The sequence below is a fragment of the Schistocerca cancellata genome, chromosome 3 (assembly GCF_023864275.1).
Source record: "Schistocerca cancellata isolate TAMUIC-IGC-003103 chromosome 3, iqSchCanc2.1, whole genome shotgun sequence".
Lineage (NCBI taxonomy): Eukaryota > Metazoa > Arthropoda > Insecta > Orthoptera > Acrididae > Schistocerca > Schistocerca cancellata.
In genome coordinates this window covers 366362280-366938995 of record NC_064628.1, presented here as the reverse complement: position 1 = coordinate 366938995, position 576716 = coordinate 366362280, and the positions used below count along the sequence as shown (strand labels likewise).

Here is a 576716-nt window from a genome sequence, read left to right as displayed (position 1 = left end):
AGGGGTTAGAACCACCAACCTCCTATGGCGGTGTGTGTAGTAAAGTGAAGAGAGAAGTGAGGGTGAGGAGATGGACAGACAATGAGGGGGACTGAAGAGATAGGCACAAATAAGAGGAGGAGGAGATGGATAGATATGAGGAGGGGGAAATGGACAGAGAGAGATGAGAGGAGGAGAGGAGATGGGCACAGAAAGGAAAGGAAAGGGACAGGTAGAGGAGAAGATGGGCAGACAGAGGGTGCCAAGGAGGTAGAGAAAGAGAGGGGAAGGAGGATGCATTTAGAGGGGAAGGATTAGATAGACAGAGGGGAAAAGAGGAGATGGAGAGAGAGGGAAGGAGTAGATTGATGGAGAGAGGGAGAAGGGGCAGCTTGACAGAGAGAGAGAGGTATGGGGAGATGGACAGATGTTGGAAGAATAGGGGTTCTAGGAGGTGGATAGAAAGAGAGGATGGTGGAGATGGACAGAGATAGTAAGGGTTGGAGGGGATGGACAGGGACAGGAGAAACAGATAGAGAGATGATGAAGAAGAGACGGATAAAAAGCGAGGGAATGGATATGGAGAGGTGGGAGGAGGAGGTAGGTATAGAAATAGATGAGATGGACAGAGAGAAGGAGGAGGCGGAAGATGACAGTGAGATGAGGGAGGAGGACATGTACTAATAGAAGGTTAGAATAAATAAGTACCAGGACTACGCCAATTTTCTCAGCTAGTACTCTTCTAAAATCGCATGCTTTTTCTAACAACTTTGTAGTCCTATGTGTAAGTTGAAATTTACCTCAATTTTCTGTCTGCGTTAATGTAGAAAGCATAGCTTTGTGGAATTGTATTAATCTATTTGAAAGACCCTCTATTTCAAAGCCTTTGTGAGACAAATCTCACTAGCGACCAAGACACGTGATTAAATTGTGCAGACAAGTATTTTTCATATGATTATGTAAGGATGTAGAAGCGTATATCAGTAGGGGTAAGATAGATACTGCCTACAGGAATGTTAAAGAGCCCTTTGGGGAAAAGAAAACTACCTGTATGAATATTAAGAGCTCAGATGGAAAACCAGTCCTAAACAAAGAAGGGGAAGCAGAAAAGTGGAAGGAGTATATAGAGAGTCTATACAAGGGAGATGTACTTGAGGGCAATATTATGGAAATGAAAGATGACGGTGAGGAAGATGAGAAGGGAGATATGATACTGCGTGAAGAATTTCACAAAGCTCTGAAAGGCTTAAGCCAAAACAAGGCCCCGGAAGTAGACAACATTCCATTAGAGCTACTGACAGCGTTGAGAGAGCCAGTCATGTCAAACTCTTCCATACAGTGAGCAAGATGTATGAGACAGGCGAAATACCCTCAGACTTCAAGAAGAATATAATAATTCCAATCCCAAAGAAAGCAGGTGTTGAGAGGTGTGAAAATTACCGAACTATCAGTTTAATAAGTCACGGCTGCAAGATACTAGCACGAATCCTTTACAGAAGAAAGGAAAAACTGATAGAAGCCAACCTCGGGGAGTATGAGTTTCGTTTCCGGAGAAATGGAAGCAGAACCTACGCTAGGCAATACTACATTTACGACTTCTCACAGAAGACAGGTTACGGAAATGTTAATCTACGTTCATGGCATTTGCAGAGTTAGAAAAAATTTTCAGCATTGTTGACTGGAGTACTCTCTTTCAAACTCTAAAGATGGCAGGGGTAAAAAGTAGGGAGCGAAAGGCTATTTACGATTTGTACAGAAATCAGACTGCTGTTGTAAGAGTCGAAGGACACAAAAGGGAGACACTGGTTGAAAAGGGAATGGGACAGGATCATAGCCTTTCCGCAATGTTATTCAATCTGTACATCGAGCAAGCAGTAAAGGAAACAAAAAAAAAGAAATTTGGAGTAGGAATTGAAGTCCAGGGAGCAGAAATAAAAATTTTGAGGTTTGCCGATGACATTGTATTTCTGTCAGACAGCAAAGGACTTGGAAGTGCAGTTGAACGGAATGGACAGTATCTTGAAAGGAGGGTATAAGATGAACATGAACAAAAGCAAAACGAGGATAATGGAATGTAGTCGAATTAAATCAGGTGATGTAGAGAGAATTAGATTAGGAAATGAGACACTTAGAGTATTAGATGAGTTTTGCTATCTGGGAAGCAAAATAAGTGATGATGGTCGAGGTAGGGAGGATATAAAATGAAGACTGACAGTGGCAAGAAAAGTATTTCTGAAGAAGAGAAATTTGTTAACATCGAATATAGATTTAAGTGTTAGGAGGTCCTTTCTGAAAGTATTTGTGTGGAGTGTAGCCATATTAGGAAGTGAAACGTGGACGACAAATAGTTTAGACAAGGAGAGAATAGAAGCTTTTGAAATGTGCTGCTACAGAAGAATGCTGAAGAGTAGATGGGTCTATCATGTAAATAATGAGGAGATACCGATAGAATTGTGGAGAAGAGAAATTTATGGTAAAACCTGACTAAAAGAAGGGATCGATTGGTAGGACACTTTCTGAGGCATCCTGGAGTCTCCAATTCAGTACTGAAGGGAAGCGTGAGGAGTGAAAATCGTAGATGGAGACGAAGGGATGAATACACTAAACAGATTGAGGAGGATGTTGGTAGTAGTAGTTACTCTGAGATGGAGAGGCTTGCTCAGGGTAGAGTTGCACGGAGAGCTGCGTCAAACCAGTCTTTGGCCTGAAGACCACAAAAATAAAAACATGATTATGTACGTGCAGTTATTTGTACTTATTCGTTACTGTGTGCTCCAGGAGGGAGACTGTAGCAACGTGTACACGAATACCTTAAATTTCTTACCGAACGAAAATATTTCAAGTATTACACATCTAGTATTTAGTATGTCTGTGGAATCTCAGATTTCCGCAGTTCTGCTGGGGAAACAAGAATCTGCTGACAGTTTGATGCTTCCCTTGCGCTGGATGGGTGCGGGCAATCCTCGTTTTAATTACCGAACAAAAAGCGCCCGCCCACCGGCTAAACAGTGAAAATAAGAACAGACTAGGTCGAAGTCTGTCAACTAGGGAAGAAATGATTGTCCAATAAACTTAAATCGATTAATGTGGAATGCTGTTTATATGCAGGCAATAAAAATTTTATTTCATTTCTCCAGTTTACCAGACTGTCGTAGTGAGCGGCAATCGAGAACTGGAATTACTGGCTTTCGGAGCCCTTGAATTGCTGTTTTATCGACAAGTGGTAGGATGATTAGAAAATTATGGGCGCGACATCTGTGTGTACCTCAGTGGCGCGCCTGATCCCCTAAGCCGTAGCCGTCCAGATCGTAATCGGACAGCGGCGTCGCGGCTCGTAAGTCGACGAATTTTATGGCTCGCTTGCGCGGGCAGACACTTTCGCTTTAATTACGAATCACAGCTCAGTTGAACGCCTCGCACTCGTAAGAGTCCGTTTGCGGGCGGGATCCATGCCTCAATCGGTGTTTCGTAATTTGTCTTCGAAATATTCGCAAGGATTTTCTTTTTCAAAATAAATTATAATTCTAAGATGTTGTGCACAGTATTCCTATCATTTCTTACCATTCAATACTGAGAAATAAAAGAAAGTTACAGAGTGTTGTTTATCATGTTAACTATACCCTGCCTACGAATATTATTTTTCTGCTTTTTAACATGAAACGTCTATACGCTCATCGATCGAATTTCCTTGCGTGACAAAATATCACCAAATATGAATCGCTGGGCGAATAAAAAAAAAAAAACGAGCTTACGGAGTATCGGAGCAGACTTGCGATTGCACTCAAGACTTTCTTGCAGATGTAACTCATCACGTCGCTCTTAACGGAACAAAATGGACAGACGTAAATGTAATATCCGGAGTACCGCTGGGAAGTGTGATAGTACAGTGCCGTGTACAATATATATAAATGATCTAGTAGAAAGCTTCGGATGCTCCTTAAGGCTATTCGCATATGATGCAGTTGTCTATACCAAAGTAGCAATGCCAGAAGATAGTAATAATTTGCAGAACAGCCTGCAGAGAATTGGTGCAGGCTCTGCCAGTTGACCCTGAACGTAAACAAATGTAACATATTGCGCATACAAAGGAAAAAATCCACTATTGTACAGCTACAGTATTGATAACAAACAGCTGGAGACAACAACTGCCGTAAAACATCTCGGTGTAACTATGCAGTGCGACCTTAAGTGGAATGACCATATAAAACAGAGTGTGGGGAAAGCAGACTCCAGACACAGATTCATAGGAAGAATCTTAAGGAAATATACACTACTGGCCGTTAAAATTGCTACACCCCGAAGATGACGTGCTACAGACACGAAATTCAACCGACAGAAAGAAGACATTATGATATGCAAATGATTAGCTTTTCAGAGCATTCACACACGTTTGGCGCCGGTGGCGACACCTACAACGTGCTGACATGAGGAAAGTTTCCAACCGATTTCTCATACACAAACAGCAGTTGACCGGCGTTCCCTGGTCAAACGTTGTTGTGATGCCTCGTGTAAGGAGAAGAAATACGTACCATCACGTTTCCGCTTTTGATAAAGGTCGGAATGTAGCCTATCGCAATTGCGGTATATCGTATCGCGACATTGCTCCTCGCGTTGGTCGATATCCAATGACTGTTAGCAGAATGTGGAATCGGTGGGTTCAGGAGGGTAATACGGAACGCCGTGCTGGATCCCAACGGCCTCGTATCACTAGCAGTAGAGATGACATGCATCGTATCCGCATGGCTGTAACGGATCGTGCAGCCACGTCTCGATCCCTGAGTCAACAGATGGGGACGTCTGCAAGACAACAACCAACTGCACGAACAGTTCGACGACGTTTGCAGCAGCACGGACTATCAGCTCGGAGACCATGGCTGCGGCTACCCTTGACGCTGCATCACAGACAGGAGCGCCTGCGATGGTGTACTCAACGACGAACCTGGGTGCACGAATGACAAAACGTCATTTTTTCGGATGAATCCAAGTTCTGTTTACAGCATCATGATGGTCGCTTCCTTGTTCGGCGACATTGCGGTGAACGCACATTGGAAGCGTGTATTCCTCATCGCCATACTGGCGTATCACCTGGCGTGATGGTATGGGGTGCCATTGGTTACACGTTTCGGTCATCTCTTGTTCGCATTGACGGCACTGTGAAGAGTGGACGTTACATTTCAGATGTGTTATGACCCGTGGCTCTACACTTCATTCGATTCCTGTGAAATCCTACATTTCAGCATGAAAATGCACGACCACATCTTGCAGGTCCTGTACGGGCCTTTCTGGATACAGAAAATGTTCGACTGCTGCCCTGGCCAGCACATTCTCCAGATCTCCCACCAATTGAAAACGTCTGGTCAATGGTGGCCGAGCAACTGGCTCGTCACAATACGCCAGTCACTATTCTTGATGAACTGCGGTATCGTGTTGAAGCTGCATGGGCAGCTGTACCTGTACACGCGATCCAAGCTCTGTTTGACTCAATTCCCAGGCGTATCAAGGCCGTTATTACGGCCAGAGGTGGTTGTTCAAGGTACTGATTTCTCAGGATCTATGCACCCAAATTGCGTGAAAAGGTAATCAAATGTCAGTTCTAGTACAATATATTTGTCCAATGAATACCCGTTTATCATCTGCATTTCTTCTTGGTGTAGCAATTTTAATGGCCAGTAGTGTAATACATTAAAACGTCATGCATGATGTGGCAGTTTCTCACGCATTTCAGTGTTTATGTCGTTATATCTCATGAACTCTGTGTCATACAATGATATATTTTCAAGGTACGTTGAGCAGCATACGTAGATGCTGTCTGTGAAATTTGTTGCGAGTAGAGTTTGTACCAAAGAAATAATAAAGTAGAAGGTCATGGTTCATTTGGCAGTTTTACTGCATGAACAACGAAAATTTAGTAAGTGTCAGTTTTTTTTTCCTGTCACTGTTTTGTCGGGGTCGTCAGGTAGAAAAAGTTTCGGAATGGTTTGAAAGTATGTGTATGTTGCAGCTCTCAAAGTGCTCTAATTCTCAAATTCTGATTAACTAAGGTACGGATTTTCTCAACTTGTGGCCTTCGCTGCTTTTTCACGCCCACCATCACCTGTGTCACGTGTGAGTAGTTCTTAACCACACAGTCAATCTTTCCAGACAGTATATAATGTACCAATTTTGGTTGAAATCGGTCCAGTGCTTTTGGAGATGCTGTGGAACATACCTACATATGAGTATTGGGACAATGACGTGGTACCCCAAAGTACTGTTATCAAAGCTGGCGGCGATGACGTCATCTGGTGACATCATCCAAGATGGCGGCTGTGACGTCATTCAAGATGGCGGAATTTGGTGAGAAGTTTGAATTTTGACAGGAAGATAGGTCAATTGGGCTATCTCTATTAACCTAAGAAAATGGCGGGAAAGAAAGGACACTTGGGCTACCTCCACTAACCTAAGTCACCCTACCACCACCTCGTCCAAGGGATCGGCGTAAAATTTGAATTTTTTCGGTAAAGAAAGGTCACTTGGACTGTCTCTACTAACCTAAGAAAATGGCGGGAAAGAAAGCGCATTTTGACTGTCTCCACTAACCTAAGTCATCCATTCACCACCTATTCCTTGGGATTGGTGGGGAAAAGACCCTGCCTGCAATGGGCTGCTGGAGAGAGAGAGGAGTGTACTTTATTTATTTTGGGACAGTTTATTTAGGTATGGATTTTGTAAGAGAGTATATTTATCACAGCAATACAGAACACAGGCTCCGACATGCCTGTGCTCACGTCACACAGCATACAGACCTGCAAACCAATTGTAAATAATGCAATATATTTGTGTCCAGAGAGCCAAACAACACGTAAATTGTCAATATAATAATCCATCTAAAAGACTCTGCACACATGCTTGGTAATCGTAACAGTCGAAATCATGCACCAGTCTTTATTTAAACTATTTGAGGCACTACTACCATCCAGTGTGTTCACCACCAGGTGCAGAGCCCGACTGACCTAGTACACAGTACCAATATCAGAGGGCACTGTCGTCATTCTGTGAGGTAATCCAAGGTTGAGGCCATGACACTAGCTGATGACGCAAGTACTGTTATCCAAGATGGCGGATTTTGGCGGGAAACAATGTGTTCATCACAAGGTCTGACCCTAATACACAGTACTGTCACCAGAGGCTGCTGCGGCCGTCCATTCCACGCATAACCCAAGGACTGTCTGGAGGGGAAAATGACTCAGCCTGCACTGGGCTGCTGGATAGAGGAAGGAGTGTACTTTATTTATTTTGGAACAATTTATTTAGGGACGGATTTTGAAAGATAGTATATTTATCACACTGACACATAACACACGCTCTGACATGCTTGTGGTCACGCCACATATCCCACAGACCTGTAAGTTACTCCTAAATAACAGTCTGTAGACACTCTAACAACTCGTAAATTACCGAAATTATTTCCGTACAGACATACAAACTACTCATAACGATGCAGTACAGTGATGTGTAGACACGAAATCAACTAGTAAACCATCCAAATAATGTATAGCACAGTCTACAGACCTGCTCGCAAACAATGCATGCAGGTACCCCGCCCCCCCTACCCCCGTCTGCTGGATTGCACAGGAGCCTACCGCACATGCTCCCAGAAGTCGAAATGCACCGGCACTCCCTGCAAAGTGACACACAGGTGCCTGGAAGCATGAGGCGGCAGCACCCCTTTCATACTTGGCACCTGAGAAATTACTCTCGAAATACGTGTTCACCAAGCACCATCGCTAACGCAACTGGATTGGAGCAAAGACCTATTTACAGAGCGCATTGGTGCTGTGAGCCACCGCTGGACGCAAGCCTGCACTGAGGCAGTGACGACAGCATATGAAAGTTCTCTGGCTGTTATACTGACGTCACATGTCTGTCTAAATATGCACCAAGTCATCCTCTGGGCTGCGCGCTTGAGTGTTCAATGCTGTTTGTGTGTGAACCCTCTCTCTACTGCGGTCCAGCGAAGACCTCTTTGCCTAGCGACTCACCCTAGCAGACACTGCAGAAATCGTTTCCAGAATATCACAGGGTCCATTGTTCGACACATTCCTAATCGACATGCAAAATGTGTGTAGCCGTACTTGTGTACCCAGCGTGGCTCATGCTTCACAGTGGAATATTCAGCCTGCTGTTAATATACCTCTCAGAAACGTTCACACAGCTAAGAGCCTGTACACTCTTGCAAAAACAGCCTTAAGCATAAAAGCATTCTCCTTGTTGGGAAATAGACCACTATCTAAGCATAAATGTGGGGAAATTCAGAACAATTACACAAACAGAATTCGAAGCACCATCATACAGAAGAGAAAAAAATGAGCTGGATTTTTGGTATCCTACAGATACAGGTGTGGAGATGTCCAAATGGTACAGTGGCAGGTGAGTGACAGCATCCCCAACAGAAAAGGATGGTGTGCTTCATCCTATCTTTGAACACATGTTTTTTCAGAATTTTCCATACATACATTGCATCCATCTTGTTCAAATCAGTTTGTAGACACCCCTATGTTCTTGCACAAAGGATGTCTTATGAATTAATAGAGCATTATGATTGTATTTTGTACAATCACCATATTGCACTGACAATTAAGCCCTGAAAAGTGCGCTATATATCGTTGAATACGGAAAGACTTACTCACTTACACTGCTCTCCCACTGAGGACAGGAGCTTGAATATTAGAGTGCGAAACTCATCTCCAACCGTGTGAATGTAGTAATCATGCAATTCATATTCTGCATCATACAAAATCATTCCCTTTACATCATTCGTACATATACAACGAAGACAGACAGCACTATATACTCCTCGTAGCACTAGATATTTCCCTGCGAGTTTCGGCTGTCATCAACAACAGACGGGTGACTAGAGCACCCTAAGCATACCGAAGTCACTCTCAGAACCGTTCTACAAATTCTACACATTCCCCCTCGGCACAAATGCGGTACTGTTTCTGGTCTGGATGTGCTTGCCTGATTGCTTTTCTACATCCATCTGATGCTGGGGGGAGGCTGAGCTGGATCAGAATGCACCTTCTGCCCCAATAGTGGCCGCTCCTTCAGCAAGGCCTGGACAGGCACATGAGGGTAGGTGTTTGTTAGTTATTGGGAGATACAATGTCAGCTAGGGCGGGGAAGAAGTCCAACGTTCAATTGGTGTGCTTGCCAGGGGGCTTTGTCCAGGGTGTGGAAGAGGCTCTTCTGGCAGCTATCAAGTATGTGGGGTGCAGCCAGCTGCAGATTGTTGCACATGTTGACACCAACGATGCCTGTTGTTGGGGTTCCGAGGAAATCCTTGGATCCTTTCGATGACTGGCTAAATTACTGAAGGCAGCTTCCATCTCTAGAGGAGTGGAAGGCAAGCTGATGAGCTGCAGCATCGTACCCAAGGTGGACCAGTGTCCTCTGGTTTGGAGTAGAGTGAAGACTAAACCGGAGGCTACATCGACTCTATGACAAAATGCTTGTAGATTCCTCAACCTACACTATGGGGTGGAAGGTTGTAGCACGCCCCTCGATAGATCAGGGGTGCCCTACACACAGGAAGCAGCTACATGGGTAGCACAATATTTTTGGTGTGCACATGGTTTTTTTTAGATTAGGTTCCTCCCCACAGGAAACAAACTACTGGCCTGAAATATTACCAGTTTATGACACTGATGTGGGTGTGCCAACTGCAACAATTGTTAGTTCGCCTAAACAGGTCATTCCAAAGGATTTAAATATGCTTAATCTCATGTTAGTAAATTGTGGAAGTGTCTGTAGCAAGATACCCGAGTTAATCTCCGAAATAAACAGTAGCAATGCCAATATTGTATCAGGTACCGAAAGCTGGTTGAAACCAGACATAAAAAGCAGTGAAATTTTGAACTCGGATTGGACAATGTTTAGGAAGGATAGGACTGATGCTATGGGAGGTGGTGTGTTCATTGCAGTTAAAAGCCGTTTAAACGCAGTTGAGATCGATACTGGGTTGGACTGTGAAATAGTCTGGATAAAGCTGTCAATCAGACAAGGATTGACTATTGTATTAGGATGCTTTTTATAAACCACCAGCATCCGCAACAAACGTCGCAGAAAGTTTCAGGGAAAGCCTTGAGTACATAGGAAGTAAATATCCAAATTATCCATTAGTTATAGGTGGAGACTTTAATCTAGCATCCACTGACTGGGAAATTAAACGTTTGTCACAGGGGGCAGAAGCAAAGATTCGTGAGAAGTTATTGTAGGAGCGCTCTCAACATACAACCTTGAGCAATTGGTTAGAAAACCAACTCGAGATGGGAACATATTAGATATCTTGGCGACAAACAGACCTGATAGTTTTGAGGAAGTTAATCTAGAAGAAGATATAAGAGACCATAATGTCGTTATGGCTTCTATGCCAGTGAAAGTTGCAAAAGAACCAAGGAAAGCAAATAAAAGCAAATAAAAGTGTCATTAATGAATATCGTCATAATCAGCTCCAAGCATTCACCGCGGGACACAAAGATATTGAGCATCTTTGGTCGGTATTTAAAGGTATTGTCCACCATGTGCTAGAGAAGTATGTGCCTAGCAACAGTATAGGGGAGGGAAAGGATCCACCTTGGCACTACAAACATATTAGGAAGTTTCTGAGAAAGCAGAGAATTTTGCACAGTCATTTTAAACGTAGTCACTGCCCCGCTGACAAACAGAAATTATGCGAAATGAAAGCAGCTGTCAGAAGGACAATGGGAGATTCTGTTAACGAATTTGAAAACAATATTTTATCTGCAGATTCTAAAAATAACCACCAAAAATTTTGGTCGTAATTAAAATCTATGAACGCTTCAAATAATCCAATACTTTCTCTTGCTCACAGTACGGGTAATGTAACTAAAGATGATAAACAGAAGGCCGAAATTCTAAACCTAGCTTTCCAAAACTCGTTTACGGTAGAGGACTGCAGCGCCATTCCCCCTCTCAATTATCGAACAAACGCAAGGATGGCTGACATAGTGTTTAGTGTATCTGGGATTGTAAAACAGTTAAGATCCTTAGACGCCAGGAAGGCATCTGACCCAGAAGGTATCCCCGTAAGATTTTATGTTGACTATGCTACAAATATAGCACCATTCTTATCCATCATCTATCAGACATCATTGGAACAGCGGAAAGTTCCACGGGACTGGAAGAAGGCCCAGGTCATGGCAATCTATAAAAAGGGTAGAAAATCGGATGCACATAATTACCGGCCAATTTCACTGACATCGATTTGTTGTAGAATCATGGAACTTGTTTTGTGTTCAGACATAATGACCTATCTAGACTCTGAAAAGCTCATCTGCAGAAACCAGCACGGTTTTAGGAAACAGCGGTCATACGAGACACAGCTAGTCCTCTTTGTGCATGATATACAACAGGCTCTAGATACCGACTCCCAGGTTGATGCCATAGTTCTCGACTTTCGGAAAGCGTTAGACTCAGTTCCGCACTGTTGCTTGCTACAAAAAGTGCACGCTTACGGTTTATCCGATGACATATGCTGTTGGATAGAAAGTTTTCTAACAGCCAGGGAGCAGTATGTCGTCCTGAATGGTGTTACTTCAACAGAAACAAGCGTAACTTCAGGTGTGCCCCAGGGCAGCTTACTAGGTCCTCTGCTTTTTATGATTTACATAAACGATCTGGTTGATGGTATTGACAGCCACCTGAGACTATTTGCCGATGATGCTGTAGTGTACAGGAAAGTAGTATCACATGAAAGTTGTGAACAAATCAATGAGGATTTGCAGAAAATAAATGCGTGGTGTAAGGAATGGCAGTTATCTCTCAATATTAGTAAGCGTAACCTACTGCGTGTAACAAGGCGAAAATCCCCATTAATGTACAAGTACAAAATAAATGCCCAGTCTTTGGAAGCGATAACGTCCGTCAAGTATCTGGGTGTGACTATTCTAAATGATCTCAAATGGAATGATCAGATTACACAAGTAACGGGTAAGGCGAACTCTAGATTGTGGTTTATTGGTAGAATCCTGAAGCGATGCTGTCCCTTCAACAAAGGAAATAGCTTACAATACGTTAGTTCGTCCAGTCTTGGAGTATTCTTCGTCTGTATGGGACCCTTACCAGTTCGGTCTGATTCAAGAGATTGAGAAGGTCCAAAGCAGAGCGGCAAGATTTGTGTCTGGTACATTTAGCCTTCGCGAGAGCGTTACAAATCTCATAGAAAGTATGAAGTGGGAAAAACCTGAAGATAGTTGTCGCGCTAAACAGAAGGGGCTGCTCACTAAATTCAGAAATCCGATCCTCACCGAGGATGTAGAGCATATACACTCCTGGAAATTGAAATAAGAACACCGTGAATTCATTGTCCCAGGAAGGGGAAACTTTATTGACACATTCCTGGGGTCAGATACATCACATGATCACACTGACAGAACCACAGGCACATAGACACAGGCAACAGAGCATGCACAATGTCGGCACTAGTACAGTGTATATCCACCTTTCGCAGCAATGCAGGCTGCTATTCTCCCATGGAGACGATCGTAGAGATGCTGGATGTAGTCCTGTGGAACGGCTTGCCATGCCATTTCCACCTGGCGCCTCAGTTGGACCAGCGTTCGTGCTGGACGTGCAGACCGCGTGAGACGACGCTTCATCCAGTCCCAAACATGCTCAATGGGGGACAGATCCGGAGATCTTGCTGGCCAGGGTAGTTGACTTACACCTTCTAGAGCACGTTGCGTGGCACGGGATACATGCGGACGTGCATTGTCCTGTTGGAACAGCAAGTTCCCTTGCCGGTCTAGGAATGGTAGAACGATGGGTTCGATGACGGTTTGGATGTACCGTGCACTATTCAGTGTCCCCTCGACGATCACCAGTGGTGTACGGCCAGTGTAGGAGATCGCTCCCCACACCATGATGCCGGGTGTTGGCCCTGTGTGCCTCGGTCGTATGCAGTCCTGATTGTGGCGCTCACCTGCACGGCACCAAACACGCATACGACCATCATTGGCACCAAGGCAGAAGCGACTCTCATCGCTGAAGACGACACGTCTCCATTCGTCCCTCCATTCACGCCTGTCGCGACACCACTGGAGGCGGGCTGCACGATGTTGGGGCGTGAGCGGAAGACGGCCTAACGGTGTGCGGGACCGTAGCCGAGCTTCATGGAGACGGTTGCGAATGGTCCTCGCCGATACCCCAGGAGCAACAGTGTCCCTAATTTGCTGGGAAGTGGCGGTGCGGTCCCCTACGGCACTGCGTAGGATCCTACGGTCTTGGCGTGCATCCGTGCGTCGCTGCGGTCCGGTCCCAGGTCGACGGGCACGTGCACCTTCCGCCGACCACTGGCGACAACATCGATGTACTGTGGAGACCTCACGCCCCACGTGTTGAGCAATTCGGCGGTACGTCCACCCGGCCTCCCGCATGCCCACTATACGCCCTCGCTCAAAGTCCGTCAACTGCACATACGGTTCACGTCCACGCTGTCGCGGCATGCTACCAGTGTTAAAGACTGCGATGGAGCTCCGTATGCCACGGCAAACTGGCTGACACTGACGGCGGCGGTGCACAAATGCTGCGCAGCTAGCGCCATTCCACGGCCAACACCGCGGTTCCTGGTGTGTCCGCTGTGCCGTGCGTGTGATCATTGCTTGTACAGCCCTCTCGCAGTGTCCGGAGCAAGTATGGTGGGTCTGAGACACCGGTGTCAATGTGTTCTTTTTTCCATTTCCAGGAGTGTATTATTACGACCAACTTTCTAATCGCGCAATGATCACCAATCAAAGATAAGGGAAATAAGAGCTCGTACTGAGGCGTTCGGACAGTCGTTTTTCTCTCTCGCGATCCGCAAGTGGAATAGCGGGGTGGGGGGGGGGGGACTTTGGCGCGAATTGTACCCTCCGCCACACACCGCTTAGTGGCTAGCGGAGTATATATGGAAATGTAGATGTAGATGTAGACTCTGGGACTACAGGAACACCGGTATTTTCGCATGGTTTGCCATGATATTATACCATTTTCGCCATACTTCTCGATGTCAAGCACACAGCAATAGCCTACCGATCGCTCGCGCAACAAAATTCCGAAGATATAGACAGTAAATTATTTCTCTACAAACCTGAAACTTTAGCGAGGTGGAGGGTGCTGTAGACCACTGAGTAACTATAAACATATTCCGTCTGCGACGACCTTTACGTGAGAACCCGAAACAAATAGAGGAAACTGATATTTCCACACGCGAATAACTATGTCGGTGCTGTAACAGATTCCAAATCGTCTCTATAATTTACAAAGTCAACTATGTTTCAGATGTTTAGAGAACCAGCAAACGTGTCATCTACCTGCCGGATGCACAAACCACAAGCGATGTTCCCTCAAATAAATAAAGGCGCGAAACTTGCAGAAGCAGTCAACCGAACAATTTATATGGGAGGGAATAATGGTCCAGCGCAAACACATTTTCATATTGAATCTTCTCAAATTTCCATTCGATCACGAAAGCTATCCAAGACATACTAAGTATTAGTTCGCTATCCGACCGTCTAGAGGACAACAGTTAAGTCAGCAACACTCTGCATTTGGACGGCTCCTACAGTTAACAGGAAACATGAATCATTCCTGCCACAAGTCACCGGCACTGCACGCCAAGCAAGCATAGACAAAATCGTCTTAGGAAAAAAACTGGCCGCATATATATTTTATACCTGTACTTCCAACTAAATGTTACGATGGCGGTCTCAGTTGAACGACATTCGACAATGAGCGAAGTATCGAAAATATACCCTGCTGACGGCTGAGGCTCTGGAAATAGAAATCTCTTCGTATGAACTGACATTATATTCCCTTTGCTGTCACAGTATTCCACGTCAAATCCAAACCTTCCTTATGACTGGACATAGTCATTTCCCTTGCACACAAATACTTTCTTGTGAATCATACCACCGTGTCTTAGAAAGAGAGGCGAAATCTTCCTACAAACCGCGATATGTTAAAAAACTCGATCCCAACAACTACTCTATGTTACTGTCAGAAGCAGTCTTGGTTGTTCACACAAGTATCCATGTTAAAAGCTATACTGGCTTTATAAATCCGTGTATGGCATAACCTACGAATCTCGTGGTTTTTCCAGTTAAATACCGAGACGGTGATCGCCGGAGTGTATATTATCACAACGGCAGTGCGGTTACACGTCGCCGACGGTACACCCTCGTAATAAAATTACCGGATTTTGAAAGTGGTTCGGCTAAGAAGCGTGTTACGAAACCGGTATTTGCAACCCCGTCACCCGACCCTCACTAGATATTACTCCAGTATTTGTAACTTATTCTGTCTCGATGCAACGTCAGAGGGTCGGTAATACATAAGCGATGGTTGATCGATAAGAATCACAAACTGTACATGGTGTGCTGATTGAGGTCGTAAGAAATGTAGACTAACTTTCCAGATCTCTATTGCTATGCTATCCGCTAGAAATGCTGTCTGGGCTTTGGAATCAAGTCTTTCCATTCAACCACATACCTGCATTCGATCCTATGGAGAAGTCATTTAATGATTACAGTCACAAGTGAATCATATTTCTGCCACTCTCATATCTCAAACGATTCACCTTTCCCTAACCTGTCTGCTACAGTAAAATTCCAACGTGGTTTTAGACAGTCCCTACGCATGCTGTGTCTGCTGCCATTTCCGCAGCTTTGCGCATGTGATCGTTCCAATTTAAGTTAGAACTGAGTAGAAGTTGGACAAACCCATATCCACCACCTCCTGCAACCCGTGTAGAAACAGAAGGACCTGAGTTGGTGCTACAGGGCTGTGTCTTGACCATTCGGTGGAAATGGGCGCATTGTGGCACGACGCCAAACTAGATACAAATACTACAGATCCACATCCATTCACCTCTATCTCCCCAAAATACTATCTTCGTTATGCTGCACCATCCATCAGAGAAAAATTATGAACTATAAAAGCTCGAATAACTTCATTCAGAGAACTAGATAACATTTTTAATGCATCTCTCTCCTAACATATATCAGAAACAAATGCACCATGTGTGCAGGCATCGAGCACAGGTGACGATCCTATTAAATAAACAGGTATTGATCAACTGCACAGACCAGTTTAATGTTCCATCACCTGTTCTCTAGGAGGATGATTGTATCCCGCGGACTATACTGTAAGTGGCAAGAGACACACCCCTGTGGCCCTGACTCACTGTTTGAAGCATTATTTTCTAACATGCTTTGTACACTGCCAAACATTTTATTTTTATGCCATGACTTCGAGGTCTCTGTCAGGTTCTAAACTGACATTAAGGCATTTTGATCCACGGTCTCTCGCAGACAACAAGCAAATGGTTCAAATGGCTCTGAGCACTATGGGACTTAACATCTGAGGTCATCAGTCCCCTAGAACTTAGAACTACTTAAAGATAACTAACCTAAGGACATCACACACATCCATGCCCGAGGCAGGATTCGAACCTGCGACCGTAGTGGTCGCGCGGTTCCAGACTGTAGCGCCTAGAACCGCTCGGCCACACCGGCCGGCGACAACAAGCACATCACCCCAAAGTACAGTTATCCAAGATGTTGCACTGTGATGCCATTGACGTCATTCAAATTGCTGCTGTGACATCAGCTGATGATGCGAGTATCATTACCCAAGAAGGCAGGAGAGCGCCACATCCCCTTCTCAAACCCCCCTGGTGGGAAGTTTTAATTTTGGAAGGAAGACAGGTAAGCTGGGCTACCTCTACATTTAAACTCATATGTCACAGTGACGGAATAGCTGATGGCTCTGCGTTCCATTTCGACTGATTCCTCATATTTCACTCATGTACACGATCACTGTTTCGGTGCTAGCAACCCCAAAAGGTGTCACCCATCCACAAAACTCTTTTACCAACTCAAACAAGTGTTGTAAGTCAATTATTATATGGTAACCACCAGCCTGTCGGCGGATGGATGTGATGGAAAAAATACCGCCGATGTACTGCAATAATAAGCATCACAGTTGATAGTGCGAACAATTTTAGCAATTTTACAGTAATTTCAACACCTGCCAATGATGTGACAACATATTTCCCAATTTCAGTTTCATAGCTAAACTGCCCCTTCTCTACTTTGCGGGTATCATTAAAATGTAGATAGGTGACTGTGCAGTACGTCCAATCATTGTTAACTATCGAACACATAAATAATCAAAGTATACCAGACAGCACTCTACATATTTCTATCACCTCGAGCACAGTGTGTAATTTATGATCTACCTTTATGCGGATGGGAGTCTTAGAGCATTCTCGCAGTCTTAGGATAAAATTAGAGACTGAAATGCCTCCCTGCACTGTCTTTGACCAGCGTGCCCTGCAGCACCTTTACCGATTTAATCTTCAGCTGACCAGAAACAGACCGCTACATTACGCGTCTCGTGAATGAACGGAGCTTGCCGAGTCCTCGCCCTTCCAGATGAACAAGATTTCCCAAGATGCACATGTCGAGGAGGTTAGCACCCCTTATCGGTGTATAGTATCTGCTTTGAAAGTGTTGTGATGAAATAGCACAGGGTTAAGAAGAACAAGAAATGGGTGATTTTTATGCATGATGGAGCTCCAGACGGATGGAGCTCGAAGCATTTTACACAAATCAACTACGCTATCAATTCTAAAGTATTGTTTGAGAGTCTAGGATCAGTACCTGGAAGGCACTGGTAAGAGAGAACATAAAACACCTGCACTCCTAAGGCTACAACGTCCCACACTTAAAACAGGCTATAATGTTAGATCACTTGAATTTCCGACCTATCAGTTGTGTGGAATGCAGCGCTGTTAATATTCCAAAGTAAGAAATGTATTTCCAGCGGATGACATACAGCCTTCTTGCAGATTTCTCTACGGTAAACTATGGTGACAAACTGTAAACACTGTCTCTCTGTGATACATGGACAGTATAGATTTCCAGAGATGTATACCGTATACTGTCCACATCCGATCACCGTTCACAAATTATACTATGCCCACATCACTTCTACATAAAATGCTCGTGAATAACTGAGAATACCTGTTACAAGGAAACACATAAACGCATAACAGCGGTGTCCGACATGTGAAATTACAAGTCTTGCCACACTTAACTCTGTAAACAGCACATCTGTCAAGCAAATACATACACAGGGATTGCAGTATCTCACAAACACCTAGTTATGAAACTGAAGTATCGATTTTACACTTAACATGCGACGTCCCCGAGGATTGTCTGGTTGAAGGCATCGACCCTCATCGGTGAACAGAACGTGAAGTCAATTCTGAGTGGTCTATTCGGCATGTTGTTGGTCCCGTCTGTACCGCGCTGCATGGCGTCGTGGTTGCAAAGATGGACCTCACCATGGACGTTGCGAGTGGAGTTGCGCATCATGCAGCCTATTGCGCACAAACGTCCCGTGACTGTACGAAAAGCATTATTCAACATGGTGACATGGCTGTCAGGGTTCCTTCGAGCCATAATCCGTAGATAGTGGTCATCCACTGCAGTAGTAGCCCTTGGGCGGCCTGAGCGAGGCATGTCATCAACAGCTCCTGTCTGCTTGTATCTCCTCCATGTCCGAACAACATCGCTTTGGTTCACTCCGAGATGCCTGGACACTTCCCTTGTTGAGAGCCCTTTAGGCATAAAGTAACAATTCGGACGCGATCAAACAGCAGTATTGACCATCTAGGCGTGGTTGAACTGCAGACAACACAAGCTGTGCACATTCTTCCTGGTGGAATGACTGAAACTGATCGGCTGTCGGACCCCCTCTGTCAAGTAGGCGCCGCTCATGCATGGTTGTTTACAGCGATGGGAGGGTTCAGTGACATCTCTGAACAGTCAAAGGGGCTGTGCCTGTGATACAATATCCACAGTCAACGTCTATCTTCAGGAGTTCTGGGAACCGGGGTGATGCAAAACTTTTTTTGATGTGTGTAAATATGGTACATAAACGTTAGTACTAAAATCTGAAGGTAAAGAGAAAGAGAGAGAGAGAAATTTCTTTTAAAACTGACATTTAATGATTGCAAACTATTATTCTATACGGTTTTTCCAGTATTATGCACCTTAGTATTTATATAGAAATCAAACTATATTGTCATGAGAATTACGAATTGTTGTAAGACTAATCAACAACTACTGTCTTTATAATACAATGTAAAAGATAGCAACTAAAATAGGAACAGTCTGTAGACACGAAAACAAACAGCAGTCGGGTGGAGGGGGGAGGGGAGGGGGATGGGTCATTGTATCTCCTTTTGCAAGATATTCATTGACTTTCTGACTTTCGGCAATAGATCGAACAGTGAAAATTGACATTTACTCTGAAGAACCTATAAGATTGGACTCTTCTTGGAAAACAGCATCAAAGTTGGTATCATGAAGGTGGCTCCTTTTTCGAGAAGAGGATTGGATAGACACTAATTAACGGGCTTTTGCAGCATTCCTTTGATTTCTCAAGCACTTAGTGTTTCAGAGCTAAAGAACGAACTTCCAAAATTCCACGTCATTTTTGAAGTGTTTTTTCTTTCATTCATCCTCGAAGTCCCATATTTCAGGTGACATGAAAGTCTGTTTTGAAACTGAGTGGATAAGACGAAGACTTGTATCATATACTTCTGCAGATTTCTGGTTAGTTAGTTTCTTTAATATATAGTGCCTTGGGGAGAAGATGCCATACTTTTTGCTTCCATATAAAACAGTGCCGAGAAATTTTCAGATTTTGGAAACGATGTTAATCACACATGTTTAGTGGGCTTTCTTCAAATTGAAGGTTTGCAGGTTGAACTAATATGAATCTCACCCCAAAGATCGGGATAAGAGGGTAAAATGAATATGATACCATCACTAACATCATTTCATTGTCAAGTACTACAAAATAAAAGTATGTATTGCATTTACTGACCATTCTATGGTTGATATTTACTGTTTTACAGGACAGTTGTTGCACACGTCGGTTATGGAATGCCATTCTCCTGTGAAGCTTGAAAATAGTTAATGCCACGAGTTTTAGGTGCTCTATTGATAAATGGAGGGCTTTTTCTCTCCACTGGCCTCTCTGGTTGCTACTTAAACGTCTACGAACAAATAAATATAAACACGTTGTTATGAATGTCCCTCTTAACCCAAAGAAAATACAGCGTCTTTCCTAGGTATCGGGGTAAGATGCAAGTTAAAATAGGCGTTCCAATATGGCAGCAAACTGGATGTAAATAAAAGCACACGTTCTTCAAGAGTGCATGATCAACACACGGCTGGAACTGGTAAAAATATGTAGAAATCACTATTATTATTTTACAGCGGTAATTTTAATAAATACCGCAGTTCCTTTTTTCCCAAAGATGAAAAATAGCCTTCAGAACTGCACCTACCGCTTGTAGCTGGAGACTTGGAATCATGGAAGAAGTGGTTCAAATGGCTCTGAGCACTATGGGACTTAATATCTGAGGTCATCAGTCCCCTAGACTTAGAACTACTTAAACCTAACTAACCTAAGGACATCACACACATTCATGCCCGAGGCAGGATTCGAACCTGCGACCGAAGCAGCAGCGCGGTTCGGTACTGAAGCGCCTAGAACCGCTCGGCCACAGCGGCCGGCTGGAATAAGTGGAATACTTTGCTGTGCTCTGCTGACAAAGTGAAATAACACGAACAGATGGGCATCATATCGCGATTACCAACTTCTCCAAATTCAGTTTATTCACGTTGCATACCTTATGCACTTAAGTAATTCTAACGTTTTGTAGAAGAGTAAGAGCCTCATCCTTCCGTTCCTTGCTGACGTTTTTCAAAGTTTCCAGTCCCTTGGCCACTTTTAATGACCTTCTTTCCGAAGTAGACTTGCCGTGAACAAAACAGATGTCAGGGTCCAGCACTGCTCTTGTCTCAGTCCACAGAAAGGAAAAGAGATAAGAATAAACACCACAGACTCAATTGTTGGTACAGCTTTAACAAGTTCACGAAATAAACTGAAGGCAACTGGAAACGTGTAGGAAGAAACGGCAGCGACGGTGGCAAGTCAGCGGTGAGCGAATGGAAGTGGGACGTCGTTTTCATTGTTGGGCTCCTAATCCTGATTTCAATAATTCTGAATATAAAAGAAGTTTCATACGAAATATTTCGGTATACTTCATTACTCTTTTCACTTACATAACTGACTAAACAGAAAAGCTTCTGCATTTATGCATTAACATAATAGTAATCCATCTCTTCTGCTTCTGGAACTATACGTCCAACTTAAAAAAGTATGTAAGATCTTTTCTGTATAGAATTTTACGAGGTATATGTTTTTGTAACTACAGTTCTCTTCTACAATATAAAAATTTTTCTGCAGAAATGAAAAAAAAAGACTGTTCACGTGAACACGGCGTGCGACACAAGTTGACGAACCCGAAGAAAGGATGCCAACTCATTGTGGGTCGGACGGCAGTAATGAAGGGACCGAACACGAATGAAGCACTAGTGTATCAAAAACTGTTGATAAAAATGGCGTTTGGGATAGGTGCGAGAAGGTCGTGAGCATTGAAAGTTAAATAATGAATCAGTTATATCTGATGAAGCTTATAACACGCCAGCATGAATTTCCACTGTGCAGCGGAGTGTGCGCTGATTTCAAACTTCTTGAGAGACTGAAATTGTGTGACAGACTGGTCTTGTACGGGCAAATGCTCTACCGACTGAGTTACTCCTGTTCTTCGGTAGCACAGTAGATAAAGCACTTGCCCTTGAAATGGACAGGTCCTAGTTTGGATCTGCAATCTGTGCTCATGTCGCATATGATTAACCAGAGTGATGCAGGCAGCGCTAGTTTCATTTATCAGCAGTTAGTGCCAATAGAAAAAGTGAAAAATAGTAATTTACAACTCAAAACGAACATCTTTGGGTTTCTACTGTCATTTAATTACGAGGAGCGTTCAATAAGATATGCAAGACATTTCTTTTCACGGTCAGTGTCCGCTAGGTTACTCGCCACCTAAGAGAAGACTATAAAGAGCAATGAATGACCAACTGTGTGGAATTGCTTGCGTGTTACGAGGATGATCATGACAATTCTTTGTGAAACATCGTCACAGGAGACGAAACATGGATTCATCATTTCGATCAAGAAACAAAACGGCAATCCATGGAGTGGCACAACACCATCTTCCCGCCGAAGAAGTTCAAACCCGCACCCTAAGCCGGCAAAGTCATGGCGACGGTCGTCTGGAACTCTGAATGGATTGTTCTGTTTGCAGTGCTCCCTCATGATGCAACGACCAACTCTGCATTGTGTTGTGCAATCCTCAGGAAATTACACTCACTCGCATTCGGGAGGACGACGGTTCAAACCCGCGTTCGATCATGCTGAAACGTCTCCTTAGAAAAATTAATGAATTACTGTGCTGATAAACCTCTTACATTATTTGATTTTCAAACAGCTGAGCAAAACTGAACGTACTCAGACATTTCTCTCTTTACTTATTCTGATCAACACTAAACTGACAAACAATATTTTTAACACAACGCAATCTGACTTTTAAAAATCCCTACAAAAGAATGGCCCTGACTAACAATAACCTATGCCTTTCATGAACCACTTACCTCACCAAAATCTTCGTTACTCGAACTACTGCAATACAGCGAGCGCCAATACTGCCAGCTAAATAAAAGATTCTAATTACTGAAGGCACTAACTACTGATAGGTATAGTTAGCAAGTGAAAGATTTTGCTAGAGAACAAACAATGTATTTACCTTAATAATGTTCCAATTATCCAATATTGCAAATTTACTCTTTCTGATGGACACACGTCCAGATCGTCCGCTCTCAAAATTCTGCCATTTCTCTCCACATATCTACCACTGCTGGCGGCTCACCTCCAACTGCGCAACGCTACACGCTGTTCACATTCAGCTACCCAACACCACAATAGAGAATATTCCAGCAATGCCAAACAGCCACAGACTGCACACAGCACAGCCAGTGATTTTCATACAGAGCGCTACGTGACGTTACCAACGTAAAAACCTAAACAGCCTACTTACAATGCTGATTTAGATTTTCCGTGATTTCCCTAAATCGCTTCAGGCAAATGCCGGGATGGTTCCTACGAAAGGGCACGGCCTACTTCCTTTCCCCTCCTCCCCTAAGACTGATGACTCAAAAAAAAAAAAGTACTCCCCCATACACTACCCACGAAACTCGACACTCTCTGCAAGACTTGCAGCTACTTCCTGGCCAGCACGATCTCCGGATTTGTGTTCTATCGAACACGTGTGGGACATGATGGGACGAGAAGTGACTCCAACGACTCGTCAGCCAAGAGCTCTTACAGAGCTACGTAAACAGATCGAGAAGGCGTGGCATAACGCATCATAGGACAGTATTCACCATCTGTATGATCGACTGGTTGCCAATATTAGCACCTGCACTGCCACCTGTAGAGACTCCAACACGAACTGATATGGGTTTTTCAGCAAGGGTCGATTCCTGGTACGTCAGAATCGGTTGTGCTATTGATCTGTAAAGGTAATAATTTCATGTATTCAATATGGCTTGTTGCATCAATAAATCCGGAGTGAATTGTAAACCGCTAAAAGGGTGTACAAATTTTTTCCGGCATTGTACGTGGACATGAATGAATACCTAAATTGTTAGTGGAGTTTTTTTTGCTTTTTTTTAAAAAAAATTGAAAAAGCCTTAAGAGTTTTTACATAAAAATTCAGAAACGTTATTTTGCAGCACGCCTTCGTATGTTTACTACGCTTTCTTTCTTAGAAATGAAGTTTAACAAAAGGAAAACACAGTGTGAATAAAATGCGACGAGACAGGAAACAGGCCTCTGTTCCTTTTGCAGATAATTATTTTTTTTCCAATATATGTGGATCTCTTGTCACCACAATTTTGCTGTATGTTCATTACATCCAACGTGGGTTTTGCCTGGGCTGATGACATCTTAATAAACAGAACACAGCATGTTATTCTGGAAGGATAATTACTCATAGACACGAGAGTAATTGCGGGTTAGTTCATGCAAAACAATATACGATTTAGTGGACAATGATCGTTTCAGCCTCAGACTTTGATATCCGAGCAATCATTGTTTGACGGAGACCGTTGTTACATTTAGTGAAATTTTACGCCGGCCGGAGTGGCCGAGCGGTTCTAGGGGCTACAGTCTGGAACCGCGCTACCGCTACGGTTGCAGGTTCGAATCCTGCCTCGGGCATGGATGTGTGTGATGGCCTTAGGTTAGTTAGGTTTAAGTAGTTCTAAGTTCTAGGGGACTGATGACCTCAGAAGTTAAGTCCCATAGTGCTCAGAGCCATTTTGAGATTTTGCATCTAGTATCCCACTGTTAAGACAGATTGTAATGAAAATAGAAACCCGGGGAAAATTTACCTTGCACATAAGACATTTAGAATATGTAGTTTTGTGACATGAATCTTTTGCAAATACCCTCTAAAGTAAAAAGCATCCCCATGATAAATTCGTAAGAGTTCTGGCTGTTATGTACTGCACCCGTCCTTCACAGCTAGCGAAAACGGTAGCACAAAAACATAGCGACGCTCATGCCGAGTTTCTCTGAACGTGGTTCACCCATATGCTACCTGCACTACACTAAAGAAACATCGCATTCCATGGGACTGTTCTTAGAGCATTGTAACGATGATTCATCAGACACAGAGAGCATTGGTATTAAAATTGTTTCAAAGTTTCCAGACGTAAGGAAAAAATGTATAAAATATCAGCTTATTTGTTACATTATTTACTGGAAAGACCTATATTAAAGGAAAATTGCATGCATGCTATTTAACATTTATTATTAAGAAAAAACATAACAATTTTTAAAATTTCCATATGTAGCCAAATAAAATAATCTCCATACCAGTTATCTTTTCTTCTTTTCGACATTCCATTTATATTTTTAAAGTGCAATTTAAAAAAAAAAACCAATGGCATTTGTTTAAAAATTCCTTTACTCCATTATTGTTCTGCATTAAATCAGGCTTTCACGATTAATTTTCTCTAATTCTGTTGCTGCTTTCTGCTAGCAGTCATTACTAACTACTCGTATGCGCTCTGTCAGACTGTTAATAGGGCGCCGCACTCTCATCTGATCCAAGCACCTTCTGACAATCCAAGTTCATCAGTTATACGTAGGTAATTTCTGAATTTTATAATGTTTGGTGTATTAATTCGTAACTGATTCCCGTTACGTCATAAAATGTGCTGGAGGGAAGAAAGAAAAGAATTACATTGGATCTAGTTATGATGGGACAATGCAAGCACGGACTCTCTACCATAACTTTCTGATTTTCTAAATACGGAGGTATTACTACGTGTGAGAGAGGAATAACTGTCCAATTTTCACTTAAAATTACTCGGGAGAAGCACATAAAATGTAAATGAGGATAAGAGACGAGGTTCGAATCCAGTTCTTCCCGAACGCGAGTCAAGTGAATTACCCGGTCCCACTGCAGCCGTTGCACGGCTTGGAAGCGCAGCTCAGCGTGTAACCGACCGGCGCTGTCCCCACGTGTGTTGTCGCTTCGGCGACGCGTGCTGCCGGGCGCAGAGCCGGCTAATGTGCGGTGGACCTGAGGTCGGGGTTCGGAATGCGCGCTTATCTTAATGGCGGGCCCGAATCGGAAGCTTTTATTTCACGCGGCCGTCCCACGCCCGGCAGCCGACAAGCTGTGCCCTTTGTGCGAAGAACGCCCGCTTCTAATTGATCAGTCGGGTTGTCCGGGAGGGGGAGGAGAATTTTACGAGTTCGGTTCGAGGCAAATGAGTCCAGTGTCCAGGGGGGGAAGGAGAGGCACGAGGCGTGATCCCGCTCCGAGGAGTCCCTCTCTCCGTGGGCATTAGTTCCAGCGAGCGCATTACTTTATTGCCGGCGACTGGTTCACTGGTTATGTAAATGAGGTCCACGGCCGGACGGGAGGGCGTTAGTGTCTCTTGCGCGGGCAGAAATGTTGCCTCACGTCTTTACTGAGCGCTGGTACAGTCTAGTATGCAGTACGCACTGACTGAAATAATATCACAGTAGAGTGGTTTGGTCAAATTAAGGAGACCCGCCATCCATAGTACTTTACTAGAAATTTGTCTTCGTGGCAGTGAAAAAAGTCAGATAAGTAACTAGTTCCAGTTGTTGAAATGCTGTCTTCAGGTCTACTAAAAGTAGAGGGGGAATAATTAAAAGTAAGGGTTGGGTTGTTTGGGGGAAGAGACCAAACAGCAAGGTCATCGGTATCATCGGATTAGGGAAGAATAGGGAAGGAAGTCGGCCGTGCCCTTTCAAAGCACTCATCCCTGCACTTGCCTGGAGAGATTTAGGGAAATCACGGAAAACCTAAATCAGGATGGTCGGACGTGGGATTGAGCCGACGTCCGCTCGAATGCGAGAATTAAGAGTGAAGTAAGAGTGATTTCATGTGTGCCGCAGGGGAGTGTCGTAGGACCGTTGCTATTCACAGTATACATAAATGACCTTGTGGATGACATCGGAAGTTCACTGAGGCTTTTTGCGGATGATGCTGTGGTATATCGAGAGGTTGTAACAATGTAAAATTGTACTGAAATGCAGGAGGATCTGCAGCGAATTGACGCATGGTGCAGGGAATGGCAATTGAATCTCAATGTAGACAAGTGTAATGTGCAGAATACATAGAAAGATAGATCACTTATCATGTAGCTACAAAATAGCAGGTCAGCAACTGGGAGCAGTTAATTCCATAAATTATGTGGGAGTACGCATTAGGAGTGATTTAAAATGGAATGATCATATAAAGTTGATCGTCGGTAAAGCAGATGCCAGACTGAGATTCATTAGAAGAATGGTAAGGAAATGCAATCCGAAAACAAAGGAAGTGGGTTACAGTACGCTTGTTCGCCCAATGCTTGAATACTGCTCAGTAGTGTGGGATCCGTACCAGATAGGGTTGATAGAAGAGATAGAGAAGATCCAACGGAGAGCAGCACGCTTCGTTACAGGATCATTTAGTAATCGCGAAAGCGTTATGGAGATGATAGATAAATTCCAGTGGAAGACTCTACAGGAGAGACGCTCAGTAGCTCGGTACGGGCTTTTGTTGAAGTTTCGAGAACATATCTTCACCAAAGAGTCAAGCAGTATATTGCTCCCTCCTACGTATATCTCGCGAAGAGACCATGAGGATAAAATCAGAGAGATTAGAGCCCACACAGAAGCATACCGACACTCCTTCTTTCCACGAACAATACGAGACTGGAATAGAAGGGAGAACCGATAGAGGTACTCAAGGTACCCTCCGCTACACACCGTCAGGTGGCTTGCGGAGTATGGATGTAGATGTAGATGTAGATTTAAAAGTAAGGGAAATCACATTGGTGAAAGTATAACGTTTAGTAAATAATATTTAAATAATTTTCAAATTGAGCTACGTTAACATACTATATAGCTCACTATGCAGTTGTTACCATACACTGAAGTGACGAAATTCATGAGATAGGGATATGAACGTATACAGACGGCAGTAGTATCACGTTTACAAGAGATAAAAGGGCAATGCATTGGCGGAGCTGTCATGTGAAAAGGTTTCCTACGTGATTATGGCTGCAAGACGGGAATGAACAAATTTTGAACGCGGAATTGTACTTGGAGCTTGACGCATGGGACATTCTGTTTCGGAAATCCTTAGGGAATTTAATATTACGACGTCCACAGTGCCAAGAATAGCACATTTCAGGAATTACCTCCCACTAAGGACAACGCAATGGCCGACGGCCTTCACTTAACGACCGAGTGCAGTCATGTTTGCGTGCGTCAGTGCTAACTGACAAGCAACACACCCTGAAATAATCACAGAAATCAATGTGGAACGTACGACGAACGTACACGTTAGACTTTTGGCATTAATAGGCTATGGCAGGAGATGATCGACGCGTGTGCCTTTGATAACAGCGCGGCATTGTCGACGTTGGCTGCAGCGCCTCTCCCGTGCTCGTGAACCGATGGGTTGCACCTTAGACTGAGAATGCGTGGAGTCCCGATTTCAGTTGGTAAGAGCTAAAGGTAGGATTCAAATGTGGCGCAGAGCCCACGATGCCGTGCACCCAGGTTGTCAGCAACGCACTGTGCAAGCTGGTGGTGGCTCGATAATAGTGTAGGCTGTGTTTACATAGAATAGACTGGGCCATCTGGACCAAGTGAACCGATCATTGACTGGAAATAGTTATATTCGGCTACTTCGAGACCGTTTCCAGACATTCATGAACTTCAACTTCCCTAACAACGAGGAATTTTTATGGGGCCACAATTGTTTACAATTGGTTTGAAAAACAGTCTGGAGGGTTAAAAGATGACATAAAACGTGATATTAATATTGCTTTAATTCTTCTTCGTGTTATAATATATAGCCATGTATTACAACGAAATTGTGGGCCATTATCAGAAATTACTTTTTCAACATGCCCTACTTCTTTCCGAAAATTCTTTACGAATGCTATAAAAACAGGTTTTGCAGTAGCTCTCCGTAAAGGTGTGAATGACACGAATATATAGGTAAGCTTAACAGCAACAAAAGCAAATGAATTACCATGTTTAGATCTCGTAACATTACCGAAAATATCAACAGTAGCTAATTCTCTACGTTACACAGGAATGATCGTATTCCAGTCATTATGTCCTGCAAACATATCACGTTCACGAGAGACGTGATTAGCATTTGCAAAATTAGTGCGTTCAATGTGATTTCCAACGTGATAATTATTGAACCTACTGGTATCGTTATCACGACCGACCTTTTCTTCGATAGTGGCAAGCTGTTCCTGTATCTTTCTTGCGTCACGTTTATTTTGCTGATTAATCGTCATCCGCCGTTCTATAAAAAGTTGCAGAGATTGAAGTCCTTCGGTATCAGCGAACGGAACCGGCCGAGTATCTTCTGACCTTCTATCTGAATCTTTGTTCGTTACCGTCAGCCTCTCAGGTAATTCTTCGACTCGTTTTGCAACAGTCATCAACTGATTTTGCGTCTTTGAAACTTTAGTGTTAGTCTGTAACTGTAATGACTCGAACTTTTGTGCTGATTCCTCTATTTTCAATTCTTGTTGTGACGTCTGCTGTATCAACTCAACAATATCTACAGACTGTACATTGGTCAAGTCTGGAATCAAGATTATTAATATCAGATTTGAGTTTCTCACGTAACTGAATTTTCATCCGTTCTGACATTTCCTTGAATTTACGATTTCCATAAAGTTCATCATTGGATTTTGTAATTTCATTGTGTAAGGTTACTACGGAAAGTGGGGAAGACAAAATTATTTCGCTTTGTAAAAGTAGAAGCGATACATGAATCTCTCTTAACAAAATCGGATTGTGTTACGGTATATTGATCGCCTGAATTGCGAGTAGTTCGCATGACTGGCAAATAATAGTTTACACTTTGATTATTCATAGTATCGTTTCGAAAGTTCCATGACTCCAATATGCTGAGAAGAATTTTCTGCACGATGTCTCAAATTTTCCTACACTTCATTTGAAGCTACCTTTACAGTCTTCTCCATTCCTGCCTGTGCTCTAATTTCCATTGTCGTTGCAGCAATAAAGAAAACGACACGAAAAGCAAAACAACTATCTTAACACAAAACTTTACTATTACAAAACAAATTCTGAGCTAGAAAACTGCTGAGATATAAAGTTTTGAATTAATGAAAAACAGTCCACAAGCAACAAAAATACTACGCAATACTACAGACCCAGTACTACTGTACAAAATGCTGCAAATGCAGCTGAAAGATGAAGCATTTCTATCTGCGAAACTGTCCAACAAAACGAAATCCTGAAAGACAGGTCGACAGGTGAAACTGGTCCGTGATTGTATTCTGACTGACTGAGAACAACGAAAAACGAAAAACGAATTCATACTCCTACAGATCATAAAGAAATTAATTCTCAAGTATCTGACTGCGAGTTTTAAAATACTCTCTAACAACTCCTAAGAACAGTTCTGCAGTGCTCCTGTCCGCATCAGACAACTTACCTCATCTTGTCTCTGCAACTGCGTGATCACTAACAGGCTAAAAACGTTTCAAAAGTAGTACTGCAATCCATGCTGAGTGCAATGCTTGGTCATAGTAATTGTAACAACTATTGCCATATTTTTTTATACAGAAATTGAATGATCAGGAGGGGATTGGTCAACTAGCCTTAAACGGTGTACAAAAATGAAAGAACCCAATAAAGATTTTAAATTACTATGTTCGCTAAATAGATTATTTGAACACTGACGAACTTTACAAGGACCTTCATCATCCCACAATGTCTATACTCAATAAGCACGTCTGTGTCCACAACAAAGATACGAATATGCTGACAAACTCTACCCAGATTTTAATTATTCCACAATGTCTATACTCAATAAACACATCTCTGGCCACAACAAACATAGGATTATTATTCTCAATGTATGCATACACATATCTGACAAAATACCTTCAGTGCGCAAGCATGCAACAACTATGTGCAACAAAAAGACAAATTACCAAAAATCGCCAATTAATACCAAAGTCTCCTCCGGAGCTCCTAGCACTATCACGGCAGGCTCCGACCTCTCATGTCGCGCGGTTTCTTTCCACCGCAGGCTGCGTGCGACCACTTCCGAGTTCTCTCAACAACTCGCTACTACTCGCCATAATAATATCTCAGACTCAGGGATTGTTTATCTATCTCAGACTCAAAGTTCGTTTCCGCACACCAGCAGAATCATTGGTCAACTTCGCAAAAAATATTAGCGTCTAACTTTCAATTTATTAAATTAACATTATGACATCCCTAACATACAAATACAGTACTATTCTATCCAATTTGATAAAAATGTATATAATTAGGGAATGTTATGTAATGGGCTCAGGTTTTCTTCCGTAGAAGTTTGAGCGTGGTGTATCAGACTGTTACTTTACTATAGCTCCTCTGACATCTAATTTAATCTGTTAATCTCTGTGTCATTGAATATTATTGTAAATAAACTTTCGTTCACCTCCTTTCAACGTATCTGCATATGTTCACTTATATCCTCTACGCACATACATATATAAAAACAGCAACCTGCCAACGACGTGCTGTACACGAGTACGCATGGATTAACATACTAGGACGCTACGCATACAATTGTTATGTGAGTTTTCCGGTTTCACTGAAGAGCTTTTATAAATATGACACTAGACTGTCATACCACTGTAATTTGAATGAAATACAGTGCATTTTGACCTCTGCAGAGATATTATATTACGAGGTATTTCTCCATTCATTTACTTTACATTGCACTAATACTAACTGAAGTATCAGTCAAATTGAAACTGACATGACCGTTCCTCACCTGTACTCTGTACTCATTCATAAATAAGATCTGTTATATTATTAGCTGCAAATCGTTAAACTTTTATCCTTCCACCTCTATATATGTCTCTGTTAGGCGGAGTATGATCTCAGTGCGAGAGAGTCAGAGCAACAGTGAGGTAAAATTTGTGTCCATATAAATCTGCGATTGGCAGAGTTTATTTTTTATCTTTTGAGTTCTAGAAATCTGAAGTTTAGAAAGCAGCTCGTTAATTAGTTAACGCTGAAGACATATTGTCCTTTTCTTGATAAGAAGTAACCATGGAAAATCAAGCATTACAGCTAACATAATGGGCAATCTAATGAAAAAGAGAAAGATGGAAAAAATTAAGCAAACAGTTTATTATTTGAAAGAAATCATTATAACTGTTAATACGTTGATCCCACTTTGAGACAAGACAGTCAGTGCCTTCACGAAAAACTATTTGCAGTTACTTACGAAACCATGATTGTATCCAGACGTGCACCTCTTCGTCCGAAGCAAATTGACGACCTCCAACGTCTTGCTTCATGGCTCCAAAATTGGATATTGCGTCGGGAAAGATGTGTAAGGGCTTCTCAGCGAAACTTCTGCTACACAATCTAAACAACAGACTGGCCCACACGCTGCCAAGGTCGGCTTTTATGTTTTTATCCAAAGAGGTTAACGCCCACACTTCACTTCCGTACAAAGATGTACTCCTGGCAAATAACTCTGGTAATGACATCATAAAACTTAAATTTGTATTAGATATTAACAAATTTCTCTTACTGAGAACTGCTTTCCTGCCTATTGCCAGTGTGCAGTTTATATCGTCTCTACTTCAGGCATTATCTGTTACCATGCTGTCGCCCGCGATGGCGAGCGGTTCTAGGCACTTCAGTCCGGAACCACGTGGCTGCTACGGTCGCAGGTTCGAATCCTGCCTCGGACATGGATGTGTGTGATATCCTTAGGTTAGTTAGGTTTAAGTAGTTCTAAGTTTAGGGGACTGATGACGTCAGCTGTTAAGTCCCATAGTGCTTAGAGCCATCTGAACCGTTTTTTATTACCATGCTGCCCAAATAACAAAACTTATCATCAACTTTTAGTGTCTCGTTTCCTAATCTAATTCCCTCAGCATTGTCTGAATTAATTCGATTACAACACGTCACTGTTGTTTTACCTCTGTTGATGTTCATCGTGTAACCTCTCCTCAAAACACTACATGCTCCATTCAACTTCTCCTCTAAGGCCTTTGTCATATTTGACAGAATTACAATGTCATTGGCAAACCTCGAAGTTTAATTTTTTCTCTCTGAATTTTGATTCCTCTTCTAAATTTCTCCATGGTAACCTTCAAAGCTTACTCGATGTATAGATTGAATAATAACATCGGCGATAGATTACAACCTGTATTCTCACTCCCTTCTCGACTCCATGTCCTTAGATTCTTATAACAGCACTCTGGTTTCTAAACAAGCTATAAATAATCTTTCGCTGTCTGTAGTTTATCCGTGATACCTTCAAAATTTTAAAGATTGCATTCCGGTGAACCTTATCGAACGTTTTCTGCATCAAAAAATGCTGTAAACGTAGGTTACTGATCTTCAATCTACCTTCTAAAATAAGTCGTAAAATCAGTATTGCCTCACGTGTTCTTACATTCATCCAGAACTCAAAATGGTCTGCCCTAAGATCGGCTTGTACAAGCTTTTCCATTCTTCTGTAAGTAATTCGTGTCTTTATTTTCCAACAACAACATATTAAACTGACAGTTTGGCAACGTTCGTACCTCACAGCACCTCACATCTTTGGAGCTGAGAATATTACATTCTTTAAGAACCAAAACACACTTGACAGATAAATACGTGGTGCAGTGAAATTTTTGTAGGATCAAACATTTTAAACTAGTGCAGCTAAAGATAATCTCCTTTCGCAGAGGTGACAAATGTTAATGTTAGATGTAGGAATAAAATGAGAGGAATTATTTCAGTGGGAGTGCGACATAAGATTATTTAACTATGATAAAATGTGTGACTCATTAACTAATGAACTCTACAACAAATTACAACAATTGCTCTTAGATGAAAATGAATTGAACAATACATTTTGTTAATATATTCCAACGGTGCGGCTGAATAAAATAATCTGGTCTTTAACAGATCCTAAATTACAAGCAGATAAGACATACTAGTGAGATTAAGCAGGTAAGCGAAGCATCTGTGATTATACAAAGTAAAATTTTTAACAGACAAGAAAATTATAGTAAGTAAAATAAAGGAAAAAATGGAGCATTTGAGGAAGAGGGATAATTTGCATCATGGCCTGGATGGGATTATGTGTGGTATACGTAGTTACAAGTGGAACTGTGTCTGGTCATTCGGTACTAAGCTTGGGTGGACGGACATTTGTTCATTAATTGTCATTATCTCAAGACAGTTGATCTTCCTTCCTTTATGGATGAGATGTAATAATGTTTCGTGTTGTACTTTGTAACTAAAGCTTTCCTTAACCCATTAATGCATAGCGTAGCATATAGGTCACATAATAATCTGCCACTGTTGTCTCTCGCTCTTTAGAATGACTATTGTTGAATTTCTGTCAGATAAAAATGCTCTATTGTGGATATTTAGGAGGGATTCTGTCAGCAGAAAGTAGGAACAGAACAGTGTCTGGTGCTTCAATTACTGAAGAATTTTTCTGAATAAGATTTATTTTGTGGAATAAGAAATAAGTATTATTTTCTGTCGCAATCTATCATAAAATTTTTAAAACTTTTTGTTGATTATAATGTTACCGGTGATGGAAATCATTATGTAGATCAGTGACAAAATGTAAGTCACTATTATGGTGTCTAATCCAATTTTTAATTGTGCGTTGCTCATATGTTACGCTAGGCAGTCAATACAATGATTCTGTATCAGAGATCTGTCTCTGCAGGACATCCTGAATGTTCTTAAGGATGAGGAAAAAGATGCAGCATGTATATTTATTGAGTCTCTTGAAGCTAATGTGGAGTAGGAGGAAGATTCTGGTGAAGAAGATGATGATGGAAAGATAGATAATCTTGGACCCAGACAATATCATGCTGGTGCAGGAGCAGTAATGACCAACGAAACCAGGTTAGGTGGTGAACCTGAGACTGATTGTTCTCACGATGATAAACCAGAAGATGTTAATTCAGGTGGAATAGAAAAGCTATAGATCTTAAAAACCGTAATTTGAGATTGGAAAAAGAAGGATCTGGGAAGTGATAACTCTATATTTCCTGAGAGTGATCAAATTAAATACAGAAGCTTATGTCCTCTTGAGTGCTTTAAACTATTCTGAAATGATGAAATACTGAGATTTTTCATCACTGAATCAGAAGAATATGCTTTGTTCAAGAACTGATGTTACTGGGATTCAAGGTTGGACACGAGAAATAGAAAGGTACACAACATGGTGAGAAGAGGAATATTTGAAACATTAATGACATTTACTGACTCAGGTGATAACACACAAACCAATGTAGAAGGTAAAATGTGGAAACATCGTCCACCAATAGAAATGACAAGAAAAGTGTTTTGTCTCCACTTTCTGTCTGAGCAAGATTTGGATTACGATGAGAGCATGATAATTTCGGCAGGCATGGATGCCAACAATTTCTGAAAGATAATTTGGGTACAAATGTACCTAAACACAAACATCTAGTGGATTTTCAAATATACCAAGGAACTGATGCACAAAGGAACGAAGTGTACGAGAAAGCATTTGGAACGTGTGTTGCACATCTACTGATTTCTGTCCCATTTGGATGACTCCTTCGTGGTGTGTCGGTTGTTTATTCTGCCTCAGAGTGTATATCAGATGTAGCGAAGGCTGCGTTTTGTAGGAGAACATGGCTGTAAGAATATTTTAACAGGAAATTGTGAAAAAAATTAGACCACAGGCGTGGTGCGTGTGTTCACCATAAATCAACAGATTCTGGGAGACGCAGGGTAGAAGCCAGTAGGTGGAGGGAGACAGAGGCGTGGTGAGAAATCTCGTTCCAGCTAAAGGAGGAGTTAGTGCAGTCAGTAAATGCAGAGGAGGCCTAATGGAGTTGCTTACGACGAGTCGCTATTTGTCATCTCCGAGGGCAGTATAATACGGTATCGACATGATCTATGAACGAGTTCGATAACGAGTATTCGACAGAGCCTCTCCGCGTTAGGCATGAATAACTGAGTGGACCGTGCGCCTTTCTTTGGTAAGGGCGACTCCTGGCAGTGGGCCGTTTTTATGATTTAGGAGAAGGCTGGACTGCGTCAGCGAATCACTGAGCGGCGGTACCCAGAACACCCAACTTCAGGGTGCTCTGCTCAAACCAACCCAGCCGAGTGGACAGAAATCATGCAAAAGGCTTTGTTTTCGCTATACTCAATTATATCCTCTTTAGAGGAGAGACTTATAACATTCCCAAAATTAATTTAGTGTACAGTGTCCAATTCCCTGTCGATGAAAGTCAATCTCCAACTGCCATAAATTTTTCCCTATACCGTCACGTATGATGAAGTAAATATTGTTCGTAATTTTGCTCAGTACAACGAAACACCAGTCCAAAGTTGCAAATTTTATCTTTCTTATTCACTCGATGACTAGTTTCTGGTCGGGACCCATTTTCAAATCATCGTAACATTGTCAAAAATGGTATTTCCGAAAATGTGAAAACCATGCAAAAAATGTGCAACGAACAGTTAACAGCGCATAGAGATAACTAATTACCTTTACGTGCTGTAAATGTTCGTTGCACATTTTTGACATGGTTTTCACATCTTCGGAAATACCATTTCTGAAAATTTTAAAATAGGTCTCGGCTCGAAAGTAGTCATCGAGTGAACAAAAAAAGTAAAATTTCCGACTGGTTCTTCGTTGTACTGATTAGCAGAAGTTGCTGACCTACAACTATTCCAGCATGCTGTAACTCCGTAATTTTTCGGTTGAGTATTGGACCAACCTTGTTCTGAATCGGCAGGAATCAGAACATCTCATTTTGCTGTCTGACGTCTAGTAACAGTTGTTGTCTTCTGACTGTCTGTGGGCACAACTTATTTAAATTTCTGCGGGATCCCTTGTAATCTGGAATTTTTCTTGGTTGCTTCTCCTCTTTTCTTTTCAGTTTCATCGAGTTGCTTCGGGATCGCAAGTGAACTGTGAAATTCATAGTATAAGTGTTGTCCAAACCTTCCTATCGAATTTGGCATTTCGTCTGCTGAACGTACGATGGTTCCGTAACGTATAACATAGAATTGACAAATCTTCACGGTAACGGAGCGAATTTGTCTTAATATTAAGTTCACATTTCACTCAGAGCCGTCGTTAGCATTGCTGTACTCCACGGACAAAATTAAAATTTGTAATTTTTATTTGGTTAAGTATTCAATAGTACATGATCTTGTAGCTGTTGCGGCCTTCAGTCCAAAGACTGGTTTGATGCAGCTCTCTACACTGGTATATCCTGTGCAAATCTCTTCGTCTCTTTATAATTACTGCAAGTTATATCCAAGCCATAGTTTTTGCTCCACATACTTGTCTCATTTACAAGATGACAGTTCCTTGATGTTCAGGCTCTGTCGATTACTTCTTATAGCAAAGTAGTGCCATAAAATTCTTTCTTCCGAACTTGATCTCTACACATTTAATCATCAGAATTCTTCTCTATGCCCACATTCGAAAGGCTTTGCACTGTTTGTCATCCACGTTTCAATTCTGCATAAGGCTTCGTTCAAGACAAATACCTTCAAAAAATAATTCCTAACATTAAAATTCGATCTTAAAAATTTCCTTGTCTCAGAAACGCTGTTCTTGCCTCTGTCAGTCTGCATTCCATAATCCCAATTTTACATTTTTATGTTCATTTTATTAACACTTTTTGAGGGTAGAACCATTCTGTTGAACTGCTCTTCCAAGTCTTTTGCTATCTCCGATAGAATTACAATTTCATCGCCTGATCTATGAGTACAGGATGACAATTATTGAACTATTGGGGGAGGGGGCAGCTATGGGAATTACTCATAGTATGGATCCACATACATTAATTTAGTTACGAAGCCCACTTTCATTTGGATGGGTTCGTCAATAACGCATTTGGTGGGCTGAGAATCCTCATTTCGCGAACGAGAAGTCTCTTCATCCTCGACGGGTGACTGTGTGGCGTGCAATGTCCAGTCACAGAATAATCGGTGCGATATTCCTTGACGACAGGGTGACTGCCGAACGCTACGTGAAGGTTTTGCAAGATGAATTCATTTCCATTCGAAAGTGACCCTGTTTTCAACAAGATGTGGTTGATGCAAGACAGAGCTCGACCCCATCGAAACAGGAGAGTGTTTGACGTCCTGGAGGAGAACTTTGAGAACCGTATTCTGTCTCTGGGGTACCCAGAAGCCACTGACGTGAGCTTCGATTGGCCGCCATATTCTCCGGATATGAACACGTCCGACTCCTTTTTGTGGCGCTATATTAAATACAAGGTGTATAGCAATAATCGCAAAATCATTGCTGAGGTGAAAAGGCCATTCAGGAGGTCATCGACAGCATCAACACTTCAGCAGGTCACTCAGAATTTCGCTATTCGTTTGCGCCAGGTCATCGCCAATGATGGCACTCTTACTGAACATGTCATAACCTAAACAGAATATCTGTAGTGACGTTTACATACTGAATAAAGTGTATGCACACCGTAGGTTGTAACTAATTTAAGGTTTTTCACATCGTTCAATAATTGTCACCCCGTATTTTATTCTTTAATTTCATTTCCAAATTTCTGCTTGGTTTGTTTTACTTCCTGCTCAAGCACAATCACAATACTGACATTTTATCATATTCTTAGCACAATGGCTGGAAACTCATTGTACTACGCTGAACACAAAATTAACAGAAATAGCGTTAAATGTCTTCAGACGGAACCACTCGCAAGTGATAGCATGCCATCTGCTGACGCCCGCACACAAATTCATACATACCCAGAGTCGGCACCACTGCTACTTAAAGACGGCGTATGGCAGGGTTAAATAGAAGCCCCCACAAGTGATACCATGGCATCTGCTGACAGTCACACACACACAAATTCATATACTCCTACAGCCGGCACGAGTGCTGCTTAAAAGTATCACATTTCGCGGTGAAGCCGTTTGTTTTGCTCTGCTACTCCACTATCATCCTGGCGATAAAGCGTTCCTCAGAGTCGCTCTTTAATTCGCACCGTCTACTGGTCAGAGCAGCCGCTGAGATCGCACCAGTAGAAAGCCGTGGTGAACGAGAAGCTGGTGCCCTCTGTGTCCACGACAGAGAGCTGGTCTGTCGTACTATGACGGACTGTAGGAGCCCGTTTCGCTGGCCGGGTGAAGACAAGCGGCAAGCTACCTACCACATTACATGACAGCCAGCAGCTCTGTGTAGAAACTGTGGGGTGGTGGGTAGTAATCAATATGGTCGTTACTTCGTTATGTAGTTATGAAGAGACAGTTAAATCGTCTGTGCGTTGTTTACAGGTACCTTCGGCGTTTATAACAGGTTAAAAACTATTTTTGCGATCAGCCGAAAAGCGATGGAGAACATACTGACCATAATTTCCAGTCTGTAACTCCACGTTACTCTTCGTGCTCACTGAAAAAAAAAAGTTGCTACTTCCTGTTTGCTCAACGGGATCAGGAATTATAACTATAAATAAAAGTTTTGAGCAATAACTGTTTGATACAATTTATAAATGTCCACACGTATAAGACGTGATAATATTCCTAATACACTCCTGGAAATTGAAATAAGAACACCGTGAATTCATTGTCCCAGGAAGGGGAAACTTTATTGACCCATTCCTGGGGTCAGATACATCACATGATCACATTGACAGAACCACAGGCACATAGACACAGGCAACAGAGCATGCACAATGTCGGCACTAGTACACTGTATATCCACCTTTCGCAGCAATGCAGGCTGCTATTCTCCCATGGAAACGATCGTAGAGATGCTGGATGTAGTCCTGTGGAACGGCTTGCCATGCCATTTCCACCTGGCGCCTCAGTTGGACCAGCGTTCGTGCTGGACGTGCAGACCGCGTGAGACGACGCTTCATCCAGTCCCAAACATGCTCAATGGGGGACAGATCCGGAGATCTTGCTGGCCAGGGTAGTTGACTTACACCTTCTAGAGCACGTTGGGTGGCACGGGATACATGCGGACGTGCATTGTCCTGTTGGAACAGCAAGTTCCCTTGCCGGTCTAGGAATGGTAGAACGATGGGTTCGATGACGGTTTGGATGTACCGTGCACTATTCAGTGTCCCCTCGACGATCACCAGTGGTGTACGGCCAGTGTAGGAGATCGCTCCCCACACCATGATGCCGGGTGTTGGCCCTGTGTGCCTCGGTCGTATGCAGTCCTGATTGTGGCGCTCACCTGCACGGCGCCAAACACGCATACGACCATCATTGGCACCAAGGCACAAGCGACTCTCATCGCTGAAGACGACACGTCTCCATTCGTCCCTCCATTCACGCCTGTCGCGACAACACTGGAGGCGGGCTGCACGATGTTGGGGCGTGAGCGGAAGACGGCCTAACGGTGTGCGGGACCGTAGCCCAGCTTCATGGAGACGGTTGCGAATGGTCCTCGCCGATACCCCAGGAGCAACAGTGTCCCTAATTTGCTGGGAAGTGGCGGTGCGGTCCCCTACGGCACTGCGTAGGATCCTACGGTCTTGGCGTGCATCCGTGCGTCGCTGCGGTCCGGTCCCAGGTCGACGGGCACGTGCACCTTCCGCCGACCACTGGCGACAACATCGATGTACTGTGGAGACCTCACGCCCCACGTGTTGAGCAATTCGGCGGTACGTCCACCCGGCCTCCCGCAAGCCCACTATACGCCCTCGCTCAAAGTCCGTCAACTGCACATACGGTTCACGTCCACGCTGTCGCGGCATGCTACCAGTGTTAAAGACTGCGATGGAGCTCCGTATGCCACGGCAAACTGGCTGACACTGACGGCGCCGGTGCACAAATGCTGCGCAGCTAGCGCCATTCGACGGCCAACACCGCGGTTCCTGGTGTGTCCGCTGTGCCGTGCGTGTGATCATTGCTTGTACAGCCCTCTCGCAGTGTCCGGAGCAAGTATGGTGGGTCTGACACACCGGTGTCAATGTGTTCTTTTTTCCATTTCCAGGAGTGTAATAATACTATCCGAAACAGCTATATTAGCAGTGCAGCGGCAACCTCTTCGCGAAGTTCCACGTGAAATTGTCAATTTCACAGACTTCTGATCACCAAAAGTTAATTTCTCGCCGTAAAATTGAAAAATAATCTCGCCATTTCCCAAATGTTTTCTTCTATATACCGGGCGGCACACAAACAGTTACTTTCGTGCAATCTGAGCGATGCAGGACGGTGAGCATTCCTCTCGAGTCCACTTCCTACTTGTATCGAAAACGGCTTGAAGTCTGCCTACCTCTGACGTCATCCGAGCCACTGCGCACAAAGGTGTTTGGCTGACGCGAACAGATTGATATCTCGGTTCTAACTGTCTCCTGCCACTTCCTCTCTGGCTATATTTATGTAGGGGCGCAGTGGACCGCCAAACGGAACATTTGCAGTCAGTCGCCTAGACACAGACAGTAGTATCTAAACGGCCCCTTTCTCTGATACGTATTAATTAATACCTCTGCCCTTTATAATTTAAAATAGTCTTAATTTTTATAGAAATGAGGTTAAGTTTGCTTTATTCTCTGAAAAGGGTTTAGCTCGACTGAATTTAAACGTTGCTGGCTAGAATTTTTATAACAGTACCAACAGTAGAACATGATCTCTGAACTGCCTTATGAAGATTCCTTGTAATCATTGTTATTTACTATATAGGCTTGAAACTTGGTACAGCTGTATTTTTACATGCATGTAATAGAGTGCAGTATTTAGAAATTTCTGTTACAAATACAAATGATACTTAATTCTCTATGAATAATAACGATTTCGTTACAAATTTGGTTTTCGGTAAATAACTTGAAAACTAATAGAAGTAGCTTATTGGTGTCACATATGTAAGGATTTCATATGAAACTGAGGCTACGTATGAATTTTTCCTCTTTCTAACTTTAATATTTAGCTTCATCAATTTTTCATAAAAAGCCTGTTTTGACCAAAATATTGCTGTGATCAATTTGAGCCGGCCGGTGTGGCCGTGCGGTTAAAGGCGCTTCAGTCTGGAACCGTGTGACCGCTACGGTCGCAGGTTCGAATCCTGCCTCGGGCATGGATGTGTCCTTAGGTTAGTTAGGTTTAATTAGTTCTAAGTTCTAGGCGACTGATGACCTCAGAAGTTAAGTCGCATAGTGCTCAGAGCCATTTGAACCATTTTTTGTGATCAATTTGGGACTTGTAACTATTAATTGTGACGTACATTTGCATATTCTAAACAGTTGTTAGACTTGTAGTCTTATTATTCAGCGACACTTATTTTTTCTTATGATCGTTTATTTCGCCTAACATATTCATTTGATAATTCTGAGACGTTACAGTGATAACATTAGTATACTGAAGCATAAACTGACAAAGTTTGGAAAAGTGGTTTTTAATTTTTAATTTCACTCTTATACTATGTACGAAAGTAAATTTAATTAAAATCAATTTCATTTAAAAGGGGCCAGCTATAATAACATCACTTACTTACAAAATTTCATTTTGTTCAAACATAAATAGTGGATTTTTACAAATCAAGTGCAGGAAATAACACAGAAACATGGAATAAAATTTTCGATTGCTACAAAATGAATTTTATGATTTAGAATTTCAGTCTTTGCCTGAAAGAGACAAACACAAGAACGTTTCGCTCTTTTTTACCTTTTCAGAACTAACTTATTTAATAGCAACCGGAGGCACTGTCGGGTGCGTTCTTACGAACCACTTTCACTAAAACATTTAAGGTAGTGGGTGGAAAGTCTCTATTATTGGTGTTCTTCCCAGCGTACTATTACAAAATGGAAAGTGGAAGAATCACTGTGATTGGTGTCCTCGCTCCCTTCTCCAGTAAGGCTTGTAGGCTGCCTTTCATGAATCCTCCATATCTCTGAGAAACAGCTAACATAGCCTAAACTCTGATCTCAACTTATATCTAAGGGAGGTCAAAATACTATCTGTACTCTAATTTACTTCCATAATTTAAGTAATTAATTGAGGAGTGTTCAGGAAGAATTTCCCTTTAGTGAAAGGAAATTATTTTGATAATTTTTATTAACTTTTTCAAACTGAATATTGGCAATAAGCCGCTTCATAAAATCGTGATGTTACTTTAGCTCACTTTTTCTAGTGATTTCATTATTAAGGTTCAACCGTGAAATCTGCAATTTTCTTTGTATTTATAAATCATAATAATTATTTTCTGAAAGTCAACGTCAGTTTTTAAAACAGACGTATTTTGGGCTAGTTTGCCAATTACTTCAGTCCCTTATATGTTGCTTTACTCAGAAAAGTTGAGTAATCATTGTAAGCTCTATCTTGATACGTCTCAGTTATTGTACGGATCCGTGTGCCAAAGAAGTTATTTGTTTGACAGCAGCTACTTTAAATGTATTCGCAATTGCGAATATGAACGCTATCTGCTGTAGAATGGAATGACACTGAAAATTTGTGCAGTACCAGGACTCGAACCGGATTTCCCGCTCATCGCTAGCGTTCGCCTTACCATTTGGCTATCCACAGACGAGTCACGAAAACTTCCGTATGTCGTCAGCCATGCGTCTGCAACCTGTACTCGTACATCCTTTATGTATATTCCCGTACAGGTGAGACATTTTACTTGAACGAAATTGGAATTATATTAATACCGTCAGCTGCTCACAGGCGTTGATATATATCAACGAGGATAGGTGAAAAGGTGTGCCCCGACTGGGACTCGAACCTGGGATCTCCTGCTTACATGGCAGACGCTCTATCCATCTGAGCAACCGAGAGCACAGAGGATAGTGCGACTGCAGGGACTATCTCGCGCACGGCCCCCGCGAGACTCACATTCTCACCTTGTATGTCCACACACGACATTCGTAGTGTCCCACCCCAACACGCTCATTACTCGTGGAAGACATTCTTACCAAAACCCGTAACAGTTCGGGGAATATGTGTGCATCCGCACAGAAGGAGAAGGGCATGGCCGGTATTGCCAGAACTTTATACTTATATGGATATCATGTCTATGCTTTCATTAATATGTGTTTCTCAGACATATTAATTAACAGCTTTGTTTTCTAAAACTTTAAAATATTCTTAATTTAAATATATAGAGTTAAGTCAGCTACAGTTACTGAAATAGTTTTAGCTGGTCTGCATTTAAACCTTGCCGGATAGAATTTTTAGATCGAAACCAACGGTAGAACATGACCTCTGGACTACCCTTTTAAGATTCCTTGTAATCATTGTTGTCTACAATACAGTCCTGAAACATGGTACCACTGTATTACTGCATAAATGTAATCGAGTGCTGTAATTAAAACTTTCTAGTACAAATACAAATGATACTTAATCTATCATGAATAAGGACATTTTAAATCCAAATTTGGTTTTTAGTAAATAACTTGCAAACTAACAGAGGTAGCTTATTGGTGTCACATATTTAATGTGTTTACATCAAAATGAGGCCACATACAAATTCTCATCTTTCTGAATCTAATATTTAGCGCCTTTAATATTTCGTAAAATTGGTATTTTGATCAGAATATTGTTCTGATCAAGTTGACATTTGTAACTGTTGATAGTGACATGCATTTGTATATTCTGCACTTTTTAGGTTTATAGTCTCATTATTTAGCGCCACTTATGTTTTTCTTAAGAAAGTATATTTTGCCTAGCATGTTCATCCGATCATTCTGAGACTACTAATATGTTAACATCAATATACTGAAGCATACACTAACGAAATTTGGAAAGTTATTTTAATTTCCATTTTCACTCTTATACTACGCTGCAGTCCTTTGCATGTTAAGCACAGGTTCGTTATGATGACGTGGCACTGACAGCAGTGAACTGGAGTAAACGCCGGCATGCTCACTCGCCTCTGTACCGGTTACAATGATAGAGCGCTTTGTTTCGCCTCAGTGTGCTCGCTCGCCGTGGCACCCTGGCTGAATTTTTCACCCCACGTGGAGGCGCAGCTGATTAATCTGAAGAAGATTATGGGGGAAATGTGACTGCGGCAACGTGTAGAGCGTCTCAACTTTTGGTTACTAATGCGAATGGCAGATTTAATGTCTGCCAGCCCGGGACTCGAGCCTGGAATCCATGTACCTCGCGTGCCAAGTGGAGCGAGCTGGATTTCATACGATCATTCTTTACGAACCCCTTGTTGGTTCTTACAGAGAAGATTTTCGGTCTCTAGAACAGACATAATACGCCAGTGTAATACATGCTCCAAAATTCTACAACAGTCCGATGCGAGAGATCGAGGCCTATAGTTTTGTGCGTCTGTTCGACGTTCCTCCTGGAAAACGGAAATAAGCTTCTGTTTTTTCCAATTTTTCGGAAAGCCTCACTCCTCCAGCGAACTACGGCACACTGCTACCAGAAGAGGAGAGAGTTCTTTCGCGTACTCTTTATGGAATCAAACTGGTATCCCGTCAGGTCCAATGGCTTTTCTCCTGCTCACCAATTTCAGTTCATTTTCCCTCTCTTGTCTCTTATTTCCGTATCTGTCAGCTTGTTGTTTGTGTGACGATTCAAATAAGTAACTACAGTACGAACTTGTTTAATGAAACAGTTTCGGAAAAAAAGACGTTTAGTAATTTTGCCTTTACTTCGTTGCTGACACCTTTTTTCCGTGTCGATAATAGATTGTTTCATTACTAGATTTCTTTAATGATCGGCTGGGTGAAGTTCATGAGCCAGAATGAATTGAGGTACCAGAACTCGTTTATTATTTCGTTTACCGAAAGGTATTTTTGAATCAAATTAGTAAAAACTTGTCACGAGGCTCGAATAAAACTTCAACTTTCGTGAGTGCTTCAATCTTGGGCGACATTCCTTACTTGCGAATTACTGTTCAATATTCTTCCTACACGCAGCCGTAAACTTCAGTACACTGTTTGGCTTTCTACGACCGAGAGTTCGCCACCGACATCATCAAAAAAAAAGAAGACTCAGCGTTAACGACTTCTAGGCTGCAGCGCACCCGAAAGCAAGGTACCGTAAAACTACTTGTTGTGCCCGCAGACGCTTAGCCACGCGTTGTACAATATTTGCTCTCGTACCAATCGAGATGCAGCAATTGCAGACTCACGCACTGCTGAATGAAATATTATTTTAGGAATTTAAACAGCCTTTGTTAGGATGCCGACATGTATTGTACCTGCCTCCACCTCGGAAATCTGCGCATGTTGCTAATTACTATTGAACTCCAAAAATACGTAGTTAGAGAGTATGAATATAAACAACTGACATGCGGACTGTAGTATGATACTTTTTAAGAAATGATATTTCTAGGTTATATTCAATCAGACATTCGAATTTCCCCAAGCGTAATACCTAACGTGACGTTCGGAGCAAAGTTGTTTCGTTGACCCCTTGACAACTGCTTCCGAAGGAATTCAATACACACTAGGCACTAATACCCTGGCCGATGAGAGTTGTCTGTGCGTAATACTTTTCTAGATGGAGCTCAAAAGCTGCCCAGGATAACGAAAATGGCACAGATGCCATCCTTTTTGTTTTACTAATTTTTCAAAATGAACCAGCAAAAGAAAAATCTTTCTTATAGAAACTATCTTATTTTATATAATCATTAACATGGCTCCGATGGGAACTTGTTTTTTTCCCTGGCGAATTTTTTAGGATTCAGCATGGGACGTTTAACTCGAGTTCACAGTATGGCTATATAGGAGGGGACTTCAAAGAGTGAGTTACGTATTATTATGTACATCTACATCTACATCTACATCTACATCGATACTCTGCAAATCGCACTTAATTGCTTGGCAGAGGGTTTCCAATCTCCAGCAGCGCGAGAAAAAGACGAACACCTAAATATCTCTGTGCGAACTCTGATTTCATTTATTGTGCTATAATGGCCGTTTCTACCTGTCTAGGTGCGCGTCAACAAAATGTTTTCGCATTCGGAAGAGAAAGCTGGTGACTGAAATTTCGTGAGAAGATTCCACCACTACGAAAAACGCCTTTCTTTTAATGAAGACTACCTCTAATGCCGTGTCATGTCAGTGACACTCTCACCCCTACTTCTCGATATTGCAAAACGTGCAGCTCTTCTTGGAATTTTCTCGATGTACTCTGTTAATCCTATCTGCTAAAGATATCAGACCGCGCAGCAGTACTCAAGAAGAGGACGGACAAGCGTAGTGGAGACAGTCTCTCGAGTAAATCTGTTACAATTTCTATGTGTTCTGCCACTAAAACGCAGTCTTTTATTCGCCTCTCCCATCAACATTTTCTATGTGTCTTTTCCGATTTAAATTGTTAGTAATTTTAATTCCTAGATGTTTAGTTCACTTTACGGCCTTTAGATTTGACTGATTTATCGTGTAACCGAAGTTTAACGGATCTCTTTTAGCACTCATGTGGATGACCTCACACTTTTCATTATTTAGGGTTAATTTCCAGTTTTCGCACCCTTTCTTGCTACTGTTTAAGTTGCTTTTCCAAATAAATATTACTCCACATAAACAATGTTGGTGCCGACATTGGTATTTCTATTTGACTACTACACCCTTACACATTACGTTTTTAAAAGAGAAAAAGCCCAGTAGATAACTTCAAGGAAGCTAAAAAAATATGGTCAAGGGGGACTTTTAGAAAACCATTTTCTATAATCAACAAACTTAAATACTAAAATACTTAGATGCTAAAACACACATTTTTTATACTGAACATTTCACTTCTAGGAAACGTCTTTCTTGCTGGAATTTACTTTCAAAAGCTATTATTCTTTGAACTAACTCTGTACAGTCATTTAACAGATACTAGTAACTTGGCTGCACTCTGACTGAATTGTACTTAAGTAAACTTTTACTATAACACTTTGCAATAGTTAAGAAAACACAAAAAAATTAAATGATGCCTCTTTATATTTACTTTGCACTTCGTAAGTCTGTAGAACAGGATACTCGGATTAATCAAACAACAGGAAGGAGCCCTATATCGGTGCATGATTAGGATGAAATAACAGGCTGAACAAGTTTCTTTAAAGTCCAATAATGATTATTAAAACACAGTTTAAATCAATGGTTCACGCTTTACAAAAGTGAAAATACAAACAAAAAAAATCCTATCTGGTGGCTGTAGTCTTGGATGTGGCGAACAATTATGACGGTTACACTACCCACAGTAGGTCCTGCAAGGGTTTCGCTGTATGGGCTCGATTTCTCTTCTTGGCGTTGTTTAGTTTTACATACAGCCCACCAACTAGTAGCTATGCCGTAAGCCGTTTGCAGTCTTCATCCGAGGCAATTTTGTACAAATTTGCAGGCAAACTTTCTCCTGCTCCACAAAGGTGTTGCCTCAATCACTGCTGCCTACGGACTTTGAAACTTCCCACGCTTGCTCTAGGTAGCGCGCCAATTCGCCCTAGCCACCTTTTCCACTTCCGAGAGCCACTTTCGTTTTAAACCAAAGCAGATTGGCTTTTACATAACGCGTATTTCTTACACTGTTCCTAAGCGGGACTATTTCTTAAATTGTCAAATTTACATCAACATGGACAATTTATACACACAAATGTTTTAAAATACAAAAGTCAGCAGAAAATTATTTAACGTAATAGACAATTTACATAGTATTTTACATACATTACTCACATACAACGCAAAGAACTTCAAACTCCAGTACAGCACACTTTACTTTACATCTACTGAAAATATAGTACCAATATGCGAAAATTTTGAAGCAAAAAACTTTATACAAATTTAAATGAACCATAAACAAATAATGTTATAAGTGCAATTACGAACGCGCATAAAACATCAGGTCGTACATTATATGTTTTTTTTTTTTTTTTTTTTTTTTTTTTTTTTTTTTTTTTTTTTTTTTTTTTTTGCGGAAAGACTGTTAGACACAGGGAAAAGGTACCTAACACATTGAAGTGGGCACATATTAAGCTACCAATTACAATATCTATACCTAAACCCCTATACCCCATATAAGATGTATAGTTGCCTTCTAACGACGCAGGAGGAAGAAATGGAGATTAGGATTTAACGTCACGTCGATGGCGGTGTCATTAGAGACGGAGCTCAAAAACAGGTTGGTGAAGGATATTAAGGGCAATCGTCCATATCTTTGTAAAGGAACCACCCTACGAATCTTTCTTAAGCGGTGTATCAAAACTACAGGAAACAAAGGCCCAGCTGACGTGACGGGAATATGAAATGCAGTTCACCTGAGTGCGAGAGATGTGCCTGAACGATTGCGCCATCTTGCGCGGTACATTGATGTAAATACATATAATAAAAAACGTAGCACGAAAATACCTACTAAAATACCTACTGTTCTAGACTTCCGAGATACGCGGGGTAAATCAGAAAATTTTACATATTAAGCCCAGAGAATATTTTACCTGCAGAGGCATTTTCTTAAGTGCACTTCGCTTCTTCACTCCCGTTGTTAGTAAACGCTAGTTTACAGGAGTACACTAGGTTATGAAACTCATTTCGCGAACCTAGCGCCCATACACATAGTGTGATTCTAAAAGGACTTAACAACTTCAATACACATAGAATTTTATTGAGACGACTTAGCCATGTGGTTAAGGTCCATCATGTAGAAAAAGTTTCATTTACTTATTGCTGTGGTATCGAATTCCGCCACTAGGAACAACAAAAGTTAAAAATAAAAATGGCAGACGTCATAAGATCTGAACGTCCTCGTTGCGTGTTCTGGATGGAAGAAGCAAAGTCAGGAACAAGGAAAATTTAAATTTCGTACCGTGTGTCAAACAGTGGTTTTCTTTAGTAGAAACGTTACGCCGCAGAGTTCTGACCACAACCACTATGATCTTCGGTTGCTAGTAGTACTGCTGTTGCAGCAAGCATTCTATGAGCAGTTAGTAAGAGAGTCGGTTGTTGGCTGTGCTACTGAGCGGATGGAAATAGCTTGTAGAGCACAAGGATAAAGTTACACAGAAGGGTGAATTGTGAATTATAATTATTAAAGATTAATTGGACAAGTGAAGATTATGTGGTAATGTTGTAGCTACACTGCTTGCTTCCACGTAATTATGATAGGTTTCAGGAACGGAAGTTTTTAGGGGAATTTTTCTTTATATCTCTGGATTAGTCACTTTTATTGTTCAGACGTGAGTAAGTAAAGTTACCAGTTCACATAGCTTGCACTCAGAGGTTATAGATTTTACCATTCTTTTACTGTTTTTAGAAAGTAATTACTTGGAGTAGTAAAACTTTTTATAAAAGATAAATCTTTTTAATGATGACTGTGATAGTCAGACAATGAGTTTCAGCTTTTACGGTACAGTTCCTTAAAGGTCAGTTACTTTCAATCAATTAAGAAAATCAAATTTCACCACTGTCTTCTCACGAAATAATTTCCGCATTTTCTGGTTATACCTGTCGCCGTATTGCACAGAGTGGAAAGCAGTTTCTTAAAAAATGAAGCACGATCTATTTAGAATAGTTTCACGAGCTTTCATTGCTCTGCAAGGCTTTTTCTTTCCTATTTAGCTTGCTTGTTGCCGCGTATTTTTCATTGATCACTTCGAGCGGTATTAAGTTTCTGTTGCCACCGATAAGCCACAAAAATTTGTTAGGGCCAGTTCCAGTACATTCAGAACATAATGGGGTAATTCAGAGATAGGTATTGCTTTACCAAATTCATTACCACATCAGTTTATAGAAATTTCAGTTTAGATTTCATTTAACATGCAGTCTTATTCTCACAGTGCGGTGTTACATTTGCACGTGTATTATCCAGCATTTGGAAATTTATTTAGTCATTTTGCGAAGGAATTGCAAGGGATTTTTAGGAAACCATTCTGGTTATTTGTTCTTTCAAAACTTGTTTGGTAATATTATAGAGCGTTTTTATTCGGTTAGCTTTGTGTGTTGAAATTGCTAGTCACGTAATGTGCCGTCGTGCACTGCAGCACTTCACTGTACTGTACAATCGAGTTTCAAATAACAGCTTATTTAACATACAATTGTGTAAGGTACACATGCTGCGCTGTGGGGCGATTGGTATGATTTACTATGAACTCACTTGATATGCCGCGATCGCAGCGTAAACACATATATTGCCCCAAGACGACCGCTTTCAACATTGTTATGCTGTCGTCATCTGATCTTCTGGAACTTGCTATAAAATTGCAACGATACATTACATAAAGTCAAAGAGTAAATATCATTCCCCACGCATACGTGTCTTGATAAAGATCCAGTCGATAACTTACACACAGTGGGCAAAATGAATCATGTTCGTCGTCATCTTGCATGGACAATACGAAAATATTAAGCGTGTGCTATTTATCATTTGTGTGCATTTTACCAACTGCTTGTACCTTATCGACTGGATTTTATCACGACATGTATACGCGGGGGACTTCATGTAATGTAACATGGCAATTTCAGAAGATCAGATGATGGCAGCTTTAAGACTGTTGAAACCGGTCATCTTGGAGCAATAGCGGCGTATGAAGGGTGTTCATTGTCAACATACAGTTACGTTTTCTAATCACTTTGGTAGAGTAAATTAAATATACAGTTATACGGTTTCAGACAGTTTTGGTAGCTTATTTTTCTATCAGATATCGTTTCTGTAACTACATTATTTATATTGTTCAGCATTAAAAAACAGATACACGAGTGTAAAAAACAGCGGCTCAGTTTACTCTAGTTTCAGCTCCCACAGATTAAAAGTAGAAAAGTTAGACAGTTCCCGTTTCTTATCAACAGAGTTCAGGACGAAATACGGAGTAAAGTTACTGTAATGCGCTAAGAATTATCGCCAGAAATAAAACTACAGATAAAATTGCGTCTTGTGGTGTGTGGTGACTCGTATTCGTCACTGCAGTCCCAAGAGCAATAATAACCAAATTTGTTCAATAGGTTTTTCGTACTGAGTAAGGAATAATTTGCGGGACTCAAAATATCGTTTCGTAGTGCCTGAAAATTTTGGTTGCCTGTATATTTTCTTCACTGCACACAGTTCGTGTCGACTAAGTACCTACTGAATTCTGCAATTTCTTATTCTCAGCGAGACAAGTAGGTGGTGACGCGAAACACGAAAAATATTCAGTGGCTCGCCATGTTTTCTTTCCGGCCAGAGCTGGCTCGGCCGTGTTCGTAAACCTACAGTGATTTGCTCCCACATACTTTCCGTTGTTCCTGTGAATTCAAACTCCATACGCGAGTAATAGGTGTCATGACTGAGCTATGCGGGAACTGTACATCTCCGACTTCAATTAGTTCTACCTGTCCAAGTTTTCATGTCGATTGTAAAATTAAATTGTGGTCTGTGTTCAACGGAGAGATTAGGTTTATTTTAAAACGATTGATTACACATTCGCACGAGTACACAGTAACGATAATTTAGTTCATTTTCTCATCGTGTAGTAGAGTTATAATGTAGTGAAAAAGGAGCGAACAGTGTGCTTTTTTTGTTTTCAGAAAAGACTCAGGAAAGAAGCAAAGCATCATATGTGTCGTCTGTCGTAGAGGAATGTCCACAACAGATCTCAAAGGCCATGTATCCTCTCCATTCCTGAGAAAAAAAAATTGCATGAAATTATTCTTTTCACATTTTTCAGCAAACTAATAAACAAGCATGACTCAATTAATTAAATTAAATGAAATATTTCTTGATGATTCACTAAGCCATATATGGAGGTCCACTTATCACAAAAAACATACAAGCCTTTACTTTGTATTTTCTTTCCCCTTTCTTCAAAAAACGTTTGATTTAGCAGTATATATTTCTTATTTGAAACATATACCAATGTACATAGGAAATATGATATTTTATGTTACTATTTTTGAAATTTACAATATACAATACTGGCTTTTGATTATTCTATAAAGCAACTTCAAAAAGGCAATAAAACGATAATTATACAATAATGTTTTGGCAAGTAATAGTTTACTTCGGCCAGTAAATAAATCTTGACTGTTTGTTTCATGATAAACTTTAAAACAAGTATTTTTCCATAGTATATAAACACAATCCACATTTGACACACGTCTCTTATCTTGAAATGCAGCCACCTTTCCTGCCACCTTTTGAGGCATTCCGTTCCTCAACAAAATTTGGGTAGTGATCCTACACACAAAAACTTACCTTCTGAATTGGTTTCAACACAGATCGTCTTGCTAGTCACATTTTGTACATCATCTGCATCTACACTGCCAGAGGAATTCACTGTACAAGGACGTCATCTTCTCGTAGCTACTAGCGCGACATCTTAACGCACTTATTGTTTACCAATCAGTTTCATCAACATCAGCTAATCTTCAGTCAGAAACCAGAATTCATCTTCCCAATCAGATAATTCCACATTACCATTATTAAAAAGAACTTCTAATTGCTTATCAGTTAATATTTCATGCTATGCTGTAGAGTGTAGAAATTGAAAATAAAAAACACGTTAACTAAGGATGAAATAACCAATAATAATTTTTTTTAAGAACAACAGACCAAGGTCCCAAATACACACATTCACCCTTGCCCTACAACGGGAAACTGAGCAACATGATAAACATTTACAATTTGTGGCAATTGACCAAATCAGACATAACAACGGGTAAATTTACGACGCCATGGAACGCTTTAACTTCTCTTCAGTGTCTAACATCAGCTTGATGAACTATTACTGCCATTACCAAACAACTGTGACACCAATGACCCACAGCTCTACCCAGCTACCAATGCTTATGTCAGAATATTTTGTTACTCAACAACATACACGTCAACTCATTCAAATAAAGCAGCAACGAAATATATCTTATTGCACAGGAGTAAACTACTGATACAGTCACATCAAATCAATGACATAATCAACTCTTCAAACCAATGAGGAAACTGCGATCCATGCTCATAGCGAAAAACAGCCAAGTCCTCTTTAATATGCTTAATCACGGCAACATTGTGTACTGACACAATTATGGCTGCTCTCTCTCAGAATACATACTGTCGTATGCTCCTCATGCCCTAAATATTAGGCTGGTACATTAGTTCATAGCGTTTTTCTTTTGCGTGTTAGTTTTCCGCTTGCTGTGGGTTTATTTATTTGTTGTCATTTTTTATTTCTAGTTCACTGTTGCTATTTGGGTTTACGTATTGCCATTTGGAGGTAGCCAGTGGAGCTGTGGACGCTAGAAAATGGAGAGACAAGTGGAGAAATCGGAACAATCCCGAATATTCTTCTATTTAAGTTGAATAGGGGGAAAGGGGGAGGGGGGTAGTGACAGCAGCGGAGGCTGCCAGAAACATTGGACAAGGCATGGCGAGATAATGATATTCTCGTTTTAGGAAGGACCATTTGACATTAGTGACTTTCCACATTCAGGGAGGCCTTCAGGGGTTGATGAAGATCGTTTAACCGCATTAATCCACAATAATCCACGTCATTTTGCTCGAGAACTGCAAATATGATGAAGTATGATCATTCCACCAGCTTGCGACAATTAAATCCATTGAGGAAGGTTCGAAAATCGAATGTATGGGTACCACATGCTTTAAGCTAAAGTCACAGAAATCAGCAGCTGGCCACATGTATATCTGTGCTTGCTCGTCATCAATTGTCTCGTGAACAACGCAGACCATTCCTGTCCTGTATCGTTACTGGTGACGAGAAGTGGTATCTTGATGTTAACATGCGGTGAGCCCAAACAAAGTGGCAACTCCCTGTACAAAAACCAGCACGTATCCATAGCAGACAGTATTATGCAGATAATGGAACAGCGAAGTTGTGGTGTACTAAGAATTACTTCCGTGAGGTGTAACCATCACTGCTGACATTTATTGTCAACAACTGAGACGTCCTGCAGACGCAGTCCGAGAATAACGAGCAGGAAGACTGTGTGAAGTGGTGCTATGCCATGACAACCCCCGTCCACATGATGCTAGAATGACAGAAAACACTGTACAGGATTTGGGTTGGGAAGTCATTCCGCACTCACGTTATTCATCTAATCTAGTGCCCTCAGATTGTCATCTTTTCCGCTCTGTATCGAACAACCATCAGTGAATTTCCTTTCCCAATGAAAATACACTGACGGCCGCTGCGTCCGAGCGTTTCTAGGCGCTTCAGTCTGGAATCACGCTGCTGCTACGGTCGCAGGTTCGAATTCTGCCTCGGGCATTGATGTGTGTGATGTCCTTAGGTTAGTTAGGTTTAAGTAGTTCTAAGTCTAGGTGACTGATGACCTCAGATGTTAAGTCTTAGTGCTTAGAGCCATTTGAACCATTTTTGAAAATGCACTCTGTGCATGGCTCATAGAGCTCGTCACCTCAAAACAACGTGATTTCTACACCTCAAAACCACGTGATTTCTGCAGTGGTAGGATCGAAAAGTTACCTGAGCGTTGCCAGACTGTTGTTAACAGAGAAGTAGAATATACGAGGGCGGTTCAGAAAGTAACCTCCGATCAGTCACAGTGCGGGTTGTGGGGGGAGTAGCGACGCCATCTGTGCGTTCACGCACTCAACAGGTCAGTCGGCATCAAGCCGTGGTCGAGTGAACGTCGTACCTGCGCTAGTTTAGTTTTTGTGGCAGTTTGAAATGTGTGCTGCAATAGAAAACCCCGCCAAATGTGAAGTGCGTGCTGTCATAAGGTTTTTTTACAGCCAAAGGATATTCTGCAGCAGCTATTCATCGTGAGCTTTGTGCCGTGTACGGACCAAGAGTTATGAGTGAAGGAGTTGTCCGTGAATGGGTACGTTTATTTAAAAGTGGACGAGAAAACGTTCATGATGAAGAGAGGAGTGGTAGACCATCATTGGTGACTGACGAACTCGTTCAGACAGTTGATGCAAAAGTTCGTGAAAATCGACGTTTCTCAATGTCGGAGTTGTCTACTGGTTTTCCACAGATTTCTAAGACTCTCTTGTACGAGATAGTGACAGCAAGATTTGGTTACCGTAAGTTCTGTGCACGATGGGTGCCCAAAATTCTTACCGACCACCACAAAACTCAAAGAATGGCCTCTGCATTAGACTTTCTGTCACGTTATGAGGACGAAGGAGAACCATTGTTAAACAGAATCGTGACCGGTGACGAAACCTGGATTAAGTACGTGAACCCTGAGACAAAAGAACAATCAAAGATGTGGGCACATTCAAATTCGCCTACCAAACCAAGAAAAGCCTCGCAAGATTTTTCTGCCAGAAAACTGATGGCAACGGTGTTTTGGGATGCCAAAGGGGTGTTGTTGGTTGAATTCATGGAACGTGGTACGACCATTAATCAAGACGTGTACTGTGAAACAATAAAAAAGTTACGACGGGCTATACAGAACAAACGCCGTGGTATGCTGACTTCCGGTATCGTTTTTTTGCACGATAACGCCCGTCCTCACTCTGCTCGCAGAACAACGGCCCTTCTTGAGTCCTTCAAGTGGGACGTTATCAACCATCCACCTTACAGCCCAGACCTGGTGCCAAGTGATTATCACCTCTCCATGCATTTGAAGAAATGGCTCGGGTCACAGCGGTTTGATGACGACGAAGAGCTCAAAGATGCGGTCACAGGCTGGCTCCAGGCACAAGCGGGTGATTTTTATGCAGAAGGAATTTCAAAGCTTGTGAAGAGATACGATAAGTGCCCCAATCGCTATGGAGACTATGTAGAAAAATAGTGCAAAGATGTAGTTGTAAGATGTATATATTAAAATATTTTTATTTAACTTGGTGTATTTTTTTAAATCAACCGGAGGTTACTTTCTTATTGATGACTAAAATCTCTGTTGTGTGAATCAGTTGCGTATATTAAACCTATGAAAAAAACGTTACGAACTTATGCACCAGTCTAATAGAAACAGCACACACAGACTTTGGTGCAGGAAGTTGTGTACAAGTGGCTACACTCATTGCACTTTTGCTTGTAACTCAGTGCAATGCCACAATCACAAAACCAGCAGGCTGACTCCATTAGTTGTGAAAGCATCCAGACAGTGCTCCGTGTGACCAGCAGAATCAGATCCTTTACCTCAATGCATCCAGCCAGGTAAAGATACCAACCGCTTCCCCAGGTTGTTGTCCACACAACAGCCACATACGTGCTGATCGTTGCCTCATACGGTAACCGACCTGCACACACCAGCTTCCTGAGGTTCTCGCTCTTGGGTCTGCCAAGACTCGTCCCTTAAGCAATTGTCTTCGCCAACGCTCTTTGCTGCTCGTATGATGTCCAGACCCAGAATTTCCTTCGCTGCCTGCCTCCAGGAACTGCCTGAGCCGACAACTTCGGCCAGTGCCACAGCCCTCCACATCCAATGCTAACAGCTGCTGCCATGCCGCACATTCCGACTGCTGACATCGTTATGTCTTCAGTAATATGTACCAAGATTCAGCCGCTCCGGCAGTCTGCTTGGCTGTTCCCAGCTCGGCCACTGTGGCGCTCGCGTGCGTCACGTTACCGCGCTATTTGCCTTCTCGCCGCGCTAGCGCGAACTGGACTTTAAAAGAATATCTGGTAACGATGAATCCGACACTGCCATTCGACATAAAACATCAGCTAGCCTTTATTTTATTTTTATTTATGCATTTATTTCATCTGGAAAGAAAAGGATCTTATCTCGTCTAACCAGACATCCTTAGTAAGTCAAAATTGTAATATGCTTATGTAATAACAGCATATGAGGGTCATTTCTAAAGTCGTGCACACTGAGCGTGGGCGTTCTTTACGGTGACGTGATCAAGTTGAAATACCTGTCAGATGTGAGCGAGATTTTAGGCGTGACGGTCATATACAGTGAGCAGACGAAAGTCATGGGATACCTTCGTCGTGTCGGGCCTCCTTTTGTCTGGCATAGTGCAGCAAGTTGACGTGTCATGGATTCAAGAAATCGTTGGAAGTTCAGTGCAAAAATATTGAGTCACGTTCTCTCTGTTGTCATCCATAATTGCGAAAGTCTTGCTGGTGCAGAATTTTGTGCACGAACTGATCTCTCGATTATGTCCCATAGATGTTGAATGGAATTCATGTCAAGCGATCTGGGTTGCCAAGTCATTCGGGCAAACTGTCCAGAGTGTCCTTCAAACGAATCACGAACAATTGTGCCACGGTGACTTGGTGCATAGTCATCCATAAAAATTCCATCGTTGTTTGGGAACATGAGGTCCATCAATGGCTACAATTTGTCTCCAAATAAGCGAACATATCCAGGACCGAGTCCAGTCCGTGTTAACACAGCCCATTATGGAGCCACAACCAGCTTCCACAGTGCCTTTTTGATAACTAGGGTCCATGGCTTCGTGGGGTCTGCGCCACATTCAAACCATGCCATCAACTCTTACCAACTGAAATTGGAACTCATCTGAACAGGCCAAAGCTTTACAGTCGTCTAGGGTAAAACCGATGTGGTCACGAGCTCAAGAGAGGCGCTGCAAGCGATTTCTTGTTGTTAGCAAAGGCACTCGCGTCTGTTGACTTCAACCTTAGCCCATTAACGCCAAATTTTGCTACACTGTCCTACCGGATATGTTCGTCGTACATCCCACATTCATTTCTGCGGTTATTTCACTCAGTGTTGCCTGCCTGTTAGCGCTGAAAACGCTACGCAAATATCGCTGCTCTCGGTCGTTAAGTGAAAGCTGTTGGCCACTGCATTGTCGGTGGTGAGAGGCACTGCCTGAAATGTAGTATTTCGGCACACTTGTGACACTGTGGATCTCGCAATATTGAATTCCTTAACAATTTCCGAAATGGAATGTGTCACGCATATAGCTCCAGCTCCGTGTTCAAAGTCTGTAAAATCCCGTCATGCGTTCATAACCACGTCGGGAACCTTTTAACGTGAATAACCTGAGTACAAATGACAGCTTCGCTAACGCATTCATCTTTTACGCGTTGTGTACACGATACTACCGCCCTCTGTACATATATATGTATATTGCTATCCCATGGCTTGTGACCTCGCTGTATGCCTTTGCTAGTACACATGACTGTGTCTTGAACAATTAAATGTTTAAAGTGGAAGCTGAAACCGAATCGGGTCGCATTACACGCACTGATCAGTACTCCAACATCAGAAATGAATCTCTACGTGGAAATATACCAACGGAAATTCATAACGCTTTGAGAGAGGTATATGGGAATAGTGTAGTGGATCGTAGCACAGTATCACGGTGACCGGCTCTTTCCATGAAGGTCGGATAAGCTTTGCGTACAAGCTACGAAGTTGAAGGCCTTCAACGTCAACAGTCTACACCTTCTGGGTTATTGTAAATGACATTTTGAGAGAGGATCAACAAAAAACATGCCAGAATATCCGTCGATTCAGTTTACAAAATCATAATTGCAACGTTAATGATGAGGAAAGTTGCTACCGGATGTGCTCCGCCTCATTTGAGAACAGAGAGCAGGTCACAAAAGCATCGCAGAAAAATTGCTTCAACGTTATCGAAAAGAAAATCAGTTTCTTAAGGGGGGTAGGACGTCAAACGGGCCGACTTGGAGCAGGAGAGGCACCACTGGACATTTTATTTTCTACTGTCTATACTTTTACAAATAAATTCATAAAACTTTGTCAGCATGACCAGGAAAGATTCAGGATTCACACTCATAGCAGTGGATGTGCAAAAACATAACAAAATAAATTTTTTTTACATATGAAATTTCCTCATTTTTTCACTTACTGTTGGCTGCATTTGTTGGTTCAAACAAACAAAAAATGGCTCTGAGCACTATGGGACTGAACTTCTGAGGTCATCAGTCCCCTACAGCTTAGAACTACTTAAACCTAACCAACCTAAGGACATCACACACATCCATGCCCGAGGCAGGATTCGAACCTGCGATCGTAGCGGTCGCTTGGTTCCAGACTGTAGCGCCTAGAACCGCTCGGCCACCTCGGCCGGCGCTGCATTTGTGGCTATAGGTACATTTTTCTTCACAAGTAAAAGAGATCCTTTGATGAATTTTGCACAGCATACAAACCATACTTACAGATGTATGAAACTCTAGATTTTCCAAATATATTAAAAACTGTGGTAAAAATTGAGATAATTACTCATTCATTTTTTCATAAATTAAATAGATTCTAGACTTTCAGACACCTGTAAGTATGGTTTGTTTGCTGTGGAACATTCATCGAACAGTCTCTCTTACTTATGAAGAAAAGTGTACCTATAGCAACAAATGCAGCCAATAGTAAGTGAAAAAACGATGAAATTTCACATGTTAAAAAAATATTTTGTTATGTTTTTGAACTTCCGCTGCTATGAATGTTAATCCTGAATCCTTCCTGGTCATGCTGACAAAGTTTTATAAATTTCCTTGTAAAAGTATAGACAGTGGAAATTAAAATGTACTGTGGAACCTCTCCTGCTCCAAGTCGGCCCGTTTGACGTCCTACCCCCCTTAAAAGGATTTTTGCACTTGATGAAACCTGGATACGAGATTTTGAGCCACAATTTAAGTCTGAGTCGTGACAATGGAAAAGTTCGGATTCTCCACGACCGAAAAATTCCTCCACCAAAAGTCAAAGGTGACACTGATGACGATCTATATGTAAGACAAAGGAAGTAATAGCTACAAATAGAGTGCCGCAGGAGACGTCAGTAAAAGACGTGGTATACACGGTCTTTCGGCAAAACGTTTTGCGCTCGAAAATTCGTCAAAGAAGGCCTGACATGCTTGGACTTTGCACGATAATCTAAGACCGCATACTGCCCTGCTACTGAGAGAAACGCTCGGCAAACACGGCTGTCAATGCTTTCCCGCCCACCATAGAGTCCTGAAAAGAGTCCATTAGACTTTGATTTGTTTCCCAAATTGAAGGAACAACTCAGTGAAAAAGGCTTTGATTCAACTAATGAAGCTTCCAGTGAGGTGACCAGAGTTATCAGACAGCTCAACATGGAACGCGTCCTATCCGGAATGTAGAACTTGCCAAAACGTTCGGCAGCTGCCAAAGCAAGAATGGAGATTATACTGAACGCCTGTTAACTTATTTTTTAAATAAATTGTTTTGTTCAGTTCTGTCTGACATTGTCCAGAACTTTTCAAATGACAATCCTGTGTAATGTAAAATTGTCAGTATGATTAACAGTGTGCTAAGCAGTTGCCTCCCTTAGGTCTTGTCGAGTTTGAGTAGTCACTTAACTGAAATTTATCGCAAAAGTAACAATCAAATATGGAGAAGATGGCTGGTCAGAGGAATAGCGAGATACAGTCACAGGTTAGAATCCTGCCTCGGGCACGGTTCGGTGTGATGTCCTTAGGTTAGTTAGGTTTAAGTAGTTCTAAGTTCTAGGGGACTTATGACCTCAGATATTAAGTCCCATAGTGCTCAGAGCCATTTCAACCATCTGAATAGCGAGATATAATTGTGTAAGTTTAGCGGATGAGACGGAAGAAAGGAAACTGATGTAGTCTGGCATGAGAAAAGCTTTTACGGTTTACTATATGACGTTGATAATGATTCATCTTTGGACAGAAGAAAAACAGTTGATGTTCCGGGGGAGAAACTACGCCGGAGGTGTCAGATAGAGCTTGAATCTCCTCGTCAGTGCAGAGTGTTTTTGTATCAGACGCAGGCTACAAGGATTTTTTCCATAGCCGTTTGGCTAATATGGAAAAAGAGATGGAGAAAGATTTAATGTTATGCATACAAGGTAAAACCAAGATGCCCGACTTATCCGACTACATAATACAGTTATGAAATAATGATATGTATTTCAGATGTTAGTAGATGTTTTGAGAATGCCATTGACTTAGAAAATCATGAAGGAAGCAGAGAACGTGAAAACCACGTCACCTATAATGTCGCAGGCAGAGCAGTTGACTGTTGGCACGACAGATATGATCAAACAATCGAATGTTACACACACATATGGAATGAGGAATTCCGCTTATGCAAGACACCTTTTTTTCTGTTTTGTTCCACTCTGACATGTTTCAGCAATTTTTGTGCTATATTCAGCGGGTTATTAGTTATTTTCTAACTGTGAAATTGTTGTTACATATTAACATTTAGCGAAAGTTTTGGTACATAATATTTACAATTGTGAATGAGTAATTTTTGTGAAATATTATACATCATTTGTTCATAGTTCACAGGTGAGATATGTATTAACGACCTGATGCACTTTGTGTTGTTTATAACATTATGTCAAAGTTCTATTTATAGCTTAATTGGCGAAAAGAGTGGATGTATGCATATTTCGCTAAATGTTAATATGTAACAACAATTTTATTGGTAGAAGATAATAAATAACCCACTGAAGACAGCACAAAAAGTTCTGAAACATGACAGGGTGGAACAAAACAGAAAGAAGGTGTCTTGCATAAGGCGGAATCCATTGTTCCATATTTTCGTAGCAGGCACGAACAGAACAATAACTGTAACACCAAAATATTTTTATTTCTACGCCAAGCCAGGTATTTCCTTCGCAGCTCTTCAATAAACTCCAGAACACAACCATCAAACTTCAAAAAACCGAACACAGCATAAAATTCAACAACCTATGTTTGGTTTACAAAATAGTACCTAACTATGTAACCATAATTATAAACAATATGTCATCAGCTACACTGCAGACAAATCGTAAGGCTGAAACCATGTGGAAAAGGAAGAAATCCAGTCTTTCTATTCCAAAAGACAGGCTCTGAATATTGAACTATACAATTTGCATATAGAACTAACAAATCATGTAAAGTATCTGCCATTTTTTGAGGAATGAATTTACAGGGTTAGAATATATACAGATATCATAACAGGCAGAAAACAGACAATCCAACAAAAGAAACTCACCAAAATGATAAACCACACAAACATCTACCAATCCCACCACCAGTACAACAAACACATTTCACGAAAGAGTGATTAATCTAACAGACATAAAATTATGTGAACAAGAAAACAGCCTACATGAAAAGGGTCCGAAACATAACATAAACCCAATGGTACTACGCAAGACAGTAGAAAATATCATAACAGAAACTGAACACATCATAAGGCAACAAGAAAAACTATACACACCTGAATTCAATGCAAGTCTAACAAGAGAACTAGTTGCTGATAAAATAAGAAACATCATCAAAGAGAACAAAATTATGATAAAAGAAAATACAAGGACTGCTGAAGAAAAAACCTACAAATAATTACAGAACAAATTAACACAAGAAAATACCATCATCACAATATCCGACAAGGGTAATTCAATAGTAGTCACAAACAAACAGGAATACATTGAAAAAACATTAGAATTCATCCAAAGCAACAACATCACATATTTAAGAAGTGATTCAACAAACTGATACCAAAGTAAGTCACAGAAAACCCTGAAAAACATAGAAACAATTTTCACAGAAACACAGATCAAAAGGATGATACAGAAAAATCCTAAGGCCCCCACCCTAAAATCATTGGCTTAAGTTCACCAACCTGGAATACCTATATGTCCATTGATAAAATTTACCAAGGCACCAACATACTACTTCGCCAAACACAGATACACTCTGCTACAGACAGTATACAAACACACTGAAAACAGGAGTCTAAAGAACTCAATTGACTTAACAGAAAAAGCAAGAAATGAAAACATGACATACCAAACACAGCAACATTGATCTCATTTGACATAATTTCCATGTACACATATCCCAACAGAAGAAACCATCAACATTACAGAAAGAAACCTGCAACTACAAGGAAACACACCCACAACAAACATGCAAGAAATATCAGCCATACTCAGGCTCATCACAGAGCAAAACTACTTCACGTCCAACAACAGATTTTACTCTCAGCAGATCCCATGGGATCCCCAGTCAGTGGCCCCTAGCTGACGTTTTCCTCAATCATATAGAAAAACAAATCTGTGACAAAATAGTAATAGCAAAATAGTACAAAATAATATATTGGTACAGATATGTAGACAACATAATTTTCTTAATAGATGAACCACAGCCTCCCATGAAAGAACTTCTTGACAACATAAACTCCGTCCACCCTCCAATACAGTTCACCATTGAAACACAAACAGACGGAAAACTTAATTTCTTAGATCTCGCCCTACACAAGAGAAACAACAAACATTAATTCACAATCTACAGAAAACCCACAATCACCAGCACCATTATTCACAACCAATCCAATCACCCCATAACTCACAAAGAAACCAGCTTTAGATATTTACTACACAGACTGAACAAAATACTCATGAAAAGCATGATTACACGCAAGAACTGAATAGAATAAAACAAATTGCACAGGAAAATGGATATGATGCAAAGAGAGTAGACAAAATAAGCCAAAAAATACAAAAATAAACGATACATAACCATAAACACACACACACAAACATATGACAAATCAGCAGACAGTAAGCAAGAAATGGCACATAATGACTTAATACACACAAGTCACACTCAGGTTGGGTAATATACCAAAGAAACAAGGACTCAACGTAGCATACAGAACCAACAACACAATACGAAACAGACTTGGAAGAAATACCAACACACTGACAAATACAGCCAGACTGGTGTCTCAACTTATTGTAACTTCTGTCAATCTGTATATGTGGCCCAAACATGTGGGAATTTCAGAACCAGATATACAGAACACCTCAGAGCGCCGAAAAGCAATAGCTCACACTCAACATTTGCAGACCACCTGATAGCACAGAATCACCACCAAACAAATACTGAAATTGACTTACACAGACTTAAAACTAGTAACAGCTTATACCAAAAATTAACTATAAAAGAAAACCATACCATCGAAAAATCAATAGCCCAAGGAAAGAAAGTAATCAATGAGTACACATCAATGTGCAATAAAACCCTCTTGGCCACAAAAACACCCACAGCAAAACTGCTCATGGGAAGAAAAACAAACACACACACACAAACCAAACACCGCAGACGCCAAATGCACTTCAAACTAGCGCACATCACCCAGTCAAACATGCTACGAAACAAATGAATACCACACAGCGACAACACCACGTAATGGCGGCGAAAACTCTGCCTAGGTTTTGAAAAATCGGAAAAAGTGCAGTGTCAAGTGACAGTAGGTCACAAAATCAGCCTATTCACTTCGCCAACAACATATGAGAACGTACCACAATACCAAACTGTAAGTTACACACAAAAATCGTGATATATACTCATTTGCGTTTGTAAGTGCTTAATAAACAGAAAAATAAAAATTACCTTTTGCTGTTTTCAGATAAGTTGTGGACTGTGTAGCAAAATATCTACCAAAATAAATGTCCTATAGCATCATGTAAGATATGTAAATTAATGCATAAATCCACTCTTTTCGCCAATTAAGCTATAAATAGAACTTTGACATAACGTGATAAACAACGCATAGTGCATAGGGTCATTAATACATATCTCAGCTGTGAGCTATGAACAAATGATGTATAATATTTTACAACAATTATTGATTCACAATTGTAAGTATTATGTACCATAAGTTTCGCAAAATGTTAATATGTAACAGCAATTTTACAGTTAGAAAATAATAAATAACCCACTGAAGATAGCACAAAAAGTGCTGAAGCATGTCTGAGTGAAACGAAACAGAAAAAAAAGTTCCATATTTTGGTTCAAATGGCTCTGAGCACTATGGGACTCAACATATGAGGTCGTCAGTCCCCTAGAACGTAGAACTACTTAAACCTAACTAACCTAAAGACACCACACACATCCATGCCCGAGGCAGGATTCGAACCAGCGACCGTTGCAGTCGCGCGGTTCCAGACTGAAGCGCCTACAACAGCTCGGCCACACCGGCCAGCTCCATATTTTGGTAGCAAGCACTGACATAACAAGAAGAACGACAAAACCACAAGATGATTGTTACACACACATTAAAAACCAGCTTGCTCGATTCGTCAGGAGTTTTGACTGTTTCTTCCACGTTCAATAACATCAGAATAACAAAGATTTGGGAAAAACAAAGAGTGGGCTAATTTTTGTTTAATTATTATTACTAATTATATTAATTTGAAGAATCTAACTGAACAGTAGAAGAAAGTAGGCAAAAACTCATACTTCTGCTTTTCCAGTACTTCACTGTTTCATTGCCTCCGTAGGCTGGCGACCACTACTATATGTTTTAAATCAGTAAATCAACTTGGAACTGAGTTGTCCTAGCTTCAGTATAATATTATTCATACTGCGTTTCTATTTAACCGTGGGTAAAATCTTAGGAAAAGAATTGAATGGTCTCATTTACTTATCCATTAGACACATCATACGCTCAAACCACGTAAGAAGTGTAACTCTTTTGATTAGATTTTCCTATTAACATGACTATCCTGCCATAGCGTACTTTATTTGGAAACTAAACTAAATTTTAGTCAGAGGGTTATACGTGGCTTTTCCCGTAGCAGGACTATTTGTTCTGTTAGGGTATAGTATAGGTGACAACATATAGAAAGGTTTTTCTGTTATTTAGGTAAAAGCACACTAAATTACATTAGTAGAGGTAGAGTTGTAAGGAGACCTCAGTGAATTGTAACATGGTCTTGTAATCGTGCACATTGCAACGCTTCTAAACCTGCCCAAGACGACTATTGATGATCCTGTTGCAAACCGACAATTCACGCTGTGTCCTGTGGCAATTCAATTTAAGGGTTTGGTTTATCGAAAGCCTGAAAAATGTTACCTGCTATCACGTGTATTCCCAACATTGGAGTACGGAGAAAATGGTGTTACGGTATGGAGGTGTCTTTTACGGTTAGGATGTAGTCCACTTACTGCACTTAAGAAAACTGTAAATGCGGAAGGATGTGAACCCATTTTGCAGCACTGTATACTGCGTGTAGCACAGGAGCAGTTCGGAGACGATCATTGCTGGTATCAACATGACAAAGCACCGTGTCATAAAGGGGCATCTGTGACGCAATGGGTTCTGGACGATGAAATGGTCTGGCCTGCCCATTTTGCATACCTGGACCCAATGGGGGATGAGTTACAACGTCGACGACGTTCCAAACCCCAGCGAACCACTGCAGTCTCTGATTTCAGCTGTGAGAACAATGGACTGCCGTTCCTGCAAAGACATTCCGCCAACTCACTGAACTTATCCTTAGTATAGCTCAAGCCGTCATAAAGGAGAAGGCTGGACGCACCTGTTATTAATGTCCACTAATATGTGTGAAAAACCGTCTGTTTGTGATGCATGTGGTGTGCTGATTACGATTCGCCACATTTTAACCGACTGTATTTCACATAATGACGAGAAAGTTCAAGCTGGTTTACCGACAGACCTGCCCTCAATTTTAGGTGATAACGAGCTGAATGTGGCACGTGTTTTACGATTTTGTGTTTTGTCTTCACTGCTACCTAAGCACTTACGTCGACACTTTTAGTATATTAGAAATCAAGTGGGTTACCCAGTTACTATTTTTATGATCCGCCAATCTTGTTTTCTGGACTTAAGCTCTTAGTGGCTGTCCAGATCAGATATCATTGTGCCTTGACTCGCTTGGTCCATTGAACCGTTTAGAGGAGTCGCGTGTGTTATAAGAGACCGTATGTGGTCTTATATTGTACTTTAGGCTATCATTTTGTGTGCTCTAGCCGCATTCGCCTCACATAGTCAGCGTACGGGCGCTGATGACCACGATGTTGAGCGCCCTCCAGATACAAAACCAACAACAACAGTAACAACAACTAATATGTCCCCAGATGTATTCGATCAGATAGTGTACCTTTAATCGTTACTCACTTTGCTCAGTGCTATTTTGTCAAAAACTGACGTTTTGAGCCCGTGGCTGTGCACAGAATATAGGTTGACTCTTATACAGAAGATTACAATAACCGGCCACTTCTTACAATGCTATTTATTTATTTAAGCAACACCGTTACCGGTTTCGAATCAATAGGTTCATCTTCAGGCGGCTAGTTCACGTTTTACGTTACATTTCGTGTTTTGTTTCCTCACCTGACGAAATTTCCGAGGGGTGCTGATGCGCTACAACCAAAACAAGATGTGCGACAACGTCTTTTTAATTGTAATTGTGCCTCACGATGATATTAAATGACGTAAGCAAATTATTATTATTAAATGGAAGAAGTTTCGGTTACTTAGCATGAAGAATCCGCGCCATTACGTTCCAGTACATGTTGTTTTTCATCTTGCAGCATCGAAAACTGTATAACGCACTTTTTTGTGTATATATGTGCACATAATGTAAACCACCACTCACACTCTTAGAATTTTCATCACATGCGGTTATGTATACAAAGGTGGCAATATTACAACCATTATTACAATGCAATATTACAACCATGTGCTTGTAACATCGCCATATTTGTATATATGCATTATTACAATGCGATATTACAACTATATGGTTGTAATATCGCCATCTTTGTATACATACCTCCATGTGATGAAACTTCTAAGAGTGTGAGTGGTGCTTTACATTATGTGCAGATATATACACAAAAAAGTACATTATACAGTTTTCGAGGCTGCAAGATGATAAGCTGGAACGTAATGGCGCGGATTCTTCATTGTAAGTAACCAAAACACCTTCCATTTAATAATAATAATTTGTTTACATCACTTAAAATCGTCGTGAGACACAATTACAATGAAAAAGACGTTGTCTCACATCTTGTTTCGGTTGTAGGGCATCACCATACCAAGGAATTTTCGCCAGGTGGGGAAACACAACACGAAATGTAATGTAGGAAGTGAACTAGCCGCCTGAAGATGAACCTATCGATTCGAAACCGGTAACGTCGCTGTTTAAATAAATAAATAGCATTGTAAAAAGTGGCCAGTTGCTGTAATCTTCTGTGGTAGAGTCAACCTATACTTTGGTCAGTGCTCTATGATGCTTTCGGGAGCTTGACTGATATCTGTCATTGATGTTATAAGGTTATGCATCAGGCTTTAGACACAGCAGGTTATATACTGATTGGCCTATAGTCGCCCTCGTATTTAATTCCTTCTTGCCTGGAAGCGCGGAGTGTGATCGGAGACAAAGTGACGAGTGTATGTGTTGTGTTACAAGGTTTTTACCTTCGCCAAGCAATAGACCGCTCTTTTTAACCTAGCTGCAGCCGTTTCCCTGTACGTTGTAGTCGTTCGACAGTGCAGCGCAGGAAGTAGCGTGGGCCGTGTCGGACACGGATGGGCCTGCCAGCAGCAGCAGAAGGCGGGCAGCCGCCAGGGGCAGGCGGCGACGCCCAGACCTGCCCAGCTCCGCGCGGCTCATCTGCATCGCAAATGCCGGCCGATTAGGCGCTCCCTGCCGGCCTGTTCGCCTCTATTAGCGAGCGTTTATTTTACTGCGCTCCTCTTGCGTGTCTCAAATCCGCATCTTCTGCGCAGCCCAACTTAATTTCGCTCCGATTCCTTGCTCAGTAAATGACGCTCATGTGACGCTGTACTTGTCATTTTCTTATCACTGTTGTTTGCGAACTAATTTCCAGGAAAGATGTGTAATATATTTTTGGCAGTTACAATATACTCGTATGTGCTGTAGCAATGGGAGACCCACTATATCCTCCAGCGTCAGAATCTCTTCCACGTCTTATAAACAACATTTATTATTTATTGTGCATATTAAAATTTCAATCTATAACTCCGTCCATATTACATCACTGACCATTATAATTGCTACACCAAGAAGAATTACAGATGATAAACGGGTATTCATTGAACAAATATGTTATACTAGAACTGACATGTGATTACATTTTCACGAAATTTGGGTGCATAATTCCTGAGAAATCAGTACCCAGAACCACCACTTCTGGCCGTAATAACGGCCTTGATACGCCTGGGCATTGAGTCAAAGAGAGCTTGGATGGCGTGTACAGGTACAGCTGCCCATGCAGCTTCAACACGATACCACAGTTCTTCAAGAGTAGTGACTGGCGTATTGTGACCAGCCAGTTGCTTGGCCACCATTGACCAGACGTTTTCAATTGGTGAGAGATCTGGAGAACATGCTGACCAGGGCCGCAGTTGAACATTTTCTGTATCAAGAAAGGCCCGTACAGGACCTGCAATATGCAGTCGTGCTTTATGCTGCTGAAATGTAGGGTTTCGCAAGGATCGACTGAAGGGTGGAGCCACGGATCATAACACATCTGCAATGTAACGTCCACTGTTCAATGTTCCGTCAATGCGAACAAGAGGTGACCGAGACGTATAACCAATGGCGCCCCATACCAATACGCCGGGTTATACGCCAGTATGGTGAAGACGAATACACGCTTCCAATGTGAGTTCACCGCGATGTCGCCAAACACGGATGCGACCATCATGATGTTGTAAACATAACCTGGATTCATCCGAAAAAATGACGTTTTGCCATTCTTGCACCCAGGTTCGTCGTTGAGTACACCATCGCAGGCGCTCTTCTCTGTGATGCAACGTTAAGGGTAACCGCAGCCATGGTCTCCGAGCTGATAGTCCATGCTGCTGCAAACGTCGTTGACCTGTTCGTGCATATGTTTGTTGTCTTGTAACCGTCCCCATCTGGTGACTCAGGGATCGAGACGTGGCTGCACGACCCGTTACAGCCATGCGGAAAAGATGCCTGTCATCTCGACTGCTAGTGATACGAGGCTGTTGGGATCCAGCACGGCGTTCCGTATTACCCTCTTGAACCCACCGATTCCATATTCTGCTAACAGGTCATTGGATCTCGACCAACGCGAGCAGCAATGTCGCGATACGAAAAACCGCAATCGAGATAGGCTACAGTCCGACCTTTATCGAAGTCGGAAATGTGATGGTACGCATTTGTCGTCCTTAGGCCGAGCGGTTCTAGGCGCTTCAGTCTGAAATCGCGCTACCGCTACGGTTGCAGGTTCGAATCCTGCCTAGGGCATGGATGTGTGTGATGTCCTTAGGTTAGTTAGGTTTAAGTAGTTCTAAGTTCTAGGGGACTGATGACCTCAGATGTTAAGTCCCATAGTGCTCAGAGCCATTTGAACTATTTGTCCTCCTTACACGAGGAATCACAACAACGCTTCACCAGGCAACGCCGGTCAACTGCTGTTTGTGTATGAGAAATCGGTTGGAAACTTTCCTCATGTCAGCACGTTGTAGGTGTCACCACCGGCGCCAACCTTGTGTGAATGCTCTGAATAGCTAAGCATTTGCATATGACAGTATCTTCTTCCTGTCGGTTAAATTTCGCGTCTGTAGCAATTTTAATGTCCAGTAGCGTAGATTGGTTTTAAGGAGCGTGATTGACATTCCCTCCAATGTTGTACCCGTTTCCTCATTGCATAGAGTACTCTCCACGCTGATCTTCCTCCCACTTACTTTACACTCAGTTGCGTGCGGGAAGGGAAGGATTACATGAATTAAGTTTATATTCTGTTTTTGTGAAAGTCCACGTCAGTTGTTCAAGAGAATATAAATGAATGTTGTAGTTTGCAGTGAAAGACAGGTAATATACAATACGTATAACAGCCAATAGGGAACAATAAGAGAGCAAGACCAAGAACGCAGTGCGCGGATTAAGAAGGATCTAACACAGGGATGCAGTCTACACATCGAAGAAGGAGTGGCAGGCAATAAAGAAAGGTTCAAGAGCGGGATTAAAATTCAAGGTGAAAGGATACTTCTTGGTGTAGCAATTTTAATGGCCAGTAGTGTATGTGAAACCAAACTATCACTGATACTTTAGCAAGAGCAAGTACAAGACAAATGGTGGGAGGAAAGTTAGATCTCCGGTTTGGTAGTTAATAACAGAATGGACCATTTTGGAGCCGAGTTTTTCTGAAAAAACAAAAAAACAAAATTTGGACTCTCATGCATAAAGAGACAGTGATACTAATTTGTCTCACAACTCAACTGTTCTGAATAAGAGGAAAGATTAAATACTGATGAAGCTATTCTGGGATACACAGCTCATCGCCAACCAAGTTTACATTTATATGTTTTTCATCTTGGCACGTAGGCTGGAGCAGCTCAATATGGTACCAACCTTTGCGGTCTTCCAACACTCATCTACTGCATTCGACAAGAATCTGATTCGTGGATCGTCCAAAGTTTGTTTGAGAACCTCAACATTGAAATTATTCTCGGTTACTACTGGGGTCAATGATAGATATACGAAGACAGAGTACGTCTTAGAGCATGTACACAACACTGGACATCGATAAATTACACAAATTATGGTAGTTGCTGCTAACGACAATTGTAATATTACATTCGATTTGTAATTTTCTTCTTTTACGAACCTACGGATATGTCTACATACAGCGGTATGTGGGAACACAAAGAAAATTAACACATTACCATGCCTAATAAGGAATAGGAAAACCTTTGGCATTAAAAACTGTTTTGAGTCTTCACGGAATGGACAAACATAGGTCCTGTATGGTTATCAAGGGAATATTATACTATTATTCTTGAAAAATCGTGCCAGTTTAAGTAACGACGATGGAGGTGGAGGGAGATCACGCGCCCTTCTCTCCAAAGTAGATCACGAAGGCTTAATAATATTGGAATCTGGTGACTGGTGGACAATTCATCCTCGTTCTCACAAAACCAGTCCTGTACGATAAGAGTTGTCTGAACAGTGGCCCTGTCGTCTTGGAATACGAAACCTCATTTGGAACATATATGGTACCATGGGATAGACCTAATCAGCCAAAATGGTCACGTAATCCTTGTCAGTAATGCGACCTCGCAGGGTAACCATGGTGTCCACGGAATACCACGATATGGCTACCGAAATCACGAACGAACCCTCGCCATGCTTCACTCTTGGAACGTAAATTCGGCCACAAGTTGGAAACAGTGTGAAAAAACTTTCTTCCGACCAAATGACATTCTTCTATTGCTTTATAGCCCAGGTATTATGGCTTCGGCGCAACGTTTTCTTGTTGATGTCATTTTCTTCATTGATGAGTAGTTTTTGAATTCCAGCTCTCCTGCAATATCTCTGCTGGAGCTCCCTTCGTGTTGTTTGGGTGCTGACAGGGTTCGCGAGTACCACATTCAGTTTGTAGTGACGTTTACAGATGTCGTCCCCTTTATTCTTCGCCACAGTTCCTTTGAATAACTGTCTGTCACTATCACTCAGCACAGACTTTTATCCAAATTGTGACTTAGTGGATGATGTTTTTCCTCTTTCCCTGTGTGCGGTATCAATCTTCCATGCGGTGCTTCTTGAAACACCATACACTTCAGCTGTCTTCGTTATGGAACCACCCACCGTAGGAGCAGCTACAATTTTCCCACGTTCGAATTCACTTAGCTTGGTCATAATGCATCCACAACCACATAAAACGTATCTCTGACTACGACTAAAACTTCGAACGTGCTGAGGACATTGCGCAGGTGCCGTTCGTGGTCAAATACAACAGCATAACCTGCAAGCTTGGATAGCATTTGCATTTCTCTTAAGCATTCTTTTCTCGCAGTTTTTTCATATTTTCGTCCACCCTCTGTACATTCTCCGGCAGTCATCGTATGGCGCATGGCAGTGGGTACTTTCTACCACTACTAGTCATTTCCTTTCACGTTCCTCTTGCAAACAGAACGAGTATATACGGCACCGTAAGCGCCGTAATTTCTCTTGTCTTGCGTTGCGCTAGTTTTCTATTCACAATCTCCTTTATAGATGAGTTATATTTGCCAAAAATTCTTCCAATAAACCGAAGTCGGCCATTCGCCTTCCCTACTATCGTCTTCGCGTGCTCGTTCCAATTCATACCTCTTTACAACTTTACGCCTCGATATTTAATCTACGTGACTGTGTGAAGATGTACAGTACTATTTCTGTATTCGAACATTACAGTATTTTTTTCTACTCATCTGCATTATCTCAATTGTTTTAAATTTACAACAAATCGACTAGAAGTTTTGTGTATTCTTCTTGTATCTTCTTACTGTTACCTTCCCATACACCACAGCGTGATCAGCAACACCGCAGATATCTCCTCACCCTGTCCGTCAGATCATTGATGAATATAGAGAACAAGAGCGCTCCTATCACATTTGTCTCGGGCACTCCTGACGAGTGAACCGATAGAGGTACTCAAGGTACCCTCCGCCACACACCGTCAGGTGGCTTGCGGAGTATGGATGTAGATGTAGATGTAGATACCCATATCTCTCATGGACCCTCGCCGTCGAGGACAACGTACTGTGTTCTATTAATTAAGAAGTCTTCGAACCACGCACATATCTGGGAACTTAATCCGCATACTCGAACGTTCGCTAACAACCTGCACTGGAGCACCGTGAATACGCTTTCCGAAAATCTAGGAATATGGAATCTGTCCGTTGCCACTGTGGACTATACTTAATCTCAGGTGACAAAAGTCATTGGATACCTCCCAATATCGTATCGGACCTCTTTTTGCTCGGCTTTGTGCAGCAATTCGACGTGGCATGGACCCAACAAGTCGTTGGAAGTTCCCTGCAAAAATATTGAGCCTTGCTGCCTCTATAGCAGGGAATTCATGTCGGGCGATCTGGGTGGCCAAATCCTTAGCTTTAATTGTCCCAAATGTTCTCCAAACCAATCGCCAACAAGTTTAGCCCGGTGATATGACACCGTTGTTTGGGAACATCAAGCCCGTGAATGGCGGTAAATGGTCTCCAAGTAGCCGAAAATAATTATTTCTAGAGAATGATCGCTTATGTTGGACCAGAGCACCCAGTACATACCATTTAAAGACAGCCCACACCATTACGGAGCTACCTCTAACTTCTACAGTGCATTGTTGACGGGTCCATGGGTTTGTGACGTGTGGGTCACACTCGAACCCTACCATCAGTCCTTACCAACAGAAATCGGAAATCACCTGACCAGGCCAAGTCTTTCCCGACCTCTAGGGTCCAATGAGACGGTCACAAGTGCAGGAAAGGCGCTGCAGGCAATGTCCTGTTAGCAAAGGTATTCGCGTCGGTTGTCAGCTCCCATAGCCCATTAACGCTTACTTTCGCCGCAGGGTGTCCTAACGAATACGTTCGTCGTATGTCCTACATTGATTTCTGCGGTTATTTCGCGCAGATTTACTTGTCTGTTAGCACTGACAAATGTACCCAAATGTCGCTGCTCTTGGTCGTTAAGTGAAGGTCAATGGGTTGTCCATGGCGAGAGGTAATGCTTGAAATTTGGTATTCTCGGCACAATCTTGACACTGTGGTTCTCGGAATTTAGAATTCCCTAACGATTTCAGAAATGAAATGTTCCATGCGTCACCTCAGAGTATTTCCACTGTTTCTCTATTCTTTTCTTCAAAATTTCTCTTATCATTTATCAACGGTTAGTTCATCTATCTTCTGTTCAAGTGGCTCCAGTCTTCTTCTTGTGTTTTTCGTTGAAAACTTTCAATCTTGCAACTTCTTTCTCTGCGGAAGTCTTTTCCCATTTTCTTGTGGAGTAATTCGGAACTTCTCTTCGTAGCTTCCAATTTCTTTGTACCATGTGATATCTATTTTTGATTTACCGAAATAAGTGATGTGTCTTTTTGTCAATGTGTAGGGATACAGTCTAATGTTTTCAACATGTGTGTAAAGTTCACTATTATGACGTCTTCCGTCTGCCCTGTAAATGGTCCTAAGATTTTTCGTGTTAGTTTAATTTTGGTTCCTATATATTTTATCTTCAAACGATCCGTTGGCTACAAGGAATCATATAGCTTATGTATTATAATTGTTACTGTATAAGATCGGTGCTCCAGAACATCCAGCTGATTTCGCCAGCGATTTTGCCACAAATAGATGAATTCCCTTCTTCCTTTCTTTCTTTATTTTTTGTTGCTCTTGCTATGTAAATATAATTTGTTCAGTTTTGCTGTCAGTGTTTTTCAGCGCCGGAAAATATATGCAAAGCACTCACTCCTACCTCGCGACGTATGAAGACGGCGAGTTGTACTGCAATCTTTGCCTTCGCAGGTTCTATCAAAATGACTAGGCGCCTTTCTGGATTTTACTCGAATACATTCTAAAATGATTATTTATTTCCTTCGACGAGAAAATGGCATCACTCAAAGAACTTTTCTACAGAATTCAAATAAACTGGGCGCAGTATATGAAGAAATGTCCAGACGGGACTAATATTTTTAATTTACTCACAATAGCCGATTTTCGATTTGAAATACTGTTGCAGAGGCGCGATCGATCATTTATTAAACAGAAAAAACACGCCTCTTCATAAAAGTGTTATTTAGCTATCAGTCATTCCGCATCGAAATTCAGAACGAGCTACATTATTCCATTTACCGAAACTCATATCAGTTACCATCTTAAAACTATTATTTTATCACTTGCGCAATTTTGTGTAACTTAGTTGTCATCCTTCCAAGACGCTATTGCAAACTGATGATGTTTAACTCTCTCGCACGACATTAAAATCCCTAGTGCATCGAACAGAGGTGTACTTGAAGCAGAATATTGTTTTATTTGCAAACAATTAATCAGTACAGGGTTTTCATAGCAATTGATTATGGCTGAAGTGATAATTCAACAGCACCAGGTTTGCGGATGAGGCGGCATAGTGTTTGAAAGGTCATTTGAACAGAATGGATAATGTCTTGAAAAGTCCTAAAATTCTAAGGTAAAATAGAGGTAACGGAGTTAGTTGACTCAAATCAGGTGACACTGAGGGGCAGTAAAATAACTGAAGACGGCTGAAGTAGGACATAAAATGGAGGCTGGCACAAGAAAGAAAAGCGTTTCTGAAAAACAGGAATTTATTTGTTTATTTATCCGAATAACCCATTTGAAGCGTACGATAAATCAACATTGGTTTTGCTTGTTTGTATTTAATTTTCGTTGCTCCCAGACTTCCTTCATCCTTCCTGAAATCCTACCTTTTGTGTAACCTCTGTAACAAAGGATTCTGTTCTCTACTATGTACATTCTAATTCCTGTGTTTCATATATTTTCAGTTTCGGTGAACCATGTGGGTTTGGATTTGTAACTGTTTAGTAAAATGAAGATCTCTTTGGTTAATTTGTTATTTCCATTCAGTATATCTGACCATAAAACTGTAGTCTTCTTTCCCACAGTACATCAATCAGCTTTTCCATTTTTAAGTAGAGCTGTTGGTTTGATCTTAATTTGTATTCAATATTGCTATCGCTTTTAGATTTACTCGATGACTTTCCGTCAATTACTACGAACTGTGACCTCCCTGACAGGAAATAGCACATCTAGTCACACAACTGAGACGATATGCCATAAGCACGCAATTTCACTACGAGCCGCTTGTGTGGTACAGTGTCAGAAGCCTTCCGGAAATCCCAAAATACGGAATCGATCTGAAATCCCTTGGTAACAGCACTCAGTACTTCATGTGAATAAAGAGCTAGTTGTGTTTCACAGGAACGATGTTTTCTAAACCCATGTTGACTGTGAGTCAATAGACCGTTTCCTTCTAGGTAATTCATAATGTTCCAACACAATATATGTTCAAAAATCCTGCTGCATATCGACGTTAACGACATGGGCCTGTAATTTAGTGGATTACTCCTACTACCTTTCTTGAATATTGGTGTCACCTGTTCAACTTTGCAGTCTTTGGGTACGGATCTTTCGTAGAGCGTACGGTTGTGTATCTACCACACGACGTGTCACTGATGATGCTCGTTAAAGGTCGTTTAACGGCGCCCATCCAGATTCGCTGCCCATTATTAACGATATTAGAAGCGTTGGCCTTAGAACCACTGTTATGCGGCCTACGCCGTAGACTGACTGGGATAATGCTCGATGCAGCCATCTGCCGATGCAACGCATGTGTGGACAACTTGACGCTGGTACTCCGTGGCGGTGCTGATATGATAATCACCATGGACAGGATCACGACATACGGTGCAGCCTCGGGTAGCCGCATTAATGTCGAGAAGTCAGTAGCCATGCGAATCGGCATGGGATTAGCACATCACAGTGTCACTCCGTTAAGGCGTCAGCAACCAGATGAGATGCTTCGACTTCACGAAAAATGTACGCCCTACGACGACCCGTAATTATAGGCATCTCCGGCACCGGATTAGAGTAGGGGTGGCATATCACTTTGAATATCCTCCAGAGGGCACAGTATTCCAATGTCCACCTAGCGTCGCGAATCCCGCACGTCGCATAGGTACTTCCGATTACGGACCCAGTGGCCCGCTGAATTATGCCGACTCTCGGCTACTTGTTAGCACAGAAATGTTGCTCAGAGGTCGACATGAATCCCTTACCCTACCCAAGGACAGGGGAGGACTAGGGCTAGTAAACGTTTACGATAGAACGGTGGCCCTGTTCGTTAGTTCACATTTATGGTTACGGCACCGCTGTAGCAAGCTCGTGGCCTCACGAGTTTGCTACTAGATTTAGCGCCAGCCTCTCCCGTGTCCTCGGTGTCGTTGCAAAACATCCCAGCACCTATATTCTACCTTGGATGTGTTTATCTGGAACTCAGTTACACACGCGGCGCTTTTCTGGCTCCATCCTTTGCGAGAAACCTTTCGAGACCTTTGGAGAAAAGAGAACCACTTGTATGAATATCAATTGCTCAGATGGAAATCCAGTTCTAAGCAAAGAAGGGAAAGCAGAAAGGTGGAAGGAGTATATAGAGGGTCTATACAAGGGCGACGTACTTGAGGACAATATTATGGAAATGGAAGAGGATGTAGATGAAGATGAAATGGGAGATACGATACTGCGTGAAGAGTTTGACAGAGCACTGAAAGACCTGAGTCGAATCAAGGCCCCGGGAGTAGACAACATTCCATTAGAACTACTGACGGCCTTGGGAGAGCCAGTCCTGACAAAACTCTACCATCTGGTGAGTAAGATGTATGAGACAGGCGAAATACCCTCAGACTTCAAGAAGAGCCAGTCCTGACAAAACTCTACCATCTGGTGAGTAAGATGTATGAGACAGGCGAAATACCCTCAGACTTCAAGAAGAATATAATAATTCCAGTCCCAAAGAAAGCAGGTATTGACAGATGTGAAAATTACCAAACAATCAGTTTAATAAGCAACAGTTGCAAAATACTAACACGAATTCTTTACAGACGAATGGAAAAACTGGTAGAAGCCGACCTCGGGGAAGATCAGTTTGGATTCCGTAGAAATATTGGAACACGTGAGGCAATACTGACCCTACGACTGATCTTAGAAGCTAGATTAAGGAAAGGCAAACCTACGCTTCTAGCACTTGTAGACTTAGAGAAAGCTTTTGACAATGGTGACTGGAATACTCTCTTTCAAATTCTGAAGGTGGTAGGGGTAAAATACAGGGAGCGAAAGGCTATTTACAATTTGTACAGAAACCAGATGGCAGTTATAAGAGTCGAGGGACATGAAAGGTAATCAGTGGTTGGCAAGGGAGTGAGACAGGCTTGCAGCCTCTCCCCGATGTTATTCAATCTGTATATTGAGCAAGCAGTGAAGGAAACAAAAGAAAAATTCGGAGTAGGTATTAAGATCCACGGAGAAGAAATAAAAACTTTGAGGTTCGCCGATGACATTGTAATTCTGTCATAGACAGCACAGGACGTGGAAGAGCAGTTGAACGGAATGGACAGTGTCTTGAAAGGAGGGTATAAGATGAACATCAACAAAACCAAAACGACGATAATGGAATGTAGTCGAATTATGCCGGGTGATGCTGCGGGAATTAGATTAGGAAATGAGACACTTAAAGTAGTAAAGGAGTTTTGCTATTTGGGGAGAAAAATAACTGATGATGGTCGAAGTAGAGAGGATATAAAATGTAGACTGGCAATGGCAAGGAAAGCGTTTCTGAAGAAGAGAAATTTGTTAACATCGCGTATAGATGTGTCAGGAAGTCGTTTCTGAAAGTATTTGTATGGAGCTTAGCCATGTATGGAACTGAAACATGGGCGATAAATAGTTTGGACAAGAAGAGAATAGAAGCTTGAGAAATGTGGTGCTACAGAAGAATGCTGAAAATTAGATGGGTAGATCATATAACTAATGAGGAGGTATTGAATAGGACTGGGAAGAAAAGAAGTTTGTAGTACAACTTGACAAGAAGAAGGGATCGGTTATTAGGACATGTTCTGAGGCATCAAGGGATCACCAATTTAGTATTGGAGGGAAGCGTAGAGTGTAAAAATCGTAGAGGTAGACCAAGAGATGAATACACTAAGCAGATTCAGAAGGATGTAGGTTGCAGTAGGTACTGGGAGATGAAAAAGCTTGCACAGGATAGAGTAGCATGGAGAGCTGCACCAAACCAGTCTCAGGACTGAAGACCACAACAACCACACCTTGGCGACGGCGAAGGAATTCTACTGCAACCTGCAACGGAGAGGACAATCAGATCGCGATGGCGTGTTGTGTGGCGGACAGTCCAACGCATTCATGCTCTACTCTGACGTCCAGTCCACTTGGTTTGTGACAATCAATATGAAACTGATCACACAGGAACGCATACATCTAACCATAAAATCCACATGGTGGAATCCTCCAACTGCGTGGAATGTAATGTGACTGACAAGGACGAACAGCGTCTTAGCTGCGGAGAGGCCGCGGTGGTCTAGTATTCCGTCAAACAAACACTGGCTTCTCTACTTTGGGTAAGACTAGGAAACGTCACCGCTCGAACACTTCTTGATCCAGACGAAACGTACTACACGAGTACCAGCACCCACGCCATCACGTGGATCGAAGGCCATGTCGTCCATTACATTCAAATATGCCAAAAATTCCAAAGGATCTTCTTTATTTCTGTAAATACATGCAGGAAAGGCATTGTGCGATAGTTATCAACCCCAAACATAGAAATATTTTTAGAACTACCTCTGGAGTGCACAACACAATCTGCCGTGCAGGTGGATCATCCGTGGCGAGAGAGGAACATTTTTTAATGCAGATGGCTTTCGAATGACCAACGGTGACCCAGTAACGGATAACAGAAGACATGCTACGATGATCAGGCAACGTGAGGACTCTAGTTGCAGCTACTAGTGGAGCGAATGTTTGTTTCTCTTTCAATCGGAGGCTGAACCTCGCATGTCTTCTCTATAAAAAAATAAAAAGGAACACAAAAATAAAAATAAATTAATAAAAAAATAAATAAAAGTAAAATAAAATCCTGATTCTGTATAGCGTTTCGTTTGTTCTTTTCTTCCCAAATTTTCCTTCTTCTCCATCTTTACCTTGGTGTGAAGGAAACACCGTTGCCAGGCCATAAGAAACGACCACTGCCCATTATGCCTCCTCTCCCCTTCCCCCCCCCCCCCCCCCGACATATCACGAAACGATCGTGCTCCTGGATGGCGTTTAGTTTGTCCTTTTATTCCTGTGTTCCCCTGGAAAAAAAATAAAATAAAAAGGTGGTCTGCGCAGCTGACTACCTTAAGAAGGACACGGGTTCGATTCCCTGTGTTAATACGGATATTTTTCCTTGGTGGGAATACTAATACTGGATGCGCCCAGCCTAGTGAGGCCAACTGAGGAGCTGCTCGACCGACTAGTAGTGGTTTCAGGGTCAAGAAACCCCACTACAGCCCGGAGAGGGGTGCGACCCCATTGACGGAGGATGAGGTGGCGGTCAGTCGAGCCCAATTCGTCCCTCTAGGGTCAGAATGCGGATCTTTACCTATCTTTACTTCCAATAAAAGAGAGAGCTGGTTATAGGACATATCCTATCGCAAGGAGGATTATTGATTTTTGTAATGGAGAAAATAGTGTAGAGCGAGATCGAAGCAGGATTGTAGGTAGGTGGTTGAAGTGGATGCGGGTTTCAATATTCATGTGGAGACGAAGAGGTTGGCACAGGATAGACTACCGAGGAGATCTGCTTAAAACCCGTCTCCGGACAGAAGATCAACATAACAGCTGTATCTAAAATACTTCTTACAGTGTCTTTTCTGACAAAGACACGACGTATACTCTGATAAGATATTAGTATGGCTCATTATTGTGAACCTAGAGGATTTTGCTGCGACCTTCGGTCTGAAACAGCTGTCACCAAGCCGTAGTCAACAAGTTGTGTCAGTTTTGCACTCGCGAGTATTTTCATCCGCAAGTCGTGCAGTATTTTGGGGTGGTTTTCTGCGCTGGACAGAAAATGTACAATAATACTGGGTACAACACGTAGACACAACTGTAATAGGCGTGTCGCATGTGCGTCCTTTACACGGCGTTACGAAATGGGGCGGCCGCGAAGCCGTCCAGCGGCTAACCTTTCCCATCGCGCCTGACGCAAACTGCGCTTTGTCTGTAGGAGCATAATTAACTGACCTTAATACCACTCGTAGCTACTTTTTGCGACTCTCTGCTGTCACATTTGTAATTCTTAGACTTGGCATTTCATTTCGACTGATCTCGATCGCGGTAATCTAGCAACAGTTACCAAGTACATTACTTTCACAATTCGCTGTTATACGTTCTACAACAGCTCTAATAAATCGCTGGTTTTTATAATCTGTGTGTAATCTGTCTAGTGATGATTTTTGTGTATTACACTCAATTACCTACTTCGTACCAAACTCATTTAACGTCACTGCAGCTACTGCCGAGCTTGAAGATACATACCACTATTCGGGTCGTAGCGAGTATACGGGATCTGTTTCAAGAAGAAGAAGAAGAAGAAGAATGAACTATGCATATTACTACTGGCGCTTCGCTTGGGTGAAGAACACCGAATTAGTTCTTTCATCTGTTTCAGCAGTGCCAATAAATTCATTGCTAGCACGAAAGATGACCATCTCTTCTTTTCTGACAAGTTCTCAACAGTATTATCTTACATTTATTACTGAGAGAATCCGCTGACGTTATTCGAGGTGACTTATCACCGTGTCTGCGTGCCCTGCGGAGGACACAGGTTTAATTCCAGCCAACTAGAGAACTACTAGAATGAAAGTAGCGCCTTCAAGGTCTGGAAATGTGACGACAAATGGTAGAGCGATGTGCTGAGCGCATGTCCCTCCATGCTGCATCGAAATGACGTCATTTGGCGGAGAACGATACGGCCACATGTTGGTGTCCTGCGGTCTCATGGCCTGAACGCGTAGCTGGTTTAGATTCTTTTACCTTAGTGATGGTGACCTGTTACTTTGAGCACTATAGCACCTTGTTTAGTCACAAACACATCCCTCAAAATGTGTCTTTTTTAACTGACTCTAAGGACAAGACAATGGTTTACATTTTAGTGCAACATTCGTTTAACATTCACAATTACGTAGATCGACCTAGAAAATAAAACTGCAACAGTTTTCGCTCCATATTCAGGGAAGTTTGGCTTTGACCCTCTTGCATTTAAGACATCAGGCTACGACGCCGCTGAAATATTACTTATCCTTTTATTTAATATGTTACTGTGACTATCCTTCATTTTGCCTGATAATGTATGTGTGACGTTACTTCAGTGCATAAACGCCAGAAAGCAATGCACGCAAAAAAAGGAAGATTTCACTTCAGATTGAGATGTAGGTGCCGAATCACATGTTAATATAGTTTATATTTAAATAGTGCATGTTTTGCGTTTTGTAATATTTCTTAGCAGCGACGTTTCTGAGGAAACAATGTCATCATTGTTCAAGAGGCGCCTGCACCGTTTACAAGTCATGATTATACGGCTCTAAGCACTATGGAACTTAACATCTGAGGTCATCAGTCCCCTAGACTTAAAAATACCTAACTAACCTAAGGACACCACACACATCCATTCCGGAGGCAGGATTCGAACCTGCGACCGTAGCAGCAGCGCGGTTCCGGACTGAAGCGTCTAGAATGGCTCGGCCCCAGCGGCCGACATGATTATACGAATTACACGGATGTAAAGGTTTTGCTGGTATAGTACCTTATTTATTGATTTCTGCTGCATCTCAAGGCGATCTTTTGTGTGACAATGGAACGTATAACTTACACATAAGTGGAAGAATGCAGAATCAGTTTTCTAATAATTCTGTCATCATCCCGATAAAATGAGAATTTTTTATGATATAGCAGAATAACAACAGGCCTTTCCTCACAAGTTTCGAAACAGTTCCTCTTGTCCTTCTTCAGAAATCTGCAGTATGCCACGTATACGCTCGTGTGAGAGCAGGATCGAAAGATATTTTATTTTGCATTCTATTGTCACTTCGTGGTCGCCACATTCACATTGATCAAAAGTATAAGAACACTACTTACATAATATTATCTGGAATAGTGACCCAATCAAATTGTTCTGTAACACAGGTATTAATGATTGTGTAAATGATGAATGGCGTTCATTTATGCTGACATAAATTGAAAGTAAGTTTTTTCAGTGTTAAAATTTAGATTATTTCGCAACACGTAACTCATTTACCAAAAGGTTAATAATAATAATGACTGAGGTTTCCAAATTAGAGTTTACATTTACTATTCAACATGGTAAACCTACCAAATTTCATTAATCTCCTTTTGAGTTTGATGATACCGATTAATGTCGATGTCTTGGCTGTTGCATTCCACCATTCTTATATCGTTGTGTTGGTTATCTGGGACAACAACTTTTTAACTGAATGAACAACAAAATCAAGGCTTTGATAACTGAAAGGGTGTATGTAAAAGAATTTGTGACAGTAATGGCTACAGTGAGATTGAGACGTGATATTTCTATTTTAATTACGCTCTAAAATTTGAATCCAGGCAACCGCACAAAGGCCGGAAGCGGCCATTTTCGCCTTGGTGGGGCGAGAGAGTGCACAACGACCATGTACAGAATGTCTTTGGAGGGCCAGCGAAAGCATATGAGAGGCACAGACTAAAAGTAAGACACAATTTCTGACGGCAGACAGCCCTTGGCAACAAGCATGTGAAAATGTCCAATGATCGAGGAAAGAAAGTAATCAGAAAAATACCTTTTATAAGAATAAGAATTAAACGATACTTATTTCTCAGAGTGTTCGACAGAGTTTTCATTGCGGGAGCAGATGTAGGACATTACAATTTTTATAGTAAAATAATTGGTAAAGTGGATTGTCTGACGTCACAGCAGACTCAGAAGTTATAAGTAGGAATCACAGATCATTGTGTGAAGGTGACCATGTTGGGACTTGACTGAGGGGAGACCTGTGTCAGATGGCAATTTTATCCCAGTTACAGCATTAGCTTTCTATTTGTTCACTTCATATTAAATAAGTTTGAATACGTACAGTTTCGTAGACTGTGATTTTACGGTGGTTGACTGAAAAGTAAAACCTACACCTTTGTTACTCTTCAACAGTTGGCAGCATTGGTATGGGGCAGGCACTGCCTTCTTCCATAGCATGTTCTCTGCAGCTCCTGCGCAGACGATCGGTCCATGCGATTTAAGCAACGTGCAGTCATTGAATTCTTGACAGCAGAAGGTGTCACCCCAAAGGAGATTCATCGGAGAATGAAAGCAGTTTATGGTGACTGTGTTGATGTGAGTACTGTGTCTCGTTGGGCGAGTAAGTTTGTAGATGTTGGGGCGGGAACATCTGACCTGCGTGACAAGAAAAGAGTTGGACGTCCTGTGACAGCAACCACCGAGTTTCACAAGCAAAATGTCGACAGATTGATTCAGGACAATCGTCGTATCACTCAGAGAGAAAATGCAAGAAAAATCGGCATTTCACAAGAACGTATGTCTCACATATTGCTTTGCTTGGCTTTCGGAAGATCAGTGCATGATGCGTATCCCGGATGCTAACTCCTGAAATGAAAGCGCACACGCTTGAAATTAATGAGGAACTCTTCTCGCGTTACGAGAATGAAGGTGATGCCTTTCTCCATTCAATTGTGACAGGAGACGAAACGTGGGTACACCATTACGACCCGGAGACGAAATGTCAGTCTATGGAATATCGACACCAAAAAAAATTGTGTGTGAAATCTTATGGGACTTAACTGCTGAGGTCATCAGTCCCTAAGCTTACACACTACTTAACCCAAAGTATCGTAAGGACAAACACACACACACACACCCATGCCCGAGGGAGGACTCGAACCTCCGCCGGGAGCAGCCGCACAGTCCATGACTGCAGCGCCCAGACCGCTCGGCTAATCCCGCGCGGCATATCGACACAACGACTAGGCTCGGAGAAAGAAATTCAAGACGCAGCCCTTAGATGAAAAAGTCATGGCCACAGTGTTCTGGGACGCAGATGGTTTTATCCATGTTTATTTCCTTGATCGTAAAACAACAATAAATTCAGAGCGTTAGATCAAAATTCTCCGAACTCTGAAACGACGGCTAACTAGGGTCCGAAATAAAAAGGTAAATGTTTTCCTGAAGCATGACATTGCCACACCACACATTTCACGTGACACCACAGCAGAACTTCAAAGGCTGAATCTCACCACCGTACGGCATCTTCCACACAGTCTAGTTTTAGCCCCGTCTGACTTCCATTTGTTCCCGATAGTGAAAGACGACCTTCGGGGACATCATTACGCTTCTGATGAAGACGTTGTTAGAACTGTGAGGCTGTGGTTGCGGAAACAGTGTGTCGACTTCTTCCGTGACGGCTTTAGAAAACTTGTTCATCGTTGGGAGAAATGTATCAAATTGGCTGGTGACTATGTGGAAAAGTGAATATTGGTAATTAAAGATAACATTCTACGGATTATTTCTGCGTTTGATTTATTAAAATATTGCCATCCAAACCCGATTAACGAAGGTGGGGGCTTTACTTTTCATTCAACCCTCGTAATTGGGTGTTTCAAAGTATATTTTTTGCTGGTGACAATATGGAGCTACGTTTAACCGAACAAATCTTATGGCACTTCATATATCATCACTCAACGAAATGTTGGGGAGCTGGACGAAGCTATCATTCATTGTTGTAGAGTGTCGATTATGGGCATCTGGTCGTGACTGTGGAGTTACCGTAGTTTTTGCCTCGTAGAAATGGCCTCTTAGTCTTGGCACTTTGCAAAACTATTCTGGCGGTTAGCGTGTATGTGCCGCGTGGCAGAGCAACAAGGTAACTACAATGTTAAATGCGAGTAGCTCATTCTGTAGGACAGAGCTTTCATTGTCAATTAGTTTGTATCCCGCAAGCTCCCTGAGCTCTGATGAGAGTTGTTGTCAACTTTGCATTAATACTGTAATGTACATACGCCATCTAAATTGGTGGACAATGGGTCTTAATAATATATTCGATTTTACCAGGTTATTTTGTCTTGTAATTAATAAAGTACCGCCATCTTTCCGAGTGTTATCGCAGTCATGCAAAGTTCAAGACCTATACGTGCAAACTAATTTGACACTCAGCGCGGTGGCTGATTGGAGTGACGGTAAAGGCATTTCCCATTTAAAGTCGCTCCCATCAGCCACCGCGTCAAGTGTCAACTTAGTTTGCATATATTTTGCTCCGACATATGGGAGCGCAGCATAAGCACAACTGCATCACATGTAAGGACAGGTTTAACAGGTCGAGAATATGTGGCTTGGCAGAATCGGAAGACAAGTCTGTTTTACAGCTAATTTACGCACCCCTTACAGATCACCGCTTACTGCCCCTGACCCAAGGAATTGGTTCGATATTACGTTGCAGAACTGAGTTTTTGTCCGTTCTTCCTCTTGGTGAAGACTGGTATACTTAAACTGCTGGAATAAATTATCAGGGAAGGTTTGTGCATGGCAGTTATTCTAATTAACTTCAAAGTGCTAAACCATATTACTTTCAATATCGAGTGGGAGTCAGCCATGTTTCGATGTCACAAAATATGTTTACCAAAGCGTTGCCTACTGAAATTACCGAATTATTTAATAGTCTGTTATTATTATGTTATGTTATTCTAAATTAATGCTTCTGAAGGCTATCTAAACCAAAATTTACGATCTATAAGCACTACATTTGTTGCTCATGTACGGAGACTGACGTCATTGGTGCGATTATAAAAGATTGTTCCGTGAATCCAATTTTAACTATAACCAGCTTGGTCATATGTGTATTGTCCACTTTCAGATATATTTTCAGCAGTTCAGTTTCAATGTAATTGCATTATACTAGTCTTTAATGTTTCTTTAATTCAGTGTTGCTTACGATAGGAGAATAAATGACCATTCTGGTGATTAGATGCACATTTTCCCGTATAGATTTAGTTGCAGTACTGTAGAATCGATGTATTACTCCTATCTGTTAGGTACGCATAATTAGGCTGTAACTAATGAAGCCAAGCGCATTGGAAAAGTTACAAATCATGAGGCTATTTGAGTTATAATGCTGGCGCAAATTCGAGAAGTGTTAGGCAACATATCAAAAGTGTTCTTACACAAGGTACTTTGAAACCATTCCTCTATACAGATTCACAGAAGTCATTTAAAACCAGGAACCTAGGATTCTTCCTTTCTAACATCTCTCTCAACGCGGACAGGTATCGGAGATTAAAACTATGGATTTAAAACAAAAGATAAACGACATGATATTAAAGCTCAGTGGACAATCACACATAATGTAACAAAAGACAGTGTCAAGTGAGATTAGAACCATGTGATGATATTAGTAAAGTAAGTTTCAGGGATGCATTTTATTGCATTCTAGAACTATCATGTCTTAGACTCATATACTCTTTGTCAAACGGCGTCATACTTGGCATAACTTCATGTTCTGAAAGTATAATGCAGCACAATGAGTGGTAGTTGAGCAGTGGGGAGTCTCGTGGTATCTGTAAATGAGATTCTGCGTATGTGCATTACTCACCTTTAAGGACGCGAAATTATGCATTTGTCGACGCAACCATTAACGACAACGAATATAGTGTGTTTAAATCTATAGATGGCCACTAACATCTGAAATTAGTCTAGAGTGTTAAAAACGTGTACGTTAATCTTACTCCGTTGTTCCCTCGCAGTCCTTAGATTATATTTGATACTGTGCTAGTTCCTCCTTCTCAGGAAGCTATTAATCCAGTTGCAAGCTGGGTTAGGTAGCCCACGGGACCCTATATGTCCTTTGGAAGCCGTCGATGTATAACATGCATTTATACTCCACAATTAAATCAAAGAACTCCAAGCCAAAGCCGACCATTGTGGCCGAGCGGTTCTAGGCGCTTCAGTCCGGAATCGCGTGACTACTACAGACGCAGGTTCGAATCCTGCCTCGGGCATGAACGTGTGTGATGCTCTTGGGTTAGTTAAGTTTAAGTAGTTCTAAGTTTAGGGGATGACCTCAGATGTGCTTAGAGCCATTTGAAACATCCAAGCCAAAATAATTTTAGCATTGTTCAGGTGAGACATGGCAACCACTTCGAAGTGTCCACGATATTCTACGCCCCGTTTTGTTGCCTTCTATGGCAAGCCATCCTAGGCTTACACTTCAGTAACATAATTCCTGTCAGCAGACGGCGAGAGTTTTTACTGCTTGTCTTCGTGTTTGCTAATCCCTACCTTGGCAGGCAAGGTTGCCAGATCTCTCTCCGACTGACAACGTTTGGAGCATTATGGACAGGGCCGTTCAACCAAATCGGGATTCTGAGGCTCTAACGCACCAATTGGACGATATCCCTCATGAGGACATCCAAAAACTCTATCAATCAATGCGAAACCGAGAAACTGCTGGCATAAGGTCCACAGGTGGACTAGCATGTTATAAACTTGCTGAATTTCTGAAACTCTTCATCTTGAATAAATTATCAATTTTTCTGAAATTGCAATCATTTGTTTGTCTCTACACATACATAATGTTTCCCGATTTCCATTCCATTCGAATAACTCCTTCGTCGTGCGTTTTTTTTCTGTTTGTCTTAGAGTGTATTTTCTAATTCACAAACTATTACACTGAACTATCACTTAAACACCCGCGTTCACTGGCCGCTGATACCTCACCAGCGATCTTACACACTCAAACACGAGCATCAAAACAACACGAACCATGCTCTACATGCGTGTATATGGCTTTGGTCACTTGACCTGCTTCTACACTCAATTAAACAGTCTAATGAGTACGTATTTTATAATTATTACATGTTTCGAACACACACACACACACACACACACACACACACATATATATATATATATATATATATATATATATATATATGTGTGTGTGTGTGTGTGTGTGTGTGTGAGATACACTTCTGGATGATTTTCGGACAAGTATTATTTTATAACGTGTTGGATGTTGAAGAATAATCAAAAATAATTTATATTTTATACGATGAAAAATGAACGACAAGAGCTAGTCAGACTCATAACTTCATTCAGCTTGCCATTCCAGTACTATCCTTCTCAGACACCCACTTACAAACACTGACTTATTGGATTTCTTATTAAACAACAGGAAACAAATTAGAATAATACCATAAATTATTTATGATGGGGCTAATCTATCGCATATCTGTGGAGAATTGCTTGTTTTGGTACTCTGTTAAATATTGTTGAATATTAAATAAATCATTTATAAATGTTAATATAACTGTTCTGTAAGATAAATGTTGTCACTTTATAAGTCAATTCAAGAGAAATCCAGTGGTGTGTCGTACACATCTGTAACTGTTATTACAAAAAATTTTACACAAAAATATTAATAACTTTGTTAATATTTGTTGCATATATATGGTAACAGTTGTAACGAACTCGTTTATTTACTGTGATTTCAACAATTCATGAGATTTTCTACAGCATGTATGGAAGTGGCTATCAGGTTTTGGTGACTATTCGAAGCTTGTAGCTTCTGCATAGTTATCATCATCATCATCATCATCATCATTTAAGACTGATTATGGCTTTCAGCGTTCAGTCTGGAGCATAGCCCCCCTTATACAGTTCCTCCATGATCCCCTATTCAGTGCTAACATTGGTGCCTCTTCTGATGTTAAACCTATTACTTCAAAATCATTCTTAACCGAATCCAGGTACCTTCTCCTCGGTCTGCCCCGACTCCTCCTACCCTCTACTGCTGAATCCATGAGTCTCTTGGGTAACCTTGCTTCTCCCATGCGTGTAACATGACCCCACCATCTAAGCCTGTTCGCCCTGACTGCTACATCTATAGAGTTCATTCCCAGTTTTTCTTTGATTTCCTCATTGTGGACACCCTCCTGCCATTGTTCCCATCTACTAGTACCTGCAATCATCCTAGCTACTTTCATATCCGTAACCTCAACCTTGTTGATAAGATAACCTGAATCCACCCAGCTTTCGCTCCCATACAACAAAGTTGGTCGAAAGATTGAACGGTGCACAGATAACTTAGTCTTCGTACTGACTTCCTTCTTGCAGAAGAGAGTAGATCGTAGCTGAGCGCTCACTGCATTAGCTTTGCTACACCTCGCTTCCAGTTCTTTCACTATGTTGCCATCCTGTGAGAATATGCATCCTAAGTACTTGAAACCGTCCACCTGTTCTAACTTTGTTCCTCCTATTTGGCACTCTATCCGTTTGTATTTCTTTCCCACTGACATTACTTTAGTTTTGGAGATGCTAATCTTCATACCATAGTCCTTACATTTCTGATCTAGCTCTGAAATATTACTTTGCAAACTTTCAATCGAATCTGCCATCACAACTAAGTCATCCGCATATGCAAGACTGCTTATTTTGTGTTCACATATCTTAATCTCACCCAGCCAGTCTATTGTTTTCAACATATGATCCATAAATAATATGAACAACAGTGGAGACAGGTTGCATCCTTGTCTTACCCCTGAAACTACTCTGAACCATGAACTCAATTTACCGTCAACTCTAACTGCTGCCTCACTATCCATGTAAAGACCTTTAATTGCTTGCAAAAGTTTGCCTCCTATTCCATAATCTTGTAGAACAGACAATAACTTCCTCCTAGGAACCCGGTCATATGCCTTTTCTAGATCTATAAAGCATAGATACAATTCCCTGTTCCACTCATAACACTTCTCCATTATTTGCCGTAAGCTAAAGATCTGGTCCTGACAACCTCTAAGAGGCCTAAACCCACACTGATTTTCATCTAATTGTTCCTCAACTAATACTCGCACTTTCCTTTCAACAATACCTGAGAAGATTTTACCCACAACGCTGATTAAAGAGATACCTCTCTAGTTGTCACAATCTTTTCTGTTTCCATGTTTAAAGATTGGTATGATTACTGCTTTTGTCCAGTCTGATGGAACCTGTCCCGACTCCCAGGCCATTTCAATTATCCTGTGTAGCCATTTAAGACCTGACATTCCACTGTATTTGATGAGTTCTGACTTAATTTCATCCACCCCAGCCGCTTTATTGCACTGCAATCTATTGACCATTTTTTCCACTTCTTCAAATGTGATCCTATTTCCATCATCATTCCTATCCCATTCTACCTCGAAATCTGAAACATTACTGATCGCATTTTCACCTACATTGAGCAACTCTTCAAAATATTCCCTCCATCTGCCCAAGGCATCCACAGGATGCACCAGCAGTTTTCCTGACCTGTCCAAAATACTTGTCATTTCCTTCTTACCTCCCTTTCGAAGACTGCTAACTACACTCCAGAATGGTTTTCCAGCAGCTTGACCCATAGTCTCCAACCTGTTTCCAAAGTCTTCCCACGATTTCTTCTTGGATGCTGCAATTATCTGTTTGGCTTTGTTTCTTTCTTCAACATAACTTTCTCTGTCTACCTGGGTTCTGGTATGTAGCCATTTTTGATACGCCTTTTTTTTCCTTTTACAGGCTGCCTTGATTGTATCATTCCAACAAGCTGTTTGCTTCATCCTACTTTTACACACTACTGTTCCAAGACATTCTTTAGCCACTTCTAGTACTGTGTCCCTGTACCTTGTCCATTCCTTTTCCAATGACTGTAATTGACTACATTCAACTAACTGGTACCTTTCTGAGATCGCTGTTATGTACTTGTGCCTGATTTCCTTATCCTGAAGTTTCTCCACTCTGCATAGTTATATCTTGACCATATTGCTCGACGTTCCTAGGTAAGTGGCGTTACGATTTTACCTATCCGTTATTTGAATTCGAAGTTATATCCGCTCAGAGGTCTGCTGGACACACGCCCCCACCTTCTCTTGTGACACACACCAGCGACTCAGAGAACTTTCCCGAGCTCGCGTCAGCGCTACCTATTCCAGGCGCCTTACAACAATGTGCCAGCTACATGTTGGTTAATCATACTCGCCGTTTTTTGAACACCTTGTACATTGGACATAGCGCTTCTAATGTTATAAGATTAAAATCCTGTCTTACCCCCTTTTTCTACCACTGCTTCCCTTTCACGTGCATCAAGTGTTATAAATGCAATCTATTTTCTACAGAACCTATAAATAACTTTTCACTTCCTGTATTTTTTGTCACTGATTGCTTCAGAATTTGGAACGTTGCATTCCATTAAACATCATCAAATGCATTGCCTAAAACTAGAAATGCTACAAATGTTAGTTTTCATTTCTTCAATTAGTCTTCTAATGTATGTCATACAGTCAGTACTGATCCTTCTGTTCCATCATTTCTCTGGAACCAAGATTGGTCTCCCATAAAGTCGGCTTCTCCCAGTTTTTCTATTCCTCTGTATGTGAACCGGTATTATGCAACCATGACTAATAGTTCTGTAATATTCATTCATGCCAGCACCTGCCTCCTTTGGAATGCGAATTTTTACATTCTCATTGAAGTCTCAGTGTAATATGCTCATGTCTTATATTTTGTACACCAAGAATCTAAAAAATTCTGTTGTAGTGTCGTTTACTTCAGGGCCCCTACTTTTAAGATAGAACTTTCAGTGCTCCGTAAAATTCTTCTTGTAGTATATCTGCCATCACACCTTCCTCTACTTCCTCGTTCCTTCCTATAATATTCCCTTCAAGACCATTTCCCTTGTATAGCCCTTCTATGTATTCCTTCCACCTTTCTATTTATAGACACAGAGAAAGCTTTCGTCAAGGTTGTTAACACGGATAAATATACAAACTAGTACAATAAGGCTTCCCCGCACACCAATGCAATCATAAGTTTAATAAAATGAGTGTATGGGAGAAAAGCCCTACTCGCAAGGACTTAGTATTAACGACTGATCAGCCAATAACATAGCAAATAGACCAATCGGAATGGAACTTCTGTATATTTAGTCATTAAGCTCTCGTACTTGCTGATTTTGGGTACTTTCAATCACGCGATCTCCGAGCATGCATCTCGTATATGCCAAACCGAAATAAATGCACATACGTTTTCTCAGACAAGTCGAAACTTGTTCATATCTACACATGCACCTTTAGAGTGTTACAGTTTCGTTGGGGCTAGATTCTGATAAATAGTACAGAAAATTTGTCATTTCTCTAAATCAGATGATACACTGGTGTTATAATACTGCTTTAATATCCAGTAGCTGACACCTACTGCACGTATTAACTGTCAGCTTCTGGTGTTAGAATACTATTTGCTTGGTACGGTTAACCATCACTATCTTGCCTGTATCGCATATTATTTTGTTTCAGTTTTCCAAACGCAACTTGACATGGACATAGAAAAAGAAAAGAAGATTCTCAAATATGAAGAAAGACATATGTTTAAAGCTTCGTAAACTGTAAAAAAATCAGACGTACATAACAATTATTCGCAAAATAAACAGTGTTACAAGCAGAACAATACTGATGCATAAAATTTCGGTAAAATATGCAGATCAAACACAGATGCCCCCTCCCCCCCTCCCGAACATGCTAGGTGAAGAATGTGAAGCTCGTTTAGTGAAGTGGATCTTGGAGTAATATGAATGAATGCCCTGTTAGTAGATGTCAACTAATAAAAAGTGTCAACAAATCAGTTGCAGAATTGAGGTGAGCTACTTCATTCAGACAAGGCAAACCTCACAAGAAGTGGATAGAATAGTTTCGCAAAGACACCCAGATATTACGCAAATAATTCCAGAATTCCAAAGATAAAGATTCCATGTAAATGGAGTGTACTAGTGAAAGACCCAGGAGGGAGCACGAACCATATGTTATAACATCCAGAGGTTGCAAATAGTATCATGAAAAGAAAGCTATTGTACCACTGGCGTGATTCTTAAAAAAAGGTAGAATGCACAAAAACTGGTAAAAAGCGTGTGATGTACTTTTATTTGAATAAATGTATATACATAAATCCGTAAACCATTTTTACAGTGACACTCGATTATTTATTCACTTTCTACCTCCCCATTGCAAAAATAATGAGCAACGCTTACATTTTACTTTTATCCCAATGTATGAAACCCATGTGTGTTCTGTGAACATGACAATGTGTGCAGAAATTGTTACAATTTTGTTGTAACATGAGAGGAGGGGAGGGGGAGGAGGATGAAGTGCGTAGTCTCCAGTGTGTGACGGCACTGTATGACAGCATAAATTTTTATTATCAGCAGATATGACAGATGGTTTGTGCTTCAAGATAAAGTTAATAACCTAGTGTGGGATCACCATTATATTTGACTGGCTTTGAAAAGTAATTGAAAGTACAGCAATCCTCATTTCATACCTATACAAATCAGTATTGCTACTACTCAGTATGCTATTTCATGAAAATGTCATGTAGTCTCCAGTGTTTGACATTTCATGTTAACAGTGTCAGCAGAATATGAGAAACATTTTGTGCTGCAAACTGAAGTTAATATCCAAGCATACAGATCACTGTAATGTTCACTGGCTTTGATGTCGGTTTTAGCCATAATAAGATGAGTATTTCTGACAAATAATACTAATAGTTCAGCCACTGGCGTAACCTTCTTTACTTTTCTACAAAGATCAAACTATTCTCGCCGACATGTACACTTTAATATGTAAGTTAGAGCAGCAATAGTACCCATATGTATTATGTAATGTTTTAGTACAAATCATATATACATTTATCAACAGTTATTTTTGTCAGTACGCAACATTTCCATATTTCTTAGTCAAAACCAATGACTGAGACATCAGTATCAACATTTTGTTCACTACTAATGATGAACAGTATATAATTAATTACTTGTTTTCGTTAGAAAAACTTCATTCTCAAGAAATTTTATAAAGCTAATGTGGGAGGTGCCATCAACTGAGAGCTTGTTCAACTAACATGCACAGAAGCTGTTGCAGTTGCTTAGATTCTTCACATAAGCATAGTCTATCATGTGATTTCTATCATACATATCAATGGAAGGAATTATGAATGTGCCATCTGTTGACAGTTAATTAATGTAATACTCAATAGAGGTTGGAGTTTCTTTCCTTAAGGAAGCGTTGTGCACAAACAAACTGAATTACATCAACAATCATCATCACAGTAACTACTGTTTCTTTTTATAACTTAATTTATTTAACTTTTAATTCGTCATTGCTTTACAGCTTTTTTCGATTTTACATTACCCTCCTCATAATATCAGTATCATTTATTTTTGTAAATGAACTCATCATTACCTTCCGGCACTTGCAAAGGTACTCTTCTCCAAATTTCAGCACTATTTATCCTAAAAACTGTTATTATAATTACTATAGTTTTATTAGCTTCAAAATTTTGTGACACAGGAATCAATGAACAAAATGTTTCACAGTTCTATTCAATGGCAATTCTGTGTCCTAGAAATAATGATTATACAACAGTCAATGAATATGTCATTTCCGATCTGTTACCTTGAGCGGTAATTGTTTTCTTGATTCTGTCTAACTCGAAGAAATAAAGAACTTCATTTGCACCCCATAGAATGTTTGAACTCTTTTATTAATTAATGTTGTAAGATTAGTGGTAACCCAATAGATGAGCACATCATTGTCTCAGATAAAACTATGCTAACGTTCCACATTAGTCTCACATCTTCTGATCCAACCATGCCTCTCCAACTGATAAGAGAACAGTCTTCAACAACAGTAGCCTTCGCTATGTCCATTAATAAAACATAAGGTCAGAAACTTCAGAGAACAGGATTGTATTTACCAGAACCTGTTTTCTCAAATGTAAGTTATACATGACTTTTTAATGACTTTGCACATTCAGCAATATTTATTTTTGCACTAAAGGCACACAAACCAGAAAGTAAACGATGAATATATTATAAATGCTAAATTCTTGTCAAATAAGCTTTGCAAAGTAAAGAAGTTCAAAAAATCAAATTAATCTTACAAAGACCATACCTGTTTTTATGGATTTTGCAATTAATCCAATTATACATAATGATGACCATTTTTGACAGTGAGACTACTATTTGTTACTACTATTCAAAATATAATAGCTTTTGTTAGCAAATACTTGCATTTACTTATTTATCCAATACTATATTACCTGTTCATAATGTAAGTAGGCTGTTTAGGTTTTCTTATTGGTAACGCCACGTAGCACTCTGTATGAAAATCACTGGCTGTGCTGTGTGCAGTCTGTGGCTAGTCTGCATTGTTGTCGGCCATTGTAGTGTTGGGCAGCTGGATGTGAACAGTGTGTAGCGTTGCACAGCTGGAGGTGAGCCGCCAGCAGTGGTGGATGTGGGGAAGTGAGATGGCGGATTTTTGAGAATGGATAATCTGGAGGTGTGTCCATCAGAAACAGTACGTTTGTAAGAATGGATGACATGCACTGCTATATAAATTATGACTACTAAGGTAAATACATTGTTTGTTCTCTATTAAAATCTTTCATTTGCTAACTATGCCTATCAGTAGTTAGTGCCTTCCATAGTTTGAATCTTTTATTTAGCTGGCAGTAGTGGCGCTCGCTGTATTGCAGTAGTCTGAGTAACAAAGATTTTTGTGAGGTAAGTGATTTGTGAAAGGTATAGGTTAATGTTAGTCAGGGCCGTTCTTTTGTAGGGATTATTGAAAGTCAGACTGCGTTGCGCTAAAAAATATTATGTGTCAGTTTAAGCACAGTCATGTATAATTGTTCAAAGGGGATGTTTCAATAACTGATCAGGATAGAGTGTAAATTATTTGCGTAGGTATACTAGTCTGTACATATTTTGATAAATAATGCAGACAAATTTAAGTTTCTTTAATGGATGGTTCAAAGACCAAACTAAGCTCCCCGATAAGTACGACTTTAAATGTAATTTTTATCAATAGTGCTTTTATGAAAACCATATGTATTTCTTTAAACACTGGAGAACAGTTAGGTTATGACAGTAGAGCCACATGTCTTTTATTCTCAAAACCTTACATATTTTGATAAATAATTTTATTTCAGGGCAAGATTTTACTTTCGTTCATGCTGAGAGATCTGTATGTATCATAATAAGCAAACTGTACAAGTTTTCATAAATAATTTTCTTTGATACTGAACTTTCACCTGTGTGGGAAGCTTTTCCCATCATTGTCTCTGTCGATGTTTACGTTACATATTTAACAAATTACGAAATAAAGAAGATTAATGTTTAACTTTTCATCAACTATCTTATTTTTGTTCATAATCACAGAACTGTACATGTAATGATAAGCAAATTGTATCTCTTTTGATAAATAATTTTGTTTGATACTGAATTTTCATCTCGTGTGGAAGCTTGAACCATCGTTGTCTTTGGCCATGTTTACATTACATATTTCCTACATTATGAAAAAGAAAGGTTAATGTTTAACTATTCATCGACAAAAAGGTCATTAAAAGTAGAGCTCAAGCTTGGTATAGAGACGTGTGGGGAAGGAACTCAGCCACGCCCATTTGGAGGAATCATCGTGGCATTCACTTGAAGTGTTTATGTAAGTCTTGGAAAACCTATATCTGGATGACCAGATGGAGAATTGGACTGCTGAATGTGAGTTCAGCTGTGAAATTTTTGGACTATTATTTGAATGAGGAAACCAACTGAGATCCTATCAACAGCAAAATGCAGTGATTGGGCATAAACACAACCTAAAACAATTCAGGCTCGATTATATTTAAGGATGGGCCGTGTAATACTGCTTTTTGGCTCCAACAACAATGAAGCACTGATGCAGCCTAGCTAACAGTTAGTGAAATATTTATGTATTGAAGCACACATTTAAGTTGACTGGTACATGAACAAATACTGTCTCTCAAAAAATAACACTTGTAAGTCTATGTAGTGTTACTGCCTATTAACATACATTTTGGGAACCTACATTTTTTGTGTTGAAAATGAAACAAAGCATGTCATTTATTTTTGTTAACACAGGTACACGTATCTCGAAATAAAAAAGAAACAGAAGCTCGATTTTTTTCCCTTGGAAGTTGTTAACAGTATTACCTTCAAAGTAGACCTTTTAAAAAGTTCGTGCCATAAATTCTATTTTAAAAAATTTAATTATGTTTATCTAAAAGTTAAGTAAATATCCCATATATCTCTTTAAAAAAACTTTAGTTTTCAAATTTAAGCCATAAGAATACTTTAATCTTTAGTTATATATTTTTAAGATGGTGTAAAACATTTCAACTCTCTATCCTTAATAGTTTATAACTAATGTGCACCAAAACATAAAAATGTGAACTTTTGGGAACTTCAATTTAAAGTTAAAACTTGTTTCTCTTTCTAATCTGCCTAACACTAACATATCTCAGGTTCATATTCATCGTCTTTCTGATGTTGTTCTTCCTCCTTCTTCCTTTTCGGAGATCTTTATCTTCTTGCATCTTTGGTGGCTTCCAACACTGACTTTTCTACTTCAAAGAGCCTCCTACTACCACAGCACTTTGCATATTTACATCAACAGGCAACCTTACCAATTCCAGAACATTACACCCTGACACTGCAGCAGCGATGAAACATAACAGAGTATCCAACCCACCAGTTTTCAAAGTATTTGGTTCTACCAGAACAGTTTTCGATATCTGTTATCTTATAAAGTAGTGCAAAACTCTTATTTGGGCTTTGAGTCCTATTATGTAAATCCTTCTCAAAAATCCTGCGTTACTTTAAGATCCCTATGTATAGATATACAACTTTCATTATCGCAAGTGTCCGCCCCCGGTAGCTGAGTGGTCAATGCGACGGAATGTCAATCCTCGGGGCCCAGGTTCGATTCCTGGCTGGGTCGGAGATTTTCTCCGCTCAGGGACTGGTTATTGTGTTGTCGTAACCATCATCATTTGATCCCCATCGACGCGCAAGTCGCTGAAGTGGCGTCAATTCTAAAGACTTGCACCCAGCGAACGGTCTACCCGACGGGAGGCCCTAGTCACACGACATCATATATAGTGTCAAAAAACGCTTAAGGATGTTGGTCTTACATCGGGTAACTACACTATGACTTATAGCCCAGTGGCCAGAGTACATAACATAGGTTGTCATCTGCAGATGTTTTATGAAAGAAGGTAGCCTGTAACCTTCCCCTCATTTATCGACCTTAATGACAGTAAAAATTAAACCGCGTGTACCTAATGGAAATTTGGGAAAAGCAATCGTCACCGACGTTAATCTGTCGGTAAAGAGGGAGGAAAGGGTTACATCTAAATGAAAGGAAAAATGCAAATGAAACTGGTGGAAATTAATTTTGAGAAGGGGTAAAGTTAATAGAGAAAGTAAATGTGCGGTCGTTACATTAACAATTAACTGACATTAATTAGATATTTGAGATTTGGGGAAAATTACGGTCGCCAGTCCTATGTACAACTACTATAATAACTGAAAAAGAAAGGTTATTGCACATATAATTAGCACTAAAAGCGTGGCAACTGAAGGTTGACATGTGTTGTGTGAAAACTGAATGTTTGTCAGAAGTAATAAACTTCGCTACACTCTGACGTAATTTAGCAAAAGAATTAATAAAACCGGAAAATTGAAAGTTAATTTAGTGACTGAAATTAATAGTGAACTTTGTTTCTGAAGCACTACGAAATTCAATAAAATAAGTTTAGTCTTGGGCTACCTCAACAATCATTTCAAAAGCTACTTGAATCTACGCAATTTAGAAATAAGAGATTTAACTCTTAACTTGAATTAAATGATGCTGAACAATTAACAATAGTAAAATTTAGTACATACCAAGCTGAGCTGCAGTCACAGGTAAGCTAAAATATGGAAAAAAGCTCCCACTCTTAATTTGTGCTTGTGTGATCTAAATATTGTGGCCAGCTATGAATACTTTAACTGAACTTTGAAATTAAAGCAGTGAAATGGAATGATATTACTTTAATGCTGGCGTTTCAATTTCAACCACACTTGGGTTCATTTCGGAAAAGGAAGGGACCCTGCTTGGTAATGCAATTGGGACAATGTGCAACAAAGGTTCATGCTAAGTTGCTGTAATTTTGTGAGGCAAATGGAACAATTTTAAAAGTTAAGGTCTGCCATATAGTTCTAAAACTTTACGTGCTTTCAGTCTTCATTGTTGGTTGATTGAAGGTTTGAAGTCGTCGATCGAGGAGGTGGCGACAATCACTTATTGACGGCCGTCGCTGTTGCAGAAGCAGGATGTTGGCGCGCCTTCTTCTCGACACGGTCACCAGGCGAAACGGGCTCTTGATGTGTGCCAGCTAATGTTTCGCGTCCGCGACACCGTGCCAGAAACTATCATAGCAAGTCGAGCGCAATTACATGCTGCCAAACCCCGAAAGCGCGGCAACTCACGGGAGCGTCACACAACACACCTGCTCCACCACCCTACTCCAGCCAGACTCCGCCTCTGCCCGCGCTCCACGCGGCTGAGTTCACACTACCAAAGATCGTAAACACTTTGGTTCTCCACACGACCTATCGATGTAATCGTTCGATAGCATAGTTTTTCCTAGGCAAGACCCAGCGTAAAAATACAAATAGTATTTACAAAACAAACCAATTATACATCGACATAAATGCATAAATAAATAAATATACAAATATTTAAACAATTACAATATATAAAGACACAGAAATGTCATATCCTCAGGCAACAAAATAAGGAAAAAAAATTTATAGTACAATAGATGGAAATAGGAGGATATGCATTTCTGGCGTTACAAGCCCATACTGCCTTTCGCAAAGGATATAATTTTATAAATTTCAAAACATTTCTACTATCCCTAAAATACATACAAGATATCCTAAAGCTTTACTTAAGGGCCAAAAAGAGCTACCGCACATAATTCCATTACTCCATTGTAAACACAAGTGTTACTGGCAAAGTAATGACATAACTCCCTATACAAGCAAAAGTGAAGCAACCATCATGCTCTCATAGTTTAGCCAACATTGGAGACTAAAAAGTCATATAAATGGTCAAGTGAACACCTAATTCTGTTTTTAATAGAGTTATCTCTATGACACAGGGGTGTCGTCATGTGTGCAGCAATTTTTAAATTCCTCGAATTTTGGAGCTTTCCTTCGCCAAACTTCCTTGAGCAAATTTTTTTATTGTTCAGAAAACAACACAGAATTAAGAAAGGAATTTAAAAACCATTTTTTATACATATTCAAGTATTAGGCCCCATAAAATCACAGTGATTAACAAAATGAAATTAGTTACTGAAACCTGAAGGATAATGAAGTAACCCAAGGTATTGGTTTGAACTCGACTTGTAAACTTATTAGAAGCAAAAGAATAACATACCGTACATTTGTGTAACGGTGGCCATCCAATTCGAAATATATTTGCCACAATTACTTAAATAAACCAATTGAAATATTAGAGCAAAGCAAGCAGTGTGTGAAATGAGAGCTTCAATCACTTAACAAAGCTTACAGTTAAGAGCACATTTTCAATAATTTGCAATGTTTGCAAAATGTCCACTACAACTCATTAAAGATCAAGTTAACTCAGACATTTTCACTAGAGTAGACATAATCGTCTCGAGAGAATTCAGCAGTTGTATATGAGTAGATATTTAAGATAATTCTCATTATTGTTCTGAGAAGACAAGACGGTCTGCAGATGCAGATACTTAGCTGGATTCAGCGTTTATGTATAATTCTTTTCCTTTATACTATTGTAAGATATTAGATGGGATGTATTTAGTTTTACTTTGTTCTGGATGCAAAGATAATCCAGAGTGATCGAGACGTGTAACTGAATTAATCGAGTGTGCAACTGAGATAGAACAATAAATTAGAATTGTCTTAAGTTTTATTAGTCATTTGTGAAACACTATAACATCACAGCGCTTCCACGTAGAATAGCACTACGTCAACAGAACAACTTCGTGAGCAATTTTAACACATGTGGCTTGACGACTCCCTAGTCTTACAAAGCTTGCCCTTTCAGCGCTGTGTGACCCCAAAGCACATACCTTAATTCTTATAAGTTTTTGTAGATCATTACATCTTAATCCCTACATCAAAGTTAACATGTTTCCTGCCCAGGATAAGGACACATTGAACATGTATAACCTTTCATTATAAAACTTAAAGCTTCTTGACTCCATCTGCGTATAAATTTTGATATCCTATGTATATTATATGATTTAAAAATTATTTAATATATGTAAAATATTCCTTCGGTACTTAGAGGAACATAGATATATTAAAAACTGAAATACACCACGATAATAGTCTTTTGATAGATAGTTGTGAACCTGCTGTCGGCTTTTTACCCCATCATCAAACAGCATAAGGCTAAAGCGATCGTTCCCATAACATCAGCGAGAGTTTATAGCTCAATAGTGAGGTAGTTTCTCCAAAGATGTGTGACCCAGGTAAAGGGTCTACTTTTTGTCAGTATGATTTAGTGCCTTCTGAGGAGGATACAGAAGTGCAGTTGTCTTTTGTCCGTTCTTTCTACTATGTATGTCATCAACAAGAGCAGGACTAGAAACACTACTATATGCAACTGCCTTATTTTAATTTATTTTCTGAATTTGGTGTGGTTTGTGGTATAGATATCTGCCAGCCCACCATGGAATGGAAGGTGGCATGTATATGTGTTACAAGATGTCGGAAATTTTGCAGGTATTACTGTGTATGTAAAAGTTATTTCCCCATCTTAAATAACTGATTTTGTTTGTTAATTCCAAAAGTAAAGTCGTTAGACGCTGATTGAGTCTCTTCCCAACTCCATTCTAAACTTAACTTTACTGTGGTGTAAATTTAAATGTTGGAAAAATTTGTTTAACTGCCTGGTGGTGTCTCTCCACAAGCACAGCACGTCATCCACATAGCTGATGCAGAATTTCATCTTGGAACTTATGGGCTCTTTATCAAAAAAATTGTGTTGAAAATTATCCATAAATATTTCAGCTAATAAGGGGGTACCCAATTACTAACTCTTATTACTGATAGTACACAGTCTGTTGAAATTGGAAAAAAAATTGCTTTAAGCAAATTGGTTTCTGGATACAAAAAACAAGAATTCTGTTGTTATCTGGAAATTTCTCTGACACATCAACGTGTTGAATAAGCGTTAATGTTGAGATATACTTCTTTGCGAAATTGGTGTAAAGTTAAGCGGAGAATGGGCGCGACTTTTTTTGGCGATTTCTAGCGTTCCCCATCGCCTGAGCGCTGTTTAATGGCACGTGGAGGTGTGAAAGTTGGCGGCGCACATAAACATTTCGCGGAAGGCAGCAGAAAGCTTTTGTGTTTTTTGTCCTAAAGCGCTCCCACAGGGCGAGCAATATCTTCGCACTTCATTAATATTTCCATCGAGCATCTGAGAGTTTGCCGCCGATTTGCAGGCTTTCCAGACAACACTAAAAGCTGCCCCGGCGCGCAGAGCAGCGGGCGGAGGCGGAATGGGAGGAAGAAACGCCGGGCGGTGATTTATCGCTTCCCCCGCAACTCGGGTTAAATATTTTCGTTCGGAAGAAACGTCTTAATGACCGCCGCAATCTCGCCGGTGTTTCCAAGCCAGGCGTGTTCACCCAGACCGGCGCGTAGCCGTGCGCGCCTCTGTGTGTGTGTGTGTGTGTGTGTGTGTGTGTGTGTGTAGCGCAGGTATTTGTATTGGGGCTGGGTGTTTGTAATACGCGCGGCCGAGTTATATTTTGTCGCGGCAAGGAAGTTTTTTAAAACGGGGTAATTTATAAGGTGTTGTAGGCGTCGGGCCGAGCGGCGCTAGACTCGTAAAGTAGGCGCTGGGGCGGGTGCCGCTTGAGAGTGGCTACTCCATCCCCCCTCCTCCACCTCCCCCTCCCCCCCCTTCTCCCTTTCTCTCTCTCTCTCTCTCTCTCTCTCTCTCTTTTTCTCCATCCTCGTCGTGCGCCCATCGCGATAGCCGCCCAATAAGAAACCAATCCCCTTAAACTGAAACTTAGTGGCTTAACAGTCTCGTTTTAGGCGTGGTACGGGCCGCTGAGAAAACATTCGTCCCTCCTGATGGCTCGCTGGGCCGGTATCCTCGGCTTGTCCTCAGACGGACGCAGCGCTGTAAAGATGGCATGTGACGTGCACCTATACTGCCACCGCAGCTTGGTGAGACGCGTGAACGCGTCACTCGGAACCGCATTCTTTCACGCGTACTAACACTCACTAAGGCTTTTACACACAGTAGAACGTCTATAAGTTGATACTACAACGAACCCTAGAGATGGGTGGTACAGGTATGGAGAGGATGGTGCAACAATAGTGTGCTGGATATACTGTCTGTTTCCGGACCCGCGCGGGATTAGCTGAGCGGTCTAAGGCACTGCAGTCATGGACGGTGCGGCTGATCCTGGCGGAGGTTCGAGTCCTCCCTCGGGCATCGGTGTGTGTGTTTGTCCTTAGGATAATTTAGATTAAGTACTGTGTAAGCTTAGGGACTGATGACTGTAGCAGTTAAGTCCCATTTCACACTCATTCCTGTTTCCGGAGTAAAAATAAATATTATACGACCTGACTGTACAGACTAATTCGAGTAATCAGTCACCAAGGCCTCTACACACAGTAGAACGTCTATAAGTTGATACTACAAAACACGTTTGACTTACAACGAACCCTAGAGATGAGTGATACAGGTATGTAGAGGATGGTGCAAAAATAGTCTGCTGGATATACAGGCTGTTTCCAGAGTAAAAATAAATGTTATACTACATGACTTGCGACGAGCCCTAGAGATGAGTGGTGCAGGTATGTAGAGGATGGTGCAACAATAATCTGCTGGATATACAGGCTGTTTCCAGAGTAAAAATAAATATTATACTACATGGCTGTACAGACTAATTCGAATAATATATACCTTACATGTATTATATACCTTACATGTATTTGAATTGAGATTTTGTACTGGCATCGTTGGTCGGGAGTAAATTAGCGGTTGTTTCACTTTGGCTGTCTTTGTGCATTTATGACTGCGAGAGAAACCAAATATAACTGCCTGCGAGAATACAACATGAATTTGGCCCTGTTTTATAATCTTTCTAAAAATGTGCAAATTGGTTAAATCCTGAGCTTTACTATTAATCTCTTTAATTAAACGAAGTGGTCCCTGTGAGTCCCTGCCTAATAATGTTGTTCATGAAAAGGATAATTTCCATAGCATACTGATCCTGAACTGAAAATATCTTACCTCGTAATGTAATTATTTGGAAACGCGGTGCTTGCAGCTCTCTGTGCACCAGCTGCAAATTTCTACGTACAGCAGCTGAGAGCTTAGTGCAATGCTCCAAACTACAAGTAAACTGTTTTATACACATCACTGGGTGAGACACTCTTTTAAATAAAAATGACTTGGACCGAGAATGTGGACAATGCTCTTAGTTAAAATAGTCCAATGACAAACTATTTGTAAGCCATCTGATATCTTATTAAATGTATGAAATTCATGTTAAAACACTCATTAACACTGACAAAGGGCAACATTAATATCAAATTCTTACTCTCAGAAGAATCAGACAAAGAATTGATAAGCATAAAAAATATCTTACAGTGAAAATTACTCAATCTTTCATGAAAAATCTAAAGTTCCCTTATATGAATGTCTCATTCAACAATGATTCCGCACTATGCGCCACTGCAGTGCAGCTAAATAACAAATATTACCTTCATTCCTCTTCATATGCATTTCTAATCTTATTACATCTCATGTCGTTCTAAATCACTAATGGAATCTTTCTCCTCTGTTTCACAATATTCAAACACAAATCATTTTACTTAAACACAGTTGCACTTAATTTTAGGTCTACATGGCCACGAATCCTCTGTCAAAAGCTTTTTCTAAGTCTACATATGCTAGAAACGTAGGTTTGCCTTTCCTGAATCTTTCTTCTAAGATAAGTCGTAGGGTCAGTATTGCCTCACGGGTTCCAACCTTTCTACGGAATCCATACTGATCTTACCCGAGGTCGACTTCTACCAGTTTTTCCATTCGTCTGTAAAGAATTCGCATTAGTATTTTGCAGCTGTGACTTATTAAACCGATAGTTCAGTAATTTTCACATCTGTCAACACCTGATTTCTTTGGGTTTGGGGTTATTATATTCCTCTTGAAGTCTGAGGGAATTTCGCCTGTCTCATACATCTTGCTCATCAGATGGTAGAGTTTTGTCAGGACTGGCTCTCCCAAGGCTGTCAGTAGTTCTAATGGAATGTTGTCTACTCCAGAGGCAAAAAGGATACCACGTAATATTTAGTACAAAAAATGTTGATCAGCAAAACAAGGATAATTAAACGTTCGAAATCCCACTAGGGCAATGAATATCAGGAATCCCACGAAAGGTAATGGCAAATATATTGAAGTAAATGATCACTGACATGACAACAGAAGTTTGTCACGCTTTTCCACAACACAAAAGTTCACGGGAAAATAAGTGAATGAGAAAGCACTCGGTCTTTAATGACTATCATCAGATCAGCAACAAAAATATGAAAAATATAAATACACTCGCAAACTGTATACAGTTTAAGAACAATACATAGAGCACATTGAAAAATAGTACTGACAAAATTTACATTTGTGCGCTTTAAATACGAAGAGGCATACCTGTCTCATAAAAACAGAGTCCTAATGTACTGCAGCCATAGTGACATTAGGACTTTGTTTTTATGAGACAGGTATGCCTATTCCCGGCGGGGTTAGGGATTTTCTCTGCCTCGTGATGACTGGGTGTTGTGTGCTGTCCTTAGGTTAGTTAGGTTTAAGTAGTTCTAAGTTCTAGGGGACTGATGACCAAAGATGTTAAGTCCCATAGTGCTCAGAGCCACAGGTATGCCTCTTCATATCCAAAGTGCAGAAATGTAAATTTTGTCAGTTCAAAAAATGGTTCAAATGGCTCTGAACACTATGTGACTTAACATCTGTGGTCATCAGTCCGCTAGACTTAGCACTACTTAAACCTAACTAACCTAAGGATATCACACACATTCATGCCCGAGGCAGGATTCGAACCTGCGACCGTAGCAGTCACGCGGTTCCTGACTGAAGCGCCTAGAACCGCTCGGCCAGATCTGCAGTCACTTAATCTGAAATACTGAATTTTAAAGCAAAGTCAAATGAAGTTGCTGGTTAAACAACTGACTGATTGTAACTGAAACTTCGTTACGTACAAAAACTGATTTTTAGTACGTTCAGCGTAACTTAATACAAAATTTGGAAAAAGGCAAGCAATTTACTTTAATTATTGGAAGATTGAATTGAATTTCCTTTAAGTAAATGAGTGACTGATTTTACCTTTAACGCAACGAGAATAAAGTACGTACCAAGCCAGCAGAAGTCACTCGCTAAGCTAAATTAATACAGAATAAGAGAAATTGCGTACTCTTAATTTGTGCTGTAGCTTTAGTTATTAGTTTTGCCAGTGAAATTTTACCTTACTTTAAGTGAAGGAAGTTAATACTCAAAATTGCAAATCCGTTAAGCCTCTGTTAGGTAATACAAGAATGAACAGTTACTGATAAAAAATTGGATGAATCAATGAAAAAATACTACATAGAAGAAAAATGAACAGAAAGTGGCCAAGTCACGCTGGTAAAAAAGAGAAAACTCGATTAAGAAGTAATGTCCTATTTTTTTGTTACAGAATAATATCACAATACCATTGTGAGTTGTCGGTAGGATATGATGGTTTGAGCTGGTGACTACGTCGGTAAGAGTCGGATAACAGAACAACTTCTTTCAAATCTGATTATTAGTCTACATTGGACTGTTAGTCTCTTATAACTGGATGGGTTAAGTCAGTTCAAAGGTCAGAGAAAATCTAAGGCATGCTATCTCCAATAAGACCATGTTCAATAATTCAGTGCGGTATCTAAACAAATATTCGGGCTCAGAACAATTCTAGTTAGGACATAACGCGTATGTTCGCTAGCTATAGTAATCTTTTCGTCTGAATACACATAACTGTCCTACATCCTCCACACTCTTTTGCGTACTGCTGTAAAGAACTGACTGTGGTCCGTTTCCAAACTTGCTTAGCAATACTCTTTATGCCCGGTTTGCATACCGAAAGTATCATTAAAACTCCTGTTTGCATACGGAAAGTGTCAGTAAAGCTTCCTTCAAGTTAACAGCAAGCGGCCACTCAGACCGCCCATCAATGGAACTGTCACCAGCAAACGAGGAAGTAATTCCACAAAGTGGCGACGTAATCTCTGTGCACTGGTGGCTAGTTTAGCTCACTTTGAACTGTGACCATAATTCTCAGCTTGGAGCTTAACAGTCTGAGGAGTGAGCACTAGTGAGGGTTCAGACCTCGCAACGGCTGGCTAATGGCATAAGACGAACTAGTAACTGGGGGAAAACGTAGTGCAGTTGTGCATGAAGCTCACACAAATAATGTTGGACTTTGGTACTGCTGAAGTTGGCGGAGTGACCGTGGGAACGAAAGAGTAAAGCAGAATACAGCGCATGTGCATTGTAGGGGCGTCTGTGATTAGTGGAGAACGAATACGTCCACACCACCTAGGTACTGCAGAGGCAACTTTCAGCTTGTAATCAAGATTTTATAAATACCAACGAATTTAGGAGAGGGCTGTTCAGTTTTATTACAATTCATGCTGAAGAAGCCACTGATTCAGCACGGTCTTACTTCCGCTAGTAACAGATTTTCTCTCTCTCTCTCTCTCTCTCTCTGTCTCTCTCTTTCGTTTTCCTTGGGATGCTACGATTTCCTTTACCATTCTGCTTCTCTTCATTTACTATGTCTCCGAAAATGTCAGTGCTCAAATACACGCTGCTTCAGTCACTATTATCTTAACTTTTGTCGTCGCTAATCGAAACACTATACCAATTAGGTGGTCCGCTCGAGTCGTTTTTTATATTCTTTACCTTCAGCGGAAAGAACGCTTTTCTCCATATCTTAATCTATGTGTTAATTCCTCTTGCACTTTTGTTTTATTATGAGACTTTCTTGAGACGTAAATTAAACATCAGTGGCATCTAAATACATCCTTCTTAATACGAACTTATGTTTTTGCTATTTAGATGTCGCTAGTCCACACACGAACTTTGTAAAATTGTAGATTACCCTTCTGTCTCAGCGACTGTATTATATTCGAGAACCTGGATGGACAGCATCTTCCGTTGCATTGGTACTAAAGAAATACCAAGCCGAGTTCATCACAATCTTTTTTAGGTGTTCTCATAAACTCGTTACAACCCTCACAAGTTGTATACAAAAGATCAAAATTCACACCCATCACACAGTTTAGAATAAAACTTACAGCCAAGTGCTATGCGCTTGCTGTTAGTCATATTATTCTGACTTACAATCGCATAATTTCTCCTGTAAGTTACAACCAAGTCAGAAGTCTTAGAGGTGTCTCGCATTCGGGAGGACGACGGTTCAATCCCGCGCCGGTCGGAGTGGCCGTGCGGTTCTAGGCGCTACAGTCTGGAGCCGAGCGACCGTTCCGGTCTCAGGTTCGAATCCTGCCTCTGGCATGGATGTGTGTGATGTCCTTAGGTTAGTTAGGTTTAATTAGTTCTAAGTTCTAGGCGACTAATGACCTCAGAAGTTAAGTCGCATAGTGCTCAGAGCCATTTGAACCATTTTTTCAATCCCGCGTTCCGCCATCCTGATTTAGGTTTTCCGTGATTTCCCTAAATCGCTCCAGGCAAATGCCAGGATGGTTCCTTTCAAAGGGCACGGCCGACTTCCTTCCCCGTCCTTCCCTAATCCGATGAGACCGATGACCTCGCTGTCAGGTCTCCTTCCCCATACAACCCCCCCCCCCCCCCCCCCCCAGCCCTCTCTTACAGGTGTAGCCTGGTGGATCTTTTGTCACAAAAGGTAGCCATAAACCGAATCGAAATGGAACACCTCAGTCAACCGTCCATAGCAGTACTATTTGACAACTCATTTATTAATGGTATGCTCAAAACAGAAATTTCTAGACATCCCAGCATTCAAACGATCAAAACATAATTACAAGTGCACTTCGGCTGTACCAATCCAGACTTCCTGGAAACATCGGTGATAGAATCCAAGGATACATAAGGTTCGATTTACCTGATGTAAGATGTTATCGTGTCAGAAAATAGTTGTCTTATATCCAAAGGTAATCTTAAAGTAAACATTCGAGTAATGTGGCACATAACTCCGCTAAAATAAAGATAAGCACAAGACAATTTAATACGGTGAACCAGATGATATCATAATACGAGACATATATGAAGCAGTTTAGGACTGCACGTTTAATAAAGCCTTGGACGGAAGTGATGTTCATAACAGTTCAGGCACTTATCTCGAAAATACGCTCATGACTCTTCACTAACATTATTCCTGAAGGCCGCATTGAGCTACTGGGCCAGTCATCAAAATCATGCAGCATCATTTCCAAAGCCAATGTACCTATATTCTGCAATATTATGAAGCCTCTTGCAATGTTTGTGCCATATGTTATCTTAGTCTCTCTTTTAACACCTCGACTTATATTGCAGACGCATTGTATTTATTACTCCATGGTTAAATGAACAGTCGCAGTTTAGCAGATAATATACCTGCCGCTTAAAGATGTGACGTTCATAGTGTCATTAAAAGTTACTGACACACACAAAAGAAAAATATCGTCCCTTCTGTTGGCGACAACACTGAAGGAAATAACATTTGTACGATAAACGTTATTACATAATTTTGCTTTTATCAGTTCAAAGCAGTTTAATGCTGGCACCTAGGTCGATAGCTTAGGACTCTTCGTTTCTTATTTGCCTAACAGAGGAACACTCTAATACATCTGGTTTGCACGAAGCCATGCGATACAAGAAAAATAATGGATGACAGTAGATGTTTATTGTGTCTACAGAAAACGCACACATTCCATGTGTGTTGTCGTCGATTGACACAGTAATTAGCAGGTGTATTTAAAAATCAGAAAATGTAGCATGTGCTAGAGTATCAGTTTAACTTCGGCGAGATAAATAAGCGAAATCGATGCTGTCCTTCATTCATTTTTTCCCTCACTGTCACTTAAACATTTAATACAGAATAATTTTTATGATATACATTGAGGTCCTTGCAGGCAGAGATTTTCCCAGATTTTTAAAGTGCAAACTTGCTTTTCCAATTAAAACATAAAATTTTAAGTGAGTGTGAGTATGAAATCGAAGTAGAATTTTTGCTTCCACCTCCACGTCCTATTTCTTATAAGGAAGATATTAAGGCGTATGGAATAAATGAAACGAGGTAGGGTGGCAGAGTGGGAACTCTTGATGGGATTGTTCTAATACTATCTTGTTATTTTGAAAGTCATAGATGCTGGACTCGACATGTCAGCCAAACATCTGTAAGGGAAAGGCTAAGCGTAAAAAACACAACCTCGTAGGTCGCTTGATGCAATGAAATCACGTATTACAGAGAGAGGGAAAAACGTGTTTGTAGTGATTATAAAGTCGAGTGCGTTGTTTATCAGAGTTACAAATAAAATGTGGTGCAGTGACGTTTGTCGAGTACGAAGGAAGGCACTTCGCTACAACATCGACAGTTAATTCTGCCTCCTTCAAATATACCAATGAGAGAGATAAACCCAACGCAATGGAGAACAGCAATGTAACCGTTGAGAACGGAGTGTGGAACTTGATGACGTTACAACTCCTTCAAATGCCAGTATTCGATGCCAAAATTCGACGCACAAATGGCCTTGTAAGTCGTTAAAGTGTAATGGTAATACCAGTGTGTAGTGCATGTACGCGACTATATACCAATGAGACTATTCTATCGACGAGGAAAGATGCATTCATATTCTCTGTAGGTTTAAGCTCTGTGGCTAAATCAGTATTGAAATTTTTCGTATTACTGTTTTTAAATTCAGAAATATTAAATAATAAAATTTCAAATAACCGAATAAATATTCTCATCCATTCATACACATGCTGCGTTAACAACTTTCATTTAAGTATATAACCTACACACTAGCATTTTCTGTGGGTTGATCAATCGCTATATACCAGTTAAAATAGTGTAGCACAAACGGAATAACTTGCTTTGGGGATTGGCACGTCAGAAATTGTGGTTTAGCACTGAATGCTCGTGACTCAGTTTTACAAGATCTGTCTTTAATTGGGACTTAGTAAAGAAAGTTACTGTTTAACATCTACATCTTACTTACTGAAAGTATGAATTATAAACAACGGTATTTCATAATTTTTTGCATTTTAAACTGCAGTGGATAAGTTATTATGTTTGTGGCCTGTTCGTTGTGACTTAGTGGAAAAGTAAATTAAAAACTATTTTTAAACTCTGTTATTGAGTTTAGCACCACGATATTCATTAATATTTCGCACATAAAGGAAATACCTTGTAAATTCTTAGAACTGAAACCCGTCACTTTTTGAATAATTATTTATTATTCCATGAACCGGTTTTCTAATCTATTCAGGTTCATCTTCAGATGGTTTCTTGAAGTTACATCACCGTTTCTACAATAGTATAGTGCTGGGTGCTGGTTCTGTGACAAGAAGATTGAACACGCTTTAATGTATCGCCATGACTATTGTTTATCTGTCGATAGGGATGCAAATTTAGATTTTACTTACTGCGACATTATGGGCGGCTTATTTCTATAGTGTCCATCTATCTGCTTCCATTTTGATGGCCAGTTCGTATACCTCTTCATACACCTTTACACTGTCTGTATTCATTTACACTGTGACAGCGACACTTTGCGAGCATCCAGCACGTGCTATTGCTAGTAACAAAGATCTTGAGAAAAAAGATATGGCATGGACCTAATTTGCACATAGATGTAATTTGTTCTTGTTTACATGTATTAAACTCGATATAAGGGCAAATACTTTAATCAGACGGGTGATAACATGAGAGCACAAAATAAATTAAATAAATAAATTAATTAATACAAAACAGACTTCAAGTGATGTGATGTCTTATATCTACAGTAGATTTATGAGCAAATATTTTAATCAAAGTTGGCATTAACATGAATGCCCAGGAATTTGTCAAGATCATTGTTACAAGTGATAGTTGTACAGCACATGCTGGATGCTGGCAAAGTTTCGCTGTCACAGTGTAAATGAATACAGACTGTGTGAAAAAGTGTGAAGTGATTGATATACCTACTGGCCATCAAAATGAAAGCAGACAGGTGGACACCAACAAAAATAAAAACGCCCATACGGTGAAAAACTAAATTTGCATCCATATCGACAGATAAACAATAGTTATGGCGATACACTGAAGCGTGTTCCATCTTCTTGTCACAGAGCCACCACCCAGGATTATGCTAGAAATAGTGATGTAACTTCCAGAAACCATCTGAAGATGCAGCTGAAAAGATTCGAAAACTGGTCCATGGAATAATAAATAATTATTCAAAAAAGTGACTGACTGAAATTTTATGAATTTACAGTCAAATAACAGTCACGGGTTCCAAATATCCGTAATGCATAAACTTAATCTAAAGCAAATAATACATATTCTTTCAGGCCCTCTTGAGACAGCCATGTACCAAATTAATCGAAATCTTACACAATATCTATAAAACTCTTTTAATTTGGTAACTGAATACAAATCGTGTATTGTTTCGAACGTTTAGGCATAGGATAATGAAGAGTAACTCAAGTTGCTCCAGGCAAATGCGTTTTGGTGAGATGCTTTGCGATATGCATGACGTGGATTGGAGCTTGGGCGACTTCTGTGCTGACAGCGGGGTATGTATTTTTTTTAGGTCTTTCGTCTTGCTACTGTCTTACCCAGCAATTAAGCCACTGTAGCCACTTGTCGGCAACACTGCATCCAGCTCTCCCCCGACAATATATTTCCGGGTCAAAGGTGTTTACGGGGGTCATTTCCCGGAAATAGACGAAAGCGACGTAATGGAATTCAGTGCGGATCTCCTGCTTTACTATGACATGAGGAAAAAAATAACCGGGCTTTTTTGGACACGCTCACTTTAAAGTATTAGAATCGCTTCTGAAACTTCAACTTATGTCCTGATGCTGGATACATATGAACAACGTTACATTACGTTAATACTTGTTCCGTAGTTCGTGAATACGACATTCTATAATGATGTGGAACGTTTCAGTTTAACGTAAGTTTCTTCACACAATATAATTAATTTTTTACAGTTACTAATTCATATCTAACGATTCATCTGTTGAGTAGAAGAAGTTGTCATTCAGAAATTTTTACAATTTTTTTAAAAATCTTGGCTGGCTGTCAGACTTTTAATGGTATTTGCCAAATGACGAAAGGTTTCTGTGCAGCATTCTTCTCCCCTTTGTGCGCCAAAGTCAGATTTAACCCAGAATAGTGTTGATTATCCTTTCTTCTGGTATTGTAGCTAAGCACCTCGTTATTATTTTTTAACTGGTATCGGTTATTAGTAACAAATTCCATAAGTAAATTTATGTATTGCGAAGCTATGTGAATATCCCGAGTTCTTTAAATAATGATCTTGGATGGGCCCCAGCTGTTATTCTGATTACACGATTTCCTGCAAGAAATACTTTTTCTCTTAACGATGCATTATCCCAGAATATGATGCCACATGAAAACAGTGAATGAAAATAGGTATAGTACACTAATTTACTGGTATGTTTATCACCAAAATTTGCAATAACCCTAGTAGCATAAGTAGCTGAACCTAACCACTTCAGCAAATAATCAATGCGTTATTTCCAATTTAATTTCTCATGAACGTACAGACCCAGAAATTTTGAATATTATGCCTTAGCAACAGACTTCTGTTCAAAGTCTATGTTTATCAATGGTTTTACGCCATTGACTGTACAGAACTGTAAGTACTGTGTTCCCTGAAAATTTTGTGAGAGTCTGGTCAAAGAGAACTACTTAATAATAATCTGAGAGACATTATTTACAATTTCCTCAGCTAATTCATGTTTGTTGGGTATGATTACTATACTTGTATCATCAGCAAAAAAGAACAAGCCTTGCATCTTCATGAATACAGAGTGGCAAATCATTAATATATATTAAGAACAATAGGTGACCCAAGACTGAACCCTGTATGACACCATATTTGATACCTCGCCAGACAGAGGATTCTGCTGATCTTTGCAGACTATCTCTACTGTTAATTACAACTTTCTGTATTCTTCCAGTTAAATATGAATTAAATCATTTGTGCACTGCTCACTCATACCACAATACTTAAGCTTATCTAGAAGAATTTCATGATTCACATAGTCAAAAGCCTTTTGGAGATCACAAAATATCCCAGTGAGTGCTGCTCAGTTATTCAGGGCATTTATTGTTTGATCAGAGAAAGCATGTACAGCATTTTCTGTTGAAAAGACATTCTGAAAACGCCGGCCGGTGTGGCCGTGCGGTTCTAGGCGCTTCGGTCTGGAGCCGCGTGATCCCTAAGGTCGCAGGTTCGAATCCTGCCTCGGGCATGGTTGTGTGTGATGTCCTTAGGTTAGTTAGGTTTAAGTAGTTCTAATTCTAGGGGACTGATGACCACAGATGTTAAGTCCCATAGTGCTCAGAGCAATTCTGAAAACCAAACTGGAATTTTGTTAGTACTTCGTTTTCACAAATATGTGATGCTACTCTTGAGTACATTACTTTTTCAAGAATTTTGGATAAAGACATATTCGTGTAGACATATTCGTGTAGAAGGACAATACCAGCACTTGTAGAATGTTACTTTTCCCAGTTCAACACAGTAATATGCAGACAGTGTGACAGCAACTATCTTTAGAATATTCTTCGGTGTTGAGATTCCTTTTCGTGCTGATTCACCCGAGAACGCAGTGTGACCTTTCGGATGGAAGCTCAGGCCTCACTTACAATAGGAAGTTTGTTCACTGCGGGCGCTTATGTCGGGGACTGGAGGAGATGAAACAATTCTGACAGCCGTGCGAGCGTGTGGCTTGTGGCGTCTGTATGAGCTCAGGCCTCACTTGCAATAGGAAGTTTGTTCACTGCGGGCGCTTATGTCGGGGACTGGAGGAGATGAAACAATTCTGACAGCCGTGCGTGCGTGTGGCTTGTGGCGTCTGTATGAGCTCAGGCCTCACTTGCAATAGGAAGTTTGTTCACTGCGGGCGCTTATGTCGGGGACTGGAGGAGATGAAACAATTCTGACAGCCGTGCGAGCGTGTGGCTTGTGGCGTCTGTATGAGCTCAGGCCTCACTTGCAATAGGAAGTTTGTTCACTGCGGGCGCTTATGTCGGGGACTGGAGGAGATGAAACAATTCTGACAGCCGTGCGTGCGTGTGGCTTGTGGCGTCTGTATGGCGCAGCGGTGGTAGAGAGGTTAAGAGCAGGGACGATGTTTTGTGATCGCGCAGTAGAGCGGTTCGAAGTGGTGCGGGAAGCGAAGACGTACGCAGCCATCCACACCTCATGGGCACATTAAACGTGGAGCCAATAAAAGTGTCACCAATTAAAGCCGGCGGCAGGCAGCTCCCCAATAACCGGCAGATATACGGCGCAGCGCCCGCCACGCACAAGGTCACGCGGCCGCCTTCCGCCCCTGCCACGGTGTAGGGGGCGACGCCAGGTAAACTGCGTACGGCGAGGCGGATCGGTCTCACACCGCAGCACCCGACACGTCGCGTGTTCTTGCCGACTGTTTTTGTTACATAAGGGTAAGGTGAGAGTAATGTGGTAAGAGATCTACGAGGGGCATTCAAGAAATAATGCAACACGTTTTTTGTCTCGGACAATTTAGGTTTAATAATTGCGGAATTTGTTGTGGGACATCGTGGAATACACCCGCTTCGGCTCCTACAGTTTCATAAACTACCGACACGTGGTAGCGCTACACGTAGCTTTCAAAATCTGTAATGGAAGTCCGTTCCAAACGGAGATCTGTCATTCAGTTTCATTTGTCGGAAAACCAGAGCATCGTAGATATTCATAGCCAGAATGTCTATGGAGAACTGGCAGTGAACAAAAGCACGGTGAGTCGTTGGGCGACGCGTCTGTCATCATCCCAGCAAGGTTGCCCAAAACTCACCTCCTGCTTGCCCGTCGGCCGCACACAGCTGTGGCATCCGCAATGTTGGAACGTGCGGACACTAATCCGAGGTGATCGACGGATCACAATCAAATACCGTGTTGCACAGCTCGATGTCTCTGTTGGTTGTGCTGTCACTTTCGGCCATCAGTTTGGGTACTCAAAGGTCCGTTGGGTTACTCGCCACCTGACAGAAGACCATAAACAGAAACGAAGGACCATATGTGTGGAATTGGTTGCGCGCTACAAGGGTCATTATGACAATTGTTTCTCGAAATTCGTCACAGGCGATGAAACATATGTTCATCATCTCGAACCGGAAACAAAACAGGAATCCGTGGAATGTCGCCGCACCACCTGTCGTCCGAAGAAAAAGTTCAAAGCCGCAGCCTCTACCGGTAAAGCCATGGTGATGCACTTCTAGTACTCTGAAGGCATTATTATGTCCTCCCTTATGGTACAATGATAACCTCCGAAGTGTACTGCACTACTCTCAGGAAATTGAAAAAAACGGCTTTAGCGTATTCGTCACTGTCAAAATGCTAAACAACTTTTCCTTCCTCATGACAACGCAAGGCCTCAGACAAGCCTGCGCACCCGAGAGGAGCTCACAAAACTCCATTGGACTGTTCTTCCTCATCCATCCTGCAGCCCGGATCTCGCACCTTCTGACATACATCTGTTGAGCCCAATGAGGAATGCACTCCGCGGAAAGTAGTGCTCTTTATTCCCATGAAGTAATGAGTACTGTCGACGAGGGATCTCAAATCGATTCCATATTCCTACATTTCCAGAAGGCTTTTGATACCGTTCCTCACAAGCGACTATTAATCAAATTGCGTGCAAATTGAGTATCGTCTAAGTTGTGTGACTGGATTCGTGATTCCCTCTCGGAGAGGTCACAGTTCGTAGTGATAGACGGTAAATCATCGAGCAGAACAGAAGTGATATCTGGCGTTCCGCAAGGTAGTGTCATAGGCCTGTTCCTGATTTACATGAATGATCTAGGTGATAATATGAGCAGCACCCTTGGATTGTTTGCAGATGTTGCTGTAATTTACCGTCTAGTAAAATCATCAGACCTTCAGTTCCAATTACAAAATGATCTAGAGTGGATGTCTGTATGGTGCGAAAAGTAGCAATTGGCACTAAACAAAGAAAAGTGCGAGCTCATCCACATGGATACTAAAAGAAGTCCGATAGGTTTTGGGTATACGATAAATCGCACAAATTTAAGAGCTGTCAATTCGAGTAAATATCTAGGAATTACAATTATGAGCAAATTAAATTGGAGAGACCACACAGATAATATTGTGGGGAAGGTGAAACAAAGACTGCGCTTTGTTTGCAGAACACTTGGAAGATGCGACAAACCCACTAAAGAGACAGCCTACGTTACACTTGTCCGTCCTCTGCTGGAATATTGCTGCGCGGTGTGGGATCCTTACCACGTAGGATTGGCGGAGGACATCGCAAAAGTGCAAAGAAGGGCAGCCAGTTTCGTGTTATCGCGAAATAGGGGTGAGAGTGTCACTGATATGATACGCGAGTTGGGGTGGCAGTCACTGAAACGAAGGCGGTTTTCTTTGCGGCGATATCTGTTTACGAAATTTCAGTCACCAATTTTCTCTTCCGAATTGCGAAAATATTTTGTTGGCACCCACCTACGTAGGGAGGCATGATCATCATAATAAAATAAGAGAAATCAGAGCTCGAAAGGAAAGATTTAGGTATTCATTTTTCCCACGCGACATTCGAGAGTGGAATGGTAGAGAAGTACAATAAAATGGTTCGATGAACCCTCTGCCAGGCACTTAAGTGTGAATGGCAGAGTAATCATTTAGATGTTGATGTAGAGTATGTGGATGATGCAGAGGTTATTGATGCAGCAAGACATTGGCTCCGACGTCGTACAGTGGAGTGTTACTATGCGGGCATACGGCCGCTCCCGGTAGGGTGGCGTAAGGCCGTCGCATTAAATGTAGATTATGCTGATAAATAGGGTTTTGTAGCCCAAAGCGTGGGTAATAATATGATGTATTGGAATTCTGAATAAAACTAATCTGCTTTCAGAAAAAAAGAAGTATGTTGCATTACACATAGAGCGCCCGTCGTGTTTGCTCGTGTTAGTTCGTAAAATACACGCTGCCTGACAAAACCAGAACGGCAAGAGGAAACGAAAGGAAATTTCACAGTTTGAGAGGGTATGTATTGTTATTGCAGTGATTACAATACCGAGCTAAATTGACATGGAACTTGGCAGTATGAACCTCCTTCTGAGCACGATGTTGCACCTTCACTGGTATAGATTCATGCACTGAATCGATTTGGAAGTGTGTCATCAAATCGTTGTAACCTCTCCTGGAGCAGTCTGCCCCACAGCTGTTGCAACTGGTCCTTTATATCCTGGATACTGCCGCTCAGGTGGAGGTGACATCCGAACTGATTCCACACATGTTCTGGCGGCGGCAGATGCTAGGATCTCACTGGCCACAGGAATATCTCAGTATCACTCGGACAATTCATAGAAATAGACCTACGGTCCATGTGTACACGGGCATCATCCTGTTGAAAATGGCACCATCGTACTGTCATAGGATGTTCGTGACATACTGTTCTGCTGTCGGATTTTCCTCAGTCGCCACCATCCTCGACCTGATGTTTCACCATACAATGATGCATCGAGTAACACTGAGGTGTACCTGCAAAACGTTGGAAAAACTTATCCCCTTGTTGTCATCATACTAGCCGACGATAGTCATCCAGGGTCGTGCAGAACTGCAATTCGTTGCTGAACACAAATTCCTGTACCGGCAACACTTTCGTAATTGTGGTCGGCTATAGAGACAGCTTGGTTCAGTATTTCTGCAGGGAACTTCCAACAACTTGTTGAGTTCATGCCATGTCGAGTTGCTGGAATACGCCGGACAAAAGGAGGTCCGACACAATATTAGGAGCCATTCTATGACTTTCTTTACCTCAGTGGGGATGATGCATTACATCAACTGATTTGTTAGTTATTTACGTATTCCACTGATCACATTCACTATACATGTGTGCAATGTGCCAACTGAACAGCCGTAGAACAGACAGTTAACTAAAACGAAACGTGTTTATGACCATTTGCTGTTGTTTTTCAGTATAAATGACTATTTGTGTTCAATCATTCCTCCGTGGTATAAACGGAGTTGTTAACGAGAAATATATTTAATCTACATTTGAATTCACTTCTGCTATCTGTCAGACATATTATTTCCATGTGAGTATTGCCAAAGAGTTTTATAGCCGCATATTTATTTCCTGTCTGTGCCAAAGCTAGATAAGTTAACAAGTAATGGAATTCATGTTTCCTTCTGATGTTGTACTTGTGAATATCTCTGTCACTCTCAAACTCAGAAGGATGCCTACAAGATGGACGTGTGTGAGCCCCACACGTAATTCTAAATACTTTCATTGTTGCAATGAATATTCGTTCATGAAGGGGCAAAGTCTTTATTTATGGTGGGTAGCAGATGCGCCTGCTTCAATAAATAAAAATGGGAAAGACATTTAGCAAATAATTACACAATGGTCTCTACTGAACGGAAGTACGTTTAAGGCCATTACTAGGGCGAAAACTACGACTTACAGAAATCACACTTCGCTATAGCCTGTAATGGAACTTCCTCCTCTAGCATTGCCTTTTTTAAAAATACACTCCTGGAAATTGAAATAAGAACACCGTGAATTCATTGTCCCAGGAAGGGGAAACTTTATTGACACATTCCTGGGGTCAGATACATCACATGATCACACTGACAGAACCACAGGCACATAGACACAGGCAACAGAGCATGCACAATGTCGGCACTAGTACAGTGTATATCCACCTTTCGCAGCAATGCAGGCTGCTATTCTCCCATGGAGACGATCGTAGAGATGCTGGATGTAGTCCTGTGGAACGGCTTGCCATGCCATTTCCACCTGGCGCCTCAGTTGGACCAGCGTTCGTGCTGGACGTGCAGACCGCGTGAGACGACGCTTCATCCAGTCCCAAACATGCTCAATGAGGGACAGATCCGGAGATCTTGCTGGCCAGGGTAGTTGACTTACACCTTCTAGAGCACGTTTGGTGGCACGGGATACATGCGGACGTGCATTGTCCTGTTGGAACAGCAAGTTCCCTTGCCGGTCTACGAATGGTAGAACGATGGGTTCGATGACGGTTTGGATGTACCGTGCACTATTCAGTGTCCCCTCGACGATCACCAGTGGTGTACGGCCAGTGTAGGAGATCGCTCCCCACACCATGATGCCGGGTGTTGGCTCTGTGTGCCTCGGTCGTATGCAGTCCTGATTGTGGCGCTCACCTGCACGGCGCCAAACACGCATACGACCATCATTGGCACCAAGGCAGAAGCGACTCTCATCGCTGAAGACGACACGTCTCCATTCGTCCCTCCATTCACGCCTGTCGCGACACCACTGGAGGCGGGCTGCACGATGTTGGGGCGTGAGCGGAAGACGGCCTAACGGTGTGCGGGACCGTAGCCCAGCTTCATGGAGACGGTTGCGAATGGTCCTCGCCGATACCCCAGGAGCAACAGTGTCCCTAATTTGCTGGGAAGTGGCGGTGCGGTCCCCTACTGCACTGCGTAGGATCCTACGGTCTTGGCGTGCATCCGTGCGTCGCTGCGGTCCGGTCCCAGGTCGACGGGCACGTGCACCTTCCGCCGACCACTGGCGACAACATCGATGTACTGTGGAGACCTCACGCCCCACGTGTTGAGCAATTCCGTGGTACGTCCACCCGGCCTCCCGCATGCCCACTATACGCCCTCGCTCAAAGTCCGTCAACTGCACATACGGTTCACGTCCACGCTGTCGCGGCATGCTACCAGTGTTAAAGACTGCGATGGAGTTCCGTATGCCACGGCAAACTGGCTGACACTGACGGCGGCGGTGCACAAATGCTGCGCAGCTAGCGCCATTCGACGGCCAACACCGCGGTTCCTGGTGTGTCCGCTGTGCCGTGCGTGTGGTCATTGCTTGTGCAGCCCTCTCGCAGTGTCCGGAGCAATTATGGTGGGTCTGACACACCGGTGTCAATGTGTTCTTTTTTCCATTTCCAGGAGTGTAGAAGTAGCCGATACCAGGAATAATTTCGAATCAGGTATAGCTGAAAATTATCTCCGCCGTTTAACTAAAAGAATTCCACATGATCTGGCATACGATGCATTATATTTCAGGCTAAAATGTATAAAAGGAAATTAATTAGTTACAGTCGATATGTATGTACAGCTAAAATTAGTCTTCCTTTAGAAATATTTGATATTACGAAATATCTGGCTTACTTAAAATTCTTATTAATATTTGCAGAATCTAATGCTAATTATTAAATTTGTTTCCGGTAACTTAGTGAAGATTCTTCTCTTGTCAAGAAAGTTTGTAAACTCTTTTGTTTTGTAAACTCTTTGCAATACTTTTAGCACCGCAGAATGATTAAGAGTAGTGGGCACGCCTCTGATGGAAACGGACGAGTTTTTAAATCTGGCAATAACAATGTAGTTTGTGGTGTTATAGAAGTGGAAATTGTAAAGACGGTATGATATTGAAAGAATGTGGCAAAAAATAATATTCATGAGTAAGACAGGCAAATCTTCAAACATTATGTCATCTGGAACCTACAAAGTTAAAGAAATTTCAGCCTCAAGAATCTACCCCTAGACGTGACTGCAGCCAACAACGAGAAAATGAAGACAAGTAAAAAAGTTTTTTTGTTTATCTTACGCCTCTCGAAGCTTTCGAAACTAATGAAGAGACTGAAAATTTACTGGTGTACGGGAGGGTAAGATTACAAGCCTCACTATTGAACTTTCTGGAACTTTGTACTGGCGTAGTCTCTAGTAGATCACCAAATCCGAAACAACTGTCGGTGTACTAGCAGAGTATTGGATATGCTACTCCTGACTGATGAGGCTGGTAAAACAGTCATCCTCAAAAACGAGGTCTTTATCCCCATTCTGTGAATTTTAATTATAACTTCCGGATAGCACTTTTAAGAAGGGGGTGGGAGGGGATTTCGACTCACGTCATTTCTGACGCAACACCTGCGTGTGTGGGTAAATCGCATATTCTTTGCTTCTGTGGCATTTCGGGAGACTTTCTCTCGATTCCTGCTTTAAAGGTACATGCTGTGATTTCCAGGGCTTTCCAGCATAAGCTCTAGATGGTTAAAGTCTGAGCCTGTTGTGATGTGACTAGAGTTGGAAGTAGACGTGTACAGTAAGCATGCCAGGAATTCTCATCTATTTGTAAACCAAGTGTCTCTCAAAAGAGACCACATCAAAATTCCACCAATCTGTCCATCCTACGACGTCCGACACCTGTAAAGGGGGGTGGCCGCTCAACTCCATAATATCTGGCCGTGTGTTGAGTGGTACTTAAGACAGGTCAATAATTAAGTGAAATCAATGTGAAGTGATGTAGAAATTAGAAAATAAATGAAAAACTTAGTTTAGAAGAATTACAAACTGGAAAACAGCGGGCAAAGCAGCAGTGGCAACGGCCGGCGCTTGAAGTCAGCACGTGCAGGAGAGAAGCGGACGCTGTCGATTCAGCCGTCAGGGCATCGACCGACCGGCTCACGTGTTTCTCAATTGTCACATGTGATCAAAGGCCCTCGCGTACATTCCAAGAGCCAATGACCGGCGTTAAGAAGATTCTTCGAGAAACTTTTCAACGTGACAGAAGAGGCAATGACCGTGAAGTCGTTCACCTCCAGCGAACTGAAGTGAATAAATACGCGAGACGCAGTGGGCCCGACAGAAGAGGAGTAGTTTTCAGTTCAGTTTTGGAGCTGAAGACCGTCATGCAAGAAGAGACTACATCGTATACAGAAGCACCAAGTCCGGCGCTGTGACGGAATAGCAAGCCGCATCCTCGCAGCCAGAAGACAGAAGTAAAAGGTATTTGAAGACTGATTATTACGGACCCGGGTGACTCGTGAGGACGGGAAGGAGACGGCCTCACATCAGCAGTCACCTGTGAGCTGGGATGAAGATCTGACAGCTGAGGACCGGCAAGCTGGACTCCGTTGCTCGAGTTCGGGACACTGGCCTTGCCCCGCCGCGCCGCTCCGCTGGCCAACGCACAGCACTGCCACACGCGGCCGCTAGAGAAACAACTGGACGCCACATCCAAGGTATCACCACCCGATTCACGACTTCGTTCTCAATAATTAAACGGACCACCGCACGAGGCTCGTCTCCAGTCAACTGGGCGAGACGGCGACACGAGATACACACCGCCAGGCGTAATCAGACGCCGCCACTGCCGCAGCAGAGGCTTCACAAACGACACAGCTGCCGCTCTCCCAGCAAGAACAATCGAGTAAGGAAACAGTTGTACAAAACTTTCAATAAAAGTTATCTTACGTGAAAATGCTGTTTCATTCTACCTCGTACCCGAGCCAAGGAAGAACCTATCCTGCCCACATGTTGTTAAGAAAGAAAAACTAATTTATTTAGTGTTTTTCACCCTGACATAATGCTTTAGAATTGAAAGCCCTTTGCAGTAATGCTCATCCTGACAATTGACTAGCATCAAAACAGAAAACCCAGTTACGTTTAGTGACAGAAGTGTTACACGTGGTATCACCCTGTTTTCGCCACGTAATGAAGGCACTCACCACGGCACTCCTCGAAAACCCGACAAGTCGTGCAGTTTACGTAATGCTTGTAGTGAGCCTCCCCCCCAAAAACCATGGACCTTGCCGATGGTGGGAAGGCTTACGTGCCTCAGCGATACAGATAGCCGTACCGTAGGTGCAACCACAACGGAGGGGTATCTGTTGAGAGGCCAGACAAACGTGTGGTTCCTGAAGAGGGGCAGCAGCCTTTTCAGTAGTTGCAGGGGCAACAGTCTGGATGATTGACTGATCTGGCCTTGTAACACTAACCAAAACAGCCTTGCTGTGCTGGTACTGCGGACGGCTGAAAGCAAGGGGAAACTACGGCCGTAATTTTTCCCGGGGGCATGCAGCTTTACTGTATGATTAAATGATGATGGCGTCCTCTTGGGTAAAATATTCCGGAGGTAAAATAGTCCCCCATTCGAATCTCCAGGCGGGGACTACTCAAGAGGACGTCGTTACCAGGAGAAAGAAAACTGGCGTTCTACGGATCGGAGCGTGGAATGTCAGATCCCTTAATCGGGCAGGTAGGTTAGAAAATTTAAAAAGGGAAATGGATAAGTTAAAGTTAGATATAGTGGGAATTAGTGAAGTTCGGTGGCAGGAGGAACAAGACTTCTGGTCAAGTGAATACAGGGTTATAAATACAAAATCAAATAGGGGTAAGGCCGGCCGAAGTGGCCGTGCGGTTAAAGGCGCTGCAGTCTGGAACCGCAAGACCGCTACGGTCGCAGGTTCGAATCCTGCCTCGGGCATGGATGTTTGTGATGTCCTTAGGTTAGTTAGGTTTAACTAGTTCTAAGTTCTAGAGGACTAATGACCTCAGCAGTTAAGTCCCATAGTGCTCAGAGCCATTTGAACCAAATAGGGGTAATGCAGGAGTCGGTTTAATAATGAACAAAAAAATAGGAGTGCGGGTAAGCTACTACAAACAGCATAGTGAACGCATTATTGTGGCCAAGATAGAAACGAAGCCCACGCCTACAATAATAGTACAAGTCTATATGCCAACTAGCTCTGCAGATGACGAAGAAATTGAAGAAATGTATGATGAAATAAAAGAAATTATTCAGATAGTGAAGGGAGACGAAAATTTAATAGTCATGGGTGACTGCAATTCGGTAGTAGGAAAAGGGAGAGAAGAAAACGTAGTAGGTGAATATGGATTGGGGCTAAGAAATGAAAGAGGAAGCCGCGTGGTAGAATTTTGCACAGAGCACAACTTAATCATAGCTAACACTTGGTTCAAGAATCATAAAAGAAGGTTGTATACATGGAAGAAGCCTGGAGATACTGACAGGTTTCAGATATATACATAATGGTAAGACAGAGATTTAGGAACCAGGTTTTAAATTGTAAGACATTTCCAGGGGTAGATGTGGACTCTGATCACAATCTATTGGTTATGATCTGTAGATTAAAACTGAAGAAACTGCAAAAATGTAGGAATTTAAGGAGATGGGACCTTGATAAACTGAAAGAACCAGAGGTTGTACAGAGTTTCAGGGAGAGCATAAGGGAACACTTGACAGGAATGGGGGAAAGAAATGCAGTAGAAGAAGAACGGGTAGCTTTGAGAGATGAAGTAGTGAAGGCAGCAGGGGACCTATTAGGTAAAAAGACGAGGGCTAGTAGAAATCCTTGGGTAACAGAAGAAATACTGAATTTAATTGATGAAAGGAGAAAATATAAAAATGCAGTAAATGAAGCAGGCAAAAAATAATACAAACGTCTCAAAAACGAGATCGACAGGAAGTGCAAAATGGCTAAGCAGGGATGGCTAGAGGACAAATGTAAGGATGTAGAGGCTTATCTCACTAGGGGTAAGATAGATACTGCCTACAGGAAAATTAAAGAGACCTTTGGAGAAAAGAGAACCACTTGTATGAATATCAAGAGCTCAGATGAAAACCCAGTTCTAAGCAAAGAAGGGAAAGCAGAAAGGTGGAGGGAGTATATAGTGGGCCTATACAAGGGCAATGTACTTGAGGACAATATTATGGTAATGGAAGAGGGTGTAGATGAAGATGAAATGAGAGATACGATACTGCGTGAAGAGTTTGATAGAGCACTGAAAGACCTGAGTCGAAACAAGACCCCGGGAGTAGACAACATTCCATTAGAACTACTGACAGCCTTGGGAGAGCCAGTCCTCACAAAACTCTACCATCTGGTGAGCAAGATGTATGAGACAGGCGAAATACCCTCAGACTTCAAGAATAATATAAAAATTCCGATCCCAAAGAAATCAGGTGCTGACAGATGTGAAAATTACCGAACAATCAGTTTAATAAGTCACGGATGCAAAATACTAACGCGTATTCTCTACAGACGAATGGAAAAACTGGTAGAAGCTGACCTCGGGGAAGATCATTCTGGATTCCGTAGAAATATTGGAACACGTGAGGCAATACTGACCCTACGACTTATCTTAGAAGCTAGATTAAGGAAAGGCAAACCTACGTTTCTAGCATTTGTAGACTTAGAGAAAGCTTTTGACAATGTTGACCGGAATATTCTCTTTCAAATTCTGAAGGTGGCAGGGGTAAAATACAGGGAGCGAAAGGCTATTTACAATTTGTACAGAAACCAGATGGCAGTTATAAGAGTCGAGGGGCACGAAAGGGAAGCAGTGGTTGGGAAGGGAGTGAGACAGGGTTGTAGCCTATCCCCGATGTTATTCAGTCTGTAAATTGAGCAAGAAGTGAAGGAAAAAAAAGAAAAATTCGGAGTAGGTATTAAAACCCATGGCGAAAAATAAAAACTTTGAGGTTCGCCGATGACATTGTAATTCTGTCAGAGACAGCAAAGGACTTGGAAGAGCAGTTGAACGGAATGGACAGTGTCTGTGAAAGAAGGGTATAAGATGAACATCAACAGAAGCAAAACGAGGATAATGGAATGTAGTCGAATTAAATCGAGTGATGCTGAGGGAATTAAATTAGGAAATGAGACACTTAAAGTAGTAAAGGAGTTTTGCTATTTGGGGTGCAAAATAACTGATGATGGTCGAAGTAGAGAGGATATCAAATGTAGACTGGCATGGAAAGGAAAGCGTTTCTGAAGAAGAGAAATTTGTTAACATCGAGTATTGATTTAAGTGTCAGAAAGTCGTTTCTGAAAGCATTTGTATGGAGTGTAGCCATGTATGGAAGTGAAACATGGACGATAAATAGTTTGGACAAGAAGAGAATAGAAGCTTTCGAAATGTGGTGCTACAGAAGAATGCTGAAGATTAGATGGTAGATCATATAACTAGTGAGGAGGTATTGAATAGGATTGGGGAGAAGAGAAGTTTGTGGCACAACTTAACTAGAAGAAGGGTTCGGTTGGTAGGACATGTTCTGAGGCATCAAGGGATCAGCAATTTAGTATTGGGGGGCAGCGTGGAGGGTAAAAATCGTAGAGGGAGACCAAGATAGGAATACACTAAACAGATTCAGAAGGATGTAGGTTGCAGTAGGTACTGGGAGATGAAGAACCTTGCACAGGATAGAGTAGCATGGAGAGCTGCATCAAACCAGTCTCAGGAGTGACGACCACAACAACAACAAAGTAAGGAGCCTCTGGGCCACCATAGTCTGCCCTTGGTCAAACTCAGACAGATCGCGCACCATCCTCATTCTAAACAGGGACAACATGCTCACTGGTACTACATGTATCATGTGCGTGTCTGAGTAGCAGTCATTCCTCGTCAGGTGAAGGTGCTACCGCTTGGGCGGGTTTATATCGATAGCAGATCGGTGGTCATAATGTCCAGGCTGATCAGTGTATACCCCTGAATGCGCCTGCAAAATAACATTGATATACAATGTGAATTTCAGGTGATATGCCGTCATAAACATTGAAATGGGTAAGAAACTACCTTCTGCTTGGAATGGAGCGCAAATTAGCCAGACTTTACTCGTACTATGTTTTATAATGAGAGCACTAAACAACGAACTTCACGAGTAACTTTTAAGCAGTATGAAACGTCCCCTTAGAACAAATTTATACAACTGTGCTTAAACTGACAGACTGTGCTTAACCTGACACACAATATTATTTAGCGCAACGCAATCTGACTTTCAAAAATCCCTACAAAAGAATGGCCCTGACTAACATTAACCTATACCTTTCACAAATCACTTACCTCACAAAAATCTTCGTTACTGGAACTACTGCAATACAGCGAGCGCCACTACTGCCAGCTAAATAAAAGATTCAAACTACTGAAGGCACTAACTACTGATAGGGATAGTTAGCAAATGAAAGATTTTAACAGAGAACAAACACTGTATTTACCTTAATAATCATAATATATATAGCAGTTCAATTTCAAAACTTCCGCCATCTCTCTCCCCACATCACCACTGCTGGCGGCTCACCTCCAACTGCGCAACGCTACGCGCTGTTCACACCCAGCTGCCGCTGCCCAACACTACAATGGCAGACAACAATGCAAACTAGCCACAGACTGCACACAGCACAACCAGCGATTTTCATATAGAGCGCTACGTAACGTTGCCAATAAGAAAACATAAACAGCCTACTTACATAGCCCCCATGCTCCCCACAAAAAATTTTACAAAATATTTTTGGGCAGTGGCCAATAATGCTTTCATTTGCTAACTATCCCTATCAGTCGTTAGTGCCTTCAGTAGTTTGAATCTTTTATTTAGCTGGCAGTAGTGGCGCTCGCTGTATTGCAGTAGTTCCAGTAACGAAGATTTTTGTGAGGTAAGTGATTTGTGAAAGGTATAGGTTAATGTTAGTCAGGGCCATTCTTTTGTAGGGATTTTTGAAAGTCAGATTGCGTTGCGCTAAATAATATTGTGTGTCAGGTTAAGCACAGTCTGTCAGTTTAAGCACAGTTGTATAAATTTGTTCTAAGGGGACGTTTCAGCAGTATCTAACCCTACTCGCTTAAATAGTTAAATATTTAATAAATTAATTTATTTATGAGATGCCTTAAGCTGTTTTATGAGTGAGAATTCTTTTCCATAAAAAATCTGGATTTACTGGTTAATAAAAAATTGCGCACGGTTGAAAAGTATTACAAGAGAGAAACTGGTACCGTGATTCTATAAGAAATTCTGTGCTGCCACTCACACTTCTCAAATCATTTGTCGATGAATTTGTAGTCTTATCCGCCAGACGGAACTTCTCCGATAGTGGTGCATCTCGTAACTACCAGCATAATCCGCCCCTGGTAGCTTAGTGGTCAGCGCGACGGAATGTCATACCTAACAGTCGGGGTTCGCATATTTTCTCCACTCAGCGACTGGGTGTTGTATTGTCCTTATCATCATCATTTCATCCCCATCGACACGCAAGTCGCCGAAGTGGCGTCAACTCGAAAGACTTGCACCAGGCGAGCGGCCTACCCGACGGGAGGCCATAGCCACACGGCATTTACATTTTTACTACCAGCATATTCTTCCAAGAGTTTCATATTTATTAATGGACAATGGTACAATGCCTGTTGATCTGGAGCTGTACGTAAAGGTCAGTCGTCTACGTGTTGCACAAATAACTCCAGTTAAAATTACTTCCACCATCTTGATATGAAATGACTATCCCCGTGTCGAGTCCTGCCACCCTACCATGCGTTTGGAATGCGTCAACGAAACTCGTGCGTATACAGAAAGAAGGAATCAATGTTTTGTTTAACATTTCGTTGACCATCAGGTCATAGAGAAGGAATACAATTTCGGATTGTGGAATAATGGGGTTGTGAATCGGCCGTGTCTTTTTGAAACAGGTCATTCTGTCATTGCTTTAAGCCAGTGGTCAGCGAAGAGTGATTCGTGAGCTACATGCGGCTCTTTGCCCCTTCGAGTGAAGTTCTTTCAGAAAATACACGTTTGGCCACCCACGTAAAGTGCCAATGAAACTTTGTGGCGCATGACAGAAATCGGTTTTCGGCCTGCGCCAGTCTATTTTGAACAAGTGGCGTTAGTCTGGGGCGTACGTGGCTCAGGCCATGCGCACTCGCAGCCACAGGTACTGCTTTCGAGTTTTGTGAGAGTGGCTTCGAAAGTGAGGGGTGGATAATGTTTGGAAGTACGGCGCGTGAGACAATTTTCAGCGTCCTAAAGTTCATGCAAAATGAATCAGTGGAAGGTATATCTGTTCCGCTGAAGAGTATGTAATTGTTTCTCGTGAAGTGTGAAAAAAAATGTGAAAGGATGGAAGAAGAAGAATTATGTTAACAATTAAGTAATACGGGATCGTTTAGTAAGAGATTAAATAATAATTCCGAGTCAGAAATAAGTGAAACAGTCGACGATGGTGACAAGGAAATATATGATCGTGTAATAACAAATACAGTTGCTTATAGATATGACTGGTTTTCTTATTTATACCTATACGTACTTAGTTAGGGTGTCTTTTATCTTTAGGCGAGTGCTCTGAAGCAAAGATTTCTTAGTTTTTAACACCAGAAATAATGTTCCTGCAATACAATCAGTTGAACAATTAGCGTTTGCTGCCATTTCCTTATTCAGGCCTACATACTCTTGTGAACGATCATTTTCAGGTAGGAACGTTATCATAGTAAACTGAGAAGTCGTGCGATTGGTGATTGCCTGGAATCGTGCCTAAAGTTAAAAACAACACGCGAAATCCAAGGAGATGCAACGCCACTGTTCACATAACTTTCTGACAATCATTGTCATGTTTTAACGTTATGGATACCTTACAGTTTAATTTTATGTCATTGTTGTGTATCATATCAACTTTTATTCAGCGTATCTAAAGTTTAACTAAGACTTACAACTTAAGATAAAATCGAGTATTCGGAAAGGCATGCTGAAACGATTTTGAAGCACAGAGAGCATGAACGAAAGGAGATAGACGTAACAAGCATACCAGTTTTGATGGGAGAGTTGAAAGCGGTCGACCTCATCGAAAGTACCTCATTCAGACTGTGGACGTTTTAGCAATGGCCAGCTTAGGAGTACCCTAATTATGTAAAAAAAATGATGTAACTACCTATATAGTTTTAGACACAAAAAACAGGCTCTCAAAAGAAATTTCAGTCTTTGTACTGTTGATATTTGGCTCTTTTGACTGATGAGTTCGCCGACCACTGATTTAAGCAATTTAGGAAAACGATAAAAGGTTGAACTTGATAACTGAACAGGAAATTGTAGCCTCTCGAAAAGTGCCATGGAGACAGCCAGACTTAATGTCCCCACCTGACGAGCGGACCACCATTACTGAGCGAGGTGTATCATTGGTCAGCACATTGGATTCGCATTCGGGAGGACGACGGTTCAGACCCGCGTCCGGCCGTCCAGATTTATGTTTTCCGTGATTTCCCTAAAATCGCTTCAGGCGAGTGCCGGGATGGTTCCTTTGAAGGGAACGGTCTATTTCCTTCCTCATTCTTCCCTCATCCGATGGGACCGACGACCTCAATGTTGATCCCCTCCTCCAAATCAAACAACCGGACCACCATTAACCATTTCTCACGACCTCACTTCAAGAGACTGTGCGGAGAGGTTTAGAATTTAACCTACAAGGCTGGCACAGAGTCTGGTGAACAGAAATTGCACTGCAGCACCTCTCCCTCCATTGGCGGCAAAATTCTACCAATAAAAATACTTTCCATCAGCAGAATTCGAACCTACCACGTTCCACAGTCGAGCATCACTAAGCATGTGAGTTTTACCGATCCCGACTAGGAACGCGACTCCAAATGGTGAGTGGAAAATTAAAATAAATTACATAATCATCTAAAAACTACACTGCACCATAAAAGACAACTACGTGAACTCCTGTATGCTCTTTGGAACACTTCTGAACTCAAGACGTAAAAGTCTTTGAATCCTAGCTAATACTGATTCATACAAAAAATTTATACATACTGCCTTCCTATAACGTTCGTCGAATTACACTGTGCTGTCCCATAGATGCATACTGCCGTACGTTCCTTTTTTCAGTCTTATCACTGAATTAGGCTCTTTCTTCCTGTGAATGTTGTGAACGTTCTGTTCTGGATTCTCTTGCCTCCAACCCCCGCCCTCCCCTCCTCTTCTTTTTAATGCTATTTCTCTTTCAAATCAGGTAAAGAGGTATGAAGAACACTCCATTGTAAAATATATTTATGACCGTTTGCTCATGTTTTTCCTTTTGTTTACATGGGAACAGCAGCGAAGGGTTTATCTTATCTGCTCTGGTAGTTATCCAGACAGAGCCTGCAGTGCCATTAACTCCTCGGTGTCAACAACATTATTAGTAACGGCCTTCTAATTATTTTGAAAGCCATTCCCACAGTAAAAATGAACTTTTATTTTCTTAGCGGTAGTTACATGAGTTCGCTCTCAAATTATGGGTCGTCTCTTGTCGTCCATTACTCAAGGTTTACGTACCTCGCTTTTAAATATTTCCTTGCTCTTCCTCATGACAATAGTTTAACACCCCTTAGGGCGGTTTTACTGCCGTTAGTTTTAACGCTATTTCTCAGTACCCGCTTTGTCTCCAAGAAAGGGAAACTTCGCGGATCCGGACAACTCTTCAGTACTGTCTGAATATCAGGCTCGCCGCAATTATCATACGCAGACTCATTTTTAAATCGGTATTCCTAGTCTTGAAAAGATAGATGATATTACATTTCCAATATTTAATTTCTAATTTTGCTTCGTAAAGCTGAAATATCTGTAAATATTCAGTGTTCTTTTCCTATATCCTAAAGCGGTTTCAAATTTATTCAAGTGAGCTTGTAAGGAGTGTGTCGGAACTTTCCATTACACTGAAAATAATGTGGCCAGATTCACGCTTTTCTTTGCATTGTGTAAGATTGGAAATAAATAAGCACTCAGATATCGATACTAACAATCTGAGGGCAAAACATGGGAGCACGATTCTAAGCATTATTGTGGCGTCGGTGATGGGAGATCTTATATAATATAGCTAGGAGGGATTTAGAAGGCTTAACGACGCTTGAAGATGGAATTCAAGGTAAAATTAGCAAATATAGCGTAAAGCACAATTGCACGGTTAGGATCGTGACTGTTAGCCTGAGTTTACAATAATCCAACGTTATGCTTGTCAGTTAAATAAGCCTCCTTATTCTCCAAATAACAGTAATTATTCTCCACATGTAATTAATAAATATGCTGTAGTTATTAAATGTTAATGCAGCTTTGAAATTGAAATAATTTGTTAATCTGGCATTCAATCATTATTGATACATATGTAATTGTCATTGTCTATTATTGGTAATGAAGATTTCTGAAGTTTGAAACAGACTTATTTTATGAAATCCCTCCTCACAAGTTATTTATGGTTTAACTACACCCAAGCAAACTCCTTCTTATTAAATTAATTCTTAGCAACAAATAGCATTAGCCACTGCTGCTGCATGTTGCTGCGAATAGTGTTGTCCTCATGAAAACAAAAGAATACATTGAAAAATACAGAAGAACTCAACGGCAAAAATAACATAAAAAATTTAAAATTAAACCCAGCTAACAGATTTCAAACACATGTGAAAAACACACTCAAAAACATAAAGTACACATTTACAGACAGAGAGAAATAGAAAGTTGCACAAAATTCTCTCAAGCCCCAAATATGAGATCTCAACCAAGGTTCCACAAAGAAAACTATCCAGTCCGTCCAATAGTAAATTTCAGAACAGCTACTATATACACAACTGGCCATTAAAATTGCTACACCACGAAGATGACGTGCTACAGACGGGAAATTTAACCGACAGGAAGAAAATGCTGTGATATGCACATGATCAGCTTTTCAGAGCATTCACACGAGGTTGGCGCCTGTGGCGACACCTACAACGTGCTGACATGAGGAAAGTTTCCAACCGATTTCTCATACACAAACAGCAGTTGACCGGCGTTGCCTGGTGAAACGTTGTTGTGATGCCTCGTATAAGGAGGAGAAATGCGTACCATCGCGCTTCCGACTTTGATAAAGGTCGGATTGTAGCCCATCGCGATTGCGGTTTATCGTATCGCAACATTGCTGCTCGCGTTGGTCGAGATCCAATAACTGTTAGCAGAATATGGAATCGGTGGGTTGAGGATGGTAATACGGAACGCCGTGCTGGATCCCAACGGCCTCGTATCACTACCAGTCGAGATGACAGGCATCTTATCCACATGGCTGTAACGGATCGTGCAGCCACGTCTCGATCCCTGAGTCTACAGATAGGGACGTTTTTAAGACAACAACTATCTGCACGAACAGTTCGACAACGTTTGCAGCAGCATGGACTGTCAGTTCGGAGACCATGGCTGCGGTTACCCTTGACGCTGCACCACAGACAGGAGCGCCTGCGATGGTGTACTCAACGACGAACCTGGGTGCACGAATGGCAAAACGTCAATTTTTCGGATGAATCCAAGTTCTGTGTACAGCATCACGATGGTCGCATCCGTGTTTGGCGACATTGCGGTGAACGCACATTGGAAGCTTGTATTCGTCATCGCCATACTGGCGTATCACCCGGCGTGATGGTATGGGGTGCCATTGGTTACACGTTTCGGTCACCTCTTGTTCGCATTGACGGAACTTTGAACAGTGGACGTTACACTGCAGGTGTGTTACGACCCGTGGAACAACCCTTCATTCGATCCCTGCGAAACCCTACATTTCAGCAGGATACTGCACGACCGCACGTTGCAGGTCCTATACAGGCCTTTCTGTATACAGAAACTGTTCGACTACTGTCCTGGCCAGCACATTGTCCAGATCTCTGACCAATTGAAAACGTCTGGTCAATGGTGGCCAAGCAACTGGCTCGTCACAATACGCCAGTCTCTACTATTGATGAACTGTGGTATCGTGTTGAAGCTGCATGGACAGCTGTAGCTGTACACGCCATCCAAGCTCTGTTTGACTCAATGCCCAGGCGTATCAAGGCTGTTATTAAGGCCAGAGATGGTTGTTCTGGGTACTGATTTCTCAGGATCTATGCACCCAAATTGCGTGAAAATGTAATCACAGTCAGTTCTAGTATAATATATTTGTTCAATGAATACCCGTTTATCATCTGCATTTCTTCTTGGTGTGGCACTTTTAATAGCCAGTGGTTTACGTACTAGAAAAACAAATGTAATCACAGCTCACCCACTATTATAAACTAGAAAATGATAGAACTATCAGAAATACCTCTCAACTGGTAGAACACATAATAGACACTAAAATCCCTGACACAGCAAGATTGCTCTCCTTTGATGTAGAAAGTATGTACAGTTGCATCCCTGTTAATGAAACCAAAAAATTATTGAAGAAAACTTGAAAACACACAACCAGCTACCTCATTAACACACAGATGAAACTATAAAATTATTACAGTTACATTATTACACAACAAAGTTATTTTGAATTCAATCAAGAGTACTACATACAAGAAGAAGGATAACTCATGGGTTCACCTATCTCAGGAACATTAGTCACATAGAAAATCTGACATTTTAAGACAATAACAAAGAAAAGCTACAACGTTATCTACTGGTACAGATACATGGATATAATATGTATGGTAGATGAACCGAAAAACAGAATACAGCAACTACACAAAGACATAAATACTATACACTGAAACATGAAGTTCACAATAGACGAGTGTTAAGAAAACACACTCAACTTTTTATGTGTAACCATAAGAAAACACAATAATAAACACACATTCTACATATACAGAAACCCCACAGCAAGTGTCGTTATCTTAAATGAAACTTCAAACCACCCACATGACAACAAACAAGCAGCAATCAGATACATGCTAAACCGGCTAAACAGGACCCCCCTATAGACTTCTAATTACCAAGAAGAGTTAGCCATTATAAAACAAGTAGCATTAAAAAATGGACACAAATGGACAATCGTAGTCAAACTAAAGGGACAAATAAGGAAGTAAACTAACCAAACCACACTAACTCGTACAACTTGCACTACAACAATAAAATGGCATACAGTGACCTACCACAACAAATTCACTCATAAAACAGGAAACATGTTCAAAAAATAAAACGTAATCATTGCTTACAAAGCAAACAATTCCATACAAAAGCACATCCCAAAAGTAAAATCAAAACTACACAGGTACCAACAATGTGGTATCTATTAGCTCAGTTGCCGAGATTGTGAGAAGATGTACTATGGAATGAGTGGCAGGATATTTGACACAAGATATAAAGAACACATCAGAGCATTCAAATATAGTACAAGTCATTCAACATTTGCGGATCATCTAAAATGGAAATGAACGTATGGCGTCAGTGGTCGGGAGTTCCCAGGCAGGAAGTTCGGCCGCAAAGTGCAAGTCTTATTGAGTACGACGCCACATTGGGCGACTTGCACGTCGACAATGGGGATGAAAGGATGACACAACACCCAGTCCCTGAGGGCAGAAAATCTCACACCCCAGCCGGGAATCGAAACTGGGCCCCCGTGGGTGGCATTCCTACAAACTGACCATTAAGCTAATGGGGCGGACAGGAGAACACCATAGACCAAGCTATATTGAAAACGATATGAATATCATAAAAATCAGTAAAGACAGTTACCTCCTTCCTTTCCAAGAAAATTTCCACATACAAAAAGCAGTAACACAAAATAAACAGTTGCTCAATGACCAGATAAATATTAGAAAACAGACTCTACATAGAATAATTGATGAAATCACATGAAAAAGAAAAGAGCCTTTTCCATCCTTCATCCCCTCCCACTCTCCCACAATCCCGTCTCCCCACTCACAGTTTCATTTCGCTCCTCGCTCCTCACCTTCTCCTCTAACCCAAATTCCACCACACTGCTATATACTTATGTCCACTCATCATGGTTCCTCCTGTCCCCCACCCCCCACAAAAAAAAATCATCATCTTCATCGCTATTTCTCCTCTTCTCTTAGACAGTATATAAATATACAGAAACATATTTAAATAGTATTACACACATACAATAATGCAATTTAGAAAAGAATATTTGTAGGTCAAAGACAAAGTAGTGCAAAGGTTATGTTGGCAACACTACAAAACACAAACATCAACACGTACTTGAAGTACGAGAACAAACAGAATACAGGGGTGTGCATAAAAGTGTGTTGTGAGAAATGCATAGTGCTGCAGAACATCTAAAACGTAGACGAAAATTATCAGTGTGTAACACAGAAAAACAACGATGTGCTAGCAAATGGCATTTCCTGATGTAAGCGAGAACGCAGCCGAATCACCGTACGCACAAACTAACCTATTCTTAACGAACTGTTGTTCAGTCTATAAAGCAAATCAAAGTTTAAATAAACTTAATTACAGACCACTGATGATGCTTTACCTCAATAAAGCGAAACGCGTCTGGTGAAAAAGTCACGCGTTTTTGTAGTTGGAACGACGTATCAAAAATACCATCATGAATTATAAAGCAACTACGGACACTGTGGCCCCACAAATGAAGAAGTTATTAAGAGAGGACTTAGTCTTTATGATGTAGTAACGTATGTCTACAAGCGTTACAGGGGATAAATAACGGAATCTCTTGCTGATATTATTTTTCCACAAAAGATATACCTGCTAAATGTAACTTTCAGTTTGTTAGTAACACGAACTATATATTTTTTAAATGATGTAATCTCACTTTCAGCCGTTACAGGTTTATTTTAGGATTGTAATTTCGGCACTATCCCATTTTCAGGCCTTTACAAAACATAAAACAACATATTGAGAACAATGTAAAGTGGGATTAACAGTACGTACAACCAACTTTGTAGTAGTTTGTCATTCATACACTACAAATATTTTAACATGTAGGTTTGCTTTAGATAACAACGTAATTCACACATGAAATAACGGCTGGTCAGCTATACTGCTCAATCTTCCGTTTTATAAAGTGTTGGGTGAAAGTCTTATTGTTTCCTCTTGGTTGTTGTATATTATCTGCCTTCCCCTACAGCCTAAGCCCATTTTTTCTCTTTTTAGAGTTTCGAATATCTTGCACCATTTTACATGTCGATCGCCTTTTCCAAGTCGGCCGATTCTATTAACACGTAATTTTTCTAGGGGCTTGCTTCCGTTATTAATGGCGACGCGATGTCTGCCTCTCTACTGACTTTACCTTTCTGAAAGCCACACTGTCCGACATCTAACTTATCTTCAGTTTTCTTTTCCATTTTTCATTCTCCGTTGAGATGATTGTGCGATAGTTTTCGCAATTATCAGTCCTTGCTATCTTCGGGGTTATGCTGATGTTATTTTTCCGAAAATCGGACGGTATGTCTCCTGACTGATCTTACACCCAAGTTTCAATGGTCGCACGACTGCCACTTCCCCCAACGATTTCAAAATTTGGGAAGGAATGTTTTCTACCCCTGTTGCCTGATTTGATATTAAGTCTCTCAGAGGTCTATTAAGCTCTGACTCTAATAATGGATCCCCTTTGTCTTCCATATCGGCTCCCATTTCGTCCTCAGTCGTGACATCACACAAATCCTCCCCGTCGTAGAGGCCTTCAGTGTACTCTTTCTACCTGTCCTTCCATAACAGTGAATTTAGGAAGACGAACATAGGTACAAGGAAGGTAAGGGCAAAGTAAGCTATGATAAGAGAAGAAATACCTCAGCTGATCGACGAAAGATAGAAGTTCAAATATGTTCATGGAAAGATGGAAATACAAATCCCTTCGGAACGAAATAAATCGGAAGTGCACAGAAGGTGAAATAGCTACAGGAAAGATGTGAAGAAGTCGAAAAAGCAATGATCGACCGGAGAACTGACTCGGGGTATAAGAAATTCGGCGAACTTAAAGGCAAGAGTGGTAAAATTAAGATTGCAATCGGAGTTCCACAGTTAAACGCAGAGGAGAGAGCTGATAGGGGGAAAGAGTACTCTGAAGGCGTCTACGAGGAGGAGGACTTGTCCGATAAAGAGATAGAAGAAAATTGGAGTCGATATAGATGACGTATGGGATCCAGTATTAGAGTCAAAAATTAAAAGAGCTCTGGAAGACATGAGATCAACTAAGGGAGAACTGATAGGTGATATTTCATAGGGATTTCTGAAATAACTGAGGGAAGTTGCAAGAAAACGACTATTCAAGTTGGTATGTAGAATCTATGGAGACGTACCATCAAACTTTTGAAAACTTATCATACACACAGTACCGAAGATAGAAGGGCTAATAAGTGCAATACCTACTGCACAATCGGATTAAGAGCTCATGCAACTAAGTTGCTCACAAGAATAATATACAGAAAAATGGAAAACAAAACCGAAGATCTCTTAGATGACGATGAGTCTGGCTTTAGTAAAGGTAAGTGCACCAGAGAGGCAGTTGTGACGTTGCACTTGATCATGGAACCAAGACTGAAGAAAAATCAAAACACGCTCGTAGGATATGTCTGCCTAGAAAAAGCTTTCGAAAATGTAAACCGTTGCAAGGTCTACGAAATTCTGAAAAATAGGAGTAAGACATAGGAAAGACTGGTAATGTATAATATTTATAAGAAACAAGAGGTAACAATAGTACTGGAAGACCAAGAACGAAGAGTTCTGATGAAAAAGTGTATAACAAAGGAATGGAGTCTTTCGCTCATCCTCTCAGATCTACAAGCGTGTGCTCAAAAGTAATGCTCCGAATGTTCTATGTGAAAACTCTTAAGACTTTTTAAATAAAACAAACCTTGTTAATATTCTACATGTTTAATTTTCAGTTTTCTACAAAATGAGAGACCCAGAAACTTCACCTTGTCCTTAAAATGTAAAACAATATACGACAGTCTTAGTTCCGGAGAATAAAACAGAGAGCAATCACAGTTAAAATCAATACACAAGGCATTCTGAGGCAAAAATTAAAAATTATTCTAATAGACCGTTCTTCCTGCCTCTCAAGTGTCCGTTTTGACTGACGAGAGAAAAAGTATGACTAGAAGTGGAGCAGAAAATGGGGAAGTCATGCACAAACCATGAGCAGTTCACAGGACTCCTGACTGCAGACGATATGCTACTGATCGCAGTTCCGAACAATGTCATGCTATAAACTCTCCCCTGAGAGATACCTGTTACAACGAGCACTTATGGGTCTGTATCTGAAATGACTTTCGGCAATGAAGGACCACAGGTAAATGGAGAAACGACCATGCAATCCCCATTCATGTAACTGACAGATGATACTGTATCTCCACGCGGTATCGAAGGCCTTTCCAGAGTCAAATAAAATTGATATTAAGTGTTTCGTAGGAATGCCTCGTTTATAGCCGCCCCCTGTATGGTTAGGTTATCACTGTGGAACGACATCTGGACCCACACTGGAAACGACTTACAAGATTTCTAGATCCTGAAGTCCATACAAGGCGGGAGTCTTTCCTACAGCTGGTAGGATGAGCGCGATACTTTCCTGGTTCGAGAACTGGAATCGTTGTTGTTATTTCCAAGTGTCAGTATATTAATAATCGCTCTATATTACATGAAAAAACGCAAGGAGGAGTTCTTTAGAGTCAGGGATAGGCTACCGTAGTACGTTATAACGTATTGTGTTCGGCCCTGGGGTTGTCTCATCAATAGCAGGGGAACTGCAGTGAGTTCGTACCCTCAAGCCTAGCAGTGGACTCATGCTGACGTTATATCGTCATAGTAGCGCGCCCTGGTCTATGGCTTGACGGGTGTGACTTTCAGGACTGCATTATCCAGTATGGCAGCTAGTAGACATGACATCCTTTTCCCACAGATCTTCCTTACTAAATCGCATACTGCAGCGACGGAGGTCGACCGTTTAATGGACCTGTTAATGGACTTCAGACACTATCGCCACTATCACTTCTGGCTCTCCTTCACTATTCGTCGGGTTGTCGCTCTCGCTAACTGAAAAAAGGCTTGAAGATGCTCCGCAGATGGACTGCGTTTGAATCTTCGCAAAGCTGTCCGCCTGTACCACACTGCACATGACAGTGGTCGTTCCACCAAGGAACAGGTTGTCTCCTATGATGGTCAGATGGTTTTAGCATAGATTAATCAACGGCAAGTGGTTTACACTGGTAATGTGATCCAGCTAATCTTGGACGCTGTCCCGATGCTAGACCACGGCCAGCTGGCGATACAGTTTCCAGATCGCCTTTCAGAGCATCCACTTGACTTATTTTCCCTCTTGCTCTGTTCTCTGCATAACGCGGGCAGAATTAAGGATTTTCAAAGCAACCAGCAATGCGCTTCTCCATCTCGTCCAAAAAAGTATTTTTTTCCAAAATATACAAGCTTTACAAAAATGTCGTGAAGCGTCTATTTTGCTTCAGTACGGATGATACGATTTGAATAGTAGAATCCCTAAACCTTAAATGTTAGTCATCAGCTCTCAGTTTGAAGCGGGACTCATCACTGAAGACAATTCTACTCTAGTCACTAATCTCCCAGGCCGAAGTGTCTGGAGACGCCTCAGACTGTGGTGTGATAACAACCTGTCACTCGCCATAAAGCGCAACAAACAGGATTGAAGGCCTGGTGTGCAATTTCTTTTCACTCCAGGAACCATTTGGTTGTCATCCGCGATACCCATGGCACAGCAGTACGTGGACGATATTCTACCCTTTATGGAAAGCCACACAGGCCTTACATTTCAGCAAGATAATGCCGATCCACACATGGCGAGGGTATCCACTACTTGTCTTCGTCCTTGTCAAATCCCACTTGGCCAGCAATGTCATCGGATCTCATCCAAACTGCTAACTTTTGGAGCATTATGGAAGATCCCTCTAACCAAGCAGATCTAACGAACAGAATTTGGTACCATATCCTCAGGAGGACAACCAATTACCCTTTCAATCAATGCCAAGCCGAATAACCGCTTCCATAAGGGACTGAGGTGGACTAACACATTATTGGCTTGCTCAATTTATGAAGTTCTTTCTCCTGAATGAATCATCCAACTTTTCTGAAGTTGTAATCTTTTGTTTGTCTGTACATGTACGTCACACCTATTGATTTTCCTCCCATTGATATGTATGATTCCTATAGACAGTTTATATGGAAGTGATCAGCCAACCATATTTTCTAGTAATGTTGTTCCCTGGCTTTTCTGGTCTGGTAACAATAGGTTAAGTACTCTGTCTTGAGGCAGTTTCCCCATTTGTATCGTTCAGAGCTCTAATGTGAGAAAGAGTGTGAGAGAGCTAATGTGAATTAATGTAGCTTTCTGGCATGTCTGTATTTTATATGTGTGAATTGATGTAGCTTTCTGGCATGTCTGTATTTTATATGTTTTAAACCTATTCATTCCATGCAGTACTTGTAAGGATGCTGATAACCACGATACTGAGGTCCCTAAACGAACAGCAACAACAATAACAAATACAGGGTCCGAGATGGGTTTATCTCACTCACCAATTTTCTTTGGAAAATTAACGTCGGTTATATCGTGTTCGCCTCTTTTAATGCAATTTTCATATATTATTCTCTAAGTCTGTCGCACCCATGTGGGTTTCCTGTATGACTGACAATAGCAATAACAAATATATACGTAGGGTATTTACCAGTACAGTTTGCAACTACTTCCCATGCCTCTGCTATAACCCGTCAACCCCCGATATGTATGTATTACTTAAAGAATATTACAGTACCACAACTCGCCTGCACGCAGGATAAGGCAAATATAGCAAAGATAAGTACATAGTTAAGTTTAGCACAGAACAACGACCTATACTAATACTGCGTCATTATTGTATTCTAAATATCTTCAAATATAGACAGTGAATTACTTTCAAGTTTAGTGCAATAATTTAAATACAATATTGTCTTATGAAGTGTTTGTATATTCAAAAAAATATCGCCACATCTAGTCATTTTCGTGTATTCGGTTTTCTGTTTTCCTTCTCTCTTGTTATTTACCGCTTCTTGTAGTACTTCTCTTGCCTTGTGGCGACAATGAGCGTGTAAGATTTTTTGCTGTTTGCCGACAATACTTAGTTATTACCCTAGAGACTCTGCTTTTGCCTCAAAGTCTTTGTTGCCGTTAATTAGAAATAATGAGCGCAGCCGTTAACGATCATGAAGGATAAGTCCCAGGGTGTCGTTTCCGCCTGCTTGCACAACACAGGCACCACGATCAGTATTTTACTAGACGATTCTGTTTTATTCAGATATTGCTATGAATTGTTAGGTAGCCACGTTCGTCATACTGGCAGATCCTGTATATTTTCCCAGAAAGCAAGTGAATGAAATCACCATTAACTATCGACGCTGCCGTGAAATGCACCTAATGAGTTCGTTACGTATGCATCTAAGGAGCAATGTAATGGTCATCTGCGTTCCCTAGAATTTCATTAAGTCTCAGCGCATATTGTATAAAGCGCAAAACATACTGCTTTCAGTTTATGTATGGATCAGTCGAAATGTTTATATAGTACACGCGGGTGCAGTTGCCGCTCTAATCTAGATGTACCAAATCTTGATGGCTATTCAACTTAATTTGAAAGTATTGTTTACTTTCATAACTATCAACAATAAGTTGAATGTATGTTATTACGTAGAATATACTTAAATGGAGTGTCAGATATACCTACCGAAGAGCGTTACATTAAGGAATGCTAAGAAACTGTGAAGCCTCGCAAAGCATCGAACTTTTTTCTTGACAGTTATTTCTCAGTACAATCTCCACTGAAACACCCTTACAACCTTTGTCAGACCGTTTCTCACCACCAAGTATAAACACCGACATGTAGGCAAGGGGTTAGTGTTGCCTTCGAACGGGAGCTTTTTGAAATTCTGTAAATTTGTGGTAAGACCATATGGGACAAAACTACTTACACACTACTTAACCTCCACTACTGTCCATTAAAATAGCTGCACCACGAAGATGACGTGCTACAGGCGGGAAATTTAACCGACAGGAAGAAGATGCTGTGATATGCAAACGATTAGCTTTTCAGAGCATTCACACAACGTGCTGACATCAGGAACGTTTCCAACCGAATTCTCATACACAAACAGCAGTTGGCAAGCGTTGCCTGGTGAATCGTTGTTGTGATGCCTCATGTAAGGAGGAGAAATGCTTACGATCACGTTTCCTACTTTGATAAATGTCGGATTGGAGCCTATCACTAGTGCGGTTTATCGAATTGCGTCATTGCTGCTCGCATTGGTTGAGATCCAATGACTGTTAGTAGAATATGGAATCGGTGGGTTCAGGAGGGTAATACGGAACTCCGAGCTGGATCCCAACGGCCTCGTATTACTAGCAGTCGAGATGACAGGCATCTTATGCGCATGGCTGTAGCGGATCGTGCAGCCGCGGCTCGATCCCTGAGTCAACAGATGGGGACGTTTGCAAGACAACAACCATCTGCACGAACAGTTCGACGACGTTTGCAACAGCATGGACTATAATCTCGGAGACCATAGCTGCAGTTACCCTTGACGCTGCATCACAGACAAGAGCACCTGCGGTGGTGTACTCAACGACGAACCTGGGTGAACGATTGGCAAAATATCATTTTTTCGCATGAATCCAAGTTCTGTTTACAGCATCACGATGGTCGCATCCGTATTTGGCGACATCGCGGTGAACGCACATTGGAAGCTTGTATTCGTCATCGCCATACTGGCGTATCACCCGGCGTGATGGTATGCGGTGCCATTGGTTTCACGTCTCGGTCACCTCTTGTTCGCACTGACGGCACTTTGAACAGTGGACGTTACATTTCAGATGTGTTACTAAACGTGGTTCTACCCTACATTCGATCCCTGCGAAACCCCACATTTCAGCAGGATAATGCACGACCGCACGTTGCAGGTCCTATACAGGCCTTTCTATATACAGAAACTGTTCGACTACTGTCCTTCCCAGCACATTCTCCAGATCTCTGACCAATTGAAAACGTCTGGTCAATGGTGGGCGAGCAACTGTCTCGTCACAATACGCCAGTCTCTACTCTGGATGAACTGTGGTATCGTGTTGAAGCTGCATGGGTAGCTGTACATGTACACGCCATCCAAGCTCTGCTTGACTCAATGCCCAGGCGTATCAAGGCCGTGATTGTTCTGGGTACTGATTTCTCAGGATCTATGCACTGAAATTGGGTGGAATCACATTTCGGTTCTAGTATAGTATTTTTGTCGTCCAATGAATAATCTTTTATCATCTTCATTTCTTCTTGGTGTAGTAATTTTAATGGCCAGTAGTGTAACTTACGCTATGGACAACACACTCACCAATGCCCGAGGGAGGACTCGAACCTCCGACGGGGGAGCCGCACGGACCGTGAGAAGACGCCCCAGATCGCCTGTTATAAATTGTACCATTATTCGCATCACTAGGACTCTATTCCTGCATCTTGAAAGCCATTCACTTAGTCGTCTTTCAAATTATTCATTTTAGGCGAGTTGTGAGTCGCTAAAGTACTGCAAACAGGCTCTGCACCTGGGTTTCAGATGCTAAGCACACTTTGGTTGGTATCGTGTCTATGGTAGGGGCTTAGGACTTAACAGCTGGTTCATCAATGAGATGCCCGTGTGGCAGAAATAAGTCGAAGAGTGCCCCCGTTGACAGGGGACTTCTGTTTCCGGCATTCCACAGACGTTGAATTACTAGAAATCAAGACTTCAGCCCCTACAGACACTGAAGTAAATCAGTGGTGAAAGTTGAAAATTTGTGTCGGATCGCAACTTGAACCCGAATGCTCCACGTCGTTAGAAAGGTTGACTCAACCGCCTCAGCTATCCGGACACGTTTCTCGTTCAACACAAATTCTAAACCCGTCACGTGCAAATAGTGCCCTCATCCGTTAGCCCCAGTGCTCGTAGGATTCGCTAAATACCGCAGGGGTTCGGAAGATGTGGTACCTAGAGCCGTCCTCGCTCGTATATATACAGGGTAGTCCATCTGAAGTTTGGGATGACATTATCTCGCAAACTATACATCGGGTAAAAATAGTGGGTAAGACAAGTTTGTAATCTCAAAGGGGGATATCAAATGATACGTGACCTCCAGCCGCCGCCCCCTTGGGTCGGATGGGGGGGGGGGGGGGCAACTTTTAAATCTTAAGTGGAAGCATCCATTTTTATTGCAGATTCGGATTCTCCATAAAAAAGTAATCAAGTTTTGTCTGAAACATTTTTTGAACCATTGACAGATGGCGCTGAAATCGAGAAAAATTAAAATTGGGAAAAACTCCGATTTATTTAGAATGATCAGAGAAGGACGCATAAAATCGATACAAAACGTTCACCAATTCTTTCATTACGCCAAATTAAGCTATTTTTTTTTTTTTACAAAATGTATCCTACCCGCCACAGTATTTGATGGAGGGAGGGGGAATGGTATTAAAATCTCGTTCGTTAGGGAACTCTTCACACTTGCATTACTCACCCGACTGGGGCGCTACCGTGGCCAAACTGCGAACTATGGCTCAGTATGAAGGTTGGTACAATGCGATGAGACGTCACTTCACTTTCAGATTATGAACCGTAAACATCAACTGACGAAAGTAAATTATTCTTTAGAGAAACTTGGCTCACTATCCTCCTACAGAGATTGTTGAATTTTAGGTGAATGCCATAACAATTACGCTGCAGCTGCGCAATTGTATGCGGATCGTTTCCCAAACAGACGACATCCAAGCGAAAACATTATTCGAAATTGCACTAACGAGGTCAAAATGGATACATGCTCCGTCCACCTCGTCATCGCGAATACAATGAAAATGACACTCGTACCCTTACCGTTCTCGCCTGTGTTCAACTGGATACCGAAATGAGGAATCGTGCGATTCAGAGACAAACTGGAATACCGAAATAAACTGTTTTGAGGATTTTTAAGGCACATAAATATCATGCGTATCATATCACACTGACACAGGCATTAACGCCGAAAGATTCAAATACACGTGAATTTATGCCAATGGGCCTTGGAAATGATAAGAGGTGATAATGATTTTTTAGATACTTTGTGTGCACCGATGAAGCCACATTCAAAAACAATGGCGAATTAAATCATCACGATTGTCATTATTGGTCCCCTGTCGGTTCACACTGGCACAGACCTTTGACAATCAACACAAATGGTCGTTAATAGTCTGGTGTGGGATTTTAAACGGTTACTTGATAGGACCGTATTTTTTTGACCGAAACGTTCCTGGAGAATCTTATTTACAACTTCTCCACGATGATTTGTTGGAGCTAATGGAAGATGTTGGTTTAGAAATCAGGCAACGAATGTGGTTCCAACAGTACGGAGCAGCTCGCCATTATGCTAAAAATGTACGGAACGTTTTAAATTTACGGTTGGTGGATAGGACGTGGCGGGCCAATTCAGTAGCCTCCACGTTCACCAGACCTAACATCTGATTTTTTCTTGTGGGGTTATTTAAAAAACATTGGTTATGAAAGACACCCCACAACCAGAAACGATATGGAGCAACGCATTCGAAGAGCGTGTGCAGTCATACCACGGGATGTGCTGCTGAAAACTGTGGTTAACTTTCGCAGACGATTGACTTCATGCATTTAAGAAAATTGGGATAATTTTGAACAATTTCTTCGTGGCTAATTTCATTAATTAAGCACCCCAAATTGTGAGAGGCAAGGGGACTCACACTAATGAAGCACCCCAACATGTGAGAGGCAAGGGGACTCTCACTAATGAAGCACCCAATGGGAACATGATTCTACAATGTCCATGTTGTTATTCCTGGGTAACGCTAAAAGTAGGATACAGTACATTTTGTACAAAAATAGCTTAATTTGGCGTAGCGAAAGAATTGGTGCACATTTTTATCGATTTGATGCGTCCTTCTCGGATAATTCTAAATAAATCAGTTCTTCCCCAACATTTTTTCTCGATTTCAGCGCCACGTGTCAATGGTTTAAAAAAAATGTTTCAGACAAAACGTGATTACTTTTTTATGGAGAATCTGAATCTGCAATAATAATAGGTGTTTCCGTTTAAGATTTAAAAGTTGCCTTCCCCTTCCCCCCCCCCTTCCACCCTTCCCCCCCTCCCCTCCCCCCAAGAGGGCGGGGGTGGAGGTTACGTGTGGTATCATTTGATGTCCCCCTTTGAGCTTACGAACTTGTCTTAGCCACTATTTTTACCCGATGTAAAGTTTTCGAGATGATCTCATTCGAAACTTCAGATTTTGTGTGTGTGTGTGTGTGTGTGTGTGTGTGTGTGTGTGTGTGTGTGGTGTCGGACATCTCCAACAGAAGAGACACTGCTGACGATTTGCTGTTCCTGATTTTCGACGCTTGTCGGAGTTGGCTTGTGGACGCTATGTATTAAGTGGAGGTTTACATTCTGATGGCCAGCCCAAGCTGCAGACTATAAGGACTGTGGTGTGGTCGTGGCAATGCTTGCGCATCTGGGCGTAATATTTAGTTTGAAACGCTTTCTGGACTTCCAGTCGCGTCTAGACTCAATTTTCGTTGTTAATAGAAAGACAGATAGGGAGAGAGACTCTTGTTCCATAATCGTGCCACATCGTCGGCATTTCAGTTCTCCATCTGTGAGGTTAGTGTACGGTATTCCTTATATTCCCATTGTTTTCATATTGTTCAGAATGTTCTCTACAGTATGAAATGTTTATGGTTCTGGTTTTCATGTACCATGGAACCGTACACCAGGTGGTCCATCACATAACAAGAATACGTTTATTATTTGTCACTACTTATTGCGTTCCTCACTAATAATCAGGAATTTCAATGAAGTATTTTCGTGGTATTGTCATCCCACAGTCATTTATGAAGCAAGCACGATTTCTGAACTGTTTACACGTGCTCCTATGCTCAGTGACTTGATACGATTTGTTTAGCATAGGCGCATAAAAACCAACAGTGCTCTTAACCCACTGTTACCCGCACCGATACTGAGTTCATTGTGTGGTTTTGCTCCCTGTGATTCTACACTACTGGCCATTAAAATTGCTACACCAAGAAGAAATGCAGATGATAAACGGGTATTCATTGGACAAATATATTATACTAATACTGACATGTGATTACATTTTCACGCAATTTGGGTGCATAGATCCTGAGAAATCAGTACCCAGAACAACCATCTCTGGCCTTAATAAAGGCCTTGATACGCCTGGGCATTGAGTCGAACAGAGCTTGGATGGCGTGTACAGATACAGCTGCCCATGTAGCTTCAGCACGATACCACAGTTCATCAAGAGTAGTGACTGGCGTATTGTGACGAGCCAGTTGCTTGATAACCATTGACCAGACGTTTCCAATTAGTGAGACATCTGGAGAATGTGCTGGCCAGGGCAGCAGTCGAACATTTTCTGTATCCAGAAAGGCCCGTACAGTACCTGCAACATGCGGTCGTGCATTATCCTGCTGAAATGTAGGGTTTCGCAGGGATCGAATGAAGGGTTGTTCCACGGGTCGTAACACATCTGAAATGTAACGTCCACTGTTCAAAGTGCTGTAAATACGAACAAGAGGTGACCGAAACGTGTAACCAATGGCACCCCATACCATCACGCCGGGTGATACGCCAGTATGGCGATGACGAATACACGCTTCCGATGTGCGTTCACCGCGATGTCGCCAAACAAGGATGCGACCATCATGATGCTGTAAACAGAACCTGGATTCATCCGAAAAAATGACGTTTTGCCATTCGTGCACCCAGGTTTGTCGCTGAGTACACCATCGCAGGCGCTCCTGTCTGTGATGCAGCGTCAGGAGTAACCGCAGCCATGGTCTCCGAGCTGATAGTCAATGACGCTGCAAACGTCGTCGAACTGTTCGTGCAGATGGTTGCTGTCTTGCAAACGTCCCCATCTATTGCCTCAGGGATCGAGACGTGGCTGCACGATACGTTACAGCCATGCGGATAAGATGGCTGTCATATCGACTGCTAGTAATACGAGGCCGTTGGGATCCAGCACGGCGTTCGGCATTACCCTCCTGAACTCACCGATTCCATATGCTGCTAACAGTCATTGGATCTCGACCAACGCGAGCAGCAATGTCGCGATACGATAATTCGCAATCGCGATAGGCTACAATACGAGCTTTATCAAAGTCGGAAACGTGATGGTACGCATTCCTCCTCCTTACACGAGGCATCACAACAACGATTCAGCAGGCAACGCCGGTCAACTGCTGTTTGTGTATGAGAAATCTGTTCGAAACTTTCCTCATGTCAGCACGTTGTAGGTGTCGCTACCGGCGCTAACCTTGTATGACTGCTCTGAAAAGCTAATCATTTGCATATCGCAGCATTTTCTTCCCGTCGGTTAAATTTCGCATCTGTAGCACGTCATCTTCGTGATGTAGCAATTTTAATGACTAGTAGTCTAGTAAAGCCAAACGGCCACCTTAAGTAGTAGTAGGAGACGCTTTACTACGAGGGCTTGATGAAAGGTAGTGCCTTCGAATTTTTTACTCTGTTCTCTACATCGTTTGGGATATTACATGTCACGAATACTACTCGGCCGTCTTTTCTACTTCTCTGACGCAAGTTGCAACCCTCTGCCGCTAGAGGACTCCGAATTACAGCTTGTAACATGGCGGTGTGTAAAGTAACTATTTCGTTGCGTGAGAAACAGCATGCTGTAATTCCTCCGAAAATATGAAGTACAAATTCTAACAGTTCGCTTCCTTCAGTATGACAGTGCCAGACCGCACACGAGCGCTGCGACATCTGCAACATTCCGACGCTTTGGGTTCTCTGTCATCGATCGTCCTCCATACAGGCACTACTTGGCCCTATCCGACTTTCATATGTTTCCAAAATGCAAAGAGTACCTCCGAGGACTTTACTTTGATAGTGATTTGGTTCAAGCAGAGGTGAGGTTGTGACTGCATCAACAATGGCTAATATTCTACACTGACGGTATCAACAAACTGGTCTCTCGTTGGAAGGAAAGTGTTCGTCACCAGGATAAGTAAGCTGAGAAATGAATTTTTATACTTGAAGAATAAATATGTAGAATGTTAATAAAGTTCGTTTAATTTAAAAACATAAAAAGTTCGGAGGCATTTCTTTTCAGCATGCCATCGTAGTTCGTTGTTAGACACAATTTCTTCACGATTTAACGAAGCAAATATTGTAACTCTTCAGGCTTTCCCGGCGATCTAATGACATCTTGGGTTATCGGGTGATCTGCCGGATATCAGCGTCGTACTTGCACGATATTTCGGTCACGTAGCTCGTAACCTTCATCAGGTGCGACCTGAGACTGCTCCTCGAGTGGACCTGGTCCAGTATTATGCATAAATACTGGACCAGGTCCACTCGAGGAGCAGTCTCAGGTCGCACCTGATGAAGGTTACGAGCTACGTGACCGAAATCGTGCAAGTACGACGCTGATATCCGGCAGAACACCCGACAACCCAAGATGTCGAAGCAAATATTCTTTGCCTTTTGCCCTCCAACGATTCGTACCGGAAATTTAGGCGTGGTGCCCTTTCATTCTCCTAACTACTTAGTCTACACTTTAGGGGCCTCTTCATCTTCTTAAAGTTCCCAGCGCCAGTCATAATTCCTACCCTGAGTTTAATTTATCTCCTTCTCAAGCCCAGCGTTACAGAACTTCTCTTGAAATGCGGCTTTGGCATGAACAGCTTGCCATGTTTCTGTTTTGGATTACAGTCCAATATTCGACGCGCTGCCTTCTGATCCAGCTACTTAGTTTTCATTTTTTTCGGACAGGTTCCGATCTAATAAATGAAGTCGCCATACCTGTCCTGGCCAGTGTTCCAGATTTTTCATCAATACTAATTTCTGAGTGACCAGAGACCCTCAGCAGGTTTAAACTGTTGCTTCCCACTCGTCTCCCAGGAGCTTGATGCCACCCTCCAACTTTGAACTCGCTGCATGGACTGGCAGAGATTTCAGAGCTACTTGGCTATCCAGCTTGCGTTCATACTTCAGACGGAATATTCTGTCTTCAGCGGAATTATTAGTCAAAAACAGAACCGCCAACAGCAGAAATATATTGAATTCATTGGATGCTTCTACAGCCCATAAGGGAAGTCAGTGTTGGCGAGATATCGAGGTGCTTCAGACTACGTTCGATGTCAGTGTTATGTTTCATGTTATTTTGATTGCGCATGATTTGCCTGTAATGGAGGTCACACACCTGTGAATCGCTCTAGGAACTTACGTACAAAATGTGATTGTATCTTGAATTCTTTAAGCATTTGTACAACCTCTCCTTTTTTTTGCATTGCGCAGTGAAAGCACCTCCTACTTGTGAATACGAAACAGTGACCCTACAGAGTTAGTAATTATTCTAACGTAAAAGAAATTCGTGTAAAAGAATAATATTATCAAGGAATTTTGCTAGAGCCAGATATCCCATGCGTTCAGTTTAGCCCAAGATGAAAGGCAGAGTCTTTCAATGTTCATGTGCCACCACACCACGGGGAAAGTGTACGTATCATTCAGAGTTTATATGCTTTAACATCAATGACATTCTTGCTTGGGTCGTTTCGAATGAAACCTTGTGTTGGATATGCGACGAGGTGAAACTTCATGCAATGTGTACTGTGAAAAATACCCACAGGCGTTCAAAGTTGTAAGATGGCATACTGCTGATTCTCCGTGTCGGTTTAGATAGATGATCCTGTTCTTCCACGCGCAAATAACAAAAGTGCAAAAACTGCTGCCTGCTTACCACCATCAAGCCAATGTATGTGAAGACGCTCCAAGTACACGGGAATATCAGAGACGTGGCTGCGTTGTAGTACTTCCATTTTTATGTAAAATATGCACGACAGCTTTGAACGTCACAGGACCTCCTTCCGGTAACTACTGGGAAATGTGACGAAGTTGAGACCTATCGCTCTGTTTCGGTCCTACACGCTGTTTGGAGCGGGTTTTCGCTGGCTTATCTGTAAATCAAATGAAGGTTAAATAATGATTTCATAATCTTGTGAAGAGTGTAGGGCACTCTAATCAGAATCTTCAATGGTTTTAAAATACCTCTTTCTAATATCTAGGATTCTTTTCTGAATCATGTACAAAATATGATGAACTAGTACCTGTACCTGTACCATAGCACAACCGCACAACGAAAAAAAACAACCTCTGCAAACACCCCACAGTGAACTAAAACAAGCATCTGACATTGCTCTTAATTATGCTCTTTCATTTCACTCTATGCATGACAGGTTTCTATCACACTCAGTCTGTAGACAACAATTGAAATAATTTGCACAAGTTAGGCATACTGTCTTAGGTGCATACAGTGATTGGCGTGTAATCGAAATTCTGTTACTGTATTTTTCGGCATCGGGTTACACGAATGATTTAGATTTCTTAGCAACCCATTTTCAGATGACTTATACGTAGTAACTCGTCAAACCACAACTGAACGGATTACGAAGGCGTCTTCACGTCTTTGAAATAGACTTCAGTTAGTAGAAGTACACTGCAGCTCAGTGTGCATCTGAAGCCTTCAGAAATTTACTACAGATGTATATCTCTATATTTTATACTATACATGCATTCTGGCCGCGCTGGGCAGCCGCGCGGTCTTGGGCGCCTTACCACGGTTCGCGCAGAACCCCCCAACGGAGGTTCGAGTCCTCCCTCGGGCATGGGTATGTGTGTTGTCCTCAGTGTAAGTTAGTTTCCGTTAGATAAAGTAGTGTGTAAGCCTAGGGACCGATGACCTCACCAGTTTGGTCCCATAGGAACTTACCGCCGCCACTTTCACTCTGGAGGGGTAACCACAATCTCGGTCCATCCTTCCTGATTTAGGTTTTCATTAAGTTCTGTAAAACAATCTGATGTGAAGGCCGGAACAGTCCACTTGAAGAGGAATTTGTGATCCTTCTTCAATGACTTAGTCTTCGGAAGAACTTCAACTTTTCTTTCTTGAATACATCCTTCTCATTTCGTTACTTCAATCACGAACTTCAAGAGGAGGCTCATTATGTTTTTTATGTCTGAAATTTATTGTCAGCATTGCCTGTTGCGCTAGTTACACCATTGTTGCTTTTCATTCTATAGAAGGAAGGATGACAACGATTTCCGTCAATGTTGAGGTGTTCAGAGTCAGATCCTTTTCTGTGGTTTCCACAGTATTAGCTTTCACGTCTAAGGAACCAAAATGTCGTAGATTACACACAATTTTAATTGAAGATCATCATATATTCACCCTGTCCCCCCAAAATGTTCTCATACTAGTTTTATTCCTGGCGAATAAGCGACATCACCACAGTAATTACGGTGTCAGCTTGAACTAACAGTTGTACCTACACATGTACGTTCACCAGTCAGTGGTAGGCGAGCAGTGTTAAGTAATGGATTTGCGACCATAGTATGTCACCATTGTTGTGTCAGAAATCGCAGTGGAACAAATCTCTAAATCAACTGTTCAATAAGTGCTCCAGAATGTTTTGAAGAAGAGAATAGTGTGCACAAATTTTGCACCGCACACGGTCCTCGAACAAAAACAACGACGCTTGGACGCCTGCCGCTGCTGTCTCAGGGTGTAGCGGTGACGGAGAAACTGGCGCTTCGCATGGGGCAGATGAAGTGTCGCTTGTTTCACCTACGAGTTCTGCTGCTAAGGCCGCTTATAGAGCACCAGATAGTTTTTCACAAAGTGAAATTTTGTACAAAACTCCACTGAAAGAGCTAAGCCTAGGGCCGGAATTTTTGCGTTATTCTTTTAACTTTGCACTCAAAAATATAGATAGCTCTGAAAGAAGTGGCCTTCCCACAATTAGAAATGATAATTAATCGAAACCCCCAACCTGCCAACAGGTGTTGTTGATATAACTCAATGGGGACAGCTGAAAATGTGTGCTACGACCGGGACTCGAACCCGGGATCTCCTGCTTACATGGCAGACGCTCTATCCATCTGAGACACCGAGGGCACAGAGGATAGTGGGATTTTAGAGACTTATCCCTTGCACGCTTCCCGTGAGACCCACATTCCCAACTGTCCAGAACCCACATTTGTAATGTTCGTAAAGGATATTTGCCCATTTACTCATTACTCGCGCCAACGACAGTGACGATTCCCGTAAGAGTTCCGCCAAAGCGTGCGCATTCGCACAGAAGAAGGTCAATGGCCGGGTAGCCTTTAACTATATGAAGATAGTAACTGTTCCGAAAGAACAGATACCAATGATGACCTTGCAGCTTCTCTAGAAAGAAATGATAATTAATCGAGACCCCCAGCTGCCAACAGATGTTGTTGATATAGATCAATGGGGACAGCTGAAAATGTGTGCCCCCACCGGGACTCGTCCCCCTGGGTTGGTACGACTAATGAGCGAATGGGTAAATACCCTGAGGAACATTACGGATGTAGGTTGTGGACAGTTGGGAATGTGGGGCTAACGGGAAACGTGCAAGGGACAAGTCCCAGCAGTCGCGCAATCTTCTGTGCCCTCACTGGCTCAGATTGATAGAGCGTCTGCCATGTAAGGAGGAGATCCCGGGTTCGAGTCTCGGTCGGGGCACACATTTTCAGCTGTCCCCATTGAGGTGTATCAACAGTATCTCTTGGCAGCTGAGGGTTTCGATTAATTATCATTTCTTTCTAGAGAAGGTGCATTGCCATAATTGGTATCTGTTCTTTAGGAACAGTTACTATCTTCATATTCCAACAATTAGTTTGGAGGGTTATGGGAAATTCTAAACATAGTGATTCTGCATAATTTGCTGTATCGTATCCAGATAGGCGAGGTGGTAGTTTCAGGTCCTCTGATGTTCCTGGATACATTACATGATCCCACCTCTCGCCATATGAGGTACGCCCATCATTGTCGAACGTGATTGTTTTGTTGGTCCAGGTGAATGGGGAGGCATAATGTAGCACGGGCGTTCTATCATAAAATCCTTTTAGCACGGCACACTCTCCATAAAAGTTATTGTGGCACTGTACTCCTTCCCCATTTGCGTCTATGTGTGTGTATTCGGACGAGACTTCACTTTTATGGATGCACTACCGCGTCGAACAGGTGGACGAGCTTTTGTAACGAGATGGTATTCGGAGAATGGGCTGACCTGCACTTTCCCTTATCCCCTACCCCAACTTAAATCCCGTCAACCCCGTGTGGGAAGTGTTGGGGAGACGTACTGTGGCACGTCCACATGTGCCAAAGACCGTCCAGCAGTTCTCAACCGGACTGGTGAAGAAATGGAACGGCCTACCACGAGAGCTGCCTACCAACCTCTTGGCCACCATGGGAACGCATTGCGGAGCACGCATTGCCATCCTTGGTGACCACACACCCCATAAAACCATCTATTGCATTTCGTAATGTCAGGGGCCATGATGGCTCTCGGTGACTTCAGTGTAATTATTGTCTTTGAATGAAAATGTAACTTCTGTTCGTCCCATTGCGTATTTCTTTCAGTTAGCTTCTGTAATTCACTGTGTTCCGGCGTAACGCCAAGCGCCGGCACGAAGATGAAGAACGCAAGAGCAGAGAAGGCTGTGAGACGACGTCAGCCAATAATTCGCTGACTAGGACCGCACCACGACAGGAGTGGCCTCTACAAGAAGAGAATATAAGCGCCGCTTCTGCCAGCCTCGGCTGGACAGTAGAAGACGGACACTAGTAGCCTCAGAATAGAAGAGAGCACTAGAAGAGCTGTTACACGTGATCCATACCCAGTATTTGCAAGGACATTGTATATAGCGAAAGACACTGATTAGTTGCATGTCGCCAATTGCTTGGACACGACATTGCAAGTCAAAGTTAAGTATTTTCAATTATTTTCGTCGTAATAAAAACCATTAATGTAATTTGCTTGAATTGTTGGATAGCTATCCGAGAAAGCAGCGTCCTTTAGGGACACTATGAAACGTCCCCTTTGGAAAATTATACAAGACTGTGCTTATAAACCTCTTACACTATTTGCTTTTCAAACAGCTGAGCAAAACTGAACGTACTCACACATTCACTAAAGTGACACACAATATTTTTGCGCAACGCAATCTGACTATCAAAAATCCCTACAAAAGAATGGCTCTGACAAACATTAAACTATACCTTTCACAAATCACTTACCTCACAAAAATCTTCGTTACTCAAGCTACTGCAATACAGCGACCGCCACTACTGCCAGCTAAATAAAAGATTCAAACTACTGAAGGCACTAACTACTGATAGTCTTAGCAAATGAAAGATTCTAATAGAGAACAAACAATGTATTTACCTCAATATTCATAACATATACAGCAGTTCATGACATTTTTCAAAACTCCGCCATCTCTCTCCCCACATCCACCTCTGCTGGCGGCTCACCTCCAACTGTGCAACGCTACGCGCTGTTAACATCCAGCTGCCCCTCTAAAATGGCAGGCAACAATGCAAACTAGCCACAGACTGCACACAGCACAGCCAGTGATTTCATTTTCATACAGAGAGCGCTACGTGGCGGCGGCGTTACCAATGTAAGAACCTAAACAGCCTACTTACATAAAGAAAACATAAACAGCCTACTTACAACTATAAGAGACGAGTGGACAGGACCGCACACCCTGTAGCAGTTGTTTCTATATATGGTCCAAGTTTCATCGAGCTATGTGTGATGTCGTCAGTCATGCGACCATACTGCCGCCTGAGAGATCGATCCGCCGGATGCGATTCTCTCGATAAACGGAACAGAAGAACGGCTGTGTTAGCCAAAGAGTACACAGCTAGTCGCAGTACTTATGCTCGCCGCGAGGCGCCGCTAGGCCACTTCATGTGTAGCAGGAGTAGCCGCGCTCAGTGGTCAACCAGCGCCGATGTTAGTCAGTCATCGTCTCCAGCTCAGTCATTGCTGCCATCAAGTCTTTGTAGCCCAGTGCCAAATTAGTCTTCAAATTCACCGGATTCGACATTCAAGATTACGAGACATTAATTCGTCACTGCAAGATTTGTGACTTGTAACTACTGTCATTCTACAGACGCTTAGTCTAGTCGTGTCTTCTATAATTGTCAGCCAACAGATCATGGACTACAACAAAGTTAAGTAATAAATAGTTTCTTATTTTGTACTCCTGCTAATTAATTGTGGTTTCCTGTTGCAGTTATCAAGCAACCTTGGCATAGTAGAACCCATGTTTCCATCTCCTTAGCTACCTCATATTTGCTACCTCATGTTGATGGACTCGGTTATGGTGGAAGTTCGGAGCCATCACTATGTTACTTAGCAGCGACGCATCAGGTGAAAATTAGTTTCGCCCATAAGTTTAGGACACTACTGTATTGAACAAGACGTAGAACGAATATCGAAAAGACAAGTTAGGCATCAATGGAGAGGGACGTTTCATTGCAAGCGACGAAAGTATTACGTCTCGCGTAGTCAAAATTGTGTCTCACTTCGAAGTTATCGAGACGAGGGAAACAGCTGTAGGTGAAAAATTAATCGTCTGCTGCCGATTCCGATGTAAGAGTTGTGGAATCAGCCAAAGAAAGTCTTCCTTCAGTTGGGCTGTCGCCCGGTTAGCCGTTCGGTCTACCGCACGGCTTTCCGGATTGGGAAGGAGCGCCTGGTCCCCTGCATCAATCCGCCCGGCGGACTTGGGTCAAGGCGCGGTGTGCTGGACAGTCTGTGGATGGTTTTTAGGCGGTTTTCCATCTTCCTCGGCAAATGCGGCCTGGTTGCCCTTACTCCGCCTCGGCTACACTAGGTCGGCGATTGATGTGCAAAAAAGTTCTCCACGTACGCGTAAACCACCATTACTCCACTACGCAAACATAGGGGTTACACTCATCTGGTGTGAGACGTTCCCTGAGGGGTCTAGTGGGGGCCGAACCGGACAATATCCCTAGGTTCGGCGTGGGGCGGCGGAGGGGTGAAGTGGTCTGCGGTAGCCGTCGTGTGATTGTGGACCACTGCGGCTGTGGCGGAGACGGAGCTTCTCCGTCGTTTCTAGGTCCCCGGTTAACGTACAATACAACATACAATACCCTAATCATACAATATTACTTGACGAAGAATGACCAACCGAGTACAGACTGGGAGGTCTATCGATTCGTTGCGCGTAGTACGGACAGACACTCATGCGCAGAAGTCCTGAACGCTTTTTCCGAAAACTATATTGAGCAACTAACGCGACAACCCACGCGTAATGGAAATATTTTACATATTGTCGCTACAAATATGCCTGACCCTATCGACACTGTCGGTACTGAGTCAGAAATTAGCGGTAACGATATAATCATAGCGGCGATGGTTACTACAGTCAATAAATCCATCAAGAAGGCTAGGAGAGGTTTTATGCTGGTAAGAGCGGATAAGATGTTCTTAGCATCGTACTTCGGCAGTGAATGAAACTTATTTAGTTCCAGTGTGATGGACTGAGAAGAATTACGGGCAAAATTTAACCTGATCATACAATGAAGGCTGCTGGTGAGTCTTCCGAGTTGTTTGGTCATGGTCAATGAAACTTTCCCGTTCGTAACGTTTCGTTCCGGAACCGCATTGGACATCTTCAGAGGTGCTCCTGCTTCCTTTAAGTCCTGCCACCGACTCGTCTGAGTTGTTTATAGTGCAGCTGTTTGTGGGGCTAAGTGGGGTTTACAACTGGCAATAAATGGGAGGACATTGCCAGTATCTTCATTTGCCTTGCAACCGAGGGAAACCTCCCGAAACCCTTGTACGGAACTCGTTTCATCCCTACTTAGCCGCGAATTTAATCGTCACCAGTCGTTCCCAGAGCAATGGTTCCAAAGAATCAATTTTCAGATTTTAGAGATTTACAGCTCGCAGTCCTAGGATGTTGCATATCGGTCAGTATTCTATATTATTTGTCAGTAATTAATCTCGTATTAATCAGTTTTCTCTCTTCTTCTTGATCGCTGTCTGCTTCGTCAACTTTACTCATAGTTCTCGCATCTGTCACTTACCTTTATTGCATGCTTCAGTGTCCTGTTTCATTCACCTTATGGAAGCAATGTTAGCAGTTGACACCTGCCACAATTACAAATGCATATCGTTGTCGTTGCGACCTTTCATCTGCAGAGAACCGGTCTCACGTCACACCTTAAGCTGACTATGAGGCCCTTAACGTACTCATGTTTACGCGCTGACTTCTGCTATATGACACTACTAATTAGCGTCCTGGCTGACATTTCCCGAGTTCATACATTAATGGTTGTTATGAGCAGTGCGATTATCACCTAGGGTAGATACGTGTATTTTCAATCCGCTATAAGTTCGCTTTTAAATTAGCTGTCGTATTTATCCGACGATGTTCACACGAAGGCAACTCATACATATTTTCACACGATTCGCTAGCAGCGGGGTTTCTTTTGCTGTTCGTATGTCAAAAATATATAACAGTATTCTGAGTTTTTTGTAAACTGTAATTCCACTATAATACTTACTGGGAAACAATCGTAACTTCAGAGCTCTAAAAATATGAGTGAGCATTTCTTAATATCATTTAAATTTGTAGGGTAATGAAAGAAAGTTTTAATATACAATTGAGCGCATGCTTTGTCAAAATTAGTAAGAAAGATATTTGTGGGATCGCGATTCGGCCTAGGGAAATCTATTTTAATTCGCTGAGTCATTATAATAACAGCTTCAGTATAGTATGGACGATTTGGTAGGGTGGCTCAGTTGGGCTTTCGGTAAAACGGAAAGTTCACGTTAGAAATATGGTGCAGCATAGAGATCGATCTGTGAGGACAATTGCTGCAATACAACAACGAAACTGCTCTGATGATTCTTTGTGAACCACTAACCTACTCACTAGGGTAACACTAACCTATGAAGTAAAGCAAAGCTCGAAAAGGGAACTTTACGGTTTGTCGTTAAAATCAGAAACGATTCTGAAATTTTTTGGTAGTTCATTTCAATGAGACCCAGAAACTTCATACAACAACGCGTTCTTAATGTTTATAAAAGTTTGACAAGTTTCAAGAGCTATCTGTATGCCAACCTCTATAAAGTTGTTCAGCGTTTGCTACTTACAAAATTCCATGGGAAGACCCTACAAATGTTTATATACACTGACGAAAAAATGTTGCAACGCGAAGTAGGAGTTGTGCTACATAAATGAAAGTAGGTAGTCGTATTTCTACATACAAAAGATGACGTACATTCATATTTCTCGCCAGTCGTGTAAGAGTGTTGCTAGTACCATCACATGAGGATGCAAATCAGGTTTCCTTTAAACACACGCTGTAACGGTCGTGAGTGTTAGTTACCTTTGAGACTGGACGTGGTGAGTTGATGTTAGTCAAGAAAGCCTTTAAGGTGATAAAGATGCCATTATCAACACCTCACTGAGTTTGAATGAAGTCGTCTAATAGGGCTACGAGAAGCTGAATGTTTCTTCCGCGAATTGAAGGAAGACTTGGCAGGATTTTAGCCACTGTTCATGATTGCTGGCTGCGGTGGTCAGGAGAATGTACGGTCGCAAGAAGACTGGGTTCCGGATGGCCAAATGGCACAACCCAGAAAGAAGACCCTTGTGCTCGGTATGTGGCTCCGATGCGTCGTACTGCATCTCCAGCAGCAGTATGAGCAGCAATTGGCAGCACTGTCAACCAACGAACCGTTACAAATCAATTATTTCAAGGACAGCTCCGAGTCTTACGCCCTGCAGCATGCCTTCCACTGACCCCCAAACCACCGTCATTTTCAGGGGTGTCAAGCGAAAGCTCATTGGAGGGAAGGGTGGAAGTCTGTTGCGTTTTCTGCTGAAAGCTAGTTTTGCCTCGGTGCCAATGATGGCCGTGAGTTGGATAGGCCTGCAACCAACCTGTCTGCGTAATAGACACGGTGGATCCACACTTCGATTTATGATCTGGGGTGCGATTTCGTATGACAATAGTAGCACTTTCATACTTTCCCACGCACCACGACTGCAAATTTGTACATCAATCTGGTGATTCGACCTGTTGTGCTGCCATCCATGAACAGCATTCCAGGGAGTTTTTTCAACAGGATAACGCTCGCCCACATACCACTGTTGTAACACTACATGCGCTGCAGAGGGTCGACAAATTGTCTTGGTCTGCTCGATCACGATATCTGTTTCCAATCAAGCACATATGCGACTCCATCGGATGACAACTCCAGCGCCATTCACAAACGGCATTAACCGTCCCTACATTATCTGACTATGTGCTACAGTCATAGAACTCCATCCCACAAACTGAAATCCGCCACCTGTACAGCATAATGCATGCACGTTTACGTGCTTGCATTCATCATTCTGCCGATTACACCGGTTATTATTGTACCAGCATTTCACATTTCCAATGGCATATCTCGCACCTGCGTTAACCGGTGATCTCGCAATGGTAACTACTTAAATATGTTACGTAGACAAATATGCTCTCGAAATTTCATTACTCTGCATTATTGAATTTTTGGTGTCACTATTCTTTCCGTCGGCGTAATTACAGAAAAGATGGAATTATTGTTCTTCAACAATACTTACTCGTTTGACAGGGAATGAGAAGAGATTTTATTTAGGAGACACTGGATATCCGAACCAACAATACCGCACCAAATTTACATTTATATTCGTTAGAAATTTGTGCTTTGATGGGAGCTCATTATTCACAGGCAAAGGGCATTACTACTCAACATACCATCATCGACGAGGTTATTACTGACTATCAAGTCCCACGGATTTGAGTGTTGCATCCCAGTGGTTGATGCGTAATGTATTTACTCATTTTACAATAGTACCTGAGAGCTTAAGAAATATTGATATGAACATCGTACTTTATTCGCCTCATGACGTGGGTAATGGATTACATTTACGATGTAAAGAATTTTAATGATTAATTAAAACCACCTCTGCTATGTAATTAGGCGAACGTTACAATCGACGGGGCCACCTAAAGAAAATGTGTAATGAAACCTCGGATATTATAATAAATATTTTTTCAGTGTAGCTTGAACATTATCTTTTCCATTTCGCTATACTATACACAGAAGTCATAAATATTCACCGTTAATGAAATATTTGAAAAATAAAGTCATGTATCAATGACCCATTCAATGGGACTGGTTTCCTTCATTGCGCCAGGAAATTTCCGTGGATGTAATAGCTGTTAATATTAGAAACATCTAAATAAGTGTCACTACATTTCTTTTTTTATTTTTAGGAGTTTTTGTTGGCATCCGAAACCGAATAACTTGTATTCGAAACCAAGAGGTTAAGAGTATAGATGTTGCCTTCGAATGTTAAAAACACCGTATGGCTAGATATATCACTTACCAACTAGTAGGAATCATACAATTTTATTCAATACTTACATTTGTTCATACTGGCCTAGTTAGGCCTAAGATTAGACAAAAGTCGAGGTGGCTCGTTCAAGGCAAATCACACTGCATCGGTTGACAACACCTAGTCTCCATCTACAGCACATAATTTTATATCGTGAATATCAGAAAAAGGTGTGAATAGCTTGTAGTTTCCAATGATGACACCACAAACTGAATGATTATTAGCACATCAGCACAATGTTTCAGTCATTAATACTAGTCAGTTACAAGAATATATTTTATCTGTTGCGTTTTGTTTTGGTGGAACAACTAACCACTAAGATGACAGACCTTTGGCAACACTGGCTACACTTAATAACGGCTAGCATGCTCCTACTGTCAGTATTCACAGTGTAATTGAGGTGTCCCATCGATGGAGCCAGACCACCAATAGTAACATACACACCTATTAATGTACTGTTTTATGGTCGCTCCTCGTGATATTACACATCAATACCACCCATGGGTGCCCAAGTTTCTGTTGGGTGCTGATAACGGCCACAAGGATTCTGGGGGACTCAATGGCACGTGCCCGCGGAGCCACGCATACAGGGGCTCCGTACCTCGAGCGCTCTCTGCCGACTCAATGTAGGACTGCCGGCGGCAGCAACACGGTCACTTGCACTTCGAACCTCATCGCTATGACGCCATCGTTCATGCTTAGTACAGCGAGCCTCATCGTTACTGACATTGTGATAGCTGGATTCTAATTCATCCTGTATTATTTGTAATGAATCTCCAAACGTTTGGAGAAATACAAGTTAAGTAGATTTTCTGTTTGCTGCGTTATCTTCTTCAGTAATCATTTCTGCTCCTATACAGTTATCCTACAATGACATTTGCCACATCACCCTGTAACCCACTTCTCTTTACTGCAGCGTACGAAGTCCTATACAACATTTTTAGCACATCTTCAAGTTACAGTTTTCGTCTTGTCCGTTGAACTGCAAAGGAATCTCCACAGTATACTCATCAAAGGAATGTAGAGGAAAGAGCAACACTTGATCACTTTGAAGAAATACACTGGTTCATGTTCACGGTATCTGGACTAAATGGTCTCAAGTCACGGTACGCAAAAAGCGCTCCGGACATTACAGGGCGACATCCAGTCTGAATTATTCGCTATGCACACTGAGGGGTTAAACTCATCATTGGACCATCGGTCCACTGTACGCATGTGTCATTCGAAAAGAGACAAAATAGCAACTCGTCACATCACAACACGCCACCAGAAGCCACTGTCCAATTCTGTGTTGTGTGGTTGAGCGTTCTATGCCACTGCGACAAATGGCTTTTTGAGAGATATCCGCTACCAAAAAGTCCATTAATGGCAGTTCCCTTTTCTGTGGTCACTAGCGAAGTCGTCTAGATGCATCTGAATTCACTGATAGTAGCAAATCCTGTTTGGTTTCTAACCGATGGTCGTTGACAAGGCGTGGGAGTCATTTCTTGTCCTCATCGGTTAGAACCTTCTTACGACCACCGGCCTTACAGCATATTACACGGCTACAAGTGGTACACCATTCCTTGTGGACAGGTTGGACCGTTCACGTTGATATACTAATAAATATGCTAAGTTTAGTGTGTTTATAGGTGTACCCACGGTAGCAAATTTTTGCTGTTCTGTCAAGTCTCCACATCAAGTCTTCTTACTGTGCTGATTCCTGAAACCGATTGGCACACACACACACACACACACACACACACACACACACACACACACACACACACACCACTTCATTATCACAAATCAATCCTGTGATGGAGGGTCACAGAATGATCTGGTACCAGTTACACACAACCAACATAACCCCAAATGATAAGTGTGCACTTTCATGTGGTGACAGTTATCTTTCCTTTCAATTAATATATCATCTGTGCATTTATCAGTAATACCTCTTGAAGATTACGTCATTTTAACCATGATTGTGACTTTCAGTTGTGAACTGACGGTTGTCTAACAAGGCGACAGACAATTTCGTGATAAAACAAATAATACTTTGCATAATTCTAGGTAAATGTTTCCTATTTAAATATTATTTACTTCTGTATCGTTTTTGTTTTCCAAGAGGTATATATGAATTCCTTGTTCAGTTTACTGATCGTTAATATCTGAACTATGTATTTAAAGGACTGAATTCAGTACCTCAACTTTTTACACTCACTTTACAGATGTAGCGGATGCAGCTTGAAGGCCTTCTCTACTACTTGATTTTAGCTGCTCAAAGGTGACTACATCGCATGGTTGTAACTACAAAGACGGCATTCGAAATACCGCGGTGGGGGCTATATACATCGCAGGAGGCCGAATGCTGTAGCTATTTTCATTAATAGCTGCGCTCACAGAGAACGCTGAAAAAATAATAGTTCCACTTTCTGCCACCAGGAGAATATATGACGCTATAAACAGTCAGGATGTCGTGTGGGTTCAAGAAAAGTGGAAGATAACGTTGCGTCTTGCACGTTTATGATGATATAGCCACGACTTACAACATGTGTTCATTATGCGTCCGTGGTGGGCGTGCCAGACCTATCGTTAGCCATGGTCGGAATCCGATTTCTCTAGGATGGTTAGGGGAACCGGATGTCGATGCCAGCGATGTGGAAGTATGGTCGTTAGAAGTGTCTTTATTTTAAAATTTTGTTTCCTACGAATTATAAAGAAATCAATTTTCTTCTATCTGACTGCGAGATTTAAAAAAATTCACTAACGTCTTCTAACAACTGTTCTGCAATACCCCTGTGCGCAACTGACAACAAAGTACCTCGTCTTGCCTCTGCAACTGCGTGATCTGCAACATGCTAAAATATTTCAAAAGCAATATTGCGATGCATACAGAGTCTAATGGACTAATTGCAACAGTTAATGCCATATTTTTATACACAGAAACTGAATGATCATGAAGGGTTTGATCAGCTAGCCTTAAACAGTGTAAAAAATGAAAGAAACCAATGAAGTCTATAGTCTATTATATTTGCAATATATTACTTAAACAATGACAAACTTTACACAGACTTTTAATTATTCCACAATATCTATACTAGATAAACAAATTTCTGTTCACAACAAAGATACGAATATTACTCTCAATGTATGCAAACACAAATCTGAGAAAATCCCTCCAGGGCGCAAGCAGTCAACAACTACGTGCAGCGAAAAGGCAAATCTCCGAAAAGCCTCAACAGATATCAAAGTCTCCTCCGCCGCTACTAACACGATCACAGCAGTCTGCGACCTCTCAAGTCGGGTGGCTTCTTCCCACCGCGCGCTGCGTCCGACTCCCATCGACAACTGTTCGCTGGGTACTGCAAGCTATAATATGTCAGACTCAGAGTTTATGTATGCACACAGTAGAATCAACTCTCAACGTTTACGCAAATAGCTGTTTACGCTACTACAGATGGCGCTACGTGTCACATTTACAGAAAATTGGCTCGTACTTCAAAATACCTCTATTTGGATTATCAGTTGAAATTAACAAATACATGAATGAAAATTATGCTGTGCCTTTATGATTCGAAACTGAGCGTCTTTAAATGTGTGTTACTGTCTTGACATAACTGTGTTGTTACAAACTGAATCTGTGAACGGCGATCAGCGTTCGTACAAGTTAACGCAGGGCACTGCTTTCCCAGGTTTAATAACAGGAAGCGCCATTAGATAAACGCTCATGGTGCAGCCTCGGAGGAAGAGGCTCAGCAGAGGGCAAAGAAACGCAGATCGCCGTTGATGTTAATTAGCCCACCTCTATTATTTGCAGCCGCAGCGACTTCTTCGGACAGACGTAGGTTCCCGCTCCGGCCTGCAAAAGCCGAGGGCAGTAATTATCACCTGCGCCTCGATACCGTCGCTGGGAAAACGAATGAACGGCAGGCCGAAAGACCGCTTCTTGATTACCGCGCTGAATGGGAACGATGTATCTGGTTGCCCGCGACAGGTGGCGTAAAACAGCCCGTGGGGTGTGGCCGCGCCGGCGCAGCCGGGTGAGCGGCGTGTGGGTTTTCAACGATCTGGAGGCTGCCCCCGGGGGCCTCTTAAAATGGAGATGAGTCCCTAATGATTGGAATCACTCGCCCAGAGATTGCCGCCGCATAACGTATGGCGCTCGCTTCCTGCCGCGGCCGTTACCCGCTGCCCCTGGCCACGCCGTCCGTCCACTCTCCCCCTAAACAAGCATCTTTACGTCTCGCCGCCTTTTCTGCTCTTGTACTCTCAGTGATTTCCTAACTGCAGTACGCTCGTTTCCGGCCGTTCCATTACACCTCCTTGTAACGAGGAGAGACCGGGCGAGCTGAGGCAGTGGTTAAGGCACTGGTCTCGCGTTCGGCTGCACACCCGTTGAAGCCTCAGCAGACGTCCATACTCAGATTTCGTGCGGTATCCCGTAAACCGCTTAAGGCTAATGCTGTTTCTAAAACAAATGAATCACCAGGTCGGAATGAAATCCCAGTTCGATTTTCCCATGCGTAATCTACGGCATTGGACCCTTACCTAGCTTACATTTATCGTGAATCTCTCAACTAGCACAAAGTTCCAAGCAACTGCAAGAAAGCGTGAGTGACTCAAATATACAAGAAAGGTAAAAGCACGGACCCGCAAAATTACAGAGCAATATCACTAGCTTCTGTTTGCGCAGAATCCTTGAACATAATCTCACTTCGAATATAATAAACTTCCTTGAGGCTGATCAGCTTATGTCCACAAATCGGCATGGTTTTAGAAATCATCGCTCGTGCGAAACTCAGTTTGCCCTTTTCTCACATGATATACTGAGAACTATGGATGAAGGGCAACAGGCAGATTCCGTATTTATAGATTTCCGGAAAGCATTTGGCACGGTTCCCCACTGCAGGCTGTTAACGACGGTACGAGCATATGGAGTAAGTTCACAGATGTGCGAGTGGCTCGAAGACTTCTTGAATAATAGAACCCAGTATGTTGTCCTCGACGGCGAGTGTTCATTAGAGACAAGGGTATCGTAAGGAGTGCCCCAGAGAAGTGTGACAGGACCGCTGTTGTTCTCTATAAACACAAATGATTTGGCGGAAAGCATGTGCAGCAATATGCGGTTGTTTGCTGAAGATGTCGTGGTGTACGATAAGGTGTCGAAGTTGAGTGACTGTAGAAATATGCAAGCCGACTTAGACAAAATATCCAGTTGTTGTGTTGAATGGCAGGTAGCCCTGAATGTGGAAAAGTGTAAGTTAATGCGGATGAGTAGGAAGAACATACCTGTAATGTTCGGATACAGTATTACTAGTGGCCAGCATGACACAGTCAAATCGTTTAAATATCTGGGCGCAACGCTACAAAGCGATATGAGCTGGTACGAGCATGTGAAAACTGTCATAGGAAAGGTAAATGCTCGACTTCGGTTAAATGGGAGAATTTTAGAGAAGAGTGGTTCACCTGTAAAGGAGGCCGCAGATAGGGCGCTGGTGCGACCTATTCTTGAGTACTACTCGAGTGTTTGGGACCCGTACCTGGTCGCAGCAGTTCAGAGCAGGGCTGTTAGATTTATTACCGGAAGTTGTGAACAAAAGTAAAGTCAAACGGAGATACTTCAGGAACTCAAATGGAATCCCTGGAGGGAAGACGGCGTTCTTTTCGGGAAAAGCTATTGAGAAAAGTTAGAAAACCGGCATCTGAAGCTGACTGCAGAACGACTTTGCTCCCGCCAACATACTTCGCTCGTAAGGATCACGAAAATAAGACATGAGAAATTAGGATTCAGGCGTGCAGACAGTCATTTTTTCTCGCTCTATTTGCGAGTGGAACAGGAGGGGAAATGACAAATAGTGGTACAAGATACCCGCCGCCACGCACCTTACGGTGGCATGCGGAGTAGCTATGTAGATGTAGACTGATCCCTTCAAAAGGAAGCAATCAATTCCCATCTCCAACCTTAAATAATTCAAATTTGCGCTCCATCTTGTAACTTACCTTCCTTCCCCCTTTCCTCCCCACCCCCAATTGTAATTATACTCTAAGGCAAAAAACGGGACACCATGAAGAAATTATCCGAATGGGACGTAAATCCGAAGATATGGTGTACATCTACAACAAACAAATGATTACAATTTCAGAAAAATTGGATGATTAATTCAAAAGAAAGAGCTTCACGAACTGAGCAATTCAATAACGCGTTGGTCCTCCTCCCGCCTATATTCGAGCATTTCGGTTGTTGGATGTCTTCCTCATGAATATAGTGCCAAATTCTGTCCAATTCGCTCGTTACATCGTCAAAATCCCGAGATGGTTGGAGGAGGCTGCCCATAGTGCTCCAAATGTCGCCGAACTAGGGTTTGTGAAGAAGACAAGAGGTAGAAACTCTCGCCGTATGAGGTTGGGTATTATCTTGCTGAAATGTAGGCTCAGGATTGCTTGCCATGAAGGGCAACAAATGTGAAGCGTAGAATATAATCGACATACCGATGTAATGTAAGGATTACGTGGATGACAGCCTAAGGAGTCCTGCTATGAAACGAAATGGCGCTCCAGACCATTATTTCTGGCTGTCGGGCCGTATGATGCGCAAAAGTCAGCATGACTTCACACAAATGGGGCGCAGTTCGAAGCGGGACTCATGACTTAAGATTATTCTAGTCAATGGGATTCCAGGCAGAATATGCTAAACACCACTGAAAATGGATTTGTTGGTGCACAGAGGTCGATGATAGTCGGCGCAAGGGTCACCGTGAGCTCAGCCACGTTTCTGTGAGCTGCGTAGCAATGTTCCTTGTGGTTACTGAATCACCAGTTGCACACAGGGTTGATGATAACGATGAATCCGGGGCTCTGAATGCTTCTCTAACGATTGCTTGGTCCTCAAGTTCTGCTGTGTCTGTGGGTCGACCGATTGGTTATTGACGCTGTATTCGGCCATGGTTCGCCCATACCTGCCACCATTGTCGAATAATGGCGTCGCTGCTATTCAAACGTCGAGTGATTCACCGATTACTCCAACCGGTTTCTTCGAGCTCAACTACACGCCCTCTCTCAAACGACACGCGGTTAAATTCACAAAGACTTTATGCTCTGGTATCGACTTGTATCCTGTTTACAATCTCATCCAGCTGCGCGGCGAAATTGACCTGCAGCGTCACACATTCATCCAAAGTCAACGATATTGTATTTTCCATAGATACCCGTATGAATATCAACTTGTGGCCAATTTTCATAACTCCTTCGTGGCGCGTCGTTCTCTTTTCTTTATCTTAGAGTGTATTTCGACGGTCATAAAAGCCAACCTACAATCACGTTGCGTGATGCGTTTTACTCACTGCGCCTGTAGTGCGTTTCTCGCATGACATACACTATAGGATCCAAATCTTTCCATTTTCTACACACTTAGCACGTCATAATAAACAAAAACTAAACTAAATTCTGCCCGAACAGGCCATGAGGCCCAACGGTAGCAACCGGCAGTCGTGTCATCCTCAGCCCACAGGCGTCACTGAATGCGGATATGGAGGGGCATGTAGTCAGCACACCGCTCTTCCGGCCGTATGTCAGTTTACGAGACCGGAGCCGCTACTTCTCAATCAAGTAGCTCCTCGGTTTGCCCCACAAAGGCTGAGTGAATCCCATTTGCCTACAGCGCTCGACAGACCGAATGTTCACCCACCCAAGTGGTACCCCACCCCGACAACAGCTTAACTTCGGTCATCTGACGGGAACAGGTGTCACCACTACGGTAAGGCCACTGTCCGTCATAATTATCAAAACAGTAAATGCTTATCTTAGAACTTCGATCATCTGACGGGAACAGGTGTTACCACTACGGCAAGGCCACTGTCCGTCATAATTATCAAAACAGTAAATGCTTATCTTAGAACTTCTCCACGAGGGTCCACTCTTTATGGCCTAAAATAATGTTCATTTGCGATGACAGTTCTCAATTTATTAATGTCCGTATAGTAGGTAGTCCCTGACAAAACTCTATCATCTGATGAGCAATGTGTGTGAGATAGGCGAAATATCTTCAGACTTCAAAAATAATATAATAATTCCAATCCCAAAGAAAGCAGGTGTTGACAGTTGTGAAAATCACCGAACTATAAGTTTAATAAGTCACGGCTGCACAATAGTGACACGAATTCTTTACAGATGAATGGAAAAACTGATAGAAGCCGACCTTGGGAAAGATCAGTTTGGATTCCGTACAAATGTTGGAACACGTGAGGCAATACTGACTCTACGACTTATCTTAAAGACAGATTAAGAAAAGGCAAACCTACGTTTCTAGCATTTGTAGACTTAGAGAAAGCTTTTGACAATGATGACTCGAATACACCCTTTCAAATTCTGAAGGTGGCAGGGGTAAAATACATGGAACTAAAGGCTATTTACAACTTGTACAGAAACCATATGGCAGTTATAACAGTCGAAGGGCATGAAAGGGAAGCAATGGTTGAGAAGGGAGTAAGACAGGGTTGTAGCCTATCCCCGATGTTATTCAATCTATATCTTGAGCAAGCAGCAGGAATCAAAATCCATGGAGAAGAAATAAAAATTTTGTCGTTTGCCGATGACACTGTAATTCTGTCAGAGACAGCAAAGGACCTGGAAGAGCAGTTGAACGGAATGGATAGTGTCTTCAAATGAGGATATAGGATGAACATCAACAAAAGCAAAACGAGGATAATGGAATGTAGTCTAATTAAATCAGGTGATGCTGAGGGAATCAGAGTAGGAACGAGACACTTAAAGTAGTAGATGAGTTTTGCTATTTAGCTAGCAAAATTACGGATGATGGTCAAAGTAGAGAGGATATAACATATTGACTGGCAATGGAAAGGAAAGCGTTCCTGAAGAAGAGAAATTTGTTAGCATCGAGTATATAGATTTAAGTGTCAAGAAGTCTTTTCTGAAAGTATTTGTATGGAGTTAGTCATGTATGGGTGTGAGTTACGGACGATAAATAGTTTACATAAGAGTAGAAGATATCGGAATGTGGTGCTACAGAAGAATGCTGAAGATTAGATGGGTAGATAAAGTAACTAATGAGGAGGTACTGAATAGAATTGAGGAGAAGAGGAATTTGTGGCACAACTTGACTAGAAGAAGGGATTCGTTCGTAGGACATGTTCTGAGGCATCAACGGTTCAGCAATTTAGTATTGGAGGGCAGCGTGGAGGGTAAAAACCGCAGAGGGAAACCAAGAGAGGAATACACTAAGCAGATTCAGAAGGAGGTAAGGTGCAGTATTTACTTGGATATGAAGAAGCTTGCACAGGATAGATTAGCATGGAGAGCTGCATCAAATCAGTCTCTGGACTAAAGACCGCAACAGCAACAACAGTAGGCAGGAAATTGCTTTAGTAGAAAAAAAATATTTTTTTACTTTTTATTTTACTTTTTTCAAAAAGTAACTTCAGAGGCCATCAGGTGATAATGGTAAAGTCACCGACAAACGTTACTTCATAAGGAGTGGCTGTGAAAAATATAAAACGAAAATGAATGTGCAACAGACTTTATGTATAGTACAGGAAATTCCCGTGATTCAGGATCCCCTGTGTATAAAATGAACAAGGCCACAAAGAAAATAAATGTGTAGGCACACGTATTTAGCACAACAGATATTTTTCAGGCTGAAATGATTTAGTGTTGACCATTGATTAAGTTTCTCGTTATGGAACTTAAATCTGGATTCCATAAGCTACATCAATACGTCACTTAATCAGCAGGATATACACCAAAATCAAGAATTCTGTTATAATTGTGTAACACTTAGTTGTTCATGGTTCATGGTGTGGGTTCCTGTAGTCATGTCCTAGTTCATGAACCACGGGTAACGTATGAGTGGCCAAGTAAGTGGTCCCGACAGTCGGGATACCAGTTATTTTGGAATAAGGCTGGGCATCTCGGACATATTCTGAGTCGTGGTCACCTTTGTGCTCATACGGCAAAGACTACAAAATCCACCGGTTAGTCCCTCAACCGTTAGGGGTAAAACCCAATGGGACTCGGGGCAAGTAAGGCTAGCAACCTGCTTCCCTGGTACTTTAAATATGATGCTGGCAACAATCAGAGCAAAATGCCTCGGACCTTTGGAGGTGACGGAGTCCCACCTCTAACTGACAAACCAGGGACTCCTAAGATACGACTTGGCAAACAAATGGTAATGAGATGGGGAGCTATTAATATCAATGGGGGCTACTCTGGGAAGAAGGTCGAGCTGGCAGATGATGCAAGTAAGATGGGGCTGGACGTTTTAGCTGTTAGTGACATTCGGGTAAGGGGTGAGAAAGAAGAGGAAGTGGGAGAATACAAGGTCTACCTGTCAGGAGTCAAAGCAGGAATAGCACAATGGGGTGTAGGGCTTTACATCAGGAAAGAAATGGAACCCAGCGTAGTTGCAATAAGGTATGTAAACGAACGACTGATGTGGACAGATTTGACAGTGTCTAGCAAGAAAATTAGGAATGTGTCAATATATTCGCATTGTGAAGGGACAGATCAAGATAAGATGGATAGTTTTTATGAGGCACTCAATGATGTAGTTGTTAGAGTAAAGGACAAGGACAGTGTTCTGCTCATGGGTGATTTTAATGCCAGGATTGGAAATCGAACAGAAGGGTATGAAAAGGTTATGGGTAAATTTGGAGAGGATATGGAGGCCAACAGGAACTGGAAAGAACTCATGGATTTCTGTGCCAGTATGGGCTTAGTAATCACAAACTCCTTTTTTAAACATAAGAACATTCACCGGTATACTTGGGAAGGCAGGGGAACCAGATCTGTCATTGACTATATAATAACAGATCAGGAATTCAGGAAGGCTGTGAGGGACACACGTGTATTCAGGGGATTCTTTGATGACACTGATCATTATTTAATCTGCAGTGAAATTGGGATTGTGAGGTCGAAAGTGCAGGAGGTCAGGTCCATATGTAGGAGGATAAGAGTGGAGAAACTTCAAGATAAGGAAATCAGGCACAAGTACATAACAGCGATCTCAGGAAGGTGCCAGTTAGTTGAATGCAGTCAATTACAGTCATCGGAAAAGGAATGGTCAAGGTACAGGGACACAGTACTAGAAGTGGCTAAAGAATGTCTTGGAACAGTAGTGTGTAAAAGTAGGATGAAGCAAACAGCTTGGTGGAATGACACAATCAAGGCAGCATGTAAAAGGAAAAAGAAGGCCTATCAAAAATGGCTACATACTAGAGCTTAGGTAGACAGAGAAAGTTATGTTGAAGAAAGAAACAAAGCCAAACAGATAATTGCAGCATCCAAGAAGAAATCTTGGGAAGACTTTGGAAACAGGTTGGAGACTATGGGTCAAGCTGCTGGAAGACCATTCTGGAGTGTAATTAGCAGTCTTCGAAAGGGAGGTAAGAAGGAAATGACAAGTATTTTGGACAGGTCAGGAAAACTGCTGGTGAATCCTGTGGATGCCTTGGGCAGACGGAGGGAATATTTTGAAGAGTTGCTCAATGTAGGTGTAAATACGATCAGTAATGTTTCAGATTTCGAGGTAGAATGGGATAGGAATGATGATGGAAGTAGGATCACATTTGAGGAAGTGGAGAAAATGGTCAATAGATTGCAGTGCAATAAAGCAGCTGGGGTGGATGGAATTAAGTCGGAACTCATCAAATACAGTGGAATGTCAGGTCTTAAATGGCTACACAGGATAATTGAAATGGCCTGGGAGTCGGGACAGGTTCCATCAGACTGGACAAAAGCAGTAATCACACCAATCTTTAAACATGGAAACAGAAAAGATTGTAACAACTACAGAGGTATCTCTTTAATCAGCGTTGTGGGTAAAATCTTCTCAGGTATTGTTGAAAGGAAAGTGCGAGTGTTAGTTGAGGACCAATTGGATGAAAATCAGTGTGGGTTTAGGCCTCTTAGAGGTTGTCAGGACCAGATCTTTAGCTTACGGTAAATAATGGAGAAGTGTTATGAGTGGAACAGGGAATTGTATCTATGCTTTATAGATCTAGAAAAGGCATATGACCGGGTTCCTAGGAGGAAGTTATTGTCTGTTCCACGAGATTATGGAATAGGAGGCAAACTTTTGCAAGCAATTAAAGGTCTTTACATGAATAGTCAGGCAGCAGTTAGAGTTGACGGTAAATTGAGTTCATGGTTCAGAGTAGTTTCAGGAGTCAGACAAGGCTGCAACTTGTCTCCACTGTTGTTCATATTGTTTATGGGTCATATGTTGAAAACAATAGACTGGCTGGGTGAGATTAAGATATGTGAACACAAAATAAGCAGTCTTGCATATGCGGATGACTTAGTTGTGATGGCAGATTCGATTGAAAGTTTGCAAAGTAATATTTCAGAGCTAGATCAGAAATGTAAGGACTATGGTATGAAGATTAGCATCTCCAAAACGAAAGTAATGTCAGTGGGAAAGAAATATAAACGGACTGAGTGCCAAATAGGAGGAACAAAGTTAGAACAGGTGGACGGTTTCAAGTACATAGGATGCATATTCTCACAGGATGGCAACATAGTGAAAGAACTGGAAGCGAGGTGTAGCAAAGCTAATGCAGTGAGCGCTCAGCTACGATCTACTCTCTTCATGCAAGAAGGAAGTCAGTACCAAGACTAAGTTATCTGTGCACCGTTCAATCTTTCGACCAACTTTGTTGTATGGGAGCGAAAGCTAGGTGGATTCAGGTTACCTTATCAACAAGGTTGAGGTTACGGATATGAAAGTAGCTAGGATGATTGCAGGTACTAATAGATGGGAACAATGGCAGGAGGGTGTCCACAATGAGGAAATCAAAGAAAAACTGGGAATGAACTCTATAGATGTAGCAGTCAGGACGAACAGGCTTAGATGGTGGGGTCATGTTACACGCATGGGAGAAGGAAGGCTACCCAAGAGACTCATGGGTTCTGCAGTAGAGGGTAGGAGGAGTCGGGGCAGACCAAGGAGAAGATACCTGGATTCGGTTAAGAATGATTTGAAGTAATAGGTTTAACATCAGAAGAGGCACCAATGTTAGCACTGAATAGGGGATCATGGAGGAATTTTATAAGGGGGCTATGCTCCAGACTGAACGCTGAAAGGCATAATCAGTCTTAAGTGCTGATGATGATGATGATGATGACTTAGTCGTTTTGAGCTGATAATGTAACGTTATCTCAAAGCACTTTATGAGGATGGTGATGTTATTGATGTCAGTCCCACTAAATCAGAGTTACTAAAAACGGTTTTCCAAATTCCCTCACAGAAGAAGAAGTAAATATTCTGAATTCAATTCAAGAACAACTGCCAACATGAGTAGCTTAGAAGTAGACATCACTGGAGTAGCGAAGCAGCTTAAAATACTTAAGAGAGGCAAGACCTCCGGGCCAGCTGTATACCAGTCAGGTCCCTTTCAGAATATGCTGATACAATAGCCCCGTACTTAGCAACCATATACAACCGCTCGCTCGTAAAGATCCTCACCCAAAGACAGGAAAATTGCACAAGTCACACCAATAACCAAGAAAGAAAATAGTAGTAATCCACTGTATTACAGACCAATATCACTAATGTCTATTTGCTGCAAGATTTTCCAACATGGACTGTGCTCGAACATCATGAATCACCTCGAACAAAAATATTTATCGGCAAATAGCTCACACGGATAGAGAAAAATCGTTGTTGTGAAACACAACTAGTTCTTTATTCTCACGAAGTAATGAGTGCTGTCGACAGGGGACGTCAAATTAAATCCATATTTTTAGATTTCCAGAAGGTTTTTGACACCGCTCCATACAAGAGACTTCTAATGAAGCTGCGTGGCTGTGGAGTATCGACTCAGTTGTGTGATTGGATTCGAGATTTCCTGTCAGAAAGCTCACAGTTCGTAATAACTGACGAAAAGTCCTCGACTAAACAGTAGTAATGTCTGATGTTCCCCTAGGAAGTGTTACAGTCTCTCTGTTCTTCCTGATCAACATTAACGAATTAGGAGACAATCTGATCCCTCTTAGATTGTTTACAGATGATGCTGTCATTTACCGTCTTGTAAAGTCATCAGATGATCAAAGCGAATTGCTTAATGATTTGAACAAGACATCTGTATAGAGTAAAAAGTGGCAATTGACTCTAGATAACGTGTGAGCTTCCACACTTTTACTGAAAGTAATTCGCTAAATTTTGGTTGCATGACATATCGCACAGATCTAAAGGCTGTCAATTCAACTTACGGATCACAATTTTGAATAACTTAAACTGAAACGACCACACACCTAATGCTGTGGGGAAAGAAAACTAAAGAAAGTGTAACAGGTCTGCTAAAGAGACTGCTTACAGTACGGTTGCCCCCCTCTTCTGGAGTATTTATGTGCCGTGTAGGATCCGCATCATGTAGGACTGACGGAGGACATCGATTAAGTTCACAGAAGAGCAGCTCGTTTTGTATTCTCGCGCAATAGGGAAGAGAGAGAGACGCTCATATGATACACGAACTGGGGTGGCAAACATTAAAACAAAGGAGACTTTCGCTGTGATAGGACCTTCTCATGAAATTTCAATCGCCGGCTTTTGTCTCGGAGTGTAAAAATATTTTGTTAGCGCCCATGTACATAGGAGAAATGATTATCGTAATAAAATAGAAATCAGAGCTCGCACGGAAAGATTTAAGTGTTCGTTTGTCCCACGCACTGTTCACGAGTGGAACCGTAGGGGAGTAGCTTAAAGGGGGTTGTGTGAACCCTTTGCGAGAGACTTAACTGTGAATCTCAGAGTAATCACGTAGATGTAGATGTACAGGACGACGAAGCACTTTCTTCCCGGATGTTTTCGACGCAAACTTAGGTTTCCTGAGCTGAAAATAATTTAGTAAAGTGTAAGACTATTCAGCTGTCTGAATAAGTCACATGAGAGTAGAAGTGGTTCTGATGTAACTACTGATTGAACTAAAGTTAAAAAAAATCATTTCTTTCATTCTTTCATTACTTCTACATGAGGAGCAAGGCCTGATGGTTTCTCGGTGCTACCCTCACGTAAATAAATATATCTCATTTAATTAAACTGATGACGGAATGAAACGAAGTAAATATGTGAGTTTCTGTTTAACCTTGCAATTATTATTGCATCCCGAGAATGCAAAGGTTCTGCACAAAAAAATAAGATTGGTGTTACATGACCCTCGTGGTGCCTTCGACACACTCATAGAAAGAACTACTCCAAAACGTAGATCTGAAAAAACATGAGGTGCAAAAACATTTTAGTGAATGATATACCAGCTTTCTGAGGCCAGTCACGAATAAAATATAGTATGTAAACAGAGCGGAGTCTGTCCTCCTCTCCCCCCCCCCCCCAATTAATCATAACTAGCAACACCATTCCGCTATTCATTCGACATCAACTAACCCACAGCTGCTTTCAAGCATAGTTCTCTTTCCTTCTCGGTACAATTCAATGTAGCCACGTTCATTAACACACCATCCCATACACAGACAAAAGTACACTTTCACTCAAGAACAGTCGTGAACAACGCTTTTTTCCTGTTCAAATGTCTCAAGCCATGTGGAGCGTCTCAGTGCTCTCGCTTCTCATTAACCAAGGCCCCTCTCACTTCAAAGATCTTAGGCAAAAAAAGTAGCGTCGCAAATGCAATAGTGAATGTACTGCAGCTGATCAGCTGCCTTAGATCTGACTGCAAAGATTGCTCTCGAGTAGTGGACACGTAACAAAATGTATGGAAGTTGGCAAATACAACAAGCAACACTCAAATGGCATTGATCAAAACAGTTTTTTCTGTCATTGACACATAAAACCATCTTACAATGGGAACACTCTGAATGAGATGTCGATCCTATATTGTGAATAACAAAGTTTTCACATCTTCCACAACTGGGCAATAAAATCTGGCTAAGAGCTCCAGTATTTAAGGATTCACTTTCATTTGAAAGTGAAAATCCTCTCTTTCTTTTTTTGTTCTGGAAAGAGCCGGAATTTGTTTCTTGTTATCATTGCTTTCTCTTCAGCTTGTGGAGAGTAACTGCAAGTATTCTGTTGATAACTGATTCGTGGCGTGGAGTCATTTTTCGTTCGTTTGGCCCGCAAATAGTGGAGTTCGAATTATTGAAGAACGTGTTCATTTGGTGTATCAGTATGAGATAGAAAATCCTTATAGGCTGTCATACAAAAACGTGAAATGGGGAAATCAAGGTAGACCGGAATATCACAGTAAACACTCAAAATCAAACACAGAATGACCCGCCACCAACCATACCCAACCAGATGGCCTGAGGTCTGCATGAGCTGAGATTCAAACTGCTTTAGAGCCATATCCGCAAAAATTCTGCAATGTGTTAACAGTGTACCAAACTAAGAATAAAGGCCCCTACACACACACACACACACACACACACACACACACACACACACACACACACACACACCAATTTGTCGGCCGACTGACCGACCAGTTTCGAGGCAGCCTACACACCGACTGCACACAGCGGTTACTGCGCTGCCATGTTTCGTGATTTGTTTATCGTTAAGTTCATTGAGGTTATGTTCTACAGGATCCCGCTTGGTTTTACACAAAAACTACAACTGGGCATTGCTTTGGCTGTTTTAGGGGCAACACGGCCAAAAAAAGCGCTGCGGGCCAAGAAATGGGCAATGCAAAGAAAGGAATGGAATTCACCCAAGCTGTGTTACCTTAAGGAGAGGAAGCCGGTGATTTTCATAATTATCTAAGGCTGCACGAAACATGCTTCTTGGTGCTGCTGCACATCATAAATACCATTCTTAATGGAAAAGAATACGGCCGTTAGAGGGGCAGAGGACGTAAGCTCAGAGTAGAGGCTATTGTCTACATTACTGTTCCTAGCAACTGGCATAAATTAAGAGGTCCTCAGATTCAATGTTACAGTATCCCCACAACTATTAAGTTATTTTAAATGATTCCTGGATGTACTAAATGATTTATAGATGCATGAGGAAACTCATCATGGTAAGGCAAAATAAGTAGAACAAAATATGTTCATGTAAACTTTTTGAATTTATTTCCCCATGTAGCATAAAACATGCCTTCGTAAGTACAAGGAAGTAATTTCAGATTATAAGAAGATAGACTAAAAATGGTGATGGCGCACATCGTCTAATAAACACAAAAACAGATACGTAAGAAATAAATCGTTTAGGAGCTATTGGAACTGTAATAAAATTCTCACACTTTGCTCTTCACAGCATAGGCTGAACTTGTTTTAATACTTACAACAATGAAGCAAATATGTTTTGTGAATAAACGTCCATTGACTCCCTATATCTCGGCATTTAGGTTTCATTTCCGTATCGGACGTGAAATCTAAGACCTAATCTGTCTGTTTTTCGGTATAGCTACTTTTTTGACGACAAACCGCTGGAACCAGTACCTGCCGTAAAATAACAGGAGTAACTATCCAGAGCGACCTTAATTGCAATGGCCACATAAAACAAATCGTGGCAAAAGCAGTCGCCAGACTCAGATTCATAGGAAGAATCTTAAAGAAACGCAACTCATCCACGAAGGAATTGGCTTATAAGGAGCTTTTTCGGCCGATTCTTTTGTTCATCTATCTGATATCCCTACCAGATAGGACTGATAGAAGAGATAGAGAAGATCCACCGAAGAGGGGCGTATTTAGTCACGAGGTCGTTTAGTCGGCACAAGAGCGTTACGGAGATGCTCAACAAATTCCATTGGCAGACGTTACAAGAGAGGAGTTATACATCACGGAGAGATTTACTATTGAAATTTCGAGAGTGCACATTACGAGAATGATCGGACAACATATTACTTCCCCCCACAAACGTCTCGTGTAATGACCATGAGGAGATAATTCGAGAAATTAAGAGCCAATACAGAGGCTTACCGACAATCATTTTTTGCACGCTCTGTTCGCGACTGGAACAGGGATGGAGGGCCCAGTTAGTGTCACAAAAAGTACCCTGCGCCACACACCATTAGGTGGCTTGCGGTGTGAGAAGGGGATCGTCTGCTACAGATGTTTACCGTGAAGAAGCTTGGTACCAAACAAACAGTCAAGGTCTTGTGTGGGTATGGGGACTGAGTTCCGAAGCCTAGTTATAATTTTATATTCAGTAATTATAAAAAAATACGATATTTTGTGGATTACTCAGAGTTACGACTGGTTAAGCATAGATCAGTATCCAGAGGAAGAAAAATTCGAGGTAAGACCTTTGTGTCCAATGAGACTATTATCACCATTATTATATGATCTGAGGAAGCAGTAACACAAACAATGTCTGAGCTAAATGAAAGTAATTATGACTACGAGTGAACAAATTTTTAAGTACAGTATTGCTCTCCAGGATGTCCACAAAGTCCCACTATCACTCCAAAAAACCATAACTTCGATACTGTTAGATAGAGAGAATAGCAGTTTATTCTAAAACATTTAGCAGCTCTCAAGTATTTTCTTCCTTTGTCCTATGTCTCAGATATGACCTTGAGAGCATCAAAATGACGACGGATCAGGTGTTCAAAATCTAAATCTGTGATAATGGTACTGCTGAATTATCGGCGCCAATATGGCAGGGCGTCACAGACAAAAGAAAAAAATGCTGCGTCAAAGATCTTGCAGGAAGTGAATATCCCCCAGCGTCTCAAGTACGTGTTTACAGACTGTAAGCTCCATTTCAACGCAGCCCCCAGAAGTCAATTCGTCGTACATCACACCAATTGGACGAAACAAGATGAACTATACGTAAAGTGCTACATAAGTGGTTACGCTATTTTACTTTAATACTGCAAATGTTCCAAACATTCCAGCCAAACGATCGTACTCTTTTCTATACATTCGCCTATTCTTTGCTGGCCTCCATATGTGCTGACAACGTCTACCTGAAAAAGTTCTTGTTTCCAGGTATAGCAACGTTTCACTCTTATGGACATGTGAGTCGCCACAAAATTATGATTTGGGCCCCTGAAGACTCACACAATACGCTTGAATAGATTCGATTACATTCAGTTTTCGTTCCATAGACCCGAAAAATGAGACGACTCTCGCGGGTGTGGAACATGTCAGAAAGTATAACATAAAAATTAACATAAAAATACAAAACATTTGAATATAATACTTACCACACTGACCATTTGTCACGAGACTGTCGGAATAGGTGAATACAGTGCGGTAAATTGGAGCAGCTAATATTTACTATTGAAATTTCCGGACAGCACTTTTCAAATGGTTCAAATGGTGCTAAGCACTATGGGACTTAACATCGGAGGTCATCAGTCACCTAGAACTTAGAACTGCTTAAACCTAACTAACCTAAGGATATCACACACATCCATACCCGAGGCAGGATTCGAATCTGCGACCGTAGCAGCAGCGCGGTTCCGGACTGAAGCGCCTAGAATCGCTCAGCCACAGAGGCCGGCAGCACATTTCAGGAGGAGTGAAACAGCACATTACTTCCCCCCGACAAACATCTCGCGTATTAACAAGAGGAGACAATTTGGGAAATTAGAGCCAGTACAGAGGGTTACCGACAATCATGCTTCCCACGCACTGTTCACGAATGGAACAGGGTTGGAGGGATCAGATAGTGGTACCGAAGGTACCCTCCGCCATGCACCTTTAGGTAGCTTGCGGAGTATGATGTAGATGTAGATACAGAATTAACGCGCTGTCAGAATGAAATATTGTTATGCACATTAATAATTTTTTCCGTAACATTAATACTGTATAACATGTTATATGTCCTTAATGTTCTGTAGAAACTGAAATTTGTTGAATCTGAGTATGCCTGGTTAGGTGTAAGAGAGGGCCTGAAGGCCCTAATCTTGCCAGGTAAAATAAATGCATAAATAAATAAATTTATCGTACACAAAATTCCTAATCTTGACTGTTGTGACCAAGTGTTGTCAAAACTGAAATCTAACAGACATTTTTACTTAAGCTGGCTTAACAGTCTCTGTTAAGATAGTCAGCTATAGAGTAGAAGGAGCTGCCTTTCAAAAAGTCTTTCAAACTCTGTTGCACTGTCTTTATCTGAAACCAAGATTTTAATGGTTGCAGGCAATTTATTGAAAATGTGTGTTCCTGAATATTGGACCCCTTTTTGGACCAAGGTAAGTGATTTTATGTCTTTATGTAGACTGTTCTTTTTCCTAGTATTGATACTAAGGATTGAGATATTGGTTGGAAATAGAGACATATTATTTGGAACAAATGCCGTTAAGGAATAAATATACTGGGAAGCAGTGGTTAGGATACAAAGTTCCTTGAACAGGTTTGTACATGATGTTCTTGAATTTACACCACAAATGATTCTTATCACACGCTTTTACACCCTAAAATCTTTTGCTCCTTTTGATGAGTTACCCCAGAATATGGTCCTGTACGACATAATAGAATGAAAGTAAGCAAAGTATGCAAGTAGGCCTATTTTTATATTTATATCTCCTACATCTGACATCATTCTCACTGCAAATAGAGACTTGTTTAAACGCTTAAGCAATTCTGTGGTATGCCCTTCCCAACTGAATTTATTATCGAGTTGTAGTCCCAGAAATTTAACACTGTCAACCTCTTGGATCTGCATGTCTTCATATGCTATAGACACGCTGGAAGGAAATCTCTTACAGGTTCTGAACTGCATATAGTGGGTCTTCTCAAAGTTTGATGAGAGTGAATTAGCTTTAAATCATTTATTAATGTCAGTGAAAATTTGATTCGTGGCTATTCCTAAATCTGTACTTGACTTGCTACTTATTACAATGTCCGTATCACCTGCAAACGAAACAAACTTAACATCTAGAAATCTAACAGACGACAGATCATTAATGAACACAAGAAAAAGCAATGGACCCAAGATAGAACCTTGAGGAACTCCACAGGTAATTAATTCAAAATCAGTTGAAGACTACATTTTTAATAGCCCAAAGCTTAACGTTTGGTGTGGGTCAATTGACGATATGGTAATAAATCTGTGTTTCTTTGCAGAAAAACTACAACACGAAACATTTTCCTGGACATACTGGAACACTTCCCGCTTCCACAAATTAAAAAAAAATGCTGTAGCCGTCCATCATCTTCCAGTATGATCGTGTACCCCAGCATCGAAATTCGAACATGCGCGGCGTGCCCAGTGGCATGTTTCCTGAGGGGTAAGTGGATCGTGATGGTTTCATCGCCACGATATTTCGGCTGACAACCATACAGTAATCACCAGGTGTACGTTTTGCCGTGGAGTTTCCTAGTTGACCTCGACGAGATCGTTCTGAGATTCAATTATCGCAGAATCGGTGGAAATACGTTTGAAAGAAGATCTTAATAATCGCAATGGAGTTTTCAGCTGGGTAAAGCGTGAGACGCGGTGATTTCTTTAAGCTCGCCAGAGGAAAAAATGTTTATGACTGATGACAGGTTAATTTCATCAATTTTAACATCTGAATTTTATCTCCGCGAGTGCACATTCCGACAGAGAGCGCGCATGTACTATCATCATTAAGCATGCGCCTGCGTCACAAAGATGGAGCAGTGATCGAAGAGGGCACGAATTTCGACAGAGGTCGCTCGCTCGTGTTACGGCTTCCTTTGCGCATGCGCCTCCGCGCAAATTTTTGATACAAATTTTGCGATGTGGACTAGCAATCTCCAGGACAAAACACTCACCTGAAGATGACTGAATGGTTGTCATCCGAATTATCGTAGCAAGAAGTCGAAGTAATCCGGTTGTAATCCCGAAACTTCACGGAATTCTCTTCACACCGGAAGAATTGCAAGTATCACACCCTGTATATTAATTAATTTTTTCAATGTGGTGTAATTTTTTAAAGTTCAAAAATTACCAGTGGTTAATTACTAGATAAAGAAATAAATGAAAAGATTATATAAACACTTCTTAGTTTGAAAATAATATCGACCAAGCCCTGCAATGTTGAGGTTGGATATAGTGCACGTATTCATCCTTGGATCATTCTTACACACATCTTAACAGCCTTTTCTGAGATTTCCGTATTTCGGTGGGGAGCTGCCAGAGCTATGCAGAATCGCCGAAACAATATTTTCCGTAAAGTACTTATTATCATGTATGCCAGCGGCTGAGTAATCCTTGTTTGTTCCATCCAGAATACTGAATGTCTGGTGCTGGTCCTCGAAACTCTACTTTGGGGAAAAAATGTCTTAGTCGTGCCAGAATATTTTGCAACAAATATTCGTAAGTGTTACATGAGAATTACTTATGGGATACAGTATCCTTCTCCTCGATAATATTTGTGTTTCAAGGCGTCGGTAAGGATCGTTGAATATACCGGAAGTTCTCGAGGTGGCATAGTTATAACGTGCGTGTAAGATTCTCCTGGTAGTTATGGCGGAGCTTACCAATCGATGCCTCCTTTGTGTAAAGTGGGAATAAATCATGCCGTAGCTCACATGTTAATGGACGTGAACTTGCGTCAGAGGCAATTATCGCATTGGTCGTAAGAAACGAATGGGTATTAAGTTTCTCTACTCGTATGTTAGCGGGAAAGCTACCTGGTGTCATGGTTACGGACGTGTAATACATATTAATGTGAGAAGAGTTGGCACCGTCTCCACCTCCGTAACACAGTGCTCTATTAACAACGGCCATGGAGTGCTTTCGTCTCTCAGTTCCCGTGTGGTCAGTACAATGAAATTTATTTTGCTAACGAATTTCACGACAGTAACGCGGTAGGACTTATTCTAATTGAAAGTGGGAAGAATTTCAGTCCGTATTGTGTATATCTCACTAAATGATACATTGTATTTTATGCCAGTTGAGTCCTCAAATCTCTGTGTTTAATTACATAACGTTTTTGTATTTTCGACCTTCGGGAAAGAGGTTGTGTTTTTCAAATACTTTTAAACAATAATTGAATATATGTTTACAATTCGAAATATTTTAAAGTGAAATTTCGGGAGTATTTCCAATACCATGTTTCGACCAACAATTTAACAGAATGTGTCACAATTTTATGTAGCCACACAATGAGCTGATTGGTGATACAAAAAACACACACACACACACACGTAGATAGAGAGAGAGAGAGAGAGAGAGAGAGAGAGAGAGAGAGAGATGGGTTGCGTCTGTGTTTGTGGGCATGCATGTCTATATGTATGTATATATGTGTGTGTGTGTGTGTGTGTGTGTGTGTGTGTGTGTGTGTGTTTATGTGTGTGCAAATGTGGGGTATGTACTTCGTTATTTTCTCTTTTATTATAAGTATCGAGTTCCATAAAATACACGTGTGGTGTGTGGTGCTCGTATACATATGAAATGCACCGATTTTCAGAAATATTGGTCCAGTCAACAATTCAACAAATCAGACTTCATTAGAATCCCTTGTTTCAAAACAGGATGTGTGAAACAAATTTACAAATACTGCAGATTGCTAACCCTTAATGGATGCATGACGATGAAGAAATTAAGACAGCCTCGCTTGTAGCTTAGTTAATTCCTGTAATTTTTTTTCATTTTTCTGAGATTCAAGAATCATTTTCTGGAAATTACACAATTCCTAAACTTCCTGTCATGAAGCCATTCTTTCGTACACATATCTGAAGATACTGCCTTTCTCTTTATTCTCGAAACTCTCTGCTGACAGTCTGCTACGTTTTTCCTAACTCTCATCACCTTATCTCCTCATCCATGATTCCTCATCTATAATGACATTTATAGTTTCTTAAGAAACCGAACTAAATAAAATTGATTTTACTCCTTCTGTTATTATTATTATTATTATTCTTATTATTATTATTATTATTATTAAGTGCTGTATTGATGTGATTATACGACAAAGCAGAGATGGGAATCGCTGTACTGTTATATTGACTGGTACCTGCAAGTATGCAACATTGAGTCACTTGTTTAAGTACCATCTTGATTCGCTGTACACTACAATTTAGACGTGTATTCGAATCGTTGTACCACATTTTGTTGAAATACCCCGTTAGGCCATTTGATGTGACATATACTTTTCCGATTCGTTTTTGATCAGGTAATATACTCGTGCTGAAATGTATATACCATGTTAACATAACGGAATCGTTTGGTTCCCACCAGCTTCATTATTTTTACTATAATAAAAATGATGCAATGCATAGAGATTAACTGTGTTAGTGATAAGATTCTATTAGGTCGTACCTCACTGAGGAATTGGATATATGTGGTTGAGCATAAGAAGAAGTGGAGGAGTGAAAAAAGAGAACAGGCAAGAAGATGGTAGGAGCTGTATGAAATGGTGGCTGTTAGTTTGTCAGGATTATGGATAATGGTAGTTTACTATTCAGGCTGTTCATAAGTGTGAGATTCTCCAGCTTTCAATATGAAAAAAATTAGGAAGTTCCATTCCAATAATTCATTTGTTACGTCTGTTTAATCAATGAGTAGTTAGTCTTATAGTAATGTATACGGATCTCTTATTCTACTAGATGGTTATCATTTTTGTGTCATACTTTGCAATATATCAAGATTGATGCATACATATATGACAGAATGACTTGGATCAGTAACGTACTTAGAGATGTGGAGTTACATTACCACATCTCAACATATGGGAGTTTCTCTGGTTCCAAGTGATATTCTGCTTTTTGTGCAACATATCAAGTATGATGTATCCAAAAATTCAATTTGTATGTTACTATTTTATGGACGTTTTCATCTTTACTACAGATAACATGGGCAGCTCTCCACTACACTTTTTTTTAATCTTACTGTGACTTTTTTACCTTTTAGAAGGTTACCTGTTTTGTAAGACAACGTGCTAAGCAGTATTTATTGTCTGATTTTTTAGGAGTTCTCCGGTACCATAGTCTGCGGGGACCATTGTGATCTTAGATTCTATAGTCTACTTTTTTCCTAATGTGGTTATATATTTAACAGTTCTGGAATGTTCACTGTAGAATATCAGACATGTGAATCTTGACCTTGAAATGCGTACCATATACCAGAAACACAATTCCTCCCTTCGTCTTAACTCACTATCACATGTACTTCAGTTTTCAAAACATCTTGCCATTCCGCCCAAATTAACTAGCTTCCAACGGAACAATGTTAATCTGGCTGCATATGATTTCATTAAATCCACCTGCTGAAAAGAAACCAGTATAGTCCATCAAGCTATTATGTATCAAGCAATCCAAAATCGATGATGGAATAATGACAATATTATGAAAAGGATAGGCTGCTACTCACCATACAGCGAAGATGCTGAGTCGCAGAAGAAGAGTCCGCAGCTCGTGGTCTTGCGGTAGCGTTGTCGCTTCCCGCGCGCAGGGTCCCGGGTTCGATTCCCGGCGGGGTCAGGGATTTTCTCTGCCTCGTGATGACTGCGTGTTGTGTGTCTTTCATCATCATTGACTCACAAGTCACCGAAGTGGCGTCAGCTAAAAATGACTTGCAATTTCGGCGGCCGAACGCCCCTCATGGGGTCTCCCGGCCAACAATGCCTTACGATCATTTCATTTCACAAGAAGAAGACTGTCAAACAAGTAAGCTTCCGGTCAGAAAGGCCTTCATTCGAAGTGGACAGCACGCAAACGCAACTCACATACACATGACTACAGTCTCTGACTGCCAAGGTCTGCGGCCGGCTGCGGTGGTCTAGCGGTTCTAGGCGCTCAGTCCGGAACCGCGGGACTGCTACGGTCGCAGGTTCGAATCCTGCCTCGGGCATGGATGTGTGTGATGTCCTTAGGTTAGTTAGGTTTAAGTAGTTATAAGTTCTAGGGGACTGATGACCTCAGATGTTAAGTCCCATAGTGCTCAGAGCCATTTGAACCATTTTTTTGAGTTCATTATAGGTCATCTATAATTCGAAAAAACTATCGATGCATCAACTGAAAAAATATCGACTCACCGGCAAAAAACAAATATGGCTGCACAATGTAATTATACTGCCAGTTTCAGAGCTGTATATTTAAGTATTGATTTATTATTAGACATTCTGTACATGAACAAGCCAGCAGCCTGCTTATTCCCTAAGAGCAAGAATTGAAAGAAAAAAGACGCACGTTCACGCTTGGCGATAACCACTTTGCTAACGATGGTAACAGTAGGTACGTGGCAAAAGAAAAGGTGTGCGATGGGTCGGCCCATCGTTTAGTTTCGTCACACATCGGATTTGTCCGGAACACTTCGTATCGACTTCCCCGTTTTTTCATTTCTGTAAACACCAGCGACCCAGCAGAGTAGTGTTAAAATTGCGTGGTGAAGTTCAACATTGTAGTACTTTCTGTTGGTAGCACCGTGCGCCGATTACGTCAGCATTTCCCCTCACACGTATCCGCTCACAGCAGAGACTAATCTCGTCATTTAGATTTTTGTTCAACAGTTTCAGCAAGTAGTATATTTGAAGAGTGCCGATTTGAAGAAATAGCACACTAGTTGTGTTAAAAATTGTTTTTTGACGCAACTGGTATGCTATTTCTTCACATCGTTTATCTTGTTATTCCATTCATAGCTCCACGCCCTGTGCTATCGGACTTCTTCTTTGTGTCATCTATTCTTGCTTCACACATTCAAAGAGAAGGACTGGACGTAATCAAAGCTCAAAAAGTAGTTAGCTAGTAGCCTGCTCGTCCCCCTTAAAGCAAGAACTGAAAGGAAAACTATGGACACGCACGTCTGCCGATAACCACTTTACTAACAATGGTAGTTGCATGGAAGGTGTCCGATGGGTCCGTCGTTCACTTTTGTTGCATATAGGATCTGTCCGAAACACTTCATGATGACTTCCCCATTTTTATTTTTTTTTATTTCTGCAAATTCCAGCGACCTAGCAGTTGTAGTGCCAAAACTGCGTGGTGAAGTTAAACGTTGACGTTTCTGTTGGTAGCACCGAACGCCGATTACGTCAGCATTTTCCCTCACGGGTCTCTGCCCACGGCAAAGAAAAATCTAGTCATTTAGATTTTTGATCATAATTTTCAGCAACTGTTTTTGAAGAATGCCGATGTGAAGAAATAGCACACTAGTTGCGTCAAAAACTGTTTTTAGCGCAGAATTGATTTCAGTGCAAAAATTGTTTTTTAGTGCAAGTTCTGTGCTATTTGTTCACATGGTATACCTTGTTATTCCATTCATACCACCACCCCACGTCGCAATCCGACGTCTTCTTTGTGCCGCCTGCAGTTGCTTCACACAAAGAGAAAGACTGCAGGTGATGAAAGCTCAAAAAGTAGTAAGACTTTTTCAGACAGTGAAAGTAAAATAGCGTTCTACTACAATTTAAAATATTTATCCAAAATGGAGAAAAAAATAAAAAGTAAAACAAAAATATCGGCAGTCGCTATTGCCAATTTAATATCCGAAAGTATCATCCAGTTTGGCACGTCTAGATTTCTGAAACTAATAAACATATGCAAGGAATTTTGGTTTTTGATGAACGGGAAAACTTTTCTTTGGTTAGAACAATATGCCCCCCTTTAGGTGTCCGATATACGTCAACTCGGTATTCAAACTGCCCCACACTGCAGCGAGCATGCTGTTATGCGATGTCTCAGTTCATTCATTGTTGTTGGTAACGGACGCACATACACATAGTGTTTTAGAAACCCCCATAAGAAATTTATCACATACACTCAGGTGACCTAGGAGCCCAGTAATGTAAGGCTGAATCATTTGGTCCAGTGCGGCCGCTCTATCGTTCAATAATCCTTCAATTTAAAATTCCCGCACTCCCTGATGTCAGTGTGGCGGTGCCTCATCCTGTTGGTAAATGAAGTCGTTCGAATCAGTCTCCAATTGTGGGAAAAGAAAGATCTTTGACATATAGAGATATCGAAAATGGACCATACACCTTTTCCCTTGAGTTAGTTGGTTGCATGTTCCATTGATCAACCCCACGGTACGGTAGCCGTTATGATGTGGAAAGTATCAAGTGCATAAGAAATGCACATATGAAACTATATATATATATATATATATATATATATATATATATATATATATATATATATATATATATATATTGTATTACAATACAAAGATAATTATTAATATTTCTATTATTTACCCTATTCCCTTAAATGGCACAAAATGCATATACTGCTTTGGACAAGTCACAGAAAATTCCTACTGGAGACATTTTACTATTTAAAGACTCTATTATGTGTATAGTAAAATTTGTATATTGCTATCTCAGTGGAAAAGCATTTTTGAAATCCGAACTGTGATTTACTAAGTATCCTATTACTGTTGACATGGCTAACCACTCTTGAGTACATTACTTTCTCAAAGATTTTTGACAATGCTATAAGCAAGGATACTGGCCGATAATTATTGACATTTGTGGTGTCCCCCTTTTTGTAGAGAGGCCTGACAATGACATATTTTAACCTGTCTGGGAAAATCCTTTGAGTTAATAATGCATTACATATGTGACTCAGAACGTCAACTGTAATTGCTCCACATTGTTTTATTATCTTATCAGAGATGTCATCTACTCCAACAAAACATTTATTTTTCAGAGATTTAATAATTTTACTTATTTCACAAGAGGTTGTTAGCTGAAACTTAATCTGACCAAATTTTTTCAAACTGCACAAAACACATTCAATTTTGAAGAATCCCTCTCTTGTTGTACAACACCACGTGGTTGTTCCGTACCCCATAGTCTCACATTATGACGGTTCACCTTTCCATTTCAATGGAATGTTGCCTTGTCACTAAACACAAAGCTTGAAAAATATCTGTCATCCTCCGTCTTGCCAAGAACGACATTACAGAACACGCGTTGTTATTTGTCACCTTCACGAAGAGCTTGCAGTAGCTGAATTTTGAATGGTTTCATGTGTAAACGTCGACGCAACACAATCCAGAGGGACATAGGGGCCATGTTGAGCTGTCGAGCTCCGGATTCCTTAGGGAACTATGGCGGATGCGTTCGACGTCTGTGTCAGACACTCGGGGACGGCCCGGCGGTTTGCCTTTACACAAACAACCTGTTTCTGGGAATTGTTCATGCCATTGTCTAATGCTCTGTGTATCAGGAGGATCCACACTATACCTAATACGAAAATGAAGCTGAACAGTTATTACTGACCCGCACTGCGCAAATTGTAGAACACAAAACGCTTTCCGATGTCGGAACACCATTTTTACTGAAACTCGAGTGGGCGCACACTGCTGCTACCTAGCGGGAGCCATGCAAAACTGGAGAGTTTGCTCTTTCCAACATACGTTGTTCACGCATATATCTTAAATAATACAATAGTTACGATTTTTTAAAAATCGGATGAGTCTTTTTGATACACCCTGTACATCGATTACCGGGGGAAAAATGTCGCCCATAAATATCGATCTTTATCTTAAAAATATCGATATTTTGTCAACAGCCCTAATGTGAATCTAGCTTCTCCCGTGTCCTCCTGCTTTCGATCGTGCTGGCACAACTATGCACTAACAAGGGAACCTCCCCATCGCACCCCCATCAGATTTAGTTATAAGTTGGCACAGTGGATAGGCCTTGAAAAACTGAACACAGATCAACCGAGAAAACAGGATGAAGTTGTGTGGAACTATGAAAAAAATAAGCAAAATATACAGTGAGTAGTCCATGTGCAAGATAGTCAACATCTAGGTTGCTATAAGCTCAGGAGTGCCGTGGTACCGTGATTAGCGTGAGCAGCTGCGGAACGAGAGGTTTTTGGTTCAAGTCTTCCCTCAAGTGAAAATTTTACTTCCTTTATTTTCGCAAATTTATGATCTGTCCGTCCGTTCATTGACGTCTCTGTTCACTGTAATAAGTTTAGTGTCTGTTTTTTGCGACCGCACAGCAAAACCGTGCGATTAGTAGACGAAAGGACGTGCCTCTCCAATGGGAACCGAAAACATCTGATCGCAAGGTCATAGGTCAACCGATTCCTCCACAGGAAAACACGTCTGATATATTCTATACGACACTGGTGACGGCATGTGCGTCACATGACAGGAATATGTTGTCGACCCACCTAACTTGTACACTTGACGAATGGGTAAAAAGATTCTTCTACCTTGCTCGATTTAGGTTTTCTTGTGGATGTGATAATCACTCCCAAAAAAGTGATGAAAACATAAGAGTTTGTCACATAAACTGCAAAAAATGAATGCAACAGTTTCACAGTAGCACAGTTTTCCCTGTGCTCTATCAAAACATATGTTTTTAACGTTTTCAAATTTTTCCGTATGTAGACCGTCAAATCCTGCATATGTCCAAGCAAAACTGAACATGTCCTGGAATTTTGGAGAGCGAAGTTGTTTATGTGTGAGAGCCTGAACTTTGGTAATTGTCTGAAAATAAAAAAATAAACTTTTTCTTGAGGGAAGACTTGAACCAAGGACCTCTCGTTCCGCAGGTGCTCACGCTAACCATTTTTTTACCAACTTTTTTTTCTGCACTACTTAAAATAACAAAATGCGTACGTAACACAAATGGGCGTTTTTTAATAGCCAGCTATCCTAGCCACTTTTTTTAACAAAAATGAAAAAAAGGAAAAAGGGTTTTGGAAGGTTTGTTTTTCTGCTTTTTTTAATTTTTATTTTATTTTATTTTTATACAAATGGATAAAAGGAAGGCCGCTCCTCTTCGGCTACATAAACAGAATAATAGGAAGCGTCCCGTTACGACAAAGGATGCTCCATACTATAGCCCGCTGCGAATTTTTCGATGACTGTCTTCTCGTTGCTGTGTTGTTTCCGTTGTTTGTTCAATCTCATAAAAAAAGGAACTGGGAAGAGGTGCTATGGTTATCTTCTCATGTCATCGATAATCCATCTGCGAGGCGGATTATGGAATGCGCTCCAAAGAAAATTAGAAAAATATTGCCTATATTTAGGGTTCTTGACGATCTCACAATGTCGTTCGTTGAGGTAATACCAAAAATCGGGTTGTGTAGGAGGCCATGTGTGGGCGGCAGGGCGGCCCCACAGAGGCTGACGATACAGCCGTAGTCACTGTTGTTGGTTGGTGCTGGGTACAGCCGAGGGAGCATCTCTGCCTTCGGCATCCTCCTGGTGCTGTGGCTCATCCTCGACATCATCCGCCCAAGAATCAGATGCAGCAATTGGTAACTATTGGTTAGTGCTATCAGTAGAGCGCTTGCGCGCATTTTCAGTAGCAGAAGTGATGTTGTCAGACTGAGGCTCAGAAATTATATCCGCCGTAGCATCGTGATGGGAAGAGTGAGTTGTGGTGGTAGAGTCCTGGGTGTCGTCCGACGCCGGATGTTCGTCCGGGTCACACATCCGAAGCAGGCAATCATCGGATGGCGTATGGCGCCGTTTCTTGCGTTTTCGAGGGGACCGTTGTTTCCGGACATATTGTTCTGTGTCAGAGTGCGGGCGACAATCATCTGATGCGGTCTCCATTGGTAGGAAGGCAGAGGTCGGGACAATTTCAGTTTCTACTTCCATCTTCTCTTTAGGCTCGTCTTGGTGGCACAATTGATCACCGTCTTGAGGCAAGTCTGCCGATGACGTCGTAGAGGGGCATATGCTGTGCGCCACACTGTTATCCACCACTGACTGCAATATGGTGTTAAGATCCTGGGCAGGAACAGCTGTTGCGGTTGCAGCCGCTGCATACGTGATGGGGAGTGAAGTAGGCGTCGCCGGGGATGGAACTTCACCAACCGGTGTCTGAGTCAGTCAGCGTTGAATGCAGGCCGATCGGACATGTCCTTCCTGGCCACAGCCGGCGCAAGTACGCGGTTGTCCGACGTACATGACAATGGCTCTGCAGCCGCCAACTACTAAATAGGATGGCACATGCTTCGTCAGTTCAATCTTAATTTGTCGCACTCCATTTAAGACGGGGTACGTCTCAAACGTTTGCCATTTTTCAGCCAAGTGGCTTATCACGTTGCCGTACGGTTTGAAAGCTGTCATCACAACATCTGGCGGGACTTCGAATGGCAGCTCGAAGACCCTCAGAGTGCGAAGGCCTAATCCAGCGTGGTCGATCGTGACAGTTCCTATGTGACCATCAGAATGCTTGAATTTAAGTCCATAAGCGTGTCGGCACACAACACCAGTGCACGCCTTTTCATTGATCATTTTTATGTAGACGACACTTTGTGTTATAGAAAAGTGGATCCCAATGATGTCTTGAGGTGCAATATGAAGTTCTTCCCGGATGAAACGTTCAATGTCAAGTGCTCGAGGTCTTGCGTAGTCTGCTTGAAATGTGATCTTAATTGTGGACTTGCGATACGAGTGCGCCATGGCACTACCGAGACACGTACGCGTGACACTCGCTGCAGCGGAAGGTAAACAGTCGCGCGCGCGGTGCGCTAACAGGGGGACACAGGCAAGACGACCTTGCCCCACCGCTGCTAACAGCGGACTGAACCATGGGACCACGGCGCTCCTGTGTTTATATTGTCCTTGATGTTACCTACAGGGTGTTTAAAAAATGACCGGTATATTTGAAACGGCAATAAAAACTAAACGAGCAGCGATAGAAATACCCCGTTTGTTGCAATATGCTTGGGACAACAGTACATTTTCAGGCAGACAAACTTTCGAAATTACAGTAGTTACAATTTTCAACAACAGATGGTGCTGCGGTCTGGGAAACTCTATAATACGATATTTTCCACATATCCACCATGCGTAGCAATAATATGGCGTAGTCTCTGAATGAAATTACCCGAAACCTTTGACAACGTGTCTGGAGGAATGGCTTCACATGCAGATGAGATGTACTGCTTCAGCTGTTCAATTGTATCTGGATTCTGGCGGTACACCTGGTCTTTCAAGTGTCCGCACAGAAAGAAGTCACAGGGGTTCATGTCTGGCGAATAGGGAGGCCAATCCACGCCGCCTCCTGTATGTTTCGGATAGCCCAAAGCAATCACACGATCATCGAAATATTCATTCAGGAAATTAAAGACGTCGGCCGTGCGATGTGGCCGGGCACCATCTTGCATGAACCACGAGGTGTTCGCAGTGTCGTCTAAGGCAGTTTGTACCGCCACAAATTCACGAAGAATGTCCAGATAGCGTGATGCAGTAATCGTTTCGGATCTGAAAAATGGGCCAATGATTCCTTTGGAAGAAATGGTGGCACAGACCAGTACTTTTTGAGGATGCAGGGACGATGGGACTGCAACATGGGCTTTTCGGTTCCCCATATGCGCCAGTTCTGTTTATTGACGAAGCCGTCCAGGTAAAAATAAGCTTCGTCAGTAAACCAAATGTTGCCCACATGCATATCGCCGTCATCAATCCTGTGCACTAAATCTTTAGCGAATGTCTCTCGTGCAGCAATGGTAGCGGCGCTTAGGGGTTGCCGCGTTTGAATTTTGTATCGATAGAGGTGTAAACTCTGGCGCATGAGACGGTACGTGGACGTTGGCGTCATTTGGACCGCAGCTGCAACATGGCGAACGGAAACCTGAGGCCGCTGTTGGATCACCTGCTGCACTAGCTGCGCGTTGCCCTCTGTGGTTGCCGTACGCGGTCGCCCTACCTTTCCAGCACGTTCATCCGTCACGTTCCCAGTCTGTTGAAATTTTTCAAACAGATCCTTTATTGTATCGCTTTTCGGTCCTTTGGTTACATTAAACCTCCGTTGAAAACTTCGTCTTGTTGCAACAACACTGTGTTCTAGGCGGTGGAATTCCAACACCAGAAAAATCCTCTGTTCTAAGGAATAAACCATGTTGTCTACAGCACACTTGCACGTTGTGAACAGCACACGCTTACAGCAGAAAGACGACGTACAGAATGGCGCACCCACAGACTGCGTTGTCTTCTATATCTTTCACATCACTTGCAGCGCCATCTGTTGTTGAAAATTGTAACTACTGTAATTTCGAAAGTTTGTCCGCCTGAAAATGTACTGTTGCCCCAAGCATATTGCAACAAACGGTGTATTTCTATCGCTGTTCGTTTAGTTTTTATTGCCGTTTCAAATATACCGGTCATTTTTGAAACACCCTGTATCTTGCACATGGACTACTCAGTTTGTATATTTTGCTTATTTTTTCATAGTTCCACACAAGTTCTTCCTGTTTTCTCGATTGATCTGTGTTCAGTTTTTCAAGGCCTATCCACTGTGCCAACTTATAACTAAATCTGAGGGGGGTGCGATGGGGAGGTTCCCTTGTAAGTAATGCTTGGCGGTGCCGTTCGAAGCAGCCGCCAGCAAATTCAAACGCTACGCGTGATCCAACAGAATTGCGCCGTGGCTAGCACGGCACACGTTGAACCATCTTTCCTACGGCTTCCCTATAGCTACCTGTTTTCTTGAGCCAGTCTTCACTGTGCCCTTCAGTTCCTCATAATGAAAGTCCTCGTCTCCAGAAAATGTAATTTGAATTGTTGAGGGAATTTTTTGGATTGAAAAAGCGGCACAGCAGCGGCATGGAGCTACGTAACGTTCGTAGTGCCTCTCAGTGTTAATTGTTCACAGTTAGAATGATCTGGTGGTGGTGGCTGACGGCGGTAGCTGTTTCGATCGAAGTTGGATGGCATCGCTCGATACCCACAGTCTTCTCGGCGCAGCCAGCCATGTGAACCTTTGCTAGCAGACGACGCTGTACTCAGTGCGTCTGCATATTCTTACACGAAACTACAGAATATTATTAGTTTCAAATATTAGGACAGGGGCGTCCTCTGTGCGTGATCATAATCATAGGGCGACGTTAACGCGGAAGCAATCTGGCTACAACAACGTCAGTGCACAGCACACAGCATTGAAAGTTATCGTTGGGTGGTGCCCGAAACACTGACTGCTGGTCCTATGTCATACACTGTATTCCGACATCTGTCGAAACAGCTATGGGGCTTTCTTGAGTGAGCAATTAATAAGCAGCCACAATTATTGTTGTCCCTGGCCTCATCAACTCCTGTGGCTTTCCAAGTGGGTAGTTGCACGACAAAATGATGGCATGGCTAGATAAACAAGTGGAAGCCTTTCACAATGAGGATAGCGATGTTGGTATTTGATTTGTACTAATGTCTCATTAACTGCGGCTTTGATTTAAGAAAATAGTCAATACATATACACTATCTGTTGGAAAATCTTCTGACACCCTTATGGAGTGCAGAAACAACCGCTGGACATGAGAAGATATGGACTCGCCAAAATAGCTGGCGTCGCTCTTAACTAAACAACATCTATAGATATAAAGGTAATATTCGGTGTACCCCAAGGAAGTGTGATAGGACCGTTGCTGTTTACAGTCCACAGAAATGATCTAGTAGAAAGCATCGGATGCTCTCTAAAGCTGTTTGCAGATGATGCGGTTGTCTATAACAAAGCAGCAACGGCAGAAGATAATAACGATTTGCAGAATGACCTCCAGATAATTGATGAACGGTGCAGTGTCTGGCACTTGACCCTGAACTTAAATAAATGTAACATATTGCCCATACATACGCATTATAAGCCACTGTCTTCCTGGATAAGTTACATTTCCGTAATATTCTAGCAGTAACTATCCGGATCGACCTTAAGTGGAATGACCATTCAAAACAAATAGTGGGGAAAACAGATGCCAGACTCATATTCATAGGAAGAGTCTTAAGGAAATGTAGCTTATCCACGAAGGCAGTGGGTTATAAGGCGCTTGTTTGACCGATTCTTGAGTATTGTCCATCTCTCTGGGATCCCCACCAGGTAGGACTAGTAGAAGAGATAAAGAAGATCCACCAAAGAGCGGATCATTTCGTCACCTGATCGTTTGGTCGGCACGAGAGCGTTACGAAGATGCTCAGCAAACTCCATTGACAGACCTGGTTACCTTCCATTAGGAAAGTGGGTGCACTCAGCAACTGTTATGTAATTTATAAATGATAGAGCGGAGCAATCACTCGTCCTCTTTTTTTTTTTTTTTTGCAAGTTTTATTACGCAAACCCAGATTTCAGCTAGTGCCTAGCCATTTTCAATGCGCTACTTTTTAAACTATTTTAAACTATGGTATTCAAAGAACTGTGCCTGACGCTCGAACAACAGGGAACTAACATGCATCGAGTTTAAAAAATAGTGCATTGATAATGGATAGGGACTAGCCGAAATCTGTATTTGCCTAATAAAACCTGAAAAAAAAGGACGACTGATTGCTGCTCTCTGTCATTTATAAATCCACTGGCAGACGTTACGAGAGAGGCATTGTGCATCACTGAGAGATTTTCTATTGAAATTTCGAGATAGCAATTTCTGGGAAGAGTCGGACAGCGTATTAATTCCCCCCTACATACGTCTCGCGTAATGAACATCAGGAGAAAGCTCGAGAAATTAGAGCCAATACAGAGGCTTACCGACAATCATTCTTCCCACGCGCTATTCGCGGGTAGAACAGGGTTGGAGGGCTCAGTTAGTGGTACGAAAAGTATCCTACGCCACATACCATTAGGTAGCTTGCAGAGTATGTCGTCGATGTAGACAAAGAGAAGAGGGGATAATAGTAGGTAGAGTAGCCGTATCAGCAGAATGGATCGATTAGGACAATTCAGTGACTTCGAAGGTGGACTAGACCCTGCATGTCACTTGAATAACAAATGCATCAGGGATATTTCAGCCCTTGTAAAGCTGCCCAAGACGATTGTTGGTTATGAAAGTGTGAAGTGAAAATAGTAAGGGACAGTCGCAGCTAAACCAAGACCATGTGGAGCTCATTTACTGATAGACAGGGACCCCCAAGTGGTTGTAAAAAGTCGCATGAAATCAGCTGAAGGAATGACTCGTGACCTTGTAACTGCTCGTTAGAGAGTGGTTATATAGAAACGAATATTAGATTAAATTCTGTAATAGGAAATGACCTAAGAACCAAAAACCAGTAGTAGTATTTCGAAGTAATAGTTGGTTAAAATTTTACAAAGGGTAGATAAATGGCTCAAATGGCTCTGAGCACTATAGGACTTAACAGCGAAGGTCATCAGTCCCCTATAACTTAGAACTAATTAAACCTAACTAACCTAAGGACATCATACACATCCATGCCCGAGGCAGGGTTCGAACCTGCGACCGTAGCAGTAGCGCGGTTCCGAACTGAAGCGCCTAGAACCGCTCGACCACTCCTGCCGGCTAAGGGTAGATATTCGAAATAGAGTAATGCAAAGTAGTAAAAAGGGAATCCAAAGAATACATAACAGAGCTGCGTCTTGTTTTGAATGTAATGTATAAACCAATGTCCAGCTTTGTTAGGTCTCTTGAGTTTTTGTTCTCAGCGGTGGCGAGTGGGCTCGCAGTTCTTCCGTGGTAGTCGGAATTTTGGGATTAGAAGCCTAATTAAATTGCATTCTTAGAACTGGATTAGACATTGGAGAGGTGGAGAATAAATTATTTTGGGATAAATTCAGAGATGGAGTCAATTACAGGTGATTGGGTGTACGAACATTGATATTCAAGTGAATAGTGATTGTACACGTTAAACGAAATGCTACGATCGTACACTTACGATTGTGAAGAGATTTATTGACAATAAGGAAACTTTTATGTTGAATTAGAACTTTATTTGCTATATGCGTATTATTAAAGAGTATTGGGACCGAAAATAGCTTGGACCTTATCACACTAGTATCTTTGCCGCTCGTTGTCAAGGTGATTCCGCAAATAAACGAGAAGTGAAAAATAGTGCCCCTTAAAAGACTAAATTTGTGCTGAACAGACATTGAAAGGATTCGAACCTATAATTAACATCATGTCGTGAGAATTGAGAAGCTTGGACATTGTAAGGCCCAGAGACATATTTATAATTTATCGGACATTAATGCAAAGGGCAGTTTCATGGGAAACCATATCTTTGGTTATAGGTACACGAAGGAATGTAGTACTAATTGACTGTTATCATACCGAAACAATACACACTAGGATCAACTCTCCTCTCATTGATCCCCCTAGTGCCATCTCTCATTAATTTAAGAACTTAATTGTGTCTATAAAACAGAAATATACGAGATATTACTAAATTCCATAATCAGCTAGTACATAGACATTATTATCTGTGATCATTCAAAGGTTATTGAAGGAAGCTGATAAACCTTTTTACAAACAGATGTAATAGGACTCAACGAATGCATACGGACTGCTAAAGTCACTCAATCAAATTACTCAGGGAAACAAATTATTAAAATTAGACTGGAACTCAATTGATATCTTACTCCAGAGTAATAAGAATAAAAACAAAACTGTCTTTGGGTCCGTCGTGGTTGAAAATGTATGAAATATCTCTGGAGAAACGCGATCAGTTTTCAACTGCTAGTTCACACGACTAGATTCTGAACATGATTTAGATATGTTTTATGCCCGACCCACACGTCAGGGAATGGTTCTTAACTAGCCGGGACAGTATATACACAAATTTTTGAGATCAGCTCCGCTGCCGGAGGGAGGGAGGGAGGGGGGGGGGGGACTGCGAAGCGATATCCGTGCAGTCGCGACGACGGTGGGTGTGCGGGCATAAGATCCAAAGTGCTACTACCAATCTAACAAGCAAAATCGCTGTGTGTAGAGTGCTAAAATGAATGGAGTACAATGATCAAGCAGTTCCTCATAAACTACTCATTTCGGCAATAAATATTAAGCGGTGCCAATAGCCAGTGACAGTCGATGACTGGAAACGAATGACTTAGAGTAATGAGTCACTCTGTATCCTGTGGCAACCCGATGGAAGGCTTTCGGCTTGGTGAATGTCTGCAGAATATTATCGGCCAACACTGAAGTATGGAGGAAGTGGTGTTAAGGTTTGGGGGATTTTTTCTTGATGTGTGTTGTGCTTGAGAAAACACTAAACGTGGATGGTTACGAACACATTTTACACCACTGTGTACTGCGTACGGTAGAGAAATAGTTCAGAGACGATGATTCCTGGTGTCCGCATAACAATGCACCCAGTCATAAAGAGGCAGCTATGAGGCAATAGTTTATAAACAGTATTATTCCTGAAATGGTCTGGTCTGTACATAGTTCCGACCTGTGCCGGAATAAACGCTTTTTAGATGACATAGAATGTCGACTTCACTCCGAACCCAGCATCAAACATCACTACCTTCTCTGGTTTCGGCTCTTGTGGAGGAGCATTTTGATCCGAGAGTGTATGGGGAGTCTGTGCATAAACACTTTCAGATACTCAAGGAGATGATTGGGTTAATGTAAATAAGGCAATATCTAAACAGACACAGTCTTACTGTAAACGAGATGGATAAATGAGAAATGCGTATTTGCCTTCATGATTTTAATTATAGCCCATTGTTCAGGTGCCACAGGTACTCCATTGTCATAAGAATCAGTTTTTAAGAATTACGGTTTGCCGTAGCGTCGAAAAAGTAAATACGTTAGTCATCTTCTTCTGTCGTCAAGTGCTAGGTTTTTGTCTATTATGTCCTCTTTTATACGCCTCTTTTCCTTGTACGAAAATTTGTTGCTTAAGTATCTTCACTTGTTCTTAAGTTTATCCAATAGTCCTTTGCCGGTGGAGTAATGCGCATGCAAATGCAGTAATGCACATGTATCCCAGTTCATCGCATCAGAGATTACGTACTTGTCTTCTCATCATAATCGAACATAAGTTATCACTTACACCTAGTACCCTAGCTGTGAGCACATGTAAAACAAACACTTTCGCAAACTCCATCTCTGCTGCTGCTGGCGCTTCTGGAACAAGCCACCCTCCAACCTGCGCACAATTAAACTGACCCCATAACGTTTCCCCAAAACTTAACGTATATGGCCGTGTTTCCTGTGTCAAACAGTAAAGCAACAGCTCCCATATTTCCGCAGTAACGCTTCATTTCCTTTTAATTTCTCCATCAGTTACGCCACTATCTCCCTACCTTCATTAACTGTGTTTATTCGCGTACCCCTTCCGCTCACGTTAATTACTTCTCACACTCATGGTTTAAATCTACCACCTTGTATTTTATATTTATTGTTGTACTTCTCATGAACGAAAGTAAACCGTATTTTTCTTTCCTTTCTGCACTACAGTAATTTCCAGATATTGTGTTATGTTTATAAAACATGTAACCATAACATGCTTAATGTAATTAATGTAACCCAAAATATGCAGAATGCTTTCCATGATGGCCCTAATCTTGCCATCTTAAATAAGTAAATAATGAGATTATTTGCAATTTATTCTGGAATTTCGTCGTCTTTCATCCTTCCGGTGATTTTATTTGTTTGATGTTCTTCATTCAACAGTTCAACTGTTTTTATGAAAGACATGTACTTCGTGGTTGGTCTCCAGTGATTACGCCTTGTCGTAGCGATCAGACCTCGTTAACATATGAGCAACACCACTTCCGTTGTCTTTTAAAGCGTTGTTAAACTTCCCTTTCACAGCCTGTCATTCAGAGGTCTGTATACTTCACTCAAACAGAAGAAACGAGGCTGCTTGCGTTACTAAGAACTATGCGTTGTGACGTAATAGTGTGTGATTGTTTGCCAACCTTGAACTATATACTTATGCTGTAACACGGGCAGCTTCGAGGATGTGGACGAGTTGTTTACTACCACCAGATTCTTACTGTAAGCCACAAGCGGCATTTTCATTTACTTCGTATCTAGGTACTATACTCCTAATGATGTAACTGAATGTTTCTATTTCCCTTGATGCTTGTTTCGTTTTCAAAGAGAGCAGCATGTACTTAGAAGTTCCTTGTAATTGTTAAATTGTTATTTTTCTCAATGCAGTTGGCTTCGTTTGAAACCAAACAATACAATTTTTTAATGGCATTTAGTAGAAAAATTTCATTTTGAGACCATGTGTACAAATTACAAGTTGATTCTTGCAAAAAAAAAAAAAAAAAAAAAAAAAAAAAAACATACAGCCGCTGTCAAAATGGTATTTATTTACACGAATAGCGCCGTTAAGATTTCGAACCGACAGATTCATCTTTAGATGGCTGTTCAAGTTCAGATCGTATTTGTTATTGTTTACATTAGTGGTCGGCAGTATTTTCTCGTTTGTCGCGAGAGTTTCTTGAGGTGATGGTATCATTAAGAAAAAAAAAGTGAGAAACGGCCTATTTTGGCGTACCGGTATCTAATAACGAATAAAAACAAGGTAAAAATATTAACTGAGGTAGAACTGGGATACTTTTAGGTTATTTAAGTTAAAATTCCTGCATCAATATATTGCATTCTTGACTGCTTGTGGTCACAAAATGGTACAAAATACGTAAAACACTTTTTTCACAAAGCACCGCACACACACAAACAGAATTGTTCTTCCCACATGAGACACTGCATCAAAGAATTTCTGTCTCGCTCAGAGCTATTACGATATGTACATTGATGTGACAGCAGAAAATTTACAAACCACGAGCGTTTCCTGTCTGCAGTTTATGCAATTTACATTAAATGAGCAATGGTTACAATTACGAGATAACAGATTGTTATAAAACTGTATAATATGCAAATATTGTGGCGTTCTTACAATTTCGTGAACAGAAATAGCCAACAGCGCAAAATTATGACGCTGGAATTTCGACGTAAGCAGCCTAAAACTAATTCACTTTTGCCACGGAGATTCGTTTACGTTGTTTTCATTCGTTATTAGGTTCAATTACAGACACAGGCCATTTCTCAAATTGTTTTTTGCTGAAGGGTATTGCCACTCCACGTCGCTCTCGCCTCTAACGTAAACAACAAATGGAATCTAAACGTGAAGGACTGTCTGATAATGAACCTGTCGGTTCGAAATCTTGACGGCATAATTTGTGTAAATAAATAGCATTATTAGCAGTCGCTAGATGCAGTTTTCTTCTTTGTAACAATCAGCTTGCATTTTCTTAAGTCTAGGTCCAAAGATTGTTGCATTCGTAGTTAAGTTCAAATTACAAACAAATGTTCAGTGGGTCATTTAATTATCAGCAATATAAGATTACGTCTAAGCAAAAGGACATGCCATGAAATAATTATGTCTTTCCTGGTTGACTGCAAAAATTCTGATGAACTTATCGTGACGTTTCATCACTGTAGAGGTAAAATATGGTATCGCAGACAAACAGTTCATCGCCGGAGAAATAATTTTTTCTTTGCTTAGTAGATTCGTTTCCGTCAGGGAAAGATTACCTCTTTTCGTATGTGCGTTTAGGTCTTTAGATTAAATATTTTGTAACCCAATGTCTCGTACCTCCACAAAATTTTTATCTGTACCCTCGTCGATTGCTGTCGCGTAATTCGATAACAAAACGGGCTCTTCTGTTGCAAACTGTCCTTCTCCACTGATTACCTTTCTGATGAAATGTATTCCCTATGTACGGTGTGGTCTAGAATTGTCAAGACAGTAGTCTTAGACTGCTACGATTCTGTACATTACTGTCGTGGAAATTAATTTGTATCCCTAGTTGAACAGTAAAACAATTTAAATTCTCTTAATTTTAAATAAGTGAGCAAACATGAAAGAATGAAACAAAATGCAAATATCTGATTTTTCTCTGTATTTGTCACTCGGGGAATGTATGTATAACCAAGAAGTATCTACCTCTGTTGGAAATTTTCTAGGTTTCCGAATACACAGATGAACTCTTCAACGCACGGAAGACCTTGCTTACAATTATTGTGATACGTTTTTCATAAATAATGTGAGGTTTCTGGGTCAGCCTTGATGTAAACAGCTCGAATTTCTTCCCAAACTAGTTTTAGCGTTAATAAGCCATCACCAATCGGTTTTCTTTTATTCTACAGCACGTGCAATATAGAACTGCTATTTAGTGAAACATGTTATTTTGTAAATGTTGTTTTGAATTAACCGTTATAATGTTTTATAGAATACTTTTAACTCTTTATATTTCTCACATGCCAGTACTGTAGTGACCTGTTGTGCTTTTCTCATATAACATGCTAACTGTGTCATGTGGTCCTGTTATTAATGAAATTTGAGTTTGGTTAAGTTACGTCTACGTACCTAAATTATGAAATTACTGCTTTAATGTGAGCAGTCCGTGACTCTTAAGAGCATACTCATATATTACCCTCAACTGGCTACTTTTGAAATATCTTTTGTGCGTTTAGGGATGTTTAAACAGTCCTCTTTTACCATATCTACTTAGATGGTGATCCCCTGTTTGTAGGTTGGTAGCAATAAACAAGAAAACTGGGCTGGAGAGTATTTAATTGGTGTACTCACCTCTCTACGTTGCATTTTTATTCCAGAGAACGCCGTTGTTCAGCACTGTTTCGTTGACACCCATACAAGTTTTTGATAAATTATCGTCTGTAATATCACATTGTTTCCGTCACGTATTCAGTGAATATTTGATCGGTTTGCCAGGCTTCCGGCAAATCAGTTTATTAGACATTGGTCGGAGTTTTTTTGTGGAGACCAGTGTCACAAAACGAGGGTGATATGTCTTTTTCTCTCTTTCAGTGTCTATGTTTGCGTTTTAAGCCTTTTCTGTGTCATTTGACTGTTCTTTGAGACCAGTAAATAGTGCGCTGTTACAGAGTGTTGTATGCTCATTTGTTACTTTTACTGATTCAGGAAAAACTTTTTCTATGTAATATATACCTCTAACGTAAATTTTTGTCTACTATTACTGTGGTTCAAAACGTGTACATGTGTTTCCATATTTGTTGGGTGGTGATGCTGGTTCACTCAAGCTGGACGTTTAATAGATGCTAAAAGGTGCGACTTGCAGTTAATGTAACACTAATTATACTGAATATGTTTGCGCAATGGTAATGGAAAAATTTGTAATTTTGTTTTTTGTTACTCTGCGGCCGTTGAGTTCTTGCAATCGGTGTACCCGTTGCTCATTGAAGGTCTCCTCCAGCCAACGACATCCGACTGTCCATTAACAGCCACGCCATGATGGCCCTTCAGACGACGATTTTCTTTACCATTTTTAAATTTAAGGTGGTTGTGAGCTCGTGATTATGAAAAACTAGCTAAATATTAAAATTTGGCACAATCACGTAAAATTCTGCCACAGTTTACACGAGGCGTTTCGACAGTAGCCTCTCACCTTCAGGTAAAATACACAAGAATATTCAAGTAAGGTTAATTTCTTAAAAATGTCCAAAATAGTAAAACCGTCGGACAGAGATTGTTTAATGCGAAGGTTTCACTTTTTTTTACGTTGTTAAAAACCAATCGTCGTAAAAATTAAGTCATCGACACTCAAGAACAACTTCCCTTTACTTAAAAACAAATAGAGAAGTAACATGCAGTTGTCTGTATAATATACAATTGATATACTGGTATCATATGATGGGCTTATTTCAATAGTCGTACACGTCCATCTTTGTTCATTGTGAGATACTGAATCCTAAAGTTAAATGACCGCTGAAAAATCTGCAGTTCAGATACCAGAAATATTCAAGAATATGGATTCTTGCTAGAGATGAACCTTTCTTTCTGATTGTTTGGATCATTAATTTCAGAAGCATTATAGGCAGAAAAGTGGAGGTAATGGGCTTGTACCACTATTGAAATAAGCCCATCATATGTAACGAAAGTCACTTGTATTTATTTGTAGTGTGTGCTATAGTGTTTTAAAATGTTTAAATTCTACCCAAGCGAGTTAAATCTGAGCGCAGCATGTTTTTCTGCGACATCAGTGAAATATTTACAGACACCGTCTGGTAAACAATATTAATTTGGGCAGAATAGTGTCAAAGGTATATTTTTTCAGCGACGAAAGGAAAAATATTAGAAGTCGTATAAATATAGAATCTCTGCGACAAAGATTATTAAGACTATTTAGTATCCACGGTGAACGCTGTCTACAAGAAAATTCTTTGATGCTAACGCAAACTGGTTAGTCCAAAGCTCCGTTGAAGGAATTCACTTACCTCCATTAAATAACACTGGAACTAACGATGTGAGTATATACTTCTAGATTTTTAGAGAATTTAATTAATGAAATACAATTTCAGATTTGTTGTTATAGTTGAATTAAGCGCTGTAATTGATCTATGCCTGTCACAATGTGTACTTTGGTAATGAAATCTACAGTGTAATGGAAGTTTTGAAGTAGCGAGCTATGAACCATGATACATCGTTAAAACGAACAAATGTAATTATATATTTTCAGCTACACGATATAGACACACCTTTCCAAATTTGTGGATGTGAATCGCCATGCACAGATGATCTCATAACAGAGAAGATTTTATGGGATCAGTATACAGCAGATAATTACAGAGAACACAGAGTTAGATAATACCTTTGAGGAAAAGGATAACATCAAGAGTATCTTCAAGTCATGTATTTAATAGTAACAGTTCTGTTCCATTTAACGTACACAAGAGAAATACAAACAACAAATTTAAGCCATATAACTAAACAAACCATTTACAATACTTATTATTTACAATGTGAAGAAGAGAAGAATATTTTAAATAGTCTTTGTGAGGACCAGCAAGTAGCTTGGAATTTTAAAACACTCGCCGTGCAAACACAACTCACAATCTGCTATATTCCATATCTAAGATTGAAGTTCATATAGAATAAACATTCCATTACTAGTATGCCTATCGCTAGAGCGCTGACCAATTAGTATGTTCTTCAGTTTAGCCGTTGATATCGGGCTCATAACAAACAGATACCCTGACTGGAATGGGACATATTGACAGAAACACCCTTGTATGTAAACACCTGTCACTCTTTCCTCAGAAAGATCTACGATCCAACGCATATGTTCACTGTGGGGACGTATCACTATTTTCGTAGTAATATGAGGACAAGTTTCGGGTAAGTTTCTTAAGTATGCAGCTGATCTAAAAGACATTTTCTATAATTATTTGTTAACACCTGAAATAACAAAATAAGCTTATCCTGATCACATGTTGGAATATCAGCTTTTCCTAAGGTGCCAGAGAACATAATCATATACTGCTAACGTGATACTTTCTCAGCAGAAAATTGTGACAGACACTTATATAACAAACCATTGTGTAATAAACGATGTGTTTGACAGCAAATAAAAATAATTTAGAAACGGTTCCACATTCATATTTGAGTCTAGTTGCAAAAATTTATGATTTGCAGACCCCGTAAAAAAACTTATTCAGACTATATGAGTTCTGTTATTTCGTTAAATAACAAGTAATTTTCAGGAACGGCAAGTCACAGAATTATATTTCTGTCATTTTTATTTCTCTCATTCCAGGAGTGCAGCTTTTGTTGCTTCATGCCGAGGTACGTCACTGCTAGATTCCATAATAACTTCTCCCATAATGCCTTAGGATTCGATGGCTGTCTCTTTAGTTGCAAATGAAAAGCGCCTTGAGGTCCAAAATATTGTTTTCTGGTTTTATTCAACTGTCACACAAAATCACGATTGTAGTTATTTCCATCATGTTTGTGTGTATCGAATGAGCGATGTATCCATAATTCAGCGTCACAAATTTACTGTACTTCCATACTGATAGATATCTGTTGTAAGCTATTCGGACTCCACTACGCGACTTCCATTCTGTCCTCTGTTTATGTTTATGATTTCACATATAATTTCTGTAGGGTTATTACTACACTGCGTCACTCAATATTCCGTCATGGAAAGAAAATTTTCTTTGTACACCGGAATATGAGTCATTTAAAATGTATTGTGATTACTTAAGGTTTAAGCTAGAATATCAACATTTTAATGCCTGTGAATGTCTCATGTAAAGCTTAACGCTGATGTTGAACAGATGCAACGTACTTAAGCATCCGAAGAAAAATAAACGTCGATTTTAAAAACTTTGCGACATCTCTCTTACGTCTTCAACTCAACTGAATTGTGGCTTCTGAAAAACCTTTTCTTTGTGATGAATGTACTGGTTCGTGCAAGTATCTAGTCACAAAAACCTGTTAAACAGTTCTGAACACAGTAGCAGTTACAGTTCTTCCATGGTTCCCGTCGAATTATTGAATGCAGGAAATCGCTTGTGTTGCTTAATTAGCTCTCGTGTTTCTTTGAGCAGAAACGCATACATGGCTAAATGATCCATCATAGGGTATGATGGATGATTAATAGCTTCCTGTTATCTGCATTATGACTGCTTACAGGAGAAAAAAAGTCTCCGATATATCCACATTCCTTCCAACGGCAACGATGGTCCAGTAGTTGTTATTTGAAAACACACTTCACTCTCTTTCGGCGGGATAATAGTTTCTGCTTTCACTTGGTGGTCCGCAGTTGCGCTAGAGGTCCTCCTTTACATATGTAGCAGGTGAGGTCCACCATAAAGTACCGCACTCTCCTCTCCGTTGCACTGGTAGTTAATGTCCGTACATCTCACGTATCTGGCGGGCTAAGCGGGTTCGACACAGCGCAGAATGTAGGTCTTGCAAGGAACTTTCTGCAGCTTGTCTGACCGTGACAGTAGAGCAGGTGGAGGGTGACCCGCTGGGGCTCCCCCTAGACGCGATCGCGGTCGTGCTTGGTGAGCTGCAGGGGCTGCTGCCCCGCCGCCTCCCATGCGTCCCTCGCCGCCTCCACCTCCGCCCCCGCGTCCGTCGCCGCCTCCCCGCGGCCGTTGACCAACGCTGCCCCCTCCGGGCGCAGCCGCTCCCTTCGGAAGTCCTCGTCGTCCGAGTCGTCGTTGACGTTGATCTCCTCGGAGTCGGACGAGGCGTAGTGACAGTCGCGAGGCGACGGCGTCCGCTGCGGGGGCGGCTGCGGCTGCGGCTGCGGCTGCGGCGGCGGCGCGGCCAGACCGCCGCCCCTGGCCGGCAGCGCCCTAAAAGCGCTGTTTTCGCCGCCCATCTGCAGCTGGTGCGTGCTGCAGTAGGAGCTGCGTTGAGCCGAAGGCGTGGAGCGGCCAGCAGGGCTGGAAGCGGGCGCTGTGGCCGGCGAGCCAGGGTCGCCGAAGGCAGAGGGGGACTGTCGGGAGGGGGCTCGCGGGTGCGGGGGCGGGGGGGCGGGCGTGTGCCCGGGGGGCCGCGTCGCCGGGGCCTGCGGGGGCGGCGGGGGCGGCGCCGGCGCCGGCGTCGGGCCCCCCGGCGACGCCCGCTTTAGGAGGCTCATGCGCTGGTGGCGCCTCCACTTGGCTCGTCTGTTGGAAAACCAAACCTGGGAGTCAATGAAAAACTACGTGAACATCTCAGGTTTACCAAATAACTAAGCAATATATATATACATATATATTAGCTTATAATTACAGTAACTGCTTGAAATCTGTAAGCTCTTGCATTTCTCTGCGTGACTAAATCCCATGTAACAGAAATTTAATTTTTAATTCCGTATTTTTAATTTATAAACTCATTTCATTCAGATTCCGGCAAGACCGTTGCCGTAGTCTGAATGAATTGATTCTGTAAATTAAAAATACATGTTGCAAGGGGTCCTTAGGAACTTACTATAACTTTGCACTCGGCACAGGTCGATAGGGCAAACAATCGATTGTGACGTGTTGAGAGAGCGAGTGTCGAGTTGCGCCAGGGTGGTTGGCGGGAATGGTGTCTGTGTGGTGGCCATTATTGACATACAGGGTCTTTAACCGAGAAGGGTGTCACCATCGCCGTGGTTAGACCCCTAAATAATAAATTAATACCGGGAAAGTGATGAAGTATCTTTATGAATGTGATCAGTGACGTTGCTAGTGCCGATATTTTTTTTCGCGTCTACCGCGCCGGCCTAACATTGGAGTGCAGTGTTGGATGCAGTGATGGATTAGCGTGTAACGATAATGGAAAATGAAGAAACCCTGTGCTGAGATTAGTCGTAATTAGATATGTATGACGAAGGCAGTGGCTGTTTCCTTTTTTGTTTTTTGAGAAGAATATAAGTTCGTAATTAGTAAAACTGTGTTGGTGTTCCTTATTACCATACATTCAGTATTATAGTATTGAATAGGACGAACTGGAAAGTAACAACTCCGTAGCATTCAATTCCGATTACCAGCTCCATTAGGTTCACGTTCATGTTAATAATAAATATTGGGCTGCTATTCGATCAGATCATTTCAGGATAAAAACGGAGGTGTTACAATGTCAAATCACTGAAGTTAAGCACTGTCGGGCTTGGATAGAAATTTCGGAAATTTTTGGTAAATTCCTATGGGACCAAACTGCTGAGGTCATCGGTCCCTAGGCTTACGCACTACTTAATCTAACTTACGCTAAGGACAATACACACACCCATCCACGACGGAGGACTTGAACCTCCGGCGGTGGGAGCCGCGCGAACCGTGACAAGGCGGCTTGGATGGATAACCATCGAAGTCTGCCTAGCGCTAGTGACCAGTGGGTAACACTCAGTGCTTCTGAAACAAATTAAAGGGCTGTTCGACTGAGAGGTAGCGGCTCTGGTCTCTTTAACTGAGAGCGGCCAGTAGGGCTGTGTGCTCAGCACATGCTCTCCCATATCCACATCCAGTGACATCTAATGGCTCAGGATGACACGGCGGTTGGTTAGTACCGTTGGCCCTTCAAAGCCAGTTTGGACGGAGTATTTCATTAGGACTAGGCATTTTGAATGATACTCCGGACCTTTTCCATTGAAGAGTTACTACATTTAGGTAAAACTGTCATCAAACCCACAGTGCTTTTGAAGCATGGTCCTATTGCGTGTAGTACTGACTTATCCCGTCAGTCCACAAAATTTCGAGACTGGATAAAATACATGCGAGGGGCGTTCAATAAGTAATTCAACACATTTTTTTCTGAAAGCAAAATGGTATTCCAGTACACCATATTACTCCCCACTCTTTTGACTATAAAACCCTGTTTTTCAACACAGTCTCCGTTCAGTGCGACGGCCTTGCGCCACCTTACATGGTGGACCTGTATGCCCTCATGGTACCTCTCTACTGGTCGACGTCGGAGACAACGTCTTGCATCAGTAAGTTCCCCATCATCCACGAATTGCTTCCCGTGGAGTGCATCCTTCATTAGGTCAGATACATGGAAGTCGGAAAGTGCGAGATCCGGGCCTGTAGGGTGGACGAAGAGCCCGACTGGCACACACCTTTGAGGACCCCATCTGGTGGACTGGTGTGTCAGTATTACCAAAAGAGACATCCAGCTGAGCAGCGACATGTTTGATTGTGACCTCGAATGAGGGTGTCCGCACGTTCCAAAACTGCACGAGTCACTACTGTGTGTGGTTGGCAAGCTTGCGGGAGGTGGGACAGCTTTGAGTGACCTTGTCGCGATGATGACAGACGCCCCTCCCAACGACTCATCGTGCTTTTGTTCACTGCCAAGCCTCCGAAGACATTCTGCAAGCGCCTATGAATATCTCCGATGCTCTGTTTTTCCACCAAAATAAACTTAATGATACCTCTCTGCTTGAATCGCATTTCCTTTACAGGTCCCATTTTGAAGGTTAAGTATAGCGCCGCCACCTATTGGAACTATGTCAGAATACACGAGCTGTAGCGAGAATATTCCACGACGTCCCGAAACAAATACCGCATATTTCAACCGAAACTGAACCAGAAAAAAGTGTGTTACGTTACTTATTGAATCGCCCTAGTAAAACAGGAAACCGTGAAGATGGCGGTTTTAATGGTTCAGGTGTTCTCCATAATCTTCCCTGGCCTGAGTACACCGCACAGAACGTTCATGCAACATTTTCTCATTGTCAGAAAACCCCTGCCTTACGGTGTAGTTCAACTCGTGCATCATATTGGTTTCAACGTCGGTTATGTCGTCAGAGAATTGGAATGTGAATTTCTGTTTTCTGCGGTTTTGTGGTAGATCTGTACTGACAACACAAAGTATCGACAGCGGTTACGATTGCTCCCAGAAGAGAATTCTTCGAATTTCGTATTTCTATAAAGTCGTGCCAGCTGTCCATACGTTGTTGTTTTTGCGCTGGAGTAAAGGTATGTGGGACAAACTTTGCACACAGTTTTCCCTTCTTCAAAACATTCTGGAGAATGTCTTACACATCTGGTTTAGAGATGTTGCGATTTGTAACACAATTTTGATACGCTGCGGTCGCAAGTACAGCATTTAACACTCACTGCTCGCAGCTTACTGACCGAATGCATCTACATCTACATGATTACTCCGCAATTCACAATTAAGTGTCCGTCAGTGGGTTCATCGAACCATATTCAAGCTGTCTCTCCGCCGTTCCACTCTCGAACACCGCGCGGGAAAAACGAACACTTAAATCATTCCGAGCGAGCTCTGATTCCCCTTATTTTTCCCTACGTGGGTGGTCGCCGACAAAATATTTGCACATTCTAAGGACAAAGTTGCTGACTGAAATTTCATAACATCCTGCCGCAACGAAAAACACTTTTGTTTTAATGATTGCCATCCCAATTCGCTTATCACATCCGTGACACTCTCTCCCCGATTTCGAGATCGTACAAAACGAGTTGCCCTTCTCTTCACTTATTCGATGTTCTCCATCAATCCTATGTAATGCGCATACCACACCGACAGCAATGCTCCAGAACAGGGCGGACAAATTTATAGCAAGCTGTCTCTTGAGTAGACCTGTTACATTTTACAAGATTTCTGCTAATAAATACCAGTCTTTGGTTTGCTCTCCCAACAACATTATCAATGTGATCGGTCCAGTGTAAGTTATTCGTAATTGTAGCCTCTAAGTAACGCAGATCTGTTTTTTTTTTTTTTTTTTTTTTTTTTTTTTACAGTTGCTGGTTCAAGGTGCCTCCGTAGTTAATGTGCTAATGCCGCTTATAAGGCAGGAATGGAATCAGTCTCGGAACTTTTTGGAAGGACGGTGTAATATGAAATGAAGAAACAGAAAAAGAAAACCGAAGCAAGTTACGGAGGTCGTCATATGATAGAGCGATCTTGATAGAACTGTCCGTTAAGAAATCAACGTATTACTAGTTAAATTATAGTCGATTTATTCCCAGACACATACTTAACACGTAGCTGCTAGGGAATTGGCAGTCATACGAACGAAAAGAATTTTAGAAATATTGGTTTGCTCCCGCAGAATCCGTGCAGCTTAAGCCTCATTAGATTTCTGCGTTGCGGACTTAACAAAGTAGACGCGCCTTCCTTCAGACGTATGGATGTAATCAACTGTTGAGATCGTAATCCAGGTACTTGAAGCGAGGCTTGGTGTCTTTTGTCAGAAAATTCATTGCTTGGATTTTATCGCACGGAGTTCACCGGCTCTCGACATTTAGTCTTCGTCGAGCGTTCAGTGTGGAAAGACCAGTTTACATGTCTAGCTACAAAGACAATATATTTAGAAAACCATCATTTGTACAGATAGTTTTTAATTTACGTGAGCCAAGATATTTCAGAAGGTTGTCCTTATTAGTAAATCGTCAAAAGGAAGTGTATGTTCGACAACAGAAATTATTAGCGTGATAATTCCTTCTTTATTTACTAGAATAATATTTCATTTCGATGAAGCTTTGTAATCAATAAAAACACATGTAGAAAGCACTTCATATGTTGTATCTGTCCCAAGCAGTAGCTTACAAATTTCAGCACTTGCACAACTTTAAATAATTACAAGAACTCATTTTAAGGACTTGATTTGTGTTAGACTGATACGTCCTTACAAGGGATAGCTACACACAAGATTATATTGTAGTCAAACTGAAACTAACAGCCATATTAAATAACTGATTTCACGTTAGGTCTGAAATAAGTAAGATAAGCATATTTGTCTAGTAAAAGTGATCAAAACATTCCATAGACTCATCTACATAACCTATCATAAATACTAACAGAACAACTAAAATTAAATAGTTAGTATAATAAAGTTAATAGAGCAGGATGAAGTTAACTCTGATTAAATATTATATTTTAAAATAAAATAAAAGTAATTTGTGTGTTTGACAGACAAAAATGTATTCCGTTCCAGCTGCTGCAACGTAACTTTAAAGCAATTCTGGGCAATAGTTAGAACTAATAGCACTAAGGAGAAGTTTTCTTAGTTTTCTTGCCGCTCGTTACTGAAGTGTAACTGAATGTCTTTGTGTTGTATTTGCGTTTTGCTGAAGGAAGAACAGGGAATGAAATCACTATACAGGGTGTTACTAAAAGGTACGGCCAAACTTTCAGGAAACATTCCTCACACACAAATAAAAAAAAGATGTTATGTGGACATGTGTCCGGAAACGCTTAATTTCCATGTTAGAGCTCATTTTAGTTTGTTCTTCCACCTACGCTCAATGGAGCACGTTATCATGATTTCATACGGGATACTACCTGTGCTGTTAGAACATGTGCCTTTACAAGTACGACACAACATGTGGTTCATGCACGATGGAGCTCCTGCACATTTCAGTCGAAGTGTTCGTACGCTTCTCAACAACAGATTCGGTGACCGATGGATTGGTAGAGGCGGATCAATTCCATGGCCTCCACGCTCTCCTGACCTCAACCCTCTTGACTTTAACTTATGGGGGCATTTGAAAGCTCTTGTCTACGCAACCACGGTACCAAATGTAGAGACTCTTCGTGCTCGTATTGTGGACGGCTGTGATACAATACGCCATTCTCCAGGGCTGCATCAGCGCATCAGGGATTCCATGCGACGGAGGGTGGATGCATGTATCCTCGCTAACGGAGGACATTTTGAACATTTCCTGTAACAAAGTGTTTGAAGTCACGCTGGTACGTTCTGTTGCTGTGTGTTTCCATTCCATGATTAATGTGATTTGAAGAGAAGTAATAAAATGAACTCTAACATGGAAAGTAAGCGTTTCCGGACACATGTCCACATAACATATTTTCTTTCTTTGTGTGTGAGGAATGTTTCCTGAAAGTTTTGCCGTACCTTTTTGTAACACCCTGTATATATGGTGCGTCGCTCATTTAATGACGTTCAGAAGCAGGCGAGAACCGATCGAGAAGACTATGCCGTAAGTAGAATGAAAAGAGAACCAAATCTCATCATTACTCCCTTCTACTCACATGGGGTCCTTAAACACTTATTTGCCTCTAGATTAACTCACAATGTACCCATTATCATGTGGCTGCAGTGAATATTATTTAGAAAACGTCGATATTTCTCAAGAGGTCTTTTTTGGTAAGTGGTGAGTTATCCGATAGGAATAACAGGGAAACGCATATTTTATATTATCGAACTACGAACTGGCTCCACGGTTACAATGACTTCGCAACTGTGTTTTTCTTAGCAGCGCTGTCTAAGGTGCCTTGTCACGGATCGCGTGGCTTCTCCCGTCCGCGGTTCGAGTCCTCCCTCTGGCATGGGTGTGTGTGTTGTCCAAAGTTAGTGTACGTTAGATTACGTCGTACGTAAGCTTAGGGACCGATGACCCATAAGACATTACCACAAATTTCCAATTTCCTTTGATGTTATGTAGCGTGTGACTGAGTAAGTCATACATCTGGGACAGTCATGTACGTGTGACGTGATGAGAAACAGTGTAGCCCGGAAAGCAGGCTCACACGGAAAGATTAGATCATCCTTTACGAATTTATACTCTCGATTCCGAAGGCAGTACGTCAGAATCATTCGCTTTTTTGGTGCATGTGCTACAAGATACTTTTACGGGTTTGAACAGGAACTCGGTAAAATTCGTTAGTTATCGTTCAACACAATTATTTCTGTTCTATTGCAGAGAAGCTCATTGTAACTCGGCTTAAGTTTCGTTATATGTCTCGTCTGAAATAGAGACGCGAAATTTCTTGTATTTTGTCAATTTATCCAAAAGAGTTTTATGGCAAAGAGCACCTCAAAGAGGAGGTGATTTGAATCTGAAAACTACACAGAAACGATCGCATCTGTAATGGATTAATTCATGTTGACACACCAGCCTACGTGGCGCCGTGGCTAAGATACTCCATTGGCATTTGACGAAACTAATGTTTGACGACACATTGAGACCTGTAGCTCCAATTTATTATTGTTGTTACGAGACACTACTTCGGTTTAGCTATGGCGCGAAGCCAGCAGCACTAACGAGTTGAAGTATGCTTTAAGTATTCTGGGTATTATGGATATTCTGTACTTATTTGTAGCTCGAGATGTTGCTGAGTATACGACTAAAATCGAGCTTTACACGTGGTGCCGCAGCATGTTACCAACAAATGCTGAAGGACTACAGATAACACAGAGAGTATTTTTGTTGTTGTTGGTTCTTTAACGAGTGCGTGAGCGAGGTGAAATCACCCGAAAAGCCAATACACCGCAGCCAAATGTTAATGAGATGTTGCTCTGTGTCCAAGCCTGCAGTGCACCTTACCAGCTGCATACATTTTAGGTTATGAATCAAACTGGGCTGCGAACTGTCTGATCTGTCATGATTATGTGTTAGGGTCGGCCGCTAGGCGATGGAAAAGACTCTAGGAGCAGTCTAAAAATGGTTCAAATGGCTCTGAACACTATGGGACTTACCATCTGAGGTCATCAGCCCCCTAGAACTTAGAGCTACTTAAACCTAACTAACCTCCTGACATCACACACCCATGCCCGAGGCTGGGTTCGAACCTGCGACGGTAGCATAGGAGCAGTCTCCCTAAACAACAACAACGCTACAGTATCTTTACTGCTCACCAGCGATACTTTCGAAAAACAGCCAGCCTTCATCACGAACTCATTAGTGATGAAATTTCAGATAATATCAGATTCGGAGGATATCAAAGTGGTGAATTTTGTAAGGCATCTTTAACCAGTATGTGTGAGGTGGCAAGTAATACTGTCACAAATCACCTAACCTTTTGCAGGAGTAGATCTCAGACAGACCATGTGCTTTATACAGCAACTAATCTCTTCACAATATTAATTATGTCGACTTCCACTAACGCGTGTTGTTCACCGATTAGGCCCTGCCTATTAATTTAAAAGTCGGATTGGTCGCACCGCGACTACGAGAATCAAAAAGCAGTTCTTGTGAAATTCAACGTACGTATTGTGAAGTTATTGCTAATCGCGAAAGATAAATTTCTTGTGCTGTCTCTCCTTTTGCTTCATTTACTCTGTACAGACATTTTTGTTGGGCAATAATTTTTTTTTTGTTTTGCTCTGTAGTACGAAATATAAATACAGTTTGCTTCATTTATATTGCAACACGACTCTCTTATTAACTGAATATGCGAAAGTTTCACCGCAGTTTCGTTAAATGCGTCATGCAAAATTAAAGGGCCCTACACACGCACCAACCGACCGACCGAGCGACAAATTAGACGTATGTAGGCCTTTTGACAGACAGATCGACCGACAAACTTTCCTTGTCGGGATGTCGGGCGGGTAAGACTACCAGATATCCGACTGCCCCCCCCCCCCCCTTCCATACGCAACAAATTGTGCCGTGTGTAGCGCTGTCGTGCTAACCGACCAACAAACGTTCGTCTTTTGTCACTGCGCGCGCAATTAAATGCTGTTCTAATATACATGAGAGGCTGTGCGAGGCGAACGGAACTTCCAAGTGCAGAGTTCCTGGTGAAATTTAAAGACTGCAGATGTTCGTGGAACACGAGTATAGGAATATAGATGCAAGAATTGAAGAATTTTTTTTTCATTGTTTTAACGAATCCGTAATGGTTTCGTGCGGCACGTACAATAAATGCCCGTCGACCTTGGTGTGTTTCTGTTTTTATGATTTATTTCCGAGATTTATTGGAAATGTAATCTAAAAACGAAAATATCGGCTTTGAATGCACGTTAATTCGTAAAATATTCTTGCTTCATTGTTACAAGCGTTAAAAACGTCAAGGCTACATCGAAGCTCTCTGCTGCGATGAGAAAAGTGTCGCATTTCATTGTTTTTACAGTTCTAACCGTTGCTAAATGTTTCATTTCTTGTATATCTGTTGCTTTATTTGTTGGACTATGTGCGCCACTGCCATGTGCAGTCGTTCTTCTTTGAATTTGAAATGAGCTTCTTAAAATTACAGTTCATCTATTAAGTGACATACATAAATATATTACTAACGTTTACGTGAACGTCTTTAGTTTTATTTATTTTGTTCTGTTATGGTTTTCCTCAGTCAACTATAAATCACGTTCTAGGTTCCAGGAATCATTTTAGTTCATAATAGTGGACATACAACAGCACTTGAGATTCTCTCAACATCTGCCAATGGCTAGAAATCGTAATGTAGCTAACAACCTCTCCTCACAGATTACAGCCTACCTCATGATCGTATACTTTTTCGCTAGGTTTGATGATGTTCAGCAGCTCCAAAATGCATAATTTATCCACTCTAAGATAATACCGAAAATCATTGGCTCCGAGCTGCTTAAGTAACAGAAACTGGGAAATATCTTTCCTTTCATTAGCCACCTCTTTGCTCATGGTTTCCTCTCTGCTTCTTTTGGCCTTGTTAACTCTAAAAGAGCGAAGGCAAACCCCTGTTTTTGTTTCTGTGTAAGACCAAGCGGGATCTCGTAGAACATAAACTCAGTTAAATTATACAAATCACAACAGGGCGGCGCTGTAATCGCTGAAGGCAGCCGGTCGGGACATGTATAGGCTGCTACGAGATTGGTAGGTCAATCGGTCAGCTGATAAATTTATGCTTGTGTAGAGATCTCAAATGCAATGTGCAGTACTTTTGTATAGACCGTGATGCAAGAGTGATGTCAATAGTTGAAGTCGAACATTGACAGTCAGTCAGTATGCAATACGTGGCGTTTGCGCGTTTATGTTGTGTAAACGTGCTAAACGAGAATTTATGACAGCGTCCTTATGTGTCGATCACTATTAGAATCAAATTTCGACCTGGACGTTTTGAAACAAAATGTTAGACTGCGGATTATTAAAAACAGCCGTGACAATGTACAAACGAAGGGACACTGAATGTTATTAGACCCGAACTGTTGTACTTATAACTGAGTTGAATAAACGAATGTGCTTTAAAATTCTTATCTGTTTTGCAACTTAATGAACTGCCTCCACCGTGGAAATATTCAAACTGTTTACTACGTGTGTTCTGTTTTCGCCAGAAATGTGAATTCGCAACCCTGAGGCTCATGCTAAACACAGATGGACTGTAGGTTTGCGATCGGTGGTTTAAAGTAAATTTTATACTGTGTACGGGACATTGATATCGGTGTTGTGTGTGTAAGAGGCGTGATTGTCGTGCACATACGAATCTGGATCTATACAGCAACGATTACGTCCGACCGGACTGTGAATAGAGGAATGCGATGGAGAACAATACCACCACCCGCAGAATCATATACTAAACAAGAGGAGGTATCTATTGTAATTACAGAACTGGGGAGATACTTTAATTACGTCGCCAGCTCCAACAAGCTGCTGCTGACGTCACAACACATCGATAACGAACAGGCAAGCTGCAACTTTGCTGTCCCTTATATAGATTAGACATATTTCATACAGTTTCGATTGCGATGTCTTTGTGATAAACTTTTCTTAATATTTGATTTTCTTAAAAATGCATGTAATTTCAGTAAGTATGTTCGCACTTGTTGACAGTGTTGATTCCCTCATTAACGGTAGTCATTACTATTTACCTTCTCTGTCTTTTCCCTCTACTCTCTTGTATCTGTTACAGCATGTGCTTTACGTTCGTTTTGGAGAGGTGTGGCTTTAGATGTGTCAGCAGTGTTTCTGTCAAACGCATTCATGTGTTTTGTTGTATGTGGTAATTCACGTATATTATGGCGTCCGCCATTAGATTCCGAGCGCTGACCAATCACAACAAGGGTACTCGTTTGGTACTGGTGCAAGGCACGCTACAGGTGATAACTTTGAGTTTGACTGCTATCCACTTCTGTGAACTTTTTTTTTTTTTTTACTTTCGGTTAAACGTGACATTACCGAATACTCGAGACCATGTGCTAATTTGTTCATCTTCTCATTTGTAACTGTTCCGTTAACATATATGGGACCTTTTTTTGAGTTCGTTACCAAATTCTGACATGATTGCTTTTGTAAACTTTGGAAGTAAAACTTATTTTTAGTTTAAATAATGGAAATTCACCGTCAAAATTACGCAGAGAAGATCTCTTGGAACCGTTTTCTTCACAGTGTCCGTGAACTTTTGGGCTGGAATGGATGGCGGCCACATTCTAGGACGTGTATTTGTACCAGCTCGTTTCACTGGAGTTACTTGGCATCAGTTTCTGCATACCGCACATAAGAAACCGCTAAATACAGCACCGCCTGTTTGCCTAGCTCCCTCTGGTTCCAGAATAAACGCAGCACCCGCACATCTCGGCCTCGTTCGCGACCAGTGGTATGGTATGGTATGTATTGTATTGTATGTTAACCGGGGGCCTAGAAACGACGGAGAGGCTTCGTTCACGCCGCAGCCGCAGTGGTCCACAACCCCACGACGACTACCGCAGTCCACTTCACCCCTCCGCCGTCCCACACCGAACCACTCTTTCAGGGTTACTGTGCGGTTCGGCCCCCGGTGGATTTCCCCGCAGGGAACGTCTCACACCAGACGAGTGTAACCCCTATGTTTGCGTGGTAAGAGTAATGGTGGTGTACGCGTACGTGGAGAACGTGTTTGTGCAGCATATGCCGACATAGTGTAGCTGAGGCGGAATATAGTGTAGCTGAGGCGGAATAAGGGGAACCAGCCAGCATTCGCCTAGGCAGATGGAAAACCGCCTAAAAACCATCCACAGACTGGCCGGCTCACCGGACATCGACACAAGTCCACCGGGCGGATGCGTGCCGGGGACCAGGCGCTCTTTCCGAATCCGGAAATCCGTGCGTTAGACCGCACGGCTAAACGGGCGGGCCGACCAGTGGTAAGTGTCTACTTTAAGGAACACCTTATAAGTCGTACAGGACCAGTTCCATAGCCAAATATAACGCCTCACGGTTTTTCCATGGAGGGATGCCAAGAGTGTGGTGTACATTACTCGAATTGCCACCAGAGCTAGTTGCCAAATGAATAAGATATTTTATGACTTGAAACGGAATGCTGCTGTTCTCGACTCTTGCTATGAAAATATACAGCGTGTGAAGTGCTTAAGCGCAAACAGTTGAAAACCTGTTCCATATTTATTTGAATATGCCGTTAATAAGATGCAGACCGATGTAATTCTTTTTAATTATTCTCGGAAAACTATTGAAGACTCATTCGAAATCCATAAACTGTTGAATAGCAAGCGTACATTCCATAACAAGAAATCATGCAAGTGCGCGACCTTCGGTTCATCCACTTTTGTCGGTGCATTGCCGAAACAGTCTGTAGGTATTTTAATGTAGTTTGTTTCTTTTCCGATAATTATGGTTTTACCTTATATAATGACTTTGTTACATACATTAATGGATTTCGTAGGTTGGTTGGTTGATGGAGGGAGTGGACCAAACAGCGAGGTCATCGGTCCTATTGGATTGGAGAAGGGCGCGGAAGGAAGCTTGTCGTGACCCTTCAAAAGAACCATTCTGGCATTTGCGTGAAGCGATTTAAGGACAATCACGGAAAAACCAAACCAGAATACCCTGATGCAGGTTTGAACCGTCGTCCTCCCGCATGCGACTCCAGTGTTTACCTGCGCCACCTCTCTAGGTATTTTATAGGCTTCGTGTACAACTCTCGCTCACAAGCGGGGAACATGACTGTCTATGAAGTGTGTGTGTGTGTGTGTGTGTGTGTGTGTGTGTGTGTGTGTGTGTGTGCATGTGTCTGTGTGTGTGTGTGTGTGTGTGTGTGGAAGGAATGGGGGCGGAGTGGATGTATGCGTGTGTGCGTTTTTTCTTTGTGAGGGTGCATATGTGAATGGATTTCTTGTTTCTGGGATTCTGGTTAGTTGGGAAGGAAATGTCTGGCGGAGGCCTCACCTGCACTCTGGCTTCCGACAGGCTGGTCTTGGAGGCGAGGCGCTCCCGCGTGCTGACGCAGGGGTAGTGGCTCTTCTCGAACTCTTTCTCCAGCTCCTCCAGCTGGTCGGGGCTGAACGTGGTCCTGTTGCGCCGGAACTTGGGCTGGTCGGAACCATCCAGGCTGCTCGAGTCGTCCTTGCAGACTCCTCCGCTGGCACTGCCGTCGACATCTGCCAACACCAACAACGTCGTCAGCCTTCTGTCTAGAGCAGCTGATACGCATTGAAATCTTGAACGGGCTGGATGCAGCAACTGTAGAATGGGATCTCCGTGATGATAAAGTGAAATACAGCCAATCAGTTGTAGAACTGAAAGGCTTATTCAAACCCTTTGACCAAGGTTTGATGTCTTTAAAAAATGGTTCAAATGGCTCTGAGCACTATGGGACTTAACTGCTAAGGTCATCAGTCCCCTAGAACTTAGAACTACTTAAACCTAACTAACCTAAGGACATCACACACCTCCATGCCCGAGGCAGGATTCTAACCTGCGACCGTAGCGGCCGCGCGGTTCCAGACTGTAGCGCCTTTAACCGCTTGGCCACCACGGCCGGCTATGTCTTTAAAAACGTCTTCTTTAGAAGGATCAGTGGGTAGCATTATATTGTGGAGCTAAGATAAAATTGTTGCCATAAGCCACCAATATAAGATAAAATTCCCCTTCATAACAGTAAAACCGTACAAGTCATGCTGATCGCCACTGGATATGGCTACAGTTTTAACATACCTCACAACATTATGCAACCAGGGTAACTATCGATCCTTCTGAAGAAGAGGTTTTTAAAGGCGTTGAAACCTAGATCAAGGGTTCTGCATGTACCTTCCATTTCGTCCATTGATTGGCTGTATTGCATTTCATCCTCACGGTGGCACACATTACCTAGCATCGTGTACGAAGCCCTCAAATAATTCTCAGCAGACAGAACATTTTTTTGCTTTGTGGGTGGGGCTTTAGGTCTTTTTGCATTGTTAGTAGAGGTTTTGGTTCTCTTTGGCATTGTTAGTAGTGCTTTTGGTCTTCTTTTTTGCATTGTTAGTAGGGCTTCTGGTATTTTTTTTTAGTTGTGCTTGGTATCTCTCCTAAGAGTCGAAGAATTGTCAAGCACATTTTCCCTGCTGTTTCTGCAGATATTTGCAATTTCGTTTTTGCAACGTGTAACTGGAGTCAATCCAAACAAATGCTGCCTGTCACATCTTCCATGCGACGCCAAGCGTTTGTGAAAAGCGTCGGTTTGTTTCCCAACACAAACAAAATTATTTTTGCAGTAGAACTTTACGTTCCCATTGGATAGAACACTCCAAAACAGTCTAGTGCGATATTCGTTTTATCAGTATGTATGAAGAGGAACGGTATAAAAGGAAGAATGACCAATATTCCTGCAGTGACAGCTCTGCCCTGGCCCGAGCAGATTGCTACCGCCACGAAATAATTGCTCCAGTACAGGTTATTCACAGTGTTCTGTTGTCTCTTTCAATACATGTCGATAAAAAGAATGGCGTACTAGACTAATTTGGGACCGCTCTGTGTAATGGAGACATAAATTTCGATTTAGAGATCATTTTGTTTGGAATGGGAAACAAATCGACTCTTTCCTTCAACGCTGGGCACCGTACGAAAGACATGATTAGCGGGATTTGTTTGAGCTGTCTCCAGCTGCACGTTGCAAAAACGAAATTACAGATATCTGCCGGAAAAGCAGAGAAAATATGCCTGACGACCCATAGGAGAGAGACTGGAATATCTAATCCAGTCTCACATGATACGATAATAATTATTATTTGTCTTAATTTATGTTGATGACCACTGGGTACAATAATCGCTATTTCAAACTTACAGAGTTGCTTTTAACAAATTGTTAAGTAATTTGAAACACACTTAAATAAGTACAGTGGTCAAAGACACTCTACGTTTTAGGTTAACAAATTAGTTTGTAATCAAGCAAACCTCACAAGACAAACAGATAAACAGATGCACACACACACACACACACACACACACACACACACACACACACACACACCTTAAAAAATAAAAATATAATAAAATACTAACATATAATAATAATATTTTGTAATAATAATAATAATTGTTGTTGTTTGGATAAGTAATTGAGAGATCAAAGTTTGTTTCGCCTTTAAGATTGGAATTGAATTTCTTAACGTTTCATAAAATCTTACGTAGCGTTGTTCATTGAGGTCACACAATAAAGTAAATGCAATTTACGCCTTGAATTTATCGAGCTTCGCACGTCCGAAGATGTACGGACCGTAGCCAGGGCTCACTGTATATTTTTTGTAGACAAAGTCTGATATCTGACCTCAGCTTAAATCATGACAATGGTTTGACTAAAACTACTAAAACAGAGAAAAGCATACGATTAAATAAGACGTATTCATTTCAACATATACATTACGATCTGAATGACACTTACGTAAAATTCTAGGTAAATAATTGCAGACAATTCACAAATGAGAGCGACTTATTAATTCTGCGCCTCTTTTCTGCAAATAAGTATCAATATGGTTGTGGAGCGACACAAAATATTACGTCCTTCTAGGACAACGAATGACATAAGAGTGTAGATGCCTACTGGCTGCGACAAGAGAGCGGTGTTAGTTCCTTTGTTTTGCTTTCTCTTGCCTTAAAAAATCGATACATATAATTGGTTCTGCGACCAAGGTGAGGATTGTTGTCGAGAAACTGAGCAACAGGTAGAACGTTACGATCATTCTTTACAGAAATTCGGTGACTATGTTACAAACACCGTCGAATCTTTGTCATTTTAACTCGTAGTGCAGCATTCAAGGAAAGTTACTTGGCTTTCCTTAATAATTTATAACGGATTTTCTGATATCCCCTTGTACGAGGGACGATCGGAAAGTAAAGCACAGTATTTTTTTCTCTTCCCTAAAGTTACAGCTGGAATGTTGAAATTTCACGACAATATAGTTTGAAGTCTGCACTACAGAGGGTATTTTGTTTTCATGTACATCTGCAGCGAGTAAATCCAGAGCCACGAAACAAACATGGCCCGCATGAAATGTTGTCAACTTGTGAAGAGCAGCACCGAAGTGTAATTCGATATTTGTTTGCCGATAGGCATGCCAGTAAGCCGAGTGAAATTCACAGGGACATGCGTGGCGTATATGAGGACGACTGTAAGGACCGTACCAGTGTCTTCAGGTGGTGTGCATTCTTCCAATTGGGCCGTGTTTATCTCAGTGATTCGCCACGCTCCAAGCGGCCGGTAACAGCTGCGACCCTGAAGAAAGTCGGAGCCACTGAGGCAGCAATTTTGAATTACCGGCGTGTGCAACTGCGAACGTTATCGCAGCAGTTAAACATTTCCTATGGTGCAGTATACGATACTCATCATGACACGCTGAAATTTCATAAATTCATATTGTTATGAGTGTCTAACTCGTAAGAAAATAGATACATGACAGACACTTCCACGTGCGTTTCACCAGAACACTTCAGTCTACGTAGATGGTACTAAAATTGACTACACATTATCAGACAGTACGGGCCGCTCTCTAAGCCATACCCAAGCTACTGAAGTCAGAGCGATCACTATTAACTTAACGCCACTTAAAATTACGTCTGTAGGCATTTATCATAAGATAATACTTAAGTGCCGGCCGAAGTGGCCGTGCGGTTAAAGGCGCTGCAGTCTGGAACCGCAAGACCGCTACGGTCGCAGGTTCGAATCCTGCCTCGGGCATGGATGTTTGTGATGTCCTTAGGTTAGTTAGGTTTAACTAGTTCTAAGTTCTAGGGGACTAATGACCTCAGCAGTTAAGTCCCATAGTGCTCAGAGCCATTTGAACCAATAGTTAAGTATCTGGTTGTAGTCCTGTTATGGTAATCAGATTTAATATCAAAATGGTACAATTCTGGACATCAGTACCTTATTAAAACTTTATCTGCTAAGCAGGGCTGAGAAATACCCAAGTATTAAAGGAAGGTGGCTGAAATTGGGATGTTATGGATTCATTCGGTTATTGAGATTTTTTTTTTATACTTGCGATTAAATAGTTCAGTTTTAATTCCTAAGGTTTATTCGTTCAAAGCACCAACCCATCCTTACTACTACTTTAATAGTCCCTCATTTTTTTTCCCTTGCAGAACTGCGTCCATTGCTGCATATATGGGTTTGTTTGCTCAAAATTAAGTAATAATTTAGGAGAGAAAACACCCAAGAAATTAGTTCAAAAATGGTTCAAATGGCTCTGAGCACTATGGGACTCAACTGCTGAGGTCATTAGTCCCCTAGAACTTAGAACTACTTAAACCTAACTAACCTAAGGACATCACACACAGCCATGCCCGAGGCAGGATTCGAACCTGCGACCGTAGCGGTCGTGCGGTTCCAGACTGTAGCGCCTAGAACCGCTTGGCCAATCCGGCCGGCTGCCTTCAGTACTCTACGTAACACATTAAATGTTAATTAAGCTCCCATAAATAAATACAGTTGGGTTTATTGGCGGTTTTTAATGTTTTAATGCATTTTTTGTCAGGTTAAATGACAACAATACTAGTTTCCTCTTCAACCCCTAGAAGACTGTAATAACAAGCAGGTCAAGCGCTCAGAGAGCTGACGTAACATGCTGTTCTCGCTCTATGCCGACAGGTTCTAGATGTACCCTTGTCCGGTTCTCAGCTACGCTACAAATCAATTTATTTATGAAAATATAAAGTACAATCGCCAACAAACTTTACATATTCACAAGTCCCTTTGCCTTTAATCCAAATAAACACAGTTTCATTACAAGATGATTTACGTCTATTACGTGTATATAAAGTAAAGGGAGAGGGTGACATATAAGTAGATTTGCCAAAGTCTTTATTAGCATTTTCAGTAACATGATAGGTTCTGTATGCGATTACATCACGGTCGACAAAGCTTTCAAGGCCAGATACATTGGGAACTCCAGAACCACCTCGAACAATAGCGACGGTTAACCATCCATTGCCATGAGTGAAAGAATCATTGACATCAATGCTGAAGTTCAGTCTGCATCGACAGAAGACTGCTGGTCCGTCGAGTAGCGAGTGTGCAGAGACAGATTTTATAGTATTCTTCTTCTTGTCTGCAGCAGATGTTGTCATTTCAACGTCTTCAATTGTTTTATATATTGTATGTCTTGCACGACGACATTTTTGAACTCAGTAATCGCCGACTGCTGCTGCTCCTATTTTTGCGCAAGTCTTGTAAATGCCTAACAGCCACTTACCGGCAGTACAAACTTTTTCAGCCGTTCTAGTAGCTATTCAGCGTCCGTTACGTAAAGAGCCGAGCAGTTCGTGACGCGGGTAATCTGCGCCGCATTCATCGGCTGACTACGCATGCGACGTGGCGGGCCAGCGATTGTGTAAACACGCCGTTTCCATTTCGAATTTCCTGTGGCCAGCTCTCGCCTCGAGGGCGCGGGACAAAGAAGCCTCGCGGACCGAAGTGAGCGGCGGGCAGACTAAGTGCGCAATTAGCGACGCCATTGTGGCGGACTGGAGGCACCACGCGCATGCGCCGAGTGTGCGCCAAGAGCGTCATATCGCGGCCTCGGCACAACAGTGGGTAGCGCGTGCGTGCATTGCCCGCCGCACGGCTACCGGCCGGGCTCTGATAGCGAATCACGATCCTACTTCATGAGGTGTCTGGTTCATGGATGGACACTCGTGTTTCTGACATTACTCCACAGGGTTTTGAGGATTGTCATTGTCAGTTCCAGAACGAATCTCTACACAACAGCGTTAGTAGATGAAAAATTCCAACCACAGCCGAACTGCGTCTCCAATCTCGATATTTGGTTTTACAGGACAAGTACAATAATGGCCATTAAAATTGCTACACCACGAAGATGACGTGCTACAGACGCGACATTTAACCGACAGGAAGACGATGCTGTGATATACGAATGATTAGCTTTTCAGAGCATTCACACAAGGTTGGCGCCGGTGCCGACACCTACAACGAGCTAACATGAGGAAAGTTTCAAACCGATTTATCATACACAAACAACAGAGCAATTGACCGGCGCTGCTTGATGAAACGTTGTTGTGATGGCTCGTATAAGGAGGAGAAATGCGTACCATCACGTTTCCGACTTTGATAAAGGTCGGATTGTAGCCTATCGCGATTGCGGTTTATCGTATCGCGACATTGCTGCTCGCGTTGGTCGAGATCCAATGACTGTTAACAGAATATGGAATCGGTGGGTTCAGGAGATGACAGGCATCTTATCCGCATGGCTGTAACGGATCGTGGAGCCACGTCTCCATCACTGAGTGAACAGATGGGGACGTTTGCAGGACAACAACCATCTGCACGAACAGTTCGACGACGTTTGCAGCAGCATGGAATATCTGCTCGGAGACCATGGCTGCGGTTACCCTTGACGCGTCATCACAGACAGGAGCGCCTGCGATAGTGTACTCAACGACGAACCTGGGTGCACGAATGGCGAAACGTCATTTTTTTCGGATGAATCCAGGTTTTGTTTACAGCATCATGATGGTCGCATCCGTGTTTGGCGACATCGCGGTGAACGCACATTGGAAACGTGTATTCGTCATCGCCATACTGGCGTATCACCCGGCGTGATGGTATGGGGTGCCATTGGTAGCACGTCTCTGTCACCTCTTGTTCGCATTGACGGCACTTTTAACAGTGGATGTTACATTTCAGATGTGTTACGACCCGTGGCTCTACCATTCATTCGATCCCTCCGAAACCGTACATTTCAGCAGGAAAAGCACTACCGCATGTTTCAGGTCCTGTACGGGCCTTTCTGGATACAGAAAATGTTCGGCTGCTGCTAGCGCATTCTGCAGATCTCTCACCAATTGAAAACACCTGGTCAATGGTGGCCAAGCAACTGGCTCGTCGCAATACGCCAGTCACTACTGTTGATGAACTGTGGTATCGTGTTGAAGCTGCATGGGCAGCTGTACGTGTACACGCCATCCGAGCTCTGTTTGACTCAATGCCCAGGCGTATCAAGGCCGTTATTACGGCCAGAGGTGGTTGATCTGGGTACTGATTTCTCAGGATCTATGGATCCAAATTGCGTGAAAATGTAATCACATGTCAGTTCTAGTATAATATACAGTATTTGTCCAATGAATACCTGTTTATCATATCTCATTTCTTCTTGGTGTAGCGATTTTAATGGCCAGTAGTGTATGTTTGTACCTAGACAAGTACAGTATGTTAGTATAGTTAAAATTGTCAACTGGAGCCATTTGCAAGTTGGCTACTTAACAGCTTCGAAGGACAACTAAAATTCCAGCCATTTTTTTCGCAAAATGTGCGTTCTCTGCTATTGTGTTTCCGGTAACTTGCTGCAAGTCGCTAGACTTGTTCCAAGTGCTAAATCATGGAGAACATGTTCCAAACATTCACTACTGTGGGGTCACGTATCGGTACCATCTCATATGCATCAAAGTTGGCATCAGAAATGCAAGTTTCTGTCAGACGCCGTAGGCAGACGTCTGTGAACTGGCGGACCCAATGGTACATACTCGCTGAGCCACGCCATCCGCTTTTCCGTAGCACGAGTGCCCTCTGCCGGCGTGCTATAGGACGGCCAGTAGCAGCCATCTGGCCCCCTCGCACTTGGAGCCTCTTCGCTACGTGGCGCTACAAATACATCGCGTAGTCGCAGTTCGATCACCATCGTTTCTCCTTAGCTCAGAGAGGCTCATCCTTGTTGACATTGAGAACTGGACTCTGCTTCTTGCTGCATTATTTTTAATGAATCCTCATACGCTTGGAGAAATATCAATTAAGTAAATCTTCTGTTTACTGTGTTAACATGTTCGCTAGTCACTTCTGCTCCTATTCAACCTTCCTACAACAAAAGTCTGTAACTCACCTCTCCTTACCGTTCTATTCGAAGTGGCACACAACAATTACCGGTTTGTGCATGGTCTTTATGCGAAGCGCTTCTTCCCTCTGGAGTTCAAAGTGTCATGCATGAAGGTCTCCTCCATTTAGTTGATGCACATTCAGTGTGGTACGTAAAGTGCATGTGGGCCTAAATTGTTTATCTAAATAAACCGTCTTTGTAGTGGAAGTAAGTAATTTGGATTTCAGAAATAGTAAATAAATGGAGACGTGAGCAGATAAAACAACGTGTGTCTGGAAAATGGTATGAAAAACCATTTATTTCCCAACAATGGTAGGGAATTCTTCAGTAAACCATCGAACATTTGATCCCAAGAATGGAGTTGTGAAGGAACCAGAAGTCAATACTGTAAGATTTTTTCTTGAATTTAATTTTGTTATTCGCCTGTAGAACATTTAAAAGATATGAGAAATGGGTTTTGTTATATGCAGCTCTGTTAATTGAAACATGAGTGCTTTATCTCTATACTTTTATTATAACAAATAAAATGTAGTGTCTTGGTACTAAGCGGTAGATCCCTGATTCCCATAGAATCTAACTTCAACATACAAAACAGCTTCAAGTTTCTAATTAATTTACGTATGAGTTAATGTGTTACATATTTGATGTTGTGCATGCGAAAGAGAAAAAGTTTCTTTAAGGTTTAAATTGGAAGTCGTTACATGTTCTCATTCTCAAATACTGCATGAATATAGCCTGGTAATTTGTGTGCCGTGACTTGTGCTGGCCGGCCGGAGTGGCCGTGCGGTTCTAGGCGCTACAGTCTGGAACCGAGCGACCGATACGGTCGCAGGTTCGAATCCTGCCTCGGGCATGGATGTGTGTGATGTCCTTAGGTTAGTTGGGTTTAATTAGTTCTAAGTTCTAGGCGACTGATGACCTCAGAAGTTAAGTCGCATAGTGCTCAGAGCAATTTGAACCATTTTGAACTTGTGCTGACTCAAGACATCTACATCTACATAGACGGTGTTTCTGTAAGAGCGTGCAAAAATTTCACAGGACATAGAGGATGCTCTACTGAACAATTTGAGTCACCTTAAGGAGATAATAGGAGTAAAATCGCATTATTGTGCAGTTTTTTTTACATTAGTTACAGTTAACTGCAAATACCACCATTGACGCAATGAACGTACCATTTGTACCGTATCTAACAAAATGTGCTGAAACTGACGGCCATCAAGTTCAATGTAAGCATGACATCAGGAACAAGATTCTGACGCACCCTGACAAATCTCCCCGATGTGTTTCGAATCACGTCACAGGCAGCTACAATTCTGGCAGCTAATTCCATCTCCGTATACACTGGGGTCTCATGGGCAAGTGACTTTAGGCATCCCCATAGGAAGTAATCAAGGAGATTCAGGTCGGGTGCCCTTGCAGGCCATGGAGTAGGACCTCCCCTTCCAGTCCAGCGACCAGAAAATACAGCACTGAGATGGTTGCGGACATCCACACTGAAGTGTGGAGGTGCACCGTCATGCACCACATACGCTCACAAACAGCCAAGGGTACGTTCTCCAACAACTCAGGTAGAATTCTTTGCACGAACCTCGTGCACAGGTGTCCATTCAAACAGCCAGGTAGAAGATATGGCCCAGTAAGATTGTCGCCTACAATCCCAGCCTAGATATTCACAGCAAAACGTACTTGATGGTGTGACTCTGCTACACCGTGAGGGTTTTTTTCATCCCACACGTGGCTGTTCCTGTTGTTCGAAATACATCACGATCAAATGAGGCCTCGGCAGTAAACAGCACGATCTGCAGGAAATCTGGTCGATCAATCCATTACTGGAGCAATCACTGCCGGCCGAAGTGGCCGTGCGGTTAAAGGCGCTGCAGTCTGGAACCGCAAGACCGCTACGGTCGCAGGTTCGAATCCTGCCTCGGGCATGGATGTTTGTGATGTCCTTAGGTTAGTTATGTTTAACTAGTTCTAAGTTCTAGGGGACTTATGACCTAAGATGTTGAGTCCCATAGTGCTCAGAGCCATTTTTTTGAGCAATCACTGACACAATGTGACCCTTGGTGCAAAGTCAGTCACAAGCATTGCATAGACTCGTTATGGGTGATACGGGTGTAATTGTTGTTCGTGGAGTACTCGCCACACATTAGTATGTGCAGAGCACATTTCACGTGCAATACGACGATTGCATGTAGTGGCGTCCGCTGCAACACATTCCAACACCTCCTCTTCAAAATCGGGTGTGTGTGTGGTCCCCGTGTTGGCAGGTCCCTCGCGTCTTCTTTCCAATGAACCAGTCTCGCGCATTTGTCGACTGAGAGAAATAAACATTCGTCGTGATAGATGAAGCCTGTTATGAAATCGCTCCCTGTGCAGCCTCTCAGTAGCGAGAGCATTGCAACGTACTTCACCATACACAAGGTGCATGTCAGCGATTTCTGCGAAACTGTACCGGCACTACTCCATCATATTGTATTGTACGTCCTTACATATCACTGACTAATGAATGGATCTGTCGTTGATTCACAGCATGTTGTATCATGGGACAGTGTACCTATAAATACAACAGTCACCTTATGGACAAGTAAAGCGAACAAAACCCGCATCATGACTTCCTAATAGCGCCGCAAAGGGTAGCCTCGCGGTCTACGGCGTTTTGTAACGGTTCGCGCGGCTTCCCCCGTCGGAGGTTCGAGCCCTCCCTCGGACACTGGTGTGTGTGTTGTCCTTAGTGTAAGTTCGATTAGGTAGTGTGTAAGCTTAGGGACCGATGACCTCAGCAGTTTGGTTCCATAAGAACTTACCACAAATTTCCAAACTTCCTAATATTCAGGTTCGTCCCTCTTGTTTCGTTGCAGGAAATAAAGAATGTACATGTAAATAAACAGCACGGTACGTGTAAACTTGTGTACATGTTAGTTGTTAATAAGCTGGAAAGCAGTAATCCTAGACACAGCGGGAGACAAGTGTACTTCCATATCTCCTTAAGTTGGCTTCTCCGACGCCAGGCTCCCTACCCCAAACTGTTCAGTGGAACATTCTCTATGTCGTGTTACATTTTTGCAAGTTCTTACGGAAACACCCTGTATATATAGTTTCTAACTGTAATACTTGTCATGTTGTGTTAAACCTGTGACTTAAGATTATACTTCTTAATGAGTAGATTATCGTAGCATTTTAAATTTTTACATTTGGCCAGTTATTATATGAAATGGAATAAAATTTTTGTTGCCCCTGGAATCAGATAGATAGGAGTGGCATTGGTCCAGGTTACGCCCCATATCACTTACATCCCACTCCTCTTGCCATGTATGCAAAAGCCACCTTTTCAGGGGACATGCCGACTGTATCGGTACATCGAAATGCCGAAATGCCTTCACAAAAAAGACGAAGTAAATATTCCAGAATTGGAATCGAGAACAGCTGCCAACATGAGTAACGTGGAAGTCAATATCCTAGGAGTAGTGAAGCAACTCAAATCATTTAATAAAAGCAAGTCTTTTGGTCCAGACTGTATACCAATTAGGTTCCTTTCGGAGTATGCTGATGCTTTAGCTCCACATTTAACAATCATATACAACCGTTCGCTCGAAGGAAGATCCCTACCCAAAGACTGGAAAGTTGCACAGGTCACACCGATATTCAGGAGAGGTAGTAGGAGTAATCCACTAAATTACAGGCCATATCGTTAACGTCGATATGCAGCAGGATTTTAGAACATATATTGTGTTCGAACATTATGAATTACCTCGAAGAAAACTGTCTATTGACACACAGTCAACATGGGTCTAGAAAACATCGTTCCTGTGAAATACAAGTAGCTCTTTATTCACATGATGTTCTGAGTGCTATTGACATGGGATTTTAGATCGATGCTGTATTTCTGGATTTCCGGAAGGCTTTTGACACTGTACCACACAAGCGGCTTGTAGTGAAATTGCGTGCTTATGGAATATCGTCTCAGTTATGTGACTGGATTTGTGATTTCCTGTCAGAGAGGTCACAGTTCGTAGTAGTCGACGGAAAGTCATCGAGTAAAACAGAAGTGATTTCTGGCGTTCCCCAAGGTAGTGTTTTAGGCCCTTTGCTGTTCCTTATATTTATAAACGATTTGGGAGACAATCTGAGCAGCCGTCTTCGGTTGTTTGCAGATGAAGCTGTCGTTTATCGTCTAATAAAGTCAACAAAAGATGAAAACAAACTGCAAAACGATTTAGAAAAAATATCTGAATGGTGCGAAAAGTGGAAGTTGACGATAAATAACGAAAAGTGTGAGGTCATCCACATGAGTAGTAAAAGGAACTCCCTAGACTTCCGTTACACGATAAATCAGTCCAATCTAAAAGCCATAAATTCAACTAAATACCTAGGTATTACAATTACGAACAACTTAAATTGGAAATAGCACATAGAAAATGTTGTGGGGAAGGCTAACCAAAGACTGCATTTCAATGGCAGGACAGTTAGAAAATGTAACAGACCTACTAAGGAGACTGCCTACACTACGCTTGTCCGTCCTCTTTCAGAATACTGCTGCGCGGTGTGGGCTCCTTACCAGGTAGGACTAACGGAGTACGTCGAAAAAGTTCAAACAAAGGCAGCACGTCGTGTATTACCGCGAAATATGGGAGAGAGTGTTACAGAAATGATACAGGATTAGGGCTGCAAATCATTAAAAGAAAGGCGTTTTTCGTTGTTAGGAATCTTTTCACGAAATTCCAATCACCAATTTTCTCCTCCGAATGCGAAAATATTTTTTTGACACCGACCTACATAGGACGGAACGATCGCCACGATAAAATAAGGGAAATCAGAGCTCGTACGGAAAGATATAGGTGTTGAATCTTTCCGCGCGCTATACGAGATTGGAATAATACAGAATTGTGCAGGTGGTTCGACGAACCCTCTGCCAGGCACTTAAATGTGATTTGCAGAGTATCCATGTAGATGTAGATCGGTTATTGCGTGTACCTTATCTAGTGTCCCCATCTCTAATTATTACCTTGCAGCTCTGTATTTGATCGTGATAGCTAAATGGTTCAAATGGCTCTGAGCACTATGGGACTTAACATCTATGGTCATCAGTCCCCTAGAACTTAGAACTACTTAAACCTAGCTAACCTAAGGACAGCACACAACACCCAGTCATCGCAGAGAAAATCCCTGACCCCGTCGGAAATCGAACCCGGGAACCCGGTCGTGATAGCTATCGGGTATATTCCGAGCACCACACGTAGTGCATCCACTGAGGTAAACAAGTGACACGGTAGCCACGTATAGTATGGGATGGTAGAGGGTGAGTGTGAGAGTGGGGTGGGGAGAGAGAGCTGTGATTTGTGATTTGCGGTGACGCACCTATGAGGCGCGGCACGATGAGGTCGGCGGCGTCGTGGGGGGCGGCGGCCTGCCCCGGCGCCTGCGGCTGAGCGCCGGGCGGCTGCCCGTGGTGCGCCTGCGCGGCGGCGGCAGCGGCGGCGGCGGCGGCAGACAGGCCCAGCCCCAGCGGCGCGGCGGCCCACAGCTGCGGCCCCCAGGGGAAGGCGTAGCCGGCGGGCGAGTGGCCGCTGGCCGCAGCAGCCGCCGCCGCCCCCGGGTACAGCCCGTAGCCCGCGGCGCGCGCGAACTCGGCGGCCGCGCGCTCGGCCGCGCGGTTGCGCAGGATGCGGTTGATACTGCTCACGCTGGGCGCCGTCGCGTTCGTGCACACGCCTGGAACAAGGCGAACGCGTCAGCGCCGCTATTCGCTCGGAGGGTGTAGCGCAGCTAACACATACAGAGGACGGTGTGGCGACTGACATCATATGGAGCGCCTCTTACGTGCTCGCTTGCGACGTTGTGTGTTTATACAAAAAATGGTTCAAATGGCTCTGAGCACTATGGGACTAACATCTGATGTCATCAGTCCCCTAGAACGTAGAACAACTTTAACATAACTAACCAAAGGACATCACACACATCCATGCCCGAGGCAGGATTCGAACCTGCGTCCGTAGCAGTCATGCGGTTCCAGACTGTAGCGCCTAGAACCGCTCGGCCATGGTTCTAGGCGCTTCAGCCCGTAATGATGAAATGTATTCCCTATGCACGGTCTGGTATATAACTCCCAAGACAGTACTGTTTTAGACTGCTACGATTCTATATATTACTGTCATTAATTTGTACCCATAGTTGAACCGTAAAGCAATTTAAATTTTCTTAGGCCGGCCGGAGTGGCCGTGCGATTCTAGGCGCTACAGTCTGGAAGCGCGTCACCGCTACAGTCGCAGGTTCGAATCCTGCCTCGGGCATGGATGTGTGTGATGTCCTTAAGTTAGTTAGGTTTAAGTTGTTCTAAGTTCTAGGGGACTGATGACCTCAGATGTTAAGTCCCATAGTGCTTAGAGTAAATATGGGACTAACATCTGATGTCATCAGTCCCCTAGAACGTAGAACAACTTTAACCTAATTAACCAAAGGACATCACACACATCCATGCCCGAGGCAGGATTCGAACCTGCGTCCGTAGCGGTCGCGCGGTTCCAGACTGTAGCGCCTAGAACCGCTCGGCCACCCCGACCGGCACGAAATAACAATCGATATTAATAATATAACGAAAACTAGTAGGAATTCATTTGTTATGAAAAATTGTAAATCCTTTGAAATATTGTTATTTCGGTAGAGTGTGTGAGACGTAAGCTTGCCTCTGATGTGATCGGATGTATTCTGTATAATAGGAGCGAACAATGTAATTTGCACTTTGTTAATGTGAAAAATCAAAATAATGTATGGTATACTAAAATGCGAGAAAATCAGTGGAAAATATATTTACGTAAAAAATTCTGCAACAGCAATCTTCCAGTTTATTTACGTGAAACCAACGGTGATGACCTGATGCTCGATTTTCAGCTTCAAGAATCAGATGCCAAGACAAGAACTGGAGCCACCTCAATATGACTGACTTGAAAGTGTATTGTAATCTTCACTCCTCTCAAATCTCCGTAAAAGACTTTGCTTATCAATTACTTGCACTAGACATTGTTTAATGAGGATAATAGATGGAAGAAGGAAGCAGGGGGCGGATTACAAAGTACAATGAGAAAAATGAACCAATGAAAAATCTGATTATTGGACAAATTGTGGAAGAAATTACGGTACGCTGCTCTTCAGGTAACTAAATTACACACACGAAGTAAGAGAGATTTGAAAGCAAATTAATGTACACGGGAAACACTTACTTAACCAAACAAATACACAGATCTTTATTATTACATAACTGACGAAAACGTCCCGAACACTGCAAATGTGCAGAAGAAAATTGTACCATAGTGAGACATTTTGTGAGGAACAAGAAATAATATTATCCAACAGTACGTTATATGAGAAGTTGTTAACCATGTCACTGAAACTAAAAAACTCTCATAGGAGCGATATGAGGTGCAAGTATGTTGAAAGAAAAAAAAACGTGCTTATCATTGTGTTCATCGTGTGAGCGTTAGTATACATCGTCTGATGAAAAATATCCGAACACTCCAATGTAATGCGGAACTAACCAACCACACGCCACGAGAGGTGAGCTCGCCAATATAAAAGCAAGCAGGGAGTAGTATATCGTCTCTATATTAAACTTAACTGAACTCCGTCCGAGCAGGCCTCGGACGGCTCATCTGAACTGACCGACCGCCATGTCATCCTCATGGACAGGCGTCACCGGATGCGGATATGGAGGGGCATGTGGTCAGCACAGCGCCCTCCTCGTCGTTGTCAGTTTTCCTGACCGGAGCCGCTACTTCTCGATCAGGTGGATTCTCAATTGGCCTTACAAGGGCTGAGTACAAAAATGGTTCAAATGGCTCTGAGCACTATGGGACTTAACTTCTAAGGTCATCAGTCCCCTAGAACTTAGAACTACTCAAACCTAACCAACCTAAGGACATCACACACATCCACGCCCGAGGCAGGATTCGAACCTGCGACCGTAGCGGTCGCGCGGTTCCAGACTGTAGCGCCTTCAACCGGTTGGCCACCACGGCCGGCACTGAGTACACATACCGTAGCTAGCCAAGAGAGCTCTGCAGCACCGGACAGTACCCATACAAGTTGTAGCCAAAGCCGACAGCACTTAATTTCGGTGTTCTGACGGGGACTGGTGTTACCAGTGCCTCAAGGCCGTTGACGTATTAATTGTATATAAGGTGTATGAAAAAGGAATTTGAAAACTCATATCGATATATCCATTTAACCTACAGACATGACTTTGGTACCGTTTGATAGCAAAATAAATTAATTTTTGTACCATATTTCTAAACAAGTTAAAAGAGACTTCCAGTGGTTATCTGTCGCACATCCTATCTGAAGTCGGTTTGTTGCCAAACTCGCAGTATATCATGCGTGCGTCGTTCAGTTGCGAAGTACATTCTAGCTCTTAACCCTGATGGAGAAGCTGGTAACAGTGGAAGATCAAGTTACCTTTGATGATTTCCCAAAAAAAAAAAGTATCCAGGTGTCAGGGTCAGTGAAAGTGGGCGCCATGCAACTGGCTCACCGTTGTGGCCGAGCGCTTCTAGACGCTTTTTTTCCGGAACCGCGCTGCTGCTACGGTCGCAGGTTTGAATCCTGCCTCGCGCATGGATGTGTGCGATATCCTTAGGTTAGTTAGGTTTAAGTAGTTCTCTAAGTCTAGGAGACTGATGACCTCAGATGTTAAGTCGCATAGTGCTTAGAGTAAATATATACACTACTAGCCATTAAAATTACTACACCAAGAAGAAATGCAGATGATAAACGGGTATTCATTGGACAAATATATTATACTAGAACTGACATGTGATTACATTTTCACGCAAATTGACACCAGTGTCTGAGAAATCAGTACCCAGAACAACCACATCTGGCCGTAATAACGGCCTTGATACGCCTGGGCATTGAGTCAAACTGAGCTTGGATGGCTTGTACAAGTACAGCTGCCCATGCAGCTTCAACACGATACCACAGTTCATCAAGAGTAGTGACTGGCGTATTGTGACGAGCCAGTTGCTCGGCCACCATTGACCAGACGTTTTCAATTGGTGAGAGATCTGGGGAATGTGCTGGCCAGGGCAGCAGTCGGAACATTTTCTGTATCCAGAAAGGCCCGTACAGGACATGCAACATGCGGTCGTGCATTATCCTGCTGAAATGTAGGATTTGGCAGGGATCGAATGAAGGGTAGAGCCACGGGTCGTAACACATCTGAAATGTAACGTCCACTGTTCAAAATGCCGTCAATGCGAATAAGAGGTGCGCGAGACGTGTAACGAGTGACACCCCATACCATCACGCCGGGTGATACGCCACTATGGAGATGACGAATACACGCTTCCAATGTGCGTCGCCAAACACGGATGCGACCATCATGATGCTGTAAACAGAACCTGGATTCATCCGAAAAAATGACGTTTTGCCAATCGTGCACCCAGGTTCCTCGCTGAGTGCACCATCGCCACACATCGTCAGGTGGCTTGCGGAGTATGGATGTAGATGTAGATGTAGATGTAGATCGCAGGAGCTCCTATCTGTGATGCATCGTCAAGGATAACCGCCGCCATGGTCTCCGAGCTGATAGTCCATGCTGCTACAAACGTCGTCGAACTGTTCGTGCAGATGGTTGTTGTCTTGCACACGTCCCCATCTGTTGACTCAGGGATCGAGACGTGGCTGTACGATCCGTTACACCCATGCGGATCAGATGCCTGTCACCTCCACAGCTAGTGATACGAGGCCTTTGGGATATAGCACGGCGTTCCGTATTACTCTCCTGAACCCACTGATTCCACATTCTGCTAACAGTCATTGGATCTCGACCAACGCGAGCAGCAATGTCGCGATACAATAAACCGCAATAGCGATGGGCTACAATCCGATCTTTATCAAAGGCGGAAACGTGATGGTACGCATTTCTCCTCCTTACATGAGGCATCACAACAACTTTTCACGAGGCAACGCCGGTCAACTGCTGTATATATATATATATATATATATATATATATATATACACTTCTTCACCTCGACGTATTCATTCAAGTGGAAAACGAACTTTCCAGACATTTAGGAAATCCCAGACGTGTTACCAAACAATCAGAACTTGATCTATTTTCCTTCAAACTGGCACGAAGACAAAGTCTATAAGTCGTTTGAATAAGTTTGTATGAATGTTCAAAGTTGTAAATTCCATTTTAGTAAACCATATGCAGAAGTAGTAACAGCAGAATTGGTCAGTAGGGACAGATCAGTGCCTTTGAACGTGGACTGATCATTGGATGTCACTTGACTAACATTTCAGTCCTTACAAAGCTGTTTGGGCCACCGTTGGTGGTGTGATGGTAAAGTGGAAGCGCGAAGTGGCGACCGCGGCTGAATCAAAACCAGGAGGACCTCATGTACTGGCGGACGCGAACCAGCGAGCATTATCGAGGATTCTTAAAAGCGATGTCATGAAGTAACCTGAAGTAATGGTTTGTAGATGGTAGCGTACAACATCACTAAGACCTCAGGTTTCGTCTCTTGAGGAAGACTGGACTGCCGTTCCTCCACAGACTTCCATGCCCCTCACATAATGTGTCCCAAGCACAGTTGAAACCGTCCTAAAAGCGAATGGTGGACACACCCTATATTAATACCCACTAATAGGTGTCCGGATACTTTTGATCACATGGCGTGTAATCGAGTGATAGCGCAAAAAGGACTCCTCAAGAGTGTCAGATAGATCCGTGAGAAATCGCATTGACTGTATCAGTCTCTTTTGATACACGACTTTTTAAGTACTGTAGTGCTTCTCGCATAAAAATCCGACTGCAATTACTTTAAAAAAATTGACGACACCTTTCAGATTACTGATTTTTCGTGTTCTTATTTCTTTGTGATCATGCACTGTAAACGTTTAACACATTAGAAACCACTTTACCATAAATCGCTATTGAACTACCGAGTACTGTGACTGTCACATCTGCGTGCTTCAGAAACGAGTGTGGAAAGTTGTCAGGTGGCATAGAGTGTGCGAGTGAATGTCAAATTGCGTCACTTGCCATCCAGAGATATGGTTATGTGAAACTGCCTATACTTTACGCGAAATTAAAGAGTTTCTTATAGGACGTGAAATCACGTTTAACTTCCTTTGGAAGGACACGTAACAGTATTACAGTTTACGAACAACACTGAAATACGAAAGAAAATGCGCAGATAACTTCTGGAACAGTACAAGAATTCTGGAGATGACATCTTTGCAAGAATCGTGACGGGGGATGTAACGTAGCTGCATCACTGTGAGGTGGTAAAACGGCAAATTGTAGATCGCTATCATGCAAAATTGCCAGAGAAGAGGAAATTCAAAACTGTGCCTTCAGCAGGAAGGCAACGGCTATTGCGATTGCTGATTGCGAAGGTCTGTCGCTTGTGGTCATAATGCTACACAAAAATACTATAAGTTCTGGCGCGTAAGTGGCAACAGTTAAAAAACTTTATCCCGCTCGACAGCACGGGGAGAAAAGCACGATTCTTTGACGTTGCATGAAAACGCACGGGTGAGCAAATCACAATAGAGACCACAAAATTTTGGTGGACAACATTGAAATAATCACTCTACAGTCCAGATGAAGTACCGTGTAATTATCACCTATCTGATACATCTAAGCAGGCCCTTTGTGGAACGAGTTTTCTAGATTGCGATTCCCTTGTGAAGGCTCCTAAACAGTGGTTCAAACTTGCTGGTCTTGGCTTCTAACATATAGGTACACAGGCCTTAGTTCCACGGTGGCGCAAAAGTCAGTTGAAAGGGGTGGATATTATGTGGACACATGATATTTAATCTCACAAGAATGCATCAACGTACTAAAAAAACTAGCAAGTTAATGTTCGTAATTAGTGTTAATTTGATCTCGTTTTCATTATGTTACAAATAACGCAACTGGTTTAAATGTCTGCAATTTTTGTAATGAGTAAATTTTGTAACTGTTAGAGTCTTCTTAAGCTGTACTGTCTTTTTTGACAATAATCAGAGTTCAATTTTTCAGAAACACTTTTCTTTAAAGTAAAACTCTCCTCCATAGTTCTCGGTAAATTTTTAAACGTTTTGTCGAGTTTGCATTGCGCCTTACACCACACTCAGCCACAGACTCTGGCAAGCAAAGGAGAATGTAGTAGTGAGTAGACTTTTTTTCTTTCACTGCTACATTTGCTGATATCACTTTGCTTTCGAGAATGTCAGTACAACAGACACGAAACTGAATGCTGAGAAAGAGGTAAGTTTTCTTTCAGGACAGATCTCAATTTGCATTCTTGTGAGCAAACGGTATGTAGTCAGAAATTTCAGGTGTTGTGCCAAGTAAGCAGAGTAATTTTCAGTGAATCTTAAACACTTATTCTCTTCCGAGTTGAGCAGTGTTTTATTTTGTGGCTATTTCGAGTCAGACATTGCACTTCATGTTACTTAACTTTCATAACGTATTTCAGTATTGAGTGTCTGCTGTATAGTTTTCACCGAATGCGCAATTAGCTTCTTTCAGGATTGAACTAGATTCATTTTCGTTATTTCAAATTCAGCATGCCACTAAGATTAAAAGTTTTGTTTCACGACTGAGTTCACAAATGTAATAGAGGGCCAGCCAAAAGTTAGTATGCCTATTGCTCAGCAGTTGAATACATATCTTAAGGACACGTTAAATGAGGATAAAGTTTTTGAAAAACAATATGTAGAAAATCTACAACTAGAGAGAACAGCACGAAAAAAAGACAGTCGTATCGCATCGTCACCGAAATACTTGCAGCGTTTCGCCTGCGAATAGCGCTCAGTCGTAGCGTAATTATGCAGAGGAGGAGGGTGCAGCATTTACCGTCAGCCACACCTAGTGGCCGTAGTTAGAGACCTCGCATCATCCGGACATCCGCAGTCGCCGGTGATCAACACGATCGGAGCCATCAGCCAAACCGCAGGGGTCCTTCTGGACCTCAATGGGAACCCCATCCGGCCCCTCTCAATCCAAACAATATCGCCCGACAAAAACGTTTCTGGGCCCGCAGTCCGTCAAATGTACACAAGCCCAAAAAACGGGAACGATTTTCCGAGAATCAGCCGAACCCATCTCCCTTACGAATGGCGCGCGAGTCGGGGCGGCACGTGTGTGTGTGTGTGTGTGTGTGTGTGTGTGTATGTGTGAGCGACCGGGTTGACGATTGTCGCCGGGGGGAAGGAAGGGAGCACAACCGTTCGCGGTCGGCCTAAAGAATCCATCCCGGCAGAGCACAAAACGACGCGCCGAAGAGGAATGTCCCCTCTCGCCCTCGTGGCCATCTCTAAATAGTGTTGATGCTCCAGTGTTTTGTTCGGTAATTGGTTGTTGAAAACTCTGGCCCGGTCTGATTGGCGCCCCTTTGTCGAGTTGCTAATGGAAACCGGGACGGCAACAATACGAGTCACGCTTCTCATTTGTCGGGACTCCCGCTGCGCAGACACCGCGCCACCGCCGGTTTGTCCCGCCGTCGCGTCCGGGCGGCCCGCTCAAAAACGTTATAAGCCACATATTTAAATCCCCGGGGGGATCACTTCGTGGAATTTGTTTCGTCCGGCCGTGCGGGCGCGCTGAGGATGCTGGGAACGGCGGCGGCGGTAAAAAGCGGCGCAGTGCGGTGGCGCCGCAGAACAACGTGTGAAACACAGGCGGCATTAGACATTCGGCTCGCCACTGTGCGCCGGCGTAATAAGGTCCGGTGATTCGCGGCAGGGGTCCGGCCCCCGTAGAGAGCGAGGCGCGTCTGAACAGCGGGACTCATCTCACACGCCGGCCGGGCGACTGCCTCAGCCGCACGCTGGCTTCGACACCGAGCGTCCGCACCTCGGTCATTTATACTGGCTGAAATGGAAAGTGTTACACCGTGAAGCACCGGTCCGATATACATCGAGCTGTGTGGAGATGTTCATCACATAACGGGTATCAGATGATTAACCTCTCATTCCTTCCGGAACTGATGTTCATCGTCAACACCAGTACAAAGTGTGACTCCCTCAGGCGGGTATACACATTTTGAATTCGTTGTAGCGTGGAAGGACGCAGACGTAAAATATCGTATCGAACAGGCTGTCAGTTCATGAATGAGTGCGGATTTTGAAAGCCTCGCTCGCGGGTAATTCGGCTTGCCTTTCTCTCGCACGATATTCTGCGAACTATCGATGAATGTAGTCCAATTAAGTCGGGTGATGCTGCGGGAATTAGATTAGGTAATGAAACACTTAGTGTAGTAAAGGAGTTTTGCTATTTGGGGAGCAAAATAACTGATGATGGTAGAAGTACAGAGGATATAAAATGTAGACTGGCAATGGCAAGGAAAGCGTTTCTGAAGAAGAGAAATTTGTTAACATGGAGTATTGATTTAAGTGTCAGGAAGTCGTTTCTGAAAGTATTTGTATGAAGTGTAGCCATGTATGGAAGTGAAACATGGACGATAAGTAGTTTGGACAAGGAGAGAATAGAAGCTTTCGAAATGTGGTGCTACAGAAGAATGCTGAAGATTAGATGGGTAGATCACATAAGTAATGAGGAGGTATTGAATAGAATTGGGGAGAAGAGGAGTTTGTGGCACAACTTGACATGAAGAACGGACCGGTTGGTAGAACATGTTCTGAGGCATCAAGGGATCACCAATTTAGTACTGGAGGGCAGCGTGGAGGGTAAAAATCGTAGAGGGAGACCAAGAGATGAATACACTAAGCAGATTCAGAAGGATGCAGGCTGCAGTAGGTACTGGGAGATGAAGAGGCTTGCACAGGATAGAGTAGCATGGAGAGCTGCATCAAACCAGTCTCAGGACTGAAGACCACAACAACAACAACATATGGATGAAGGGCAACAAGCACATTCCATATTGCTACATTTCCAAAAGGCGTCTGCCGCAGTGCCCCGCTGAAGACTGATAACAAAGGTCCTAGCATACGGACTATATTCCCACACATGATAGTGGCTCGAAGACTTTTTAAGTAACAGAACCCAATGCACTCTCTTGGACCTCGAGGGTTCATCAGAGACAAGGTTATCATCAGAAGTGCCCCAAGGAGGTGTGATAGGGCCGCTATTGTTCTCTGTACAAACTAAACTGGTCCTTATTCTTTCTAATTTCCTGTCTCTTCACGCACATTCCCTCGTTTTTTTCTTCTGTTTTAAGAAGAATTAGAAGACTTATTTTGTGGAATCTTAACACGAGAAACCCCTACCGCAGTGTCCAACAAGTAGCGTCATGTCACTACGTGTTGCTTATGGCTGTTTGTGCGTGTGCTTGCCTGCTATCATATTCCAAAGTGAAACATACGCTGTGCAGCAGAGGGTGCGCTGACGTGAAACTTCGTGGCAAGTTAAAACTGTGTGCCGGACCAAGACTCGAACTCGTCATCTATACCTTTCGCGGGCAAGTGTTCTACCGACTCAGATACCCAAGCACGACTCATGAACCCTCGTCTCAACGTTACTTCCTCCAGTACCTCGTCTCTTACATTCTAAACTTCACGGAAGTTCTCCTGTGAAACTTGCAGGACTAGCTCTCCTGGAAGAAAGGATATTCCGGAGACATGGCATAGCTACAGCTTCAGGGACGTTTCCGGAATGAAATTTTCACATTGTAGCGGAGTAATGAGTTCGTATCAGTCAAGAATTTAGACGAGTTGAGGAAGCTAAGCGTAAGCTGTAATAAACAACACGTAGTGACATGACGCAATTTCTCGGCCATTGCGCCACGGGTTCCTCGTGTTCAACTTCAACACAATAGATCTTAACGATATAAGGAAAAAAAACTGGGAGGTGCGCGTGAAGAAACACGATATTCGAAAAAGTAAGGAAATTTCTAAAAACACAAAGACGATCTGATTGATAGCGTGAGCAGTGATCTGCAACTTTTTGCTAATAACTCTGTAGTGTACGTCATTGTTGAGTGACTGTAGGAGGATACAGAATAACTTAGACAGAAGTTCAGTTTTATTTAATGAATGGAAGCTTGCTCTGAATGTATATGAATGTAAATTAATGCAGATGCAATGGTGAAACAATTCTACAGTGTTCGAAAACAGTATTAGTGGTGTTATAGATGATACAATTACGTCAATTAAGTATCTAGGCGTAACGTTGGAAAGACATGTAAATGGAAGAAACACGTAAAGTCGGTTTCATTTTACCCCTTCAGGTGGTAATCACCCTTTTGTTGGAAACCACTGCTACAGAGCGTCGAAGCTGTAGGTGCCGGCGTCTGCCGCAAAACCATCCCTTCGGCGCCAAACACTACTTCGTACGCTGACGGATCGTAGGCGGAACGTCTCGCAATGTTTTTTGTTTTTCAATGATCGCGAGTGGTTGCCGCTATCGCCAGTGGAGAAGATGCAGCTATCTGCTGCGTAGAAAGGCCTTGCCTCCTATGAATGCAATGCTCTGTTCCCTCAGTGGACGACAGTTTCCTAGAAGCGTTACCATTCGCAGTTCATTTTTCTTCTGAAACCCTCTAAAATCTCCATTGTTTTTCAGTGTACAGGACAAAAATAAACTGCAGATGGAAACGCGTGTCCGGTACCGTCATCCACCAAGGCATCGGAGCATCGCGTTCATGGGAGACAAGGCCCGTCTACGCAGCATCTACATCTACATCTACATCTACATCTACGTGGTTACTCTGCAATTCACACTTAAGTGCCTGGCAGAGGGTTCATCGAACCATTTTCATACTACTTCTCTACCTTTCCACTCTCGAATGGCGCGTGTGAAAAAGGATCACCTAAATCTTTCCGTTCGAGCTCTGATTTCTCTTATTTTATTATGATGATCAATTCTCCCTACGTAGGTGCGTGTCAACAAAATATTTTCGCATTCGGAAGAGAAATTTGGTGATTGAAATTTCGTAAATAGATCTCCACTGGCAGTCGTGGCAATCAGTCGTGATCGCTGACTAACCAACAACATTGCGAGACGTTCCGCTTACAGTCCGTCAGCGTACAAAGACGCTTTTGCTGACGAAGGGTTGGCGGAGTGGCTGGTGACAGCGCCAATTACTTGGACGGTCTGCAGTGTTGTTGGAAGACACGGGTTCCTGTCCTCGATTTGTCCTTGAAGGCACCCTCTATAGCCCCTAGAAGTTCGTCGCAACATTTCTGGGACATTATATATATATACCTAGATGTAGATGAACATGTCTGGCTGGATCAAAATCGCCAAAGTCAAAGGCAATTTTGGGGGGTACCCCTATGGAGCATCATGGGGCCGTTAATATTTACAGTTTTTATTAATTGTCTAGTCGATAACGTTGGACACTTCTTGAAGCTATTTGCGAATGATTCAACGAGAAGGTTTCAAAGCACATAGGCTGTAGCGAAATGGAGAGATTACAGAGAATATACAGGGGGACTGATTGTTGTCCCTGAACGTTAATACATACAACGCACTGCGTATAAATAGACGAAAGTATGCACTAGTGTTGTCTGAACGCTTTTTTTTTTGAGTCCTCTGTCTTAGTCCTCTGTCTTCAGATTGGTTTGATGCAGCCCGCCATCAACTCCTCTACTGTGCCAACATTTTTATGTCAGAGTAATTGTTGCAAACTGTGTCCTGTCATTTTCTGTATGTGTTTCAATCTCTCTCTACCACTACTGTTGTTACCTCTACATGTCCCTCTAGGCCCATGGAATTCATTCCCTGTTGTTTTAACAAATGTCTTATCTTCCTGTTCCCTCTTCTTGCCAAAATTAATTGTGCTAATTATAAAATTATTGTAAATAAAATGTTTCCGTCTCACAAAAATTCTCACTGTAAACGAGAGAGTATAAAAATGGGCGTTGCGCGCTAGTTCTAGAAATGTGTGTTTAATTTTGACCTGTAAAGATACTGTGCCGTTCGGTGTGTGCTAAACTTACTGCTTGAAGGATACTACGGGACTTGTATGAAGAAGTTTGTTATTTGTCGCACTTGTCTTTAAAAGTTATGTTGCGAACAGCCGTTCTGATGTTAATAAAAGACGAAAAAGGCGAAGGAATGTTCCCTCATCACTTAACAAACCCAACCTTAGACAACGAGCAGGAAACAATGTGCTACAGAACAGACACTATGTGATAAAAACTTTCGCATTCTGAAACATTCTTTTGTAAAAACTGAATAAGACTGGAAAAATCGACATTATGTTCATGCAACCCTAACTCAAAGATTTTAGATAAATGTATACATTTATGAAAATTAAATGTGCTAATTATAAAATTATTGTAATTAAAATGTTTCTGTCTTGAAAAAATTCTGTAAACGAGAGATCATAAACATGCGCGCTGCACGGCAATTCTAAGAATATGTGTTTATTTTTTATATATATACACGGCTGTAGATACTTCAAGTACGGATGCATCGTATCTTCCGAATCACTGCGGGACTTCGCGAATGCTACTAGCAGTGGGGCTAACGGGAGGGGGCGCTATTTATTTATAGCAAAAATAAAGACTTGTTATGTAATGTTTTGAATCAGGTCGTACATCTTACAGTTTATGTATGTCATCTTTTTTGTTGTTTTCTTTTTTATTTTGCTTTTATCTCCAATACTTGACGAAGAATAATACCTTTTTTTAAGGGAGTGCTAGTTGCGTGTAACAGGTTGAGAATTTGAGTTGGAGGGGAAGCTTGACCGGATGGGCGAGGCGTTTAGGTTCAAATGGTTCAAATGGCTCTGAGCACTATGCGACTTAACTTCTGAGGTCATCAGTTGCCTAGAACTTAGAACTAATTAAACCTAACTAACCTAAGGACATCACACACATCCATGCCCGAGGCAGGATTCGAACCTGCGACCGTAGCGAGGCGTTTAGGGAAAGAGTTCTAGAGCAGCAGAACATCCAGGTTCGAGATTCCGGTCAGTTACAAATTTGCGACCGTCACCACTGATTTATTTCAATGCCTGTAGCCGGCTGAAGTCCTGATTTGTCGTAATGAACATAAGTAGATATAAATCTCATATTGTTTGTAATTATTTCTTCCCAATGATAAGTAATGTTACAGTGGTGAACACTTACACCTATAATGTATTTTGTCTGATGTTTAACTTTATTATATACTGATTGGGATGGAATACTACAAAATATTGTGGACGAAAGTTAGAGACGGCAACTTCTTTCTCGATGTTGGTCGGATTCCGGAGATATAATGCTGTCACTGTCAGCAGTCCACAGTGCCATATGGAAATACTCCGTCACAGTGGTTTAGTGACCTCATTACATACGTAGGTGATTTCAGGAGTGGTCTCTGTGAGCCGCCGCCTCTGGCTGCTCAATGAAAGTCACGCAGTTTTCCCAGTCGTCTCTGGCGGTGTAACGTAATAAGACTGGCGCCCGACCATGCAGATTAGCGGTGACTGACGCTGCAGAGAAATGGAGCGCGACGCGTGACGCTGGAGAGCAGGCGGCCTCGCTGGAGCGTGTCGCGGCGCCAGCGACCGACTGGAGCTGGAACCTTCCTGGAAGGCCGGCGCCGCGCGCCACAATGGAGGCTCTGGACGCCTCAGCGGCGGTGGGTAGGATGGCGCTGTCAGTCCGGCGCCGTGGAGGCTTCTGGAGGGCGCCGCTTATTTTTTTTACTGAGCAGAAGGGCGAAATGGCGCGAGGACACTCACAGAAACATGTCTTGCATTACCATATCATGGATTTTGTCAGTGGTTTCCTTTGTGGTGGCCTCAATTGGACGGAACGAGCGAGCTTCGCCTTCGGTGCCTGTTAGACCACGTTTAAATTCATTAATCCGAAAGTCAATGGTCTTCAATTACGACACAGAGACCACGTGAACTCCATCCAGTTCTATTTGGATTTGTGCGTCAGCCTAACCCTACAAATGAAAATGTTTAGTAACAGCACGAAACTTAGTTCAATCGCAGTCGACACAATGACTAATTCAGACGCCTGTTGAGAGTCAACTGTATGCTGTATATTGTTGAAATTCTATATACGACCCTTGGAAAAGTCGAGCATACGAACCATGAAGGTGCAACAAAAGCGTTCCATTCTTTCATGGAAATCAGACTTATCAAACCACCCTCAGTATTCGTAAAAACAGAAAACTGCTGTTATTTGTAGCATTTATGTACACACGTACGTTAATTATTATTATAATTAACACTGTTTCATAAACATTTTTAAACTGTATCATTTTTAAACTGAACCATACTTCATACACACTGTAGCACCGAAGAATCTTGTCTAGGCGTGCGTATTCAAATACAGGAATATGTAAACAGGCAGAATACGGCGCTGCGGTCGGCAATGCCACTATTATAACACAACAAGTATCTGGCGCAGTTGTTACATCAGTTACTGCTGCTACAATGGCAGGTTATCAAGATTTAAGTGAGTTTGAACGTGGTGTTACAGTCGGCGCACGAGCGATGGGACACAGCATTTCCAAGATAGACATGAACTGAGGATTTCCCATACGGCCATTTCACGAGTGTACCGTGAATATCGGGAATCCGGTAAAGTATCAAATCTTTGACATCGCTCCGGGCGGAAAAAGATCATGCAATGGCGGGACCAACGACGACTGAAGTGAATCGTTCAAAGTGAGAAAAGTGCAACTCTTCCGCAAATTGCTGCAGACTTCAGTGCTGGGACATCAACAAGTGTCAGCGTGCGAACTATTCAACGAAACGTCATCGATATGGGCTTTCGGAGCCGAAGGTCCACTCATGTACTCTTGATGACTATGCGACACAAAGGCTTACACCTCACCTGGGCCCGTCAGCACCGACATTGGACTGTAGATGACTGGGAACATGTTGTCTGGTCGGACGAATCTCGTTTCAGATTGTATCGAGAGGATGGGCGTATGGAGGCAACGTCATGAATTCATGAATTCCTGCATGTCAACAGGGGACCGTTCAAGCTGGTGGGAGCACTGTAATTGTGTGGGGCGTGTGCAGATGGAGTGACATGAGGCCCCTGATACGTTTAGATACAACTCTGATGGGTGACATGTACGTAAGCATCCTGTCTGATCTCCTGCATCCGTTCACGTGCATTGTGCATTCCGATGGACATAGGCAATTCCAGCAGCAGTAATGCGACACACCACACGTTCAAAATTGCTAAAGAGTGGCTCCAGGAACATCCTTCTGAGTTTAAACACTTCCGCTGCCCACCAAACTCCCCAGACATGAGTGTTATTGAGCATATCTGGGATGCCTGGCAACGTGCTGTTCAAGAGATCTCCACCACCTCGTACTCTTACTGATTTATGGACAGCATTGCAGGATTGATGGTGTCAGTTCCCTCCAGCACTACTGCAGACATCTGTCGAGTCCATGCCACGTCGTGCTGCGGCACTTCTGCATGCTCGCGGTGGCCCTACACGATATTAGGCAAATGTGCCAGTTTCTTTGGCTCTTCAGTGTGAATGAATATAGCGGGTTTGTCAACCGTATGATGCCAGGACTTACAACTTAATCATAGCACTAGATTGCAAAAAATTATTCTAAACTTACCGCAATGAACAATCAGGAATTAGTACTGGCCACACACGTACGATAAACAGTTATCAAATGTAAGGTTCAGTTGTTTATTTTCTTCGAAGGATTTCCAGCATATGTGCCACTATAATTTCAGGTTTGTGGTACACTAATCAGAACTCGCCTTGTAACCTAAGTAGTCAACATTTTCAGCTACGATGCGTTGCACTAAAGTCACCGCGATGTATGATGGACGCTAGGACATAACAAAAGGCAGGGAACGTTTCTTAGTAGGGTGTGTTATTACCACGGACCACAGTGCATGCTCTGTAACGTGATTCCCTGCTGGCCACAAGATTCGTAAGGAGTTCTTGTGGCAGGGCTCTCCACTACTCCACCAACCCTACTGATAACTGCTGGGTGGCAGGGCTGAAACCACAGGAACGTGCGGATCAGTCCATTCGCGGAATATCCTCTTATTCCAAGAGTATTACCCCGTAGTTTGGTCCCTTTATACCCCAAGCCAACCAGCCTATTCCAATAGCTCTTCCACCTGCGCTGTTCGATCCAGTCGCGCATTGTCATCCATGAAAATAAAGTCAGGGCCCACTGAACCCCTGAAAAGACACGTGAGTAAGGAGTACAGTGTCACAATAGCGCTGACGGGTATGTGTACTGTATTCAAAGATTTGGAGACCACTACCACCTCACAGGATTTTGCCACCCTGCACCATAACACCTGGCCTACCAAAACGATCATGTTCGACAGTGTTCCCGGGTGTATTACGTGTCCCCAACTCTCGCCATAAATGAGGGTACGTCCAGCATTGTCGGACATGGATGACCTGGTGGTCCAGGTGTTAGCGTGTGTAGAGACATAACGTTGCTGTAGTGACGGTGCTCTCCTCTCCATGTGCTTCTGGTCAGAGGTACATTGAGCCCTGATTTCGTTTTTGTGGATGACAGTGCACGACCTTATTTAATAGCGCAGGTGGTCGAGCTCTTGGAACGGAACGATATTCGGCGAATGCACTGGCCTATCTGTTCCTCCGACTTAAATTTGCGGAATGAAAGACCCTGCTACAAGAACGCCTTACGAATTTTATGAACAGCTTAGGAACACATCGCAGAGCATGAACTGCCATCCGTGGTGATCCTACGCTCTATTAAGAACCACGTCCCGCCTTTTGTCATGAATAGCGGTGACTTCAGTGTAATTAATTGTCTTTGAATAAAGGTGTCGCTTCTGTTCGTCTCTTTCCGTCTTCCTTTCAGATTCCTTCTGTGGTATACTGTAGCAGTTCTTTTTTTGTATGTCCAAGTTTCATCGAGCTATGTTACTTGGCAGGGCGCATCACGTGAAAGTTACTTTCGCCTTTTAGTTTTACGCGTTTGTTTTAACTTAAGACAACTAAAAATCTCTGAAACGAAGTATCGTCTGAAAAAAAATGTAGTGGGTGAAAAGTTAATATCAGTAAAGGGGAAATCTGTCAGTGCAACAACTGGTCACCTCATAACCAAGCTTCTTGTGTGGGTGGGGTCAACTTTGTATATTTTTTATTGCATAATTGGATTATAAGCACAAAATAACTACAGTTTACTTAAACCATTGTTTCCCATTCGTGGTAGATGGTGCTGTAATCGGCAAATATCGAGAGTGCTTGTTTTTGTAATTAAGAACGGATGCATTTCATAGTACAATTCATTTACAAACTAAATGTAAACCATTGTTTTCTAGCAGTGAATATTATGTTCAAACTTTACTTGAGGGTTGCAAATGTGATTGTATAGAACAAGTAAAATGGCTAGACATTGACAATTCTGGCAAATAAGCTACCTTGATGGTAACGTAGTTTTCTGTTCCTTACAGGATTGATAGTGGTCTCTCGACCCGGAGGTTTGTCAAGTGGTTGCTACTTGGAGGCGCCTTGGTCTACATCGCAGGTTTTCTCTGTAATGGCACATTTTTAAAATGCTCCATAAATGTGGGTGGATACCACCGAGGGCTTTGCTGAACTGGGGGGTCTTAGAGGGACTCTATTTCATTCACGCATGTGTCAGTTCCGCATCCCCCTGTGATCACGCACAGAAGGACGTTAAACAGGAGCACTGAAAAAGCAAAACGATTCTTTGCTGCTTCGATCACCTTCAGATTTCGTCTAATGGTTTCGAACTGTGCCTAGTGGTTCTGCCCTGTACGTCAGAGCAAAACCTGCAGGCGCACTGCACTTCAAAGGGCTGAGAACACGTTCAATTTGGTTTCAGCCCCGCGATGTCGATCGAGAAGGATTTAACCGCCCAGTAAGTGTCATCAGTTCCAAAGATCGTGAAGAACTTCCCGTTGCTCTTCGCACTGCGAACTTTTGTTTTCGACTGCAAAATGTGTGGGAATCAATGTCCCAAGGAAAGGGGTGGTTTCCCTCACGCCCGTTATGCACTCCCTGAGATCTCTTCGTTTCGACTCTGAGCGCCATTGTGTCTGAAATATTTTCCTTGGCCGCTCATAAGCAATGCTGGGCGGTTTCGACTTCCATTGCAGAGGCGTCGAAAGAAGAGGTGAAATATGGATAAGAGGGGCTGTGACGACCTTCCCATCGTGTGGCACGTCCACAGTGGCTTTGGGCACAACTCTAGTGAAATTTGGTGTCAATGTGACTCCAGTAACCTACTTTACACCTTACATGAACTTCTGAGCTGCGGTCCTTTGCTCGCAGGTGTCGACACCTTGCTGACTGAATCGTTGTCGAGCCCGAGGACCATGTCACAGGGCGCCAAGCTTTTGCACCATTACAGATGTAATTTGTAGCCAACTTTGAGCCAAATTTCAAACTTATACGTCGCAGTTGGCTACAATTACGGTGTTGCGCAGTGTAGGTTTTGGAAGAGGAGTTTCTTAACAGACATTGAAACGGCTAACCACATTGTTCTGCACAATCAAATTTGCAGCACTAAAGTAAATTTCGAATATAAATATCAACCGATAGAACACAAAGGTTTACATTTGCATCGTAAATGAAATGTAAAATGAAATGCGTCGGTTCTTAATTGCAAAGCCAGGTACACTTCATATTTGTCAATTACATAGCCATCTACCACGAATGGAAAACAATGATTTGAGCAAACCGGACGTATTTTTTGGCTTGGTATCAGGACATGCAATAAAAGCTGAGGTTCCCATCTTAAAACAGAATTTTGCCCCGACCACGCAGGAAAGTTGGTTGGGAGGAGACCAGATGCGGGACAGACGTATGTTCCCTTTGCTAACATTAATTTTTTTACCTAGAACACTTTTTTCATACGATGGGCCGTTTTCGAGATATTTATTTGCGTGAAGTTAAAAGAAACACCTGTATGCCGACTGCGCCTGCTACAGTGATTATGCAGCATGGGAAAGATCGTCGAGCCACTGCATCCTATTTCAAAATAGATGCTGAAAGAAGGCATTAACTCCAAGAATTGCACTTGTGCGGCAGCTAAGCATTTACGCAATATTGACACGTATTATGTGGTGCTGTCGGATTTCTATCTCCGGATAATTTTTAAATTATGGGCACTCAACGTAACAACAAAATAATTTGGAATCCTAGAGAGAAACAGTGAGAAGGTATCAAGAGGACCCAGTCTGGCCTCACTGATGCTAACGCGATACGGGTTGAAATACATGTACTTCGACATCACGGTAAATCGATATCCGCTGGTGCCTGGAAAAAATTCTGCTAAACCTCTAGTTTTCAATTACCATGCAAACAAAAAGCTTTGTTGTCCTTTTTCACACGTAAATACCCCATAAAACCAATCTTGATAATTGCTTCAACAAAACGGAAAATAATTACCCTTAGAAGGAAAGAAGGTACATTAGGGCTGAACTGGCCTTCAGCAACAATATCATTAGACATACAGCACAATCTGATACTGGGGAAGAATGACAAAGTAAGTCGAGGAACGAGTCGGGTATTTGCCTTAAGCTACACCGAAAACGCAAACCTGGTTGGTCGGACAGCTATACGAATCTCGGTCCTCCTGAATACAAGTCGATTGTTTTACAAACGTTCGACCCCGTTCGATGAAAAATTGCAAAAACATTTTAGAAAACCAATTGACCTATAACTGTCGACATGCACTTCCATTTTATTTGGAATTCTGAATCTGCTGAAGGACAGGAACTCATTTTAATGTTACTTTTCATGTGAATTATCTGTCTAGCAGTTTGTCTTTCTCATATCCTGTATTCAGTTTATTACTTTTTATGTCCCACTCTTACAAGTAACTATCCAATTGTGAGAATAAAAGTGTCAGTAACAGAGTGTTTCTTAAAATGTTGTGTTTCAAGAAAGCAATTCTGTCCACATAACAGCCGTACTATTGTCCCACATAAACCAGTCTGGCGAACCTATAATTAAATGTCAAAGTTTTTAACGCACCTTAGGAAGTGATTGGAGCTTGACTGAAGCGTACCGTCAAGTTAGAAGGACACTTCAGTCACGACGAATTGCATGCCTAAACAGAACTCACAGATTAAAGCCTGTCACGCAAGATCGTTCGTGCACTGTTCTAAAAATTCTGAAGTCCGCTCATACGGGTAGTAATGTATTCACAAATGCCTGAAGTGTGTGTAAACGTTACTGAATGGCGCAGAACGACGTTTATTGTAAGCTGTTCTTTTTACTTTTACTTACAAGGATGTAAATACACTGAAATGGGCGAGTGTAGTGAATTATGTGCACGTATCTTACCTACTTATATTACCGCCGAAGCAGGATGTTGAGCTTACTGTCTTCAGGCGATGACATTATCATCATCTGCAGTGGTTGTTCTCACTCTACACGACATAGTGAAGACTTAGCCCACTGCCGCATATCTATCGTTTATCAATCTTACTCTGATTGTTGATAAAAATTCTCACTCCTTAGATTGTCATAGGTTAACTTTTGGGCAGCCAGGAAGCTTAATTTTTCTTGTGTCTGTTGTCGAGACGTCTGATTAGACACCTTTTAAGTCAAACTGACAATAAACAAGTAGCCTTTCGTTTACATTATCCATAGCAAAAACAGGCATTCTAGATCGCAACTTCTTCTTTCTTCGTTATATCCGAGTAAAGAGCGCTTTTGAACTTTATTATCTTGGTCCGTCAGCTTCTCGTTCTTCTTCGCTTCCCATAATGTCTTCATTCATTCGCTGTGTTGTTTCTTGCGTTCCTCTTTCAACTGTTTTCCAGTGGTTCTTTTAGCTTTTTCTGTGAATGTATTATTTGCAACCAGAAATCCAAAGGCTTTGCGCTCCCCGATGGTGTCTTCTGTGGCGTTCATTTCTCGTAAGCCCTGCTTAACTTCTTCTAACCAAGTGATTTTTACCTTTTTTCACTTTATCTTTTTGTTAACTTAGTGTTGTCCATTTCGTCGATGCGACCATAGAACTTCTAGCGTCTTCTACGTATTGCATCAGTGAACTTGTCTATTGCTGTGTAAAGGTCTGTAGTTTTTCTTTTAACCCATATGCCACTTATATTAGGGGGACTATAAGTTGTTATTGGAATTTTTCGGTCTACCTTTGCAGTTTCATCAGTTTTTGAATGGCCTCCTAGAGATGTAGTTTCTCAACCATATAACGCTTCATGCAAGACAACTGTCTTGTAATGCTGAAGTTTCGCATTCCGGTATAATACTTGTTTCTTCTAGTGACTCCATTTTATTGTGTACGCTTTCTGGAGTTTGGTGGCTCTTTATAAATTGGCTTTACTGTCTAGTCCAGATAGTACTATCATTCATCCAAGATATTTAAAAATGGCATCTTTTGGTACGAGTATTTTTACGTAAATTTTCCATAAAGTGGTGTTTGGAAGCCTGTCTTTGATGCTATTTCGTGTGACTTCTCTATTCGGTATTTGATTTCCTGGCTAGTTTTAGTGATGATTGATTGATCGTCGGCAAAAGCTAGACATTTCAGACTGATTCTCTGTTCCAAGGTCCTGATGTTTATACCTTCGCTTTCTTTTCCCCATTTTCTGACGGCTTTGTCTGACACCACCTTTGTCTAACACAATGTGTTTTCCCCATTTTCTTACGGCTTTGATTCAAATGGCTCTGAGCACTATGGGACTTAACATCTACGGTCATCAGTCCTCTAGAACCTAGAACTACTTAAACCTAACTAACCTAAGGACATCACACAACACCCAGTCATCACGAGGCAGAGAAAATCCCTGACCCCGCCGGGAATCGAACCCGGGAACCCGGGCGCGGGAAGCGAGAACGCTACCGCACAACAACGAGCTGCGGACAACTGACGGCTTTGTCTGACACTACCTTTGTCTAACACAACGTTAAACGAAAATGGGGAAAGAGCAACTCCTTGTCGAAATCCTCTATGTACCTCAGAAGGATCAGATATTTTACCAAGAAACTTCACTTATGATGTTGTGACTGTAAGAGTCTGGCAGATTAGCTCTCTAATCTTCCTGTCATGAGGTCTTCTAAAGTGCGCAAAACGGTTTGTCTGTCAACAGAGCCACACCCTTTCTTAAAGCCCACAAAGGAGACATATGTGATGGTACTTCGACGTTATCGTCTTCAAACACCAGATTTGCTTAGCACACTCGGCCTTCCCTAAAGCCTGCTTGATATTCACCAATCAGAAAATCTGTTTGTCGTTGAACTCTGTTTAAGAGAGCTTTGTATAGAACCGTATGTATAACTAGCAGAAGAGCTAGGTCTCTGTAGTTGCTAGGGTTTCCTCCGTCGCATTTTCTATGCAACGGATGGATAACGGCTTTCTTCCATTCCTTTCGAAACGTTTTAGTTGTCCATATTCTATTTACAGGGCATGAATTCTTCGTATGAGGTTATCTACTCGAATTTTTTTTCTTTCTTTTTTTATTTTTACAGTTGTTGACTGAAGACGCAGTATGGTTTAGTATGCAATACAGCACCGCATTAATAAAGTATCACGGCTTCCGGTGTTTTACATTTCATGTCTTTCTGACGAACTTCATTTTGATCACTTCAGTGTTTGTATTTCGTACACGTTAACTGGTAATAAGTTTTACATCTATTTCCCGTATGGGATCCCAAAAGAAACAGTAGAATTCGTTAAAGTTGTAATTAATTCTGTAAAATATTATATTCATTGTACTAGAACCTAAACTATAAAAAATATTTTTTGCTCTCGCATGGTATCTAATTTACACGAAGACAGCTGCTGAAACACATTGAATTACTCCACTATTCACCTAGAATTTTTCACCTATACGTAGCGAATTTTTCCAGTAATTTTGCATCTCATTCTTCTATACTCTCTTTGTAGATTTTTATGTGCTCTGACAGCTATTTATTTAGAAATTTTGTACTAAATATATGTTTATTCTTTTAAAGAAGAAGGCAGCTACCAACCGGCATTGATATTGCTACTCGTTTATGTAAATAGCACCGTACCCGGGTTCGAATCGACAGGTTCATCATCAGAACGACTGTTCACATCACGATGATGTTTTTCACAAGTTTTTGGCTCTTTATTTCCCCTTGTGACGAAATATTCTGGGATGGTTGCGTCTTACGGTAAAAATGTTAGAAACGGCCTATTTTTAAGACTTCTTGCAATGTTGTTTGCTTGTTTTCACGAAATACTGTAGAGTATATTTAGCTCTTATGTGATTTGTATATAAACTCAATGCGTGATGTACCAACACCAAAAAGTATTTGCCGCATGGGGAATGTACACAATGATGGCGACATGTAATAGAACAGTGCCAAAGAAATTCTCTGTCAGAGATATTGTAATATATAAAGATTGGTTTAACAGTAGAAAAATTAAAAGGAGAGGAAGTTACATTATATATATTTAACATTCACTGAACATTAATTGCAAACTAATTACAAATAATGTCAACATTAATGCTCATAGAATGTTAAATGCATATAATGTAACGTTTACTCTTTGTGAACTTTCAACTGTCAAATCAATGTATTTATTGAAATATGTCTGTTGTATTTGATATCGTCATCTTTGCCTGTAGCATCAACTAATCTGCAAACATTTAACGAACAGCCGATCGATACCATTTGGAGCACTTTCCTGAAGCTTTTATCTGTGTCTGCAGTTCGGAACGTTCTTCATGTGGATCTCCTAGTAACCTGCACCCCTCCCTTCCCGCCAACCCCTGCCACCGCTATTCCTTCCTGCGTGTTGCAGCTTAACAGCGCTGCATTTCTTGAGGATGAGGATGTAGACACAGATGCGAATTCTAAAATCGAGTAAGCACTCACTGTATCTGCCACAACTCAGTTCATCATCAAGTACGTAAGAAACACAGCTGTATTACAGTGCTGAGTATCAGTAAGATACTTGATTCTGATTGCACTCATCAAAAAGTTGCAGTACGAGTTAATTCAAACAGCTATTCCGGGGTAACACGAGTCCTCCAACGGCAATAACTGCCCACTGCTGAGCACAACAAAAAGCGACTAGTCCCCTCAAGACGCACTAAAGATAAGGCGTTGTCAGCAATAGTAAATATCGTTTCGGCTTTAATTATTGCTGCTAACACTGGTTATCTTTAAGGTACAGACGGGCTGTGGGTACATGAAATAATAGCACTAAGTACACACACTAACTAAACATGAACTAGTTGTATTAATAACTGTTGTATACTCTAAGGAAACCCCATAGCATAGAGTGCTCACAACATTCAAAAGAAGCATAGCCACGCTTGGATCCAATAGCCCATTTATTTATTGTATGAAATGAAGAAGAAGACGAGTTATATATCTTAACCAAATATGAATTAATTTCCGTTGGAGATAAAAAGTCGAAAAAAAAGTGACCGCAGAGTATTCCATTCGAACGAATAACACAAAACTGATTTGAAAAGCCATATAGGCGAAAACTTATCTGTATGTCCAACTGACTCTAGACGTATCTTTTTGTACAAACTGCCCCGACATAATAAGTAGAGACTCCTTCGATTTTATTTATTTTGTGTCAGAAACAGTACACCTTACACAAGTCAAGAAACAGTAGTACTTAATTTGACAAAACATCACCTTTACTGGGTTACAGCCTTGTACGTCGATAACAGTTGGCTCATTACGTTCCATTGCATTGAAATTTGGAAACAGGTAGAAATGTGATGTCTTCTAGGACATTCTATTTAATTAAATTGTCTCCGGATCAGCCCACTTCAGACCTCAATCTTTTAAGACTTATCCACACATATCAAAGGCGTCAGCAGATATTTATCCAAGGAAGAATAATGTTCTAAAGCTGCATCATGTTTGATGTAAATAATTTGTTGAGTGTGGAAACATGTCGTGCGGTTAAGAACTAAATTTGACTGGAGGGATATAAAATCTATTGTATCTCAAATAGTTATCCACTCAGTACATTTAAGTGGGATTACCTTGGTACATAAACGGAAGGCATATTTCAGTTCTATATGTGAAGTACTGACTTTGATTTTCTGTCACAGACAGCAAAGGACCTGGAAGAGCAGTTGAACGGAATGGTCAGTGTCTTGAAAGGAGGATATAAGACGAACATCAACAAAAGCAAAACGAGAATAATGGAATACAGTCGAATTAAATCTGTTGATGCTGAGGGAATTAGATTAGGAAATAAGACACTTAAAGTAGTAAATGAGTTTGCTATTTGGGGAGGAAAATAACTGATGCTGGTCGAAGTAGAGAGGATATAAAATGTGGACTGGCAATGGCAAGGGAAGCGTTTCTGAAGAAAATAAATTTGTTAACATCGAGTATAGATTTAAGTGTCAGGAAGTCGTTTCTGAAAGTATTTGTATGGAGTGTAGCCATGTATGCAAGTGAAACAAGGACGATAAACAGTTTAGACAAGAAGAGAATAGAAGCTTTCGAAATGTGGTGCTACAGATGAATGCTGAAGATTAGGTGGGTAGATCACATAACTAATGAGGAGGTACGGAATAGAATTGGGGAGAAGAGAAATTTGTGGCACAACTTGACTAGGACATGTTCTGAGGCATCAAGGGATCACCAGTTTAGTATTGGAGGGCAGCTTAGAGGCTAAAAGTCGCAGAGGGAGACCAAGAGATGAATACACTAGGCAGATTCAGAGGGATGTAGGTTGCAGTAGTACTGGGAGATGAAGAAGGTTGCACAGGATAGAGTAGCATGGAGAGCTGCATCAGACCAGTCTCTGGACTGAAAACAACAATAACAACATGTGAAGTACATATTTTATACAATTAATATGATTTTGGGTAATACCCTTGTGATCCAAAGATCTGAAATTATTACCCTACGATAATAAATCCAGTGTATGCAAATAGTTATGTAAAATAATTAAAAAATACTCGCAAAACATTGTACATATACCAGTAATGTTACGTTGGAAATAAAAAATAAAAATGAAGAACGGTCTAGAAAATTCTGTTGGGTATAAACAAAAATAACCAGCCAAAAAATTACATTACAGTTACTCGGAAGTGGAGACACAGGAAATAAATTTTAAAGGCTCTTATTCAGTTTTGATGTACGTATTTTGCTTTCAAAGTTTCACATCTGATCACGTTACTATTGCATTATTTCCATGCTATCAATTTTTTAATGTTGACTGGCATAACTAAAGTTGAAGAAGGGGGTTATATTTTTGTAGCTGGGTAGATGAGATGCGACCCAGGGCCGACACAAACTAGAGTAACGGGGTAAATCTTCCAAAACCACCATCAAATTCGCAGATGGAATGGATTTTTAAAAGCCTTGGACTGAAGCAAGGCAGTGTTCGTCTCTTCATTTTCTCACGGTATTGTGCAATTGTGCCAACTGAACTGCAGAATGTTTAGTTATATTAGAGATTGTAGCGTAGAGTTCAGACGGTCCCAGTTCGTGTATAAGGCATATTTTCGGCTTAAAAATCACAATTTTTCTCTTTCTTCTAGAGCATAGTATAGTATTTAACTTTTACGACTGATGTATTTGGATGTTCATATCAAGCACCGATATACACAGCTACAGTGTAGCATGGCTGTATTCTTAGAGCTCACTAGATTAGTTCCGCCGTGAATAATACGCAAGCCATCACAAGTCTTCTTCGTTCACAGACAAACGGCAGATTGGTGGCAAGAGGTGAACACATATACTACAACAATTTTTAGGTTGTACTGCAAACTGGCCTCGGAATCCGTGTACCACTACGCTCGAGCAGTCAGTCCTTTGTTGCAGCTCGATAAGGGCGATACGAGGAAATGACAGAGAAACGAAACGACGGGTGACACTTTGTACTATGAATGTTTGCATCCATTCTGGTTACATAACACATTCAAAACCACCAACATATCAAGTAGTCACCATAACTTCCACTGTACAGCTTGACAACCAAAACATTCCAAGGTATATAGAGATTCGAAACTTCCTGGCTGATTAAAACTCTGTGTCGCCCGGGAAAGAATTTGGGAACTTCCTGGAAGATATTTAACGACTTCTGAAGTCACAGTATTTCCCGTGGCGCTCGGTAATGTTAAATCTGAGTTTAGTAGCGTAGCCGGCAGTCGCTGCTAAAATTCGTAACAATTACCGCATTTTATGAACTATAAGACGCATCTTAATTTTCAAACAATTTTTTAAATAACATTTTTAACATTTTTATTATTTGATTGTAAAACCCGACTAAAAAAATTCTAAGTTTATAAAACCGAACTGATCTTTAAAATCCCTGAAAATCTTCTAGTTTTGGCCATTTTACATTGAGTTCTCTATTTCTATGTTCAGTCTTCCTCTTTTTCTCAGTTCTTCTTTTCTAGCCCGCCAATCACGAATGTTTTTTTTTTTTTTCTGTTGGCGGAGGGCCGAAATGCCGATCAGATTCTCTGTTTCCAGACTCTTCTGCATATACTGTTACTTTCAGTTTACAGCCCGCATCATATGAATACCTTTTTTTCCATTACTGACAAAAATATTGTACTGTTATCGGTAACACAAATCATTTTCAGTTGAAGTTCACTGGCACCATAGACTCCAATGTCACATCATAGGCTAGATAGTGATCTGGGTTTGTGATGGCCGTGCTGGAGGGAGGCTGTGTTAACAAGCTTGTGAATCCCCGCAACTCATGTTTGCAGCATCGATGAACTGCTGCTGTCATTGAAGCCAGAGTTGGCAGACAGAGATAGGTTTCTCGCTGCAGCGAATATATGGGCATTTTTAAGGCTGGCGGCAATTTTAAATTAAACACTCGATATGTTTATATTAATTTCGAATATGACACACCTGAATTTTGGAGGTAATTTTTCGAAGAAAAAAGTGCTTCTTATAGTCCGTAAAATATGGTACATAATTAATAAAAAACTTTTACCTCGTAGTTATATGCCATTAGTTCATACGAACTTTGTGCGATGTCTTAGGTATTCTTCACAAAGCTTCCCCTTGACTGAAGTAGTGACATGCATTAATGTATCAAAGCAAGAGATGCTTACCGTCTCTCAGGCAATTAGCAAGTACTACATATCTTGTGGTGTTTAGTAGAGCAGTTCCCGTTGCGAAGCAAATTTTTACAAATTTGTTTGCTTTGCAGCAGCTAGATTGAATCACGTATGTTTTTGGTGCAACCTTAGTCAGACTCCTCCACATGAACTCTTCGAGTTCGCATGCGGCAAGAATATCTCTCTTCAAGTATTGTACATTGGTTCCACTCATATTTTATATCCGGCCAACAGGGTGTAATGACTTGAACAAAAAATTATAATGCAGTAACATGTAGTCAGGGGCCCACAGGGATCTGTACTGGGCCCATTGCCCTTCTCATTATTTGTTAACAAATTGTCAACGATTCTTCCCCACTGAAAATATCACCTATAAGCTGACGATCTTCAGTTATACGTAAATGAAAGTCCTACAAACCTATGCTCAGCCATTCAGCACGTAAATGCCGATTTACTTCCTCTGTCAGAGTGAGCTCAGAACGTAGAGGTTTGAAACATAACCCATCTGAAACGCAAGCAATCCTAGTCGCACACTGGAGACTTATTATACTTCATTTCAGAGAATCTCTCCCACAATTCATTCCAAACAGCACAGAAATAACAATTTCTTCTTCTGCAAAGAACTTGGGGATAGTTCTGGACCATCGCTTGGACAGCACCGAACACATAACTGCAATCTGCAGGCAGGTGTATTTCCTTCCTAATTTAAAAAGAAGCTCGTAATGAGACTAATATTCCCCATACTTAACGATGGCGATGATAATCTCCAAGAAATTTTATACGAATGCTCCACAGGCTGGAACTGACGATGAATGCTTGTGTAGGATACGTTTGTGACGTACGCTATTCCGTCTACATCGCTCCAGCCTACGAACAACTATCATTGCGATGAGCCAGGAGGCTATCATATTGTATGTCTGTTCTGTCTGCACATCCTCTCTATTGGTCTTCAACTCTTACTACACTAGCTGAACAGCACAGCATAAATATTCGTTCTCAACAAAGTAAAATTCTCTATGTACCATTACATAACACTCCCATATTCCCCAAATCATTTTCTGTGTCAGAACCCGACCTTTTGGAATAGTTTTCCTCGGAATATCAGTGAAATTTAAATTGCTTCCAAACTTCAAACGACGGCTATAGTCCACTTTCTGTCACAATGGCCATCTCTTCCACATTCTGCGAAGTTCACTCTCGTCAGTCCCTCTCCCCAACAACTTTTCTGTACCCACTGTCGCCAGAGTTCTCTATTAATTGCATTCTGCTCTTTCCTTACAGCCATTGTCACTATCATTCCAATCTTCTCCTATTTCTTTATTCAATTCGTATCAGATAATATTAAACATGGTCTTTAACGTGTTAAGCTAATCTGTATCATTCTAAATCTCTTTAAATATTATTACTATTTTTGTATTAGTGTCATTATTGTTATTATTATTATTATTGAAATCAGTTTTATTATTGGGAATGTTTTGTAATATCTATGGTGTGTCATTACGGTATGCTGACAATTCTTCAGCGCCATAAAATATGTACATACTTTTGTTTATATTGTTTGGTTTAAATTCAGGACTTGGTATATAAAGGTTGTTAACATTTTTGCCAGTTTGCTTTTCTGTGATGCTGTAAATTTCTACTCATAAGTTTCGCGGATGTTGTTCTGCACTTTTTGTTTTCATTCCTTTGTTAGCACTGTTCTTCTTCTTATAACAGTCATTTGAAATTTTGTGTATAAACTTTAGTGCACAAGGAACTGAACACATGTTTTGGTGTTACGTTTCGGTTGGTACTGCCCATTGTCGAACGTTATTTCCAGCGATCGAGTGTTACTGCCAAGTGATTGAATGTGTTTTTGTGATATCTGTGATTCGTTTGTGTTTGCATGGGTGTATGTGTGTGTATGTGTTTGTGTGTGTGTATGTGTTTATGTGTGTGTGTGTGTGTGTGTGTGTGTGTGTGTGTGTGTGTGAAGTGTTGCGCTTTGGTATGATTGGACGATGGTCTCTCTATCACACACACACACACACACACACACACACACACACACAAACACACACACACACATTCTTATATATGTATTGCTGAGAACAAACATGTAAGAAGAAATGCTAAGGTAAAATTCGTATATATGTGTGTGTGATTGAGAGAGAGAGAGAGAGAGAAGAGAAGAGAAGAGAAGAGAAGAGAAGGGAGAGACAGAGAGAGGATATATGTTTTTGTTGTGGTGTAGCTGAATGTACAAGTGGAACGATTTTTAGCTTATCATTTCTTTTATTAAGTTTAATGTATAGTCTGAAGTTATGTATGTTTGTTCATTTGTCACATGTTTCTTCTCATCAGTGCCTTTCTGGATGTGGTAGTTTTGCTGCATTTGTGTAAGGTATTTGTCATAATTGTTTATTCTGATTATTTTGAAATCCTGTTCCATGTTAACAGTTTGGAGGTTGTAGTGTTTTACGTGCTCTGCAAATGTGGAAAACTTCTGTTTGGTTAGGTGGTGTTCTTCCTGTTCGGATACAAGAGACGGCCATAAGGCCCTAATGTGGTCAGCCTAAATACGTAAAATAAAGTAAATATTTCGCCGCGTAGCAGCACAGCCCAAGGATCACCGTCACTGTGCGGCTTGCTCCCAGAGAGGAACTGCAAGTAACTTCTTAAATGTCATGGTCATTTCTTTGCCTAGCCCGAAGCTCTTCTTCAACTGAACCGCTTCCCTCGGGAAGGAGTCCAACAAAATGTATCACAGTTGCTCACGACACGCGAGGCAAACCGTTTCTGTAATTGTATATATTTGCTGTCCGTTTTGCTACGACGCGCGTAAGTGGTGAGAAACTTCGGGAAATTTGTTTTTCCGTGAAGCGGGAGGAAGATCGGTCGCGACTCGGCCGCGTCGCAGCTCCTGCGTTTTTCTGCGTGCCGTCGCGTCGGCGGTGGGCTGGAGGTGGCGTGCGACGGCATTCGGACCTGCCCGCTGCATTAGTCTCGCGCTGACAGGAAATGGAACTCGCCAAAAGAGCTGCACGAATTATTGGGCAATTACCGAGTCCGCCTGTGCGGGTCCACGTTAATTGCGCCGCTAACGATCGACTGGCCGGGCTAGCATTTCGAGCAATTATTGCGCCGCGTCCCGGAGGCCGGCCCCCTTGTATAATTGACATCGATGCTTATGTACAAATCCCGTTCCCGACCGAAAACTACGTCATGTCGTTACCGAGTCCGACCGGACGAAGCCGGGTCCGGCTATAATCGGGGACTGAAACGCATGGGGTCGCCACATGCGAGCGGACGGCCCAATTAATACTGGACGGCCTTTGTAATAGTTTGATTCTATCTGTAAACTCTGTGTTCTGGGTGGCTCGTATCTGTGACTGCGAGTAATCGCTCCTCAGGTTTCGCCTTTAGACACTTCGAGAACTGATGTTCTAATCAGTTAGTTCGGTTAAATCTCACAACGAAACGGAATCTGACGACTTTCCTCTGCCAAGTCATTAATTTCGAAAGGAGGGTATTAGTCGGGTGCTTTTTTACTGGGCGAGGCAGGATACTTGTATGATGTCATCGAGCTAGATGTCACAGTAGTTTCGACGCAGCATCGGTGAGGAATTTAGTATCACCCCTTATCTTTCAATTTTCATCACATAGCACACATGCGTTTCCGTATAATCGAGCAAGTGATTTACGTGGCTCAATGTTCTTGTGATTGCTAAAGATGGATTATGTCTGACTCGTCATATAGAGACACTGGGATATAATGTGGAACATTACGTGTACAATGGACTGACTACTTCTGAGAGAGAAATGTGGAGAGCAGGATCGCAGTGGAATTGTAACTACCTGCATTGTTGTAAGCTGCCATTTTGAATACTGAATGTAATTTGATGAATTTTGATAACATATCATATCATCTCATACAGGACAATGATGTATACTGAAATGTAGCTAGGAAAATCCTTTATGGGAAATTATAATTTCGTCAATGAAATAGTTCTTTGGTTATTTTAACTTCTCCTCTGTTTGTGGCTCGGAACATTACTTGGTGTGTCGAAACTCGTAGGGAACTTTGTATCTTGGAAAATCAGTAGAGCCTCCACCACTGTCGTTTATGCTCTGTTTTAAGACATAATAATCTGGACTTTATCGAAACTCATTTGGACACTGATTCCCATGTTGCAGAGTGAGTACGTCATAGCACCCAAGACGGCTTCCCCACGGCGTACGATTGTGCCGCTATTTATTTTAAGAAATTTCAGAGTCGACGATAGACGGAGCTCGGCAGAGCCAAAGAGATTTTTTTTTCCAGGTGGACTAATCAGTTTTATGCCTGTAAGAGTGGCAGATAATTGCGTATAAATATTGGGGAAGTGACTTGTCTCCCAAAAGTTTCCATTCAAGTAACTGCAAACTATTCAGTCATAATATTTTAACTCAAATTTCAGAGGAAGAGAAATTACAGGAGCACAGTTCAAATCGTAGTGCAGCCATCCAGCTTTATACTTTTCGTACTTTCACCAAACCGTTGAATGCAACTCGCGGAGTGGTTCAATTGAAAGGGACACTGCCTCACCTCCACCTCTAGTGACGTTGTCGTCGAAAACTTAAGCGTCAATAAGCCTCTATTTTTCAGAGTAAAATTCCGCTTGTACAGGGTATTCAAAAGACTTAAACTTAGTGTTCTGCCTTACGGCAAGTCTTGTCATGGGGGGGAAGTCTCATCTGGGAGGTCCACCTCATGAGCGACTAGCGAAGTGATTCCCGTGGTGCTTTTCCGTTGCCTTCCACTGATGATGATGAAATGATAATGAGGAGAACACAATACTCAGTCTCTGAGAGGAGAAAATCTCCGACCCAGCCGGGAATCGAACCCGGTCCCCGTGGCATGACAGAACGCCACGCTGACCACTTTTTTTTTTTTTTTGTATTCGTTGAATATGTTCGGAGCGGACGTCCGAAGACACTCGTTTAGGTTCTTAGTTGATCCATTCACTCAGTTTATTTTATTACAGATTGTAGCTAACCCTCTGACCGAACACGCCGAGCTACCGTGCCGCCAAAACTCAGGTATCGGGGTCGGTGTTCAAAAGAAAGTGTCGAATACTTCGAAAGGCGGTAGTACTCGTCGAAAAAAGAAAAGTAAGTCCAATAAACATAGGTACAATAAAACCCACTTTGCGCAATTGAAGAAGTATATAAATAACATCCAAAGCAATACCTGCCTGGCTAGCCACGCGCTCCAACGCGCTGTTTCCCGAGCGGGAAGGCGTGCCGGTCCCCGGAACGAATCCGTCCGGCGGATTAGTGTGTAAGTCCGGTGTGCTGGCCAGCCTGTGGATGGTTTTTAAGGCGGTTTCCATCTGCCTCGGCGAATGCGGGCTAGTTCCCCTTATTCCGCCTCAGTTGCACTATGTCGGCGATAGCTGCGCAAACACTGTCTCCACGAACACGTACACCGCCGGCCACGGTGGTCTAGCGGTTCTGGCGCTGCAGTCCGGAACCGCGGGACTGCTACGGTCGCAGGTTCGAATCCTGCCTCGGGCAAGGGTGTGTGATGTCCTTAGGTTAGTTAGGTTTAAGTAGTTCTAAGTTCTAGGGGACTTATGACCTAAGATGTTGAGTCCCATAGTGCTCAGAGCCATTTTTTGAACACGTACACCATAATTAGTTACCACGCAAACATTGGAGCTACACACGTCTGGTGTCCACTGGGGGCCGAACCACACAATAACCCTGGGTTCGGTGTGGGGCGGTGGTCAGGTGGGTGGACTGCTGTGGCCTGTTGTGGGGTTGTGGACCACTGAGGACTACGGCGGGACAAAGCCTCTCCGTCGTGTCTAGGTCCCTGGTTCAATACCAATACGTAACATCCAAACCAAAACTTCGCCTGATCAGCCCCCAGAACTAAATTTCCTACTCCCCTGTACTGCACAACATTTACTCTAGATGCCTTTTCACAACAACTCCTCTCTCTCTCTCTCTCTCTCTCTCTCTCTCTCTCTCTCTCTCTCTCTCTCTCTCGCTCTCTCTCTCTCTCCCTCCGTCCCTCCCTCCCTCCCTCCCTCTTCCTCTCCCTCACCCTCACCCTCCCAGCCCTGTAAAAACACACATACACAAACCAAACATCATAAACGCCAACAACACTTCAAATTTGCGCTCCTCACGCAGACAAACATTCCACGAAACATATGAATACTACACAGCCACAAAACTGCAAGCTTGAAAAATCGAAGAAAATGTCTGTGAAACGACATAAATGGCAGAAATCAGCGTGTCACCACACAAAAAACAAAGGAGACAGACACCACAACATCAAAGCCGTAACACGCTAAATAAAGCGGTACATACTCAATTTCTTTCGGAAATGCATAATAAACAATAAATTTTAAAAAAATACGTTTTTTTTGTTTTCAGGTGACAAGTTGTAGATACGCAGAAGACTCACAGCTACCAACATAAACATCCAATAGCTTCATGTAAGGTATGTAAACTATTGCATACATCCACCTATTGTACAAGTAAGCTATAAAACCCGAAGTTTAGACATATTGTAACAAACAACATTCAGTGCATCAGCCCAGTAATACATATTTCAGTTGTGAACTGTAAACAAACCATGTACAGCATCTGACAAACATCAGTTCATTCACAAATGTAAATTTTATGTACCGGATGTTTTCTCTACACGTTAATATGTAACTACAATTTTACAGAAAGGAAATAAAGTAATCCGCTGAAGGTAGCACAAGTGCTGAAACATGTCTGGATAAAACAAAACTCCAAATGTCTTGCATGAAGCGGAATTCCTCACTCAAACCATCGATGTTTAGTCTCTTTAAACCAGTCATCGTTAACGTAAATTTTTCGTCATCATATTTAAGCTAGTGGCTTTCTTTGTAACCCGCAATAGCTTCAATTTTGTCAGGGTTATTATACTGACGTGAATTTAAGCTTTCTGCCATCAGCCCCAATCTCTGGTAAACAGTATCTCTATTCCACTGATCTTATTACTCTTCTCAAAAAAAAAAAAAAGTTACGTTATTCTCAGCAAAATAGGGCATAAACAATAGCACTGGCAATGGTAGATATGTGGCTTGTCCGATACTGCGCTCTGTTTTCTGTTAAAATATTTCCTTGATTTTGGTGTACGCTTGAAAGTAAAACGCGTTATACTGCGTGCTGTACGTTGTCTGTGTAATATATCCCGTTCAGCCTTACTTCATTATTTCTGTTCCCTGCAATTAATTTAGACAGCAGGGCATTTCACAGCATCAGCACACGACTACGATGTTTCGCAGATTCTAGGGCGACTGTCTCAGTAACAAAAGAACTACTCTCATATAAAATACATGAAGACTATGAACAGCACTGATGGAAACGTCCAATCGTAACCAGGCTAAAGTGCACATGGAACCGTACACATGTGTAAGCAAGTTATTAATCACGTTAGTCTCACAGGCAGGACGAACAGCGGGTCACGCCTATTACGATCCCCAGATCACCAGGTGTGATTGGCCACGCGCTCTGGCAAGAGTACGTGCTTCATTCCTCCAGTTTCCTGGGCTTCTGTTTTCACCCGCCTGCAATTATGCTGTCGTGTGATCACAGGCTGCACGTAGTCTATCCCACTGTTTTTTTTTTCTTTAAGCATGTTAGTCACGGAGGCATGACCAAATATACTGTCCTGCTATGGTTACACCGTCCGCAGCAACAAATGAAATGGAGGAAACAAATTTGATGCGGATACAGTTAGTCTAGCGGTGCAGTCTGAATTTCAGTGTCATCTAAGCATAAAAAAACCAAAACTTTCAAATTATCTCTTCCTATATTTTATCAATTTTAGGTTTTTTGTTTTTAGGAAGTCGTACCAAGTGGTCACTTCACATAGTCTCAATTATAAGACACCAAAATTTAACAAAATTCAATTAAAGCGGTAGAGTAATTATGGTGCACACGAATGTGGAGAAAGTGTTTTCGCAGCAATCGCCGACATAGTGTAATTAAGGCGGAATAAGGGGAACCAGCCCGCATTCGCCGACGCAGATGGCAAAACCGCCTTAAAAACCGTTCACAGGCTGGCCAGCACACCGGACCTCGACAGTAATCCGCCGGGCAGATTCGTACCGGGGACCGGTAAGTAGCGCGTTGGAGCGCGCCGGTAGCCGGGCGGGCATTGGTTTGGATGTTGTTTATATACTTCTTCAATTGCGCAAAATGGGTTTCAATGCACAGTGATGTGTATTGGGTTAGTACTTTCTTTTCTCGGGCTATTGATTTTTGGACGTGATAGTAGTTTCTAATACTTGTTGGGTGGTGATTCTGTGCTGCAAAACCACAAGATGATTAAACATCTATGCTCATCAGTCTCTTATTCAATGCAACGACTGAGCTAATATCCGCAACCAGGCGTCGCGAGCCCTTCGTATAGCCGGACAGTGTGGCCGAGCGGTTCAGTCTGGAACCGCGCGACCGCTACGGTCGCAGGTTCGAATCCTGCAACGAGCATGGATGTGTGTGATGTCCTTAGGTTAGTTAGGTTTAATTAGTTCTAAGTTCTAGGGGACTGATGACCTTAGAAGTTAAGTCCCATAGTGCTTAGAGGGAGGGGGGGGGGTTACTAGCTAATGTATAATTGCACTCTTGCACTCCGAGATCATGGTCCAAGAAGCATTGGGAACAACTACTCTAAGCGCTACAGGGGTTAAAATGCGGAGTCCCAAAATCACGTGACTTGGGCTGCAGGAAATGTTGCGAACAGAATTCCTATTCTGCACTTCCGAGTGCTTACTTGATACGTATTTTTACTTTCTGTCATCAACCGACAGGTTCTTTCTTCCGGGCAGAAGAAGCCTTCTGCTGTGATATTGCAGCTTTCGAGGCTCGCCGACACAACGGAAGACGCAGAGCTCGGCTGCTGGAATACACGTCTCGGCCGACCAGGGCAGGGCGATGACGTTCGCCCTGCGAGCGTTGCGCGCGGCGCACCGGCGCAGCGCCGAGGTTCAGCGGACGTGGCGGACGTCTTACTCGGGGCCGGGCTTAACGAGGGCGACAAGTGCGCGCCCCGGCGGGCCTAACCACGGGTTCAGCGGCGCGCTAATAACCACGGCCGCGACGCCCTAATTGAGATTGTCCGCTGAGCGCAGCGCGATTGAATCAACACAACTACTGTGGGCCCGCTCGTAACAATCGCCGGCCACTACGTGCCGCGGCTCGCCCTGTGTTTACGGCCGCTCGCTCCGTGAAGCTTAGTTAGGCCGCGTCGTTTTTGTGGCCGCGCGCAGACGTGAGCGCAGCCGGCAGTCGGCCGGGCCCTCCGTCGACGACAATCAAAGCAACGGGGCCCGGGCGGGCGCGAGTGGGCTTCCTGTGCTCCCGTTGATTACAGATTTACTGCCTCCCGATAACGACGGTAAAGATGACGGAACGTTTGCAAAAAGGCTACAATTTTATTTCGCTTCCGACGGGTAGATTCTGAGCCCACCAATGTCGCAAATAAATCGTCGTTGCTGGCTGCGGCTATTGGGCGCTGCGTCGGATGATGTCGCCTAGTATGCGATCACAGTGTGTCACCGACATCAGCAGATTCTTCTGACGACTGAAATTAGCCGAAATTTTCAACTCAGTACAATAGCACTCGAGCAGTCATAATGCAGCCGATCTCATCGTCCGAACATACAGACTTCGGACGGCAGCCGGAATTAAAATCGATTTGTTTTCTTCAGTTGAACCGACCGGCGCTCGCATACACGAAAAATGGACTGTGAGCAATTGAAAATATTCCAAGAAATCAGTTTGCGGCATGGTGTGGATAGAAATTTGCTAACCAGGATATAGCTCGTAATCTCCTGACCGTAATCGCAGCTTTATTGGAAACCGCCGTCAGCCAAAATCTTAACCGGAAAAGAGTGGTGAATCTTATGCTTATTGTTACTGTAGTGGATCTTTCGGGGTGTAGTAGATCAGTATTAGCTGTCTACGCATTAGTCCGCAGCTCGTGGTCGTGCGGTAGCGTTCTCGCTTCCCGCGCCCGGGTTTCCGGGTTCGATTCCCAGTGGGGTCAGGCTCTGCCTCGTGATGACTGGGTGTTGTGTGCTGTCCTTAGGTTAGTTAGGTTTAAGCAGTTCTAAGTTCTAGGGGACTGATGACCATAGATGTTAAGTCCCATAGTGCTCAGAGCCATTTGAACCATTCTTTTGACGCACTGTGAACAAACAGTCACAGTAGGAAGTAAGCTGTTTAGGTTTTTATGTTGCTAACGTCACGTAGCGCTCTGTAAGAAAATAACTGACTGTGCTGTGTGCAGTCTGTGGCTGGTTTGCATTGTTGGAATTTGCTATTGTAGTATTGGGCAGTTGGCTGTTACCAGCTCGTAGCGTTGTGCAGTTGAAGGTGAGCCGCCAGCAGTGGTGGATGCGGGGAGAGAGATGGCAGAATTTTGAGGGCGGACGATCTGGACGTGTGTCCATCAGAAAGAGTAAATTTGTAATATTGGATATCATGAACTGATATATGACTTTTGAACATTATTAAGGTAAATACATTGTTTGTTCTCTATCAAAATCTTTCATTTGCTGACTATGCCTATCAGTAGTTAGTGCCTGCCGTAGTTTGAATCTTTTATTTAGCTGGCAGTATTGGCGCACACTGTATTGCAGTAGTTTGAGTAACGAAGATTTTTGTGAGGTAAGTGATTCATGAAAGATGTAGGCTATAGTTAGTTAGGGCCATTCTTTTGTAAGGATTATTGAAAGTCAGATTGCGTTGCGCTAAAAAAATATTGTGTCAGTTTAGTGTTGATCAGAATAAGTAAAGAGAGAGATGTCTGAGTATATTTAGTTCTGCTCAGCTGTTTGAAAATCAAATACCGTAAGAGGTTTATCAGCACAGTAATTCACTAATTTTTCTAAGGGGACGTTTCACAGTGACCCGACAAACGTCGCTGGACACAGTCATCAGAGGTCATCCGATAACCTGAAAACTTGGTCACACTGGGTCCGATTTCCTTCGTCAATTTTTGGCGGGATGGCTGTCACGGGACTTCTGTGTTAGAGACGAATCCTGCACTGCAGATTTTTGCTATTAAGACAACGGCGAATGCATATGAATGACCTACAATATACACTGAGGTGACAAAAGTCGTGGGACAGCTATATGCATATATACTGGTGACGGTAGTATCGCGTACGCAAGGTATAAAATGGGAGTGCATTAGCAGTCCATTTCGGCAATCGTTACGGAATTCAGCATTCCGGGATCCACAGTTTCAAGAGTGTGCCGAGAATACCAAATTTCATGCACTACCTCTCACCACGGACAACGCAGCGGCCGACGCCCTTCACTTAATGCCCGAGAGCAGCGGTGTTTGCGTAGAGTTGTCGATGATGACACACAAGAAGCACTGCGTGATGTAACCTCAGAAATCAATCTGGGACGTATCCGCGGCGAAATCTGGCTTCAATGAGCTATGGCACCAAACGACCGATGCGATTGTCTTTGCTATCAACACGACATCGCCTGCAACGGCTCCCCTGGGATCGTTTGCATATCGGTTGGACCCTAGAGGACTGGAAAACTGTAGCCTAGTCAGATGAGTCCCGATTTCAGTTGGTAAGAGGTGGTGGTGGGGTTCAAGTGGTGCACAGACCCCACGAAGCCGTTTATAATGAAAGGAGGCTGCCACATTTGCCATGAGGATTTTCAGGAAGTTTTCACCATAATTGCGAATGAATCTGGGGATGTGATAAATGTACTTAACCTTTGTAGTACCGATGTAAACATATTCTTCGTATAACTGTGCTTGAGACCACAAATGTTGATCAGAGAGGTTACCAGTGTCAGTGTCTGCTGGACAATGTGACTCTGTACTTGATTGAAAAGGATGGATGCTAGCCTGTCGTATAGTGAAGGCAGCATTATTTAAAAGTTCTTGAAGTTGGTTTACTGTAATGAAAATGATTTAGCATGTCCGCAGGTTGCCTTTTCAAGCGCGCGTACTGCTCGTTGTATTCGCACTGCCAGTAGTCCTCCACTATCAAAACCGACAACATTACCCATGTCTTCGCCACACGCTTTTACGTTTCGCTGTCTTACAATCATCCACTGAAAATTCATATTCGCATTTCGATGACGAATGAGGGAAGAACGTACTCAGATATAGGAACTTCGGGAATGTGACTGTAACACTTTATGTGCTAACACATTTTTCAAGATAAGGTTCAGTTTTTTGTCAAAAAGTTCCGCCCTTAGAACAAAGCGGAAATTATAGGTTTTCTTGCAATTTGTGTGGCAAATTACGAGGAGGAGGAATTGGACACTGAAAAAAAAAAAAAAAGATTCCAAAGTTGCTGAACATGCTTTGAATGAATGTCATTCTTATGATACGAAATGTGTTACACTTACAAGAAATAAACTGACATCACTTGAAATTCTGGCTGCATATAAACACTAATCACAATATCCTGAGTTAATCCTTCGTGATCAAATACATTTCCATTTTTCACGATTGCTAAAGGAACAGCAGCCAGTTAATACTTTTCTCGCCGTAAGACAATACGCAAGTAGTCAATAGTATAGCCGTTCTCCATTCACATTCCACTGAATTTCCTTCCGTCTGCCCTTCGCTGTTTTTTTATTTTCCCTGTCCTTAACATTCACCAGTTATTTTATCCAGATACCATACTAATCTATGTCAGTACTCACTTTTATACTGTTTGTCCTTCGCATTTTTATACTTTTAATCTTTGAGTATAACGTGATATAAAGTTTATTCGTTCTTAATTTCTTTGTGTATTTCAGTATGCTTGGATTTTTCGTAAAGTCGTAAAAGATCAAATACCTTTGGAAAAACAACCTTTGTACAGCTATAAATTCTGGCTAATGTTCTGTGGACTATCTGTTCAGTTTTTCGTTGTCAGTGGATGGCCTAGAAGACCGAAGGACGGTTAACAACGAACTATAAAATAAATATTATTGTGGAACCGTGCATTTCAGTTTTTAAATAATACTTCATTTACGACTCCTGTGAATCTGTTGGTTACAGTTGCCTATTACACGACATTGTCTTTTCAGCGAATTGTGTTTGTAGATTCAATAAGCTTCACTTATCGATTGAAAACACACTCAAAGTTTGAAAGATAAATGACCTTAGTTATTGGAAAAACCGACGTATGTCCGTATTTTTAAATCATTTTTGTCTCGTTACCCGTTCGAGGAGGGATACTTTCTGTGTTCGTGGAGGCTGCTGTTGCCACTGCTGTTTTGGCTCCTGTAATCGATGTGATTTTAGTATGATCAGTTGCGGATTTCACGCCTTGGTGGTGTCGTATCCTTTGTCTCTATCGATTAAATCACCACTTTTGTGTATCTGAACAGATTAATTAATAACACAGTCAAAAGAAGACGATTAACTAAGCAGCATGTTGGCGTTTTCAAGTCCGTGCGATGAATGTACCGTATTTACAGTGTGTGGGAACTGCAACCTCTATTGCGTGTGGTACCATTCTTCCACGTGTCTACTGAACGCCCGCTAGGTTTAGACACAGCGGCGCTTAGACATGCCAGCTTGCGCCGACGCTACAATCTAAACTGCCTACATTGGCCCACTTAAAACACACTACAATGAGACGGGTGTTGTTTGTCGCTAGACGTGGCTACTCGCGTTGCTAATGCGCACAGGGCACTTTCCATATGCGCCTTATTGGGAGAGGCTGCTTTCACCCAAGTCATACTGCGAAGTAACGTCTAAATAACGTGTCCGTCTTGACATTCTATACGGGCACACAACCCGGTGGTACCCGACAGCTGAGGAATTTTGGAGATTTTTCGTTGTTTCACTACTATATCTTTCGTGTTACGACAATATACTGTGGCCGAGCGGTTCTAGGCGCTTCAGTCTGGAACAGGGTGACCGCTACGGTCACAGGTTCCAATCCTGCCTCGGGCATGGATGTGTGTGATGTCCTTAGGTTAGTTAGGTTTAAGTAGTTCTAGGGGACTGATGACCTCAGATGTTAAGTCCCATAGTGCTCAGAGCCGTTTGAACCATTTTGAACAATATACTGTTTCAAGACAGAGACACATCGTAGATTTATCGCAAACTCGTCACCTTCAAGAGATCCTAAAATAAAAGACACTGTTGTCGATAAATGTGTGTGTTCATCGTAACGTTGAAATTAGAGACACGAAGTTACGAAGTCGAAAGAAGTAAGTTACGGTTAAGTGATGTTCAAAGACATCGTTATGCGTCTATGCGTTTGTAAAAGACCCTGAGACTCTCTTATTAATGTAATAGAAGTATGTTTGAGTTTAGTCGATTTTGTTATTTCAGTCTGATTAAAAAACGAAATGTCACATTGCTCCCAGAGAAATAAGCAGCAATGACGTTTGTATCCTTACTTGTCACAAATACTAGATTGCTTTTTTCTGAACATGTCACAATTACCGAAAGTGTGGTTCGACAGGAAGAAAAGAGCAGAGCTTGAATAGCTGTGAATGGAAAGAACACTCGACAGCTGTTAAGAACATATTGTGCTAAGTCATTTTGGCATCATTTCCACAGTAAGATTCGGGTAGAAGTTACTTCTCCCGCCTATCAACCGTCTGACAGCGGACACTCGTGGCACAACCGTACTGTGTATACTTCATTAGTCCAGCCACATTGACCAGCAAAGGATTGCTGACACTGGATCAGTGTCTTCGCTGCAATGAAAGCATTGAGAGCAGCATCTCATGCTCTTCGCAAAACTGTACAAAATCTGCGAGCCTCTGGTCGGCTTCCCCATAGATGCCAGAGATGGCATTACGTCATTAACACAGATATGAGAATCTTTTGTCTCCGACTGTAAGCCGCAACCGATCCAAAGAAATTTGACCTGCTAATGTGAATTAAATCCAGGACGTTGAAGAAGAATGGAATTTTACAGTCACCTTGCCTGATACCCGCTTTGCTACACGCTGCACCTCTGTAGCTTCTTTCATGCAAATTCTTCTTTATTGGTTGTACGGGCTCTTGTTCACCGTTTGGAGGCGTCGATGATCAAAGCTCAACACAAACAAAATGGCTAGAAAGAGAAACGTGTAACACGGCTGCTGTGACTATCTTCCAGAAGTTAACAGCATTACTTGAAGATCAGGTCCTCAATCAATCCAACTTCCAAGAGCCTAAAAAATAGTTCAAATGGCTCTGAGCACTATGGGACTTAACATCTGAGGTCATTAGTCCCCTAGAGCTTAGAACTGCTTAAACCTAACTAACCTAAGGACATCACACACATCCATGCCCGAGGAAGTATTCGAACCTACGACCGTAGCAGTCGTGCGGTTCCAGACTGAAGTTCCTAGAACCGCTCGGCCACATCGGCCGGCCCAAGAGAATCAGCAATATTTATCACTCTGAGGTAAAATAAACGAGACTAATTAGTAATTACACAAACACACTAAAAATCAGGAAAATATAAAGCAATCAACACGAAAAAATGGTTTCTGCTAAAGTAGTAACACCTATAAGCGACATATGTAAGTTAGTGGCGCTGGAATAATTTGTACTTTTCAAGTGTGTTTCAGCAATTGAGAACCGTAAGTTTCTATGAAATTTGTTTGACGTCGCGGCTGTTAATGATGGAGCGTAAGCTCAGCCTGGACAAAATGGGAAACAATATTCTATTATATTATTTAAGAAACCATTCCGATCATTAACGGAAAATATTTAGAAAAACTGGGTAATATGTAAAACGAGGATTGCTGGACAGGTATTTAAAATCAGCTACTGCTGTGTACTCCTACACCAACCAGCTGGATCGACTCAGTTTAAATATAGATAATTATTAATTAGTACTGCATTCATTTATTAATGAAAATGTGCAAATACAAACAAACGTATTTGTTTTGTACATAAAAAACACCTTCTCATGCTGCGCTGTATTTTATTGCCCCTGACGCGTTTCACCTCTTTTCACTTCAAGACATCATCAGTGGGATCTATAATGATACAGTTGTGATATACTTTTGTTCTGATATATATTATTCGTAGATTATAAAATAGTTTACTTTTCGCTTTTTATGTAAAAAAGTGATTACTTATAATAATTTGCGTTTTGAGTTGGCATAGGTGTTTCTTCTCATCTGGTCACATGGAGGTCGCAATACCACTCTATTTACGAAATAAATATTTTTTTGTGTTTCGAACCTGTTTCTTCCCATTTTTCATTTTTTTTTGCCCTTGTTGTTGTGATTCACTGTCTTCTGTCACTAATATAGACTTAGTGCTAATACAGAGATAACTACTTTGAGTTCACTATGTATGTCATACTGTTTGGTTTGTTTCAAACAAACTCGACAAACAAATGGAAATGCAAATACCAGTTTACATTACTGTAGTTTTAATTTTATTATTGGCACTTTTATCTGCAGTTTTTTTTTTGCATGATATCTTTCACAGTGTTTATTGTACAGTTCACCCACGCAGTCTTCATCTGTGGTGGAATCCTTGCGTTGCCTATCGTGTTACCACGTGCCGGAGTTCATAGTTAATTATGTTTTCACTCTTTTGTCATCTATGGCGTCGGTTGAGTAGAAGTCGTTCCAGATAGAGCTGTGTTTTTCTATGAGTATTTAGGTGTACTTTCGTAAGCTTCGGTGTTGGGCAGGAGCATCTGCATTCTGATATCTCCTATCAACAAGGTTTCTTTGGTTAAGACGTTAGCTAGTCTTGAAGGCGCTGTTTTCCCGATGCCCAGGATTCGTTTCATATCGTGAGATTTGACTTATAGTTTTTTCCAGATTATGTGGATCCCGTAAGTTGTTACTGGTGCTATGGCCATTTTAAATAGTGTCATCGCCGTTTTTGTTGAGAGTTTTGGAGGCTGTTGGCTGTTGTAAATTGCTGTTATTGCTGCTGTTGCTCTTTCTTTCACATGCGAGCTGACGTTCAGTATTGCTTGCAGGGTGACTCCGAGATATTTGTACTTAGGTACCACTTCCAGTAGTTTGTCTTGAAGGGCCAGTCGTTTGGTGGGAGTTCACCAAATCTTCTGAAAAACATATGCTTGGTTTGCTGTGATTTATTTGTAGGTCATTTTCCACAGCCCGTGATGTGAATCTGTTTAACACATTTTGGAGCTCTTCTTTGCCTTCTGAACCTATTACCATATAATACGAATAAAGTGTGAGTGTTGCTGAGCTATCCATAATGATCTTCGGGATGTTATGATGCTGAACAGTATCCTACTGATCGGGTTTCCTTGTTTGAGTTAAATTCTTGGGTGCCTGATATCATCAGATATTTGGATGTGGTTGTATCTTAGGGTGTCTGAAAGCGCCGATTAGTAGACGGTGTTTTGGATAAGTATCTTTCTATTAACAGTGTCGAAGGCTTTGCTGTACTCTATGAAGACTGCAAAATATTTTCCCCTGGATGTCTTAATACGTCTTGCACTTGCTCTCTTAAGCAGTTCATTGCAAGTAGGGTGCTTATTCCATTTCTGAAACCAAATTTTTTCTGGTACTTGGGCATCTACTTCAGCAGTAAGCCTGCTTATTAACATTTGCATGAGAATTTTGAAAGATGTTTTTTAGAGGTCTATGCCGCTGTTTGAGTCCGAGTTACAGGTTTTTTCCTTTTCCTTAAAAATGATTTTGATCGTTTACTGTAAGCATACGCGAAGAAAAACGTCAACAGAAGCTTCGATTCTCACTTCGTGTTAATTGATGTTACAGGATTTGTCATATGGTTGCAGTCGTCAGAGGAACAGTAAATTAGTACCACAATTTTTAATTTATGTTCGTAGCACAGCGATATTCTCTTCAAATTATAACGAACATAACAGAATTGACTGTAAATGAATGAGCAAAGGTCTTAGTTTCGCATCTTTCTTTTATGCGATGCGCTATAGCAGCAGCTTGTTCAGTCTGTGTGGCATGAGGTTTTCGTTTTCATCATGCATCAACTAATAGTCTGAACCAACACGAGCAGATTTTCCGAGTGGAATGTGAAACATAAAGCTTAATTATAAATTGTTGCTCATATTACCCTTACGAATACGTAGCGGAGAAACAGTATAATAACGGGATGAAAAAATTTAAATTATGTAGGAACAATCAATTTTTCACGCATTTCCATTTCATTTTTAAATTCGTTTCTTCTTTTAGTTTTCAAACACTTTCCAGTGACGCAGTTTCATTCCAGCATCTTCTTAAAATACCATATGTTACCACCATTCCACTGATTTCGTTTCTACCCTAGTTTATATAAATTGTATTGAGAATGCTGAAACGCATTCTGTAGATAGTTTTCCTTTCGTAAAAAACTCTTACACAAACTAGAGATTGCCAACTGATGAAAATATCATGCAACATCCGTATAGTATCATTCATTGCTAAGAAGCAAGGACATCATGTATCAAACACATGAAATGTATTCGTATTTGTGAATACGAACAACCATCAGCTGTATGAAGGAATGACCACAATGAAAATTTGGGCCGGACCGAGACCCGAAACCGGGTTTCTCGATTTGCGCGAGCGGTCGCCTTAACCTCTTTTTTGTTTTAGTTGATCGTATTTTGTTCGTTATTGCTCGTTTGTTCAAGTTTCCCGTTCACTCAGTTTTTTTTCATTATTACAGAGGACAGCTAACCCTCTCGCCGAACACGCTGCGCTATCGTGCGGGCGGCTCTTTGGCTATCCGTGCAGTACACAGGACCAGACCCAGACTTCAGTATGTTGTCATTCCTGCCTAACAACCTACACTCGTACACACATTATGTAATTCCCGTTCAGGGGAGGACATTTTAATTGGAAATCGCTGTCTCCTATCGACGGATAAATACTATATTGCAGTGCCCGTGTTATTAAGAATGAACGATACAGAGATCCTTCGGGCATGTATGAATGTCCGAAGCAACATGAATTGTTCTTCTTAACAACAGAGGCACTGTAATATCGTATCGTCATATATCGAAGGTTTCCATTTTGCGAGGCCATTGTGCTGAAAGTTTAGGGTCAGAACTATTGGTCGACCAGATTGTGTGCGGTAAAAGCTCGGCATTGCAGTGACGTACTTACAACGGAACCTCCCCATCGCACCCCCCTCAGATTTAGTTATAAGTTGGCACAGTGGATATGCCTTGAAAAACTGAACACAGAACAATCGAGAAAACAGGAAGAAGTTGTGTGGAACTACGAAGAAAAGCAAAATATACAAACTGAGTAGTCCATGTGCAAGATATGCAACATCAATGATAGTGTGAACTCAGGAGCGCCGTTGTCCCGTGGTTAGCGTGAGCGGCTGTGGAACGATAGGTCCTCGGTTCAAGTCTTCCCTCGAGTGAAAAGTTTAATTTCTTTATTTTTGCAAAGTTATGATCTGTCCGTTCGTTCATTGACGTCTCTGTTCACTGCAATAAGTTTAGTGTCTGTGTTTTGTGACCGCACCGCAAAACCGTGCCATTTGTAGACGAAAGGACGTGCCTCTCCAATGGGAACCGAAAACATTTGATCGCAAGGACATAGGTCCACCGATTCCTCCACAGGAAAACGCGTCTGATATATTCTATACGACACTGGTGAGGGCATGTGCGTCACATGACAGGAATATGTTGTCGACCCACCTAACTTGTACACTTGGCGAATGGGTAAAAAGATTCTTCTACCTTGCCCGATTTAGGATTTCTTGTGGATGTGATAATCACTCCCAAAAAAGTGATGAAAACATAAGAGTTTGTCACATAAACTGCAACAAATGAATGCAACAGTTTCACAGTCGCACAATTTTCTCTGTGCTCTGTCAAAACATATGTTTTTAACGTTTCAAAATTTTTCCGTGTGTAGAACGTCAAATCCTGCATATGTCCAAGCAAATCTGAACATGTCCTAGAATTTTTAGAGCGAAGTTGATTATGTGTGAGTGCCTGAACTTTGTTAATTGACACACGATCACGTAAGCAATACTGCTCTGTGTACCTGTGCAGCTTCGCAAAATGATTGTCTGAAAACAAAAAATTAAACTTTTCACGCGAGGGAAGACTTGAACCAAGGACCTCTCCTACTCCAGCTGCTCACGCTAACCACAGGACCACAGCGCTCCTGAGATTACAGTATCCTTGATGTTGCCTATCTTTCGCATGGACTACTCAGTTTGTATACTTTGCTTATTTTTTTTCATAGTTCCACACAACTTCTTCCTGTTTTCTCGAGTGATCTGTGTTCAGTTTTTCAAGGCCTATCCACTGTGCCAACTTATAACTAAATCTGAGGGGGGTGCGATGGGGAGGTTCCTTTGTTAGCATCATACTGAATGGGGTGGAATTTTTCAGGAAGAATTTCTACACTGCTAATTAAACTACACAGAAAATTTTTTGCTCTCAAAACATCGTTTTTTCTCATCGTCTGTGACTGGCGTTAGCTTAAAGATTCATCCATATTCTAAACTGCAATAATGAACGGGAAAATATTGCTATGTTTGTCGATTTCTTCGGAAGTGACGTTATGTTTCGAAAAACGGAAAAATCTGTTTATAATTTAGCCATTATAAACGCCATATTTCGAGTCGTAAAATATGTGAATGAACAAACGACTCGCACTAGAAACTGCGAAGAACAGTTTCAGAGATAATACTATAACATTAATCTAAATGCAGAGATGTTAACTCTGATATTTATACTAACAATGCAATATGCACTGCAATCTTTCTAGCAGTTCCTTAAAAGAATTCGATATAATTTATACTTTTAGGGTGTGCTTACATCTTCGAAGTAGTAACAGTGAATTTCGAAAGGTGAAAAGGCACTAAACGCACTAAGAAAGGAACATCAGATTGTAGTTACTCCAGCAAGAGAGAATGCATCACTAAAACGTAATGTTGTTCACGTAAGTTATAACTCTATTTGTAATTTCAGCTGGTTTACTGAAATTTTAATCGTACTTTTTGTAGCGCGCTTTCCTTTTAATTGCCTGCGAAATTTTTTATTTTCAATTTAAAAGGTTAGCAATAACGCGGATTGCTGTTCGCATTTTGCATCCATGATTGTACTGAAAAAATTTAATGGTAGGCGCGTTTGCATGCTCAACGTTCCAAAGTTAGCTCTCAGGTAAAGGCGCTACTAAAAAAACTTTGGTTTCCGGCAAGCATTTCGTTTAGTAATTATCCTCACGAAAACATGAGGAGCAGTAAAGTCTTAGGTCATTACGTGCTGGTCTTCTATTAAATATCTGTATTCCGGTGGACGAGCCTTTTATTTATTTAGTTTTATTGTGTTTACATCTCAACGACCGTCATTAAAATCACGGGAGCAGTAATATCTACCACACTTGGCGTGCTTACAGTTTAATGACGGCAGAATAGAAATATGCTGCTATTTAGTTTACTCCTTTAATACCTGTAAGGGCAGTAAAATGAAGTGGGCACAGCAACGCTTTACCATGTTCGTAATGCCATGGAGAAAGTGTACATAGGAATTGAATTGCGGACGCTGAGAGAAGAGCGTTTTTGTTTTGTTTTGGTTTTTTTTTTTTTTTTTCGTTAGCATTGTACACAGTCAAGCTGAAGTAACGAAACAGAAAAATTATCTGCTCCTTCTGCAATTCAAGTTTTAGTTTTCATTTTCTAAGCCTTGAGGAGCCATTTTTTAAACGCTTGGCATCTATTTGCGTTTGAAAATAATCAAAACCTACAAATATTTCGGCATTTAAATTTGCGTTGTCCAGCATATATAACAACTGTGTATTAGAATGGTTACGTAACAACTAAATCCCTCGTTAGACGTTAGGATATTTTATTGACTGCTGGATATAATTTACTGCCGTGCATTCTACATTTAGGCCGAAGACGGTTTAAAATTTTCATCATTAAAAGTGATGAAGTTCATTTCGTAACGAGGCTTCACATTGGTGGACCGATCTCTAAGTTATTAAATTTCTAGAGCATCATTGTTGTTAACTTTTTAATTTCGTAAACGTTATGCAAATAATGTGTGTCGGGCTAGTAATTTCGCTGGGTAAGCTGTTACACTTTTCTTTACAGCCTTTATACAATGAAATAGGATGTATTCTGATAGTTGCAATATGAAATTTACTTGTGGTATGTTGTGATAAGCATGTAATTAATTTTTCAGATTATTTCGAGTGATAATGCAAATAAACTTGTCAAGCAGCAGTTTTTACGATTATTACAGTTTAAATCCAAAGGAAAACGGAAGAAAACAATTCGAAAACATATTGAAACATTATTTTAGGTTAGAAATATGCTACCCCCTGTCTTACACAAGTTTGTTGATGTGGCAATTTTCCGCAACAAGTATATAAATATTAGCTGTATAGAGTCATGCTCCTTTGGCGTGCTGCAGTATTTTACTTTCCAGATGCAAAAGTCTTTTACACTAAAATCCGTCTTCAGGCGTTATTTGTCCTGCTTGTCATTTCTGCCAAAAGCTGCGTTTCCTCTCGTCTGGACAAGAGTGAGTGTATTTGAACATTAGAACGTCTGATGCATTCTGACGCGAAAACGCGCATTTGCTTATCAGTGTACACCAAATGACACATTGTGATTTTGACGTAGCAAACTGATTTAACACCCCGAATTTTCCGGCGTTTTCACAAACACATTTAGATGTTTACTTTGCTTATTCCATGGCCCTATTGTCTTGAGCAACACTTAGAATTCCTGTACGAGTACCTCAAGCATATGACATCTGTTGATAGAGGTCCCTTCTAGAGTTCTCCAGGCATCCCAATGTTTAGCGAAGCACATCCTTGTTGTTCCTGCAGTGTTATCTGCAGCTGGATCGGAAAAAAAGTAAGTGACAGCTACTACGGTAACTTACATGACAGCTACGTTAACATAACCAGACAGAGAATGAGCTAGGTGATGCCTTCCGCTCTATTCACCCCTGCCCTATCACTGGTGCTATTTACTATAGTCAGTTGCCGACAAAAGTTCAGACCGTTAAACTGATTGTTGAGATTCCATTTCGTTATGTGCGTTGTTTCTCTATTCGACATGTTTATGTTCAGCAAGATGATATCTGAAGCTAGCAGCGACTATACCCAGAAAAGTGATAAGACTGGTAAAATCCTGCAAAACGAGTTCATTGCTCCACGCTAGTAGGGAATGTGAGAATGTGTTCTTTTCGAAACAATGAGAAACTACAAACGCAGCAAGACTGAACGCGCGTAACACCAGCATCGCCACATTGCAAGCTCGACTCTCAGCTACTTTTTTTATTCAGATCCACATACATCGACCTCCCAGTAGTATATGTTGGAATCCAGCAAAGAATGAATTGCCTATCATTTATCTGGCTACATATACTGTACACCTAAAATTACTCTTCAGTTTCCTGATTCTTTTGTTACTTTTCCTATGGCTCCTAGAAATTTGCAAATGTATCTCCCCATTGTTCTCTGAGAATTCGCTCCCGGTTTTGTAGTGTTTTCTTGGTTGCAAGTTCATATTTCAATGCCGTAATTCAAAACAGATAATATACGTTGGTTGATTATTAACTTCCCGTTTTAGTTGCATCAGATACTTAGATGGTAGAGATACTTAGGTGGTAGAACACTTTCCCGCGAAAGGGAAAGGTCCCGGGTTCGAGTCTCGGCCCTGCACACAGTTTTAATCTCTCAGGAAGTTCCATATTAGCGCACACTCCGCTGCAGAGTGAAAATTTCATTCTGAAATCATCAGATACTTAGTATTGCGAACGACGTTTAGTATATCAAAAGAAATCCAGACTACTTTTACTCTTTTGCTTAATTTGTTTGTTGTCTATGTCGTCATGGTTTTTAACTGTCCAAAATACAATAACTGCTTCTGTGAGTAAATCATTTATTTGTAAAAAAAAATCCGTTATGTTAATGATACGTTAGTCTAATTTATTATTCGATTAATTTTAATGTTACTGTCAAACTCCTTGTAACGTGTGGATGATCTTCCATTCACTGTTCAGGATTGCCTGCATTAGAAGTTAACAGTATAACGTGCTAAGAGCCGTTTGGAAACAAAATATTGGATAGTAGCTACACCTTCTCAAAAGTTGAAAAAGAAATTCCAAATAACTAAAACTATCCTCAGCAACCACAGAAAAGGTATTCTGATTTCTAAATAGGTGTGAAAAGGAAGTAATACGTGTTCAGGAATACGTCCGGGGTAAGCCCTGACAGTCCAGGGTGTTTAGTGCTGTCCATGGTAATGTCCGGAATTGAGAAACTGCCTGAGGTTTGAGAATTTTATGATTGGCGAAGATTTTTCTTTTAATTTTACATCTACTTCTTGAACATCGCGTTTTAAACATACTCTTCCAGTTTTGCGTCTCTCAGCCGACCTTGGAGCAAGCGCTAATGTCATTTGTAGTAAGATATTTCAATTTGGATGAAGAATTTCGAGTTAAACTTTTAAATTTCGATAAGTGTCAGGCGAAATTACTCCCATTTTGACTCAGTATGTTTCGCAATGTGTGAAAAAATAGAACTGAGTAAATAAATTTTAATATTTGAGTAAACAGGTAACAATTTTGAGTAATTTTAAAATTTTGGACTGGATTGGATCCAAAAACATGGTAAGCGTAAACAATAGGCATTGTAAACAAAGTAACTGTAGCAAAACATAATAATTAGCTTCTTCGTTCTTGGAAAAACTTGAGAAGTAGCCATATAGAGACAGAATGTGAATGTATGGTTGCTGAAGGCGGTTCAGTATCTTGAAAAGTTATTAAATTACTTGAGTAGGTTATTACTTCATTGATTAAGTGCTAGTTAGTTAGAGAGCATTGTTTACATAATAGTCTTTAAATGCGTGTTGTTATTTGCAGTCTTTGATGTGGAACGTTACAATAGCAAATCAGTATCAAAATGAAATTAGTGCTTAGGTACACCATACCATATTTTGTTCTGGCTGTTCAAATGTTTTATCTTACATAATACGCTCGCTACATAAATATAATAATTTTCTATTTATTTTACCTAGATAATAATGAAATATTGTTGAATATTTTATCCCCCCCCTTGAACCTCCCATTGTCCCACTTTATGCATCATACCATTTTTTCGAAATATGTAAATTTAAAACTGAAACGAAAACAGTAAAAAAATTACCTCTCCGTAAGAAACCAGTTCGTCATGTGGTCGAAGTGCCCTGCGCTGCGTGAGAAGTTAGTTATTAATCAAGGCATTACTGCGAATTCCGGTAAAACTTTTTCCCATGCGGAAGTCTACTACAGTGCTGTGTTTCGTATCCCTCCCCCGGAAAGTCTTCGGCAAGCAGCTCGGCTGTACTTTGTTCTGTAGAGAAGTGGAACGACTGAGGAATGACTAAAGCGCTATCTTTTCTCCCGGAACATATTGAGGTAAAGGAGGCGGTAGTTTTGGCGGAGGGCAACGTTGTTACTGTGTTTAGATTAATACCTAAGAAGTTTTCGTAGCAAGAGTGAAGTCGATCAACGACAGGCACTAATTATAGATGCGTACAGACACGCTTTTAGTCCACATACACAGTATGATTCCGTGATGATATTACAAACTTTCAGAGATAATGAAGAAGGGTAAATGTATCGAACTGAGACAGGGGACGTGTTCCAGTAAGGACAGAATCGTACGTTGTAAGCGAAAATGGTTATGATACTTCTGACAGTGGACTATATGTACCGATACTGTTGTTGCTAACACTGAAGCCGCTGCAACATCCAAACGGCAGTGTTGACCAAAACAAGAAGAAAAAGTCCATTAAATATGGTCTCTAAAATGCGTACCTTAAGAGCTGTGAGCACTTGTTCATCTTCGATAGTGTGAAACACGTCTCTTGTAATACGATCTCTTTGGTTTCAATATCTTTGGAGGATGTTAAACGGACCAAAACAAGAAAAAAATGTCCATTAAATATGGGCTCTAAAATGTATACCTTAAGAGCTATTGGCTCTTGTTCAATAGAAGAGGTGTGTTTCACAGTAGCAAAGGTGAACAACTGCTCGTTGCTCGTAAGATAGACTTTTTAGAGCAGATATTTACTGGACATTTTTTCTTGTTTTGGTCCATACTACCTGCTCCAGAAAACAGGAATCCAAAGAGCTTGGATTAGAAGAGAGAACGTTTCATAGTACCGAAGATGAAAAATGCTCAGAGCTGTTAACGTATGAATTTTCGAGCTCATACTTATCAGAAATTTTTTCATGTTTCGGTCAATACAACCACCTTTGAAAGTTGCCTGCCCTACTATCTTAGCAACAACAGTGCCGGTACACGTATTTCTACTGTCGGAGGTATCAGGACGAATTTCGTTTATGATTTTGGACTCTCTCGTTTCTGGACCTGGGTCCTTACCTCAATTTGATACATCTCGGAATCATTCTGTATATCTCGGCGCTGACTTCAGATAAAGTGAAAGACAAGGAGATGAATAATAACTAAATACCCCATCAATGTTAAGATTTTCAAAGACAAAGCACTCGGAGGAGGAAAACAACAGCAAGCCATTTCCTCTTTTGTCTCAAGTTGCCTGGAGAAATCTAATTTAGAATGGCTGGGTGACTATCTGAACCTTCTAGGATGTGGCCATAACAATGTTGCTCTGCAGTGCATCTCTCGCTTTCAGATATTTTCAGTGGTAATGCGGTAAAAGGGTTTTATGGTTGTGAGCGGGAACAAAGACAGATCGTCGCTCATTGCTTATAGCTTTCTCGGAAAGCGGAGCCACTTGCGAAAAGCGCAAGAGGAAGAGGCCACGCGTGCGGAACGCTGCCAGAATTCCCAGCCGGTATTTTGTGTAGGCACCGGATACAAGGCCTTGGCGCCACTTCTTGCCGGATCGGTGTTTGTTTAGCGGCGGCGCTTCCGCCGATTAAGCGGCGCGGGCTAAGGCGCCGGTCGCTTCCCGGTAAATGCTCGCCGCACTCGCTTTGTGGCTGGCGTCAGAAGCCGCCGCCCCCGCGCTCAATGCAGCCGCTGGGGCCATCGCACTGGGCTGCAGCGGTCGCGCACGACTGTCTGCGCGCCGTTGTCTGCCCTTTTCTGCGCAGCCGTCAACGGCCGACTAATCGATCCAGGAGTTCTGTAGACGATTTAGGTCTTTCCGACTGCTTTTAATCACGGAAGTTCCAACACGCTGTCCACGAACAAACTTACCGTTTCAATTATTCACTGAGGTGACAAATGTCATGGGAAAGCGATATTCACGCATGCAGATGGCGGTAGTATCGGGTACACAAGGTAGAAAAGGGCAGTGCGTTGGCAGTCCATTTCGGAAATCGTTAGCGAATTCAACGTTGCGAGATCCACAATGTCAAGAGTGTGCCGAGAATACCAGATTCTCTCTCACTACAGACAACGCAGTACCGACAGCCTTCCCTTAATGACCGAGAACAGTGGCATTCACTTGGTTGTCAGTGCTTACAGACAAGCAACACTGCGTGATATTACCTTTGAAATCAATGTGGGACGTACGACGAACGAAACTGTTATGACAGTGCTGCGAAATTTGGTGCTAATTCGCTATGGCAGCAGACCACCAACGCGAATGCCTTTGCCAACAGTACGACAATACCTGCAGCGCCACTCCTGAACTCGAGATCATATCAATTGGTCTCTAGACTACTCGAAAGCCGTGGCCTGGTCAGATGAATCTCAAGTTCAGTTGGTAGAGTTCGAGTGTGGTGCAAACCCCACGAAGCTGTGGACCCTGGTTGTCAACAAGGCACTGTGCAAGCTGCTGCTGACTCCATATTGATGTCGACTTTGTTTGCATAGAATAGACTGGGTCCTCTAGTCCAAATGAACCGGTCATAGGCCGTTGACAGCCATTCATGGACTTCAGTTCCCAAACGACGATGGAATTTTTATGGATGACAGTACGCTATGTCACCGGGTCACAGTTTTTCGCGAGTGGTTAGAAGAATATTCTGGACGATTAGAGCGAATGATTGGTCGTCGCAGATCGCCCAGCCTGAATCCCATCGAACATTTGTGAGACACAATCGAGAAGACAGTTCGTGCACAAAATCCTGCACCGACAACACAATTTTGCGATTTCGACGTCTATAAAGGCAGTATGGCCCAATAATTCTTCATGAGATTGTCAACGACTTGTTGAAACCTTGCCACGTCGAAGTGCTTCACTATGCCGGGCAATAGGAGGTCCAACACGATATTAGGGCGTATCCCATCACTTTTGTCACCTCACTGTATTGTGTGTTTTGTGAAGAGTCTAACTGGAATATGCCCTTTGAAATTCCGAAGGCAACGAGGAAACTATACATGTATCGAAAGGTTATCCACAACTTGTACTAAAATCTACTACGGTTAGAAGAGTCGAAGGACAGAGAAGGGTGTCGCATATCGATCGTAAGTGTTGCTTGGGATTGGGCGACAAAGTTCGGGAACAAGGGAAGTAGTCGGTTGGTCTAAGTGAGAGAGTCTTGGCCTGACTATGTTGTTAAAATTTTCTTATTACAATAGGTAAGGCTTGAATAAGTGCTTTAATGATCTGCACTATGAGTATTTTACAAAAATGGTTCAAATGTGTCTGAGCACTATGGGACTTACCTTCTGAGGTCATCAGGCCCCTAGAACTTAGAACTACTTAAACCTAACTAACCTAAGGACATCACACACATCCATGTCCGTGGCAGGATTCGAACCTGCGACCGCAGCGGTCGCGCGGTTTCAGACTGTAGCGCCTAGAACCGCTCGACCACCCCGGCCGGCAGTGTTTTACAACTTCTGACTTTATTCAGAAGACAGTATCAACTCCTTATGCACTTATCGAAAAGGGAATACAGCCAGGAGGAAACCAATTCCTTACACAGAGACGCTGACGAACTAGAACCGTTCCGTGTACTTAAAATGGTACTGTCAGTACTAACGGAACTCACACACAAGACACGATACGTAGAATTCCCTGCGCTGTAACTATTGCCAAATACCTCTGCTTAGCCCTGCCTGGCTGCTCTCTTTGGCTGCCTCTGCCGATACAACTTCCAACTTCCGAATCTGAATGCAATAGAACACTCAGAGTGTCCTGCTTCTGATTTTTATTGAGTTTTCGCATTCGCCCTCCTGACATGGCGTGTTGTCGAAGGGGTCTAACCATCTCATTGGCTCTAATTGTGCGCTGTTCTTCGGAGACTGGGCGGAGAGAGGTAGGCGTCTGTTGTTAAATAGTGTCTAAGACCTGCTACACGCTCTTCCTTACGTACAGGTACCCCTTCCAAAGACTTGCTCCTTTCATCTCACTGTTACCCTTAGTCCTTGTCTGCAGTTACATCATTCTTGTTTTTTTTTCACTTATAGTGTTATCGCTATACGCGACCGTCGCTACCTTGTCGCCTCTGATCAGAATCTTTCTCCAACTTGTTTAGGAGCCTCTGACATTTTATGTAACCTCCCTCCAGTGTCTGGCTGTTGTCACGTGCAGGTTACCAGTATCTCTTGTGCCATAACTTTCCCTTTGTTATGTTTGGAGCTAACTAGGTTTGGCCCTTTCCCGTGAGTTCTACAAGACGAATAGTAGTAGAGGAGGCAGGTAGTGTTGTAGGCTATCAGCGATGTCATTCAGTCTGTACACTGAGCAGGAATAAAGGAAAGCGAAGAGAAATTTAGAGAGGGAATTAGAGTTCAAGCGGAAAGAATAAAAACTTTGACATTTGCCGATGACAATGTAATATTGACATAAGAGCAGTTTGACTCAATGGATAGTATCTAGGAAAGAATTTATAAGGTCGATATCCACGAAATTAAAACAAAGGTAACGGAATGCATCCGAATCAAATCGGGTGATGCTGATATAATCAGATTAGAAAGTGAGACAGTAAAAGTAGTGGACGAGATTTGTTTTCTGGGAGGTAAACTAACAAACGGTTGCCGAGTCTTTCTAATCAAATTGCGTGCCTATGGAGTACCGTTTCTTTTGTGCGACTGTGTTCGCAATTTCCTGCCAGAAAAAGCACAGTTCGTAGCAATTAACGAAAATCATCGATTAAAACAGAAGAGATGTCCGGCGTTCCGCAAGGTAGTATTATAGCCCTCTGCTGTCCCTAATCTGCATACACGGTTTATTAGATAATCCAGGCAGCCCTCTTAGACCGTCCTGCAGACGATGCTGTCATTTACCGTGTGGTGAAGTCATCCGAAGATCCGAATTGCAAAATGACGGAGACACGATATCTGCATAGTGCGAAAAGTGGCAACTGCCTCCCAGTAAGGAAAAGTGTGAGATCATCCACATGCATACAAAAAGAAATCCGTCAAATTTCGGTTACTCAATGAACCAGATAAATTTAAAGACTGTAAATTAAACTAAATACCTAGGAATTACAAGTATGAGCAACTTAAATTGGAAACATCACATAGATAATGTTGTTGGGAGAGCAAACCAAAGACAGAATTTTATTATCTGAACACTTAGAAGATGCATCAGGTGTACTAAAGAGACTGCCTACACTACGCTTGTTCGTCCTCTGCTATGCTGTGTAGGATCCTTACTAGACAGAACCAACGGAGAACGTCGAAAAAGTTCTAAGAAGGCAACTCGTTTTATATCATCGCGAAACAGGCGAGAGAGTGCCACAGATATGATAAGCGAGTTGGAATGGCAGTCATTAAAACACAGACGTTTTTCGTTGCTTCGAGATCTTTTCACAAAATTTTAATCACCAACTTTCTCCTATGAACGTGAAATATTTTACTGTCGCCACCCTACGTAGGGAGATACGATTATCGTAGGAAAATAAGAGAAATTAGAGCTCGTACAGAAAGATTGAAGTGTTCATTTTTCCCACACAGTAGAGAAATGGTCTGAAGGTGGTTCGAAGGACTCTCTGCCAGACAGTTAAGTGGGAATTGCGGAGTAGTGATAGGAAGTTGAGATGATATAAAACGCAGAATGACAGTAGCAAGAAAAGCGTACCTGAAAAAGAGAGTTATGTTAATATCATATTTAAAGTTAAATGCTAGGCCAAATTTTTTATAGATCTTTGACTGGAGTGATGCCTTTTAAGGAAGGGAAACGTGGAAGGTGAACATTTCACGCAAGTAGAGAACAGAAGCTTTCGAAATGTGGTGATATAGAAGAATGCTGAAGATTAGATAAATAGATCCGATAACTACTGAAGAGATACTCAGTTGAAAAGTGAATTAGATAAGCTAGCGACACAACATGATTAAAAGAAGAGATCGATCGGTAGGACACACGCTGACGCATGAAAGAATCGTCAATTTGGTAGTGGTGGGAAGTATAGGAGCAAAAACTGTAGCGGCAGACCAACGGCTGACTGTAGTAAGCAGCCTCAAATCAATTGCTGTGTGGAATCCTTACTAGCCAGAACTGTAATTGTGCCGAGATGAACAGGATAGCGTGAGAATATCATGCAACCAGCCGTCGGTCTGAAGACCATAACAACAGAAAAGTCTTCATTTTCATTCAGAAGATTAAAATCTCTAGACCACCAACATTGTACCCGCATATTGACAATCAGACATGAATGAGGAGAGAAAAGTTCAAGTTCTCGGCAAAGCAATCGAAGTAACTTTGCATCTTGGATGTGCTACGTCAAAATTTATTATTATTTTTCTCTTTGATTAATTTTAGGATTTGGGCCATATCAACCTAAGGAATGCCACACGAAAAATAAATAGTGGAAATTTTGGTACAGTTATTAACCTAAAATCGACACTCGGAAGCCACAGTAACTAAAATGAAAGCGTGTAGCTTCCTCTGTCCTTAACCAAGTTCCACAAACGTTTACTGGGTGTGTGACCACAAAATCGTATCTCATAACAAAAATTTTTCGTCATTGTAGCGGATGAAAAATACGTGAAGCAATTATCATAGTATAGGGTGTTTATTTGTATAAATGAATGGTGCGGTTTTTAAAAATTAATAATAAATTAATTTATTACTTTATCTGGCAAGCCTTACAGCATAAGCAGCAGCAATTGTGCGAATTTTTGATGCCCTACTCTCTGTTCGTTTATAATACTTACTACGCATGCGTAGTGTCTGTTTCCAGAACATCGTTGCAAAAGGAAAAGATTTTCCGTGTACTCGTTTTGAGGTTTCCAGATTTGTGGTTGCAGACTCCTTTGTATGAAGAAGAGTCCCCGTCGAAAGAGTGCCCTAGGCGTTTCGCCGAAGTTCTCGCAAATCACTTAGTAGAACAAGCAGGGAATTATTCATGCCAAAGATTACGGGGTGGAAGGTGTTGCGCAAGTGGCTATGTTTTAAACCGTAAAAAGTGGGATTAGTACAGGTCCTTACACTAGCAGACAGAATGAAAAGGCGTGACTTTGGTGAAGAGCTGCAGTTAAAAATGGAGGACGCGGGTTTTGTAGAAAGACTCATCTTCAGCGATGAAGCCTCTTTCCATGTAAGCGGCAAGGTGAACGCACACAATGTCTGTATCTGGGGAAGCGAGAACCCAAGTACGCGCCGGCCGCGGTGGTCTCGCGGTTCTAGGCGCGCAGTCCGGAACCGTGCGACTGCTACGGTCGCAGGTTCGAATCCTGCCTCGGGCATGGATGTGTGTGATGTCCTTAGGTTAGTTAGGTTTAAGTAGTTCTAAGTTCTAGGGGACTGATGACCACAGCTGTTACGTCCCGTAGTGCTCAGAGCCATTCCCAAGTACGCCGATAGATCAGCAGCGTAAATGTTTTCAGTGCGGTGTCGCGAGAGAAAGTTCACGTTCCATTTTTCTTCGAGTGACAGTTTACTCGGGTGTAGATATGTTGGAAACTTGATTGGTATCCCTAGCTGAACACCAGTTATTACGATGATTACCTTTTACAACTGGACGGTACTCCACCGTATTTTGATAGGAATGAACGTGAGCTCTTTAGTCGTGAAATGAAATGATCGTACGGCATTGTTGGCCGGGAGACCCCATGCGGCGTGTTCGGCCGCCGAAATTGCAAGTTCTTTCTTTAGCTGACGCCACGTCGGCGACTTGCGAGTCAATGATGATGAAATGATGATGAAAGACACACAACACGCAGTCATCTCAAGGCAGAGAAAATCCCTGACCCCGCCGGGAATCGAGCCCGGGACCCCGTGCGCAGGAAGCGAGAACGCTACCGCAAGACCACGAGCTGCGGACTCTTTAGTCGTGATTTCACTGGACTGGACTGGACGTACTGCAACAACAGGCAACAACCTTCCCCCCTGTCCAACCTGTTGGCCGTGTTTAACACCCTGTGATTTCTTTCTATGGGGGTTTGTGAAAGACTGAGTTTGTGTACCGCCAATGCCTAAGTTCCTTGAGGAAGCGTGTGACTGGATAAAGCGTTCACTGCAAATCATCATAGAGGACTTGCTACACCGAGTGTGGGAAGAATCTGGTTACCGTGTAAACGTGTCCCGTGTAACCAAGGATGCACATATTGAATAATTGTGATTAATGCATTAGTATCTTAGACGTTTGCCGCTGTTTATATTGCAATGTTCGTCCATATAAAGTAATAAATCGACTTACTGTTAACTTTTAAACTGTACAATTTATTAATAAACATCCTGTATTAGGGAGACCGGAAAGTATTATCATTTGTTTTCATTTATCAGCTCATTGCCTAATTCAAAGTCATGTCAAAGACATTTTCTGGTTGGAGTGATTTGTTTACTCATTCATGGTTCAAATGGTTCAAATGGCTCTGAGCACTATAGGACATAACATCTACGGTCATCAGTCCCCTAGAACTTAGAACTACTTAAACCTAACTAACCTAAGGACAGCACATAACACCCAGTCATCACGAGGCAGAGAATACTCATTCATCATTAAATCATAAATCTTTTCCAATTTTTGATTAAACAGACAACAAAGTACCAGAATAGGAACATATCCAGCAACATATACTTTTTGTGTCACAAGGTTAGTAACGCAAAAGTTGCTACCAAAAACATTTTCGATGTTTATCCAAGCTCAATAGACGTTCGTAAATACCAAAGATGGTTTTTTAAGTATAAAGCCGGTAATTTTCATCTTCCCGAATCGTATCGATCAGGCAGACCAAGAGCTTTAGACAATGTCATGTTAAGGGAAGAAGCAAATCTATGTCTGGCAATCGAGGAACTATCAAACGCGCATAGGCAACCGTGATCGACCATTCAAGAACATTTACAGCAGACTGATAAAGACAAACAAAGCTTACTGGTCAACCACGTGCAATTTATTGCTTCAGCGACACAATACAGAAGCGTTTTTGGATCACTTGATCACCGGAGATGAAAAATGGGTACTCTATGATAATCTGAAACGCAAAAGACAGTATGGCGCTCTCCGAATGAATCGCAACGAAGTACAGCCACGCCAGGTTAACTCCTCGAAAAGGTGATTCTTTTGTGTTTGGTGGAGTATTCGGGGGGAATGTTCATTCTGTAGTGTTCAAACCTTCACAAACTGTGAGTGCAGACCTTTACTGTGAAGAACTGGATCGAATAAATCAATTTTAAATTGAAAAGTGCCCAACGATTGTCAGCACGAAAGGGATTATACTCTAACACAGTAATACGAGACCGCACTTCGCAAGTCGAACCCCGGAAACAATTAATGAGTTGGGTTGGGATCTATTGTCTCTCCTACCATACTCGCCCGATGTTGCGCCATCGTATTTCCATTTACTCCACCGCTACAACATTTTATAAGTGGCAAAAAATGTGAATATGTGGATAATGTCCAACATATTGTTGCCCAAGAACCAGTTGATTTTTATCGATCCGACATTGAAAATTTGCATACTAGGTGGCAAAAGGTTGTTGATAACGACGGTTATTACATCACTGATTAAAAATAAAATCTTTCTCACAATTTATCTGTTCGATTTTAATGTAAAAAAGGACGTTACTTTCCGGTTCACCCAATATAGGGATTTGACAAATAAGAATTGTAATTATTCACTGCCGTGCACAATTGTGCATTTTCGTTTACAATCTGTAGTTGCCACTGAAAGAAAACGTCTTCCATCATCTTTTACATAAAGTCACATACAGTATCTAGCAAACTTAAGATTTTTAAATGATGTAAAGTTTAGTCTATCTACTCCCGGGAAACGATTCATGTGACCGGCTATAAACGGCAGCGTTTGCTAGACCAGGTCTTGCTGCAATACATCACAATAAAAAATTTCAGCACAGTGTAAGAAGATTCTAGGGGGAACTTCGAGGGGCACAAACAAGGTCACAGGCGTGGAAAGTAGTCTGCTTTTTCTACAGGAACTACCTACAAATTTTCGGGAGAGAACAGATTATGCAGTACAATAATTATTATTTTTACTTCTGTTTGGAGTTTCACATGCGAAGCTGTCACCAGTTCAAAGGCTGGTTTTTCTCATCCCAGAGCTTTTCTTAACTTTGAATTGTTCAGTTACACATTTCCCCTTCTTTGATCTGATAATTGGCTCAATCGCAATTTAATGTTTGATCCGTACCACGGTCCTACTAGGTATTTAGCATATGCAGAAAGCATAGCAAGAAAAGACAATCACAGCGGTTGAAAGAAACTTAGGACCAACTGAGAGATAATCGATAGTAAATTAAACCGGATTTGAACTGGAATTTTGCCAGTATTACGTCCCTCTCTTCATAAGAAGTGAGTGTTTAACGATATTAGTTGTAATATGAAACTTTAGTTGCTTGTATTTTGAGCAGAGCGAATGCAACAGGTTTCCTCATTGTTAACGACGGCCCTGCGTTGCAAGTTCTTACACGGAGAGACGTTTTGGGATCACCTTAGGGCACTCTCTGTTACAGTACTTCTCGTTGTGTTTGTAAACGTATTTTATTTGCTTCCTTGTTTTACCTTCGTAATTGGCTAGTGGCCTGCCTACGCGGGTAGGACGGTAGGATCATTGCAACTGAATTATCTAATTAACTCTTATGCAAGAGTAATTAATTGACGACTTCCTTGTCGCTAATGAAACATAATCCAAGGAAGCGCTCTGTGGTAGTTGTGAGCTACAGATATACTGGTCCACCCAACTGTGGATCAGTCATTATCTCCATGATATATGAGTATGCAAGACGCTGTGCTAATTGCACCCGAAATACGTTGTGGTCGAACGAGCCGGTGAAGGCAACACAATGCTTTCATTAACGCGAGCTCTCTCCTTCAGTAGTTATTCGATAAGTCATTTCTCATCGTAGTGTAATTGGCTCTCTCTTCCCATTCCATCTGCCAAGGGAGAATAGCCATCACCAGGTGCGGAAAACTTGGCAGCATGTCGCCTTCGGCACTGAATGTTTCGGCGCCACAACTGCTTGCTGTTATAGTGAAGGGACTAGCGACCACAGGAGTTTGTTTGCCAATATAGCTCGGCCCTCACTGAACAGGAACAACGACGGACACCACGTAAAAAATAATGTTCGAATTCGGGAAGGCATTATTGATTTGGCGGTGAACCGGTTATTTCATTGTTTAATTAGCGGGAGGGGGGGGGGGGGAAGGGTGCTGGAGTGACGTTTGATTGCACACATTGCCGTATTAGCTATCTCCTATCTAGCAGTTACTATTAAAAACGGAATAATGCTATGCTATGTTAAGGCGCGCGTTCATGCGAGCGCTAGAAAGTATTTTGAGGTATAACCGCCTTCGCATTGCATACAGCTGTAGTAAAATATCATTCGTAACATAAAAGTCGAAGTCTTTCCTTTTTGTTAAGACACCAGTTTCATATTTTCTTTGTATATTTTTATATTAAGTTCGTCGAGGCGAAAATGAGAAACAAGCTCCGAATCCGTAGAAAAGAATCTACGAAAGTTCGAAAGTCGGATTTAAGTAATCGGACGTCTCAGAAAATGGTTTTTCTTTTTCTTACATTATGTTTTCTGTCTCGTCTTATAGTGTCTTTTGCATTCTCTAAGAAGATTCAATTATGTAAAAACAAGTATGTAGCACTAACCACTAGTGAAAATGTGTTAATGTAAATGTTAGCCTCGGGCGCCTAAACTACGTAACTATGTGTCCAAGATAGCATTACCTTGCAGGTAGTAAGCAACGTTTTCTACCTGATCAGAGCTAAACCTGGGTGATCGGTACGTGTTCTGTACCAAGCTCCTACCTAATGCGTGTCTACTGTGCAGCTTCCCTTGGTAAAGAGAGTCAGTAAAAAGTAGCCAGGAAATTAAATTTCTGCGTAATCCTGGTAAATGATGTCTTGAATTGTGCTCTTAAACACTTATTAAATTAAGTGATTGCGGTCCCGTAGTTCGACACATTATTTTGGTATTTTAGTGTCATATTGTAATGGCAATACTTTCTGGAAGAATTTGTCCATCAAAATTAGGAATAGATTGGCAATTTCTCGTAGATACCTTGATTCGACAACTGACATCAACCATGAATTTAACTGTACAATGTTGCAGATCTATAACACAGCAGCACTTGGCAGTCGCTTTGTTAACCTTCTATGAAGGGTAGAAAGCAATACAGATTCTTGGTATATTACTCAGAATAAGTTTATATGCATAAAAGGGACACTGTAAGAAACGAAAGGATGATGGACAGGTTCACTCCGTATTAGTAGATCGACGTACTTATATTTTAATCTTTCTCGAAGCCGGTAACCCAGTGCAGTCTGGCACTGTAGCTTAACTAGATAAATTAGCTTCCAGACTAGAGAATAATTACAGTTTGTGTAATAAAAGTGTAACTGATCGATCTCGGGTGCTGCAAACGTGAGTACACGCACAGCAAGTAAAGTTAACGGAGTAAACCGGCCGGAGTGGCCGAGCGGTTCTAGGCGATACAGTCTGGAACCGCGCGACCGCTACGGTCGCAGGTTCGAATCCTGCTTCCGGCATGGATGTGTGTGATGTCCTTAGGTTAGTTAGGTTTAAGTGGTTCTAAGTTCTAGGGGACTGATGACCTCAGCAGTTAAGTCCCATAGTGCTCAGAGCCATTTGAACCATTTAACGGAGCAAGTGTGTCGTTCAGTGGTCTACAGTGGTTGTGTGAGCAATATACAAACCAACATACCTGGTGGCCGCTGCAGTTGGCTGGCCAATCACTGGGTTGAGGACTTCTTTACATTTAGATGAGTGCAGAATCAGTCAGTGAATATGAATGGAAGGCTATGCCATAACAGCACAGACAACAGAGACAACCTCAAAGAATTTCAGCTCTCGTTCAACTACAGTACGGGCAGAGAAAATGTGTATTTTCCTCTTCATTGTAATTGTACGAGTAAAACGGTCATGAAGCAACATTTACACGCAGAAATTTATAAAGACTGATAATCTCTATCAAGAAAATTCAGAAAAATTAAGATTCTCCTCGGCCAGCAAATAATTTCAGAATGTCTCAGTAGGCGTCAAATAAATGTATACATTTTCATTACGGTAAGGCACATGTCCTCTGTTTGCGTGAGGGGTTGAATTTCTTGTAGATGTATACTCAGAGAGAAAGTTCGCCATAAGTAAATTCACAGATATTTTATATTAACAGAATCTTCCGTCGGTTCTTGGTAGAACAACATTATAATAATAAATGAAAAGCACCAGTTTGCTTTTGTTCTACAATATTATTTTTATTGCTAACCGGTTTTCGGCTTACAAGGCCATCTTCAGGCATTAAATGCCTGAAGATGGCCTTGTAAGCCGAAAACCGGTTAGCAATAAAAATAATATCACAGATATTTTTTGGTATGTTTAACAAGAGAACTGCACCGAATAATTCTCAAAAATTAACTACGCGAATCAGTTGCATACTCTTCAGTAACACTGAGAATGCTAAGAAGTCCTGAATTGCTGTTGCGTGCCGGATCCTGGTAAGGGTGATTTCGTATTGTGATAAAATTTCAAAGGTGTCACAGTAACTTGTGGGTGATGAGTGCTTTATTCAATGAAGTACTGTGTTCATGTAGCTGTGGGTGGGTGTGGAATAAAGGGAGAAACGAGAAGCAACCTGATGCCTATTTTCTTCTCTCTCTCGTTTTATGAGTCATCAATATTTTGAATGGTTTTAATGCGGCTAACCACGAATTCCAGTCATGTGCCAGGCTCATCATTTCAGAGTAGCCCTTGCACCCTACGTCCTCCGTTATAGTGCCGAATGGCCGTCGAACACAACGTCTGTTTCCGGCGGACGGATAGCCGTCACAAAGTTACATGCGGTCTTCCCAAGACTCTTGGAATTTCATTGAGTATATTGAAACAGAGGTTTGTGATCGGGAGATCTTCATGCCAGTAGTTCTGTCTTCTTTTCAGGCCTAATACTATCTCATTAAAATTGTTCCTTAGTCAGGAAACCAACGGCTGCATTCAGATGAACTGAGGTAGAGCGCGTCACTAATTTAGACTAAAACTAGCTAGTTCCGCTCGATAGTGGAGAAATGTACTAGACAAAGAAGACGGCATCACTCAGAAATCCAATATGTTGTCGCCGACTCTCTAGTGTCGGAAGGGGGGATATCCTTGAATCACGGACCAGAAGTCTCAAACAGAGCTCATCATTCATAATCAGTCAGCGACGACTTCCACGTACATTCGTTCTGCGAGTGACAAGGCACTTAGTCATAGCAGCCTGGGAGGTCATTCGCCCATCTGTCACTTCAAGTTGCACCGCAGCTTCAGTGTACTAGAGCCGTAGTATTTTTCCATCAAATAGTGGCTGATCTATGATATAAACTATTTAGGTGGTGAACAGTGTTTCCATTCTACCTGTCTGAGAGGAAATGTTTTCATAACCCAATATGGCATAATCATTAGATCTTGCAGTAGTCACTGCAATCTCTCTATCACATTTGCGATTCCATTTTGTCTTCCAGAACTGCAGTAAATGATAACTCAGCACCTATAATGATTGATACATTTAATAAGCACTGTTAAACAAAATCCCCACACGCATTATCGTCAAAATCCGCGGGAGAAACAAAAAATTAAAAGACACTCAATCCTTCCGAGTCGTCAACATACTAAAATATATTGCATGCGTCAGATAGGCACAGTGTGTGGCTAGCATTGTAACTTGTAGTTGTATTTGACGTTCGGTGGGTAGCGGAATTTGGGTGGGGGGGGGGGGCGGAATAATAAAGGTGGATATAGAAGTAAAAGGAACCTGATGATTTGGTTACAGACTTGAATGCGAAATTATTTGTGCGATCAAGCTGATATCTCGTACGTAATGCTTGAAACGAAAATGAAAGTGGAAAAAATACTGTCGTCTAAGTATGAATTATCGAATAAAAATGCAGAGAAAATTACTGAGGAAAAGAAAGAAAATAAAAAAAGTCTTAAAATAGGGACGGCTTAAGGATAAAGGAAGTAGGCGCTAAAGAAAAGGTGAGTGCCTCTCCGCAAAATTAATGGCAGAGACAGTGTGCATAACAGTAATTTCCTAAAATTAAAAAGCGAGAGTTATCTAAGTATAAAAGCTGCGTTAATGGAGGGAAACACCTGAAGGTATAGAATGAAGAATAACTAAAAGGAAGGTAGTACAAGTAATTAACGGTATGAATGCTAGTAAATGAGTCTGGTCGCCTTTAATATATGCTGCCACTAGAAGCATAAAAATTATAACACCCTCTGATCGACTGTCGCGCTGTGTGTGTATTTGTGCTCATATGAGAATATCCCTGGCTCTCCTGTTATGGATATAAAGTTAGCGTTTCGAGAAGTTCGTTTCGTTGAATTAGTCTGCCTCTGCAGGTAGAGGGCATGAGGAGCAGATCCAGCATCCCTTCCCCCTTCCCCCACACTCGCGTTCCCCTCGAATCTCTCCTCTGGCCGCCATCCTCCCACAGTTAGACTCCGCATCCAGAGTAAATTATTCTGACCGCTCCCATGTCTTATCATTAGTCCTGCTGGTAGTGTTAATTATAGCGTCGTCGAGGCTTCCACAAAAACATACATCTTAAACACAGATACGTATCTGGCGTCCAAATCCGAGCTGCTTCTGTCAACGCACTAAAATATTTATCTGATCGGGCGTTGCGATTTGAGAACTGAAATGCCTTAAAGCGTGATCCTGTGATACATTAACAATACGTGATTCTATAAATTGATACGCAAAGACCTGCGGCCGCTGGGCTTCGGGTAGGAAACAGATGGAGAGATAGCTTTAGATGTTTCAGATAGTATTTACATCACTCTTATTACACTGTTCATTAGCATATTTTAAGTAATATTTACTTATGACCCGTGTGCAATTAGCGTCACGAGTGATGCTTTCTGCTGCGAGTAATCTCGCAGAGGAAGCGGCTATTACGGTTGCTCTCCCTTCGTAACAATAATCTACAAATCTTTCATCATGTGATAAATGTTACGCATTACCTCAGCATTGTATTGATCTAATTTATGCACACTGACGCTCAGTATAAATTACTTGAGACTGTACTGTAGGCAGAAGCCATTTGTCTTGCGCGAGAAACAGTAGCTTTTCTGTGCTAACATGGTATATATCAATATCAGCTGGACCAATAATCGGTACATTACTTTTGACCAGACATCTGCGCAATCAAATCGTTATCGCAAAATAGCCGTTATCGCAAAATAGTTCCGTAACGCTAAGTCGATCAGAAACAGAACGGGTGCGTCTTTGCGTGACACCCTCGATAATTTCGGATGCTGTAAATCACACGGGAAAATCAGTGACAGAACATTTTTCAAAGATAAGCCATTATTCTGTTAATAATACATTTTTATACTTATTTTATAAGAAATTAGTGACACGTACATTTGCAATCCACAAATTAGTGGTGAGCATTCAGCATAGGGTAATTTTACTGTACTGCATATTATCGTTGCTTTTGACTAACTGTAGTATGAATAGTGTGTGAGGAGGATGATTACGAATTTTCTAATTCCTGCTTCGAGATGTATTACTTTTTTGTGGTTCCAGATAAGATTTTTAGATTTTCTGGTACACATCCCCATGAATCACACGAACCTGTCACCCACACATAACCCTCCATCGCCACCCCCCACACTCAAGTAATAGATTACAGTTTTCGCGTTACTAGCTGCCACATTTTTTACTTAACAAAAAAAAAAAATCTAAGTGATCGTTCCAGCCGGCCGGTGTGGCCGAGCGGTTCTCGGCGCTACAGTCTGGAACCGCGAGACCGCTACGGTCGCAGGTTCGAATTTTGCCTCGGGCATGGATGTGTGTGATGTCCTTAGGTTGTTGTTGTTGTTGTTGTGGTCTTCAGTCCTGAGACTGGTTTGATGCAGCTCTCCATGCTACTCTATCCTGTGCAAGCTTCTTCGTCTCCCAATACGTACTGCAGCCTACATCCTTCTGAATCTGTTTAGTGTATTCATCTCTTGGTCTCCCTCTACGATTTTTACCCTCCACGCTGCCCTCCAATACTAAACCCTTGATGCCTCAGAACATGTCCTACCAACCGATCCCTTCTTCTTGTCACGTTGTGCCACAAACTCCTCTTCTCCCCAATCCTATCAATACTTCCTCATTGGTTACGTGATCTACCCATCTAATCTTCAGCATTCTTCTGTAGCACCACATTTCAAAGGTTTCTATTCTCTTCTTGTCCAAACTATTTATCGTCCATGTTTCACTTCCATACATGGCTACACTCCATACAAATACTTTCAGAAACGACTTCCTGACATTTAAATCTATACTCGATGTTAACAAATTTCTCTTCTTCAGAAACGCTTTCCTTGCCATTGCCAGTCTACATTTTATATCCTCTCTACTTCGACCATCATCAGTTGCTTTGCTCCCCAAATAGCAAAACTCATTTACTACTTTAAGTGTCTCATTTCCTAATCTAGTTCCCTCAGCATCGCCCGACTTAATTCGACTACATTCCATTATCCTTGTTTTGCTTTTGTTGATGTTCATCTTATATCCTACCTTCAAGACACTGTCCATTCCGTTCAACTGCTTTCCTGTCTCTGACAGAATTACAATGTCATCGGCGAACCTTAAAGTTTTTATTTCTTCTCCATGGATTTTAATACCTACTCCGAATTTTTCTTTTGTTTCCTTTACTGCTTGCTCAATATACAGATTGAATAACATTGGGGAGAGGCTAAAACCCTGTCTCACTCCCTTCCCAACCGCTGCTTCCCTTTCTTGTTCCTCGACTCTTATAACTGCCATCTGGTTTCTGTACAAATTGTAAATAGCCTTTCGCTCCCTGTATTTTACCCCTGCCACCTTCAGAATTTGAAAGAGATTATTCCAGTCAACATTGTCAAAAGCTTTCTCCAAGTCTAAAAATGCTAGAAACGTAGGTTAGTTAGGTTTAAGTAGTTCTAAGTTCTAGGGGACTGATGACCTCAGATGTTGAGTACCATAGTGCTTAGAGCCATTTGAGCCATTTTTTTTATCGTTCCACTTCATGTCCTGACACACTGTTACTTACATGAAATGAAATGATCGTATGGCATTGTTGGCCGGGAGGCCCCATTTGGGGAAGTTCGGCCGTCGTATTGCAAGTCCTTTTTAGTTGACGCCACTTCGGCGACTTTCGAGTCAATGATGATGAAATGATGATGGAAGACGCACAACACCCAGTCATCACGAGACAGAGAAAATCCCTGACCCCGCCGGGAAGCGAGAACGCTACCGCAAGACCACGAGCTGCGGACTGTTAACTTACAAATATGGTGTGACTAACTCCAGCTATGACTTCTGTTATTATGAGATAGCACATATTCTGGACTTCAATCAATCATCTCGAGATCTGAAGGGTCCGACAGCTGTAACTGGTCCTTGATGCCTTGGATACTGCCACTTGTCAGAGTGACGTCCGAGCTGACACCAGACACGTTCTCTCGGGGACAGATGTGTGGCTCTTGCTGACTATGCGAGTACCTCATCGTCGCGCCAGCTCATAGAGAAACGTTCCATGTGTGAACGAGCGTTGTCCTGTTGGAAAATTGCACCACGGTACTGTCGTATGATGGGTAACACTGAGAAGGCATTATGTCCGTGACGTACCATTGTGATGTCAGGAGCACTACCCCTCGTGACCTGAAGTCCTACTCGAGGGGCCCTCATACCACGCCACCAGAACCAGCGCCGCTGTGTCTCTCTAAAACATTGGAAGAATGGGACTTGTGGCGAGGTAGCTGCCACATCCGAGGACGATGGTCATTCTGGGTAGTGCAGAGCTGCAATTCCTCTGAATAATTGATCATTTCAGTTCACGTAATTTGCTGTGAAATGTACAGTTTGCTTTTAGAAGTGGTTTAAGAACTGAAAATGAAAATGCTATATTCTCTTTTCTCTCCGAGGCTCTGCGTGGATTAAACAAAAGGTTGCGAACGAAAGGTGTCTTCTTTGATTTAACCAAGGCATTTAATTGTGTTGATCACAAAATATTACTGCAGAAATTAGGCCATTATGGAATAAGAGCTTACAATTGGTTCATCTCTTACTTCAAGAACAGACGGCAGTACTCAGAATGGCTGCGACTTGCAGTCCCAGATTACAGGTGATTTTAAAATATTTCTGTTTGGCTGATGACACGAGGTTGGTAGTAAAGGTTGTTATGTGAAATATTGCCACAGTATCAAATAATGCATTTCAGGACATAAGGTCAAGGCTCGTAGAAAATAAATTGATGCCAAGTCACAGTAATACTCAGTTTTTACAGTTTCTAACACACAGTTCAACAACACTGATATTTTGATTACGCACAATGGGTATATAATTAGTGAGACTAGCAATTCAAATTCCTAGGCGTTCTGATGGATAATAAGCTGTCATGGAAAACCCATATTGAGGATCTTGTTCAGAAACTAAATGCGGCTTTATTTACCATCAGGACAGTATCTGAAATAAGTGATAGTTCTATACGAAAAGCTGTCTACAGTGCTTATTTTCATTCGCTTATAACGTATGGTCTTATTGTTTGGAATATATCTTTTGATTCAAAAACGGTATTTTTTTTCTCAGAAATGGGCGGTTCGGGCAGTAAGTGGTGTGAGTTCGCGATTCTCTTGTCGATCCTGTTCAGTAGTCTGGGAATTCTGACTTTGGCCTCTCAATACATATTTTCTTTAATGTAGTTTGATTTTATCAGTATCAGCTTATTCCCAAGAGTTAACAGCTTTTACACAGTTAATACTAGGCAGAAATCTGCATTTGGAACGCACTCCCTTAACTCTTGAGCACAAAGGCGTGCAGTATTCTGCTACATAAGCTGCCACAATAATTTAAAATTTTAGCAGTAATACACGCACTTTCGAGTCTAAACTGAAGAATTTCCTTGTGACTCTCTCCTTCTACTCTGTCGAGGAACTCTTTGAAAAATTAAAGAATTAAGCCAATTCCTGCGTGACGTGTTGATTATATTTGTTTAAACCTATGGCTTGACGTCTGCATAAGGCTCATATGTGTTTCACTTTATCTATTATTACTCTTGTTATAATTTCAGGTATTGACTCGTTTCATGACCATGTGGGCGTGTTCCTCAGTTTGAGCGTGAGGAACATGACACATAATATAAAATAAAGTGAAAAATAACGCGACGCCATTCATTACCAGTCCATGCTTCCCGATCAGGCACCACTCCAAAGTTTACGGCAGCCTACGTACGGGATGGTAATTCCAATCTCCGGCTGCTGCTAGTTACTGGCCAATGGAGTGGGGTAACATATGTAAGTAGGCTGTTTACGTTTTCTTTATGTAAGTAGGCTGTTTATGTTTTCTTATTGGCAACGTTACCTAGCTCTCTATATGAAAATCACTGGTTGTGCTGTGTGCAGTCTGTGGCTAGTTTGCATTGTTGTCTGCCATTGTAGTGTTGGGCAGCGGCAGCTGGATGTGAACAGCGCGTAGCGTTGCGCAGTTGGAGGTGAGCCGCCAGCAGTGGTGGATGTCGGGAGAGAAATGGCGGAGTTTTGATATTTGTAAGACTAGATGTCATGAACTGCTATATATATTATGACCTTTGAACACTATTAAGGTAAATACATTGTTTGTTCTCTATCAAAATCTTTCATTTGCTAACTATGCCCATCAGTAGTTAGTGCCTTCCGTAGTTTGAATCTTTTATTTAGCTGGCAGTAGTGGCGCTCGCTGTATTGCAGTAGTTCGAGTAACGAAGATTTTTGTGAGGTAAGTGATTTGTGAAAGGTATAGGTTAATGTTAGTCAGGGCCATTGTTTTGTAGGGATTATTGGAAGTCAGATTGCGTTGCGCTAAAAAATATTATGTGTCAGTTTAAGCACAGTCTTGTATAAATTTGTTCAAAGGCGACGTTTCACATAGAATGTTGCAGGAAGTTCGTTACTTGTCTCGGATGGCAGGCGCAGATGTGAATGGGTTACGATGTGCTTGGCGCAAAATACAGCGATCCTCCCTCGACTATGAGCGTGCCTGCCCTGACGGACCACGCAGTTTAACATCGGGCCACTATCACATCCGAATGCTCTACAAATCTGGATATTACGCGATTCGACGAGCCGGCGAAATGGAGACCCATAATGAGGACTCTGTCAGGTGATGATAACGCTCTCTCATACGAGTACGAGGCATCACCGTGTCCTTCACGATGATCACTCAATATCTGTCGTTGTTCAGGCCCAGTATGTACTCTACCGGGCCTGATAACAAAACAAAACGCGAATAACCGTAATGCACTCCGGTGGGCGTTCTATCTGTCACAGGGAATTGCCGCTCTAAACATCTGCATTACCGTGTACGATGTATACATGTACGGAGCTACATCGTCATCCGACCGTGTCTTCTAGGTGCACCGCTTTTGTTGTTACGCTATGCAAATATCCGGACTGGCAGTTAGCGTCACGCTACGGACTTCTCTGTACTTCAAGTCTTGAACATAAATCTTACCGCGATTTATGGACCTGGACATGGCTTTTGAAGCATCAGATATGTTTGTAGCTGTTTGAGGAGATTCTGGCTGTGGTCATTGGCACTGATTTTTGCAGTCTTGGTTTCGCGCTCTGCGACATTTTCAGCGATCGACTTAACGTCGATCTTGGTTTCCACACGCAACGTGGTTTGCGGTAGTGACCTGTCCACTTTTTCTGAAGCTACGACTCGAAAGAATGTATTGGCATTTTACGATATTTGAATAAACAGAAACTATTTACTATTGCTTAGTGAATGCCACAAAAATTAACAATATCAGTAAACTATAGATTTAACTTAATTTTTATTCAGCATCTTGTTTTACTATAAGGAGATCTTCCACTGGACACGTGGCTAGGCACAGAAAACGTCTTATATGAGAGACGCGTGGACCTTATGACATGCACGTATACTCTCATGAAACGATGTAATGAAACACGTTTTAGCATCGCTGCTGTTATTTACAATTCGAGAGTGCAATTGACTGCTTGGAAAAGAAAGTCCATTAGCAGGAATATTCTATCAACGGGTTTTTCAGGTAATAATATATATACACTCCTGGAAATGGAAAAAAGAACACATTGACACCGGTGTGTCAGACCCACCATACTTGCTCCGGACACTGCGAGAGGGCTGTACAAGCAATGATCACACGCACGGCACAGCGGACACACCAGGAACCGCGGTGTTGGCCGTCGAATGGCGCTAGCTGCGCAGCATTTGTGCACCGCCGCCGTCAGTGTCAGCCAGTTTGCCGTGGCATACGGAGCTCCATCGCAGTCTTTAACACTGGTAGCATGCCGCGACAGCATGGACGTGAACCGTATGTGCAGTTGACGGACTTTGAGCGAGGGCGTATAGTGGGCATGCGGGGGGCCGGGTGGACGTACCGGCGAGGACCATTCGCAACCGTCTCCATGAAGCTGGGCTACGGTCCCGCACACCGTTAGGCCGTCTTCCGCTTACGCCCCAACATCGTGCAGCCCGCCTCCAGTGGTGTCGCGACAGCCGTGAATGGAGGGACGAATGGAGAAGTGTCGTCTTCAGCGATGAGAGTCGCTTCTGCCTTGGTGCCAATGATGGTCGTATGCGTGTTTGGCGCCGTGCAGGTGAGCGCCACAATCAGGACTGCATACGACCGAGGCACACAGGGCCAACACCCGGCAACATGGTGTGGGGAGCGATCTCCTACACTGGCCGTACACCACTGGTGATCGTCGAGGGGACACTGAATAGTGCACGGTACATCCAAACCGTCATCGAACCCATCGTTCTACCATTCCTAGACCAGCAAGGGAACTTGCTGTTCCAGCAGGACAATGCACGTCCGCATGTATCCCGTGCCACCCAACGTGCTCTAGAAGGTGTAACTCAACTACCCTGGCCAGCAAGATCTCCGGATCTGTCCCCCATTGAACATGTTTGGGACTGGATGAAGCGTCGTCTCACGCGGTCTGCACGTCCAGCACGAACGCTGGTCCAACTGAGGCGCCAGGTGGAAATGGCATGGCAAGCCGTTCCACAGGACTACATCCATCATCTCTACGATCGTCTCCATGGGAGAATAGCAGCCTGCATTGCTGCGAAAGGTGGATATACACTGTACTAGTGCCGACATTGTGCATGCTCTGTTGCCTGTGTCTATGTGCCTGTGGTTCTGTCAGTGTGATCATGTGATGTATCTGACCCCAGGAATGTGTCAATAAAGTTTCCCCTTCCTGGGACAATGAATTCACGGTGTTCTTATTTCAATTTCCAGGAGTGTATATATTCAAAGTTATGTGTTTGAAAGAATTGGTAATAGTGATCCATGTCTCGCGGAGTATGAGACCCACCTCTCTGAACACGAGCAAAGTCCTTTCAGCCGCCTCGTTTGAGAGTGTGAACTAGCTCCGTTGGAGATGGTTTGTTGAAGGACCTATGACAGCCCTCCCCTCAGATGATGTAGGGAAACAATAAAGCTTCTTAATCAAAGACTGGAATCTCGTTTCTAACAAATTCGACGCCAATGGCTTGAAAAATGATCGACCTCTCTCGGGTCCAACTATATTTCTCATATTATGACTTGCACTACAACAGACAAACATACTCCACATGACAAATAACCCAGGAAATCTAATAGTTGTAGTGACAGACACTCTTTATTTGGTTCCGCGCTCCGTTAGAAATATGTCCAGTGTAACTGCAACATAGCTTGCTACCGTACGAGATGGGGAGATGAACAAAATCTGGATTGAATCTGCACAGCAGGTTGACAACCGTCAGTTGGTATACCGGCCTGCTTGTGAGTGGTTTTTAGGTAGTTTCCCCGCTCGTTTAGGCAAATGCTGGGCTGGCCCCCCAAAATCCGCATCAGAGAACACGATACACAAACAGGAAAAATGCGATCATACACACAGAACGAAGTTTCTCAGACAAATGGGGCACACGACGCCCCTCCCTGAGTTTACTTTGACGACTATGGGATCAGGAATGGTACAGAATTAAATAATAAAAATAGAATATCCCACATGCTGAAAAATAGACCACATACTAGACGGAATGAACCTACGGAAAAGAAAGTAACTGCAACGTCAGCAGTGCTTCAAATGTTTCGCTCCACTGCAGATGAACACTGCTTTCGGAGTCCAGGACAATATTCGCAGGACTTACGTGTGAGGTGCACCACACTCTTATGAACACAAGAAACTCCAGTTACTTTGGTAAGTACTAATTGCTGTTATATATTTAATTAATAACTTCGTTAGCACAATTCCTTGATGTACTTTCAGTGTATCAATTATGGATAACCAACTGCTGCTTTGATTTAAATTGGCGATTTATCTGGGTTTAAGTATGCAACCAGTCGCTAGGTATTGTACTGTTAACTAGTTTTCGAGCCACTGAAGGCTCATCATCAGACGGAGGTAATACAATAGGTATAATAATTTGCTACATCATAATCTTCGGCCTGAGATGCATTGTATTACATAATAAATATTTACAATAAAAGATAATATGTTTAAGTGAATCTTGATAGCTGCAGGTGTGTTCTTTTGTTGATAATATACGAGAAATATAGCTTAAAAAGGTTTATCTTTTGTGTACCTTTTAAGCAATATTCCTTGTAGATCGTCATTATAAGAGCACACTTGGAGCTAGCAAGATTTACTTAAAAATATTATCTGTATTTTTAAATATTTATCTTGTAATACAATGCATCTCAGGCCAAAGAACATGATGCAGGAAAGTGTTATATCTGTTTCATACATATTCGTTCTATTTACGTACAGTGCTTACATTCTGTGAATAACTGTGAATGTGCAGTGAAACACTGTGTATATTTTTGTGTACACCTGACAATGTACCGTATGAGAAAGAAACTGCTATGGAAACGCACTGTAAGAACCCGAAACGTAACAAAATTTCTGTTTCATTAAAGTTACATTACTGATTCCTAAATTTCCATTATTTTCGCAAGCCCCATCACTACAGTGTCTAGCTGCACTTGGTCCGCGATATAATGTTCCTGTAACATCCCAATCTGATGGCGAGCCTGCTGTGGCTCGAAAACTGGTTAATGGTACAATAAATCATATCTGAAATCCAAAAAATGAACTTGTTGCATACTTATACCCAGATAAATCGCCAGTGAGATTTAGTCCTGAGTTTTTTAATGGCATCTCTTTTTTCGCTCTTAAGTCACATAATGTTATTTGAAAAATGTTGTTGAAGCACGTAGGTGAACTGCATGTACTATGTAATCTTGTGGATATTCCCCGCAGCAGTACCGTTATCGTTTGCATATGTATACAGCCTTCAAATTTTGCCATTTCTCAAAAGTCTCCGTAAAGAGCTAAGTGCTTGGCACATAGTTTTTCCCACATTTCTGCTGCAGCTGACAGTAGCTTCATTTAATCTGGCAATTCATCAAGGATTACTCGATGCTTCAGCCTACGTTTTTAATATTGGGATATAATCAAAACTGACGGGTTCGTCTTTGCTGCCATTTCTCGACCAAGTTTACTAAGGACACCTTTGTTCAAAAAATGAATCAAAGCAATGAACACACAGAACAGTAAGATCATAACATGGGATGAGTTACGTAAGCAACCCACTGCCGCGTCAATGCGTAGGCCTATAACTATTAAGTGGCACTAAACGGAAACCCTCTGAACTATCCCGCGCAATAGAGATAATTCGAAGACAAACGACCCTTATAAAATTTTTCCATCGTGTTGTAAAGTGGAGAGGGTCTCTCCAACGAAGTTTTTAACTGCTACTGTACTGTCGGAAGGATAGTATTATTCTTCGTGTCTGTCACTCTGAATGCTGCCCTAGCGTGATATGCACAACTCATCTAATTAAGTAAAAGTGAAGCCAACGCTCTACCTTTAAGAACGTTACCGGAGGGAAGGGGAGATGCGGTTGGTATGAGGGGGGCGGGGGGGGGTGGGAGACGAGGATAACGTCGAAACGACAGCCTGAGACGTGTTATTTGGTGCTAATCCAAAATAAATGAGCGGCTACTTAAAGAAGCTAATTCTTTGTCTCGCTGCCTACGCCAGTTGTTACCTGCGTCTGCAGCAATTTTACACGCACATTGTGGCGGGCCATTGTGTGTGCGACGCAATTGCTTATGTGCGCAACGTGTACTTAGAGGGACACAAAGAAACTTAAATATGAGCTGCTCGGAATAATTGATGCTCATCAGGCGTGATGAACAAAAGATGGCCTATACGGCGGCCTCGGTGCGCCCCCAAGACTGCGCTGGCCGTCCCTTCGCCACGTGTGGTTGTCGTCCAGTCGCAAGACGTTGTGCCGTACTTACTAATACTGGCAGGCTGCGGCTGACCAAATACTGTAGATTAGACAAGGCATCTAATAGTTCCTACCACTTGTGCCACCGTGACTGTGAACTCTTAGAGTTCAGTGACTCGATTACCTTGCTGCCACAAATGGAATGACGTTTCGATGTATATTTCTGTTATATATACGTAGCTCGTGTAATATAGGAACATAATTCCATTTTCCACCTGACTTTATACAATCACTGTCATTTATATCACGATCACTTGATTTCGCCTATTTGTCATTTTCAAATGCGTACTCTTATAAATTTACACCGTCGCCATTTGTGAATATTAACTGAAAGACATGTCATTTTATTACGTTGCCCGTATCTTAGAAAAAACACTGGCTGTTTAATAATAACAATAATCAAGAGGTGTTTCTTCTTAACCTCTTCACTCCTGAGAAAAAAATCACAGGAAATTTTTTTTCATATTTTCCAGCAATCTAATGAACGAGCAAGACACCAAACCAAATGAAATACTTTTTTGATGATTCGGTAACGCATAAACGGAGGTCCACATACATAGATCTCAAGTCTGACTTACAGCGAAAACTTACTAGTTTTTGACTTTGTATTTTCTTGCCCCTTTCTTCAATGAAATCATTCTATTCAGCATTATGCACTATGTGATCAAAAGTATCCGGACACCTGACTGAAAATGACTTACAAGTTCTTGGCGCCCTCTATCGGTAATGCTGGCATTCAATATGGTGTTGGCCCATCCTTAGCCTTGATGACAGCTTCCTCTCTCGCAGGCACACATTCAATCAGGTACTGGAAGGTTTCTTAGGGAATGGCAGCCCATTCTTCACGGAGTGCTGCACTGTGGAGAGGTATCGATGTTGGTCGGTGAGGCCTGGCACGAAGTCGGCGTTCCAAAACATCCCAAAGGTGTTCTTTAGGATTCACGTCAGGATTCTGTACAGGCCAGTCTATTACAGGGATGTTATTGTCCTGTAATCACTCCGAGACAGGCGGTGCATTATGAACAGGCGCTCGATCGTGTTAAGATGCAATCGCCACCCCTGAATTGCTCTTCAACAGTGAAAAGCAAGAATGTGCTTAAAACATCAATGTAGGCCAGTGCTGTGATAGTGCCACGCAAAACAACAAGTGCTGCAAGCCCCCTCCATGAAAAACACGACCACACTATAAAACCACAGCCTTCTAATGTTACTGTTGGCAGTACACACCCTGACACATGACGTTCACCGGGTATTCGCCATACCCACAACCTGTCATCGGATCGCCACATTGTGTACCGTGATTCGTCACTCCACACAACGTTTTTCCACTGTTCAATCGCCCAATGTTTAGACTCCTTACACCAAGTGAGGCGTCGTTTGGCATTTACCGGCGTGATGTGTGGCTTATGAGCAACTGCTCGACCATGAAATCCAAGTTTTCTCACCTCCCGCCTAACCGTCATAGTACTTGCAGTGGATCCCGATGCAGTTAGGAATTCCTGTCCGATAGGCTGGATAGATGTCTGACTTTTACACATTACGACCCTCTTCAACTGTCGGCGGTCTCAGTCAGTCAACAGATGAGGTCGGCCTGTAAGCTTTTGTGCTGTAGGTGTCCCTTCACGTTTCCACTTCACTATCACATCGGAAACAGTGGACGTAGGGATGTTTAGGAGTGTGGAAATCTCGCGTACAGTCGTGTGACACAAATGACACCCAATCACCCGCTCACATTCGAAGTCCGTGAGTTCCGCGGAGCGCCCCATTCTGCTCTCCCACGATGTCTAATGACTACGGATGTCGCTCATATGGAGTACCTGGCAGTAGGTGGCAGCACAATGCACCTATTATGAAAAACATATGTTTTTTATAACATAGTGTATATATTTCGTTTGAAGCAGTAAAGTGTATATGCTAAAGCACACAGATAATACGGTTCTTGATATTAATAATTTTGAAATATATGAATTTCGATACACGTTTGTGTCGATGTTATAAAACAACTCCGCAAACATAAGAAAATAATTACGATAAAATTATCTCTGGCAAATAATAATTTGCTACTGACAGTAAATAAATCTTGACCTCTTATGATAAGTTTCAAAACTTATCACAACACACAAATACATTCTACATTTGACGCAAAGTCTCCTACCTTGGAGTAGCAGCCAAGTTTCATGTATTTTGTGGCGTTCCCTTGCCTCAACAAATTCTGATAGTTGGCCAGCATTGTAAAACTTAATTTTTGAAATTGGTTGCAACACAGATCTTTTTGGCTTTCTATTCACATTTTGTACATCATCTACATCTTCTCTGTCAGAGGAATTCACTGTACAAGGACGTCCTCTTGTCCTAGCTACTAGCACGACATCTTTATATTATTATTGTGTACCAGTCAATTTCATTAAGCGCAGCAGGACAATCTTCAGTCAGAAACGAGAATTCGTCATCTTTCCAGTCAGATAATTTCGCATTGCTGTCATCAAGAAGAGCTTCTAATAGCTCATCAGTTAATTATTTCATGCAGTGCTGTAGAATGTAGAAGTAACGGTTATTTCAGTATTCCATTATCGAACACCATTTTGAAGTTAGTAAATATACATTGTGACCTGAGGTCCACATATGACGACTTTCAGGAAATGAGTTATAACAACGAATAGAATTTATTCAAATCTGAACTAACTCTTAACATCTAGAAAAGTTAGCGATCGTTAAGAAAGAAATACAGATACTCAGTCTAATTTTCAGGCATAAGAATTATTCACATACTTTTTCAGTTTGTAGAAACATCAATTTTTTGCGTACGATCAGCTGTAAACTAACACACATATTGTTCCTTGCAAGATGCTGCGCCCTGGTTTTAAAACTAAGAACTGGAAGGTCCGCACTCGCGGACCATCGGTCTATGGCGGGAAAATACACCTATTTACAAAAATAAAAAATTATGAATGAAGGCCCAGTTGTGTGGATCGAGGAAACGAATTGGTCAAATCTTAATTACCAAAAGTAATCCATTAAATGCTTACTGACGCAGTCTCAAAAGCATAATTAATGGGCGGAATCTCTAAATGCAGACGGAAGCAATGTGGCGGCTTAGCTCCAGTCACCTACAATTGTGTAGGAGAAATAAAATGAGGAATTGGAAATTAAAGGACTACCAGATACCACTGATAAAAGTGGGAAGAAGGAAGCAGTGTATTTAAGTATACTGCCTGGCAGGTGCGAATAATTTTGCTGCACTATATGAAAAGCTAACAGACAAAGAAATACTAGTCATAGCGGAACACACAGCCAACAGAGTAGACTGAGGTGGAATCATTTACGTATTTCATGTATCAGCAATACGGCTATGACACCTCGCGGTGGATCCAATTCGTTTATTTGCCCCCATTGCTCATTTACAAAACAGCGTAAGACTACTTTTTAAGAATAATTAAATAGACTATCCTGTAAGTGTATAAATTCTGTGAAACAGTTGATAAGATGTGTTACTTACCTTCAGATATGAGCCTTTCGCGAATCTCCCAGGCGAAGATGGTGGGGTTCTCCCTCTTGTATTGCTCTATCTTGGAGACGACTGCTGGGGTGGCCACCTTAGGTTTGCTGCCTCCAATAAGGCCTGGCGGCCTAAGAGTTCCTGCAGGCGAAGGGAGTTAAAGATTAGCTTTGAGCGTCACGCCTTCTCTATCTTTGTAGCACTGTGTACAAAATACTACAACAGCCGTGCTCTCTGTGGTGCTTGTCCTGAAAACAAAGCTATTGTTTTTGTCTGCTAAAGGCAACTAGAAAGTAATTTCTTTGCGAATATTTTCGAAGATTAGAAACGAGTCTCTGTCGAAAGGACTTATATCTGACCACAAGGAAAATTCGAAACTTTTAATCTTCCTGTGGATATAACTAAATGTTTATAATGTATGTGTGCGAGAGAAAGAGAAACCAGTGTCAGCATAGCTTATTATCTCTACAGAAGCAATGTGTCCAACAACTTAACAGCTTCAGAATGTTGTCTGTTAAAAATGTTGTCCATAAGATAAATATTAAAAGTAAAACATGATATTTCTCGCTGTGAATGATGACTGAAAGGAAATCAAGCTCTCCAGAGCTGTACAATCATGTAACGCGGGCAAATAAATGCCCTACTGAGCATCCATGTGGTAGACCGTTAATTTAGTGTGTTTCCAGAGTGAACAGTGAAATATCAAAATATCCTGGAAAGTAGTAGGTAGAATATCCCATATCGGAAGGCCTTTTTTACAATTTTCGAGAACACTCTTCTCTGTCGTTGTAGCCTTCAGTCCAGAGACTGGTTTGATGGAACTCTCCGCTCTACTCTATCCTGTGCAAGCCTCTTCGTCTCTGAATAACTACCGCTACCTACATCCATTGGTACCTGCTTCTGTATGCGTCTCTTCGTCCCCCTCTATAGCTTTTGTTCCAACATTTCCCTCCAATACTAAATTCACGTTTCCTTGAGGTCTCAGAACGTGTCCTGTTAACCAGTCCCTTCTTTGAGTCAAGTTATGCCACAAATGGCTGTTTTCCTCAATTTTATTCTGCACTGCCTCATTAGTTATGCGGTGTGTTCACCTAATCTTCAGCGTTCTTCACTAGCACCAAGTCTCGAAATCATCTATTCTCACCTGAACTGCTTCTCATCCATGTTTCACCTGCATACAAGTCTACACTCCAGACAAATTGCCTCCAGAAAATACTTGCTAACACTTTAATTAATTCTCAATGTTAATAAATTTTTCTCCTTCAGAAGCACCTTTCTTGCCATTTAAAGCCTTCATTTATTATCCTCATCATTTCGATCACCATCGGTTATTTTACTGCTCTTTGTATACCGCATACTCTTACCAGGTCTTTTTGTACATAATTCATTTAATTCACAACATAAACGTTTTCTATCTCTCCCTCATTCTTTAGCCTTCTTTTTTTTAAAAAAAGGAAGGCGGAAAATATTAGCTCTTTTTTGCAGCTCATCAGTGTGTGTGTAGCGTATGCTTTCAGCTATTATGAAATGTACTTTCCGCAATCAGACTCAACAAGCATCAAGTTAATTGCTCATTATTGTCAGGCTAACCACGCGTAAACCAAAAGTCCCTCATCAGACAGCAATTACAATGCTTGGCCCAGTGAATGAAAGCGTTTCAAACAAAAAAACAACCCTTCTGATTCATACAATGTTGCCAGTTCGCAACAGGGGTCGAATAGGAAGCGGCAGAAATTATCTACTGTTAATGTTTAGCATCTCATGCCTGCTTGATGTAGTTGTGTCGAGACAGACTTGTTAACAAAATTGCTCATGGAATATTGAATGGCGATGTTTACTGGACAGAAACAATTATCATACATTTAACAAAATAGCTCTGGCAATTTCAAGCTTCCATAAATGAAAGCTTTGTGAAATAACATTTCGATTATTGATTTATCCACAAACGAATATACTTCATCAACAATACTCAAATAGACTATTACAGTTTCAACATTCAGAGAAATTTTTGTTTAAAAAGTGTGATTAGGCAAGAAATTCCTTTTTACGGCAATTAATTATTGCATCGCGTCCGCGCTGAGCAGAGCATATTTAAGATTTCACAACCACCATCCGTTTAAGACTACGCTCATTATTTAGTTATATTGCGCATTTCAAACCTGAATGCATTTCTTGCTTGTAAATTTATGAATATAGCCTCTTAATTTATATATGTGTTCTTTCCCCACCATATTCCAACCTAAGGCAGCCCCACGTATTATTCATAAAAACATTCAGAGTGAGGTAATTACTGACGTTTTACTCCGATAATTTCTTGAATACTGCAGTACACGAAATAATACAGCACAATGATATTAAAGACACTTCCTCTCACAAAACGTAACGTTTTACTCTGCCGACTTCTTATACGTAGCACTACGGGAAATAATTCAACACACCGGTATAAAACGTAACTTCTCTCACTAAATACTGATCGGCTGTATAGAGTTCCTGTGTCTCATTTAAAAAGGGCGACAAATTCAAAAATTTCATTACATTGCCATTAATGTCACGCATCCTTAACGTCTAGCCCTTGTAGTGTTTGTATTTCTAAAGGCACAAGTAAGCGTGATCATCTCGTCTTGTGAACATTAAATTATGATAAGAAAGTCTGTTAACTACCTATATTTTTTCTGAAAGAAATACTTTTTCATATGTATTGTTACTCGATGTGTTATGCAACGAATAATTATCTCAGTTATTGCTCTCTATTTCTGAAATGCTTAATGTTTGGTCGTGGGTTAAGCTGATACGTAACACAATGCAGACAGTTACGGCTGGAACGAAAAAACTTCCTTCTGTTTTAAGTCCCACCTGATTTGATGCCGTTCATCGCTTTTTCTAAATAGTGACAATCTTGTCATCTTTACATAGCTACAACACCCAGAACTCTAGATAACCAATTTACATTTTCTTAAATTCTTTTGCTCCTACAAGCCATGTACTAAGCAAACGCATATGTTGAATACCGTAGGCAACTCTAATATGAGTTTCTTGTTGATATTTTAAACAGGATACAACAAATTTTTGTGCGGAGTTTTCAGCGTTAATGTGTCGTAGGTCCAGTACTTGACGGTAGAAACAAAACAGCAATCACTGAAACGCAGAAGGGCCGGCCAGTTTCTTTTGCCGAAGAGAGAATGGACATTGTTCATTGGGCTGCAAAAGCGATGCTTCTGATCGATTAACTTACGGGTGGTAGAGCAATAACTGGCAAATTACGTTTTTCATTTTTATGTGTTGCATGGAAAAAAGCGTGAGAAGAGCCCCTGATCCCTGATTGCAGACGACGAATATTTCACTTTAACAATATATTTGCACATAGTTGAGATTTTGCGGTAGAGAAGTCGAGGGATTTGAAATAACCATACTCTCAGCACCTTATTTCAACCTATTCCCACACGTAAAGAAACCCGTAACTGGAAAAGTCTAAGCTCTGTGAACAGGTTATGGTTCCTGCAGATGGATATTTTGTATTTTGTATGACTTTCGTCATCACAACTTAAGATACAGAGTTCAGCCTCTGGAAAAGTCGATCAAAGTGCATCCACATAAACGGAAACTGTATTTTTCGTCCCTACACCTGATCACCGCTCTAATTAAACAAATAATTTTCAGAATATTTTTACACTTATTTCGAAACAGTCGATAAAAATAAATTGGGCAGGCAGTAACGCACATCTTGTGCGGAGGGGGGAATTTTGTCCTTCGTTATAGGATATAACCTTTACCCTTAGGATCGTAGGATAGGAGGTCAATGGCAGATGTGCATTACAGTAGCTTGTGCTCAATCATTTCATGATTGTAGGGCCTAACTCCACCATATGATTATTAGTACCGCCATTGTGCGGAGACTGTAACATAAGTAACTTGCTTTGTGGTGACACAAAGGAAAAAAATAAAAAGTAAGAAAATAAATCAGCGAAGCGTCAATGAGACTTTACTTTCCTTAATTGGCATTCGATTTCTCTCCCATTTAGCCAGCCCAGCATCTGTTTGTATCAATACACACTTGCCAAAGACTGATACACTCACTATACGTTGTATGAAGGTACACAGCCATAGGTACACATGCTCGTGCCAATCAGTTTCGGTTCTGTTTCTGTAGGAACACAAACTAACATCGAATAAAAAGACTCTTAAACAACAATCCCTGAGGCGAGAAATGCACCTGCTTATCTCGCTTTTAGAGGCAGCGATGATAGCCTGGAATCACCTAGACCATACTGAGGATTTCTTACTGCTGTCATGGGCCTTATTATAATCCACGTGGTTATCAGTTACACGGGGCAAAAAATGTACAAAGGTACATTTCAATGTATTACTTATCAGTATGTAGATCAGCCGTTTCATTATCTGAAGATAAATGTCCGTTGCGCAATTTCCGGGTCAGTTTCGTGTTGACATCCGTCTATTGAGCGAGCACGTCAGATATTTCAGGCAGTTCCGAGTGGATATAAGTTTGGCAAACTCTTAGTAATCCGAAATGTCGCTGGCCCATTCTTTGCAGCTATGATGATTCTGTATCCTTATGGGTCATAGATAAGTTTTTCATCTTCATATATTCAATACCTGTTGTTTCTTTGCTGTTGTTCCGTATTTTTCCATTACTTATTCATATTCTCACCATGTCACCTTTTTCTTTTTTCAACCATATTGTATCCGGTTTCTTGTTTCTTCTGCTTTGAAAGCCTTCTAAATATAGCATTTTATTCACAAATATTTTCTTTTATTTTCTATCTTTGAAGTTGTTTTTCTATTGTTTCACATACTTTTGTAAGCTGTGCTGTTGTCGATACGTTTTCCCAGAACTACAGGAATATTTGTCTCCTTAGTCTGTTGTCATTCATTCAGTAGTGCTGTACATTGGAGATTAATCTTTGCTTTGTCATTATTTTGGATATCTTCTGTGTGTTTTGGTAGGTCTCCTCATTACTATTTTGTTGTAGGTATTTTCAATTAAATTATGTGTTTTTGTCATTTTATTACCTTTCACATCTGTTGCTAATTTTTCTAGTCGATTATGCTCTATGACTTCTCCAAGATATTTAAATATAGTCCGTCGCTCATTTTATCTTCGAGTAACAAAGGAGATACACTCTTATTTTGTTGCCTGGCAATTGCCTTCTCTCTCTCCCAGCCTTCATCATCGTCCGATCCTATGCCAAATTTCGACGGCACTATTGACATTATTACAACTATAGCCAGCAAAACAGATATTTTTGACCCAAATTTTGGAGAAGTATACAATAGGGTAGGAGTAGGAGAAGAGAAGAGGATTAATGTGAAATTGCCATCTCGATGGGAGTCTTATACAATCATCAATGAATATTCACCGGATCAGCCATCAGGAAAAATAAAACAAACAAATTTTAAGAGTCGATCAGTGTCAAAAGCAGTTTATTATTGTCACGAAAAAATGAAAGTTTTGTCTCTTAGATGAGACGTGTAATATCAAATCCGACCAAGTCTAGGAAGGCATATTTTTCAGTTTTTACTTGGCCGATTTTGTTACAGATTTATATAATTTTATCGTTTTTTTATAAAACTGTTCTCTTTCTAAATTCCAAATTCTTGTCAAAAAAGTTATTACATGAAAATGAAGTTAAACTGAAATTACTTATCTTCGTAGCAATAAAGAAAAGCATTTCATCGTAAACTAGATACTAACTTGTCAGCAAGAACGTGAGAAAACAGAGGAGAATACATAATATTATGATTTCTCTCCTTAAAAGCTTTAGCTCACTTAGATCTTGGGCAAAATAAAACGAAAATGATCAGCAAATAATCAGATATGTTAACAGAATCATTATTATGACAGAAAATGTTCACACATACTGAATAATACTGTTGTTTTAAGTATTCAGTTCGCTGTAATTTAAAGTACTACGTCAGACATTTTACGTGAACCGTTGACGCAGACTTCAGATAAAGTGTTGGAACTCTCATTACCAGTGCAAGCCGTTTCATTAGCTACTTTTGTTGTTTTCTAAAACTGCAGTGACTTAAGATCTTCCCATGTGTATCTGAAGGAGATTTTTTATGCCTTTTCTTTTAGGGACGGGAAGATTAATGCCTTTGATCACTCTGCGAGGTGTCATTAGAGGCAGCGATTTTCCTCTTTTACACAGACTTCGGTACTTCCCAGGACCATTATTTAAAAAAAATGATTTTTGTCTCGTTTTCTTTCTTGACCTTGATGTGGAGGTTTTATCTACTGGTGTTTCTATTATGTAACGCAAAGTATGAAAGAAACTTTTTCAGTTCATCAGTCAGAAGAGTATATATGTTACACTACACAGTAATGACAAAATAAGAAACACAGGGAACAGGACTGCTTTCGCGCTGATTGCCTTAAGAAGCCTGTGTAAACGGAAACTATTTGTGTTACCAAACTATAAATGAAATATTATGACTTCAAAGAACATACCATTTAAGGAATGATTTTGCGTTCTGATAAGGTCACATTGTTGTCTAATCTAACAGGACAAGGTTACAGACCAAAATGCTGTAACATGAAGATTGTTGGTCATGCTTATATAGTTTCTAGCTTTCATCATCGGGCATCAGTTGTATGGCAAAGTGTTATCATCGCCAATTTGGAAGTATAATGCCAAATTTGCTTTAAAAGATTAAAAACGGGAGGAGGCATAACTAACTTGTGACATCGTTTAACAAGAAAACATCCACAATGTTCCTTGGAAGAGAAGGAAAATCAGATTGATGAACATATGTTGTATTATCGTGCAATTAACTAGGGATAATGACGGAACCCTTAATTTTGTGGTTGCTTCAGGGCCAAAAATCGATAATACTCAAAAGGGAAAAGGGATGGTGCAGGTCAACGACATGTGACCATTCGTATCTCTCTATCGCCCCGCCCCCCCCCCCCCCCCCCTTTCTCTTTCATCTTAGCTCTCTTTGCTGCCGCAGCCTGCACACCATCTCGATCGTAATTTACTACTTCTTCATCTCCATTAAAACTTTTCAACCTTTCTTCCAGATCTGCGGAAGTAAAAGAGATAAAAAACCGAAAATCGTTTATTTCAGAAATCGGTTATTTTTTAGAGGTTTTACCAGTCAGGTTGAACTGGAGACGAAAAGAATCGACGTAACGGGAAACAGGTTGTTTCAGCGATAACCGCCTTCCCCGTTATGAATTCGCTGCCCCCAGAACTTCGCCCATTCTGATACACGACCAAGAATTCAGTGCTCTGTAACACAAGGACAAGGCCGACTCTGAAGCATATTCTTGTCTCACCTGACAGAAGTGTACGTCTACTTTAAATTAATAGCTTCGACTTATTTTCGTAAATTTTGTGACTAGGCCGGTTTTGGTATTAGACGCTTCATTTGTAAAATAGGAATCACGTTCTCGATACTCTATTTTTAGACTTTGCTATCTTCAGTTTCTCTTGTATGCTTTGACGCGGTTGTGTTTGTTTGTGTGCGTGTATGCGCGCGCGCGCGCGTGTGTGTGTGTGTGTGTGCGTGTGTGTGTATCTGTGTGTGTGTGTGTGTGTGTGTGTATGTGTGTGTGTGTGTGTGTATGTGTGACCACGTTCGGTGCCAATGTCAGTTTGAAATAAACTACAAGGGTCATTCGATAATTAAAGAGACAAATTGGTCTGGGGAAAAAAACTCAATAGGGCAAGTTTCGTACTTTTATGGCTTTGAGTTGGCATCACTGGGATGAGCCCTGATCAGCGGATGTATCAACAGTGTTCTGTTTCTAACCTCAAAAATACATTTCAAGATGGCGAGTCCCCTTGAAACATCCACATTAGTTGAACAACGTTGTGTTCTTCGTTTTTTACTTGATGAAGGCGAGAAACGAGTGAATATATACAGTAGAATGTCTAAAGTTTATTTTGAAGGTTATATGAATCGTGAAAATTTCACGAACACCGTTCTGGCCGACCAGTTGCAGTTTCAACTCCCTGACTTGAGAGTTGAATTGATGACATTATTCTTGCCGACCGCCTTGTGACTGTGGAAATGGTAGTTGATAAGGTTCAAGTTAGTACTGGTACAGTTCATAACATTATGTGTAACGAGCTGAAGTACCGCAAAACATGTGCAAGATGGGTCCCAAGGAATTTGACGCGGCTACACAGGGAAACCAGGTTGAGAGTGTGCACAGAGGTAAAGGAACGTTATGAAAGAGAAGGTGAGCATTTGCTCAACAAAATTGTAACTTGTGATGAAACTTGGATCACTATTATGAGCCAGAATCAAAAAGTCAAAGGATGAAGTGGAGGCACACCAACTCACTTGTCAAGAAAAAAATTCAAAACCCAAGCATGAGTTGGAAAAGTCATGTTGACTATGTTTGGGGATGCTGAAGGTCCAGTTTTTTGTGATTATGTCGAAGAGCAGCGTACAATGAACAGCCAATAGTACTCGTATTTGCTTTTAAACAAGGTGAAGCCAGTCGTGAGGGAGAGGAGAGAGACGTCGTTGATCTCGGAGAAGAGGTGCGATTCTCCAGCAAGACGGCGCACGTCCTCATATTGCTCAACTAACCCGTGAAATCGTCGACAAAATGTACTGCGAAGTACTGCCTCATACCACATAAAGCCCTGATTTAGCACCTATCCATTTCTTTGGTGCACTGAACGAGGCATTAGGTGGGAAGAGGTTCCAGGACAACGAGGACGTGTAAAAGGTTGTGGGAAATTGGTTCAAACATCAAGATAAAGAGTTGTTTGCAGCTGGAATCAAAAAGCTTGTAGCCCGTTGGTACAAGTGCATAAATGTCCAAGGGAACTATGTTAAAAAGTAGCAAAAATGTTGTTTCGAAAAAACAAACACTTTTTAATAAGTTTTCTTTAATTTACGTCTATCGGCACAATCTTTTCTGTTTAACAGATTACCGGTTTCGGTCTTTCATGACTATCATCAGATCTCCAGCAAAAATGGGAAAAATATAAATACACTCGCAAACTGTATACAGCTTAAGAACAATACATAGAGCATATTGAAAAGTAGTGCTGACAAAATTTACATTTGTGCGCTTTAAATATGAAGAGGCATACCTGTCTCATAATGCCTCTTCCTATCCAAAGCGCAGAAATTTAAATTTTGTCAGTACTGCTTTTGAATATGCTCTATGTATTGTTCTTAAACTGTATACAGTTTGCGAGTGCATTTATATTTTTCCCATTTTTGCTGCAGATCTGATTATGGTCATTAAAGACCGAAACCGGTAATCTGTCAAACAGAAAAGGTTGTGACCATAGACGTAAATTAAAGGAAACTTATTACATATACGGGTCACTGTGTTATTTCGCGACGATATTGCAGCTTGTGAAACACATTTTAGATTGTCACTCTGCAGCGGAGTGTGCGCTGATATGAAACTTCCTGGCAGATTAAAACTGTGTGCCGGACCGAGACTCGAACTCGGGACCTTTGATTTCGCGGGCAGGTGCAAGGTAGAGCACTTGCCCGTGAAACGCAAAGGTCACGAGTTCGAGTCTCGGTCCCGTACACAATTTTAATCTGTCTCTTTAATTATTGAATGACCCTTGTAGCACGGTTAATCGAAGTATGGAAAAGCACTTGACTTTTGCAGCGCGAGTTAAGCGCATTGGACGGAATGCGCTAGAGGCGGTTCAGAGAAACCGCGGGAAGACGCGCGCAGCGCCGCAGTCGAACCCGCGCCACCGCGGCCGGGCGGCCCGCCCACTCGCGAGCGAGAGCGGCCGTGGGCTGTCCGCGAGCGGTCACGGCAGCGGCCGAACGTGAGAATGTTTTTGCCGTCGCGGGCGTGCGTGAGCTCCCCGGGCTGTTCGCTACTCGGAAAAGGTTGACCAGGCTCAGCCCGACATGCGAAAGTAATTATACTAGCGGAGGGTCGGCAGGCAGCACAGTAGCGGCGCGCGGGCGCCGAACAAAAAGTCGCCGCCGCCGCTGGCTGCGTTGCGCGCTCCGCCCACCGGCGCTGCCTTCGCGGCCGCAGCCTCGACCGCAGCCCCCGCCGCTCTGGTCCGGAGGTGTACAAATTCTCCTCCTAGCCTGGCTGCCCCCTGTCTTCGCCGCAACGGAGACACAAGAGCGCATCTGCACTAGAGACGGGCAAACTCGTTCATCCTTGGGAACTAGTTCACTGCTGATGGTTCTATTTTGGGAACCGTTCATTTTTACTCGTTCACCGTTCATTTGTGCTTGGTATATGGTTCTTATGAAAAACTGAAAACTAGTAGTGTAGGTGACTGAAGGATGGAGGGCACCAAGAGGGGGCACTTGCCTCCCCCCTGGAGTATAGAGTTTTTATTCATTACAGAATTCTTACACACTTTTAGAAGTAATTTCTGTGATTCTGCAGAACCTCTCGTTTAGCCAACTATAGCGTTGTGTGGCTGATCGCAGGGAAATAATATAGGGTGGCGCACGGAAAACCGGCCCCGAGTACAGACTGCTCGCCAATTACGGACGATGTGTTGCCCGTTACGAGCAGATACAACAAACAGACAAACATGTAATAATTAGGCAGTGAAGAAATAACAAGCTAATGCAAGCAACAATGGAGAAACAATCGATGACGATGTGTAGAGAGCTGGAGAAGAGAACATGAAAATCTCACGCAACATGCATGGGCTATAGCACATTTAGTCTTGTAAACCTATTGGTGGCTGTTTCCCAGCTTAATAGACCACAAGTGTCTTGTATAAAATTCTTCGTTTCAACTTCCACTACATAGCTACGCTACGTTGTAAACAATAGTCGTTTACACCCTATATATACTTCACGTTGTCTCTGAGTTCGTAAGCCTAGTATAAAATAAAATGTGGTTTTCTCATCATACTTGCGTCACACGCTTAGTACAAATTAGGTTTTTATGTTGCATTGTTAAAGTTAATGAAGCAATAATAAAAATAATAATAATAATAATTAAGTTCGCAGTAGTAAAGTTTTTGGTTTGAAAGCTCCTTCTGAACAAATGTTTTTGAGATAATAAGTAAATACGATTTAATGGCAATCTATGTCTTTTCAAATGGAGAGGCACCGCTTTTCCTACTGAGCCAAAATGACCCACAAAGAAAACAAACTAGCAGGTAATGCAAATTGGAAACAACCAAACTTAAAAATAATTAGAGCCTTCCTAAATGTAATGTTTTGTGTATGAAAGATACACGAAAATCGTTTTATATGAATTTTCTTACACCAAAAATTAAGCAAATTATTGAAAGTTAGTTGTAAATCAAGTCGATGAAACCAAAAAAATATATGAATAACAAAAAAAACTTGCCTTGTTATGAGTATGTCTTCCGCTGTTCATCGATATTAATGAAGTGAGCTGACATGCCCCTTTGTTACCTGAAAAGACGTACCTTTACATACAATTTAATTTTTATGTAATTTACGTAACTATAAGGTACTTTTTGATTACCGGTCGTGGACGCTGAATAGCCAGAACCAAGTGCAAGAACAGTTTGGAACACATGTAAAATGGGCGAGCGCAGTGAACGAAACGAACAACTGGATACTGAACTAACTAGGAGCAGTCGGCAGTGGAACTGAGACCGGTGGTCATGCGAAGAACGACGAGTGCGGCCGAGGGAGACCGAGACTGAGACGAGCACGCGACCAAGGCTGGAACGAGAGCTGCCGAAGTGACCGCCGCGACCGAAGTGAACTATGAACCGATCTTTCCTTGGAATTCGTTCTTCGGTCCTTTCGTTCATCTTGGTGAACCGTTCCTTTGTACCCGTTCGCTCGCGAACTACCCATCTCTAATCTGCACCGAAGCGCAGTGGTTGAAACCAGCCAACTTGCGTTTCTGCACACCTGGCAAGCTTCACGGGACCCGTTCAGCGTGCAGCACCTCACAACAGGTTGAGCTGTCAATCTGACGTGACTAGACTATCCACCTATACACAAATAAAAATCAATTGCCGCGTGTATGAATAATCATCACTTGAGAACGGCTCCACCAAAAAAATGTTCAAATGTGTGTGAAATCTTATGGGACATAACTGCTAAGGTCATCAGTCCCTAAGCTTACACACTACTTAGCCTAAATTATCCTAAGGACAAACACACACACCCATGCCCGAGGGAGGACTCGAACCTCCGCCGGGATCAGCTCCTCAGTCCATGACTGCAGCTTCCCAGACCGCTCGGATAATCCCGCGCGGCACGGCTCGACCGACTTGGCTGATTTTTTTTTAATTGTGTGTGTGTGTGTGTGCGTGCGCGCGCTCGAGCGTTCGTGAATGTCAGGACAAGGTTTGTATGAAGGAAAATTTTTGGAAAATCCACCGGAAAAGTCGGAAATTTGGATGGAAGTTTTGTATGAAAATCTCATTGAAAGAAATGTGATTTTCGCTTTGACAGTTATCTTACCACATAACTATTTTCGTTAAAAAAAAAATTGTGACGCTCAGTTTGACACCTCTTACGTCGCATGTTTTCATAACAACAAATTTCTCTTTGAGTTTGATATTTTGCGAAAAAGAATGCAATTAAAAGTTATATGGTCGTTTCTTTAGTGAGTTGCAAGAATAGAGTGGGTGTCAGTTCGTGATTTGATTTGATTCTAACAGGAGAGCTAAAACATCTTAGGTCTAACCTGCCACTGCCCGCACCGAAACTAGATTTATCGTGCGGTATCGCTCCCTGTATATCTAGTAAAGCCAACCAGTGCCCTTAAATAGTGCAACGAGTCCTTCTACCAGTTTTTTGTTAGACACAATACTTCAGGTCTAGTTGTCCCGAAGATTCTGTATCTTTTACTCTCCAATGCCATGCATTCAAAGATTAGGTGTGATGCAGTTTCTTGACTCTCATCAGAGATCCTACATTTAGGGTCCTCTTCCATTATACCCATTGTGTGTAGGTGTTTTTTGAAATTCCCATGGCCGGTCATCAGTCCATTCATGACTGATGACCAGCCATCATTCGTGATAATTTGGTGTGTTGCCAACAATAAGTTGATTGCAGTTAGTGGTTTATTTCTTCGGAAAAAATATCTTTAGTGTATTGTGGAAATGTCAGTCGACGTACGCGCAACGCAAGCGGACTATGTGATCAGATGGTTCAAATGGCTGTAAGCACTATGGCACTTAACATCTGAGGTCATCAGTCCCCTAGACTTAGAACTACTTAACCATAACTAACCTTAGCACATCACACGCATTCATGCCCGATACAGGATCCGGACCTGCGTACGTAGCAGCAGAGCGGTTCCAGAATGAAGCGCCTAGAACCGTTCGGCCACAGAGACTGACCATTACACAATCATCGAGTCACTCAGACTGATGAAAAGCTGACAGTGATTGTAAGCTTTTTTTTTTTTTTTAATGGACTTTTAGTCCGGGGTGATATGTTACAATACAGCATCACCGGTCTATTGCGGTCTAACTGTGTTGGTGAGGCAGTAAATTTCCACAGGGCAGTGAATGCGTCACTGCAATTCACTTTGGAGGTGTGGCGGTGGGACTTGCAGTCCCGTACCACCCTCTGACGGTGATAGTACTGCATGAGTCAGGCAGAAAATTTTGCCTAACATGGGCAGGTGAAGGTGTGGCGGTGGGACTTGTAGTCCCGTACCGTGTGTGAGATTGTAAGCAAATAGAGTAAGAACTATAGAATAAACTTCCTGTTAAATCGACTGCGAGAAAGCTGTGCCATGAAGTTGCGCAATTTTGTTTGTCTTTTCACACCCATTTTTACAGGAAAGTTGTGTTTAGGCTAACTTTGTCCTACCTTTAGGAAGAATCACTATGCGAAATACTGTCATTAAAGCTACTATCCTCACATAGCCAGCAGCTGGGAAGGTCTCTCTCATACCCCGTGTACTAAAGAGTCCAACCGGTTTACCCATTGATTTTGACTTCACCCAATCGAGGTGCCGTTTGCAGTAACAATAAATAAGGTCAGAGAAAGGGGGAGGAACAGGTGGATGGAGAAGAGGGGGGAATGAATATAAAGGAGGGGAAGGAGAATATGGAGAGAGACATGAGGCAGGAGGAGATGGTTAGAGTGTGGATTAGCAGATGTACTGGTAGTGGGGTGGGGGTGGGGGGGGAAGGTGATGGACAGAGATGGGGGTAGGAGGAGATGCAAGAAGGGAGGTGGTAAGAGGAGAGGGATAGACAGAGAGAGAGAGAGAGAGGGAGAGGGGGGGGGAGAGAAGGAGATTAGAGCGTATTTCCAGTTCCCATACATATTTAGCAATTGCGAAGCTTTGCTGGGTTCGCTGGTTTATCATAAAGGTGGGAGCGGCAGAACGAACCAACCAACTTGAAGGATACTGAGGAGGAATTAAGAATTCGGGAATATATACTAGTCACGAAACTGGGTCCACGTCAGCAGAGGAAAAGTTGTAATGTATTTATGGGAAAGCTTCCAATAAATCGATACCTTTCTCCCAACGCAAATTGTGTAAAAAGTTTCTAAACACTCATTCGCGACCCTCCAGTATGTTATGTTACGAGATGTCTGTAAATTTGATCAGCAGTTTCCTCACTCCAAAAGTTCTTTGAAAGAGGACCAAGACCTAGTGATTGACAAGCGTGTGGAAATGTGTGCTAAGAAGTTGAGGCCATTTAACAGTATATAGGTTTTTTAAATTAAAGTTATACCATTTTATCGTTTGTCTTGCAGCACTGACAACCCAAGGGTGTGTGTGCGGCCTACCGATCAGTTGTTACGGTATAAATTTCAAAATTTCAAACAGAAGTGACACGAATTCCTGGACGTGCATTAGAGTAATGGCAAGTTTAGACAAGAAGAGAATAGCAGCTTTCGAAATGTGGTACTTCAGAAGAATGCTAAAGATTAGATGGGTAGATCACGTAAGTAATGAGGAGGTGCTGAATGGAACTGGGGAGAAGAGGAATTTGTGGCACAACTTGACTAGAAGAAGGGATCGGTTGGTAGGACACTTTCTGAGACATCAAGAGATCATCAATTTAGTATTGGAGGGAAGAGCAGAGGGTAAAAATCGCAGAGGGAGAGCAAGGCATGAATACACTAAACAGATTCAGAAGGGTGTAGGTTGCAGTAGTTACTTGGATGTGATGACTCTTGCACAGGATGGAGTAGCATGGAGAGCTGCATCAAACCAGTCTCTGGACTGAAGACGACAACAACAACAAATGCGGTACATATTTGCAGCAAGAAATATGAAATCAAACTAAGCCTGTTTTAATATAATGCCATCAGTAAAACGAAAATCACATTCAGAAGTCTAGTAAACATTTGTGATCGTGTCTCATATTGTATAATGCACTTCGGTATAAGTACAATTATTGTTATTGCCGATTCCGGCAATTGACGGGACGCAAATTTTCGGTACACTGCCGTTCCAGACATGTATAATAGGCTGCGCGGGGTAGCCGTGCGGTCTTAGGCGTCTTGTCACGGTTCGCGCGGTTCCTCCTGTCGGAGGTTCGAGTCCTCCTTAGGGCACGGGTGTGTATGTTGCCTTAGCGTAAGTGAGTTTAAGTTAGATTAGGTAGTGCGAATGCCTAGGGACCGATGACCCCAGCAGTTTGGTCCCATAGTCCTTACCATAAATTTCTGATGTATAAAAAGATAAAATTTCTCCCGCTATTACACACAAAACCACGTTTATTGAAGTGAGCGATCAGTCTTCATTGTTTGCGAGGGAAATGTACCTTCTAATAAAACAGCTATCTGTTGTATGAAGTCAAGCTGTTGGAGGGTGACAGGAGTTCGCTCAGTAGGTACAGAAAAGGAAGACTTAGTTTCATTTTGTCTCACGGACGACTATATTTTGCGTGAATTGGTGCATGATTTTGCTGACATTTATAGTGAGGATGATGATATCGAGTATTCGGAAGATAATCCTCACTTTGTGCAAGAACTGTGTCAAACTTGAATTGAATATTTCTGTTTTTGATCTCATAAAACGCTCGTTGAAGCGTTGCGTTCTTTATTGATGTTCCTACATTTTCTGACCCGTAAAACAATTTTTTTATTTATTGTAGACGATCAGGAAAGGCTGTAAGAAAAGACATTACGTACCAGTGCAGCGAGTGCAAAGTATGAGTAACCAGGAGCAAGAAGCTTTTTTGAAATGCATCACACAGAATATTATACAACAATTTATACATGTGAGTAAGTAGTTCCAGTGTTTCTTAAAACGTTAATATCTCAGTTAAATATTGGCTACTGTTCTTAATAAAAATATTGGAAAACCGTACAAATGGCTCTCTTTCTAAGAAACTGCAAGGTTTACTTGGCCGGTAGTCAAAGTGTTAATAAACACAGAGCCAACCGCTGTGGCCGAGCGGTTCTAGGCGCTTCAGTCCGGAACCGCGCGAGTGCTACGGTCGCAGGTTCGAATCCAGCCTCGGGCATGGATGTGTGTGATGTCCTTAGGTTAGTTAGGTTTAAGTAGTTCTGAGTTCTAGGGGACTGATGACCTCAGATGTTAAGTCCCTCTGGGCGTGGTGGCCTAGCGGTTCTAGGCGCTACAGTCTGGAGCCGCGGGACCGCTGCGGTCGCAGGTTCGAATCCTGCCTCGGGCATGGATGTGTGCGATGTCCTTAGGTTAATTAGGTTTAAGTAGTTCTAGGGGACTGATGACCTCAGATGTTAGGTCCCATAGTGCTCAGAGCCATTTAAACCATTTTTTTAAGTCCCATAGTGCTCAGACCCATTTGAACCAATGAACACAGACAACACAACAGCACTTTTTCAGGCAAAGCTGTGGGGTGTATTTGGGGCCGGGGGCCAGTTTATCGCGCCATTACTATAGCTAGTCTACTCGGGGCTCATATCATACTAATTTATGTAGGTTACCAATGAATAATAAGGTCGCTACATATGCGGCCCGAGGTGGGCCCCACAATGTCAGTATTGGCCCTTGAGAGAAAAAAATTGACGGTCACTGTTTTAGGTCATTAGACTGAAGTTAACGGTTTCGGCAAGTAAGCATCCTCCGAGGAAGCTGTGCACCGCTGCTGGGAGGACGACATGCAATCTAATATCGGTGCAAAAACCTGACTTCTGACATTAGAATCTAAACAGTTACAGTGTTACCGTTATAGTAAACGCTGCAACGATAAATATGTTTACAACCTAACTGTTACAAAAACTGGAATAGTGACTACCCAGACTCTTCTGTGCTCCCTGCAATTAGTCTAATCTAGTCTTCGTGGCCCCCACGGAAGTGGTACGTTGAGCGCTGATTATATGTTTAGATTCTTCACTTAATACTGGTTCATCATACATACTTTGTAAGTAGGCTTTTGGGGGATAATTTGCGTCTTTCTTCAACGGGTTGCCAATTGAGGAAGTCACAATTTCTGTGACGGTGCTTCGTGTGTCAAGCAAACCTGCTACCATTACTCGCGCTGCATTTCTTTACAGGTCGCAGGTTCGAATCCTGCCTCGGGCATGCATGTGTGTGATGTCTTTAGGTTAGTTAGGTGTAATTAGTTCTAAGTTCTAGGGGCTGATGACCACAGCAGTTAAGTCCCATAGTGCTCAGAGCCATTTTTGAACCTTTCTTTACATCTGTCCGATACTCCCAGTTAGCCCTATTTGGCATGGGTGCCGCCACCATATGAGCAGTATTCTAAAATGAGACGCACAGCCGCGCGGGATTAGCCGAGCGGTTTAAGGCGTTGCAGTCATGTACTGTGTGGCTGGTCCCGGCGGAGGTTCGAGTCCTCCCTCGGACATGGGTGTGTGTTTGTCCTTAGGATAATTTAGGTTAAGTAGTGTGTAAGTTTAGGGACTGATGACCTTAGCAGTTAAGTCCCATAAGATTTTGGCCGGCCGAAGTGGCCGTGCGGTTAAAGGCGCTGCAGTCTGGAACCGCAAGACCGCTACGGTCGCAGGTTCGAATCCTGCCTCGGGCATGGATGTTTGTGATGTCCTTAGGTTAGTTAGGTTTAACTAGTTCTAAGTTCTAGGGGACTAATGACCTCAGCAGTTGAGTCCCATAGTGCTCAGAGCCATTTGAACCATTTTGAACCATAAGATTTCACACACATTTCAATATTTTTTTGAGACGCACAAGTACGAGGGGCGATGAGTACGTAATGTGACACATTTCTTTATCTGGCAATGTTGGTTGAAAAAATGGGGAATTTGTAGTGAGACACCGTAGAATATTCATGAAGTTCGTGAAGTTTCGAAAGGTGGCGGCGCTATACGTACCCTTGAAAATGGCGTCTGTAACTGAGCTGCGTTCTAAGCAGAGAGCTGTCATTATCTTTTGGGGGAAATACATAGCATCGCAGATATCCGTAGGTGTTTGCAGAATGCCTGCGGAGACCTGGCAGTGAACAAAAGTACGATGAGTCGACGGGCGAGGCGTCTGTTATCGTCGCAACAAAGCCGCGCAAACCTGTCCGATCTCTTGCGCGCCGGCCGCCCGCACACAGCTGTGAATCTTGCAGTGTCGGAACGTGCGGACACTCTTATTCGAGGTGATCGACGGATCACAGTCAAACACCTCGCTGTTCAACTGGACGTCTGTGTTGGTAGTGTGACACACTCGTCCACCAGTTGGGGTACTCGAAATGTGTGTGCCCGCTCGTACGTCGTTGCTCAACAGACGACGATAAGAGCAGTGAAAGATCATGTGTACGGCACTGCTTGCGCACTGCGCCGAAGCAGCAAAGTGGTACTACGCGGTCATATAGGCCCTCCGTGTAATGTGACGTAATGCCGTCGCATTGAAAGGACATTATTTTGAAATACAGGGTTTTTTACCAAAAGGGTGAGTAATAATATGGAGTATTGGAAAAAAAATGTATGTTCGCCCCTCGTAATTTGTAAGTTGTCTGTCTTATCTACTGACCGTATTTTCCCATTATCCTGCATCTACATCTACATCTGTACTCCGCAAGCCACGTTACGCTGTGTGGCGGCGGATACTTTCTCTACCACTATAATTTCCTTATTTTCCTGTATGCCACATTGACGAACAATATTCAAGTACTGTTCGACGAGGATTCGTAAGCTACTTTCTCTGTGGGTCGGTCACAGTTCATGAGGATTTTTGCAAAGAATCTGTGTGGCATCAGACCTACCTACGATTAGTTTTATATGGTAGTACCACTCCGTACACAAACTCCTGTATATTTTAAGGATGTGACTGTTTCAAGTGTTTGTTCTGCAGTCGTGTAATCATACAGCATTGGGTCTTTCTGTCTGTACATTGGCAATACGTCAGAATTGTTTATGTTGAGAGTGAAGTGCCAACACTCGCACCAAGCATCGATTTTCTGCGTATATTGCTGCAATTCGTTACAATTTTTTAGCGTGCGACTTCTCAGTGGACAACAGCATGATGCACGAAACGCCTCATGGAACTTCTGATGATGTCGCGAGGGAAGAAGTGCAGATTGTTATAGATTCGAGTGACTAACTAGCAAGAGGTTGTCACAGTTTCTGTCTGTTGTGAATGAAAGCTGCCATCGTTACATCACTGAATATTTAGTGGTACACGCATCACCAGCCGTGGAAGGTGACTCCTGGTCATATTATATGAACTATTCAAGATAATGGAGACAGATTTTGACAATAATAGCTGGCAAAGAGTTGACGATTCTTCATTGGGGTTAATGGTACTTTTCAGCTAACAGATATATTAAAGCAACTGAATGACTTCCTTTCGAAGGGAATCATTCACCTTTCCTTGCGGCAGTCGACAACTTTCGAAAAGAGGAGAATATTGATATAATGACAGTTAGGGCGTAAATCTTGATTAGAAATTATCACCCTCACAAAAACATAAAAACCGCGAAAGAAAGTTCTAAACATGAAAAGACAGTCGCAAATAAGGCTGATTCTAAAGAAGATGGAAAGGAACAGTAGTGTTCAACGGCGATGGCTGTGTCAGCGGTGACGCACCAAAAGCGCAGATTAGACTAGGATGAGGAAGAAAATCGGCTGTGTGCTTTTCAATGGAACGATTTCGCCATTCACCTTAATCAGTGTGAGAAAAACCAAATTTGGAGGGCCGGACCGTGATTTTAGCCACACACCTACCGAATTCAGATCTAGATGTCGCTCGAAAATCAATGGTTACTTATCAAAGCACGTGAATCTGTGCTGTGCTGTTTGCCTTGAGCTTCATATTTTTAAGGAAAAGCTTCAAAATAAATCATAACAGCTCCCTTCTTCACAGCGGGTTCGTCGTACAGCATCAAAATGCTATAGGCGCGTCAGTACGTCGAGATATGAGAAAGGAGCATGGAGACTACAGAGAAATCGTAATTTTTGATATTATTTCCCAATGATTCATTTTTCGACTGTGATGTCGTTAACCCTTACAGACAGCACATAAAAAATGAATGCTACGGTTCATCCAACACACTTGTGCACGACCGAGCGAGGTGGCAAAGTGGTTAGCACACTGGGCTTGCATTCGGGAGGACGACGGTTCCAAACCGTCTCCGGCAATTCTGATTTAGATTTGCCGTGATTTTCCCTAAATCGTTTCAAGCAAATGCCGGGATGGTTCCTTTGAAAGAGCACGGTCGGTATCCTTTCCTAACCCGAGCTTTCACTTTGTCTCTAATGACCTAGCTGTCGACGGGACGTTAAACACTACTCTCCTCCTCCTCCACTTGTGCACGACTAAATGAGAATCGTGGGAATGAACAAATATGCTGTGCAAATAACAGACATAATAGAACGTAGATTTAGCTTCTCCCAAGAAAGTAAACAGTTTTTCGTGACACGAAAGAGGAATACATATTTACTCTGATGAGAAACTACATTGGGGGGAACTGCTGTGTTGGAGAGAAATCTTTGCTATTATCACGCGAAAGTAACAGTACGGCGTATTGTGTAAATGGGATGAGTACACAGAACGTCGGTGTGACAGTCGAAAGCAACACGCGCATTTCATTGTGACTTGTGACGCCACATAAAAGGAGCCAAAACATTATTCCCACCCTTTAATGCACCTTTGAAACACAATACAATTCTGCGTGGCTTGGATTGTACAAGTCCTTGGTAAGTTTACGTGGGTATTTGGCGTCCGATGCCTACCCATCGTGCGGTTTAGGTTTCGAGACGATGTTCACCTCGATGAAGGCGTATCTTGGCACGAATGTCGATGTGGTCTAAGTAGGAGAAGTTCCCAGCGGGGGGATCGATTTTTTGATTACATCTTTGGTATTAAAGGTTAAGTTCCGAGGTGTTACACCCTGCAGCCATTCGACCTAATGGGACCTCATTTGCAAGTAATCGATGAAAAAATTCGGGATTTCTCATGATACGCTATAGCTTTAAGAAAGAAATTTCATACGAAGTGGCTGAGTAATGTAATGGTGGTGGTACAAGCTTCATATGCAAGAGATTGTGGGTTCGAATTTCATCAAGTACTTTGAAATCTTTTATTTTTAAATCTTCATCGAATCGATTTTGATCTTTATTTTTATTCAATTAATTTATTTAAAAGTATTTGGTATGTATAATCCTTTGTCACATCATTTTAATCACTGACTTTTTGCAACTGCTCTCGTTTTTTACTGCCATTGTGCATGTGAATTTAATCATTTTTATTTACCTATCCCAATATCTAAATATTTTGAAAATGACGATGTATCTATTAATAAATAAAAGACAAAACAATCTCCTAATATTGACTGTGCAGTGGCGTCAAAAATGTAAATTTCATTGGAAGATGTTATTTAAAACATAAATTCTTATTGCACTATCGACAAAATAACGCTGATGAAGTTTTAAAAGCAAGAAGGGATAGTAAGTAAAACGAAATTCAAGGAAAATGAAGAACAGAAATAATGAACGCGGTAACATAGATGAAAATAAAAGATAACGAAACAGAAAAAATTAAATCGATGATAATACATAGAAGTAATTAAAATCACATGTACGCAGATTCCAAGTGGAGGAGTTAGAGGAAGAATAAATAAGAACAAATGAAAAAAATAGTATCGTGATTAAAATGATGTATCGAAGGACTAGAAATAAAAAATACATTTAAACCATTTAACTGTATAAAAATAATGATCAAAGTCATTTCGATAAAGAATAAAAATAAAAAATTACAAAACACTCGAAGAGATTAGAATCTGCAACCTCTTGTATATGAAGCCTGTACTACACCCATTATACTATGCATCCAAGCTCTATATTTTTTTATATTGCTAGCATCACGCGAAATTCCAAATTATTTTTTCGTCGATTACTCGCAAATGAGTGTGTACCAGGGTGGACTGATGCAGGGTGTGGCACTTGGGACCTTAAACCTATATCACTGTATGAATGGTTGCAAAAAATCGATCCCACTTCTGGGGCCCTCTCCTTGTAAGAGGATAAGAGGAAACGTGATCCATCTCGCCAGGCGACATATTTCCTTTGATCCAAGGTTCTATCGCGACGATCTCGTGCCCATTGCAACAATAACTGAAGATTTCGTTGGGTCAACATCGGAACACACAGGGTCCGTCTACTGTTCAACAAGGCACGGTCTGTGGTGTGTTCTGAAACACTTGTTCCTCCACCGGCGTTGTACTCTGTCCTCAGATCTGCCACAGATGGCTGCCTGTCCTGTTTTAGAAGTGGGCAATTCTGCTACCTACACGTTCTGTACGTCCTACAGGTTGTCGCCTATTCATGGTTTCACCTTCGCCTTCGTTCTACCACTTTCCATAGATGCTGACGACAGTAGGACTCGAACGGCCGACCAGCTTCGTCGTTTCCGAGATGTCCGTCCGCATTCACCGGGCCACAACAATCAGCTATTGGTCAACGTCGGTTACACCAGTGAATTTCCCCATTTGCAGCGCGTATCGTCTCTAGAATGACTCCCCATTGGTCTCTGCTCAGCTTATATAACCGCTGCGCCACCAAGCTGCTGCATTCATCTCTCGGTAGATAGTAGTCACAGTGTTTTGGCTCACCAGTGTCTCTGAGAACGCGAAAGCTTTCCACTTGCCATAGTATTTAATGTTATACAGTGAATAATTCGATTCTACGGAAATTGCCGCAGCCGGAGTCAGTGAGCAACAACTTGTTGATGACGTGGGTCAAAGATTATAGCAGTATGTATATGGGGCAAAGGGCATCAGATGATTTGCCAGTTGAGTGCTGCGTAACAACCACCACGACTGGTCAACGCGTGTAACAGGGCACAGATGTCAACGTGACCACAGAAAACCGCCATTAAAAGCACGACGAATGAAAAGAGATTTTGTGGTCTGGCGAGTGTGTGCTTCAGCTGTGGGTGGTGGTTGAACGGTTATTTTTACCTATTATTCCTTTTATGTTGTAAGTTCATGTACTGACACGTTCCATGACCTTGGAGATTTGGTCCTCAATTTGGTCCTACGGAACTTGACATGTAAATAAAAAATAAAAATAAATACAGTCGTCACTTTCTCGAGACGACCAGGAGTTACTTATCACTCACATGGAATAAATATATCGAAACCACGTGTCTATTAAAAAAACTTGATTTGATAAATAAATCAAGAATATTTTCTTACTCTCATAGCCGTGCAAGTGGACAGAGGTCGCAATTAATCGTATAAAAATTAACAAGGTACAAAATTCACCCTTTAGGTGTTAGTCTTAATAAAAGCATTTATGGACTGATCAATTATACCAGACAACTGTATTCGCTTTCGAAGAAGTAAGATCAGGCTTCGCGATCTGGCGTTTATGGTAGCTAGTACACACATTCCTCGCGTAGTGGGAAGGTGGCGACTCCATCGTAGCTTACTGCGAAAAGAAAGGGAAACAAAAAAAATTGGATTCGCTAAAAGGTTTCTCGTATTCTGGAAGGAAACGAGAAAAGAGGCCGTAAACACATCTCCATTAAGCGCATTGCCCAGATTTCAGCTGTTGTACTATCTGCCTCTAGCCCCGGAGCGGAGGAGGGAAAGATATGGGACCACTGCAGTATCCACCTAGGTCGTCGTCGGAGCACTGGAAACATAAAAAGAGCCTACCATTCGGAATTAATCGCGTGGGGAATTATAATCATAGAGCTGAAATCTAGCTTCTCCCCCGGCCCCCTTTCACGAGTAGCAATCGGAGATATTTATCGCGGCGTCGGCGGGCGCGTATCTTTCCAGGAATCCTCGCCCGCGGCGGGTAAAGCGTGCGTGATCCCCGACTCGGCTCGCAATAATTACTATAATTGATATCCTTCCCAGTCCTTAATTTTCTAGCCCGCCACTTTGCCTCAATAAAATATCGCGGAGAAATAAAACGCAGCCACCGGTCAGCAGGACCTAGGTGAAAAAAAAATTGTATCATTCCAACTCATTAGAATAAACAAGACTTGCCTACAGCTGCTCAGCTTTCGACTTGTAAAAGGCGACGTCACAAAAAAGACGATAGCTGTGATTGCAGCATGTATAAATTCATGTTCCAGAGGCGTGACTGCGCCCGTTCTTCTCGTTGTATACTTTTTACGTGGAGCAAATATTTACTGTTTCGCAGAGCATTTTAATGACAAGGCGTGAGAACTGCTGTGAGAATATGTATGAGAAAATGTATTCGTGCAAATGAATGCAGTTCTAACAACTTACAGTTTATTCGTAACGGATACGCTTAGAAGGTTTCTAGAACATTTCACTAATAATATTTACATCCCTCTCTGAGTTTGTCCCCAGCCTATGGACACTGCCCAAAACGTAACTAGAAAAGTTTAAGAAACTAATTTTAAATCCTTATATCATTTCGCTTGATGAATATGAAAATGCGTCATTGGGAATTGTTGAGAATTTAGAGTACAGCTTGCTATTGCACATTCCAAATCCAGTCAGATACTCCAAGAGCTACTGCAATTCTAGGACGAATGCTTGTTGGCAGGAAAACGTTTTCTAATTGTTCTCAATATTTTGAGTCGACCCTCATTACACATTTGAGTTTTTATTTCTAAGTAAATTAATTCACTTTCCTTCAGACTTCTTGTTTCAATTTTTTTCGAGCTCTAGAAGAAAAATTGTAACTCCCTTAATGCAGTTTTAATGTTTCTTGGCTAACACTGGGTGGGAATGAAATCAAGCGTGCGTGGTAAAATAGGAATTCATATTCAGATAAACCCCAATATTGTATGACTATAGATGAAGATGATTTATAGATGATGAATTTTGAGTTTTTGGTATTTTCACTCATTAATGATTTGAGAATCATTTTTTTGCAGAAACGCAACTTAACAAAATATTATTTTCGAAATTCTCCAAGAACTTGATAGTTTGCTAACTGATTCGCAAATACATATTCATTTATATGCTTTCATGTTATCAATTTTTTGTAAAAAGAAAATGTAATACAACACTGGAACTAGAAAAAACCTCTACGAAGCCTTGTAGGGTTTAGCAATAACTCAGATGGATATAAGATAAAGCCGTAAGAATCCATTCAATATCACGGTCCAGAATATTAAATTTAGCTTATAGCTCATAGTGTAGTGGACCTTAAGTCTGAGTGAAAGAATTTTCTGTTGGGTAAACCTATCTTCTTCATTGAAGAACAGTTTCACAGAAATGTTTAAAATTAGTATTTGTAATATAATCAATCTTAGAATTTTAATGCTATAACCACCCGTAATGACAAGCCTTCTCATTACATTTATGTTTAAAACGTAAATTTTTGTCTTCTTTTCACACCGCGGGAGCCATGGAATACGTTTCATGCATGCAAAGGTAAAATTATGTCTTGTGAGATTCTGAAACGTGTCTGTGATTCATAGACAACGCCAGAGTACACACAACAACGAATGACAACTGTCTTTACAGGTCAAACATGTCCAGCACGCTGCTAGTACATCGGTGGCGATCAGCTCTTGAATGGAGAGATTAGTCAAGATGCGAAGTCCAGACATTTGTGGCCAATGACAGCACATAGCAATAGTCTAAATTACTTTTATTTCACTTTTCTCTTATAGTCATCAATCATTTGACGAGTTTGATGCTGTTCTCCACAGTTTCCTGCCTAGCACTAATCTTCTCTTTTCCGCGTGTTGGCTGCAATCACATTTCACGATAGTTTTCTCGGAGATTCTAATCAGCGTCTAGACCAACAATTAGCTCTCCTAGAGTTTCTTGTACCACTGTATTGAATTTTGCTATATGCCTTATGATTTCAAATTGACCTGTCACTCCTTCTGCCGTGGATTCACTGAAGAACTTCTTTCCTCCACTATTCTTTCTAATAAATCTTCTTCCTTTTTATTTATCTGGTCAGTCATTCTGCTTTGCTCTTCAGCACTACCAAGCGAGGTGGCGGAGTGGTTAGCACAATGGACTCGCGTTCGGGAGGACGACGGTTCAATCCCGCGCCCGGCAATTCTGATTTTGGTTTTCTGTGATTTCCCTAAATCGCTTCAGGCAAATGCCGGGACGGTTCCTTTGAAAAGGCACGGCCGACTTCCCTCCCCATCCTTCCCTGACCAGATGAGACCGATGACCTCGCTGTTTGGTCTCTTCCACCAAATCAACCCAACCTCAACCCTTCAGCACTGCCAGATTTCATTGTTTTACATGTAGTCTTCTACAGTTTCTCTCACTTTTGAGTACACATCCAAATAAATTCTATTGAGGGAGCTCAACTTGCTTATCACGATTCCTTATTTAAAGCTAATAAACCAAAACTTAAAAGTACTAAGGACTCGTACTTTCGAGGGGAGGATACCCAAATTAATCAGGCATTCAGGCGAAGTATTTGCGTATTTGGCAATTTTTATTAATCGTCTCGCTAGGTTGGTAGCTGTAGTGTTAAAATAATATAAGGCAGGATAAAAAGCCTCATCTCAGATACAACGCGTCGTTGGTATTAATTGAGAACAGCACAAGTGAAACATTAACATCGAAGTTACTATAATTTTCTATTTGTATCACTGGCTGTAGGCAATCTCATGTTGCCTGACTCGTATGGCCTGAATCAAAATATACGTCATAGGTGGATTTTGGACTTTATACGTGCCTGTTGCATATCAGACGTGATATACGTTGTGCTGGTATTTGGCCTTGGCGACGTTGAGCATGCTGCGAAATCCTTCAGTGTTCGAGGATGGAAACTTGCCCATCACGGACGACATATCGGAACAGCTGCAGTATTCGGAACAGTCAACCATTATGCAGTCAGCAGGATCTTACACAAATAAAACAGTGAGCTCTTTCAAATCGTAATGGTACCTGGAGTGCCCATTCATTGGTTACTTCTGTCTTGTGTTGTTATATTGCTTTGTCACCAATTATACATGCTTAAAGCATGTGAGTTGGCTTCCCCTTCGTATTTTTACTCTTTCTTTTCTACAGGTTTACTGCCAGCATTAGCAGCAATAAAAGCAAAAACTCCTGGTATCATAGCCGACTGTGTCTGGGATCAGACGACGAGTTTTTTAAGTTCTAAGTTCTTCTCAGGGCTAATGTGTTAGCTAGGCGTGGTGACACTTACTGGGTTTAATTCCTCGGCACTGTTGAGCGTTAAGTTGACTGCTGTTGTCGCGGATGTATGTGTTCTACGCCGGTCACCCACGCTGACCTTATATCGCCGTCTTGCGAAATTCCTGCCTCCAGTTACTTGTCGAAAATTTTTCCTGCAGCCTAGTTTGAATGGGTATCGGAGGCTGCAGATTAGGATAAAACGAGGATCGATGGCCACGATTTTTTCAGGTGCCAATATCAGACTCCAACACAACTGAGAAATTTGTATATATATATATATATATATATTCATAAAAGGAAGTTAGATCAAATTTCAAACTAACTACGATTTCTTTAAATTGTGTAAAACTCGGGAAGACACGCAGGTTATAGATTTTTCGTTGACCTGCTTGTTTCAGATAAGTTCTGAAGAGAAAATTATAGGAAATCACAAAAGTCGTTCCTCATTGGCTGAACCCAAACAGGAACCTCGACCCATTGGAGTTTTTGAATCACAATCAATTTTTATATTTTGCTCTAGGGTTTTCCTTGGGATGTTAGACAGTACAGAACCTTTTCTGACTGAATAACTATCATCTTTTACTTTATTAATAGCTATTTGAAGTCTTCTTCTCTTCATCGGCCTTCAGTAGAACCAACCTTGGAAACGTACTTAGTCGGCATCACAGAAAAGTTAAGTAACGTCAGAACTAAAAAATAAACTATTCCAAAGCTGGTATGGCCATCGACCAATCGGTGGGGAGAGATGAGCATAGCGCGTAATCAAACACAGTGGACGAGAACGCTAAGAGAAGCAACGTGACAATGTTTGTTTCCGTAACTACCCAAAGTCTAACTTACGGAAAAATGAAAAAGTATTGACATGCCGTACTAAAAGCTAAAATCGTGAAAAACAGTTACTTTTTGTTGAATTAGGGAGTCAAGGGAAGTACCAATTTGTCACTCTTGACAAAGTTTCACTATCAACTGAATTGCAGCGCTGTGAAGCAGGTAGCTGGTGAACCACATCCGCTGGCCTTCTCCCAGTATGATTGTCTATTCGTCTTTTACCCCAATTGCATCACCGACCGCGGTGGCCGAGCGGTTCTAGGCGCTTCAGTCCGGAACCACGTGATTGCTATGGTCGCAGGTTCGAATCCTGCCTCGGGCATATATGTATGTATGTGATGTCCTTAGGTTAGTTAGTTAGGTTCAAGTAGTTCTAAGTCTAGGGGACTGATGACCTCAGATGTTAAGTCCCATATTGCTCAGAGCCATTTGAACCAATTGCATCAAGATTTGGTGAAGACTTCAAATGGCTCAAATGGCTCTGAGCTCTATGGGACTTAACATCTATGGTCATCAGTCGCCTAGAACTTAGAACTACTTAAACCTAACTAACCTAAGGACAGCACACAACACCCAGCCATCACGAGGCAGAGAAAATCCCTGACCCCGCCGGGAATCGAACCCGGGAACCCGGGCGTGGGAAGCGAGAACGAGTTTGTGTCGGGAGTCACAGTCAGTTCACTAAATGTGAGTGGTCCTCAAATGCACATCAACAGCACAATTATCGGAATATTCAAAAAATGGTTCAAATGGCTCTGAGCACTGTTGGACTTAACATCTATGGTCACCAGTCCCCTAGAACTTAGAACTACTTAAACCTAACCTAAGGACATCACACAACACCCAGTCATCACGAGGCAGAGAAAATCCCTGACCCCGCAGGGAATCGAACCCGGGAACCCGGGCGCGGGAAGCGAGAACGCTACCTCACGACCACGAGCTGCGGACTCGGAATATTCGAAGGGGTATTTAATATGAAATATGCCTTCACTTTTTTGTTGATGCGTCGTCTTGTCACCGCAGGCATCTAAAACCAAGTCATGAAACCATTCAGGTTACTGAGATGGGGTGTGCTTCCGTTATATTTCTAGAGGTACTGCAGCATATGATGTAATGACAAAGACTAAATTCATATTCAGGAGTAGCAGCGTTCTCTTCTGCATCCAGCGCACTGCCGACACTACTCTCCGCCCTAGACATCTCCGCCCTAGACCGACTGAGCAAGTGCTCTGTCACTATGAACGTCGATGGCGACGTGATGTAACACTTAGTTTTGAAATTTGATAATTAATGAAGTTTCAGTTTTCGTTATTTTGTATTATATCAGTATGAACCAAAAATTGTGGTTTCGTCCAAAGATCGCAGCGTCATACCAAAATCGGCAATGTACATCGATACCACAGACATTATCGATGTCTCGCTGCAATCCACATCGACGAACGGGTGATGCTGAAGAAGGCACGCCCTCTCTCTAAGCACAACAGCGCCTCAAAAAGAAGTCAATATAAAATCAGGAATGGAAGCGCTCTGCCCCAGTACGCGGCCTCAGCTGGATTGGTCAACATCGGACTAAAGAGATAGTTAAGTCTCAGATAGAAATGTATTTTTGTAAACGTTGAACATTGTACTTCAAGAGAAGAGATTGTTAATTCGTGCATCAAGTGAATTTTTTAACACTTTAAGCACGGTGCACGTACGCCATACGGGCGCGGCCGCCCTGAAGTTGGCGACGGCGCCCGTATACCGTACGGGCGAGCCCTTATTTGGCTCTGTAAGCGCGTTTAGCGCGTCTCCGAAGCAGCTTCGTCAACTAATGTGGAGGTATTTCATTCTTCTTCCGCAAGAGGCAAGCACTTATCGGCCATCTCATCCTGGGAGCGGCTGTGAGCACTGCAAAGACGAAGTTACCTGCAGTTCGTTCACAGGTGTTTACGATCGTGAAAATATCGCACAGTGAGTTGACGGAGGCAGAGATCTTAGATATTCTTTATGGAGATGCAGGATGTGAAATTGACGATTCTGACAAAGAGGATTCGTACTCTCCAGACGAAAGTACAAGTGATGATTCAGGTAAGTATATGTCTCAGTTGTTCATAAAGTGAAGAGTTCATTACCGCATTTTGTATTGTGAGTAGTGTTCATTACTTCACTTGCATTTAGTACCAATCTTAGCATTATTTTCTTTCTATGCAGACAATGGTACAGACCATCAGTCACCATCTGTGGTACCTGGTCGTGTGTGGCTCACTGAGCACAAAGAGCAAGATTGGTCGGAACTAGACGTTCAGCCAGTACTGCCGGATTTCCAGGAAGTAGTCGTCGTAGCATCGCATTTTTCAGATGCCGGTGAGGAGCTTCGATATTTTAGTTATTTCTTTGATGACGACCTTATTCGGCTCATCAAAAGTGAAACGAATCTGTACGCTGGAAACGTTATTACGACAATGAAACGCAAAGGTAGCCTGAAAATAAACTCAGTTTGGCATAAGTGGTCTGCAGTAAAATTGCAAGAGATTTACTGGTCTCTCAGTATTATTTTGCATATGTGCGTCGTCAAATTGCCGAAAATCAGTGATTATTGGTCAACAGACGTTTCCGCAGACAGGATTTGCGAGTAAATTGTTGAGTCGCGGTCGATTTTGCGCTACACTGTCGATGTTACACTTGAATCACAATGCTACGTTCGCTAGCAGAGGCGAAGAAAAGCACGACCCACTTCACAAAGTGAGGCCTTTGTTTGATTTCTTTGTGAATAAGAGAAAAATTAGTTTTCGTCCAGGCATGAATCTGACAACAGATGAGGCAATGTGTCCCTTTCGTGGTAGAACAAGCTTCAGAGCATACATGAAAAACATACCCAATAAATATGGAATAAAATTGTATGCTCTCTGCGATTCATCAACCGGTTATATGCTAAACTGTGATGCATATACAGGTTCTGCAGGCAGTGTTGACAATAGTATCCAGGGACTTGTAAAAAGGTTGTGTTCACAGTACTTTGGCAAAGGACATTGCATTTATATGGATAGGTACTACACCAGTCCGTCTCTTTTGGACATGTTGTGGGAAAATAAAGCTCTTGGAGGGGGAACTGTAATGAAAAACAGGAAAGGTTTGCGACGAATATTCAGAATACTAAAACTAAAAAGAAAATTAGTTTTTCAAACGAAACACCATTCTTGGCAGTGAAGTGGATGTCAAAAAGAGATGTTGTTTGTCTTTCCACAAAGCATAAGTCTACCAGCACTGGTATTCAAGTGAGGGCCAAAGGTGGAATAGCAGAAATTGTAAAGCCAGACGTTATTATTGATTACAATGAGAATAAAGCTGGGTTGACAGAGCAGATCATTTCTCCAGCTAATATCCGTTTGCCCGAAAAACTTTGAAGTGGTGGTAAAAGCTGTTTTTCCGCTTGTTTATCATGTCAACTGTCAACAGTTTTATTTTATGTAAAGAGAACACTAGGAAGAATGTATCCCTAGTAGATTTTATTCACAGAGTGGGGAAGAAATTAGCTGAGAAGGGCGGAAATATTTTTCGGCAACAAGCCGCTTCATCCTCACAAATTGAGAGGACATTTGCAAGGCACTTTCCAGAGAAGGTCCCACCCACTGCAAACAAGGTGAATACTACCAGGTACTGCAAAGTATGTTCAGACAGGGTGAAGAAAGAGACGGGTAAGCGCATGAGGAAGGATAACAGATGGTGGTGCAAGGCCTGTGGCATTGGCCTTTGCTCCCACAGTGTTTCCAGGATTTTCACACAAAGGCTAACTACATCTGAACTATTAAAATACTCTAGTTTACGGGTACCTGCAGTTAGACAGTCCAGTGATATTTTGTTTTAAATTTAGATACAGTAATAATGGCATTACTCAAGAGAGAGAAGAGAGAGATCATGTAAAACTTTTTTATCCACGATATTTTTGCGTTTTCTTTTTTTAATTATAACACCCATTTGTATTTTATATTGTAAAATAAACTCACATTCATGTAAAGCTCTTACTTTTTCCTTTTAAATGATACAAGAACCATATTCCTATCATTTTACTGTTATTTGCAATCTAATTTCAAACATCCATTAAATATGCCAATTCACAGCCAAGTGCCGGGTGTAAAGAGGGCAGTGTGAAAGTGTTAATAGTCAGCTGAGAGCTGTAAATATTCTACGCACGCCCGTGACAAAAATTGTATAAAGTTAAGTAAAGCCGGCCGCGGTGGTCTAGCGGTTCTGGCGCTGCAGTCCGGAACCGCGGGACTGCTACGGTCGCAGGTTCGAATCCTGCCTCGGGCATGGGTGTGTGTGATGTCCTTAGGTTAGTTAGGTTTAAGTAGTTCTAAGTTCTAGGGGACTTATGACCTAAGATGTTGAGTCCCATAGTGCTCAGAGCCATTTGAGCCAAAGTTAAGTAAATATTTTTTTCATTCATGTAATAAAGGGAACCAGTATGTCACACGTTGTAGTTCCGATGAGCCATTTCCCAGAATACTTAAAGGACCCCCAGTTATGGCCGGACGACTGTAATTTCGTTTGGTTGAAACAACAATATTTGAAATTGAATTTATAGAGGTTACGAGCAGCGCCTACGGCCTTGCTGATACAGTTTGTTTGTTTTAGGGAAAAGAATCGTTTTGTTTAAGGAGGATAAAAACGTATAATCTTTGCATTTATATCCCGTAAACTGAAAATAAAGGTGTTGGTCACATGCTATGTCGTCCCCGTACATTTTCATTACGGCGATTACTACGCCCGAATATTATGAATGACTCGGGCGGCGTTGAGAGGACGTAATGGCTGGACGGCCTGTCTCGCCTCTGAACAGATGGCAGCGGAACGCGAAATTACAGCCCATTTCCCAGCTGCGCCATCACACACGAGCCCGGGATTCGAGAAGTTTATTTATGGACATCTTGTAAAACATTTCTTACACGGCTTATCGCCGCCCAATATCGCGCGGTTTGGCTGGGAGATTATTTATCGCGCGACCGGACGCGGCCGCGTTCCCGTAATCCTGAGGACGACGCCACAGGCGAAACAGGTCCCCTCGCTTATCTCCCGACACGCTTCGCCTCCGCACGCTCGTCTGCTGCGCAGCCGTATTTATGACAGCCTCATTAATAGTTGTTAATTACACTTCGGATTCACTCCTTTTCTGGGTGCGTGCACTGCAAGCATCCTGGAGCCGGCCCTCATCCTGAGACTGCAGGGGAGCGGCGAGCCGTTGAAAGCATTCGACTGTTGTCTGAGGACAACGAGACAGCCCTGAGGAATGTGAGTACTATGACTATCTGGTAATAGAAAATGACTCTAACCTCTATTGTGATTATTATGCAGGCTTTCTATCGTCTCCGAATCCTGCGTCGTATGCAAGAGCGTTACTGCCAGTCGACATACGTACAGAATTTCACTCGCGGTAGAAACCAATTTTTGCGCACAGGAAGCAAAAGTGGGCAGTAAAGGTGTTGAAGACCGCGTCCTACATGAAAACTGAATTAGCTGAACTGCTTTAGCTTCTTCAGTACGACAGCCTGGAACAACGAGAAAGTATAAAATGCAGACATCTCCATTGTAAGTTCTGTTATAGATATTTGTAAATAATTTACAACAGGAATATTATGCTAATACGCGACGCTGATAGGTGCAAGCTTTTAGAGTCGCGGTCTTTAAGATTCACTAAACACGGGCACTTGGCCGTAAACGTGATACATGTTCGTCGCAGAATTTGCAGCCTGCAACAACAGTTGCTTGAGACATAATCTATTCTAATTTTACTATAGCAATTTTCCGCTAATGGCTTGAGAAGCAGGTGGTTCTTTAGTTCTCAGGAGTAAAGATTACCCACCTAAAGCGGCCTGCAGCGAAATATTGCTTCCACTGAGATACTGTCATCTACAGCCGTATCTACACGCTGTTAATTGCTGTTAAGTGCACTTCAGAGGATGCTGCTGGACGCTTTTCCTATGTCATTTAACGATAGAGCACGAGGGAATGGCTATTTAAACGTCTCTGTAGGACTTGTAATTAACCTTATTTAAGTGGGGTCATTAAAGCAGTCTGCTCTTCATGATGACTGCGGAAAAGTTGCAGTAGGGGTCAGTTGCATATTCTAGAGCCTTCAGTAGTCGCCAAGACAGCTTTTGCTACACAGTGAACTTCTACTAGTAGCGTTTACCTATCCAGATTTTTGGCAGTTGGATAAAATTCTTTATATGGCCACATTAGGCATCTTGTACTGTAAGCTGTTATGAGTCAGCACGCCCGTGCTGTATCGCACTGTAGAAAGGTAAGGATTTCGCAACCAGTTTCTTCACCGCCTGAGTTACATTCAAAAAAAAAATCATAACTTTGAAATGAAGGTACCACTCTCTTTGAGAGTGAGTGGTTCCGTCTCAGGTCTATATCAACGCTGTGGTCTCTTAAAAAAACTGTGTTGTATCGCAGATCATGTTTCCTTTCTACTCCCATCATGTATGGAAAGTACACATGTGGATCGTCCGCGACTTCTTTAAATTCCTTACAAGAGGGAAAAACAAAAGCTTGAGCAAACATAAAGCGAGTGACACGAAGTTTGAATGTGTTGTTACCAGCGTTTGTACCACTGTGGCGGTCATACGGAGAAGGCAAATCAGTTCTTGATGTTACGAAGACAGTCATTTGGATGACGAGAAATCAGCTTGCCTCCTTGCTCGATACGTTGTTTACCAGGTAAACTAGAATGTCACCGTCAGATTGGACGAAGTGTCCAACTCAGAATAAGGGGACCAGGTTGTTAAATCTTCATCCAGTTGTTCTTAGTATACTGAGCAGTATTTTACGGTAACAAGTTCGACATCCAAAGGTTTCTGACAAGGGTGGCAAAGGCGATGAATTCTTCTAGCTGATGTACTCTTGAAACATTAGGACCGCAGCTACATTCGAGTTGCACTCCGTGCTTACTGCTGCCATCGGGAAATACCACCGAGTTCTGTGTACAGCAAACTTCATATGTACATAGCCACGATTGTACCAGCACGTACAATTACACAAGGAAACGGATTCAGTTTGCTTGACAGCGCGTTTGCTTGCTGTAGGTGAAATGGAAGTGCCTTTTTCTTTATGAATGCCTTGGCATAGTTTCTAACATGACATAACAAACGCATGTGGTAGGACGTCTGGGTTGATACATCTTCAGGTGTTCTCACAGATGTTCGAATAAAACGAAACTGTGCCTTTGCTAGTCTATTTTCCTCGTGTTTATAAACATCTTTTCTCTGGTCCAGTGAGTGATGATTTTATCCCAAATGGCCACAATGGCATAACACAGTGACCGCCTCACGGGCAAATATTGTAAATAGTTAACAGATCAGCACACACAGTGATCAAGTAGAAAATCATGAATTATTTTTATGGAACTGCATTTCATGGTTGTGTCCTACAGTAGGATGTTACAAAGATTCAGAGATGATGGAGAGGGGTAAATGTATCAATTTGAGATAAGGAATTCAGGTCCGGAAACGACCTGTTACCTCTGACAGTAGAATACATGTACCAGTACTGTTACTTCCAAGATTATAGGATAGGCAAACTTCAGAGTTGATGGTATTTTACTGAAACAAGAAAGAAATGTCCAGTAAACATGGGCTCTAAAATGCATACTTTAAGAGCTATAGGTAGTTGTTCAGTAGAAGAGAAGTGTTTCACAGTAGCGAAGACGTGGACGAGGAACTACTTCACAGCGTGGAGTTCCACGTTCCACCACATTTCGAAACATGAAATGAAGAATCTGACATATCAGATTTTTTCCTCGAGGAGAATAACGTGACCAGTGAGATGTGGCATCGATTTCACGTCACAACCAGAACGTAGGACCACCATATTGTTTGGAGATAGACTTCGCATTTTGTGGGTTCTTTTACTATGTAGTACGCTATATGAATATAAACTGATTCACAGCATTAGGACATTGAGAATCTCTCGAAAACGCGTCATTTTTAAGGACGATATGTTCAATTACTCTGAACAGAATCGGAAAAATCTCCTCTGCCATTCGAATGAAATTACTAAAAGAATCCCGGTCTTGACATCTACGATATATGAAGCGCGTTATGTCAGAGTGATGGTAGTCAGTACAACATGGAGAAGATAGGTATTATACATGCACTTTAGACACTGTACTTTAACTATATTCAGCTTAAAACAGAAAATTAGATGTAGATTGAAATGACGAATAACTTCTACTAGTATGTATGTCAGATGGTCGAACAGCATTACAGCATTATGTAATGTTCCTCAACCAGTAATTCGCTGTTCTAGACACCGACGAGTCCAAAATCGTCTTCGCGATTTTCTCCGCTCTTCTTCGACACTTGTTAACAGAGCTAACTTACACGAACGTCCATTTTCGTAAAGGAACTGTGTGATTTGGTCTCCATATGCAGCTAAGATCTGCCGCTGGAGAGTACTGTAGTCAAAACTCGCTATGAGGAGCACCTCATGTAGCAGGTCGTTTCAGAGCGTACAGCAACCACGGCGGGCAGCACGTCGGGCGCGCTTCGGGCTGTGCGGTCATCAGCGCCCGTACAAAGTCCCAGTCTTTACACAGTCCAAACTAGCCACTTGCACGAATGATGAGGACAATACAAACACCCAGTCCATGGGCAGAGAAAATCCCCAACCAGGGGCACCGGGATCCAGAGGTAGCAACGCTAGCCACTAGACCACGAGCTGTGGATCGATGTGAAGATGGCTTAGGGCTGTGAGAAGGGGTCGTGTGTAGGTTAGTCGATAGAGCACTTGCACGCGAAAGGCAGAGGTTCCAGATTTTCAAGTCGCGGTCCGGCACACAATTGAAAAAGTGCTCTTAGCTCCGAAGAAGGTTTGCATTTTAGAACCGATTTTTACTACACTTTTTTTTTTACTTTTTCTGGTTCATATTACCAACTCTCAAACCTGCCTAACCTATAATCATAGCAAGTATATGTATTTCACTGTCTCAGAGGTATCATAACTATTTCCATTCTGACTTCCTAAGCCATCGTTTGTGGATCAAGGTCCCTTACTTCTTTTCCTTACTTTTCTGATATCAGGCGTAAGCATCCCTTCCTCACATTCTTGCAGAGCATTTATTTATTGTTGAAAGATTTTTAATTTATGTTACTTAAAATCCGTCTTGATTGCAATTTTTTTATTATTATTCATATGACCGGTTTCGGTTCATTCAGAATGAACCGAAACCGGTCATATGAATAATAATAAAAAAAAATTGCAATCAAGACGGATTTTAAGTAACATAAAATCACTGATTGCTGTTATCCCATAAGACATTATGTCTGTTTTTGCAAAATTTTTAATTTAGTTTGTAGTGAGAATGTTTACATCGTTTGTTTGTTTGTACCACACTCACTACTTTTTTAAACGTATGGCCAAAAAACTGGTAACTGACCACCATGATAAAGGGTTTCGAGAAATGACACCATCGATGAGCACTGAAGCGTCCGCGAAATACACTAATGAGCCAAAACACGAGTAATACGATCTCCTGCTTAATAATGTGTCGGTCCAGCTTTGCAACGCAATACTGCAGCAGTTCTGAATGACGTGGACTCGAAAGATCCTTCATACCTTCCGGAGGTATGTGGCACGTGATTTCTTCGCACAGGTCCTGCGGTTCTCACGTACTAAGGATCGGTGATTTGCGGGCGTGTATGTTCCGTTGGGATCAGATAAGGCAAATTTAGTGGCCAAGACTTCAACATGATTTCTCTATCACTCTCTTCAAACCACTTAGCACGTAGGTGACCTTGTGACTCGGACAGTTATCTCGCTGGAGAAATACACAGCTGCCTTGAGTCCTTCGAATACTACTACAGGTCCCATGGCAGTTCAGATGATTGTTTCTCATAGCATGATAGTACACCCTCCCCTCCTCCCCGACCTGAATCCATGTCACGGTGCCGCGTGGTTCGAGGCGCCATGTCACGGATTGCGCGGCCCTTCCCGCCGGAGGTTCGAATCCTCCCTCGGGCGTGGCTGTGTGTGTGTTGTTGTTAGCATAAGATAGTTTAAGCAGTGTGTAAGTCTAGGGACCGATGACCTCAGCAGTTCTGTCCCTTAGGAATTCACACACACACACACACACACATGGCACGGTGCCCATTTCGAGGGCCGTTCACCTGTATGACGGCGTGTTCGGACACGAATATCGCACTGGTGTAACAAGAAGCGTGATTCGTCCGACGAGGCGACACGTTTCCGTCTGTCCCCGATCCTGTATGGATGATCCAGTGCCCACTGCACTCGTAATTGACGACGTCGTTGGGCCAACATTGAAACACGTTGTAGATGTCTCTTGCTGAACCCCATGTTCAACGACGTGCGGTGCGCGGTGTGCTCCGAAACATTTGTGCTTTCGCGTGTTCAGTAGTCTGCCACTGATGCCGCCCCTCCTACTTTACAGAAAGGCAAGCCTGCGACTTCCACGTTATGTCATTAGCCGTCGACGTCCAGCACCTTGTCACCTAGTCGTAGTTCCATCGTCTTCCAGCGACCTTCTGTAGATGCTGACACAGTAGTAAGCGAACATCCGACCAGCTTCGCCGTTTCCCAAATTACCGTTCTCCGTCGCCGGATCTTAACCAAGCGCCCTCTGCCAGAGTCGCTTATACTAGCAGATTTCCCGATTTGCGACCAGTATAGTCGCTAGAATGATTACTCATTCGTCTGTGATCCACTTATACAGGGCGAAGAAAAATTCACGCACTCGGGCTTCGCATCGCGATTACTTACATACTGGCAATACAAAAATTCCTGTCACTAAATTTCGTTCTGGGCATATTTCAGGCAGTAAATGGATGTTAAAGATTGGCAATCTGTCAACACTGTAATCACTTGTACAGTAACTAAATCTGTCAGGATACTATATCAGTGCTGTGCAGTTTGTGCAGTGGATAGTGTTTTGGGTTAGCATGCAGGAAGTCGAGGATTCAGTTCTGGGTAGAGGCTTATTTGTTTTATTTGCTAAACGTAGTCTGCATGGTACCGCATCTGGCGTCTTAATCGTCGTACAGCGATTACAATGGGTCTACTACAAAACATTTTCAGTGCCGGCCGCGGTGGTCTAGCGGTTCTGGCGCTGCAGTCCGGAACCGCGGGACTGCTACGGTCGCAGGTTCGAATCCTGCCTCGGGCATGGGTGTGTGTGATGTCCTTAGGTTAGTTAGGTTTAAGTAGTTCTAAGTTCTAGGGGACTTATTACCTAAGATGTTGAGTCCCATAGTGCTCAGAGCCATTTGATCCAAAACATTTTCAGTGATGTACTACGAACACAAAAATGTAACCACGATCGTTTTTATTGGTCAGCTTTTAAAGAAACCTTTTGCATGTCGTGGGCGCCAGTTGTTCCACACCACTGCATCTACTAGATTCCAAATTTGTTTTTCGCGTACCCTCCCCCAGTGGTGCCATACATTATACCGCTTCAGGTTCATTATATTTTGTTAGGGCTTTACGTCACCAGTGGGGCTAGCAATGTACTTTGCAGATAGTTTCGATGGGACCATTGGAAGAGGGTGCACAGGAAACAGGTTTGGAATCTAGTAGCTGCAGTGACGCGAAACAATTCGCGCCCACGACGTGCAAAAGACTTCTTTAAAAGCCGACCAGTGAGAACGATTGTATTTCGATTTCTGTGTTCATAGTACCTAATTACAAATGTTTTGTAGAAGACCCACTGTAATTGCTATATGACGATTAAGATGCCAGACACTGTACCACACAGAACACTTTTAGCAAATAAAAGCAAATAAGCCTCGATTTAGAATTGAACCCCCCATCTTCTGCGGGATAACTCAAAACACTATCAACTACACCAACTGCACAGCTCTGCTATCTGTACTGACAGAGGTAGTTACCGTACATGTCATTACAGTGTTACCGGATTGCCAATCTTTAACGTCCATTTACTGCTAGAAATATGCGCAGGACGAAATTTTGTGTCAGACATTTTTGTATTGCCAGGATGTGAGGAATCGCGCTGCAAAGTCCGTGTGAGGGAATTTTTCTTCAACCTGTATACTTTCCTTACAGCACCATGTCCCCGCAGTGGCGTCAAGCTGTATTTAGTCCCTGGTGGGCAGTGGCTATGCTGTCCTGTCTTGTCACTGTAGCAAGCAGCAGATAAGTCAGTAGTCAATTTAATAACCCGAGAGAACAGAATATCGGGAATCTGAAACGGAGTTAATAGGCGCGAAGAAGTGGCTCCTACAAAAGGGAACTCCATCGTTGGAAACATCGGTGGGTACGATCCTCTAGGGCCAATTAACTGGCGCCGAAGTTCTGTAAACAAAGCAGAATTACAGTGATGAACTAATGAATTACAGATATTGCAGTGTTACTGTCGCCACGACGCTTGGAATAGCTCGCATGTTACGTGACCGCAAGGTCGTCAGAACTTGTACTGGTCGCCGGCCTCAGATGCGTAGGATGATCACGAGCGCCTGGTTCATAAGTTATGCCTTCTACTATTTCATGCAGTCGCTGTAGTTGCTGCGTGCCATCGTCTCAAAGGTGCACCTTTGGTAACTCGAATCGCAGCTAACGTCTTCACCAGAAAAAACTGCCGTCGGCAACAATGTGCTGGATTCTGCTCAAGGCGTTGGCGAATCAGTCTCTTTGCAAGAGGACTACCCGTTCTGTCAGGATTGCTAGTTCCGCTAGGTATGCGGAAGTACTTCTGTTAAATTTGAAAGTTAGGAGAGCCGTCCTCTCATGGGACGTGCAAACGCAGGTGGACGAGGAGCTGGTGACGTCACAGAATGGAATTCCACGTTCAAAGCGTGAAATTAAGCATCTGCCATGTCAGATTTTTGCTTCGTGGAGAGGAATGTGGCCGGTGAAATGCGGCATCGGTTTTACGTCACAAGCAGAACATAGCAGCCGCTATATCGTATGGAGATCACGAGAACTCCGTATTTGGTGTATTCTGTTCTGTAAAGTATGTAGCGTGAATACAACCAGTTTCAAAGCATCAGCGCATGGATGATCCCCAGAAAACGCGTCATTTTTTAGGGAGATTTGTTATAACAACATGACTGCGAACTACATAACTGTAGTTAAAGGCCACCTGTATTTGACGCATTTAGTGTTAAAACTTGTTTACTGTGAGAGTACACCGTTTCAATGCTACGGTACAATGATAGTGACATTATGTCTAAAGCGCCCTGTTTTGAGTGTAACTTGTCATAGTTTAATATCAAACAATGATATCTGCAGAGGAGGAGGAGAAGAAGATAATGTTTAACATCCCGTCGACAACGAGGTCATTAGAGAAGGTGCACAAGGTTAGAGAAGGAGTACAAAAAAATGGTTCAAATGGCTCTGAGCACTATGGGACTCAACTGCTGTGGTCATAAGTCCCCTAGAACTTAGAACTACTTAAACCTAACTAACCTAAGGACAGCTCACAACACCCAGCCATCACGAGGCAGAGAAAATCCCTGATCCCACCGGGAATCGAACCCGGGAACCCGAGCGTGGGAAGCGAGAACGCTACCGCACGACCACGAGATGCGGGCCAGAAGGAGTACAAGTTCGGATTAGGGAAGTATGGGAAGGAAATCGGCCGTGACCTTTCAAAGGAACCATCCCGGCGTTTGCCTGAAGCGATTTAGGGAAATCAAGGCAAACCTAAATTACAATGGCCGGGCGGGGATTTGAACCGTCGTCCTCCCGAATGTGAGTACAGTGTGATAGCCACTGCGCCACCTTCCTCGGTGACATTTGTAGACACAGCGGCTATACTATGTGTACCATGTAACTGACGCGTTACACTCATATTTGGGTCGTAGTGTGGTTGACAATTTCGCGAACTTAAAAATGAGACTATCAGATGCGCGACCAGCTACTTCCGATTTTTTCCACGTCTTGTTTTCTAAGAGTTAGCGTGTTTCTTAGTAACTGAATAGAATTATTATTTGCAACATTCGATGTTGTTTATTGTAAGTAATATATTTTCTGCAATTCTTGTATGACCCAACGACTAGAATGTTTTCCCAGTGAGCAGAAATATTAATGTGACTGCCGGTCTGTTTCAAAAAGTAAACACAGGTTACACACTGGAAATTTTTGCTATTACGAAACTTAGCACATATATCGTGGTTTGATGGACTGCCTCATGTTCGTATAATGCTGGTAAATATCTTTTTCAGCGACAGTAGCAGATTCGAAAAAATCTCCTACTCGATTCGAATGAAATTACGAAACCATTCCTTATCTTGAAATCTACGAGTATAGAAAGTACGGTTACTCCAGAGTCATGGCAGTCAATACAGCATGGAGAATATGGATACGCACGCACGTTAGATACTGTGCTTTAACCATATTCCATTTAAAAACGAAAATTAGTGATTATTCAACTGAAATAACGAATAAATTCTTGTAGTATGTATCTCATATAGGTGTACTGCATTATGTATTGTTCCTCTACCAGCAGTTCGCTGTTCAAGCCATCGACGAGTCCAGAATCTTCTTCGCGAATTTCTCCGCTCTCCTTCGACACTCGTTAATGATGTAAACGCGGCTAGTTTGCGAGCGTCCATTTTTGTAAAGAAACTGTATTATTTGGGCGCCAGAACTGCCTCTGGAGAGCACTGTAGTAGCAAATCGCGACGAGAAGCACCTGATGTTCCTTGAGAGATAGCGGTCGCTTCAGAACGTACAGCAACCACGACGGGCAGCATCTCTGGCGTGCTTGGCGACGAGAGAGGTGTTCATTGTGAGAATGTCTTACGGGTGTGAGGAGGGGTTGTGAGTCATAATTGAATAGCTTAGTCGATAGAGCACTTGCTGGCGAAAGGCAGAGGTCCCATATTCGAATCCCGGTCTGGCATACAGTTTTAATCAACCAAGAAGTTTCATTCAGACGCATCACTGAAAGTGTTCCTTACAGAGTTCAAGCCGTCGTAAAGGCGAATAGTGGACACAGCCTACATTAACGTCCACTAATATGATTCTGGATACTTTTTATCAGCTAGTGTGTGTACCTCTGTCACACAACGTACGGTAGTTTGCAAAACACACGGATCGCTGAGTCTATTAAGAAGTAAAAGTAAAGAAAAACCTTCGCCATCACCACATCTAAAGATAGGGGTTATAATCTCACATGGCGCCAACAGCGACGGGCATAATAGTATTAACCTACTCAGTTCTACACCCATATATCGTACACTGAAGAGCCAAAGAAACTGGTACACCTACCTCAAGCACGCAGAAGTGTCGCAACACGACGTGGCATGGACTCGACTAATGTCGGAAGTAGTGTTGGAGGGAACTAACACCATGAATCCTGAAGTGCTGTTCGTAGATCCGCAAAAGTACGAGGGTGTGGAGATCACTTCCTAACAGCACGTTGCAAGGCATCCCAGATATGCTCAACGAGTTCACGTCTGGGGAATTTGGTGGCCAGCGGAAGTGTTTAATCTCAGAAGAGTGTTCCTGGAGCCACTCTATGGCAGTTCTGGACGTGTGGGGTGTCGCACTGTACTGCTGGAATTGCCAGTCTGCCGAAATGCACAATGCACATGAATGGATGCAGGTGATCAGATAGGATGCGTACGTACGTGTCACCTGCCAGAGTCATATCTAGACCTATCAGGGGTCCCATGTCACTTCAGCTGCACATGCCCCACACCATTACAGAGCATCTACCAGCTTGATCAGCCCCCTGTTGACATGCAGGGTCCATGGATTCATGAGGTTGTGTCCATAACCGTACACGTGCATCCGCTCGATACAATTTGAAACCAGACTCTTCCAGCCAGGCAACATATTTAAAGTCATCAACAGTCCAAAGTCGGTGTTGACGGGGCCAGGCGAGGGATAAAGCTTTGTGACATGCAATCATTAAGGGTACGCGAGTGGGCCTTCTGCTCCGAAAGCCCATATCGATGATGTTTCATTGAATAGTTCGCACTGTGACACATGTTGACGGCCCAGCATTGAAATCTGCAGCAGTTTACGGAAGGGTTGCACTTCTGTCACGTTGAACGATTCCCTTCAGTCGTCGTTGGTCCCGTTCTTGAAGCATCTTTTTCTGGCAGCAGAGACGTCGGAGATTTGATGCTTTTTCGGATTCCTGATATTCACGGTACACTCGTGAAGTGGTCGTACGGGAAAATTACCACTCCATTGCTACCTCGGAGATGCTGTGTCCCATCGCTCGTTCGCTGACTATAGCTCCACGTTCAGACTCACTTAAATCTTGGTCACCTGCCATTGTAGCAGCAGTAAACGATATAACAACCGTGCCAAACAGTTGTTGTCTTATACTATAGGCATTACCGACCGAAGCGCCATATCCTGCCTGTTTACATATCTCTGTATTTGAATACGCGTGCCTATACCTGTTTCTTTGGCGCTTCAGTGTATATACTCCACTAGCGGCTGTACAGGACAAGGTGGAGGGCACTTCGTAGCAACACTAAGCCGTCCGGAGTGGCCGAGCTACAATCTTGAACCGCGCGACCGCTACGGTCGCAGGTTCGAATCCGGCCTCGAGCATGGATGTGTGTGACGTTCTTAGGTTAGTTAGGTTTAAGTAGTTCTAAGTTCTAGGGGACTGATGACCTGAGAAGTTAAGTCCCATAGTGCTCAGAGCCATTTGAACCAACACTGACGACCTTCTATCGTAGTCAGCGTGCATATTGATGGAGGGAAAGGTGAATATTTATATGCCTCTGTACGCGTCTTGATATCTTCAGCACTACACGAGGTGTACGACAGAAGATGATGATGTTTGGTTTGTGGGGCGCTGAACTGCGTGCTTACCAGCGCCCGTACAGATTCCCAATATTTACTCAGTTCAATCTCGCCACTTTCATGAATGATGATGACATGATAAGGACAACACAAACACCCACTCATCTCGAGGCAGGTGAAAATCCCTGACCCCGTCGGAAATCGAACCCGGCACCCCGTGTACGACAGAGGCAGCATAATTGACACACAGTCTCTGAATTTACTCACATTGTTTCGCGGAAGCTACATTGTCTTGATTCCACGAATTTCCATTCAACATTCTCGAAAATTTCTGTTCCACTGACATATTTCCAGTCTAGCAGCGTATCTATGAACTCGGTATATGTCTGTAGTCATGCGTACTTGATAAGGGCTGTAAACGCAGTCACAATACACCAGATTATCCGCATAGCATCTTAGATGCGATTTCCTTTACAGAAGCACTACTTAGTATTTCCCGGAACCCTTCCCTAATGCTGATTTTTCGTCAAATTTGATGTAGCTTCTTAGTAGTACCATTTAGTACTTACACCACGTGACGTGTTGAAGACTTTCACCATGGAGTTTTGATGGAACGCTTCTTCATCAGGAAATTAGCCATCTTAACATGCGAAATTCGCATATTTTCAGTGAATTAAATAATCTGTAAGGCTTTGAGAAATGTCTGTAAACCTTCTTCAGTACCTTAATTTTTGCGCAACTATCGTATTTTTACATAGAATAGTGTGAGACACTATAGTGTTACGTTTAGCGTAGGAATCAGGTTTAGGTAACCAGATTCTCTCTGATTTTGTTATTCGGAAACACGGATCATAAATGCGATCAACTTTCTCGTCTCTTCCGCTCGGTTATCATCGAGGCGTTAACTACCTGGAAACATTATTCTCATTACTCTCGTAAAGTGAGCCGATAAGCCGGTGTTCGGTCTGGACTCCCGGAGGGACCGTGAAGATGGGTCGATCCGGGCAGCCCGGCGCGCTCGGATCGCCGCGGCAAGACAAGACGAGACGAGACAAGGGACAGAGGGCCGGGTTGGGCGGTGGGCGCCTTTCCCCGGACTGCGGTGTTTTTTCTGGCGCACGAGCTGTCAGAACGGGAGCGCGGCCGCCGCGAGCCCGGCTGCCGTGTAATTACGCCGTGAGATATGGGGAGCGGCCGGCCGGACCGCGGCGCCGCTTATCTGATGGCCGCGGCCGCCGGCGGCCGGGTCAACGCGCCGTGTCACCTGCAGCGCGGTCACCAGGAGGCCGCTCACTCTGCCTACGCATCGTGGCGGGTTGTGAGGATACCATCAAACTGCTACTGCACGGAGCTGGACACCTCCATCTACATATATACTACTGGCTATTAAAATTGCTACACTAACAACAAATGCAGATGATAAACGGGTATTCATTGGACAAATATACTGGAACCGACATGTGATTACATTTTCACGCAATTTGGGTGCATAGATCCTGAGAAATCAGTACCCAGAACAACCACCTCTGGCCGCAATAACGGCCTTGATACGCCTGGGCATTGAGTCAAACAGAGCTTAGATGGCGTGTACAGGTACAGCTGCCCATGCAGCTTCAACACGTTACCACAGTTCATCAACAGTAGTGCCTGGCGTATTGTGACGAGCCAGTTGCTCGGCGACCATTGACCAGACGTTTTCAATTGGTGAGAGATCTGGAGAATGTGCTGGCCAGGGCAGCAGTCGAACATTTTCTGTATCCTGAAAGGCCCGTACAGGACATGCAACATGAGGTCGTGCATTATCCTGCTGAAATGTGGGGTTTCGCAGGGATCGAATGAAGCGTAGAGCCATGGGTCGTGACACATCTGAAATGTAACGTCCACTGTTCAAAGCGCCGTCAATGCGAACAAGAGGTGACCGAGACGTGTAACCAATGGCACCCCATACCATCTCGCCGGGTGATACGCCATTATGGCGATGACGAATACACGCTTCCAATGTGCGTTCACCGCGATGTCGCCAAACACGGATGCGACCATCAAGATGCTGTAAACAGAACATGGATTTATCCGAAAAAATGACGTTTTGCCATTCGTGCACCCAGGTTCGTCGTTGAGTACACCATCGCAGGCGCTCCTGTCTGTGATGCAACGTCCAGGGTAACCGCAGCCATGGTCTCCGAGCTGATAGGCCATGCTGCTGCAAACGTCGTCGAACTGTTCGTGCAGATGGTTGTTGTCTTGCAAACATCCCCATCTGTTGACTCAGGGATCGAGACCTGGCTGCACGATCCGTTGCAGCGATACGGATAAGATGCCTGCCATCTCGACCGCTAGTGATACGAGGCCGTTGGGATCCAGCAAGGCGTTCCGTAATACCCTCCTGAACCCACCGATTCCATATTCTGCTAACAGTCATTGGATCTCGACTAACGCGAGCAGCAATGTCGCGATACGATAAACCGCAATCGCGATAGGCTACAATCCGACCCTTATCAAAGTCGGAAACGTGATGGTACGCATTTTTCCTCCTTACACGAGGCATCACAACAACGTTTCACCAGGCAACGCCGGTCAACTGCTGTTTGTGTATGAGAAGTCGGTCTGAAACTTTCCTCATGTCAGCACGATGTAGGTGTCGCCACCGGCGCCAACCTTGTGTGAATGCTCTGAAAAGCTAATCATTTGCATATCACAGCATCTTCTTCCTGTCGGTTAAATTTCGCGTCTGTAGCACGTCATCTTTGTGGTGTAGCAATTTTAATGGCCAGTAGTGTACTATCTGCCAACAACGTGAACTGCACGGTAAAGGTCGCTTCCCAATGCAGCACATGTTGAGTTCCTTCCAGACCCATTCGAATATGGAGTGCGGAAAAGACCGACTGCTTAAAAGCCTGTATGCGCGCTGTAGTTAGTCCCGCTCCTCCCAAGTTTCGGGGCTCCCTCCAAACCCTGGAACGTCATGCATTCCGCCTCTCACTTTGTATCTGACTACCTTCGAATACTCGTACTCTGCACCATCTCTTATACCTTCCTCATCTCCTCGAACACCTAGAGCACCTACGCCAGTTCCACGTCTCCCCAATGCCCTGAAATCTCTCATCGTTAATAAACCTGACCTATTTCTACCAACACGCCCCTCCTTCCCTTCATCTGCAACTTCTCCACGTCCTTTCCCGACGTAAAATCAGTCACCTTCCCCTCGCATATCATGAACTCATCTTTGAAATGTACCCTTCCTTGCAACAATAATCTACGCTAATCATCACAGCCCGTCCCAAATGCACCCTTCGAATCATCACTCCACTACTCATGTGGCATCCCTCTCATCTTCTAACGCACACTAACCACCTATCACTTCCAACATATACATTGCGATAAATGATAATTAATTGAAACCCTCAGCTGCCGACAGGTGTTGTTGATATACTTCGAGGGGGACAGCTGAAAATGTGTGCCCCGACCGGGACTCGAACCCGAGTTCTCCTGCTTACATGGCTGACGCTCTATCTATCTGAGCCACCGATGACACAGATGAATAGCGCGATTGCAGGGACTTATCCCTTGCACGCTTCCCGTGAGACACATTCCCAACTGTCCACAATCTACATACGTAATGTACCTAATAGGTATTTGCCCATCCACTCATTACTCGCGCACACTTTGGTGACGATTCCCGTAAGAGTTCGGACAACCTGTGCGCATTCGCACAAGCGAAGGTCAATGGCTGGGTAGCCTTTAACTATATATATATATATATATATATATATATATATATGAAGGTAGTAACTGTTCTCGAAAGAACAGATACCATTGCAGACCGTGCAGCTTCTCTAGAATAAATGATAATTAATTGAAATTCTCAGCTGCCGACAGGTTTTGTTGATATACCTCGATGGGGACAGCTGAAAATGTGTGCCCCGACCGGGACTCGAACCCGGGATCTCCTGCTTAGCTGGCAGTAGCTCTATCCATCTGTGCAACCGAGGACACAGATGAATTGCGCATCCTTTTCAGCAGTGGATTTCTGAAAAAAAGCGTCCCAATATTTACAGAAGATACAGTCGGCATCAAGGGAAAAGAACATTGGTAGTAAACCTCATGTCTTCAGGGTTAGGGCCTACGAGGAGCATATCTTGCACACCAAGCACTTTGGCACAAACAGACATGAAAACAGTGTACATGTTAGACATTTATGCATCACAACGTGTCTGCATTGGTATCAAGCGCACAGTCAACACAAGAACACGCTCAGTATTCCACAGCGTACTACAGCGTGTAGTGTACTCGTCAGGAATGTTATATTCATATGGTGTACCCGTATCGTTCATATGCTGCATTGTTTATTGTGACACATCAGCACATAGCTACAATTTGTTTTCGTGTACGTCACTGGATGTAGAGCTCCCAATGGAGGACTACTATTCGTTTCAGGAGTTGGCAGATACGGTGTCCTGCTGAGCGGCAAGCAGATGGAAGAATCTTACAGCCATGTAACTTGTATGTTCCCAAATATCCACGACGCTGAAACTTCCTGGCAGATTAATACTGTGTGCTGGACCGAGACTCGAACTCGGGACCTTTGCCTTTCGCGGGCAAGTGCTCTACCAACTGAGCTACCCAAGTACGACTCACGCCCGTCCTCACAGCTTTACTTCTGCCAGTACCTCGTCTCCTACCTTCCAAACTTTACAGAAGCTCCCCTCGCAGGACAGCTTCTGTACACAGTACACGGGTGCATCAGCGCATCCAAAATTCACTATGACGACGGTTGGTGCGTGTACCAGTGCCCACGGAGGGCATATTGAACACCTCCTGTGAGAAAGAGTTGCGTGTGGTTTGTTGGTGTGATCTGTTCGTGTGTGTTTCCCACGATTAATGAGTTGGAGAAAATGGGTTGTAACACGGCAACAAAGCGTTTGCAGATCCATGTTCACGTGTCCCGTAATTTATGGTGTACACTTTTGTTACACCATGTATATATGACATCAGAGAATTATGTCCATGGCACTATATTGGTGTGCACAAAAGACCCTTGTTGCGTTCTGCGTAGAGTGGGATGGAGAATATAGAATATGTTGCTGCGTTGCCCGTGACATACCTGCTTCGAACCATTACCTAATATGGTAACTGGCAACGCTGGGTACCCTGCACAGTGGATCGGTGTTTGGTTTCTGACTCCCCAAAGCACAATTTATGTGCTGGGTTAACTATCGCGGTGGCTTTTTACCAACATACTTTCTGTATATGGGTGCTACCACTCATAATAAACTCTTAAGTGGCTAAGTACCTTCAGTATACCTAATGTAACATGAAAATTTGGTGCCAAATATTCTACGCTCACTTTGGAGCGTATAGTACTAGCCAGATGCGGCAGACTAACGGTATGGGATGCAGCATCGCGTGGTATTCTGCCTCTTCCTGTTGCGCATCGCTCCACCACCCGACTTGTTATATCAACACCATTACAGAGAGCTCCGTAGGGTCAAATCCGGTTTTGGGAGACACTCTTCAGCGTATATCCAGCAAATAAATGAGGACGTGGGGTATATGTGATTCTCTGAGATCAAGAAGCTGACCAATTTGACGAAGACTAAGATTAAAAGCAAAGAGTTGGAAAGAAAATCGTATGTTGTACATGTGCTGTTACTAACAGCCAGAGCCTTGTGAAGGGAGCGTAGTTTTTGCCAGCTCCACACATAAAGGAAGAAAACAGTTGTCAGTCGGGCAGAGGGTTGATCAAAGGAGGCACGAAGCACGGCCGTTGGATGTTGCTCGACAACATCCAGGTTGCCGATGAGTGCCTGGCGCAGAGGGAATCTGCGTCCGGGGACTTTTCTAGTGGTGACGTGCAAGGTGCTGCAGGTTTTCGTGGAGACCGTGATTCGCTATGTGGTCACGTACACGGAGTAAGTTAAGTGAGGATTTTCACTGCTAGGGACGTGACGTAGCGACAGAGGCACGCCGCAGCCTGTACTCCTGTACCGTGGATGGTTTGGGCTGCAGGGCGGACCGACTGCCATCGCCAGTTTCGCCGCCGCCGCTGGTGGCGTCGTGGTGATGGTCCTTTCTGTGGACGTGGCGTGGGCGTGGGTGGAGGAGGTACCACGCATATGCAGGGAGGACACCATCTCCGACGACAAAAGTACGGAGATGGTTCATGGGTAACTTGGGAGTATTTTGGCATAAGGGACCCTCAGTCTCGTTGTAGAATGATTGCGTTTAGTATGATTTCTTATCCTAATTTATCTTTGCGTCTGTATTGCAAGAAAATACCTGCACAACAGTGCAAATGTCGACGATATGCGCCGCGTGTCTTGTTTAAAAACGAATTTACTTCACTCATTCACTTGCTGTCAGTAACAGCTACGCACACTTCCATTCGGTACTGTCTATGGTTTGTTTTTCTGGCAGTGTTAGTCGTACGTTAACAGTGATATTGGTAAGTTTATTATTTTATTCATGGTTGTAATTTTCAGCAACTGTAGTATTTTTATGGATAAAATTCAGTCATCAGTTGAAAATATATTTTAAATTTTTCCCGTTTTTACATATTAATTTGTCTTCTTCAGGACCTTTGTTTAGCAGACAGTCAGCACCTCCTTCATAGAAGGATAATGCCGTGGTATGTTCAGAAATTTGCATGTCGTATGTGATTATTTTTAACACTGTTTGAGAATTTACAATAACTGAATCTCATCTACGTATCTGTTGGGCTAGCAGCAAGGAATATATACATATTTCTTTCTGCTAGCAGGGAAGATACATAACTGTGATTCAGTGATTGTAAATTGTGAAACAGTGTTTAAAATAATCATATACAATATGTAAATTTCTGAACATACCGTGGCATTATCCTTCTATGAATAAGATGTTGACGGTCTGCTAAGTTTAGCTTCTGAAGATGACTAATTTGTCGAAACCGGTAAAGATAATAAAAATGTAATTGCAACTGATGACTGAAATTTATCGCGAAAAAAGAAAAAAAATGATAAGTCTACTAATGAAGCGTTGGCGGATATGCACTTCGTGAATGAGTCCTCAGAGTATTGGAAGACGCTAGGTGGCAGGTTCGAATCCTGCCTCGGGCATGGATGTGCGTGATGTCCTTAGGTTAGTTAGGTTTAAGTAGTTCTAAGTTCTAGGGGACTGATGACCTCAGAAGTTAAGTCCCATAGTGCTCAGAGCCATTTGAACCATTTTTTATTGGAAGAACGGAACAACAATGTTATGCTGAGCCTTTCCCGCAGCGACGGCAACATCATAGTACTTCTGCGTCCCAGAGTTGTAGGTTACTCTTTGTTGCAAGTCATAGGCTTTTTCGCTGTTGTGCAGGTTGTTTCACAGAAGCAATGGTAGTTGGGGGTAACAAACCGAATAAATCATAATTACATAATCACTCCGTAGCATGTCACCGGATTGAAAGATCTTTTACACCCAAAATGCTGAGAAAACATCCCCGAACAGTGCCCGAAATTTTGTCACTGAAGCTCTTTTTCGCTCTGTACAAATGAAAATTGTTCACGGCTGTAGAAGACGTATCGCTGACTCCACGTACTGTGTACTGTAAACTCAGTTACGCGTGAATGTAGTTTTATGAATATGGAAATAGTTACCCGAAATCGATCAGGATTTGGAAAGAGTAATAACCGAAATATATATACGAGTAACCGCGTAAAGTGACGTAAAACGAATCGACGAGATAAAACTACTTGCTCCAAAAGTAGATACTTGGTTGGAATTTATTTGGAGGGACCTAAAGAAACATAATTCATCGAAGAAACCAGAGGCCTGATAAAGATTCATCGTACCGGTTACTGAGCAGTGCTCGTCAGCCCTTTCGCAGGTAGATTTGATAGATGGGGTGGAGAAGATCCAACCAAGAGCGCTACGTTTGGTCATGAAATTGTGTAGTAACCGAGAGAGTGCTCGAGAAATTCTAGTGGCAGTCGCTACATGGCAGATGTTAAGCACCCAGAAAAGTTTCACTGTTAGTATTTCGAGAGCATACGTTCCGAGAAGAGAGTTACGGTGTATTACTTCCCCCTACATAGTACATCAGTCTCGCGAAATGCCACGATGCGAAAATCGGGTAAATTAGAGATTACCGGTAAATGCAATACCTCCCGATTCTTTGAAAAATCGAACTCCCGTGTACAAATCAGCTTCAGACTTGTGATTAATTTATAACTGAGTGAGTGTGTTAAATATTTAACATTAAGAAAGTAAGCGACATGAAGTTTAAAAAATATCTAAAATAATGTTTAAAGTTAATTGGAAGCCGCCGAGTGCTCTGATAATCAGAGAGTGGATGAGTATAGTCTGGGTAGTATTCGTTACGTTTTAACCAAAAGCTGTTTTATCACATACCTCAGTGTTATGACGCCATATCTCCGGAACTACATATCGTGTAATGATATAATTTTGCAGGTACATTCAGTGGTATGTGTCGATGCTGTATGCAAAATGTGTTGCTAATAGAGTTGGCAATAAAGAAGTAATAAATTAAAACGTCATGTCTGATGCTGAAGTCTTACTGCAAGAACAACAAAAATTTAGTAAGCTATAAACTCTTTCCTTCCGTCATTTTGTGGGAGGTTTCAGCAAGAAAAATTTCGTGAAGGTACAATATAATGTGAAAAGTTTGTTGGAAATCGATAAGTGCTCCGGGTAATTTGTGCGCCGTGAGTTCCGCAACTTCGTACAAAATTACTAACAGTAATACTTGTCTGACGATGTTAAACCTCTAACATAAAATCATACCCTTGACGTGTAGTTTATGACAGCATTTTAAGTTTTCAAATCCGGTCAATAATTATATGAAAAACTGAAAATTAATTTTTTTTCCCCCAGTTAGCCAAAAATGGTCCAAATGGCTCTGAGCACTATGGGACGTAACATCTATGGTCATCAGTCCCCTAGAACTTAGAACTACTTAAACCTAACTAACCTAAGGACATCACACAACACCCAGCCATCACGAGGCAGAGAAAATCCCTGACCCCGCCGGGAATCGAACCCGGGAACCCGGGCGTGGGAAGCGAGAACGCTACCGCACGACCACGAGATGCGGGCCCCAGTTAGCCGTTAGGCAGGAAACCTGCAACTGGAACCGTGCACCGTTCACTGGGTTAGCCGTTTAGCAACACACATACATAAAAAAAGTATTACAAATCCCCGATATGTCGCGCAGGTGTGTTGCTGCTGTGACTTTTCCTCTATTAATCGAAAGATCACTCCTGACGTTGTTTGTAACTATGAGTGCTACCTACGGGTAGGATGCCGCATCGATTGGATTGTAATATTTCAGTTGAAAGTAAAGCACCAGTAGGGACGCACTGGAGACGTCTGTGGAACAGGTAGAGTAAACATCTATAATGCCACGGAGGAAAATAGCGACAAATTATCGGGTCTTCATCACCACGTTTCGCCCAGAGAACGTGTCACCCAGGGAAGTTGCTCGATGTCTCCATGAGAGTCAAAGTGATGTAGTGTGGATCCAGAATCGGTTGCAAATGATAGGTAGTGCTGAGGATTTACACTGCACAGCCCGTCCACGTTCGACTGGAGTACAGGATGGACGGTATCTACGACTGTTGAGTCAAAAGAACCGTGGGCTGAGTGCTGCAGAACTGATTTTGACGTTCGAAGAGACTGCTGGACATCATGTGCTGCATCATACTGTCGTCTCCATGATGCAAATCTTCATTCCCGACGACCGTGGCGAGCACCTAAACACCATGGACTCCATTACGTACTGGGAAGAAATCATGCAGAATTGAAGTCCCAGGATAGGCTTCGGGTGTTGTGTACGGACGAAACTGGCATTTGTTTGTACCCTGATAATCGCAGGCAACGTGTCTGGAGACAACCAGGTAATATCTAACGTCTCCATCGCTGTGCCACACACCTGTGCGACAGTGTAGCCGTGGGGTGATTTTTTGTAGTAGCTTTACATGGGGCCACTGAACGCCTCTCGCTGTTGTTGACGACTGTGTCACTGCTCCGCGGTGTAGGGACGTGATTCTGCAACCAATATGGTAACCGCATCGCCAACATTTTGGTGACAAGTTCATCTTTATGGATGACAACTCACGCGCTCATAGTACTGCTTTGGTGTAGACGTTCCTTCAGCATGCTAGGAACACCAGAATGGAGTGGCCTGCCTGTTTCTCGGACATGAACCCAGTCGAAAATGTGTGGGACCGACTGGAGCGAGCTGTTTTTAGACGTTGACGACGATCACGCACTCCGGGTGGCTTACGCTGCATCGCCATCGAAGAATGGGACAACTTGGACAAGTGTGGTCTCATCGATGATATGCCACGACAGATTGAAGCCTGCATTCGACCAAAGGTGACGTTCCACCACGTACTGATGCTATTCAGGACTGCTGTGAAAAACCTTCAACGGTAAACAGATGACTCTGTCGTTACAATTTTTTTTTTATTTGGCGATCTGGACATACTGCAAATGAGTATTTGCGCATGCCTGAGAGTCAATTTTTGTTTTCTGCGCCACGAGTTTCGAAATAAAGTAGTGATGCAAAACTTTTGTTGATGTGTGCAGATAAACAGGCTTACTGGGAGTTGATCTTTCCACTCACTGTTCGGAATGTAACAGGAAAGAGAGAAATGATGAAGGTACTGTAAGAACCCTTCACCACACATGGCAAGGAGGCGTGTGGAGTACAGATATGTAGATTTAAATGTGAAATAGTTATTCGTCATCGTACAAAATTAAATCCCTCAGTCACGTTCGTCAAAATGGGAAAGATTTAGGGAAATCACAATAAATTTGAATTATGATTGAGAGACGGAGATAGTTTGTTAGTTCGTTTCTGTGTTGTAAAAGATAATAAAATGAATGACCAAAAACTCACGGTGAAGGTAATCCAATTTTATCATGTGCAGAAGTGTTTTCAAACGTAAATTAAAGAGCTTTCTTCTTAATAATTCAATCTATCGATACCTTAGAGGAATTACTGAGTGGAGATAGTTGATTATTAAAAAAATTGTAACCGGTCAACATGTAGACACATAATTTTGTTTTATTTTACTATTTAGTTGTATATGTTTTTTGTTTGTTCTGTTGACATGGCTTCACATGATAAAGTTTAACGTGAATTTGATGTGTGGACCAAGTAACTAACTAAGTAAGTGTGCCGTGCAGGATGCCCGTTTCTTGCGGCTAGATATTGGGTATGGCGTTAGTTTAGAAACGATATCTAAGAAGAGTTTTACAGACTGGTATGTAGTGAAGAAAGAAGTACGTTCGATGAGTTACCGACTTTGAACGTGGGCTAATAATCGGTGCAAGACGCAAGGATCGTAGCGTGTCGGAGATTATGTGAGAATTTAAGTTTTCTGAGAACAACGGTGTCTAAGGTGGCTCTTCAGTATCGCGGAGGCAGTGCTTCTACACGCTAAACACCCGCCCAGGACAAATGCAAGTGTGTGGCAGACGTAGTCACGTCTCCTGCGCAGAGTGGGCTGGTGCAGCCGACTCTGTGATGTGAGTCAGACCACCGTCGATTCGGATGCGGAGCGTCAGGACTCTGGTTATGCCAGGACTATACGGAGAAAAGTGAAAGACACAGGCTTAAATAGCCCCGATCGAATCAAACGAAAGTGCTTTTCCATGACTTAACCACACAGTTTATTTTGGTGTAGACTGCTGTCCTCATGTGATGCTTTTTCACTTTCCCAGTTACTCTGGCCTGATCTGCAGCATACGACGCGCCTACATACATGTAAATTTATGTAGTTAGTTTAATACATTTTCGCATGTTATTTTCACTTTACCTCTCCAAACTCATAAACGGTGTGACGATTTATAGTTCAGCGTCATGATTCTTGCCAGTTATATTGTCCCAATCAATAAGGATCCGCAAGAGTGACCATTTAGCATTTAACGTTTTAATACCAAGACGCGATAAACGTAGTTAAAGGCATTTAACGTTTGTTTTCTTTCGTATTATTATCCGAAAGTTGTGGTATTTTGGTAGCGAAGAATATTAGAAACGAGAGTAAAGTCCGATCTATGAATAACGACTGCAGTAAGCCTGATACCAAAATGTAACACAGGTATTGCACCAAATTTCCGGTTATGAACCACACCGAACGATACAGCGCAGTGGCTAAGAAGTAATTTGCTGTTTCAGCCCGTGTCTGGGCATCCAGGGTGACGCTTTCCGAGGTTTCTCTAAGTCGCACAATGTAAATAATTGGACGATTCCTTTGATAAGTTCACTTCCAATTACCCTGTTAACCTTCCCGCAATATGAGTTTGTTCTGCGGCTCTAATAACCTAGACGACGTTCCTTTCTATAGCTTGCATCACGTCGTTTGAATCTCTTCACAAGTCTTATTGGTTACCACGAAGTCACATATTGGTTACGTAGCTGAGAAATCCTTAGAAGAACCAAGCGGCAGATTAGTCATAAAACCTCTAGGCCTCTTATTATTGCACTGAAATTTTAATAGCACTGTGAAGGAGGTAGTAGCGTTAATTTCTAACCGAGTGCATAAAATTTAAATGTACCGAATTAAGCAACGATAGCTGTGGGACTGAGAATCAGTTCAGTTCTTAAAACTTAAGAGAAGAAACACTGAAAATATAAAACAAATTTGTCTATAGAAAGTGATGAATAAATTTAAAGAAGTAGTTCTCAAAATTGTTGGCTGGTTGATTTGGAAGAAGGGGACCAAACAGCGAGGTCATCGGTCACATCGGATTAGCAAAGGATGCGGAAGGAAGTCGTCCGTGCCCATTCAAAGGAACCATCCCGGCGTTAGCCTGAAGCGATTTAGGGAATTTACGGAAAACCTAAATCAGGATGGGCGGACGCGGGTTTGAACCGTCGTCCTCCCGAATGCGAGTCCAGTGAATTCTCTTCACTGACTGTAGAATGAGTCTAACGAGTCTACTGTCTCTGCGTTGTATATCAATTTAACAGCAGTAATAACAGTAATTTGACGTGAGACGCTTCTGCTTCTCGCTTCGATTCATTTCACTCATACTTCAACGTGACGCTCTCCTATCTTAAAGAGGGAAGCACACATATTCGCTGGTATCGATGCTACAGTGTACTGCGTAGGTCTGTGGACTCGCAGGTAACCGGATGTGTGACATGTCCCACGGGAGGCTCTTTGGTTGCGGAATCCAGTCAGATTCTTGCTGCGAGAATTTGCCTTTTACTGGAGGCTGAATGTGGGCGTGGTATAGCCCCAGTGTCTGTCTTGATTCCGGTCGGCAACGTGATCGTCGGTTGCCTATCTCATTTCATGTTGCTGAAGATCTGATGACACGCTACGTGCTTTTGGTTAAGCAACGCGTTGCAAATATTACTCGCTGCATTCATGTAGGGCGAAGTATTTTTCCGATGTCGCTGTTACAAACATTAAATATTCCACTCTTCGTAGGCATTCTGATTAAAAATGGAACTTGTTTCTTTGTGGTTGGGTTTGAGTCACGTGTCCACGTGAACTGGGATATCCATCCCATCTATTGACATACATGTTCATATTAGATACTAAACCCAACCCAGTAACTCGTCAGCATGATACTCTGACACCTTTGTTTCATGTATGCTGTGAAGGAATCTATCTTTTTTTTTTTAATTTCGATGTTGATCAGTGACCTCAATGTACCTGCGCTTATGCTGTAAAAGGAATGGTTTTTCTCATAGAGTAAATTACTAGCAACCCTGGTGTCAGTATGACTATTTTCTCTATTTTGTCCCCCGCACTCGCATGCTTATGTAAGATCAGATGCTGCACCAGACCATACTGTGAGCCTATGGGCTTTTTAATTGTACCGCCAATCACAAATATTTCGCTTATTGCCAAGCTTTACGAGCATTAGTATGTATTACGTGATTTTTCGGCATTATTAGGTAAGCAGTCATACAAGAGACGGATGACAAATACAGCAGCGCAGCCAGCATGCACTATAGATCAGCTTTCACCACATGTTCAGTTCGTTTTGTACGCAGAGATTAGGGCATAGTAGTTGCACTTAGTAATGTTCAGAGTTGTTCATCGTCATCTACATGGATACTCTGCTAATCACAATTCTCTATTATTCCAATTTCGTATACCGCGCGGAAAGAACGAACACCTATATCTTCCCGTATGAGCTCTGATTTCCCTTATTTTACCATGGTGATCGCTTCTCCATAAGTAGGTCAGTGTCAACAAAATATTTTCGCAACTGGAGGAGAAAGTTGGTGATTGGAATTTCGAGAGAAGACCCCGCCTCAACGAAAAACGCATTTGTTTTAATGATGTCCACCCCAAATCCTGTATCATTTCAGTGACACTATCTCCCCTATTTGGCGATAATATAAAACGTGTAGCACTTCCTCAAACTTTTTCGATGTACTCCGTCAATCCTATCTGGTAAGGATCCCACACCGAGCAGCAGTATTCTAAAAGAGGACGGACAAGCGTAGCGTAGGCAGTCTTCTTAGTAGATCTGTTCCAGATGGTACAAATATGTGCTGGCACGAACAATTTCCTGTAAGAGGATCTCCATTACATTAATCTGTGCTCTTCATAGGTCATTTTTCTTCATAGAACTAAGTAACCTTAGCACCACGTTCGGGTATTTCTTTGTGAAATTTAAGAGATTGTTTTCCAGGAGTTTTTTGGCCGTTGCCCTTGCGAAGGTTCAATTTTGTCGCGAAATAAATATCAGCCACATGCGTCTTTACATGGGCTCGCCGGATAAACGTATGTTAAAAAATTGCAAATAGTTCAATTTTTGGCTGAATTGTTACGATGCGGAAAACGACAGTTCACTTTAAAACGCTGCACATACTTTATTTGGGAATGGAGTAGGAAAGATTTAAGTATTGTCTCCGACACGAGCTATACGTGTGTTTAGAAGACTTTAGGCACAGTGGACATATTTGTGGATATTTGTCAGGGACAGTTCTGTTGTCACGTACCTCTCGCTTCTTCCCCGAAATCTAAAGCTTTTATTTATTTATTTATTTTTGGCGTAGACAAATGACTGTAACTCAGAAATGACTTCAAAAGCACACATTTTCGTTTACTACGCTGAAGACAGGTAGACAATAGTCTACAGCACGAAAATGGTCAGCTTTGAGAAAGCAGTAAGTGTTTGTGAGGCTCTATACGCTATGTTATCTTGGAAAATCTCTCAAAGATAGTTACGTAATGTATTTATTTGTTTATCTTTTAACATTTGGGTATGGTTTATTTAACCATAGGGGCAGACTGTACGCCAGCGTGCGAAGATGTATGTATAGGTAATGGTTGGCATCCCTGCCGGCGCTGCTTTTTTTCCAATAAGATGTACCAAAAATAAAACTTTTTGGCATTTTATTGAGTTTAGAATCTAAGACTTTGAAACTCTGTTTTTTGTGCAATGTAAATGCTTTTTGAAACACGAACCTTAAAACTTCCCTTTCGCGACCAACGTTGTTACCAGCTTAGCTATCCAGACGCGAAGCACTACCTGCGGTCACAGCTTTACTTCCAGCCTCTCTCCTACTTCCAAAACTTCACAGAAGTTCTTCTGCGTACCTTCCGGAACTAGCACTCCTGGACGTAAGATAGGGAGAAACAATTGGAAATTTGTGGTAAGGTCTTATGGGACTAAACTGCTGAGGTCATCGGTCCATAACCCTACACACTACTTAATCTAACTTGAAGTAACTTACGCTTTGGACATCACACACACCCATGCCCGAGGGAGGACTCGAACCTCCGACGCAGGGAACCGCACGGACCGTGACAAAGCGCCTGAGACGGCGAGGAGTAGCCACAGACTAGGGTATTGTTTCCAGAATGAGTCTTTCACTCTGCAACAGAATGTGCGCTGATATGGAGACAAGGATCCGCATTCGAACCTCGGTTCCGCACGAAATTTTAATTTGCCACGAAGTTTCAAATCAGTGCACTCTCCGCTTCACAGTGAAAGATTAATTCAGATTTTTAAAATTTTTAGTTTTTTCTTCATTTCACAGAAATGTTAGTTATCCGTCTTCCCCGTGCGTTAATGCATTGATGTTCCATTGCATACTGTTGGTGATACAATATTTCGAATCTTACGGGCAGTATGATGTTGAGAGGTTAAGATTTTAATGGATGTAATTTCTCTGTAAGTGGCAGACATGTTGGGTGTATAGTGCTGCAGTTAATCTTCATGGCTAACGTTTAACCAGCTCCATGTGGAGGTTGCGCAGGTAGGACAGAAATATCTACTTACACTTCATCATAACCCTCTGAAATTAGCTGCTGTCTCCCTCTATTTCCTATATGAGAGCTAATTAAGAACGGTTTTTAGCACGCGTTAATATTGGAGCAATTACTTTACGTCGGCGGGCTGTTGTTTAGGAGAAATTATGTTTAAAAATATTGTCTGTCAACACTGGGAGAGGCGCAATCCCGGTGTGAGTTACGCGCGGCGCTCGGCAGATACGCTTCTCGGCGGCGCAGCGCTTACGCGGCGCCTTGGAAACACAGTCATTATCACCGCCTAATCGTTTCTAAGGTGATCCGTGGCGGTTAATTGCTGCGCGCACCTGTTGAGCCGTATAGAATTACAGGCTGCGGCCTCGGAGCAGGGGAGATTACAGGTGTGCCGACTGCGGAACGATCAGCGTGCGGCGAGCTCTGGGCGGCCACTGTGGGCCACCGTAATGTGCACCTGCCCGCGCTCCGGCACGAACCCTCAGCTGCCGGGGCAGGAGTCGACGCGTCAGTCGCCGAAGCAGCTCTCCACCATTAAACAGAGCCCGCTCCTGCCTTAGCGGCTGGTCCGAAATGCATGGTGGAGTGCTTGTAAGAGGCTACACCCAAATCACAACATTCATTCTACTCGTCTCCGTAGCCGAGGTCAATACCGCACGCCAGTGCGATGGCTCTCAGTACTGAGTTGGTCTGAATCCTGGTGGTTGTAGCCAGTTGGGATCCTCTGTATGTCCATCTTTTCAGATATTGTTGCGGAACTCGGCTGATCAGTACAGAACGTCAAATCAAACAACTTTCTGCCTTCTAATTTCCAATCTGTTATTTTATTTGGCTACTTGTTTGGGCCATTTACCACTCCATCTTCGGGCCCCCTGACTATAGTGTAGGAAGATTCCAACCTCTGTTCAGGTCAAAATAGGGCCAGCATTCGAAGATTGGTATCTGTAGATTTCTACTTCATACAGTGATCACTTACAGATACCAGTCTTTTAGTTCTGGCCCCTATTTTGACCGGACCCGAGGTTGAAATCTTCCTATACTTCGGTCAGGGGCGTAGTAAATGTTCAAATGCGTGACTTAACTGCTAAGGTCATCAGTCCCTAAGCTTACACACTACTTAACACAAATTATCCTAAGGAGAAACACACACACACACGCATGCCCGATGGAGGACTCGAACCTCCGCCGGGACCAGCCGCACAGTCCATGACTGCAGCGCCTTAGACCGACGTAGTAAATATCCTAAAACTGGCAACCAAATAAACTAACAGTTTGGAAGTTAGACGGCTGAAAGGTGTTTGATTTGACATTTAGTTGGAATCCTGGTGAGGGAATAAATTTTCACGGGAGGAGAGCCAGTGGCATGAAGTCCCTGATCAACACACTTTGCGCCCACGTTCTATACTTAATTCCAGACCTCACCGTAAGTCTCGCTAACTGCTTGCACGCTGTTGTTGGAGGTTCGTCCTGTGGATTGGCACATCAATCGCAGCGGTCTTCTTGGTACCATTACAAAGGAGTAACCTACTGACCATTCAACCTCTACCTTCTCTCATCATCATATAACACTTACAGCAATGCTATGCTTCGATGACAGAAATGTCTATGAACTGGTAAACGAAGGAGTGAAGAGATCTGTTATGCGAGTCATTATACATTGCGCAAAGGAATTCAAGTGTCACGTTCTAGAAACCATTCTGCCCCATTGCGATGCAAAAGTGTGAAATTTGGCTCAATGATGTCCACAACCACCCTCTGTAATTGTGCAAAAGCATGACGTCACCTTCGGACAGCCGGCCGTGGTGGCCGAGCGGTTCTAGGCGCTTCAGTCCGGAACCACGCGACTGCTACGGTCGCAGGTTCGAATCCTGCCTCGGGCATGGATGTGTGTGATGTCCTTAGGTCAGTTAGGTTTAAGTCGTTCTAAGTTCTAGGTGACTGATGACCTCACATGTTAAGTCTCATAGTGCTCAGAGCCATTTTGAACCTTCGGACAAGGCGTGTACACATGGATAAAAAGACGAGAGCCCAGAAGTTCCTGTGAGGTGTAAAGTGGGTACATGATGTCAGGACGCCACTGAATTTCACCACAGTTTGCCCAAGGCCACCACTGACGTTTCACATGATGGAAAGGTCGTCACGTCCCTCCCTTAGCCACATCTCATTTCTTCTCTCATCGCCTGTGCGATGGAGGTCAGAACCGCGAAGCTCGGCGTTGAAATCAAGCGGTTTCCTTGTGGCTCGCCAAGGAAAACTTTACAGGCACAATGCCGCTCGGAACCAACATGGAAAGGTGTCACGAAGTGACATAAAGTGCGTCAGCGATAATACCCCTTACCTTGGAGCATTCATTTACACACATTTTGCTGTCAAAACATACGGTTTGCAGTGTTGTGATGTGCAACAGAACCACGATCTCGACTAACCTTACCATTGCTGACTCCCCCACCCCTCCGCTTCGCCTCCCTCCCAGACGATTCAACCCTTCTCTAAGGACATCATGTGGCTGCAAACCCATTAAACATGTTCAGAGTGCTTTGGATTGTTGCATAACCTCAAATTTGGCTGTGTTTTGCGGGTGAAACCATTACGGACTATTGAAAACTATTTGGCGTAATTTAAACGTGATCCGGTGCAGCAAAAGATTTTCACACGTTTTCAGCCCTCATGTTTCGCGTCATCCTGTGTGTGTGTGTGTGTGTGTGTGTGTGTGTGTGTGTGTGTGTGTGTTTGTGTGTGTGTGTGGAGGGGGGAGGGAGGGGGTGGAATCGACACCTGTGTGAATAAAACAGCAAATGGTCCCTCTAAGATCCCTTAGTTTAGGAACACCAATGGTGTTACCAGCACACCTATGTTGAGCACTAAAAATATACCTGTACAGAAACAACCCTTCACCGATTGCTAGGTACCTGTGGGCAGCCAACTCGCCGATACGCTTTAGTTGCTGGTAATACGCTGCTACTCTAGCTCTCTGTGCGCATTTGTTAGTGTAATCGAAGTGGTTCCTGCAGGTGCCTTGGAATCGGTCAAGGGTTGGCTCTGGATGGGTACGTTTTTAAAGAGCTCAGCATAGGTTCCCACCCAGGTGGCCCTCATGGTGTTGTCGAAGTGGAGGATCTTAGAGGAAGCTATAGAGTCTGTGAAAGTTGCAATTTTTAGCAGTCACTGTAGTCGTGATTTCTCTCTCCCTATTATGAAGTCACATAATTATAATATTTCATGGTTTGCAGATACAGCATTTAGCGATTACCTGGGGATTTACTTTATGCCCTACTGTGTGGTATCTGATATGGATCGATGACGAGAACTTAGTACATCTAGATTTGTGGAGCCCATTATTGAACTTTAGATCAAATCACCTATAAAAAGATAGAGCCACTTGATAGAAGATTTGCTCAGTGATTATGACAAGATTAGGACTTCCTGGAAAACGACCCATTATTTGTTTCTCATAGATGTCTTGTCATATGTATTTGAATACTAGCCATCCACTTCGAAGCGAGAAACATTGGGCTCTGGTGAGCGACGGTGGCAGGGCTGAAAAAATATATCAAAGACACCGACGGAAAATAGCGAATCGAAGACCGTTCTAGAATGAACTTCAGCGTGGAGAGCATCGAGAGACAGCCACACATGGAAATTCTCATCGAAAGATGTTTCTGGAGGAATTCGTTTGGTAGATAATCTAGGAGGCGTACAGGCAACAATTTTGTAACACCAAACCCTATTGGAGGCAGAAAGTTGCACGAGTGAATACAGAACGAGATGGCGCGGTGGTTAGCACACTTGACTCGCATTCGGGAGGACGACGGCCTAGACTCGCGTCCGGGCATCCTGAAAAGGTTTTCCGTGATCCCCCTAAATCGCTTTAGCAAATGCCGCGATGCTTACTTTGAAAGGGCACGGCCGATTTTCTTCCACATCCTTCCATAATCCGATGTTACCGAAGACCTAACTGTTTGGTCATCTCCCATCAAATCTTGAATAAACGTAAACCATGAAACAAAGAGGAAGACAGGAGAACACAAAGGGAAGAGTTCTTTCAGTGGGAGCATCGAAGGATAGGCCTAGGCCAGAAACAGCTGTTCTGTTGCAGTCTAGGAGATGCCTTACTAGCCGTCACAGCTTCGAGATGGCAGCCACACCCATGCGTGTCAGAACTGCCATGTAGAGAATCTGCTGTCAACAACGTCGCGGGTATTCCCATCCCAGTGGTTCGAAACTCGCCCCATTTAGCCACGTCGTGCAGGACACAGGCTGCCCTTGTCGGTGTGGCTGATGCGGTGCTCCCAGATCTGAGCACTACCTGCTCTGCTTTTCTACCTCTCTACTTTTCTCACGCCTTGCCACATTGTAGGCAAAAAACTGTAATTTCGTGTAGCTTGTGTCTCTACTTTTGCTGTTATGAAATGCTCTGAGAAAATTTTGCTTTACTGTTGCCGTGATAAAATGCCCTGAGAAAATTTTGCTCTCTGGACAGCCACTTAATTCTGGTGTTTTTCTCAATCATTTCCTCATTGCAAAGATTTCAGATTCCTGTTTTTGGTTAATTGCAAAGGTCCGACTCATGTACTTGCCAACTTTAACGAATCATTGCCTAATATCCCAAATTTATCATGACCTTTGTAAGTGAGCTGCTTCTGTGTTGACAGCGCTGTGTAGCGCTTTGCATTGGATCTCTGACTGAGCTTTCTTTGTAAGAGTCTCTGTGGCTGGTTGGACTCGTTGGAAAGTAATCGCCAGTAGTGTTTGTCTGTTGGAAGTTAGTCGTCAGCAGTGATGGAAGTACTGTTGGTAGATGGAGGTGAACAGCCAGCAGCGATAGATGTTACATGTGAGAAGTTATCATTGATGGAGGGTAGAGGTCTGAAGTGTTACCAAAGGCTAGCGATCTGTACATGTTCGACTTGGAGATTGTACTAGATCTCAATGACGATTTGTATTCGCGTCTCAAGTGGATGTCACATTATTCAAAAATGGTTCAAATGGCTCTGAGCACTATGGGACACAACTGCTGTGGTCATAAGCCCCCTAGAACTTAGAACTACTGAAACCTAACTAACCTAAGGACATCACACACATCCATGCCCGAGGCAGGATTCGAACCTGCGACCGTAGCGGTCGTGCGGCTCCAGACTGTAGCGCCTTTAACCGCTCGGTCACTCCGGCCGGCTGTCACATTATTAAGGGGAATGGGTTGACAACAAAATCGTTCCTTTGCTAACCACATTCCTATTAGTAGTTAGTTAGTGGCTTTAGTAGTTGTTGTGGTGGTATTCAGTCTTGAGACTGGTTTGATGCAGCTCTCCATGTTACTCTATCCTGTGCAAGCTTCTTCATCTCCCAGTACTTACTGCAACCTACATCCTTCTGAATATGCTTAGTATATTCATCTCTTGGTCTCCCTCTACGATTTTTACCCCCCACACTGCCCTCCAATGCTAAATTTGTGATCCCTTGATGCCTCAGAACATGTCCTACCAACCGATCCCTTCTTTTTGTCAAGTTGTGCTACAAACTCCTCCCCAATTCTATTCAATACCTCCTCATTAGTAATGTGATCTACCCATCTTATCTTCAGCATTCTTCTGTAGCACCACATTTCGAAAGCTTCTATCCTCTTCTTGTGCAAACTATTTATCGTCCATGTTTCACTTCTATACATGGCTACACTCCATACAAATACTTTCAGAAACGACTTCCTGACACTTAAATCTGTATGACTATCGCTAAGAGCTAAGAGGTGGCATTAGTTATCGCAATCAGTAACCGGCCTTCACAATCCCGCCATTTGGAATTGGGCATAAAAAGGGAGATCTTTGGTTCTGTGTGTAGACATGGAGACTGCTGGCTAGAGACGTTAAACGCTATGTAACTGAAGAACCGAGTGCGGGGATCGCGTTATTTACTGTGAAGGTTGAGTATATGCGCTCGGGGTACACTGCCGTTAGGAGAAAAGAAAAACACCCTCTTTTGAGGTTCGGTCAGGTGCATGCCGGCTCGGGTTTACTCCTGCAGTACTATGTGGCCGCTAGTATTGAGGGTGTCAGGATGTGAGGCTAGATACTCGTAGTCACCGATTTTTTTAGCCTTTTCCACGTTAAATTGGTTCAGACAGTCTTTCGATGTAATTTTTGTCATTTTGCGATTTTTAATTCTTTGAATCCGACGATGAGTCCTTGTGTGACAAATTGGGCTTTGTGATATTCTGTGGTTTCATCCAGGAGCATATAGTGCTTCTCTTTCTAGATATTCATTCGAATAATGTTTATACTCGTACAACATTTCTGACAGTTTGCGATCTTGATTTTCACATTTAAACCAGCTTTTCTTTTATTCGCCGATACCACGTGTTATTGTTTCATGCAAACGACTATATTGAAGCAACGCAGGTTCATTATTTCAATAGCGTTTCCTCACGTTTTTCAATGACTGGTGCACTTAATTTTTTATGATATAGTGAGCTTAGTTTGTGCCTGATTACACGTGACATTAGAGAGTGGTTCAGGTCGCTCATGGTGTCACTTAGATTCTCCATTGTGTTCTCCTCTTAGTTAAATTGATTTGAACACCAATGTAAATCGTTTCCCGCTTTTTTGTGATTTTTATCTGGATCCTTCCCTTTCTTTATACGACCCACGTGGTACGAGGCAGAATGTCGCATGGCTTTGGGATAGGGTTATATTGTGTTCCATTCATTTCTCAGTTTACCGCGATGCTGTTGCAAGGTCGATGACGACCAGTTGCTATTGAAATCGACGTGATTCTCCTGGTGTCTCATTTTTGTGGTCAGTCATATGAGACATGTACACAGGTCACAGGTTGCTAGCCAAACCGTTGCTGTTAGTATCATGATTTCTCCTGCACGTTACGATTATCCATACGGTATAAACAGAACAGTCATTTCTTTATAAACACGTTAAGGAATTGAGTCATGCAAGTATCCTTTCATAATCTGTGATCCCTTGTCCGACACGACACGTCACTGAGCACTGGAAGCATTGTAATGAATGTGAAGTTTTCTTGCGCAACGAATGTAGAGTTTAGAAACTATAACCCAATTACTGAGATCAGAGTATACGTCAGTAATTCCAATAAATGTTCAGTTACTTACTTTCTTTCTTTTATTGAGAAATTGAAGATGGCATTCCCTGTTTCTGTAATCAATAAAAAATGAATTATATGCGGGTAGGTGATGGCCTATTGTTCTTCCATGACGGGGTCCATAATTAATGTAAACATATTTCTTGCAGTCATTTACCTGAGTAGCGGGGAAACCGATAGGTTAATCCAACGTTTCTGTAAGTCCTTAAAGATAAATACTGGGATGGCTACTTGCAGGACACGACCAACATTGCCCCAGTCCGTTTCCACACCTGGATACAATCATAGTTCTGTAGGGAGCCGCAAACATTTTTCCATACCGCCTTGTCTCACAGTGGGATAAATGTATTGACAGTTGCGGCGACTACTTTTGAAACAACAAACAGTTAACTTATTTTTTTCCCTCTGTCTCATTTCATTTGATTGCTCTTAAAGAATACAAAATGGTTTCTAAGCCTTATGATCCATCAATTTGGTAAAGATCGAACAGTAACTAACAAATGCAAAGTATATCTTCTGGACCAACTGGATGGAAATATATACGTAAACTGGCGTCTGAAGAGATTTACGACTGAAAACGCTTTTGCTCTGCCGAAGAATTTATGGTAGTGAAAAACAGGTATTTTGCAGATTATCCTGAATCGCGTTTCACGGTTGCGATCCACTCACTAGAAAGTCACTGGACAACTTGTGTTGATCACACGAAAAACACGCACATTAAGAAGTGGACAGTCTTATTCTTTCACTATCAAGCCGAGAAGTGTTATCCTTACCATCTCTCGATTATTGTCTCTCACACGACTTCATTGTGTCGTTAAAAACACTGGGGGCTGTTTCTCGCTACGGCACTGCACTACAAAATACATTATTCTGCAATATATAATTGATAATGAAGTACAGAAGTGGGAAAGTTGTTGCATCAGTGGTTCTGTATTTTCTCCCTTGTTGGTTATGCACAGATGATGCGTCTGTTTTTCTTATTACTATCAAGAGTCTAGTGGTCTTGCGGTAGCATTCTCGCTTCTCGCGCACGGCATCCCGGGTTCGATTCCCGGCGGGGTCAGGCATTTTCGCTGCCTCGTGATGACTGGGTGTTGTTGTGTCGTCGTCATCATCATCATTCATCCCCATTACGGTCGGGGGAAGGCAATGGCAGACCACCTCCGCTAGGACCTTGCCTAGTACGACGGTGCGGGTTTCCCGCATCGTCCCCTATGCTCCTCGGAGTATGGGATCATGGGACCTCATCAACATGAAACAAACAATGAAGAGTTTAGCCTATAGTGCAGTGTTCGTTTTAAAATAACGGTATGGTATTCACCTTCACTGGTGTAAGGAAACTACAAAAAAACCTAAAATACAGTGACTGGACGGAGATTCGAACTCCACTGCTTCTAAATACCAGTCCATTGTGCTAATCACATTGCCACCTCGCTTGGTAGCTCGATGCAGAAGCATACGACCTATCTGCTGTGGGTATTTGAAACAAAGAAGGAAGGTTAATAAGATTTTCTCTGGTTTCCCGCTGATGCGGGTGGTTATAAATTTGTGAGCTTTTCTCCGAGTGCTCCTCGGCCGTTGTCAAGTGCTAAATGACTACACCACACAGTAGGCTGTTACTGTTCGCAGTGGCCGTACACCGCTCGTCCGAAAGGTCGTGGATGTATACGAAGCTGACGAGTTTGGAAGCGCAAGAAAATGTTTTTTAGTCATAGCGTACAGATAAGGAAGATGTGTGGGGGCTGACGGACTGTGGGAGGAAGCAATTAGAGGACGACGACAAAGTGGGCGGATGGAGAAGGAGCGAGATTTACGAAAAATCGTTCGGAGCAGGAATAATGAAGACGTCCTTTGGGCATTTAAGGCTGGGACAGGAGTAAGAGTTTCACTGAAAGCAGTGCACCTGCGTTAGGCCATTGTGGACGTCGTAGCGGGCGAGCAGGTGGCAGCTGGGATGGGCAATTACGTAACGGGAAACCGTAGCCGCAGTGGTGCGGGCGCGCGTATCCAGCCGGCGGAGCTGCGCCCACCTGGTGTGGCCGCGCGGCTCATTCAATTAACGCGCCCGCTTATCTCGCATCTCTCGCACAGTGTGCGGCGCGGCCGCCAGCTTATCGCCGTTTTGTCCGAGCCGCTGTTTAGACTTGCTACGCGGAAGACACCTGTCATTCCGAGGGCAGAACCGCCCCCTGATTTGTCTGTGTGGCACCGCTGTTTCGCCGGCCGGAGTGGCCGAGCGGTTGTAGGCGCTACAGTCTGGAACCGCGCGACCGCTACGGTCGCAGGTTCGAATCCTGCCTAGGGCATGGATGTGTGTGATGTCCTTAGGTTGGTTAGGTTTAAGTAATTCTAAGTTCTAGGGGACTGATGACCTCAGAAGTTAAGTCCCATAGTGCTCAAAGCCATTTTTGAACCACTGTTTCTGCTTGCGAGCCAGCACGAACCATGCACAGCTTGCTTCACTTTCAACTACGAGGCGTGTTTCTTTAAGTAAGTACCGTTTTGAAATTAAAAAAAGACTTGCTAATATATCTCAATAATTTTATTTTTACATGAAAGCCCGTACCTTAATCTACGCACTGACGCCATTACAGGCTGATTATTCCTTGTTTATGTTGTCTGAAAGGTCTCTGTTGGATTCCTTTCATGTTAATTTCTTAAATCTGTTGTCATTTACGGCATAAATTCTTCTGAATTTACTGTGGTGTTTCTGACTCTATCTGGGAGGAGACTGAGCAGTGGAACATGTTACTTTTACACATAAACAAGAACGATCTGTCACACTACTACACTTTAAAACACAGTTTATATGTATATGTAATTCATGTCACACAGTCTCATACGGAACCTACATCCGCTTTCTTTTATATACTGTATATGATAAGATACCGTCATCCCCCTTCCCTTCTGTGTGAAAGTATGAATGAGCAAATGTATTTCTAGTGGCATGCTTGATGGTAGCAGACAAGCCTGTCTGCTAGAGAACAGCAGGACCAACGTCGGAACACGTAGCTACGCTTTCTGAAAGCAAAGAGGTTTCTATTCTTAGTATGGTCCTGTCCGTTCCCAGTCATGTTGGTATAGGAAGCTGCCTCTCTGGTCACTTCCGTTATGTGTCTGTGAAACACCCTCGGTAGGGGCCCACAGCAGTCTGTCCGCGGCGAGCGTCTGAAGTCGTAAGATCTTCGGCTAAGCGCGTCTCTGCTAAGTCTGTAGGACACTGGATTTCTTAAGTTCAGCCTAACTGAAAATTTAATCACCTTTATTTCAGGTTTAGATCTAAAATATCTAATGTTATCTTAAATTGCAATGCAGTGTAAATCGAGTGTGAAGTTCAGAATATTTTCCAGTAGTTGCTTTATCACTACTTTGTGAGTAAAGAGGAACTACGTGTTGAAGATACGTAACTCTAACTAAGATCATCAATCTTAAATGCGAATGTGCGTGAGATTATAGCGTCTCCTCTTGACAATATTTTTCAATATAGCAACTTTTCTTTATGTTCAACCCACGTGGGGTGTACTTTGTGAGACCAATACCACGTGCTTATACAATTGTTTGACCCATCAGGTTAATAGTAAGACAAAAGTAACCAGTTCGAGGTTTTTCTTTTGTAAATTGCGTTTCGACGTAATTTATTTTAATTATCAAAACTACTGTGGAATTACACTCTTTGGGTAAACCAAGTTGATCACGTGAAGCATGTGCTGTAATCATAAAAGTAGCCCTCAGCTATTCTTTTCGGAAAGATTTCACAGAGAGTTAGTATGAATTTAGTGTACCAGTGTGTGGTAATTTAATGACGGACAGGACTGCGCTACGAACGTAACTTCTTTGGGTGAAAATTGAATTGGTTGGTTGTGGTTAATTTCCTCTTGCATATGTTTCAACTTTCTTTGTGTGTTATTTTATGAATGCAGTGTTGTATGCAGTCTCCCAATCTTGGCTCCATATTTGATGTGTTCCGTAAGATTACAAACTCACATTTTCACAATCCTAGATAAAGCACCATTTTAGTTATGAATCAAGTGTAATATGCTGAAATTTTAACGGAACAATGATCAATGTTAAAATAAATGTCCAAATGTAAACTGATTTATTTCTTTTTATTTAAATTCTCTTTATATATATATCACTGGTTGTCGTAAGATGACTATTAAAAGATTATAACTAATGTTAGTCTGGTTGGAAATTTGGTAAGCTAGACTGGATATCTGGTGAAACAGTTACTCAGTAATGCAAGGTTAACTTCCCCAGATAGCTCACGGCTTTTAACCCGCTTTTATTGTCTTGAACATCAGCACCGCTTTCAGAACAAATTAATGCATCAACATTACATGTGTAGTGGGTGTTTAAGATGCTCCGATAATAGTGAGTCCCTCCGACTGTGAAGTACGAGCTGTTATAAGATTTCCTAGTGCTAAAGGCCTAAAAGCGATCGATATTCATTGTGAGATGTGTGCAGTTTACGGAGAAAACATTATGAGTGATGGAATGGTAAGAAAGTGGGTGAGAGCATTTAAAGATGGCCGCATAAATGTGCTTGATGAGTGGGCGTCCTTCGGTCGTTAATTAAAGTTTGGTGCAGGAAGTGGACAGTAAGGTGAGAGAAAACAGACGCTTTACGATTTCCTCCTTGCGGGATGACTTTCCTAATGTTTCTCGTAGTGTTTTGTATGGCATTATGACCTAGCACTTGAATTACCGAAAATTGCGCGCACGTTGGGTACCCAAAATGTTGACGGTTGTGCACAAAACCAAACGTTTAGACAGCGCATTGACTTTCCTTGAGCGGTACCACAACGACGGTGATGATTTCTTAAGCCAAATTATTACGGGCGATGAAACATGGGTGGCCTACGTCACACCAGAATCAAAGCAACAGTCCATGGAAGTTGAACAAGGGCATCGTTTTGTTGCAAGACAATGCCCGTCCGCATGTGGCGAATCAGACCAAAGATCTCATCACATCAACAAATCCTCCTTCACTGCTGCCGTGAAATGAACAGCTGCAACACGTCAATGTCGTCGCTCTTTCTTCTTGACTGGTGGTGTGTTACTCTGTAGCTCTCGACCAAAGTGCATAAATAGTGCCGTTAGAAACATAGTATCCACTTTCAACCCACTGCCCTGCCTTACCCCACTTTTCCATACATCAAGAACATGTGAAAACATTACTATGATGTGAAAACGTTAGTATGATTTAAAGATAATGTGACAGGAATTATTTGACTGGTCATCTTCCGTTGACAATAGAAAACAGTGCCAACACCGATATTATTCTATCTCCTTGCTGGGACTGCCTTTACATAAGACCCAGTAGGGTCCTTTTTTTGGAGCAGCCAATACTGTCTGAATCGGTTGTTCAGTGTCCACCACAAGAGTCCCCGTACTGGGCGCCATGTTGGCGAAAATCTTGTTCTGAGAGTTCAGAGAATTAGATGTGTATTATTCGCCTCTAATATAGATCGGTAATTTTAACGTTCACATTTAGATACCATCAGACTTTTGCTAGATGTCACGTTGTCATCTTTCACAGTCGTTCCACACCACTTGCATTCTCTCTCTCTCTCTCTCTCTCTCTCTCTCTCTCTCTCTCTCTCTCTCTCTCCCTCTCTCCCCCCCCCCCACTTCCTACCTCCCTCCCTCCCCCTCCACCCTCTCTCTCTTGCTCCTCGTCTCAACCTTGTAGTGGCTTCCTACATATCGATAACATATTCATTTCGTAATCTTTTGTAGATCGCTATAACATGACAAGCAATTCTAGCGCACTCTTTGCCTATAATTTCAATACACAATATTTGTTGTTTGATGCTCAGTGTATTTCGGTAGTCGATTCAAGTGTGGGCTCTTCACAATGTCATGGCGGTGGTGTGTTTTTTACTGGTCTCCCACATCCACATGATTAATCCTTGTTAATCAGTGTGAGGCTTCACTGGAAATAGGACGTAGTACGACGCTTTTTGCACTTCTGCACGAAGTGAAACCATTTCCTTGGTTTATACCCATTACTCTGGTGCTTTAGGATTAATATCGGTCAGATTTTCTACTTCTCTGCACGTCGCTCCAGAAGCTACTGCATCTATAGTTAGTTAATGCTTTTATTATTATATGCAACTGCTGTATTGCCTTTTTCACCACGATGAATGTGTCGTTTTATTCAATTAAAACTTAGCCATTGGTAATGACCATTTCTTGCTTACAACGAAGATGGATGATGCTTGCACATTTTCCTCTTTGACAAGAAAACGGGAGACTATAAACGACGGAAAAGGAAACTCAAGAAGACTGTCCATGAAGTCTACTAGTAAGACTACAGAAGGTATTAGTTAATGCTCACACCTCCTTCTTAGACAGTGGACGCGCCAGACTTTAGTAGGAGTGGGCACGTCCTCAAGAAATCGTCTATTAAGAACCATGGGGATACTCACTCGTATTGCGTTGTGACGCAGCCATTGGCTCAGAAGAAAGAGTAACATGGGCTACTCAAAACTAATTATGTGTCAAAACCGATATAGCCAGTAAACAGCATGTGTGAGCATTCACCGATAATTTCTGCTGTCAAATTTAGTGAGCTCATTGATGATGTGCGCCAATAAATGTAATAGAATACACTACTGGCAATTAAAATTGCTACACCACGAAGATGACGTGCTACAGACGTGAAATTTAACCAAGAGGTAGAAGATGCTGTTATATGCAAATGATTAGCTTTTCAGAGCATTCACACAAGGTTAGCGTCGGTGGCGGCACCTACAACTAGCTGACATGAGGAAAGTTTCCAACCGATTTCTCATAGAGAAACAGCAGTTGACCGACGTTGCCTGGTGAAACGGTGTTGTGATGCCTCGTGTAAGGAGGAGAAATGCGTACCATCACGTTTTCGACTTCGATAAGGGTCGGATTGCAGCCTATCGCGATTGCGGTTTATCGTATCGCGATATTGCTGCTCGAGTTGGTCTAGATCCAATGACTATTAGCAGAATATGGAATCGGTGGGTTCAGGAGGATAATACGGAACGCCTTGCTGGATCCCAACGACCTCGTGTCACTAGCAGTCGAGATGACAGCCATCCCTGAGTCAACAGATGGGGACGTTTGCAAGACAACAACCATCTGCACGAACAGTTCGACGACGTTAGCAGCAGCATGGACTATCAGCTCGGAGACCATGGCTGCGGTTACCCTTGACACTGCATCACAGACAGGAGAGCCTGCGATTGTGTACTCAGCGACGAACCTGGGTGCACGAATGGCAAAACGTCATTTTTCGGATGAATCCAGGTTCTGTTCACGGCATCATGATGGTCGCACCGTGTTTGGCGACATCGCAGTGAACGCACGTTGGAAGCGTGTATTCGTCATCGCCATACTGGCGTATCACCCGGCGTGATGGTATGGGGTGCCATTGGTTACACGTTTCGGTCACCTCTTTTTCGCATTGACGGCACTTTGAACAGTGGACGTTACATGTCAGATGTGTTACGACCCGTGGCTCTACCCTTCGTTCGATCCCTGCGAAACCCTACATTTCAACAGGATAATGCACGACCGCATGTTGCAGGTCCTGTACGGGCCTTTCTGGATACAGAAAATGTTCGGCTGCTGCTAGCGCATTCTCCAGATCTCTCACCAATTGAAAACGCCTGGTCAATGGTGGGCAAGCAACTGGCTCGTCACAATACGCCAGTCACTACTATTGATGAACTGTGGTATGGTGTTGAAGCTACATGGGCAGCTGTACCTGTAAACGCCATACGTCATCCAAGCTCTGTTTGACTCAGTGCCCAGACGTATCAAGGCCGTTATTACGGCCAGAGGTGGTTGTTCTGTGTACTGATTTCTCAGGATGTATGCACGCAAATTGCGTGAAAATGTAATCACATGTCAGTTCTAGTATAATATATTTGTCCAATGAATACCCGTTATCATCTGCATTTCTTCTAGGTGTAGCAATTTTAATGGCCAGTAGTGTATGAACCGTACTAGTAAGGTTCGGACGGCCGTAAAGCAGACCACAGGTAGCACTGGGGCAGGAAGAAGCGATTTTTCCCCGTTTCCCGCCTCACCATTCGCAGGCATTTTTCTGAACGGCCTGCCGTGCCAGCGCCTCCCGTGTGTGCGTGCGAAGTGTGAGGGGTACGCACCGAGCAGCTTGGAGACGGCGCCCTGCTGGGTGAGGACGTGCGAGGCGAGGTCGTAGTGGCGCAGACCGAGGCGCGACAGCTCGAGCAGGCGCTGCTGCGACACGAGCGACGCCAGCGGGTGGTGCGCCGCGGAGCCGGGGGGCGGCGCCGCCCCCGCGCCCGGCGCCGATGAGGCGGAGGCGGAGGCAGCGGCCGAGGCGGCGGCTGCGGCGGCAGCGGCCGCGGCGTACAGCTCGCGCAGCTGCTGCGGGCCCGCCGAAGCCGCGCCGCCTCCGGCGCCGCCTCCGCCGCCCCCGGGTGACGACATGGGCGGCGAGGATACCACGCCCACGGTCGGCGTCGGCGAAGACACTGCTGCAACCAACAATGGCCACACGTCATCTCCAGTGCCTGTTGTCAAGGGATATCTAAAGTTACAGAATTACACTTACTTTCAGTGGGTATCTATTTGTATATTAATGCACGTAATTGTATGTGTGGAGCGTCAGCGTGGACGTTTCCGTGAAATTAGAACTAACTGGCGATTTGGAGAGGCTATGTTCAAAAATGGCTCTGAGCACTATATGGCTTAACTGCTGTGCTCATCTGTCCCCTAGAACTTAGAACTACTTAAACGTAACTAACTTAAGCACATCACACACATCCATGACCGTGTCAGGATTCTAACCTGCGACCGCAGCGGTCGCGCGGTTCCAGACTATAGCGCCTAGAGGTTATGTGTCTTTACCTTCTTTTCGTAGAGCAGAGTTACGAGAACGACTGCGTTTCATAACGTGAGCAGCAACAAAGAAAGAAAATAATTAACACACATTCTATCCAACCGAATAAAAGCTACGAGGGCTGTTTTTTTCCAACCACCGATCGGTCGCGAAATGGAAACCACAGTGAAAATAAAAATGTTTCACACACGCCTCAAAAAAAGTTTTGTGTCACCCTGGTTCCCAGAACTCCTGAAGATAGACGTTGACTGTATATATTGTATCACAGACGCAGTCCGTTTGACTGTTCAGAGATTTCACAAAACCCGCCTAAAGATGTAAACAACCATGCATGAGCAGCGTCTATGAGACGGAGACGGTCCGACAGCCGATCAGTTCCAGTCATTCTACTAGGAAGGAGATACATATCTCATGTTGTCTGTAGTTCAACCATGCCTAGACGATCAATACCGCGGTTCGATCGCGTCCGCATTGTTACTTTGTGCCAGGAAGGGCTCTCAACAAGGGAAGTGTCCAGGCGTCTCTGAGTGAACCAAAACGATGTTGTTCAGACATGGAGGAGATACAGAGAGACAGGAATTGTCGATGACATGCCTCGCTCAGGCCGCCCAAGGGCTACTACTGCAGTGGATGACCGCTACCTGCGAATTATGGCTCGAGGGAACCCTGACAGCAACGCCACCATGATGAATAGTGGTTTTCTTGCAGCCACAGGACGTCTAGTTACGACTCAAACTGTGCGCAACATGCTGCACGATGCGCAGCTTCACTCCCGACGTCCATGGCGAGTTCCATCTTTGCAACCACGACACCATGCAGCGCGGTACAGATGAGCCCAACAACATGCCGAATGGACCGCTCAGGATTGGCATCACGTTCTCTTCACCGATGAGTGTCGCATATGCCTTCAACTAGGCAATCGTTGGAGACTTGTTTGCAGGTAACCCGGGCATGCAGGACGCCTTAGACACGCTGTCCAGCGAAAGGTTCCCTGCTGTTTTGGGATGGCATTATGTGGGGCCGAAGTACGCCGCTGGTGGTCATTGAAGGCGCCGCAACAGCTGTACAATACGTGAATGCCATCCTCCGACCGATAGTGCAACCATATCGGCAGCGTACTGGCGAGGCATTCGTCTTCATGGACGACAATTTGCGCCCCCATCGTGCGCCTCTTGTAAATGGCTTCCTTCAGGATAACGACATCGCTCGACGAGAGTGGCCAGCGTGTTCTCCAGACATGAACCCTATCAAACATGTCTGGGGTAGACTGAAAAGGGCTGTTTATGGACGACGTGACCCACCAGCCACTCTGAGGGATCTACGCCGAATCGCCGTTGAGGAGTGGGACAATCTGGACCAACAGTGCCTTGATGAACTTGTGGATAGTATGCCACGACGAATACAGGCATGCATCAGTGCAAGAGGATGTGGGACTGGGTATTAGAGGTACCGGTCGTCTGTGCCGTAGACTATCAAAGCCAAATTTCGCCGCACTGTCCTAACGGATATGTTCGTCGTACGTCCCATATTGACTTATGCGTTTATTTGACGCAGAGTTAGCACTGACAACTCTACGCAAATGCCGCTGCTCTCTGTCTTTAAGTGAAGGCCGTCGGCCACTACGTTGTCCGTGGTGAGAGATAATCTCTGAAATTTGGTAGTCTCGCCACACTCTTGTCACTGTGAATCTCAGAATATTGAATTCCCTAACGATTTTCGAAATGGAATGTCCCGTGCGTGTAGCTACAACTACCATTCCGCGTCTGTTAATTCCTGTCGAGCTGCCATAATCATGTCGGAAACCTTTTCACATGAATCAACTGAGTACAAATGACAGCACCGCCAATGCACTAATCTTAGCTCGTGTACGTGTCTGCCCCCAGTAGCTGAGTGGAGTGCTGTACAGTTCATGCAGTGGCTAGCGTTTGCCGGCACGGTAGCTCAGCGTGTTCGGTCAGAGGGTCACGTACTCTCTGTAATAAAAAAAACTGAGTTAAGCGATCATCAACGAACTAAATCGGATGTCTTACGACGTCCGCCCCGATCAGATAGAACGAACAAATGCGAAAAAAATGAGATTGAAAAAAAAATTTAAAAAATAAAAGAAGTGGTCAGCGATACAGAATGTTAATCTTAAGGGCCCCGGTTCGATTCCCGGATGGGTCGGAGATTTTCTCCGCCAAGGTACTGGGTGTTGTATTGTCCAAATCATCATCATGTCATCCCCATCGGCGCGCAAGTCGCCGAAGTGGCGTCAAATCGAAAGACTTGCACCCGGCGAACGGTCTACCCGACGGGAGGCCCTAGTCACACAACATTTACATTTTATTTTACCTCGTGTAAGTGATATTACCGCCATCTATATGACTAACCTACACTTATGTCACCTGAGCGTACATTACGATGTTGAGTAGCACTGGAATAATATAAATAAGTCCTTGCAGGCGATTTCTGATCAGCCAGATTGCCATCCTAAATAGTAACATAGCCTCAGATCATCTGACAGTGTCTGCAGTAGTAAGACTTGTATACTCAGAAAAATCGAAGATATAATTCTCCGTCCGCTGGATGGGCCATAAAGTCGACGAACAACTAAATAGAAGCTGAGCGAAAAAGAGGAAGGAGAAAGTAACAGCGGCGGCAGTCACGCGTGGCAATAGGCGGCTGTCGACAAGTTCCACAAATCTGGTCAGGAGGCAGCGTAGCTCAGGCAAGGCCTGAAATGAGCGGGTGGCGACAGCACGCTGCCTGCCGGTGCGCCGATCGCAGCGCGAGCAGCCGAGTCCGTTGAACGGCGGGCTGGAGAGCCTTAGAGGACGCACGGTCGCCACCTACACAGCCTAGGGCACTGATCACGCTTACTGCTATGTCGCGTTGCAGTTTCAGTCACACAACCGCCAGAGTTCTCAACTGAGAGCGCTGTTGCTTGAAGGCCTCCACTGTCTCTTAACAGATCTCTCTGTGTACTACCCGTGTGTTACTAGTCGCCGGGAAGTGCCAGACGAACAGTATTTTGTATTTTATTAGCTGCTTTCTGACCTACCTGTTCGGTATAGAGCGAGGGATACCTGACTTTATACGTGCCTCATCATATGCCAAAATTTATCAAATGTTATGTATGTCCATTGTATACGTCGAAGAGGCCTGCAGACACTGGAAGGGATCAGATACATTATATTATGGTTAAACAGAGATTTACGAACCAGGTTTTAAATTGAAGACATTTCCAGGGACAGATGTGGACTCTGACTACAATTTATTAGTTATGAACTGTAGATTAAAACTGAAAAATCTGCAAAAAGGCAGGAATTTAAGGAGATGGCACTTGGATAGACTGAAACACCCAGATGTTGCAGACAGTTTCAGAGAGAGCATTAGGGAACGGAGGGAACGGTTGATAAGAACAGGGGAAAGAAATACAGAAGAAGAAAAATGCGTAACTTTGGGAGATGGAATAGAGAAGGCAGCAGATTATCAGGTAGGTAAAAATACGAGGGCTAGTAGAAACCCTTGGATAACAGAAGAGATATTGAATTTCATTGATGAAAGGAGAAAATATAAAAATGCAGCAAATGAATGGCTCTGAGCACTATGGGACTCAACTGCTGAGGTCATTAGTCCCCTAGAACTTAGAACTAGTTAAACCTAACTAACCTAAGGACATCACAAACATCCACGCCCGAGGCAGGATTCGAACCTGCGACCGTAGCGGTCTTGCGGTTCCAGACTGCAGCGCCTTTAACCGCACGGCCACTTCGGCCGGCGCAGCAAATGAAGCAGGCGAAAAGGCATACAAACGTCTCAAAAATGAGATCGACAGGAAGTGCAAAATCGCTAAGCAGGGATCGGTAGAGGACAAATGCAAGGATGTAGGGGTAAGATAGATCCTGCCTACAGGAAAATTAATGAAACCGTTGGAGAAAAGAGAACCAACTGTATGAATATAAAGAAATCAGATGAAAAACCAGTCATAAGCAAATAAGGGACAGCAGAAAGGTGGAAGTATATACTATATAGAGTGTCTATATAGTGGCGATGTACTTGAGGCCAATATTACGGAAATGGAAAAGGACGTAAATAAAGATGAAATGAAAGATATGATACTGCGTGAAGAATTTGACAGAGCACTGGAAGACCTAAGTCGAAACAAGGCCCCGGGAGTAGACAACATTCCGTTAGAACAACTGATAGCCTTGGGAGAGCCAGCCCTGACAAAACTCTTCCATCTGGTGAGCTAAGATATATGAGACAGGCGAAATACCCTCAGACTTCAAGAAGAATATAATAATTCCCATCCCAAAGAAAGTAGGTGTTGACAGGCGTAAAAAAACCGAACTATAAGTGTAATAAGTCACGGCTGTAAAATACTAACACGAGTTCTTTACAGACGAATGAAAACTGGTAGAAGCCAACCACGGGGAATATCAATTTGGATTCTGTAGTAATGTTGGAAAACGTGAGGCAGTACTGACCCTACGACTTATCATAGAACGCAGGTTAAGGAAATGTAAACCTTTGACAATGTTGACTGAAATACTCACATTAAAATTCCAGATGTGACATGGGTGAAATACCGGGAGCGAAAAACTATTTACACTTTGTATAGAAAACGGATGGCAGGTGTAAGAGTTGTGGGGCATGAAAGGGAAGCAGTGGTTGAGAAGGGAGTGAGACAGGGTTGTAGCTTATCCCGATGTTCAATCTGTATATTGAGCAAGCATTAAGAGAAAGAAAAGAAAAATTTGGAGTAAGAATTAAAATCCATGGAGAAGAAAGAAAAACTTCTAGGTTTGTCGACGACATTTTAATTCTGTCTGAGACAGCAAATGATCTGGAAGCGCAGCAGAACGGAATGGACATTGTCTTGAAAGGGGGATATAAGATGAACATCAACAAAAGCAAAACGACGATAATGGAATGTAGTCGAATTAAATCAGGTGATGCTGAGGGAATTACATTATAAAATGAGACACTTAAAGTAATAGACGAGTTCTGCAATTTGGGAAGCAAAATAACTGATGATGGTCGAAATAGAGAGGCCATAAAATGTAGACTGGCTGTGGCGAGGAAATTGTTTCTGAAGAAGAGAAATTTCTTAACATAGAATATAGATTTAAGAGTCAGGAAGCGTTTTCTGAAAGTATTTGCATGGAGTGTAGCCATATATGGAAGTGAAACATGGGAGATAAATAGTTTAGACAAGAAGAGAATAGAAGCTTTTGAAATGTGGTGCTATAGAGGGATGCTGAAGATTAGATGGGTAGATAACGTAACTAGTGTGGTGGTACTGACTGGGGAGAAGAGGAATTTGTGGCACAACTTGACTAGAAGAAGGAATCGGTTCGTAGGACACGTTATGATACATCAAGGGATCATCAATTTAGTATTGGAGGGAAGCGTTAGGGGCAAAAATCGTAGAGGGAGACCAAGAGATGAATACGCTAAGCACATTTAGAAGCATGTAAGTTGCAGTAGTTACTCAGAGGTGAGAAGGCTTGCACAGAACGGAGCTACGTCAAACCATTCTCCAGTCTAAAGATCACAACAGCAACGATGTATGTCCAAAGAAGGGAAAGCTGAAAACTGGAAGCACTATATACAGTGTAAACCACATAACCCTGAACTACTTTAATGAGTCATAACATCTGAATGAATTGTAGGACACATTTGCTATTGTGGGAGATGATGAAACACAATAGGGAGATTGCACACGTACATACAGGGTGACAGTTATTGAACCATGTGAAAAAGAAGCGTAAATTTGTTACAAACTACGACGTGCACACACTTTATTCAACATGTAAACGTCACTGCAGATATTCAGATTTAGGCTATGACGTATTCAACAATCCTGCCATCATTGGCGATAATGTGGCGCAGAAGAATAGAGAAATTTTGCATGACTCGCTGAAGTGTCGGGACACCGATTCTGTCGATGATATCCCGAATGGCTGTTTTCAGCTCAGCAATGGTTTTGGTGTAATTGCTGTACACCTTCTCTTTAATATAGCTCCACGAAAAGGAATCGCATGTGTTCAGATCCGGAGAATATGGCGGTCAATTGATCCCCATGCCAGTGGCCTAAGGGTACCTCAGAGCCAGAATGCGGTCCCCAAAGTGTTCCTCCAGAGCATCAAACACTCACCTACTTCGATAGGGTGGAGCTTTGTCTTGCATGAACCGCATCTTGTCGAAATCAGGATCGCTTTGGATAATGGGGATGAAATCACCTTCCAAACCTTCACGTACCTATTGGTGGTCACCATACCATAAAGGAATATCGCACCGATTATTCAGTGACTGGGCATTGCACGCCACAGAGTCACCTGTTGTGGGTGAAGAGACTTCTCGATCGCGAAATACCGATTCTCAGTCCCCCAAATGCGCCAATTTTGCTTATTGACGAACCCATCCAAATGAAATCGGGCTTCGTCACTAAGACAAACCTTGCGTGCGCATACTAATTCCCATCATGCCCCGCGGCCAACCGTGCAGTTTGAATGTCCTAACGCAAACCGTTCAGAAGTTACGACGATTTTATTTCATATAGCTCAGTAATTCTCACTCTGTACGAATGAAGTTCTCACAGCAAATGTAGAAGTGTCCTCCTCCAGCATCGATGCGCAGTTGTTCTCTTTTCTTCAACATTCTGTGAATTGTATCCTCCAAAATCTTGCTTATTTCGTTTGTAATGGCCTCACGGAGTTTTGCAGTAATTCGGTGTCTATTCTTGTACACTCAGATTTTAACATACCCTCACAAGAAAAAGATCGGAGCTGTTTGGTCAGGTGATCGGGGAGAGGGGTGGGAGGTAGTCACAAATTTTTTGAGATTATCCGGTCACCGAAGAAACTGGTAACAGGGCGCATGGAAGCGTTAGAGATGTGACATGTTGCTCCATCTTGTTCTAAATAACCTCTAAGTTCGACATCAGCCAGCTGCTCCACATAAGCGCGGAATTATACCGAATGAAGGACCTTATGCGCAGAAACAACAATCGAGTTGCCAACAACTGGCGGTACTTCTCCTTCCCACAGAGCTGCTGATATCGTTAAAACAACTTTCCCGTTTCTATGAGTTGTCGCAGGAAAATTATGATTCATTGAAGTAATTCAGGATTATATGGATCGCTCTGTAGAAGAACTGTAGAAAGGAAACGAATAGAAGTCAATAATATAGAAAGAGTACATTTATAAAATAGAGAATAGGCAAAATTCCCATAAATTATTGGGATCCTTGGTTGAGCCATCCAAGACAAAATTATCCCACTTGGTATTCACGTTACGTGAGACAGTCGAAATAGCCCTTTCCATTCAAGAAGAATGTAATAATCCCAGTTCTAAAGAGGGTAGTTGCTGACTGATGGGAATACTACAGGATCATCAATTCAGTGAGTCATGCTTCCAAAATAACTGACACGAATTATTTGCAGAAGAATGGAAAAACATGTAGAAGTCAACCTAGGGGAAGATCAGTTTCCGTTCCTAAGAAATATAGGAAACGCGAAATGTACTGACCCTACGACTTACGTTAGAAGATCGGCGCTGATGACCACGCAGTTAAGCGCCCCACAAACCAAACATCATCATCATCATCATCTTAGAAGATAGGTTAAAGAGAAGAAAACCTACGAATATAGCAGTTGTAAGAACCGAAAGGAATGAAAGGAAAACAGTGGTTGACAAGGGAGTCAGACAGCGTTGTAGCCTATCCCCAAGCTATTCAATTTGTACTTGAAGTCAGCCAGAGTGGCCGAGCGGCTGTAGGCGGTACAGTCTGGAACCGCGCGACCGCTATGGTCGCAGGCTCGAATCCTGCCTCAGGCATGGATGTGTGTGATGTCCTTATGTTAGTTAGGTTTAAGTAGTTCTAAGTTCTAGGGGACTGATGACCACAGCAGTTAAGTCACATAGTGCTCAGAGCCATTTGAACCATTTTTTGTACTTGAAAGGGCAGTTAGACTGAATAGATAATGTCTCGAAAGGAGATTATAAGATGTAAATCAACAAAAGGTAACACAGGGGTAAAGGAAGGTACTCGAATTAGATCGGGCGGTGGTGAAGATACTAAATTAGGTAATGAAACACTAAAAGTAGTAGATGAGTTTTGCAATTTGGGCAGCAAAATAACTGACGATGGCAGAATACAGAATGCAGACTAGTAATAGTAAGAAAAGCATTTTCGAAGAATAAGAATTTTGTAACGTCTGATATAAATACGTTAGTAACTCGTTTCTGGATGTATTTGTCTGGGGTGTAGGCTTGTATTGTGGTGAAACTCGGGCTGTAAGCAATTCAGACAAGAAGTGATTAGAAGCTTTTGGTATGTGGTACTGCAAAACAATGCTGAAGATTAGAAGGATAGGCTGAATAACTAATGAGTTTGTACTGAATCGAATTGGGGCAAAATGAAATTTGTGGCATCATTTAACTAAAAGAAGGACTCGACAGATAGGACTCATATTGAGGCGTAAGGTAATAGTCAGTTTGGTAACTGATGGTAGTTTGAGACGTGAAAATTCTGGAGGGAGACCTAGGCAGGAATGATCATTGCGAACTGGTGTTGTAAACTGATTTCTGTATGATGATTTGTGATGCCAATAGCGCAGTGTGACCTTATACGCGTCAGTGTATATATATGTACAAAGAGGTTACGAATTTCTCGTAACTTTTTTAGAGATTTGTGTTTTATTTATTCCACCTGCTTAACGGCAGTTTCATTTAGGGTCAATGGAAGGAACATAAGCATCCCTCTCATTTTTTTAAAAAGATATGTAATATGTACGACGGGCTCTCATGAAGATTTAATTATCACTTCGAGAAAATACACTGCCGAAAAATGTTACTAGGTCCTTTTAGAGGTTTCCAGTTCACTCACACTTTATTGTTGCAACAGTGCATATGGAGTATATGAAATGATTACATTTACGCATCATTAGCACAAGCGGTCCTGAGGTACTAGGTATTGACCCATGCTGAAACATTAATATTAGTACGTGGTGTAGCTTCCTATAATGAGGGAAAAGAGAGTAGACTGGAAAACCAGAAGACTTGTAAACTCATTGTATCTTAATCAAAAAGCCTCAGTTAAAGTGAGAGGAGAAAGTACAAACTGGATCGGACTAGGAGAAGGAGTAAGACAGGGATGCTGTCTATCACCTACTCTTTTGAACCTCTACTTGGAAAATATGATTGACCAATGCTCATTAGATGACAAAGGAGTAGAAATTGGAGGAAGAAGAGTAAGGTGTTTGAGGTTTGCTGATGACATGGTGTTCCTCGCCACAGGGGAAAAAGAATTATAGGATTTAGTGGAGACCATTGAAGCTAACGAAAAAAATTATGGAATGAAAATTAACGCAAAGAAAACAAAAGTATTGGCATTAGGAGGAAATAAAGAAACAAAAATTGTGCTGAATGGAGAAATATTAGAACAGGTGCAAAATTTTAATTATCTTGGAAGGAGGATAGACACAGAAATTAGAACAAGGATAGCAATGACAAAAGAGGCGTTTTATAAGAAAAGGAGAATTTTCGGCATCAGTGTGGACAGGGAACTCAGGAAAAGACTCATAAAATGTTTTGTATGGCGTCTACTTCTGTATGGCGCTGAAACACGGACTTTGAGGAAGAAAGACAGAGAAAGGCTGGAGGCTTTTGAGATGTGGACATGGCGGAGGATGAAAGAATAAGTTGGATGGATAGAGTAAACAATGAAGAGGTACTGAGAAGAGTGGGAGAGAAAAGACAGTTACTAGATGCAATAAAAAGAAGAAAAAGATATTGGATTGGGAATATATTAAGAAAGAATCAGGGGCTGATAGAAACAGTTTTAGAAGGTTGTGTAGAAGGGAAAAGGAAGCGAGAAAGGAAAAGATTTCAGATACTGGATGACATGGTGGACGGCACAACATACAGCAGCCTTAAGAAGGAAGCAATGGGTCGCAGAAAATGGAAAGGCAAAGGACCTGCTAATATAGTTGAAAACTGATGATGATGATGATTTAGACTCTACAGGCGGCATTGCAGGCGCTGATTCCGGCAACTAGTCGACCGTACAGATGGCCAATACTGTCCTGAGATATGTTATTCCAGGACTGCTCGGCCTGTTCCTGTAAGAAGTTTTGGTTGACGAGTCGCACCAGTCACTTCCCGTCCCATCATACCCCAGACATGCTCGATTGGAGACAAGTCCGGGTTTCGTGCTGGGCAGGCAAGTTACCGCACGTCTTGCACAGCAGGTCAAGTTTAAAGGGCAGTGTGTATGCGAGCATAATCCTGTTAGAACAACACATCACGTATCATCTTCCTGTTTCAAGAACGGCCAAAGAACTGGTCTAACGACATTCTGCATACATCAAGCGGTAGTCAGTGCCTCTCCAGAAACACAAAAGGTGAACGAGAGTTGTAGCTTATCGCATCCCAGACTATAAGACCTGGGGTTGGGCCAGTGTGTTTTGGACGAATGCGCTCTAAGTCGACCATCACTTGCGTGCAGGCAGAATGTGGTTTCTTCGCTTAACCCATTAACTGTTACGATCCCCATTTGGGGACCAGATAGTTTTTGTCCCATCAGCTGAGAGCAGTGTCTTTGTTTAATGCTGAATAGCTTATAATATTTGACAACAGCCTCACTGAAGTGAGTGACAGAGCAGAATCAAAATTTGCGTTTGGTGTCTTGTGTAAAGTTGAATAAACCATAAATCGGATAGTAAGTTATGTAATACGAATATCATCGATTTTCAGTTGTGTTGTTTCTGCATTATTTTTATTATTCCGTCAAATGATGCGATCATATTGTAAATTTGTAGGTTACAGTAGCTCACAAATGTTTCTTCATCCATTTATTATTAGTAAATATTGTTTTATTACATGTTTTAAAGCGATACCCATTTGGGGATCGTAGCTGATACGAAGTAACTTCATACAATCACAATCATTGTATCTTTTATTTTCTATTCTTTAATTTTTTTTATATATGGGAACCAGAAACTGTCTCACACTAGCCGAAGTAGAAGATCTGATAAATGATGCTAACTTTATCACCGAAGATAATGATGATGGTGTGATAGATATTGTAGAGTTCCCCCTGACAATGTGGATTGTGTTTCCGGCGCTGAAGAATTCGATGACGACATTTTGGGAGACACTTATCTTAACGATGCTCCTGGTGGGCTGGAAGTTCATTCAAGTCCAATTGCTGCTGAAGATACCGATACAGAACCTCTGGCCAATAAAGACCCTAGTACTTCACGGCCCAAACGGTCAAAGAAGTGTGACTTGAAAATTATTAAAATAGTTTCCTATTGGCAAAAAGTTCAGCCTGATTACGTAAAGACATTTGGGCATAATGACGATACAAAGAGAAGAAAATCAGCGATCGAAATTTTCTAAATGCTACTTGACCAAGAAATACTGAATTTCACTGTCAAAGAAAGTGTCAGATGTGCTGCACAGAATTACAGGCATGGGTTTACTTTTTCGGTAGACTGTCTTCTAAAATTTGTAGGCTCTTTATGCCTTACAGGTTCTCCTTCTTTGCCTAAGGAGCGAATGTATTGGTGCGAAGATGAAGACTTCGACATTAGAAGTGTCAGAAAATGTTTCTCCAGAAAGAGGTATTTAGAAATAAAGAAAAATTTACACTTCAACGACAATTCTAAACTGACAGATAATAATGTGGCATCCGCAGATATCAAGATAAGCCCCCTCATTGAGAAAATGAGTCAAAATTATATGACGTTTGGTGTTTTTTCGAAAAATGTTATAATGAGGAAAATATCTATGGTGAACAATCCCTCTAACCACATTTTCTTTTTTGATAATTTTTTCACTAGTTTTGATCTAATGAAAACCTTAACAGACCGAAATGTAACAGCAACAGGAACAGTTCGATCAAACTGGATAAATAAATGCCCTCCCAAGTCAGATAATGAATTCAGAGAGGAACCTCGTGGAGCTATGTATTACAGATTTGATGTCAAAACCAAATTTTCTGTGCTGCATGGAAAGCTAATAAATGTGTACAGGTCTTGTCGAATTATCAAGGAATATATCCATAGAAGAAAGTAAGTAGATGGTCCAGATTGGAGAAAAAAGATATGAAAATACCCCAGCCTGTACAATAAATTCATGGGTGGAGTGAACAAACTTGACTGTTATATAAATAAATACAGAACAAAAATCCGTGGAAAGAAATGGTATTTTCCCATATTCACAAACATAATTGATACTGCAGTAGTGAATGTTTATGTATTATACTGCCAGGCTAACAGTAATATACCCCTTTTAGAGTTTAGGAGGCAAATAACTAGAGGCTGCCTACAAACACAATCTATTTCTAATCCTAAAAGTCTTGGTAGACCATTACTGCAAAAAAAGACCCAGAAACTTGTTCCAGAGTCAGTGGGTAAAAATCCATTGGGACATTATCTGGAAATAATCTGCAAAGGAAAACAAAAGAAATGTGTGATACGCAAGAGGAACGTGAGAAAACAATGTGTGAAATGTAATGTAGGCTTCCATATTGGAATGTATGGAACAGTGACATCAATAAATTTTTTGTTGATGGTGTTGAGACAGCCACGGTCTCCAACCATGTCATCATATGACAAAACTGCGATAAATTTTTTACTTACACGAATGTAAAACATGAGTTCATACGAAATGTAATGTAATTTATGTCCAAATAATTAAAAATAAACAGAAATGTAAAATATCGCAAATAAAATATGTTTCCAATTAGTCCTTTTTTTCATGTCATCTGCTACGATCCCCATTTGTGGCTCTCTAAAAAAACTGCTATACTTTTGAAAAACGTATTCTGTAGATAAAAGTGGTTGTCAGGTTCAGATCTCTTACACAAATAAACTGAATTTCTCAGGAAATTAAAAAAAAGCATTTGGCAACTAATGGGTTAAGACCACGCCGCTCAATTTCATCTTCCAAGTGATATTCACAGCACCAGTCAATGCTGTGGCGTGAATGGAGACGAGCTGGACTAGAGATGTGCGCGCTCGTACTCCCACTGCCAATAACCGATTCGGAACAGTTCGTGTTGTCACGTCTGGGCTCAAATGCCGTCGTATCTGTGCTGTTGCACTTGTACAATCTGCCACTGCTGCACCTACAGTACGACGATCCTGGTGAGCGTTTATGCTACGTGTACGTCCAGAACCTCGCCTACAGCTGTGAGAATGTTCACGTGGCCACTGATAACAGCACCATTGCGGAACTGAAACAGCACGTCCAATTTGTGTCGCAGCTCTCCGAATAGATGATCCTGCCACCCAGAATGGTACAATTTGACCCTCTTCAAACTCGCTCAGTTGACTGTCGGGAACACGAGTGCATCTCTGTGGAATGGTTGCCTGCTTGCTTCACACGTATTAACCAAACCGAGCCTTGTGACTGTCGGCATTCCCTACAGATGGACAGACACAGATGGCGCTCTGGTAGCTATGCCACTATGCTATGAGTTCTTGGACGACATTTGTAAGTAGGCTGTTTAGGTTCTTACATGTAGGCTGTTTAGGTTCTTATATTGGTAACGCCGCCGCCACGTAGCGCTCTCTGTATGAAAATCACTGGCTGTGCTGTGTGCAGTCTGTGGCCAGTTTGCATTGTTGTCTGCCATTGTAGTGTTGGGCAGCGGCAGCTGGATGTGAACAGCGCGTAGCGTTGCGCAGTAGGAGGTGAGCCGCCAGCAGTGGTGGATGTGGGGAGAGAAATGGCGGAGATTTGAAATTTGTAAGACTGGATGGCATATATATTATGATTATTAAGGTAAATATATTGTTTGTTCTCTATTAAAATCTTTCATTTGCTAACTATGCCTATCAGTAGTTAGTGCTTTCAGTAGTTTGAATCTTTTATTTAGCTGGCAATAGTGGCGCTCGCTGTATTGCAGTAGTTCGAGTAACGAAGATTTTTGGTGAGGTAAGTGATTTGTGAAAGGTACAGGTTAATGTTAGTCAGGGCCATTCCTTTGTAGGGATTTCTGAAAGTCAGATTGCGTTGCGCTAAAAGATATTGTGTGTCAGTTTAAGCACAGTCTTGTATAATTGTTCAAAGGGGACGTTTCATATGATCCTGGCAGGGTCGCCATATGGGCACACCGGTTATTGTGTGTACCTTATCTAGTCTCCCCACCTTTAACCAGTACCTTGCAGCTCCGTATTTGATCGTGATATCTATGGGGCATATTCCGAGCACGACACACAGTGCATCCGCTGAGGTGGTACCGAAGGCTCCAGATAGCCTAAGTAGGACACTTCTCCGCCCTCGTCTGACGGATGCTTTGTTGGTGAACACGTTCAGTCTATGTGCCCACGTGCTAGCTGCAAAGCTGAGTACTGATTCGAAGAGCGCACAGTGGTATGTACGTATGACTGGTAGAGGTAGTCTGTACTGTTTTGAATTTAGACTCACCAGTTTGTGGAGTATTTTTTCTGCTTTGTCTGTTGTTAGCTTTATGTGTTCGTGGAAATTCAATTTTTCATCTATGTGTACCCCAAGATAGCGCGTAATGCGTGCTCGTTTGATGTTTGTGTCCCCAATTTTAACCGAAGGATTCCTTTGGAGTGATCCTTTCAGTAAAGTGTATGTTGTTTTGTTTTCGGCTATCCTGAGTTTGTTGTTGTGACACCACTGAGTAATTGTTTGTAGTAATCCACTGGCTTTCTCTTCTAACTGGGCTCTGTTGTTTGCAGTGACTACAATTAATAGGTCATCTGCGTAGGCGACAATTCCGTCTGACCTGTCATCCCCATCCAGAAGTTGTAGGAGGGGTTCGATTGTTATGTCCCAGAAGATGGGGCCGCAGATCGACCCTTGAGGACAGCCTTTGGTAATTCTTTTAATTACTTTCCGGCTGTCCATCTGCCATTCGACTACTCGGTCTTTACAGTAGTCCAGAAAACTGTTGTACAGTGATGTCTTAGCCTCTGAAACAGTGCTGGCCATCAAAGATTGCCAAATGCTCCGGCAATGTCAATCATTATTGCCATGGCGTATTTCTGTTTTGTGGTGTTAACTATGTGCAGGGCCTGGTTGATGGCATTATCTATTGATCTGCCAGATCTGAAGCCGAACTGGTGTTGGCTCATACCCCTGAGAGCTCTGTGTGTTTGCAGGCGCTTACACAGTAGCTTCTCCTGAATCTTTGCTAGGGTGTTTATTAGGCATATTGGCCTGTAAGTCTTTGGATCTGAAGGATCCCTGTCCGCTGATTTCTTAATAATGACTGCTTTGGAGGTTTTCCATACTGTAGGTTGGCTCAAATGGCTCTGAGCACTATGGCACTCAACTGTTGAGGTCATTAGTCCCCTAGAACTTAGAACTAGTTAAACCTAACTAACCTAAGGACATCACAAACATCCATGCCCGAGGCAGGATTCGAACCTGCGACCGTAGCGGTCTTGCGGTTCCAGACTGCAGCGCCTTTAACCGCACGGCCACTTCGGCCGGCATCATACTGTAGGTACCCTGCCCAGCCGTAAGGCATCGTTCAGTAACGTTGTTGGGAACGGGGTGATCTGCGGTGCTAGTTTTTTCAGTGTTTCCGAGTGGATACCATCTGGTCCAGGTGCTTTTTTGTTTTTGAGCTCTGGGATTGCTAGCGCAACCTCTTCTTGCGCAAAAGGACAGGTGACAGTTGCAGTGTTGTATGGTGTGTGTAGGTTTTTCTCTTAGTGTTGCATGATATTGTGTGTCTGTATCGATAACGTCGTCAGGGAGCAGTTTATACAGCAGAAACTCCGCTGTATTCCTCCATCACCTCGTCATCGTGCCGTCATCCTGCCTTAGCGTTCCCAGAACTAGTGGGGTTTTTATCTTCTCTGTCAGTATTTTGTATGGTTCCCCCCATATATTTTGCTCTGTTTGTGTTGTTACAAATAGCTCCCATTGTTGTCTACACGTGTTGTATAGGGTCTGTCTGTATAAATCTTGTGCATGCCTATATGCTTCAAGTCTTATTCGTCGCTCCCTATCTGCTATCGCCTTTTGATATAATTTTCGTTTGCGTCTTGCGTCTTGTTTGAGTCTCGTAAGTTCGTTGGTCCATGGTACTGGTGAGCAATTTGTGTTCTTTGCTGTCGGTATTGATGTGTTTTGTGCATGTTGTATCACCTGTGTTAACTTGTGTGCTCTATAATCGATACTTCCATTGATGTTTTGTAGATCGTGTCGTTGGATAATTTCCGTTAATTTGTTCCAGTCTGCTTTGTGCAACAGCAAGTGTCTGGTGTGTGATTTGGTCATTGTGTTCTGAGTGTGAGTTAGTGTGTATGTTATGACAGTATGATCAGTACTGGTTATGTTGTCGTGTACAGTCCAGTTTGTTACGTATGCCATTGCTGCATTATTTGCCAGCGTGAAGTCGATATTACTGCTCGTACCATCGAACCCTGCATATGTTGGTATAGGTCATTCCGTATTCATTACATGTAATTGTGTTTCTTGTATTAGATCGGTGATTATGCGTCCTCTGTCATCTGTTATGTCTGAGTTCCAGAGCGTCGATCTGGAATTAATGTCAGCACTTATCACTAATTTTTTGCCTCTGGCATACATTAATAGGTCTCTGATGTAGTCTGCATACGGCTGTATTTGATGGCTGTATTGGGCGTACATGGATGCAATAATCCATGTGACGTTCCCGTTAGTTATCGCTATGGTAACCAAGTGTTGATTGCATAACTGTGTTACCTTAACTATAAGTTCTATTTAGAATTACTATTGCAGCCTTACAGTCATTGCTGCCTGTTATTGTGGTAGCATGTTTTGGTAGACATATCAGTTGCCCGTTTCTGTTATAGGGTTCTTGTAAGCACATGATGTCTGCCTGCAGGTCTAGTGCTATTTTAGGGATTTCCGCGCTAACTGTCGTTCTGTTTTTTTGTATTATGTTGTAAGATATTCATTTTTTGTCTATGTGTTTTGGGTGTTTTACGTGTATAAAACATTTACTATCAGTCTGTGAGTAATCAAAATATGTTCGTCCGTGTGCTCTTACATGATCTATATATATTTTGTCCAAGTCGAAAGATTCTGACCTGCGCAGGCAGACCTGGAGCATGAGCATGAGCAGCGGCTCTGCTGATGTAGGAATATTTTCTGTCTTTAGGATGATTCTCTCTGTTTGCTCAGTTACTGGAAAACAGAGAGAATCTCCCTTTGGATGGCACAATCTAAGTAGCATCCGCTGCGCTGTCTGCAGTATCTCTTTTTTCTCTAGCCTACTTAAAAGTAAGTTAAGTTCTAAATTATCATAATTAGGTGCAGCTGGCTTGCTGTTAGTGCTGGTTTCTGTTGCGGTCTCTGAGGTGGTACTGGACGGATTGTGGCTTGGTGTTGGCCGCTGATTGGGGGACATTTTAAGACCTCTTTGGGAACTTGTTACATGAGTATTCTACTGACATCTCCTGACAGGGAAAACCGTCACGGGAGCATACTACCGAAATCTGACAAGGCTACCGTAGGCTGTCAACACGGAGCGTTGCGGAAAATACTCCAAGGGGGAGTTTTTCCTCCACGACACCGACTGCGCCTCATTCTACATGTGACACAGTCACAAATGCTTGTCTGAAAATGTGCCATTAGACAAGATTTTACACACCAGAACAGGAATACATTTTGTAATGCATTCTGTGATACGTTAAGTAGTGAAGAATTGCGGCATAAGCTGTACTCGTTGACAGCTAAAATATCAGCTAATGAACTGCAAGACTACATGAGTGAAAGACTTCGAAGAAGATCCAATACGTCAGGGTAACGAAACGCCCCACGGCAGAACATCGACCTACAACAATCTTCTGGAAGCAATGAGGAGATGAGCCTCAGGGAGTACCAGTGGAGGCTTTCCTCACATCCTGACAGCCATATCCCAATCACCTTTGATGGCACAGCAGCGCAGCCCTTGTGAATTCAAGTCGCACCTCAGCGCGCCGGGACCTAACCATCCAGACAAGTGAGGAATGCAGCTTGGTTCCGACACCAAGTACAATAAAGCAGAGACAGGCAGCACGTAGCAACCTTATAGTGAAAACAGCGGACTTCTACTTCAACAGCATTGAGGCTACACAGAAGAGAGCTTGCACCACAGCACATGGAAACTTAGGTTAAGTATGTCTTTGTTTATGAATAAAGAACCCAGTTGTTAATTGCGTGCAGTTTGCGTTCTAGAACGAGGATTCTGGCCACCAACCAATATCCTCTCCTTGATTCCCATGGTACAACTCTACAGAGATAACGAGACGACATAAAAGCGGCTAAAGAGAATACAACAGATTGTGTACTATATTCACGACAGTTCATGTGCAACATTCAGTCCGTTCGTTTTTGTAGATAACAGACTAAACGAAAATAGCAAATAAATAAGTCACAAATGCTGCTGCTCTGGGAAATCGGATTTTGTTTCACTCCTATATTCTCCAGTTACTTCTTTCTCTCTCCTCAGATGGAGAAACCGTTGCGTGGCATGCATTCCCATAACGACACGAGCTGATTTGCGAGGTGGAATGTTTCCTTAAGAGCAACAAAGCAGGCTTTTACAACCAAGCTATCCACCAGATAATCCGCCGTTTGGAAAAAAAAATTGTCACATGGAACAGTGAATATGCAGAGAATACCTAGGACCGTCACCAATCTCACAATCGCAGCTTGATTTTCTTCGAAGTGATAAAGCTTTACGAGTGTCCGTCAAACGTACTTATTACTTCAACCGCTGGTATTCCTAGACTCGATCAGGTCTGCTTATCCTTGCGTTCGATATGTGTGTGTAACTTGGTTACACGAGTGCCTCAATGGCCGAAAGGCGTATATCTAACGCGGCCAGAGTTGGCGGCTGTGACGTGTCGCGATGAATAATTCCGGTCGGTGCGCCGCGGTCGGAGCCAGACGGCTGTTTGACCAGGCCGCCCCACTTGTGGCGCCATTTGCGTTTTAATTAACTATGCTAATTGGCGCGCCTCGGCGCAGATATGCTTCGCCGTAACAGTTGATTAGGGCAGAATTCATTACAAGGGGCAGGGGAGGGGGTTATTTGCCCCGCTTTCTGTGTCAGCGGATCATTTAGGCTTTAAACCCGCGAAGAGATGCGAAACGATTAGGAAATTATGCCTCCGTTAATCGGAGTTTAGCGTGGTAGCTACAACCCGACAACAGGGTCGAAAAAAGAGAGGCGATTGCGGAGATAAGTGCGTGTCTAGTTAGCACGCCTGACCAGCGTTATGCCACTTGCAGTCGGCACATGCTGCTAATCATTGCGGCGCTCTGACCAGCCTGTATTTGCATTGCCGCCAGTAACAACTGTGACTTTATTAACGCCGTTGCGCGGTAATGAATAAAACACTCAGCTAGCACTAACGACCACGGGCGTAGAACTTTTGCAGTCCTCGTGAGTCACCAGGCCATGCGGTGCAGTAGTTGAGTCTCTAGGCTGGCATTTTGAAAGTGTGCGTTTCAGATACCTGTCTCGAAATCTCTAGATCTATTACTTCAAATGCTGGGTTGTGTCCCATTGAATACTATGGTCTGTTCCGTTCCTATGCAAGCGAGCACGTGCTTCGTCTGCATCCGCGCGACCGCTACGGTCGCAGATTCGAATCCTGCCTCGGGCATGGGTGTGTGTGATGTCCTTAGGTTAGTTAGGTTTAAGTAGTTCTCAGTTCTAGGGGACTGATGACCTCAAAAGTTAAGTCCCATAGTGCTCAGAGCCATTTGAACCATTTTGAACGTGCTTCGTCAGTAACGACCTTGTAGTCGATGCGATGTTAAACGCTAAGCTACGTACCATCCTTCTTTCGCGTGAGCCACATATCATACTCATCATTTCTCTCTTCCCTTTGAGATAATGAAAATGTTTTGTGCATTGTCGGCATATCTAGCATTTTTCAACAAAGTGCAGGGTATAGCAGTACACTGTCACTTTTAAGCAGATATCTGTCGCAGTCGTTGGTGTTTTTTCATTTACTGTTAGGTTAAAAACAACTGTTGGCGCACATGTTACTCGAAGCTATAATACTTATTGGTTCGCCGGCCGCAGTGGCCGAGCGGTCCTAGGCGCTACAGTCTGGAACCACGCGACCGCTACGGTCGCAGGTTCGAATCCTGCATCGGGCATGGACGTGTGTGATGTCCTTAGGTTAGTTAGGTTTAAGTAGTTCTAAGTTCTAGGGGACTAATGACCTCAGAAGTTAAGTCCCATAGTGCTCAGAGTCACTTATTGGTTCCACTCACCGTTCTGTTTGATGCCTATTTCACATCTATATCTCGGTGGAATGATTCTTTTTTTTCCTTCCTTGTGCAGCCCTGTACCGTCCTGTTAACCTATCTTTGGCACAGAAAGAGGTAAAATATGCTGCTATAAAACTTTTTGATAAATTACCAGATGAAATAAAATGTCTGACAGACAGCAGTAATAGTCTCAAAAACAAATTGAAATCATACCTCCTTGACAACTCCTTCTATACCATAGATGAATCCTTGAATAAGAGTAAATAAATCTGGAGATATAATATTTGCATTTTGTGCCACTTAAGGGAATGGGATAGCTAATAGAAATATTTAGGTATAACACTATAATGTAAAAAAAAACTTGTTTCCTGTACGCATTTCTTGTGCATTTGACACGTTCCACATCATAACGGTTTTCTGTGCTATTGATCAATGTAACACATAACTAACTAACCAATTACCAACTGTCATGCAGAGTGTTCCACACGGTCGTCGACTCATCCTGTACTGCCGGGTCAACTGCCTGCTGCTAAGACGGCTGTCGCCTTCCACAGAGTGAATCACATTTTCCTACAAGTCTGGTGTCCGAACATTTCGGGTACGTCCTTCACCATTTCCTGCTTCCTGAAACGACCCTGTCTCAGACAAACGGCGAAACACTGTTGCAGACACTGAATGCTGTGGCTGTTGTTGGCGGGGATAGGTCTCCTGATGCAACCCTGCTGCTCGCCGCTCGTTGCCGTTTGTCTTTCTGTACGTAAACACCATGTCGGCAAGCTCTCGATTCGAGTAAGGAACCATTGCGTACAACGCTGTATCACATCCACCAGCAAGAGAAGTGAATTGGACACAACATTAACAAATACTATGGCAGGGGAGGGCGTTAGGGCATGACGTACTAGTACTATCCTCTAGCAGGAGACCATGTGCCTGTACGGTACAGCGCCTATTAGAACGCAGTCTCTGTAACAAAGTACACTACTGGCCATTAAAATTGCTACACCACGAAGATGACGTGCTACAGATGCGACATTTAACCGACAGGAAGAAGATGCTGTTATATGCAAATGATTAGTTTTTCAGAGCATTCACACAAGGTTGGCGCCGGTGGCGACACCTACAACGTGCTGATATGAGGAAAGTTTCCAACCGATTTCTCATACACAAACAGCAGTTGATCGGCGTTGTCTGGTGAAACGTTGTTGTGATGCGTCGTGTAAGTAGGAGAAATGCGTACCATCACGTTTCCGACTTTGATAAGGGTCGGATTGTAGGCTATCGCGAATTCGGTTTATTGTATCGCGACACTGCTGCTCGCCTTGGTCGAGATCGTATGACTGTTAGCAGAATATGAAATCGGTGGGTTCAGGAGGGTAATACGCAACGCCGTGCTGGTTCCCAACGGCCTCGTATCACTAGCAGTCGAGATGACAGGCATCTTATCCGCATTGCTGTAACGGATCGTGCAGCCACGTCTAGATCCCTGAGTCAACAGATGGGGACGTTTGCAAGACAACAACCATCTGCACAAACAGTTCGACGACGTTTGCAGTAGCATGAGCTATCAGGTCGGAGACCATGGCTGCGGTCACCCTTGACACTGCATCACAGACAGGAGCGCCTGAGATGGTGTACTCAACGACGAACCTGGGTGCACGAATGGCGAAACGTAGTTTTTTCGGATTAATCCAGGTTCTGTTTACAGCATCATGATGTTCGCATCTGTTTGGCGACATCGCGGTGAACGCACATTGGAAGAGTGTATTCGTCATCGCCATACTGGCGTATCACCCGGCTTGATGATATGGGGTGTCATTGGTTACACGTCTCAGTCACCTCTTGTTCGCATTGATGGCATTTTGAACAGTGGACGTTACATTTCAGATGTGTTTCGACCCGTGACTCTACCCTTCATTCGATCCCTGCGAAACCCTACATTTCAGCAGGATAATGCACGTCCGCATATTGCAGGTCTTGTACGGGCCTTTCTGGATACAGAAAATGTTCGACTGCTGCCCTGGCCAGCACATTCTCCAGGTCTCTCACCAACTGAAAACGTCTGGTCAATGGTGGCCGAGCAACTGGCTCGTCACAATACGCCAGTCACTACTCTTGATGAACTATGGTATCGTGTTGAAGCTGCATGGGCAGCTGTACCTGTACACGCCATACGCCATCCAAGCTCTGTTTGACTCAATGCCCAGGCGTATCAAGGCCGTTATTACGGCCAGAGGTGGTTGTTCTCGGTACTGATTTCTCAGGATCTATGCACCCAAACTGCGTGAAAACGTAAGCACATGTCTGTTCTAGTATAATATATTTGTCCAATGAATACCCGTTTATCATCTGCATTTCTGCTTGGTGTTGCAATTTTAATGGCCAGTAGTGTATGATTGAATAAATGGTCTCTAGCACGGAAACCAAGCATTTCCAGACATAGGTTCATTAGACTTGTGTTGTTCCGTATCCTCTCATCGATCAATCCATAGAGTTTGTACGCAACGGAAAAAATCACACTGTATATCTACCTACCGAGGTTCCATTCAAATACGTTTCCGCCCGAGATCTATTCATTGATTTGGCTATAGATGAAAGGGATATGTATCTGCCCAAGGATAACTACGGCGCGTTATCGGAATCTTCTCAAGATTTGCTGCCAATAATGACATGGCGTCAACTGTACATTTGGTTTCGCGAAAATGTTTCAGAAACAGCACCTAATTTACGGTGTAGTGATTCACTGTCGCTATACCGAACCTTAAGCAATGTCGTACAGTGTGGGCAGTCAGGGATTAGTGCGTATGCCTGCTGGTTCACCGACATTCTGTGAGGAAGAGCATGGGCGTGCTGTGTTGGTTGCGTGCCAACGTCTGGTATTGGCGCCAGTGTGACGGCTTGAAGCCAGTAGACAATAGGAGCGTGCAAACGTAGCGACCCCTTCTCTGTGCGCAGGCGCCGTGGACTCGTTCTGTGCTGTCTGCGGTTGCGCCTGGCCACGTCTCTTGTGGAGTACGGAGAAAGAAAGGCGCTCTAGTTTGCTTCACAGACGGCCTTATTTGCCTGAGCAACACGCGTCTTTGTTTCTGAACAGTGGGAACAACATTTAGCTTTAGGTTTTGTTATATTGTCATGCGCAGGCGTCTTCTGTAAATACCGGATATACTAACGAGTACGTGTCTCAGCCAGAAAGCGAAATGTGTAAGATATACGTGTATGGCAGCGAGTGTTTACGGCTATTTAGCGTTCACTTTTCTGTTCTGTTCGCGAGTGAACCGTGAGAAAAACGACTCAGTGTTTACATCCTTACGGCCTCGCATCTCTCACATCTAATTTCTATATTTCTTAAGCAGAATATACGGCGATGGCAATAATACCGTTCTTCACTTTGTCTCAAACATTAATTATTTGAAGTATTTTGCAGTGTTTCACAAAACGTGTGTTGTGCTTCTTCCCACTATTCGAGTATAATTATTTAATTATACGTTGCACGATTTGGACTGACATTAAGTGGGACAAGTCAGTTTGCAGGCTATTTATAAATATTTATTTATTTGTGAGTTTGGCTATAAGCTTATTACATACAAATTGTTAAATAGCACAGTGACTTTAATTTCATAAAAACGAACATTTTAGTTATTGTCGCTGCTCTTGTTAGAAATGCAACACAGATTTATGAACAAAGTAAACATTTTTTTCCACTGTACAACATGGTAAATCTGAGTTTAGTTAAATATTCATGTACTGAATCGAAAGTGTTATGGAGAAGAAATAATTTCATATTAGAATGAAATTTTCACTCTGCAGCGGAGTGTGCGCTGATATGAAACTTCCTGGCAGATTAAAACTGTGCCGCACCGAGACTCGAACTCGGGACTTTTGTCTTTCGCGGGCAAGTGCTCTACCAACTGAGCTACCCAAGCACGACTCACGCCCCCTCCTCACAGCTTTAATTCCGCCAGTACCTCGTCTCCTACCTTCCAAAGTTCACAGAAGCTCTCCTGCGAACCTTGCAGAACTAGCACTCTTCGAAGAAAGGAGGTTCGCAGCAGAGCTTCTATGAAATTTGGAAGGTAGAAGACGAGGTACTGGCGGAATTAAAGCTGTGAGGAGGGGGCGTGAGTCGTGCTTGGGTAGCTCAGTTGGTAGAGCACTTGCCCGCGGAAGGCAAAAGTCCCGAGTTCGAGTCTCGGTTCAAATGGTTCAAATGGCTCTGAGCACTATGGGACTCAACTGCTGTGGTCATCAGTCCCCTAGAACTTAGAACTACTTAAACCTAACTAACCTAAGGACATCACACACACCCATGCCCGAAGCAGGATTCGAACCTGCGACCGTAGCATCAGCGCGGCTCCGGACTGGACCGCCTAGAACCGCACAGCCACCGCGGCCGGCGCGACGAGTCTCGGTCCGAAAAACAGTTTTAATCTGCCAGGAAGTTTCAAATTCAGATTATATTTAAAATTCGCTTTATGTTGTTGGGTAAGTGGCCAAAGAATTTTGTAGCTCCTTTCACAGCCACTGACGGCTGTAGTAATATCTAAAGTTTGGCATTTGGTATTTTAGTCCTGTAGCTGCTTGCATTACATTTTTTGCTCAAAATTGAGATGTAGTATTCATGACGAATTTCATTGGGAACTATATTTTATGTATAATGAATATACAATTGTAATGCTTATCTCCTTGAAACCGTGCCACTAAAATGACTGCGGGAGAAAACCTCGTGTAACTCTCTCTCTGTTCTCTTTTGGAGATACACTACACGTCCCGACAATTCATCCACTAGTACGTATTTAGGTTGTTCTCTCAACGACCGCTTTCGTGAGTTCTCCTCTATTCATTTCACTACGCCTGATTATTTCCTAAATGAGAGTTAAGTTCAGTACTCAAATCTTACTAGATGTTGGTATTACTTTTGCGCACTATTTTTCATTTATTCTAATTTAAGTCCAGCCGAAAATCATTTTAACCCCAAATTGTTCGATGTGGGCCATATGACGGTAGTTGTCCATGCAAAAGTCACTCACGACAGTGAGAAAATTTGGAAACTGTGATACATTCTGAACAACAATAAATAAAATAAGTGTATGGAATGGTAAACGAGAGATCTTCGTCAGCTGTTGGGATAATGCCGTGCACTTTCTTGAATATGGTGAAATAGCAAATGCGTTCTGTATGGTTAGTTCGTAATCGATTGTAAGTCAGGGTGTTCATTCCATTTTTATTAAAAATGGGACTACTAAAAAGTTAAGGAACAAACGTGGACAATTAGCGGAAAAAAGGGATACAAACAGTATTGAGAAAATTTAATGTACGTATAAGTTTACTTTTGCATCATGCCCTCTTATGATCCCAAATGACTTTTTACAGTTATTATGCTGCACTGTCACAGTAATTTTCACTTTCCATATTTTATCACGAAATACTCATCCTTTGACATTTTGTCACAAAATTGAACACATGATACCTCATTAAAAGGGGTTTTGACTATGAGCAAGGCCTTCACTTTTTCAGTCTTCACCCTATCACTGACCGCTGAAAGATCGTTAAGGAAAAGACACATACATTCTGCAATTTCTCCACTACCAGTGACAATAGGAAACTCAATTTTTATATTGCTGCTAAAAATGTACCTTCTTTTTCGTTTGATGAAACAGTGATTCTATAGATTTAAGGATGTCGTGTATCCACTTTAACGCCTTGAGATTTGGTTACTACAGTGGAAACCGAAATGCTTACTATGTAAACAAATCGAAAATACAACTTAACATGAATCGATACTACTAACAATGCATAACATTAACGGTAAATAAACAAAAATCGTAGAGCGAGTTGTACAAATGGCGTTTCCTAGCGTATGTAATAAGAGCGCAGAACACTTTAGCCAAGTGGTATCACAAGAAGGCGGGACATTTGACGGTCCCCAAATAACTTTCGTGGCAGCAGGACATTTTGGAGAAAACGTGATGTCCCAGCAAAAACGGGACGAATGAACACCCTATCGTAAGTCTGCAAGGGATAAACAAATAACTCAGATCACTTACACGTAGAATGGAATCTACCAATTTTTTTCACCTCCTCAAACACTTAACGTTTCTTAAGACAACTGCAATTGTCTGAAAGCTTTGAGACGAATAAGCCTTTTGTCTTAAAAACCAAGATATAGAACTGTTCTCCATTTTTACGTGTCTTTTCACTAACGCTGTGTCCATGCGGTGGTAGGAGCATGACTTTGTGGCAGATTACCTTGTACTGAGCAGGCTATTTTGTACGGAAACGTTCGACGCATCTGAATAGTTATACTATGCACGAGTTGAACATCTGGATTTGGCATCTGGACTTCTGCTGTCTGATCTGTACCAAAGATTAACAAGACTTGCCAGTGCAACATGTCGATAGGGAAATATTACGTATAGTTTCTTGGGGAAACGATGTACGATGAAGAATTCTATCAGTTTGCTCAACTGATATGGCTTGCGCACTGAAATCAGTTTCTTGACCGTCACTGAAGCGAAATGTTTAACACTGTAATACAGGAATGTTTCATTTCGTGTTTATTTCTAGGTATTCACTTCAAAAGTCTAGTGGTAAGGCAACAGCGAACGAAATACCAACATACAATATCCTAAATCGACATATTTCCGTTCTCATCATCAATATTTTGGACATTCACTTTTGGATGAAGGTCTTCTACATATATATCCATGAATTCCAACTTTTATTAAAGCTTTTAAGGTTACTTAACCTGCAGAAACCAACACGTTGGGCTAAACGAGAATCTCAATACATGGAGCCGCTCGTGTGTCTGTCTGTCTCTCTCTCTCTCTCTCTCTCTCTCTGCCTCAGGTAAAAGCGAACGGGTTACTGTTAGTTGTAATATAGACTCTATGACCACAAATATACAATAAACTAAAAAAAATTCATTCTGGCTTTAAGAAGAAACCGCTCTTCAGGAGGAACTTTCGTAAGTTCTAAAGATATGCAAAATGTACTTCACCTTTAGTTGAAATTTGAAAGGACATACAGTACCTTGTCGGTGCAAACACACTCCTCTATTTTGCAATGGTTTCATCATTTCTTCGTAAATTTGACTTTTTATTACTGCCAATACATATTTTACTAATTTATTTTTTTTGTCTTGACCCTTGATATTCTTTCCCAAAATACTTGTAATTGTATTTGTTAAAAACTTATTACTAGTAATAATACCTGCATTGTAAGAAATATTATTATTATTATTATTATTATTATTGCAGTGGTAAGTAATACAAGAATCAATTAATAACATTTTGTTGTATTCCTGTTATCTTCTGCTAAGTATCTCTGTTCAAACGATCCTGCGATGCTCCGTTAGTTGATGTGGTCATTCCAAGGTTTCGTTTACTTTTTTTGAATAGCTGCTACGGCATTCTTTCGTTAAATGACTTCTTCGAAAGCATATTTGTTGGATTTGATTTCTGTGCAGTTCGTGCTCCTTTGTCTTCGGCAAAGCCACATTTCTTTTGCTTTTAAGCGCTTTGTGTCTGTCATAAACAGTGTCCAGGTTTCACAGCTATATAGGAGCATACTCAAGATCAACGGGTTGACATTTATTTCCTTTTCTATACTAGACGACTTCCAGTGAGAGCACATTTTCCGACTCCAAGTCTTTTTCTGATTTCCATGCTACATCTCTGCCTTTTGTAATTAACGTGTCTAAATAACAAAATTTGTATTTTTATCTACATTTCTTCCAATGTGGATGGCAAGTGTCTTTATCTTTGATTTGAATAATGTCATTATTTTCTTTTTTACTGTTAATTTTAAGTTAATACTTTTTCTGAATTGTCGTAAATTTAGAATGTATCTTCCGCATATGATTTTGAGTGCATCGTTTAGAAGAATATCACACAAAAACCTCGTATACTGAGTGACCAATCGTTCACGTTAACGCTTGATGTCTTTACTTAGTAGATATTCATAATTTTTTCCATGAAAATGTTAACTAGATTTGGTGATTACGAAGAATCTTGTCTTACTCCTTTTGTAATTTTAATTTCCGTCACCCTCCATTAATCTCTATCCTCGTATTGTGGTTCCTGTATATGTTTAGTCTGTCCATCTGCTTTCCAGTCACATATGTATTGTGCAGTTGTCTAACACAGTAAGATATTAACTCTTGATTGAAGGATTGAGTAACCACATGAGCCGAATATATTAAAAGCTACAAAGGACGACGATATGAAATGGAAGGAACGTGCAAATTCTGGTTTTGGCAAAGGAAGTGGCAGACTCTGGTTCACGTTTTAATAATTTTCTAAGGAAGGACAAAATAAAAGAAAGAAGCAAGTAACCTGCACACAACAAGAGAACAACAGAAGGAAGACACGTATGGGAAACCTGTTGCAAAATCCATTAACGAATGTTGCTCCTCTTCCTGATTTTGTATAGTCTGTCAGTAAACGAAACACTAGGAAGACGGGGGATTTCACTGAGAGAACTGCATAAATATGGAGCCACCTGGGGTGGCAGAGGATTCGCATAAGCTTCTGCTGTTTTTGTTTTGACTCGGCTGCGCGCATACCTCCATGTTCAGTGGTGCCACTCGTAAAGGGTTTTATGGAGACTATCGTAAGCCCCAGACGCGGAGGTTTTTGTAGCTGCCTGGGAGCGCTTCAAAGGAAACCCGGGCAGGCGGGAGCAGCCGCACTCACGCGATGTCGCCTCCGCCGACGAGCTGCTCGCACTAAAACCTAACGATCATGACGTTCCGAGGCCACGGCTGGGTACGCTTGCTCAGACTCATCACTAGAAACGTTTATAGCGGACTATTCGAGCATTCGGACGCTGGGATGCGAATTCATAAATTACCTAACTTACAAGAGCAGAAGCAAACCTTATAGCAAAATGTATCACTTGCAATGAAAAGATGGACGTAGAATATACGAGCTTCCGAAAAAAGAAACAGCACGTCAGTAAACGCAAAATATTTATAACCATAAATGGCTTTCCTACAACCGTAGATTCAGACATTATATAACACTGATCGAAACAGAAGTGCTGTACATATCATAGACACAAACTCTCTGTACAAAACATTAAAAGACCAATTAGAAGCAATACAAAGTAATATTAAGAAAAAAATCTTATGGGTCAAGAATATCAGATGGAATATGTCATCTAAACCCTTGGCAGAAATGTGGTGTCACCGCCAGACACCACACTTGCTAGGTGGTAGCCTTTAAATCGGCCGCGGTCCGTTAGTATACGTCGGACCCGCGTGTCGCTACTATCAGTGATTGCAGACCGAGCGCCCCCACACGGCAGGTCTAGAGAGACTTCCTAGCACTCGCCCCAGTTGTACAACCGACTTTGCTAGCGATGGTTCACTGACAAAATACGCTCTCATTTGCCGAGACGATAGTTAGCATAGCCTTCAGCTACGTCATTTGCTACGACCTAGCAAGGCGCCATTACCAGTTACTATTGATACTGTAATCATGTATCGTCAAGAGCGACGCTCATCATTAATGGATTAAAGTTAAGTATTCCACCAGCTACGTCCTTTTTTCTACAGTCTAATTTCCTTGTCCTGTTCCAGACCTCACGCCCGCCTGCGTGCGCTAAAACGCGTGCCTTTCGGCTTCCTCTAATAATACCGTGTTGGCTCTCCCGCCAAGCCACAACAAGAAATATATAGGTAAATCCAAAAATCGCGTATATGAAGAATGCAAATCCTAGAACGTATAGAAATAAAGGACCCAACCGGACTAACCCAACGGATTCACACATCGTTCAAAAATAAGATTATGTGGCACAACTGACAAAAATAAGTAGCAAAAGATCTTGACGAATTAGGTTGGTAAATGTACAAGACCGAGATGAAATCGGGAAAGTCACGTAAATAGGGAGCTTTGAGAAAGAAGGGAGAACGGCACAGACGGACGAAGCGATGTTAACACGCTCAGTCGTTGTTCATGAATGAATACTAGCCTGCAAGGAAGGCCAACGATGGTTGCTTTCGCAGGGTCCTAAGTGACCCATTCGTGATAGAAGATGGAAGAAAACGTAAGAAACTAAAGCAGTGAAGCAGAGACTGTAATTCTTTTTGCTATTTGTTAATTTATGCCTTTCCATGTGGCATGTGAGACGGTGACGATACCTGCCACAATGAAGATTTGTTCCTCCTTGTGTCTGGCTGGATCCAGTACACGCTCTTGCAGCGTTCCCATTTTGCATTATTGGTGCAGTGGATATAATTCAAAGATAGGCTCGCCGTCAAAAGTCACAGGCTTCCGACGGCTGTGGGCTCTTTAAGAAACAAATGAATCTGGATATATCCACACCGTCAGTGGATCGATTGCTGGGCTTTCCTCCATGTTCTATATTTTATACGGAAATACCATTATTTAACACTACACTGCAAGAATACACTGATGGCACAAAAATCGCGCTATCAAAAAAATTGTCTCGTTATGAAATTTTGGCAATATATTTGTCTAGGTAACTTATTTAACTGATTAACATTGCAAGATCACAGGTTAATATAAGCGCAAGATACGTCATTGCAAATGTGAAGTTCTGGTGCATCAATAACCAGTGTAAGAGCCTGTTGCGCCAATACAGTGGAGGGAGCGGGGGGGGGGGGGGTTAGAGGGAGGTGGGGAGGGGGTGAAAGGGGGTGAATGTAGTTTGTGGATGTCACTGGAGTTGTCGTCCGATGACGTCCTGTATGTGTCCGATTGGAGACAGATGTAGTAATCGAGCAGGCCAAGGCAATATGTTGACACTCCGTAGAGCATTTTAGATTACAGTAGCGCTTTGTGAGCGAGAGGTAACCTGTTGGAAAACTCCCCTGGAATGCTACTCATGAATGGCAGCACAACAGTCAGAATCACAGCCGGCCACAGTGGCCGAGCGGTTCTAGGCGCTTCAGTGCGGAACCGCGGTGCTGCTACGGTCGCAGGTTCGAATCCTGCCTCGGGCATGAATGTGTGTGATGTCGTTAGCTTAGTTAGGTTTAAGTAGTTCTAAGTTCTAGGGCACTGATGACCTCAGATGTTACGTCCCATAGTGCTCAGACCCATCAGAATGATAAGACTGACGTACGTATCTTCTAGTTAGAGTGCGTAGGATAAACACTAGAGTACCCATGCTCTCATACGAAATCAAACCTGAGACCATAATTCCATGTGTAGGTCCATGTGTGCATGTGTCTAGCACACAGACAGGTTCGTAGCACGTCCACAACTGACTTCCTTCTAACAAACACACGGCCCTCACTGGCACCGAGGCAGAACCGGCTTTCATCGCGAAACACAACAGACTTCCACGCTGTTCTCCAGTGAGCTCTCGCTTGACACCACTGAACTCGTGGTTTTGGGTCAGCGGCATGCACGCTGCTGAGCGTTTGGCTTGGAGTTGTCCTTGAAGCAACCGATTTGTAACAGTCCGTTGTATCACCGTGGGGCCGGCTGCTGCTCAGACTACTGCTGCAGATGCTGTACGGTGCGGCAGAGCCATACGCCGAACACAGTGTTCTTCCCTCTCGGTAATGCTATGCGTCCGTCAGTAGCCCAGTCAACTTGCGAGCGTACAGTCTCGTGACCGCTACTTCCAGCAGTCGTGTGCAGTGGCTACATTCCAGCCAACTCTTTCTGCAGTATCGCAGAAGGAACATCCAGCTTCTCGTATCCCTGTTGCATGACCTCGTTCAAACTCTGTGAGGTGTTGGTAATGGCGTCTTTATCATCTTAAAGGTATTCGTGACTAAGATCAACTCACCTCGTCCAATCTGAAAGGTAACCGACACCGTGCATTGAAAGCAAACCTGATTTGCAGCCTCATAGTGGCTCCACTAGCGCCGCTTTCAGGCGACTGCTGCGAAGTCTGAATAGACATCATCTTTTTGATATAGAAACACCTCCGCCAACTTCCGTTGATGTCGTACAACTCGTTGTCGGTATTGCGATTTTTTTTCCCGACAGGGTATGCGGCGTTACTCTCTGTCAACATCTCGCTTTTATTTTCTCCTGGCTGTTTCTGTGCTGCTTTCTCCTTTTTCTCTCTTTGGCTAATCTCGTCCGTCTGACAATAGGACTTACAGCCGATGTCATCAATTACTTGTTGCATACACTGTCTGCTCAGAAGTATCCAGACACCACTATGTAATGCGGAATTGACTACTAGACGTCATGAGAGTCGGACCCGCCAGTATAAGAGGATGCGGGAAATATTGTGGTGTCAGCAGAGGACAGTAACAGCAGAAAGCTTATTGACTTCGAACGTGCGCTAGATATTGTATGTCACCTGAGTTACAAATCTATCCGGAACACTTCAACCCTTCTAACGCTGCCCAGACCGACTGTTGGTGATCCGATTGCGAAGTATAGACGCAAAAGAACAATCACAGCTGCACCAAGAGCAGGCAGACCTTTTGTACTGACGGATAGGGACCGTAGAGCATTGCAGAGAGTGGTTGAAAAACCGCATAAAATTAGAGGAAGGGTTCACTTGTGAGTTCCAAAGTGCTGTTATCAATGCAGCTAGCACAATGACTTAGGGAGTTCAAAAGAACGGGGTACAATCTTTAGGCTGCCACACATCACTATAGTTAGTGTTAAGGGATGTTGACGTGATGTAAAAACGCTGTCACTGGCCACTGAATGACTGGAAGCTAGTGATTTCGAGTGATGAATCAAGCTGTGTGCTGTGGCAGACCGTAGGAGCCCGTATTCTTTTCATCACATAGTGTATATTCTAATCTCTGTTTTCCACATACTCATTTCATCGCTGAGCCAACTGCCTTGCCGCCGTGGTAACACCGGTTCCCGTCAGATCACCGAAGTTAAGCGCTGTAGGGCTGGGCTAGCACTTGGATGGGTGATCATCCGGTCTGCCTAGCGCTGTTGGCAAGCAGGGTGCACTCAGCCCTTGTGAGGCAAACTGAGGAGCTACTTGATTGAGAAGTAGCGGTTCCGCCTCGGAAACTGACATACGGCCGGGAGAGCGGTGTGCTGACCACATGCCCCTTCATATCCGCATCCAGTGACACCTGTGAGCTGAGGATGACACGGCGGCCGGTCAGTACCGTTGGGCCTACATGGCCTGTTCGGGAGGAGTTTAGTTTAGTTTAGTTTCATTTCATCGCTCATTCTGTAGATAATCTCTTCATTTATTATATTATTACTACATGTAATTATCATCATCCATATTTGATACCTCAGTTGAAACCTTTCGTTTGGCTTCATTCCAATTTTCACTCGCATTCGGGAGGACGACCCGCGTCCGGCCATCCTGATTTAGGTTTCCGTGATTTCCGTAAATCGCTTCAGGCAAATGCCGGGATGGTTCCTTCGAAAGGGCGCGGCCGACTTCCTTACCCATCTCTCCGTAATCCGATGGGACTGATGACCTCGCTGTTTGGTCCCCTCCCCAAATCAACCAGCCAACCAGTTTTCACAACAACCCGTGATTCATTTCCATACATTCTGTGCTGCAGACGTACTAAGAAATTTCTTCCTCACTTGAAGGCCTACGTTTACTACTAGTAGACTTATTTTGGAGGAGGAATGTTCTCTTTGCTACGATATTCACCTTTTTATATTCTTGCTTCGTCTTTGCTGCTTAGGTAAAGTAATTCGTTCTTTTCATCTCTTGTTTTCATATTAAGTTTGTAGCTGACGTCATTACTGCCTCAGTACATCCGTTTTTCTTTAAAAATCATCCATCTGTAGTTATGCTCAGCACAATTTTCAGTCCATTCACCTGACCCTGGAATTCATCCTTATTTCACAGCCATGTCATCAGCAAATTCTGTCATTGGTATCCTAATTCTCTGAAATTTATTACCGCTTCTGAGCCATCAGTTTTATTTCTTTAGTTGTTTCCGAGATATACTTGTTACACACTATACGAGCAAGACTGTACGCCTGGCATACGCTCTTTTTTATCCGAGCACTTCTGTTGTATTCCTCGTTTCTTTATTGTTTCCTAATAGTTCAAGTAGACATCATATATCACCCGTCTTTGCCTACCTTGTATGCGCAGGTTTGCTAAACACTCTCTTAATATTGTTTGTATTATTGTAGGAAACGATACGCAAAAGATGCAGAAGAATGAAAACGAATGAGGATCCGAAGATGAGCATAGTAGCTCAGAACAGAGAAAAATTGAGGAACATATAAGTAGCTCACAACAGAGAAAAATTAAGGAACATGCACTGGAAGCTCGAGCCTCTTCGTGGGCTGTAAAACAGAAAGGTAAGTTGACAAGTCAGCTTATAAGTAGTAATGTTGTTAATGACAGTCAGATAAGTATCCACAGTGGAGGAATACTGAAATTATATGGAGGTTTCATTGACTAGTAAGTGATGTAGAGCGACAGATTTCATCTATGATGAGACCACAAGCTGGGACTGCAACAGAACGCCGAAGTAATCATCCTGGCCTTGCCCTCAATTAATATAGGAGTACCAACCAGAACGAACTGGAAAAAGGGAATAAGATAAATCTCCTATTATTTTCAATTTGTGTTCAGAGAATATGATCGAACATTACCTTTTCCATGGCAGGGGGTAAAAATTGGAAGAAGCAGAGTATAGTGTTGAAGAAGGTGACACGACTCTTCTTTCGTAATGAGTGAAAAAGACTTGCAGGAAATAGTGGAGCCAAAGGAAAGACTAAAAATCAGTACCAGGAAAACAAAAAGTATGGCACTAAAAGAAATAAAATAATAGAGATAATACTGAATGGAGAAACGGAGCACGTGAAGAGCTTTAAATAAAAATACAAAAAAACAGTTGGAAGGTTAGGGTGAAAAATGAGAGCGCAATAACAAGAAAGTAAACCGGATAGGACATATGTGGAAAGAAGCAGATGGCGAAGGAAGAAGAGATAACAGATCGTGTATGATGTGCTGGGCGGCAGCACGTACAATACCATTGTGAACGAAGCAGTAGACCGTCAGAAATGGAGGCACAAAGAACCTGCTGACATACGAGAAAACCGAGGACGATGAATCTAATATTGGTCTTGGGATCCTTATAGTCGAGTCCAGTAGGACTATAGAAGGTAGTCAATTTTTTTAAATCATCATTTAAACACAAGCGTCATCGTAGATACGGGATTATACGTGTGTAAACTGCCTCATGATGTATGACCGAAAAGAGTTAGCGGAAAATAAAAAGTTAGGTTATTCATTTCGAAGAAACGTTGTTTCAAAAATTTTGTGCCGATCGGTACGTAGGCGATAAAAACGTTTTTGAAGCTTTAGCTCTCACGCACCAGCGCAATCAAGGTTACAACAAGCTAAAGTAATCAGTATCAGGAAATTACTCTAATACTTGGCGTTGATTACCGTTCATGATTTAAATACTGCCTGTGTAATATTTCAAGCGGTCTACAGTAATCAGACTGTATCTGTCATCACAACTTATTACCTCAGCAAGATGATCGAGATGGCGCAGTGCTCAAGACATTGTCTTCGCATTCGGGCTGATCGTCTTTCAGATCCCTATGCAAGCATACTGTAATAGCGTTAACTCCGTTCTGGCCACTGTGGAAACGGTTCTCTGCCCATTTTCTGAACCACCCTTGTCAATAAGATAATCGGCTCCGCATCTGATCCCAGCGCCGACGGAACGTTAAAATCTATAATTATCATTGCTTTCTTTGTACTAAAACAGAACGCTGGAAACATTTCCGTTGCTATAGATTGCAGTTTGGCCGCACGAATGGATTCGATTAAGCTACCGACAAAGCAGGGCACTCGAGACCTCTATCAGGGAACACTTCACTAACATTCGCAATTTTTGAGCAAACGATGAAGAGATAGACACACTCAGGAAGCAAATAACTGAATAGGAGGAAGTATGGCCGATTGGTTCGGAACAACTCACAGTTGTTTGACAGTCCACGGAAATCTACTACAGCTGCATGCACACCCTGCAAAACATGCATGTGTGCTAGAAGGCTAACAGATTTGTACTCATAACTCGATCATTGACGCAGTTATTAGATTGCTTAACAAAAAAAAGTGCACGAATTCATATTTCATTCCTTATTTAAACTGTAAGTATATTAAAGATTCAGATCTGTACATGCAGATATAATGAATCGTTGTGCATGCGAAAGCATGCTTACGCAGATATTCCAAAACTCCGCACATAAAACAGGGATTTTCTGATTCTCACACCTCGGTTTCTATTGGTTGTAAAAAGGTGGGATCAAGTGTTTCGGATAGCATTTGGGCTATGGACTATTTGTATACCCAACAGACGGATCGTCTTAGTTTCACTGTCCTATGGTAGAGGGTCAAACTACGACTATTACATAGTTCCTCCTGCTTAGGCAAGTGGAGAAAATCGTTTGGTTGTCTTTGCACTTGATGTTGTCCACCGGACGGTTCCTCGGAAAACCCCAAAAACTATATATTCGCCGTCATCAACGGTCGAAAAACCAAACGATAGCTGTAGTTTTTGCGATATATTCCTATCACCCCGATCTCGAACTACCTTTAAAAATTTTTAATATCTTTATTCCTTTCCAAGATGCAGAGGTTCAAAGTTACCTTACTCATACACATAAAATATGCACTTCAAAATTAAATATAAATTGATTGACGACGAGTATATCTGTGACAAACCTATGATTTAATTAAACTGACAGGTATACCCCCGAATGTGTGAATGAATGAATGATGCAGTTGCGTAAATTCATGGGCAGTTCCTGAGGAAATCCAAAAAAGCCTTCGAACCTTTTTTCGCCGTCAGCAGCGGACCAAACTCCAGCTGCGGATTCCAAGACTGATATTATAGTAAATGGCTGTAGTTTTTCCGATATACTCGTAAGATTCCGTCTCGAACAAACTTGATAATTTTCTGTGACAGAGAAAAGAAGGGAACCAGGGTAAAAAGACTCCTGTTGGAGCACAAAATAGGCGAACATGCTGCTCTTTCTTAAAAGACTCTGACTGAAAAGTGGGATACCAGCGGTCTCATTCTGCCTTCCACAGCACCTTTAAGAAATTTCGAAAATACTGGTATGCGAATATATCCGCGCTTTTTTGTGCAGAGAAAAGAGACAGTGCCAGGGGAATAAAAGGAGGAGTAGTAATAAATGTTGGCAGATAGTAGACAGTGGTTGTGAGGCAGTAAAAGCGAAGGAGACAAAGGCGGTGCGAGGAAAACAAGAGGAACCGTGACAGTGGAATGTAGCAGACAATGGCAGAACAGTGCTAGGAAAAGACTAAAGGAGACTGTGTCAATGGGTGAGGACTACAGAGAAAGAGAAAGTGGACGTGGGTGAGAACTAGTGATGAAGAGAGACAGAGCGTATGGCAATGACAATGAGGTAGAGTGTGAGAAGAGACAGGAGCAGTGGGAAGGAATGAATGGAATAGTGACAATAAGAGAGAACGAGAGGAAGACAATGACAGTGAGATGAGATAGCAGTAGGAGGACAGAACGAAGGCGACCGTGGCTGTGAGACAGGCGAAGAGCGACAAAGACATAATGACAATTAAGAGGGCTGAATGAGTGGATGAGAATGAGTAATTAGGAGTGGATGGTTATGAGAGACTTACAGCGATGGGCTAGTGGGTGTGAGAGCGTTACAAATAGGGCAGCTTGTGGGAGTGAGAGGTGAGTTGCTTGTTAAAAACAGCGCGAATGTGTCACATGCCAATATTTTTGCGAAAAATTTTAAAAGCGCTGAGGACAGTGGAATGAGTCAGTTAGTACCCAACTTTCGATCAGAGTCTTTTAATAAAGAGTAGCATACCTACCTTTTTTGTACCCGCCAGGGTAGCCGAGAGCGCTAACACGCTGCTTCCTGGACTCGGGAAGGCGCGCCGGCCCCGGATCGAATCCGCCCGGCGGATTAACGACGAGGGCCGATAAGCCGGCCAGCCTGGATGTGGTTTTTAGGCGGTTTTCCACATCCTGCTAGGTGAATAGCGGGCTGGTCCCCATGTTTCGCCACAGTTACAAGGCTCGCAGACATCTGAACACTTTCGCACTATTCCATGCGTTACACTCGATGCAGACAGTTGGGGTAAACTAATTCTGTCATGGGGATACGGGGTGGCGGCAGGATGGGCATCCGGCCACCCATTCACCATTAACATGCCAAATTCGATTGTCGATGGCTGACTCTGCGTAACTGCGGGACAAGGCTCGAGCGATAGAATATCTTCCTTTCTTGTGCTCCGATAGGAGCAATTTTCCCCTGGTAAATAAATAATAGTCACACGACGAAGTTTCATTTAATACGACGCTTCATTCCAATAAGTTTAATTTCGTTATAAGTATTTCTCAGCCGAAGGTTAATAGTCGTAGACTTCCCCCACAGTTTAAAGAACTGTCACCTGTCTCTCAGTTTTCCTACCAGCAGGGACAAGCGTGAAAATATCTTGTGTAGGAGCGGGTGAAGCACAGTGCCCACGAAATGCTTGAAAACAGACGCGGAAGGCAAGCCTACGGTCGAAGCAGATGTCGCGGCGGCTCAGGTGGCGTGCACGCCAGTGACATTCTGCTTCGGAGCAGTCGAGCGGACACGCAACGCTTTCGCCACAAGTTTTGGACGACTCGGAAAATCGAAGGCTCTGCTACTTCCAGTGGGGCCCTTCCTGTCACCACAGCTGCCGCACCGTCACTATAATTCGGATCCTGTTTCAGTGAAAATGAACGCGAAGAACACATGTTTTGGCCTGTTTGAAATAGGATCTGGACAGCTTGTGTCGAAATGCTTCCTGAAATTTATCTGACACACATTTTCAAGTAGTGGCTGTTTCTTTCAGGAGGTACATAATGTATCGTAGCAATTACAGAACCGAGTACTAATAAATATTTGGCTGATTTGTAACTGCGAACAAAATATTGTCTGATGCTTTCAGGACCTCATTTCGGTGGTCGGACGGGAAGTCACAGTCCTTTCTTGAGAAGCATTTTCAATATTGTTTATCCGAAAATATTTCTGTTACAGCATAGACCCAAATGATAAACTGAACTCATTGTTCTATTCAGCTGATTACAAGGTTCCTATTCAAAGACTTTCTGAAAAATACGGTTTTACTTAGCCTGGAAGGAATTTTGTTGACAGCAGGAGTGTAGAACGCTGGAGCTCTTGTGGAACTTAGATGATGGCTGGGTCATGACTGGGTCACTGGAATCAAGATGAATACTCACAAAGACTACTGGGTGCTATTTCTATAGATTTTTTGTTTGATTGCATATACAAAGAAGTAAGTATGGCGACTTTTCTAAAGAGATATCCAAGATAGTCTCGAACAGGTACTACATATTTCTTCTGAATCTAGATCAAATGCGCTTTACAAAACATCAGTTGTGGGATCGTCTTGCAGCACATCGTACCAGAGACGTCACAGGTACGACTAAATTAAAAGCATGCATATCTATGTAACGTTTCCTATATGAAACATGCACTGGAATACGATTGGCGCCCTTCATCCACAAATGAAGCAACGGTTGAAGTTTTCGGATATTGGACCTGCAATCCTATACGTCCCAAAATATCCGTAAAGTCTGTTTGAAATGTTCAGGTAGATTCTACGTTCGAACGTTGGTGATTTTTTTTTCCTTTTCACCTCAATTATTTGCTGGATGCATTCCAGTCTCTGTCTTCTTCTACAGCTTTTACACTCCATAGCCACTTTTAGTACCATGGAAGCTATTTCCTTATGTCGTAACAGATGTCCTATCATCGTGTCCTTGTTCCTGTCAGTGTTTTCCATATATTCCATTCCTCGCTGATCCTGCGGAGAGCTTTCTCATTCCTTATCAGTCCATTGAATTTTCAACATTCGTCTGTAGCACCACATCTCAAATGCTTCGGTTCTCTTCTGTTCCGGTTTTCCCACGATCCGCGTTTCACTACCATTCAATGCTGTGCTCCAGACGTATCTTCTCAGAAATTTCTTCCTAAAATTGAGGCGCATGTTTGAGAATGACTTCTCTTGGTCAGCAATGCTCTTTTCGACAGTGCTAGTCTACTTTTGGTGTCCTCCTTGCTCCGTCCGCCATGGATTATATTGCTGCCCTGGTAGCAGAATTCCTTAACTTCCTCTACTTCGTGATCACCAATTATGCTGTTAAGTTTCTCTTTTTTCTCATTTCTGCTACTTCTCATTACTTTCTTCTTTCTTCGGTATACTCTAAATCCATATTCTGTACTCATTACACTGTTCATCCATTCAACAGAACCTGCATTGCTTTTCCACTTTCACTGAGGATAGCAATGTCATTATACAGCGTCGAAAAGCTGAAACGTGACCTCAGTTTTCCACACACGATGATTTGTAATTAGTTGGGAATAGCTTAAAAGGAGGCATAAACTGGAATATCGGATGTGAGGCAATCACAAGTGCAAGTCTGAATTATCATATACTGTTACCTATTGGCATCAGAGGTTTTGAATAATAATGAGGCATTTAAACATTAAACAAGAAAATGACGTAAACCTTTCGCCTGGGTCTAGCAGTGTCTAGCGGCACTATTTCAGCCATATTCGGCTACAGACCCACCGTTCGTCCACGCAGAAGTATCCACATTCGACTGCAATGCGACAAGGGGCCAATTGTTTTCTAACATTTCTGAAGCTACTCTGAGCGACCAACTTTTGTTTTAAGTCCCAGACTATGTTTGACACATGTGTGGCAACAGGAAATAGAATACAGTGACGAGTGTCATATTTCGAACGATAACTGAGCATTACTTTTTGGAAGTAGTGCTAATTTTAAGATAGGCAGCGGCCTCTATTATACCTATAAATTTAGCTCATTAAAAATTTATATTTCTCTTCGCATTGAGCAACCAGAATCACGTAAAAACATCAATTCCTCTTCTTTGTTTGCTGTTTTCCAATTTTAGGAGTTCTCCTACATCTTCTCCCCATTCCTTTTTTCCTTTTTTCTATGCATATTATTGCTGATTCCTTACCTGTTTCTCTTTTGAAAGCCTTCTGAGTTAAATACTTGATTGCTTAATAGGTTTCTTTCTAATAATACGGGTTCCTTGATATTCTACGTTTGTAGTTCTTGACATACTTCTGTAATCCATACCATCGTTGATTTATTCCAGAAATACAGGATTATTTGTTTCATTAGTTATCACCCATCCGGTAGAGGTTTCCAAAGACTTTTTACCTACAGTGGGCCAATGATTCTGGTACCTTCTTTGGATTTTGTAGACCTCTTTAATAGTTCACATTTTACAACCATCTGTAGTTTGTATTTCACCAATTATTTTTATAATAATCAGTTTTACTGGTATCTCCTTTCCAGTTTATAGATTATTGTTAAGCAGTCTGGTTTCACCATTGTGGTTTGTTGTTTTGGTTTCGTATTTCTAGAGCTATATTTATTGTTATTGATGTTTTGTAGTTAAATCTGATGATCTTTCCATTTTACTAACTCTTGCATCTAGCTTACACAGGGTATTTAATTTTCCCTTTTCTGTTTCTGGCAGACTGTTGTTAGTGAACCCTTGGCTTCAAATACAGATTCATTAATTATCAGTTCTTTGACATGCAAGCTACTAATGACAAGTATATTTTTTGAATAAAAAGACAACGCTTGTTAATATTATTTAATGAAATTGTAATTCTAGTGTCAATAAAGAATAAATTTTAACGACATCTATACTTGCTTCTTATGCTTACAAATTTGATATTTTGTGATGATGGTAAAGTATTTGGCACTTTTTTGTACCGGATTTGAGTCTGACGAGCGGGCTATCCTAGTTTTTAACGAAAATATTGTATTCTCCTTCCCCTTTCTCACTACCTCTATTTTAATTTGTGGCATATTTTGAACTGTTATTGTATAGTTTAATTTCATTTCGCTTGTCGTATCGCACAGTTGTTATGATTCTAGTCTTTGACGACGTAATAGTCTCGATTTTAACAAATAATTTTTGTAACCATTTGTCACTGTAATGTCATTACCATTTGTATAAAGACAATATTTCTTTTATAGTAAGATGGTTTACAACTATCAGACGCAAGGTACAATAAATGTACAGTAGTTGATGCGCCTTGGTGCCACTGTTCATTTTGTAATGACACCTGCTGGGAAAACTGTCTTTTCGGTCCACACTCTACAGAATTATGTCAGTAGTCTGTGAATGGAAACGCTATATCTACGTGCAGTAATGTCTTCTTGGGAGATGTAGTGGGTGTTTCAAAAGGAATATATGGTTTTTAAGGCTTTGTAGTATATATCACATTCACATTCCAAATATAAATAATACCCCAAATGAAAGAGAAACACAAACGGTTTTTCTTACAATTATTCAGTGTGAACACCGATCACACATCGAGACGATAGGCGAGTTGTTCCGTAACATTGATCAGTGTGTCAGGAGCAACTGTTGCAACAACACTGTTTCTAAAGTTGGATAGATCAGCTGTTATCGGAGGCACATTGCGAGTAGGATGTTCAAGTTTTTATGCTGGTAACGCCACGTAGCGCTCTGTATGAAAATCACTGACTGTGACGTGTGCAGTCTGTGACTGGTTGGACTCATTATTGGAATATTGGCTTGTGTTGTGTTGGGCATTTGAATGTGGACAGCACGTAGCGTTGTGCAGTTGGAAGTGAGCCGCCAGCAGTGGTGGATGTGCAGAGAGAGATGCCAGAGTTTTGAGAGGTTGCTATAAGCGGATGATCTGGACGTGTGTCCGCCAGAAAAAGGAAATTTGTAAAGATGCTCATTAATTTATATATATATATATATATATATATATATATATATATATATATATATATATATAGACTTTTAAATATATTTAAGGTAAATACATTGTTTGTTCTCTACGAAAATCTTTCATTTGCTAACTACGCCTATTAGTAGTTAGTGCCTTCAGTAGTTAGAATCCTTTATTTAGCTGGCAGTACTGGCGCTCGCTGTATTGCAGTAGTTCGAGTAACGAAGATTTTTGTGAGGTGATTCATGAAAGGTATAGGTTATTGATAGTCAGGGCCATTCTTTTGTGGGGATTATTGAAAGTCAGATTGCGTTACGCTAAAAATATTGCGTGTCAGTTTAGTGATGATCAGAATAAGTAAAGAGAGAAATGTCTGAGTACGTTCACTTTTGCTCAGCTGTTTGAAAATCAGATAACGTAAGAGGTTTTCCAACACCGTTATTTTTAATTTTTTCTAAGAGGACGTTTCAACATACACGTGATCGCGTCAGATCGTGTGTGAACGTGGAGATCATGCATAAAATGCTATGTCGACTGACCCCTTGCGCCCTATCCACCAGTCGCATAGTGAGTTATGGCAGTGAGGCGGCGCACTTTATTGCAACCAAATAAAGATGTGTTGTTCAACTTCTTTCCATTGAGGCACGGGCCATACCTGTAGCACATCAAGGTAAGAAACATCAGTTACAGTTGATTCACCGAAAAAGAAAGGCCCATAAATTTTCCGCGGGGATATTTCTTGGGGTTAAGCGTGAAAGACTCGCACTTGTTCAACACGTTCCTCAGTCACTTTTTGCCATTCCCATTGCGCACAGGTTTACAAACAGGACTGTTTGAGTTGCTCTTTCATTTGGAGTATTATATACAATTGTAAGTTGAACGTAATAAGTGCTACAACGCCTTAAAACCGGTATATTCATTTTGAAACACCCTGTATTGTAATTACTGCCAGGCGTTTTCAATGAAAGTGGAATCCGTTAATAAGGTTTAGAAAATATTTTTGCATTAGATTTTTTGTAGCTATTTGATGATGGATAATTCCGAAACACGTCATGTGAGCATTAGAGTCATATCTTGACTTTGTGTGACCTTTACCATCGCGACCCAGTCAGCTTGAAAGCAGAACTACTGATTATTACTTTTTCAGTCTGCAATTGTCTTACGATACCTAAAAAGGCGTAAGCCGGTTTACATCAAAATGTTGTTGTTGTTGTGGTCTTCAGTCCTGAGACTGGTTTGATGCAGCTCTCCATGCTACCCTATCCTGTGCAAGCTTCTTCATCTCCCAGCACTTACTGCAACCTACATCCTTCTGAATCTGCCTAGTGTATTCATCTCTTGGTCTCCCTCTACGATGTTTACCCTCCACGCTGCCCTCCAATGCTAAATTTGTGATCCCTTGATGTGTCAGAACGTGTCCTACTAACCGGTCCCTTCTTTTTGTCAATTTGTGCCACAAACTCCTCTTCTTCCCAATTCTATTCAATACTTCATCATTAGTTATGTGATCTATCCATCTAATCTTCAGCATTCTTCTGTAGCACCACATTTCGAAAGTTTCTATTCTCTTCTTGTTCAAACTATTTATCGTCCATGTTTCACTTCCATGCATTGCTACACTCCATACAAATACTTTCAGAAACGACTTCCTAACACTTAAATCTATACTCGATGTTAACAAATTTCTCTTCTTCAGAAACGCTTTCCTTGCCATTGTCAGTCCACATTTTATATCTTCTCTACTTCGACCATCATCAGTTATTTTGCTCCCCAAATAGCAAAACTCCTTTACTACTTTAAGTGTCTCATTTCCTAATCTAATTCCCTCAGCATCACCTGACTTAATTCGACTACATTCCATTATCCTCATTTTGCTTTTGTTGATGTTCATCTTATACCCTCATTTCAAGACACTGTCCGTTCCGTTCAACTGCTTTTCCAAGTCCTTTGCTGTCTCTGATAGAATTACAAGATCATCGGCGAACCTCAACGTTTATATTTCTTCTCCGTGGATTTTAATATCTACTCCGAATTTTTCTTTTGTTTCCTTTACTGCTTGCTCAATATACAGATTGAATAACATCGGGGATAGGCTACAACCCTGTCTCACTCCCTTCCCAACCACAGCTTCCCTTTCATGCCCCTCGACTCTTATAACTGCAATCTGGTTTCTGTAGAAATTGTAAATAGCCTTTCGCTCCCTGTATTTTACCCCTTCCACCTTTAGAATTTGAAAGAGAGTATTCCAGTCAACATTGTCAAAAGCTTACTCTAAGTCTACAAATGCTAGAAACGAAGGTTTGCCTTTCCCTAATCTTTCTTCTAGGATAAGTCGTAAGGTCAGTATTTCCTCACGTGTTCCAATATTTCTACGGAATCCAAACTGATCTTCCCCGAGGTCGGCTTCTACCAGTTTTTCCATTCGCCTGTAAAGAATTCGTGTTAGTATTTTGCAGCTGTGATTTATTAAACTGGTAGTTCGGTAATTTTCACATCTGTCAACACCTGCTTTCTTTGGGATTTGAATTATTATATTCTTCTTGAAATCTTAGGGTATTTCGCCTGTCTCAAACATCTTGCTCACCAGATGGTAGAGTTTTGTCAGGACTGGCTCTCCCAAGGTCGTCGGTAATTCTAATGGAATGTTGTCTACTCCCGGGGCCTTGTTTGGACTCAGGTCTTTCAGTGCTCTGTCAAACTCTTCACGCAGTATCGTATCTCCCATTTCTTCTCCTTCTACATCTAATATTATCATGGAACGTCAATATTCTGTATTTCACTGTTTGATACGTCTATGTTCCTCCATAAGTATTGTTATTTACACTTCAGTGCCATCTCTTTGCTATCGGAAAAGAGGAAAGAAACGTTATTTTTTTACTTGAAATACATTGACAAATATAGTTGTTACGTAACTGCAGAATTTTAAAACATTGTGGAAATCTATGCTTCTACCTAAGATGCCAACGAAACTGCAGAGGTACATATTGTTGTGTTACTAGAAGAGGCCGAAATGCACGCGTTTTAGCTCACCCAGGCTGGCGTGAGGAGGGAAGGACTATATTGATGTGAGGTCTGGAACATGACAAGGAATGAGAATTCAGAAAGCGGACGTAATTAGTTTGATACTTAACTTTAATCCAATAACGATGAACGTCGCTCTTGATGGTACGTGATTCACAATATTATCTGTTCAGATTAGAGTAACTGAATATGGCGCCTTGCTAGGTCGTAGCAAATGACGTAGCTGAAGGCTCTGCTAAACTGTCGTCTCTGAAATGAGAGCGCATGTAGACAGTGAACCATCGCTGACAAAGTCGTCTGTACAACTGGGGTGAGTGCTAGGGAGTCTCTCTAGACTAGACCTGCTGTGTGACGTCACTCGGTCTGCAATCACTGATAGCGGCGATACGCGGGTCCGACGTATACTAACGGATCGCGGTCGATTGAAATGCTACCACCTAGCAAGTGTGGTGTCTGGCGGTGACACCACACATATCTTACTTGCTACCGCCTCAGTCGGCTGCCGCTACCTAGAGCAACAACATTCCCCTGGCAGAACAGTCGGACACGAACGCGCGACACGAAGCGAGTGCCCCAATTGGATTAGGACGGCCCGGACAATGGGCGCCGTGCGGGTTCCGTCGCGAATCGATAGCCGCCGCGCCGCTGGGAGCTACGTAGGCCGGCGGGCTCTCTCTCCCTCCGCGGCCATTAGCATATTGACAATGGCTTGTTCCCGCGGCCACGCGGATCGCCCAGAAACGAAAGGCGGGCGGGCCGGCCGCGACGTGAATCAGAACATTAGCTGGGAATGGCCCCTGCACACAATGCGGGGGCGGTTCAATTAGAGATATTAAGAAAGCTCGACAGGCACCGCAAATTATCGGGTAACGGGCGCGGCAATTATCGCGCTCTCTTTGTTTTCTTCTTCGGGCAGGAAGTAAACGGTTTTCACAGCCTGCGGGAAACGGTACACTGGAGGGAGATGTGCGGGGCGTCCACCGCTTCTGGTCGATATCGCGTCGCTCTCTGAAACCGCGACCTCTCTCACGACTCGGAATATCACGAAGTTCGTTCAGTGCCCTTATACGAGTACACTGTAACAACGTGATGTGCCGAGTAGAGTATATACGAGGTATATTCAAAAACTTCCGAAACATTCGTAATTTCGCGCTAATGGTGCGGTCCGTTGGATGGAAATGCGGTTGGCACCCCTGCACACGCCTGGGTTTAACGTGTACCTGCCGGAAGTTTCATTGTTGTATGAATGTTAGCTATTGATCAGTGCTCTACTGAGTAGTTGAAAGAACTGAACCCAAAAACCAGAGGAAATGGATTACAGCAGATATTGAGCTTATAGAAAACAGGAAATTATACAAACATGCAACTAATGAACAAGGAAAAGCTGAATACTGAAGACTAAGGAATTTAGTTAACAGAGAAGCTAGGAAAGCAAAAGAAAATTTTCTTGAAGAAATGTGCAGAGAAGTGGCAGAAAATATGGATATCGGAAGAACTGATTCAGCATACAGAACAGCAAATCAATTTTTTAACAAATATAAAACAACACTCTCAGGCACAATAGAAAATAAAGAGGGGAAAATGCTGTTTGGTGAAGACATAGTGAAGAGATGGAAAGAATACATAGAGGACATGTACGCCGGAACACCTCTTTCGCAGGAAGTAATAGGAAGAGAAGAGCAAGTAGACACATGACAAAGGAGATGACATTCTGCAAGAAGAATTTGACAGAGCTCTAAAAGAACTACGGGACAACAACGCAACGGGTATTGATGACATACCTGCAGAACTAATAAAGAATGCTGGTGACAGCATGAAAATGATGCTGCTTAAACTTATTAGGTACATCTATAACACAGGAGAGATACCGACAGACTTCCAGAAATGTATCATTGTTCCTGTACCAAAGAAGGCAGCAGCTTCAAAATGCGAACAGTACCGAACTCTAAGCCTACTCTCGCATGTATCAAAAATTTTCATGAAAATAGTTCTGAAGAGACTTGAAGAGAAGATGGGGGATATGCTGAGTGAAGATCAGTTTGCTTTCAGAAGGGGATTGGGAACAAGATAGGCGATTCTGGCACTGAGACTCGTTATCGAAAAGCAATTACAGAAAATAAACCAACATATTTTGCCTTTGTAGACATGGAAAAGGCATTTGATAACGTTATCTGGCAAGAGATGTTCAAAGTTCTGAGGAAAAGTCTGATAAAGTACAAAGACATCCATGTGATACTCAGTTTCTATAAGAATGTGGTGGCAGTGATTAGGAACTGTCACCGGGAACAAGAAGCAAATATTAGAAAAGGGGTGAGGCAAGGATGTGCTCTCTCTCCTCTTATATTCAGTGCTTACATCCAGGAAGCTATAGACCAAGTTCAAGAAACTACTGAGGTGGGGATCAAAATTAAGGGGCAGAAGATAGACATGCTACGCTATGCAGGTAATATTGCTATACTCACGGAGACAGAAGAAGATCTAGAGGAAGTCCTCAGAACAATGGAAAAAATTGTATGCAATCAATATGGAATGAGAATTAACAAGAAAAACACTGAAGTGATGATATGCAGTACAGGAGCAGAATATGAACCTCTGAGAATGAGAATTGGAAGAGAGGAGCTGGAAGTGATAGAGGAATTTAGTTACCTGGTAAGCAAAATCACAAGAGATGGTAGAAGCTGGAAAGAAATTTCGACCAGAATACGAAAGGCCAAAATTGCATTTCATCGGGGAAGGAAATTACTCACCACCAAGAACATCAGTCTGAAAATAAGGAAACGTATCATGAAAGGTTTCGTTTGGAGTGTGGCCCCATACCGATGAGAAACCTGGACAATTGGAAGAGAATAGAGAAGACGGCTAGAGGCCCTGGAGATGTGGTGCCATAGAAAGATGAAGATCAACTGGAGAGACAAAGTAACAAATTAAGAGGTCCTTAGAAGAGGACAGGACACCAGATCTCTGTGGAGGCACATCCAAACAAGAAGAGACAAACTTGTAGGACAAATCCTACGATACAACAACATCATTGGAACAATAACAGAAGGAGCTATTGAGGGAAGGAATCGGCGGGGGCGACCAAGGATATCATACATGCAACAGATCATGAATGACGTTGGATGTACGTTGAAATGAAGAGGAAGACAGACAGAAGAGAGCAATGGTGCTCTGCTGCAAACCAAGCTCAGGGTTGAACACTAAAAGAAGAAAGTACTGAGTAGAACGCTGTGTCGCACAGTTTGCGAATTTCGAGATGGCACAGTCAGAGTAGCCACGAGTCTGCATTAAATTTTGCGTGAAACTCAAGAAAACCTTTAAAGAGACACACGAAACGATGCAGGAAGCATACGGTGGTGAGTGCTTAAACCGTACTCGTTATTGCTAATGGTCCTCACTCTTTAAAAATGGCCGCAGGGAAGTTAAAGATGACCCTCATTCAGGATGCCCTTCGACGTCCCCCGGCGATGCTCATATCAGGAACGTCTACTATATTGTGCATGCCAATCAAAGTCTGACTATCTAAGAGATTGCAGAAGAAAGTAACATTTCATTTGAACATTGTCGTGAAATCCTGACACAGCATCTTGGACTGCATCATGTTGCCGCCAAATTCGTCCCACGACTCATGAGTCAAGACCAGAAAGACCTTAGCCTCGCAATCTATGAAGAGCTTTTGGATGGCGCAAATGAGAATGAGATGTTCCTTGAGAGAATGATGGTAACTGGTGACAATACTTGGGTCAACGGTCAGGATATTGAGACCAAGGTTCAATCTCCAGAATTTGCCGAGAAAGGTTCTCTAAGACTAATAAAGATCGCCAGGCCAGGTCAAATATAACGAACTATTTCATATGAAGTTCCCTATCGTCCACACAGTCACCGTGAACTGGCGTCTGTCGTAACTCGATACCAGTTTAAGCTGTCCTTCTTCGTATCACGCTGTCTTGTAGTGACTGAGTCATGTCATGACGACGTCCTGTAGACCTTCGTCATCCAAAAAGCTTTTACTGGTAATATAGCCCATTATCTCATGTGCTCTGCACTCTCAAACAAAATCTTCTCCGTAGACCAGAACAAACTGTGATGATTGTCACAACATCTCTAACCTTCCACCTGTTGTTGTTGTTGTTGTGGTATTCAGTCCAAAGACTAGTTTGATGCAGATATCCATGCTGTCTATCCTGTGTGAAAGACTCTCTATCTCCGAATAACCACCGAAACCCACATCCATTAGTACTTGCTTACTGTACTCGTCTCTCCCCCTATAATGCCCCCCCCCTCCCCCTTATACACACTTCCCTCTAATACTACACTGACTATTCCTCCTTGTCTTAGGATGTGTCGTACCAAGTAACCCCTGCTTCTAGTCAAGTTATGCCAAAAATTTCTTTTTTCCCTAGTTATGTTCAGTACGTCCTCGTTACTTACGCGATCTACCCATCTAATCATCAGAATTACTTTGTAGCGCCACATTTCAAACGCCTCTGTACCCATCTGTTTGAACTGCTTAGCGTCCACATTCCACTTCTTTACAACGCTGCACGCAGAAAAATACCTTCATAAAATACTTCCAAACACTTAAATGTGTATTCGATATTAAGAAAACAAATGTTTTTCTTGCCATTGCCAGTCTACATTTTATATCCTATCTTCTTCGGCCATCACCAGGTATTTTACTGCCCAAAGAGAATAGTTCATCTACTACTTTTAGATTGTGATTTCCTAACCTTATTTCCACAACGTTGTTCCTTTTAATTTGACTACGTTCCATTACCCGTGTTTTACTTTTATATTGTCCTTTGAAGATACTGGCTGTTCCGTTCAGCTGCACTTGCAAATCCTTCACTGTCTCTAATAGCATTACAGTGTCATCAGCAAACCTCAGAGTTTTTATTTCTTCTCCCTTCGCGTAAACTGTATTCCGAATTGTTCTTTGACTTCCTTCACTGCTTATTCAGAGTGGACATTCAGTAACATCGGAGATAGGCTACAAATCTCACTCGATTCTCAACCACTACTTCCCCTTCATACCCTTCGACTCTCTTAACTGCTGTCTGCTTTCTGTATAAGTTGTACAGGGTGTTTCAAAAATGACCGGTATATTTGAAACGGCAATAAAAACTAAACGAGCAGCGATAGAAATACACCGTTTGTTGCAATATGCTTGGGACAACAGTACATTTTCAGGCGGACAAACTTTCGAAATTACAGTAGTTACAATTTTCAACAACAGATGGCGCTGCAAGTGATGTGAAAGATATAGAAGACAACGCAGTCTGTGGGTGCGCCATTCTGTACGTCGTCTTTCTGCTGTAAGCGTGTGCTGTTCACAACGTGCAAGTGTGCTGTAGACAACATGGTTTATTCCTTAGAACAGAGGATTTTTCTGGTGCATATGGGGAACCGAAAAGCCCCATGTTGCAGTCCCATCGTCCCTGCATCCTCAAACAGTACTGGTCTGGGCCGCCATTTCTTCCAAAGGAATCATTGGCCCATTTTTCAGATCCGAAACGATTACTGCATCACGCTATCTGGACATTCTTCGTGAATTTGTGGCGGTACAAACTGCCTTAGACGACACTGCGAACACCTCGTGGTTTATGCAAGATGGTGCCCGGCCACATCGCACGGCCGACGTCTTTAATTTCCTGAATGAATATTTCGATGATCGTGTGATTGCTTTGGGCTATCCGAAACATACAGGAGGCGGCGTGGATTGGCCTCCCTATTCGCCAGACATGAACCCCTGTGACTTCTTTCTGTGGGGACACTTGAAAGACCAGGTGTACCGCCAGAATCCAGAAACAATTGAACAGCTGAAGCAGTACATCTCATCTGCATGTGAAGCCATTCCGCCAGACACGTTGTCAAAGGTTTCGGGTAATTTCATTCAGAGACTACGCCATATTATTGCTACGCATGGTGGATATGTGGAAAATATCGTACTATAGAGTTTCCCAGATCGCAGCGCCATCTGTTGTTGAAAATTGTAACTACTGTAATTTCGAAAGTTTGTCTGCCTGAAAATGTACTGTTGTCCCAAGCATATTGCAACAAACGGTGTATTTCTATCGCTGCTCGTTTAGTTTTTATTGCCGTTTCAAATATACCGGTCATTTTTGAAACACCCTGTGTATAGCCTTTTGCTCCCTGTAGTTTATGCCTGCTACGTTCAGACTTTCCAAGAGCGTATTCCCAGTCTAAGATGAACAAAAGCATTCTCTAAATTTACGAAAGCTATAAGTGTACGATTGCCTTCCTGTAACCTATCTTTTAAGATAAGTCACAGGATCAGTTCGACCTCGCATGTTCCAAAATTTCTTCGGAACCCAAACAGATCTTCCCCGAGATCGGTTTCTGCCACTTTTTTGCTCTTCTGTAAATAACTCGTGTCAGTATTTTTGCAAACTTATCATATTAACAGAATGAGATTTTCACTCTGCAGCGGAGTGTGCACTGATATGAAACTTCCTGGCAGATTAAAACTGTGTGCCGGGCCGCGACTCGAACTTGGGACCTGGTAGAGCAGTAGCCCGCCAAAGGCAAAGGTCCCGAGTTCGAGTCGCGGCCCGGCACACAGTTTTAATCTGCCAGGAAGTTTCATATCTTATTAAACTGGTACTTCGATAATATTCACACCTGTCAGCACCTACTTTCTTTGGAATTGGAATTATTATATTGTTCTTGGAGTCTGAGGGCACTTACCCTGTCTCATATATCTCGCACACCAGGTTGAATAATTTTACCATGGCTGTTTCTCCCAAGAATATCAGCCGTTCTCGGTAGTGTCGTCATCTCTGGCGCTTTCAGCGCTCTGTCAGACTGTTCTCGCAGTATCTTATCTCCCATCTCGTCTTCATCTTCGTCCTCTTCCCTTTCTATGATTTGCCTTCAAGTTTTAATTTACCTTGCATACATCCTCTACATATTCCTTCCATCTTTCGGCTTTCCATTGTTTGCATATTACTGACTTTCCAGCTGAGGTCTTTGTATTCATACAGCTGCCTCTATAATAGCAAAAAAAGTATAAAATAAAAAAAAACGGAAGTCTCTCTTGCCCGAAAGGTCTGCAGTTCTTTTTTCGGTTCACTATATAAGTAGCGGTTTTTATAGAATAACTTACGACAACAAACTGAAAATAGACTGAGAGCAGGGTAGGTGACGTCGAATCGACGACAATTTTTCAAATAGTCACAGGTCGGTAATGGACAATTGTGAGGCTACGTCCATAAAACGGTAGTCAGTCAGTGACGTGGCGCGGTAGTGTGTGCATTCACACTTGCCCCAGCTAATACCTCTTATGCCAGTTAGCGCAGTCGTTATTTAAATTAGCTGACGATAATGGTTTCAACTAAACAGTCACAGAGGGTCAAACTTTAAATTCTACCCAAGGTTTTTCTATGATTTCTATTGGGTATGGCTTGACTACCGTATTAAAATAGGCTGAAAGTACAGTAATGAAGTTAATTATTTGAGATAATAAGCTTCATTGCAGGAACAGCATTGCATAAGACTGTTGGCGTGTAATTCTGTAAGATCCAATGTTATTAATATTGAAATTTTGAAACTACACGTTTTAATTTTTGCTGCTGTACAGAGAACACAAACGGACTTTTATTTCAACAAATACAGCTGCGGCTTAGACGGACAAAACCGCTGTGCTAGATACACCCCAACACTTTCGCATATCAGAGTAGCTTCTGCACGCTCGTCGAAGATTGGTTGTCATCTTACGACTGTAGCTTCACAGCAACACTTTTCCGTCTTGTAGTCATCTGGAAAAATTTTGTCGAGCCGACGCCCCTATCCTGCTCTCAACTAGTTACCAAGTTCGTTTTCTCCAACCTATAGAGTATCACATTTCTTCCATTGTATTGTTTTTGGAGTCACCAGTCTCCTGACTGGTTTAATGCGACCAATCACGAATTCCTCTCTTGTGTCAACCTCTTCATCTCAGAGTAGCTATTGCAACGAACGTCCTGAATTATTTGTTTGATGTGTTCCAATTTGTGACCGCCCCTACAGATTTTACTCTCTAAGCTCCCTCTAGTACAATGAAAGTTATTTCTTGACATCGTAACACACGTCCTTCCATCTTGTCCCTTCTTATAGTCAGTGATTTCCGTGTGTTCCTTTCTTAGCGGATTCTGCGGAGAACTTCCTCATTACTATGTTCATTTGCTTCAGAATCGTCTAGTTACTATCACATTGCCCGTAGTTAAAACATCTCTTGGTGCATAGCACTGCGGCTCGTGCAGATGTTCGTGCCTATTTGTAATTTACTGTTCCGAATTCGACAATTTACTCGCGTTTAGTCTTACAGCATGTTCAAGGAACCGATGAAGAAAGACTTTGATGATGGATGCATTTTCAGCCAACGTGCGAGGGTTATTTTTTCTTCATGGTCCCATCGGTCGCGAAATGGAAACCACAGTCAAAATCAAAAACGTTTTATTTGCAACATTTAGCTACACCTCCCGGCTACTTCTCTACATATTCGTCGCTCCGGCTGAAGTATCTGTCGTAGCGTTGTACCAGTTTCTAATACCCTCGTCATAGAGGTCGGCCATCTCTCTTTTCCGCCAATTGTCTACGCTGGTCTGGAGCTCGTTGTCTGTACCAAAATGCTGTCCTCGCGATTCATGGCTGTGTGGAGAGTGATCACACACTTCCCATCGAAAATGCTGAGCTGCATTGTTTTTTATTACAGCTGCATTGTCCGGCTGAGCATTGTCATGAAGAAGGACAGTGCCTGATGGAAACATTCCTGTTCGCTTGTTCTGCATTGCCTTTGGTAGACTATTTTCTCGAATAACTTGATCCACTCGCTGAACATCAGTTGACACTTCTTCCTTCCCTGACCGCCTGCATTGTGAACGTCTGTACCTCCTGCTTCAGGGTTCCTGTGACATTTCCAGATTTTGCTATCATGCAAGAGAGTTATGTTATGTGGGTTGCATGAAATCAGGCGCGACCCCTCAACTGAAGAAACAGGATAAAGTGTAAACTTCGTGTGACTAGGGCTCCCGTCGCGTAGACCGTTTTCCGAGTGCAAGCCTTTCGATTTGAAACCACTTCAGCGACTTGCGCGTCAATGGGAATGAAATGATGATGATTAGGACAACACAGCACCCAGTCCGCGAGTGGAGAATATCTCCGACCCAGCCGGGAATCGAACCCAGGCCCTTAGGATTAACAGTCTGTCGCGCTGACCATTCAGCTACCGGGGGTGGACAAGAAACAGGATGACAGCAAGTAATTCGCACTTCGCGGGACACTCTATTGTTCTAAGCATCTTTACGTGCTCGCTGCACGATCAGAAACGAAAACTATGACGTGAAGCGAATGACTGACACACCACAGACACTGCGCAACGCCTCTGAGCAAAACTTAATCAGCTATTCACTGCTGTTTTAATCACGCGACCAGTCGGACCTTAAATAAGAAAATAGCCCTCGCACTTTTCATGCATCTAGCTGGAGGCACATCAGCGTCCACTAGCTGTAAAACTATTTCACATCATTTTACCGCATATGCACCTAGTTTAAATAACTGCGTCATAACAGGCTACTGTACAGAATTTGGTAACGGTATGTAGTTCGGTGATCGTACTACATTATGTCACAGGAATATTTGTATGAAATTTGCAACTATGGAAACCGAAAAGGACTGACTGATGTGTGTAAGGAAACCGTTTCAATTTTGTACTGTAGCAGTTACGGTTCACATCACTGTAACGTGATACGGTTCATCGACAATTAGGCCAGATTTCCGAAGATTACCCGGAAATTGTTCAATATGACAATTCCTACAGAACCACGTTCATTCATGTGACGTGACGATTTTGCCTTTGCGATTTTCACATAAGATTATGTAAACATTAGAACAGTGATTCCCAACCTTTCTTAGACCACTACCATTGAGTGCAATTACATATTATCTAGTACTCTCCCCCTACACCACTTCCACAAAATGGTTCAAATGGCTCTGAGCACTATGGGACTTAACAGCTATGGTCATCAGTCCCCTAGAACTTAGAACTACTTAAACCTAACTAACCTATGGACATCACACAACACCCAGTCATCACGAGGCAAAGAAAATCCCTGACCCACTTCCACACCTCAACCGCTTCCTCCCCGACATCATCAACTTTAACACCTAACTAAACTTTAGAATGAAAACGAATTTTCTCAGAAAACCTTAGTTTATAAAATGATAAGTGATATTTAGTGTTTGTATGTTTGTGTGTGTGTGTGTGTGTGTGTGTGTGTGTGTGTTTGTGTGTGTGTTATAATGAATCAATTCCCGGTGAATAGCGAGTGCTACCTACCACTCAGTCACGAAAGCTAACTGTCCACAATGAGGGTAGACACCTTTTACAAAACGTGCCTTCTCTGCGCTATTCGTCGTTTCACCAGCGGCATTTCCTTCATCCACACCATGCATCCACCGAGAAAAATATGTCGAGTGTAATTACTGTTTTTGAATCACTTGACTGCTGGAATTCTCACTTCTCAAGTGGCAGACATTGTCAGACTTCAGGCTGTTAACGCTTTGTGGCTGACCACTCTAATAACAACATTAATGGTAATTATCCTGTGTACAGCACTACAGTGTTGTGCTGCCAATAAGTTCATTGCACTGTTTCAAGGTAAGTAATGAAGCAATTCCTAGTCTATTGCAGGAACTATCTACAACTTGCAGTAGATGTTTTCATGAGATATTTAGCGTTTTTTACGTATGTCTTACGCTTGCTTTCATAGATATGCAGTTCAAAGTGTGTAATCGATGGTCTATGTGAAGTACATTGCGCGTCATGCGTTAATGCTGGTAACTGAGGAAAAAGTAATTGTTGATAACTGATGTAACCAGTATTAAAGTGTTGCAAAATTGTGTTAATAGTAATGCTGTTTTAAATGTAATTTAGTTTAACGAGTGAAACACAATCACAAATATTGGTTTTTTACTCCTTATAAAATCTCGTTTTACCCCTCAGGGGGTAATTACCTCCAGGCTGAGAACCATTGCATTAGAGCCAGTCGACATTTCATAATGTGTAACAGATAGGCACATACTACGCACTGGAAAATTATTTTTGGGGATTTCTGTCATTACAATACCGATTTTTGTGAACTAATAATGTATGCGATGATCGTGTTGGAACTTGCTTCATATGTGTTGTGGAAAGGGTATGATGGTACCTGCTTTGTATTTATTAAAATTTGAATTTGCAGCAGAACAGCGTAGATCAGTTTGGATCGAATTTAAATCACTACAGTGTTTCACCTAGATCCATCTGTTAACATTTATGATGAAAAGTATAACACAATAAGCGTAGGCGTGTGATTTCTGTCAGGAACGTCCCCGAATTCGTTGCTGGCAATGAGATTTACGTCTAAAGAATAAAATAACACCGGAAGACAGTGAATTCCCCGGGATTTGCTAGTGTTTCGAGATCTGTCTGAAGTAGTGTGTTGACGTCTATTCTGCTTACTCGCAAAAGTGGCGATTCCAGAGGAGAACTTGTTTTCGGTATCAGACAATAGCGTAATACTTAAGCCTCCGCAACAGCTGCTGCCAGCGATGACTGGTTGGTAAGTGTAGGGAAACTGTTTCAGTTCTATGCTGTAGTAGTTTGGATTCACGTCACTGTAACGTGGTATGGCGCATCGATAATTAGGCCAGTTTTTCCGAAGTGAATCACGAATGAGTCTAGTCAAAGAAGAAGCGATAATTTCAGGTGCCATCGCATGACATTTTCTCTCAGACATGTGTCAAGCGAAATCCGTTCCCATGGGGGGGACGCTTTTGTACGCAGGCTCTTACAAAGAACTGATGCGCAAGAAGGAATCAAGCTTTTTTTCTTACTTTCCAAGTGACGCGGTGGCCGTTGAACTTGTTTTTAAGGTCAGTATATTTGTTCGTCGTGGACGAGACAGACAAACGTTTAACCGCAAATGTTTTGTGGTTAGCCTTCAGTGGTGACGAGAAAAAAATGTGGCCGTGCATGCCATCGCCGGCAGCTGGGAAAGCTGAATTGTGGGAATATTAACCGGGCGCGTCTCGGCACGGCATGCAATTTCCGTCACGAGACCATTTCTGTCTGCGGGGTGACGAGCATCCGGCGTTCAGCAAACATCGATAATCTTGTGCGTGGAGATCAAAGCATCGATGTGCCATTCTAGCATGCTAGCACGTGCGACCGAACAACTCCCGATAACGTTAACTCTGGATGAAGTGTATTGTCAGCGATGCCTGGTGTGGATTGTAAGCTGCTAATATTATATTTTGATTTTGCTTATCGTGAAATACTCCATTAGGCAGTACAAGGCGTGATCAGTAAGTATCAGTAAACACTCAGACAGCGTCAGAGGAAATTTTGCGTATTGTATAATTACCGTGTACCGGGTGTTAGGTTTCAAACGGTAGGGTCGTCATACTGCTCGTGGGTTATAATCAGTAGCTAGTCATAATGATCGCGCAGTTTACAGCGAAGTCTAGGCGCTTGCGTTTGCAAACCGTAAATCCTAACAGGTGTAGTATTATCTCGTAGGAGGAACGTATCCAAACCAATCTGCACCACTTATCACGTAGGACTGATACAGGAAGCAGGAAAGATGCGAGGAAGTGCAAAATCTTGCGTCACGTGTTTGTTTAGAAACAGCGGAAGTGTCACAGATGATCATCCAACTCCAGGTCTGACGTTACAGAAGAGGCGTTCTGCATCCCTGCTGAAATTCCGTGACATTACTTTCCTAGCAGGTTCAATCAATATATTGCTTCTTCTAGATACCTGTGTAATAACGAAAAGTCCATGAAGATAATCTCAAAGAGTTTCGAGTACATACTGAAACTTATTAATACTCATTCTTCTTGCGTACCGTTCCCGACTGGTTAATAATTGTATTTGTGGACAGAGAAATACTTGCGTAACTCCTGAGATTCAAATATTGGGATAAATAGCGTCTCTTGAACATCTCACACATAACGAATATCTACACTAATTATACCTTACTTTCCTACTGTCTGTGGTATCGGTGTGCGCTGTCAATTTTCGTATAGCACTGCGATCTCAAGACGGTACCATAGTTATGATGTCTATTTTGGTTTCTAGGACTGACTCTAAGTGAAACCCGGAATGCTTTCTTCTTAAATGGTCAACGACGGTTTCACATTCTATCTTCTTCTAATTCAAGTTTTTTCTCCGTCCCTAATGACCTAGCAATCGACGGGATGTTAAACCTAAATCTCTTTTCCTGTTCGATTAAATATTTCTTAGTTATTTTTGCAGTAATAATTTGATGTGAGCTGTTCACCATGCTTTAAAGAGCATTCTGAAATATGAAAAATGTCTTAGCTAAGTATATGCAATTCAAAACCAAAAAAACCCATGGAATCGACTTCTGACATAACTGAGTTGCTCGTTCATGGTGTAACGTGTATTTAGAGTGGTAATTCAGATGGAATCTCTGAACGCTTGTATGAAGAACCAAATATCCGTAAAACATGCATAATATCGTGTAGGGCACCCGCGAGCTTCGGAAGTGCCGCAACACGACGAGGCATGAACTCAACTAACGTCTGAAGTACTGCCGGAGGGAACTGACACCATGAATCCTGCAGGGCTGTCCATCAATCCGTAAGAGTACGAGGGGATTGGAGGTCTCTGCTGAACAGAATATTGCAAGACCTGTGGGGTGTCGCATTTTCCTAATGGAATTGCCCAAGTCCGTCGGAAAGCACAATGGACATGAGTGGACGCAGGTGATCAGACAGGATGCTTACATACGTGTCACCTATCAGTGTCGTATCTAGACATATAACGGGTCGCATATCACTCCAACTGCACACGCCCCACACGATTACACAGCATCCACCAGCTTCAACTGTTTCATGCTTACATGCAAGGTCCATGGATTTATGAGGTTGTCTCCATACCTGTAAATGTCCACCCACTCGATATAATTTGTAACGAGACTCGTCCAACCAGGCAACATGTTTCCATTCGTCAACAGTCAAATGTCGGTGTTGACGGGCCCAGGTGATGCGTAAAGCTTTGTGTCGTGCAGTCGCCAAGGGTACACGAGTGCGTCTTCGGCTCCGAAAGCCCATATGTTTCGTTGAATGGTTCGCACGCTGACACATGTTGATGGTCCAACATTGAAATCTGCAGCAATTTTCGGAAGGGTTGCACTTCTGTCACGTTGAACGATTCTCTTCAGTCGTCGTTGGTCCCGTTCTTACAAGATGTTTTTCCGGCCGCAGCGACGTCGCAGATTTTATGTTTTACCGGATTCCTGATATTCACGGTACACTCGTAAAATGGTCCTACGGCAAAATCCCCACTACATCGCTGCCTCGGAGATGCTGTGTCTCATCGCTCGTGCGCCGACTATAGGACCACGTTCAAACTGACTTAAATCTTGATAACCTGCCATTGTTGCAGCAGCAATCGATCTAACAACTGCGCCAAGACATCTGTTTTCTTATATAGGCGATGCCGATCGCAGCGCCGTATCCGCCATTTTACTTATCTCTGTTTGAATACGCATGCCTGTACCAGTGTTTTTGGCGCTTCAGTGAATTACCCTCTTGGGTATGTATCCCATGACTTTTGGTCCTAAAGGGTATACACCCAGTCAACTGAGAAGATGTAGCATGATCAGATACTGAACACAGCGCATCCTCCAGTGCCTTTGGATTTTTTTACATAACGCTGCACGAATCCCTCACTCAACTTTTTAATCTTAAATTCAGGTATTACTTGATGTATTTATTGCGTTGGTACTTTCTTAAAACTTTAAATCCAATAATAAGGGGATGGAGGTAGTGACATTCATTTCTATTTCCCTTGGTTCATGGAGTACAGCGTGCCCTAGTCCCAAAGGAATTAAATGTGACATTAGAAATCGTATGGTTACGATGAACATAGCCGTCGCAGTAAAATCACTGGACGCGGCCAGCGATAAAGGAAGGAAGGAATGTAAACAAATAAAGTGTCACATGAGATGGTAAGTCTTGATGGATTGTGCGTGTATCAGCCGTTCATTACAATATGTATGACATCCGAACCATTGTTACCATTAATGACGTTGCCGTGAGGCTCAACATGCGAACAAGTATTCTGCTTTACTTACAGGTTGCAAGAGAGCGGATACCGGCAATTTCGGGTGGTAGGTTAATTATTCTGCTGTTCGGATGTTTACGTCCACTTGGCGCTGTCGGTGGAGTTTTTACTCGTTGTAACGGGGTCGTAGTCGTTTCCGGCATTCGAGCCGTGGAACGAACGCGGTGTTTGGTTAGGCCTTTTAAAAATTTCCATCGGCCATCGCAAAAAATGAATAATTAACGTGATAGGATCGTTAACACTTGTGGCTCTTCTTGTTTCTCTAAATCTCTGACATTTTTCATTATCTCCAAGAGATGCTAATTAAACAGTATTTGTTGGAGATTAAAATATGTTTTAGTGTAGAAATTCTACGGTCGATATTTTCCTCGTAATCTGAATACTACATAGGCAAAAACAGTACCTCACTAAGTACTAAATATTCCCATCAGTCTGTTTTCCAAGTTAATTCTGCCAAGAAGACTGACGCAGTTATTAAGAGACAAATTAAGATGATAAGGAGAGAAAAAAACATAATTAATATGTATACTTCTTGGAAATTGCTTGGAGAATCTAGTATCCTGGCGAGCCATTAATACACCTGTTAATTAGATATGTGTGGGAATAATCTTGGTACCTGTATGGAGTGGTCTGCGGCAGACCCTGCAACTACGATAAAATGGGCCATACTGGCAACTTCTGTTACCCCCACCTCAATCCACGTATGGCCAATGACGTCACATGTACACTTCCCCCGAACAGCGTAACACCGCAACCTGGAGCTGGTATAACTCAGTCGGATCGCTAGAAATAACAGTGTACTGATAATGCGTCTCCTCTGAGCTACTTTGTAAAAGAGCGTTGTCAATGTGTCTCCTGTGAGACGCGTAGGAACCAGGAGAAATGTATTATCGATTCGGAGGAGAACTGTCACAGTAAAATTATGCGGAAGCAAAATAATCTCACGGAATCTTTATTTCTTATTTGATCTCGTAGTTTCTGTTCATTATAACTAGCTACATATGACGTCCCCATGTTGCATCGAACTGTTTCGGGTCTAATGTAATTTAATCCTCAATATGCCAAAAAATTTTTTCGTAGTTTTATAAAACTCGTCCGCCTAATTTCAGATTTGTCTTACTCTTCCGATTTAAAAGCTTTTTTGGAGCTTTTATGTTTCATTAACTCATCAGTTACCCGCTGAGACTTAGCTGCAACAGCTTCCATTAAAAAGGAAAAATCTTTTAACTAGCAGTGATTTTACAGCCGAGGAATTACAGGTATCTTATCTCAGAAAAGGTTTATGGAAAAACTCCCAATTGAAAATGAATGTGACTAATAAAAAAGTCTTAAAGATATATGTGATTGGTGCCAACTGGCTACGATTTACTGCAACAGGGTGAAATTTGTTCATTTGTCTGTCAGTAGCTCAGTCTGCATGTCTCTTCCCAACTGTTTGTTGTTCATTGTTTCATTTCATTTTTCCTGGAACCATTTATTTATGTCTCTGTCCACTACTCTGGGCAACGGCCTCGCCGCAGTGGATACACCGGTTCCCGTGAGATCACCGAAGTTAAGCGCTGTCGGGCGTGGCCGGCACTTGGATGGGTGACCATCCAGCCGCTATGTGCTGTTGCCATTTTTCGGGGTGCACTCAGCCTCGTGATGCCAATTGAGGAGCTACTCTACCGAATAGTAGCGGCTCCGGTCAAAGCAATCGACCGGGAGAGAAGTGTGCTGACCACACGCCCCTCCTATCCGCATCCTCAACTGAGAATGACCCGGCGGTCGGATGGTGCCGATCGGCCACTTGTGGCCTGAAGACGGAGTGCCACTACTCTAAAACTCCTACTTCTTCTCAGCTTTTCGTTCACTCAGGGCCTCCCACTCCATTCCAACACCTCTGTTCCTTAGGTTCCCTCTTTCCAACACCATGTACAGGGTGACAATTATTGAAAGATACGAGAAAAAAGGTGAATTAGTAACAAACTACGGCGTGCACACACTTTATTCAACATGTAAATGTCACTACAGGTATTCGGATTCAGGTTATGAAAGGTTCGATATGCCTGCCACCATTGCCGATGATGTGGCCCAGACGAACAGAAAAATTCTGCATGACCCGCTGAAGGGTCGGAACATCGATGCCGTCGATAACGTCCTGAATGGCTGTTTTCAGCTCAGCAATGGTTTGGGATTATTGCTGCACACCTTGTCTTTAATACAGCTCCACAAAAAGGAGTCGCATGTGTACAGATCCGGAGAATATGACGGCCTATCGAGGCCCCATGCCAGTGGGCTCTGGGTACCCCAGGGCTAAAATGCGATCTCCAAAGTACTCATCCAGGACGTCAAACACTCTCCCACTTCAATGGGGTCGAGCTCTTTGGATAATGGGAGTGAAATCAGCTTTCAAAGACTTCACGTGCCGCTCGGTAGTCACCGTTCCATCAAGGAATATCGCACCGATTATTCCGTGACTGGACATTGCACACCACAGTCAGTTGTTGAGGGTGAAGAGACTTCTTGATCGCGAAATCCGGATTCTGAGTCATCCTAATGCGCCAATTTTGCTTATTGACGAACCCATCCAAATGAAAGTTGGCTTCGTCACGCACGCGCATACCAATTCCCATCATGCCCGCGGCCATCCGTGCAGTTCGAACGTCGTAACGCTGACCATTCACAAATTATGACGATTTTATTTCATATAGTTCAATAACTGTAACCCTGTTTTTTCCTACCTACACCCCTCTGTCCTAAACCTCTCCCTGTGGACGTAAAGAGTGTGGTGGTGCAGTGGTAAAATTCGTGTGTCGCATTCGGGACGACAGCGTTTGAGATCCCCCTTACATCATCGAGATTTAAGGTTACTGTGCTTTACCCAAATTGCTTATGGCGAATTCCAGGAGTATTCGTTTGACACGAACACGGCTGATTTTCTTTCTCACCCTTCCCCAGTTCGACCCTGTGCTCCATTTCGAATGACCTGACCGCCGACGGGCCGTTGAACCCTAATATCCCTTCTTTGCTTGTTTGTTTGTGTAGGTAGCATCGGACCAGTATCCATCCAACCTTTGCTGATCCGCTCGGAGTGAAACGCACTGCAGACGCCGACAACATCGCTGAGAATGCCTGTTGAGAGGAATTCTACCAAGAACTGCAGTGACTCGTTCATTTTTCGTGGATCCCTATACCGATTAAAAACGACGGTGTCCGGTAGTTATCTGATGACAACGTGTCCTCGGCGCCAGCTATGCGCAAGGTTGGAGCCAAAAGGAGAGTAATCCAGCCTCACCATTCTTCGGCCGTGGCGGACATTGGAGCGGAAAATGAAGAGCAGTCTGTAACAGGTCCACTCATTTCGTGGGCGATGCGAGCTCATTAACTGCCAAGAGAGAGAGAGAGAGAGAGAGAGAGAGACTGGCGCTTGCGGCTCACGGAAGGTCCCCTCTCCGCTCCATCGGCTGCCTGACGGGCCGTGACCGCCCCTGTGTACGCGTGCGTGTGTGTGTGTGTGTGTGTGTGAGAGAGAGAGAGAGAGAGAGAGAGAGAGAGAGACGGGAACATTCTGGCACTCGGCCGGCGGTGCGCACACTACCAAGGCGTGTATCCGCCCGGGGCGCGCGTGCTCGCGCTTTCGACAGGCCGTGTTTTGCCGCGTCAGGCAAATTAGTCGGGCCGCTGTGGATAATTCGCAGCTGCCGGCCGCCTTCTGACAGTCACTCCGAGGCAATTAGGGGCGCCTGCCGATAAGGCCGCCCGGGGAGCGCGCGATAACGTCGCTTCGGCGGGAGCTGGGAGGCGGCCGCTCCCTGGCGCTGGGGATGCTGCGCCACGTGGGAACCGGCCGGGAGGGTGGGATAGGTTCTACAGGTAAGAGATAAATCCGCCGGGCAATATACTAATCGCCCCTTTAATGTAGCAGCACGCTGGTCGCTTCGGAGCGTTTGACAGTCCTATATTAAATGGTCGCTTTTCAAATTATTCATTTTACGTGAGTTATGAGTCGCTAAACCGTTGCAAAGACGTTCCGTACACTGACTGTCAATTGCTGAGCATACTGTATCTCATTCCTGGTGACAAAAGTCATGGGATAGCGATATGCACATACTCGTACACAGATGGTGATAGTACCACGCACACAAGGTACGAAAGGAGTGTTCATTGGCGGAGCTGTCGTTTGTACTCAGGTCATCATGTCAAAAGGTTTCACACGTGATTATGCCCACATGACGGCAATTGACAGATTTTGAATGCGGAATGGTTGCTCGAGGTAGACGCATGGGACACAACTTCACAGAAATTGTTAGGGAATTCAATAGTCTGTGAACCACAGTGTCAAAAGTGAGCCAATAATACCAAATTTCGAGCATTACCTCTCACCGAGGACAACGGAGTGGCCGACGAGCTTCACTTAACGACCGAGAGCAGCGGTGTTTCCGTAGGGTTGTCAGTGCTAACAGACAAGCAGCACTGCGTGAAATAATCGCAAAAAGCAATGTGGGACGTACGATTAACGTATTCATTAGGATCTGGCGTTGAAATGAAATGATCGTTCGGCATTGTTGGCCGGCAGTCCCCATGCGGGGTGTTCGGCCACCGAAATTGGAAGTCCTTTTTTTAGCTGACGCCACTTCGGCGACTTGCGAGTCAGTGATGATGAAATGATGATGAAAGAGACACAACACCCAGTCATCTCGAGGCAGAGAAAATCGCTGACCCCGCCGGGAATCGAACCCGGGACCCCATGCGCGAGAAGCGAGAACGCTACCGCCAAGACCACGAGCTGGTGTTTACGGGCTGTGACAGCAGACTACCCACACGACTACCGTTGCTAACAGCACGGCATCGCCTGCAGCGTCTCTCCTGGGCTCGTGACCATATCGGTTGAACCCTAGACGACTGAAAGACCGTAGACTGGTCAGATGAGTCCCGCTTTCAGTTGCTAAGTGCTGATGGTAGGGTTCGAATGTGGCACAGACCCCACGAAGCCATGGACCCAACTTGTCGTCAATGCACTGTGCAAATTGGTGATAGCTCCATAATGGTGTGGGCTCTACATGGAATGGACTGGGTCCACTGGTTCAACTGAACCTATCATTGACTGGAAAGGGTTATGTTTTGCTACTTGAAGACCATTTGCACCCATTAATTGACTTCGTGTGCCCAGACATGTCACCCTGTCACAATTGTTCGCGGTTTGTTAGAAGAACACTCATCTCAACATCAAATTCACGATGGAAATTGAAAAGAATCTGTTGAAATCAGACTAGCAGATAATACCCGCTAAGTAAGACGTGGAATCTTGTTTTATCAAATATGAAGAAACAATGGCATCTAAATCGGCCGGTTATGAAAAATCATTTGTAACGATATATCGTTTTCAACAGTATTCACCACCAGAAGCGGTGCAGCTCTTTTTGCCCCAGGGGGCAGCAGGAATGATTGAGCGCTTGCGCACTGTATTTTGCGCATGCGCTGTTGTACTTCCGATGTATGTTAAGGTACAGTCATTTGCGAGTGGAATCAGTTATCGACGAGAGCAGCGTAGCTTTTCTCACCGGATGATGGCGGCTAGGTGGACAGCTGAAATATTGTGTTCAGATGACAGTTTGATCCGGCTCGAAACTCGACAAGAATATGACATACGAGGGGTGTCCAGAAAGTAAGTTCCGATAGGTTATGAAATGGTAACGACTATGAAAATCCGATAAAACTTTGCACAGATGTGTTGGGCAGTGTCTCTAGTATGACCCTAGATAACAACACATCGCTCTCCTCATTTCTGAGTTCACAGTGAGCGCGTAAGGATGTCTTGAAAATACTGTCTCCCGCCAAGTACGAGGGACTGGTAAGAAATTTCGCTTGAAGCTATTCAGCCAACTTTGCATAACTGTAGTGCGGTTTCTTATTCAAAACAATTCTCTGCCGCATTCTGTAGGGGCTATGAAGATTCTCCCGCAACGTTTTCAATTGGAAATGTCTGATTACCGACAATACAGCCCATAATTGTCTCCCTCTGAGTTTCATCTCTGTTCACATGAATCGCTGGCTATGAATACAACATTTTAGCACAGACAACGAGCTGTAGGCCAGCGTAAGGAATTGACGGAAAGCACTGGCGGCTGCCTTCTATGATCAGGGTATTGGAAAGTTGGTACAAAGCTTCAACAAATGTCTAAGACAGAAAGGCGACTACGTCGAGAAGTAGCTGGAAGGTGTAGCTAACTGTTACAAATAAAACATTTTGATTTTCACTGTGGTTTCCATTTCGCGATCAATCGGAACTTACTTTCCGGACAGCCCTCGTACTAATACGTCGGGGAAGCCTACATAGTCAAATCCATGAGGGACATTATACCCCTTCTGGAGCTGTCCAAGCCGACTGTTGATGTTATTGTGAGATGGAAACGCGAAGGAACAACGACAGTGAAACCGAGTCATGGGATGTTGTAGAAGGACCGTTGAGCATTGTGGCTGGTGGTTGTAAAAAAATCGCGTGAAAACAGCAGAAGGAATCCCTTGTGAGCTCCAAAGTACTACCAGCGGTCCACCTAGCGCGATGACTCTGCGTGTGGAGTTAAGCAGAATGGGGTACAATGTTCGAGTAGATCCTCGTAAGCCACACATTTCTGGAGCCAGTGCTAATCGACGCGCTGGACACTGGACGCTGGATAAGTGGAAATGAGTGATCTGGAGTGACGAATCGCGTTATACGCTGTGGCAATCCGAGGGAAGGGTGGGCTTGCTGAATGCCTGGAACACGTTACCTGCCATCACATGTAGTCCGACAGTGAAGTACGGAGTTGTCGTCCCGTTATTTCTCTACACCAGAAGAGCAGTTTGGAGACGATGACTCTATGTATCATCATGACAATGCAACCGTCATTCCATGATTCTGATGTAGCTACTCAATTAGGACCTATTCTGTTCTTATTTTACTACATTTTTCTTAATCATCACATCAGTCTGAGGGCTGTGTGTCCTACAAGAACTTTTTTGTTTTTATAAAATCCCGTTTTCGGTTTTTACGTCATACCACCCTCTCCTATGACCATACAGCTGCTTTTTTAAATATTATTCTTCAATATAGCATCTCTTACACAGAAAGCAGTTCCACTTCGTTAGAAAACGTTGTATGTCACTCCCTTTTATAGAAACGATAAAAGAACAGACGTTCTCATAATCACCAAGTGATATCGCAAACATCCGTCTGATGCAGGGTCCTGGAGACCGTTTTAAATTTCAATATTATGAGGTTCCTGAACTAAAAGACGTCTCAGAGACTAGGGCCAAGTTCCAGAAAAACCACTCGTAAGAAATACAGCTTGCTTGATTCAGGCACGATATAATGCAAACAGTAACGTCCTCTTGCAGTAGTCTCTTGGAAATGTTGACACCCCGCATCTCTTTTACGCAGTCCTTGACCAAAAAGTATTTAGGGGCTACTGAAAATGAATAGCTAATCGATAGCGATTTACCAGCTACAGAATTTATGCTAGTGTTTGATTGAAATAAACTTTACTGTCAAAAATCGTCGTGCACCCACAAAATTTCCATATGCACATCCAAGACGTGACTGGGATGTTTCCTGTTAAAGTGAAACGGTCTATTCACTGCATCATTCAGTCAGAGCTTGTGCTCTGTCTCAGAAATCTAATCTGTGGCGGGTACTTCTTTTTCTTACTGATTCTGTTGCTAGGAATGTTAATGTCTCGTGCAATAAAAAAGGACGTACGCTATCACCCGCCTCCCCCCCCCCCCCCCCCCCCCCCGCACCTTAACACCTCCCCATCTCTCTCACTCTGTCTGTCTGTCTGTATACCTATCTATCTATGCCTCTCTTGTTCTGTCTCTCTGTCTACAAAAGTTGAAAAGTAAAAGAAACACAGACTGACTTAAAAAGAAATTCAGCAGACGAAATCGTTTGTAGATTCTTCATATTCACATGCACAGAGGGATTATAACCAAGTTCAGATGTCAATAATTTTATTTACCGCTCTGCTTTTGTACTAGATTCTCGTTGACCCGTCCAGATACTCACGTGCATTAGCACATCTCTTCCGGGTTTCGGGATCGAATCTACCCAGTGGGTTAACGACAAGGGCCGGCGTGTCCGTCAGTCCGGGCAAGGCTTTCAGGTGGTTTCCCACTTTCGACTAGGAGAATACTGGGCTGTTTCCCACGATCCTCAGCAGTTACTAGATATGCAAGCATGTAACAGCCTTTCTCACGCTTTCACATGGAATAACACTAAATGAGGACATATGGCAGACGTAAATTCCGTACCAGCTAGTAAGGGGTGGTGACAGGAGCAGCATCCATGAACCCCATAGGACTAACTTTGCCGAATTCCAAAACTAACTTGCCGATACTGTGAGGATACGTGATGAGGCCAAGGAAAATAAGAAGGAAAATGCTAAATTCTCGTTGAGAGAATAACTTTCGTTCTATTACTCATGCTGAATTATGCACCAAAATATCATTATTAATCACTATATAGCACATCTTTTTCCTTTTGTGAAATACAGTTTTCCAACCGTTAGTCATTTAAAATGTTCCTTGACCACTGTATTAATTGACGAGTCTCATTTGGAATAGCTTCCACTGCGTTTTAACACATACATTTCAGATAACTGTCGCCCAGCTCACTTCTTTAATGTCACGCTAACTGTTGTAACGATCACATACGTTAAAAAGTATCATACAAACGTAACTAGGAATGTTGATCTCTCGTGAAATAAAAAAGGAGGTACGCTGGATTATGAGCGCTCGTGTTCACACAAATAATTTGTTGCTTTATAATATGTAACTAACTACGAAGTTTCTTGAAACATGAGTCATTGCTCCTCACTGACGTCATGTTCGCTTTTAGCTGCTACTGTTTTGATTCTAGTAATGTAATTTCGCCATTTGCGCCATTCTCAAGCATAAGACTTGATGTTATGTTAGGTCGTAGAAACAGGTTAAAAATAACGTTGATGTGGACTGTGTTACTTTTGATGGTAACGTAGTTATTGGTTGAACGCATTCGATACATATCGTTTTGATTCTTCCCAGATGGTCGGGGACAACACGTTCTCTGTGTTGTAAAAATGAATAAATGATCTACCTCTCTTTGGCAACGGATCGTCAAAGACTGTCCTTCCTTCCACCCTTCTGTTTTATATATAGAACAAGACCATTTTTCATTGAGTCCCACGGAAGATTAAAGAACATAAAGGAAGTGAAATAATGAGATAGAAAGGCATCAGTATAGGTTGCTTAGAAATTAAATTAAGAGGAAAAGTAATCAGGCTGCATCAGAATGGATGAGAGAGAAGTGTAAAGAAACTGAGAAAGAGGTTATTGTAGGAAAAAAATGAGGTGGCGTTTAGGGAAAGTGAACCTTACTTACTTTGGGAGTGTTAACAGGAGATTCTGTTAATCTTACGTGATGGAAATAGCAAAGCTTTGCAAAGTGTAGACTGTAGTTCAGACATGAATTGTAGTATGGTCATGGAGTGACAGAAAATGAGGAGATAATAGATGTGGAAGGAATAAGTGATCTAGTAAAGTGAATGAGGTATCGTTTAATGTAGTTTGAATCTGTGGGAGTTATAAGCACTAGAAATATGTGTGAACTGATGAGAGCAATCTATGAAGTGGCGGGCTTAACAGTAGATTTTCACAACATTGCGTGAAAGTGGGTAAATGTGAAAACCAAAAGGGGCTAATTATTATATAAGGGGAAAAACACAAGGTCGTATTAAAGGGATATAAGGCTGGGTTACAGCCTACCATAAATGTTGTTTAACTTGATGAAGCAATAAACAGAGAGAAATGAAGTGTTGGAGAGGGAATAAAGGTCCAAGAGAAAGAAATTCAAATACTAAGGTTCACAATCAACTTAGCTCTTCTGACAGTAAGGTGCAGAATAGAGTCGTCCGCATTCTATGAACAAAGTTTTCGTTAAAGATAAAGGAGGATAAGACGAAATTGATGAAAAATAGTAGAAAAGAGATAGCGAGATCCGTAATTTCAAAAATATGAACGGCACTGTAACAGGAAAGGAAACGATTGGCAACGTTGTCTGAAGAAGATCGCTAAAGTTGACAGATACATTTGAAGAGTACTCTTTTCGATAGTAAAGCTTTATTGACATTAAGTATTGAGATAAAACTGAGGGAAAAGTTCCTGATAGTGTGAGCACGACGATATTTGGAGAATTAGAGAGTGGAAGTATCTGGATTGTGATGATATTGACAAAGTCAACATCTTGCGGACATGTAAGGAACGAAATGAGGCCGGCCGCGGTGGTCTAGCGGTTCTGGAGCTGCAGTACGGAACCGCGGGACTGCTACGGTCGCAGGTTCGAATCCTGCCTCGGGCATGGGTGTGTGTGATGTCTTTAGGTTAGTTAGGTTTAAGTAGTTCTAAGTTTTAGGGGACGTATGACCTAAGATGTTGAGTCCCATAGTGCTCAGAGCCATTTGAACCATTTGGAACAAAATGAAGTGTGCTGAACAAACCGGGTGAGTAAAGACGTCTATCGAAAACCGTGATCAGAAGCAGGTACTGGTTAATAGGACATCTGCTAAGGCACCCAAGAGCAGTTAACTTGATGGTGATGATGATTATGATGATGACGACGACGATGACAGAACTGTTTGCGCGCGACGTGGAAGTCTGACCGCACTAGAATCTATCAAACGAGCGTGACTGAAAGCGACTAAAAGAGTTAAAATTTGTACAAAAATAAGAACAATATCGTCTTAAATGAACACACACACACACACACACACAAAGAACTTGGCAGATGTCAATTTTTTAAAAAATCGCTTAAAAGTACAAACAGGGCACAAAGAAGAATTTATAAAAAATATTGCAGCAGATGCTGTGCCTGGCTTATCACTAAACAAAAATCAATAAGCTAGCCTCTCTGCAAGGTTCCCGTAGCGCCAGCCTAAGAGCTATGGCTACAGGTAGAACAATTCACAGAATTACATAATGCGCATGTCATTCCTGTCATTGTGAACTAAAATAATAGTTATCCTGGCACTTTAAGAAGGATAGACAGGAAAACTAACAGGCGAGACAAAGTCTAAGATATGCAAAAATGTTTATATAAAGTTTCCGTTTGAGGGCGTTGTTGCAGCGTGTCTGCAACGTAGTGCCACACCCATGCGGGTACATAAGTATCGACATATAGTCTGGGAATTGGTGTGGCATACGTGCCTTTCCGATGCGGGTGTGTTAAATGTGGAAATGTAACTACGGTGACATTATTACCAAATACGTCCCAACAAGACCAATGTGCTGTTCTTCTTTTGTTGGCTGCCGAAGGATAAACATCGATAGACATCCATCGGAGAATGAAAAATGCGTATAGGGCAGCATGTCTGTCCAAAACCACCGTTGAAGAGAACTGCTATAACGGGTGCTGCTGTTCCATGATAACGTATGTCCCCCATACGGCACATGTCGTAAGGCAAAAGCTACGCCAATTCAAGTGGGACGCATTCGAGCACACTCCCCATGCAATTTTTACGCCTTCGGTCCCTTAAAATCTTTTTGAAGGGTCGATGATTCCTGTGGTACTAGGATGTCCAGCAGGCACTACGGACTTCTTCACGCAGCGAAAATCGGTGTTAATAGCAAAATGGTATCTTCAACCTGGTGCGTCTGCGTCGGTGGAATGTTTGTCTCAATGTTCACGGCGATTTTGTTTGATTGGCATTCAGATTCTGCATTGTAGGGCCTTCGAACGAAAACGTTTTCATCGCCCCTAATAGTAGATGTTGGGTGCACTGGTTATATGGAGATGAAATGCTTCACGCAAGATAGGAACAAATGTAGTAGAGCCTTAGAACCAATCAAAATGCTGATAACTCAAAAGAGATGAGAAAGTTTATATTCATACTCCAGTAGTGTTTTTGTCAGATGAGATTTTCACAACCAGTTACACCTATACATTTTACGAAAACAGAGTAGCATAAATCGATGGGAAGTTTTCCTTCGTGGGACAGCTTTAAGTGACTCACTGCAATTCTCTAGCAGTTCTTCAGAATTATTTTTAAGATCCGTGATCTAGGACCTATTTCAACAGAGTAGGTCAAGTCTCAAATGTGTGACCGGGATTAATCATAGTCACTCAGTTATAGGTAAACGTTATCAACAAACAGAAGATATTTACAGGAAGAAAGGAAAGATGGGATTTCATTGGCGAATATGGGGACCAGAGAAGGACGAAGACCTCATGCTGCGTGAAGGTACATATTTCCAAAAGATATTTTGCTCTCAGTATCTTCGACTAGTGAAAATGTGGTACTTACAGAAGCCCAAGTAACACTGTAGAGGTTAAGACGTGAGTGTTAAGATGGTGAGCAAGGAGATTGAGAACAACGCTCTGAAAATAATTCAGATAGAAGTCCTAAAAAACTGTAAAATTTGTAGCCAAGTTTGGATTTTAGAATATTTCCCTCATATTATATGACATCTTAAAATTTGTTTCAGTTATACATAAATCATAGAACATGATCTAGTAACAATGTATTATATACACTCGGTTCCATCTGTTGCATAAATATGGTTAATAGCATTTACGCTCGTAAATTCTAAAGAGTGCCATTTATCTTATTAGGACTTGGAAGTATTTGATTTCGTAACTGATATCAGATATCCGATTGCTAACTATGACGTTGTATTGGCAATATTACTTAAAGTAGTATCCCTACAAGGAAAAAAAAGAATGAGATATTTCAGATTAGCGTATAAGAGCACATAGTCATTTACTGTTGTCGTAGGATCCGAAAGATACAGACATTGTCACCTTCATGTCCTTCATGTTTGTTTCCGTCGCCATAATGGCAATGCCAGCTAAAACGGAACCAAAGAGCGGAAGAGTAATGAATATTATTTCTAAGTGGGTCACGTAATCTCCGCTATGAATGCCACATACCACTTGCGTGTATGTTACTCAACAAGGAAATGCGAACCAGCCTAGCATCTGTTTGAACGGGTGTCTGAAACTATTTGAAAGAAGATGCAAGACGGCGAAGACAAAAATTCCATTTGGTGTGATGAATGGCAGCTACCCCTAAATGTGGTAAAATGTAAATTAATGCGGATAAATAGGAATATCAAATCGGTAATGTTCGAGTACAGTATTACTAGAGTCCTGCTTCACACAATCGAGTCGTTTAAATATCTTGGCGTAACGTTCCAAAGCGATGTTAGGTGGAACGATCATTTGATAACTGTGGTAGGGAACGCAAATGGTCGATTTCGGTTTACGGGGAGAATTTTAAGAAAGAGTGGTTCATGTGTAAAGGAGACGGCATATCGGACGCTGGTGCGATCTGTTCTTGAGTACTGCTCGAGTGTTTGGGATCCGCACCAGGTCGGATTGAAGGAAGACATAGAAGCAATCCAGAAGCGGGCTGCTAGATTTGTTACCAGTAGTTTCAAACAACACGTAAGTGTTACTGAGATACTTCCGGAATTCGGTTGGGAATCCCTGGAAGGAAGGTACGTTCTTTCCGAGAAACACCATTCAGAAAATTTAGAGCACAGGCATTTGAAGATGACTTCCGAACTATTCCAATGCCGCCAACATACATTGCGCTGTAACGACCAGGAAGATAAGGTACGAGAGATTAGGACACATACGGAGGCAGTCGTTATCTCTCGCTCTGTTTGCGAGTGGAACAGGATAGGAAATGACAGGTAGTGATACAGGTACCCTCCGCCACGCACCATACTGTGGCTTGCGGAGAATCATTTTAGATGTAGAAGTAAATGAATACTAGGCTATGTCTGTCAGTATGAGCCACGGTCGTTATCCGATGCGCAAATTCGACCCTCTCCTAGCTTATCTTACTGCGTTGTAACTTACCTGCGCTGTACGAGAAGGATCTAACAATAAATTAAGGTCCATAGTATAAGGATTTCTCTTCGTATAAGGCACAGATTTTGACAGGGAGAAGAGAGTTGTAAATGTCAACAAAAATGCGCAGATTGATAACTGTGACTGTTGCGCTGTTCGAGTACAAAGTACGTCGTTTAAGTGCTGTATACTCAGTTGTAAATGAAAGATTTATTAATAAATCGAAATTATTATGCGTCGCGATACTTCAGCTTTATTAGTAATGACGACAGCTTTATGACGCCCCGTGACGGAGGTACGTACTGCGAAGAATACGCGCCCACTTTTACGTCGAATTAACGTGGCCTGTTGTGGAGTTCTTGCCACGGAATTACCCTGTAGCAGAATAAAGGCTATAACTCGGTTTTGCAACGATGATAGCCGGCAGCCATTGTGCAGAATACGCAGGAAGAACGGCGAGCGGTGCGCGCCGTTAAGCGGTCGAACAAAAGGCATCTGCAGAGCGCCAATCCGAGTCGAGGCGGCGTAGGCGTATGAATAGCGAGTCGCGAGATACGGGGCCACGGCGCATCGTGATGAAATCCGGCTGATACTCGCTTATCGGGCATCTCCCAGCGGGATCTTCCATCACACCGGCCGACTGGGAAGTCAGTTAGCATTTGCAAACAAAAGGACGATAATGATTCCGCCTCATGAATAATATGAGCCACAATGGAGCTTTCTTTCAGGAAGAGGCATGTTTCCATTCCCGTGTACGTCAGGTGAGCTACTGTTTCTACTAATGCAGAAGCGCCATCATAAGGTAGACGCCTCGCAATCACGTGGGAGAAATCCACTGGCGCGGTGCAATTGCATGGAGCGAGGTACGCACAGAATCAGTTCTTGTCTGGTTGCGATTCCGGGATCATTGAGTAATTCTTCATCAGTATGAAATGGTGTAATATGCTCGAAATTCTGTGAATAGTCCCACAGCGGGATACAACTAACAAAAATTATTTACAATAATCAGGAAAGAGCAATAAAAGTGGTGGATCAAGAAAGGTAGATTCGTATTACGAAAAACCTGAGGCAAGATTGCAGCGTACCTCTGAGCACTATGGGACTTAACTGCTGTGGTCATCAGTCCCCTAGAACCTAGAACTACTTAAACCTAACTAATCTAAGGACATCACACACATCCATGCCCGAGGCAGGATTCGAAGCTGCGTCCGTAGCGGTCGCGTGGTTCCAGACTGTAGCGCCTATAACCGCTTGGCCACAACCGGCCGGCTGTTGTTTATCACTGAATCACTGAAAGAACTGAAAGCAAATTTCGGAAAGAGAGTAAATGACCAAATACTTATTGCTGAAAGTTAGCATGACTTAGGAGAAGAATTCTTTAACGAGCCCGCTAATATACTTTAGGAATGAAATGGGTTTAAAAATGAAGGGGAACTAATTTAAAAGTGACGTAAAGAGGTACGAAAAAACAAAGCGGCTTGCTAAAATTAAAGTTATGGACTCTCTATAACCTACAGAAAACTGTGTGATGTATCTTTACATGATACCAAAAACAGCTAATTTAAACTTACTACTTCCTTACGTTTCGAGTTAATTCGTTCAAGTAGAAAATTAGTATACTGCAGTAAATAAAGAAAATTACATTAGCAGTGTTACAAAATTCTGTAATTGAAGAGAATAGGTTGCCTGATATATTGGCACACATACAACCATTTAATTAAATGAAGAGTAATGTGTCATTTGCGATCTTAACACAGAACTAAGATCACTATAGTTTTAGTACTGGATGATTCCTAGCAACGATAGTGCTTAGGGTAGTAAATAAACAGTTCTAGAATGACCTAAAACAGTCAGTAACAATATCACTGGTTACCGGTCTTCTGGCCTTCGAAAATGTGTACACTTTCAATGAGAGCGCAGGCCATAAAAACTACTATAACGTATGTAGTTCCATACAAGTTGAAACACGTCAATTGGGAGTTTGTTACTTGCATTTCTGGTATTTGTACATACTTTGGATATCTCAAACGCTGAGCGACAATTTTGAATCGCTTATCATTCGCGCGCAGTCTTTGATCAGAGTAGCTCTTTCGCTGGAAGATGGGTTTGTTTTATCATCGCCGCATGAGACATTCATATTAGAGACGTTTAGATTTTTCATGAAAGATTGAGTAGTTTCCAATGTAAGGTATTTTTCATGTTTATTAATTATTTGGCTAACATTTGTGAGAGTAAGAATTCGGTATCAATGTTGCCCTACGCCAATGTTAATGAATGTCGTAACATGAATTGCTTATAAGTAATAATATATCAGATAGTTTAATAAATAGTTTGTGAAAGTAATATTTCGTCTAACAGCATTGTCAACACCCTCGATCCAAGTTAGTTTTTATTTAAAGGTGTGTCTCACTGAATGATGTGTATAAAATAGCTTACTTGTTGTCTGGAGCTTTGCACTAAGCTCTCTGCAACTGTGATTGGCAATTTGCAACTAGCTCACAGTGAGCAGCAAGCACAGCATTTCCAAGCAGTTACGTTACGAGGTAATATATTTTCATTTCAGGGTTAGCTTGCTACGAAAATTACCAACGCACAGGGACCATTTCATGAACAGCATTATTAGGCAGATCATTCACGCACAGGGAGCACTATGTTTAATTAAAGAGATTAATAGTAAGGTTCAGGATTTAATCAATTTACACATTTTTTAAGAAAGATTATAAGACATGGCCAAATTCATGTTGTATTCTCGCAGGCAGCTATGTCTGGTTTCACTCGCAGTTGCAAATGCGCAAAGTCACCCAAAGCTACACAACAGCAAAGTTACCCACCAAGCCAGTACGTGTTAAAAAACAAATCAAACGAAAATAAAGTAGTAAAGCAAACTTAAAAAGTGTCGAGGGAAGGTTTGGACTATGCGGACAGGATGTAATGCTTAAGTTTTCTAATATCGTGGCAATGTAAGATACCATTATAGTTGGAATCCTGAATGTTAACCAAATGACAGGTGTCAAGAACAAAGATCCACCATTTAGTACTCTAGCGTTCAGTTGATGGTTGAAGATACTAGCCAAAGACGAAAAAATTTTAATCTGAATGGGGATACAACAAAAAAGAGGAAGAAGTGGAAGGAACATAGACAAGAATGGAGCGAGACTGAGTGACAGGACTCTATTGAACTGTAGATCAAATTACGAAATAAGTTGCCTTATCGGCCAAAGGAAAGAGGGAGCTATGTTCATCAGGGCTGGACATAGCAGAAATGATTTACTTCTGCACGCTGTTACTGTTGTTTTTCTTCACCTGCACTAATTTCCTTCTCCTGCTTGCCTCGCTTCAGATATCTTGGTTGATCCCGCTTTAAAAGACTACGCAATGATCACTATGAAAGATGCGTTTGGGTTGCGACACCGGCTTCAGTGTTCTACAGGCGAAAGTCCTATGGGGGCGACATACCTCACCCTCCTCTGATCTCTGAGACATGCATCTACTCGGTTATGGGAGGACTTGCCCTTCTAGGCAGAAACAAAACAACAGCGTATTAGCCCCCTCTCAAACTGCGCATTGCGCCAGCAGACAACGAAGTTACTTTAAGAACTGGGGTACCCCAACAGGAAACATGGAATCGAAGGGCAGCCCTTTCGTACTGCAGTAATTTTATCAAGAGATAAAAGAAGGAAAAATAAAAAAAGGCGGCTTCTCGCATTTATCGCCATGCATTAATGTGCGACCGCTCATAAACTTTGAACTGTGCTCCTATGCTGTGCCAGGATTAATAAAAAATCACTCTGTTGTATGTCAGTTGACGAAAAGGTTACTACAAATAATTTCTGGGCTCAAACGTAATACGTTGCGTATGAGGCAGGGCATGTATGGTGCAAATTGGTTCACACACGAAAGGTGCCAATTGCGAAGAAGGCAGGGGTTGTCAGGGTGAATATTACCTACCATCGTTTTGATACGTTATGGTTGCAAAAAGCTAACACGAGTTATTTGCAGAAGAATGGAAAGAAAAGCAGAAGTCGAACTAAGGGGAGATCTACGTAGATTCCCTAGTAATGTAGGAATACGCGAGGCAATACTGACCCTATGGCTTATCACAGAAGACAGACTAAAGAAAAGCAAACTCACATTTGTAGCAGTTGCAGATTTAGAGAAAGCTTTAGACAATGTAGGCTGGATTACTCTCTTTGGAATTCTTAAGGAAGGAAGCATAAAATACTGGTTGTTCTAGGGGGGATGGACGATATTCAGCGATTCGAAGCAAAAAGTCTAGGAAACAGGATATAGAACAATGAGCACTTTTTCATGTTCGATACTGTGAAACAGTCCCATCTTTCACAAGTACTTTCTTTTCCATGTTTTGAGATGTGGCAACATGGGCTGAAATAGGAAAAAATGCCCAGTAAAGTGCGGAGCTATAAGCGTACTTTTTCATCTTTGCTATTGTGGAACACATCTCTGCTGCTGAATATGATCATAGCTGTTAAGATCTGCTCTTTAGAGCCCTTGTTTATATGAAAATTTTTTCTTGTTTTGGTCCATACCATCTCCTCCCAAGAAATTGAAAGCAAAGAGCTTGTAGTAACAGGAATTTGTTTCATAGAATCGAAGATTAATATGTACTCGTAGCTCTTCAGGCATGCATTTTAGAGCCCATGTTTACTAGAATTTTTGCTTAGTGTAGTTGTTCCTGTCATATCTCTGAATATTGACAATTCCTTCTCGGACACGCTGTATAGGGAGCGGTAAGTTATCTACAACTGCCGGCCAGGGTGGCCGAGCGGTTCTAGGCGCTACAGTCTGGAACCGCGCGACCGCTTCGGTTGCAGGTTCGAATCCTGCCTCAGGCATGGGTGTGTGTGATGTCCATAGGTTAGTTAGGTTTAAGTAGTTCTAAGTTCTAGGGGACTGATGACCTCAGAAGTTAAGTCCCATAGTGCTCAGAGCCATTTGAACCATTTTTATCTACAACTTTTACAGAAACCAGACTGTAGTTATGAGAATCGAAGGAGGCAGTAATTGAAAAGTAAGGGAGACAAGATTGTAGCCTTCTCTCTACGTTATACTATCTATACAGTGAGCTAGCAGTAAAGGAAACTAAGGAAAAATTTGGAACTGGTATTGAAGTTCAGAGAGAAGAAATATAAACTTTAAGGTTTGCCACTGACATTTTAATTCTGTCGGAGAAAGAATGGACTTTGAGGTTCAATAGACAAGAAGGAATAGTACCGTCGAAAAATGTTATGAGATGAACGCTAACAAAAGTAAAACAACGGTAATAAAACTATATCAGGCGATGACGAGGGAAATAGGTTACAAAATGAGACACTGAAATTTGTAGATGAATTTTAATATCTGGGAAGCAAAAAAACTGACGATGGGAGAAATAGAGAAGGTATTAAAGGCAGTCTGGTAACAACAATAAACAGAAGTTTCTGAAAAGGAGAAGTAATTTAATGTGTAATGTAAATTAGGGTTTAAAGATGTCTTTACTGGAAGTATTTGTCTGTAGTGTAGCCTCATACGGAAGTGAAACGTGGACTATAATCAGTACAGGCAAGACGAGAATAGAAGTTACTGAAATGTGATGCTACAGAATAATACTGTGCTCGCGCAGATCGGATAAATAATGAAGAGAAACTGTATAAAATCGGTCAGATAGGAAATCTATGGCATAATTTCACTAAAGGAAGGGATCGGCTAATAGGACACATTCTTGGCCATCGAGGAATGGTTATTTTGTCAACGGGGAGGCGAGAGGGGACTTGGGGGTAAAAAATGTAGACTGGTCCACAGTAAGAAGGTTGATGGATGTGCATGGCTATAGTTATGATGAGATGAAGAAACTTACACAGAGTAGAGTGATGTGGACAGCTGCATGTAACCAGCCTTCAGGCTGCAGATCACGACAACAATTACAGCACCGGAATATGTTCATTGACTGGTAGCAGCTTTCAAAATAGCCACCACCTGAGTCCATAAAAGTCGGCTTTCGTTTCTTCCACTGCTCAGATCATTCATGTCGTTTCCCATTATGTTGCGTTGGAACTCTAGAATTACAGCGGAGGGCATCTTGGCTGTACTACGCTGCTGAAATGAACGATTCTCATGCAGTTTGCCACAGTGTGGATAGAGTTCAACATCCAAAAATAGTCTCAGACTGATATTAGTAATACCACCACTCTGGTATCATTTTTGTTTGACAATATACGAGGGGTTGTCATAAATTTGTAATTATCACCTGAAAAATTAATGTTACGTTATTGCGTGTTTGCTTTGTTAGAAGGTAATGTCTGCAGTCTAGGCACATATTTAAATCTCCACGTCACAGTACCGTACCACGCTCAAGAGAAGCAAAAACAAAATTCATACAGTGGAGAACCGTGCTGCAATTTATTTTCTGCGTTTTTAGGTGAAAAACGCTGCAATAACACATGAAGATTTGGTGGAAGAATACGGCAAAAACAGACCGTGACATTTAACAGCGGCTGGGTGGCGCAAGCTCTTCGGCTATGGTGAAAGAAGACTGAATAAAGAAGAACTAAAGTTGCATTCTATCAAAACTACTGTTCGATAGTTTTGGTGCTGAACGTAAGTGACACAGTAAATGGTAAGATTACTGGTAGTATTGATAGGGAGAGAAACATGAATGAACATGAGGGAGAGGAACTGTGTTTTGTTTGTTTTGCACATAATTCGAACCACAAATCGTTCAGTGTTAGTCCACAGTCTATTTTATATCCATACAAAATACAAACTGCATTTAATAAGCAAAAAAAGAAAAAAAAGGAAACAACAGCTGCTTGCGAAACTTCTGCGCTTTTATGTAATCAATGATGGAGGTTTGTTCGTAAAGTAAGCTCCGATCGGTCGCGAAATGAAAACCAAAGAGAAAATAAAAAATTCTTATTCGCAACAGTTAGCCACACCTTACAGCTACCTCTCTAATAGTCGCCGCTACGACTTAGACATTTGTCATTGGTTTGTACAAACTTTCCAGTACCCTTGTTACAGAAAGTAGCCGCATGTGCTTTCCGCCAATTCTCTACGTTGCTCTGTCTTTCGTTGTTTGTGCTAAAATGTTGTTTTCGTAGCCAACGGTTCATGTGAGTAGAGGTGAATGTGATTTATTTTTATATAATAGTTAGGAGGACATCCATGCGGAACAAAAATGTTCCATAAGTTACACGTCCTTTCATATATCCACAGTTAGTTTCTAGAGGAATCTAGTAAGACATCGACCGAAATGAGGTAATCTCCAGTAGGTATGCAACACAAGTAACATACTGGTAATGCGCTTATGATCTTAGCTGATCAAAGCTACTAGGAAAACTACTGTAGTCCGCGCTTATTTACGGTAGCCTACAGTGTTGTTGCTAGTTCTTCCAGGTTATATGGCCGTGGTCCATGGAATAGTTCTATTCCTATTCGACGCTAATTGTTCAAATTTCTCCATGTAAAAATTGGAAATCGCAGGGCTCAACGGCTTACCCATGGCAACACCATCCACTTGCTCATAAAACTCCTCATCCCACTGAAACTGACTAGATGTGAGACATTGTCTAAACAGAGCGGTAAAATCTTCAGGGAAAACCTACCTTATGTAAACCACAACTTCATTGACCGGTATCATAGTAAACAGAGATACAATATCAAAACTGACCAAAATGTCATCAGGAGCCAAGGTTAGACCTTCAATTTTCTCAATAAAATGACGTGAATCCTTCACATAAGAATCAGTCTTACCAGTGTATGGTTGTAGAAGAGTAGCTAGATACCTAGATATTTGATAAGTAGGGGAATCAATCGCACTAACAATGGGTCTCAGAGGATTTATTTTGTGAACTTTAGGTAAACCATAAAGTCTGGGACACTTAGCTTCACTCCTTAGCAAAACTTCCATGGACCACGGCCATATAACCCGGAAGAATTATCAACAACAGTACCATCCGGTCGTGAAAGCCTTCATTGTAAGCCTACAGTGTGTTTATAACTCAAGGAAAAACGGAATGGCAGACCGTATCTCAGTTAAGAAACGAGATTCACAAGAGAAATGGAGGTACAGGTACTTGAAGACCGGTGTTTTACAATCAAAACCGTAGGAGAAACAATGAAAATGAGTCACAGATCTGTTTTCAGTTTATTGCACGACATTTTGAACTCGACGATGTCACACATGTTGCTTCCTTGTGCTATAAAATTTTGCCGTATGCCCCGTATTTTGCTGACATGGTAACCAGTAACTTTTTTCTGCTTTCTCAGAGGAGGAACCATCCTGTGTCAGGCATTATCAGAATGATGATCAGGAGATTTTCGTGGAGGAGCGTTTCCTCATCATCATAAAAAAAAAAAATGGTTCAAATGGCTCTGAGCACTATGCGACTTAACTTCTGAGGTCATCAGTCGCCTAGAACTTAGAACTAATTAAACCTAACTAACCTAAGGACAACACACACATCCAGGTCCGAGGCAGGATTCGAACCTGCGACCGTAGCGGTCACGCGGTTCCAGACTGAAGCGCCTTTAACCGCACGGCCACACCGGCCGGCCTCATCATCATCATCTTGGACAGTTTCCAGACTCCAACCGGGTCTGTTTGGAACATAGGCCTCTCCATCGTCTTCTGTCTTGTCACCATATCTCCGTTTTCACCTTGGTCCAGTCTTCTGTTTCCGAAACACTCGAAATGCGGCCTTCTGCAACCAAAGTTTCCGCCAAGTCCTCCCTCATTGGGAAAATGTGTGGCATTGAAAGGTTAATATGTAGAGAAGAACTAACATTGTCACCATTTTTGCTGGCCGCATCTTCATTTCCTCAGTGTGTTAATTAAAACTTGAAGGCTACCTCGAGTTATTGGCAGAGAGAAGCACTCGAGTGGAGGTATGCGGCTGTTTAACTACAGAAGACTGTATGAGCACGAAGACTGGTGCGAAAAGACAGCGCTGACAAATAGCGCCGCAGTGCCTAGTTACGTATACACCTTGCTGCACATCCCACCGCGCCGACGGAGGCGTGCGAGGTTTTATCAGCGGCCGCAGGTCTCAACAGCGCCTGCGGATCCGCCGCATAAAGATGTGCTGGCGCCGACTTCTGGCGGCTGTCGGGCGGTGGCGTCTCGTGAATTGCAGTAAACGTGCGGCGGCAGCTACCGGTGTTAAGCACAGGCGGAGAGATTAGCTCGGTGCCAGTCTCGCAGGGCGGCAGATGGACATAACTTCTGCAAGTACCTGTCAACTTTATGTGAGGCCATTGCGCCTTCCGTTCTCTCTCGTCTTTATAACTCGCGTTTCGCCGTAATGAGAACCTGCAGCACCTGACAGCAAAGACTTTCGCGACATAGCTGTGCTTCGAATGCCGCTACGTCTGCTGCCTCGCTCTTCTGTAAGGATAACAGTCTGCACAAACGACCTGCCGTAGCGCAGAATTTGAATAAGTAGCGCTCAGAAAAAATGTTCCACCGCACATAAGCCAGCCTGGCGTCAAGTACGCATGGTGTATTACCGTTTCGAAACTAAGAAGCTGAGCGGTTTTGGGAATAAGTCTGAACAAAGGAAACGAGTGGTAATTAATGTGGAGGATGGCAACAGACTATAGACATCTCAGTAAAAAGTAAGGATGGTGGATAACGGGATGGTTTCGCACTCACTGCGGTTTCCTCGAAATGACGACTGCTTACAGCGAGAAACATCTATATTTACTTCTATATTTGTATTTTTTCTCACCAAGCTTGGGCAGGTGTGTGGTGAAGGGTTCATGGTACAAGGTGTACATACGAAATTTCTCTGATTTACAAATGCAATTAAAGAAAAACTATAAGAGATAGAGACTTGCAGTTTGCAGCATCATGTAAAGCAACTCAAAAATTTTTATGCGAATTTTTTTGAAAAGAATTCCTTTTCTACTGTTTCAAGAGCTAAATAATTATCAGAACTGATGACACCTCAAGAGAGCAACCAATGCGTGGTGTGGTATGCGTAAACAACCCAGTCATATCTAAAGAAACTTCCAACGTGAATTTAAGATATAGTGACCAGACATTAAGCCGATTAAGGCTTGGTAAAACAAGTTCCTAGCCAATGAGAGAGTAAGCGAACAATCAGGTTCTGGCAAAAAACGGGCATCTGATGAAACTGTAGAGGAAGCCAGAAAGACCTTCTAACGGAGTCCATCAAAGTCAGTTCACCGAGGATCACGAGAGCTAAACATCCGTCACTGAAAAAACCTTAAATATATTTCTCATACTACCTCATAGTTTTTTAACTGCATCTGGAAGTCAGGGAGGTTTCGTGTGGTCACCCTGTATCTCAGTACTATTTTCTGTCGCTCCTGTTCCAATCTCTGGCGGTACTCGTCTCTGATTACTGTTAGTACCCCTCTGCATGGATCATAATTCCTCTAATTTCAGTATTGTGATCAGAAGGGGATATGCATATTGGAGGAAGCAGCGTATTTCTCACCACGTTTTGAAACGTAGGCCCTCGTAACTTTGTAACTCTCAACGTGATGCATCTTTAATTTCTTGAGCATTCCTTAGGCAGATCGATGACAAATCGTGCAGCTCTTCTTTGGAGCTTGTCAATCTTCTCCAATGCCGCAGTTGTTAAGGGTCTCAAACTAACGAACAGTACGCGAGAATAATTCGAAAAAATGTTTTGTATGGAGTTTAATTCCCGGCTTAAAGGTAGGATGCCAAAGAATCCTTAGATAAATTATAGTCAGACTTCTGACTTTCCCAAGGTAAGATTTATGTAGTCGTTTTACCTGAGACCACTCGGGATAGATATTCCAAGATATTTGTCAATTATATCTGAATTCAGTGACTGATCGCCGATCGTGTAATCTAACTACATTTTTCTGTTTTTGTCTATAAACGCCAATTACAATAACTGTAGAAATCGCTGTTCACTTGCAGGCCTTCCTGCGTTTCACAACACCTTTTTATGACGGAGTGATCTGCTGTACCCGCCTTTGATTTTGCGAATATCCCCAGAGAACATAAACGTTGCCCGCAAGGTTATACATACGCTTTCTTATTAGAAGTAGCAGGACTCCTTTATGTAAAGCGCAACTGACCACGAAATTCCAAGATATGACGGATGAAGGAGGAGAGTATTGTGTTGTCAGTAAACAAGCAGCAACAGCAGAATGGATTGGTCAGGAGATCTGAGTGGCTTTGATTGGGTGGTAGTTACTGGATGTCACCTGAGTAACAAATCCATCAGAAACATTTCAATCCTTCTAAAGCTGCCTAAGTCTGCTGCTGGTGATGTTTTTTGGTAGTGGAAAGGTGAAGGGACAACCACAGCTAGAACAAGACCTCATGTGCTGTCCGTCAGGGATCGGCGAGAATTGCGCAGAGTGGTTATAAATCAGTACAGTTCATTCCAAAGTGCAACTAGCAGTCTAGCAAGTACAATTACTGTGCATATGGAGTTAAAGGGAAATGGGTACAACGCTCGAGCATTTCCCTGTAAGTGGCACAGGCTAAGCGAGCCCCGAGATGGCTTAAAGAGCAACGCCACTGGACAGTGGATGAGTGGAAACGGATGATACGGAGTGATGAGTCATGCTAGACACTGTGACAGTCCAATGGCAGGATCTGGGTTTGGCGGATACCTGGGGAACTTAGTGCCATCATGTGTAGTGCCAACAGCGAAGTACGGAGGAAATGGTCTAAGGGCATGGCGGTGTTTTTCGTGGTTAGGGGGTGGTTCCCTTATTGTGTTTAAGAAAACGCTAAATGCGGAAGAATATGAATACATTTTACACCTGTGTACTATATACAGTAGAAGAGCTGTTCGGAGACGATGGCTGTTTGTATCAGCATGACAGTGCACCCTCTCATAAAGCAGCACTTATGAAGTAACGGTTTATGGTCAGTACCATTCCTGAAATGGACTGGCCTGCCCAGAGTCCCGATAAGAACCTGGAAAAACACTTTTGGGATGAGTTAAACGTCGACTTCGTTCCAGACTCCAGCGTTCATCATCACATTTTATGGTTTCGGCTCTTGAAGAAGATTGGGTTTGTGATCAGTACCATTCCTGAAATGGATTGGCCTGCCCAGAGTCCCAACATGTGCCCAGTAGTACACCTTTGGAATGAGTTAAAAGTCGACTTCGTTCCAGACTCCAGCGTTCATCATCGCAACGTTTTCTGGTTTCGGCTCTTGAAGAAGATTGGGTTTGTGATCAGTACCATTCCTAAAATGGATTGGCCTGCCAGAGTCCCAACATGAGCCCAGTGGTACACCTTTGGGATGAGTTAAACATTGACTTCGTTCCAGACTCCAGTGTCCATCATCAAATTTTTTGGTTTTTGCTCTTGAGGAAGATTGGGCTGCCATTCCTCCGTAGACATTCAGATACCTCACTGAAGAGCCCCCAACAGAGTTCAAGCCGGCATAAGCGCGAAGGATGGACACACCTCACAATTACTGTCAACTAATAAGTGTCTGTATATTTTTGATCAGACAGTATATCTCTCCAACACTTGTGCTCGTATCACACTTCTGTGATGTATGCTGGACGCTAATTTCATATTAGACAAGGTCTCTCCATACAAAAATCCGGCTACACACTGTTGAAGAAATGTTTGTAACTGTTCGCGCTACAGATTATATTTTTTCCAGGAGTCCTGCCACGATAGTCGCTTTAACTGCCGCGCGTAGAATCGTAAATGATTCTCCTTTGTGGAAGTCCAGCGGTATAGTATCGGTAGATCTAAGCAGCATGCTCAGGAATATTTCTCAATTAGTTCTTGTCACTTCTGCGTTAAGAAATGTGGATTGCCCTCAACCGTAAAGCACTTGTAGCACTTTACTGTTTAGCTGATCTGAAATTAAGCGACAGGAAGACTATCATTGTCTGGCATTATGGTCCCATATCACACACAGTACTGCGCTCACTGATCAGAGTGCTCTTCATGTAATGCATGCCCAACTCTTATAGATGTACATCCCTATTGTTTCCTGAATGACACACATTCCTTTTCTGCTAACCGCAGTTTTATGTGCGTTATAGAGGCGAAGAGCGCACAAACGTTGTTTCAGTACTAGTTTTCCCATTACTCTTTTCGAATGCAACACACGCGGAAACACGATATCCATATTTATCACGAACAGACGAAATAATTGATTGATCAGCCCCGTAATATTTTCTGTCGTGAAAACATTCTCAATTTCCCACTGGCACTTTTAATTACCTTTCCATCTTCCAGCGACAATCGCGGCACAATTCTATTTATTGATTTAAAAGTCACATGGCAACGTTAGCGTACCATAATTGACAAAGTCAGGAGAACAGTGTGATACAAACTGATTTATGTAATAAAAAATCATTTGCTAAACGGAGAACATGTTTTTCTATCTGTTGTGTGTTTCTGAAATTATCAGGTTTAATATTCATAGCGCCGAGTATGCAAGCCGAAGGAAATTTCGCTTAATGATTTGTTGCCAACTGTTATTCGCATATTGCAGTTCGAAAACTAAAAACTATGCGCTAATTACAAATCACCAGCTATATTAACAAACTTCAGCATTGTTGCTAGCAATACAGTCATGATCGGTGTCTTTAATTCTTGTTACTGCAAGAAATAGCACAGGAAATTTGAAACTTTCCAAGAACTTTTATTCACAGCAGTGTCAGGAAAACTGAAAATCGCACCCGATGTTTAGGCAAAACGAATATTTGTTTACAGAGACGCTGTATAAACACAACTGTGGAGGATTCCTCATACATGACTACATTGTCAGGACACAGATACACATTTGCTGAGAAATAACACAGTTCCAGTAATAATAATAAGTACATACAAACATATAAATTTTCGGAATATTATTCCGATGAATAATATAACATTTATACATAGCCCTGTAATAGTCGTTTAAAAACACAGTAGGAGAAAAGGGCCTGACAGGAACCCCACTGATTGCGTAAATGCGTACGATGTTTATCGGGCTAACATGTTTCGGTGTTATGTGTGTACTTACGGCGCAGAAATGGTCAATAAGAAGCTAAAATTAAAACTAGCAATAAATGCAGGGTTTGTTAGTTACAGCTGAAAAATTAACCAAACATTTCGCCTATGACCCTGCAGCTGCATTGGTGATATGTGGAGTCTTGGTAGTGCTGTATCTCTAGCTAGTGGTTACCAGTTAAAACAGTGATTCGATAATTATAGGTGGAAAAAATGTTAGAAGCCGACCTCTGGAAAATCAGTTTGGATTCTGTAGAAAAACAGGAACACGCGAGTCATTACTGACCCTACGACTTATCTTAGAAGATCGGTTAAGGAAAGGTAAACCTATGTTTATAGCACTTCTAGACTTAGAGAAAGCTTTTGACAATGTCGACTCTGAATACTCTCAAATTCTGAAGATGGCAAGGGTAAAATACAGGGGACGGAATGCTATTTATAATTTGTACAGAAACTAGATGGCAGTTACATGAGTCGAGGGGCACGAAAGGGATGCAGTGGTTGAGAAGGGAGTGAGACATGGTTGGAGCCTATCCTCGATGTTCCTCAGTCTGTTTATTGAACAAGCAGTAAAAGAAACAAAAGAAAAATTTGGAGAAGGAATTAAAGTCCAGGAAGAAGAAATAAAAACTTCGAGATTCGCCGATGACATTGTAATTCTGTCAGAGACAACAAAGAACTTGGAAGAGCAGTTGAACGAGATGGACTGTATCCTGAAAGGAGGATATGAGATGGACATAAACAAAGGCAAAACTAGGATAATGGAATGTAGTCAAATTAGATCAGGTGATGCTGACGGGATTAGATTAGGAAATGACACATTTAAAGTAGTAGACGAGTTTCGCTATTTGGGCAGAAAAATATTTTACGATAGTCGAAATACAGAGGATATAAAATGTGGACTGGAGATGGCAAGGAAAGCGTATCTGATAAGAGAAATTTGTTAACATCGAATATGTATTTAAGTGACAAGAAATCTTCTCTGAAAGTTTTTTTGTGGAGTGTAGCCATGTTTGAAAGTGAGACATGGACCTTATATTTTTCCCTGAGAGATTTAAGTCTCTTCTTTATCTACGATAATGACTAAAGCGGAAGAAATGAATTAAAATTTGTGCTGCGGCCGGGACTCGAACCCGGGTCTTCTTAATTGCTAAGCAGAAATGCTAACCATATGGTTAGCATTTCTGCCTAGCAATCAAGAAGACAGGGCTCGAGTCTCGGCCGCAGCACAAATTTCAATTCATTTCTTCCGCTTTAATCATGAAACACAGACGATAAACAGTTTAGACAGGAAGGGAATAGAAACTTTTGAAATGTGGTACTACAGAAGAATGCTGAAGATTAGATGTGTTGATCACGTAACTAACGAGAAGATAGTGAATAGAATTGGGGAGAAGAGGAATTTGTGGCACAACTTGATTACAAGAACGGATCGGCTGATAGCAGATTCAGAAGGATGCAGGTTGCTGTAGTTATTAGGATATGAAGAAGCTTGCACAGGATAGAGTAGCATGGAGAGCTGTATCAAACCAGTCTTTGAACTGAAGAGCACAAGAACAACAACAACAACAGGTGGAAGGTTAGAGATATTGTGACAATCATCACAGTTCGTTGTACCTTACTGAGCAGGTGTTGTTAACGCTTTCAGTGTCCGGAAATAGAGATATTGTTTAAGACTGAGAATGTAGATCACAGGAGGTAATGGGCTATATTACCAGAAAAAGCTTTTTTAATGACGAAAATCTACAGCACTTAGTCACGACATGACTGAATCACTAAAAGACAGCATGGTATGAAGAGGGACAGTTTAAACTGATATTGAGATACGAAACACTCCAGTTTGTGGCGACTGTGTGGATGTTAAGGAACTTCGTATAAAACAGTTCGTTATTTTTTTTTGCAGTGTTAATAAATACCTTCTTATAGCGAAACTTTTTCAACTTCCAGGCTGATCTTTAGCCTTTTGTTGAATCAATAAACAATGAAAAGTTTTATTCTCTCTGTCGGTTAGCGTAGTAATAAGTTAATTTCGCGTCTAGAAATCGAGATTTAGAAAAAAAATCTCGGTATCAGTTGCATCGATGTATTAATTCGTATCTTTGCCGTGTTCTGTCTTCCTTGACGAGATCTCGATCCGACATCTCATACATCTACCCAATAGCAAGCAAGAATTCGACAAATATGTTGTTTTTTTGCAGTTTGACTCTAAGCATTATGAAGTATGAGACAAGAGCAACTATATAATGACAAACACAAGAAATACCAAAAGAAACAATGCGGCTTTATTGATAGGGACTCCACTATACACGACGCTGAGGTAGATGCCGCTTTCAGCCAGTCAACCTTTTGATATGGTGCAATTGTTAGGGCCCTGGAATCGTCTTCGGGAAGGTTTATTTTGAAATCTCACTTAGACTGTCCTGATACACATTTTCGTGGTTTTCTTTAAATAGTTTCAGAGAGACACAGGAAACCCTCACTTGCCGAGTTGGCAGTCGAGTTCCTTCCTCGTCCAATTGTGATAGTAATCCATCTTCAACAAATTCATCGATGGTGGAATCGTTAAACTCTCAACTTTCTTCTGCAGTCATCTGCCGAAGTTCTCAGTCCATCACTGAGAAAGTAACAAGGTAGAAACCCAGTTTCTCTAATTGGAAGTAAATTTGCGGGACAGGGACCAGCGTTAACACATCCTAGGGAATTTATAGAAGAGTTTATTTTTTCTCTATGTTTCTCCAACGATGGGGTTAATGGGGAGGCAACACTGTCACAGTTGAACTAGGAGGAAGATCGACATTGGACTTAATGAATCTACTACTCCAGGATCTGTCTGAAGCTATGTAAGAAAGACTACGGGAAATGTATTATCGTCTTTGCTTCGTGGAATATCTGTGTCATGTACTATATCAGTTAATATTTTTCAAACACAGTAGCAAAGTCTTGGTACATATCTGCTAAAAGAAAAATTATTTCGGGTCAGGAAGGTATGCAGAAGAGATGAGTCGTTGGAATTCTGAAATTATATGACATGTACATGAGTAACAAACACTGGAATCTTAGAAATGCAATTTCATAATAATAATTCTGATAAAGTTTCAGTTTACAATAGAACGACTATAGCGAAGACTGGGTCGCATGGTAACAGCAGTTAAAACAATGTGGTTACGTAAGTATAGGTGACAATAGCCCGAGCAAGTGACCTTTCTCTCCGAAATCAATTTTGTCGACAAATATTCATAGAATGGGAAAGGTGATAATACAACAGCTGCTTGTGAGTAGTGTAGACACTGTCATTGTGTTATGTGTGCGCAACATTCACTGATACTAATTCTGATCTCTAACAGAACTCAAATCGAAATGGTAATCTATCGTTAGAGGTTACGGCTTCTTTCTACAAGGTGTCTCCGTGACGATAACAGAAGCTTTTGGAATGGCGAAGAAGGGTAAATGTATCAATCTAAGGCATCCTGGTCTGGAGAAAACCTAGTCGAAAACTAAAAGCGAAAATCGTACTGATACTTCTGACAGTAGGATACATGTACCGGTACTGCTTTTGCTAAGATAACATGGTGGGCATCTTCCAGAGCTGGTAGTGTGGACCAAAACTAAATAACGATGTCTAGTAAACATGCCCTCTAAAATGCATACCTTAAGAGTTGTGGGGACATGTTCAGTAGAAGTGTTGAATGCTACTGACAAGGGATTTCAAATTGATTCTATATTTCTAGATTTCCAGAAGGCTTTTGACACTGTATCACACAAGCGGCTTCTAGTGAATTGCGTGCTTATGGAATATCGTCTCAGTTATGTGACTGAATTCGTGACTTTCTGTCAGAGAGGTCATAGTTTTTAGTAACTGACGGAAAGTCATTGAGTAAAGCAGAAGTAATTTCTGGCGTTCCCCAAGGTAGTTTTATAGGCCCTAGGTGATTTGCTGTTCGTCCTCTATATACACGATTTAGGAGACAATATGAGAAGCCGTCTTACGTTGCTTGCAGATGACGCTGTCGTTTATCGACTAATAAAGTAAGCAGAAGATCAAAACGAATTGCAAAGCGATTTAGAACAGAAATCTGTATGGTGCGAAAAGTGGCAATTGACCTTGAATAACGGAAAGTGTGTGGTCATCCACATGAGCGCTAAAAGAAATCCATTAAACTTAGGTTACACGATAAATCAGTGATATCTAAGGACCGTAAATTCAACTAAATATGAAGGAATTACAATTACGAACAACTTAAAGTGGAAGGAACACGTAGAAAATGTTGTGCGGAAGGCTAACCAAAGACTGCGTTTTATTGGCAGGACACGTAGAAAATGTAACAGATCTGCTAAAGAGACTGCCTACACTACGCTTGTCGGTCCTCTCTTGAAGTATTGCTGCATGGTGTGGGATCCTTACCAGACAGAATTGACGGAGTACGTCGAGACAGTTAAAAAAAGAGCAGCACGTTTTGTATTAACGCGAAATAGGGGAGAGAGTGTCACTGAAATGATGCAGGATTTGGGGTGGACATCATTAAAACAAAGATGTTTTCGTAGCGGCGGAATCTTCTTACGAGATTCCAATCACCAGCTTTCTCCTCCGAATGCGAAAATATTTTGTTGACGCCGATCTACGTAGGGACAAACGATCGCCATAGTAAAATAAGGGAAATCAGTGCTCCCGCCGAAAGATGCAGGTGTTCTTTTTTCCTCGCTCTGTATGAGATCGGAATAACAGAGAATTATTGTGAAGGTTGTTTGATAAACCCTCTGTCAGGTACTTAAATGTGATTTGCAGAGTATCCATGTAGATGCAGATGTAGATGTGTTCCACAATAGAGAAGATCAACAAGTACTCATGGCTCTTAAGGTATGCACTTTAGAACCTCTATTTACTAGACATTTTTTCTTGTTTTGGTCCATACTATCAATTATGGAAGCTGTGTACCTTATGATCTTAGCAACAACAGCACTGGTACATGTATTCCACCGTCAGAGGTATCAGAAAGATTTTCACTTGCAACTTTTAACTAGGTTTTTCCCGGACCTTGGACCTTAACTCAAATTGATACATTTACCCTTCTCCATAACCCTGAAAGTATGTAATATCATCACGGAATCACCCTGTATAATGTCGGGCAATATTGCAGAATTGGGGGGAATGAGAGGCATAATCTGTTTTACGTACCTCGATATGATATGAAGGCAGAGTACAAGAAAACGCTTGCTGTGTGACACATTCTCCTATATAAGACGAAAAGCGGTGTGCTGCTGTAGCTGATGATAGCTGAGTTGTGTGGAAATGTTAGGCTTCGCGGTCATCTTATAAGGGGATTACGTTCAAATTTGACGTATACGGGGAGCTTTGCTGGAAATGAAAGTGACAGAAGTGAGAGCTCCAGATGGCCAACTCTTCAGAAAAAATGGCATTTTTGGCACTGTAGGGCGAGCCACGAGCCGTTTATGTTATACCAGGCACCGGCGCAGCGGAGAAAGTGCAAGATTGCAAACCGGAGATCGTGGTATAGGACCCGTATGCGGAAACATTTTCCTTTTATTGATTTTAAATTTTCACTTTACTTACACTGAAAATAAACCGAAATAATGCTCATTACATTACATTTACTAATATCTTCATAGAAGGCATGAAAAGGAAAGGCAAAGGAAAGTTTACGATTACAAATACGTTAAGATTTTTTTGAAACATTGCTCTTGGAAGTAACAGCGCATGTAAATGCTATTAAAATTTGTATATGATAAAAAAGTGGCTTATACCGCACACAATAATTATATTTTTAATGATCTGACGGGTTTCGATCAGTGTTTGATCATAGTGAGACCGTTACTCCATGCTGACTGCTAGAGATGATGGCCCGCACGGAACATGAACTGCTCTAGGATGGCGTGCAGAGCAACATTAATACAGCTTGAAAAGTCGTAATGCATAAGACTTTGAAGAGAGACAAATTTCGGACACGTCATCGAGTGTATTTGGATCTAGAATTGCAATAGCAAATCGTTCTTTCTCAGTCTTGTAATCTGCTTACACAATCGATTGTAGCATGTATGTTTATCGCGGAATGAGAATAGCGCCTTGAAGTACAGAGATGAGCCAGCGCAGTACCTACAATTCAGAGAGAATTCTGTCAAAGATAAAGCAAGTTAAAATCATCTAATTGCATTTCCCTGAGTGTAACTGACTGCTCACTGTCCACTTGAATTCAGATGATAGTAATATATGAGGTATTCAAAAACCAAGCTGTTCCGCCTCCTTCTTGTTCAAAATAGTTCAAATAGCTGTAAGCACTATGGGACTTAACATCTGAAGTCATCAGTCTCCTAGACGTAGAACAGCTTAAACCTAACTAACCTAAGAACAACACACACATCCATGGCCGAGGTAGAGTTCCAACCTGGGACCGTAGCAGCAGCGCAGTTCCGGACTGAAGCGCCTAGAACCGCTCGGCCACAGCAGACCACTCCTTTTTGTGATATGACCGATTTCTATTACAGTCAAATAAAGTAACTCTCAGGATGTCAGTATCTCTTTCTTCGTCGTGATCATGAGACAGACATTATCGTGGTCTCTATGAAATATTCACTGTAATAAATTCCGGACGGAAACAAATCGAATTTTTGCTCCGAAGGACGTGCAGATGTCATTTTATATCAGCCCAAAGACAACAAAAGACAGGTGCTGAACTTAATAACCGACAACAACAACAATATCACGCAGCTCCCGAACTAGGTGCTAAACGCACCCCGTGTACCCGTATGGAAGTCTTCTCTGTTGTTACACTCACTATTTTTTCCATTCATAACAGCACTTCTAATGTTAACGTCATGTAATACATATGTTTTCTTCATCACCTTTGTCCCCATTCGACAGTAGTAGTATTAATGATTCGTCATTAACGGAGTCTCACTGCCTTTCATTTGCATCGATCATCGTCTGTGCAACTGAAGCAACATGAAACGTCGCTGAAGCATTAATTCTTGTAGAAAAAATACGACGAGATATGATTTCCAAAAGGTATGACTGAAAATTAAAGTTGGATTGTACAGGCACGACATAAAAATAATGCATAATGAGGAGGAAGAAACTCAGGACCCACATCACGAAGATTGGTTAAAATTTGTTGCTAGGGGTCATCTTTCTAAAATAGAGAAACAAGAATATTTTTGACGTGTTAATTGGAGTAAAATCGTTGTTAAAACACTTATCATGTGAAATAAAGGAGAAAAATCCAATTTAACTCCAAACTGTGCCTTCTGTAGGCACACCCTTTGAATTTCGAATGGCATTTGTAGTATTGCGGCAGCTCGTATATTGGAAGAAGTATGGGCTTGTGAAATACGCTGGTATTACGGAAGTGAAGGCAAGTGCCAAGTCAGAAACTGCCAATAATGACGTAGATAACCTCTTTTCTTGACAAATGTCTAAATGTTGAGAGAAAGAATTGGAAGTGCATATATGTACAATAATCGTTCGTCGTGGATATTATTTCCTCGTCGTATCGCTTCTTCCCCAACATGTGTTTTTTTTTCCTACCACTTCTTTAGAGTTTATGTACGAAAATTCTACCTCAAAATACAGGTAAAGGAAATAAACTTTTGCTTAAATTAACATGGTGAAACAATCACTGCATAAGCTAAACGTGCGATACTCATGGTCTGAAAACCAATCTGGTCCACTGGAACTCCTGACAAAGCAAAATGGAAGCAAGAACTGCATAAAGGCAGTTTTATACAATTAATAAATCTTTTTCGGAGAAATTTGCTATATGTTTGTATAGGAATATCAACGGCAGATGCCGCACCATCAGCAAAAAGGAGAAGTGTGGATATATTCTCAGGAACCAGAAAGATTTTACATACGCGTACTTGCGTAACATTCCACAATGTCAAACCAGTGACGTTACTAACTCCTGCCATTTTGCGACAAAAATTGTGGTGCATCTCGATGTTATTACTGCTCGGAGCAATGAAAAGAATTGGCTGTGTAACGAGAATTGTTGACTGTGACAGATGTCACCGGTAATTTATTTTCCGGCCGCTGGAAAACAAGGCGTAATTCGTCACGCAGCAGGCAACAGACAGCCGAATGCGCGTGCATGGGTGCGTGGGCACCTCTGCGTGCATTACGTGCCTCGACGCTGAGAACCTTGGGAGCCAGATTCGTTCTGCGCCATACTTATTCAGCGCTAGAGATGCGCCTAGCTTTTGCGCAGCGCCCGTGACACTGATGTTTGTGCTCGCATTTCTCACTGCTCCAGAGGTTAAAGAGGTTATGGTCGCACACGGAAAACAGGTGTATGGGCGAAACATTGGGATAGGCGGTTTAAATCAGAGCGTAACAGTGCTTTTCCGGTCATTAAGGAACAGTGATGGGGCCGTCTTTGTGTGGTCAAGATGTTCGCGTAAGTCCATCTCACAGGTGGAGGCACTCCTAGCGGGCAAGTTTTACGATCGAAGCAGGCTCCGTGCTTTCAAGACCTCTTGAGGGAGTTCGTGAAAGCGGAGTAGCTGAGAAAAATTACGGAGAAATTCGTTGAAAGACCCAAGGACGGTATTGGCTTTGCAACTCAATTGGCTAGCGCTCGCAATATTTGATTTGTACTTAGATTTATATTTAGATTTGCATGTAGGTTCCAGACTGATCCAATTATTCTTTTAGTCACACTGTGAGTCTTGACAGGCTTTTTTGTGTTTGTGCTAGGATGAGGTTGTGTGCACTTGTACGTAACTGGGAAAAGTCAAGAGAACGCAACCTTGCATAACAGCGTGCCTAGTCACGTCCTGAAGTGCTTATTACATCATTCTCATCGTCTACTGTTTTGCTATATTTAAGATTATTGTGTAGAGGCTATCTGTACCTGTCATGAAAGTGACAAAAAAGTAAACAAGAAGGTCACATAATTGTAGAATACGCTGCAAAATTTACAAATCAACTTCACTAATTTCTGAACAATGCGTTTCTTCTTATTCCAAGTTCATGTATTCCCTTCAAAACGCCTCGTCACAAGGCTAAAGTATTCGAGCTCCATTTTTCTTTATGTTTTTTGCAATTTCTAGTCATTTTCGCGTTCTTCATGCTGTTTTTCTGTTTGAAAGATGATGTTACTTAATTCACAGGCTTTATCTTGCAAAGAGCAAGTGCAGATGAACGAGTTCTTCTTTGGTTTCGGAAAACCCTTCGACACTCCACCACACAGTTTGGTAACAACCGAAATAGCATCATACAACATCTGTTCACAAAAATCCGAGTGGATCGATGAATACATAAAATGATCAGATAGGACAAACAGGACCATGAAACTGTGCTACGAAAAAGTCATCAACAGCAAAATAACGTGTGGAAATGCAGAAAGACTTGCAGAAAATATACTTTAGTGTAGCGAATGGCAGCGCTCTTTAAGTACGGATAAATACAAAATAATACTCATCACAAGAAAATGAACACGATACTCTCAGAGTACAAGGTTAATCTTCGTACATCCATTGCTGAAATAGAGGACAGTGGGACGTCAGCTGGTATAAAACTATATTAAAAATGCAGAAATTCCTCCAGCTGTATTTAAGGTGTCGATTTTATTTTGGTAACTAGTTTCAACGTTGTAACAACGTCATATTCAGGCCCATACACTTGTTGGCGTTAACTGCGTGCGGCTGTTACAACGTTGAAACTAGATGCCAAAATAAAATCGACACCATAAATACAGCTGGAGGAATTTCTACATTTTTAATATAAATACAAGGTTAATAGTGAGCGTCTGAGGCTCATAAAATCATTTAAATTATTAAGGATAATACCTTACAATAATGGTGAAATATGGCGTACACGTGAAATCAGTAGAAGGGAAGGTGAATGAAGACTCAGATTTGTTGGAAGAGTTTTGCGTGAGTGTGGTGGGTCTGTAATGGAAATCGCATACGACGACTAGCATGGCGAATTTTATAGTACCGCTGCAGTTTTGAGTTCCTCTCAGGTAGATACAACAGCATACATCGAAGGAATTCAGAGACCACTGATCACACTGTAAGAGATCAGTATACCCCTTACAAAAGGCGTGACAGAGATTCTCGCCGACTTTAAACGGTCATCTCTGGAAGAACAGATACACTGTTCTCACAAAATCCAACTTATGAAGAAAGAGTGCAATAGTTGCGTTACCACTATCGTATATCGCCTCGGAACGGTGAGAATAAGATTTACAGTATTTGTGAATAATTGCTTTGACAGCCTTTCAGTAACATAGCGTCTATCAGTATGAACTTCTAAATTGGTGGTGACATTTTTTGCCCTCAGGTTTTGCTGTCAGCATTTCAGTTTCTTCTTAAAATTGATATCCAGACGACGAATGTCGTGACACGATCCAGCACAAAGAAAATTTTTAACAGCACAACAGGTAGAAGCGTTGTAGATTTTGAGTATGTACCCTGCACATGGAACTGTCAGGTAATCAGTGAATTCTCTACAAAAATGGAATGTTAGAAAGAGAGGCTGTCTTTTCGAGATCAAATGATCAGCAATGTTAAAGTATAATCTCTGGAAACCAGCACATGACAGAGAGGCTTGTACTATAATGCTGTTGACTTTATCGTACCAAACTGTTTCAGTAGCGCCTCAAATGGCATAAATTCAGTTCTGTTTGCTTTTTTTTTTCTTTTGGAAAAGGTGCACTCGTAACTTACTTACGTAGGAGGTACTTCTGTGTGATTTCTTGGTGTCAGTTGCTACTGTTTCCTAAATTATAATATTCATTTATCACCATGCATCTGACAACTCCTAAAAGAAATTCTTTGTTTCTTTTTATTTACACAGAGTGTTAGATGTCAGATGACGTTTTAAAACCAACATGATAGGTCTACATCTTAAAGAAAAACAATCAATATGTACATGTGATTTAATGAATATCCTATGTTGAGTTACCATGTTTTGGAGTCTGAACAATCAAAGATGGCCTAAGTAGTCGGAGAGTCATAAATGTTTTATTAGTTCTCATGTTACATGTAGATTGACGGGGGAGAGTAATGCTTAGTTTTAGAGGATTTTTTAAAATGTGATTTGAAGGTTTTGGTAACTTATTAATTTGATACTTCTTATTTCTGTAATATTTCTACTATTTATTTCTTTTCTACACCTCTTCAATTGAGTAAACGCCTTAGAGTATTAAGAAAATAGCGAACGAAATATTCAAACTGTTGAAACATGTATGTATCAAATTAATACACAGCCCGCTATACATAAATATAAGGCAGTTTATGTAGCATAAAAGTATCAGTAACGTTTAAAATAACTGACTTCCACTTACGGATATTGTCAACCGTTCATGATATTTCCATTTAGCAATAATCTCATGAAAATATCACTAAAATCTCATACGACATTTACACTGTTCGAAAACTGAAAGTTGCTGCGGTTTCATCATTGATTACATTAACTCATTCTGACACTACAGAAAGACCAGTTTTTACATAAAGCCTCCGATAGTAAATCTGTAACCACGAGAACTTGCTAAAATTCTTCGATTGTTCAACACGATCAATATTAATGGAGATAACGTTCTTGAAATGGCTCTGGGAAGTACTGAATCGAGGATTTTTGTATTTTTGTAGAACCTTTACCCAGTTCCGCAAGGGGAATCCAATGTATTTGCAGATTTTTTTATTTTTTTTGCTTTCATTGGTTGTATGTTTCTCGAGGCAGTAGCAAAGAGAGCTTTATTGAAAATACTCAGGAAATGGTGCTTTGAATAACATTTCCTAAATGTGAGTTGATGCACATTATTTTCCCATAAATGTCTGCCTATAGAATTTTGAGTTTATTACTTTAACTAGCAGCTGTTATTATATGAACTCTTTAGAACTACAAAATTCATGTATGGGCGAAACTTAACACCATGCGCACAGTTACTCACTAGTCAAATTTCTCGGTGGAGTTTATAAGAACATAATATTAATCACAAACAGCAACTTTTCTTCGTGTTCTGCAACGTCAAGAAAGCGCGTATTTGTTGTAATTAGTCCTAAATTCTAATTTGGGGCTTGAGAAAATATTAGCAGTACATTTTTATTCATTTTTTGTGGAATTTAAAAATAGTACAGCCACAATACGTGATGGTTATAAAACACACTTAAGATGTCACTCAGATGATTAAGACCTACGAGATAATTCATATACATGTCTTATCGATGACACAGAGTTTATAAGTGGCAGCTGGTTGAAAGAGAGAAGATTTCTAACTAGTTACTCCCTTGCTACCTAGATCTGCAATGCCTGCAGTTTCACATCAAAAGCGATTAGAAATCAATTCTGTAAATTACCGTAAGCTACAGTACTGGTAAAAGTAATGGCTATAATTAATAAATTCTGTTGTATTTTCCCCACTCATTATGCAAGGCCAAAATACATTAACGCAATAATATATATATATATATATATATATATATATATATATATATATATATATATATATATATGTGTGTGTGTGTGTGTGTGTGTGTGTGTGTGTGTGTGTTTGAGAGAGGTAGAGGGTAGTTTAGTTTTTATTCATTGCATGACTGCAGATATTCGTGACGGTATTGTAACCTTTATTCGCAATTTTAACGTCGGTTCTTATCTCAGTATGATTTTATGCCAATCATCAAGGATGGATAAAGGTATGTGATTTTGAATCACAGAATATCACTAAGGAAATGTGATTAATGTTCTTTTATGAATCAGTACGATCACAGATTAAAAGAAAGGTAGTCTGTTTGTGACATTACTTGCAAAGGTGAAGACGTTGGAAACTCCGTCTATCTGAGAATCGCATCTACATGTGACAGGCAACATAATGTTATCTGGCTGTGAGAAACCAAAGCATCAGTCAGTGTTAGGCCTACTTCAGATAGATAGTTTCAGAGTCTCTGATATTGTTGTTGAATAAAGTGCATGGGAGATCGAAGACTGATTCAATTTTTTACGAATTTGCGGAAAAGTGCGTTAGAAATAGCGTAGGACATTAACGACTGAGTCTATGCTATCACGAATCTGTGGAAAAATACTTTATTCCCATTTGTGATGTTTGCAACTTCTTTATTTCTGTATCTTGTCGGTTCACAGAAGAAATGTTAATGAAATCATTATACTTCAAAAGAATTTATGAGGAAATTACAGAACACAAATTCCCAAATTGGCAGTTCATTACTTTGCTCGGGCGATGTAAATCTTGTAGAGGAGTCTAAACTGGTGACGACCTCTGTGTAGGAAAAAATAAAATGAGATAATATTTCTCGGAGACGAATACGTCGAAGGCAAACTTCTAGGCATACAGTATTGTTATATTTCGCGGTTTCGTAAAAGATGCTTACTATGTGTGAAATGAGACAGGTAACGGAGTTTTGTGAAGAAATGCTGAACTTATGGCTACGTGTATGCTCCACACAACAGGCTCTTATCTAGCTTTAGTAATGCGGACCTAGCGTAGGACGAACTTCACAGTTGACAGCTTTCCACCCAGCGATTAACAGTCTACGAACGAGCATGTATACTACTACATTTATTTCACACACTAATACATCTACTTCTGAGCAGAAGAAGGGGTTGTACCGACGGGATTCCTCAAAACTGGCGGAGACGTACGATGACGTTTTTAGCGGGCATGGTGAACTCTTAAATGATTTCGCGAGATTTGTGACACTTCTTAAGGTATTCTCCACGTGATACCTGCTGTAATTTTAATACAGACTCGATTACATGGCCATCCTAGAGGTCGATGTCGCAGTAACTATAAATGAGAAAGGTGTGGATTTAAATTGGGAATTAGAAAAATTAAAATGTATCGAAAGAATAGAATACAAACCTCCCAAAGGAGGTGGCATATACAGAATCAATGACAAAGAGGAAACTGGTCCTTGGGGGTCATGTAGTCAGGACTAACAACGGGAAAATCACTTCCAGGATCTGTATTGCTGTCTCTGGAGGGATAGTATACAGCGCCAAGCGGACACGACTAGTTAGACTTATCCTAACGATATTCACGGCAGAGATCAGTACAAGATTCGTATCGAAGCATCAGCTCCTCTGCAGACACTGAAAGCAGTAAAGATTCGTCTGGGAATCGGAGTGAAATTACGTCAGGGGCGAAAAAACGCACATAGCGCCAGGATGAGAGAGTGCTGGGCCAGAATTAAGAAATGCGTGGTGCAGGCCTAAACGAAATATAATAATAATCGTGATAGCCAAGATAATCAACCACAAATATGATTACGAAGTTATCAGCAACTTCCAACGAGAAATAATAGATCTAGTATTTGCTGTAGATACCGTAAACGTGTACAAAGACAAACGAACAGGACACATACTGGTACTGAATGACTCTGTTTACCTTTTATCAATAGCTTTACAACCGAGAAGAAGCGATGTAGTCAGCGTATTAGATACTACAAAGTAATCACGCGCATAGAACACTTACTGGTACTGAAACTGATCTGTGACAATAACAAGAGCAGTAGTCGACCACACTATTTACTTCATCATTGTCGGTTTTGCGAGTGAAATGTTCATTACTTTCTTCATCTACACTCCTGACCTCATGAATATAGATATATATGACAGAGTGATAGTACATGTCAAGCGTAATATTTAATCACAATGAGATGTGGTATTGACTAACACCAGCTGGAAAATAACAGTCACTATACCGACCAGACACGTTACGTGACTACCATACGCTACGTCTACTTGTTCGGCTCTTCATGGCGCATGCCCCGAGCTTCCTCGCATCACATCACGTTCGCATCATAAGTACCTCACTTACCTAATATCGTAGCCGTGCCATCCATAAAACAGAAACATTCGCAAAGTCTCGCTCTATTTCTGATGTGCGCTGTCCTGCACTCTGCGCACATTTCAGTGCCCTGCCACTTTTAAAGAGAAGTTGAAGCACATCCACATACTTTACCGTCCTCGCAACATTTGCCAAAAAAATTAGCGTGTATGTTAAGTTTCCCTTCAGTCAAACAGTAAAGCAAATGCTGCTATCTTCTCCGATTGCCACTTCATCCTCATTTCATTTCTCCATCAGTCACACCACATTCTGTTCCCCCAGCTACACAATGTTCTTAATTTTTCAGTTTTTTTTACTACATTCTTCTTTCTCTCCATGTTCTACCCATTCTTGCATCCCCTCAAGCCCACTGCTGCTAGCGCTCATATTTAATTCGTCTTTAGTTTGTCTTTACTGTTGTAGTTCTCAAGATCGAATATAGGCCTAACTTGTCTTTTGTTTCGGCACTGGTTATTTCATTGTAATTTCCATTTTTGAATTCTACATTGATGTAACTTACAACCCTTTTTCCTAATGAAAGCAATGCAAAATATAAGAAGTCTCTGATTACTGGTAAAAGACAAAATGATGACTATAAACTTGCCAGTTGAAAAAAATAATAATTTTCCGTTAGTGTTAATAACGGAAGTATAGTCAGACAAGAAGTTTCGCACCGATTTCTAGCTCCCACTGGCGGTCTTTTATGTAGCTTCAAAATTATGGATTCCCAGCTTTGAGAAATGGAGCTAGATTTCCCCACAGCTATCGTCATTGAGTTACGTGTCTTAGTTTTCGCAATTGTGAGCTAATCCAGAACTTGGCTTCAAGCAAATCGAGGGTGGACGCGTTTTTGATTGTTCTCTACTTACGGACCATGGTTTTCTGAGCGATGTTAGGCCTACTCTTTGCAGCTCTTGAAGAGCTGTCACCCTAAGGCCAACTCTACTTCACCAATTGATGGCTACGTGTACGCTGCCCACAACTGACACATAACCTGCTTTTTTTTCTTTTTTTCCTCTCGTTGTACTAATACTGACAAGGTGTCAGGATGAACTTCGTGGTTGGCAGGATCCTTCAAAATTTTTATATTCCTTAAGACACTATTAGATGAGGATTTTTTTTCAATGTGGTAATAGGTTTCTGCCAGGCAGTATTGTCGTCAGTTGACGGCATATGACGCAAGCGGGATCCGTTGCCTTGTCAACAATACTCGAACGCAATGTGACTTTAGTCTGACGTGATTACTGGCCGGTCGCAAACTGTTACGGCATTGTGCAGTGACGTGATTTGCCAAAAAATATACAAAGTGAACGAAGAACTGTCAACAACTTATGGACGAGATAGAGTGTAATTTTTTTCGAAAAAGGCGCGTTGTAGTGAATCAGCCTTCAGTGACAATTTTATATCGTCGACGAGCGAGCAGTTGTCAGCAGTATGGTGGCACGTAGAAGCACTTGTTTGAGGCCGAAGGGTACTTTCCGCTGGGGGACGGTGTTACTACAGCTAAACACAGTGCGACGGGCGACTGACCTGCGGGCGAGCAAGGCAGGCTGGGCAACATGGCGACAGCGGCGGAGCTGGTGAGCGGCGGTGGCACCCCTGGCAGGTCCATCTTGCCCCAGGAGGGCGCGGTGCGGCTCGGCAGGCAGCACAGGCTACTCAGGTCGCTGCAGTTGGCCGGCGGCGCGAGCGCGTTCGTCGTGATCAGCATGTTCACTGGCTAGGCGCCCGTCTGCGTCCGCGTCCGCAGTCTGCTCACTCCACCCCGGGCCGCCTCCATCCACCGCAGAGAGCGTCTGTGTAGTGTCCGTGGGTGCGCGGCGCGAGCACGGCGGCTGGGAGGTGGCGCTGAGTCACGGGCCTCGAGGAAGCGGCGACTGCGCGGTCGTGAGTGAGCACGGCGCGCTTCGCTTGCCGCTGGCGCGCGGGCGGCGAGGGGCGCCAAAGACCAGTGGCGCGCAGCTAGCGCCGCCCTGGACGGGTGGAGGGGGAGCGGAGGGGCGGGGCAGCGCTCCGCGGTGGGGGGAGCGCGCCCTGCCACTGCCCGCTGCGGGAAATCAATTACCGCCGCGATGATTTCCGCGCCGATGACTGCGAGGGGCGGGCCTCTGCCGGGCCGCCGCTGCCGCACTACCGCACGACTGCGTTTCGTGTTTCGCACGGGACCAACCTCGGTCGAGTGTCCTCGACTGGAAAGGACGTCAGAAACGAGCTTCGGGACCGGATTTTACCTCACGGCACTGTTTACGGCCCCTTAATAATGACATCCACCAGCACTTGTGAACATGGGGGATAGATGAAGAGTCAGCAGGTGTATTGTGGACTTCCTTGCACAGCTCTTTCTCAATATGACTCACGGTAGCCTGGTCTCGATGGTAAAGGACGGCAGAAGCGAGCTTAGGACCGGATTTTACCTCAAGGCACCATGCACGACCCCTTGATAACAAAATCGCGCACCGTATGTGGTCTTAGGACGTACGAGCGAGATAATGAGTCAGTGACTGTACTGTGGATTTCCTTGCATAGCGCGATCTCAGTGGGGAGAGGTTGGCAGAGGTGGTCATAGGGGGATGGTTACTTCAGGACCGTGTTTTTCAAGCATTGTTATAGACATCGGCAGTGTGAGGTCTTGTGACTAGAGTTGCTGGCTCTCGATCACCGGGCCCCGGATTCGATTCCCGGTCGGGTCGGGATCTTCTTCGCTCTGGACTGGGATGTGTTTGCTATCATGCAAATCGCCGAATTGGTGTCAAATTAAAAAAAAAATAAAATTGCCTCAGGCTGCTATCCTTCTCAGAAGCAGTCTTCCGGCCAAATATGCCATAGTCTTACTTTCTCTGCTACTGTTGACATAAATAAATTACTGTCGATACTTCTCCGTGTTTCGTACCGGTTGTTGTTGTTGTGGTCTTCAGTCCTGAGACTGGTTTGATGCAGCCTTCCATGCTACTCTATCCTGTGCAAGCTTCTTCATCTCCCAGTACCTACTGCAACCTACATCCTTCGGAACCTGCTTAGTGTATTCATCTCTTGGCCCCCCTCTACGATTTTTACCCTCCACGCTGCCCTCGAATACTAAATTGGTGATCCCTTGATGCCTCAGAACATGTCCTGCCAACCGATCCCTTCTTCTAGTCAAGTTGTGCCACAAACTTCTCTACTCCCCAATCCTATTCAATACTTCCTCATTAGTTACGTGATCTACTCATCTGATCTTCAGCATTCTTCTGTAGCACCAATTTCGAAAGCTTCTATTCTCTTCGTACCGGATAAAACTTATTAAATTTGCCTCAGCTGGCGAAAGACGCTGAAGGTGAGCTTATCGCTGGTATCTACTTGGCGGCACTATTTTTGCCCCTTAGGCTACTACGTACAATTCCCAGCGCTTGTGCTGTTTCTACATCGGAACGAAAAAATATCGTAGATAACAAATCGGCAACTATATTGCCGATGTCAGTCCATTGCTTGCTCTTAATCGGGAGTGTTAGTCAGGTTCGATCGTTGTGGTCCTATAACTTCATGTTAGTTTTTTGCCTCTTCACCATTCATGAGATACATAAATTTCTGTCGATATTACTCTGTATTCCGTGTCGAGTAAAATTTAATAGATTATCTTCATTAGTGAAGGACGTTAGGAACGAGTTACCTTCGAGCCCCCAAAAGTTCGGACTTTTTCTGATTTTCTTCAGATTCCTCCGGAACTAAATGTTTAATCGAAAAAGGCCAAGGTTACCATAAATGCAGAGCATTAAATTCTGCATCAATTAAGTACCATAACTTTGCTGTTTGACTAAATCCTCCTGTAGAAAAGTTACGTCGCGAAAATGAATTTATTCACACTTTTCCGAAATTACTCATTTCGTCGCTATAAAACGTGCAGCCTCTAAGGACTGGCCAACTTGGCGAAAAACGTTATAAGAGAAACTGTATTTTGAAAAAGTCAAAGAAAGTGACAAAAAGCCTAGTTTTTAAGTAAATATCACCGTTATTCAGTTAATCACATGGTTAACGACTAAGACCAATGTTCTGCTTGCCATTCAGTGAAGTTCTCCAGTATTCAATTTTTTTATTTTTGTTATTTGTATATAATGTCAACCAGTTTTCGAGATAATAGTTTTGAAAATTATGAAATGTACAGAATAATGTTAATATGTTGTATATACTAAATATATTTGTTTACAGTGGTTTTAGTGAAAAGAAATATGTTTTAAATGCTGTTCACTCTTCTGTAATCCCCATTCATCTTATTTTATAGAGAGGAGAGAAGATTACTGAAGAGATCCGCAAATTGTTGCTGATTTGTTTATTGATCACGAGAGAGTTAAAAATCGAAAGCAATGGCAACAGTATCGAATTATGGTATATTGTTGCTTACCGGGCTCAAAATTACATGAATATATGGACTTGAAACTCTGTTTTCCATCCAGTGAGTGACTGTCTTATCTCCACAGCGAATTCCGATGGAGTTTTATTTTGGTAAAATTGAAGAAATTGATCTGTATGACATGTCATGCGATTGAAACGAGCAGTCGGTTTGGACCAAGCAGCAGCCGTTTCCTTCCATGTAAGCGATATCTTCAGTATGAACAAACTTTGTAGAATGATTCATTTCGTATTATTTATATTTCTGGTATAATTTATAAGATAGACATACGACAATGGACTTGCCTTATTTATGTGAACATGCTTATCTGTCTATAATATATTTTTGGGGGCTGCTGTTAACATCTGCACGACTACTTCAGTGGTATTCTTCTGTTTCCTGATACTTTTGTGTTATTACTTTTGCTACTTATTGTATTTCGTTTCCACACATTCCGTAAGTGTCGTAGCGCTTTACTGCCAACATTGGATACTGTGTATGTTCGCTATCTCTGTAATGTTAGTGTCGAGACATTGATACTGTGGAGGGAGGAGAGAGGGAGATGGAAAAAAAATTATTTCCCTTTTTTCTCGCCTGTACCTTGTGGATGCGATCATTTTCACGTAATGATGAAAGGACAACGAGAGTTGCTTCACACGATTATTTTCGAATAATTATATTGTGTTCGATGCCTAGGAAATATAGAATTTTCAGTTTGACTCTACGGAAGTTAGAAAACCTCGAAATAATTATTGATGAGTGAACCTATGTTTTCAGGCCACCGTAGGTGCGAAGAATTCTAGTCTTTTAAGGTAGGCTAAATAATTGCCGTTATGATCTTTGAGTCATTATAGCAGTTACACTCTCCTCACATTTTCATTTTCTTTTCCGGCCTGACGATTTTCGAGAACGTTTTCAGGTGCATCTTAATCGTTGGAGTGAGGCACTCTAACATTAATTTTTCTGAGTATTAACAGTTGAGGCTGTCAGGCCGCCACATACCGTTAGCTTTGCGGTGAGTGTTTCTTTCATGTTGGACAACTATGGCGTAAGGGGATTGAGAATTATTTTCGACGTAGTGGCCTGTTAAATACCAACAGCTGTTAATCACCACCAGATTTCATGTCAATGAAATATTCTGCTGCCGTGTAGGGCACTACTACCGCTCTATAAAATATGCCTGTTTTCGGAACTTCATTACAGATGTAAATGAACAAATTTACAATCAGTTCGTAAGAGCTCCATCGGCAGTGGTGAAGTTAAATGTTGTGAACGACTGTTATTCTTATCTAGACGCATATGGAAGTAGCAAGTGTTCCATCTGCGTATTGCTGTGTATGTTAGCAACATTTGAAGCATTCATTACATTTATTTCTTCTCCGCTAGACGTTGTTGACATGTTATTAATCATGAGAAATAAGAATTTATTATTTTTGTCTGTGGACACTCTGTCCAACAACATCTCATTAACAATTAGGTGCATGTTTTCTTAATTACAAACGACTTTTTCTTGAGTAAATTATTATGCATAACAGCTCGATTTTCGTTTCATTCGTTCCGCGTTATCCGTTAGCGATTCTTTCTCATTGCAGGTAAGCTAATTCGATCGACCTCTAAGTGTTTGTTAAATTTCTCCAGCGTGATTTTTATAATGGGTTCGGTTTATCATAATCTCTGAAAGCCACTACATCCTATTGATTACAGTTTCTTGGTCTAGTTTCTCTGTTTCATTTCTCTTTATGACTCCTTACAGTCTATTGAATGATTTTCTACTATTTTCATGTGTCACTGTCTATTCGGTTATTCCTTTATGGCTTCTTTCCTGTGAATGTTGGTAATGTAGCCCCCTAGTAACGGAATCTGTAGTTGACTCAGACAGTATTTTTCCTCTTCCCATCCAAAGAGAAACAACAGAAAGAATTTACAATTTTCACTAGGTTTACATTTTTTTGTTTTTGTTTTTTTGTTTTTGCTGTTTCAGATATTTTATTAAAGCAGTAGTTTCATTATTATCGCACTTTAATGTTGAATACTATCTACTATGGATGAGTCCTTTGTGTATGATTAACAGTTATGCCTTTGTTGATTTTATCTTCATCAAAGTCCGAACAGTACCGTGAAAAACGGAACAACCGACGGAAAATAATAAATGTAACTGCGCACTCCGAACGTTCCACCAATCTAAGTAAAGTTGAGCATAGCTTAGCTGACCGAGCAGGTAATCCATTTGTCGGGACGGGACTCGATCCCCTCGGCCTACGACACCAAGTGTAGATTGCCTCAAGGCTAGTATTTCCTCGGACGCAATGAATTAAAATTGGTACCTTACTGCCATTCATTGGCTTGCCTAAAATTTCGTTTCCCTGTCTCCTCTTTTAATTTGTAAGCAATTAGAGGAAAAAAGAGCTCATTCAAGTCGCTTGTGTAACAACAGCGCTTAGTAATGCGCAGCGAAGTACGGTCATTATTAGATTGTCGTGCCGGAAGGCTTTTGGTATTTCATGGGCCAGTGTTAATATTTGAGCGGGGTCATTGATGACGAAACTTTCTTCGGATATCGCGTCACGCATTACGCTCCTGTTAGTCTTCCTCTTCTCTGATCACCGCACCGTTTCACGGTACATAAATACTTCTGGTCCGACCAGTAGGTTCATGTTTAGACATAATATAGGATACGAAATGATGTGGGCTGATCGCCTAGTAAATACGCTAACCCTCAAATGAAGTTAGGCGGTGAAGAATGAGCGTAGAACCAGTTCCTCACGAAATAAGATTTTTGTCACTTCTAATCCTAACACGTTGTGTAGTATCATTCTTACCGATATCATCAGATAAGCCAAATAGGGTTAACGCGAAACACACATTTCCGCTCAAAAGTGACTTTCGTATATCAGAGTTCCAAACTTATGTGATGCCGAATCAGATTTCTAGTTCATTAGACTTTATAATTTTGATGGATTGAAGGATTTTCCAGGACTTGATAAATAAATGCACTGCAATCTTCTCTGAAATATCACTTGCCTACAGAATGATCAAAGCTACGACTTTGCTGCTTCCTATGTGCGCGTAAATACTGCTGAGGGACATGTTTTCCAAAATAATGTATTTACTAAGAATACATTCATTTCGTAATTACTTTAACTTTGATGAAAAGTGGAAACCATTTATAAATTTTAATCATGTGATGTGCCTCTTTCCGCTGTGGTTGGACATAATACTAGGAAAAATATGAAAGTACAACGTGTGATTTGAAGATGGATAAATTCAGTAATGAGGTTTGAAAATGGAAACAGGAAACATTTCATAAGAAATATATCTACCGTTTCTGAATGAAGGGTAAACTGTCAATGCGAGGAAGAATTCTTCAGATATATTCAGAGCAGGGACGTGTTTGTGGGAAAGGTTTCCCCGTCTGTTGTGTCCCAGTTTTGACAGTTCAAATCTCGTTTGCTGTTTCATTATCGACTAGTTGGCGAGAAGACTAGGGCAGTATATTTCATTAAACTACTGAGAACGTTATATTTGCTGAAGTAAACTAATAAGTGCCATGTTTCCGGTTTATTTTATTTCTGTTTCTTTTCCTTTGTTGTACTTGACTACCTTTGATTTAGCGAAATGGTCCATGAATTTCTGTACGAATCGTAGTATCGAGAATATTCCACATAAAACTGAAGATGAAGTGATGGTAGCTGTCTACATTAGCATATCATAGGTCAGTGTGGACCTCTCAACGGCGTCTTGTTCCATTTGGAGGACATAATCTATTTTTTTTTATTGTTTCAAATCAGTATATTCTGAGAATGAGAATGTTCAGTGCATCAGTTCTTTAGCTTAAAAGTAGCCTTTTGTGCACAGGGGTTCTGAAAAATTTATCTCCCCTCGACTTTCAAATTTCAAAAACAGTCCTACTGTGAGATAAAGGCTGAACAGTATATTTCTGAGAACTTTGGTCTGGCGCTTAATAATGAATTTTGTGCTCTCGTTTGACATTACCAAAATTGTGAAATTTCTGAATAATGCGAAATAGTGCAGCTATCGTGACCGTTGAGTCCATTAATCATGGTCACACTACAAATGATATCACATTACGTCAGCGTTTATCTAATGTAATTTTCTTCTTTATCAACGCCTTTTTATATTTATCCTTTATCTAAAAAAACTCAGGGATTTCAATTTTGTTTCGATTCCTACGCTAAGAACGCGTATCTCCGTTATTTTCGTATTGTCTCGAGTGTTAATACAGCTACACAATATCGTATATATATATATATATATATATATATATATATAGGGTGTTACAAAAAGGTACGGCCAAACTTTCAGGAAACATTCCTCGCACACAAAGAAAGAAAATATGTTATGTGGACATGTGTCCGGAAACGCTTACTTTCCATGTTAGAGCTCATTTTATTACTTCTCTTCAAATCACATTAATCATGGAATGGAAACACACAGCAACAGAATGTACCAGCGTGACTTCAAACACTTTGTTACAGGAAATGTTCAAAATGTCCTCCGTTAGCGAGGATACATGCATCTACCCTCCGTCGCATGGAATCCCTGATGCGCTGATGCAGCCCTGGAGAATGGCGTATTGTATCACAGCCGTCCACAATACGAGCACGAAGAGTCTCTACATTTGGTATCGGGGTTGCGTAGACAAGAGCTTTCAAATGCCCCCATAAATGAAAGTCAAGAGGGTTGAGGTCAGGAGAGCGTAGAGGCCGTGGAATTGGTCTGCCTCTACCAATCCATCGGTCACCGAATCAGTTGTTGTGAAGCGTACGAACACTTCGACTGAAATGCGCAGGAGCTCCATCGTGCATGAACCACATGTTGTGTAGTACTTGTAAAGGCACATGTTCTAGCAGCACAGGTAGAGTATCCCGTATGAAATCATGGCGGTGAATCGAGGAAGTACAGTACAGACTAACGAAACTAAAATGAGCTCTAACATGGAAATTAGGCGTTTCCGGACACATGTGCACATTACATCTTTTCTTTATTTGTGTGTGAGGAATGTTTCCTGAAAGTTTGGCCGTACCTTTTTGTAACACCCTGTATATATAACAGGAGAGAGAGAGAGAGAGAAACACATATTAACTGGAATATAATAATAACAATAATAATAGATTTTGTACCTCTATTAGAACTTGAATTTTCTCATAAACAACCAACGTAAAAATAACGGAAAGATGGTTGTGTATGTCTGCGTTTGCATAAGGGTGCTATTTTTAATCCACTTATTGATAACTGAATACAAGGAAGGTAACACTTACGGAAAATAACACTGTTAAAACTACTACAACCACAAATTTCTAATTTACTTCAACATATTAGGGTGAAATGACAAATAACTGCTAACTTATGAAGCTTATTAACTTCTACAGCCAAAAGGATAGTCGTCTATCCCCGGATATTGCAAAGAGTGTTGATCTGGATTGTAAGGGAGGTACAATGGATTTCAAATCTTTCTCAAGTATATACTGCCATACCAAAACTGTACGTGCAAAAAATTGACTGTTACTGGTCTGGGTCTGCTATTCATAAAGAACAAACTGGCATTAGCACAGCTGCAAAGAGCTTGGAAGCTGTTGTTAGTACTTGATTGGGAGGATGAGAGATCCGTAAACTAGTCAAGCAAAGACGATTTTGGATTACGTAATTCACTAAGTCTTAGAATGGTATTACTGAGACGACGCGAAGAGAAAGTTACAGCACCTTCTGTCGAAAAACGTAAGAAGAGGGATAGAAAAATAAGGGAGACTGCGCATATCGAATGCTCCCGTGAGCCACATCAGGAAGCGTCGTTGCACTCGGGCAGTTGATGCACTAGAGTAGTAACGACTTCTTTCCGCAGCGCTGCTGGCAGTGTTTTGTGTCGGTGACAACAGCTGGTCGGCGACACACACACACACACACACACACACACACACACACACACACACACACGTACGGCGGTTCGCGGAAGCCGCAGTTGCGTGTACAGGTGGCGCCAGGTTCGTTCTTCCGGTGCGGAAGCTGCACTTGTCAAGTCGCACCTCCCACACGTGTCGTGCGTGAGAGAAACACAAGTGCACTCAACCTGAAGCCAGCCAGCACGCCTAAGCGACGACGAATGTAAGGAATTCCTATCGAAGCTGCCAATCTACATCTACACATATACTCTTCAAACCACTGTGAAATGTCCGCCCCCGATAGCTGAATGGTCAGCGAGACGGATTGTAAATCCTCTGGCCCGGGTTCGACTCCCGGCTGGGTCGGGGAATTTTCTCCGCCCATGGACAGGGTGTTGTGCTGTCCTCATCATCATCCTATCATCCTCAGCGACTGCAGGTCGCCGGAGTGGCGTCAAATTGAAAGACCGGCAACCGGCGAACAGTCTGCCCGACGGGGAGTCCTAGCCATACAATTAAAAAAAAAAAAAAAAAAAAAACCTGAAATGAGAGGCACTGAATGCTACCCATTATAACGGGTAATGAAGTTTCTTCTCCTTCCAGTCGTGTTTGGAACACAGGAATAAATGCTTAAATGTCGCTGTGCACACAGAAATTAGTCTAAATTCGTCTGTGGGCCCTAGGGAAGCGACACACAGGAGGGAAGGTTGCAATTGATCGCTAGATTCCTCACTTAGTAGTCTACTGTTTATTGAAAATGTAAGTAGGCTGTTTATGTTTTCTTATCGGCAACGTTACGTAGCGCTCGGTATGAAAATCACTGGCTGTGCTGTGTGCAGTCTGTAGCTAGTTTGCATTGTTGTCTGCCATTGTAGTGTTGGGCAGCGGCAGCTGGATGTGAACAACGCGTAGCACTGCGCAGTTGGAGGTGAGCCGCCAGAAGTGGTGGATGTGGGGAGAGAAATGGCGGAGACTTGAAATTTGTAAGACTGGATGGCATATATATTATGATTATTAAGGTAAATACATTGTTTGTCCTCTATTAAAATCTTTCATTTGCTAACTATGCCTATCAGTGGTTAGTGCCTTCAGTAGTTTGAATCTTTTATTTAGCTGGCAGTAGTGGCGCTCGCTGTATTGCAGTAGTTCGAGTAATGAAGATTTTTGTGAGGTAAGTGATTTGTGAAAGGTATAGTTTAATGTTAGTCAGGGCCATTCTTTTGTAGGGATTTCTGAAAGTCAGATTGCGTTGCGCTAAAAAATATTGTGTGTCAGTTTAAGCACAGTCCTGTACAATTTTTCTAAGGGGACGTTTCAAAACTTAGTAAGTAGGTTTTCACAAGATAGTTGACGCCTATCTTCAGGCATCGTCGGTTCATTTTTTCAGCGCCACAGTGATACTTTTTCGTGGGTCAGACAGTCTTGTGACAATTCTTGCTGCCATTCTTGACACGCTTTCACTTTTTATTGTTAGTCATACTTGGTACTAGGACTGTTGATATTTTTAAAAATATCGGGAGTCCGATACATTGTCTTTAAAAAGGTATCATTATGGGCCCTCGATAGGTCGAAAAAATTAACAATATATCGCCGGAAAAAAATAGACGTACCAAAAAAAAGGCTGCACATTGTAAATATACTGCCAGCTTCAGATCTTCATATGTGCGTATTGATTTAGTAATAGATATTCTGTACATCAACAAACAAGCAGCCCGCCTACCCCCTTAGAGCAAGAGTTGAAAGGAAAACATGCACGTTCATGCCTGGCGATAACCACAATGGTAACTGCATGTAAGTGGCACAGTAAAAGGTGCTCGATGGGTCTGTCGTTCGGTTACGTCACATATCGGATTTCTCTGGAGTGTCGACCTCCCTTTTTTCATATCTGTAAATGCTAGAGAACTATAGTCGTAGTGTCGAAATAGTGTGGTGAAGTTAAACGTTGCCGTTCCTGTCGGTAATGCCGATTACGTCAGCATTTCCTCTCACACGTCTCCGGCCACCGCAAAGACCAATCTGCCATTTAGATTTTTGTTCAGCAGTTTCTGCAAATTGGTTTTTAATCCAACTTGTGTGCTATTTCTTTATGCAGGATAGCTTGTTATTCCATTCACACCGCCACCCCCAGTACAATCAGACTTCGTCTTCGTGCCATCTGAACTTGCTTCACACATTCAGAGAGATAGACTAGTCGTGGTGAAAGCTGAAACTGTAGAAAATTAGGTGTTCACACAGTGAAAGTAAAATTATGTTATACTGCAATTTCAAAGAACAATTTAAAATATTTACCGAAAATTGGGAAAAAGTATAACATAAAACGAAAATATCGGCACTCGATATTGCATTATGATATCGATATATCGGTATGTCCATGAGAATGATATCGCCGATATATATCGATTTTTCTTTGCCAATGCATCGATACATCCATATATTTTGAACAGCTCTACTTCGCACGGGTTCCAGGCACTCCAATAATATTATGGTATCGACCACACGAGCTTTTTTTGTAAACATTACCTTTTGCATTTTCCCTTTATCCTACCACTGATGCGAAATGTGTCAACTGCTTTACAATCGAGCCTATGTGATGGATCCTACAAATTGTTCGTGTGAACTGACTGATTCTAGCTGTGACTCATTGATAGTGTAGTCATACAATGCGACGTTACTGCAATTTTTGAGGGGATAAATTTTACAATTTTGAACGTTTAAAATGGGTTTCCAATCTTTGCTCCAGTTTGATATCGTATCATGATTTGAGTGAATATTTGTGCAGCTTTTATCAGATGATAGTCCATTTTGCATATCTTCGCCATACACAAAAAATCCAACATGAACAATAAAGTTCCTAACATACTTCACTGCAACACGCTTGATTTTTTTCTGCGTTACATGACTGTCCATCCGACTATCCGAGACAACATGCTGGGTCCTCCCTGCCAGGATATCCTCAGTCCAGTCACAAACTTCGTTCGATACCCCATACGATCAGTCTTTAATTGACAACCAGTGGTTGGAGCTAAGTCAAATGCTTTTCTAAATTCTAGGAATTCTTCAGTTACCTGATTGCCTTGACACGTGGGTTTCAGGATGTCGCTGTCGAAAAGCACGAATCTGGTTTCACATCACTCGTGTACTTTTCTTCCAGCTACTCGGTACATCTGTGCAGAGTCCTTCATAAATGTTTTCCAATGGCAATAAATGAGATTATTTACAGCAGTAAGCCGTATAAATAATATTTAGTAATTACATGAAGACTGTAGAGCCATCACACATTAATCTATCTTTATAAAACAGTTGCTCGAAAGTCTACGCCAGAGTTTGATTTTGGTGTGAACTCCCTCCTTCTCTACCTTTAGTTTTCTTATACATCTTTATTGCTCTAAGTCCACGCTTTGTCAGGTTTACAGCTTGACCGGCATATATAAAACAAGTTGTGTGTGCTGCATCTCAAGTGCGCTCCATTCTATGCGTCGTAAACTGATTGTTCGGTCATTTGCATTTGTATCCTTGAGAAAAAAGGATATCTCTGCTACAAGTCAATTTTTTATGTTTGTTGATTACTCCAAGTACGAGGCTTTCATCAATTAGACTTCACTGTCGACAACTTACTGATTATCGAGTTACAGGCGGTAATATTAAATCAAACTGCGCCGATGTGCACTGTGTCGAAAAGATTCAGAAGGAATGGGGGCAGGAGAATTTTTTTTGTTTTATAGCCTCGCATCTGTGGGGCCTAGTGGCAAGGCAAAGGGGGAAGTTGCTCGTTCGATGCCTCGTTGGTCCTTGTTTCGTCCGGTTCCTGTGAATTAATGCAAAGATGAATTTCACGTGAACTGGCAGAATCAAGGACCAAAATGCATGGAAAAACAGCTTTTCGGAGTTTTAGACTGGCTTCAATCCACACAGAAATAGGATGTTCATGGGGTGGATAAAAATATGGAAACACCAAAAACATGCCTAATACGGTGTAGAAAAACTGTTGGCATTCAGAACATCTTCCAGTATTCTCGGAATGAATAAGTACATGTCCTGTATGGTTGTCAAGCGAATCTTATATCATTCCTCCTGCAAAATAGTTGCAAGTTAGGTAAAGGTGATGGAGGTGGATGGATATTACACACACGTCTTTCCACAGTAGACCACAAAGGCTTCATAATATTGAAATGTGGTGACTTTAGTGGCCGAGAGAGATGCGACAATTCATCCTCCTTCTCAAAAAACCAGTCCTGGACAATGAGATATTTGTGAACAGGCGCCCTGACCTCTTGGAACACTGCATCACCCTTGAGGAACATATACAGGGTGTATCAAACAGAGTCATCCAATTTAAAAAAGTCATACCTATGACATTGTTTGAGATTTGTGCTTGAGCAACGTACTGTTGGAAAGAGCAGACTCTCGGGTTTTACATGGTTCCCGCTAGGTAGCAACAGTGAGCGACCACTTCACTTCTAGTAAATATGGTGTCGGGACAACAGAAATCGTTCTGTGTTCTATATTTTGCGCAGTGCGGGTCAGTAATAACTGTTCAGCGTACTAGGTATGGTGTGGATTCTCCTACAGCACAGAGCATTAGATGATGGCATGAACAATTCCGAGAAACATGTTGATTGTGTACAGGCAAATCGCCGGGCCGTCCCCGAGTGCCTGACATAGATATCGAACGAGTCCGCCAAGGTCTCACAAGGAGTCCGCAGAAATCCGTTCACCGTGCAGCTCGAGAGCTCAACATGTCCCCGATGTTCATCTGACGTGTGTTGTGTCGACAGTTACTCATGAAACTACACAAAATTCAGCTACTGCAAGCTCTCCGTGAAGGTGACAAACAGCAACGTTTGGAGTTCTGCAAATTTCGTTCTTGGAAAGATGGAGGATGACAGTTTTCTTCCAGGCTGTTGTGTGGTGTCGAGGCAACATTCCATTTGAATGGAAAGGTGAACCGTCATAATGTTAGAATATGGGGTACGGAACAAACAGCTATAGTTGTACAACATGAGAGCGACTTTCCAAAATTTAATGTGTTTTGTGCAGTTTCACGAGAAAATGAGCACGGTCCATTTTTCTTCGCCGACAACACTGTTACAGGAAGCACATACATTTAGAACTTTCTTTTCCCACAGTTGTAGACTGATTCGAACGACTTCATTTACCAACGGAATGGGTCACCGCCACACTGGCGTGAGCAAGTGCAGGAATTTTTAAATCACTGGATTACTGAACGATCGATCTATTGCAGTGGACCAGATGATTCAGCCTTACATTACTGGCCTCCAAGGTCACCGGACCTGACCGTATGAAAGACTCTGTTGTATAAAAGACTTTTATTTATTTATTTACACGTCAAGTTCCGTAGGACCTAATTGAGGAGCAAATCTCCAGGGTCATGGAACGTGTCAGTACATGAAATTACAACATAAAAGTAATAAGAGATAAAAATAAATGTTTATGAACGCGAAAAAATTCAGTGCATAAGTTTAAGTAAACCCAATCAACAATACAATAAGAATCAACTTAATTGTTCAAGGAACTCCTCGACAGAATAGAAGAAGTGACCTATGAGAGAAAGCGTGTCGATTACTGCGAAAATTTTTGAATTGGAGTGGTAACCCCCGCCATCTTTCACTTTAGGGACGTAAATTTGGCCAGAAGCTGAGAACAGTGTGAAACAAGACTCATGCGACGAAATCACTTTCTTCCACTGCTCGATAGACCAGGTTTCATGTCTTACGCACCACGTTTTCCTGTTACAGGCATTGCACTGAGGAATGGTTTTGTAGTTCTAGTTCAATCTGCAGTTCCTGCTTACAATAACCCTTCGTGTTGTTTTGGTGCTTAGAGGGTTCACGAGTGCGGCGTTCAGTTCTGCAGTGACTTTAGCACCTGTTCTCCGTTTATTTTTCGTCACAGTCCTCTTCAATGAACGCTCGGCAGCACCCACTTAGAAACAGCAACATTTTGCCCGCGTTCGAATTCACTTAGCTCCGACATAATGCACTCACAACCACACAGAACAATATTCTGACGCCGACTGACTCTTGCAAAGTTTTGAGGATATATTACAGGTGCCGTTCGTGGCCAAATACAGGGTGCAACAGAATAAAGGGAATGTTTGAAATGAGTAGTGGCAGCCATGAGCAGGTGGCAGCACTGCGGGTTCGTGACAGTGACCGAATAATCAGTCCGCCATTTTAGTGCTCATAGATCAGTGGAACGGACAATAGCGTGCGCTAGCCATAAAAATGTTTTATAAAAACAATGACAGTTTGGTAGCGGCGCAGAGCGAGTTTCGAATTTTTTATAATTTGATGCCGTTCAGTCACAACACATGATAAAATGTTGGATTAGTAATTTTGAAGACACTGGAGCTGCCTTCAAGAAGAAACTAACAGGACGACAAAGAAGTGTGCGTTCTCCAGCGAACATTGATGTAGTACGCGAGTCTGTCTTACGGAGCCCACGGCGTTCAATTCGTAAGCATGCAGCAGTGGTTGGAATGTCCCGGGAAAGTGTTCGCAGAATCCTTCATCTTGATTTAAAATTTCATCCGTACAAACTACATATGGTACAACAATTGAAGGACAACTATTGCCGTTTACGATTAGGATACTGTCAACAAGTGATAACAAAAATAAACAATGACAATGAATTTCTATACAAGTTGTGGACTTGACGTGATGTACACTTCATCTCACAGGTTATGTGAATAAACAGAACTACCGTTGCTGGGCAAACACAAATCCTAATGACATTCATGAGCGCCCTTCACACGCTACTTAAGTGGTAAAAGGTGTGGTGTTTAATCACATGGGATCATCGGACTGTATTTTTTCGCAAATGAACAGGGAAAGACAATAACTGGTTATGCCGATCGTTACTTCGAGATGTTAGGAACTTTCAATACACCTGCATTGAACATCTTTCCAAACCTTCAAGAGGCCTGGTTTCAACAGGACGGAGCGACATCACACACTGCACGGCAATCTATGGCCTATGTGCGAGAATCGTTTGGCAAATGTGTGATCTCACGATTCGGTAACATACCATGGCCTCCTAGATCGCCAGGTTTATCCATTTGTGATTTTTTCTTGGGGCTACCTCAAGACCAAAGTCTACACGGCCTGACCAAGAATCCTGGATGAGTTAAAACAGAGAATTCGAGATGCAATTCACAGTATCCCAGCTGAGATGTTGCAGCGGTCAATGAGGAATCTCAACAGCAGATTTCACGAATGTATTCGTACAGGAGAACGCCATCTAAAGGACGTAATTTTTTAAAAAAATGATAAATGCCATCAGTGTTTCGTAAATGGCAAAGTTGTAAGGTTTCAGTTACTATAATTGCAATTTCTTTCCTTCATCATTTCTAGATTTATTGGATTGTGGAAATGTTACCGTTTTTCTGTCACCCTGTATAAGAAAGCAACATGTAAGCTTGGCTCGCATTTGCATTTATGTTCAACCATACGTATCTCGCGGTGTACCATACTTTTGTCCAACCCCTATACGCATGCATTTACGCGTGAGTGTGTGTGTGTGTGTGTGTGTGTGTGTGATATAGTATAGTTTTTATTGTACACTGATAAATACTCTGTGACACAGATCACAAAAGCATAGCGCCCTGCGGATGTGAATGTGTAGTTTTTCACAACGGAACATATAAATCCTGGCATTGAGAAAGTCGCTCACGTACACCATGTTTTATGGAACATAAATACTGTGTAAAGCTAATGAAAAGTTGAAAAATCACACAAATCAACGGCACATTTCCATATTTAACGTGGGTTCTCGTCATGCTTTAGATTAGGTGGTAACTGGCTGGTCTGTTATTTGCCTTACATCGAAGGCTTTCAGTTATGAGGGTTTCCAACTCAGATGAAAGACAGCACCTCTTTAAATGTTTACAGCTGAGAGGAAATATACCGGTGCGTATATTTATATTTACAGTCGCTTCCGATAGTAATGATCGACCTTCTGCTGCTAATGTTAGAGGTCAAGAAACAAGAAACCGAACACTTCGAGGTCAGTCATAATAAACTTATTTACTCTCGCGAATAAACTGTCATTTTTCAGTTAATTTTCAAGACTTTCAAATACTCATTCCTAGGCTTACAGCTTGAATGTAATGCCTAGAGTTAGCTCAAAATGAGATGTAAGTGATAATTGATCAGGCCAGAGGTATGTTTCTGTGATGAGTGCCAGCATACGTCTTTGAAACTTGACTGCGGCGAGATTTACTCGTACAACGTTGCTAAGTTGAGCTATTGATTCGTCTCTAATGACTTCGATGTTAACGGGACGTAAAATGCAGCCTTCCTACTTTCGTGTATTAACCAGTAGATTCCAAAGAGCTACCGCGCAGTTTTAGCTCTCTTTGATCCCCATATAGATAACGAGCCCGTACTGTTTCACAAAAGTCGGTGCCTCTGTGTGCCAACTGCTGTAAGCTACCGGACCGAGAGCGTAATTACGAGACACGAATAACTTCGTTAGGGACAGGAACGGCGGTTGCTTACATTACGGGGTGACTGTTTCCCTTCTAATAGTACTGAAAGCCATTTCCAAACCCCTTAAGGGTTGCTGGTATTTATTTCTGAGTTCAAAGATAGTTGCTGAGATTGGCTTCCGTTGACAATAATAACTGGAGACATCTTGTAAGACAATGTATAGGCTGACAGATCGTTGGCTGTTGCTTCAATATTAGAAGCCACTTTCCATTTGGCAATTAATCAAAAGTTCAACCCGCTATACAAATCGTTTAGAATACTGTATAAACTGCAAGGTAGGTTCCGTTGTAAGTTAATTGCGGAGAGATCGGCTAAACGCCTCAGTGATGAATGATGTAACAACGCGACGCAGTGGAGAGATGGACTACAAGAAATCGCTTTGGATTACTTCAATCTCAACTGTTATTCTTGGCACTCTGTGCACAAAGTGTGTTTTTATCTACTGGTAACTGAGCCACGTAACGTGAAAGGGCGTACTTATCTCTTAGCCATCATTTTGCAACAGTAACGTCATGTCTAAAATACAGCTAACTCGAATTTGAGTTAATTCTCTGTGTTGTTTGAAATGAACAAGTGAATGTCTGGGTGGGCAAAGAATCACTTCGAAAATGCAATTTAGATGAAACTATCGTGTCATTGCATATACCGAACGAGAAATTGCATACACTTAAGTGGGCTACAATTGAAGGTTTCATTCAAACTAAAGTTATGTTTCGTCTCTTCTTCCAGAACGTTATCCAAAGCTGTTCAGAATGCCATGGATAAGTCACCAATTGTTTCCTGGACTGGCTTGAGGATCCTTACTGCATCGTGTTGCCGAAAGCATAAATAAGCTAAATCTTGCTAACACATTTACTTAAAATACAAATATTTCAATTTATGAAAAGGATAATTGCTACTCACCATATAGCAGAGATGCTGAGTTGCAGATAGGAATACAGAAAGACTGTCGGAAAGCGAGCTTTCGGCCAACAATGCCTTTGACGAAAATGGACAGCACACAGACACACACACACACACACACACACACACAAACACACACACACACACACACACACACACACACTCTGTGTGTATAAGTTGGTTTCCGTGAGTATGTGTGTGTGCATGTATGTTTTCTGTTTTCGACAAAGGCTTTGGTGGTCAAAAGCTCACTTTGCGACAGTATTTTTGTTGTTCCTATCTGCGACTCAGCGTCTTCATTATATGACGAGTAGCAACTATCCTCATCATAATACTGCTACATTCCATACTGGATTTTCCATTGTTTAAATATCACAATTTTAATTTCATACATAAACATTGGCTGAACAGCATCATATGTAGTTTTACATGCAAAGCTGTTTTCTCCACTTTGTTAATCAGTCCCCATCATTTGCTATGGCACAGTTTAACAGTAATAACGATTCAGTCAGTAGCGCGTATGATAAGGAATGAAATTAAATATCTAGCAGGTACGCATATTTTACGTACATTTACGGACAGGCAATCAAAAAAGAAAACTGCTTTTTAGTTTTTCTGCACAGTAATCAACATATATCACGCAATTTCTATCGTGAATTTGCAGTGATGCGAGCTGTTACTAACGTCACAATAGCAATAACAACTTCTTGCTGCAGTGTTAAACAATGAATTATCGATTCTTAGTTCTAGAATAGGCACAAACAGTTAACCTGTTCTTCTCCTGGCAGACATGCTGTCCCACGTTTCCCCTGTACGGCTTGGTGACTACGACAGTTTAATGATAATATGAGACCATAGATTCGTGGTTACATCCTTAGATGGTTCTAGGACTTTGTGCAATACGAATTTTGCGTCCTTACCTGAATTCAATGTTAAACTGTTAAAACTAACTTCTTTACTCATATTTTTACTCATGCTGTTCAAAGAAACAAAGAGAATGATAACAACATTGGTCACAAAATGCTAGTAGACAATTGAAACTTTGAGAAGTTAGTGCTGGTTTTGTGCAAGTTAAATATCACTTAATCAATAGTTGTCAGGTATCTTCCTGACAGGGCATAAGACTACGAAGTATCTAGTTAACATATGTCGGGTAGCTATTCCCATAATGATAGTGATTCTAAAGTGATTTGTACCAATTTTTGTCAGCTGTATTGCAGACCGGTGTGGCCGAGCGGTTCTAGGCGCTTCAGTCTGCAACCGCGCGACCGCTATGGTCGCAGGTTCGAATCCTGCCTCGGGCATGGATGTGTGTGATGTCCTTCGTTTAGTTAGGTTTAAGTAGTTCTAAGTTGTAGGAGACTGATGACCTCAGATGTTAAGTCCCACAGTGCTCAGAGCCATTTGAACCATTTTTTGTCAGTTGTATTATTCGATGTAGCAATTCGCATTAAAAATTCGTGAAAAATGAGATACTAAGTATGCTACAGTAATATAATACAGCTTTCTGTAAAGGCAAGTAGGGAACCTGGGTGCAGTCTCAAACTTCGTCAGTGGGCTGTCGTAATGGATGAGTTATTGCAGTCGTATTCGGAAGGACCACTTGTTTCGGTTTTCCTTTATTTCTACGGGAATGTCAGAATACTTACCTTAACTAGACCACACCCAACATTTCCAAGGAAAACCCTACTGAGTAGCCCACGTGTAACAATCTTGACGTTGAAGAAGATTAAACCTAATTACCCTTTGTTATTTAAATTCTGAGGATCACCTTCGTCGAGAGAAAAACCCACCCGGACAACCGAGTGCGTCAAAGCGGCACCTCTGGGGTTCGGGGAGGCCAGCCTGCCTCGGATGGAGTCCGTCTCGCGGATTAACGACGAGGACTGGTGAGGTGGCCAGCCCGAATGTGGTTTTTAGGCAGTTTTCCACATTCAGTTAGGTAAATATGGGGTTGGTTCCCACATCCCAACCGAGATACTCTATACTCAAACATTTAGGAAATGTTCTCATACTTGAACATGAGATTTACCCAAGTCGCAGATAGCTTGGGTATACAGATTCCGTCAAGTCAGCAGAGGCATCCGGTCACCAACTGTCACTGACATAACCTCAATCCATACAACAACGTCGACCCAGCAGCGAATCGAGAAATGGGTAAGGAGGAAGAGGAGAAGAAGAAGAAGAAGAAGAAGAAGAATAAGAGGAAGAACAAGGCCACCGTCGTAAAACTGGTTGTCAGAGATATCCAATTTAGGAAAAATGTAAGTAGAATCTGGCCGGCCGGAGTGGCCGAGTGGTTCTAGGCGCTTCAGTCTAGAACCGCGCTACCGCTACGGTCGCAGGTTCGAATCTTGCCTCGGGCATGGATGTGTGTGATGTCCTTCGGTTACTTAGGTTTAAGTAGTTTTAAGTTCTAGGGGACTGATTACCTCAGATGTTAAGTCCCATAGTGCTCAGAGCCATTTAAACCATTTTTAAGTAGAATCTTGTCTCTTCTCACCCTGTAGGTGTACTTCTCTGAGGAGAAGGATATAGCCTAAGAGATGTCCCAAAATTTTAGGATCCATGTCGTAAGATGACAGATCATAGACTGATTAGTTTGAGATCAGAAACCAGTACTCAGTTCTGGAATATTTCAGGCAGTACAAGATCTTGAATGAGCAAAGGTGTGAGTTACGTACTAGTAAACTGCTTATGTTTCATAACAACAACAACCTGAACAATCGACATTGATAGCGCTATCTTAAAAAAAATTACACAGTCGTCTATGATGAGTGGAGCTGACCTCCGCACACTGCTGATGACCAGTTGACGTTGGACGATTAAGAGAACTGGCAGACACACATATCACCAAAGTTGCAACAGTACCGGGGAAACAGAAAGAATGTAAAGAGAAAAGTTTCGCAGCAGGTATCATTCTGATTGGAAGAAATTTATTCCCGTGCACAGAAACTAGATAAAAAGTGGTTCGTTCAAGCAACAAAGACCAGGATAAGGTTCTCGGTAATGAATATTTCGCGCAGTATAACTGGAGATGGCGTTGGATGTGTCGGAGAATGTTTGTCAATAAGCAGCCGTCAACTCACTCGTAAACTGCAAAATCGAAGATTACGGTATAGTACTGGCAAAACATCAATTACTCTTCCGTAATAAACATCGTGAGCGAACAGTGAGGCTAAATAATTTTGAATAAAGAGCTGATTTCTGTCAGTGAGTTATGTTGTAATGAATGCATTCCGACCAAGTGTCGTTAACGTTGAACAGACTCTACCCATACGAGCAGAAGTTGTTGCAGTAGTCAGCCTACTTTTTCTAAACAGATTATTGCTTGTGGAATAGGTTCAAAACCTGCTTGCAGACAAAAATGTGCAAACAAGGAAAAAATTGTGTGGTCCCGGGTAATTCGAAGGTTCGAGAATATTTGTAGACTCCAACTTCCATTCGGAAGACAGTAGTAGTCCGTACGAGCTTTAGAATGCATTGACGCTGACAGTGGAATGAACAAGAGCTGTCAATGAGAACGAAATTGAACGAGTGACAAACTGTACGGGTTCTTCTCCTGACAGTTCCAAGTACCTATAAGTCGGAAACGGTCTAGAGTGAAGCTTATTTACATTTTTCCCTCCCTCGGCGATTCTCCGCTTCATCCTGAAACACTGTATGTGGCGGCCCTTAATGAACAGCCGTGGTTCTCCGCTTGGTTTCTTGAGGCAGCTGTCGAAATAATACTCATAATTTTGAATACACAAAGTCCGTTCAAAAAATTCCGGAACTGCACCCACAAAATTTTTCTAAGCTTACCATTTACTTGTTGTGCATGTTCGCCTTCGAAATACTCTCCTCCACAACTGATACACCGTCCCCGATGCCGTTTCCACTTCCGGAAGCTGCTTTCGTACGTCTCTTGCAGGACAGTGCGAAGAGCCGTCTGCGAATTTAGTTTTATCTTGTCTATCGTTGCAAATCTTTGTCCTTTCAAATAAAAAAAGTCCCAAGGGGCCATGTCTGAAGAGTACGGAGGATGAGGCAGCACAGTGATTTCGTTTTTTGTGGAATAGTCAATCACCAACAGAGATGAATGTGCGGGTGCGCTATCGTGATGCAAGAGCCATGCATTGTCTCGCTACAATTCAGGCCGTTTCCGTCTCACAGAATTTCGTGACATGATCCAGCTGAAATGTTACATTCTTCTGCAATCCCTAAGTCAGTCAGTGTTCGATCGGCACGCCAACTTTCGTTGACGCTCCTGATATGAGCGTCGTCGGTAGACGTCGAAGGGCGTCCTGAACGAGGGTCATCTTTAACTCCCATCCGGCCATTTTTAAACCGTGTGAACCATTCGTAACGCCGAATACGGCTTAAGCGCTTGTCATTGTAGGCTTCCTGCATCATTTGGTGTGTCTCTGTAAAGGTTTTCTTGAGTTTCACGCAAAACTTAGTGCAATCGCGTTGCTCCTCCAACTCCGCCATCTGGAAGTTAACAAACTGTGCAACACAACGTTCTATTGAATACAGCACTGAACAATATCTAACAGACATACATCAATGAAACTTCCGGCAGCTACAAATTGAACAAGCCACGCGGGGTAGCCGCGCGGTCTAGGGTGTCTTGTCACGGTTGGTGCGGCTCCCCTCGTCTGAGGTTCGAGTCCTCCCTCGGACATGGATGTGTATGTCGTCCTTAGCGTAAGTTAGTTTAAGTTAGGTTCATTAATGTGTAAGCTTAGGGACCAATGACCTCAGCAGTTTGAACCCATAATACCTTACCGCATTTTTCCAATTTTTTTACAAACTGAACACAGGTGTGTGCAGGGATACCGACCGCATTTCGCTCCAACACACCATTGGCGCGAAATTACGGATTCTTCGGAATTTTTTGAACAGACCTCGTATACACACTTGGATTTGGAGTAACTCATCTGACGATACTATAACACTGTCACGTCATAAACACACATAGATTAAAATCCGAAAGGTGGGACGGCAATGAACTACAACATTAGCACCGAAAAGCTCGTTTATTACGAACGCCAACGTACAGACAGATAAGAAGTTATCTCCTGGAAGGAGACTGCTGCTATTTACACAAACGTCGAATATTCCAGAATATACACAGATAACAAACGTAAAATTTTCAAGAATCAGCCAGAAACGATAAATACTGAATAACGTGTACGAGTAATCGCTAGTGCTCGGGTCTGAAGTGACGACCTGCATGCACGGCTGGTGCTAACCGGAACGTCACCCAGCATGCACCACAGCTGGCAACAGTGATCAAAATGAAACATTTTTATGGGAAGTATGATGCCGGACGTATTGGAAGATAAGAGTGGGAAGCGTGATGGAGAGCATGGTTCGCGATGTTGTTTATTCTACAAAAATTCTTCGAGATTTGTGTAGTGGAATAATTGTGAGGGTAGCGCTAAATATTTCATCAAGAGCCTGTTAACAGTAAATATGAATTTATTACTAAAATGCTGAGCGGTTAGAACCCGCCTGAACTACGGTGCTGGCAGCGTGCTGTTGTACGTTGATATCTGGAAATTAAACGTAGCTCATGATATTTTAAAGAGCGATACCACAACTCTACCCGACGCAGCTGAGAAGTAATGTCCACGATGTTGGATTTTAGGCGGCGTGATGTCGATCAGTATATTGCTTTCTTCAACACTTACCTTTAGGATTAACACCTCTTAATAATCTTATAAGTTGCTTCTGCTTTCTTAATGCCTATATTGAATAACCGTCTCTTATTCACATACGAATTTCAAAGCTTTCACTGACGAGATGTTGTCACATCAACCATATGGAAGCCTGAATTGAAAAGAACCATTATAACTGACATTAGTTACTTCAAATTACTGCCAATATCTTATTACTCAAAGAAAAGTAGTTGTCAGCATCTATAAGGCAAGTCAAAAAAGAGGTTTTAATGAAAATGGAATCTCAGAAACCCAATATACCATTTATCTCGAAGATTTACTGGCTGCTGAGTGGAGTGGCAATTTCATACGGTCAAGATTTCTGTGGCAGAGAGAAGGAAACATTGTCATTTTCATTTAAATAGTAGGAAGTAATAGGGTACTTTTTTCCTAATTGTAATGTAATAGAATTAGTGTAACGAATACAGAATATGATTTTTTAAAAGAAAGAGCACTAGTAATGTATTAATCCTTTGTTTTCGGACTTACACAATTCAAATCCTTTTACACAGCAAATAGCCGTGTAACTGAAAAGGGAAAGAATATATTATCGTAATGTGAAAGCGTTAGGCCTACAGTTTATGAGGCTATGGGATTATCATCAAATTGATGGATTTCTTTGTTTCGTCATCACATGCTTTTTTTCTTAAAAGTATAGTAGTTGAAATACAATACTAAGTTTGCACGAAAAATAATAGCATATTGTTTCTAAAATCTGATTTGAGTTCATTGCCTTGTTGCACTCTCCCACTGACTGCAAGAAATTTGTTTTCATTTCAGAGCTCCAAAAATTGTAAGGGAATATTTATTTTCGCAAGAAATAATATAGCTTTTATGGAAGCAAAATATTTTATTTGAAACGAAGTTAAAATTTACCCAAAACCGTGCCGTTGTGAAAGGTATTTAACTCCAAGAATACCACACAACAGTTGAAAAAGGAACATGGATAATTTCTACTCACATATTACCAAAAATAGGTAAAAAAGGTAAAAGGCAATAAGATGACATTCAGCTGCTTTCTGAAAAAGCTTGCTGTGATTGGAAGTAGGGCGTATTCGATATAAATCCAGTGCAAAGATTCTGCTGATTAGTGGCACTGTTTCCAGTATGCAGTAGTATCGAGACGCTAACCACATTGCTGCCGAGGACTTCGGGTGACATTGCTAACGAGACGGAAAATTCATCGTGCGGCAGGATTATCGCACACGGGAGAGCGGTCGAGCATCCTGTAAGTGCAAGTGCGTGGGGCAAGTACAGAACGGTCTCATTACCAGCCACTTGCTGTGAAATACTGGCTCGCCCGACGACAGGTATCGCAGGGCGAGACGACTGTGTTAAGCCGGCTGCAAAAAATAACAAGGTGCTGACGCGGAACGGAGGTTCGGCGGCTGCCAAAGGGCGCCCGACGCCGAGAAATCACAGCGATACCAATCTGAGGCGGGAGCCGAGGAGCGTGCAGTGCTTCGGCTCGGCGCCTCTGCGCGTCTAATTATGCATGAAAGCGACAGTCTGGCCGGCCGGCGCCGCGCGCCCATTGGCGCGTTCAGCGCCCAATGGGCAGCGCGCGCTCATGCCCGGGCCAATGGAAATCCGGGGGCGGAGTCGGCGCGCGGCCATGTCTGTGACGTACGACGGCAGTGTGTCTGTGTTCCGTGTACTGCATACTGTCTGGCCGGGGGGACTGGGCGCAGAGCAACTGATGCTCGACGAGAACGAAGTGGCCCGCGCGTGTAACCGAGAACACGTCTCAGAACGATTGGTGACAATAAATTGGCATCTTCAACTTGGATTTATCAAATTGGATTTATGGCAGCGACTTTAATCTCAGTAAATGAATCAACTTCGAGCTAGTATAACCTATTCATTCGATCTTGCAGAGCACCCCTTCCTGCTTGTTATAGCCGATTCGATTTCTGTGACCGTTAGGACACGTAACGAAGGCTCCTTGCTATGGCGTTGCATTTAATTGTTACTCACATTTGCAATATTTTACTATGATAACTGTTGCTGTCTGTTTCTTCTCGGGATTAAATATTCTATTTTTACCGTCGTCATTTGGAGAAGGGTGGTTATAATGAAAGTACATCTACTGACGGTGGTCCAGTATTGACCGTAATTATCGTATGGCAGCGAAAATTAGTAAATATGTTAATGCGGAACCGATTTACGGTGGAAAAAATTGCCTCTAATTTTGGCCACCTGGTATACATCTGGCGCTGTAAAGCGTCTCATCGACATCTTCCGTGCTCGTATTGAACAAACTGTGTTAGTGGCGGTTAATAATAAAAGCAACATTCTGCCTTTCACTTGTGGGACCTTTTGTGCGTACGTCGCGTTCCTAATCCGTTACATAGTTTATAGAAACATTTCTATACGTCGTCCTAGCAATCAAAGATTTGCGGCCAAAATAGCAACTAAGTTTTTTCCATCACAAATCGGTTCCACATTAACGCGTTACAATATTTATCAAGTTTCTCCGCTGCACGATAATTATAGCTCATCCTGGAACTCCGTGAGTATCTGCTCTTTAATTATAACCATCCGTAGACGAGGCGCGTAAGTATACGATCATTGTTTAGTCGAAAAAATAAATCTTGAAAGTTGCTGTAATACTATTACGCTACAGTTTTTCTGTTTGCCGGCAAATGACATCTTTTACTTTTAATTTTTTACTCTTTTCCGTTAGCATTAGCCATCTCCAGTCATCGTTAGTTGGCATCGTAGAAAGTGTTCAACTAAGGTTACTCTGTGGTTCTTTTGCGAATCCACACACGGTAAATGTCTCGAAGAGAGAGTTTCCACAGACGAATTTTAAATCCATCTTTTTTTTGTGCTTGTTGTGCGTCTTTTGAAACAACCTTTTCTGTTTCTGCAGTGTTGCTATTCAACAAATTCTTACGTAAAAAAGCTTTACATCATAAATGCAATGAAAGTATTGAGCAATGACATTATTCACTGTGATTAGATACATAAATAGTAAGGCGTCTTTTCTTTTCTTTTCGCTCTTTGACGCATCTCTTTTGACAGGTTACCCCAAGTAAATAACGTTATATAAAACCTGACGTTATTTCTGTGGAGTAGACTTGTCATCACTTTTTCTTTCGATAATTTTTTTGCTATTCAAATCACAAATATGTAATTGGTCACGCCCTTTTCAGCTCGATGGAACCATTGTCAGATCTAGTCTAAAATACAGACGAAGAGCGTCAAAAATAAAAAAATAGCAATGGTATATCAAAAAGCAAACCGTGTGTATTTTAAAATTGCACGATTACTTTTCTCGGTGATATTTTAAACGTGAAGCTACAAGAAAGTGCGTATTTTCGTCGCCAAAGGCATTTCGTTTTACAGGGTAAGACATCACCAGTGATGGTATTTTGTCTCTGATTTTCCCTGGCGTCTGGAAACGTTGTACGCCTGCACGTTTTGAGGTGTTCCCCCGTTTGGCTCTGCTATATTCTTTGCCTAATAGCCTCATAATGGTTTGCAGTAAACCGTATTTCTTGACTATACTATAGCCAAACAAATGAAATAATGTAATTGCACGATTTTTCCTTATACCTGCGACGCTTTACAGGTGCAGCCTAGACTTTAAGATCTAATGTGCTTCCATCGTTCTGAACTGGTGATGTTTAGTTAAGTGTTTGCGCTTTACATACCAACTGTAATAAACTGGCCGTATACCAGAAGTGGTTGTTGACGTTACCGTCTGAAAAAAATTACCACAAGTCGTGAGGCATTATAGAATCTGTCATATGTTGAGCATTAGGCCTATGTGAAAACACTGCTTAGTTTCGGTCAGAATGTTGAGATCCACATTGAAATATCGAGGTGGATATGAGGTGGCAAAATACGACTGTTATGTAGCGTGGGTGGACAAACTCTGATGTATATTTCGGCCGAGCACATAAAATGAAGATTATGTTTGCGTAGATGCAAGAAAAGCAGGGAGTGAAACCTTGAAACCAGGTTCTAACACTTGGAATAGTCTTCATGAATAATGTCACGGAGGCCATCGATTTAATGACCCCATCCAGCGGTGACCCCAAACAACGGTGTCGCCTAATATCACTTCATGAGACACTGCAGAACGTTTCGTGACAAGCGATGAAGTCGACGAACAATCTGATCATCACCACCTCTGTTCCCATTGCCAGATTTGTTCTTCTCAAATCCAGGATTATAGCAGACTACATAGGAGTCATGGGTCACTGGACAACGGCACGATCGTGACCATATCTAGGGGGCTGCTGTTGTTCTTTACACCAACTATCAGTATCATTCACCATAAAAACGTTTTCTCCACCCAGGGACTGGGTGTTGTTCTGTCCTCATCATCATCCTATCATCCTGATCGACTGCAGGTCGCCGAAGTGGCGTCAAGTTGAAAGACCGGCACCCGGCGAACGGCCTGCCCGACGGGGGGCTCTAGCCATACGATTAAATAAATAAATAAAACCATAAAACGTAGTTACTGCCTGGTTATGCGAGACGGTCATGCACGAAAGCTGTAGGGCTAAAATATTAAATTAGAATATTCAGCATTCAGGTAACAAGAATAACTGGCAAGTTAGCTTTCGGTGATGAGCGTAGAAAAGTAGTTTTCTAAGAGAGCTCCTTGATTCCCCTCTGCCCCATTTTTTCCATTTTGTAAGTGATAGGTCATCGCAGTGTCGAACGCAGGCGCTTACTATGTTGATATGTGAGCATTTTTGGGGGGGGGAGGGGGGTCGTGGGGGGAGAGCGGGAGGAGAGAGAGAGAGAGAGAGAGAGAGAGAGAGAGAGAGAGCGACTTTGGTTACTGCTGTAATAATGATGATTGGCTTGAATTAATATATGGCTTGAAGGCAGCACAAAACGCACTCATTTCTGTAGTTTTTTTGTCAGCACTTGCTAAACGCAAGATACTGTCGAAAGCGTAGGTTCACTCCACAAACGACTGGTGAAAGGATGTAATTATGCTGTCCCCAGTGTATATTCCTCATTATTAACAAGATGTAAGCGAAGCATATGCAGAATTCATTTTTAATTCTGTCATGTATTTGAACTCTTTGTAAATATTCAGCCCTGCGTGAAAGATTGAGTTCCTAATTTACTCAACATGCTCGAGAAATAACAGTAAAACGATAGAGAGCCAGCCAAAGACTTAATTTTTCGTGGAAGTGTTATGTAGATGGTGTAAGGCGTTTTATTCCAGCTTAAGTGAATCTAACTCATCGTTACCGTGATGTCATTACTTTTGCATGTTTCAGTGCCCAATTTGCCGAAGATAACCACCACTAACTCGTAACGTCAACGTGAGGTGTACTGGTGATTCAAGTGAATGACCCTACTTAGAGATGTCGTCAGATGTAAAGTAAATTCCACAGTAACCTAAATTAATGGTAGAAAGCTGTTGGTTTTCATGATAGTACTTACTGTCGAGTGGTCAGTGAGGCTGTTCACTGGTGATTCCGTTGCAATGCCGTGAAACTGCAGCGGTATATACGAAATGAGGGCTTTACAAAACACTCGTTTGACCTGTCTTGAATGCTGTTCATCGTTCTGGGATACTTACCAGGTAAGGTTGATAGAGGAGATGGGGAGGATCCAGATAGAGGGTGAGAGTGCTGTTCAAGAGTGGTGCTGTGATTGAGGGAGAGTTTCCTGTTAAAATTCTGAGAGTGGGTGCCAAGGAGAGTGAGGTGACGTGTCATAAGTTCCTACTTACTTCTTGCGAAACGATCACCATGCTGAAATAAGAGAAGAGTGGGCTTATACGAAAATTTATCTACACTTGTTCCTCCTACGCACCATTCACCAATGGTACAGGAAATGGAGAAAATGGTGATGGTATTGCAAGTATAATGCAACTTGCAGAGTGTAGATGTAGATATGGATGTGCTTACAAAGTTCTACAGCAGAGGAGAGGTTTAGAGAGTTGGTGCGTTTATTTGCAACAGTATGCCGTAGAAATACTACACTTCATAAGTTAAGTATAATGAAGAAATAAGAACGTATTTCCTGAGCAAGATGTCGGATTTTTATAGAAAAAGCTGAAAAATAATCGCAAGATATCATCAGACATATTTAGGAAAGTACTGAAGCAGAACTGAAAAAATAACAAAACGATAGAAACCTCTTCTACAACAGTAAAGAAGAGTATGGATACCGTAGTTTGGCCACGGTGTGGCATTCTCTCTTTTGGCCGATGTTCGATTACTCTGAAAGAGTTCTGTAGAGTGTCCTAGGTAGCGGCTGATGGACTTCAGTATATCTTCCCAGTGCTTCCGAGACATGTTTTGTAATATTCAGATCCGGGGATCTCGCTGGTCTCTCCATTCAGACCTACAAGGCATTCATGCACCAGACACACTGTGCAGGCAGGCGTTAGCGCCCAAAGAGAAGATAATCAGACCAAGAACGTATCTTAAAATGCAGCACGTGCTTGTTCAGAATCTTATATTTATAGCTTTTGCGTTAACAGTTTTCCTCCTACAAGCAAAGTATAAAAAAAGCTCTGTACTCACATCCACCATGTAGTCATGTAGCTTTTCCACTCAAAGTCCATACCACCACCAGACCATTTTCCATGGTGTTCTTGAGATTTTAGCAGATACCACATCTCTTCTAGGTGAATGTGCGACAATCAGGGTTAACTTGCTAAGACTACGTTATTTTACTCTCTTACGGTCTGATTCCGATGCTGCTGACTCCCCTTAATTCTGGCTTGTCCTTGAATTTTCATGAGGGTCCCGGCAGACTGTCGTTACGGTCACCAGCTGTGAGTCCCGAGTACACCGAAACCCCTCAGGCAGCTGTAAGAACCATAGAGAATTATGCTGTAGGTGTTTTTGTATTAAGACTAATTGCACTGGGCATTCGGTGCACAGAAACCCCTCAGGCAGTTCTAGGTGAACTGAAAATTAAGTAGCAATTATGGTTGTGTTAAGATATACCACTACGAGCCGCCAGAACACAGAAACCAATCAGGGAGCTCAAAGCCTCTAAGAGCATTATGTTGAAATTATTATTGTGTTACGGTATTGCAGTGCCTGTGTATCCTTCGGATACAGATTTTCACTGTCGTCATCCATTATACAGCTGATAATGGTCCATATTCTGAATTGCGAATACATTTCATGTATTTTGTGTTAGTGCCAACTTGTCAGACCTTCTAGTACACAGATATTCCTCAGGCAGCTGTAGGCTACATAGAGAATTATGTTGCAGATATTGGTGTGTTAAGACCAATTGCCCTGAGGCTCTGGTACACTGAAGCACCTCAGGCACTGTTAGCTCCATAGAGAATCATGTTGCAGGTGAAATGACACAGTTTCAGAAACTTTACTGGTCTCATACGGATATGATTTTACTTACACAGACTGAAGTGGCGACACAGCTGTAAAGTCCTCCTCAGGCAGGTCTAAACGCCACAGAGAATTATGTTGCAGATACTGTTGTGTTTCGTTGAGCATTTGGGGCAAGGTATTTTTCCTTTATAATTACTCTCTATCGACTTTGTACTGATCTCAGAAGTTGTGCGTCTGTGAACAGTTGTCTAAGGCTTCAAATGGCATCTGTAGAAACTTAACGCCTTTGTGATTGCAGGTAAGTGTGCGTTAGATGTAAACTTCACCAAGAAATTTAGGACACAAAGTCGCCCTACTGCATCGGAAGTACAGTAATCCTCATTCGCAGAGCATGACTCTCAGTTCACAACACTGCGAATCTGCATCTACGTATTTACTCTGAAAACGACCGCGAGGTGCATGGCACAGAGTACTTCTCATTGTACAAGCTATTAGGGCTTCTTCCTGGTCCATTCAGTATGGAGTGAAGGTAGAATGATTGCATAAACGCTTCTGTGCCGCCTGTAAATAGTCTAACCTCGTTTTTATGTCCCTATGAGGTAAACAGGTAGGTGGTTGTAACATAGTCCTAAATTCCATACTTAAAGCTGGTTCTTTAAACTTTCCAAACAGTGCTTCACGGAGCAGTTTTCGTCTGTCTTCAAGTCATTGCCAGTACAGTTTTTTCATCGATCAAAGAAACCAGTGACCTTTCTTGCTGTTATCTTTGTATGCATTCAGTATTCATCTAATTCCTATTTAACGCTGGTCCCACACATTAGAGCAATGTTGTAGCATGGATCGGACCAGAGGCTTGTCGGCACTGAGAGCAAGCAGACGGAGTCCAATTACCAATAATGTGTTATTGGCCACATAAATGAATGGTAAAATAACAACATGTCTTTTATTTTGTGCATTTTTATTCTTCCTTCACTATGTTTTACTCGTCCTCTGTGGATAAAATGTTATTATTTGTGGACATTAGGATACATTACGTACGGTAACAGTAAAACTGCAGGGTTAGAAGGAAACAGGAACGGCAGTAAATAAACTCTAAATATGTACAAACATAATTATTTTTCTTTGTGTTATTGATTCAGATTGAATATGCAGACCAAATTTTACATTCTGTCTATATTGTGAACATCGTGTGGTATGACAGCAGTATGTACACTGTGAGTATATGTGGAGCCATGACAATGAATGCTAAAAGTTCTAATTTAGCCATGATTATGATTTTGCATGCAAAGAATTTTAGCCCCTGCGATATTCGTCCAGAGTAGTTGGAGTCTATGGCGAATGTAAACACATCAAAAAAGTTTTGCATTTCCTTGGTTCCGAGAGTTCCGGAACCTGTACGGAATATTGGAATAGAGATCAACATAAACATCATTTCCACCCTTTTTATTGCTCATGAAAACCACTCATTGCCTGTTGTACCACCAGCGAGACCTTCAGAGGTGGTGGTCCACATTGCTGTACACATCGGTAGCGCGTCCTCTTGCATTGATGCATGCGTGTATTCGTCGTGGCATACTATCCACAAGTTCATCAAGGCACTGTTGGTCCAGACTGTTCCACTCCTCAACGGCGATTCGGCGTAGATCCCTCAGAGTGGTTGGTAGGTCACGTCGTCCATAAACAGCCCTTTTCAATCTATCCCATGCATGTCCGATACGGTTCATGTCTGGAGAACATGCTGGCCACTCTAGTAGAGCGATGTCGTTATCCTGAAGGAAGTCATTCACAAGATGTGCACGATGGGGGCGCTAATTGTCGTCCATGAAGACCAATGCCTCGCCAATATGCTGCCGATATGGTTGCACTATCGGTCGGAGGATGGTATTCACGTATCGTACAGCTATTAAGGCGTCTTCCATGACGGCCAGCGGCGTACTTCCGGCCCACATAATGCCACCCCAAAACTGCAGAGGACCTCCACCTTGCTATACTCGCTGGACAGTGTGTCTAAGGCGTTCATGTTGACTTTGTTGCCTCCAAACACGTCTCCGACGATTGTCTGGTTGAAGGCATATGCGACACTCATCGGTGAAGAGAACGTGATACCAATCCTGAGCGGTCCATTCGGCATGTTGTTGAGCCCTCTGCATGGTGTCGTGGATGCAAAGATGGACCTCGCCATGGACGTTGGGAATGAAGTTGCACATCATGCAGCCAACTGCGCACAGTTTGAGTCGTAACCAGACGTCCTGTGGCTGCACGAAAAGCATTATGCTACATGATGACGTTGCTGTCAGGGTTCCTCCGAGCCGTAATCCGTAGGTAGCGGTCATCCACTGCAGTAGTAGCCCTTGGGGGGCCTGCGCGATGCATGTCATTGACAGTTCCTGTCTCTCTGTATCTCCTCCATTTCCGAACACCTTCGCTTTGGTTCACTCCGAGACGCTTGGACATTTTTGTTGTTGAGAGTCGTTCCTAGCACAAAGTAACGATGCGGATGTGATCGAACCGCGGTAAAGACTGTCTAGGCACGGTTGAACTACAGACAACACGAGCCGTCTACCTCCTTCCTGGTGGAATGACTGGAACTGTTCGGCTGTCGGACCCCTTCCGTCTAATAGGCGCTGTTCATGCATGGCTGTTTACATCTGTGGGCGGGTTTAGTGACATTTCTGAACAGTCAAAGGGACTGTGTCTGTGATACAATATCCACAGTCAACGTCTATCTTCAGGAGTTCTGGGAACCGGAGTGATGCAAAAGGTTTTTGATCTGTGTACTATGAAGCCACGGCCCTGAGATAGGATAGGCAACTAAAGTTGATGACGCTAAACTTTAGAGTTGACCATCGGTTAATATTGACATACTAACACAAGAGGTTGAGAGCATCGTTACACTGAGCCTGTTTTGTTCGGTTATGGAAGCGCACAGCCAATTTCCTGGAACGTTACGTAATCGCAAGGATACTGTTGTAGATGCATTGCGCCAGGGCAGTTTGACAAGAGGAAATACTAGCAGGCAGAGAGGCATGTCGCTACAGGAGAAAGAAGTGTCTGTAAGTTGCTTTGCAGCGTGAAGAAAGCACAGCAGTTTAAGCACTTTTTTCCTCCGATGAGGCGTAGGAGACATACGATACATGAACGCTAACAACATTGGACAGGAAATGTAATTGTAGAGAACATATACTCTCAGACGTTACTGATCAGCAATATATTATTATCAGACACGTAACCAGATCAGAAAGGGCAACAGAAAAAGCACAGTATTGCGCCAGGTGGAACACTGTGGCACAAGATACAAGTATTCTTTTGGAAGATTTTCAGGACCCATCTGGAAATTTACCTCGAGAGAAAACAAAGGAGAAAGACTCACATAATAGAAAATTCATGAAATAAATGAGACGTTACAACAAACAGAATGTCAACAAGAAGTTCCACTGAAGGCTCTTCGTGAAATGTAAGACATTGGCGATGTAACACTCCTGTAGAACTGTATGTGGCATGGGGTAACCGTTTTGGACAGCCAGGACGTACAACTTTTGTGGTCCCAGAAGCTCTCCTCCGCGACGTATCAAAGCACAATGGTCTGTTATGTAAGCGACCAGGAGAGACTTTAAAGAGGTGGGACGCTCGCTAACGTGTAGCATACCTCCCTTGTAGAGTGACAAAGATAGGCAGCACAAAATGCAAATATGAAAACGCAAAACAGCTGGTGATTTGTAAAATGAATATAAAATTTGAGGACTTATTTTATTTATGCTTCGAGACCCAGCTAATGAATTCCATATTCAAGGAACACTATAGCGAGCGAGGTGGCGCAGTGGTTAGCACACTGGACTCGCATTCGGGAGGACGACGGTTCAATCCCGTCTCCGGCCATCCTGATTTAGGTTTTCCGTGATTTCCCTAAATCGCTTCAGGCAAATGCCGGAATGGTTCCTTTGAAAGGGCACGGCCGATTTCCTTCCCCATCCTTCCCTCACCCGAGCTTGCGCTGCGTCTCCAATGACCTCGTTGTCGACGGGACGTTAAACACTAATATCCTCCTATCCACCTCAAGGAACACTGTCCTAATACTGGAAGTCCAGTCATCTCATTATGACTAGTGATAAGAGCAGTGCGACCTCAAAATCAGCACCATGGAAGCTGGTGTGCAATAGTTCTTTAATTTCTGATTAATTTTTACTCAGATTCAGTGTCCTAATAAATTAGGGCAGCACCTCTAAGTAACATAACAGTAGTACTACGTAAATGCCGTTAATTACTCCTATTATTTTAATCACAGTTATAGTTCCCAATTATTAAAATAGTGTTTACGTTACAATTTGAGCAGCAGTGTTTCTGATTATCAGTTGTAATGGAAGACTAAAATAGGGTATATTGAACCCACCGAATTGAAAATTGTACAAATTAACAACGAAGCCGTTCAATAGCTTGATTGTTTTTTGTATTCACACCAGTTGTGAACAACGACTATATTGATAGAAAAAAGTGTAAAAATGATCTCGAGCGTTCCTGGTTAACTGCCAAGAGTTTTCAGAACTAGCCGGCCGGTGTGGCCGTGCGGTTCTAGGCGCTTCAGTCTGGAACCGCGTGACCGCTACGGTCGCAGGTTCGAATCCTGCCTCGGGCATGGATATGTGTGGTGTCCTTAGGTTAGTTAGGTTTAAGTAATTCTAAGTTCTAGGGGACTGATGACCACAGATGTAAAGTCCCATAGTGCTCAGAGCCATTTGAACCATTTTTTTTTTCAAAACTGAGCATTTGGGTCTGAAATAGGAAGTTTACGGTCAGTGTACAACACCAGTTTTGGTAGTGGAAAATAAACTGGTAATACAAAAATTGCTGATTTCTCAACGAGTGATGGACTAATGTATGTTGCTAATTCTTAGGAGAGACAGGAAAATAAGGAAGTGGATCGGAGAATAAGACTGGAGCGTGAGAGATAATTACAACCACACTGCAAAGGAGATGGGTGTGAGCAGGACACCGAGTCAGTCAAATGGTTGACAGATGCATCAGGGAAGTTCTTTCCTGGATTCTCAGAGACAAGACTGGAACGATACAGTGAACTAATGTATGGTAGATACATTAAATGGAAAATAAATAATTAAAACATGTAGGAGCAACATTATGCTTTCAGCTGAAGGTCGTAATGGAAGAGTGAATATCGAATTGGGGCTGCTGCTGTTTCTGATAACGATGATGATGACAATGATGATGATCAATGTCAGTAGTAATTGAAAAAGCCACTGCAGACAACAAAGTAGTTTCTAGATAGAAAACCTGTTAGTAAGTAGTTACGTTTAATAAATAGGAATTTAAAGGAATAACCTCTATTTCCCTACACTTAGTTCGATTTTCAGTTACTAGATTTTCAAATATGTGCGGTCAGATTTTTATTAAAAATAGACGACATGATCTATGGTTATCAGCAGGTAATAAATAAAAAACACTAAAATTATGTGATGCTACATAAAGTGGCGCCGGGAAAATATGTCTCAATGACGAACGAAACTGAGGAGAAAGAAGTACACTTCCATATACACAAAGTAGCTACACCCATAACAATGAGATCATTTTATACACAAGAGATGTGACAGGTAGTTCATCATTGTAGGAGTATATTATAGCAAAATCAGATCAACGAAACGCCCTAGTCACAGTAAAAAATAAATGTGAATATCTTGTGTCTATGGCCTCCCGTCGGATAGATCGTTCGCCGGGTGCAAGTCTTTTGATTTGACGCCACTTCGCTGACTTGCGCGTCGATGGGTATGAAATGATGATGATTAAGACAACAGAACACCCAGTCCCTGAGCGGAGAAAATCTTCGACCCAGCCGGGATTCGAACCCGGGCCCTTAGGATTGACATTCTTCCACGCTGACCACTCAGCTACTGGGAGCGGACTGTCACAGTACACAGTGCCCAAATGTTCGCATCAATACACAGTGTACCCCCTGTGGCAGCTACTCAGACGTTGATTTTTACATGAAAACGATCATAAAGGGATCGAATGGCATCCTGTGATAGATTCTGCCAAGCATCTTTCACCTTTCGTTGCAATTCGGTAATGATTCTTGCAGGCTCTGGAGAACGGGCAAGTTGCTGTTTCACCATGACCCATAAGTGTTGGGTTGGCGGAAGATATGACGATCTTGCGAATCAAGACATTTATTGTACACGACGAAGAACACGTCGCGTCGGAGCAGCCGTGTATGGACGTGCATTTTCCTGCTGAAAAGCCACACCATCTTCCTGTTGAAGAAATGGCAGCAACACCTGTGCAATATGACTGGCACTGGTTACTTTACCCCGCAGGAACACCAAATGTTACGGCGAGTTATAACTGGTGACCCCCCACCACGAAGCCACGGTTGGGATCTGTGTTTCGTGGGCGAATACACTCTGGAATACGACACTCAACAGGACCACGTCGTAGATGAGTATGGCCATCATTCGCATGCAAGCAGAGCCTACTCCCATCACTGAAGACAACAGAGCCCATTCCACTCTCCAGCCGACACTTTCACGACGCCAGAGCAGCCGCGATGGTGGTGTCGTGGCGTCACCGGTAGCCTGGCCAGAGGCACAAATGATCTTAGTTCTGTTGCAAGCAGACAGTTCCCAGTGGTCCTCGGTGACTTAGCAGATCAAACATGTGTTCGTATTTCGTCTCCAAAGGATGTTCGGTCGGCCGTCGTTGCAATGCGATGATCTAGACGCGCGCCTGTAGTACACGAGCGTCCAGAAACCAGTGGATGAAGGAATGTTCCACAACTACTCCTGAAAGCAGCGATACATTGTGACCAACATGTGCAGCAGTCGGTCGATACGTCCATCCAGTTTTCCGCAGACCCACAGTGCGACCTAGTTCAAATGTCTACCGGCCGGCCGCTGTGGCCAAGCGGTTTTAGGCGCTTCAGTCCCAGCCGACACGGTAGCTCAGCGTGTTTAGTCAGAGGGCAGATTGTCCTCTGTAATAAAAAAAACTGAGTAAAGGAATCGACTATCAACTTCAACTGACGCCATGTGACTTCCGCACAGACCAAACGCAACGAACTATACTGAACAAAATGAAGAAAAGAAAAAAAAAAGCGTGTCCGGTCAGAGCGTTAGCTTCCCCTTAAAAAGTCCGGAACCGCGCTGCTGCGACGGTCGCAGGTTCGAATCCTGCCTCGGGCATGGATGTGTGTGATGTCCTTAGGTTAGTTAGGTTTAAGTAGTTCTAAGTTCTAGGGGAATGATGACCTCAGATGTTAAGTCCTATAGTGCTTAGAGCCGTTTGAACCATTTTTCAAATGGCTGACGTTGTTCAACAGGTGTACGTACCGTCGGCGGCGGCATGATTGTAGACTGGAACACGTATCACAAACACTTTTCAGCTCTAGACTCAGCACGGTTGCTGCCTGCAGAGGGTGCACCGACAAGCCTCCTGATCGCCGATGACCGTGACAAATGAATCGCTAAGACTACAATACATCAATATGCGCTTATCATACCTTGGTGCTACTGAACACACTGCTTGAGGGTGTTGCATTTTTTTCGGTAGTGTATGTGGCAAACTATGAGCATTCTATCATCTCGTTATCTTTCCGAATGCGTTTAACTATTAAAAAGTTCGTATGTTACCAGCCAGGTGAGTTCGTTTCAGTTTTTTTGGGTTGCCTCCGACTACCTTGGTGTGAGAAAACATTCTTTACTTTCCAGATGTCGCACGAAATATCACAGTAATTGATTGGCTCTGAGCACTATGTGACTTAACTTCTGAGGTCATCAGTCGCCTAGAACATAGAACTAATTAAACCTAACGAACCTAAGGACATCACACACATCCATGCCCGAGGCTGGATTCGAACCTGCGGCCGGAGCGGTCGCTCGGCCCCAGGCTGTAGCGCCTAGAACCGCACGGCCATCCCGGCCGGCTGTAATTGATTACATTCGTTACAACGGTCACTTAGAATTTCACAATAAAAGTTTCGATCTATGACAGCCGATATAGCTTTACTTTCATACTTAAAACTTAAACTATTTACCGCTGTTCCAAGTTAATCACAAATTTACAGTTATAGATGTCGTATGAATCCAGAAATCTACATACAAACGCACGCACACAGGCACGCATGGATGCACCACACACACACACACACACACACACACACACACACACACACACACACACAAAAGTACAAATACAGTTACGCAGACAACATACGTGTAGAAGCACAAATGCACAAAACTTTAAAAGTGGTCTGAGACAGTCAACTACATTGGTCCCACAAATACATTGAAAAATTAGAAAAAAACATCAAATGTTTTGTGAAATGATATTGTCTAAAAGTAAGATATAAAATAACTTAAGAAGTATTCGACGAGCTTTTGAGTAATGCTCGAAATTGTGTACAGCAATTCGAACACAAGCAAAAATGTGGTTGATCCTGGTTTCTGAACTCAGGTATTCAATATTTCTTTTAATATTTAAAAGCATAAACAAATAGCCATAACACCTGGAAAGCTCCTCGGTTAGCTACAGAGAGAGAGAGAGAGAGAGAGAGAGAGAAATTAGCAGAATCCGCTGTTCGGTCGGAACGGATTCCTGATTTACTGTTCCATGTTACTGTATTTTTTATATTAACTTTTTCAGCAGAAAAATCAGAAAGAAAGAACAATGATGTCGAGAGCACTCGTAATGGAGACGTCATTTCTTGCTTTCCTTATATTTGTAGGATTCCCTACTGAAAAATTTTTGAGATTGAAAAATTGTTGGAAATTGTTTACACCTTCGGGCATAGGTGGTAGCAATACGTCAAGGCCACACTACAGCCGACTGTACGATCTGCGTAATCCACGAGGCATATATTGAACTTTAAAATCTTAATCGGCTCCTCATTTACTGTACATGATTTCAAGCATGATTCAAAGGCGCTTCAAGTATTTCTCTAATCTACTTTGTTTCCTACTTTTAGACAAATCGTCTCCAGAAGTATTGACAGCCTGTTATCTATTTTTTTAAATTTTCTTGTGTTTTTTTTCGGAAAGAATGACATATAATAAATTTCAATATCTTTTGATTTTCTGCTGTTATTAAGAGTATATAGATCAAGAGAAAGCAATGAGCTGTCGATTGGGAACTCAAAGTGCAATGATTGACATAACTGTGAAGAGCACTCGAAGATATTTATCCGATGGAATTTTATTATTTAGCCTGATTACTTTCAAGCAGTTAAACCTTGTCCAGAATGAATTTTCACTCATCAGTGGAGCGTGTACTGATCTGAAACTTCCTGGTAAATTAAAAGCTTGTGCCAGACAGGGACTCGAACCTACGACCTTCGCCTTTGGTGTGCAAACGTTCTACCGACTGAGCAGTCCAAGCGTGTCTCACGATCCGTCCGCACAGCTTTACATCCACCAGTACCTCATCTCGTATTTTCAAATTTATCCAAGAATGCCAGTGCAGAAAATTTGGCAGGAGAACATCTGTGAACTTCTGAAGGTAAGAAGATGAGGTACTGGGGGAAATAAATATGAGGATGAGTCGCGAGTTATGCTTGGGAAGCTGAGTCGGTAGAGGACTTGCCCAAGAAACGAGAAAGTCCCATTTTCGAGTCGCAGTCTGGTACACAGTTTTAATCTGTCAGGGAGTGTCAAATGTAGTTTTGCAAAACTAGACATTATGCTGGTCAACAGATACCCTATTTGTCCATTACCCACTATTCGTTTAGCTATGAAGATTCTGCGAAAAATTTTGCCTTAAACCTTTAATTAAACTTTTATTAATTACTCTGATAGCTTTCAAGCAATTAAACCCTTTTTTGCAAACCTAGACTTCGCGATGGTGAATTTGATACACCATTTGTCCATTTCCGAGTCTTCGTTTGGCTATGAAAATTCGGACAAAAATCCAGTGCGTATTTTATAGGTAATCTGTTTTCGATACACTCAGACATTTGACCAAAGCAAATTGTTCCAATGTCTGGGCCTTACCATGGGAAACGGTGTATTTCCCTTGATTATTCGACGAATTACGGAGCTGGATATATCCTTCCAAAGACTCCCAACTGGGATTCCATCCGCCCCGTTCCCAGGCTGCTGGGATGCAGGGCTCTGAAGGACGATGTCTTGAAGCAGCCCGCCCTGCTCTCACGAGTAGAGGACTAAAAAAGAAAAGCACATTATTCAGTCAGGATGTTCTTAGCTCGATTTTTGTTTTCTACATATGGACACAGAAGGGGGCACAGAACACCATCTTACCAACAGTGCAACAGGTGCGATACTGGTATGCTAATCTCGAAACAAGGAACTCTAGATGCGCAGAAAAAAACCGTCCTGAAGTTACAATTGCTCCTAAATGAATAGCAAGCGGGGGGAACTTTCAGTTACGTGATGAGTGTTGCAAATCAGATGTTAATAACTGCCTGTTTCTCCTTCTCACTTCCCTGTCTCTCTCTCACTCACTATCTCTCTCTCGCTCTCTCTCTGTCTCGAGGAAACAGGATAAAGCGGTACAGTTAGAAGACTGGTGGTCGTGGGAACATCAGTTTGTGCGATGGCCTCGTATAACTGCGTAATAAGGCTTTTAGATTAGCACCATCATAAAATTATGCCTCTTCAAAGCGAAATCACCAAGTCAGAAACTGGTTGCTTCGTCAGGAATCAACAAACTGACATTTACTATCAATGAGTACAAGCTACTGTCAAGAGTAACTTCTAGTGATTATTCCTAAAGCACAGAATTTAAATACGCCACGAGAGGAAGTTAATAGACGTCTTTTCGTCTAAAAATAATTCTATAATGCAATTACGAAAATTAAGATTCGTTGAATCATTGAAACAAATGCTCTGATTACGGAGACTGTAGGCTACGGTTTAATTTCGACCAGAAAAAAGAAAGGAAATACTCTATCACTGACATCTTTGTGAAGAAAATCACAATTTTTTTTCCTAGATTGCTACATACTGACTCAAAGGTATTTGATGACACTGCTCTTGTTTGCAAAATATGCTTTCTGAATATCCATAGCAAACCGCAGAAGCATTTATGAATTTACGTATTTTCCTGTAAATTATGATGACCTAGTCTTATAAGGTTCTAATACACTTTGCACTGATATCATAAGACATTATGACCACCTGATTAATAGAAGATTGTGTTGAATCCTGCCTATTCGTCGAAAATGGAGTGTCTAGGAAACCTGCTTTCCCGGATCGCTAGACAATAATTCAAGCAAATCTTATTTCAGGTGATGTGTGTGATATCTTATGGGACTTAACTGCTAAGGTCATCAGTCCATAATCCTTCACACTACTTAACCTAAAACACACACCCATGCCCGAGGGAGGTCTCGAACCTCCGCTGGGATCAGCCGGAAAATCTTATTAATGAGTTTTGTAACGAAAAGTAAATGACAATTCCTAACTTTGAGAAATACACAGATGTGTCGCAAGCAAAGACGACATGCAAAATAATAAGGTTTCTTGATGCTTCTATTCAGGACTCTAGTCTTCAAATTTCTCTTGAACTGGGCGCCACCAGTTGGGCGCGGCGCTTATGTTTTCTTCGCTTAGAGGCCGCTGCTATCGCACTGTCGTCCTGGAGTGGGTTGGTCACAGTGCTATTGGCTGACGTCGCCTTCAAAGCCCTCTCTGATCTCTCGTTCCCAGCCGCGCGGGATTAGCCGAGCGGTATGAGGCGTTGTAGTCACGGACTGTGCGGCTGGTTCCGGCGGAGGTTCGAGTTCTCCCTCGGGCATGGGTGTGTGTGTTTCTTCTTAGGATAATTTAGGTTACGCAGTGAGTAAGCTTAGAGACTGATGACCTTAGCAGTTAAGACCCATAAGATTTCACACACATTTGAACATTTTGAACGTCTCTCGTTCCCGACTGGCGTGTTGGCGCTTTACTTTACGCCGTAACATGTTGGTCCACCTTTGGATGGCAATACAGTGCTGATACCGCGTGGCATGGATTTGGCAAGTCCGTGGTAGGTTTCAGGAAGTACGTAGCACTTGACGTCTACGTTCAGGTCACGCGACTCCCATAAATGACGTGCTGATAGTTTGTGGGTTAGAGGTTTCCGCCCGGCAGCGTTCCAGATGTGTTCTATCGGGTTTACACTAGGTGAATGTGGTAGCCAAGACGTCAAAAAAGAGTTCGTTATAATTCCCTCAGATAAACGTAGCACAGTTAGGGCCTTGTGACAGTTACAGAAATCCTGTTCGAAGATGCCGTCGTTGGTCGAGGAAGACATCAAGAATGAACGGATGCAGGTGGTTCTCATCAGTGTCCACGTAGTCCACAGCTGCCATCGTGCCTTCGGTAACCACCACAGGTCCCCTGGAAGATAAGGTAAATTTGCCCCGTAGTACGATGCCAACCCCGCTGGCCTGCGGTCCTGAAGCCATTCATGTCCCGAGCAGTTGTTCTCTTGCATGACCGACTATCCGGACACGAACATTCACCTGGGCTGAGCAAAAATATGATTGAACCCACCAGGCGACCTCGGTCTACGGTCGAGTCTCGATGATCGTCTTCCCACTGCGATCGTCACTGACGAGATCGCTGGGCCAACATGGCAACACTTAAGTGTCGTCTGCTGCGGTGCCCCATGTTCAACAATGAACGCTAAACGGTGTGCTCTGAAACACTAAGTGCCTGCATCAGCACCGTACTCTGTCGTCAGATCTTCCACAAACATCAGCCTATCCTGCTTTATAGTGTGGCGCAAGCCTCCAACCTCGAAGTCCTGTGATACGTCATGGACGTCAACACCTCGTCGACAACTAGTTATTTTACCGTCAGTCAGCCACTTTCTGCGGATGCTATAACATCCCCAACTTTTACACGAAATTTACCCAACGTAATGTAACTATGTCAGACATCTCTGGATAATATATCGATAACTATACAAAGACCATAATGTATAATTAGTATAAATAGTCGTGTAACAAGAGCACCACTCTCTTTTCTTTTTTGCTCTGCTCTTTTGTTCTTTTCTTTTTGCCATTGTGATTGTCTCTCTCAGTTAGTTTGATGCATTGTTAGGAAATTGATTCTGCGGGTTTAATAAAATGGTCATAGGACATCTCACTTGGACTGTTACTTAATGTTTTTCAACTGTAACCGTTATTATAAATCAGAATCTCAAATGAGTGCATTTGAATATTCCACGTTTCATGTAGAGGTTCTTTTGTTTTAAATAGTAGATTGTGTGGAACAGCGTAAGTTGAATTTTATTTCTTTAAAATATACTGTTGAATGTTAACTACATTTCATTTATAAACCTGTCCTTCCTCTACAGATTTCTAATTTTGTGTATTTTCTTCAATACGGGAGGCGTTTCGTTTGGTTATTACAGACTGAGTGAGCCATTTCATGCGCCGTAGTCTGCTGTTTGTGAAATACGATAGAACCTGCAACCATTTTAATATTAGGAAGTCCGATAATCAGTTTAATACTAATTTCCGCAAGGAAACATTTAAATTCACTGTCAGTAACAAATTTTACCAAAATATTTGTTGTCCAAGCCAAAATTGTGGGCCGTTTTCACTACAGTAATACCCGAAGAGTTGACAACGTCGCCGTTTTCGAGAAATGGACCGTAATAATCTGCCCTGTGTCAGGGTAGCTTGTCTGTGGAATGACCCATTTGCGGTCCGTATCATTGCTGGACTGATTCCCCAGTCGTCGCTGCTTCACTTCTGTACTCTTTTTGAGGTGTCACGTGGCCACAGTGCCACCAGGCAGCTTTCTGTTTCGTGGCGGGCAGTGGTCATGTTTCTCCGCACCAGTGTACGTATCAAGAAAAATTATAAACATAGAACACTCACGGCTCATTAATTCCTAGTTCTGTGTGACCACGACGTAATGAACTAGACGCAGGAACAACAGTCGAACACTCGCGTGCAAGGTGCGCCAGACACACAGTACAAGGTCCACCTGGACACTGGCAGATCATCAGTGAGGCACGCCTAATGTTTCAGACTGTGGGATTTTCAAAGGCCGCCATATACGGAACATCTCGTGAGTATCTCGATTCTGTTAGGACAACTGCTGCAGGGATCAGCTGACGTGGTCAACAGTGTTTACGTGGCAGTGGTCGTTGTCGACCATCTCGGATTGAAACGAAGTATAGCCGGACCACAGTGATGCAAATCACTGTACAGTTCATTGGTGGACGACAAATGACCATCGATGTGAATGAATATAACATTTCTGCCGCTTGATTAGACCGCAGAAATAATTGTTTGAGTTTAAAGTGCTACCGATCACGAAACCATTGGAGATGCATCACGTTACTTGATTTGGAGATAGTTGGGAAAATTAAATCGAGAGTGACCATTTCAAATGAAGCCTCACGGCATAACTGATGTTAGATTAGTGTGTTTTGCGTCAGAGCAGCCATACTTCGTCAGTCCCAAATATTTCGAGTCCGGACTAACAAAAAGTAGAGAAAAGTTAAGATGGTGATTTTAATACTTCAGGAGTTCTTTATAGTTTCCACTCACTCGAGTGCAACGTGCGGAACTTTCATATGCCTGTGTGAAACTATCTTTGCAGTGGTCTACAACTCGTACGTCATATTGCTTAAATGTCAGTTACTTCATCGAAGTGTTGATACTTCACGTGAATTTCGGCACTTTGACGTTTTGTGGTATGTTAGTATTGATAAAAGCAAATCTCGTCACCTGTGATGATTTTTGTAGAAAAGAATTGTCCGCAGTTTGCATTTCAATCACGTTTTTCGGGAGCCAAGTTGTGCGGGCCGCACTTTGCACTCACTTTCCTCTTCTTCAAAGTGTTCTGGTGAATGTCTCGGTTACTTGATTTAGAGATGTTTCTCCACTGCGATTTCTGACAACTTAAATGTTGAAATACAACTTCTGCACGTCCACTGCTTAACACTGCCTGCTCGCAACTGACTTTTCGAACGCACATCTTCCGTTTGTATTTGTTGGTCAGACTGCCATAGCAGTAACTGCACTGACTTCTGTTATACGCCAGAATAAGGATGAACTGCAATATTCAAAATAATGAAATGGGAATCATACGGGTGAAAACTCTAAAAAAAGGTATAGTTGTAAGTTTCTTGTAAAACACAGTTGTATATTAACAGTGCAGTTTAAAAAGAGCTGTGAAAAAAATAAAAGAGCAGACTAGAAATGAATTGCAGGGGTCAAAAATGTTACTGTTATTCTACTCAAGTGACATTGCTCTTCCGACTGAAAAACGGAAGACCTATAAAATGTTTAAAAGCAACAGTAGACCTAGTTCTCAGGATACGGTTAGGGCCGGCCGGGGTGGCCGAGCGGTTCTAGGCGCTTCAGTCTGGAACCGCGCGACCGCTACTGTCGCAGATTCGAATCCTGCCTCGGGCATGGAAGTGTGTGATAGCCTTACGTTAGTTAGATTCAACTAGTTCTAAGTTCTAGAGGACTGATACAGCTCCGATACAGGTTCGCCCACTTCATCAGGAAAGCCAGCCCCGACCCCGGCACGGCCAGCCACAGAAAATGCGATACAATACCAAATCATGCGGCGCCAAGCCAGAATGAGGCGAAGCAGCGGTAGCGCGCGGCGGCGGGTGCAATAGCTGCAGTACCGACGTATTTTTCCTGTTCCTGCTGGGGCCGGGGCTGGATTTCCTGATGAAATGGGCGAACCTGAATCGGAGCTCGTAGAGCTGCACAGAACCAGCTAGAGGGCGCTGTCGTCGGTGTCTCGTGGTAGTGCCAACCTTTGAAACTATGCCGTGGCATCGTGGCTATCGATACCACAATTAGGGTTGTTGATGATAAAGTAAGAGCAATAGTGTGTAGTACCTACGACCTTTCTACAGCGATAACGCGGGCTCCCATCAGATCACTGAAATTAAGCGCTGTCCAGACTGGTTAGCAAGTGGATGGGTGACCATCTTGGTCTGCTGAGCGCTGCCTGATGGTGCACTCATCTCTTGTAAGGCCCATTGAGGAGCTACTTGACTGGAGGTAGCGGCTCCAGTTACGAAAACCGTCAACGGCCGGGAGAGCGGTGTGCTGACTACGTGCCTCTTCATATCCGTACACTGCTGGGGATGACACGGCGGTCGGACGATACCGTTGGGCCTTCCGAGACCTATTTGGTCGGACATAATGGTAGATATCAGAAACGAGAACGGCTCCGAATTAATCGTAATGATTAGTAGTGTGACAAAAGAAAATGTCAATGAGTCAATCTACGTAAGTTGGAAGTAACGTACGACAGCCAGAACAAAGGAGAAACTAGAAACGGGGCAACGAAGCGTTGTTTGATGAAGAAATTTCAGTACGGTGTTATTTGAAAGTGAAAGACAGGTATAGGAAAACTGGAAATGAAGGAACTCACTGTGGTGTCTCCTGGCCAGTCGTCATAATTAGCGTGTGATAGAATTTTTTCCGTGTGTATCGATATAGTGCCACGCACACGGCGAAAGAGAAATAATTTAAACACGAATAAACACGACCAAGTGAAGCAATAAAGCAAGACTGTGTATACATTTCACGAATGTACTATGTGTGTATGTAGAACATTCATAATTATTTGACATTCTATGCATTTTTTAACTTTGAATCCACGACATATTATTATCTTTGAAAATCTTGTTAAATGAATTAGTGATTATGATCTGTGCCTCAGATAAAAAGGACAATTCGGCACATGTATCAACTGTAAAAAGCATTGTAATAATCTCTTTGTTCTCTTTGGGGTTCGTTACGAGTAACACTCGGGTGTTAAGCAAATGTATATGCTAGCCGTGAGTCTTTTGTTTATAAAGCTTGAGATCCGCTATTAGGCGAGTTGTTGTAAAAAGGTGTGTAAACTTAATGCATTTTTGTTTGAATATATAGAGTTTGAGCAAATATGTTTCTAAAATAATTTGTAAAGTTGCCAGCCATTTGTCCCGTAAATAATTTAGACATTTTCAGCATTTAATTTAGCGGAAGCCGCTGTACCAATCTGTGAGGGCAACGGCCGCAGACACGGCACATTTAAAAATATTTATTTCAGGCATCGCAGTCACCTCGCCGGTAAAGCGAGGTAACATAATAATATTTAACATTTTCTTACAGCTTCCAGCAGTGCCGGCAGACTATATCATATTATTCAGTGCAGTTCTCAGTTTGATTTGGAAGGTGCGGTGCGACATGTTCCATGCGGCCGCAAAAAATATAACGAATAACTGTGTAATGTCTTAATGATTTTCACATTTTGTGGCAAGGTCTGCTCTGTGAAACTAAAGCAATATTTCACATTTTTTCCCTGAGATTAAGAGAACGCGGGCTAGCCGCGCACCTATTCTAATTAACAGTATTCAAAAATCCGCTTCGTAACGTAACCAACATTCAGTGCTGTGACGATCATTTGAATTTCATTACTGACTTTTCTGAATACGATGCAAGGTAGTGAGTTCAGATACAGTTTTCTTTCTTTCCTGATTACGTTACAGCAGCAAGTGAATTTTTCCTACACGATTATCAAAATGGTTCAAATGGCTCTGAGCACTATGGGACTTAACTTCTGAGGTCATCTGTCCCCTAGAACTTAGAAATACGTAAACCTAACTGACCTAAGGACATCACACACATCCATGCCCGAGGCAGGATTCGAACCTGCGAGCGTAGCGGTCGCGCGGTTCCATACACGATGTGGAAAAGCAATAATTTGATCCACGGTGTGCCACATTTATGATAAAAGGGTTTTTATTCCCTCTCCCACTCCATAACCACAAGCCGAATAAAATTAACTCCAGTAGTACAATAGTGAGAGGTGGAGTAAGGGAGACGGAATAGCACGGAAGGAGATCATCAACTGAATCACCATATTATTTATTTTGATAATCGGTTTCACAATGACACCCAGTTACTATTCATAATTGATAGTGCAAGAAGCAATTCCTTCAATAAAGAAGTCCAATTGTATGCATTTTTCGTATAATAGATAGAAATTGGTTATCAACGGTAAATATTGTAATATTTCATACTGTGACTTTCTTCAGTGAGTCAACAATGGTCAGTCATCCTTAAGACATCATATCTTGAATTATGAAAAAAGTAACTGTCGGATGCTGAAAGTATGCATGTAAACAATTAAATGAAGAGGTATGGGTGGAGCAGACAAGACAAGAAACCTATTGCAACTATTAAGGGAGGGGTCGACAAATTACTGGAGTGGTTTCAAATAGAACATCTAAGGGACAAACGCAGGAAAATGCTGTAGCGGGTGACGAAAATTGAAATTTGGGTTTTCTCTGTTACACAAAAAGGCTAGTACAGAGCACAGTAATAGGGGATGAGATCAGACTCATCGAATTACAGAAAAAAATACAAAATAAATAAATAAATTGAAAGTAGTACTATAACCAGCGATAAAAATAGTTGTGTAGGTCAAAGTAAATCGGAATGGCAGCGAGAGCCCGAAGCCTTTCGTGTAATGATATACACTAATATTAGAAAGACGACGTGAAGTTACTTCGAGCTGGCACTGGACAACAATGTGTCAGCCATTAAATATGAAGGGCGAGTGTTTGATCCAGGTTCAGTCCTACTCTTTTTTTCTGGCAGTCCACGTGATATTCTCGTTTGGCAGCGCTTTCAACCAGAATAAAAAACAAATGAAATTTCGTCGAGGCTCCAATTCGCCATTCGAAAGTAGACTGCGCAATAACGGTGTAAGCATGCTTATAGGTAGAAGGAAGACTAGGAGAACATACTAGCTGAAACATGCCAAGTAAATTAACGTTCCTAATGAAGATTTTGTATGAGACCAGGACTCGAATCACGGACTGTCTGCTTTCCGCGAGCAGTCACATTAACCATTAGGCTACCTAAGGAAACTTTAGTGACGAAGGAACTTCGAGTCGTGCTATGATGCGTGCTTGGGTAGTGTCTAATGGTTAAGGCAAGTGCTCGGAAAAAGATCAGGAAATTTGGATTCCTATCTCAGTTAAGCACAAGTTTCGTTAGGCACGATCTAGTCACCACAATGGAGTTTAGTATTCCTGGACGTTTCTTCACCGATATTTTGTAGTGTCATCGAATTTCACTGATGAAAACAGGAGCGGGTACTGCGATCAGTTGTGTGTGTGTGTGTGTGTGTGTGTGTGTGTGTGTATGCAGAGGGGGGGGGGGGATGAGGTTGCCAGTTTGTACAAACTCCCCCCTCCCTAATACAACTTCTTGTCACCATCATTGTAAATGTACGGCAAATTTCTACGATCTTAGTAATAATAATAACAGAAAAAAATACACTGCCTGACAAAAAAGTGAAATACCCATAAGATATGATCGATGTCGATGTAATTTCATACATGGACACACCGTCGGCTGGTACATAAATAATCAGAGTCTGCAGTTCTCTTTGGCAGGTAGAACAGCCACCGGAGGGTTTTTGCATTGTTCGTATTTAGTGTCATTTACAGTCCGTCTCTGTAGCGCAGCGGTAGCGTTACCGCCTACCACGCAAGGGGGGCCGGGTTCGATTCGCGGCAGATGACTGGGTGTTGTGTGTCCTTCAACATCATTGGCACGCAAGTCGCCGAAGTGGCGTCAACTAAAAAAGACTTGCAATACGGCGGCCGAACCCTGAAGCGGATATCCCGGCCAATAAATGTCATACGATCATTTCATTTTCAGTGTCATTTACAAGGCCTGGTAGGGTATATAAAGGGCTTGAACAACGTCAGATGTTGAATGGTGACTGCGAAGGACACCGAGATGCTGCGTACTCGTGTCTGACAGCATTATCGGCACCAGACAGGTCAGGACGGCTGGCATGAGAGGTGAAACTTGAGGACGCAGGATGTCTGGGATATACTGTTGTCCCTTCAGTGTTTCCTCAATCGAAGGAACACTGATGAGACAACGTTATGTCAGGGACATCCAGCGTCCTCATGTCTCACCTCTCATGCGACAGTACCCTGGTGCCACTTTTCAAGAGTACAATTTTCGTTCGTTCATGGCACGTATCTCAATGAACTGTCAGCGTGACGTTGAGGTACTCCCGTGGCCATCAAGATACCCAAATCCGTCCCCAATAGAACATGTCTAGGACCAGCATGGACGTCAACTCCGGCCCATTGCCAGCATCCAGGACATCAGGGACCAGAGGATGCAATGGCTTAATGTCATTATTCCCAAAAGAATCAGTGCGTGCATCCAACCCAGAGTGGGTGGAACGTCCTGCTGATAAGTGGGCTCATACTACCAAGTGCCTCGTAAATTTGACTTAATTTTGTAATTGCTCCAGTAAACCAAACACATTTTCACTCAGTCAAGTTTCATTTCGGTTTTACCTCCCTTGCTGGGTGCTTCGTTTTGTTTGTTTGTTTCGCAGCGTATACGAGGGCTGTTCGTAAAGTAGGGAACTATCGGTCGCGAAATGGAAGTCACAGTGAAAATCGGATGAAGCTTTGCTCAGATGTGTTGGGCAGTGTCATTAGTATACCCGTAGATAGCGTAACGTCACTCTTCTCAGTTCTGAGGGCACAGTGAGCGCGTAAAGGTGTCTAGAACAATAGTGTCTCCCGCGAAGTGTGGGTGCCTGCCGAGAGATTTCCCCTGATTTCATGCAACCCTACATAACTTAACTGTCATGGAATTCCTTCTTCATGACAGTTCTCGGCACCACATTGCAGGAGCAACGAGGACTCTCCTGCAACGTGGGAAGTGTTTCATCATCCACAGTGCAGACCGGACTTGAATCCCTCTGCTTTTCATCGCCGCTCACATTAGCTGCTACCTATGAGAACACTTTGGCGCAGACTACGAGCTGAATTTCAGCGTAGAAAATTGTCGGAACGCACAGGAAGCTGTCTTCTATGACGAGGGTATTTGCTACGACAGATGTCGTAAGTCGAAGCGACCACTATGTACAGAAATAGCTGGAAGATGTAGGCAGCTGCTGGAAATAAAACAGTTTTGATTTTCCCAGTGGTTTCCATTTCACGACCGATCGTTCCTCAGTTTCCGAATTTCCCTCTTATTAATTGTTTTAAAATAAAAATGATAAATTGTTTAATTGCGCTAAAATATGTAAAATGTTTTGACATAATAACAATAAATAGTAGTCTTTAGCGCTTTGTAAATCGCTTTGGCATAATCTTTCATGAAACTGCAGCTCAAATAAATGCAGGATTTGAAACGCAAACATCCGGAAATCTTAGAAGTGCATATGTCATGCAGTTCTTTAAAGAATTATAATAAGAAAAACTGTCGTAACTGTGTCAGCGTCATAATTTACACAATATGAAATAGAAGAATGCGCCGGCCGGTGTGACCGAGCGGTTCTATGCGCTTCAGTCTGGAACCGCGGGACCGCTACGGTCGCAGGTTCGAATCCTGCCTCGGGCATGGGTGTGTGTGATGCCCTTAGGTTAGTTAGGTTTAAGTAGTTCTAAGTTCTAGGGGACTGATGACCTCAGATGTTAAGTCCCATAGTGCTCAGAGCCATTTTTTTAGAAGAATGCACTACCATTAACAGTAATTCAATAAGCGCTACACTGGTCTGTGTCTATGGTTATGCAATCGTGCAGTTTATGAGAGCGCTGGTGCTTCTTTCTGTCTGCTCAGCCGTAGTTCGGGGGAAGCCAGTCTTCCCGTTGCCCCCCTCCACCCCCCCACCTCCTCTACCTTTGTGGAGGGTCCTTCCCTGTGTGTCTTGCGTTACTCAACTTCCTGTGGTTTGGCGGCTCTTCTTGCGCACTCATGACCCGTGTCAGAGTTCTTGTTGACAGCAAGTACGATCAACCCGTGAATGTTTTGCCTTTATCTGGACGGAATATTACCGGTCAGGCCGCAAGACCATCCACATGGGCAAACCCTAACGCCCCGCGCTAGAAAAGTGTCCTGGGAAAACTTGTAATTTTTAGAAGTATTTGCCATTTTTGAGTCTCTTACTTTTATGCTATTGTATGCTTCGATAGTTAGCTGTGAATCCGGTAGTTTATAGAAGTCATCAACATCATACATTTTCGGGTTATATATCTTTACCTGTTCCGAAATCAAGCAATTTAAAGCTGTTCGTATGATATACTTCGTTGTCTCCCTATCCTTCTTCTATTTTTGGGTCTATCATTATAGGTTCCTATTGGTATTCGGCGTTGATCGATACATATTAGACGGTAATGTGTTCCTTTTTATACTGTTGGATCTCTTCTATTATTACTAGAACATAGAGCTCCTCTGTTACCTCACAGTTCCCCTTGCGATCTTCTACTCTGTATCCTACCAAAGATCTCATTTATGCCGCTTCAATTCTCTTTAACTATTTGCTCATTAAGTCGCTACTTCGATACATAAAGCAGTAAAGGTACAGTCTTAGTATTATAAAGTTGAAGTACTGTCTCTTTCTTAGTTTAATCCAGAAGCGTTCAGTTCATATTACCTAACACATTCAGGTTTCCTTTGTAGTATTTTTACAGAACCGATATCACAGGCATAAGAGCTGTTACAGTCCAAGTATTTGATTATTTCGACTTTTTTCAGCATGTTGTTGTGAGTCATGATTATAATTTTAACTCTAGTTTTATTTGTGGTCATGTTTAAATAACTGTTTTGCCATTATGTCTGAGGACCATACAGTTCGTTGTATCTTGACTTCTGTATCCCGCAATATAAAGAGGCCTTGTCAGCCTGCTTAGCTGAGTGGTAAAGTGTTTGCCTACCATGAAGAGGGCCCGGGTTCGATTCCTAGCCGGGTCGGAGATTTACACCGCTCGTGGACTGGGAGCTATGTTCTCTTCGTCATCATCATCACCGACATCGCCCGATGTGGCGTCACGTGAACTAAGACTTAAAACCCGGCGGCCGAACTTCCCTGGACGGGGCCTTCTTGCCAACAATGCCACACGATTGTTTCAGTTCATTTTTACCTGGCCTTTTGTAAAAAGGACTGAGTTAAATATCGTAAATCTCGGTAAGTAGGAATCTTCCATTTTCGTTTGCAATTTATTGACAGTATAATTATATAAAGGGCAATGAAATTAAAACGAGACAAATGGAAAAAAAGTGAGTAAACTGACCATTATTTGAAAAGTAATTTCCATAACTGTTAATTCATGTATTCTACTGTGAGACTAGACATAGAAAAATGTTTGCGGATGGCTACGGAACCATTATTGTAACCAAGCGTGCACCTCTTCGACCAAAGCAAATTGACGATCACGAATGTCTCTCTATGGGGCTCCAAAAATATGGGCCCGCCCACGTGCTACAGTTATTTTGAGTACGCGGCAGGAGTTCAGCTGGGAAGCTCCTACGCATCTTCCATACAGTCCCGATCTCTCCCCATGCGATTTCCATTTTTAGGGCCCCGAAGAAAGACATGTGTGAGCGTGTATTTGCTTCGGTCGAAGAAGTTATCGCCTAGGTACAATCATGATTCCGTAGGCAAATGCAAACATTTTTCCGCTAAGGCATTGACAGTAATTTTCTAAGTGGAGTAAATGAATTTATGGCGATTACTTTTGAAATAATAAACAGTTACTTACTTTTTCTCCACTTGTCTCGTTTTTATTTCACTGCCCCTTTTATCTATATATTAAACAATGTGGGCTGTTAAAGGATACCCTTTCTCACTCCTTACGTGATTTTTCTCATTCCTGTACTAATGGTTCAGCCGACGCGTATCTCAATGTTATTACTCTCCTAAAATTTCCCACAACTTAGCTGTCATCATCTCATCGAAGACCTTTTTATTACTCACAAAATGTATGTAGGTTGGAGATTATATTATCAATGGTTTCTATTATCTGGTTTTATAGAGAGAACACAATCTTTACATGATCTTTACAGTGTAAAACAGTTTTGTTCTTTTATAACAAAAAGTCTCAGTTAAAAGTTGGAAATTTGTGGTAAGGTCTTATGAGACCAAACTGCTGAGGTCATCGGTCCCTAAGCTTACGCACTACTTAATATAATTTAGACTAACTTACGCTAGGGACAACATACACACCGATGACCGAGGGAGGACTTGAACCTCCGTCGGGGGGAGTCGCGCGGACTGTGACAAGACGGCTAAGGCCGCGCGGCTCTCAGTTGAACCATTTAATCATTTGCAGTGTATCTTGGCAAATACTGTATATCCAGAGCCTCCTATGGTTATTGCAGTCATTCTCTTCTTCTTTTTTGAAATATAGATACGGCTTCCAAACTTTACCAGTTTTCTGGAACAGGGCCATTTTTCCAGCAAAATTTTATAAAATTTGGAAGATAAATCTTAAATTTTCATAGACATAGGGTGCAGAAAAATATCCGCTACCAGTCACAATAAAAGGTAATTTATTCGTCACACGACCGGTTTCGGGCTTGCGCCCATCCTCAGGTGTTTATACATCCACTTACATAATATAGTGCCAGTAGAGTCAGTGTCGTCGTAACTGCCGTCTGCTTCACGTCTGCTGTGCAGCGAGCTACCTTAATTTAAGTATTAACTGTATTTTTCTTACTTGTCACTTCTTCTTCCGTGTGTATTTGCTTTTAGGAAGCTTTAATTGTCGGGTGCTATTAATAGTGTTCCATAGATTTCGTGTTTGTTTTGAATACAGTCAGACAGAGTCCCTTTACTCAGCCATAGTGCCAGTAGAGTCAGTGTCGTCGTAACTGCCGTCTGCTTTACGTCTGCTGTGCAGCGAGGTACCTTAATTTAAGTATTAACTGTATTTTTCTTACTTGTCACTTTTTCTTCCGTGTGTATTTGCTTTTAGGAAGCTTTAATTGCCGGGTGCTATTAATAGTGTTCCATAGATTTCGTGTTTGTTTTGAATACAGTCAGAGAGAGTCCCTTTAGTCAACCATAGTGCCAGTAGTGCTAGTGTTTGTTTTCAATACAGTCCAGAGACAGGTAGTGCTATTTTCATTGTTTTCTACAAGAAGTGGCTAGCAACCGCAATTTAGTGAATAAACAGCCGCCTTTAGTGAATTAGCAGTCTAGTTAAAGGTTGATTAACTCTCTTCAGTAAATTGATTCCTTAGGATGGATAGGATGTGTGACTGCTGTGTACGGACGCAGGAGGAGCTGGCCACTGTTCGCGAACAGCTGAGCGTGTTGATGGCCGCGGTCAGCCGTCTTCAGGCTGCTGCCTCGGAGTGTAGCGGCAGTGGGGAGTCTGGTGCGTCGCAAGGTACACCCCAGGTGTTACATGCTTCACCCACTGTCCCTGCTGTCGAGACATCTTCGCGGGTACTGGGCGCGGTTGGACCACCCTCTCCCCAAGGGGAGTGGCGGGTTCAGCGGCGTTCGCGGCGCACGAGGCGGAGGGTCAATGTGGAGGCTGGCCGTGTGGCATCGCCCGCTATGCCTGTGAGTGGACATGTGGCTGCTCCTTCAGCGAGATCCGAGCGGGCACACGGGGGGAGGGGTTTATTAGTTATTGGGAGCTCCAACGTTAGGCGGGTGATGGAGCCTCTTAGGGAAATAGCGGGAAGGTCGGGGAAGAAGGCCAGTGTTCACTCTGTCTGCATGCCGGGGGTCTCATCCGAGATGTGGAGGAGGCCCTACCGGCGGCGATAGAGAGCACTGGGTGTACCCGACTGCAAATTGTTGCTCATGTCGGCACCAATGACTCCTGCCGTCTGGGTTCAGAGGTCATCCTCAGTTCGTACAGGCGGTTGGCGGAATTGGTGAAGGCGGAAAGCCTCGCTCGCGGGGTGGAATCAGAGCTAACTATTTGTAGTGTGGTTCCCAGAACCGATCGCGGTCCTCTGGTTTGGAGCCGAGTGGAAGGCTTAAACCAGAGGCTCAGACGATTCTGCGGAGATCTGGGGTGCAAATTTCTCGACCTCCGCTATCGGGTGGAGAAATGTAGGGTCCCTCTGAATAGGTCAGGTGTGCACTACACGCCGGAAGCGGCTACAAGGGTAGCGGAGTACGTGTGGAGTGCACATGGGGGTTTTTTAGGTTAGAGAATCCCCTCCCTATGCCCGACAAGACGCCTCCTGAGACGCGGCAAGGTAGGAGTAGGCAAAATGCAACAGGGAATAACAATATTAATGTGCTAATAGTTAACTGCAGGAGCGTCTACAGAAAGGTCCCAGAACTGCTCTCATTAATAAACGGTCACAACGCCCATATAGTACTAGGGACAGAAAGTTGGCTGAAACCAGACGTAAACAGTAACGAAATCCTAAACTCAGATTGGAATGTATACCGCAGAGACAGGCTGGACAGTGAAGGGGGAGGCGTGTTTATAACGATAAGAAGTGCAATAGTATCGAAGGAAATTGACGGAGATCCGAAATGTGAAATGATTTGGGTGAAGGTCACGGTTAAAGCAGGCTCAGACATGGTAATTAGATGTCTCTATAGGCCCCCTGGCTCAGCAGCTGTTGTGGCTGAGCACCTGAAGGATAATTTGGAAAATATTTCGAGTAGATTTCCCCACCATGTTATAGTTCTGGGTGGAGATTTTAATTTGCCGGATATAGACTGGGAGACTCAGATGTTCATAACGGGTGGCAGGGACAAAGAATCCAGTGAAATTTTTTTAAGTGCTTTATCTGAAAACTACCTTGAGCAGTTAAACAGAGAACCGACTCGTGGCGATAACATATTAGACCTTCTGGTGACAAACAGATCCGAACTATTTGAAAAAGTTAACGCAGAACAGGGAATCAGCGATCATAAAGCGGCTACGGCATCGATGATTTCAGCCGTAAATAGGAATATTAAAAAGGGTAGGAAGATTTTTCTGTTTAGAAAAAGCGACAAAAAGCAGATTTCAGAGTACCTGTTGGCTCAACACAAAAGTTTTGTCTCAAGTACAGATAGTGTTGAGGATCAGTGGACAAAGTTCAAAACCGTCGTACATAATGCGTTAGATGAGTATGTGCCAAGCAAGATCGTAAGAGATGGAAAAGAGCCACCGTGGTACAACAACCGAGTTAGAAAACTGCTGCGGAAGCAAAGGGAACTTCACAGCAAACATAAACATAGCCAAAGCCTTGCAGACAAACAAAAATTACGCGAAGCGAAATGTAGTGTGAGGAGGGCTATGCGAGAGGCGTTCAATGAATTCGAAAGTAAAGTTCTATGTACTGACTTGGCAGAAAATCCTAAGAAATTTTGGTCTTATGTCAAAGCGGTAGGTGGATCAAAACAAAATGTCCAGACACTCTGTGACCAAAATGGTACTGAAACAGAGGATGACAGACTGAAGGCCGAAATACTAAATGTCTTTTTCCAAAGTTGTTTCACAGAGGAAGATTGCACTGTAGTTCCTTCTCTAGATTGTCGCACAGATGACAAAATGGTAGATATCGAAACAGACGACAGAGGGATAAAGAAACAATTAAAATCGCTCAAAAGAGGAAAGGCCTCTGGACCTGATGGGATACCAGTTCAATTTTACACAGAGTACGCGAAGGAACTTGCCCCCCTCCTTGCAGCGGTGTACCGCAGGTCTCTAGATGAGCGTAGCGTTCCAAAGGATTGGAAAAGGGCACAGGTCATCCCCGTTTTCAAGAAGGTACATCGAACAGATGTGCAGAACTATAGACTTATATCTCTAACGTCAATCAGTTGTAGAATTTTGGAACACGTATTGTGTTCGAGTATAATGACTTTTCTGGAGACTAGAAATCTACTCTGTAGGAATCAGCATGGGTTTCGAAAAAGACGGCCATGTGAAACCCAGCTCGCGCTATTCGTCCACGAGACTCATAGGGCCATAGACACGGGTTCCCAGGTAGATACCGTGTTTCTTGACTTCCGCAAGGCGTTCGATACAGTTCCCCACAGTCGTTTAATGAACAAAGTAAGAGCATATGGACTATCAGACCAATTGTTTGATTGGATTGAGGAGTTCCTAGATAACAGGACGCAGCATATCATTCTCAATGGAGAGAAGTCTTCCGAAGTAAGCGTGATTTCAGGTGTGCCGCAGGGGAGTGTCATAGGACCGTTGCTATTCACAATATACATAAATGACCTGGTGGATGACATCGGAAGTTCACTGAGGCTTTTTGCAGATGATGCTGTGGTGTATCGAGAGGTTGTAACAATGGAAAATTGTACTGAAATGCAGGAGGATCTGCAGCGAATTGACGCATGGTGCAGGGAATGGCAATTGAATCTCAATGTAGACAAGTGTAATGTGCTGCGAATACACAGAAAGATAGATCCTTTATCATTTAGCTACAAAATAGCAGGTCAGCAACTGGAAGCAGTTAATACCATAAATTATGTGGGAGTACGCATTAGGAGTGATTTAAAATGGAATGATCATATAATGTTGATCGTCGGTAAAGCAGATGCCAGACTGAGATTGATTGGAAGAATCCTAAGGAAATGCAATCCGAAAACAAAGGAAGTAGGTTGCAGTACGCTTGTTCGCCCACTGCTTGAATACTGCTCAGCAGTGTGGGATCCGTACCAGATAGGGTTGATAGAAGATATAGAGAAGATCCAACGGAGAGCAGCGCGCTTCGTTACAGGATCATTTAGTAATCGCGAAAGCGTTACGGAGATGATAGATAAACTCCAGTGGAAGACTCTGCAGGAGAGACGCTCAGTAGCTCGGTACGGGCTTTTGTCAAAGTTTCGAGAACATACCTTCACCGAAGAGTCAAGCAGTATATTGCTCCCTCCTACGTATATCTCGCGAAGAGACCATGAGGATAAAATCAGAGAGATTAGTGCCCATACAGAGGCATACCGACAATCCTTATTTCCACGAACAATACGAGACTGGAATAGAAGGGAGAACCGATAGAGGTACTCAAGGTACCCTCTGCCAGACACCGTCAGGTGGCTTGCGGAGTATGGATGTAGATGTAGATGTAGATGTAGATGAGATTTTCACTCTGCAGCGGAGTGTGCGCTGATATGAAACTTCCTGGCAGATTAAAACTGTCTGCCCGACCGAGACTCGAGCTCGGGACCTTTGCCTTTCGCGGGCAAGTGCTCTACCAACTGAGCTACCGAAGCACGACTCAGGTCCGGTACTCACAGCTGCCAGTACCTCGTCTCCTACCTTCCAAACTTTACAGAAGCTCTCCTGCGAACCTTGCAGAACTAGCACTCCTGAAAGAAAGGGTATTACCGAGACATGCCTTAGCCACAGCCTGGGGGATGTTTCCAGATTGAGATTTTCACTCTGCAGCGGAGTGTGCGCTGATATGAAACTTCCTGGCAGATTAAAACTGTGTGCCCGACCGAGACTCGAGACAGTAAAGCTGTGAGTACCGGACGTGAATCGTGCTTCGGTAGCTCAGTTGGAACACTTTCCCGCGAAAGGCAAAGGTCCCGAGTTCGAGTCTCGGTCGGGCACACAGTTTTAATCTGCCAGGAAGTTTCATATCAGTGCACACTCCGCCGCAGAGTGAAAATCTCATTCTGGAAACATCCCCCAGGCTGTGGCTAAGCCATGTCTCCGCAATATCCTTTCTTTCAGGAGTGCTAGTTCTGCAAGGTTCGCAGGAGAGCTTCTGTAAAATTTGGAAAGTAGGAGACGAGGTACTGGCAGAAGTAAAGCTGTGAGTACCGGACGTGAGTCGTGCTTCGGTAGCTCAGTTGGTAGAGCACTTGCCCGCGAAAGGCAAAGGTCCCGAGTTCGAGTCTCGGTCGGGCACACAGTTTTAATCTGCCATGAAGTTTCATCCACTTACATGTTTATACTTTTGGAGATCACTGTATAAATACAAAAAATTATATGCTGGTGACTACACAGATAGAAGTGGGACAATTGTAAGTGGTAAGGCAGCATTTGATGAAAATATATCTGTGCTTACATAAAGATGAAGCACCATTATTACACTTATGCTGTGGTGACAGTTTTGGCACTTAGTTACACACTTATTGTCATTTTCACGTCCATATTTCAGTTTTACCAATTATAACTTCATATTTCACTGTTATGATGTGCCCTTGTGAAATACATTATGTTTATATACAAACATGTGGACTGTGGTCAAAGAACTTAGATGTAGCAGATGTAAAGATGTTGCTCATACATAAAATTGTAGGTTATGGTCAGAGAACTTAGCCACAGGAAGTACAAGGATGTTGCATATATAGAAATTTAAAAAGCTATTGTAGACTCCGACGTTTTTTGATACACATTTTGAATTTTTTTTAAATGTGTATCAAAAAACGTCGGAGTCTACAATAGCTTTTTAAATTTCGTTATATGCAACACCGTCATACTTCCTGTGGCTAAGTTCTCTGACCATAACCTACAAGTTTCTGTATGAGCAACATCTTTACATCTGCTACATCTAAGTTCTTTGACCACAGTCCACATGTTTGTATATAAACATAACGTATTTTACAAGGGCACATCATAACAGTGAAATATGAAGTTATAATTGGTAAAACTGAAATATGGACGTGAAAATGACAATAAGTGTGTAACTAAGTGCCAAAACTGTCACCACAGCATAAGTGTAATAATGGTGCTTCATCTTTATGTAAGCACAGATATATTTTCATCAAATGCTGCCTTACCACTTACAATTGTCCCACTTCTATCTGTGTAGTCACCAGCAAATAATTTTTTGTATTTATACAGTGATCTCCAACAGTATAAACATGTAAATGAATGTATAAACACCTGAGGATGGGCGCAAGCCCGAAACCGGTCGTGTGACAAATAAATAACCTTTTATTGTGACTGGTAGCGGATATTTTTCTACACCCCATAAAGGAACAGTCACGGCGTTCGACAGCATCCACTATAGATATAATTCATTTCATGGACATGTTTAATAGTTTTCGTATATATTTTGTCTTCTCAAAGTTGATTGATGTAAAAATGTAAACGCGTCCATTAAAATGTGTTTTTGGGAAAGGGAGAGGGCATAACCTCCACGACTTTCGATCCCCACCTGGATGGAATCCTCTTTGTCTCTGTCCATTTCATGTGGGTGAAGTCAGCCCAAATGCCTAGCAAAGCCTGCGTTGCTCAATTAAAATCTTCTGATTGACGAGTGCGCTGATATCCAGAGAATGAGAAACGACCCGTGACGCTTAGTCATTGGCCCGTCAGTAGTCCTCTGGCGTCCTATAACTAAGCTGATCAGTATGCAGATAAGGATGCCACACGTTAGTGAATAAGCTGCTAGAGTGAAAAATATCTAAAGCTTATTAACGGAGACTGAGTCGGATCGGCAGCGTACGCTACGCTTGTAAAACGCTGCTGTGATTAGAGCTCCCCACATCCGGGCCCCCTGCGGGCTCGTCGTTCTGGGGCCAGATCTCGGGGTCCGGCCACCTTGCCCAGGCGGACGATAGCAGACAGCAGATAGGGATCGGACAAGCGGGCACCGCGGGCAGGTGGCGGATAGCCATCTGCTTCCGGCGCTGCTTTGTGTGTGTTTGTAGCGCCGCGCTGTCAATACCGCATTAGCATGGGTGATGTGTGGCGCCGTTGTATGTAAATCCGCGCTGGCGCGGGCGCACGTGCCGCGTCGATCACTGCGGCGGCCGCTGCCCGCTCCCACTGCCGGCCTTTGCGCGCGTCGCCCTAACAGCTTAATGCTCTCTCAAATCTCGCCTCAGTCCTTCGGATCCTGCAAAGCGAAATCGCAGCCTGTCCCTACCCAGTCCCTCCTCGCTTTCTTCACCACCTCCTTCTCCGCCCAGCTCAGTTCACCTAATCATTCAAGTACGACTCCAATTTGGCATTTCAGTTAGGAGTAAAAAAAACAAAAAAGGGAAAGAGAGAGAGAGAGAGATAGGGCCGGACAAGTGAGAGTAAGATTCACGCTCCAAGGGTCCATACAAATGTAATTATGCGTACACAGAATGTTCCAGAAATGTTGCTATGTTGCTGAAAACTTCGAGGGATTGTAGAGGTTAATCTTTAGGAAAAAGTCGAGAACAGACACCCGTGTCCAGAAACACCATCCATCGATGCTACAGAGCTCTGAAGTTATAGCCACTGGCGCCTGCCACTAGCCTGCCCCTTCAGCAGCAAACATCACTATGTACGCTGACGGATCGTAGGCGGAACGTCTCTACGTCTCGTAGTGTCGTTTGTTACAAGAGGAGGCCACAAAGTTGGGATCACAGATTTACTTCAGACTTTGTTCATCTTTAGTACTCCTTCAAAACAACCTAATGTTCAATTAGTAAGGCGCACTACTCTGGCAATTCCGAGAAAATCGCAAGAGACGTTTTGCGCTCTATTATGTAACTGATGTATGTGTCTGTAGGTGCCTCGTGTTAGAGTTCATGGTGTTGAAGTTGGCAAAGTAGCTCAGCATCTTCGGTCAGAGAGCTAGTTGCCCTCTGTAATGGCCGTCCTGGGTGGCCGAGCGGTCTTAGGCGCTACAGTCTGGAACCGCGTGACCGCTAAGGTCGCAGGTTCGAAACCTGCATCGGGCATGGATGTCTGTGGTGTCTTCAGATGACTTCAGAAGTTAAGTGCCATAGTGCTCAGAGCCATTTTCAACCTCTGTAATGCAAAACTGAGTGAACGGATCAACGATGAACTTGAATGGATGTCATTACATGTCCGCCTCGAACAAATACAACGAGCCACAACGAACGAAATTAGATTAAAAAAAAAAAAGAATAGGAAAAGCGGTTAGCTTTCGAGCAACCGAAGATAAACGTATACGAAGCGACGGTTCGACTGCTGCTCGAACTTAATTTTTAATCTATATTTTTGCATTACTGGTCATACAATTTAATTTATATGACGTTTCAGGGGTAATATAATTAAAAGAACCATGCGTATTTGCGTGACGTGATACTGAAGTTCATGTTATATGACTACTTACTATTTTCGCCCGCCCGGTTAGCCGGGCGGTCTAACGCACTGCTTTCCGGCCGGCACGAATCCGCCCGGTGGATCAGTGTCGAGGTCCGATGTGCCGGCCAGTCTGTGGATAGTTTTTAAGGCGGTTTCCCATCTGCCTCGGCGAATGCGGGCTGGTTCCCCTTATTCCGCCTCAGTTACACTATGTCGGCGATTGCTGCGTAAGCACTTTCTCCACTACGAGTACACCATAATTACTCTACCGCACAAAGATTGGGGTTACACTCCTCTGGCGTAAGACGTTCCCGTGGGCCGAACCGCATAATAACCCTGGGTTCGGTGTGGGGCGGCGGTGGGGTGAATGGACTGCTGTAGCCTGTTGTGGGGTTGTGAACCACTGAGGGCTACGGCGGGGACAAAGCCTCTCCGTCGTTTCTACGTCCCCAGTTCCATACAATACGTTTCAATACTCACTATTTTTAATTTTGTAACTGTCTACAAGTAAATGAAGACACGCATAGTATTTTCCTAAAAATGTATGCCTGTCGTGATTTTCGAAATTCCTTATGCACGCGGTCTGATAAGATTGTAATATTGTTGCATTAATTTATTCTGCAAGCGGTGCTGTTATTCAAGACCATAAAAGTGGGTTAAAAGCTGTGGCTATCTGAGGAAGTTAACCTTGCATTACTGCGCAACTGTTTCACCAGGTATCCAGTCTAGCTTACCAAATTCCCAACGAGACTAACATTAATTATAATCTTTTAATAGTCATACGACAACCGGTGATTATATATATATATATATATATATATATATATATATATATATATATAAATATATATAAAAGAGAATTTAAATAAAAAGAAATAAATCAGTTTATATTTGGAAATTTATTTTAACATTGATCATTGAAATTTTAGCGTATTGAACTTGATTCATTATTTAGGATTGTGAAAATGTGAGTTTGTAATCTTACGGAACACATCAATTATGGAGCCAAGATTGGGAGACTGCATACAACACTGCATTCATAAAATAACACACGAAGAACGTTGAAACATATACAAGAGGAAATTAACTACAACCAACCGATTCAATTTTCACCCAAAGAAGTTACGTTCGTAGCGCAATCGTGTCCGTCATGTAATTACCACACACTGGTATACTAAATTCGTACTAACTCTCTGTGAAATCTTCCCGAAAAGAATAGCTGAGGGCTACTTTGATGATTACACCACATGCTTCACGAGGTCAACTTGGTTTACACAAAGAGTGTAACTCCACAATAATTATGATAATTAAAATAAATTAGATCGAAAAGTAATTTACAAAAGAAAAACCTCGGACTGGTTACTATCGTCTTACTATTAACCTGATGGGTCGAACAATTGTATAAGCACGTGGTACTGGTCTCACAAAGTACACCCCACGTGGGTTGAACATAAAGAAAAGTTGCTATATTGAAAAATATTGTCAAGACGAGAAGTTATAATCTCACACACATTCGCATCTGAGATTGATGATCTTAGTTAGAGTTACTGATCAACACGTGGTTCCACTTTACTCACAAAGTAGTGACAAAGCAACTACTGGAAAATATTCTGAACTTCACACTCGAATTACACTGCGTTGCAATTTAAGATAACATTAGATATTTTAGAGCTAAACCTGAAATAAAGGTGAATAAATTTTCAGTTAGGCTGAACTTAAGAAATCCATTGTTCTACGGACTTAGCAGACACGCGCTTAGCCAGAGATCTTACCACTTCAGACGCTTGCCGCGGACAGACTGACCTGGGCTCCTACCGAGCGTGCTTAACCGATACAAACGGAAGTGACCAGAGAGGCAGCTTCCTATACCAACATGACAAGGGACGGACAGGACCATACTAAGAATAGAAACCTCTATGCTTTTGGAAAGCGTAGCTACCTGTTCCAACGTTGGTCTTACTGTTCTCTAGCAGACAGGCTTGTCTGCTACCATCAAGCATGCAACTAGAAATACATTTGCTCCTTCATCCTCTCACACAGAAGGGAAGGGGGATGACAGTATCTTATCATATACAGTATATAAAAGAATGCGGATGTAGGTTCCGTATGAGACTGTGTGACATGAGTTACATATAAACTGTGTTTTAAAGTGTAGTGGTGTGACATATCGTTCTTGTTTAAGTGTAAAAGTAACCGGTTTCACTGCTCAGTCTCCTCCCAGATAGTCAGAAACACCACAGTTAATTTAGAAGAGGAATTTATGCCGTAAATGACAACAGATTTAAGAAATCAACATGAAAGGAATCCAACAGATACCTTTCAAAGTACCCGGAACAACTTTCGAGTTCAACGCTTCGAGGTGCAGACACAGAGTCAGGTCCCATTTGGCAATTGATCTGCGCATCTTGAGACGTTAGTTGATGTTGCAGGAACAAATAGTGTAGGTGCAAATTTTTTGAATGTCGCAGAATTTACACTTGTATTACAAAAATGAAGGTTTGAGCGGGAGTCGAAGCGTTGTCTGATACACGTTCATCTTACGAAGCTCAAACTGTAACCGCTTGACCACGATGAGCTCTAACGACCGGCACCTGCGAACAGATACATCAGTTACGTAACAGACGTGACTGCGCGATCACCAGCTGCTGTGTAAACAGGCCTTGCCTACTATGAAATATGACGCTCTGTTGCCTTGGTAGATGACGTTTTTGGACACGGCTTTCCATCTTCAGTATACACGTCTGGTTCAAATGGCTCTGAGCACTATGCGACTTACGTTCTGAGGTCATCAGTCGCCTAGAACTTAGAACTAATTAAACCTAACTAATCTAAGGACATCACACACATCCATGCCCGACGTAGGATTCGAACCTGCAACCGTAGCGGTCGTTTGGCTCCAGACTGCAGCGCCTAGAACCGCACGGCCACACTGGCCGTCGAGACACGTCTCAGATTTTAGAGCGTTCCAGGAGAAAATTAACTGCAGATGGAAACTCGTATCGGAAACGTCGTCCACTGAAGCAACAAAGCATCGCATTCACAGGAAGTAAGGCCCTTCTACGTGGCACCTCTCTCCTTCTTCTCCACTGGCGATCGTGGTAATCAGTCGCGATCACTGAATAACAAACGACATTGTGAGACGTTCCGCCTACAGTCCGTCAGCATAAAAAGTAAGGTTCCCAGCCAAATGGGTGACCTAGCTGGAGACACCTGCATCTATAACTTCGGAGCTATCTACCATGGTTCTGCAAGTTCCTATGCTCGATTTTTTCGTCAAGACATCTTCTACAGCCCCTCGAAGTTTGTCGCGATATTTCTGAGACAGCCAGTATATATTCCATCGATTCCAGGAGTCGAGAATCTAGACAATTTCTGCCTGTTATCGATAACGATACTGGCAAGTTGTCGGTAGCGAGAGTTCCACCACTTTCGACTTTTAAGTTTTTTTCAGTTTTGATTTTGCTGGTTTAATTTCTCAATTTATTTTATTAATTTTGGAATTATATCAATATTCTACGCTAACTGGCAATTGCAGATTCATAGATTTCGTCCCCTCTCGTCTCTGTTACGATTACAAGTAAGATTTGATGAAAGTCTCCAGAGAGGAAAACGATACAGCTGGGCCTAGGGTTATTGTTGTTTCGTTAACGTCGAATTATTTTGTGGAGTGCTTTAACGTATATTTCTGGTTTCAGTTATCTGAGACTGCAGATATGAGCGCAAGTTGCGTTTGCGTGAGTGTGTGTATTTGCGTATGTGTTTGTGTGTCTATTGCTGACAAAGGCCTTAATGGCCGAAAGCTATAATTGTGTGAATCTTTTTGTTGTGCCTATCGCGACTCAGCATCTCCGCTATATGGTAAGTAGCAACTTTCCTTCTCTAATATTGTTGCAGTCCATCCTGGATTTTCCATTGTTTGATTAACGTATATTTTATGAGATTGCGGAGCCTCATCTCAGACAACGTAAGTGCAATCCAGCATCAGTTACCAGTACTGGTTTGGAACATTACAGACGCCGTGTATCACCGCTTGATGGCAAATGCATCGTTTTCACAGCGCCAGGGGCTTCACTTCATCGGCAACTGAGGCCAGTTTGTATGAAATATTCTTAAATTACATACACAAACCTTCCTCGTTAATCAGTCTGCCTATTACTGAAAACTAAATCAAAATCCCTACTGAATTTCCTGAGATTTTTGATGGGTTGTGAAAGCAATGTAAATTTGTGATGGCAAAAATATATATTTGTATATGACAAAATTACAGATTAACAGTTTTCGGTTTGTTTCCTTTATTTTTACTGTGAAACCTTGCGTCTTGCGAAATTTATGAATTCTAGCTGAACAGGTTGTGATGAGTCATTTTGCCAGTTTCAAAAAAATGGCCATATATTTTGATTGCATTGACTTAGAAGCTTAGATATTTTTACACTAAGGAGGGCCGTAGACCTTAGTGTGTGAAAAATTTCAACTTGAAACCGCTACTCATTGCTGAGGAAAATGGGTGTAAACTGTCGGATAGACAGAAGACGGACAGCAAAGTGGTCCTTTAAGAGTTCCACTTCTACCGATTGAGATAGGGAAACTAAAAAGTGTCACATATTGCTGTACAGGAGGTATCATTATTCAAAACGAGAAGAAAAGTTCCCGTAATCAGATGTCCGGAAACCAATACGTGTTGAGATATTGTCCGTTTCATTTGTAATGAGGTATGTGCAGTAATCGAAGCTCTTCGCATTTGCAAGAAATGGCATAGTACATTACCACGATACGCTTGTGTGGGCAGAGGCACATCATCGAGCAATCATGGACATGAGCCATCAGAATCGCTACTGCATCATTGTTTGGACAGTAGTTGTCGGTGGCAAACTCTTTGGGCTATACACTTTACGAAACAGATTAAGAGGTGCCGTGTATCACCGGTTTGCATGAGTTGCCTGCGTCACTGGCTAGGTAACGACTGTGGTTTATGCACGAGAAGGCACCACCGAACTTCCTACGGATTGTGCGGCAGGACCCTACCGTAACTTTGGGCGTTGGAATGGTCAATGAGGTCCGGCCCATAGCCTCCCCATTCAATTGACCGGAATCCGTTGGACTCTAGTTGAGGGGATCTTTAAAGGCATTGGTTTATGCTCAACACTTGGATAATGTGCAGACGTTACAGGAGCGTATAATCAGTTCGTGTGACGCACTTCGAATAGAGCCAGATTTGAAAGAGTGAGTATTCGAAAAGTTAGTGATTCACAGCGAAGAAGTGCTCAAGGATGTGTCAAGATGCGTGATAACCATATACAGCACTGCCCAAAGTGTCTACGTTTAAGTAACAGACGGATTGGAATGGGAGGCAGATTGGCCCATATGTCAGCAGGTATTAGTTTCCAGAGAATATTATAAGAACTTTTTTTCTAGTCTGGACCAATCCTACCACCTGCACGAGTATAAGACACTGTTTTTAATACCCTGTATTTCTGTAGATCCCAAATAAAGGAATTAAAGAACCAAGCCAAGTAAGTGGCAAAATGGAACAACTTATTGTGTAAATAACCACATGAATTCGTAAAAATGTGTAGGACCGGGACTTAAACCCGGAACCTCTACCTTAGGCATGTGCGTGCTGCCCAACTCAACTAACGAAGCACGGCGCCCGATCCATCGTCACAGCTTTAGTCCCTTCAGCATCTCATCTCCGTGCATGAAAGTTCTCTTGCGAAACTTGCAGGATTAGCACTCCTGGAGGAAACAATATTGCGGAGACATGGCTTATCTATAACATGAGGGGCTGTTTCAGAATGAAATTTCCACTGTGATTCAGAATCCTTCATATTTTTCAAACGGTTTTACATATAGTGCTGGGGCCTGATGCGAACATGTGCTCATCAACTGAGCTACTGAAGCAGAAGTCCCGACTAACCCTCCCAGTTTTACTCCCTTCAGTAACTCACATCCGCCTGTCCGAAGTTGGCGGAATTGAAGTATCACCACTCCAGGAAGAAACGATATTGTGGAACCACAATAAATAAATGAAATAAAAGAAACGTAAAGAAAAGAAAGAGAGCAGAAACATGAACTTCAGTAAATATCTTATAGTGAATTGGGGAACATACGTTGTCTTATGTTGGTAATATACGCGTTATTTGTGGTATAAGTGCAGATATTTCTGTTGATGACTGAGGAAAATGTTCTGAACAACATTACATCGGCACTTACTTCATTTACAGACTAATAGTTGTAGCTGTCACGAATAGGATGTTTTTCGTTTGGTTAGTAGCTCGAAGTATGCGTGGCAGCAGCAAGCCATTAATGCTTATTTTCCCCTGGGCAGCTGGTAAAATACTAAAGTGTGGATATGTGGACGCAAAACAGATAATGTATACTGGCAGGCGTAGTCTACTTCGAGATACAGTATCGACTGTGCAAAATTATTAGGTAGTAAATTATGTGATGTTTTTCTGGAAAGACTGTTACACGCAAGAAAAAACTAACATACTGAAGTGGATACACATTAATGTACCAATCATCACACTACCTCTACGTACATCCGTAACACACTGTGTACATTATTCCCAACATACTAGAAACGTGATAGAAAAAGGAAAGAATGGTTGTCGTCGGTGGTTCATGGTGTGGGTTCCCGTAGTCATGTCCTAGTCCATGAACCACGGGCAACGTATGAGTGGCCAAGTAAGTGGTCCCGACAGTCGGGATACCAGTTACTTTGGAATAAGTCTGGGCATCTCGGACATATTCTGAGTTGTGGTCACCTTTGTGCTCATACGGCAAAGACTACCAAATCCATCGGTTTGTCACTCAACCGTTAGGGGTAAAACTCAATGGGACTCGGGGCAAGTAAGGCTAGCAACCTGCTTCCCTGGTACTTTAAATATGATGCTGGCAACAATCAGAGCAAAATGCCTCGGACCTTTGGAAGTGACGGACTCCCACCTCTAACTGACAAACCAGGGATTCGACAAAAAAATGGTAATGAGATGGGGAGTTATTAATATCAATGGGGGCTACTCTGGGAAGAAGGTAGAGCTGGCAGAGGCTGCAAGTAAGATGGCGCTGGATGTTTTAGCTGTTAGTGACATTCGGGTAAGGGGTGAGAAAGAAGAGGAAGTGGCAGAATACAACGTCTACCTGTCAGGAGTCAAAGCAGGAATAGCACAATGGGGTGTAGGGCTTTACATCAGGAAAGAAATGGAACGCAGCGTAGTTGCAATAAGGTATGTAAACGAACAACTGATGTGGATAGATTTGAGTGTCTAGCAAGAAAATTAGGATTGTGTCAGTATATTCGCATTGTGAAGGGACAGATCAAGATAAGGTGGATAGTTTTTATGATGCACTCAGTGATATAGTTGTTAGAGTAAAGGACAAGGACAGTGTTCTGCTAATGGGTGATTTTAATGCCAGGATTGTAAATCGAACAGAAGGTTATGCGTAAATTTGGAGAGGATGTGGAGGCCAACTGGAACGGGAAACAACTCTTGGATTTCTGTGCCAGTATGGGCCTAGTAATCACAAACACCTTTTTTAAGTATAAGAACATTCACCGGTATACTTGGGAAGGCAGGGGAACCAGATCTGTCATTGACTATATAATAACAGATCAGGAATTCAGGAAGGCTGTGAGGGACACACGTGTATTCAGGGGATTCTTTGATGACACTGATCATTATTTAATCTGCAGTGAAATTGGTATTGTGAGGTCGAAAGTGCAGGAGGTCAGGTCCATATGTAGGAGGATAAGATGAGAAACTTCAGGATAAGGAAATCAGGCACAAGTACATAACAATGATCTCAGAAAGGTGCCAGTTAGTTGAATGTAATCAATTACAGTCACTGGAAAAGGAATGGACAAGGTACAGGGACACAGTACTAGAAGTGGCTAAAGAATGTCTTGGAACAGTAGTGTGTAAAAGTAGGATGAAGCAAACAGCTTGGTGGAATGACGCAGTCAAGGTAGCATGTAAAAGGAAAAAGAAGGCGTATCAAAAATGGCTACATACTAGAACCCAGGTAGACAGAGAAAGTTATGTTGAAGAAAGAAACAAAGCCAAACAGATAATTGCAGCATCCAAGAAGAAATCTTGGGAAGACTTTGAAAACAGGTTGGACACTTTGGGTCAAGCTGCTGGAAAACCATTCTGGAGTGTAATTTGCAGTCTTCGAAAGGGAGGTAAGAAGGAAATGACAAGTATTTTGGACAGGTCAGGAAAACTGCTGGTGAATCCTGTGGATGCCTTGGGCAGATGGAGGGAATATTATGAAGAGTTGCTCAATGTAGGTGAAAATACGATCAGTAATGTTTCAGATTTCGGTGTACAATGGGATAGGAATGAGGATGGAAATAGGATTACATTTGAGGAAGTGGTGAAAATGGTCAATAGATTGCAGTGCAATAAAGCAGCTGGGGTGGATGAAATTAAGTCGGAACTCATCAAATACAGTGGAATGTCAGGTCTTAAATGGCTACACAGGATAATTGAAATGGCCTGGGAGTCGGGAAAGGTTCCATCAGACTGGACAAAAGCAGTAATCACACCAATCTTTAAACATGGAAACAGAAAAGATTGTAACAACTACAGAGGTATCTCTTTAAATGGTTCAAATGGCTCTGAGCACTATGAGACTTAACATCTTAGGTCATCAGTCCCCTAGAACTTAGAACTACTTAAACCTAACTAACCTAAGGACATCACACAACACCCAGCCATCGCGAGGCAGAGAAAATCCCTGACCCCGCCGGAAATCGAACCCGGGAACCGGGGCGTGGGAAGGGAGAACGCTACCGCACGACCACGAGATGCGGGCAGGTATCTCTTTAATCAGCGTTGTGGGTAAAATTTTCTTA

At 42.3% G+C, this 576716-nt stretch overlaps 1 protein-coding gene and 1 pseudogene across 1 annotated transcript; one reads left to right on the top strand and one right to left on the bottom strand.

The window, feature by feature from the left end:
• Positions 1-211490: 211490 nt before the first annotated feature.
• On the bottom strand, positions 211491-504388 carry LOC126176310 (NK1 transcription factor-related protein 1-like). Its single transcript, XM_049923461.1, has 8 exons — positions 504014-504388; positions 398261-398403; positions 398050-398179; positions 321613-321753; positions 238032-238385; positions 224761-224972; positions 212062-212144; positions 211491-211866 (listed from the first exon to the last, which is right to left on the bottom strand). Exons 1-8 carry the CDS (start codon positions 504192-504194, stop codon positions 211491-211493), a joined length of 1620 nt encoding a protein of 539 aa, XP_049779418.1. The 5' UTR covers positions 504195-504388.
• Positions 431778-431895, top strand: LOC126177483 (5S ribosomal RNA; annotated as a pseudogene).
• Positions 504389-576716: the final 72328 nt, after the last annotated feature.

Excerpts from the sequence above, each read along its gene's own strand:
- LOC126176310 (XM_049923461.1), bottom strand. The coding sequence starts at position 504,194 with ATGCTGATCACGACGAACGCGCTCGCGCCGCCGGCCAACTGCAGCGAC. Across the intron at positions 398,180-398,260 it reads TGTACGCCGCGGCCGCTGCC|GCGGCGCACCACCCGCTGGC; the intron begins GCCGCAGCCGCC and ends CCCCCCGGCTCC. Across the intron at positions 321,754-398,049 it reads CGCCGTCTCCAAGCTGCTCG|GAACTCTTAGGCCGCCAGGC; the intron begins GTGCGTACCCCT and ends CTTCGCCTGCAG.